Here is a 576,716-nt window from a genome sequence, read left to right as displayed (position 1 = left end):
AATGCTACTTTACACAGAGAGTGATTAAAATGTGGGGGTTGATGGATGCAAAACTTAGAGACCCAAGTGACCCTAGAACAATGGGAACACATATGGACTAGAATTCCAAAGCTTACTGACAGTCAAATTCTTAGAGAAAACTGGTATAGAATGTTCTATAGGTGGTATGTAACACCAAAAGTGATTGCTGCAATTGCAAAAAGTTGTGATAATAAGTGTTGGAAATGTGCAGGTAAAGTACGTTCTTTCTATCACATGTGGTGGAAATGTGAAACAATATATAAGTCCTGGGCTAAGTTCTGTGCTTGTTTTTTAATAATTTTATTGTATCTGATCTTGCAATGGCCTATGGCCTAGTGCAGGGGTAGTCAAACTGCGGCCCTCCAGATGTCCATGGACTACAATTCCCAGGAGCCCCTGCCAGCATTCGCTGGCAGGGGCTCCTGGGAATTGTAGTCCATGGACATCTGGAGGGCCGCAGTTTGACTACCCCTGGCCTAGTGCAATAAAGTTTGACTTGACTATATACTTGCAACCATGAACAGTCATCCGTGTGATGTCTGCGTTCTTCCCTAGAAGAAATTTACCTCCAAAGGCTTCCTTAGAGGTTCTGCAATGGGTTGCCCCATTGGTTGCAGCAGGGAGTTCCCTAACTGAGGAGCTGCAAGTGTCACCCATAGAAATCAGTGGGTTGAGGAGGAGGAGGAGGAAGGTGAAAAACTCAACCGGCTTCATGCACAGAAATCCATCACCTCTCCACCTCATCCCAACCACAGACTCCTTGTCATGCTGGACTTCCAGTCTGTCACGCACACCCTCGAGAACAGGAGTGGCCAAACTAGATCTCCAGATGTCCATGGACTACAGTTCCTATGAGCCCTTGGCAGCAAGTACTGACAGGAGTTCATGGGAATTGCAGTTCATGGACATCTGGAGAGCCACAGTTTGGCCACCCCTGTTTAGAAGAAAGGAGAGTGCCTGACACCCAAAGGAAAATGTGACTGAAGGATATATCAGCAGACCTGCATTTCAGTATGTTGGCAATCTCTGTGTTCCCAAAGGCTGTGTGTTATGATAAGGGATGGGGAAGACAAGCTATTTTAGTGGATTAGACAAGTGTTTGGAAATGAAGTGGGAAGACAGATGTTTTCATGGATGCTTTTTCTTGTGCAACCTGAGATCAGGACTGTAGCTGTCACTCACATTTGCCCATAATCTCCAAATATACTTAATCTGTAATCACGGTAGGGTTTGAACCTTTGGCATGCACAGGTGAGACTTGTTTTGCCAGTCCATTTCTCCCAGAGAGAAGGAGGTGTTTTAGTTAGTCATGCTATCAGGAGATAGCTTTCGGGGTTAACAGGGTTACACTTGGGGAAGCACATTTCAGAAGTGTCCTGCTGGGCCTGCACTTAACCAAATGATGTGAGTTCTGTCTCTTATTGCTGTTTTAACAAACTGTACATTGTGGATTTTTAAAAAAAACCCTTTTCTTAGTAGCAAGCAAATTTTAAAGAAGGAAGTAGGATACAAATCATTTCTATCAGCACGGTGATATAGAAAGCCCTCCTCCTCTGCTTGGCTACAGCTATTTTAATGTTTTGGAGGTCCTTTCCTTCTGCCAGTCATTTGGATGTGGAGGCAGATGTGTGCTTTAGGATTGTAAGGTTTAAGGGTATGGTGTGATTTTAAAAACGTTTTGGTAAATGTCCTGGTTGATTTTGATCCAAAAGGGGAGTCATGAGTAACATTGATAAAGAAACAAACAAATAATTGCACCCAGCAAGGGACTCTGAGGTTTTACCCCTTCAAATTGCTTCCTCTTCCAACCCAAGATTTGTTCAACCAGACTGTTGATATTGCTGTGAAGCATTTAAAACTTGCCTTGCTCCTGCTGTTTCTTCAGCTCCTGTTTCTGCATTTTATCTTCCTCTCCTAAAATCGTCTTGTTGAATGTTGATGTATTCCCCTCACATTAAAACAGTGTTATTGTGGGAGTAACCAAATCGAAACAAGAGAACATATACGGTTCCACAGCCCTGCTTCAGCAGACATTTGAGGCAGATTCATCAACCCACTACTCAAAAAGTATCCAGAACGTCTGGATGCAGATCGAGCAAGGAGGCTACTGATGGATGAGACACCCCGAGTGACAATTCAGCTGGCTCTTTGCACCCCCGCCATAAAAATCTTTGCAACAGAAAGAAGGCTATTGAAAGACCACTTCCACCTGGGGAAGCACTCTTCCTCAGACTATGAACTGAACATCTTTGTTGGTCCTAAAGGTTTTGTTGGTCTGAACAACTGTAATAAAGTTTGGCTGATTATATATATATAATTTGTTAAATATTGATTGTTTGATATGACCATATATGGCCATGTCAACCTGACCTCCCCTAAATGGCCAATGATGGGTCTGGAGGAGAGGGGAGCCAAGGGGTCTCCAGGTGGGCGTGTCCACAGCTCGGCTTTCTCAACCATTTTCCGAACGATCGCTCCACTTCTGGAGTTTGTCAAAGCCTGAAAAATCTTTCAGGAGTTTGTCAGTAGTAAAAAAAAATGTTGAGAAAAGCCACCACAGGGTTTTCAAGGCAATAGTTGTTCAAAGTTGCTTTGACATTTCCTGCCTGCGTGTCACGACCCTGATATTCCACGGAGGTCTCCCATGGGCATAGTGACCAGGACTGACCCTGCTTACCTTCCAATATCTGACAAGATGAAGCTAGCCCAACCTATCCAGGGCAGAGTCTGCACTTACTTTGTTTATTCCATTGTCAATCCTGTTGAATTCAGATCGCTTTGAACTCAGGTCTTCCTCTCCCCCCCTCCTCCCCATTGAAACAGGAAAGTCTTCTGCATGTGGTTAGGGAGGCTCAGAAGGGGGGGGGGAGCCAAGCCTCTTTCTTTTCTTGAAGGGGGGGGGGGAAAGAGGAGCCAGGCAGGGAGCCTCTTTCTTTTCTTGGAGGGGAGGGGGAGAGGATCGAAAAAGGTAGAGGAGGGAGGAAAAATCCAGGACCGACAGAAGTTGAGAGAAATTAGGGGCTTCTCCTTTAAGGCAAGCGTATCACATGACCAGGTGTAGCCTATCAGAGGTTCTCTACCACGGAGCTTTCTTTCCCAAATGGATATTGAGGATTAAAAGCAGTCTGAGATATCACAGAATAAAGGTAGGGTCACTCCAGATCAATCCTTCTTGCTGCAGAAGGAAAATTTAAATCACCCCAAATCCAAACGGAAATCGCATTCTGTGTAAAGGACAGGACTGAATCGATCTGGGGTTGGAATAAAAGCACTGTGCAGTTTACACCCAGGTTGTACCCAGCTCTGCTTCCCAACCATATTCTGCATGATCCTGCCACTTCTGTGGTTTCTCAAAGCCCAAAGAATGTTTCAGGGGTTTCTCAATGGTAAAAATGTTGAGAAAGGCTGCTCTATACTATAGGTTAAAATACAAGTCAAGTATAGAGGCACTGGGATACCAAGGTGGCAAGCACAATATCCAAAATAGACTTCTGTAGAGTCTTGAATCTTCTATTATTTCTATCTTTATTCTTTATTGTACAAAGCAGTCCCAACGCGTTGCAGACTTCTGGAACGCCATAAGCTAGCAGTAGCTGTTGTTATAACGACCTTATACTCTGTTTAAGAGACATACATTTACTAATCTGAAATTTGTCTGAAAACTATAAATTTAATGTCCCTTGACAAAGCCAGTGCGAAATGCACTGGGACTGCTTTGTACAATAAAGAATAAAGAAAGAAATAATAGAAGATACAAGACTTGCCACCTTGGTATCCCAGTTCCTCTATACTTGATTTGTATTTGATCCTTCACTGGGTCCCACTCCTCTTAATTTATCATTTTTGCTATACTATAGGTTAGCAATGTAATAACTCTTCACGTGGGTTGATATGAAAGAATCACGATGATACAAAAATACTTCCGTAGGTAAATGGAATAAGACTTGGAAAGATATGCATCTCCTCCCTTATCCTATCTATTTTAAGATTAAAGAATCCAGTTTCTGAGCTGGTTGCCGAAATGCAGAAAGATTAGAACTCACATCGGAGAGATTCAGGGACATTTCAGCTAGGACTCTGTTATATAGGCCCAATTACATGAAATTCAAAAAAGTCAACCAAAACCCATTAAATCACCTCCTATAAAATATGGTGTCAGAATTTCTAAGATTAGAATGAACTTTCCCTTTAGCAGTGTTGCAAAACGAGTGATCTGTTTATTCTTAACATCACAAGGTTTATTTCTGGATGAGTTTTCAGTTGAGTCACAATTATCTGTCTAAGGATGAGAAAACAAGGACTTTGCTGAAAAGATAAAAATAATTTTTTTTCAGGCCTGCTTTGTTAAACAATTGACAAGCAGCATCTGCCACACCTTTCTCCCAGGGGAGATAGTTTGCTATTTGCAGAGAATTCTTCTGTGAACAAACCATTCAAAGTGGGATCTAAAGCTCTGCAGATCGGATTGCCAATGAGTAGAGAGGTGGCCAATGAGTAGAGGGGTGAGTAGGGTTACCAGCTCCACTTTGGGAACCTCCTGAAGATTTGGGGGTGGAGCTTGGGGAAGGCAGGGACATCAGTGGAGGGTACAATGCCAGAGAGCTGACCCTCCATAGCAGTGGTTCTCAACCACCCTAGTGCTGTGACGCCTACAGCAGGGGCAGGGGCAGCACATGCGCACATGTAGGCATGCACGAGTGGGTGCACATGCACTGCTCCTGCTCCTGCTCCTGCTCCTGCTCCTGCTCCTGCTCCTGCTCCTGCTCCTGCTCCTGCTCCTGCTCCTGCTCCTGCTCCTGCTCCTGCTCATTATAGTGTTTGCCATGCCGCTGGCATGGTGCAGCTTCCATGAGCTCCGAGGCGGTGCAGAGGAGGACAGTGCCATGCAGCTGCGGCCGCCGGCGACTCCTGGGAAACAGCCGAAAGACCCCCACTTTGCGAACCACTGCTCCAAAGAATCCATTTTCTCCAGGGGAACCGATCTCTCTAGTCTGGAGATAAGCTGTAATTCTGGTAGATACTCAGGTCTCACCTGGAGGCTGGCATCCCTAGCTGCAGACCTGCTGACCATCCCAAGTCTCTGCCGTTTCATGTGTGAATGAGGGTGTGCTATCCCTGAAGAACCTCTATGCTAAGGCTGACTTTTGGTCCAAGCGGTCTGTGGAGACATCACTCTTTCTGGGCAGCTGAGACTACAGCTGAAGAGAAGCCCACCTCTTGGTGTGAGACCTTTCCCCAGATCTTCATGGAAAGCCTCGTTGTTCAAAAGGATGCTGGTGTCCCGGAGCACCCAAGACAGGAAGGCCTTAATGTCTAGTGTCTGCAGTGCCTTTTTGAGATTTTGCAACATTATTTGTGTGTCAGGCCATCTGCACTGTTACTTATGCTTGAGAGCTATAACATAGTCACTCAAGAACAACAGAGTGCCGCCTACTAAGAGAGCTTTCACCTTGGAACTCACTGGAGGAGTTAACTATACCGAAGATCAGAAGCCAATTATCTGTAGCTAGCAACTCTAATTTTGTTCTGTTTTTTTCCCCTGGCTGGAACTCTTCCTTGTCTTCCTTGTCTGCTGTATTAATTTGTTTTGATTCAGCACACCTTTAAGACCAATAAGCCCTGTGGATGAGGAAATTGCACCAAGCCTTTATTCCTCTCTTCTCCTATGAGCATAGTCACTAAAAAAAAACTTTTCTGAAGTAAGACATCAGGATTGGATCCTGTTTGTCTAAACTGGCCGGGAATGGATTTAAGTCCTGGACTGAGTTCAGGATGTTTGTGTTAACTGTGAGATTTGTTTTATGACTGCCTGTTTAGTGATACATATGTGATGCATGCATAAGTCAATTGATGCCATATGTGGGCAGGGTTTGGCCCCCAAATCAGCTCATGTATGTTTAACTTAAGTTGCCTTCATTGGTCCTTAAATCACCAGTAATCCTATTCTTCGTTCTACATATCAATAAACCTCTTCATAATGTATAGTAGAAGAGCCTCTTGTGACGCAGAGTGGTAAGTGGCAGAAATGCTGTCTGAAGCTGTCTGTCCATGAGGTTGGGAGTTGGATCCCAGTAGCCGGCTCAAGGTTGACTCAGCCTTCCATCCTTCCGAGGTCGGTAAAATGAGTACCCAGCTTGCTGGGGGGTAAACGGTAATTTATTTTATTTATTTATTTAGATTTATATACCGCCCTCCCCGAAGGCTCAGGGCGGTTTACATTAAAACTAGTCAACGATACATGAAACAGTCATCGTTAAAACATACAGTAATTAATAACAGTGGTTGTAACCATATAACAGAATAATGTAACAGTATAACAATATAATAAAATAATATAACGACTGGGGAAGGCACTGGCAAACCACCCCGTATTGAGTCTGCCAAGAAAACGCTGGAGGGTGTCACCCCAAGGGTCAGACATGACTCAGTGCTTGCACAGGGGATACCTTTACCTTTAATGTATAGTTGAGCCATTATTGAATCATGTTGATGGGGAGCAGAGCGAACCTGCTGGTGCTTCATCTGCAAAGTTCATGGCACTCAGTTGCACTGTTGCTAGCTGTTATAATCTGTTTTCTTCCATTGGCATGGATTCTTTGATGTTTGCCTTTGCTGTATTTGTAGGTTTTTTCCTCTCGTCAGTGCAGACCTACACCCCATCTAGGCCTCTCCAGGCTTATAGACCCTCATGGTCATATGTGTGGGCACCAGTAGGCCTCCATGGGGTCTCCCGATGCCCATTTCAGTCATCATCCATTACGTCCATAGAAAACCTTGCTCCTCTCTAAAATTATGACATGGTAAGGTAGGTGGGTAGATGACCAGCTCCTAGGGCCAAAGGGAGAAGGGTGGACACTGGCAGCATTGCCAACAGACCAAGAGGTGAGGTTAGCATAAGGTAGGTATTTATCCAAACACCCACTTGGGCTAAAAAGTTCCAAAGGGGGATGTAAAGACAGTGTTGGACCTACATGCTACATTTATTGAGTGACCATATATGGTCATCATCTTTCATCTTCCCTATTTTTTATTTCAGCTGCTTAAGGGCTTGGGTGTGTTTTCCACCTGGTTTCCAAAGTGCTGCCAGTATTAACAGGTCTGCATCATTTTCATTTGTAACCCTAAAAATAATATCTCCCATTCACACTAATATCAAAGGGAGCTGTTAGCAGTCAGGCCAATTCCAGAATACTTTCCATTGATTGCCTCAAAATTATACCTAACTCTTTGGGAGCTAATAATTTTCAGTAACATCTACTAATTAATCAATGAGTAAGCTTTCTGGAGACTTGCCATCAGCAATTATATTATAATTATTATGATTTCAAATTGTAGCTTTGTAATGTTGAAAATATATTTACTTATGTTTCTATTTTTAGCCCGGGTCAGACCCCTTTGATGAATCCCTACTGCATCAATGTACAAAATGTGATCCAAGATAAAGCTGCACTTTGGCAAAGATAAAATACCTGGAATGTCATGGGTACAATCCAGACAGTCTCACTGATTTAATTTGGGGGCCCAAGCATGTATGCTGAAGTCAGGGAGACTTTGGAGAGTTAAACTGTGGCTGGATGGTCCTTTAATTCCTTGAAATGTGATTGAAAAAATGACTCTGATCTTAAATCTACCCCAGGCAAAATGCTACTTCTTCAATTGCATGCACTGAACATCCTTCAGTCATAACAAACTCGATGAATATTTCAAAGTGTCGTCTGAAAACTGGCAGATGCTTGGGTAGGCTTTCTCAACCAGAGTTTTATAAAACCTTGGGATTTCATGATAGCCCTGGAAGTGTTTCCCAAACGGGTGGGAGTTGATTCAATTTTAATATTTTTTTACATTTGCCAAACATTTATTGGGTGACCATATATGGTTATGTCAACCCACCCACCCCTCTACCAAAATGGCCAAGAAAGGGCTTGGGGAGGGGGGGTTTGAAGGGGAGGGGCCCCGGGTGGGTGTGTACATAGCTATGCTTCCCAACCAATTCTGCAGGATCATGCCACCTCTGGGGTTTCTCAAAGCCTGAAGGATCTGTCAGGGGTTTCTCAATGGTAAAAAAGTTGAAAAAGGCTTTTCTAGGGCTTCTTGTAACCAACTGAAGACATAGCCAGAATGTTCACATTGACCGATTCTGCATGGGGCAGGTAATGCTGATTATGCACAAGGCAGCAGCACGGCAGCCCCAATTGTGCATGATGCTGCTGCCATCCCAGCCCTGGCCCAGCACATACAGGAATAGGTCTGAGGTGCTAACATTTTCACCAAATACAGAAGTGGTTGAACTGTTTCAGGAAGAGGGAAGTGACTGGCTTCTGGAGAAGAAGGCGTGGGGTGGGAAGGAAGGTCAAACTGGGTTGCAGGAGCCAGTGAGCAAAAGGAGTCAATGCACAACCTCTTCCCCTTCTCTTGGTGGTCTGAATTCGTAGAACATAGGTGGAAACTTTGACAATGTCAAAACCTAAATGTATTTTTCTTTGTTTAGTCCAGTAGCACCTTTAAGACCAACAAAGATTTATTCAAGGCATGAGCTTTCAAGTGTATGCCATTATATATTCTTACCCATTTAGAGTAGTTCTGGTTTTCTTCATGTTCATTGCTGTCTGTGTTTGCCATAGCTTGGGTTAGAGGTTAGAATCTTTTGGATTAAGGGGTTAGAGCAGACTTTCTCAACCTTTTTACCATTGAGAACCCCCTGAAACATTCTTGAGGTTTTGAGAAACCCCATAAGTGGCACTCTCTCACAGAATATGGTTGAGAAGCAGAGCTGTGGACACGCCCACCCTGGCCCCCTCCCCTTCCCACCCTCTCCAGCTCATCATTAGCCACTTGGGGGGGGGAGGTTGACATGACCATATATGGTCATAACACTAGATAAATGTTTAACACATGTTAAAAGTATATTTAAACATTAATTAACTCCCAGTCATTCAGGAAACCCTTCCAGGGCTGTCAACAAACCCCTGGGTTTCACAAAACCCTGGTTGAGATAGTCTAGGTTAGAGAGTTAAAACTGCTTTGGGGTGTGAATTATAGCTCTTGCCATTTGCCCTTGGTTCCATGAGTATGCAACACTGCCTTATCACCTTTGTTCCTGGGATGTTTTGTCTTTGATCCACAGCGCTGGACATTGTGTGCCTAAACTGTTATCAAGGGAGCCTAGTGGACATTGGAGTTAAAACTGCCTCATAGCCATTTTTCATTCGTTTTGGCAACAAAATAAAAAAGTTTGTAGGAGCAGCTCATTGATCTTCAATAAAGAATGTTAATTTTTTAAAAAATGAGTTTCCGTATTGTGGCAATTCGCTGATATAGACAGAAGGGGGGAGGTAGATTCAGCATCTTCCTCATGACTTCTACAAGGATGCTGACTCTATTTTAACGAGATTTTCAAATGCTACACAGATCTGAACCTGGTCAGAACCACAGAAAAGAAGGTGAGGGAATCATGCAAGCCCCCCTCACCACTTTCACTGCATCTCATACGTCCTTATAAGCGTGCAATAGGATGTTCTTGCTGCTGCATCGTGAGTTTTCCACCACAGTTGCTCTAGTCATCTCACTTCCCACTTTCTCTCCCAAAGCTCCCTGGTGGACCACAGAACCTGTTTGAGGCGAGGGCGGAAAGGAGTTAAGAGTAGCAGTTAAGAGATGAGACTAGGATCTGTGAGACCCAGGTTCAGATCCTCCCTTGTGCCATGAGAGCTTGTTGGATCAGTCACATCCTCTCAGTCTAACCTCCCTTGCAGGGGTGCTGTGGGAATAAAGTGGAGGCGAGGAGCAGTCCCCATTGAGGAAAAAGGTGGGGTACAGATGAAAAAAGCAAATCATGTAGACTAACTTATGAAAAAGTGTTTGCTTGAGGAATTCTGGTCCTTCTCATGGAATCCATCCCCTCTGAAAAGGATTCTCCTACAGATGTTTCTTTTTCATTTTATACTCTGGTACTTTATAATATTGGAAAAGTATAAAGAGATATACAAGATACTTCCAAAATACAAGTTCATGCTAGAACTTCTAATCTAACATTTACACTCTTCTGAAATAATACAAATGGTTGCAAGTTTTGAATAAGTCCATTTTGTGAAAACTCTCTCTCCCTTCCTACATTAAGTTGTCATTTTGCTAACGTAACAAACAAGCATTTCCTGAGCCCTTTATCTGGTGCTGGTAGAATTTTCTGCTTTCAGGCTTTTTGCAACATTAACCTCCTGATATTATCATGCTGTGTACCAAATGTTTACACCCAATTTTCTTACTTCATCCTACATTAAATCCAATATTATTTAAGAAGTTTTTATACCCTGCTTTCTCTACCAGAAGGAGTCTTAAAATGGCTTACATTTCCTCAGAGGAACGGATCTCAGTATCCTGGAGATCATTGGTAACAATGGGAGCTCTCCAGGGCTCACCTGGAGGAGGTTGGCATTCTTTGTCCCAATGAAGAAACTAGGCCTGTGAGTGCCAACCCAGCCACCCATGCATGGCTGCATATCAGCCTTTGATGGTCTTCTTAATCTCATGTTTCTGCTACAGCTAAAGGACCAGGACTGCTGCCAATGCAATTTGTGTTCATGGTGACACATCAAAGGTGCACATGGCACATGAGTGTATCGGGGGGGGGGTGTTGTGCATTAGCAGGGTGTTTGTGCGTTAGTTGAAGCTCAGAGGGGTTGCCTTTCTCCAGGTCAGACAGAAAGCTGCCTGCCTGAGTGGAGATTTGACTTGGGTTTGCAGCTTTCCAGCCTAGCCCAGCCTGAGCAAAGTACTTATTAGTTCACTGAAGAGTTTCATCTCCTGAATACAGGAGGGGCAAACAATGTTTAATGAATCAAGGTGACCGATCACCATGTAATTAGACGGAAACAAAGCAGGCCAGGCAGGTGATACACCCCCTTCTCATAATAAGCACTTTATCCAGAGATTTTGCAAGATATCTTCTCGTTTTGCATAAAGGGAAATGTGGCAGAAACCAAAAGCAGAATGCTTACATATTCTTGTCTTCCCTAGCCTGAAACATTAAATTGTTTCCAGTTTATTTTACATTTTGGAACAAAGTAGCATCTAACTCAGAAATCTCTCTGCAACTACCTTGCTTCTCTCTCTCCAAGGTATCTCTGTTGTCGATACAAATCCATGGTACTCTGACTTGGCACACATCACGTGGGGATGCTGTCATTGCCTAAGTGGGTATTTTGTCCACAGTTGGGAGAGAGGTTGGTGTCCAGCAGCCTTTCTACATTCACAGTTTAATTTCAAGACTTACTGAATTGAAGCAGAATCTCTTTAATTCACATCCTGATCACATCTATTCCTGCACTCTGCACCTCTCTTCTTTCTTTGATTTTCTCCCCCACATCAAAGAGTTTAACTCTGTACACTAATAAGAAAAACTATATTGCCAAGATTTTTTTCTCCCTCCTCTCTCTTTTTTTGAGCTGCCGATTGGAATCTGTTGATTGGTTCCCATCAGGAGCAAAGCTTTCACTTTGCATTTTAGTGCTTCCTTCATTTTGTCTCAGCTTCTATGCTAAGAAAGTTTTTCCCTGTGTTATAAGACCCCTTAAGTAATGTCTTAAGCATTAATGTCAGGAGAAGTAAACACAAGCCTCAAAATGCTTCCTCCTCCCTTCTCTCAGTCTGCACGTGCTTCACCTAATGTGGGGGAGGGAAGGGAAGAACAAACACTTTAGAGCCGCCCCCTTTCTGATTTGTTCTCCTGCCTTTTTCCTCCCAACTTGGCAATTTTTTTTTAAAGGGAAGGAGACGCTTTACACTGAAATTTCTTTCTTTAAAAAATGCTGGAAAGGAGCCATTTCATTTCATTGTTTTTAAAAAATAAAAAGTCATTGAACCTTGTGAATAAGAACCACAGGCAATAACTTCAATACAGTTAAGGTGGCTCAGTCCATTAAACGCTTGCTTTAAAACTACAACTTTATGAGTTCATGTATGGCTGTGGATCTTGATTTTTTCCCCATGCATGAGGTTCTTTTTTTATTATTATTTTATTTTTTACTTTTATGCAGCCTTGGACATTCCTTTTAGTGCAGCCCCTTTGGCTGCAAAAAGTTTTGGCTTCAGTAAAGCCTTCTCCCAACAGCTGTTCTTGCTCAAGGCTTTCTTCCCGCCTCAGCACCATGCTGCATTAGCAGCATGCCTGATCATGCCAGGCAGCACACCTGTAGCATGTTGCCTATATTTCTAGTAATAAGGCTAAGTCTTAGAGCCCCCAATGAGTTTGGGGTAGAGGCACAATTTGAACCAATGACTTTGCAGCAAAAGCAGGGGTACATGGTTTTGACATAGTGCTTCCATTAACTTTCCTGATGCCAGGAAAGGTGAAATTCAGAAGGAGCTGAAACATGAGAGAGATGCTAAAAAGACCAAGGTCTTCTTCACAAGTCTTCAGAACAAGAAGGGGAAGACTTGGGATAGATGGAGAGATCGTAATGGAGATAGAGACAAAGTGCGGCTGATTATACAGCAGGTTTGCCCGTGGTTTAACAGTCCATTCCATTTAGTTTTAAATAAAATCTAACACTGCTTTCTGCTTGGATGCATTATACCTCCCCCTGCCTCCAGTCTGCACCATTTTCACAATGTAACTCCACTACATATTCAGTTCACTTTTGCCCTGGGGTATCCAAGAGTGCAATTCCCCTGGGTTTTTTTAAAAGAAATCTATGCTCTTTGCACAGTCTTCCGCAAGCAGATGCAGTTCCTCCATTGGATTTTCTCCCTCCCCCCTGGGAGGCCATGCTTCCACCACCAACACTGTGCCACAGTTTCTGGTCTGGTCAGTTTTAGACACAAGAGTGTCCTTAGGAATTGCAAGAACAGATTCTTAAAAATTTGTTTCACTTCTGGGTTTCAATTTTAGTGGAAGGTTTTCCTGCCTTCATTTTGTCTAAGTGCAGTACTACTTAAGTATTTTGTTTTTCATAAGCCCCCCTTTAAGTCTTGCAAGAATCGGGGTTCTAGAATCGCCTCTAGTCATTTCCTCCTGATATGTGCACCAAATAGCAGGGGGGGGGGTGTTGAAAAATGGTCCCAAAAAACTGCTGACTGCCTTTCTCCACCTTCCCCACCCATCCTGTCAATTTCTTTTTAAAAAATTATGGGAACTCAGTACAGTCAGGTTCCTGTTTTTTTGTTTGTTTGCCTAAACCATTCTATGAGGCATTGCATTGCTGGTTTGTTTGTTTTCTTCCATTCCCAAGGAGGCAGCAAAAGACTCAGTTTGGATTCAGGCAGCCCTATTCCTCCCTTCCCCTGCCTTCCACTCCCAACAAGGCAGAGAAAACCTTGTTTCTCTGGATTAAAAAAATGGCTTTCTTCAGCAAGCTAGAATGAAAAACGGGATGAACATGTCTATAAGTCTTAGGGAGAGCCAACTCAACAGTCACAGAATGAATTAGTCTTTTCACAGGAAAAGGGCCCCACGAACTTAGGACCCAGCTTGCGGGAGGGTTGCTGAATGCATAGGTTCTTGGTAAACAAGACACCTAAGGTCCCCCACTGCCCAAGCAGGAGCCACCGCCTGCTTCTTATCAGCCTGCACTTTGGACACTTGCTTGGCCTCCTCCAGGCACTTCACAATATGTGGCCAAGCAGCAGAGATCCCACTTGCCCATTTTTGTATGTCCAGGGAGCCTGATGAGGTGAACTCCCAAGTGTCAAATCAGTCCCTTAGACCAGTGGTCCCCAACCTTTTTATCACTGGGGTCCACTCAACGCTTGACTATTTTACTGAAGCCCATTGGGGGGGGGGTAGTTTACTCCTCTACTCTCAACCACTGCCCTGACACTCTCTGATCGCTATGGTAATGTTTAAACATCCCTTCAAAATAAGATACAGACGCGCCACAACAAGGAACATAAGGAACATTTTATTTTCGTGGAAATTTTAACTCATGACAATGACAAATCAATGGGAACCCTGAGCTTGTTTCTCTGCAACGAGATGGTCCCATCTGGGAGTGATGGGAGACAATGACACCCGAAGTGCGTTGTAAAGGGCCAGGGGGGATGAAGTAAAGGGCCGGGAGGGGGGAGAGGGTGTCCTTTGCGGCCCACCTCCAATTAGTCGATGGACCATATGTGGTCCGTGTCCCACAGGTTGGGGATCGCTACCGTAGACCACCTTAAACGGAGACACCCCAGTAGATGCGTGTACTCTGTTGTTGTAAGCGAACTCCGCTAGTGGCAACAGAGCAACCCAATCTGACTGCTGGTGATTGATAAAACACCTCAAATACTGCTCGAGAATCTGATTCACACAACCCATATGACTGTCTTCCCATGGCTGGGTGAGAGATCCATAATAAAGTCCATTGTGATCTCTTTCCAAGGGGCAGAGGGCGTGGGCAGTGGTTGCAGCAGCCCCTTGCATTTCCCCCCCACTGGCTTAGAAGTCAGGCACACAGGGCACCCCTGCACATACAGCTCCACATCTTTGTGCAAAGTAGGCCACCAATAGTGCCACCGAACCAGGTGTACAGTTTTTACAAAGCCAAAGTGCCCTGCCTCTTTGGGGTCATGGCACAATTTTAAAATGTCTTTTCGTGCCTCCACGGGCACAAACAACCTATCCCCCTTGAAAAACAGCCCCTCCTTTTCCAGGAGGTCCGACCAGAGGCGGGCAAATTCCGGATCTTTCGAAGCGTCCTTTTGGGCCCAGCCCCCAGGAACCGACCGCGCTCCCACGGCTTGGCTGCGCGTCACTACAGCCAACCCCAGCTGGGAGGGGGTGAACACAGTGTCCACCAATCGGTTGCGTTTACAGTCATATTGGGGGAGGCGCGAGAGCGCATTAGACAAAAAATTAATTTTGCCCAGCAGATGCTTTAGGGTGAAGTTGAAGCATGAAAAGAACTCCGCCCACACCTTTGTTTCACTGACAGCGAGCGGGGCTGTTTCAGGGCTTCAAGTTTTTGTGATCGGTCCAAACAGTAAAGGGGCGTGCAGACCCCTCCAGCCAATGCTGCCAGGTGGCCAACGCAAGTTTGACAGCAGCTGCTTCCTTTTCCCATATTGCCCAGTTCTTCTCAGAGCCCGAAAACTTTTTGGAAATGTACGCAAGTGGGTGCATTTTGCCATCCTCCCCTTCCTGGAGGATCATAGCCCCCATTGCCACATCCGAAGAATCTACCTGGACAGCTTTGCATAGAGGTGATCTGCCCGCAACCTGCGCAATACCTCCCGTACCAACTGCACATGTTCAGAAGGTTCTTCTGAGTACAGAAGAATGTCATCCAAAAAAACCAGGACTCCTTTGTACAATAAATCATGCATAACTTCATTAATCACGTTCATGAACACACCCGGAACGCCGGCTAACCCAAACGGCATACAGTGTACTCAAATTGCCCGTAGGGGGTGTTGAAACCTGTCAAATACTCGTGCCCTTCCTTGATTCACACTCGGTAGTACGCCTCCCTCAAGTCCAGTTAGGTAAAAATCCATGCCTTCCCCAAATGACTAAGCAAGTCCTTAATTAGAAGCAAGGGGTAGGCATTGGACGTGGAAACAGCATTTAGACCGTGGTAATCCATGCACAACCTAAGGGTGCCGTTCTTCCTTTTTACAAACAGTACTGGCGCCGCCTGGGGGGAGGTGGTGGGGCGGATAAAACCTCTGGCTAAATTTTTGTCAAGGAAAGCACGTAACTCCTGCATTTAGCACAGGCTCATAGAATACAACTTGGTGCGCGGGAGAGGCTCCCCAGGATTGAGCTCAATTGCACAGTCTGTTTTATGGTGAGGGGGGGGGCTGGTCACACTCCTTTTCTGCAAACACATCCTGCAAGCCCCAATACTCCCGAGGCAGCCCCTCTGGACCAACCCCCGACAGGGCGGCAATTTCACCCTGCCCTTCCATGGCGGGACTCTCCGGTTTTGGGCGGCGGTGGTCCTGGCAGCCTGGGTCTAGGAACTGGACCTTCCCCGTCCAACACTAAACGCTGGGATCATGCTTGAGCAACCAGTCTAATCCCAGTATGCATGGGAAAGCCGAGCTGGGTGCCACCACCGGCTGAATCTTTTCCCAATGGTCGGCCACGTCTAAGTCTAGTGGGAGTGTGCGAGTTACCGCTTCCCCCCCCCAGGGGCACATTTCCTGTCCACTGGGGCGAACTGGAGCGGTTTTGCCAATGGCTCTTCTCCCACCCCCAAAGTTTTGGCCAAATGAGGGTTGATTAAAGTTTTTGTACAACCCGAGTCTAATATACTTAGAACCCCCACTTTCTTCCCTGTCTTGGCACAGTCAAAGTCACTGGCAGGAAGATTAGGGGGGGGGGCATTCACCAAATGCTTGCCCCTGCCCGGGACCTGCTGGCGGGGCTTTCTCACAGCAGGTCGTCTTCGTTTCCTGACGGCTCCCCTGAGGCACCTCTCTCATCCGCTCCACTGTCGGAATTAGGCTCGTAGACCATGGGATACACGAGGGGGGCCAGAAGGGACTTCGCGGTCTTATTTCCGGTGGTCGTCCTCTTGGTGGAGGCACCGGAGGACTTGCCGACCGCAGGTTTGCTGGCTGGCTTCTCTCCAGACAGAGATGACAGCTTCTTGGGGGGTCACTGGCCAAAAAGTGCCCTTGCCCCCCACATCCGAGGCAGAGACCCTGCTCCTGTTGCTGGTTGCGCTCTGCCGCATCTGGCACTGCGGACTTCGTGGTGGGATACTTCTTTGGCATGGAGGTCTTGGTCATCAGTTTTGGCTTCTCTCCGCCCAGTTCGGCCACCACCCGCATCCGCTTCTCCACATCTCCCGCCAGGCGCACCCAGCCCATCATGGTCTCGGGGTTGTCCAGGTTTAGGCATTTCTGCACCAAGTCACGGTGCAAGCCTTTTTTAATGCGCTGACGCGCTGAACTTTTACCCAGTGTGGGATGGTGGAAGCCAACTTCCAGAATTCCCTTGTGTACTGGCTCACAGTCATCGGCCCTTGTTTCAGGACACGTAGGGTCATCTCGGCCGTCTCCACCTCGAACAGGTCTTCGAACCTCTCCCTCATGCAATGAAAGAAGCGGTCGTAATTTCAAACTTTGGCCACGGCATACCGGTATAGGTTTACAAACCATTTGGCTGCTTCGCCATCCATGCAGTCGCCGGCAAAACGAATGCGATCCGCATTGTCTGGGAAAGTGTGGCCCCCTTCCATCATGTACGCCTGGAGTTGAATCAGGAATCCAAGGAAGGCGTCAGGATCCCCACTGAAACGGGTCCGGAAGCAGCGGTAGTGGCAGGCTTCGGCCCCCATGGCCAGCGGCGGCACTGGTGGTCCAGTCCGGGAATCTCCCTGCGGAGGCACAGGCGGCCTGAGCGTCTCCTCGTGGCACGTTGGGGGCCCCTCCATCTCCAGGTTGCTGACCCCCACGTGGCTGCCCCACATCCCGGCGTGGGGCCCCAGCAGCCCCTGCCGGCACCGCCTCCTCTCTCACTCCTGTTCCTGCTCCTGGGGCCAGGAGGGCGATGGCCGTCCCACCTTCGGGAACTAGCGCTAGATGGCGCAGCTCGGCCAGGAAAAAAGGGGGGGCCCCTCTGCGAGTCTTCGCCCAGTTTTTCCATCACTGGGGCCAGCCACTCTTGCAGCCACTCCATGCAATCACGGAGATCCAGATTCTCCAAAACGATCGCTACCTCTTGGTCCGGGACCCCTCGACGGAGCGCCGATCCCCATTCGACCCCAACCGCGGGGTCATCGTATCTGGAAAAACACCGCCGTTCTGTGACGTGCCACTCCAGAAAAAAGTGAGCCACAGGGTTCTCCAGGACGGTAGTCTGGGTTGCCGTCCTGGCCCGTGCCCCAGTAGGGGTGGCGACCACGTCTCCGTGGATGGCGGTCCCGGTCCCCATGTCCTGGGTGTCCGAGGCATCCGAGCCATCCACCTCCTGGAGGTCGGTAGGAATCAGGCCCCTTCCGAACTCAGCCATCGGTACGGAGAAGGACCATTGCGAGTCTTGACTTACTGTCAAAGGCAGACAGACTCACAACAAGGCTTCTGGTTTAATAGAAAGCTTTAATTGGAAGTAGTTCTGATCACTCTAACATCTGAAGTCAAGACTGATCGATATAGGAAAAGTAAGCAGTTATCAATACAATTCTCCCGCCCAAACTGTCCCCAGTTCCCAGGGAGGAATATTCCCCCCCCCCACCACCAGGGGCCATCCCGGGCTTCCTGCCAGGCCGTCCCTGGCTCCAGAGGCCTTGTCACAATTGGCGCCTCTCTTTGTAGATAACATAGCTTAGAGGAACATTTGCAACAAAGTGTCACAGCAGGGGAGACTGGTGTGAAAAATCTCAGGGTCATCAAAGGGGAGCAGAGGTTCAAAGAGTTGTTTACAGAGTCATAAAAGCAGAAAGCGTTCACACACACAAAGATGGAGTCTCTCATGTCAACCTGAACCAACCATGGCAGAGAGCAAGGGGCTGATCCTGACACTGACAAAGCCTCACACACACACACCTTCACCTTTCCAAGTTCTGCATGCTGATTTTAAAAACAGCATTATAATGCGATCATACCCTTTTAAAAAAGCAGATTTTTCTTAACAGAGGGACAGGGAGGGGGAGGAAGGACAGTGACAAGGAAACAGGCATTCCCAAATGTCTCAAAATGGTGGGTGTGGGGTAAAACCCAACTGCACACATTTCGTCATTGGTCAACCCCAAATTAGGCCCATTAGACTCTGCTTGAAAAGATAAAATCCAGTTGCTGCAGGGCTAGTGTGGGGGCAATTTGGGACTGGCTAAAGAAGCCAATTTTACTGTGGAAACAGATGAAAAAGTCTACCTTTTACAAATGCAAATCCAAATGGTCACATTAGTGTGGATATAGGCCAGGTCAGGGCTATGCAGCTCTGGTTTGCATTTATTTGTGTATTGCTCAGTATATTTTCATGCTGCCTTCCCTCTGAAGCATCCAGAGCATTGTCCTTTGTTCTTCCTTCCTGTGACTGCCTTACCTCCTTCTAGCTGACTGACAGAAGTCCAGTGGCCCCAGAAAGATTAATAATATTTATTTTGAGATGAGTTTCCATGAGTCACTGCTCATTTCTTCAGATACGTAAACCACATCCACAGTTGCAGCCACAGGTCTGAAGAAGTGACTCACAAAAGCTCATCAGTTCCACTTAATATTAATATCCCCTGGGGAGGGCCTGTGCCTCACTGGCACAGCATCTTCTGGGCTTGCAGAGGGTCCCATTTTTCAATCCCTGCCCTCTCCCGTTATAGGCAATACGTGATGAGAAAGACCTCCGCCTGAGAGCTGCCGCCAGTCTGAGTAGATAATATTGACTTTATTGTTGTTGTTGTTGTTATTATTATTATTATTATTATTATTATTATTATTATTATTATTATTTCAATTTATTTCCCGCCACTCCCAAATGGCTCGTGGCGGGTTACAGTGTCTTAAAAACCCCATTAAAACTCCCATTAAAAGACTTTAAAATGTCACAACATGGCGGCACAATAATAAGATCCCCTTCCTACCCCACTTCCTAAAAAAGGGGGGGTGGAGGAGAAGGAGGTCAACGATGTTCAAGAAGCCCGGGGGAGAGCAGTCGATGTACCCCAGCAGCCCCAGCCTCAACCATAAACCTGGCGGAAGAGCTCCGTCTTGCAGGCCCTGCGGAACGTTGAAGGGTCCCGCAGGGCCCGCAGCTCTCCCGGGAGCTCATTCCACCAGGTGGGGGCCAGGACCGAAAAGGCCCTGGCCCTGGTCGAGGCTAGGTGTGCTTCCCTAGGGCCGGGAACGACCAGAAGATTTGATGGACCAAGGGTCTTCTTCAGTAGAAGGTAGCTTTATGTGTCATGAGACTTAATTAATTCACCTGCCTTCGAGGACACTGCTTCCTTTCCCATCTTGCTCATGTCCTGTTCTCACTACTGTGAGTCCCTCAGGGCTGGATTTACATGAAAAGAGGCCCTAGGCCAGTGGTCCGCAACCTTTTTTAGGCTGCGGACCGGAGGGGGGAGGGTGATCTGGGCGCCGCGTATGCGTGGCAGGTCTGTGTATGCACGTTTGCACCAAGCGCCGATGCAAACGCGTGTGTGTGGCAATTTCGTGCATGTGCGGCAGGTCCACGCACGCGCGTTTGCGCCATGCACAGCTGCAAACGCGAATGCGCAGACCTGCCGTGCATGCACATTTGCACTGGCGGCCCGTCACCCCAGAACGGTACCTTGCCTACATTTTTAAAATCTAGAGTTCCCATACTCAACCACTGTTATTTTTTTTCCAGTTAATAATTGATAGAGCACCATTAACGATGATGGCATTTTGAAGTAATATAAGCACACAAACACACACAAAATTGGGCCCCTTGGCAGGGTGGGGGAAGAAAACACAACAAAGAGAAGCCAGAGAGACGATAACAAGCAGTAAAGCAAAGGCAGAAATTAGACCAGTTGGGAAACAAGCCGGTCTTTTCAATTCCCTACATGCACACTCGTACACCACTGCAGTGTCAGTAGTGGGCATGATGAGGCAGATGCCAAGGCCAACCCCCCGCTGTGAAATAATTGTGCGTCTTTCCTCTCCCACTGCAAACTTCACACCCCAGCAGAGTGGAGAATGGCACTTATTACTTCCTGGTGATGGTGATGAATGCTAAGCTCTCACCAAAGGCAGGTTTGCAGAAATAGGGGTCCACAGGGAAGAAACAAACAAAAAGGAACCAAAACTGGTCCCGCTGAGTCCAGAAACATACAGATTGTGATTGTTTATATTCGATATTTTTTCCCGATAGAAGTAAAGAACACTTTATGCATTTTTTAAATATCAAGACCATTGTAATTTGATATATGTTTGTAAACATCATAGTCACACAAGCCAACTGTAGGTGTTACTTCTTTCCACATCCAAGTGAACATACAGCAAATAATAAAGAAATTGACATTAATAGTCCCCTCTAATAAAAGAATGTGTTGTTGTTAGGTGCAAAGTAGTGTCCGACCCATCACGACCCCATGGACAATGATCCTCCAGGCTTTCCTGTCCTCTACCATTCCCCGGAGTCCATTTAAGTTTGCACCTACTGCTTCAGTGACTCCATCCAGCCACCTCATTCTCTGTCGTCCCCTTCTTCTTTTGCCCTCGATCGCTCCCAGCATTAGGCTCTTCTCCAGGGAGTCCTTCCTTCTCATGAGGTGGCCAAAGTATTTGAGTTTCATCTTCAGGATCTGGCCTTCTAAAGAGCAGTCAGGGCTGATCTCCTCTAGGACTGACCGGTTTGTTCGCCTTGCAGTCCAAGGGACTCGCAAGAGTCTTCTCCAGCACCAGAGTTCAAAAGCCTCAATTCTTTGACGCTCGGCCTTCCTTATGGTCCAACTTTCGCAGCCATACATTGCAACTGGGAAGACCATAGCCTTGACTAAACGCACTTTTGTTGGCAGGGTGATGTCTCTGCTTTTTAGGATGCTGTCTAGATTTGCCATAGCTTTCCTCCCCAGGAGCAAGCATCTTTTAATTTCTTTGCCGCAGTCCCCATCTGCAGTGATCTTGGAGCCCAGGAAAATAAAGTCTGTCACTATAAAAGAATGTAGAGCCACCAATGACGGTCAAAACAGTTGCTATGTTCAAGAAGGCATCGTCCGAATAGCAAGATGGGATGCAGTCCAAAAAACGGAGACCAATACAGGGAGCCAGCTAAAGTCCCTTTTCACCCCCCCCCCCCACACAAGATGGGAGAAGGCTTTAATGAGCTGCAGATGAAATTTGCACATGTAATAGAAGCTTATGCAAGTCTTGGCAAATCTAAGTGTGATGCTTTTTTTTATCACTTTCAAAAATTATCAAGAAATCTTTTTCCTGTAGAGATAGACACTCCTGCTGAACACAGAGACATGCGTAATGGAAGAGATTGAATATAAACAAACTCTCACGAAAGCCAAGAGACAATTTCCTCATGCCTTGGCCTTGCATTCCAAAGGAGAAGAGCCAAAATGTAGAGGGTATGGTTATAGGGAAAAGGAGCTGTACCAAGGGGGGGGGGACTAGGGTTGCCAGTTCCCTTTGGCTACCAGTGAGGGGCAATGAGGGAGGTAGAGTTACTAAGATCTAGTTCGGGAAACACCTGGAGATTGGGGGATGAAGCCTGGGAAGGACAGGAACTTCAATGGTGAACAATGTTATAGAGTCCACCCTCCAAAGCATCCATTTTCTCCAGGAGAACTGATCTCTGTAGTCTGTGGACACTGTATCTGAGGAAGTGTATCACATGAAAGTTCACCAGTCTGTTCCACATAATATATTTCTGGTGAGGCCTTGGAGGAGGAGCTGGTCTCATGGCTTAAGTGCCACTCAGCGCTTAACACCCACTCAGGGCAGCTGTCCCACCCCGAGTGCCTCTTCCTCTAACCAGCCCGTCCAGCAGCCAGCCAATCACCTTCCACCCCCCACCCCTGTGTACCCCCTGCTCCTTCCACTTCCCTCCGAGGCTCGGAGGCTGCAGATCCCTGCCGCATGAGAGCTGCCCCTGCCGGTGAGTTCCATAACAGCTGCCTGCAGCCTATCCAGGTCCTGGGGGGAGGGGGAGGGGGAGACCATCTGCAGAGTTCTTCCACCACCCCTCCCAATCTAGCACCCATTGTAATCCTGAATGCAATGGGTTTAGCCCATAGTACTTTGAATAAAACTGTGTTGGTTTTAAAGGTGCCACTGGCATCTTTGTTCCATAGTCTGGAGATGTGCTATTATTCTAGGGAATGCCCAGGTCCTGTCATCCTTAAAGGGAGCTATTTATACTCTCTGGCCCAGCATTCCACACAAACCTGGAAGGGGCCACTACAAACACACACACACACACTACAGAAATTGTTCAAACATTTAAACAGATGCATAAGGTTGCCAACTCAGGGCTGGAAAATTTCTGGAGATTTGAGGATGGACCTTGGGGAGGGTGGGGTTTTAGGAGAGACCTCAGCAGGGTATAATGTGTCTAAGTAACCATTTCTTCCGGGGGAACTGATCTCCAGGTCCCACCTGGAGGTTGGCAGCTTTGCAAAATGCAAGATCAGATTCTATACACACAGAGAAAAAAACTATGCCATAAAAGGATGCATATGAGTCATCCTATATTTGCATACAACTTACAATTGGATCATAAGAACACAAGAGCTCAGCCGGATCATACCAGTGGTCCATCTAGTCCCTGGATTGTGTCTCATACAGTGGTCACCCATGGCATAAAGGATGAGGTCTTCCCCTGATGCTGCCTCCTGGCTTTGGGATTCAGAGGTTTAGTGCCTCTGAATGTGGAGGTTCCCCTCAGTCATTATTTAAAAGATGTTAATTCATGTGGCTATCATGACACCCTCTGGCTGTGAATTCCACTTTTAACCTTCTCTGTGTAAAGTAATCCTTCCTTTTGTCCAAGAATAAAGAATGGTATGCATGAAAGAATAATTCCATGAGATTGCCTTTCATTCAGCATTATCTTCCTTTCAAGTAAACAGGTAGTTTCCCACACTCATTGAAAGTTAATATTCAGCAAAATATACGAGCAGTTAGGTTCCAGCTATTGGGACTGGAACTGTTCTTGCATGCAGGACTATGCACACAAAAGAAAGGAAAGGTAGCTGGAGAAGCAGTGGGTGCTCCGACAACCAGTGCAGTATAGTGGTTAAAGTGCTGGCCTGCTACTAGGGAGATCCAGATCCAAATCCTTATTCAGTCATACAAAACTCACTGGAAAACTATAGACCAGGCATCAGCTCTCAGCCTAACATATCTCATAGGGCTGTTGTAAGAATCATAGTGGAGAACAATGTACAACTCCTTGGACTTCTCAAAGGAAAAGCAGGATAAAAATATGATTAGACAAATTGTCTTTTCTGGATTCAGTTGGGACTTTTGGACAACTTGGCCCTGAGTCCCTCCAGAGAAATAGGGCTGCAGAGTAACAGAGCATTTTGAAAGAATGCAGTTATTAGTTACCTTTGTAGATGAGGCACAGATCTAGACACAACGCTTTGAGGTTTAAAAGAGAATAATCTTTATTGGGAAAGATTATTTACAAATATATATTATTTTCATCTGCTTTAGTTTCCTTACTGAAGCAGAGTACAAAAGCTTAAAGAGTAACTACAAAAGCGGCATATTGCAAGCCTCTATGGCTAGGCTGCAAGCAGACTACAAGCCCACATATCAACAGATGGGGAGAGCAGAGCCTTAATGACTAGTCCTTGCTTGCTTCTTGCAAAGCACGCACTCTTTCTGAAGATAGATTCAAATGAGTAGCCATGTTGGTCTGAAGTAGCACAATAGGTTATCTGGATTTCAGTAAAGCTTTTGATAAGGTTTCACATGATATTCTTGTTGACAAGTTGGTAAAATGCGGTATGGATCCTAATTCTGTCCGGTGGATCAATAACTGGTTGACAAATCGTACCCAGAGGGTACTTGTTAATGGTACAGCATCTTCTTGGAAAAGAATGACAAGTGGAATACCCCGACAAGAATATCAGGTGGAACCTTATCAAAAGCTTTACTGAAATCCAGATAAACTATGCCCACGGCATTCCCCTGATCCAACAAGATAGTCACTTTCTCAAAAAAAGAGAGAAGATCGGTCTGACATGACTTGTTCTTGCGAAACCCATGCTGAGTCAGGCAAGAGTTGGTGGATGAAGTGAAGGAGGTGGGGACCCTAGGGGGAAGTGACCATGTCCTCATAGAATTCCTTTTGAGATGGGGAGGCCCAGCCCTTCCCAGCTGCCCGGCCAGCGCTGCCAGGGCGGTTGGGAACAGCTAGCGCCCGCTGTATTTTTTTTTTACAGCGGGCTTAATTACTAGTTAGACTATAAGGTGGTAAAAAAAAAATAAAAGAAGATACTCCCACACTTATAAAATGTGTCCAAATGTACCTCTCTTGGAGCCCCCCCCCCATTAAAAGATTTATTCTCCAAAATTTCACCCTTATTGTGGTCCTTTCCTAGCTTGAGTGCATTCTCATGTGGAATCAGGTCTTTTATCCATGTGTCGATATACTCTAGATTTGTACAATAAATTTTAAATGTGCAAATTAATGATAATACATATTTGTATTTTAATACTTAGCAAATTCTTCTTCTGCTGAACCTTTAAGGTTCCTAGCAGGCTCTGGGAAGTCAGCTCAAGAGAATGTCTTCCTTTCATGACTCATCTCCATCAGTTTTCAAACGTGGGCACCCTTCCTTCAGTTTGCTCCTGGCTATGAGAGACTGGTGCTCTATTTTGGCTCCTAAATCAATAAGAGTGCAGCTAGCAAGTCTGGGCACAGGGAATGTGCAATAACTCATCCAGTCCATATGCTCTCCTGTGCTAGTGGCCTGCCAACTCAAGTCAAGGCTGAGACATGCAGAGGCCTTGGTGTAGCATCAAAACAACCCACTTCCCATCCAAGCAACCCCATAATAATAGAAGAGGCAGAGTTGAAACTTGCACACATTCCTTTGCAAGGGTAATGGGTGAAGCAGACACTTGCTAACAGAAAAGTTATGCATTTACCTGCCACGTGCTCCCTAGGCTTCATCAAGCAAATTGCCCTTGCTAGACTACCCACTTCCCCTGCTATCCAAAAATGCCCCCTTGTTCATGGGAGTTCGGTCCAGATCTGGCCGAATATCCAGGGCACATTTAATATCCACAGAACTAATAAAATAGGGCTTGGTGCTTCGTAAAACCAGTGACTTCAAAAGAAATAAAGGGCTATAATTCATTGCTTTGAATTCACAAGGGGTTCCATCCCTGGCCTGTCTGTTTAAAAGGTAACCGTGGGTGTTGGGAAAGAAATGTTTCACCGGGGAGAACTACTGCCAGTCCCATGGAGCAATACAGAGCTAGATAGAATAGGGTTGCCAGTTCCAAGTTGAAAAATTCCTGGGGATTCAGAGGGAGATTTGGGAGTAGAGCCCAAGAGGGGGAGGGACCTGAGCAGGGTATAAAGCTGTACAGTTTACCCCACAACGCAGCCATTTTCTCTGGGGAACTGATTTCTGTCATTGTTGTTGTAATTCTGGGAGATTTCTCTGCAAGCCCGGTGTAGTAGTTAAAGAGCAGCAAACACTAATCTGGAGAGCCAGGTTTGATTCCCCACACCTCCTAAACCTTGGGCTAGTCATATTTCTCTTGGAGCTCTCATGGAGCACTTCTCTTAGAGCTTTCTCCATCACTCCGACTTCACAGGGTGCTGTTGTGAGGGGAAGATGGGAAAGATGTTTGTACACTGCTCTGGGTCTTCATAGGATAGTGAAAAACAGAGTATTAAAAAACAGCTATTTTGTTGTTGCTATTGCTGCTGCTGCTGCTGCTTCTCCAGGAAATGGGCAGCCCTATGAAGAAAGGCAGCTTTCTGTGTTCATAAATCTAGAATTCCTGATGGTGCACCCGAGAAGGCCTGGCTCTCTTCCTGCTACGGTGTCCTACCAATGTGGGTCTTATGTCCTTTTGCCATCTTTGACTGCTGCGATCGAGAATGGAAATAGGAAGCAAACCCCACACATTTGATAAATAGAGCCAGGATCTTGGAAATGACATTAAGTGGAGAGAACAGAAAGTGCATCTATTGTGTCCTTCCCCTTTCTTATCGTTAGGTCAGCCGCAACTTACGTGAACTGTAGCACCGAGGGGCAGTTTGCACAGGGTAAAAGACTGCAAAGGACTGTGTGCGTCGGGGGATTTCTTCCCCTGTTAGTACACGGGAAGCAGTGGGGCATGCTGCCCCACCACAAGAAACCAGCAGATGCCCAGCACAGGAACCGCCGTGTGACACACAGCATTGGACTGGATGGGTCATCGGCCTGATCCAGCATGGCTTTTCTTATGATGTTCTGTCTGGAGCAGTGGTGATCTGCAGTCTCAGTGCTTCAGGGGCAAGACTGGGAGGGCTTCTAGAGTTCTAGCCCCACAGGTTGACCCCCTGATGGCACCAGGGCTCTGGCCGCTGTGTGACACAGAGCGGTGGACTGGATGGGCTACGAGGCTGATCCAGCACGGCTTCCCTTTTATGATACGAAATGACAAAAGGCAGACTCTGAGCAGGGTCACCGTGCAGAAGTGGTTTTTATATCCAGCTTCAGGAAGTGGAACTCTTTGGTTCCCATTGCCATCCCCTCCCGCCATCCTGACGAAGCAGTTCTATTTCAGCAGCAGGCTATTTCCACACCGGTGAGGGCAGCGTGCTTCTAAATAGCTCTTTCTGGCCACTGCAGCCACACAGGATGTGTGACGTCCACATATGCCTGCAGTTGTCTGCTTCCCCCCCAGCAGCTCAGAGTGGTTCAGGCCAGCCTCCTCCCGAAGCAGCACTCCCCCCTGGGAAGGAGCTCTCCTCGAGCCAGCACCTTCTAACCCCAGAGGAACGGAGCATCTCCCCAGCTGCACTGACAGCTTAATACCACCCCGGATGGGACATAACAATCCATCTTGACTAGTTGGGTTTGGCAAGAACCGGCAAAAGAGCCTGCCGTGCAAATGGAGGGTTTTGCATTCCTGGGTCTTGAAGATTAAAAAAAAAAGTGGTTGCTATGGTGACGGAGACAGCAAGTGGAAGGACATTTGCAGTAGCGCCTGTGCAATGCTTCAGATTCATAGGAAAACCCGGCCAGGCAGGAATGATCCCTCGCCAGGCATTTGCTGTGACTCATTCTTTGACCTCATTATAGGCCAGGCCCCTGAGAGAGTCACCTTCTCGAGCATGACTGGAAAGCTAGGACTGGAGCCAGGCTTTGGAGGGCTCTGAGGAAGATGTGCACCATTGCCACCCCCAGCCCCCAGCATGTGGCTCCATTACGTGCAGGTTTACAGGCACCCCCGGGTGCAAGAGCCAAGGTGCATCCTATCATTAAGCTCCATCAGTGCCAGCTAAGGGTGCCAGCAGCCAGGGTTTACAGCTCATCTTTCTCATAGCCAATGCGGATTTCTCCAGGCCTACTTCCCCTCTGCATTTCACACCTCATTTTTGTCATTCATCTGCTATTGTCATTTGGCATCTGAAATCACTCCACTCTGCAAGGTATAGAACCATAGAATCATAGAGCTAAAAGGGACCTCAAGGGTCATCTAGTCCAACCACCTGCAGAATGCAGGATATTCACAACTACCTGCCTACCCACAGTGACCCTGATTCCATGTCCAAATGATGCCAACCCCCTTCCCCTCCCTCAAAAAACAGAATCCCTGACCAGTCTGGCCTGGAGGAAATTCATCTTCTGACCCCAAAGTGGCAATTGGCATTTCCCTGGGCGTGTTAGAATTGCAATCAGCAAGTAGTTTGGTGATGTCAGCCTTGAAGGACTGTTGTAAAACTGTTTAAAAAGCTGAGCTGTACCTATGTGCTCACTAGTGATGGTCACCTTGAGGCTGCAGGGAATTCTGAGCCACGTGCTGTGGGAATTCCTTCGTTTAAGGTGAGCTCCCGCCCACTTCTTTCTTCAGAAAGAGTACAATAAAACCAGAGTCCAGTGGCACCTTTAAGACCAACAAAGATTTATTCAAGGTTTCGAGTGCAAGCACTCTTCGTCAGACTAAGAACTGACCATCATAACAGTAGGAATATATAAGCAAAAGTTAATCCTGTTACATTAGTAAACTGTGTCACAGCATCTACACACAGCCACATGATAATTCCCTGCCAAACCAGCCAATCAGACCCCTCGAATCCATTTGTAATTCACAGAGACATATCAGAAATAAAACTGTCAAAGCCAGTGATCCACGGCTCACACCCTACTACTTACTGCCGGCTCCATCTGTCTCCATACCAGTGTGAAACTTTCTTACAAGTAGGCTAAGCTGGCAGCTATCTTGTCCTGGGACCAGATAGTAGAATTCAAAATTACCTTATGTATTACTAACAGTCATATAATCCCTATTAAAATAAATTGTGAGGAATGTGGATATACAAGTTACATAAGGTTAGCATGCATAGTGAGATAAGAAACCTTTCTCCTTGTTGAGTCCAGGGTATGTCAAAGTATTGAGTGTTGTAATAACTTGCATTTCTGCAATTCCGTTTCTAGCCTGTTCTTGAAGTTTCTTTGTAATAAAACAGCTACTTTCAGGTCCCTTATAAAATGTCCTGGAAGGTTGAAGTGTTCCCCTACAGGTTTTTCAGTCTTGTGGTTTTTGATGTCAGACTTGTGTCCATTAATTCTTTGGCGGAGGGTTTGACCTGTTTGCCCTATGTAGAGAACAGAGGGACATTTGGAGGAACTGTCTTTGGAGGAGCTGGGAGAATAAGGTTTATCTCAGGAGGTGACTGCTAGCTCTGCCCTCTGCTGAATAGGCCTTTGTGCTATAAAAGGCTCCTGCTTGCCAGAGGAAACAGTCTTTGGAGGAGCTGGGAAAAGAAGGTTTATCTCAGGAGCTGACTGTTAGCTCCACCCTCTGCTGAGTAGGCTAAGGTGACCAGATTTCAAGATTGGAACAGAGGAACACCACTGACCGGAGGTGTTGCCAACCTCCAGGTATAGCCTGGAGGTCTGGAATCACCTCAGGCCTGCAGCTTGGAGAGACCGGGAAGTTGCCAACCGCCAGGCAAGGCCTGGAGTTCTGGAATCACCATTCAAGCCTGCACAGCTTGGAGACCAAGGGGGGGCGTTTCTTGATTTAAAATGTGGTCTATATTTCTTGTATTGTCCTCAACTGCCTCTTTAAGGCCATCTATCCGGTCTGAGAGCTTTCTCTTATACTCTTGGATTTCATTTAGTATTTATTTAGACTGTTGATTAAGCAATCCTTCCGTAGATGCTTTTAGTTCTCTCCTAACTGCTACACCAAACTGGCTCTACACCAATCTAGCCTATATTGTTGTACTTGTAGTTTAAACCCATTACTGCGTGTCCTCTCCTCTGCAGCCAATGGGAACAGCATCCTGCCATCCTCCAAATGACAACCTTTCAAATACTTAGAGGACTATCATGTCCCCTCTCAACCTCCTTTTCTCCAGGCTGAACATTCCCAAGTCCCTCAACCTATCTTCATAGGGCTTGGTCACTTGGCCCCAGATCATCTTCGTCGCTCTCCTCTGTACCCTTTCAATTTTATCCACATCCTTCTTGAAGTGAGGCCTCCAGAACTGCACACAGTACTCCAGGTGTGGTCTGACCAGTGCCGTATACAATGGAACTACGACATCTTCTGATTTTGATGTGATGCCCCTACAGATATAGCCCAAAATGGCATTTGCCTTTTTTCCCGCTGCATCACACTGCCTGCTCATGTTTAGTTTACAATCCACAAGTACCCCAAAGTCTCGTTCACGCAGAGGTCCATTCTGCATGACTTTAATGTAAACGCTACTAATTTGCAGTTCTGCAAGACATAGCACACAATCTGCCACACTCCTGAAACAGTCCTGCAAAAAGCGATTAGTTGTAGCACTTCTAGGGAAATCGGGAAAAGTGGATTCACCCTCCGAAAAGCGCTATACTCTTGCGAACAATCTGCAACACTAGCGAAAAAGACCTGTGCATTCCCATTGTTGCGATTCCAACCCTGGCTCTCTCCTCCGAACTTCCAGCGAAGCGATCGCCATTTTTTTTCTCAGAGCGAGAGGAAAGCAACGAACCAGCGAGGCTTCATTCACCCAGCGAGCCTTCTCTGGCTACAGTCCCTCCACAGAAGTGCTTTAAAGCTCCCCTAAGTCCCCAAGCACAACACAGCCCCGTTTGCAAGTTCCCTTTATTTTCGGCCGAAAATCGCGCCCATGCGGGAGGGGAGGTTTCACTTGGGGGAGCGTGGCAATGATGACTCGCCAGCTCACACACCAGCTAGATGGGTCTCTAATTAGGAAGAATCAAGGCATATTCATTGCAACGTGTGTGTGTTTTTTTTAACCCTGTTCTCAAAGGGAAAGAGGCTTTTCCGGAGCATGATAACAACTGCCCATTGGCTGTTCGTTTGATTGATGGCCAGTGGCGGGACCAAGCACAGAAAAAATCGCTTCCTTTCTAGCGATTTTTGCTTGACCGGAAACTTGTGGGAAACAAATGAAACGCTACTGGATTCCACTAGAAAGGCAGGTATGTGTAACGCCGAGATTGCACTTTTAAAAATAGCGTTTCCGCTTTGTGGAGCCAATTGGCAACATTGGTCCTTGTGCAGAAACACCCACAGACCCGAGCCCTAAGGTACCCCGCTACTCACCTCCCTCCAGTCTGATGAAACACCATTGACAACAACTCTTGACAACAGATGAGTGTGGTTCTCTAACCAATTCCCTATCCACTTAACTATCTGAAAATCCAGATTGCAATCCTTCAACTTATCCATCAGAACATCATGGGGAACCTTATCAAAAGCTTTACTAAAATCCAAGTAAACGACATCAACCGAATTTCAACGATCCAGCAAACCTGTCACTTGGTTAAAAAAGGAAACCAGGTTGGTCTGACAGGACCTGTTGGAGACAAATCCATGCTGACTTCCTTGGATCACCAAATTGTCCTCCAGATGTTTGCAGATCGCTCCCTTTAATATCTGCTCCATTATCTTCCCCACAACAGAGGTCAGACTCACTGGTCTGTAGTTTCCAGGGTCATCCTTCCTCCCTTTTTTGAAGATCAGAATAACGTTTGCTTTCTTCCAGTCCTCCGGGACATCTCCAGTCCTTAAAGAGGTCCCAAAGATGATGGCCAAGGGTTGTGCAAGTTCTCTGGAAAGTTCTTTGAGCACTCTCGGGTGCGTTTCATCCGGCCCAGGGGATTTGAACTCATCCAGTGCAGCTAAATGCATCTCGACAACCTCTCTGTCCATGTCAACCTGCCACCCAGACACTATCTCTTGGCTAGTGCCATCTCTAGATGTGCCTAAACCATTTGACCTGTGGGAAAAAACAGATGTAAAATAGGCGAGGAGCCTTTCTGCTTTCTCTGCATCCTCCGTTAGAGTTTGTCCATATGCACCCAACAGTAGGCCTATTGCCTCCTTTACTTTACGTTTGCTCCTCACATAACTGAAAAATCTTTTCTTGTTACAGTGGGCTTCCCTGGCCAATCTTAGTTCACTCTCAGCTTTGACCTTTCTGATGATTGATCTACAGTGCCTAGTAACCTGTAGGTACTGTTCTTTAGAGCTCTGTCCTTCCCTCCATTTCCTGAACATTTTCCTTTTCTTTCTTAGTTCCTCTTGAAGTTCTCTGTTCATCCAAATAGGCTTCTTAGAGCTCCTGCAGTGTTTTCGTCTTTCTGGGATAGTCATTGATTGAGCATGCAATAGCTCTTGTTTGAGTATCGCCCACCCTTCACATGCTCCCTTCCCTTCCAGCATTCTCGTCCATGGTATGACACTTGACATGTCTCTGAGTTTATTAAAGTTTGCCCTACGAAAATACAACATCCGCGTCTGGCTACAAGCTTCCTTGGCTCCCCATCTCAAAAGGAATTCTATGAGGACATGGTCACTTCCCCCTAGGGTCCCCACCTCCTTCACCTCATCCACCAACTCTTGAGAGTAAGGGATTAAGAGTCATAACCTATGAAGCAATAGTGGCCTAACGAGGAAGGGAAGGGGTTGAGATGTGGTTTTACCTTGTATAATTCTATTAGTCAGAACTGAGCATCGTCTCACTGTTACTGGTTCTGGGAAAAATAACAGGAGGAAAGCCATTCTGTCTTTTTCCTCTTCCATTTTAAGAGTTAAAATCAGCTCAGGAAGAGCCTTTGTTTCCTATTAACAAAGCTGCATGAGAAGGAAAGGTTAAACACATCTCCTCCTCCATATACATGGCCCCAATCCAAGATGTGGACCCTCCCAATTGATGCAAATTTCCTTTCAAACTTCCTGGGAATCTCATACTGAAACAAACTTTTAGAAGCCTAAATGAGGAAACTTAGAACTCTGTAGTAAAAGTGGAAATGAAAGAACCCGAAGAAGCAAATACAGTCAGAAAATGTTATGTTCAAGCCCAGAAGCACCTTAGAGTCCAATAAGATTTCTTTGTCCACAGTACATACAATTCAATTATAATTTTTCCCTTAGATTTCAGATGTTCTTTGGGCTTTCATGTTCTCAATTAGAGTGACTCAGGTGACCTTCAAAATGACCTTGTGTATGAAGTATTAGTGATACACCACATAGAATTACTCTGAGCTGAGCTGGCTTGCAATTAATTGAAACATGTACCTTCCCATAATTTCCTCCCTTCCTCCACTTTCAGTTTTAAGAGGTGACCATATTTGGTGTGGAATTCTAGAACTGACTTTTCTGGGATTAATAGTGTACAAGATTTTTTTTTTAAGATAAGGAGGCAAAACATGCCATCAGCAGCCCTTCCTTTCTCTGCTCCCTGTAAGCCCTTCCTTTCTCTGCTCCATGGACATCTGGAGGGCCACAGTTTGACTACCCCTGGTTTAAACTGTAAAACTTTAGAGTCGTAATGGATTTCTGTAAAATCCACCCTAAACTGCAGTCCACACCCGAATGAGGCTGAATTCTCGGATTGTGATGGTCCTAGAATGCATTTCAGTGCTGTCATAATGCGATTTTATGTTTGTTTTTTTAATTATGATTAAGCATGTACTTTGGGAGGCAAATTCCAAGGGGGCATCCATGTTCGTCTTTTGCAGCAGAAACAAAGAGGAGTTCTTACTATCTGTCACAGAAACCGATGTAAAGATATCTGTCACATATGAGATTGCCCTTGAGAAGTGTTTGGAAACATTAAGTGGTAAAGAATGTTGCAGCCAGGATGTTGATGTCATGTGCCAGCTTGGTGTAGTGGTTAGGAGCACCTACTTCTTATCTGGCAAGCCGGGTTTGATTCCCCACTCCTCCCCATGCAGTCAGCTGGATGAGCTTGGGCTTGCCACAGCTCTGATAAAACTGTTCTGACTGAGCAGTGATATCAGGGCTCTCTCAGCCTCACCCACCTCACAGGGGGTCTGTTGTGGGGAGAGGAATGGGAAGGCGACTGTAAGTCGCTTTGAGCCTCCTTCGGGTAGGGAAAAGCAGATATAAGAACCAACTCTTTTTCTTCAGTAATATCAGGGCTCTCTCAGCCTCACCCACCTCACAGGGGGTCTGTTGTGGGGAGAGGAATGGGAAGGCAACTGTAAGCCGCTTTGAGCCTCCTTCGGGTAGGGAAAAGCAGATATAAGAACCAACTCTTTTTCTTCAGTAATATCAGGGCTCTCTCAGCCTCATCCACCTCACAGGGTGTCTGTTGTGGGAAGGGGAAAGGGAAGGTGAATGTAAGCTGCTTTGAGACTCCTTCGGGTAGGGAAAAGCGGCATATAAGAACCAACTCTTCAGTAGCATCTCTCTCAGCCTCACCTCTCTCTCTCACCTCTCTCTCAGCCTCACCTCCCTGACAGGGTGTCTGTTGTGGGAAGAGGAAGGGGAAAGCGACTGTTCTGTGATTCTATGCCCTGCACCTCTCTGCCCACTGCCCAGCGCCTAGTGGAACTGTTTGTGCAGCACATTCTGTACTTCCACTCCTTCCTGGACAAAATTGTACCTGATCACAGGGCAAAATTTACCACCAAGTTCTGATGTGGCCAAAATCTGGCAGGGGTTGATCAGGTGCTTAGTTCCATCTACCAGCCAATGGTCAAATAAAACGTGTTGACCAAATCCTCGAAAAGTATCTCCATTGCTTCATTCACTATCAGCAGGATGACTGGGTCTCTGTGTTGCTTCTGGCAGTATATGCCTGGCCCCCTTTAGCCTATGCTGGCAGGGGCTAAAGGTCATTGTAGTCCATGGACATCTGGAGAGCCACAGTTTGGCCACTCCTGCCATAGAGTCTATATGCCAAAGCATCTATTTTCTCTAGAACTGATCTTTGTCACCTAGAGATGAGCTATAATTCTGGGGGCTCCCAGGCACCTCTGGAGGCTACCATCCCTATCTGACAATCTCTTGGTTAAAGCACATCTGTTCTCAGAAACCTGATTCATTAAAAAAACAAAAAAAGAACAGCTGTTTTCAATGCGGCTGCTCTAGATTTCTGACTCAGAGAATAGTCATGCAGGAAGCTTGGTTTAGAAATGTCTCACCACAGTCCCCCAGCTTTCAGCCGAAGACGTTAATGACCAGCAGTAACCTTCACCCCGCTGGGAATGAAGAGCTAGCAACAGATATGAGACACTAATGCCCAAGCATGTGCTAGGACTTTCTCCATTCTTGACTGTCCACAACATTTCATAGAAAAGAATGATTTACCGAGCTTGGCTAGAGCATGTCAGCAAATTCCCTTAATGCATTTTCTTACCTTTCATCTCCACTCAGGTTTCTTGCTATTTAGACAATTTATCACGTAGATGTGGTGCTCCCAACACAATCCTATTGAATTGACTAGCTTACTATGTTAAATCGCATGTAAGGTGTTGTTTTTAGAAGTATGTTTAAGGACTATGGATTTAGCTGCAAGGATCCTATGTTGTATAGACATCTTTCAATAAACAGGCTGTTGTGGAAGAGGATCAGGCTTCCGGATTTTTCCTACAAACAAATTTACTTGGAGACATTTTTAATCCGATGTAGAGGTACTTATAAATGTTTCCAGATTCTTCGCATACTAGCCCTTATTCACACCACGCAGTAAAGCTGCCCTTATGTGAGACCCCAGTCGATTTCTGCCAATAAGCAGACTTTGTTGAAGAAAGATATTTTTATTGAAAATGTAACGCACTAACCATCTACAAGTTCTTGCTAAGATTAAAACACCCTGGATCAGCACCCCTTTATCTATATCTTCCCCATCACCCCCCCTGGTTTGGACAGAAAAGCCTTTAGATCCCTTTGTCCTATTATTAGACCTGAGAAAACAAAAGTTAACTTTAAACATAGCCATCCCCCTGAGCTCAAAGCTAGGCTGATAACCAGTTCCCAAAACAGCTAGCAGTTTTACAGCCCATCCAAGCGCCACATAAAAGAACAAACAGGCCAACCAATATGAGGATATATTTGCCTCTACTCTAAACTACCAAAAGCTTACACTAGCCTAGGTTTGTTCAATCAGGGCTTCACTGGGCCTAAATAATAATAATAATTAGTTTATAACTAACTAATAATAATTATCTTTAATCTTTAACCGCTCCTGCGGAGCGGATAAAATAAGACAGTAAGGGCTCTGAGGGCGGGCCCTGTCCAGGATGAGGAATGGGCCCTCCGCTTGTCAGTCCAGCAGCTGCTGATTGGCTCCTTGCCCCAGCATGGACCAGCTGGAGCTGTGAAGTGCCTCCCAACCCGCCCAACCCCCCACGAGGCCAAGCCTTCGCCCCACGGCAGCCATTCCTCTGTTGGCCGCCGAGAGGGCAGGTAGGGCCGCAGCCCCCTGTAGTCTGGCCCAGGGGGGGAAAGCATTCCCAGGCGTCGTGGAGCGCCATCGCCGGCTCTCTGAGCCACTGATTGTGCTCACCGCTGCCTGGGAAGGCCTTTTGCCTGGGGGGGAGGAGGAAAAAGCCTTCCCAGGCACAGGGTAGCGCGATCACTGTCTCTCCTGTGTGGCTTCCCCGGCTGCAGTCCCTCTGTTTAAAGTCACTAAGCACAAGCAACACAGAAGCCCGTTTGCTGGTTTATTTTCCCTTTATTTTTCACACTGTTTTCGGCTGAAAATCGCGCCTGTGAGGGGGGGATTTTTTTTCACTCGGGGGGAGCGTGGCTCAAACGTCACCTGCTAGCTGGATGGGTCTCTCCGTTGCAACGAATCAATGCAGATTCGTTGCAACGGGTGTTTTTTTTTTTTTTAAACCTTTCTTAAAGGGAAAGGGGCTGTTTGGGAGCATGCTAACGGCCGCCCATTTGGCTGCTTGACGGCCAGGGACGGGACACAGCTCAGCAATAGCGCTTCCTTTCTAGCGATTTTTGCCAAGACCGGAAGCATGTGGGAAATGACAGAAACGCAACTGGATTCCACTACAAAGGCAGGTATGCATAACGATGAATTCCACTATTTAAAATGGCAATTTTTCGTTCAGCAAACAATTTGCTACATGGATCCCGGTGCGGAATGGCCTTAAGTATTTGAAAGGTTGCCACTTGGAGGAGGGCAGGATGCTGTTTCTGTTGGCTGCAGAGGAGAGGACACGCAGTAATGGGTTTAAACTACAAGTACATATATAGGATAGATATCAGGAAAAAAAATTCACAGTCAGAGCAGTTCAGCAGTGGAATAGCCTGCCTAAGGAGGTGGTGAGCTCCCCCTCACTGGCAGTCTTCAAGCAAAGGTTGGATACACACTTTTCTTGGATGCTTTAGGATGCTTTGGGCTGATCCTGCGTTGAGCAGGGGGTTGAGCAGGAATTAGATCTGATGGCCTCTATGGCCCCTTCCCACTCTATGATTTTATGATTCAATTAAACACTTGATTAGGGTCTGGGAGACCCAGAGTCAAATCTAAACTATGCCATGGAAGGTTGCTGATTTATCCTAGACTGTTCTCAGCTTCATCTATCTCATGTGGATTTTGTTATGAGGCTATAACAAAAGACAGAACATCATAAACAACTTTTGGACACAGCTAGGGAGAAAAGCAGAGTTTAAATATAAATACCTAAATGCTAACACAGAGAGAAATAGTTATGAGTAACACATGTCATTTTCTGTATTTTACACACGTGCACAAAGAGATTCAAATGAGTAGCCGTGTTGGCCTGAAGTAGCACAATAAACTCAGAGTCCAGTAGCACCTTTAAGACCAACAAAGATTTATTCAAGGCAAAGGTCAAGCCTTGAATAAATCTTTGTTGGTCTTAAAGGTGCTACTGGACTCTGATTTTATTGGTATACATAGATTGTATACAGAGATTCGCACCCGTATTCTGCACAATTGCACCACTTCTGGCATTTCTCAAAGCCTGAATGGGTTTCTCAATGGTAACAAATTTGAGAAAGGCTGATGCAGAGGGAGCCCAGTTGATGTTCAGTCAGTCATCTTGATGTTTATTGTCCCCAACCAAATGCATGTGTGTCCCCTTTCAATAGCGTCCTCTCATTTTGGATGATGATGTTCATTAGCTGTTCCCTCACTGTCCTCTCTCTTCTGCCCTGTGTGTGTGCATATAAGTACTCATGTTATATCTATTTAACCTTATATACAGTTTATGTCTTACACATAAATATGTATAGTGTAGATGCATGTCTGTATAAAATAAACACACACCAGATGTTCACAGTTTATGTGTGCACATGTGTACTTATGATGTTAACTATTCAGTCGTGTCTGGCTCTTGGCAATCCTACGGCTCAGCTGTCTTCATGTTTTTCTATGTTGCACCACTTCTTTTAGTTGTATACTGCTCTGGCCAGTGTCCATTTTGATAGCGTCTAACCACCATGTTCCCCCTTCAAGGATTGCTGCCTTGTTGTGGCAAAGGGGCTTGCGTATCTCAGTGAAGCTATGAGCTATGCCGTGGAGGGCCACCCAAGACGGACAGGTCATAGCAGAGAGCTCTGACAAAAGGTGGTCCACTGGAGAAGGAAATGGCAAACCACTCCAGTATCTTTGCCATGAAAACTCTATGGACAGTTCCAAAAGGCAAAACGATATGATGCCGGAAGATGAGCCCCTCGGGTCGGAAGGTGTCCAATATGCTACTGGGGATGAGCAGACAGCTAGTACAAGTAGCACCAGAATGAATGAAGCGACTGGGCCAAAGCCGAAAGGACGCTCAGTTGTGGAAGTAACTGGTGGCGAAAAGACAGTCCGATGCTGTAAAGACTTTTTTTCCATAGGAACCTGGAATGTCAGATCCATGAATCAAGGCAAGCTGGACATGATCAAACAGGAGATGACAAGACTGAACATCGACATTTTAGGAATCAGTGAATTAAAATGGACAGGAATGGGTGAATTTAATTCAGATGACCATCAGGTATACTACTGTGGGCAACAATCTCCCAGAAGAAATGGAGTAGCCTTCATAATCAATAAGAGAGTAGGAAAAGCAGTCTTGGGATACAATCCCCCAAATGACAGAATGATCTCAGTTTGAATCCAAGGCAAACCATTCAGCATCACTGTAATCCAGGTCTATGCCCCAACCACTGCTGCTGAAGAGGATAAGTCTATGAAACCCTACAACACTTTCTTGAAGCAATGCCCAGAAATGATGTGCTTATCATCATGGGGGATTGGAATGCTAAAGTAGGAAGCCAAAAGATAATCGGGATAATAGGCAAGTTTGGCCTTGGAGTACAAAATGAAGCAGGGCACAGGCTGGTAGAATTTTGTCAAGAGAATACAATGGTCATAGCAAACACTCTTTTCCAACAACCCAAGAGACGACTCTACACATGGACAACACCAGACAGTCAACAAAGAAATCAGATTGACTATGTGCTCTGCAGCCAAAGATGGAGAAGTTCTATACATTCAGTAAAAACAAGACCAGGAGCTGATTGTGGTTCAGATCATCAGTTTCTTGTTGCGAAATTTAGGCTTAAATTGAAGAAAGTAGGGAAAAGCACTAGGCCACTCAGGTATGAACTAAAATCATATCCCTGATACAGTAGAGGTAACAAATAGATTTAAGGAATTAGATCTGATAGACAGAGTGCCTGAAGAACTATGGGCAGAGGTTCTCAATATTGTACAAGAGGTAGCAACTAAAGCCATCCCAAAGAAAAAGAAATACAAGAAAGCAAAATGGCTGTCTGAGGAAGCTTTACAAATAGCTAAGGAGAGAAGGGAAGTGAAAGGCAAGGGAGAAAGAGAAAGACACACCCAACTGAACGCTGAATTCCAGAGAATAGCTAGAAGAGATAAGAATGACTTTTTAGATGATGAGTGCAAGTAAAATAGTAGAAAACTATAGAATAGGGAGGACCAGGTATCTCTTCAAAAAACTGGCGATATGAAGAGAACATTTCATGTAAAGATGGGGATGATAAAGGAACAAAATGGTAGGGACCTCACAGAAACAGAAGAGATTTAAAAAAGGTGGCAAAATTATACAGACAACTGAAACCACGTGGAGAAAGCTGCTGGGGAGTGCTGCTGCTGCTCCTGCTGCTGCGCAGGGCAGAGTCTGCACTTTGTTTATTCCATTGTCAATCCTGTTGAATTCAGATCGCTTTGAACTCGGGTCTTCCTTTCCCCCCTCCTCCCCATTGAAACAGGAAAGTCTTCTGCACGTGGTTAGGGAGGCTCAGAGGGGGGGGCTCTTTCTTTCTTTTCTTGAAGGGGGGGGAGGAGAGGATTGAAAAAGGCAGAGGAGGGAGGAAAAATCCAGGACCGACAGAAGTTGAGAGAAGTTAGGGGCTTCTCCTTTAAGGCAAGCGGATCACATGACCAGGTGTAGCCTATCAGAGGTTCTCTACCACGGAGCTTTCTTTATTCAGGATTTTCAGCACTCTAAGATATTGCACAATAAAGGTAGTGTCACTCTGGATCAATCCTTCTTGCTGCAGAAGGAAAATTTAAATCGCCCAAAATCCAAACAGAAATCGCATTCTGTGTAGAGGGCAGGGACTGAATTGATCTGGGGTTGGAATAAAGCTCCGTGCAGTTTACACCCAGGTGAGGCTATTGTGGTGCTGAGTGAGGTGATTGCTGGGAGGATTAAAAAGGGCTGCTCCTCGCCAGAGGCAGAGCTCAGACAACTGAGAGCACATGGAGAAAGCTGTTGTGGAGTCCTGCTGCTAAGAAAGAAAAGGGAAATGTTCAGGAAATGGAGGGAAGGACAGAGCTCTAAAGAAGAGTACCTACAGGTTACTAGGCACTGTAGATCAATCATCAGAAAGGCCAAAGCTGAGAGTGAACTAAGATTGGCCAGGGAAGCCCACTGTAACAAGAAAAGATTTTTCAGTTATGTGAGGAGCAAACATAAAATAAAGGAGGCAATAGGCCCACTGTTTGGTGGGGATGGACAAACTCTAATGGAGGATGCAGAGAAAGCAGAAAGGCTCAGCACCTATTTTACATCTGTTTTTTCCCACAGGTTAAAGCGTTTAGGCACATCTAGAGATGGTAGTAGCCAAGAGATAATGTCTGGGTGGCAGGTTGACATAGACAGAGAGGTTGTTGAGAGGCATTTAGCTGCACTGAATGAGTTCAAATCCCCTGGGCCGGATGAAATGCACCCAAGAGTGGTCACAGAACTTTCCAGAGAACTTGCACAACCCTTGTCCATCATCTTTGGGACCTCTTTAAGGACTGGAGATGTCCCGGAGGACTGGAAGAGAGCAAACGTTATTCCGATCTTCAAAAAAGGAAGGAAGGATGACCCAGGAAACTACAGACCAGTGAGTCTGACCTCTGTTGTGGGTAAGATAATGGAGCAGATATTAAAGGGGAACGATCTGCAAACATCTCGAGGACAATTTGGTGATCCAAGGAAGTCAGCATGGATTTGTCTCCAACAGGTCCTGTCAGACCAACCTGGTTTCCTTTTTTGACCAAGTGACAGGTTTGCTGGATCGTGGATATTCGGTTGAAGTTGTTTACTTGGATTTTAGTAAATCTTTTGATAAGGTTCCCCATGATGTTTTGATGGATAAATTGAAGGACTGCAATCTGGATTTTCAGATAGTTAGGTGGATAGGAAATTGGTTAGAGAACCGCACTCAAAGAGTTGTTGTCAATGGTGTTTCATCAGACTGGAGGGAGGTGAGTAGCGGGGTACCTCTGGGCTCGGTGCTTGGTCCGGTACTTTTTAACATATTTAATAATGATCTAGATGAGGGGGTGGAAGGATTACTTATCAAGTTTGCAGATGACACCAATACTCCAGAAGACAGAAACAGAGTTCAACGAGACCTGAACACAATGGAAAAATGGGCATATGAGAACAAGATGCAATTTAATAAAGATAAGTGTAAAGTTCTGCATCTGGGTCAGAAAAATGAAAAGCATACCTACTGGATGGGGGATACGCTTCTAGGTAACACTGTGTGTGAACGGGAGCTTGGGGTACTTGTGGATTGTAAACTAAACATGAGCAGGCAGTGTGATGCAGCGGTTAAAAAGGCAAATGCCATTTTGGGCTGTATCAACAGGGGCATCGCATCAAAATCACAAGATGTCAAAGTCCCATTGTATATGGCATTGGTCAGACCACAGCTGGAGTACTGTGTGCAGTTCTGGAGGCCTTACTTCAAGAAGGACGTGGATAAAATTGAAAGGATACAGAGGAGAGCGTCGAGGATGATCTGGGGCCAAGGGACCAAGCCCTATGAAGATAGGTTGAGGGACTTGGGAATGTTCAGCCTGGAGAAAAGGAGGTTGAGAGGGGACATGATAGCCCTCTTTAAGTATTTGAAAGTTTGTCATTTGGAGGAGGACAGGATGCTGTTCCCATTGGCTGCAGAGGAAAGGACAAGCAGTAATGGGTTTAAACTACAAGTACATATATAGGATAGATATCAGGAAAAAAAATTCACAGTCAGAGTAGTTCAGCAGTGGAATAGGCTGCCTAAGGAGGTGGTGAGCTCCCCCTCACTGGCAGTCTTCAAGCAAAGGTTGGATACACACTTTTCTTGGATGCTTTAGGATGCTTAGGGCTGATCCTGCGTTGAGCAGGGGATTGGACTAGATGGCTTGTATGGCCCCTTCCAACCCTATGATTCTATACAAGAGCGAGCTTAACGTCCCTGATAACCACAATGGGGTAGTTATTGACCTGGAGCCAGACATCCTGGAATGTGAAGTCAAATGGGCCTTAGGAAGTCTGAGCAACAATAAACTAGTTGTGGTAACAGCATTCCTGTAGAACTATTCAAAATTTTAAAAGATGATGCATTAAAAGTGCTACACTCAATATGCCAGCAAATTTGGAAAACTCAACAATGGCTACAGGATTTGCTTCACTGACTATACTAAAGCTTTTGATTGGGTGGAACAGAACAATTTGTGGCAAGTTCTTAAAGAGATGGGAATACTAGAGCATCTTATCTGTCTCCTTAGAAGCCTATATGCAGATCAACAAGCAACAGTGAGAACCGGGCATGGAATCACTGATTGGTTCAAAATTGAGAAAGGAGTTCGGCAAGGCTGTATACTGTCACCTTGCCTATTTAACTTGTATGCGGAATACATCATGAGAAAGGCGGGGTTAGATGAGTCACAAATTGGGATCAAAATTGCAAGGAGAAATATCAACAACCTCAGATATGCAGATGATACCACTCTAATGGCAGAAAGCAAAGTGGAACTAAAGAGTCTCTTGATGTGGGTAAAGGAGGAGAGTGCAAAAGTTGGCTTGAAACTCAACATCAAGAAAATGAAGATCATGGCAGCCAGCCCCATCAATTCCTGGCAAATAAATGGGGAAGAAATGGAGATAGTCAGAGATTTTATTTTCCTGGGCTCCAAGATCACTGCAGATGTTGACTGCAGCAAAGAAATTAAAAGACGCTTGCTTCTGGGGAGGAAAGCTATGGCAAATCTAAACAGCATCCTAAAAAGCAGAGACATCACCCTGCCAACAAAAGTGCCTCTAGTCAAGGCTATGGTATTCCCAGTTTCATTGTATGGCTCTGAAAGTTGGACCATAAGGAAGGCCGAGCGGCAAAGAATTGAGGCTTTTGAACTCTGGTGCTGGAGAAGACTCTTGCGAGTCCCTTGGACTGCAAGGCGAACAAACCTGTCAGTCCTAGAGATCAGCCCTGCCTGCTCCTTAAAAGGCCAGATCCTGAAGATGAAACTCAACTACTTTGGCCACCTCATGAGAAAGAAGGACTCCCAGGAGAAGAGCCTAATGCTGGGAGCGATTGAGGGCAAAAGAAGAAGGGGACGACAGAGAATGAGGTGGCTGGATGGAGTCACTGAAGTAGTAGGTGCAAACTTAAATGGACTCCGGGGAATGGTAGAGGACAGGAAGGCCTGGAGGATCATTGTTCATTGTCCATGGGGTCGCGATGGGTCAGACATGACTTTGCACCTAATTAACAACAACCACCATGTTCTTTGTTGACCTGGTTTCCTTTTACCACTGACCAGTCGTAGCAGGTCAACTGCTCTGTGCATTGAGTTGGATCAGACAATATGGATGAAGTAAGTGAGCCCGAGTTTTGTGATTTCGCCTTCCAATGATATGTCAGGCTTTAGGGATGGCATTTCCTTTTGTGTGATTTTGCTGTCTGTGGAATCTGCAGAAGCCTTCTTCGGTAGCAAGGTTCAAACGAATCAGCTCTCCTGTCCCATTTCTTCATCACCTGACTCTCACAGCCATAAATGGCAACTGGAATTACAACAGATAAGACTAATCTATATTTAGCCTCTTGTGGCGCAGAGTGGTAAGCGGCAGAAATGCTGTCTGAAGCTGTCTGCCCATGAGGCTGGGAGTTCGATCCCAGTAGCCGGCTCAAGGTTGACTCAGCCTTCCATCCTTCTGAGCTTGCTGGGGGGTAAACAGTAATGACTGGGGAAGGCACTGGCAAACCACCCCGTATTGAGTCTGCCATGAAAACGCTGGAGGGCGTCACTCCAAGGGCGTCAGACATGACTCGCTGCTTGCACAGGGGATACCTTTACCTTTATACTTAGTACTCCGGTTGATGCTCTGGCTTTTCCTTGCTCGTTCAAGCTTATCATTGCTGAGCAAACCAGAGAAATTCCACATTTCACATCCATACTGCATTCACTGCTACGATGCCACCCACACAAAGGCATTCATACCTTAAGGGTTTGGTGGATTCCCCAGATGCCCCCAGACTACACTTCCCATGAACCCCTGCCCGCAACCTGTAACGTCTCCCGGCCTGCTGCCGCTGCCGGGGTCTCCTGGGAACTGTAGTCCGCAGTCATCTGGGGCGTCACCTGTGGGCCTCCTAACGTCTCCATCCCTTCAGGCGGCCGCTCCTCCTCCCCCCCCTCCACTTCCCGGCCGCGGTGATTGGTCGGCGTGGCCTGCCCCGCTCCCTGCCGGGCCCCTCAGCCGCGCGCGTCATCCCGGATTCCCGCCAGCCGAGCGGCGCTTCTCCTCCGCCACCTGGCCCCCTCCTCGCCCGCTCCCCCCTCACCGCCGCGTGCGTCAATCAGCCAAGCCGCCCTCGGATTGGCCGGCCGGGGGCGCTCCTCCTCCGCCTCGGGCCGCCCCCCCCCCCGCTCCGCGCCCGTTCCCCGCTCGGCCTCTCAGCCATTTTAAACCGGCCGGCGCGGGAGGAGGAGAGGGCGGAGGAGGCGTTTCGAGCGGACGGGGCCCGGGAGCGGCGCGGCGCGGCGGTGAGCGGCCTGTGGGGCGGGAGGCGAGGGGGATACTGAGGCGGGGGAGCGAGGACCGACCCCCCCCCCCACACACACACACGCACACACCGGTCGGTCGTTTTCTCGCGCTATAGTACACGTGTGAATGCGGGCTGCCCCTTCCCCGACGTTTACGTGCACGTGTGAATGCGGGCTGTCCCTTCCGTGGTTGTGCGCACGTGGGAATGTGGGCTTCCTCTGCCACGGATGTTCGCGTGCACGGGGCCAGCGGCGGCCTCGGGGCACTTGTTTTGCCTCCCTCCGAGCCTACCTAGCAGGGTTCTTGTGTTTGGGTCAGGCAACCCTGTACGCCTCCTCCTTTGGAGGAAGGGCATGGCATAAAGGACTCAGGCAGAGGGAGGGAGGGTGGAATTGAGGCGGCAAGGAAAGGTGTGCGTTTGGGCAGAGGGGCATGGGTGGGAGACCTGGGCTTAGGGCCGTGCATGCTTAGGTGGCACCCAGCCACGTGTCCATGTTGACCATACAGTTTTCTCCTTGAGGATGAAGCTGAGAAACCGTTCTCCCTCTGGGAGGGATGGGCTGTTGTCAGGACGCACTGGTGACGCACAGTCCTCAAGGGTCTGGCTTCCTGGCCTTTCCACTCGGATGCCTAGGAAGGGTCATGTCCCCCTGGCTTGGCCTTTTTTGATCAGTCTGCAGTCAAAGTGTTTTTGTATGCTATGTGGACAAGAAAGGGTTCCTTTGGGGACCCTGATTCCATAACTGCTCTGTTCCTTTCCTCAGTGCACCCCCACCCACCCCCCATTTAGGAACTACTACCTTCATCACAGGTAGATGCAAATCATCTTAACATTTTTGTGAAACTTCGCTGTCTGATTGGATCCCCCACCCTCATGAAATCCCCCACCCCTTTTTTGGTGGCACCAGCTTTTCTTAGAATTACATAGTTCAACAAAATTGGGAGTCCCTGGTCTGCCGTTGTTATAACTAAACCTAAATCAACATATTCTTTATTATTATAGATTGGGAGCAATGAGATAAATAAACTAATTTAGCTTACTATGCAAAGGCCTCATTCCATTTCTGACCTCAGTCATATTGAGAAACAGTTTGATAATTAATATTCTTTTTCCCACTAAGGGTAACAATGCAGCAGTGTATTTCCATTTCCTGAAAACTACTGATCTTGGGAATCCAGCAAAGCCCTTTCTAAAGTTACATGTTGGCAGACTTGCCAGAAAGAAAAGATTAAAGAACTAAATAAGATATAAGGATTGGTGCAAGGTTCCCATTGACATTCCCAATAAGCAGGTGTGTAGATACACTGTTAGACACCTGGTTTTGACATCTGGAAGGGAAAAGGTAGAGAGAAACGAATGATTCTAAGAAAGGCCGTCAGCTGAGAATGGAACAGCCATCTGGAATGAAATGCACGTGAATGAAACTGAGATGAAATGATTAGAAAAAGAGGAATAGGCTGCCTGAGGAGGTGGTGAGCTCCCCCTTACCGGCAGTCTTCAAGCAAAGGTTGGATACACACTTTTCTTGGATGCTTTAGGATGCTTTGGGCTGATCCTGCGTACAGCAGGGGGTTGGACTAGATGGCCTGTATGGCCCCTTCCAACCCTGTGATTCTGTGAAAAGAAACCAGTGTTGCCTCACAATTAATTTGTGTTATGGCTAAAGGTAAAGGTATCCCCCTGTGCAAGCACCGGGTCATGTCTGACCCTTGGGGTGACGCCCTCTAGCGTTTTCATGGCAGACTCAATACGGGGTTGGTTTGCCAGAGCCTTCCCCAGTCATTACTGTTTACCCCCCAGCAAGCTGGGTACTCATTTTACCGATCTTGGGAGGATGGAAGGCTGAGTCAACCTTGAGCCGGCTGCTGGGATTGAACTCCCAGCCTCATGGGCAGAGCTTCAGACTGCATTTCTGCTGCCTTACCACTCTGCACCACAAGAGGCTCTGTCTTATGGCTAGAGTGGACTTATATCCTTTCTTGAGAGAGCTAATGTGGTATAGTGGCTAGAATCATTGGGCTAGCATCTGGGAGACCCATGCTTGAATTCCGACTCTGTCATGGAAGCTCACTAGATGACCTTTAGCCAGTCACAAACTCTCCTCCTAACCTCTTGCAGGGTTGTTGTCAAGATTAAATAGAGGCAGGGAGAATGATATAAGCTGATTTGGGTCCCCACTGGGGAGAAAGGCAGGGTACAAATTAAGTAAATATCGGCATCCGACCGAGCCACTGTGATCTGCGTAACAGACTAGACTTCTATAATTGGCTCTACACAGGGCTGCCCTTAAAGCTGATCCCGAAACTCCATCTGGTCCAGAACACAACACCACGAGTCCTTGCTCACATCTCACCCATGCTCTCCCAGATGCACTGGCTCCAGCTTGGAGACCGGATCAGGTTCAAGGTTTTTCTGCTAGCTTTCAAAGCTTTTTAACGGTCTAGAACCCCTGTATTTATGGGACCAACTCTTCTGCTATGCTTCCCAAAGTCTATAAAAATAAAGTTCAAAGAAAATGCGTAGGTTGACCCCAACAACAACAACAAGCCTTTAATAGCATATAAAAGTACAATATAAGAAGGGAAAGTGCAAAAGGATCTACTGCTAGGTAGGTTGACCCCATGCCTGCCTATGTGGACCGATGCCTCAAAGGAGAGGTAGTGTGGGTAGTTTCAAGGTGACCTCAAACCATCTTGGTGCCCTTGAGATAAATATGTAGAAGCATATAGGGCCTACTGTGACTGCAAGAGACATTTATAGTCCAGATTTATAGACCAGATATGACTTTCCACAATTGGGTATGTGTTGAAGTGTAATTGTAACTCTGTGGGAAATGGACTTTGCCTTGGAAGGCTTTTGGCATTTTGCCTTCTCTTGTGCCTCAGGTGCTGGATGAAGGATGCAAAGCAGGTGCTTTTATTACAGCAAATACGCAGTCCTTACCCCCCCCCCCATCTCCCTGCTCTCTTTTCCCCCACCTTGGTGACATTCAATGTCACCTGAATACATTCCCAGATCTTTAGACTTTGTCCTCTTAGAGGAAACTGTACCGTTATCTGTGATGTATTTTAAATAGTTACCTGGCGATTTACCAGCAGCCCTCTGAGCTAGGAAGACAAACCAGTCTTCTTGCACCTCTCTGAGCTGATGCTGGCCTTTGTCCAGCCAAAGCATCTTCTTCCCCACGGCTGAATGGGAAGCAAGCTGTTCTTTGTGGCCACTGGCTCGAATCGGCAGCATCTTTCTGGATTCTGGCCAGATGACTCCCTCTGGTCCTTGGTGCTCAAGCGGCGTAATCTTCTTCCTCTCACGCCCCCTTCCTTAGACGCAGCTCAGGAGGCTGGGCTCCGAATGTGGCCTGATGCTGATGTAACAAGGAGGGGAAAAAATCTCAGGGAGATGTGATTCACTGCTTAGCAGCATCCAAGGTTGCATATTCTACAGGGCATGTCATGATAAGAGTGGTTGCCAAGGCAAAGCTGCCCCTTCTGAGGTAAGAGATAAGTCAGCAGTTATCCTATAAAAATATTTGTGTATGCAGGTTATTATTATTATTTTTTTAATGATTAAAACGAAAGCATTTTCTACTTAGTATACAAATTGTGCTCATGATGACAGTCATTAACCATTTTGTAGATCTAGCAGCAGTTAGCTGAAGGATGTAGAGAATCAAATAGTTGAGTATTAAATGTTTGGAATCTTACATTGAAGAATCATAAGACATTTATTTTGGCTCCGTTTCTGATTTTTTAAAGATTGTCTTTGAAGAAATATCCCCACAAAATGTGTAATGTTAGTTTAGCAGGTGAACATGAAACCAGTTGTTACTGCTTGATATAGAGATTACTGCAGGTTATTAAACCAGTTGTCTTTTTATTAATTGGTGTTATGTAACTTCAGCCTGAATTTCACTTCTTTTAGGTAACAAACACACCCAGTTCTTTTTTTTTTACTTCCATTCATGAAAAATATGGTTTGTGACTAGAGTAAGTAAAGAATTGTATAAGATATTTAATTTTTTCCCCTTCCCTTGGAATTTAATTGGTGAATTATATATTGTGTGATTCCATGCTAAATCAATAACTTTTCTCTGGCTAAAGTTGTATATGAGAAAAACAAATAAACATTTCTGTAATCTTTGTAAATTTGTTGCTTCAGATAGACATATATGTGCATACTGGTAAACATACTTAGTTTTGCACATTTTGTACAACTTTTTGTGTTGAATTAGACTAGGTGAAGAAATGCAGTTTTCAGAATAATCCTAATTTGGTTAAATGATGGCATCAGTGCATTAAACACTGTCTCATTTAGATTTCCCCAAATCTGGGAAGACCACTGCTTAACTAAAAATCTCTATACTTCACAGTATTTCTTGTTGTAATAGAATTACTTAAATGAATGGAAATGTTTGGGATATGAGTACACTTTCTGTTGAATTATTCAAATAAAATATTAAAACGTGCTCAGCAGGGAACATGCCAGGATATAACATTTTTAGAGCTGTGTGCTAAAAGACTAACATGTTTCTCTAACTTTCCATTGCATATTTAGTTGTTTATATCTCAGGATTTTGTTTCCAGTTTGGCTGGCTTCATGGAAAGGAAATTTGAGCATCGTCAGTTCCTACAAGAGTACAGGGTTAACAATAGCTCTGTGGTGCTCTTGTTTTTAGTAGAGGTGGATGCTTCTTACTACTTTGTAACTTTGCAGACATTTTACTTCCTAGAAGGCCTGCCTTGACTAACTAATACTTCTGCTTTTCTCAGGGACAGGCTACTTGTCCTCGAATCAAACATGTGAACTCCAAAACATTATCTCTTCCCTAATTTTGTTTCGCGTCCTTGACATTAGGAGTTCTGGACAACAAAGGTCCATGTGTTTGGCAGAGAGATTCTGTTTACATTAAGCAAGTTAAACAGCATTCTGCTATACGCTTGCTTGGGGAATGACAGGGACCATTATTCTTTGAGCAAGCTTGTAGCAGAATGTGCATTGTCTATGCTCGGAAGTTGTGCGTAACAAGTGCATTTTACAAATTCTGGACTAACAGCCATCCTACGTCTTCTAGGCCTCATTTAGCACAAGGGCCTCCCAGTGATAAAGCTTTTTGATGTGGAAACATATGCTGGTGCGGCCCCTCAGGCGGAAGTCAACCGACATGATGTATGTAGTCCCACCTCCAAGGACCGTGGCAGTAGATGGAGAACACTGGTGGCCTCGAAGAACAAGTGGCAGCGGCGGCTGGCGAGGCTCCGAGCTGAGCCCCATTCATCGCGCTGCTGCTGTCTGTCCTCCGAGGCTGCGCCACCCTCAGGAGAGGATGAGTAGTACCAGTGAATGGCACTCGGCTCCCGGCCTTGCTATCCACTGCCGCCACTTGTCCTCTGAGGCCACCCCCATCCTAAGGAGAGTGCAGGCAGCCTTGAAGAGCAAGCAGCAGTGGCGAACGGGGCTCGGCTCTGAGCCTCACCAGCCACCACGGCCACGTCCTTCAAGCCCACCCGTGCCTTCAGGAGAGTGTGGGCAGCCTTGGAAACAAGCAGCAGCTCAGAGCTGAACCCTGTTGGCTGCACTGCTGCCCCCGCATGCCCTCTAAGACTGCCCGCACCCTCAGGAGAGCGGTGGCAGCATCGGAGGATGAGCAGTAGTAGAGAACCGGGCTCGGCTCTGGGCCTTGCCTTCTACCACTGCTGCTTGTCCTCCAAGGCCACTCCTACCCTCAGGAGAGTGTGGGCAGCCTTGAAGAGTGAGTGGCGGCAGCTAGCGAGCCTCAGAGCCCAGCCATCGCTGCCTGCCCTCCGGGCCTGCCCCTATCCTCGGGAGAGCGTGGACAGCTGGAGGAGGCAGCAGCAGAGGCCGTGTGGTGGCCGGGAGCTGGCATCCGGACTCGCCAGCCGTTGCTCCTGCCATTTCCACATAATGGTCGAGAATCTGGTTGCTGGCACTTCTTAAAAAATAAAAATAGACTTCTTGCAGTGTTTAATGCAGGGGTAGGCAAACTGCGGCCCTCCAGATGTCCGTGGACTACAGTTCCCATGAGCCCCTGCCAGCAGGGGCTCATGGAAATTGTAGTCCATGGACATCTGGAGGGCCGCAGTTTTGACTACCTCTGGTCCAGACAATTGATTGTTATGCCAACTTCTATGCTAGTTGCATTCGATAACTTCTACATTTCCTTTTTACATATTTTCAGGCAAGTCACAGCACTGATAAAACTGTTCTGACCGGGCAGTGATATCAGGGCTCTCTCAGCCTCACCCACCCCACAGGGTGTCTGTTGTGGGGAGAGGAATGGGAAGGCGACTGTAAGCCGCTTTGAGCCTCCTTCGGGTAGGGAAAAGCGGCATATAAGAACCAACTCTTCTTCTTCTTCTTCTTCATGTACCTTTACTCAGAAGGAAATCTCACTGGCCCGGACTTGGATGGCCCTAGCTAGCTTAGTCTTGTCAGATCTTGGAAACTAAGTAGGATTGGCCCTGGTAGGTGCCTGGATGCTAACCCCCAAGTAAGTGCAGAGGCAAAGGTAAACCACCACTGTTACTCACTTGCCTTGAAACCCCATGAAGTGTTGCCATAAATTGTCTGCAACCTGATGGCTCTTCCTACCTCCACCACCCCCAAATCCCACTGAATTCATTAGGAGTTGACATAGGAGCTCTAGGCCAATGCTAGCCCTTGATGACATCAAAATGGGCCCCTCCTTGTCCCCCCCCCCATCCGAATCCTGAGGAAATAAGTGAATTCTGAATCATTTGGGCCCCAGGTTCTTTGGAGGTAGTGGCAGATTTCTGGCTCTGGTTGAAGCCAGTTGCGGTTCTTTGGGGTCACAGACCACCAACAAGTTGGAATTTGCTGAGCAGAGTGATCTTTGGGGGGGGGGTATACTCAGAGATATGGTCCCTCAGATACATAGAACCTGGACCATGTAAGGCTTTAGACCAACACCTTAAACCTCATTTGGAACTTGACTAGCAGCTCTCCATGGAGTCCTGGTGAGGACCTTGAACCACTGCATTTTGGGCCAGCTGTAATTTCTGGATGAAGGTTAAGGGTAGACCCATGTAGAGCGAGTCGCAGTGATAGCATGCTCTGTTTTACAAGTGTTAAGGATAAGAAACTATCATGCTGAATTTGATTAGTCATTTATAAATACACTCCCAGGAGGTACAGGACACTCATACATTTATAGCAAGATACAACAAAGTATTCAAGTCTGAACGTGTAGAAATGAAGTATGTAGTTGTTTGCCCGTCATCAGAAGCTCCCATCATTGCGATCCTTGTGGATCAAATTGTTCCCTTGAGACTGCTTGATCACTAGAAGAAATTGCCTAATGGTGGCCCTCATGAGAGCAGCAAGGCAAGTTATGCATTTTGTAAAAACATATAATATGATAAAACATAACTGACAGTGTTACAAAATAGTAAACACTTTCTTTTGTCAATTGGGACTACAGTTTTTTGCACACATATGTACATATTTGAGTTTTCTTTCATGCCATTAAAGCTCATCTATCTTCCACGTCCTTTCAGTTAAGTTTCATTCGGACGACCGTGATGTGTGTGAAATTTAATCATTTAGCCACTTCTTATACCAGGTGATTCAGTCTGTTTGCCCTGGCTGCCTGAGGGGTCCTCTGATCAACACTCATATTGTCGTGACTAACCTGTTGCCTGCCTCTATGGGCTTGTGAGTCATGAAGAAGAGAAGATACGTGAAGTTTGTTTTGCTTTAACCCATGGAGCAACTAACAAAATATCAGACACACCATAACCGCTCATCTATTCTAAACAATACATCAGCGCAATTTAAGAAAGAATTTGAAACAAAGAATAAAGACCGTAATTTTGTAACACATCTGATTTCTAGTATTAGGGCATCACATTCAGAGAGAGGGCCTGCTAAAAAGGGTTGACATTACCAGATTCTGAAAGGTATGCCAGTTAGTGAGGCATGAGACTCTCGGTGTGGCAGCAGGGCTTTTTGATCCTGGTTGCCATTTGTTATTTTTTTATGATAGTGGTGGTTATCATAAGACATACATATGAAAGCATTCTCATGTTTAGGCTTTATAACGACCTGCACGATACCTGTCTAAAAACCAGAACCAGAGCTATTCTTTGACGGCTGGTGTGCTATTTTCCTTATGGTTTAATATTAGTGTAGTTTCTGTGTTCTTCCCATGTAAAGTAGTTATCTGATATCAAGATTACTAGGGTACATCCCCACTTTCCTGGAGCGGGTGCAGCCTATAGAAGGAGTACAGTAATGACCGGCTACCATTAATAAAGGTAAAGGTATCCCCTGTGCAAGCACCGAGTGATGTCTAACCCTTGGGGTGATGCCCTCTAGCGTTTCCATGGCAGACTCAATACGGGGTGGTTTGCCAGTGCCTTCCCCAATCATTGCCATTTACCCCCCAGCAAGCTGGGTACTCATTTTACCAACCTCGGAAGGATGGAAGGCTGAGTCAACCTTGAGCTGGCTGCTGGGATCGAACTCCCAGCCTCATGGGCAGAGCTTTCAGACTGCATGTCTGCTGCCTTACCACTCTGCGCCACAAGAGGCTCTACCATTAATTAAGCAACAATAAATAAGAACAATTGATTTTTATACCCTGCTTTTCACTACCCGAAGGAGGCTCAAAGCGGTTTACAATTCCCTTCCCTTCCTCTCCCCACCACAGGCACCCTGTGAAGTAAGCGGGACTGAGAGAGTTCTGAAAATTGTGAGTAGCCCAACTGGCAACATGTAGAGGAGCGGGGAATCATAACCAGTTCTCTAGATTCTAGGCTGTCACTGTTAACCACTACACCAAGCTGGCTCTCTCATCCCAAATTGCAAACTTGTTTGGGTAGATTCCATTAAGGGCAGGCTGTCTGCCTATTCCGAAGCACACCAGGCATCCTAAATAAAGTTATACCCTTCTAAAGCCATCACAATCATAGAACTTAGAATGGGATAACTGCCATTAAAATACCTATTTTATATGGATGGATTAGTTTATTGGCAGTCATTGAGCCTATTGTATTCAGAAACTCTTATTTAAGTTCTGCAAAAGAGGTAATAAGTACAAGCAATTTTATGAAGAGCAAAAGTCCCGGGGTTCTAATTCCCAGGCATTGTTGATTTGAAATATATGGTGATCATATCGTATTAGTCTGTGGGAATGCAGTTTAGAGCCCTACAGCTAAAGTTTCAGGGAGCCTTGTAAATAAGACTGCAAAAATTATTAGCCCATAAAATTGTTACTAGTCTTCCTGCATACAGAATCATCTCGTTTGCCTGCTGGTAGTGCCACAAAATTGGTTATCTGTCTCCAGCTCTGCTATTAGCAGAGTACATGTTTCATGGAATGTCTTGGGTTTTCCCTCTGAGGGGGCGAGGCCATCCTCTGGGTGATTTCCACTGTTCCGTCCTCATCCCTCCCTCCTCATTATTTCTGAGCAAAGCAGTACAAAAATGAAAGAAGATAAAGTATATAGCTGGGTCTGACATAGCTGTCATAGTTTTCCAGTTGTTTGACTAATTCTGACTGTGTTGAAAGGTTAACAGTTAGTTGTAGGTTAATAGTTAAGTTGTAGAAGCTGTTGGAGTTCCCGAGGAGCTTGGGTGACTCCCACTGGATGCTAACAGGAAGGGAAAATTTGAATAAGTCCTGCCTCCCTGATGGAATGGTGGAAATCATCCAGAGCAGGGGTAGTCAAACTGCGGCCCTCCAGATGTCCATGGACTACAATTCCCAGAAGCCCCTGCCAGCGAATGCTGGCAGGGGCTTCTGGGAATTGTAGTCCATGGACATCTGGAGGGCCGCAGTTTGACTACCCCTGATCCAGAGGATGTCCTCGTTTTTTTTTCCCCTCAGAGAAGGACTGTTCACAGTGAGTATCTAATCTTCTTTACCCCATTTCTCTTAGTTATTTAAAATCTTAGTTTAAATCTTAGTTATTGCATCTTTGCTAAACAAAATATACATGCAAGATGAAACAAAATTCAGAAAGACACTCTGACGGAGTATGATCATACCAGATTGACTCCATAACAGGTTCCGAAGGGGAAATCAAGCTTTCATGCCCACTTCCGTTCAGGCATTCAGAGGTTAAATTCTGTAGAGATCAGTGGCCAGCAGGTAGATGGAGTGAAGGAACTAATTGTATTCACGGATAAGTGGTTTGGTTTGTGATGAGAGCAGACCTGGGGATGCATATTCCCTCCTTTCTCCTCTTGTGTAGACTACTGTGCTCAAGAGCTTCCTGGCATGGGAAGTTTTCAAACTAACCACAGTGTATTGTGAAATCCAAATGTGCGCTCTTTTTAAACCCACAACTAATTATTCGGCATGTTGATTTAATCCTGCTGTAGAATCCAGGTTTGTGAACAGAAAACGATTCACCATTTGCTAAAGCATACAGATTCAGGCATCATTGCACACCAGTTGTATTGAAGGCTTCTTGCTCTTTAATCTCGGGGTGTTGTGCAAGAAGAAGGGAGATGGTGAGCCCAAGAAATTCAGGCTTGCTCATGTTATAAGATTGTGGTGTCTGAAGACAGCCTGTGCTTCTGGGTTGTATGTACTTATGATTCTTACCTTAGAACTAGCTGTTAACATTTAAGAATACTTCATCCTTCAATTGTATTTACCTTGTCCTTTTCTAGAATTCACATATTTGCTCTTCGCTAAATAAATAATTTGAGCAAGCTGGAAAGGCAGAATAAGTGAATACTGGGCCCACAGGTTGAACAATACCCTCTTACTATGTCATTGGTTTTGCTTATGCGGATGCCCAGCATTGGACTCTTGTTGACGTCTTCCAACACTGCAGCTTCCTCTGTCTTGACACGAAAATTAAATTCCATCACTTCCTGAAGAGTCAAGTCAAAGACGGAAACAATTCAGGAGTTCAGAGCACAAATGAAAATCAGTTCACTTGAAGTGATCGTGCAAGTTGAACCACAGTTGGTGGTACCAAAAAAAAAATCGAAAAGGAAAATAAACTTTTAAATGCCCAGGAGAGTCCTCTAGTTTCATATCAGTCTACAAAGGGAGACTTCCCCCTATCCCTACCTTCAATATTCCCAGGATTTTGAAATTGTAAGCTACATGCTTCGCATTCTATACTATTTAAATTAACTACTATTCATAGTAGTTAACTACGATCCATAGTTAAATGCCCTATCACTCCTGAGTAGGGATGGGCCACAAAACAAAAACAAAACCCCACGGAAATAGCCCCGGTTGTGATTCATGAACCGGGGTTTGTGCAAGCCACTCGCATGATCCACTAACGGCCCCACTACCTGATTTCTGAGTTGGTGGTTTATGGTAAGAGCCCTTGCGTCTGCCTTGTCCCCATTGGCACTCGGCTGAGCAGGCACGCTGGTGCACTGAGTCCTTTTCAGGAACTGGAGTGGAGTTTACTTCTGCAACCCTGAAAACACCAATAAGTGGCTTTCCAGACCTGAGAGGCCACCAATCAAACCTCCCATTCTGCTCTATGGGAGCAGAGCCCTGAAAGCAGCATTTCCCCCTTGGGTGCCTCATTGCAGCCAGAATCAAGAATGGGGAGGTGCACCAAGCACCTAGGAAAGGAAGGCTCGTGCCAGCTGAGATCAGAGTTGGGAGGGGGACATGACACCCCCACTCATATCCTGAAGGCAGCATCTTTTCCAGGGAGCTAGACACCTGTGCCATCCAGGATCAGGGATGGGAGGGAGACATGCCCCCTTTCCCACTCAGATACTGAAGAAATCTTTTCCCCCTGGGCACCTAGTGTGCAGGAGAGGAAGGCTTGCACCATCCGGGATCAGAGTGGGGAGGGGGACAGGCCCCTTTTCCCACTCAGATACTGAAGGCAGCTTCTTTTCCATGGCTTGTTGCAGTTTGGCTCCAAGGGGAGGGATTCTCCCCCATACAAGCTCAGAACAGGGGGACACCTACTGCTCCCAGGTGCCTTGCATTTTCTGAGAGCAGAAGCCTCTTGGGTCAGGTGTGAGTGGGGAAAGGGACTTGAGTTCCCTCCACTCAGACTGCGGAGACAGGTTCTGCTCCTGGAAACCGTTCTTGGGGGCCATTTTGCTTTCTCTCACTTTTAAGCGGGGAGAAGTGAAACAGATCAGCCCAAGCCAAACCAGTGCATTTCAGTGGGTTGGATCAGTGGTCCCCAACCTTTTTATCACCGGGGAACACTCAACACCTTTTACTGAGGCCCGGTGGGGGGGGTAGTTTACTCCTCTACTCTCAACCACTGCCCTAGCGCTCTCTGATCGCTATGGTAATGTTTAAACATCCCTTCAAAATAAGATACAGACATGCCACAACAATGAAGTGTGTTGTAAAGGGCTGGGGGGGGGGGAGAGAAGGCGTCCTTCGGGGCCCACCTCCAATTAGTCGAAGGACCACATGTGGTCCGTGGCCCACAGGTTGGGGATCGCTAGATTGGATTGTTTAATTCTGGAACACCTTGAACTGAACTGGAATTTTCTGGTCCCTGCCCATCCCTACTCCTAAAACCAGACTTCTCTCATTATTCAGTCACGATAATCTGTGTCTATTTGTGTAGAGTTTGTAAATGATTAATATTAAAATTTTATGTCTCCCCAGCAATGCTGATGTGTGATCTTCGTGTGACCTTTTGATCACAAGCATTGGGTTTCAAAAACCAGTGTAAAAATAATTGTTTTTTCTTAGAGGCTCAGCACCAGCAACAGACTGCTCCATGGTATATTACTTGGGAGGCTATTTCCCTTGTGCTTATGGAACTTGATACATAATCCTTTGGGTCTTGGCCATCTTTAAAAAGGAAGGCCTACAAATATTGTGGATCACTTGTTCAATCCTGAGAACACTTTTCTGGGAGTAAGTCCTATTAAATGAACTTGAGTAAGATTCAGAGTAGACCTGTTGATATGAAATAGATCAGGGGTGGCCAAACTGCAGTTCTCCCGATGTCCATGGACTACAATTCCATGGCAGGGGCTTATACAAACGGTAGTCTATGGACATCGGGAGAAGCACAGTTTGGCCTTGCCCGGAATAAACTGTGTTAAATGGTGATCTGGAGTGTTTCAGCTGTGCTGCTGGTCTGGGATCCCCATTTTCCCATTTCATCCTGTGTATTGCGGTTACTTGGCTGCCACGGTTGCGGGATTATAAACATGTTTTATGTTTTCTTAGCAGCTGGTTTATGACCTTTCTTAGTCAGAAAGGTTATTATGGGGCACCATTGAGTGTGTTTTTCCTACAGGAAGTACACTGCTGCTGAATAAGTGTCATGTTAACTTCATTGTATAATCTCTTGCAACTAAAATTGCTGTGAGCTGTAATACCATATGTCTTTTTTTGCAGAAAGCCTGCAACGGAACTCTTTGTACCAGTGCTACTAATTTTGCTATTTTATCGTTGCAAACAGAGCTGATAATCTGCGATCTCATTTTTCTATATGTACTAACTACAAGTACTCAACTTTATCTTGATCATTTCCCAGCAATAATGGTATCAAAATACATCAATGGTTACCCACAAAAAAGTGTCCTTATTTCCCACTCCCCGGACAAGCACTTCCTAAATGTTAAAGTGCTTAGATTTGGGGTTGTTCTTAAACAGGATGGGGGATAGTCAGTGCATGCATATGCATAATCAGGCATGATTGTGGGCCGTTGGCCGGGAGCAAATCTGAGTTCTCTTGCACTTATGGCTCAGGCTTTTCAGGCCAAGCTCTCAAGGTCCAGCAACTGAAGCAGCTTGGAAGACTGTCTCCCAACTTATCAGAGACATAACCCAAGAAAGGAGCTTAATGTCTCTATTGAAATGAGAACTGCCTGATCCAGAGGTGAGAGGGTGAGGTATCTGAAGAGTGTATAAAGTGTATAAAGGAAAAGTATATTACTTTCCCTTTTCTGAGTAATCAGTTTACAAGATCTCTACTCCTATGTGCTCAGAAAGTTCCAATCTATTTGTGTTGCTGGCAGAGGAGATCACTGCTGAATATAGCTCAAAGGTTCATATTACTTCTATAATAATATTCCGATATAAAAGCCAGGGCATTCTAGTCCTTGACCTGAATGAATAAAATAAGGATAATGACAGCATTCCTGTACACATCAATTTTAAGTTCTAACTTACCACGCAACTTAGCAAGCACTGCATAAAATCAAAATACAAATAGTCCAAGACTGGAAATAAACCATAGGGCTAGAGAGAGGTTATTATGGAGGGAAGGTGGTGTTGGAAGAAGAGGTAATGGTTCTGCTGTCACCCTGTCTCAGCATGACATTCACAGTCCCTTTTATGTATTTTGTAATTTGACTACTGGTCTAGTACTTTAATAATAAAGAATTGACTTGATTTGACAACTAATCAATATGTTAAAAAGTACCAGACCAATCCCTGAGGTACCCTGCTACTCACCTCCCTCCAGTCTGATGAAACACCTTTAAAAAGAAGAAACGTACAGTCCCACTGGGGCCCTTTCCGTTCCCATCCCCTCCAGGCCCATCACGGGTTATTTTGGGGTGGGTGGGTGAATTGATATTTCACCTGATTTATCACCTGATAAATATTTAACAATTAAAAAAAATATTTAAAAATAACTCCCACCCACTCAGGAAACCCTTCCAGGATTGTTAAGAAACCCCAAGGTTTCATGAAACCCTGGTTGAGAAAGGCTGGAGTAGAGGACATGCATATTTGTGCACAAATAGCCTACTGATGCCCAGTAAGTAGTCTGATCAGCAGTAATTCTTAGAGACCTTGATTTTCAAACTTTGCAAGTTACAAACTTGAGGACTACTTGTACACCATGAGCTATGTTGCTCAGAAGTGATTAAAATACATGTATGCCTTTTTATTGTTGACTCTGTGGATTCCTAAACCCAAGAAGGCTTTGGACAAAGTCCAGTGTCTGTGGATGAGGAGATAGGCATATCTACATAGGTTGCTTCCTCAAACAACCTTTCATCCTGTTATCCCACTCTTAAGTTGCATTGATTGTAAAAATAATGTTGACTGAAGGATCCTGAATGGAGATTTTTGGGAGCTCACTGCCACAATTTCAGTAAAAACAGATAGTTGTTATTAATTAAGAGGCTATAGCCCACATGATTTGCTTGATGCAGGAGGATGAGATGAGTTGGCCGGTCAGCAGCACTGCTATTTACAGCTCTTTTAAAACTTGCATCAATAACTTTAAAAATCCTGTTAGGTAGAAGAAACTTGAGATAGTTTGCTCATTTCTTTAAAATTCTTCCCTAATGTTTTTTGTTCTCTTTGGTCAATTATGCACAGCTCCAGGGCAGACAGGTTCCCCTGTGCTGCATGGTGACACTATCCCACCCTCGTGTCCTTTTTCTGTTTTTGTTTTGAGTTCCAGATTTTTCAGACGTATGGAGAAATCATCCCTGTCCCTAACTCTTTTTCACCGACTTAATCCACACTCTTTTTGGAATTAGATATATTAATATTGACTTGCTAGTGCACTGCTCCCCTTCAAGGATCGCTGCCTTGTTGTGGCAAGGGGGCTTGCGTAGCTCAGTGAAGCTATGAGCTATGCCATGCAGGGCCACCCAAGACGGACAGGTCATAGCTGAGAGCTCTGACAAAAGGTGATCCACTGGAGAAGGAAATGGCAAACCACTCCAGTATCTTTGCCATAAAAATCCAATGGACAAGTTCAAAAGGCAAAATGATAATTCAGATGAGCATCAGGTATACTACTGTGGGCAACAATCTCTCAGAAGAAATGGAGTAACTGTCATAATCAATAAAAGAGTAGGAAAAGCAGTCTTGGGATACAATCCCCAAAATGACAGAATGATCTCAGTTTGATTCCAAACCAAACCATTCAGCATCACAGTAATCCAGGTCTATGCCCCAACCACTGCTGCTGAAGAGGATGGAGTTGACCAGGTCTATGAAACCCTACAACACTTTCTTGAAGCAATGCCCAAAAATGATGTGCTTATCATCATGGGGGATTGGAATGCTAAAGTAGGAAGCCAAAAGATAACCGGGATAATAGGCAAGTTTGGCCTTGGAGTACAAAATGAAGCAGGGCACAGACTGGTAGAATTTTGTCAAGAGAATACAATGGTCATAGCAAACACTCTTTTCCAACAACCCAAGAGACTACTCTACACATGGACAACACCAGACAGTCAACACAGAAATCAGATTGACTATGTGCTCTGCAGCCAAAGATGGATAAGTTCTATACAGTCAGTAAAAGCATGACCAGGAGCCGATTGTGGTTCCGGGGAATGGACTCCCGGGAACAGTAGAGGACAGGAAGGCCTGGAGGATCATTGTCCATGGGGTCGTGATGGGTCGGACACGACTTCGCACATAATAACAACAATGCTTAGCTCCTTTCCTTTCTTAGCTCCTTTCCTTTACATACACTGGACAGCCTGTTTCTTAGGCACTTGTGGGGGGGGATTGGGTTTTGTTTAAAACTTCATGATAACTTGTCATTTAACTGAGTTGGTTTTCCTTGGATTTGGAATTAAAATCTGCCAACAAGTATCTTTTGTATGTGCAATTTACATCCATGTAAGTTAATTTGAGCTTGCATTATGGATAACCCACCTGATAATTTAGTCTAAAATCAAGTGCAATTGGGCTTTATTTGGAGCTACATATAAACACCTTTTAAAATACAATTTTTGAATGTCTTAATAGCAGTGGAATATCCGAAGTATTGGTGGATTTTGTTTAAAAATGTAGCTGCTATTCCGTGTGTTCACTGATACATTTTGATAGAAATATTTGTGCTTTTGCAGAAAAATACAGAGCCATTGCAGAATTTGGGGGAATTTTAAAGACTAATGTATTGTGGCGTAAGCTTTCATGAGTCAGTATGTGCTTCGTCAGATGTGCACCCAGAATATACAGTTCAGCCTTTCAGGAACATTGGCATTACGATAACTGCTCTGAATCATTTCCTCAAATGAGGTTGTAGCAAGCCCCAAAACGTTTTTCCAAAGTAACCTTTGTGTATGTAAGCCTTTGCTTTTGCTTTACAAGTTGTCTCATGCATGCACACACTTGCAACAAGAACTGGAAAGACTGTATTTAATGAGTTATTGGGCTTTGTGTGTGTATATAGTTTAACTAGGGTGGACAGACATGAGCTTTCACTAATGCCTTTAACACTTTCAGGCCTTCTAAGCCTATGGAATTGTCTGAGTAGTTATTCAAAGCTGTATGCAAATAATATCATATTAACAAATCTTTCCAGATAGTTAAATGGCCTTGCCGACACAATACAAATTATTTTGTTGTGAAAATAAGTTTTATAATATTGAACAAAAAGCAGTTTAATTAACTGTGAATATCAAAACCCAGAAAGCCAGCACTAGTTTCTTAACAGACACTATTCTATGAGTATTATAATGTTTGTTGGGGGTTCCCCCCTCCCCTTGCACATCCATTAAAAAAAAAAGCTATTTTGTAATATAATCTTGCCTTCTGTATATTCCGTGTGGACTGTTTAAAAATTAATGATACTGCAACATGAGGGCCTTTGTGTTGTCCTAGCAATCATGACCTAGTTTAGATTTTATTGCAAGTATCTAGTTGCTCGAAAAGATGAGAGGACTATTGGATTCTTTTTCAGAAAGCTCTAGAAAAACCAAAGCCAAACTGTGCTGTAAGAAAAAAAATACTTTTTATTAGCAATTGCTATTTGTATTGTTGTAACTGTTGAGTCATATGTTTACTGTACAGTATGGAAAAATGAATGAGCCTCTTGTGGCGCAGAGTGGTAAGGCAGCTGTCTGAAAGCTTTGCCCATGAGGTTGGGAGTTCGATCCCAGCAGCCGGCTCAAGGTTGACTCAGCCTTCCATCCTTCCGAGGTCGGTAAAATGAGTACCCAGCTTGCTGGGGGGTAAACGGTAATGACTGGGGAAGGCACTGGCAAACCACCCCGCATTGAGTCTGCCATGAAAACGCTAGAGGGCGTCACCCCAAGGGTCAGACATGACTCGGTGCTTGCACAGGGGATACCTTTACCTTATGGAAAAATGGAATAAGTTCATTGACCATGTTGTATCCAGTAGTACATAAACAAATTTATTATTAGCTTTTGAGAACTTTACCCTTAATGTGATTGTTTCCCCCACAAACTGAATGAATGACAGTCAGCTGGAATCCTGATGGTTTTGGATGGATAAAATAAATTGCCTGAGCTGGACAAAATCCCAGTGTGAATACTGAAAATGGATTTACCCATGATCAGCTAGTAGCCGTGGCTATTCAACAATTCACGGTGGAAACCTGTATAAATTCATCTGTGTCAAGTTTCTTCTCTCACATACTCGTTTTCTTTCTCACATGCATGCACTCATCTGTGGCCATGCACACATGCTCACGTACCACACCATAGCCATGACTGTCCCAGTGCTTTATATAGTGGCAGATTTAAAAAAACAAACAAACACCTGGAGTAATTGGAACATATAGTTGACCTAGTTTGAACCAGATGAGATCATGACCATCTAATAGTTACCTTAGACCTTTTATCTTGTTCTCCCCCTCCCCAAATATTAAATTGATCACAGAATGAACTGCATTGCAGAAAAGCATCTAAAAAATTTCCCAGAAAAAAACTGCTACATGTTTATTTGATTAACTACCACATGCTCTAAAACGGGTAGTCAACCTGTGGTCCTCCAGATGTCCATGGACTACAATTCCCATGAGCCCCTGCCAGCATTTGCTGGCAGGGGCTCATGGGAATTGTAGTCCATGGTCATCTGGAGGACCACAGGTTGACTACCCCTGCTCTAAAAGGTCAGAGCCAGGTACAACAGGGGACCCGCCTCAGTTTATGCAATAACATCTAGCATACCCCACCTTTGGGGGTGGACGGCTGCAGGGATTGGGGGGGGGGGGAGAATTATACCGCCAATCTTGTCTTATCTTCATTGATCTTTGTTTTGTTGTTTATTATGGGATGGGGCTTTATCATGTTTTTATGGGGGGGTTATATTGTACCTTGCCACGAGTCCCTGGAGAGTGGAGGGCTAAAAATTGAATGAATGAATTTCAATGCAGGCTTTGACTTCAGTACATAGGTCTTTAGGAGATACTTAGGCCCAGTTCTTTAATTTGAATGAATTCATTTTCAAAAAGTAAATGTCACTACTATCTCAGCCTTGCAATATTTAGAGCATCATGTTCAATCCATGAAAATTCCAGGCTCTATCCAAAAAAGTGACCCCTGCAGATACTGTAGTCACCCAACTAGCCTATGCAGCTAAGAAAGCTCATGGCCATCCGGAGGTGACAAGGATATATCTTTAAGGATACAAGAAACAGATGTTTTGAAGTGGGAGGGATCATTATCCCCGGTATGAGGATAAGGGTACAGCCTTGCGCTGGATACACTCCTTCCTCCAAAATTGGACACAGAGGGTTGCTCCGGGAGAGAAATTATCGGGCCCTTGTGGGGTCCCACAGGGCTCGGTGCTTTCTCCCACATTATTCAACATCTTTATGCGCCCTCTGGCTCAACTGGTGTGGAGTTATGGGCTGGGTTGCCATCAGTATGCTGATGACACTCAGCTCTTTCTCCTCATGGACGGCCGCCCAGACTCTCCCCCGGAACCATTCACCAGATGTTTGTATGACTCCGGCTGTTCTTACTGTGTATTTTTTTAATGGTGGATAGGTGTGCTTTTTCTTTTCTTGGAACGTATGCCTGGATTGTTTCAGATGTTGCAGGGGTAGTCAATGCAGGGGTAGTCAAACTGCGGCCTCCAGATGTCCATGGACTACAATTCCCATGAGCCCCTGCCAGTAAATGCATGGACATCTGGAGGGCCGCAGTTTGACTACCCCTGGAATGTATACACAGTTGTAGTTGATATAATCAGAACTCTTGTCAGTTGGGTGATGACTGTTTCTAAACTGGGTCATTTTCTCCAGTCCTCCCCCCAATTCTTCAGAACACACCTTGTTCTTGTCTCCTTTACTGCTCAGCAGTTATGGGATCGCAGTAAGAAACAGCAGAACTTGAGCGTTTTCTCCCTACCCTTCCCCTCCTCCCTATTTTACTGGCTTCTTGGAATCTGTCGTTTTAAATCATACGCTGCTGCCAGGTTGTCAAACCATGCTATATTGCTCAATCCACGGATTAGTAATGGCAGAGGTAACAAGAGGTAATTAGTATAGTAAGGAATAATTATTTTGCACTTTCCCAAAACTCCATCCAGCCACCTCATTCTTTGTCGTCCCCTTCTTCTTCTGCCCTCAATCACTCCCAGCATCAGGCTCTTCTCCAGGGAGTCCTTCCTTCTCACGAGGTGGCCAAAGTATTTGAGTTTCATCTTCAGGATCTGGCCTTCTAAGGAGCAGGCAGGGCTGATCTCCTCTAGGACTGACCAGTTTGTTCGCCTTGCAGTCCAAGGGACTCGCAAGAGTCTTCTCCAGCACCAGAGTTCAATAGTAGAACATTAGAAATTACAGCTAGCTTTTAAATGTCTTTCTATGCAGATTCCACAGATCCATTTCTTCTGCTCTGGGAGAATGTTGTATTTTATAGCCCTAGGAAGAAGAAGCATTGTGATTGTATTTTGGCTGCATGGCTGCTTTGCTGTTGTGCTTTATATTCAGAATAGTTGTTTAGCACATACAAGTTTAACTATAACTTATTTAGGGTTCTTAAATGTTTTAACATTTCGGTGCTTAGGTACAGATGATGCTGTTAAGGGAGCTGACTGGATATCTCAGCATTTTAAATCTCATTTAAAAGCAAGGAGGGCTGGAGCCTGGGGGGGGAGCCCAACTCTCCATATCTCCGCCTTCTCCTAAGATTTGGGAAGGGGGGATGAGAGGGGGGACAGATAACTTGTTGAGCAACATGACCTCCCCTTACATTTTAAAATTACAGTTCTGTTGCTCTAGGAAATTTCTTCATGTTGTTTGTCTCTCTTTAAAAAACAAAACCTGCAGAGGAATATGCCTTTTATGATCTTACATAGTTGGGCAATTGTCTGACAGAGGCTCAGTTTTAAATCAATTTTTTTTTAATCCTAGATCCATAGACCGTCCGTGTTCCCCATTTGGATTGAAGTAATTCAGAAGACAACCTCGTAATTTCTTTGGGAAACACTGTAAGTCATAGCTGACCGAGATTTCGTTGTTTTGATACTTGCAATCAGCATTTGACCAAGTTGTTTGTTCCAAGATGTGAAACATGTCTTGGTTTAAACACTGTGTACTAGTGAATCACATCAATGGGCCGGATCCTCTGATTCCACCCTATTAATGGTTGCACTTTCTCCCACAACAAGGAGCCTTTCCTATTTTGCAATCTTCTTCTTGCCACAGAGGAGAGCTCCTTGCACAAAGGGAAAATACTGTCATTAGCAAAACTGTTCTATAAACCCAGCTGTGTTTCTAAAACATGTACATACTGCTGTGAAATACTAACTGGAAGCACATAAAAGACATATGCTGTTTTAAAGTCATGGCTTTAACATTGATGACATAATGTAGCATTCCAAGCCTATTAATATGAAAGCTCTGAAGCATTAATAATATAACAATAAAATTTTATTTATAGCCCACCCTTCTTCAAGGGCCTAGGGAGGGTAACATTAATTAACTGAAACTTACATAGTAGGTAGCTCAGGTGTTGAAATAAAAAGCAGAGTTTAATGTATGTAGAAGTTTCTCACTCCCAATTTCACATAGAGTTGTTGTGAGGTTAAAAGGGAGGCAAGGCAAATTATATAAGCCACTTTGGGTCCCTGTTGGAGAGAAAGGCATGTTACAAATATAAATTAAATAAAAACATACCCACAGGCGCACTTTTATGATGCCAGGAACGTGGCTTAACTGATACAGAGGCAACAAAAGCCTTTTACTGTAGCACTGCCCACTCACAGTATGTGAGTTATTTAGTTTTGAGCTTCTGGAAATAGGGAAGGAAATTATATCAATATCCTTTCCATTTTAATTGTCAAGAAGGTTAAGTAATTTGTGGGTAGTCCAATGGTAGTAAATTCTCAGGGTCCAGTTCTGCTGCCAACCTTAATATGGAATAGCTGTCTACACTTTTAAGCAATCTGTCTATCAGAAATTAGAGATTTCACTTAATTCATTCTGAATAGATAGGGCAGAGTTAACCCTTTGGGGAGCTATCAGTTTGCTCCTGCCAATCTCAGAGACCTTACTACAGCTTGTCCATGAACATGTACGGATGAACCTAAAATGGGGAGGCTTCTCCTTCTCCTTCAGCCAAAGCTACTTTAGAAAGAAATGTTTTGAACAGGTAAAATTGTGTGGAAAAAGGAGCCCCTTATCTTTCCCCCTCTTGTTTGCTGCAGCACTCTGTGCCATCTGCACAGTTTCAAATGTGTATTTTGGGTGCATTATCAAGGTGCGGGGGAGTAGAAAATGCTGCTGAATCAACAGGCATGGCAGGAACCACTGCCTCTTTGGTATTAAATCCTCCCCTCCCCACTTTCTGAAGCAACTTTTCCTGATGAAAATGAGGTCTTGGGTGTTCAGTTGACCTTATTAGTGTGTGATGTGCATGGGGCTGTTTACTGTTACATTGCATGCCTTTGAGCTTTTGCAGACACTGAGAAGTGTCCTTCTAGATCTGCTGATCTGTGATGTAATATTTCATCAGTGTGCTTCACTGGTGATTTAACTGTAGTATTAACACTTCTGTGTTCTGTGTGCATGCTTCATCCACCGGAGTGCTGAATTAACTGGAACAAAAATATGAAAACAGCAAAGGAGAGATTAATACCATTTACTTTTTAAAAGTTGGGACTTGGATTCTTAGCCTTTTGCCTATAGCAGTTCCAGGGGATTTATCACAAGCAGGCTTCTGAGCTATTAACAGTTAACGTTTAACAAATGGGATACGTTGAAACTGTAGCTGAGAAAGAGATGCATCTTTAAATGAATATAACAGAATGTGTTGGGCCCTGATCTACCAAGCAGAGTTGCTGTGCAGCTTCCATCCATCTCCCCAGGTCTTGTGGGAGAATCGTGTGCAAGCACCACTGAAATGAGCATTAAATGATTTACTGCACTGTTTGATAGCCAGTGCCAGTTCTTTTTGTGTTGTGCACCCCTAGAAAATCCTATTAAAGCTTGGAGGCCGCATCTCCCATGGTTAGTCCTGCTCAAGGCCCATTCCAGAATGTTTCACCAGACTGAACAAGAGACGTTCTCTCCAATTAGAAAGCTTTGGAGTGTGTATTTGGACTGGTTTTCCGTAAGGTCAAACACCTCTGTTTTGTTCTTGAGTAATCTGGAGGTTGTGGGTCGGCTCCAACAACCTCTTTCTCTGGATGACCTATCCAAGGCGAGAGTTAATGGGAGGCATACTGTTGGGTCCATCTCCATGTTTCCATCAACAGTGATGTGATCTTAGGAGCATTTTGCAATAATTATTTCAGCAGTGCAGTATTTGGCCCCGCCACAGCATCAGGAGTAAGCGTCTCCTGTAAACAGTGGCTTCTGAAAGTCGTAAACAGCTGCACTGGTAAATCTTTCCTCCCTAGCACAAATATTTAAGGAAAAGGCTGTGGCCTTTTGACCACAATGATGCAATGCTGTTATTGCTAAACTAGATTAAAAGTTCTAAGGGGCAGAGAACTCCCCAGAGGCTTTAAAACATTTGGCTTTTGACAAGAGACTTGGATCTTGAAGTAAATATTTGTTCAATTTTGTTCTTTAAAAATGGCTGCACATAAACATAGTGCATTAGATTGGTGCCCTTCACTCTCCAGTGTAGCTGCATTTTGAAATGAATGCAATGAACAACTGAAACTAATGAACTGTTACTAATTCCCCCCCTTCTTTTTGATTACTGGTGATCTTCAGCTACCGATTAATCTATTGCTGCTGATGGCTTCCAAATGTTTCTAACCTTCCAGTGATTACGCTAAAGTTGAGCCACCTAAACCTTCATTCTGCTTTTTTTTTGTGCTGCTGCTGCTGCTGCTTCCATTCTTGCCTTCTGAAAATTAAGATACTTGGAATCCTCAAGAGACAGGAGTCAGATAACAGACTTGAAAAGAAAAGGGAAACTATTCATTATGAACCTTAATCTAGAGCTACACGCCATTATCTTGCTCCCCGTGTACTTATTAATATCTCTGTACAGTGCTCTTGTATTCATACCATGGTATTTTCTTACCAACGTCAAGAAGAAAAAAGCTATGGCCAAGCGCTTAAAAGCTAAGCCCGTCTCGGACAACCCTGGAAGCCCATACCGAGCCATTTCCCATCTTGAGACACTAGCCACTATAGACTTTCCTGGAGCAGACACTTTGGACAAATTGTTTGACCATGCTGTCGCAAAGTTTGGGAGAAAGGATTGTCTCGGAACAAGGGAGCTCCTGAGTGAAGAGAATGAAATGCAGCCCAATGGAAAAGTATTTAAAAAGGTAAGCATTTATCATTTTTAATACAGTCATCTTAAGACATTCGGGAGAGATGAGAATATCTCTTGGGCGTCTGACTTCCAGAGGAGCACTAATGAAAGGATCGCTGAAATATATGTACAAGTAATAGTTAATTTCTTGTTTTGGAAGTATTCTTTTTCCCAATGGCAGCATTTAAACGTGAATTTTAGACACATTGTCTGTGGCTGCTATTTTGTCGTATAGGCACAATAAAGTTTTAATCAGACATTGCATCAGGTATTTAAAATATACACTATGTATGTTAGTTGTCTATTGGTTGCATTGTTTATCGTCATGTACATTTGGAATTTGATAGCCATCTTCAAGTATTTAAAAGCTGCCATATAGAGGATGGAGCAGAGTTGTTCTCTCTTGCCCCAGAGGGACAGACCAGAACGAATGGGACGAAATGAATTCAAAAGAAATTCATCTAAACATCCGGAAGAAGTTCCTGACAGTTAGAGCTGTTTTTTGGTGGAACAGGCTTCCTCGGGAGGTGGTGGGTTCTCCATCTTTGGAGATTTTTAAACAGAGGCTGGTTAGCCATCTGACGGAGAGGCTGATTCTGTGAAGGCTCAAGGGGGTGGCAGGTGACAGTGGATGAGCGAGGGGGTTGTGAGAATTCTGCATAGTGCAGGGGGTTGGACTAGATGACACAGGAGGTCCCTTCCAACTCTATGATTCTATGAATGGGCCTTGGTAAAAGGATTATGACCTAAAATGTTTCTGAGGATGTCCTTTTGTTGAACAGCTATTGTAATTTGAATTGTAGAGATTCCTCATTGTGCAGGTTTTCTTTGTAGTGAAGAAATACTTTTGAACCACTGTAACTGTTTTTCTTAAGTTGGTTAAGATGTTTAGATTTCAGACATAGTTAATAATCTGTACTGATCAAATTCAATAGCTAAAAAATAAATGTTTAATCTCTGACCAGCTGATCCTAGGAAACTATAGATGGCTTAACTACGAAGAAGTGAACCAGAAAGTGAACTACTTTGGGAGTGGATTAGCTGCGATTGGGTTGAAACCAAAGAGCACAGTTGCCATATTCTGTGAGACACGAGCGGAATGGATCATTGCTGCCCAGACCTGTTTCCGATACAACTTTCCTCGTGAGTATGGCATTTGAAAATTAAGACTTTTGAGCAGAATAGCACTGTCGTCCATTAGTTTTACTGATGTGGGAAAAAGTCTTCCAGCATTGGAAAGACTAGTGGAGTGGTGGCTTCAAATGGGCAGCTGTGTTGGTCTGAAGTAGTGCAATAAAATCAGAGTCCAGCAGGGGCACCTTTAAGACCAACCAAGATTTATTCATGGTGGGAGCTTTGGAGGGCAAGCACTCTTCCTCAGTGGCTGTCAGTCCCAAGGTATTGTTGCAACACTACATCTGGGGTCGTGGTGCTCTGTATTCTTGGAGCTTGAGGAGGAGGGGCAACAGTGGAATCATAGAATAACAAAGTTGGAAGGGACCTCCTGGGTCATCTAGTCCAACCCCCTGCACTATGCAGGAAACTCACAACCCTATTGGAGTTCTGGCCCTTCTGGTGGAACTCTGGATGGAACCTGGGTTTTAGCCACTGTGTGAGCCTGATGGACTGAATGGACCATCGGTCCGATCCAACATGGCTGCTTATATGTTCTTATGTAATGTTATTTTCTGTGACATCTACTTTCATGAACTATAGATACATGATATACTATTCTAATTTGGCAGACATCATACTGCGTATTACAAAGTAAGAAGGAAATATGTAAATATCCTAAAAAGTACAGCAGAATTGTGGCATTCCTTTGCAAATATATACAATAACAGTGACTGTTCATATAACAGCTATAATTGGGGTGAATGGGGTCTTGAATGTGAACTTTGGATAACAGAGCCAAGTCTACAACCGCTCTCAAACAGGGGAATTGGTAACAGTCCTATACCCCAGCGGTCCGCAAGCTTTCGACCGCTGTGGTCTGCTGCAGCCAAGTCGTGGGAGAGGGCAGACTGGGGGCCCGTGCACGTGTGGCAGCCCCAGTGCAAACGCGCATGCGCGGACTGCCGCAAACGCGCGTTTGTGCCGGCCGCAGCTCTCCCTCCCGGCCCCTCCGGGCCGCCAGCAAATTGGCCGCTAAAGTGGCCGATTAGCTTGCGGCTCGGCAAGCTTCTCTTCCCTCCCCTCCCGAAACAAGAAGCTTGCCGGGCCGCGAGCTAATCGGCCGCTTTGGCGGCCGATTTGCTCGTGGCCTGGTGAGCTTTTCGCTTCGGGGGGGGGGAGGGAAGAATGAGCTGTGGCCCGGCGCCAAGGCCGCGGGCCGCAGGTTGGGGACCACTGCTATACCCACCCATCAGGCGCAACTCAAGAGATAAGAAGAGTTAGATTTTATATGCTGCTTTTCTCTACCAGAACCTATTCTGCACTGGTAGTGCTGGGCTGGGCTGGGCTGGGCTGGGCTGCTGCCAGGTGTTTGCAATGGAGCTTTTTGCCCGGCCGCTTCCTGTGTACTCACGGGGGACTAAGTACAAATAGTGAAAAACCTGAACTCTTGTTTCCCAATGTAAAATTGCTGATAGTGCTATATCCAGATACAGAAGATTTGACTTCAGCTTCTATTTAAACTTTTTCCCCCTATTAAATAGTTGTTACTTTATATGCAACCCTTGGAGAAGAAGCAGTAACCTATGGGCTGAATGAATCCGGAGCATCATATTTAATCACTAGCATAGACCTTTTAGAAGGCAAACTTAAGGTAAGTTGTGACCAGATGCCTTAACTCAGTTGCACATACAGTAGATTTGTTGCTCAGGGGCAGTGGGATACACTGTCACGTTCCAGTCAATTTCGCCAATAAGCAGATCCTTGATTGAAAAATCCTCTTTATTAAGGGGTTAACTAACTAGGTACATGAACACTCTTTGCAATGACCCATACTTAAGATGCTCCCAACTCCCCCAGGTAAGGAAGTTTTCTACCTCCCAATGCAGCCCATGATTTTTGCAAAATGCTGTCCTTGGGGAGCCAGGGGACCCTGAGGAATTAGGTAGGGGTCTACAGTGGGGTGGATTAAAGGGTGGATTTAGCCTAGACCTTACATGTTTAACATACTCTCCAAGGTCATCTGATGGGAAGGAACATGTCCAAATAAGTGGGTTGTATATTGAGTATTTGCAGTCTGTGGTCCACTCTCAATTATTTCTTGTTCATCAGAATGTACTGCAAGACATCACTTGCCTCAAACATATCGTTTATGTTGACAAGAAGAGTATCAATAAGTCAGACTATCCTGAAAGACTGGAGATCCATAGTATGCAACTAGTTGAAGAACTCGGAGCTAAACCTGAGAACAGTAAGTAGACCTGCAGAGAGATTAATATAACTGCTTCAGTGCATTGGTGTATACAATAAGCAAGGTTTTATTTTACATTGTTCTTCATCCCCCCCCCCAAAGTTAAACTTTTTTCTTGAGTCATGGGGCAGTCTATATGGACTGTTCAAATCCAGGAGACAGGATGCCTCATTTTGGAATTAAACCTTTTTGTGTCGAAAGAGCCTTTAGGAAATCTAAAATCTTTCTCTGTCAGCTCTAAACTGAATGGAAGAAGCAAGGAACTGGTTCCCACCAAAATAATGTTTGAGTCCCGTGGCACCTTTATAGTCAGTCGGAGTACCTTTACTGGCATTATTATTATTAGATTTATTCCCCGCCACTCCCTTGCGGCTCGTGGCGGATTACAACATCCTAAAATCCCCATTAAAACTCCATTAAAACAATAATAGCATAAAATAGCAAAGCATAAAACTTAACGGTTGCTGTTACAGAATCCATAGTGGAGAGATTTTCATTTAAGATGGCCAGCAAAGACTTAGCTACTTTTACGGTTATTGCTGAGTCCTTCACACTTAGCATAGTTTTAATCCACTGTTTCTCACCAACACAGATAGAGCTCATTTTCTTCAAATATTCAGCTGAAGGGAAGCGATGTAGTGAGAACGCAGGACATTCCAAAAGTATGTGGAATAACATATCAGGGATGTTACACCCTTGTAAACAATATCTCTCCTGAGAGGGAATCGGCAAAAATCTACCTTGGGTCAAATTTGAGGGAAAGATGTTTAGGCGAGCTAAATGTTCTTTTTAACACATATATCTCCAGAATTTGGAGATATAAAGGCATAGTTTTGTATTTTAAAGGGATATCTCAGGATCAGGGAGAGCAGATGCCATCAGGAGAAGAGCCTAATGACTGGGCTCCTGATCTTCTAATCATTCTGAGATTGAAAATCTTCTTGCCTACTGAGAATTAAGATATCCAAACCCATAGTTTGACGTTTCTGTGCCATTTTACTTAATCAGTTATGAGAATAAGGATCACTCAGAAGGTTAATTAATATACTTCTTGGGTGAGTGTCCGGGCCAGCCCATGTGACCAGGCGGGCTGCTGGACTCCCTCCACCCTGCACCCGCCGAAAAGACCAAGACAGAGCCGGTTCCCCCAGCAAACCAGCCCAGCCCACCCCCCCACCCCGAAACAACAGCGCGCAGCCTGCTCCAGTGCCAGGAAGACCGCCTGCATCCCTGCGGCAACAGCCGGCAAGGTCCCAGGGCAGAGGCAACGGCTGCGGAGCAGGGGCGAGAGCGACACAGCGGCGGGCAAGGTGACCCAAGCTCGGTGTCCGGGAGGGAGACGAGAAACATGGAGGAGGAGACGGCAGAAACAGAAGCAGGAACGGAGTCTTCAGAGGGAGGGGAGGGACGAGCCAGAATGCTGGGGAGGGCTCGACCACGGTCACAGGATGCAAGGAGCCTGGGGCGGGGTTGGGTCGATGCTGGTGAGATGCTGAAGGATGGGTTTTGGGCGATGAGGCCGGCTAAGAAGGGAAGCAGGGCAGAGAGAGGAGAAGGAAATTTAAGCTGGGGAAAGGGGGATGCACACACACACGCACATACACGCACACAAACGAAAGGAGCAGCGTTGGTGGAAGAAAGGTGTAAGGAGCACGAGTAAAAGAGAAGATTGCATTGCAGCTGGTGGTTTGTGCGGTGTGTCGTCCTTTTAGAAACCTCGTCCTTGGTAGGAGCAGCTGAGCCAGGATCCGAGGATTCAGACTCCTCGGGTGAGTGGGACACTCCCTCTCCACCCCCCATTTGGGGCCCAGTGGCGCATGGTGGCCCTCTTGCCCAAGACCAGAGACTCCCAGCAGCAGGGCCAGGACTTGTAGGGAGGGCGGGGCCTCACAGTGAGCATGGAAGTGAATTCTTAAAGGACTGAAGGACTGAAAGCCAAGCTCTGGCTTCGAAACTCTGTTAGCCAAGTTCTGTGACTTGCTCAATGCCACCTTTAAGACCCACACAATTTTATTGAAGGTAGCTTTTGGATACATGCATACTCCTTCCGATACATGTACACAAAAGCTTATACTTTGAATAAAACTTTGTTGGTCTTAAAGGTGCCACTGGACTCAGACTTCATTCTGCTGCTTTAATTAATCCATTTATTTATGCAATTTACACACCACCTCTCACTGTGACATCTTGGGGTCAACAGGGCTACACACCTGGTTATCAGCAAGTGAGTGAGAAATTTGAAATGTCTACTATTGTGCTGAAAGAAGACAGTTTATATAAACCAACATTTAATTAAAACATTTGAAATTACTCTTCATCTGGAACATAAATGAGTCAAAGTAGAGCAAACCAGAGGGTTCAAATCAGTTAAAATAACATAATGGCCTTTGTACACTAGTATAGAGATTACAAAAGAACCTTGAGTACATTCTGTTTTGTCAAGATGTTTGCTTGATATCTAAGCAAATAAAAACTTGGAAACTTCAGATCATCAAGAGGCACTCCAGAAAGATAAGTTTGGTATTTTGAAGGGAAACATAACTTTTTAATATGAAAACTGTTTAGTCTTCTAGCATATACTAGCATTCCATCTCTGATGAAAGTACAGGCCATATACCAATTTCAGACTGGATTCTTCTTCATGTAGGTTATGCCTCATGCAAGAAGGGGACCCATAAGGACTCGGGGAAGAGAATGCCCCTCTGTCTCCCCTCCTTGCTCTTGTTTCCTTTCTCAGTCATCAAAGGGTGATTTTGTATTTTCTGTCCTCCCCATTTTAAAAAAATGCCTATGGCTAATAAAGGAAAGGAAAGGCTTTCCCCACAACACTGTATCAGGATTCCAAAGGAGCTCACGGGATCATTTCAAATGAGTCTGACCTGTTGCCTTTTCCTGCCTGTCCTCCTTTTTCTAGTCAGCATCCCTCCCAGCCGTCCCCTCCCTACGGATCTAGCCTTAGTCATGTACACCAGCGGGTCCACAGGGAGGCCCAAAGGAGTGATGATGATGCATAAAAACTTGATAGCTGGAATGGCCGGGCAGTGCGAACGAATACCTGGACTTGGGTAAGACATTTCTGCTTGTCCTAAATTCTCTCTGTGTGTTTTGGCATGCTTTAACTTTGTATACTGCATTGGGGGGAGATTCTCATGCCTTCCTCCCATCCTCCCCTGGCACACAGCGATCTAACTAAAGATCTCTGCTTTTGTCATTGCACAAAGTAAGATTTGCTGCTGTGTCTAAAGCATGACTCGGGCTACACTCCTATTTACTGCCCTTGCAGTCATGCCTTTTTGCCTACATCGCCGGGCTCAGCATCCTGCCAAGCAACATGTAGCAAACAAAGTCTTTATTTGCTCTGTGCTACCTCTTGGGACTGTTTGATGCCTCTTGAGGAGAGAGAGGGAGCAGGAAGCAGGCCTGGGCCAGAGAGGAGAGGAGATGAACTGAGTGCCAAGTGGGCCCCCTAGACCAGCCTAGCCATCCCTGGGTCCTCTTCTCATTGGTTACTTGGTGGCAGCTGCTGTCTGCTGAAGCTGCAGACTGAGCCAGCCAGCACCTGTCTGTCCTCAGCTGCCAGTCGATTCCCTTCTCACCACCACTTGCTGCTTTATTTATATGCCCAAATATCCTGCCCTCTACAGATGGACAGGGTGGATTTTGCTCTGTGGCTGTACAGTGAATATATGCAGCTACTGGAGGGGCAGGCTTTATCAGTATGTTGTATTTTTAAAAAGCATTCATCGTGGAAATGTCTTTTCTGAACTTGGCACAGTTTAATACTTTATTTTCCTCTCAGTAAACAGGGCCCTGTTGCACCAGACAAATTTCAAGGTGCATTTTACTACCGTAGCAAGATCAATTCTGATGCTAGAGAGTTAATTCTTCTGCTTCAGTGTTTTCCTGTGCTTGGCGAAATGGAAGAAGAAGAAGAGTTGGTTCTCATATGCCGCTTTTCTCTACCTGAAGGAGGCTCAAAGTGGCTTCCAGTAGCCTTACAGGCGACTGTAAGCCGCTTTGAGCCTCCTTCGGGTAGGGAAAAGCGGCATATAAGAACCAACTCTTCTTCTTCTTCTTCCCTTTCCTCTCCCCACAACAGACACCCTGGGAGGTGGGTGAGGCTGAGAGAGCTCTGATATCATTGCTTGGTCAGAACAGCTTTATCACTCCCTGGCTGCATGTGGGGGAGTGCAGAATCGAACCCAGCTTGCCAGATTCGAAGTCCGCACTCCTAACCACTACACCAAACATAATAAATGCCACTTAACCATTAAAAAAACTACATTCTAACACTGTCCTTCAATATACACAAGTGAGTTTTGCAGGCCAGTAATACTGTGCTGATTTTTCAGGGTGTCTTGTACAAGTTCCATTAAATCTGTGTAAGATGTGATGTAGGAGCCCAAGCAAGGCCCATATTTGTGCTGAAGTTCTAATCACCTTTGGTGATTAGAATGTATGTCAGGATTGTCAGAATTCACCAAAGGAGAACATTATGGGAACATTATAGGAGAACTGCTGCAGAGTGAGGAGAGAAATAGAATCAAGAAACTTGCCAAATTTCGTTCAGCTAAAGGGACTGTTTTGGTTTGAAAGCAATAAAAGAGTCTCGTAATTTGGAACAGTGAGAACTACACTGCCTGCTACTGCAATTATTTTAAGGCTATGATTTGAGGAAATACTAGCCTGGCTGCATTTTGCATGGGAAGGGGCCATGGCTTGGTGGCAGACTATCTGCCTAGCAATCAGAGGCTTCAATCCCTGGCAGCATCTCCAGTTCAAAAGGACCAGGCAGCAGGTAATGTGAAAGACCTCTGCCTGAGACCCTGGAGAGCTACTGCCTGACTGAGTAGACCGTACTAAACTTGATGGACCAAGAGTCTGATTCAGGATAAGGCAGTATCCTGTGTTCATTTGTACACAACGTGGATCTAAGCAGCCCTCTGCTGTTTTTGAAGCCCTTGTTGACAAACAAGCAGCAACATATCCTCCTTGCTATGCTGAAGGACATTGTGCTTTCTTCTTAGACCCAAGGACACCTACATTGGCTACCTGCCTCTAGCTCACGTCTTGGAACTGACAGCGGAAATTTCCTGTATTACTTACGGTTGCAGAATTGGATACTCCTCTCCTCTCACACTGTCAGACCAGGTAAGAGAACAGGGTTGAGGCGCCTCCTTGCTTTCTGACCCGCTTTATATCCTTTGCAGTTATCACCAAAGGCAGCTTGTTAAGGTGTTAATGATCTCAGGCTAACAGCACAGAAAGGGGTTGCCTGTACAACAAAGTATAATCAATGTAAACTTTGAGAATGCCTTCTTGATGCTGTCTAGCTAAACACCAAAGTATTGTGGCATCTTTAAAAAATCTGCTTTAATTTGTTTGTTTGTTAGAATATCCATACCCCACTTTGTATTTTTATTCGCAGGTCAGGGCAGTTTCCTATTCAAAATTAAAACAATTTACAATACAGTGAAACCCCTTGCTCCCTCCCCAAAGAAAATACTCACAGCTTGTATCTCTAGGTTTGCTTTGACAAGTACAATATCTGTCATTCTAAATATGGTGTCTCCCTGACCTCTCAAGGAGCCCATTCCACAGGGTGAGAGCCACAACTGGAAAGAGCTGAGCTCTAGTAAATGCCAAGGATGCAGCCTTGGGCAGAGGAACAACTAGAATAATGGCAGCTAGAGGGCTGTCTAAGGGACAGGGGAGGAAACAGTCCTTGAAGCATCTGACAGATAAGACTGAAAACATTGAAAAGATTGCTCTTCTGACCACAGCTGCATACTCCATCCAATCAAGGAAGGTGCACAAACTCAGTTCCTTCTAATCCTTGAAGCTAGTTCTGTTATCCACTTACTTGGGCCTTTAGCAGTAGAGAAGAACAAGTATAGCACTTGAAGACTAACTCAGTTTGTGGCACAGGCTGGCGCTTTCGTGAGTCATGAAACCTCTTCCCCTGCCACAAATTTTGTTAGTCTTTAAGGTGCTCCTGGACTTTTGCTCTTTTCTGCTGCAGCAGACAGAACATGGCTCCCCGTGTTGGTCTTACCGGACCTCATTACCTATTGATCTCAGTAGCATTGCATGGAGATCTGAGTACTGCGGATTCATTTTCTAGGCGGCCTTGATAACCCCTCTGAAGCTACAAGGTGGGACATAACATCTGAAATAAATGGCCTATAATGAAAATAGATTTGAGGCAGGGAATTTAGATGCTTGGTTTCTTCTCTGCTGGTTTGCCCAACTTATGGACCTCTGTGGTGATTGTCTAGCTTTGGTGGGAAACCATTTTGAGGAGGCTGTGTGAGGTGGTCTAAATCTCCCCTGCTTTTCTCCATCAGTGGTCTGGTTATTCCTCCCTTGGAAATAGCTGAATTTGGGTTCTCTCACTTTTCTTCCCCTCACAGTCAAGCAAAATTAAGAAGGGGAGCAAAGGAGACTGCACTGTCCTGAAACCCACCCTCATGGCAGCAGTGCCGGTAAGCATGGAAGAAAGAGTGTGCCTCTAGTGAATTGTTTCTCTTTCATATCATCCGCTGTAGCAGCGTCATCACTGAGGAGAAAGGATTTCCTGTATGGTAAATGTTGTGTCTGTGTGTGGAGGGGAAAGGGGGGAGGAGGGAGAGAACCTGATGCTTATTAAAAGGTAAGACCAAAAAGGGAAACCAAAACCCAACAAAGCTTAGGAAAGATCTTTGTCTGACTCACGTGGGAATGCACTGAGAGCTGGGCAAAAGCAGAGGGTGGTGGCCCCTGGAAGTACATATTTTAGAAGGAGGGCTGCAAATCAGATACATTAACACTAGAAAGACTGGTTGGAACAGCACCTAACAGATTTTTCTTTGCCATCCAGCAAGTCCTTTGATTTTATACAAGTGCATTCCTCACAATAATTTGACCACTGAGGAAGACCCCCTCGGGGTCAAAATGTGTTTGGTCCATTCTTTGTTGGTCTATTCCATGTGCAGTTAGATATGTGATGTTTTAAAATATGTTGACAGTGCATTATATGTAACTAGAACGAAAGCCCATTTTATTCTAAAATATAATGGACGCAAGCCCCCCCCCCCCCCCCGGCTAAGCCTTTGCAGGGCGAAGGCTTCCCGAGGGCTCCTGTTCCCTCACACCCCCGGCCTTCCAGCCCATGGGCCTTCCTGCCCTGGGGGGCGCAAAGGGAGCTCCCACGGGCCCCTCCCCGTCCAAGGTGGTTGCTTCGTCAGCGGGAAAGGAGCAGGGCCGCAGCAGGCCTGCTCCTTTCCTGCCGGCCAAGCATGTTCCCCTGGGCGACTCAACAGCGGCAAAGGCTCTTCCCCCGGCGACTCCCCGGACGGCACAGCCAAGGACGGACCAAGTAGCCAATGGGGAGCTGTGCGTGGCTCCCTATTGGCCACTTGGCCCTGGAGTGACACTCCGAGTTCTTATCACGGACTCGGCCCGCCCCTCTCTCCTCCCCTTTACCCTTACTGTTTTATTTAGACCGCTCCGCAGGAGCGGTTTAAAGATTAAAGATAAATGCTTGAAATCTTTTTAAAAAATTCTTCTTCTTCTTGTGCAGCTCAACCTCCAGGATATTAAAAGGTGTCATGAATGTGAATTTCCCAAGTTAGTTTACTTGAGTCTTGGATCTCAGTAAGTTAGCTCAGAAATAATGGCAAAGGAAGCAGCCCTCAGCTCAGGCAGTCCTCTCCTTCCTTTTCCTCATGTAGCACATTATTTGTCAGAGGTTTCAGGTAGATGGCAGAACTATAGCTTGTCATTAATAGGAGCCATCAAACTGTAGTTTCTGCTTGCCTTTCAAACTACTGTTCCAGAAGAGAAACCCACACGGTCAGAGTCCCAGTTTGCGGAACAAATATAAACCAATCAACCATTGATTTGAAGGTAACGAAACTGGAAACGGCTAATCAGCACAGGAAACAAACGGCACCCCCCCCCCCTATGGACACAATGGGATGGAATGTGTTGCCTTTAGATACTACAGTGATTAGCTGGAAGAATTGTGAAACTACTCTCCTCTATCCCATTCAAAACCTTTGCCGTGTTAAAAATAGCCCTCAAGAGAGGAGAGAATTAAGCCCAATATTACCATTGCATATTTGTCTCCTCTTGCTTTGCGTGTTCTGCGAATAGCCCCCAGCTAAAATTGATCACAGACTAACTGGTTTGCACACTGTTACCCAACTAAGGAAAAAACCAGACTGTTTAATAATGTATGCATTGATGCTTCTTCTCCCTCCGCCCCCAAATCTTTGGCTAGTTAAGCCAAGCAAACGCAGAATGGTAATTTTCCTCCCATCTCTCTCCCCCACCCCTTTCGGGCCTTAATCTTCATAGGAAATCATGGATCGAATCTATAAGAATGTCATGAGTAAAGTGCAAGAGATGAACTATATTCAAAAGACGTTGTTCAAGATCGGTTATGATTATAAATTGGAGCAAATCAAGAGGGGCTACGATGCGCCACTCTGTAACTTGTAAGTACCCTTCAGATACCTGATGACGTATTGTTGAAGAAGCAACTGCGGAAGAAAGAACCTACCCTAGGCCTGTAATTAACAGTTAAACAATTTAGCAATCAATAAAAATAACAACTAATTCTATGATCTGTTATTCTTCACTTAAATTTTAACAGTATATAGATTAGGGTTGTGCGATTCGGCCGCTTTGGAGGCCGTTCCCTCCGGGCGCAGCCAGAATTCCGCACCTGTGTGGTTGCGGAATTCCGTGCCTGCGTGGTTGCGCCCGCTGTCACACCGCTGCCGGCACTGCCCTCCCTCCCCCCCGCGGCGCGGTGCTGGCTGCGCCCGGAGGGAACGGCCGCTTTGGCGGCCGAATCGCACAACCCTAATATAGATTGGCCTTTAGCTCAAAGGTTTGGGGAAGCTTATTTAAGTGAAGAATTATAGATCATAGAGTTAGGAGAGGATTAGATCCTCACTACATACTCATTGGATGCCTAAAGGAACAATCCCATTGGATGACTTTATGCGCATAAAATAATTACAGGAGGAAACAACCACTGATGAAAATGCCACATCTGGAGTCCGTTTTGGTTGTTTGATCGCTATTAAAAGAAGAGATAGGATAAATTTTATTTTTATTCGTTGTTAAATTGTTTTAAATTATAGCCTAAGGCAGGTTCTTTCTTCTGCTGTTATATTCGTTTCGAAGAAGTAACTGCAGCATAAGCAAAAACACAGGGTGCAAGCCAGAGTGTTCTTAGATGGGATTCAGCTGATCCAATGTACTAGGGCCTTAATTTTGCATTTGTTATTCTAGCAGCCCAATGTGACCATGCTACAGGTGATCAGTTTCAGTGGTGTTTATTTGGGGATTCATATAATTAATAGCCTTGCGGTGTCCCTGTGAGGTTGCAGTCCTCATTAGAGTTATGCCCTCCTAACTTCATTGACCTCAGCTGAGTTAGAAGGGTGTAGCGGATTGTGCTGATGAATTAGCGGTCTTCCCTCCTTTGTCTGCTGAAGGGTCTATAAAGTTAATCAGAAATGCCTCACTGAAAATGCTCACTGTTGAAGTGACTCCTTTTTAATGCTAGAACTTGGCTAAGCCACAGGGTGGAAACAGCGTGTTATGTCACAGAGGGGTTTTTCTCACTTAAATGGACTAGACTGAATGCACCGAAGTGCTCATGTGCCCATTCATACTTGAACCAGGCAGATCTATTATGATTTTGAATCAAGGCCTTAACGCCCATTCCTGGCCTCAAACACACACTTTGCGCTTGGATTTCTGGAAACGTGATCACCAGCCAGTCTTTTCACAGCGGGATATAATCCAGGGCAAAAAGAGGATCCCAGAATGCTTTTCTTGCTGGGGTATTACTGTCCATGGCCCGCGTTGTTTGTTATACTAACACCCGTGTCCTTTTCCTCTTAAGATTACTATTTAAGAAAGTGAAAGCGCTGCTAGGAGGAAACGTGCGCATGATGCTCTCCGGAGGGGCACCCCTTTCCCCTCAGACACAAAGGTTTATGAACATCTGTTTCTGCTGCCCTGTCGGCCAAGGTTACGGATTAACAGAGACCTGTGGAGCAGGAACCATTACAGAAGGTGAGGCGGTCGGGTGGCTACATCGGGCATCTCAGAGCTCAGGGTGCCTGGCTCTGCTGAATAACCAGCCCTGTCTGCTTTTTTGTCTGTAAGCAAAAAAATACTTTTTTGGGGGGGGGGTCCAAGGAATGCCTCTGGCTGCTCTCTTACCATTCTCCTCTGCTGTTCCCCTCTAGCTACTGACTACAGCACTGGCAGAGTAGGAGCTCCTCTTATCTGCTGCGAGATTAAACTGAGAGACTGGCAAGAAGGTGAGAAGATGCAAAATATTCCCAGTGCATTTGACCGCAGCTGTCCCTGTGCATGAATGACTTAACGTCAATGTTGTGGTTATAACTCTGAAAAACACTTATCATTGAGCCTGTAAAAAAGATATCCCCTGGACTTAAGAGAGATCGGGAATGGACTTCAGGTTTGCATGTTCCCTCCTACTGGCCCCTGCAGTAAGGGGGGGGGGGGGAGGGAACATTAATTTGGGAAATACCATCTTTATTTGACTGCAGGATTTCTCCAGATCCTAACTGAGGTAAACACTTCTTCAATTTCCAGTGGTTACCTCTCTAAATGGTGAGAAGATCAGGGGAGGGGGGAAAATCCAGAGGGCGTGCCCCAAACAGGCCTTTGCTAGCTAGTCTTTGAGGTTTGTATAGTTATCTGATTGCTGCTGTAGATATATATGTAAGTTTATTAGTCACATTTGTGTCCCAGTTCTGGACTTATTTTCTTTGCAGGGTGTTCTGTCAGGCTGCTTCGAAGTAGCTGTGCAGAGGTTTGCAGCCTAAGTCTCCATGAAACGGGCTGAATGCCATTAACGTTGATTAGTTCCGCTACAGATGATATTTTGCCGCCTCCATAATAATTAATCCTTGTTACCTTTTTTTTTAAGTAGAACATTTGCTTTTTACGTTGCATCGTTTTCTGATTAGAACAAGGTTGATCTGTTTTTTAGTGGCTGCCCGAAGGTCAGAGCTATAACCGTCTTCATCAAGTGTTTTATAACAACCTTTCCCCAGGAGGCTATACAAACAGGGACAAGCCCAACCCCAGAGGTGAGGTCATAATCGGCGGCCCCAACGTCTCGATGGGCTACTTCAGAAACGAAGAGAAGACGGCAGAAGACTTCATCACCGATGAAAACGGTCAACGATGGTTCTGCACCGGGGATATTGGAGAGTTCCACCCTGACGGCTGCCTGCAAATCATAGGTGATGATGACCTCATTTTGACAACTGGGTCCTAGTTTGGTTTGGTATACTATTAACAACAACATGAAGCCTTTTAAAATATTTATTTGTCCGACCCATCACGACCCCATGGACAATGATCCTCCAGGCCTTCCTGTCCTCTACTATTCCCTGGAGTCCATTTAAGTTTGCACTGACTGCTTCAGTAACTCCATCCAGCCACCTCATTCTCTGTCATCCCCTTCTTCTTTTGCCCTCAATCACTCCCAGCATTAGGCTCTTGTCCAGGGAGTCCTTCCTTCTCATGAGGTGGCCAAAGTATTTGAGTTTCATTTTCAGGATCTGGCCTTCTAAGGAGCAGTCAGGGCTGATCTCCTCTACGACTGACCGGTTTGTTCGCCTTGCAGTCCAAGGGACTCGCAAGAGTCTTCTCCAGCACCAGAGTTCAAAAGCCTCAATTCTTTGCCGTTCGGCCTTCCTTATGGTCATCTTTGTTTGTATATTCTCCAAAAAAAAAGTAGGGCTAAGGAGCACCTGAAGTAATTAGCTGTTAGGTTATGGCTCCGATAGTTCTTCTAACACAATTTGTTTATATCTGTATTTATTTGTATGCTTATTATTGCTTTAATGTCTTAGTTGAGTTGGCCAACAACTAGCTAGCAACTGACTGACCGGCTTTGTACCAAGGCTGGCCTGATCTCATCAGATTTCAAGTGTCAGCCTTGATTAGTACTTGGGTGGGAGAGCATTAGAGAAGTGGTCCCTAATGGTGGGAGGGTTGGTCTAATGGGAGGGCTGGCCCAGGAGTGACGGTAAACAAACAAATAAATAAATAAATGCAAGGTTGCCATGCAGAGGCAGGAAATGGCCATTCTCCCGTTTATTTCTTGCCTTAAAAACTGCACAAGAGGTCACCATAAATTAGCTGCTGTCTGACAACGAAAACATTCAGGTTGGTCACCAAGTTGGTCTGAAGCAAAGTTTGAGTCCAGTGGCACCTTGAAGACCAGCCCAGTTACTGGCACACAAAAGCTTATATCTTGAATAATAATACTTCATTGGTCTTCAAGGTGTCACTGGACTCAAAACTTTGTCCTGTATTTATTTAGAAAAGTTATATTCTATATATTTCTAAATGCAGCTGAAAAAATAACTTGGAAGGATGTGTGATCTTACGTACTGTTATCATTTGTCCTTCAATGCTCTAAAAAAGATAACAAGGACTTTCTGACTAGTAGGAGCAGAGGAAAACAGAGACTTCTTTGCCTTGTTGGCCTAGTTAGTCCTTTTAAAAGACTTCTGAACAAAATCCTTGCTTTGAATATGATTCATCCTGTGGGGATGCTTGGAAGGACAGTGTCATCGGGAGTGTTGGATGGGGCGGGTCATTGGATCCAGCATGGCTTCTCTTATATACTTAGGAGCAATTTCCACAAAGCAGAACCTGCACGCACTCTAAAGCACTGATCGTTTTTGACCAATTATTCCCTCCCCCCCCCCAGATCGAAAAAAAGATTTGGTGAAGCTACAAGCAGGAGAATACGTATCGCTGGGCAAAGTGGAGGCAGCCCTGAAAAACTGTCCACTTATTGACAATATCTGTGCTTATGCCAAAAGGTAAGATTTAAGGCTCATGATTTTGAGATATTGTTTTCTTGCAGAAGGCGTGTTCTTCAAAGAACAACCCTTTAAGGTAGCATTATCCTTTCCCATTATTCAAAGTTGTGTAGTTTTGTACTGCAGAAAAGGCACATCAAGGAGGAGATTAGGGAGGCAGCAAGGTTCCGGAAGACCCAGTGTGACCTTGGAGTTTCAGCCTAACTTAGGTTGCAGGGTGGAGGTAAAAGGTAAAGGTAAAGGTATCCCCTGTGCAAGCGCTGGGTAAAGTCTGACCCTTGGGGTGACGCCCTCTAGCGTTTTCATGGCAGACTCAATACGGGGTGGTTTGCCTTCCCCAGTCACTACCGTTTATCCCCCAGCAAGCTGGGTACTCATTTTTCTGACCTCGGAAGGATGGAAGACTGAGTCAACCTTGAGCCAGCTGCTGGGATTGAACTCCCAGCCTCATGAGCAGAGCTTTCAGACTGCATATCTGCTGCCTTACCACTCTGCGCCACAAGAGGCTCTTGCAGGGTGGAAATGGAAGCTAAAATGGAAGAGGGGAAAGCCGTCGGCATTATCATCATCATCATATTTCCATTTATTACCCGCCACTCCCAAATGACGCGTGGTGGGTTACAACAGTCTGGATAAATTCCCCAGTAAAATTCCCATTAAACCCCCCAGACATAAAAACCACACAATCACACCACAAAAAGAGAGATACAGCGGAAAAACAATTCAGAAACACGTATCCATTCCCCCAGTGCAAATCTCATTGAGGGTGGTGGAAGATGGGGCCAGATGGAACCCACAGCCGCTATGCGTAAGCCTTTTTGTGTCCCCACTGGGGAGAAAGCAGGAGGCCCCAAAGTAGCACATCTTTTCCTCAACCAGGGGTGGAGCCTTCTCGGTCCTGGCCCCCGTTTGGTGGAATGAGCTCCCTGAAGAGATCAGGGGCCTGCCAGAGCAACCACAGTTCCACAGGGCCTGCAAAGGGGAGCTCTTCCACCAGGCATTTGGTTGAGGTTGACCAAAACAACAACACCTGCTAGGCCCCCCAGAAACCCCTCCCAAAACTGACCAACCTATGGGACCATAGTTGATAATGTTGTCACTACTGTTGTTGCAATTATTGTGTAGTATTATTGTTACTAGTTGCTTCACTGTTGTGTTGGTTGAAGTTGTTGAACTGTACTTATCCCTCCATTCTATGTAAAGTTATATACCGCCCTGTGCCCCAAGGGAGGGCGGTATATAACTATAAGCAAACAAACAATTCTGTAAGATAAATAAAGCCCAACTATGGTGGCGGAAGGACTTGGGATCACCTATGTCAGGGGTAGTCAACCTGTGGTCCTCCAAATGTCCATGGACTACAATTCCCATGAGCCCCTGCCTGTGTTTACTGGCAGGGGCTCATGGGAATTGTAGTCCATGAACATCTGGAGGACCGCAGGTGGACTACCCCTGGCCTACGTGATTGGGCCCCTGGGGAGTCACTTGTCCCAGAGCACCAATCAGGCCGTGGATGTCTGTCCCCAACTGCCTCCCCTTCCACCTTCCCGCTGCACAAAGAGGCGGCAGTCAGGTAAGGCAACTCCAGCCTGAGCAGCCCTGCCGTGGCCTCTCCAGGCCTCAGTGGAGCTGGCCCAGGTTGGGTGGGGGGAGCCGTGAGCCCATTATATTTTTTGTACAACAGGCTTTTCTGCTAGTAAATACAAATAAATAACAACTCATGAAGTAAATAACATAGGTTCTCTCTGGGTCCCGGTTACTGAAGTCAGCTGAGAGAATTGTTCCTTCTAGAGGTCGGAGGGTTAACCATTAATTTATGCTGAATGAGTAGCTCCTGGATATCGCTAGTATATTTTATGAAAATAGGTTTATTGTAATTCTTGTTCCTTTCCTTGGTCTTCAGCCTCTGCGCAGGAACAGAGTAATGGGGCTTCAGGGACTGTCCTTCGTTGAGCATAGAAACAGCATAGAAACAGCACGGGACTGTATTTTCTGGGCATCGGTTGGTTGGATGTGTCGCAGTAGAAAGATACTGCCTGCATCCCTCCCCTTTGGGTGTGTGAAATGAGAAATGAGAGCTCAGTCCACAGAGTGGTGATCTAATGACATTACCTTGCATTATGTTCTAGTGATCAGTCCTACGTGATCAGCTTTGTGGTTCCCAATCAGAAGAAACTAACTGACCTTGCTGAGCAGAAAGGCGTGACTGGAGCCTGGGTGGATATCTGTAACAATCCTATCATGGAAGCGGAAATCCTGAGGGAGATCAAGGAGGTGGCTAACAAAAGTAAGCAAAGAATGGTGCTTCCCTGTCCCACAAGTCACTTGAAAATAATATGTAAAAAAAACCTTGGACAAATCCAAAAGGCATAATGCATGACAATAGTGCAGGGGGAGGCAAAATGTGGGCCTCCAGATGTCCATGGACTACAATTTGCTGGCAGGGGCTCATGGGAATTGTAGTCTATGGACATCGGGAGGCCCACAGTTTGCCTACCCCTGGGTTAGTGGCTTCCTGTGGAGTGAGTTGATGCGGGCAAGGGGCGATTCTGTTGCTTAAATTCTTCCTTCCACTTCTCCCTTGTAAGGGCAGTGATGCAGTGCAGGGAGATGGCAATCTAGTTGCCCAGGACTGCCTCCTGCATACTCAAGATTCCAACATCTGGATTAGATTTCACATTCACGCAGGCAAAAATGCAGCTGTCCTGCCATCACGACGTTACTGTGTTTCATATTGCTCGAATCATGCCGGCATTGTTAGTTTTGCACGGTCAGTCAGTTAGGCTGAGCTACACAAATCCATTTGGCTATCTCAGTTTTTTTTAACTGTTGAGATGCTCCTGAAACATTCTTCAGGCTCTGAGAAACTCCAGAAGTGGTGCGATCGTGCAGAATAGGGTTGGGAAGAATAGTTGTGGGCATGCCCATCTAGGGCCTCTATCCTTCCACCCCCTCCAGGCTCATAATTGACCACTTGGGGGGAGGAGGTCAACATGATCATACATGGTCATATTGCCTGATGCATGTTTAACAAATGTTTTAAATGTAGAAAAAATTCACACCCATCCATTCAAGAAATTCCTCCAGGACTGTCAAGAAACCCCAGGGTTTCAGAAAACCCGGGTTGAGAGCCTGGTATAGCCAAAGGTCAATACAAAATATAAAAATAAAAGTAGTAACACCCAGGCTCTCACAAGTATGTGGAACACATGCCTGTTCCAGAGCTCTTTAATCCATCCCCCCTCCCTCCTTCCCTCTCTTTCATTCTCACACAAACACACAGACCTCTTCCCTCCCCACTTCCCCCTCCCCTCTCTCTTTCCCTTCCCCAACCTACTCCCTGTCCCTCTTTCCCCCCCCCCCCCAGACACACACAAATACACACACACAGTCCTCCTCCCTCCCTCCTTACCTCTTCACACAGGAGGCCCTGGCCACCTTCGACCTTGAGGGCAATGCCTGGGCCTGTGCTAGTGTCACAGCCTGGGCCCCGAAGTCCTGGAGGGCAGCTGCCCCCCCCCCGGGAGCATCATGGCCTCCACCCCGGTCCCCAGAAGTCTCCAGGGCGGCACCTCAGCCCACGCCAGCTGTGTGACCTCCAGGGCGGCACCTTGGCCAATGCCAGCAGCACATCTTCCACCTTGGCCTCCAGAGGCCTCCAGGGTGGTGCCTTGACCTCTGCCCCAGTCCCAGAGGCATCCCTACCACACGATCCTGCATTGAACAGCAGGTTGGACTAGATGGCTTGTATGGCCCTTTCCAACTCTTGAGATTCATCAGGTTTGTTGTTTTTTAAAGGAGTAAATATATGCTGTAGCATTGAAGCACAGGCCTCATAGGTTTCTGTGCTGCCCCAAATATAGACTCGCAGCTTGGTTGATTTGCTTCCCTTGCCAAAGGAAGAAATTGGGGGAGGGGGGGGCAACCAGCTTGTAGTTAGGGCAGATCTCAAACTCTCCAGGCAAGGAAAGCTGCTGGTTGGATTTCAGACTGAAAGCAAATAGCCATTCATTATGTCCATGTGGGGGGGAAAAGCACGCCTGTTTTTTTTTTAATATCCCTTAATGCCTTTTAATTTTTTTTAATTTACTCCCAAGTTTCTACCAAATGGACAGTCATATTCCCTGTTTCAGGTATGCAGCAGTGTTGACCTGAAGTGGCAGAAACAAAGCTTGAGTCCAGGGGCAATTTTAAGACCCAACAAAGTTTTATTCTGCATATAAGCCTTCATGTAGATGCACACTCATCTGAAGGTGTTTGCATGCACATAGAAGCTCATGCTCAGAATGAAACTGTGTTGGCCTTAAAAACTATACTCCCTGTTTGTTACCCCTGTGACATTCAAAACATATTACTAACCTATTGCTTTCCAGAAGCTGTAATGCCTGTTGTTGTTGTTAGGTGTGAAGTCATGTCCGACTTCTAGCGAGCAGGCAGAATCTCCTAGATTGATCATAACATAAGCTTTCATGTGCCAAAGCCCTCTTCAGATGCCTAAGAGCCAGAATAGTCACGCTGGTTCATTTGTGCTTTTTAACTACAAGAAAAGAAATGGGGCCTTGCCATCAATACAGTAACACAGTCCTTGACCTGGAAGCTACACTGCAGTGAGCTGTGTGACCAGTTCAGTATGAAACCTGCTTTAATGCAGCACACAATGTCACACGAGTTGTGAACTGTTGCTGTGTTAGAATTCCAGATGTGCCTGGTTAGGAACCCCTGAATTCAGCATTCGGTAATGGCAGATAAGGTTCTCTGCAAGGTGACTTATCCACCAGTGCTGATTTCCCTCTTGCTGTGTGGTCTTAATGAAAAGCATTAGGTTACATTCTAGAATCACAAGCCCAGGTTGCACGTGAGCAACATCCACCAGGTGTGAACGGAGTCCGTGCCCTAAAATGTGCCTGGAATCCTCTGCCATAGAAACACCACAGACATTCAGGACTTCTGGGCAGGTGAGCCTGTTTCGAAAAGAGCTTGAAAACTGTTGCCCTTGTTGAACTGGTTTGATTTGGACAAAAAAACTTTAGCTTTCTACTGTACAGCATGTAGCTGAACGCCAGCCCTGCCTTTGTTCACCACTCAGATGGCTGTTAATATTTGTGTTCCCTCTCCCCCAATTGTTTCTTTAGTGAAGCTGGAGAGATTTGAAATCCCAGTCAAAGTGCGGCTTAGCCCAGAACCGTGGACCCCGGAGACCGGCCTGGTAACAGACGCTTTCAAACTGAAGCGGAAAGAGCTGAAGAACCATTACCTCAACGACATCGAACGAATGTACGGAGGTAAATAACCTCCACACCACCTGGAGTTGGAAGCTGCGCAGGGTTCCTTCGAAGACTTGAGGGACAAATGCCGGATTCCCGAACGTGGACTGCCATTATAAACGGGAAGCTGGGAACAGAGAGCCACCCCCTCCCCATCTCTGAGAAGGGACGGCGCTTGCTTTGTGAACGACTCTTTCCAAGATGCTGTCAAAGTGACTGACCCACAGCCCTCATTTCATTTGAGCACTCCAGTCCCGAGGCAGCTGTGTTCGTATGAAACTCCCCTCCACTCTTCTCTTCTGGCTCCTCTTAACAGCCGACACAGAATTAAATCATCTTCAAGAATTCCATTATGGTTTTTTTCCCAGACTGAGCCTGTATTTGATGTCTGCCCTGTCTGTACAAGGGAAAAAAGCAAAGAAAGAGTAGACAGAACTAAGCTGGTGGCTTGCACAGACTGTCACGTCACAATATGCATATTTCGGGTTCTTTGCTAAGGTAAGGTAGCTCCTTTGAACTGGGCTGTTCGAATGAGGAGGGAAGAGGCAGAGAAGCTCCTCTGTGGAACGAATGGTTACTTTCACACAGCCAAAACAACTGACTCATCCCCTGGTTGACTGCTTGGATTTCGCCCTGTGAATATGCAGCTAAGCAGGTTTTCCTTTTTCCCAGCTGCCCACAGAGGTCCGTTCAGTGCTGCTGGCCACGGTTAGGCTGCTAAAGAGGAAATTTCAGCTGTGTGAAAGTACCCAGAGAAGAGATGACCTGTGGTACTTTTCCCCTCAAGTATTAAGGCCCCGTTCCAGTTTTGCTCCTTTTTCCTCTACACGGAAGAAAGTAAATGCAGCTTTAAAATCTTCTCTTTTTCTCCAGTACCTGCGGCCTCTCACTGAACACAGACCACAACATTCCCTTGACCGAACGGTTCACCAGCTTCTCAACTGACTGGTGGATGTGGGTGGGTGGGTGGGGGCGAAGGAATGCAGTGCTGAGACCCTCCGCATGCCTGTATTCTGGGGATCTATAGTGCCTAAAGGGAAACCAGCACACTCTAAGAGGAGGTGAATGACTGGCCATCTACCAATGCATTTTACCAGTTCTTTGACCTGTGTTTCCAATACTGCCACAAAGGTTCTTTTCCTACTTAAACCTCAAAAGAAGAGTCTTCAATAGTCTATGCTGGCTTGCAAGGAAAGATAATGCTGACATCCACGCAGCTTCAATGACTTTTATTTAAGTTAGGTTAATTGCTCTGAAATCAGTGGGACAGAACCAAACGTTGACAGTAAAGAACTGTGCGGCCTATTTGGCTTTTTAAAAACACAATTGTCTGCTACCAGTATGACATTTTGAGATCTCTGTGCCTGCTCCTCCAGATGCGTACACGCCAGGATTCAGGGTTTTGAATTCAAGGATTCCCTCCCCTCCACCACCAAGATTTCTTTTTAACTTTGAAAGGGCATTCTCTTTATCTTTTACTACATCACACAAAGTAAGTTGCAGAAACTGAAATTTTCTTTCTTTTGTGTGCTGAACCTGGTCGTTGGATGTTTTGTTGTTTAAGGAACGTGTCAGAAGGGGAAGAACGCTGTATTTAAGACTTGTTTTGTCTCTTTTTTTCTGTTTGTGACAATGTTTTGTTTAAGAAACTGGAAATGCTTGGTGTGCTGTGAGGAGACAGGATAGGCAGTGAGTCCTGTGTGGTTTGCACATTTTTGCGTGCGGTGTTCAACAGGGCGTTGTCTTTGTTCGCTCACACTCTCGGCTTGTGTATCCCTGCTAGCAGTCCATACTTGAACCAGAAATACTGTAAGATGTGGCAATTCTTGATGCTATTCTACTTTGCACTTTCTTTCTTAATCCTTTTATATATCTATATCTATATATATGTTGCTTCCATTTTTGTAAAGACGTGGCCCTTGATTGCAATGTGTTCTACATAGACTTGAATCTAAAGTATTTATGAAATAGATTTTCTTTTATTCATAATATTTAAATGTGTATATTATGGTCAAAAAGGAAAATGATCCGGCATTGTGACAGAAGGATGAAGGGATTTTTGTATGAAACGACATTTCTGCACACAGGCGGTTTTAAACGCAGCCCGGGCAAGTTTTTCTTTCTGTGAGGTGTATGTGTGAGGTTTGGTCAAAAAGTAAATCTGCTAAAACCTAAGTGCTAGCCGTTCCGACCAGAACTGGCTGTCCCATCTCAAAAGGACCAATCTCAGTTTTTAATCTCCAAGCGGTATTTTTGATACCTTTCTCCAGCCAAACCAGCACACTGCCAACTGATCTCGAAGAGACCCAGGTCCTCGTGTCGAATCTGGCTGCTGCTAGAAGGGCCTGCGGATTCCAGCCCTTTGCAAAAGGGACCAGGAAAATGCCTCTTGGTGGGTCTTTAACCAAACACATACACTTGTTTACATGCGCAGGAAATGTTTCCCGTGCTGAGTGTGGATGGCTGTTCCTTTTAAAAAAGAAAAAAGCTCCTCTTTGTGGCCTGTTACATTCATTCTATGATAAAACTGCTCTTCTATTTAGACACAAAATTTGCTGTTTGATTTTCTGTCAAACATGGCAATGCGCCACCTGTATGGAGTGAATCACTGTTGTGGGTATCCCCCCCCCCCTTTGCAAACTTCCCAACTTGGACTATAACTTCACATAAAATGTTTAAGAGGGTTTGCTTGTTTCTTCATGACAGACACTGTCATGATGGATTCAAATGAGTAGCTGTGTTGGTCTGAAGTAGCACAAAATCAGAGTCCAGGAGCACCTTTAAGGCCAAGGTGTGAGTTTTTGAGTGCTTGCACTCGAAATCTCACACCTTGAATAAATCTTTGCTGGTCTTAAAGGTGCTACTGGACTCTGGTTTTATTGTCCTGATGGTTACACTGTCCCAGGATATTTTGCCTAAGTTTGCAACCTTCTCGAGCATTATATAGTTGTCACTGAGATTCAGTCAGTGGGTCAGAAGCCACACAGGCTCTTTGACATGTCCTCAGTGGCTCTTCAGTCACATTTTGTTCCTCCAGTGTGGTTCCTGCCCCATGTTTTAAGAAGGTGGACAATTTCTTGGATATTGGGATACTTTGTGTGAACCCAAGAAAAAACTAGTTGTTTTATTCTTAAGACACAATAAAACTTTTCCATGATGGTTCCATGATCAAGGCTGTGGAAATGTAGCTGTTCCATGTATGAGGCTAGATGAACATGTGCTACTTAATGAGCTGGTGGAATGAGGCACATACAGGCCCCAGCTGAATGCTTGCCCCATAGAACAACTTGCAAGTACAAAAGTTAGCATGCAGAGGGTGTTGTCTTGCAGAACTGAAGGGAAGTTTTAACATTAGCTTGAGCATCAACATAAGCTGAGCGGTAGCCCATTCGCTGCTAAGAGCTGCTCGCAAAACAAATTTAGAGACCAGTGGCACCTTTAAGACCAACAACGTTTTATTCAAGATACAAGCTTTCGTGTGCAGGTATGACATTATATCTGAGGAAGTGTCCGTGCACATGAAAGCTCGTACCTTGAATAAAACTTTGTTGGTCTTAAAGGTGCCACTGAACTCCCAAATTTGTCCTGCTGCTTCAGACCATTTGAAGAGCTGCTAGCCACACTCTCCCAACGCCGTTGCTCCTTGAGCTACAACCCACCCACTGGCCAGTCAGTGGCGTCTGTCTTCCCCATGCCTAGCCCTTCCAGATCTCCTCTTGGGCTACAGTCCTAGCCCATGTGGGAAGACTGGAATACACAGATACAAGTCACAAAATGGTTGCCACTGTGTGTTTTTGTGTATACCCAAGCCTATCCTAGCTACATTCGCCCCTACACTAATCAGTTATACAGGATCAAAGACAAATTAGAGCAAATGGCAAAAGTCTGTGAATACAAGATTTTGACAGGAACCTTGATTGACACTAGCAAGAGAGCCCCTGGCAATTGGAGTTGTTGAAACAAGAAGCCGCAACCACAAGCTTGGAGCTTTGGCTGGCTTTAGCAAGCCCGGGACACACAAAAACAAGGCTTTTCTCTCCAAGTGTCATGTAGTTCCTTCTAAAACTATTTACCCAGTGAAACACTTACTGGCAGAGGCCCCAGACTAGAAGCCAAAGAAAACCTACTTGTGCAAGCAAAGTGCTGCCAACCAAACTAAGGCTGATGTCTTCATTCAGAAGAATTCATGTTAAGCGTTTTCAAGAGTTACCAGCTGATCCTCCAGAGAAGCTAAAACCAAGCATTTGTGAGCGGCTTAACAATGCAGAAGTACACCCATAAATTTACTCCGGAACCCACTGGGGGGAAAGAGGTGTCAAGTTACTTCTAGCTGCAGGGCAGAGTCCAGAACTAGGTTTGCAGACCCTTAAAATTGGCCTTCGGCGTGGCATGTGCAGAAGGGGGGGGGGTGCAGCTTTCCTGGAGAGCAGGGGCAGTCCATTCTGTAGCCAGCCAAAGGTGGGTGGGTACTAAATAGCCCTATTGCAGCCCTAGCAAGTAGCAGTTGCAGGTGGCACATCACAGTGGAGATGCCAACCTCCAGGTGGGACCTGGGGATCCCAGGAATTACAGCGTGTCTCCATGCTACAAAGATCAGTTCCCCTGGAGAAAGGGATGCTTTGGAGGGTGGACTCCATACAATTGAGGTCCCTGCATCGCCTCCCAGTCTGACTCTGGTATCCCTACTCCTCCCGTCCCCCACTGGGGTCCAAGGGGGGACCTGGCAGCTGTACCTCCCATCTCCACTGGGTGGCTGCTGGGAGCCTGCGCCTCCCTTCCCCTCCACCATGTGCCACCTCCCCTTGCTGCCACACAGTGCAGGATGGGCAGTGGTTTCTCACTCTGGGGGAAGGGTGAGAACTTGTTTCCTCAGGGTACCCCAGGGAGGTTAAACACGGGGGACCAAGTTCTCTACAACCAGAGAAAAGTGCTTTAAACCTTTACGTGTGCATGGAAAGGTCCAACAAGTCACAACGCACAATGACCCTGTAAGATTTTCAAGATGAGGCAGAGGTGGTCTGCTGCTACATGCCTCTGCACAGCCACCCTCAACTGCCTCGGTGGTCTCCCATCCGGGTGGGAAACAGGCCCAATCTAGCCTCGCTTCTTTGATATGATTATGTGAAGTTCACTGAGGCATTCAATTCAGGGCAACAGTAGCATACAAATGCTAAAAGATATTATTTTCTGACATCCAACCAGCCTTTCCCAACATTTTTACTGTTGAGATACCCCCAAGGCATTCTCCAGGCTTCAAGAGACCCCAGAAGTGGTTCAATTGTGCAGAATATGGATGGGAAGCAGAGCTGTGGACACGCCCACCTGGGGCCCCTCCTCTTCTTAACCACTCCACGCCCATCACTTGACCATATGTAAAATTTATTTTAAAAATTAACTCCTACCAATTCAGGAAACCCTGGTTGAGAAAGCCTGCATTAAACCCTATTAAACAGATTTTTTTTCCTCCTGGTTTACAGGTGAGGGAACTAAAACCCATCTCAAAACACAACCAAAGTAAAGCTTGGGCTAGGAAGGCATTGAATTCCATATGCCCTGACTCCCAAGTCCTTTTTGGTCCCAAAGGTTTCCCCTATATCCCCCCAAAGAGCATTAAGATCATCAGATCTACCTCTGGATTCCTGGCCCCAAAAAAGCTGTTCCACCGGGTTTAGGATTGGGGCCATCAGGAAATGCTGGCCTTACCACTGGAAACTGAAGTGAGATCCGCTCCAAAACTTTGACCCCCCCCCTCCCCGGTGTGTTTTTATTAACTGGGGCTAACTTATAGAATGTTATGATCTTAATCAATTGTTTTAACAGTGTTGCTACATGTGCGGAGGGAGAGCAGGTTAGGAAAACATTTATTTTATTTATGGAAAACTACCCCCGCTTTCCATTCCACTGGCCCTCTCTCAGGCCAATGTCTTCACACTGACAGTAGGTAAGGAACTGGAGCCTTCCTAACAGGGTGAGGATGATCCTGCAGGGGGGACGGAGCAGACTTGAGAACCATCCTGTTCTCTGGTCCTTTTTTGGTCATTCCAAGTTGCTCTCTGTACACACAGCGCAACTCTCACAGGCTGATGGAGAGCAGATCTCCCCAGAGGCAGCGCTGCCAAAGTCCTCACATTTCGTTCTGGGTATCCAAGAGGAACACTGAGGGCCATTTCGCATGGCTTCAAAGTAGCACAATGGTTGCTATTTGGAAACGCTACTAATTTGCCATAACCCACGACGTCGTAGACAATCTGCAACAATCCTCTAACCAATCAGCAAAAAGCGCTTCGTTGTGGCGCTTTCAGGGGAATCCAGAAAAGTGGATTCACCCTCCGGATAGCGATACACTCCTGCAACCAATCTGCAACAGTAGCGCTAAAGACCTGTGCGTTACCATTGTTGCTGGTTCTTCAAAGTCCCTCCCCCTGGCTCTCTCCTCCAAACTTCCGGCGAAGCGATCGCCATTTTTTTTTCTCCGAGCGAGCGGGGATAAACGCACCGGCGAGCCTCTTTCTGTTTAGAGGCTTCCCTGGCTTCAGTCCTTCACCTTTAGTCACTAAGCACAAACCACTGAAAAGCCCGTTTGCTGAAATAAAGTCCCTTTATTTTTTACAAATAAATTCAGCCGAAAATCGGGCCCGTGAGAGGGGGGGGGGGTTTATCACTCGAGGCAGCGTGCAAACGATCATACAATCAAACGACAGCTCACATTAGGCAGCTGGATGGGTCTCTCCGTAGCAACGAATCTACCTAGATTCGTTGTTATGGGTCGTTTTTTTTTTTCAAAAAACCTTTCTTAAAGGGAAAGGGGCTGTTTGGGAGCATGCTAACGGCTGCCCATTGGCTGCTTGACGGCCAGGGGCGGGACGAGCTTGGCAATAGCGCTTCCTTTCTAGCGATTTCTGCCGAGACCGGAAGCCTGTGGGAAATGCTAAAAAACGCAACTGATTCCACTACAAAGGCAGGTATGCATAACGACGAATTCCACTATTTTAAATGGCGATTTTTCATTCCGCAAACAATTTGCAACAAAGATCCCTGTGCGAAAAGGCCCTGACTTTTAAAGAGGCAGCCAGATCGACACCAAGGGCATCTGAAGACTACTGCTCTCTCTCGGTCACAGCCTTTCTCAACCTTTGGACCTGGCGGCACACACCTGGACATCTTTTCAGGCTTCAAGGTATCCTGGAAATCATGGCAGTTGGCAAGGACTCCCTAACATGCCCCCAGAAGTGACATGTCACCCAGAATTCACACACACATTCACAAAAATCTTGGTGAACTTAAAACCTCTAGAAAAACCTAAGGAAGGACTCACCTTACTCGACTCCAGCCACTACAGGTCAGCAAAGAGCCTTGGCTGGCAAAGGTTTGTATGGCTGGAGTCCTGCCCCTTTCCCCCGCCCCTCCAAGCCCATCACTGGTCACTTTGGGAGGAGCTAATGGAGTACTAAGAGCCTCTTGTGGCGCAGAGTGGTAAGCAGCAGACACGCTGTCTGAAGCTGTCTGTCCATGAGGCTGGGAGTTCAATCCCAGCAGCCGGCTCAAGGTCGACTCAGCCTTCCATCCTTCCGAGGTCGGTAAAATGAGGACCCAGCTTGCTGCTGGGGGGTAAACAGTAATGACTGGGGAAGGCACTGGCAAACCACCCCGTATTGAGTCTGCCATGAAAACGCTGGAGGGCGTCACCCCAAGGGTCAAACATGACCCGGTGCTTGCACAGGGGATACCTTTACCTTTTTAACGGAATGCTGGAAGGAGCTAATGGAGTACTGGAAGAAACAGACAATCAAGGACAATATGATGAACAAACTTGCAGCAACTCTTCCCGCGATGTCCCCCCTTACATGTACGGCATGATTTGTGAGGCTAGTTGTTTTGGGGAGAGGTGCTGTGAATTTGAACCGTCCACTTAGCCTAAGGTTTGTTCTGCCCACTCCTGAGTCTGGGCCTGACATCTCCCCAAAAGAACCTTCCTGGGGGCCGGTCTGTCACTCAGCTCCTCAAGTCCAATTCTCACAAACTTGATGGGCATGTAGGGGGCAACCCGGGGAGATGCTTTGTGATTTGGGAATTTTCCTGCACCCCAATTTTTCAAACTGATTCAGTTGGGTATGCCCAAAATAGGTGTTTTGGGTTTAGGCCACCCTCTGAACCCGAACATGCTAGCCCCAATTGGGGCCCATCCCTATCTTTAAATACACTGTGAGTCAAGACGAGATAGAGGGGGAGTCACTTGTTTCAAAAATACTTAAGAGGTTTTCTGAAAATCAATTTCACAATGGACTTCAGCTAGCTCCCTGTCACCCCCTTTTCGTTTCTAAAATATTCTTCCTGCAACGCATCCTCCTTCCCCCCCCTTTTTTTTCTTTTGTGGCCCTCTTGTTGGTTTAGTCCCCTTCGGGTCCCCCCCCCCGTCCCCTCTTCTCCAGAGACGATGAAGCGCAAAACTTGTGCCCAGAATGAAACTCTGCGGGTCTTCACGGCGCCCCCGGACTCAGAGCGGGCACTGCGGCTTCCCACCCACCCTGGGTCTTTTTCCGAAGCCCCTTCCCTCCCTCCCTCCCTCCCTGCAGGCGGCTCTCTCTCGCCTCGGCGCCCCAACCAGGGGACGGGACGGAGACGAGCCGGCCCCCTTGCCTTGGCAAGCCCCCCAGCGGGGCTAGGCGGGGCGGGGCGGGGCGACCGGCCGGCCGGCTGCAGAGAGAGGGGGACGGGCGGCGGCCGCCCCACACCCTGCCCGGCGATGAACTGCAGCGACAGCCGGCGGCTCCAGCGCCTCCTCGGCCAGCTGTGGCTGGAGCTGCGCGGCGGCGGCGGTGGCGGTGGCGGCGCAGCGCTTCGCAATGTCTCCTCCTCGGCGCTGGCCCCGACGGCTGCGGCCGCCGCCAACTCCCGGCGCGGCGAGGACGACGCCTCCTTGTACATCCTGCTCATCATGATCTTCTACGGCTGCCTGGCCGGGAGCCTCATCCTGGCCTACACGCGCTCCAGGAAGCTGGAAACCAAGCACGACCCCTTCCACCTCTACATCGAGCGCGACTGGACGGCGCCCTAGCGCCACACGCCCTAGCGCCTCGCCTCGCACCGCCTCGCCTGCACGGACGGAGCCCCGGCGGCACCCCCAGGACGCCCACCTGCGACCCACGAGCCACGGAGCTCTCCCCGAGCCGCCGCCGCCGCAGGATGAGCGCCTCTGCCTGGAGCGCCGCTCGGTGAACTGCGCTGGAGCTCTCTTCTGGCAGGGGCGGGAGGCTTGTGCGGAACATGGCTGCGCCTTCCAGCCAAGGAGGGATTGCCGTGGGCGGCCGCCTGGGTCTGAAGTCGCACAATAAAAGACCCTCGGAAGCCCCCGCCCTGAATCAATCTGGGCTGGTCTTAAAGGTGCCCCTGCTGGACTCTGGTTTTATCCAGCCAAGGACGTTCGCCTTCGGGGTCTCTGGCCGCGGGCCTGGGGGGAGCGGGCCGCGCTAGGGCTTGCCTCTGGAGGGAGGGAGGGAGGGTCGTGGAGACAAAGGGGACGGGGAGCGGCAGCGCACGTGGTGGTGGCCCTATGGCTGCCAGGTCCCCCCCACCGCCCACCCCTACTCTACCCCCGGCCGCTGGAGAGGGATGGTGGGGGGGGGGGGTAAGGGTGCTCGATCCAGGTTGGGAGGCTCCAAGAGTTTGGGGGATGGAGCCTGGAGGGGGACCAGGCCCCCGGTGAGGTGCGGTGTCCTAGAGCCCGCCCTCCCAAGCAGCCGTGTCCTCCAGGGGAACTGATCTGTCTAGCCTGGAAGTGAGTTGTAAAAGCAGGGGATCCCCAGGCCCCACCTGGAGGATGGCATCCTTAGCGGAGGCCCCAGGAAAGCCAGAGTCTAAGCCCCAAAACTGGAGGAGGCTACAGGGAAGCTTTTTAAAAGACGTCATCCAGATCTTGGAGTCCCTCACTTTTAAGTCTGAGCGGATCTGCCTTCCCTCTTGCCTTTGCTTGCCTAGAATAAACCAATCAGGGGTACTTGCAGACCCCCTGTCCTGGTCTCTCCCCCCATCAAGTTACAGGGTGACCCTGTGGAGGTTCTAGAGTAGGATATAAAGCCAAAGGCATCCAGGGCAGCATTTGCTCGGCCACCAGCTAGCAGGGTCAAGCAATTCCAGGGCTGCTGCTGTTACCCAAACCAAGTTTTTTTGCCTGGCCGTTGTTATATCTGTTCTGTCAAAGTCAGGAGAGTTGAGTTAGAAGCTTACTGAGCTCTCTGGGACCTGGTGGTGAAGTAAAGGCTAGAACAGAATAGGAAAGCAAAAGTCTATTTTTTGCCACGAGAATACTGAGAATCTTCCCTTATCAACCCATTGGTCCTTGGTTTGTTTGGGGGATGCTGGAAATTTACTGCAGAGGACAACTGTCAGGGCAGGTCAGATGTCTCCACCTGCTGTTCCCACCTTTTTAGGTCAATAGTCTCTTCCTGCCTGAACTACCCCCCTATAAATACCCCTGGGTGGGGCAATCCATCCCTGACTTAGTCAATGCTCCCCTACACCCACTATGCTGTTTCCGCATCATCTAATGGGACCTTTCAATAAAACTAGCTTCTTAGCACCAACTGTGTCTGGGGCAGTTTTGTTCGAGTGGGTCTCTCCTGATCCAGCAAGATCTGCCATGGTTCATGACAGCAGTCCAGTGCCTGATGGAGGACAGGACAGAAGCAGGCTGAACTTTATTTGAATAAACTGGACTTATTGGGTCATTGCTACCTGGATTTTGATAGCCTGGGATAGGTTCTCCCTTTTTTCTGTTATAAAGAGTGAGTGGGACAACATTCAAAGAGCTCAGGGCATACGGTGGGCCAGGAGGGCGAGCAGAAGGGTCTGTGAATCCATCAATTGCCAGGAGTCCTGCATGGGAGTCACCAACTAGGATTCAGCCTGGGTTGGTTAAGCATGCCAGTGCCTACTTAGGAAAGAAATGGTCCTCAGATAACAAGAGCGGCTGCTGTTAGAAGATGGGATCTGGGGCCTTCGGTTGGCCTGCTCCTGGGCTGACTAGCAGCGGCTGACGTTTCTGCCTGATATGAAGCACTTCATGGCTTTGCTTTAGGAAATGGCACCATCAGAAGCCAGAGAGAACAAAAGGATGCCAGGCTGGGTTTGGAAGGGACACACTTCTCTTTGAGCCAGCCAAGCAATTCCCTTGAGCACTGGGCACACAAACAAGGTCTGGGATGAATGTGGGCACGAGAAGCAGCAAGCCAATCCAGGGCATCAACAGACTCCTGAGGGCAGATGTTCTAGTGGGGTTTTGTGAATTCAAGGACACACCTCCCACAAACCACTGTGCAAGGACTTTCCAGCCGCAATTACTAGGCACACGCTAACAGCAATGTCTGTTGAAACGCAGTCCTCTGCTTGGCGCATGGTCAAGGGAGCACAAAGAGACAGAAATGACCATCCACCAGTGAAGCAAAGTGCCAGGCAGTATGATGAATGACGTGAGGTCTGGGCAGCTCAGCTGAGAAGGCTGCTCAGTTAGTACAAGAGTGGTATCGTGCCTCTGCCACAAGAGGGGTGGGTGGACACCTCACTTGTCAGCCCTCCCCCATCTTCAGCAAATGTTTACAGGGTAGGATGATAAATTGCACCCTGTGAGCCTGGTAACAGCTCCCATGGGGCCCCAATGGCGTAGGAATTCTGCCTTTCTACCCTTCCCCATTTATTCCACGGCTGCCTTGAAGGCAGGCCGAGGGAAATCTAAGCAGTCTGCGGCACAAAGCTTTTCTCCAGACTGAACATTGCTTTTTCCAAAGCTGTTCTCTTCCTCCAATGTTTTCTGCCGCTGGAGGGAACGAAACATCCCACCCATTAAAAAATAAAGGGATGGAGACTTAGAACAGCTTTGCATGTGCCAACGGGGGCAGGGAACAGAGAGGGAGAAAGTGTCTCGTTATTCCCATGTTCAAAATTTCCTCCCAGAGAAAATGGAGATGTAAATTTGTTTCAGCTGAGTTTATAGCAGGAAGACCCATGGCCCTCCTATGGTTCCTCCTGCACTGACCACTGACTCCCTCTCTAGTTTTCAGCCCTTTCAGCGGAACAGGAATTGGTTATATGAAGCTGAGCCAACCTCACAAGGCTTCACAAAGCTTCAAAGACAGCTTCCTCAAGATCTAACGCAGAAGAAAACACAAACTGTCCATCTGGAATAAAGTCAGCCTAGCCCTGCCAAGTCATGTCAGAAAGAGCTGCTTCCTAAGCCTGGAAGTTAAACAGCCCACCAGTGTGACGCACAGGGAACTTGGGAGTGGGGGCAGGGGGACTAGCACCAGCCCCTTCTGAGTCCTTTCACCGTGGTTAGAAATACACCCTTGTTCTCCAACCATCCTTTGGAATTTACTTCACTGGTTTTAAGGAAGACAACGTTTAGCTTCTAAGGCAAACACATGACCTTGGTTAGGAAACACACACACACCTTTTTCACCACTACTCTGATGTTTTTTAATTTTTCACAAATAACATACAAGTTGAGAGCGATGGTACGTAGCAGGCGAGTGGGTTTGTGGGGGGGAAATTGTAGAAGAGATGCTGTCCAATGTCTGCTGAATTCACGGCTGCAAGAGACGCCTCTGCAGCACACACAGAGGATTTTCTGGAATGACTCCAATGCCGCAGGACTCAACCAGCAATACAAACCCTTGGAAAAAAACTTATTTCCTGTGGCACAGCTTAACAGTATCTTGAAGGCACACGAGTTCTTCCGTTTTAAACATGGTTTTACGAGAACGTTATTTTATTCGGTCACAAAATCAGTAATTCCCTGACAACTCTCAAGAGAGCAGAGGAGGGGCCACGGGGGAGAGGAAAAACTTCCCAAATCCAGTCTCTTGACTGTTCCAAAGCGGAGTGTGTTGTCCAAGGCACCGCTTTGTACTGACTCACTCCTTCTGACCCATTTCGGACACCCACTAACTAGGCCAGTCCTGAAAGCGGAAGCAGTCACTTGCGATCTTCCACACAGTATTGTTGTTTGTGGTTTGTGCTGTCAGCAGGAAGTTCTGGTTGAAGTATCGCTGCTTGCTGCCATCAAACTTCACGGTCCCGCAGGTCACGACGAGGATGGTTGTCTGGTTCAGCGTTGCTTGCTCTTCGAAGAGAGGAGGGAGACAATGTTAAGGGGTGCCAATCCTCTCCACCATAAATTATAACAAGAACAGAACAGTAACCATCTTGCTTAAATGCAAAAGTAGTAGAAGTAGTTCTTATATGCCGTTTTTCTCTATCAGAGGGAGTCTCAAAGCGGCTTACAGTCGCCTTCCCTATCCCCTCCCCACAAGAGACACCCTGTGAGGTGGGTGAGGCTGAGAGAGCCCTGATATTACCGCTCAGTCAGAACAGCTTTATCAGTGCTGTGGCGAGCCCAAGGTCACCCTTGGTTGCATGTGCAGAATTAAACCCGGCTTGCCAGATTAGAAGTCCACACTGCTAACCACTACACCAAGCTGGTTCCTAACCACTACACCAAGTGGGTGATGGTTAGAGGGACCAGACTAACGAAGGCTAGGCTCAAATCCGTACTCTGACAGGAGCTTACTGGATAAACCTTAGCCTGACAGCCTAACCTACCTCACAGGGTTACTATGAGGATAGAATGGAACAGAGAACTGTGAATGCTGCCGTTTAGGAAGGGCAGGTTGAAAAATATTCTTGGCATTTCAAGTTCAGCTACATGATAGTGGATGCAGTCATGCACTCTCAGCATGATCTACCTCACAGGGCTGTTGTGAGGCTAAAATGTTGGAGAGGAGGACGAGGTCAGCTGTCTCAGGGACCCATTGGAGAGAAAGGCAAGGAGGTCTGAATGAAGTAAAGTAAATATCCAAACTTAAGAACGGGATCTGCATAAACACCTCTGGAACAGCTCTCCCATGACCCAGTAAAACAGCCTTTTTCAGAAGAAACCCCTGAAATATTCTTCAGGCTTCAAGAAACCCCAGAAGTAGCACAATCTTGCAGAATATGGTTGGGAAACAGAGCTGTGGACACGCCCACCTGGAGGCCCCTCCCCTTCCAACCCCCTCCAGGCCATTGGGGAGGTGAGGCGGGTCGACCTGACCATATATGGTCATATCATCCAATAAATGTTTAATGGATTCTAAAAATAACTAAAAAATGAATTAACTCCCATTCATTCAAGGAAACCCTTCCAGGGTTTATTCATTTAGACTCCACCTTTCTCCCCAGGGGGACCCGAAATAGCTGACACCATTTCCCAGTGTGGCATCTTCCCTGCACTTCAGGAAACTAGTCAAAGCTACTGCCTATAGGAGGGTATGTGGCTGGAGTTGAAAGAGCCACCAACAGAGGAATGGGTAATTGTGAGCTTTCCTAAGGCACAGGCCTCATGCCAGAGATGGAAGTAGATGTTTCTCTTTTGGTTTTGCTTGTGGGTAATTGTGAAAGCCTTTCCATAAGCTATGGAGTTAGTATGTTTCCCACAGTCTGTTAAGGTTTATAGTTCCCCAGGCATCTCTTTTCCTCCTCACAACATTTTCACTGTTACTTGGCTGCTGTCCTCATCCCTGGCTGCTCAGCCATCATCCTAGCAGTCCTGCTATTGGGGATGGGGCAGGAGCCTTTTCTTTGGAAGTTGTATTTTGCACTGACTCCAGGATGCTTGCACTTCACACTCTGAGTGAGGTTTAAAACCCACCATTCCACTGCTTTATTTGGAATCAAGACAGTTTCTCTGATTTGTGAGCTGCAATACTGGACTGAAAAGGTCTCTTACCGTGAACTGGCTGGCAGTCAAACAAGGTCACCTGAAACTCACTCGAAGGCAGCATTTCGAAGAAGTCGGCCAGGGCTTCTTGTCCAGAGACTGCATTCCCATTCCAGATCAACGTTGCTTTGTCCAGATAGAGTCTGGTCAACACCTGTGAGACAAGCGGCAGAGCATGAAACACAAGATGAATCCATCAATCAAAGAAACTCATTTGATGGGTACAGGGCATTCTTAGTGGCAGACCCACAAATGTGGAACCTCCTCCCCAACTGTGCACCTCCCCTCCTTGCTTTCGATGGCTAGGAGGCAGTTATAGTAATGATATTATAACCATCTCTGATTTATAAGTTGCCTTTCCCATGAGGCTCAGGGCAGGCAACATCAGTCAATAAGACAGCCATAAATAACATTAAAATAAGCGTTCTGAAACAATTAAAACATTTTATAGCTTTCTAATGCTTTCAATTAATTTGAATACTGAAGAGGGTTTCCAGTATTCGGATGGTAGATTTTTATTTTGATGTTTTTTCTATGCTTGAGCACCTGTTCCATCAGGGACACCAGGCAGTTAGATATTATGGTATTATATTCCCAGCTTCAACCATAGGCCTGGTGGAACAGCCCTGTCTTAGAGGCCCTGTGGAGCTGATTAATGTCTCACAGGGCCCCGACCTCAGTTGGCAGAGAATCCTACCAGGCTGGATCCAGGGCCAAAAAAGCAGTTTCACTGCTTTTGGGCCAAAGTTTCTGAGCAGGTTTTGGTCTGCCAACCATAGTACTCTTTGAGAGGTGTAATGGGAGAGGCGGTTCCACAGATACACCAGTCCCAGACTGTTTAGGGCTTTGAAAGTCAATATCAAAACTCAAATCTGATCTGGTCTCCAAGCTGCAGCCAATGCAGTTGGGCAATCATTGGTGTCAAGTATGCCCTCTACTGAGTTCCTATAAGTCGACCACATTTTGGATATAAAATATAATCCTACTCAGGCTTATGCCAATCTATTTATTTTAATACTTTTACATTGGAGTAATTGTAAATAGGACTGCCCTGCTAAATATAGGTAAAAATGGCTACTTTTTTGTGTTCATCCCTATACAAAATGACCCTAAACTATATCAGCAGAGCTCAGAAAGAAACAGAAGCCAGCAAACAAGTTCAGACAGGTACCCTGGGAAAAGCGGCAGATGTTGCTGCTCATAAGTTCGCTACAAACATGTGCTAATTGTTTCATGTATTGTTCATACATTCCGTATACACCGCCCTGAGCCTACGGGGAGGGCGGTATATAAATATAATAAATAAAATAGAACAAACAAACAAACAACAAAATAATAATGGGAATTACACACCCGCCGCCTTTTATCCATGGTTTCATAGTAAATGTTTGCAAATTCTTCAGCAGCTCTGCAAGCTTGATCCACGTATGTTTTGAAGTCCTAAACAAACAAAATACACAGCTAAGTGACACTGGATTATGGCCATGCCAGTTAAAAACTGAATGAAGCTGTTGACAAATTAAAAAACACGAGGGAGCCCTTTGCTGGACCACACATCTATAACTATCAAAGTACACAAACCCAAGAACTTGATTTCTTATATTTATGTTTAATATTGCTTTTCCTTGATTTTAAAAAATCCATTGTACTTTTAAAATCAATTTTAACAAGTTAAATTGTATTAGTACTAGACTGCCAGTGGAACCTTTAAGATCAAGGAAGTTTTATTAAAGACATAAGCGTGAGTGTGCACATGAGAGTTTACACCTATGGCGGTCTTAAAAGGTGCCACTGGACTCACACTTTACACTGTTCAGACCAATATGGCTGCACACCTGAATGTATTAATAATACTACAAAATGATTACTGAAATACTTTTGCTCTTAAGCTGCCTTTAATATACTTACATAAAAGGTATGTAGCAAACCCAGGAAAGAAATATTAACTTTAAAAAATAAAATAAATTGAAACAAGTGATTAATCATCATACCCCAATACTCCTTATCAACTTTATTCCTGAATTTACTGAACTGAAGCACACCAAATTTCCCAGGAAAACAAACCTTTGTGCGTTTTTCATAATAGCCGTGAAATTGCAAATTTTACAGACAGTATGCTGCTCAAATTGCGATTTTACGATTTCTTCATTACAAATGCCTTCAACGTTTCACCCTGTATCTAGACACCCCAGCATTTACCGTACCAGGACTCTAAAGCAGGGGTAGTCAAACTGCGGCCCTCCAGATGTCCATTCGCTGGCAGGGGCTCCTGGGAATTGTAGTCCATGGACATCTGGAGGGCCGCAGTTTGACTACCCCTGCTGTAAAGGATTGCGCAGCGCACAACCAGCCTGCAAGGTAGGCTTGACAAAACCTGGGGCGGGGAGGAGGAGCAACCGAGAGCCCCCGAGTCCCGCGCCTCTTTCCCGGTCTTCTGGAGGAGCCGCTCCCCCCCCACCCTCCGCGCGCCCGTCTCCCGGGCAACGCCCCCCCCCCCACCCGCGGAATCCCTCCGCAACCTGACTGGCCCCGCGCGCGCCCCCGCGCCCAGTCCGCGTCTCCCCCCTCCGCCCGCCCATCCCTCCCTCGGGGAAATGCGGCGCCGGCCAGAGAGGCCCTCCTCCCGCTCCCCCGCTCACCACCGCGGCGGCCATGGCGGCGACCCCCGGGCCCGCGGGAAGCGATGCGACTTCGGCAGCCCAGACGGCGCCCACAAAAGAGAGAGGGGGGGGAAGAGACCGGAAGTCCCCTCCCCTTCCGCTCCCCGGGGCACTACCCCGAAGTCCGTCCGGGCGGCGGCGCGCAGCCTCCACATGCAGTTCCGTGGGCGGCAGCAGGTTCCGACCCCGCCGCGAGGGAAGAGCGCGGAGGCCCAGCGGGTCTCCCGGCCGCACAGGGCGCCGCGGGGTGTTGCTCCTGCCCCTGGGGGGGGGGGGGAGGGGACGGGGACTGACCACCGTCGAGGCGGGCGGACGAGCGGCCTAGAGGGGCGCACCGATACGTCACTTCCGGTTGTGGCGGCGTCCTGGTTGACTTAATGCTCAAGTGCGGGAGGAGGAGGAGGAGTTGCCCAATGGCCGGTTTGCTTCTGGTTGCCAACCTAAGACCAGGAGACCCCTGGCCATTTGTCGAGTGGGGCCTAGTAGGCTTTTTTGGCCACCTGGGGAGATGGGGGGGACAAGGGCGTCAATGGGGTGCAATGCCACAGAGTCCACGCTGCAAAGCTTCATCTTTCCCCTGGGGAACTGATATGTGTGGGCTGGAGATTATTTATTAATTTTATTATTTATTATATTTCTTACCCGCCACTCCCAACGGCTCGTGGTGGGTTAGAAAACGCCTGCATATTAAGATATTTGAAAAAGAGGCCTTAGGCAACAGTTTCCATGAAATACTTTGGCTGACAGGAACGCAAAAACAAAAGACAACCGGGAACTCTTGGATTGACGGACTGTTAAAAATCTGGACAAAGTATGGTAGTGGATTATCTCCGACGCCATCTATATTAAAATCACCAATCAAAGCTCATTTTAGCACAGCACAACAAAGAAGACTGACTTGTCTACGATACAAAGAACTTTTAACAAAATCCGGCAAGTTCAAAGAAAGAAAAGTTTTAGAGAAAGAAGGAGTGGAAATCCAATGGCTAGAATATAACCAACTTCTATCTAGGTTCAAAGCAGAATTCCAGCATCCATTAAACTTAGAGGCTCCAATACCAGGGGCCTTTTCGCACGGGGATCTTTGTTGCAAATTGTTTGCGGAATGAAAAATCGCCATTTAAAATAGTGGAATTCGTCGTTATGCATACCTGCCTTTGTAGTGGATTCAGTTGCGTTTTTTTAGCGTTTCCCACAGGCTTCCGGTCTCGGCAGAAATCGCTAGAAAGGAAGCGCTATTGCCAAGCTCGTCCCGCCCATGGCCGTCAAGCAGCCAATGGGCAGCCGTTAGCATGCTCCCAAACAGCCCCTTTCCCTTTAAGAAAGGTTTAAAAAAAAAAAAACAGACCCATAGCAACGAATCTAGGTAGATTCGTTGCAACGGAGAGACCCATCCAGCTGCCTAATGTGAGCTGTCGTTTGATTGTATGATCGTTGGCACGCTGCCTCGAGTGATAAAAAAAAAATCCCCCCCCCCTCTCACGGGCCCGATTTTCGGCTGAATTTATGTGTAAAAAATAAAGGGACTTTATTTCAGCAAACGGGCTTTCATGTGGTTTGTGCTTAGTGACTAAAGGTGAAGGACTGAAGCCAGGGAAGCCTCTAAACAGAAAGAGGCTCGCCGGTGCGTTTATCCCCGCTCGCTCGGAGAAAAAAAAATGGCGATCGCTTCGCCGGAAGTTTGGAGGACAGGCTCAGGAGGAGGGACTTTGAAGAACCAGCAACAATGGTAACGCACAGGTCCTTAGCGCTACTGTTGCAGATTGGTTGCAGGAGTGTATCGCTATCCGCAGGGTGAATCCACTTTTCTGGATTCCCCTGAAAGCGCTACAATGAAGCGCTTTTTGCGGGTCGGTTTCAGGATTGTTGCAGATTGTCTACGACGTCGTGGGTTATGGCAAATTAGTAGCGTTTCCAATTAGTAACCATTGTGCTATTTTGAAGCCGTGCGAAATGGCCCCAGAATTTGAAAACCTATTAATCCAAGAGAAACCACATTTACAAGGATTAATATATAAACTTTTATTGAAATATGAAACTGAGATGGAACAGATGCATGATCAAATGGATGTAAAACTTCAAGACCCAAGTGACCTATTGTTCTATGGGATTGTTCTATGGGAATATATATGCACTAGAACAGTGGTCCCCAACAGTGGCCCCCAACCTTTTTATCACCGGGGACCACTCAACGCCTTTTACTGAGGCCCGGTGGGGGGGGGTAGTTTACTCCTCTACTCTCAACCACTGCCCTAATACTCTCTGATCGCTATGGTAATGTTTAAACATCCCTTCAAAATAAGATACAGACACGCCACAACAATGAAGTGTGTTGTAAAGGGCTGGAGGGGATGAAGTAAAGGGCCGGGGGGGGGAGGCGTCCTTCGGGGCCCACCTCCAATTAGTCGAAGGACCACATGTGGTCTGCGGCCCACAGGTTGGGGATCACTACACTAGAATTCCAAAGCTTACTAATAGTCAGATTCTTAGAGAAAACTGGTATAAAATGTTCTATAGGTCATGCGTTATTTCGGCCGCCCATGCGCGATGCGCGGGCGCGGCCCTGATTCCCTCTCCCACCCCTCCCACAGTAAGAAGCTTCCCGGGCCGCAAGCTTGCGGCCTGGGAAGTTTTTAACTGTGGGGGGGGGGAGAGGGAGCCGCGGCCTGGCGCCAACGCCTTCGCGGCCCGGCAGTGGGCCGCGGCCCGCGTGTTGAGGACCACTGCTATAGGTGGTATGTAACACCAGAAGTGATTGCTGCAATTGCAAAAAGTTGTGATAATAATAGGATCATAGAATCATAGAGTTGGAAGGGGCCATACAGGCCATCTAGTCCAACCCCCTGCTCAACGCAGGATTATCCCTAAACATCCGAAAGCATCCAAGAAAAATGTGTATCCAACCTTTGCTTGAAGACTTCCAGTGAGGGGGAGCTCACCACCTCCTTAGGCAGCCTATTCCACTGCTGAACTACTCGGACTGTGAAAATTTTTTTCCTGATATCTAGCCTATATTGTTGTACTTGAAGTTTAAACCCATTACTACGTGACCTCTCCTCTGCAGCCAACGGAAACAGCATCCTGCCCTCCTCCAATTGACAACCTTTCAAATACTTAAAGAGGGCTATCATGTCCCCTCTCAACCTCCTTTTCTCCAGGCTGAACATTCCCAAGTCCCTCAACCTATCTTCATAGGGCTTAGTCCCTTGGCCCCAGATCATCTTCGTCGCTCTCCTCTGTACCCTTTCAATTTTATCTACGTCCTTCTTGAAGTGAGGCCTCCAGAACTGCACACAGTACTCCAGATGTGGTCTGACCAGTGCCGTATACAATGGGACTATGACATCTTGTGATTTTGATGTGATTCCCCTGTTGATACAGCCCAAAATGGCATTTGCCTTTTTTAACGCTGCATCACACTGCCTGCTCATGTTTAGTTTACAATCCACAAGTACCCCAAGGTCTCATTCACACATAAGTTCATAAGTGTTGGAAATGTGCAGATAAAGTAGGTTCTTTCTATCACGTGTGTTGGAAATGTGAAAAAATGTACAAGTACTTGGCTAGGGTTCCTACAATAATGCAGAAATTGTAGGAGCTGAATTTTCCTATGAAGCCTGATTACATACTACTAAGTTTACCACCGCAAGATTAGTGCTGGCTAGAAAATGGAAAATGCAGGAGCTACCGTCAATAGAAGACTAGCTGAGCAAATTGGTGGTCTCGCCAAGATGGCTAAATTGACATTAATGGTTAATGGAAAATCAGAAGAAGCCTTTCAGGAATAATAGGGTCCTTATCTGAACTATCTAAAAAAGTAAATCAGATAGGAAAGGAGCGGGTTCTAATATGCTTACATTCTAAACAATGGCTTCACTAATGTTTATTATATGTATCTATTCTATTTCTAACTTTTCTGGAAAAATAAAAAAATATATATTAAAAAAAAAACGCCTGCATAAAGAAAAACGTCTGCATAAAGAAAAATCTGTTCAGATATGTAACCGCTACACAGGAGTGGTATAAATAGAACAGTAAGGGCCCTTAGGGTGGGCCCCATCCAGGATGGGGAAGGGTGCCCATTGGCCCTTCGTGCCTCCTGATTGGGCCCTCTGTTAGTCATTCTGGAGCCAAGGCGCCAATCAGAAGCCGCACAGAGCAACTGCTGATTGGCCCCTTGCCTAAGGTGACCAGATTGTCCCATTTTTGGAGGGACATCTGGGGGTACCTGGCAAATTGTACTTTAAAAATATGTATTACAATACTATTTGTGCATTCTATGTGTTCTATGAAACGTTTTGTTGCTCCATATAGACCAAATTTTTAATCAAGAACCCCCTGGGTCAATGTTGTCCCGCTCTACCAATGTTAAAATCTGGTCACCTTACCCTTGCCCCAGGATGGACCAGTTGGGAGGCACAAAGTGCAGCCATACCTGTGTTGGCCGCCGAGAGGTGAGGTAGGCCTACAGGCCCCGGGAAGCTGGCCTGGCGGGGGGTGGGGAAGGCATTTGCTGCTGGCCCAGGAGCTGGCCCAGCGCGTCTGGCCCAGCTCCTTCCATGGCTGCAAAGTTGGGAACCAGGAGGGGGCAGAAAGAGCCAGGGAAGGGAGGGGGGAGACAGCTGTGAAGCAGGCAAGCTGGCCCGGGAGGGGGCAGGGAGAGCCTGGGTGGGGATGGAGGAAGACTGCTTCGCAGCCGGGGAAAGAGCTGGGCCGGCGTGTAGCAGACGCCCTGGCCCAGTTCTTTCCCCAGCCACGAAGCAGGCAAGCTGGCCTGGGAGGGGGCGGGGAGAGCCTGGGTTGGGAGGGGAGAACTAGCTTCGCGGCCAGGAAAAGAGCTGGCCTGCCGCATCGCAGACACGTCGGCCCAGCTATTTTCCCGGCCACAAAGCAGGAAAGCTGGCCCGGGTGGGGGTGGGGAGAGCCTGGGTAGGAAGGGGGGGAGCCAGCTTTGCGGCCGGGATGCAAGCTGGGTCCAGCTAGTTCCCCAGCTGAGAAGCTGGCCCAGGAGAGCCTCCTAGCACCCGCTGTATTTCAAGTACAGCGGGCTTAACTATTAGTAATATATATTTTCTGACATACAGGGAAATGCACTCTTCATGTAGAATTAGGCAAAAGCTGAGACCGGTGGCCTCAGATAATACATATTTTAGAAGGTGGGCTCCAAACCATATACTTCAGAAACACTCGTTGGAGCTACACTCTTGACTGTTTGGGAATTTGTACCACATCACTTATCTGAACTCTTAAGTCCGTGTTTGTTCTTGCAAAATGTCCGAAGCTGAAAGAGGGAAATTTTGCTGACAAGGGAGGGAAAATTCTGCACACTCCATGCTGGTGCTAACTGGATGTAAAACGTGGCAGACCTCTAGCCTTAGGAGAAGACTGCTTGTAAACATTTCTTCAATGAGCTCGGGCTTGAACAACACGGCCTCTTTTTAGCCTATCAGACTGATGAGATTGTGATGCTGCTTCGAAATTCAAACTGTTTCAGATTTGGGCTGAATCCAAAACATTCAAAGCACCCCTTCCCTGCCTTGAATTTGGTCAAAACGATTTGGCACCATTGCAGTCCATGGCACCATTAAAGTCAATGAAACATTTTCCATCTATTCCACCTTTTTGGGGGCGGAAGGGGTTGATGTAGAGACACCAAATTTGCAAGAGAGCCATGAGAGCTTTTCCTCAAAATAACCCCCAAGTTCAAAAATGTTGGGCCAGGGGTCCAATTCTGTGGGTGGCCAAACAATGGCAGTCAAATGGGGCAACCTCTTTGGGCGCCCATAGGACTGGGCCCCCTGTCCAATCTTTTTGAAATTTGGGAGTTCTTTTGAGGAGAGCCTCCCACAGCTACATTTCACATTTGGTGCCTCTACCTCAAACCCATCCTCCCCCCCAGGCCACAGAATTGATGGAAAGGGAAAATCTTGGTTCCTTTAAACTGCTGCATCTCTGCATGAACAAATTGCAGTGAATCATGGTTTGGCAAATCAGCCTTAAGAAAAAGTGCAAGTTGACCTGGATATGTCCAAAAGTGTCCATATCAATATTGATTTGGACAGTTTTTGGACTATCTGAAATGAACTGCACATTCATGACCATTGTCCTTGACAAACCAGTAGGGGGTGGAATAACACTGCACAGCTGGGTTCCAAACTGCACAAATCTGTAGTAATTTTGAGAAAATGTTCTTATCCCTTGGCAGTGGCAGTTACTTAGGACGACTGGAGATAAAGCTGGTGATTGAACTACTGCAGGGGTGGGAATCTGCCTCCATTGCCCTGCTGTATTTTGTGTGTCTGTGTGTGCTTTGTCTTGCGTGGCAATATATATTTGTTGCCATGCATAGGTTTCAATTTAAAAATATTGTGCCTAGGGTAATGTTGGAAGCACACTGTCAAGCGCAGACAAAACTCACAAACAAACTTCTATAGAAAGAAAGCTTTAATTGGAAGTAGCTCTGAACACTATAACATTTGAAGTCAAGACTGTTTGATATCAGGATGGCAAGCAGTTATCAATACAATTCTCCTGCCGAAACTCAAGCGTTCCCAAGGGAGGGGAGGACCCCTCACCCAGGTGCCATCTCAGGCTTCCTGCCAAGGTGTTGAAGTTAGCATGGCCTTGGTCAGGCTGGCGCCCCAGGCTAGCAGATAAGATGTTTACAGGAACTGGGCAACATTGTTTCACAGCAGGGAGACTATGCAGTGTGAAAATATAAGGATCAAAGAAGGGGGGGAATCAAAGGAAAACTACAGGCATAAGCATTCTGGTTACATGGGAACGTTTCTGTAAAGGCACAGCACTCCAATATGGAGTCCCTTAGGTTCACTGAAAACTCAAGCATGGCAGAGAGCAGGGACTGATCCTGACACACACAAACTATGATTGGTTGCCTCCATTGATTGACAGGCTGAGGAGAGGAGACTAAAAGAGTGCTTTGATTTCTCTGGTGCCTTTTTTTACTGCCAGTGAGAAGGCAGAAAAGTGAGATGCCACTGCAGAGTCTGGAGGGGATAAATGGCTGAATTTATTATCACGTAATTGCGGGTAGGAAACATCATGTGATTTTGCCCAATGTGTAGAGGAGTTGTTGTTGTTGTTGTTGTTCTTCTTCTTCATCTTCGTCTTCTTGTTCTTCTTGTTCTTCTTCTCATCAGCCTTAATTTATACCTTCCTGGACAGGTAAAAATGAATATCAGTTCTAAGAGCCGTCCCATGTACAGAACACATTCCAGGACTGACCGTGTGAGCTCACCAGAGTTTCTGATCCCTGCAGGCTTCCCAAGTCCCAGAACTTGGGCTTGGCTATCTATCATCAGATAGGAGGCTCCATCAAGAGTAATCTCTGGCGAATGGGTCACACCCTCTGTCAACACTTATTCTGGGATTGGTTAGCTGCCTGTCCTTGGCTTGCCATAGTGTATACAAAACTAGTACCATCATGAGCCTAGGCTGTAATTATATCTTCTGGAGTTCCAGCTTCCCACCACATTCCTGGATTTCAGGTTTGTCTTTCCTACTTGTATTTGATGAAGGGAACGTTGGTTCTTGAAAACTCATGGCCCAATAATCGCGTTGGTTGCTGAAGTGCTCCTGGACGTGAATCTGCCCCAGCATGACAACCCTCCGAAACCACCTTGCTTCCAGCATGATACACAGTGATTTCGGCACAGGACTATATTTTGGCCATTTTCGCACCCTTTATCATAGTTTGAAGGGCTTCCTGGGTCATCTAGTCCAACCCCATGCACTGTGCAGGACACTCACAACCTGATCGCTTATCCACTCTCTGTGAAAATTAGGATTTTCTTTATTTGTCCTGAATCTGCTGCCTATCCACTTCACTGGCTGCCCTCAAGTTCTAGTATTTTGGGAGAAGGAGAAAAAATTATCTGCCAACTCTCTCCATTCCATGCATAATAAAGTTCCTCTGGATAGCCAGCAACAGGGCACTGAGGCCACGCTCTTCCCCTGATGTTGCTTCCTGGCTCTGGGATTCAGACACTGAGTGCCTCCGAATGGGGAGATGCCTCCCAGTTACCAGGGCTAGTAGTCATTGACAGACTCATCCTGCATGAATCTCCCTAACCCCCTCTTAAAGTGGTTTATTCCTGTGGCCATCACAACATGCTCTGGCAGCAAATTCCACATGTTAATCATTCTCTGTGTAATGTAGCATTTCCTTTTGTCTTGTCCTGAACATCAGCTACATTGGATGCCCTTAAGGTCTAGTATTTGGGGAGAGGGAGAAGAAGTTCTCATTGTCAGCTCTCTCCACCTCTTCCATCATTTTATAACCCTCTATCAGGCCCCCACCAAAGTCTTCATCCGTTCCTCATAGGAAAGCTGCTGTAACCCCTACATCAGGGGTAGTCAAACTGCGGCCCTCCAGATGTCCATGGACTACAATTCCCAGGAGCCCCTGCCAGCGAATGCTGGCAGGGGGCTCCTGGGAATTGTAGTCCATGGACATCTGGAGGACCGCGGTTTGACTACCCCTGCCCCACATCAACTCGGTTGCCTTCCTCTGTTCTCCTCGTTCGTTCGTTCGTTTGTTCGTTTGTTCATTCTTATACCGCCCTCCCCTGAGGCTCAGGGCGGCTTACATGAAACATAGAAAACAGTACATGGAACTTAGTTTTCCATAACAACAATAAGAATATTAACATTAAAAACATAAATAAGATTAATAAGTTTAACAGGGGAACTGGTGCAAGCAGGTCCAGAGCAGAATGCATGGGTGGATTTCTAGGAGGGAGGGAGCAGGAGCTCTGTGGATGTTGCTGGTTTTGCTTGGCATCAACCGAATGCCTGGCGGAAGAGCTCCCTTTTGCAGGCCCTGTGGAACTTTTTCAGCTCCGTCAGGGCCCTGATTTCCTCCAGGAGCTCATTCCACCAGGTGGGGGCCAGGACAGAGAAGGCTCTGGCCCTGGTTGAGGTGAGGCAGGCTTCTTTGGGGCCAGGGATAACTGGCTGGTTGATGGTGGCAGAGCATAAAGCTCTTTGAGGGGCATAGGCAGGGAGGCAATCCCTCAGATACACTGGACCCTGACCACGTATGGTCTTAAAGATAATTACCAGAACCTTTAGCCTGATCTGGAATTCAACTGGCAACCACTGTAGTATGTTCCAGCTCTGTGTGGTCTCTTCGCGATCCTGTGAACAGGACTACATTGTTATATTATAAATCTCCATAAGGACTTCAGTGGGGGGGGGGGGGTTGCAAAGATGATCTAAATGTATAGCCTAAATAAAAAAGGAGAGGAGTAAGAATAAGCTCAGGTTCTGACAGAGGAACTCATGCATGCCAGCTGTGTGACCTTGGGCTCGTCACAGTCCTGATAGTGCAGTTCTCACAGATCACTCAGCCCCACCTACCTCACAGAGTGAATGTTGTGGGGAGAGGAAAGGAAGATGATTGTCAGCCACTTTGAGACTCCTTCAGGCAGTCAAAAGCAGGTTATAAAAACCAGCTCTCCTTCATCTGCTAACTGCTGTTTAAGGCACTGCAAAAGGGGCTGATTGGGAGAGCTTGCAATTCTGCGTGACTGCAAGACTTTCGTGCACGGCAGAAGTCACACTGGGATCTGTGACAGTAAAATGGGCAGGAAAACTCTTTTTCTCTTCACTGCTTGTTGAAGCTTCAGGCGTGGATCTCGAATGCCCTTTCATGTCGCTGCTGCATTAGATATCTCTGTTTCTTGTACAGCAAACAGGACTGAGAAAAACAGGGTCTTAAAAATATATTTATTTTTATTTCTCTACAGCCTTGGCAACAAAGGGAGCTCTCTCTCTCTTCACAAAGGAATCACAGAATCTCGTGCCGGAAGAGCCTCATTAGATCATAGCCTCCCCCCCACTCCCCACTCCCTCGGAAGGATGGGATTGTTCCTTATAGAGCAGGGGTAGTCAAACTGCGGCCCTCCAGATGTCCATGGACTACAATTCCCACGAGCCCCTGCCAGCGAACGCTGGCAGGGGCTCGTGGGAATTGTAGTCCATGGACATCTGGAGGGCCGCAGTGACTACCCCTGTTATAGAGGCTCAATAGTGCCAACCCCCCACAACTGTGGCAGGCAGACAGATGTTCCTTTCTTTTGCTCAGTCAGATTGTGCCAACAGACACGGGCTATTTTAACAAGGCTGTAGATCAGATCTGTGCGTCAAAAGGACGCAGCTCTTGAAGCCCACGTTTGGTCGCCAACCTTCTAATTTCAGCTTCAGAAGCGAAAGCAAACATGCACCCTCAGGCAATGCAGGTTTTACGTTTGCACTGAGGCCCAACTTAACGCAGGGTCTGTTTCAAAACCATGTGTGAAAGCATCCCGGCAGGCCCTTGGCATTTGCCCAGCAGGGCACTGCTTCTTCCCTGCCCCCTGTGCAGGAGTGATAAGTACACAAGATGCGGCATCCTGTAGTCTGGCTCCTGTTCTGATGGGATGCAATGGGATGGGAGCACCCCAGGGGCTGCAGGGTCTTCTGTTTGCATTGCAGTGCCTTAGAGTGAAGAGACACCCGGGGACACATCTCGTTACTCATAGAGGCTTGCTACAAAATGCTGCAACTTTCAAACGGCTTCCCCTTGCTTTTTCGTTCACTTGTGTTGCAAGGCTACCAAGGTGGGTGAAGATTCAGGTGGGTCTGAAGCAGCAGAAAAAAGTTCGAGTCCAGGGACACCTTTAAGGCCAACACAGTTCAATTCTGGGGATAAACTTCAAAAATCCTAATTGGGAAATTCAAGCATTAGTAGCATCCCCATACTGAAGAGCCAAAGGCCGATATATATATATACTTTATTATTCAATAGAGGTTGAATTTCCCAGTTTGGATTCTCATTATATTTACTTTCAAAGGACAACCACTGAAGAAAATTTCCATTTGAAAACGGGACATATCTAGAAACCCTTCTGGTTGAATCCTACATGATATTAAAGAAACAAGAATGAAGAACCCTGTATTTTATTTTATCCTTATCCATTGTTGTCCCTCTATATATTTCTGAAACAGCCTAGGGGGTGGGACGTGTCCAGCTGTCCAAGTTGGAATAGGGCCAATCAGGGTGCAGCCAGATTTGTCCTGAAGGGGTACAGGATCGATGTCTCATCTCTGTGGCTCCCACCCTCCGGCCCCAGACTCTAGCCTCTTTGCTCTCAGACGCCTCAGTGCCTGGAGCCAGCAGCAGGTAAGGGGAGAGGCCCTGGCCAAAGGGTCATGGGGGGGGCTTGCTAACGAGGGCCTCCCAGTGGCTAAGGAGCTCTGTCTCTGCCCTGTTAATGAGCTTCCCAGCCCCCGCCCCCGCACTTGATTTGGCTGCGAGCTGCGGCCCAAAGCCACCTTAAGCTGCCTGGCCAGGAGCCATGGGAGGGGACCCTTTCAGGGCCTATTCTTAGGAAAGGGCTTTGAAGCTAGTTTTTAAATAATTTTTGTAACATCAATAGTAGTCATCAGATCATCAGCTTCTTGTTGCAAAATTTAGGCTTAAATTGAAGAAAGTAGGGAAAAGCACTAGGCCACTCAGGTATGAACTAAATCATATCCCCGACGAATATACAGTAAGAGGTGACAAATAGATTTAAGGAATTAGATCTGATAGACAGAGTGCCTAAAGAACTATGGATGGAGGTTCGCAACACTGTACAAGAGGTAGCAACTAAAACCATCCCAAAGAAAAAGAAACACAAGAAATCAAAATGGCTGTCTGAGGAAGCTTTACAAATAGCTAAGGAGAGAAGGGAAGTGAAAGGCAAGGGAGAAAGAGAAAGATACACCCAACTGAATGCAGAATTCCAGAGAAAAGCTAGAAGAGATAAGAATGCCTTCTTAAATGAACAGTGCAAACAAATAGAAGAAAACAATAGAATGGGGAGGACCAGAGATCTTTTCAAGAAAATTGGAGATATGAAGAGAAGGTTTCATGCAAAGATGGGTATGATAAGGGACCAAAATGATAGGGACCTCACAGAAGCAGAAGAGATTTTAAAAAGGTGGCAAAATTATACAGAAGAACTATACAAGAGCGAGCTTAACATCCCTGATAACCACAATGGGGTAGTTACTGACCTGGAGCCAGACATCCTGGGATGTGAAGTCAAATGGGCCTTAGGAAATCTGAGCAACAATAAAGCTAGTGGTGGTGACAGCATTCCAGGTGAATTATTAAAAATCTTAAAAGACGATGCCGTAAAAGTGCTACACTCAATATGCCAGCAAATTTGGAAAACTCAACAATGGCCACAGGATTGGAAAAGGTCAGTTTTCATTCCAATCCCAAAGAAGGGCAATGCCAATATATTCAAACTACTGCACCATTGCACTCATTTCTCATGCTAGCAAAGTTATGCTCAAAATCTTACAAGCTAGGCTCCAGCAATATGTGGACCGAGAACTTCCAGAAGTACAGGCAGGATTTCGAAGAGGCAGAGGAACTAGAGATCAAATTGCCACCATACGCTGGATCATGGAGAAAGCTAGGGAGTTCCAGAAGAACATCTACTTCTGCTTCATTGACTATGCTAAAGCCTTTGATTGTGTGGAGCGCAACAAATTGTGGCAAGTTCTTAAAGACATGGGAATACCAGAGCATCTTATTTGTCTCTTGAGAAACTTATATACAGGTCAAGAAGCAACAGTAGGAACTGAACATGGAATCACTGATTGGTTCAAAATTGAGAAAGGAGTTCAGCAAGGCTGTATACTGTCACCTTGCCTATTTAACTTGTATGCAGAGTACATCATGAGAAAGGTGGGATTATAGGAGTCACAAATTGGGATCAAGATTGCAGGGAGAAATATCAACAACCTCAGATATGCAGATGATACCACTCTAATGGCAGAAAGTGAAGAGGAACTAAAGAGCCTGTTGATGCGGGTGAAGGAGGAGAGTGCAAAAGTTGGCTTGAAACTCAACATCAAGAAAACAAAGATCATGGCAACCAGCCCTCTCAATTCCTGCCAAATAGATGGGGAAGAAATGGAGATAGATTTTATTTTCCTGGGCTCCAAGATCACTGCAGATGGGGACTGCAGCAAAGAAATTAAAAGACGTTTGCTCCGGGGGAGGAAAGCTATGGCAAATCTAGACAGCATCCTAAAAAGCAGAGATATCACCCTGCCAACAAAAGTGTGTTTAGTCAAGGCTAAGGTATTCCCAGTTGCAATGTATGGCTGTGAGAGTTGGACCATAAGAAAGGCCAAGCGTCAAAGAATTGAGGCTTTTGAACTCTGGTGCTGGAGAAGACTCTTGCGAGTCCCTTGGACTGCAAGGCGAACAAACCAATCAGTCCTAGAGGAGATCAGCCCTGACTGCTCCTTAGAAGGCCAGATCCTAAAGATGAAACTCAACTATTTTGGCCACCTCATTAGAAGGAAGGACTCCCTGGAGAAGAGCCTAATGCTGGGAGCGATCGAGGGCAAAAGAAGAAGAGGAGGACAGTGAATGAGGTGGCTGGATCGATTCACTGAAGCAGTAGGTGCAAACTTAAATGGACTCTGGGGAATGGGAGAGGACAGGAAGGCCTGGAGGATCCTTGTCCATGGGGTCGCGATGGGTTGGACATAACTTTGCACCTAGCAACAACAAACAATAGTAGTCTTGGAATAGGTTTATTCTTTCTCTTATTAACTTCCAAGATCTGGCTCCCTTGACTTTGCGGGTGCCCAAAAGATGGCCAACCTTTGGTTCAGGGATCTCTGACCAAGATGCTCCCCCGTTGCTTGTTGCTCTTTGTACCATCGGGCCTCATCTTCCACTCTGAATTCAGAGCTGAGTCTTGCCTGCTTGAGGAATAAGTCCACACTTCGGCTTGCTAGTGGAATGGAAATAAAAGCTCTTTAACGTAGGAGAAATCTATTTTGGATAGTAAAGGCTGAGTAAAGGCTTATAACTGGCTAGCTGTGCTAGGATGGAGAGAGATTGTATGAAGCTTGCTAAGCCCTCACAGCGGACCCAGAGAGGGAGATAATAGACAAGGGACTGGAAGGAAAGAACTGACAGTAGCATTCTGGTTAGTTGGAGTAGACAAAGAAAAGGTCAGAGAACTTCTTATCAATCCCTATCCCTCTTTAGCGTGGTCTACTGAGGATTTAGTCTCTGCTAGCGCTAAACAAAGTTGCCTGGTCCATTCTTTCCACCCCACACCATCTCCTCTCCTCCCTCTCACAACCTCTCTCTCCCACACTAGGGATGCCAACCACCAGTTTGCAGCTGGAGATCTCCCACCATGACAACTGTTCTCCGGGTGAGAGAGATAAGTTCATCTGGAGAAAAATGGCCAATTTGAAGGTGGACCCTATTCTTTATTGTAGAGCTTCTATGCCGCTCCCTCGTGAGAAGTCACCTTAGGCCGGTTTACAACAATTAACAAGGACAATAATGTAAAAACCAAAATTATAGGTGTTATTAGGAACTATATTTAAACTGCACCGTAATTAAAATTAATTTAAACCACTAGCCCCATGGGAGCAAGGGGGGGGAGGATGAGGGAGGCCAGATCAGATGTTATCTCAGTGTTCTCACTGGCCTCAAACACAGCTGTGAGTTCGAGAAACATAAGCAGTGCTGACCAGCCTCAGTCCAGCTGTCTCCAGTGATCATCCATCAGGGCCACCAGAGCTGTCTACACTCCATAGCTGGGGCAGAAGCTGGACAAGAAGGGGTACAGGATCAATGTCTCATCTAGTATGCTAGGAGCTGATCTGCAGCAGCCAGCTTCACCACCTCCCCCATCCCTCCAAGTTGCAGCATAGGGCAGTAGTTGGCTGGGTTGCATGGATGCAGCGATGGCATCTTCAGTCAAGGATGGACCACTGCCTCTTTCAGTCTGTCTAGGAAAGTCTCTGTGGTCAGGGGTAGGTTTATTATTTCCCAGAGAAGTTCTTGCCACCTATTTTAAGGAGTCATCAGGGGCAGAGATTACACCCCATTACCTGGATGCAGTTCCAGTTAAAAGTCAACCTCCTTGAACCTTGCAAGAGACACCAAAAGGCAGGAGGCAGGAGGCTGAGAATCTAACTGAATCCGTCATCTGAATAAGTCTGCATGCACGCAAAAACTTAGATTTTGAACTGGTCTTAAAAGTGTCACTGGTCTCAAAATTTGTTCTAGCTGAATGACTCTGTATAGGTGTGAATGTAGCTGGTGAAGGGCAGTTCAGTTTGCACCAGGGATCCTGGCTGTAAAGTCAATTGGTGTTGTAGGAGCTGGTTATCTGCCTCCAACCTTGGGGCCAGAGGCACCACTTGGGCCTTTTACTTTCTGACCTGACTACAGGGTTGGCACCTGGAGTGTTTCACACCCAAATGGGAGTGTGTTGGGGCGAGCTGAAGGTTAAGAGAGGGTAACAGTCCCTGGGTTCCTTAGTTTTAGCTAAGGTTTAGAGATGCTTGTTCCATTGTATCTTCAATAAATCAATTTTCTTCAACAAAGTCTGCCTATCATGAACAATCGACTGGATTCTCACACCAGCCCCAAAATAGGTACTACACCTTCCCTTCAGAGAAAATGAAGAAGCAAATATGCACAGCCAATCAAATCTCCTCTAGCCAATCAGAAGCATTGCTGGGCAAAAGCCCAACTGGCCACAGCTGCTTTCTAAAGACATCTTGGGCTTTTCCACACATTGGGCATTATCTCGTGATGCCTGCTGTGTGGCAAAGTGCAAGAAATAATCTTGCTGTCTCGAATGTTTTTGGGCACTTTTTGTGTACTTTGCACTCCTCACTTGCTGCCAGAAACGCAAGAAGAGAGAGCAAGGCGCTTTAGTCTTGTTGCACTTTGACTTGCCTACCGCTGTCACCAACCAATCCCCTCCCAGCTTGGCTGATTGACACATGAACTTCCGGCGACTGCCAATTTTTAAAAATAGACTTATTTGTTTAAACACCTATCTGAATATTCATAGAGGCTCAAATAATCACAGCTGAGGAGTGTATCCGCCTATTTTGCTCCAGGCGGTTCTCCATTTTTAAGAAGAACTTCCCATCCCAGGAAGAGGGGAGAGGGAGGTGGGTGTGAGGGTGGGACATTGGAGGTGGAGGTAGCGCTTCTTCACCTCCATACATTTCTTGTGCTGGTGGCCTGCTGGTTGTCTGCCAGGGGATAGTGCTTTTTAGGTTGGTGAATCCACTTTTTGGGATTCACCAGCTTGCACTTCAAAATGGTGGATGTAGCAAGCAGTTTGATGACCCACCCACCAGCAGTGGGAGGCTGGCGATGTCATGTGGAGTGGCCAGAATATATTGTCTTCAGGTGGTAAGCATGACATTAAATTTATGGTGTGCAGAAAAGCCCTTAGAGGATCCCTGGAAATGTGCTAGTTGCCCCCAAAGTGCTCAGAGGCACCACCTTAGGGAAGCCCTATATTATTGTCTGTGTGCTACTTTGGAAGCCAAGTACAGGATAAAATGCAATGTAAAAAGATTTATTTATTTGTTTATTTATTATATACCGCCTTCCCGGCAAACCAGGGAACAACAGTAAGGTAGTGTACAACAACAAATAGTAACAATAAGCTGAGTTAAAATTAATAATGTTTTAAAACCATTTAAAACACATCAATATCTATCACCAGCATCAACTATAATTCTTATTTCTAGTGCAATCCCATTCAATAGGATGGATGTCCAGGTTAAGATGTTTTCGTGGGGGGAGTCTTTGTAGGGGGGCCCACGTATGCAGAAACACTCCCAATAAGGTTTGTCACGGTTTGAGGCAACGTTGACTTCCAGCAACTGTGTAAAAGAATATATACTTTGGCAGCAATCAGGGACATACGATCCTACCCTCGTAACCTCGACCAGGCAGCAGACTCTGCAGTACAAATTAATGTACTCCGGCAGCCCCCTTAATGGGTGCTGGTATAATGCTGAGCAGATTAATTAGGTCCTTGCCATAAGGACAAACATGCAAAGCCGTTTCAGGACCATAAAATGCAATCTGCTCCATTCCTGCTCATTACACAGATTACAACACATTGATTGAAAAGCAGTCAAATTTTATTGGCGAAAACAATGCGCCTATTTTTATCTATTAAGCTGCTTGTTAAATTCTACGGCAAGCAACACACATTGTCTCATACTTTGCCTTCCTTATCATGGTGGTTGAGGCATTTATAAGGCGTAAATTTCTGCTTTTTTTCCTTTAAGGACCTGCTGCAATAAATGGACAGAATTGTGAGGAACATCAACAAAAACTTTCAAAGCAAGATCCTGACAAGAAGTCAGACTCCGAAGGAAGATTAGCCGTGCACTGTGGTTGGCTGTGACTATCTCATTCTTTTTTATAAACCTTTTTTAAAAAGTATATGTTATGTCTGTGGGCATTTGGCCACCGATGCAAATGAAGGCTTCTGCCAGCCAAGGAATTAACCAAGCAAAGGAACCTGTTAAGGTTAGAGCCAATCGGATTGCTCTGCTTAGGGCCAATCGGATTGTTCTGCTTAGGGCCAATCAGAGGCAGCAACAGGCTGCCTGAAAAGTATAAAAGCACATGAGTTTGCCTGTTTTTCTCTGTTCAGTATTTGGAGTATGTTGCTGGAGTTGCTAAATAAAAAGAGCTGTTCTGAAGACTTGGAGTCTGTGTTCACTGAACCTGCACGCTTAATACTATATATCTAATCTAACAGCTTGGGACCCACCCATCCGAATCTTTTGTGGGATCAGGGAGATGCTGGGCTTGGAGGTTCAGAAAGCATAGAAAATATGGCTGGTGTTTCAGCTTCAGCCATGTCGAGAAAACCAGAGCTACTAAAATTGAACTCCTCACTCCTCAAATGTGAGGGTGATCTGGCTGGAACGTTTATTGTCCGTTGATTGCCAGGGCTGGTTATGGCTGTTTAGGCAGGTTATCCTCTACCTACGGTTGCCAGCTCCTGTTTGGGAAATACCTGGAGGTGATGCCTAAGGAGGGTGGAGCTGGGACATAATATCATTGAGTCCACTTTTTCTCCAGGTGACTGGACCTCTGTGGCCTGGAAGACAGCATACACTCTTAAAGGTAAATTTTCAGAATTAAATTTTCACAATTGAACAGCATCCAGTGTAAAACTGTTCTCAAATTAATTCTCCACCAGAATCTATTACCATCTCTGGAAATTAAACACTACAAAATTAATGAGAAAACTGCATACCTATTAGCTACAAATTAAGCAAAAATTATAAAATAGGAAACCATTTTAACCAGTATCCAAGAGCTTATTGAGAAACATCCTTCTTCCAAATTGTTCAGACATTATTAACAATTACTGAGCGTAAAGTAATGCCAATTGTGCATTGCAGTTACAATTCTACAGATACAAAGTTATCAAGCATTACAAAAGGCAAGAGTAGTCAATTTCAGCATGAAGTCCATGTGAACTTAACAGGTTAGGTCTGAATATATAAAATGGTTCTCTTTGCAAAAGTAAGCTTTCCAAATCTATCTTGTTATGTTTCTTAGTATGCAATTTCAAGGACCACCAAAGTCATCAAGAGGATGGATATTTTGTATATAATGTTCCACCTGAGGAGATCCATGGGAGCAATCCATTACCAACATGGATGGGTGTAAATTGGCACATGAACTAAAGTTTGTGATAAATTTTGGCCAGTTCATGGTTTGTGGACTTCAGTTCATGTCAGATCAACCAGTGTGAATTTTCCATCAACTTTCAAGGGGCTCATGGCTCTTCATGAATAGATACATTTCCAGATAGACTGTCTTTGCTCAGTCAAAATGTCTTCATTGGTGAAGTTCCCTGTGCATTTGGTGTGTGTAGCTTGCAGAGGGTCCATTCTATACTTTTGAACCTGAGTTCAGTTTTCCTCAAAAGCACTGTCTTTGGGGGGCCATAACTCACTCCCTAAGTCCAGTCTGTATATAGCATGGTGGACACATAGGTGAGCATCAGGAGGAAGTTCCCTGTGACTTTAATTTATCTGGTTTGCATCGGGTCCATTCTATATACTCCTGAACCCACACCTGTAATTTCCCCGGAAAGTACTTTCCTGGGGGCACCTTCTTGGGTGGGGGCTGTAACTTGGACCCTCAAAATCCAATCCTCACCAGACTTGGAGGCAGTAGAAGAGAGTCAGCGGGAGATCCCCTGTGAGTTTAGTGTCACCAACACTCCGGAGGGGGGCGGGATTCTACTACACCATGAATTCTTGGCTAAATGTTCATGATGGTTTATGGTTCATGAACAAGGCACACCCAAAACCAAAATTAACTACATTTTTCCAGTTCATGCCCATTCCTACTCATCAAGGATCAAGACTGGGTACAGCTCCCTTTCCAGTGAACACTTAGGGCCATTTTGGGGGCTGTTAACCTGTGATCATGTAGTTCCTTTATACAAAAAAGCTTCCCTTGCTTGACACCTTTTACCATGTTTTTAATGCATCATGCTCTTTGCTTATTAATGCAGTATACATTCTTTGTATGCTTTCACATTCTGCTTAGCCTGTCTCGATTTGTTTCATGCATGATTGGTATCATCTCCAGATGACAATGAGGTTCTTTTGACATTTAAGTAACAGGATTATATTGTGGCATTCTGGTGGCCAGTCAGATAGTGGCAGCTATGGGCTTGTCCCTGTAGGAATCTGAGAGACTGAGTCATGGGGACAACCCCAAAACAGGAAGTAGCCCTCTCTGGTCCACCTCCCCACAAACACATCAACATCCTGTCCATCCTCCATCTCTATGATCCTATGATTCTATCCCTGTATCAGTAGTTGGGGGGAAACTTTGGCTGAACAACTTCATTATTTCGTCTCCTGATTTGTCCTGAAACAATGTTCTGTGTACATTTCGTTAAGCCAGAAATCTTTTTGGACTAGAACAAAGACCAAACTGAAACAGTCTGGCAGGAATCTCTTAGCCAAAACAGGAGCAAAGCTACAGGAACAGACAAATCCTGTCTGAAATGAAGAACGCAGCCCCCAAGTGATACGCGAGGCAAGGGGAAGGGCGTTTCTTCCCTGTAACCCTGACCCGGGAAACCTTTTGTTTACAAAGTCTCAGGATTGTGTACATCATCATACAATGAATGACAAAATGATTGAAACAACAATAGCATAATAAAACATTTAAAACATTTAACAGCTTTTATGGCATGTAGCAACAATTATTATCATTCTTCCCAAAACTGGTCAGTATCGATGGATATTTCCCAGACTAGGATGTAACTGTGGGGGTGTTTTGTCAGGGTGTGTGTGTGTTATATGTTACAGGGTCAATGCCCCCAACCAAAATCTGGGTGGAAGATCTCTGTCTTGCACACCCTGCGTAACTGTGTCTTCTCCAACAGGGCCTGCATTCTACCAAGTAGAGGCCAGGACTGGAAATATCCTGGTCCTGGTTGAGGTCAGCATAATTTGACCTCAACATTACTGTGCTTCCACATGTTGAGGACACTATGAATGCAGCAGCATCTTCAGTGGCAATGAAATATCCACTGGAATCCTTTGGTTCAAAAAGTGATCATCAAGTTGATCCTATGCATATTTACTCAGAAGATCCTATGCATATTTATTCCATGTCCAGTGACTGTAATCCCGCTTATAAGAAAATACAGATATCAGCCAAGAGGTCTACAGTCCTTTATATTCTTACTAGGGAATAAGGCCTGCTGAAATTAGCAGGATTTACATTAGAGTAAACACGGATGAAGAGACAATGATGGAGTTTGCTTTTTAATTATGGATTATATTTTGATTACAGAAAATATTAACCAAGAAAGTTTACCAGTATCGAAAACATATTTCTCCAAAAAACCCACTGCCCGAGTAAATGGCAAACCTAAAACCATGTTCTCCCGAGAAGGCCAATTAAGATTTGGAATGGATAATGGGAAGGCTGCCACTGAAATCCATGAGCCGTTTCGTCCAGTTAAGCAGAGGTCAATTGTGTGGAATGACTTGATAAAGGATTAGAAGCATTCGCTGCTCTTTGGATCCCAGACTCCAGTGAATTGGTCTGCTGAATCTTTCCAAAAGCTTATCTGACTGCAATTATTGGCACACTTTCTCCTAAAAACCACATTATTTTCTTTGAAAAGGAGATCAGGGTTGAAAAGATGGGGGTCTGTCAGCAGCCTGTTGGCAAGCCAAAAACCTTTCTTCTAATTCAAGTATGCAACTTGGCTTGGTAGTCCAATGTTCCTCCCACATGTAGGGCCAGGCATACTGTAAGGCAGTCTTTCTCAACCTTTTTACCATTGAGAATCCTCTGAAACATTCTTCACGCTTTGAGAAACCCCGAAAGTGGCACGATAGTGCAGAGTAGGGTTGGGAAGCATAGTTGTGGACACGCCCACTTGGGGACTCACCTGCATCAGGAGTCTCTTTCTTTTCTTGAATGAGGGGAGGGAGGTGATTGGAGACAGCAGAGGAGGGGGAATAAATCCAAGAGGCAAATCTCTGCTGAGAGAAGTTAGGGCTTCTGGAGCACAGTCACTTTAAGACAAGCCTTGCAACTAGGAACCAGGAAGTCTTTGAACTGGGAACCAGAAAGTCTTTGAACCCTGGCCAATCAGGGAAGACTGCTTTGCTACAAGGCACGGAGAAGAAAGTTAATTGGCAAAAAGCAGAAATCTGCACGCTTCCTGATGCTGATTTTTCAAACATTGAGGGTTATATCTACTCCTGGATACTGTGGGGGAAAGGTAGGGTCACCCCAGTTCAATCAAGCATGTTGCAGAAGGAAAATTTTAAGCACCCCAAATCAAAATGGAAATCAAATTCAGTGTAGGCGGGAGGGATGTATTTGAGCTGGGAGTGGGTAAAAAGGCAAACTACACCTTGGACTTCAGTGGCCTTGGAAGAATGGAACTCTTGAACAGGGGCCTGTGTGGCATAGGCAAGTGCAAAGAAAACATTTGGAACATTTCAGATTCAGCCCAAATCGATATGGCCTGAATCCGAACCATCTGAAGCACCTTTCCCTGTCTCAGATTAGGCTGAATTGATTCAGCAGAATCCAAATTGATTCAGCTTCTCAATAACCTAGGAAATTAACTGCTTACCAAAATAATAAAAATATTCATAAAGTTAATCTTTTGTGGTCAAGTGTAACACAAAGAATGGGTTTAGTAATTGACTATTTCTTGGTGATGGGTTTGCCTTATACGTGATTGTTTACTGAGGAGGAGAACAAATTTGCAATGTATTTTGTATGATTTTTTACTATGTATATATCTGTTTTATGGGGAAATAACAAAATGGAAAATAAGACAGAGACAGAGGTCTCCATCCCCATAATTATCCTTATTCCCTCCCCCCATCTCCCCCTGCACCATGCAAATAAATGCAGAGAAGGAATGGATAATGCAACCCGAAGAAAGAATTTGCATCTGCAACACAATTGCTGCTCTTAGAAGAGTGGAGAATGGAGCAGATTTGGACCATGCATTTTTACTACCAAAACTATGGCCATGTTCATGATGAATATATGATCCTAACCTCCACTATGCTTATTTTGTGACACAATCTCTCCACGTACCTTTGACTTCATCAAAAAGATGTAGCCAGGCATCAAGATCGCATACGGAGATGCTGAAAGCTTCCATTTGGCAAGCAAGGATGCCAATATGATCTTTCTTGGTTTCCAGAATGTGCACCTGGGCTTTACAACCATCAGACTTGCTCCATCTGTGGCCACAGCCGTTCGTTCAATAGCACTTGTACACAAACAATTGCTTGCTAAAGTTGTAGGCAAGCAGTCAGGACTTTGGGGTGGAAATATTGGAAAATCTCAAATTTTGCTTAGATTTTGGAAATGCTTGACCAGCTTGTTGGTTTAATAAAGTCCTATAAGTATATTTTCTGTAGATATGGTTCTCTGCTCATATATTATATTTTGTCATTTTGTTTTGTAAAAGACTAATTGTGTTTATCTGCATTGTATGGGCATTTCTGCACACGATAAATATAGTGAAATATTTGCCGAATGTAGACGGCATATTCCGGCCACTCCGCATGACGTCACCTACATTCAGTGTCTGGGCAGCAGCCAGCTCGCTACATTCACCAATTTAAAGTGTGAGTTTGGGAATCCAAAAAAGTGGATTCACCAACCTAAAAAGTGCGATCCACTGGCGGACAACCAGCAGGCGACCAGCAAAAGGAACGTATGGAGAGTGTAAAGTGTGATAGTCAACTCTGCAATGTTCTGCCCTCACTTCCACCTCCCCCCCCCATTTCCTGCTTAGCAAAGGAGGCAGGGCAGGGGTGATGGGTTGATGGTATGTGTGTGTGTGTGTGTGAACCACTCCCGATTAAAAACTGCCATGAGTAAATGTGCAGCTCTCTGCTCTTTCCAAATTAACTCACTGCTCTGTGACTCAGAGCAAAGTAGTCTCTGATTGGCCAGGGCATCAGTTCAAAGACTTCTTGGTTCTCAGTTTCAAGACTTCCCTTAAAGTGCCTGGGCTCCAGAAGCCCTAACTTTTCTCAGAAGAGATTTGCCTCTTGTTTCCTCCCCCCTCCTCTGCTGTCTCCAATCCTTCCCCCTCCCCTCATTCAAGAAAAGAGACTCCTGCTTAAATTGGCTCCCCTCCCCATTCTGAGCTTCCCCAATTGAGTGCAGAACACTTTCTGTTTCAATTGGGGGGGGGGATACAGGAAGACCCGAGTTTAAATCAGTCTGAATTTAGCAGGATCCACAACGGAAAAGTGCAGAATCAGCCCAGGTGCCTTCCTTGTTCCGCATGGTCTATTCGGCAGGAGTCCTGCAGACTGCATGGCCGGAAGAGGTCTTTCACAATGCCTGTTACCGAGTAATTTGAAGCAGAGTTGTTTGGGATAGGGCTGAGAAGTAGCTTGTATTTTGCCAATCATGGCCCCACCTAAAGCACTTCCATCAACAGCGCTTTACTTACCTTCTCTCAATGGAACCTGTCAAAATAATGAAATGCGTATGTTTCCAGGGTGTATCCTAGCAGCAGGGGCGGAGGGACATTCTGTTTTCAAAATTCTGTGAAACAAGATATTGAGGGCTAATGGCCAGCTCGGTCTGCGTTAACGAGGGACACGGAGTAGCCATCACAGGGCTTCTCTTTCACAAGAGCGCGTGGGAGAAAGGACATGGGCTTTTGCGCTGCAGACAACCACTTCAAAACTCAGGCACTGTTTGGGGAAATAACCACATTTCCGTCTATTGATTCAAACCTATGCAGAGTTACTCCATTGATCCTAAAGGATTTAGGCTGGAGTAACTTTGTGTGGGGTTCCCCTACCAATTCCCTAATAGTTGCAATGCTGATATGCTGCAGCTGAGATCAAGAGCCCTGTGGCCAACAGATTTATGGCTACCATGGGTGTAAAAACCAACAGGATGATTGTAGCATACATTGTAGTTGGCTGGAGCCCTCGCTTTCTGACACGTGAAATGGATCATGCATGTGATGCTCTGATTTAGGAAAAAAGAAAGTCAGATCAGCTACCCCCAACTCAGGTGTTTCAAGGCAGGGAAGGAACCAAATCAGTTTGCCATTGTCATCTTCTGCGAAGGAACCCCAAATGTCTTCAGTGGGGAGCCAGGGCGGTGGAGTGGCTAAGAGTGGCAGCCTCCAATCCGGAAAATGAGCTTTGATTCCCCACTCCTTCTCCACATGTAGCCAGCTGAGTGACCTCGGGCCAGTCACAGTTCTCTCAGGGCTCTCTCTCAGCCTCACCTGCCTCACAGGGTCTCTGCTGTGGGGAGAGGAAGAAAGAGAGGGGAAGTATAAACCCCTTTGAGACTCCTTTGGGTAGTAAACCCCCCCCCAGCTCTTCTCTTTTTTTGCATCCAAGTACTGACCACAGCCAACGCTGCTCAGTTCTGAAGCCTTGGCAAGTCTGGATCAAACTGAATTATTTAGGCTGCTGGTTCTTGAAATTTTCTGCCAGAACAAATATTCGAGCCTATTGACTCCTGACTGTTTCAGGGGGCTAGCTGTGCTGTCCCGCCACATAAGAGCTAGATTTGAATCCTTGGAGACCAATAATATTTGGGCAGGGGACACTTTTGAGTAACATGACCAGATTTCTGGGGCCACAAGGTGGGTGGCAAGTGGGCCCTCCCCCTTCCCCCCTCCCCGACTGGCCTCAGAAGGTGGGAGGCAGGGCAACAGCAGCGGCGGTGGTAGTGGCGGCGGTGGCAGCAGGTGGCAGCAGGTGGCAGCAGGCGGGCTCTTCCTCCCTCCTCCCTCTCTGACTGGCCTCAGAAGGATGGTGATGGAGGCGGCGGCAGGCGGTAGCAGGCGGGCCAGGAAGAGCCGCCCGTGGCAGCAGAGCCGGCCGAGAATCCCCACCCCAGAGCCCAGGGGGCCTCCTGAGCCTGGGGGCCTGCTGGGTGCGCTGCCAAAAAAATTTTTTTTTTAATTTGAGAACGCCTCGGGACACAGGGCAAGTGCCCCAAAAGCGGAACTGCCCCGCCAAAGGCAGGACAGATGGTCAGCTTACTTTTGAGAGTTCCTTCAGCCCCTACCCCGAAAATGCTATACTCCTGTCAGGAAACAGTTCCGACGCTCAACAACAGGTGGCGCATGAGCAACATTTGTCAATCCGGATTATCACAAGAAGTTCTTGCAGGGATTTCTGTCTAAGGTCAGACAGAGGGCTGAACATTCTTAGACTGCCAAACAATATATGGTTTGAGACCGAGGTCAAATATCAATGCAGCACTTAGTCGTCATGTCTCTGTTGAAAGTCGAAAGGCCAACTCTCGGCGCAATATATTTACTTTCCGCACACAGTGGAATTTGGGTTTCCAATGGGAAAGAAGGCGGGGAACCAGGAGCAATGTAGGGCCCGGGGATCTCACGGAGTTGCAAATAATCTCAAGAAGGCAGAGATCAGTTCCCTCGCAGGCAATGCCTGTGTTGGAGGATGGACTTGTAACCCACTGAAGACCCTGCCCTGGCCAAAATCTGCTTTCTACAACCTCTAACCCCAGATATCTTGAGCTGGCCTCCCTAAGGTATATATGATTGTGCTGAGGGGAGCTGCTGTGCAGTTGGCCCACTTCTTCCCCACCTGCCTTTCTGCTTCTCGCTGTGTCTGCCACTGCCCAAAGCGGCTTATCCACTCACTACCTTCCTCAGAGCTTTACAAGTCTTTCAAAGTGGCCCACCAAGCTGCATAGATCCAATAGGGCTGGGTGAAATTTCACAGGAATCAGGAGAGATAGATTATTGGCTGTATGGCAAAATAACAACAGGGGCTAGTAGAGGGGAGGCAAAATTAATCACTTGAGGACACTGCCTTTCCTTGACTCTTTTTAGAGGCAGCCATTCCTGTATACCTGTCCCCATTGCCCCAGAAGACGAAGAAGAAGAGTTAGTTCTTATATGCCTCTTTTCTCTCCCTGAAGGAGTCTCAAACTGGCTTCCGATCACCTTCCCTTCCTCTCCCCACAACAGACACCCTGTGAGGGAGGTGAGGCTGGCAGAGCCCTGATATCACTGAAGAAGAAGAGTTGATTCTTATATGCCATTTTTCTCTACCTGAAGGAGTCTCTAAGTGGCTGTCAGGATCACATGATCACTGCCATGATTTATGCTTGACCTGAGTGGTGCCATCTTGTATCAATGTGTGTCTGTTTCTTTGACTCTGTAACAACCCTGAACTGTCTGTGAAATGATTTAGTTTTTGCACCAAGAATGCTAGACTGTGTTATCTCTGAGATGGGCAGATGTGTCAAGACGGCCCAGCTATCACCCTTGGCTGTGAGCCCAGGCTGGCACCTGCAGGAGGGGGCTTTTGCTCTCTGGGAAAATGTATGTCTTTGGGCGGGAAATGAACTGGTAAAAGTGATTGCATCCTGTGTACGGATCAGATTCGACTACGAAAGTCGAGGTGTCTCGATCTGCTTAACAATAAAGATTTCTATTACTCCAGAAGTTTCGTTGCTAGTCTGTCAGCCCTGACAGTGGCTTACAATCACCTTCCCTTCCTCTCCCCACAACAGACACCCTGTGAGGGAGGTGAGGCTGAGAGACCTCTGACAGGACTCCACTGTGAGAACAGTATTATCAGGGCTGTGAAGAGCCCAAGGTCACCCGCATGTGAGGGAGGGGCGGGAAAATCAAACCCAGCTCACCAGATTAGGAGCTGCTGCTCTCAACCACTACACCAAGCTGGTTCTATATTCTGGTAACTGTCCATCCTAGATGCCTCTCCCGGTTCCCCCATATTTTTTAGCTTTGGATGTTTTTTTTAGCTTTTTTCAAATATGTTTGAGTGTGTACTTCCAGCATTATCGGATTTTTTTCCCGTGCTCATAGCGCCTCAATGTGAAGTCTCTGAAAGGGGAATGGATAAAAATACATGCAGAGGAATAGCCTTGCAGTCGCTATTGAGTATTTTACTGGATTTTTGATAGCAGATTGAAGGACTATTTGAGGGAGCTGCTTTTCAGTTTTTGTTTGAGTAAACTCAAAAGAACCCATGAACCTGCCTTCTGTAGAATCCGACTTTTGCCCCATCAAAATCAGCTACCTGATTTCCTTAACGGGAGATGCCGGGGATTGAACTTGGGGCCTTCTCCATATCAAGCAGATGCCCTGCTTCTGAGCCATAGTCCTTTCCTAAAAATGCACTTACCTGCTCAGCAGCATACCAGGCATGGCTGAGTAAATTGCTTCTACTGTGCTTTTACTTAGGCGTTTTGCCATTCTGAAAGCAGAATTTTGGAAAATTATAACTCATGGTTTATAGGGTTTTTTTTAAATGATACCACCTTTGAGAAGTTAGTATTCACTTTTTTGAAATTTCCCCAGGTTCTATTAGACCTCTTGTGAGGAAAATATTTTGAAAGTGGTTGTTACTGGGCAGCGCTGTGGTGAACACTTCAAATGGTTACATTTATTGTACTTTAATCGGCCCCTGAAAACTGTTGTGTGGATGACATGGAAGAGGAACGATGTCGGCCACTTTGGACGGAAGGGCGGGGCATGAACTGAGTAACGAAAACCAATGATTTGAAAGGACAAAAATTGAGTCCAGGGGCAACTTTAAGACCAACAAAGATTTATTCAGCTTTTGTGTGCAAGCACCCTCCCTCAGAGAAAATTGATTTGGAGACATCAGTAAAGGGATGTGGGTCACTTTGGGTCCCCTTTGGAGAGGAGGGTGGGAGAGAAGCCAAGAAAACCCTTGATTTGGGGGAGGCAACAGTGGTGGTGCCCCCTCCCCCCCCCGGCCAAGCTGCTCACCCTGCCGCAACCTCTGTGAAAGGGTCATTTGACCCACAAAGGGGTCCCAACTGGGTTGAGAACCACTCTTCTATGGCTTTTGCCTGGACATGACATCGGCAGATGTCTTGCTTTTTTCAACCTCACACTTTCCCCCTGCTTCCAAAAGGTCCAGGGATGTCATCATAAGCTGAGCTATTTCCTCTGTCTCCCAAGCTCAGCACAGTGAATCACTGAAGGCCACACCGATAGCCTCACTGCCGTTCCCTTGGAGAATGATCCCTGTTTTCAACAGAATGCTTTGTTTTGGCGGAACGTACGAAGACAAGGTCACCAGCCAAACCTCCTTTGCCGGACCAGAGAAGGAGAGAGAGGTGGTGATCAGAATTCTTTAGGGTGCATTGAAAAGGGCACACAATGTGCAGAAGAAATGTTCACTATCACATGAAACTCTCTTGCTTTGAAATAACAACCATCCACAGCCCCAGATAAGTGGGACAGTATTTCCTTTCTCCCAGTTTTTCTCAACTTTTTTTAGCATTGAGAAACCCCTGAAGCATTTTTCAGGCTTCCAGAAGCCCCAAGAGTGGCACGATTGGGCAGAATATGGTTGGGAAGCATCGCTGTGGACACGCCCACCTGGGGACCGTCCTATTCCCACTTCCTCCAGGCCCATCATTGGCCATTTTGGGAGAGGGCGGGCAGGTCAACATGACCATACATGGTCCTTCCAGGGCTATCAAGAAAACCCTGTTTGAGAAAGTTCACAAAACCCTGGTTCACAAAAAAAAAAGTTCACAAAACCCTGGTTGAGAAAGCCTGTTCTATCCCTTCTAGAATCTACTTCATTTATTGGCATGTATTTATTTATAACCCACTTTTGTCCCCAATTGGGACTCAAAGCAGCTTTTAGAACACAGTTCTCCCCTCCTCTGTTCTCTCACAACAACCCTGTGAGATAGGCCAGGCGGAGAGATTTTTGCCAGACCCATGGTCCTCAAGGGTATTTCCATGGTGGAAGTCAGATGGAACCCGGGTTGCCCAGGGTTCTACCATCCTCTCCACTCTACCCCACTGGCTCTTACTTCGGGGCAGCCAATTCCCAGTGTGTCGTGCTGCAATCCTCTGGGGCATACTAGTCCACATGAAAAGTCAAGATAGATTTTACAAATTATGCCCTGGGAAAGTATAGTAAGTTTGAAACCACAATTAAGTAAGCCTGTTGCTGCAACTGTGATCTTTTGCTCTCCTGGGTCTAAAAGAAGTTTTCATTTCCAAGAAGCTATGCTGGATCAGGCAATGACCCATCCAGTCCAACACGCTGTATCACATGGTGGCCAGAAGCCAGGTGTAAGTAGGAGGCCTATGAGCAGGGCCAGAAGCCCTCCCACTGTTGCCCCTCAAGTGCACAGAGCACCTCTGCCCCAGAGAGAGTGTTCCACCTGTCCTGTATGGCTAATAGCTCCTGGTGGACCTCTGCTTCAACTGGCACTTTCTGAAACATCTTTTTGCCTAGGCTTTTTACTGAGAGCTTTCCATTTTCTCTTGGAAGGTGATCTTTTCTCCAGCATCATTGCTATTTCCAGCTTGACTGGGTTTTTTTGTTTGTTTTTCAGTCCCTGGTCTTTCTTGGAGCAAGTTCTGATGTCACCTTTTCCACCGCTGCAAGAGAACTTTGGAGTGACTGCTCTTGAGAACACATGGAAAATATTATATGAGGATGGAAAATGCATATACATTTTCTTTTCCTCTTCAGGAAAAAAAATACCCTGTCAATTGGCCAGCAGCGTATTGTTCATGGAGCTTTCCTGCGAAATCCTTGTGGCTTTTCTGGTCTGATGTAATGGTCTGGGCTCACAGGGAATCATTCCAAAAACACTCTACAGCAGGAGAAAAGGGTGATGTCAGAGGCAGATTCTCCTTCCCCCACCATAACTATTTTCCCATTATTGATGCTAAGGGAGTGTTGGTGAAACTTTGATTTGGTGAAACAGATGAACTCTTTATCCTTATATCTTGGTTTGACTATAAAATGCAAATTTCAGTTTTGTACCACCTCTGTTTACCTCTGGACTCTACAGGGAAGGGAGGTTGGGCTTAACCCTTCGGCCTCTACTTACTTGTTCTTTCAGAAGCCAGTTTCTGTTCTCTCTCCCCCCCACCCAACTGAAACAGAAAGTGTTCTGCACTTGATTGGGGAAGCTCAGAGTGGAGAGGGGAATCTCTTTTCTTGAACAGGGAGGGGGAGGGGGAGAGGATTGGAAACAGCAGAGGAGGAGGGAATAAATCCAAGAGACAAATCTGTGCTGAGAGAAGTTAGGGCTTCTGGAGTGCAGTCACTTTAAGACAAGCCTTACAACCAGGAAGTCTTTGAACTGACGCCCTGGCCAATCAAGGAAGACTCACTTGCTGTGAGGTACAGAGAAGGAAGTTAATTCGCTAAATGCAGAAATCTGCACACCTCTTGATGCCAGGTTTTCAAATATCGAGGGTTATATCCACTTCTGAATATCGCGGGGGGAGATAGTGTCACTCTGTATCAATCATGCATGTTGCAGAGGGAAAATTTGAGGCACCCAAAATCAAAGTGGAAATTGAATTCAGTGTAGACGGGAGAGATTTATTTGAGCTGGGAATGGGTAAAAGGCCCTGTGCAGACTACACCCTGGACTTCCTTTTGAGGTCTCCCTTCCAACTACTAGCTAGGGATTACCTTGTTCAGCTTCTGAGAACTGATGAAATCAGGCTAGCCCCGGCCATCCAGGGCAGGGCAAGACACAGCCTTAGTCACCATGGAACAAAATGACTCGCCCTCGGGGGAGGCAGTCTGTTGCATCTCTGCATGAATTGCTGCTTGCAGAAGCCTCCTTTCCTTGTCTGATGAAGGGGGGGTCTGGCTCTGCATATTCCACACCCACTCCACCTCTGGCTACCAGCACGGCACAAGTGATCCCAGAGAATCAGAACATGGACAGAAAAGGCCACTCTGCCCATGGAAGGGTTTCGCAGACTTCTGAGTCCATCAAAGCTGACCTTGCATAGCTAAGTAGGGATTCTTTCTTGAACACCAAGGTGGTGGGAGGTAGCCCGGTGTGCAAAGAAAAAAGCAGAAACCACAAAGGGCAATGGAATGCAAGGTATGCTCTCCCCCCTTTGCTTGCTACATGTTCTGCGTTGAAAGGGCATGTTGTCGCCTCACCAGTGCAGTTTTGCAGACTCTCCAAAGAGGTGATGAATACCATCCACGGCCATTGCTCAGCCAAAACAACAACAAAAACGAAGGCTTATCGTAGAGGCATGTTATCTCTGGAAAGAATGAATCGTGCCTGGACTTTGCAACAATCTCTGCTGACTCTAATCTGGAGCATGTGCCTTGTTCTCTCCAGTAAGCATATTTTTTTTTAATCATGCTTTCTGACAAAGCTCATCCCTTGGCAGGATTCAGTCAAGACAAGGTCCGACCAGATGCCTCCAGGAAATGCACAGGTAGCATGGGGGCTATATCACCCCTTCCTTGCCCCCGGTTCCTCCCTGGCTCATGGCATTTATGAGGCATGTGCATGAGGCATGCCAAGAGCTAACGTGCACAGCAGCATTCCCTCCTAGCAATCGGCCCTACCTGTGCATGTTTACTTTATGCGGCTGTGGCTCTAGGCACATGGGCTCCACCCCGGTGATTGGAAACTTTTGAGAAGCTGTGCTACTGACTGGGAGTGAGCTTCCACCTATACAGTTGGCCCAGACCCTGGTTTAGTTATCTTTAGTCGTCTTTAGTTACCTTTTACTTAATACATTTAATCCCCCTCTAGACAACTCTTTAGACCAGGGGTAGTCAAACTGCGGCCCTCCAGATGTCCATGGACCACAATTCCCAGAAGCCCCTGCCAGCAAATGCTGGCAGGGGCTTCTGGGAATTGTAGTCCATGGACATCTGGAGGGCCGCAGTTTGACTACCCCTGCTTTAGACTTTCCTCATAAGGAAGAGGCTCCAAATTTTTGTAGTTATCTGCATGCAGGAAAGTGGCACCCTTTCCAACTTCTCAGAGCCTAGCCAAATGTATATTATTAGTATTTATCATCATCATCATCATCATCATCATCATTTCGCTTCTAGGCAGCCTGTCTCCAGAATTGTCTCAGGGCAGCTTACAACAATTTCATAAAATCGTATTCAAACACAAACACGTAAAACCTAAAAATTATCCCTTAAAATTCTACACGGACTCAATAAATTCTACACGGCCTCGCCGAAACGGGGATACGGGGCACAGCTTTACGCTGGATATGCTCCTTTCTCCAGGACCGGACCCAGAGGGTAGCAGTGGGAGATGAGCTCTGGCGCCCCTACAGACTTCCTTGTGGAGTCCCACAGGGCGCGGGCCTCTCTCCCACATTGTTCAACGTCTTTATGCGCCCTCTGGCCCAGCTGGTGCGGAGCTTTGGGCTGGGTTGCCACCAGTACGCTGATGACACCCAGCTCTATCTCCTCATGGACGGCCGCCCGGACTCTCCCCCGGAACCATTTGCCAGATGTTTGGAAGCGGTGACAGAATGGTTCGAGCAGAGTCGCCTGAAACTCAACCCTTCCAAGACGGAGGTCCTGTGGTTGGGACGTAGGAGGCGGGAACAGGAAGCGCGTTTACCCACCCTGGGAGGGACGCACCTTACCATCGGGTCCCAGGCCAGGAATTCGGGTGTGATCATTGACGCCTCCCTGACCTTGGAGGCGCAGGTCAAAAGAGTAGCGGGCCAGGCATTTTTCCAGCTTTGCCAGGCCCGATTACTAGCGCCCTACCTGTCCCCCGAACACCTAGCCACAGTGATCCATGCAACGGTCACCTCCAGAATAGATTTCTGTAACTCGCTCTACGCGGGCCTGCCCTTGTCCTTGACCCGGAAACTCCAGCTAGTGCAAAATGCAGCTGCTAGGGTCCTCACCGGCATATCTTGGAGGCCTCACATCCAGCCGGTGCTGAGGCAGCTGCACTGGTTGCCAATTGCTGCCCGGATCCGGTTCAAGGTTTTCGTTTTAACCTTCAAGGCTTTACGCGAGTTGGGACCCACATACCTGAGGGACCGCCTATCGCCCTATGCCCCTCGCAGAGCCTTACGTTCTGTGGGAGAAAATCTGCTGGTCGTTCCCGGCCCCAGGGAAGCACACCTGGCCTCGACCAGGGCCAGGGCCTTTTCGGTCCTGGCCCCTACCTGGTGGAATGAGCTCCCGGGAGAGCTGCGGGCCCTGCGGGATCTTCCATCATTCCGCAGGGCCTGCAAGACGGAGCTCTTCCACCAGGTTTACGGTTGAGGACGAGGCTAACATCTATGCCCCCCCCCCCGGGGACTCGGGACCCGGGACCTGGGATTGAGATTGGGGATTAGTACCATCAGTATCCCCTCTCCACCTGCTTGTAGTAGGAGGGGGAGGTTGATTAGCCTATCTTGCCAGGTTAGCTTGCTAACCGATAATGTTATATTGTAATTGTTGTTGAGGGATTTTAATGGATTTTATTGGGGTTTTTAAAATGTTCTAACCCGCCACGAGCCATAAGGGAGTGGCGGGCAATAATATCTTTCAAATAATAATAATAATAATAATAATAATAATAATAATAATAATAATAATAATAATAATAATAATAATACATTCAGTGCCTATCGATGTCTCATTGGCTCCGGTCATGGTTCATTTCACCCAGGGGCAGCCTACAGCTGACGGCTCTGCTTTCAGGCCCGGCTCAGATGGGGGCAAGCAACCTGTCTGACTCAGGGGTGGGACCAAGCAGGGGGCCCATATCGATAGTAAGGTGCATCTTCTGGCTTCAACCGAATGCCTGGTGGAGCAACACCATTTTGCTGGCCCTTTGGAATTCTGGGAGTTCTGTAAGGGCCTGAATGTCTGCCAGCAGCTCATCCCGCCTGGTTGAAGCCAGGGTTTCAGAAAGACCTGGTTGAGAAAGGCTGACCTTGAATAAAACTTTGTTGGCCTTAAAAGTGCCACTGGACTCAAACTTTGTTCTGCTTCTTCACGCCAATGTAAATGAAGCAAAGGCAAGCGGGCTGCTGATGGCTGATGTTTGTTCGATTTTACAAACCTTGTTTTTGAAAAATCACAAGTCTGCTTAAATGGCTATCATATGTGTAATAAACAAAAGTCAGGATCAATTGGTATCTTTCTTGTCTCTTATAATATCACTTTGCCTAAAAGATCCAAGGGACCAAGCCCTATGAAGATAGGTTGAGGGACTTGGGAATGTTCAGCCTGGAGAAAGGGAGGCTGAGAGGGGACATGATAGCCCTCTTTAAGTATTTGAAAGGTTGTCACTTGGAGGAGGGCAGGATGCTGTTTCTGTTGGCTGCAGAGAAAAGGACACGCACTAATGGGTTTAAACTACAACGATATAGGCTAGATATCAGGAAACAAAATTCACAACAGCCGGAGCAACCACAGGAGCGGTTAAAGATAGAATAATATAGTTGGAAGGGTCCTCATGGGCCATCTACTCCAACCTCCTGCATTATGCAGGACACTCACATCACAATCACTCATAGAATCATAGAATTATAGAGTTGGAAGGGGCCATACAGGCCATCTAGTCCAACCCCCTGCTCAACGCAGGATCAGCCCTAAGAATCCTAAAGCATCCAAGAAAAGTGTGTATCCAACCTTTGCTTGAAGACTGCCAGTGAGGGGGAGCTCACCACCTCCTTAGGCAGCCTATTCCACTGCTGAACTACTCTGACTGTGAAAAATTTTTTTCCTGATATCTAGCCTATATCGTTGTACTTGAAGTTTAAACCCATTACTGCGTTTCCTCTCCTCTGCAGCCAACAGAAACAGCATCCTGCCCTCCTCCAAGTGACAACCTTTCAAATACTTAAAGAGGGCTATCATGTCCCCTCTCAACCTCCTTTTCTCCAGGCTGAACATTCCCAAGTCCCTCAACCTATCTTCATAGGGCTTGGTCCCTTGGCCCCAGATCATCTTAGTCGCTCTCCTCTGTACCCTTTCAATTTTATCTATGTCCTTCTTGAAGTGAGGCCTCCAAAACTGCACACAGTACTCCAAGTGTGGTCTGACCAGTGCCGTATACAATGGGACTATGACATCTTGTGATTTTGATGTGATGCCTCTGTTGATACAGCCCAAAATGGCATTTGCCTTTTTTACCGCTGCATCACACTGCCTGCTCATGTTTAGTTTACAATCCACAAGTACCCAAGGTCTCGTTCACACACAGTGTTACCTAGAAGCGTATCCCCCATCCAGTAGGCATGCTTTTCATTTTTCTGACCCAGATGCAGAACTTTACACTTATCTTTATTAAATTGCATCTTGTTCTCATTTGCCCATTTTTCCATTGTGTTCAGATCTCGTTGAACTCTGTCCCTATCTTCCGGAGTATTTGCCAGTCCTCCCAATTTGGTGTCATCTGCAAACTTGATGAGTAGTCCCTCCACCCCCTCATCTAGATCGTTAATAAATATGTTAAAAAGTACCGAACCAAGCACCGAGCCCTGAGGTACCCCACTACTCACCTCCCTCCAGTCTGATGAAACACCATTGACAACAACTCTTTGAGTGCGGTTCTCTAACCAATTTCCTATCCACCTAACTCATCTGCAAACGTGATGAGTAGTCCCTCCACCCCCTCATCTAGATCATTAATAAATATGTTAAAAAGTAATGGATAGAGAGGTTGTCGAGAGGTATTTAGCTGCACTGGATGAGTTCAAATCCCCTGGTCCGGATGAAATGCACCCAAGAGTGCTCAAAGAACTTTCCAGAGAACTTGCACAGCCCTTGTCCATCATCTTTGGAACCTCTTTAAGGACTGGAGATGTCCCGGAGGACTGGAAGAGAGCAAACGTTATTCCGATCTTCAAAAAAGGGAGGAAGGATGACCCGGGAAACTACAGACCAGTGAGTCTGACCTCTGTTGTGGGGAAGATAATGGAGCAGATATTAAAGGGAGCGATCTGCAAACATCTGGAGGACAATTTGGTGATCCAAGGAAGTCAGCATGGATTTGTCTCCAACAGGTCCTGCCAGACCAACCTGGTTTCCTTTTTTGACCAAGTAACAGGTTTGCTGGATCAGGGAAATTCAGTTGATGTCATTTACTTGGATTTTAGTAAAGCTTTTGACAAGGTTCCCCATGATGTTCTGATGGATAAATTGAAGGACTGCAATCTGGATTTTCAGATAGGTGGATAGGGAATTGGTTAGAGAACCGCACTCAAAGAGTTGTTGTCAATGGTGTTTCATCAGAATGGAGAGAGGTGAGTAGTGGGGTACCTCAGGGCTCAGTGCTTGGTTCGGTACTTTTTAACATATTTATTAATGATCTAGATGAGGGGGTGGAGGGACTACTCATCAAGTTTGAAGATGACACCAAATAGGGAGGACTGGCAAATACTCCGGAAGATAGAGACAGAGTTCAACGAGATCTGAACACCATGGAAAAATGGGCAAATGAGAACAAGATGCAATTTAATAAAGATAAGTGTAAAGTTCTGCATCTGGGTCAGAAAAATGAAAAGCATGCCTACTGGATGGGGGATACGCTTCTAGGTAACACTGTGTGTGAACGAGACCTTGGGTACTTGTGGATTGTAAACTAAACATGAGCAGGCAGTGTGATGCAGCGGTAAAAAAGGCAAATGCCATTTTGGGCTGTATTAACAGAGGCATCACATCAAAATCACAAGATGTCATAGTCCCATTGTATACGGCACTGGTCAGACCACACCTGGAGTACTGTGTGCAATTCTGGAGGCCTCACTTCAAGAAGGACGTAGATAAAATTGAAAGGGTACAGAGGAGAGCGACAAAGATGATCTGGGGCCAAGGGACCAAGCCCTATGAAGATAGGTTGAGGGACTTGGGAATGTTCAGCCTGGAGAAAAGGAGGTTGAGAGGGGACATGATAGCCCTCTTTAAGTATTTGAAAGGTTGTCACTTGGAGGAGGGAGCCTCTTAGGGAGCCTCTTGTGGCGCAGAGTGGTAAGGCAGCGATATGCTGTCTGAAGCTGTCTGCCCATGAGGTTGGGAGTTCAATCCCAGCAGCCGGCTCAAGGTTGACTCAGCCTTCCATCCTTCCGAGGTCGGTAAAATGAGTACCCAGCTTGCTGGGGGGTAAACGGTAATGACTGGGGAAGGCACTGGCAAACCACCCCGTATTGAGTCTGCCATGAAAACGCTAGAGGGCGTCACCCCAAGGGTCAGACATGACTCGGTGCTTGCACAGGGGATATCTTTACCTTTACCTTTACACTTGGAGGAGGGCAGGATGCTGTTCCCATTGGCTGCAGAGGAAAGGACACGCAGTAATGGGTTTAAACTTCAAGTACAACGATATAGGCTAGATATCAGGAAAAATTTTTTCACAGTCAGAGTAGTTCAGCAGTGGAATAGGCTGCCTAAGGAGGTGGTGAGCTCCCCCTCACTGGCAGTCTTCACGCAAAGGTTGGATACACACTTTTCTTGGATGCTTTAGGATGCTTAGGGCTGATCCTGCATTGAGCAGGGGGTTGGACTAGATGGCCTGTATGGCCCCTTCCATCTCTATGATTCTATGATTTTATGATTCTTATATGCCGCTTTCCCCTACCCGAAGGAGGCTCAAAGTGGCTTACAGTCGCCTTCCCTTTCCTCTCCCCACAACAGACACCCTGTGGGGTGGGTGAGGCTGAGAGAACCCTGATATTCCTGCTGGGTCAGAACAGTTTTATCAGTGCTGTGGCGAGCCCAAGGTCACCCAGCTGCCTGCATGTGGGGGAGTGGGGAATCGAACCCGGCATGCCAGATTAGAAGTCCGCACTCCTAACCACTACACCAAGCCAAGTCCAACAGTCCCCACATTCTGTGGTCAGCCATTCCTATCCCTGTGGTCCTGATGGCGGTGGTGGAATCATCTCTTTAAGCCTGATGACCTTTTGAGTTTCAGTCTCAATACATCAGGCCTTTGAGGCAGGCAGCATTTAGGATGAGCTGGATTTGTAAGGACTGACACCCAGTGGAATGTTTTTCAGTCCAGTATAAGCAGAATTGTAACACTCGTGAGGTGGCGTCCTGCCATGTAGCCCTTGTTTAAGAGCAGATACTTGTCAGCAGAAAAACACCTTTCTGAATAGTGGGAGTATCTAGACAGCCAGCTTTCATTGGGCCGTTTCAAACTTCCAACCACAAGTATTTTCCGTAACATAGCTGCCATTGTTTTGACAGAGCTGTTCCAGTAATCATTACAAGGAAGTAGTAAATTGGGAAATACTCTTCTTCAATGCCTGTGCATGCTGATCCACAAACACCTTCTGAGAATAAGGATTTGCATATCCACTTCAATTCTTCCCCCCACCAACAAGAGCAGCCGCCAGATTTCACAGGCTTCCCTCCCCTTTGTGTACATCGCAATACACGGAGCATCTGCTGTAGGACATGAGAACCGCCAACACAGAGGGGTCAAACTCATTTGGATCTGATATAAACGGGACTTGGCTGGGCTAATCCATGTGTGCCAGAATGTGCGCCAGCAGGGGCCCATGGGAACTGTAGTCCATGGACATCTGTGGAGCCACAGTCTGGCAAATGCCTTCTCCAGCCCACTCCCATCACCAGTGTGGTGAGCTCAAGCCCCAGAGTAAAAATGTGAAGCAGCTGGATGTTGTGAGCTCCCCACTGCCCCTGATCCACTATGGAAGGGGACTGGAAAGGCAAGTGGAAGTATCCCCACCGCCACCTGCAGAAGTGAGCGGGTGGCAATCTGGGTCCACGGCCACATGCACGGCGGGACTCAGCCCAAACAAAGCCCAGTAAGCCCGAGATACCCTCCTAGCAAGGGGGTCCATGGACAGAGATCAGCGACAAGATACACCACTCCCATGCAGCAGCAGCTGCCCCAGGATGAAGGCTGTTGGATCATATGATCTGGGAATGGGCACACCGCATGCACAAGGCCGCCGAGTGGTCTATGGTGGAGGGGGACCTGGCTTTTGAGCTGTGTGTTCAGTGGCAGGGCTGGGTCCCCAATATGTAGAACAGGGGTAGTCAAACTGTGGCCCTCCAGTTGTCCATGGACTACAATTCCCAGAAGCCCCTGCCAGCATTCGCTGGCAGGGGCTTCTGGGAATTATAGTCCATGGACATCTGGAGGGCCGCAGTTTGACTACCCCTGATGTAGAAGAAATCACTGAAGAATGCCCCCCCCCCAGGCCAAAGCACAGCTGCTACATGGAGGTAGCCTGGAGAGGAGATGACTGAGTGAGGATCTGATCACCGTCTTCAAGTATTTAAAAGGCTGCCATATAGAGGATGGAGCAGAGCTGTTCTCTCTTGCCTTAGAGGGATGGACCAGAACCAATGGGATGAAATCAATTCAAAAGAAATTCTGTCTAAACATCCGGAAGAAGTTCCTGACAGAGCGGTTCCTCAGTGGAACAGGCTTCCTCGGGAGGTGGTGGGTTCTCAATCTTTGGAAATTTTTTAAGAGAGGCTGGATAGCCATCTGACGGAGAGGCTGATTCTGTGAAGGCTCAAGGGGTGGCAGGTTACAATGGATGAGCGAGAGGGTTGTGAGTGTCCTGCATAGTGGAGAGGGTTGGACTAGATGACCCAGGAGGTCCCTTCCAACTCTATTATTCTATGATTCGAGGTGCAAATATGGTGGTAGCGCAGGCCCCAGCAAAGGACTATTTGCCACCACCCTCCCTTACATGCCCATGCTGATCCCTGGACCCACCCGGGACTGTCCCTGGAGCTGCAGGTCAATCAGAGAGGTTTGTCACCCACTTTGGAACCCCAAGTGGTCATGAAAGTGGCTGCAGGGGCTGTCCGTAAATTGAGGGCCTTCTGTTTGACTGCTGCAAACAACCCTATGATTCAGTCTTGTAAATACATCCCCTCGTGCTCCTAAAGGTTAAATTTCAGTCCCGCCTCTTGACAAGAGAAAGGCCTATCCTGTTCCAGCATGGTTCTGACCCCAATTTTCTTTGATACAGTTTTGTACAAGGTTAAAAGTCCTTGTTTCTGTATCATGATATTTGGAAGCGTTGGGGGGGGGGTATCCAGCCGCTTCCTCCGCACGATCCTTTCTTTTGACTGAAAACTATATATTACACACAGGCTCATTCTTGTTAAATTAAGCCTAAAGCAATTAGCCTATTTCTCCTGTCAGGATTAATTGTCATCTGACCTAATTAAAGATTAGGAATAGCACGACACCTGCCATGGCAACCTCCATACACTATGAAACCCGCACTGGCTGCTGTGAGTCACTTGAAGGAGATGCTGGAAGGCGCCACCAAATTCCCACAGCCTCCTGCTTTCTGAAAAGGAAAACAGTTTGAGAAAGTTTAGAATTGTGGAGTAGCTAAGAGGGGCCCCTCATTTCTACCCTTTCTGTGCTCCAGACCCACGGAATGCAGTCCAGAGGTTCACCCCCAGGGACAACAGATAGAAGTCCTGGGCATCAGGAACATACATGAAGTCCAATAGTACCTGATTTTTGTTAGATTCAAATGGGTGGCCGCGTTGGTCTGAAGTAGCACAACAAAAACCAGAGTCCAGGAGCACCTTTAAGACCAACAAAGATTTATTCAAGGCGGGGGGTTTCGAGGTTAAGCACTCTTCCTCAGGCGATGAACTACTTTCGTGACAGTGGGAATATTAATTTTTGCTATATATTCCCACTGTCATGTAAGGCAGGGGTAGTCAACCTGTGGTCCTCCAGATGTTCATGGACTACAATTCCCATGAGCCCCTGCCAGCGAACGCTGGCAGGGGCTCATGGGAATTATAGTCCATGAACATCTGGAGGACCACAGGTTGACTACCCCTGATGTAAGGAGTTCATGGTCTGAGGAAGAGTGCTTGCACTCAAAAGCTCACGCCTTGAATAAACGTTTGTTGGTCTTAAAGGTGCCTGACTGGACTCTGATTTTGTTCTGGTTTTTGTTGTGCTACTTCAGACCAACACGGCTACCCACTTGAATAAATGACTGTGCCACATCCTGAAGAAGATAAAGGAAGGGCATGAATCTTTTTCCGCTTTGGGAAAGAGAGGGGATCCCTGGCAACCACGAACGATAGCTGACAAGTTCAGGGTCAGATGAGGGAGGTTCTCAGGGCTTCTGCCCGGGAGGTCATTGGAGGAGCGACACAAGAAAGCCAAACCAAGGTCCGGTGATGCTGCCAGCCCCTCAGGGCCACTCCATTCAGGCCCTGCTAATGGTGCTAAAAACAGATGTGATGGCATACCTGTATGTTTGGTCAACCCCACTGGCTGCCACCACTGAAACATTGTAGTAGTAGTAATAACAACAACTACAACAACAACAACTTATATACTGCCCTTCCAACACTCAGGGCATTTAAAACAGGTACAAAGATGAAAAATTGTTAAGAATTACACTTTGTAATCCCTATAATTTAATATATACCCCAACTAGAATCCCAACAGAGAGGTTATGGCTGGAGCTGTCCTTCAGGGGCATCACATCAAAATCACAAGATGTCATAGTCCCATTGTATACGGCACAGGTCACACCACACCTGGAGTACTGTGTGCAGTTCTGGAGGCCTCACTTCAAGAAGGACGTGGATAAAATTGAAAGGGTACAGAGGAGAGCGACGAAGATGATCTGGGGCCAAGGGACCAAGCCCTATGAAGATAGGTTGAGGGACTTGGGAATGTTCAGCCTGGAGAAAAGGAGGTTGAGAGGGGACATGATAGCCCTCTTTAAGTATTTGAAAGGTTGTCACTTGGAGGAGGGCAGGATGCTGTTCCCATTGGCTGCAGAGGAAAGGACGCGCAGTAATGGGTTTAAACTACAAGTACAACGATATAGGCTAGATATCAGGAAAATTTTTTTCACAGTCAGAGTAGTTCAGCAGTGGAATAGGCTGCCTAAGGAGGTGGTGAGCTCCCCCTCACTGGCAGTCTTCAAGCAAAGGTTGGATACACACTTTTCTTGGATGCTTTAGGATGCTCTGGGCTGATCCTGCGTTGATCCTGTGTAGAAATGGGCAGTGGATGCTTATTAAGCCTGGATGTTTTCCTCCTCGTTGTCGGCAACCTCTGACAGGCTGCTCCCGCCAGTCTAGAACAACAACAAAGCAAAATCCCATGGCATGCCTTGCTGTAGGCTGTCCTGCCATTGCAGGGAGCTGCACTGGAGGCTGAAGCTTCCCTCCTTAATGTGCGAGGGGCTTTTTCCTCGTCAGGCCCCAACACGCCCTGCTTGCGCCTCTGGCTCACTCCTCCCCTGCCTACATTCCCTAGTTGCTGATGCTACAGGGGAAGTTCAGAGACAAGGTGGCGGCCTGCGTGTGTCCGTCCCTGCCTCCCAGGCATCCTTGGTTTGGCAGAGAAGACCGTGTAGCTAGCCTGGCATGTTTTGCCCTAGCAGAGTGTGCCAATGTTTTACTCCTCAGCCTCTTGGAATGCCATTGTGGGCAAAAAGAGTTAATCTGCTGCGCATGACTTCTTTCATGCTTTTTTATTCTAGGACCCTTGATGGGCCTCTTGGGCTGCAAACTGAAGCCCTTAAAAAGCCTCAGACTAGTTATGAACTTCCACTCCAGCAGGTAACCACAACCCGGAAGGGAGAGAATTTTTTCCAGGTGTGATTAACTGGTCTCATATATGACAGATCTGCGGATGAATAGAAGTGTACAAAGAGATCTTATCACCCCATAAATTTAGCTGGATGTAAAGGGCATGGCTGTGTCAACTAATTCATTTCTCTGTTACTGGGAAAAATGATTTTGCCGCTGTAACATGCTGTACTTTAAAAGGTCATCTCAAACAGGATTCTGATAAATCAGGTTTGACAACCAAACCGTGAGTCAGAGATAACAAAACAAGATGCCTTGAAATGAGTAAACAGCCAAGCAGAGCATGATGATGGACAGCCTGTAGGGTTGGAATCTCCTGGAATCAAAACTGATCTTCTGACTATAGAGATCTGTTCCCCTGGAGAAAGTGGCTTCTTTGGAGAGCAGACTGTCCAGCATTATATTTTGTTAAGGTCTCTTCACACTCCATACCCCACCCTCCCCCGGCTTCACCCCAAATCTCTAGTTATATTCTAACCTGGAGTTGGCAGCCTAGAAGACAGGATGGCTGATGGGGAGATATTTGGAGGGGAGGGTTATATTTGGCACCTTTAAAACTTTCACTGTAGTTACCAGTTTTTGCGACACATTGGAATGTTCAAAGGGATCTGCGTATACATCACTTTTGCTGGAATCTTTACAACAATCTTAAGTAAGTGATATACAAATCGCCTAGGTGGCTAGTAACATTACAGAACAACAATCCATTGGTAATAAAAACTCAGGAATGGAGATGGCTGACGATTTCAATGAAACAGCCTATCTCCTTAAATGACACCCCCAATATGAATGGGGGGGCATTAAAAAACTGTGAAGGTCAGTTCCCAGATCTGCCTGCCTTTGAATGTCGAAAGACTTTTTCCGTGGGGTGGCAATATCTTCTGGGGTTACATTAAGAACCTTTGAGCAGATGATTAAAAGCCCATTCCGCACATGTTAAATAATGCATTTTCAATGCACTTTACAAGTAGGGCTGATTCTGCACTTACTTTGTTTTTTCCATTGTCGATACTGCTGAATTCATATGGATTTGAATCTGGGTCTTCCTCCTTGTTTTCCCCCAAATTGAAACAGAAAGCATTCTGCGCTTGATTGGGGAAGCTCAGAGGGGGGAGGGGGTGCAAGTGAAGTCTAGCCAGCATTAGAGAAGCACGCTTTGTTTCTTTTGACTGCCTGTGGAGAAGCCAAATGCTGAATGAGGCTGCTTGTCTCTTTCTTTCCTGTTTGGTGTAGTGGTTAGGAGTGCGGACTTCTAATCTGGCATGCCAGGTTCGATTCTGCGCTCCCCCACATGCAACCAGCTGGGTGACCTTGGGCTCGCCACGGCACTGATAAAACTGTTCTGACCGAGCAGTGATATCAGGGCTCTCTCAGCGTCACCCACCTCACAGGGTGTCTGTTGTGGGGAGAGGAAAGGGAAGGCGACTGTAAGCCGCTTTGAGCCTCCTTCGGGTGGGGAAAAGCGGCATATAAGAACCAACTCTTCTTCTTCTTCTTCTTCTTCTTCTTCTTCTTCTTCTTCTTCTTCTTCTTCTTCTTCTTCTTCTTCTTCTTCTTCTTCTTCTTCTTCTTAAGGAGCAGCAGGGGAGGGGGAGGGGGGAGGCAAGGCAAGGCAAGGCAAGCTGAGCCAGCAGCAGCCCCATAGAAGGAGGCAAATATCTGCTGAGAGAAGTGCAGTCACTTTAAAACAGATTCCAAAAGGAGGGCAAAAATAATTCTTGGGTGGAAAGCCTTGAAACCAGGAAGTATTTGAACTAACGTCCTGGCCAATCAGGGAAGACTGCTTGGCTACAAGGCACAGAGCAGGAAGTAAATTTGCAAAAAGGAGAAATCTACACACTTACTGATGCTGATTTTTCAAATATCGAGGCTTATATCCACTCCTGGTATCGCTGGGAGAAAGTTAGGGTCACTCCAGATCAATCATGCATGTTGCAGAGGGAAAATCAAAATGGAAATAGAATTCAGTGTAGATGGCAGGGATTTATTCGAGCTGGGAGTGAATAAAAAGTCCTGTGCAGACTATACCTAGATTTTCCTGTTCCGCACAGAATGGGCCCAGGTGCGTGTAGTTTTGAGGGTTAAGGGAATTGTCTGACATTGTTTTGTAAACACCTGCTAAGTGGCCACCCAGCTGGGAGATTCAGGTTTTGTGACCAGAGGAGAAAAAACCTTTGTTTGCCATTGTAGGTCCATGTGGAATGCTGCAAATAAATTGTTCTGGGCAGCTCTCCCCAGTTCATGCCAGGCAAGAGCTGAAAGCTTTCAGCTTTCTGAATGTAATTTCTGTTGACTTGAAAGCTCCCCAGGCAATGGCTAATTTTCATTTAAGACTTTGTGTTTCCTCATTTGAAAGCTGAATGATTTCCTTCTGTGGTTTTATCAATGGACCAGAAGGAGTGATAAGATTGCTTCCTTCCTCACAGAGCTACTCTTGGACTTCTGCCATCTATATTGAAAAGTAATATATTTCCCATCCTGTCTTGAGCTGAGATGAAATGGAATGGGAAAAGTGGCTTCATTCACACACACACACACCCACACGCACACGCGCGCGTGCACACACACACACACACACACACCGCTTCCTGATGAGCTGCACAAAGAAAAACAAATTTGCACCAGCACCCTTGGGGTATTCTCTCTTGCATCTTTGGAAAGGATTGAGGGGCGGGAGGGGAAAGCCATTTGAGGAAACATCCTTCCATCAGGGCAAGGGATCCCCCCTGAGACTCTCAATCTTATCCTATATCGGTTGTGTCCTGTTGGAGCATCTGTAGTGTGCATGATTCAGCAGCATATGAAGAAAATCCTACAGGAGGCATCGGAAGAGATCTGCATTTAAAAAAAAAACAGCTAGATCAGGAACTTCTGTAATCTCCAGTGTCCTCTTGGCTCATTGGAAACTTCCTGCTCCTTTGAGCACCCTTTCTCCCTGCTCGCCTCCACAATGAACAACAGAACAGTTAACTAGCTAGGCATCTCTCCTTTCCTATGCAAAGGTGTTTTCTAAATAAAACCATATTATTCTTTTAAGAAGCTTGGTGCTGTCCTCCCCTTTGTGAATCTAAGCTCTGCCAACAAGTCCCTTGTTCAGCCTCCTAAGTAAAAGTACAGAGACACACCCACAGTATTCAGCAGGCTCCAAACTAGAGTTACCAAGTCTCCTAATTCTACTGCTGAACTACCCTGACCATGAATTCCCCACCCCATATCCAGACAGTATCGTCCCACACAGAGTTTAAACCCATTACTGTGGGCCCTCTCCTCTGCTGTGAACAGCTGCCACTCCTTGCCTCCTCCAATTGACAATCTTCCAAACACTTAGGGGGATCATTTCAACCTCCTCTTCTCCAGGCTGAACATTCCCCTCAGCCTTTCCTCATTGGGCTGGGTCCCTGGGCCCCGGATCATCCTCGTCACTCTCCTGTGAACTCTCTCAGTTTTGTCCGCATCCCCCTCCCCTGCCTTCTTTTGCTGCATCCCAGTTTCTCTGCCCAGGTGACTGATGTGGCAATAGTGACAGGTGTGCAAGAGAAGAGAAAATGCTCAGTGTCATCCTCCCTCTATTTGTCCATTTTTTATTTATATTCAAATCAGAACCACACAGAGCAGAAAGGGCCATCCAATCCAGCTTGCCCCCGTTAAAAATCATGCACTCCTGGCAGGTCCTCACCCAGTCTCTTCCTAAAGACTTCCAGCAAATGAGACTCCACCATCCCCTGAGGTGGCATCAACAAAAAGCCCTCACCGTCAGATATTCTGCTCTTTTGGCTAGGACGTAAGGTGGGGTACATAAGAGTGAATCAATACAATCAACAGGATAGCCACCCAATCAACTTTTCTTTATTTCCATTGGCTTATCTAGCCTCTTTGGTGTCCAGAGCAGGTGAGTAGGATGTGGTGATGCAGAGAGAGGAGGGGGAGGAGGGGGTGGTGCTGAGGGACTGGGGCCTTGGCAGTACTGTTCCCTCCGCAGCTATCAGCACAGTCTTCTTCCTTTTGATCAGCATCACCTCTGAGCACCAGTGCTGCCTTAGGAAAAGTCAATCAGATGAACAAAGCCCACCGAATAATCCATAAGCTTCCCCCCTCTTCAGAGGCTATACTACACAGCATGGTCCACCTCCTCAACCACTTGTTGCACATAATCACTGTCAGTGAGAAAGTCAAAATTCCTGGGGAAAGGAAGAGTATTGTCCTTTCTGGGGAGCCGTAAATGTGAGGGGGCAGGTAACGCTTGGTGAAATGGACAGGTGGAAGTATGCCCCCAGCTGCCCCTCCATGAGTTTCTGGCAGGCATAGTTTAGCACAGCAAGGCTCTCACTGCCTGCGGCATATTGAAGCAATTCCTCAGGGATTGGAGGGCTGAGAATCGTGCCCCCATCAAGTGGCAACCATGCCCTTTGTCCTGGGTGGTCATGGTTACCACACCTGAGATAGAAGAAGAAGAAGAAGAAGAAGAAGAAGAAGAAGAAGAAGAAGAAGAAGAAGAAGAAGAAGAAGAAAAAGAAGAAGAAAAAGAAGAGGAAGAAGGAGTAGGTTGGTTGGTTGGTTGGTTCTTAGATGCTGCTTTTCTCTATCTGAAGGAGTCTCAAAGTGGCTTCCAATCGCCTTCCCTTTCCTCTCCCCACAACAGACACCCTGTCAGGAAGGGGAGGCCGAGAGAGCCCTGATATTACTGAAGAAGAGTTGATTCTTAGATGCCACTTTTCCCTACCCAAAGGAGTCTTAGAACAGCTTACATTTGCCTTCCCTTTCCCCTCCCCACAACAGACCCCCCTGTGAGGTAGGTGAGGCTGAGAGAACCCTGATATTACTGATTGGTCAGAACAGCTCTATTAGGAGTCTCAAAGTGGCTTACAAGTGTGGTGGGCCCAGTCACCTGCAGCAGCCATTTTATGGATTTGCTCACCCCCCCTCCCTCGGGTCATAATTCCACAGGATTAAAAAGGATGAGGGCCCCGCATCAAACAAAAGACAGGCTAGCAAGTGGGAATGCGGTCCTGTCACATCTATCTTTTGGTCAAGGAAGAGGGACACAAATTTATATTAGCTGAACTTCCCCACTCCTCTAGGGACTCTAGTGAGGAGAGTTCTAGTTTAATCATGACTCCTCCACTCAGCCTCTCTGAACTCTCTTGGGTGGTTCGTTAGAGCTTCCTGCTGAACGAAGAATGAAACAAGATGTCACAGGAGATGACTCGCCCCCATCTGACACTTTATATACATGACTAATGAAGGGTGTGGCCTTTTTTAGATCACAAAGGTGTTTTTTTTTTTCAAATCAACACATCACAAAATGCAACGCAAATGAACAATTCGACATTCAGAAAAAAAAGATTGGGGTAAAGGGTTAAGGCAGCCATGTGGACATTGGAAAAGATTTGGGAGAGTTATCCTGAGGTAAAAAAAACCAGGAGACCCCGCGCCATAATGGCTGGGTGAGTTCCCTGTGGAAAAAGTCTGAGAGTGTGTGACTGGCTCAGAGCCACCCAGCAAGCTTCGCCCAAAGCTGGACACAACTGAATGCCTAATGTCATCATGATCATCATCTCCCACGTCCCTAGTCCAAGTTTCGGACTGCTATGCCACATTGGCTACTGAAATACAAATTATGCTCCTGCAGTGGTTTTTCCTTAACCAATGTCCCAGAAGACATGGCTTAAAACCATTCTGTTGATATAGCTGCTATCGCTGTACAAACTATTCAGCATCTCTGCCTGTCATTGGCTCAGCTGCTGTGATGTCATAGAGAGCTATGGCAGATCTGAAGCGCATTAACATTGAGGAAAAAGAATTCTCTGAAGATAATAGATACTATATAATCACTGTGAAAAGGAGAATGGGAGCGAACACAGACTTCAGAGAGTTCAGGAAGGATCCATCCTTCAGAGATTTTGGAGATTTGCCCTCCCAGTTATTCTGCCCACTTCCCTCCAGCTTTCATTTATGCGTGTCATGCATGTTGTATAATACTCTTACGCTCTTAGCTAGCTGACGGAACTGTTTGATGCCCCTTGCCTTTCCAAACTGAGAAAAGTACGATGTCACCGTGACACAGAGAAGAATGACTAAACGCTACGAATGCTAATGAGAAAGAGGGCAAAAGACCTGACAAATCTTTCAGCTACTGCTTAATTATTCATTTCTATAAATGTTTTGCTCAACCATTTTTTAAAAATCTAATGTTTTAATGTTTCCCATGACACAATTCGTTCTAGCACTTTCCTTGCGAGTTTACCTTTTCTAGGCCGATCTATTGTCATTTTCTTCGGATGGTTCCTCTCCTCTCCTTCTCTTTGTATCTTGAGCTGATTCCACACTTGCTTTGTTTTTTCTGTTGTGGATCCTGCTGCATTCAGATTGATTTGAACTCGGGCCTTCCTCTGTTCCCCCCCACCCACATTGAAACAGAAAGTGAACCTGGGGAATGGTTCATGATGCAAAGCCAGGGTTATTTGGCTGTCATGTCATAGTTTTGGCCCCCTCTGGCTGCCATTGGCCAAGCGGCTCTGATGTCACAGAGAGTTGGAGCAGCCTTAGGCTGGGCAGTTTGGGGGGTGGAATGAGACTTAAAAATCCTTAACATTCTGGGGAGGAAATCAAAGGTCTATAATACATTCAGTTAAATTGTGTAAATACTGCAGAGGCACAATAGGGTTTCGAAAAATTCTTTGGGCATTTTTGAAATCTTTGCATGTAGATGTTGAGATCATTCTGGCTGTGAAGATGCTGCTTTTCTACATGTGGACACGCAAAGTTGCTTTGTACTGAATCAGGTCCTTGGTCCATCAAGGTCAGTATTGTCAACTCAGGGGCTTTACGCACCGGGATCTTTGTTGCAAATTGGTCACTGAATGAAAAATCGCCATTTAAAATAGTGGAATTCGTCGTTATGCATACCTGCCTTTGTAGTGGAATCCAGTTGCGTTTTGTAGCGTTTCCCACAGCTTCCGGTCTCGGCAGAAATCGCTAGAAAGGAAGCGCTATTGCCGAGCTCGTCCCGCCCCTGGCCGTCAAGCAGCCAATGGGCAGCCGTTAGCATGCTCCCAAACAGCCCCTTTCCCTTTAAGAAAGGTTTTTTTTTTAAAAAAACAGACCCATTGTAACGAATCTGTGTAGATTCGTTGCAACGGAGAGACCCATCCAGCTGCCTAATGTGAGCTGTCGTTTGATCGTATGATCGTTGCCACGCTGCCTCGAGTGATAAAAAAAAAATCCCCCCTCCTCTCACGGGCCCGATTTTCGGCTGAATTAATGTGTAAAAAATAAAGGGACTTTATTTCAGCAAACGGGCTTTTATGTGGTTTGTGCTTAGTGACTAAAGGTGAAGGACTGAAGCCAGGGAAGCCTCTAAACAGAAAGAGGCTCGCTGGTGCGTTTATCCCCGCTCGCTCGGAGAAAAAAAAATGGCGATCGCTTCGCCGGAAGTTTGGAGGACAGGCTCAGGAGGAGGGACTTTGAAGAAACCGCAACAATGTTAACGCACAGGTCTTTTTCGCTAGTGTTGCAGATTGGTTGCAAGAGTGTAGCGCTTTCCGGAGGGTGAATCCACTTTTTGGGATTCCCCTGAAAGCGCTACAAGGAAGCGCTTTTTGCAGATTGGTTTCAGGTGTGTGGCAGATTGTCTACGACGTCGTGCGTTATGGCAAATCAATAGCGTTTCCAATTAGCAACCATTGTGCGATTTTGAAGCCGTGCAAAAAGCCCCTGTCTGGCAGCTGCTTTCCAAGATCTCAGGCAAAGGCCTAGGTCATCTGCTGCAAGATCCTTTAACTGGGGATTGAATTCTATAACTCACAAGGAGGGGGGGGGGCATATACATCTAATAAACAAAGAAACATACAAACAAACAAAAGCAAAAGCTGTTCCACTGAATCATGGCCTCCTTGCTCTAAGAAGCTGTTTCCCTAACCCTGTGTGCCTTCATTTTTGTTGTGAGGGTCTCAGCTTGCATGGCGATTTGGGCATGCTTGAAAATCATGATGACAGTGTAGACTTAGGCTTTGCGATCCGACGAAATGAAGTAACTATTCTTAACCACCCTCTAGTCAAAAACTTTGTTTCCATGGCATTCGCTCTTTTGAATACTCCCCACCCACTTTAAGCAATGGCTCCTTCTTCTTTTCCATCTTATGATCCTTTTTCATTGAACAAATTTGGGTGTGTGCATTTTAAAAGCACATTTTTTAAAAAGAATGTAAGCTTCATAACGTGTCACATTACCAGGAAGGAAGGAAATACAAGTCAGATACTGACAAAGAAAGTTTCAATGTCTTTCCCCCCAGCCTGGAGGCACTGGAGGAAGCAAGGCTCAAGAGAAGGGCAGGGTTGTATAGTGGTTAGACTTTGGGTCACCAGGTCCATTAGTACTGCTGGCAGGGGATGAGGGCACTTTCTGGGACCAACACAACATGTGATGTTGGCAGATCGGAGATGTTGGAAGTGGGCGGACATACATGCTCTGACTTTGGGGCGGAACTTACTGGTAGAATTTGCTTCAAACCATTGAATTTTGCCCTCAAACCACAGTGTCACCTCCTGACACTCCTCAATGTGCCAACGTCACTTCTGGGTGACATCAGCGTGTTGCATTAAAATGTGGCATTCTTCCAGTTTTGGATAAGTTTGAGGAGGAGTTTGGGGGAGTGAGATGCATCTGGAAAGTTGGGGTGCCCTAGCCAGGCCACTGGACTTGGCAACCATATTTAGTGCTGGGTTTGGGCTTGGCTGTTCTGGGTTCCAGTCTGTACTCAGGAAGGAAGTGTGCAGTGCACCCTTCAGCTTGTCACGGTTTTTCAGCTCCCATCCCTGTGTTATATCTTACTAGATATTAAGCCCGCTGTACCAAAAATACATGGTGGGTGGATGGATGGGTAGAAGAAAGAAAGAAAGAAAGAAAGAAAGAAAGAAAGAAAGAAAGAAAGAAAGAAAGAAAGAAAGAAAGAAAGAAAGAAAGAAAGAAAGAAAGAAAGAAAGAAAGAAAGAAAGACACACAGAGAGAAGCAGTTAGGAGAGATAGAAATTGAGGAAGGAAGGAAGGAAGGAAGGAAGGAAGGAAGGAAGGAAGGAAGGAAGGAAGGAAGGAAGGAAGAAAGGAAGAAAGGAAGGAAGGAAGGAAGGAAGGAAGGAAGGAAGGAAGGAAGGCAAGTAGGTAGGTGCCATGAAAGGGGACGGGGCAGGGGTGGGAGGAAGGGGGGAAGGTCCCGTTGGGGGAGGAAGAAGTAGCGATGGGTGAAGAGTGGGGGGTTGAGAATGGTGGGTGGCTGGGTGGGTGTAGGCTGGGAAGAGTGTGTGGGGGAGAAAGGGGGCGGGAAAGCGGCGGCATAGGTCAGTGGCAATGAGGGCGGGCTGGGAAGAGTGCGCGGGGAGAAGGGGGGCGGGAAAGCAGTGGCAGAGGTGAGTCGCAATGGAGGGGCAGCCAGGAAAGAGTGCGCGGGGGAGAAGGTGGCACGGGAAAGCGGTGGCGGAGCGTGGGAGGGAAGCAGCGGCAGCAGAGTGCGGTGCCGAGGTGCGGTCCAGGGGGGAAAGAGGGTGGGGGGAGGCAAAGGGTCCGGTGGCCAGTCCAATCCCCCCCGTCCTCCAAGGGCCGCATGGCAGGTTAGGGCTGGCGGATGCCTACCTGCCTTGTTGGCGGACAGCCACGGAATGGCAGCTGTCAGCCAAAGGCGGGCCAGGTGGGCAAGTCGGATGGGCAAGTCAGGAGGCACTTAATGCCTCCCAACTGGTCAGTCTGGGGGCAAGGGGCCAATCGTTGCCCCCCCATCCCGGATAGAGCCCTCCCCCACACCCCTTAGCATTTTATTTATACTGCCCCCATGGAGCGGTGTAAAGATGGGATAGGATATAATGGTTGTGGGCACCCTCTTTGGGAGCCCATAGTATGGACCCCTTAGAACAGACATTAGGGAATTTTGAGGGAAGTCAGGGAATAGCCTCCTAGAGCTACCCTGAAAGTTTGGATGCTCTATCTCAAACCCCAACCCTGCCCTCCGGCCCTGGGAAATGTAGGAATGCTGAAATTTCCATTACATAATATGGAGGAAGGAGATTGGCTGCCTGGATGGATTGACAGGTGGAAGAGAGTCGCGTATAAGGTGCATTGCTTTTTTCCACCATTTCCAGCAGCAAATGTGGAGTGTAAGAAGTGAGAAATGGCAGCAGACAATGTGAGATACCAGAAAATGTAAGGGATGGCTGGGAAGCAAGATAGCATTTAGCACTTTGCCATTCAGCTGGCAAAATGCTATTTTTATTGATGTGCAGAGATACCCTAAAAATATGAAAGTGACGATTCAGAAGACCAACAATAACAGCAGGTATCAACTTTGCAAGATAAAGGATGGAACAGTCAACGACATGGTCAGTGCCTACAGCAAAACTGTTCAAACTTTCGATAAAGAACACCACGATTGAGTTGCAGCTATGTCACGCTGGAATTTTTGCAAGTATGTATGGCTTACAATCAGCCAGAAATTCATGGGAGAACAAACTAGACAAGATCATGGAGAATAATGAAACAAAGATTCTTTGGGACTTCCAATTACAAACATAACACTGCTCATATCACAACTGTAGGAAAAGATAGAAATGTGGACCATTGCTATTGCAATCCCAGGAGATAGCAGAATAGAGAAGAAAAAACAGAAGATAACCAAGTACTAAGACCTATGAATAGAATGCCTCTGGGAGAAGGTGACCATCGTGCCAGTTGTCATTGGATCATTTGGAGAAGTGTCTAGAAGTTCCAAGAAACATCTGGACACTCTGGACACTGAACATATAATGCTGGATCAGCACCAGTAGACAGGGCTGCATGGAACAACAAGGATCCTACAAAAATATATCTGCAATTCCCAAGAACTTGGCTAGATCTCGAATCGCAAAACACCGTGTAGCAGTCAAATATTTGACTACGACACTTCACAATGACAATAACGATATATGCAAATGAAGTAGACAGGAAGTATACTTCTTGCCAACAGGAACTGCAGTGACTTTCACTTACCATTAGGTGACTAAGTCCAACAGTTGTAGAACAACAACATTTGAGTCCAATGGCACATTTAAGACCAACAAAGATTTATTCAAAGCTTTCGCATGCATGCACCCTTCCTTAGACAATGTAACAAGACAACTTGTATGGCTTCTGCCTAGACAGAAAAGTCCTGACTCTCACTTTAATCAAAGGTTGCTGAGGGTACCTCGGCATCCAGGATTGTGGTTTACAGGTGCAGGCCACTGCTCTGGAGAGCAAAGAAATGTTTGCTGGCTTCCACTTTCAGCTAGGCAGCTGTGTTAAAGACTCTCCATTAATCCAAATCCCAAGCAGGTTCTGTTTTTGCCGCAGTGATATGTAACTAAAAGGCTGTCAAAAATTCCAACACCCAGCCTGCTTACAACCTACCATGTAAAACAACCCTCAAAGGTTTTCTCTCTGTGGGCTGTAAAATAAGTCAGGAGTCAAAGGGTTATACCTTTTTGACTGTGTCTTCTATGTTTATTTTCCCACTGTCTCTAGCAAGGTCAACTAACAACAGGATCAACATGTTTTTGAAACATTTCTGAGCTGTTGTGGTTAAACTTTTGGATTCAAGCCTATGGAGGTATATTAGTTGAGAACACGAGTGTATATACAGGTAAGAATTGCCAGGTCCACCTTGGGAAATACCTGGAGATTTTGGGGGAGGAGCAAAGCTTCTTAAACTGTGGACTCCCCATAGGAGGGACAGAGGGATGGGGCCACCCTCTTTGGGAGCACCTAGCCATGACCCCTTGGACCAATCATTTTGAAATTTGGAGGAGAGTCAGGGAAGAGACTCCCAGAGCTACCCTGAAGGTTTGGAGGCTATACCTCAAACCTCCACACCCCAGGCCCCGGGAAAGTTGGGAATGCCAAAATTCCCATTATACTCTATGGCCTCATTGACTTTCATGGGTGCCAAAGCTGAGGCGGCCAAATCGGGCCCTTCGTTCACAAGCCTACTCGTTCAAAAACACTATGTACCTATGATTATATGCATAGGCATTGAAATATAGGGGAGGAGCAAAGCTTAGTTGGTTTTCATGCCCCACTTTTCATTACCAGAAGGAGTCTCAAAGCAGCTTCCAGCTACAACACCAAGCTGGCTCATCAGGAGGCAGCTGAAGACAGTTTTATTTGTTGGTTTTTGCTTATTTAATTCATTTATACCCCACCTTTCTCCTTGTTTATACCTCACCCCAAATGGCTTACATCCTTCTGCTATCCTCTCTTATATCCTCACAACGATCCTGTGAGGTAGGTTAGGCTGAGAATCATAGAATCATAGAGTTGGAAAGGGCCATACAGGCCATCTAGTCCAACCCCCTGTTCAACGCAGGATCAGCCCTAAGCATCCTAAAGCATCCAAGAAAAGTGGGTATCCAACCTTTGCTTGAAGACTCCCTGTGAGGGGGAGTTCACCACCTCCTTAGGCAGCCTATTCCATGTGTGTTCGGCCCAAGGTTACCCAACAAATTTTGGTCCCAGAAGATGGACCAGATCCATGGGATGAAATTAATTCAAAAGAAATTCCATCTAAACCTCCAGAAGAAGTTCCTGACAGTTAGAGCGGTTTCTCAGTGGAACAGGCTTCCTCGGGAGGTGGTGGGTTCTCTATCTTTGGAAATGTTTAAACAGAGGCTAGATAGCCATCTGACGGAGAGGTTGATTCTGTGAAGGTTCAAGGGGGTCACAGGTTACAGTGGATGAGCGATAGGATTGTGAGTGTCCTGCATAGTGCAGGGGGTTGGACTAGATGACCCAAGAGTTCCCTTCCAAATCTTTAATTCTATCATTCTTTGAAATTTCCTTGGGGATTAAATCCTGGGTCTCCCAGCTACTAGTCCGACACTCTTATCTGCTACACTACGCTAAGTTTGATTAACACAATCCTAAATTATGTTTTTTAATGGTTTTATGTTTATTGTAGGTCGCCTTGAGCTCCATAAGGAAAGAAGGCAGCTAAAAACTGCTTAAAATGAATGAATTAATGTGTAGAGCAGGGGTAGTCAAACTGCGGCCCTCCAGATGTCCATGGACTACAATTCCCAGGAGCCCCCTGCCAGCATTTGCTGGCAGGGGCTCCTGGGAATTGTAGTCCATGGACATCTGGAGGGCCGCAGTTTGACTACCCCTGGTGTAGAGGATAACTATTCACTGGGAGCCAGTGGTTAGAAGACAAACCCCTGATGCCTCTCTTGTTCAAGAACTGTCAGGGCTTAGAGAAGGGCCCATGCCTTCTTAGCCTAAGCTAAGAGGAAAACATCAGGTGTGTGAATTTGTGTGAAGCAACTGGAGATTTTGCAATTTGGAAATTACGGTAAGAGCGCTGTCAGTTGGCTAAGGGTGATGCAACCTTAAGATGCCGGGAGTCTCTTTGATGATCTTGCTGAGGGATCAAAATCTGCTTGCCTACAAGAATTCCTCTTTACCCCTGCTTGCATACTTCTTGTACTTCTGTAAATGAAACAAGAATTGCAAAGGCCCCATGGCCTTTCAGTCCAAAAAAGCAAACCTGCACCTGGAACTTGACCCTGGATAAGAGTTTCTTTCACAGTAGGTTTTCTTTGCTATTCTCCTTTCCCGTTCTAGCAAATATGCCCGTTAGCATTTCTGGAATTTCACACAAGGGTTCTGCAGACTTCTATACTGTCTGAATATGATCACAGAGGCCAAGTTACAGGCCTGTTCTTTGAAACCATTAATCTGATTCTCTCTTTAAGCTTCTCTCCGACAGCATGTGTCAAGTGCATCTTACTGCATGAAGGAGCCCTGGGAATAAAATAGCAGCCTTTGTCCAAGTTTATCAGGATAACAAGGCTAAAACAAAAGGTGCAATCCAGAGACATTTTTACTCTGAGGAGAGTGTTATATCATTTTAATATCCACATGCATGGTGAAACCTTTGAAGAATCTTCATCTGTCCATAGTTCTTTATCCTCCACTGAGATGAAAAGAGTACACAGTTCTCCCTCCCCCATTTTTGTTCCCAAAACATCCCTGTGAAGAAGACTAGGCTGAGAGAGAAGGAGCAACCCACAGTCAGCCAGTAGGCATAGCAGAGATTCAAACCGATCTCTCCTGGGTTCTAGCTCAACCCTTTTTTAATTCTATGCCAAGCCGGTTCTCTTGAGGTCCACCTGTTGGCAATTTAAATATGCAAGTGAGGAGCAAAACATCAGACCGCTTAAAAGATTTTCATTGTGAAGAGAAATAAACTTGGTATAGAAAGAGGAGGGATATTAACGGTCTAACTGTTCTGTTCTGTGTTCAGGCTAATCCTGCATTGAGACGGCCAGTATGACCCCTTCCAATTCTATGGCCCATTCCGCACAAGGACCAATGTTGCCAATGGGTTCCTGAAAGCGGAAACACTATTTTTAAAAGTGCAATTTGGTGTTCCGCATACCTGCCTTTGTAGTGGAATCCAGTAGTGTTATAATCATTTCCCACAGGTTTCCAGTCTCGCCAAAAATCGCTAGAAAGGAAGCAATTTTTTCTGTGCTTTGCCCCGCCCCTGGCAGTCAATCAAACGAACAGCCAATGGGCGGCCATTATCATGCTCCCGAAAAGCCCCTTTCCCTTTATGCACAGGTTTTTTAAAAAAAAGAAAAACACGTTACAACGAATATGCCTCGATTCCTTGATTCCTCTTAACGTAGAGACCCATCTAGTTGGCAGCTGGCCTGTGAGCTGCCAATTCATCATTGCCACGCTCCCCTGAGTGGAAAAAAAATCCCACCCCCGTGCACGGCCGTGATTTTCGGCCGAAGATAAAGGGAACTTGCAAATGGGGCTGTGTTGTGCTTGGTGACTTAGGGGAGCTTTAAAGCAGCTCTGTGGAGGGACTGTAGCTGGAGAAGCCTCGCTGGGTGAATGAAGGCTCGCCGATTCGTTGCTTTCGGCTTGCTCCGAGAAAAAAAATGGCGATCGCTTCGCTGGAAGTTCAGAGGAGAGAGCCAGGGGGAGGGACTTGGCTGGAGCCACAACAATGGGAATGCACAGGTCTTTTTCGCTAGTGTTGCAGATTGTTTGCAAGAGTGCAGCGCTTTTCGGTGAATCCACTTTTCTGGATTTCCCTTTAAGCGCTACAACGAATCGCTTTTTGCAGATCGGTTTCAGGAGTGTGGCAGATTGTGTGCGATGTCGTGCATAACTGCAAATTAGTAGCGTTTACAATTTGGAAGCCTTTTGCAACATTGAAGTCATGCGGAATGGACCTATGATTCTACAGTCCATTCTGCTGGTTCATTCTGAAGGCAAGCAGGGGGGAAATGTGCTCAAAGAAAATGTGCCCAATCAAGACACTGGAAAAGACTATTTAAAAAAACATCAGGAAGTTCCTAGTCTAATGCATTTCTGCTCTGCTGCCCCTTGCAGGACACTCTTCCCTGTTCCCTGTAAACCGCCCTGAATCTTCAGGGAGGGCAGTATATAAATATAATAATAGTAAAATAAATATTCCTTTCAGTCAAGCACACTGCAGATCTTGCATATTCCACCACCAAAGCCTAGCTGAACGATAGATCCCCCTGGATCCACTAGATTATGGTCTCTGATTCCCTGGATGTTGTTATGCTGTTTTGCGGTTTTGTAAGTCTCTGCCCCCCCCCCATCTCCTGGGAGGTTATCCTACTTAGCACAAGAGATCACCCTGCATTCAAACATCTGTCCACCAGCCAGGATCATACAGTTTTCTGAAATAGACAGGATAGGTCTGAACCAAAGGCCCCAAAAGACAGCATTCCCCACTCCTCCAAATGCAGGCAGCTGGATGACCTTGGGCTAGTCACAGCCCTTACGGTGCTGTTCTCACAGAGCAGTAACATCAGGGCTCTCTCAACCTAACCTACCTCAAAGGGTGTCTGTTGTGGGGAGAGGAATGGGAAGGTGATGGTAAGCCGCTTTGAGATTCCTTCAGGCAGTGAAAAGCAGGGCATAAAAACCAACTCGTCATCTTCTTCAGACAAGAAGAAAGGTGAAGTATAAATATTATAATCCATCAGTAAATATCCTAAATAAACCCTGCAGATCCAGTGAGTAGCCCCTTCTTCCAGAGAGTTAGAATCATAGAATCATAGAGTTGGAAGGGGCCATACAGGCCATCTAGTCCAACCCCCTGCTCAATGCAGGATCAGCCCTAAGCGTCCTAAAGCATCCAAGAAAATTGTGTATCCAACCTTTGCTTGAAGACTGACGGCGAGGGGGAGCTCACCACCTCCTTAGACAGCCTATTCCACTGCTGAACTACTCTGACTGTGAACATTTTTTCCTGATATCTAGCCTATATCGTTGTACTTGTAGTTTAAACCCATTACTGTGTGTCCTTTCCTCTGCAGCCAAGGGGAACAGCATCCTGCCCTCCTCCAAGTGACAACCTTTCAAATACTTAAAGAGGGCTATCATGTCCCCTCTCAACCTCCTTTTCTCCAGGCTGAACATTCCCAAGTCTCTCAACCTATCTTCATAGGGCTTGGTCCCTTGGCCCCAGATCATCCTCGTCGCTCTCCTCTGTACCCTTTCAATTTTATCTACGTCCTTCTTGAAGTGAGGCCTCCAGAACTGCACACAGTACTCCAGGTGTGGTCTGACCAGTGCTGTATACAATGGGACTATGACATCTTGTGATTTTGATGTGAAATGGCACCCCTTCCCACCAAAACAAACATTTTCTACGGGGGAACAGATTGCTTTTACCAGTTGTCCTTCTAGGAGATCTCCAGGTCCCACCTGGAGGTTGGCAAGCCTTAGGCATCTGATCCACAACCTCCTGCCCTTTCCCCCCAAAAGGACTTTACTGTTTCAATCAGCAAAGCCACAATCAAGGAATTGCTTGAGTTTAAGGTTTTCAGTGGGGCCTCTGAATTCCGGTTTCACTTTGACCACAGAGTCAAGAAGTGTTCTGAGATACAGTATCTGAATGTGGTCCATTTTTTTTAGAGAAGAGGTTTAGGACATAATGTACCAAGGTATTTTAAAGGGCCCAGTTGGCATGGTAACCGGATTTTCCCCCTCATCCTCTTCCTGAACGACCCAGTGTAACGTTAAGTTATGATTTGAAACAGCCCTCTGAGAGGAACGAGAGAGGATGGCTGTGTTCAAACCCGACACACACACACTATGCTCTGTTTGTTCTTTGAGTGTCTCTCCTGGTCCCAACCAGTCGCCAGGACTTTACTGGCGCATAAATATTTCAGTACCTTTGAGAGGACTATGAATGCGTCTAGCGAAGAGAGGCCAAAATATATGGGGTTCTGGTCTGTGGATCTCTTCTTGGTTAATGAACTTCTGACTACATAACATTAATTCCGTGTTCAGGTACAAATAAAAGGACAATGATAAAGCATTTTTTAAACCCTTTTGATTTGTGGACGTTGACGGCTTTCACAATAACATTTTGCTTGGCGGCGATAAATCTGACTTAACTAATATTGGCTGCTATCCTTGTTTTCATTCCTTCTTTGAAGTGTCATTGATAAGTGATGATTCTATTCATCACCTTGGGAGTTAACTTTTGCAGCCTGAGAAACAAAGTAAAAATAAAGTCTCTCTTACAATCTCTTCTTCATTAATGGTGTGCGCACGATCATTGATGTGCTTGTTCCAAAATCCATTTGGTGTGGTGTTCTACCAGTGCACCGGAGAACAAGTGGACATCTGTGAAACCATAACACAACATCAAGAAGGAGTAGGTTGGGAGGCTTTTTCGGCTGTGGTTTATTATTTGGGTGATGATACTGTGGGACAGAGTCATAGTGAAAACTGTAGCAACTCCAATACTGGAATGAATCTGAGATACTATCCTTGTTCTGTATGGTTGCCAACTCATAGTTGGGAAATTCCTGAAGATTTTTGGGATGGTGCTTGAGAAGGATGGTGTTTTAGAGTTGCCAGGCAGGGGATGGGGGACTTACGAGGAGAAAGGAGAAGGCCTAGGCCTTGGCACTGGTGTCACAAAGGAAGTGACATCATAACTGGGCAACACTCTGGTATTTCAGCAAAAAGTCTATGGTAAAACCAGCTTCTATCATAGAGTTTCCCCCCTAATACCAAAGGTCACTGGCATGTTGTGTAGATAGCGCCTCCCTGGCCAAGCTGCTTGCCCTGCCGCGACTCCTGTGAAAGGGTCGTTCGACCCCCAAAGGTTGAAAAACCCCAGGTTGAGAAACTAGGCAGAGAGGGAGGCGGGTGTGAGGGCAGGACATTGGAGGCGGAGATAGTGCTACTTCACCTTCATACTATTCCTTAGTGTGTGGCTTGCTGGTTGCTTTCCTGTAGCTCACAAGCGCTTTAAAATGGCGGATGTTGCTTCAGGTTTGCTGGATGGACACGGGAGGTTGGCGATGTCATTCAAAACACCAAAAATATAGGGGCTTTACGCACCGGGATCTTTGTTGCAAATTGGTCACTGAATGAAAAATCGCCATTTAAAATAGTGGAATTCGTCGTTATGCATACCTGCCTTTGTAGTGGAATCCAGTTGCGTTTTGTAGCGTTTCCCACAGCTTCCGGTCTCGGCAGAAATCGCTAGAAAGGAAGCGCTATTGCCAAGCTCGTCCCGCCCCTGGCCGTCAAGCAGCCAATGGGCAGCCGTTAGCATGCTCCCAAACAGCCCCCTTCCCTTTAAGAAAGGTTTTTTTTTTAAAAAAGCAGACCCATTGTAACGAATCTGTGTAGATTCGTTGCAACAGAGAGACCCATCCAGCTGCCTAATGTGTTTGAGCTGTCGTTTGATCGTATGATCGTTGCCACGCTGCCTCGAGTGAAAAAAAAAATCCCCCCCCCTCTCACGGGCCCGATTTTCGGCTGAATGAATGTGTAAAAATTAATGGGAAAATACATCAGCAAACGGGCTTTTCTGTGGTTTGTGCTTAGTGACTAAAGGTGAAGGACTGAAGCCAGGGAAGCCTCTAAACAGAAAGAGGCTCGCTGGTGCGTTTATCCCCGCTCGCTCGGAGAAAAAAAAATGGCAATCGCTTCGCCGGAAGTTTGGAGGACAGGCTCAGGAGGAGGGACTTTGAAGAAACCGCAACAATGTTAACGCACAGGTCTTTTTCGCTAGTGTTGCAGATTGGTTGCAAGAGTGTAGCGCTTTCCGGAGGGTGAATCCACTTTTTGGGATTCCCCTGAAAGCGCTACAAGGAAGCGCTTTTTGCAGATTGGTTTCAGGTGTGTGGCAGATTGTCTACGACGTCGTGCGTTATGGCAAATCAATAGCGTTTCCAATTGGCAACCATTGTGCGATTTTGAAGGCGTGCAAAAAGCCCCATAGTGTCTTCATAAGGTAAACATTTCACTATATGTATCGGGTGCGGAATTGACCCTGGAGATTCAAGGAGCAGTGCTTGGGACGGCATGGTTGTGATGTCATGAAGTCTGCCTTTCAAAGCTGCCATTTCCCCCCAAGGGAAATATCCCTGTAGTCTAGGTATCAGTTGTAAGTCTGGAAGAATTCTTGCCACCCTCTGGCCACCCTAGATCCACCTCTGCTTAGCCTTAGAGATCTGATGTGATCGAGTTATAACATCCAGAAGGTAATTCAGTAAATGTTCGTGCGTTCACACGCCCCCTCCTAATCTGATGCCCTAAACCAATTCTGTTTGGGCATCCATCCAACTCCTCTTCCAGATGTTTGGCTCTCCCATGGAGACCAGTTGCCCAGCATGCAGACGAGTGGCAAAGAAGGGCTGGGAGAGAATCTCTTCTGCTCCAGTCAAGCTGCTGCTAAGTAACAACTCAGCTAATCTACAGTCCAAACTACCTCCCGTTAAATGGACATTGTGTTTCGGCCAACAAGGCAGCTTTCTCTGAGCCCTCGCATTTCAGAACAAATTGTGCTTGGCAGGAGGCCGGGCAGCTGAGTGATCGTTCCCTGGCAGGATTCCAGAACTTCTACAAACACAGCCGGCCACTTTCCACTACTGTGACATCAAAAGAGATATGGAAATGTTGGGGCTGTCATTGGCTGGAACCTGCATGCAGAATCCAGCAGTGTTATGAGGATGCAGAGGGTTTAACGGAAGTTGGGTCATTAGCTCTGTCCTCCCTCCCGCTGTACACCCGGACACACACCCACACACGTCACACTGAATGACAGGTTTCAGGTGTCACTTTAGAAAAACGAGTACAAATCAATCAGATGGACAGCACAGAGAGGAAACACGAAGTTGGGCTGCTCAGTTTAGGATTTGGGAAACAATCCTAAGTAGGAGAAGCAAGTTCCCCTTTCATTCCATGGGTCTTACTCTCCAAGAAGCATTCAGAGAGCTTTAACCTTAGGATTCCATTAGGACTGACAATTTCCAGACAAGATCAGATGGTGGCTTTGGAGGCCCAGCAATATGACATTAAACCCCATTGAGATTCCTTCCTTCTCCAAACCCCTCAATCTCCAGGCATTTCCAACCCAGAGGGGCCACACTACTTCCTCTCCCTACAACAGACTGAGAGAGCCCTGAGATTACTGAAGAAGAAGAGTTGGTTCTTAGATGCTGCTTTTTTCTACCCGAAGGAGTCTCAAAGTGGCTTCCAATCACCTTCCCTTTCCTCTCCCCACAACAGACACCCTGTGAGGGAGGGAAGGCTGTGAGAGGCCTGGAGGTATTCTGCATGGAGCCAAATAAAACAGTTTTAAAAACAACCAGTTTAGACCGCTTTATTATATTACAATCGTTGTTCTGCATTGAATATAGTCTCTTGAAAAACTACATTGCAATGCTCTCTGCATGAAAGAATTCATAGCCCTGCCCCCTGTAGTTTTGCCAACTCCGCTTTGTTCTCTAATGCAGTCACTAATCTGCATAACTAAAGAGCTTCTCTGCATGGCTAATAGAGCATCTCAGGCAGGCAGGAGAGAAATGAATTGGTGAAAAGCATCTTTCAGAAACAACACTTAAAAGACGCTTAAAGCACCAAAGAGGCAGTTCACCAGGCAGAGCAAAATCAGTTTTGCAGAGTAAATTAACTCTTCTGTGCAGAGATCAGAAAAACAACGATGTATTTAGTGAGTTTTCATCAGCTTACCCATCATGCAGAAGAGGCCCTGATATTACTGAAGAAGAAGAAGAGCTGGTTCTTATATGCCGCTTTTCTCTACCTGAAGGAGTCTCAAAGCGACTTTCACTTGCCTTCCCTTTCCTCTCCCCACAACAGACACCCTGTGAGGGAGGGGAGGCTGAGAGGTGGCCAAGGAGGACCTGGCAACCTTAAGTACAATACACATCCATACCTCTACTACGACCATGACGACTACTTCTATTGCTGAATCACTGGTGAAGTACAGGCATGGAGAAGATCTGCCAAGTTATTTGAAACCCTGACTAGAGTCAAAGCACTACTCAGCTAGCACTTTGGAATGATTCTCTGATTTAAATGATTATTGACCTTTGGCCTCACTTGGCAAAAAACAACAGCAACAGGAACTCCTTGATTCAGCTTTCTCCTCTGCCATAACTTTAGCCGCTGCCCCCCCCCCCAGCATGGAGTTAATCAAAATCCCATTTGGATCCCGTGATCTCTGATTGCAGCCCCTTTCCTTGGCCTTGACATTCAGTCGGGGTCACTTGAGAACTGAGCTGTTTCTGTCCGCGTGTGCATCAAACGAGGACCATTTTAAATGCTTGGAGGTACTTCTAGCTCTGCATTTATTACTAACTGGAAATTCCTTTTACACTTCTTGCACAAAAAGGGAAAAATGAACTGTTAATTTGTGGTTTTGAGGATTAAGGGGGAAGATTTAAAGCATAGAAAAAGAGGGCTTTTTCTGTTATAATTGCAAAGTAAGTGATAAGTTCTGAACTTTACTTATATCTGTCTTAGAGGAAATTGGAAGTTTTTTAAAATATATTTTTCTTTTGTTGTTGTTGTTAGGTGCGAAGTTGTGTCCGACCCATCGCGACCCCATGGACAATGATCCTCCAGGCCTTCCTGTCCTCTACCATTCCCCGGAGTCCATTTAAGTTTGCACCGACTGCTTCAGTGACTCTATCCAGACACCTCATTCTCTGTCGTCCCCTTCTTCTTTTGCCCTCAATCGCTCCCAGCATTAGGCTCTTCTCCAGGGAGTCCTTCCTTCAAATGAGGTGGCCAAAGTATTTGAGTTTCATCTTCAGGATCCGGCCTTCTAAGGAGCAGTCAGGGATGATCTCCTCTAGGACTAACCAGTTTGTTCGCCTTGCAGTCCAAGGGACTCCGAAGAGTCTTCTCCAGCACCAGAGTTCAAAAGCCTCAATTCTTTGACACTCGGCCTTCCTTATGGTCCAACTTTCACAGCCATACATTGCAACTGGGAAGACCATAGCCTTGACTAGACACACTTTCGTTGGCAGGGCTATGTCTCTGCTTTTTAGGATGCTGTCTAGATTTGCCATAGCTTTCCTCCCCAGGGGCAAGTGTCTTTTAATTTCTTTTCTGCAGTCCCCATCTGCAGTCATCTTGGAGCCCAGGAAAATAAAATCTGTCACTATCTCCATTTCTTCCCCATCTATTTGTCAGGAATTGAGAGGGCTGGATGCCATGATCTTCGTTTTCTTGATGTTGAGTTTCAAGCCAACTTTTGCACTCTCCTCCTTCACCCGCATCAACAGGCTCTTTAGTTCCTCTTCACTTTCTGCCATTAGAGAGGTATCATCTGCATATCTGAGGTTGTTGATATTTCTCCCTAGCATGAGAAGAAGAAGAAGAAGAAGAAGAGTTGGTTCTTATATGCCGCTTTCCCCTTCACAAAGGAGGCTCAAAGCGGCTTACAGTCGCCTTCCCATTCCAGAAATGAGTGCAATGGTGCGGTAGTTTGAACATTCTTTGGCATTGCCCTTCTTTGGGATTGGAATGTAAACTGACCTTTTCCAATCCTGTGGCCATTGTTGAGTTTTCCAAATTTGCTGGCATATTGAGTGTAGCACTTTTACTAAATCATCTTTTATTTTTCTTTGGTACCCCCTATATGCACACATACTTTTACTTTTTCTTCTACTACAGTTTTTATCTTTAAAAAAACCCATTTCAATACAAACTATGGGGAAAATACTATTAGGGATGCCAGCCTCCAAAATTACAGTTCATCTCAAGACTACAGAAATAAGTTCCCTTGGAGAAAATGGAAGCTTTGGAGGAAGGATTTTAGGGCACTGTACCCCACTGAGGTCCCTCTTCCCCCAAATACCCTGGAGTTTCCCAGTCCTATAGTAAACAGATGCTTTCTACTCCTACATTACTATTATTACTGCCATCATAACTATATTTCTCCCCACATAGTTGATCACTTTGTGCCATCGGAATGAAAGCGTCTGCTAAAATAAACTTGTTCATCTTTAAGACATCACAAGAGTCTTTCTCTGTTCAAAACATATTGATGGCCAGAAGGAGGCATTAAATTCTGGCTGTATCTCTAGGAAAGACCACACTGGGAGGTTTTCTTTGTCCCCAGGCCTTTCTCCCCGTGCCTTTCCGCTGCAGTGGACCACGTTTAGGAAACGCAAGCTGAAATCCCCACGCTGCCAAGGAAGTTGGCCAGGTGACCTTGGACTAGCCAGACACTCTAAGCCAGGGGTAGTCAAACTGCGGCCCTCCAGATGTCCGTGGACTACAATTCCCAGGAGCCCCTGCCAGCATTCGCTGGCAGGGGCTCCTGGGAATTGTAGTCCACGGACATCTGGAGGGCCGCAGTTTGACTACCCCTGCTCTAAGCCTTACCTACCTACCAGGGCTCAGATTCAAACTTTATTACAGTCGTTCAGACCAAGTTATATGAAGTTAATACATAAAAGATCATATAAAATAATATGGTCATTTAATATAATACAATTTAAAACAGATCATAATTTTAACAATTTAAAACAGATTTTTATGGCGGCGGCACAAAACTTAGCCAGCTGAGTTGTCACCTGGGAGATAACAGCTCTGACCTATTTGTATAGGATGCATATTAATTTATATGTAACTTTCAGAACCCAGTTAGAGAAGGCACAACAAACACTCCATACTTAAACCATAGCTTGGTTTAATAGTGGGTGTTTTGTTTATCTCTGGATAATACCTTTAGAATCTCTGTACATGGAACATATTCAGATGAGTATAATTAATTATTTGCAACTTGGCTGATGCCAATCGAGTATTTATTTATTAAAAACCAGAACCTGCCCTCAGTATTGTTTTCGTATTTGAACACATTGAGAGCCGATTAATTAGTATATGTCAACCCCCAATTAAAAATAAAATGCTTTGTGTTGTCACAGTTTTAATACTAAAAACAGGGAGTAAAGGTTAGGCTACAGATACCTCATGAATGCTCCCTCCTGCACAGATTAAAAAATCCTCACTGATAGAGATTTAAGGAAAAGGTTTCATTTTTTAAAAGTTGGGGATAAAAAGTCCAAATACATTAACAGTGGCAGGTGCTCATGCATAGATATTATCCCCAAATCCTGAATTTAGTCATCATTGGTGCCCTTGACTAGGACTGTCAAATCCAGGGCCCATTCTGCACACACAGGATAATGCACTTTCAATGTGCTTCAGCAGCTGGATTTTCCTGTGCGGAACAGGAAAATCTACTTCTCAAGTGCATTGAAAGTGTATTATCTATTGTGTGCAGACTAGGCCTGGAAATGCAGATGTGCAGCTTGGGGAGGGCAGGGTCTGAAAAGGGCAGGGATTTCAGGTTATAATATCACTGCTCTCAAAGCAGTCATTTCTGCCAGGGAAACTGAGCTGTGTAGTCTGGAGATTTTCAGTCCTCAGTGAGAATTTGGCAATCTTACCTCCAACTGCAGCAGCAATTGCAAACACAAAAAGGAAGCAGAGGAGGTGGTAAGAGAGGAAGGAAATGGATCTAGACCCAAAGGAGTGAGGGGAGAAAGCATGGGCTTCAAGATACTGCAATTTCTGCTTCCCTGCAAATTCTGACCATCAGGTTTCCTTGTGAGATCCTAACTGTCCATCACAGAGAAAGCTCTGCGTCTAATGCATGCTCTCCCAGTTTCTCTCCCTAGCATTTGCAGCAAGGAAATCATCCAACTGTCAAGCATGCCAATTTTGGTGCCTTTATAACACCCATAGCTAGTGGGCCAATCCCCTCCTGCCTCTCTTGTGGAGAAACTTTTCTAACTGGCTAGTGCATTCCAGGCTGCCAATTCAAAATATTGTCTAACAAACAAAAGCACATCTGTTTGACAGAGGATGTTGCACAAATTTTAAAAGGCTGCCAAATGGTCAGGATAATCTTGATAGACATTCCCATTATTGGGTGAGCTTCTCACTAATTAATTAGAACAGAAGTCAACTGCAGAACGCTCAACTTTGATCTAGTATGCTTGCAAAAGAACGGTATTGTGTTGCAATGTGTCCTAGCAGCAGGGTGGAGGTGTTGTGCATTCGGTGTCACTGTGTAAGTATTCAAGAATAAGAGTATTGGCAGATATATTATACTTACTGCACAATGTGTTTCTCTCTTTATAGATACATCTACCTATTTCTCAAAGTTATGCTCAAAATCCTACAAGCTAGGTTCCAGCAATATGTGGACCGAGAACTTCCAGAAGTACAGGCAGGATTTCGAAGAGGCAGAGGAGCTAGAGATCAAATTGCCAACATACGCTGGATCCTGGAGAAAGCTAGGGAGTTCCAGAAGAACATCTACTTCTGCTTCATTGACTATGCTAAAGCCTTTGATTGTGTGGAGCACAACAAATTGTGGCAAGTTCTTAAAAAGATGGGAATACCAGAGCATCTTATCTGTTTCTTGAGAAACCTATATGCAGGTCAAGAAGCAACAGTGAGAACCGGGCATGGAATCACTGATTGGTTCAAAATTGAGAAAGGAGTTCAGCAAGGCTGTATACTGTCACCTTGCCTATTTAACTTGTATGCGGAGCACATCATGAGAAAGGCGGGGTTAGATGAGTCACAAATTGGGATCAAGATTGCAGGGAGAAATATCAGCAACCTCAGATATGCAGATGATACCACTCTAATGGCAGAAAGCAAAGAGGAACTAAAGAGCCTCTTGATGCGGGTGAAGGAGGAGAGTGCAAAAGTTGGCTTGAAACTCAATATCAAGAAAACAAAGATCACGGTATCCGGCCGTCTCAATTCCTGGCAAATAGATGGGGAAGAAATGGAGGTAGTGACAGATTTTATTTTCCTGGGCTCCAAGATCACTGCAGATGGGGACTGCAGCAAAGAAATTAAAAGATGCTTGCTCCTGGGGAGGAAAGCTATGGCAAATCTAGACAGCATCTTAAAAAGCAGAGACATAACCCTGAGATCAGCCCGGACTGCTCCGTAGAAGGCCAGATCCTGAAGATGAAACTCAACTACTTTGGCCACCTCATGAGAAGGAAGGACTCCCTGGAGGAGAGCCTAATGCTGGGAGCTATTGAGGGCAAAAGAAGAAGGGGACGACAGAGAATGAGGTGGCTGGATGACTTAAGCAGTCGGTGCAAACTTAAATGGACTCCGGGGAATGGTAGAGGACAGGAAGGCCTGGAGGATCATTGTCCATGGGGTCGCGATGGACCGGACACGACTTTGCACCTAACAACAACAACCTATTTCTCAAGCGTGTCCTCATCTATGGATCTTTAAATTCACAGATTGGGACCATGCGAAAGAAAACATATTTCTGCAAACTCGTGGAACAAAGAGCAAGACGCAGAGAACTAGAAGGAGAGGGGAGGAAACAAAGGTGGGGGGAACCGGATGGCCATTCTCACAAGTTTCTACTAACAAGACAATGTGATAGATACTCCCCCACGTAGGTCCAGCGCTAGAAGAGCCAGAATGGATTCTCTCTTGCCACTTTGGAGGAAGGGCCTACATAGCAGGACATTGTAATGGTGACGAAGTTTGAAAATTGAAGGCAAAGGCATGGAATCACCAGCCTTATCACTACTGGACTCCCAACACAGGAAACACTAAAATGAAATTGCTTGGTGCCTGTCATATCAGCACAAGTTCTGTCAGTTCTACAGAAAGCAGCCTCTTTCAGGATAGTGAGGACCAGATTGGGACTCAATTGGCAGTTAAATATCAACTGAGGAAGGAAGACGGATATTCCTTTCCTGGAACACTGGCCCCTGTTCCACAACAGAAATATCTTCTGCTAGTCACACTAGGCCACTGTTTGAGCCTGCTTGGTGTAGTGGTTAAGAGCGGTGGCTTCTAATCTGATGAGCTAGGTTTGGTCCCTCATTCCTCCCCATGCAGCCAGCTGGGTGACCTTGGGCTCGTCACAGTCCCAATAGTGCTGTTCTCACGGAGCAGTTCGGTCAGAGCTCTCTCAGCCTCACCCCCTTCACAGGGTGTCTGTTGTAGGGAGAGGAAGGGAAGGTGACTGGAAGCCCCTTTGAGATTCCTTCAGGTAATGAAAAGCAGACATCATATTATAGAGTTCATTTTCCAAACCATGTCCTTCTGGCCTGTTTTCTGGCCTGTTTTCTGGGAATCAGCTGTAATTCCAAGAATGAACTAACTCTGGCAATTGGAAACCCTAAGGCTGTTCATTAAGGTGGAGCCATGAGAAGGCACTCTCGTGTAAATCATTGGTGCTTACATCCAAGAGTTCCCCTTGGTTTGCAGCTTTCTCCTACTGCTTAAGTATAGTTGTCTTGGCACCCATTTGACAGATCTGGCTAGCAAACTGAATACTGTTTTTGGAAGGCTTGGCTGGCTGCTTAATATTTTTTAAGCATAATGTACATGAGCATTCGTTCACTTGAACATTCCCCCCTTCTTTTTATTTTTCTTAAAATGCAACCAACTTGTTAAAAACATTGATGGGGATTGATTCCAGGGCATCACAGGAGTCAGCCAATCAGTGTTTGACATGGCCAGCCTCTTCTACAAAACAGTAAGAGCCGGCAATTAACGGTGCTCCCCCCCCCCGTGGCACTAACTTGGAGAGGGGTAGCTCGTCTGGAGAGCGTGGAATTTACTTCCAAGTAGACCAGCCTAGCTCGCTACCCATCTGGTTTGCCAAGCGACACCTGTTACTCTTCGGCAGGAAGGCCGTCGGGCCTGCAGCGCCATTACACGGGAGTAAGCCCATCTGACTCCGCAGAGATGCTGCTTCCCGCAAAAGAACAATCACATCGGCTTAGATCGTAGGATGAAATTACATTTTGGGGGGGTGGGGGTAGGGATTGTTTAGGTTTTCTTTGCGTGATTACTCACAAAGTAAGTTCCGGCCCAGCCTCGTGCTCGCCCGTCGCTGGAATCGCCAACAGGCCTGGGAGGGAAATGTTTTCTTGCTTTCACAGAAGCGGGACATGGGGGCATGGGGTAGCTGGAGGTCTTCATCTCGGGCAAGGGAGAACGGGGTCACTTGGCCAATAATACCTCATTAAGCCCCCGTATCTGCATGAAAGGGAGAGGTGACTTTCTCTCCAGGCCAGTTGGAAAGTGTCTCTGCCCCTCCCCAAAATTCAGGGGGAAGCACCCAGGGGCTTTTTGCACGCCTTCAAAATCGCACAATGGTTGCCAATTGGAAACGCTATTGATTTGCCATACCGCACGACGTCGTAGACAATCTGCCACACACCTGAAACCAATCTGCAAAAAGCGCTTCCTTGTAGCGCTTTCAGGGGAATCCCAAAAAGTGGATTCACCCTCCGGAAAGCACTACACTCTTGCAACCAATCTGCAACACTAGCGAAAAAGACCTGTGCGTTAACATTGTTGCGGTTTCTTCAAAGTCCCTACTCCTGAGCCTGTCCTCCAAACTTCCGGCGAAGCGATCGCCATTTTTTTTTCTCCGAGCGAGCGGGGATAAACGCACCAGCGAGCCTCTTTCTGTTTAGAGGCTTCCCTGGCTTCAGTCCTTCACCTTTAGTCACTAAGCACAAACCACAGAAAAGCCCGTTTGCTGATGTATTTTCCCATTAATTTTTACACATTCATTCAGCCGAAAATCGGGCCCGTGAGAGGGGGGGGATTTTTTTTTTTTCACTTGAGGCAGCGTGGCAACGATCATACGATCAAACGACAGCTCAAACACATTAGGCAGCTGGATGGGTCTCTCCGTTGCAACGAATCTACACAGATTCGTTACAATGGGTCTGTTTTTTTTAAAAAAAAAACTTTTCTTAAAGGGAAAGGGGCTGTTTGGGAGCATGCTAATGGCTGCCCATTGGCTGCTTGACGGCCAGGGGCGGGACGAGCTTGGCAATAGCGCTTCCTTTCTAGCGATTTCTGCCGAGACCGGAAGCTGTGGGAAACGCTACAAAACGCAACTGGATTCCACTACAAAGGCAGGTATGCATAACGATGAATTCCACTATTTTAAATGGCGATTTTTCATTCAGTGACCAATTTGCAACAAAGATCCCGGTGCGTAAAGCCCCCCATACAAACGTTTCCCCTGCAGCTAGAGACCATGGTAGCCAGGAGCCACAATTAGCTAGCTTTCTGCAGGAGGAGAATTGCAAAGCATTCCGGCATGCGAGCTTCAGAAGTGTAGGCGCCTTTGGCTCCTGCTGTTGCATGGAAGCAAAGAACCACAGGATGAGATTTCCTTCCGAGTAAGCATGCATGGAAAGGGGCTTTTCGGGAGCATGAACATAACAGCCCATTGGCTGTTATGTTTGATTGACGGCCAGGGGCAGGAAGAAGCGCAGAAAAATCTCGCTTCCTTTGTTGCGATTCCAGCGAGACTGGAAACCTGTGGGGAATGAATACAACACTACTGGGACTTCAATATTCCACTAAAATTAAAGGTATGCGGAATGACGAAATTCCACTATTTAATATAGCGTTTCTGCATTCTGAAAACATTTGGCAACATTGGTCCTTGTGCGGAAAGCCCCTTTATATTTCTGTTCAGGATATAGCACAGCCTTTCTCAGCCTTTTTACCATTGAGAACCCCCTTGAAACATTCTTCAGGCTTTGAGAAACCCCAGAAGTGTCACGATCGAGCAGAATATGGTTGGGAAGTATAGCTGTGGACACGCCCTCCTGGGGCCCCTCCCTCTCCCACCCTCTCCAGACCCATCATTGGCCATTTGGGGTTGGGGGTAGGTCATATTACTCAAGAAATGCTTAACAAATATATGAAATATATACAAAAATAATCAACTCCCACCCATTTGGGAAACCCTTCCAGGACTGTCAAGAGACTCCTGATGTGGCAGTTGGGTCTGGACCAGGGATACGTGGAGTTTGCTGGTACTTCAAAATGCATACATTTCCAGCTCTAGTAGATCTGCTTTCCTGGCACATCTGTACACTTTCCAATATCTGGCTGTGAGCTTTAGTAGATCATAGGAACAACATAGCTCCAATGCCGTTAAAGTTAATTATGACTAAGTCCTGTTGAAAGCAACAACTCTTAACTTGGTTTGCAACCTCAAGCAACCCATATATTTGGGTCATTGTCTCTTACTTCTTCATGCACTCTTATGTGACCGGTGTCAACCCCAAGACTAAATCAACATTACTTTGATGTGACGTAGCACTGCCAAGGTCATTTTGACCTAGGGATCAAGCACTTGGCTGCTCTTTTCAAACCCTTTCATTTCTGCCTATCATGTACCCTGCTGATCAAACTTTGTCACAATGACTCAGAACAAACTTGCAAGTGGGGTAGAGAAAGGTTGCTCTGTTTTTCTGCCGTGATGCTCTGACTCAGAAAGCAGTCATCAGGCACAGAATAGCCAAGTGCTACCGCTGAAAGTCCTGTTAACATTCACCCATATTTCCCAAGGGAGTGGCTCACTGAAAATTAAAATGTTGATGGGAAACCACAGAATGACCAGGAGGGCTGTCTCCGTCCATTCATCCTTTTCTCCCTACTCCCTGCAGCTGGTTCCCACGTTAATCTTAGCAGTCAAGGACGTTGCTTCAGCACTTGTTTTGCAGAACTGCTTCTACAGAGAGTAAACCACTGTTGCTTCTCTAAGCCTTAACAACTGGGAGCCATTGTTGGGAGACAGGAAATGAACACACAGATATAATTTAAAGAGTAGAAAAAATATAAAGGTGTTGGAATCTGCAAGGTATACAGTATGTATGGTTCAAGAGCCTATGAGGAATATCCTACAAGGGGCATCGGAGGACATGTGTATCCAGCATAGTTAGAATAGGAATAGTCAGAAGCTTCCCCATACCTTTGAGCTAATGGTCAATATATCTATTGTTAAAATTTAAGTGAAGAACAACAGATCATATAATTAGTGAAGGACTAGATCCTCAGCACATAGTAAGTTGGAAACAACCACTGATGAAAATGCCACTTTGAAAATGGTACAAATCTGGAGTCCGTTTTGGTTGTTTGATTAACGTTAAAAGAAGAGATAAGATATTTCTATTTTTATTCATTGTTTTGTTAATTATAGCTTAGGGTAGCTTCTTTCTTCTGCTGTCATATTGATTTTCAACCATCCTCTTTTCCTGGTGTACTGTCAATCAATCCAGGCAGCCAATCCCCTTTCTCCATGTAAGGGAAGTGAGGCTGAGAGAGCCCCGATATTCCTGCTCAATCAGAACAGCTTTATCAGTGCCATAGTGAGCCCAAGGTCACCCAGCTGGATGCATGTGGGGGAGCGCGGAATCAAACCCGGCTCACCAGATTAGAAGTCCACACTCCTAACCACTACACCAAGAGTAGAATGAGACTTCTGTCTATGTGGACATACCTAGGGCCATTCTGCACCAGGATCTATCTAGCAAATTGGTTGCGGAACAAAAAAACGCCATTTTAAATAGTGGAATTTGTCGTTATACATACCTGCCTTTGTAGTGGAATCCAATTGCGTTTCTATCGTTTCCCACAGGTTTCCGGTCTCGGCAAAAATCGCTAGCCAGGAAGCAATATTGCTGAGCTTTGTCCTGCCCCTGGCCGTCATGCAGCCAATGGGCGGCCATTATCATGCTCCCAAAAAGCCCCTTTCCCTTTAAGGAAGGGTTTAAAAAAAAAACACACGTTGCAACGAATCTGCGTTGATTCGTTGCAACTGAGAGACCCATCTAGCTAGCAGGTGGTGTTTGAGCTGCCATTTCATCATTGCCACACTCCCCCCGAGTGAAAAAAAAAATACCCTCCCCCCCGCAGGGCGTGATTTTCGGCCGAAAATACAGTGAAAAATAAAGGGAAAATAAACCAGTAAACGGGGCTGTGTGTTGCTTCGTGCTTGGTGACTTAAAATAGCTCTGGGGAGAGAATGCAGCCAGGGAAGCCTCGCTGGGTAAACGAAAGCTCGCCGGTGTATTGATCTCCGCTCGCTCCGAGAAAAAAAAAATGGTGATCGCTTCACCAGAAGATCAGAGGAGAGAGCCAGGGGGAGGGACTTTGCAGAAACCGCAACAATGGTAATGCACAGAACTTTCCCGCTAGTGTTGCAGATTGGTTGCAAGAGTGTAGCGCTTTCCGGAGGGTGAATCCACTTTTTGGGATTTCCCTGAAAGCGCTACAACAAAGCGCTTTTTGCGGATCAGTTTCAGGAGTGTTGCAAATTGTCAACGACGTTGTGCATAACTGCAAAACAGTAGCGATTTCAATTTGCAACCATTGTGCAATTTTGAACGAGTGTGGAATGGCCCCTAGGATTGCTACCCAGATTTACTGGTTGTCAGCATCGGAAACATGGAAGTAGAGAGGCTATAGTCTTGCCATGGCTATGGGCTAGAGACAGGGATGCCAGCTGTGGGGTGGGAAATTCCTGGATATTTGCAGGATGGAGTCTGGGGAGAACTTGGTTTGGCAGCAAAATATAATTACGTAGAGTCCACCTTTCAAAGCAGTCATTTTCTCCATGGGAACAGATTTCTCTAGCCTGGAGATATGCTGGAATTCTGGGAGAAATCCAAGACTCCCCTGGAAGTTGGGGACCCTCAGCCATTACTTTTTTTTTTCAAAGCAAACGTATCTAAAGACAAGGTCTCTTTCGTTAAACGGATATGAATTTACCAGGATTTAGGAGGGGCAAATCCATTCTCTGGAACTTAGGCAAACCCTGTCTCCCACCCAGGTTAGAGAGGTTCTAAATTCCTTCTCAAACATTTCAGTTCTTTCATATCCCTCCAATTCAACTTTGTTAGTCTTAAAGGTGCCACTCAATTCAAACCTAGTTCTTAGATTTGTTTGCTAATGTGCAGCTATTCAAGAGTCTTACCAACTGCTTTAATCCACTCTTAGCTATACTCACCACTCAATTACTTGTGCATCTTGAGTCTAATTAGCCCTTCCAGGCAGCTTGACTCTAATTAGCCCTCCCCTCAATCTGTATGTGATGGTCGGTACCTTCTGTTTCAATACATCTGACAAAGTGTGCACGCACACCAAAGCTTCTGTCCAGAATTAGATTTTGTTGGCTTTAAAGGTGCCAACTGTACTCAAACTTCATTCTTAACAGATTTTTTTGTTTGTTAGTGTGGGTGGGTATTTGTCTGAACGGAGTACAGACAGGCTTGCTAGGAGTTATGTATCTGTATCCATTCAAAATTGCGCTTTGATACCCCCATCTGTTTCCGGAGCATACTGTCGCTATCAACTGGGCCTCACTCACAACCAAATCAGTGCCCAACTAAATGGGCTTGGGATACAATGGCATTGGTGCGTCCCAGGTCTTTCTGCCCTGTAGTACAGGGGTAGTCAAACTGCGGCCCTCCAGATGTCCATGGACTACAATTCTCAGGGAATTGTAGTCCATGGACATCTGGAGGGCCGCAGTAGTACATTCCTCTAGCCATTAGATAACACCAAAAGAACAGGTTCTTCTATTGCAGCGGTTTGTTTGTTTTTTTCAAAGAAAGAACATATATACTTGATCACTTTGATCGTTACAGTTCATTATTCTATGCCCTAGCCTTCCTTTCTCTGAAAACTGGGTGGAAAGTGAATCTTGACAAGAATAAATGATTAACAAGAGTAAACAGATGTTGTCCCTGACAACAGAACCTCAAGCTACGGTTACAGTAAATATTGAATGATGCACAGTCCCCCATTTGCAATTTGTTTGGCTCTCAACACTACGATCCTTATGTAACAGTCTGCATATTTTCTTGGTGAAAATTAATCATGAGCATGCATAAGTGGAGAACTGTTAGAGCAAGGGTTACCTCTTCCCTGGCGATGGTGTGTCATGATGCTTTAACGTGGGTAGCTACCAGCTCTGGGGTTTATGATGTTGAGTGATGGGGTAATTCTTTGGGCAATATCAGCAGAAGCCCAAAAGCCAAGCCCTTATTGTTTGGCAACAACGCCCAATCAGAATGCCAGTAATCCCGACATTGGAAGCTGTGTGCCTTCAGAAGGGAATTCTTCTCCATTTGCAGCATAGGCTAGTTCACCACAAGAAAAAAAAATATTCTGAAAGAAGGGAACGTTTTAAAATTTGAACACTGTGTTAGCCTTGTGTGAGAATTCCCCCCACCATTTCACTTCAACCCACAAAGCTGGTGTCATATGAATATTGTATTGCAGGCAACTTCCCGCAGCAGGCAGAATGTGCCCGGACATTATAGGATGACTAAGAGGTGATATGATAGACATCTTCGAATACTTGAAGGGCTGTCACTTAGCAGAGTTGTTTCCTGTTGCCCCAGAGGGCTGGACCAGAACCAATGGGATGGAATTAATTCAAAAGAATTTTCAGCTAAATATCCGGAAGAAGTTCCTGACAGCTAGAGTGGTTCCTCAGCAAGGCAGGCTTCATCGGGAGGTGGTGGGTTCTCCTTCTTTGGAAGTTTTTAAGCAGAAATACTGACATTTGAGACACTGCTGTTGGCCTCTTCTCCAATCTCCCTTTCAAGTTAAACTTTCCCCCTGTTGTTTTAATGTTTTAATTATATGATCTGAGCCTAGCAGTAGTGTCATATCACTGAACTGAATTAAAATGTAAAAATAAGGGGGAAATGGAGCTTATATACCTATGAAGGGGAGAAGGGAGGCAAATCAATGCTGAATGACAAAGAAAATCCGGCAGACATGGATGGTGAAAGTGAAGGAAAACATTCATGCATAATAGGCCAGTGAGTCAGACAGCCTTTGAGTAACAACTGTTTATCTGAGCTGCTCCTAAGGTTACCATATGTAGGTAAACTCTGCCCAGTACTCTACAATGAAGCCTGAAATGCGTAAACAAGTTCAGGGCATCTGGTGAGATTTCTGGCAGTTTGGCCCATGCCAAAGCTGAAAGTACAATCATTCTGTGTTCTTTGGAAACGGAACAGGAAGATGAGTTTGCATTTAGTTTACCATGAAAGGTTTACCATGAAAGATACCTGAGCAATGGGTTGGGTCAGTTAATGCAGGGTTGCTGCCCCAGATCCATGCTGTGAGGTGGAAAACTTGCTGCAATGCACCAAAACGCTCGGTTAAATCCCATTAAAGAGAGAAATTGTTCACGTAATGAAAATGTAATGGTGGGGGTGGGGAAAACCCATTCAACTTCTCAGCATTTGGGGGCCACACCATCACGGGCGGCAATATCTCAGGCTGTCACCATGATCTTTCTCTTCCTCCTTCAGAGCAGTCGGTTTGATTTCTTGGAGATTGTTTTCGGGAAGGTAATTCCTTTCTTTTCAGCTGCTAGACTAGGCATGTCAGCTTCCAGGTAGGGTATGGAGATTTCCAGGAATTACAACTGATCTCTAGCCTTCAGAGATCAGTTTCCCTGGAGAAAATGGCAGCTTCAGAATGACGGCCTCTACAGCATCACATTCCTGCTGTTCTCCCTCCACCCAAACTCCCAAATCCCACCCCAAGCACATCCCTCAAATATCCAGGAATATTGAAGTCTGGAGATGGCAAGCTTATGCTGGCCAAGAACGGAACTTACCCCAAGAAGATCTGGGTGAAAAGGCTGCCTAAATTGACTAAGACAGTTCCAGCAAGTGATAGCAGGATATGCTGTTGATTAATTTTTGTTTAGTGGCTCCTTTTCAAGCTCCTGAGAGGGCTTCAGGGACAGAATGATCAGCCTACTGCTTAACAAGTTTGAAGCAGGTCTTCTACTCTTGCCAGACCAATCTCTGTTTGCCACATTCTGGGATACATGCTTCCACCTGCTGTAGGGCTGGATGGGCCATTTCGCTGAATCCCAGGGACCATCACTCTGGAGGAAGCAGAGCCAATCTCTAGTAGCTCTGCCAGTGCTGCAGTGACTATAGCCCAGCAATTCCAACAGTGGATGTTGGGTCACCTGTGGCTTTCTCCTGCTACACCTGCCATTGGGGTCCCCAACCAATGGCCCGGTATAGGCTGAGTTGCCCATACAGACCAATGTTTTTGGACTGCAAAGGCCACTAGCAAACCTTTTACTTGGCCTACAAACCTTTTACTTCCCAGCCTGACTTGGAACTCTAAATCTGAGACTCAAACTGCATTTCCTAGTTTGGTGCCCATGGCCAGCACTTGCAATGATATGATGGTCCTCATGAATCTGCTGATTTCAACAGGACTTTACTTACTTCCAAATAAGTATATTTTAGATTCCAATCTGAATCAGACTGTTTTGCTTTGTTGTATGAATTGGTCCAGGTCCATCTTATGATCATGCTCAGTTACAATTTCCAAGATCTTTGAAATCTACCTAATGATTATGAGATCTACTATAGAGGATTTTAATTAATACCCACTAGTAGGAAATCCTATATCTGCATGCATGTTGAACTGTGCCTAGACTACCCATTCAAGTTCCTTAATAGCAGAAGAAACAGTTTGACCACTGCAAAACTGCAAAGAATGTGGACTTGCTAATTACTTTTCTGAAGATGGTTAAAATTTATTTTTACCAGAATATTTTTTTCATTCAGCTTCTCGCAGGCTAAAACTTTCCTTGAATGGTCTATACATGTACAAGTCTAGATAAACAAGAATTTAATTTTACACTTAGCGAATGAATAAACAATTAATTCTATAAATGAAGCTACAACTGGTCTTCCTTTTCTCAATGAGCACTCTATTAGATTGAAAGAGGTTCTATAATCCAATCACAGCATCTTAATTTATTGAACAGTTTACTGAAAAAACCTAGTCTCCAAACCTTGTTACACTGGGAAGCCAAGATAATTCTAAATGTGCCAGGCATTGGGGGGGGGGGGTCATAATTCTACCAGTAAGGAAAAATTAGAGATTATTAAAACTAAAAGAAGTGTAACAAATACTGCAGACTGGACAGTCAGACTTCCAAAGTTTTACAATGCTTATGGTAGCCCTCAGTGAATGAAAACAAACAAACAAACAAAACCACAGGGAGCAGAAAACAATTTACTTAACAATTTTATGTATTTGTCAAAACAGGATTTAGCATAATAAAACATGATCGCTAACATCCTAGGAATGGTTACATTTATTTACTGGAGGGCAGAGGAAGGGAAAAATCAGTGTTACAACCTCGTTTGGTTAAAATATCTATATACTATCTTTTTCAAGGTTCAAAACGACAGCAGGCATAAATACCATAAATCAGTTTATCACATTTTCACCCAGTCATTATTATGAGAAGCTCAGAGTGACTTACATCTACTATTGTTGACTCCAGGTTCGAAAAAACCTGGAGATTTGGAGATGGAACCTGGGAAGATTTGGGGGGGAACCCCAGTAGAGTCTAGTGCCATAAAGTCTCACCCTCCAAAACGGCCCTTTTTACCAGGGGAACTGATCTGTGTGGTCTGGAGATCAGCTGTAATTCTGGAAGATTTCCAGGTCTCACCCGGAAGTTGGGAACCCTGAGAGATGCTTAGGCTGACTATCCTAAGATCACCCACTGAGTTCTGTGACTACGTGAAGATTTGGACACGTCTCCCTGTCCCGAGGCCAACACTTTATTTGCTATGCTTTACCACAAAAATATGCAGCAGGTTAAAGGTCTTTCCAGTACGGAGACCTTGAGACAAAACCTTTTATTATTGAAACGGTGGTTGCTAGAGGCTTTCCAGGTAAAAGGCTTGATGATAAATGTTGAATTCATATGATAAAACCACATATATTTAAGAGCGCTGTCATGTCAGAAGGTAACATGAAATGAAAACAACCAAACATTATCAATGTTGTTGTTGTTAGGTGCGAAGTCGTGTCCGACCCATCGCAACCCCATGGCCAAAATATTTGAGTTTCATCTTCAGGATCTGGCCTTCTAAGGAGCAGTCAGGGCTGATCTCCTCTAGGACTGACCGGTTTGTTTGCTTTGCAGTCGAAGGGACTGGCAAGAGTCTTCTCCAGCACCAGAGTTCAAAAGCCTCATTAAATCAGTAATAATTGTTGTTATTGTTGTTAGGTGTGAAGTTGTGTCCGACCCATCGCGACCCCATGAACAATGATCCTCCAGGCCTTCCTGTCCTCTACCATTCCCTGGAGTCCATTTAAGTTTGCACCTACTGCTTCAGTGACTCCATCCAGCCACCTCATTCTCTGTCATCCCCTTCTTCTTTTGCCCTCAATCGCTCCCAGCATTAGGCTCTTCTCCAGGGAGTCCTTCCTTCTCATCTTCAGGATCTGGCCTTCTAAGGAGCAGTCAGGGTTGATCTCCTCTAGGACTGACCGGTTTGTTCGCCTTGCAGTCCAAGGGACTCAAAAGAGTCTTCTCCAGCACCAGAGTTCAAAAGCCTCAATTCTTTGACGCTCAGCCTTCCTTATGGTCCAACTTTCACAGCCATACATTGCAACTGGGAAGACCATAGCCTTGACTAGACACACTTTCGTTGGCAGGGTGATGTCTCTGCTTTTTAGGATGCTGTCTAGATTTGCCATAGCTTTCTTCCCCAGGAGCAAGCGTCTTTTAATTTCTTTGCTGCAGTCCCCATCTACAGTCATCTTGGAGCCCAGGAAAATAAAATCTATCACTGCCTCCATTTCTTCCCCATCTATTTGCCAGGAATTGAGCGGGCCAGATGCCATGATCTTCGTTTTAATTAATAATTAATAATTATCAATTATCATTATCAATAATAATGGGTAATATTGAAACCACGTGCACTTTCCCACAAAAACCCTTCCCGATATAACTTCTCACACCTTTCCAAAAAACTAACTTGAACCATCAAGTTCTGTCCCCTGACCCCAACGCCCTACAATGGGGGGTGGGGGAATGACCAGAAATGACAGCCTCTCTCCTGAATACACAATTGCATTTGGGTCATACAGGATGAGTTTGGATGCAGCCCGTTATGTTTTAAACAGTTCAAAGGTAACAGGTGGAGTATTCAGGGCCAGTGTGTCTATTAGGCAAGCCTAGGCAATCACCTTGGAGGCCTGGGTTGGGTGTGTACATGTGTCAAATAGTTAAAGGGACACATATAGTCCCAGGGACCCAGGGTGCAGAGGAAGCCAAACCAGAATGCCTCTTAGGTGTGTCTACTATGACTACTTAGAAGTAATTTCCACGATATTTAACAGGATTCATTTACAGGTAAACATGGTAAATGACTGCAACCTTTGGAATGTATAGGTGGATATTTCACTATGTTTGTGTATGTAGGTTGAATGGGGGTCACCAAAGACATAGTTTTTCCAGGGCTCCAATAACTCTCAGGCCAGCCCTGTGGGACTAGCAAATTTACGGAACAGTTTCACATAAAGTTCGTCATAAATTGGAAATGCCTTGGGAACACTTAACACATATACAACAGTCATCCACAAAGCTTCATTTCTGGTTCATCAAAAAAAATAGCTTCTCTATTGTGAACAATGCTGCTCATGAAATGAAGTAAGAACTCACTATCGGTCCTGGATACCTCAAAGCGCTCGATATCTGGCAGTGCAATTCTATGCAGAGTTCCTCCAGCCTAAGCTCATGAAGCCAATCATGTTTTCACTCTTGGGTTCCTACATCTTCACATTTGCCCTAGAGCGGGAGTGTTCCATCTGACCGGCCTCTTGGCCTGCGTATGATAACCACCGGACTGAAAAGCAGTACAGCAAACACATGTTTTTTGCAGATATATCATATAAAATATTAAGATCCCATGTACTGTGTTGTGGCTAATTACGGTTAGCCTGGTCTCAAAAATGCTAGCACATAATCCCACAGAATCTTAGAATGAATTACTTATGGAATCTCTCATGTATAAGCAGGTGAGAGAAAGACCACTGAACAGTTGTGGTACTTGTCTATTCTGACAGTGGCTTTCCAAGGTCTCAGACTGAGGCCTTTTATATGAGGCAGTGTCTGATTTTTTTAAGGAGATGCCAAGGGTTGAACTTTGGATCTTCTACATGACTCTGAGCCACTGCCTCTTCCCCAGTGCTTTAACAATACAAACACAAAGGTGGGTGAAAATGTGTGATTAGCTGATTTTGTCTTATTATTTCTTCCTAATCCTGGTTCCTCTACAATTTTTTTTACTTCAACAGTTATGTCAAAACTGCACTTAGATTGTGGAATCACCTGGTAAAGGTATCATTTGTGTAATTTTTGTGCTTACACCCAGGAAATGCTAATGAAGCCGTTCGTCTTGCTATACCTAAAAACAACTCTGTCATAGTGACTGTCAATGAAGCCTATGGACTAAGATGAAAGGGCATGTAAACAAATACTTTTCTGGGAACTGTCTTTCTGGCTTACATTGCCTTCAGCAAAAATAGTTAAAGGCATTGCATAGTTCAGAAATCCAAGTAATCCTGGCTCCACCTTGTAGCAAAACAGGGAGACAGAACACAAAGCAATTTTAGCATTTTAAAAAAACTTTCCCTAATTGCTATGAAGAAGAGTTGGTTCTTTTATGCCACTTTTCTCTACCTGGAGTCTCAAAGTGGCTGACAATCGCCTTCCCTTTCCTCTCCCCACAACAGACACCCTGTGAGGGAGGGGAGGCTGAGAGAGCCCTGATATTACTGAAAAAGAAGAGTTGGTTCTTTTATGCCGCTTTTCTCTACCTGGAGTCTCAAAGTGGCTGACAATCGCCTTCCCTTTCCTCTCTCCACAACAGACACCCTGTGAGGGAGGGGAGGCTGAGAGAGCTCTGATATTACTGAAGAAGAGTTGGCTCTTATATGCCACTTTTATCTACCCAAAGGAGTATCAAAGGGACTTATAGTCACCTTCCCTTTCCTCTCCCCCCAACAGACACCCTGTGATATGGATGAGGCTGAGAGAGCCCTGATATTACTGCTTGGTCAGAACAGCTTTATCAGTGCTGTGGTGAGCCCAAGGTCACCCAGCTGGCTACATGTGGGGGGAGCGGGCAATCAAACCTGGTTTGCCAGATTAGAAGCTGGCTTTTAGTTCTACAGTTATCACACAACAAATGGTCATATTTGGATGTTTAGTGTCCCAATCCACTGTTTACTTAGAAGTAAGCTCACTAAGTTCAGAAGGATTTCTAGGTAACTATGCAGAACACTACTGCTTTGTGATGTTATATGCCCAATTTTCTTACAAATTGTGTATCATTTGGGTATAGTGCATGTCGCTAAGATACACCATAAGTACATTGAACTGACTGTTGTCAGTTAAACTTTAATGCAGTTTGCTATCATGAATTAATCTGAATGTTTAAAGATGCAGCCACCCACACACAGAACAAGAAGGAAGGAACAAAGAGAACATCACATGCCCCTGAGGTAAGGAGGACCACAGCAAGAACAGGAGTCTGGTAACAAACTGAATTCTATTGATAAGCGTTCAGATCCCATGCTGCTACCATGTTTCCTTTGACTAGGTACACACCCCGGGAATCACACACAACTCTTTTGCCCCAATAGTAGAGGCAACCCTGGCAGAACCCACAGGTAAGAATCTGTGTCTGCACTTGTCTACAGGGCTACTCCATTGGGATTGGTGTCCTGCTAGGCAAGGCACCACAATTGTCAGACAAGCAGTAGCAATGTTTAATGTGGAGAGGCCTTTGGGTATGTATGCCCACTTCCCTACTTGCAAAGGCATGTTCCACCTGCATGACATGGGCCTGACAATGCAGGCTCTGCTGCCAACAAATCTGAAAACTGTCTGCACTGGACATACTTACTTGCTATTAAGGGAGATGTGCTGATGGGCACTTCCACACACACTAAATAAAGCACTTTCAATCCCCTTTGCAAGTGCATTTTACTGTGTGACATGGTAAAATCCACATGCACACAGTTGCTGAAATGGATTGAAACTGTATTAAGGCCATATGCAGTCAGGACCTGGTGTATCTGAGAGACTGGCCCCCCAAAGGACATTAAGATCATCCTGTGCAAATAAATTGGTGATCCCTGGCCCTAAAGAAGTATGCCCCTGGCCTCAACCAGGGCCAGGGTCCTTTTGGCCCTGGCCATGACGAGGTGGAATGAGCTCCCGGGAGAGCTCAGAGCCCTGAAGGAACCGAGTCAGTTTCACAGGGCCTGTAAGATGGAGCTCTTCAGCAGGCATTGGGTTGGGGCCAATGAACATCTGGACAGCTGAGATGCTCTGGGGTTGCCATACAGCAGGGAGGATTGCTTTATTGCCTTTTTAACTGCTGTATTATGTAGGACAGCATAGATGAGGTTGGACAGGAAAAAAGAATGACTATTCAAGACTTAATAATCACTATTTTAAATCACAAAACAAGGCTGGTTCCTTTGAAAGTAGGGGGGGGGAAACGACTGAAAATCCCACCTGGCCCCTTTTAGACTCAATAATTTTTTAATGTTATAGATTATAATGTTATAGATTGAGAAGGAAGGACTCCTGGAGAAAAGCCTAAATGCTGGGAGCGATTGAGGGCAAAAGAAGGGGACGACAGAGAATGAGGTGGCTGGATGGAGTCACTGAAGCAGTCGGTGCTGAGGGCAAAAGAAGAAGGGGACGACAGAGAATGAGGTGGCTGGATGGAGTCACTGAAGCAGTCGGTGCTGAGGGCAAAAGAAGAAGGGGACGACAGAGAATGAGGTGGCTGGATGGAGTCACTGAAGCAGTCGGTGCTGAGGGCAAAAGAAGAAGGGGGCGACAGAGAATGAGGTGGCTGGATGGAGTCACTGAAGCAGTCGGTGCAAACTTAAATGGACTCCGGGGAAGGCCTGGAGGATCATTGTCCAAGGCAGGGGCAGTCAAACTGCGGCCCTCCAGATGTCCATGGACTACCATTCCCAGAAGCCCCTGCCAGCATTTGCTGGCAGGGGCTTCTGGGAATGGTAGTCCATGGACATCTGGAGGGCCGCAGTTTGACTACCCCTGGTCCAAGGGGTTGTGATGGGTCGGACATGACTCCGCACCTAACAACAACAACAATTATTACCGATAATGAGGCTTTTGAACTCTGGTGCTAGAGAAGACTCTTGTGAACCGCCCAGAGCCATAAAGAAGGTGCGGTATAAATATCCGAATTAATAACAGGGAATCAGTGAGCCCAGGGAGAACCGTATTTAAGGCTAAACAGCTCTCAAAGCCAATATTTTTCATGGTCCCGGGCTCGTTTCCAGAAGGCGTCGTCCCAGCGAGTGAGGCCCCCATTTGGGGGGGGGGGGTCCAGGAAAGCGCGCGCCCGCTCGCTCGCCTCCGCCTGAGGGAAGCCCGGCCGCCGTCTCCCGAGGGGCGTGGCCGAGGCCTGCCACGTGGACGCGCTCCCAGCCAACCACGCCCCTCGCTCGCCGCGACCGCTGGGACGGTTGGCCGGGCCGCCGCGTCGCCTCCCAACGGTCGCCCGCGCGCTGACGAGTTGTTTACTTCCTCGGCCGCTCCACCCCCTCCACCTCCCTGCGGCTCTCGCGCTCGGCGATTGGCCCCCGCGGTAGCCAATCACGGCGCCTCGCAGTTCATCAAACCTGGAGAGGGAGGCGGGCGTGCCGAGGAAGGAGGGGTGGGGAGTAGACTCACCCCTTTAAAAAAAACAACAACGTAGCTCCACCTCCTCTCGGTAGCTCGACGTCTCTTCTTGACTGTGATTGGAGGAGCCTCTCGGACTCTTACACGGTCATTGGCAAACTGCCCTGCTACTACTATTAATCCCGCCCCCTTTTTTTTTTACTCTCCTAGACGCAAAGTTCCCGCCTCCCGTCTCTTTCCGTGCGTGAGGCCGCGATTGGGCCACGCTCAAGACCCTCCCCTTACTATCTTTTCTCGCGCACGCAGACGGACAGCCAGAGACAACCGCTCCTGTCCACTTCGCTTCCCATTGGCTGAGCCGCGCGCCGCTCAATCTCGCCGGACAGCAGCCCCCGCCCGCCCGCCCCAGGATTGGGCCACGGGGGAAGCGGCCTTCGCGTCCTATTGGCCCCGTCGCGCCGGCTCCTCCATTCTTAGACTTTACTCTCCACACACGGCTCCGCCCCCCGCGCGGGGCGAAGCGCCGCCCGGCCGCGCGCGCCCCTCCCCCGCCCGCGAAGGGTCACGTGATGTTTTCGCCGTGGTGCCGCGGCGGCTGCCTGCCTGTGTGAGGGAGCGGGAGACCGCGAGTGGGTGGGTGGGCGCTCGTTCGCTCGCCCCGAGGAGGCCCCGCGCGCCCTTCGCCGCCCTGCGGCCACCCATGTCCAGCCGGGCCTGGGGGACACTTGCATTGTGAGGGCGGCTGCCCGGGGCCCTGCACGATGGCGAGTGGGACGGCCGGTGCCGACGGGGAAGGTTCCTGCCCGGCGCTGGACGCCAGAGACGGGGCTGCGACTCCCCACACCGGCCCCGCCGCCGACGGCCAGGGAGGCGACGCGACCAGGCTTGCTGTGGCTGTTCCCGCTGAGGAGGACCAGGAGCTGGCCGAGAGCTCCCCCGTCGCGCCCCCCGCTCAGCCCCCCCATCCCCTGATGCTGCTGCTGAGGAGATCCCCCAGCACCTCCCTCTGCCTGGTCCAAGAAGAAGATGCTGCCCTGACCGCTGACGGCGCTGCGGGGCGAAGCGGACCCGTCCCTGGGGGCCGGGGTGTTCCTTCTGCAGCTTCTGGACGGGGAGCCCCCCCTGCGCCAACGGCCAGCACCCCCGGGACCTCATCGGGAGAGGATGTGCGGAAATGCGGCTACCTGAGGAAGCAGAAGCATGGCCACAAGCGCTACTTTGTGCTGCGGGCGGAAAGTCACCTGGCCCCGGCCAGGTTGGAGTACTACGACAGTGAGAAGAAATTCAAGAGCAGCTTGAGGGCGGCGGTGGGGAATGTGACCGTCTGCTGCCCCCCTCCCAAGCGGGTAATCCCTCTCTACCAGTGCTTCACCGTCAGCAGGAGGGCAGATGCCAAGCACAAGCACATCATTGCCCTGTATACCAAGGATGAGTATTTTGCTATGTTGGCTGAGAACGAGGCAGAGCAGGAGGGCTGGTATCAGGCAATCAGTGAGCTTATGAGTCAGAGCAAGAGGGGGTTCTTGGAGCAGGAAGACCAGGCTGATCAGCTGCTAGATGATGATGATGAGCATTATGGAACGGCTCTTAGGCCAGGCACTGTGTTCAAGGAAGTCTGGCAAGTCAATGTGAAGCCTAAGGGACTGGGGCAGACAAAGAACTTGACTGGGGTGTACAGGTTGTGCCTCTCTAGTAAGTCCATCCACCTTGTCAAACTGAATTCTGAGGTACCTTCTGTCCACTTACAGCTGATGAACATCCGTCGGTGTGGGCATTCGGAAAATTTCTTTTTCATTGAGGTGGGCAGGTCTGCATCCATTGGGCCGGGTGAGCTGTGGATGCAAGTGGATGATTCAGTGGTTGCTCAGAATATGCATGAAACTTTCCTAGAAACCATGAAAGCCTTGAAAGCTTTTTCTGAGTTCAGACCTCGTAGCAAGAGCCAGTCATCTGGTGGTGGTAGCAGTACTAACCCCATTTCATTCATCACTACCAGGAGGCACCTAGGCAACCTACCACCCAGCCAGACAGGCTTACAGAGAAGATCCAGAACTGAAAGTGTTACTGGAGGGACTCCTCCCACCACCAAGAACAGTAATTCTTATCGATTCAGAACTTCTAGTGAAGGAGAGGGTACGATGACCAGACCATTTAGGTCAGTGACTGGGAGTCTCATTCATTTGAATACAGCACGGATGAATTTAGGACGACAAGAAGGGAGTGGACGATATGTTAGAGCAGCATTTACCTCTTCCTATCATGCCAGGTCTGCCTCTCTGCCAGTATCTCATTTTCCTTCCACTACTAGCCCCATCAGCGTTTCTTCAAGTAGCGGCCATGGATCTGCTTCAGATACTCTTGTAAGGCCTTCCAGTTCATCTGTCTGTGGTTCCCCAAGTGATGGAGGCTTTATTTCTTCGGATGAATATGGTTCCAGCCCTGGAGACTTCCGTTACTTTCGTGTGAGGAGTAATACTCCAGATTCTTTGGGTAATACGCCACCTATTCGAGAGGAGAACTGTTTAAGTGAGTACATGTCTATGAGCAAACAGCAATTGGATAACGGCTCCAGAGATGATATCCGGCAAGCTGAAAAATGCATTAGAAAAAGAACTTACTCTTTAACAAAACCTGCTTCTACGCCAGCACAGCAGAAAACAGCCCAAAATGAAGCTTCCTTAGATGAGGACTCTGTTGGAAGCCATGGACATTTGCCCTGTTCTGAGTCGCCAAAACTTAAAGATAGTCCTGATCCAGAATATGGAGAGGCTCCCCTTGATTCTGGATATAATCAAAACAGGAATAAAGGCAGAGATGATGGATACATGCCTATGATGCCAGGAGTTGCATCGTCTCTTGCAAGCAACAATGATTATCTACCAATGACTCCTAAAAACACATCTGTACCAAAACAGATAAACAATTCTTGGTCATCATCTCAGGCTGATTCCAGAGGATACATGATGATGTTTCCCAGAACTGTCTCTTCACCAGTCAGAAGTCCTTTGACTGGATTTAATTCTAAAAGTGGTACTGACAAGCTGGCAAACAATGAGTATATGGATATGTCGCCTGGAAACTCAGCTGCTCCAAAGCTACCAAGTGATCCAAATTACATGCACACCAGTGCTAGTTCAAAAGGTTTTGGCTCTTACTTTTCTCTCCCACGAAGCTTTAAGAGTTTATCAGGACAAAATGGTGAGCATAATGAATATGTTCCAATGTCGTCACCTGGGAAATTATTGTATGGAGTCTCTGAAAATGGTAAAAGTGCCAATGAAGTTCTGACTAATGGCCTTTCCAAGTCATCATCCATCATAAAAGCTTCAGATGAAGGCCTTACGCAGACCAGGGTTACTAGGCCTACAAGACTTCCACTAGGTACTAGAGGTAGTAACACTATACCAAGAATGTATGACCGTACAATTCCACTGGAGCCATCAAGTCCTGGTGAATATATAAACATAGACTTTGGTGAAAAAGCAAGTAATACGCCATACTCTCTATCTGCAGAAGGATCTCCATCATCTCTTGGCTCCAATAGTGACCACAGGCAGTCTCCACTGTCTGACTACATGAGTGTCGATCTGGATGTTCAGTCACCAAAAGCAGCAAAAGAACGGTCTAGTTCCTTAGACATTTCAGTTTATGCAAGCTCTAGTATCCCTAGAAACCAGCCTGATGCTAATTATACTAGGCTCTCATTTGGTACTGCTTGCGTTAGTGCAGCAAGTGGTAGGATTGATGACTACACTGAGATGACCTTCAGCATGGCAGCAACACCACCTGGGCCATTTGCCTCAGAAAGCAAAAATGGCTTGAAGATGGATAGCCCTCCTTCCATCGTTAACCGATTGTGCATTGTTGACCAATATGCTGGTAACAGTGACTTCCCTGTTCCTAGCCCTGAACCTCCAGTGGTCCCTAAAGTCATTCGTGCTGACCCGCAAGGAAGGAGGCGACATAGCTCCGAAACTTTCTCTTCTGCTGCCACTGTGACCACTTCCTCCTCTCTCTTTACTGACAGTAGTAAAAGGCACAGCTCTGCCTCTTTTGACAATGTATGGTTGAAACCTGAAGAACACATTTCAGACAGCCATGAAAGCAAGATGTCCAGAGATACGTCAACTGGATTTCAGAATGGCTTAAACTATATAGCTCTGAATTTACGAGAGAATTCTCTAAACTGTGAGGAGAGCCCTAGTACGCCCAATTGCCATCTCCAAAATGGTACTTTGAATCTGGAAAGTGGAGTATATGTAAGCATAGACTTCAGCAGATCAGATGGCCTGAAGTGCAACGCTGCAAGAAAAGGTTGGTAACTTTTATAAGTGCCACTTTGGTGCGTGTAGAACTTTAATTTATGTGTCTTGTACTATGGGTTTTTAAAACTGGAAAAATCAAAAATGTAGTCCACAATTTTCATTGTATAGTAGTTTCTGACCAAATGCAATCCAGATCCAAGAGTCCGGCTGTAGTTAACTTATTTTTGTTTTAACTTGGATATTTTAGTATACTGACTCGGATTTATTGGTTTGGGTGATAGAGTAATGGGGCTATTTATAATATACTTATAGTTTGTTTGAATAGTTGATTGCCAACTTTGGGATCCTTGTATTACTTCCCAGCATTGTAATAAAGCAACCATTGTAATAAAGCAACAGGCAACCATTTATTTGTATCTGGTTACATTAATAGTCATTAAAGAGTCTCAGCAAAAAAGATTCCCTACAGAGTCTTGGGGAATAAAACTTCCTGTCCTTCTGTAGCAGTCACAATGTCTGCTTTTTTTCTGTATTGGAGATTAACACTTTTATATCTTATCAGAGCCAAGGACAGTATGGCATATGCTGGACAACTTAATACATCTTCTTTACATAGAATTATTTTTATTAAAAAAATATGAAGACTGACACATCTGTGTTAGATTGGACTAGGTCTGCATTATGAATCTAATCGGTTTGAATACTGGATTAATTGTCATGGTTTTCAGCACAGGGACCTATAGTCTGTGAGGAGCCTGTCTTCGTCAGACTAAGCTAGTAGTAGTAGTACTTCGGAAGACTTGAAGGCTTGTTCTCTTTGGTGTTTGAAATTCTTGGTTTAGTTCTCAGTTGCGTTTTCTTTCTTTAAAATAAGTTTTCTGCTTGGGGTACCATAAATCAGGGGTAGTCAACCTGTGGTCCTCCAGATGTCCATGGACTACAATTCCTATGAGCCCCTGCCAGCATTTGCATTTGCTGGCAGGGGCTCATGGGAATTGTAGTCCATGGACATCTGGAGGACCACAGGTTGACTACACCTGCCATAAATGAAGAATTGTTAAGCTTGGTGTAGCAGTCAAAACATTCTGCCATACTTAGTAGCGCTCTGGCCTCTTTGTGTCAAGTTTTTTTTATATCCAATTGTGTGTCTTAACCTAAAGTAATGTCTTCAGATACCTAATCCATATCTCTTCGCTAATATTAATTCTTACAGTGATCTATTTCTTTTTTGACTTTTGTGTTTATAGTAAGAGAAAGTAGTTCAGTCCATTCCTGTCAGTGTCATTATACCAAAATTGGACTCTGATTTTGTTTTTGTTGTGCTGCTTCAGACCAACACGGCCACCCACTTGAATCTAGTGTCATGAGAGAAACCAAACTGCTCAGCTGCTGTTTTGTCTTAGTAATGTGCCTTTTGGGCCAGGAGTGTGCTACAACATCCTAACTTCTGCTTATCCTTGCCACATATTCCTTATCCCTTCAAACATGGATGTGCAAAAATATTACTGGGCTCTGATAAGCTGGGTGAAATGCTGATTCAGAGCTTCTGGGTATGCTTTAACTGTCTGCATTTATTTGTAAGCTTGTCTGGGGTTTCCATGCTTTCTGATCCTTTTGGATCCTTTTGGAATATAATTAAATACAAATCAACCTGTATGCATTGATTAGGGCAGGGAGGGCCAAACTGTGGGTCTCTAGATTTCTATGGATTACAATTACCGTGAGCCACTTCTAGCACCATGCTGGCAGGGGCTCATGGTAATTGTAGTCCATGGACATCTGGGGAACTACAGTTTGACCACCCCTGGCTTAGGGCTTTTATTCATTTATATTTATATTCTGCCCTCCCTAGTGGCTCAGGGCAGCTTACATTGAAACTGTCATAATGTCATTATAACATTTTGATTTGAACACATGCCATTTTCTTAACAGTAAGAACAATTAATTTGAAAACCATATGGATTCCCTATGTTGTTGGTTCCCCAAGTGTAACAGTTCTCAGAAGAGATTTTCTAAATTACTGAACAACAATCAATTTCCTTTACAAAAATAAACTTAATTTATAAAAGTTAGAAGTGGTGAAGATCTGTACTAGTTTTAGTTTTCTTGTAAGGTGATTTGCCCTGTAGTATTTGAGCCTCTTGTGGCGCAGAGTAGTAAGCAGCAAAAATGCTGTCTGAAGCTGTCTGTCCATGAGGCTGGGAGTTTGATCCCAGCAGCCGGCTCAAAGTTGACTCAGCCTTCCATCCTTCCGAGGTCGGTAAAGTGAGTACCCAGCTTGCTGGGGGGTAAAACGGTAATGACTGGGGAAGGCACTGGCAAGGCCACCCTGTATTGAGTCTGCCATGAAAATGCCGGAGGGCGTCACCCCAAGGGTCAGACATGATTCGATGCTTGCACAGGGGATACCTTTACCTTTACTTGACCTTTTAAACTTTGGGCACTCTCCCCCACATTTCAAAACCCTCTGTCAGCATCGTTGTTCAAACAGAAAAGGATTAATGCTAGTGTTTGCAGATAAGCATTTGATAGCATATAACAAACTTGTGTTGCCTTAGTGGAGGTTTATACTATGGAAAAGTTGTTAAATATGAGTGTGAGCTCATAACTATTTGTTACCTTTTCCAATTTTTTTTAAAATTGAACATATAATATGCTGCATGTTCATTCACAGTCCTAAACAGAGAAATCCATGCTTAACTTCAATGACTCTGTGTTGGGATTGGTCCTGATGTGTTTGTTAATTTTCATCTGCCTTTTGTAGCTAATCATTATAGCCAAAGAAAATCAATTCTCAGAGGCCAAAGTGAGTTGAAAGTTTTGAAAAACTTTTGAACTCTACCAGCAAAACTTTGCAATCTGCATTTTATACTGTGGGATAGCTGGATGCATTGTATGACATATAGTGAAATGCATCATGTCAGAATAAGGCCTTGCCTGTCCCGATATTGCTGCATTCTCAGAATAAAATTTTATTAGTCTTAAAAGTGCCACCGGACTTAAACTTTTATTTTGAGTTCTGTAATTTTTACCTTCCTGCTGTCCTCATGCAAGAAGCATTCTTCACTTATTCCCAGTCAATCCTCTGTTTTAAGAATCTCATTTGAGAAAGTTCCAAACAAAAATGTACAGGTATGGAACTGTGACTTGAAGCATCTCCAAAGTGTTGCTGAGGCATAAAGTGTTTGAATCTGGGCTTAGAACTCTGATCTTCAAGTCATTCTTGAGGAACTCATTTTGATTTGCCAAGCCCCATCAGGGTCTCGTAATTGTTTGTTTGTTTAAAATTGGAACTGGTGACTGCCCAGTGCAAAGCTTCAATAAGATTTGTTCCCAATAAAACTCAAAAATCTTACATGCAGCAATTTAATGCTGTTGACACAAGTAGCAGTTTTTAAGGTAGAACACCTGAAGTTAAATGCCAGGACTTCCTCATCTGACTGCTACTACAAAAGCTTCTGCTTTACCTACGGCTAGATAAGTTGTAGGGACTTCTGCTTAGGTCAGATGGTCGTTCTTTCTCCATCCAGACATTTTATGAATGGGAAAAGCATTACTTCATATAACGGAACTATTGCGGCTGCGTAGTAAAATGATATAGAGTCTATAGCATATAGAATCTGACTTCCTTGGCGGTATAGATATCAAATAAATAAAACTAAGAATTGAGTTGGTTCCTGCAAAAGATTTCTGCAGTTAGAAATTATTTCTTTTTGTGGAAAGGGATTTTCTCATTTCCCACTGCAGCCCAAAAGTTGACCTAAAATGCTGATTCTAGGGGATAGTGGGGAGAGGGTTGGGGGGGGGGGGAGACAAGCAGATCTGCTTTTAGCCACTCGCCAGGGGTTGCTATGAACAGAGCAGAAATTCAGTTGATTTTGTTATTCATCTGGAGCTCTGCATGCGGGGAAGCAGTTTTGGGGTGGAGATGCTGTGGAAAGCCATTGGTCAGCAGAAGGGTTCGACATTGATTTGTTTGTTTATTTAGATTTTTATACCACCCTTCCCTACGGCTCTGGGCAGTTTATGTAAAACATTGTAGAACATTTACATAGAACAATATCAATATAACAGATAACAATAGCATACCAACTAGAACAGCATTTCAACAAATAATAATATTGACAATCCCTAGGTAGGTTTGACCTCTCAGTCTGGGGGGGACGGGACCTGTAGATGTTTTGAGTCAGTCTGCCTCAAGAAAATGCCAGGTGGAGGAGCTCCCTTTTGCAGGCCCTGCGGAATTGCAGGAGTTCAGGCAGGGACCTGATCTCTTCAGGGAGCTCAATCCACCCGGTGGGGGCCAGGACTGAAAAGGCCCTGGCCCTTGTTGAGGTCTGATGTGCCTCTTTAGGGCCAGGGACCCGCAGCCAGAGGTGGCGGAGTGTAAGAGTATTTTGGGGGTATAGGCAGGGAGGCGGTCTCTCAGATACACTGGGCCCAGACCGCGTATGACCTTAAAGGTGATTACCAAAACCTTAAGCTTAATCCGGAATTCATCTGGGAGCCAGCCTTGTTCTTGGAGTACCAGCCCTGGGTACATGCGGTCTGGGCCCTGGGTATTTGAGGGATTCCCTGTCTGACTACCCCCCCCCCCCAAGAGCACTATGTTCTACAAATTCAAACAAGCTGGTGATCCCTGGGCCAAGAGAAGCATGTCTGGTCATGACCAGAGCCAGGGGTTTCTCTGTTTCCCCAGCTGGTGGAATGAGCTCCCAGAAGATATCAGAGTCCTGCCGGATCTAAAACAATTCTACAGAGCCTGTCAAATAGAGCTCTTCTACCAAGCTTTCGGTCAAGGCCAAGGAAACAGCACCAGCAACAAGAACCGCCAGAAGGCCCTCCCATCACAAACTGCCCAGCAGAAGCTCAGAATGACTCCTGGTCTGGCAATACTTTCAGAAAGTACCTGAACCACACATGTGCAGTTAACAGTTATACAGTTACAAAGTTGTCAGTTATAATGTTAGAAATGTTATGAGTTCAGAATTATAAAGCTGTATTGAATCTTCACTGTAAACCACCCTGAGCTGGAATGGGAGGGCAGTCTAAAAATGTAGTAAATAATAAATACGCTCCCCTTTTCCTGTGTTTCTCAGTTCCAGTGCGACCCCTTCCTCCTGTAGTAGTTTTTCTGTAACACATATGTCTGCTGGAAGTGTGGACTTGAATGTAAGGTTGCTCAGTTTCACTTAATGAATCACTGATGCAAAGCTTTCAAAAGCATCAACTCCCCAAATGTTTGGCTTTTGTCCATATTGTTTTACCTAAACTAATGAAGCTTTCAAAAACAACTTGGGGGAGAATGGAGAGAAATATATAAAAGTATCTTCATACTTTCAAGATCTGATTCAGACTCTTTGCAAGTGTAACATAAGTGAACATAATCTGAAAAAAGAACTGAAAGTTAACCCTCTAATTATGTGCTACTTAGAAATCTAAAAATAGCTTAATATTAAGACTGGGGAAATGTACGGAGAAGAGGAGGAGGCAGCAAAGTTCATTGCTCTCAAATTGTTTAATGACACATTTCCCTCTGCAAAATTAAGTGTAAATTTTGATGTATCTTTTTGGCAATATGTTTTTATGCATAATAAATACTGTGTTTTCACTTTATGCTGCTGTGAACTTCCTTTTGGCCTTGCCCTGGGATGGTTCCCTACTGTTTCTCATATAAGCTGTCTTGACCTGGAATAGAATCATAGAATCATAGAGTTGGAAGGGGACCTCTTGAGTCATCTAGTCCAATCCCCTGCACCATGCAGGACACTCAAAATCATATCGTTCATCCACTGTAACCTTTCACCCCCTTGAACCTTCACAAAATCAGCCTTTCCGTCAGATGGCTACACAGTCTCTGTTTCCAAATTTCCAAAGATGAAGAACCCACCACCTCCTGAGGAAACCTGTTCCCTTGAGAAACCGCTCTGTCAGGAACTTCTTCCGGAAGTTTAGATGGAATTTATTTTGAATTAATTTCATCCCATTGGTTCTGGTCCATCCCCTCCGGGGCAAGAGAGAACAATTCTGCTCCATCCTCTATATGGCACCATTTTAAATACTTGAAGATGGTTATCAGATCCCCTCTCAGTTGTGTTCTCTCCAGGCTAAACAGACCAAGCTCCCCCAACCTTCCCTCATACACCTTGGTCTCCAAACCCCTCACCATCTTTGTCTTCCTTCTCTGGACCTGAATTGCAGCTGTGCCTAGGAATGCCAAATATCACTTCACCTGCAACTTTAGAGCCAGCTGAAGAACAGATTTACACAATATGAATTGATTCTGGGGTTTTTGTTTTTGTTTTTTAAGGTTGCATTGTTGGAGAGTTAGCTTAAACCAAAATAATTATCTAGTAGACTTCAGGGTGGTGATGCTGATCTAAGGTTCTTGACGCTAGTGTTAAATTGATCATCCCACTTGTCATTCCGCCCTGCAAAGGCTAAGAACTGAACCTGTTGACTGGTTTATTGATTGGTGTTAGAAGATGCAGCACACTGCTGGAAGGGATGCCATGTCATTCCTTGCCTATTGGATGTTCCTTTTCTGCTGCTTAAGAACAACAGACGCAGATGGCTTTCTCTGCCATTGGTTGAAACTATTTGGGCAAACTACACCCTAAAAGTGTTATTTTGTGGTCTGGTATGCTTGTCTCCTTGAAGTGATCAGTTCTACAGTACTGGTAGAGATTGATGCTGGATTGTGGCCTTTTATGATGTGAACATAACTGAAGACATTCAAAACACAGTTTATTGCTAGGATAACTTTTAGAGCAGATCTCAGCAACTGCAGGGATTTTAAACAAAAAATACTTGTGGCTAGGTGCAACTGGGATATTTCTGGGCTCCTCAGTGAGCTGGTGGCTGGAATTTATCTAGCCTTGTTTTAGCTCATCTCCGTAAATCCAGTAGTAATGCTGTATTGAAAAAGAGAAAGGGAAAGATTATTCCTTAGTGAAGGAGGCATTGGCTTCACAGCTGCCTAAAGAAGAAGAAAAAAGTCCTGTCCCTTTAATAAAGGGCTAATGGGATATTATTCACCTTCATGCCATGAAAATGTTCAGCTACCCATTTCCACCTATTAAGGCTGTATTAAAGGGATAGACCATTCTTCTCCAAGCCTGTTGACAACTCTGCTTAGGACCATGACAGTAATTTTAATTTATACAACTAATCTATGGCATTCCTTTGCTGCAGGAGGTGTAGAGGAAGAAGGGGGGGGGAGTGTGAGAGAGAAGGAGAAGTCTTCACTTCTGTTCATCCTAAAACTCTAGTGACTCTTCCTTAAATGGTTTGTGTGACCCAGCCTTCTCAGCTCACCCTGCTGTTGTTGCTTTTCCTCTCTCTTTGGTCACATGTAGCTTTATTAGCCATTTTGAAGGCAACCTAATTATCACCTTTGCATTGTTCATGTAAAACAGAAATGTTTGGTTTTGAGGAGCAAAGCGGCATTTGCAGGACTGAGGGAGAGCTGGCAAATGGTTCTGTCACCTGTGAGTTTCCATTCGCTTTCTCATGGCCAGGCTTCTTTGCCTTCAGCATATGGTCCAGTGGTTAAAAACGGTGGCTTCCGATCTGGTGAGCCAGATTTGATTCCCTGCTTCTCCTCCACATGCAGCTTGCTGGGTGACTTTGGGCTTGTCACAGCCCTGATAATGCTGCTCTCACAGAACAGTAACATGAGGGCTCTCTCAGCCCCACCTCCCTCACAGGGTGTTTGTTGTTGGCAGAGGAAGGGAAGGAGCTGCTTTGAGACTCCTTCGGGCAGTGAAAAGCTGGGTATAAAACCCAACTCTTCTTCTTCCTCTTCTTCAGCAGGTGTCTAACTTGAGGAAATCCAGCAGATTGAGCTAGCCATGTAGTGGGGAAACAGACAAAATCCCTTTCCAAATACACAGTTCTAACAATCCAGAGCTGCCGCATTGCCAAAAAAGGAGGCAAAAGATTGCTCACCTGTCTATCTGAACTGTCATCCAATTCCAGAGTTCACAGACAAATCTGGTTTTTCCTGCATGTTTCAAAAACATCCATTATCTTTGCCCCTCAGATACCTGGTTTTCAGCTGGCAGGACATGTGTCATATAGAGCAACTTTCAAACTCAATCCTTGCTTACCTTGTAGGACAGCTCTTTCCTGTATTTGCTGGTGTGCCTTTCAGTGAGGGTCAGAACAGAAGGTGAGTCTACAAAGGGCCTGTAGCCAGTGGCAATACAAGGCAAGGAGAGAGGAACTTGGTAGCAGACTGAAGTTATAGGGTTGAAACAAATGTAATGAGTGGCTATAGGGGAAGCTATAGGCAAGACTGTAGTAAGACTGTAATTCTGCAATTTCAAGGAATTGAAAAGAAGAACTTGTTTTTTATGCTCCACTTTTCACTCCCCAAAGAAGTTCCAAAGTGGCTTACAAACACTTTTCCCTTCCTGTCCCTCCAACAGGCACCCTGTGCAGTAGGTAGATCTGAGGGAGCTCTAAGAGAACTGTCCTGCCAGAACAGCTCTAAGAAATGTGACTAGCCTAAGGTCCCCCAGCTGGTTCTCCAGATAAGATTCTGCTTCTCTCAACCACGTCACCACGTGGCTCTAACCACCACACCACACTGGCAGACAAACAGCCACATTGCACATTCTGGGAAAAACAAAAACTTGGAGATCTGACCCATTTGGAACTCTAGCAAAAGTCTTTTAATTGGAGCCAAATTTTATTTTTGCCATATGAGGGCTGTCTGCCGGTAGTGTTTGAACTTCGCTGTCTTATTTGTTTTCCTGGTCAGCAGGAGAGACTAGAGCAGTGAGCGAAGAGGCTGACAGAAATACATGTTGATGGAGAGGTCAGCCAATCAGAAGTTTTCTTCCAGTGGCATCATTTCACTTGGCATTTTTGTTCACAGGTGTTTTTATGTCGTGCAGTGGAACTCTGGCTAACTTAATTAACTTTGCTGTTTCAAACTTTGGTTCAGGCCTAAAACTCCGGTAGGCCTCAAACTTGTGTCTTTGTAAAACTTTGTGATCCCAATTAACTGTAGATTGAACTGGCCTTGAGGCTCTGTGCACCTGCAGCCTTGAAGCCAGAGACCTCCTTGGAGCATATGAAGATAAGCAGTCTCTTCTTCCAGTTGTTGCCAATTAGTGTTTTTTAGAAACTGAGCCTGATGCCAGGATGGGTCACCATGAAGATCTTTTTTCCTGCTAAACCCCTGATTGGTCATTAACCCTGTTGCCATTCTCATATTCAGCATATCATTGGCCCTAATATTGATTGGCACAAGAAACTGATTGGTTCTAAATATTCAGCCCCAAGTGGGATTTTATAATAAGGAATTCCACTTTGTGTATTGCTTTGTCTTACCCGTCTTGTCTCCTGACCACTTGTTTTGCTGGAACATTTTTCCATTTGGATTCTGTGGGTCTGATCATCTGAAACTCTGCGTATGCTCTTTGAACTTTGCAAACCAGCTTGTAACCTTTGCTTGTGAGTATAACATGTTAGATATACTAAATAACTTTTTGTGTGTTCATTCATTACTAATATTAACTCTGTTTTTGTGCACATTTAATAAAATCAAAATATATTTTTAATTTTGTCTGGCTCTTGAGCATGTATAAAGGAACCCCCTAGTGTCTTCTTTGTCATTTTACTATCGTGTTTTATTGAGGCTTCTGTGTTCTGGACAGGAGTGAGATACCTTGTTAATTCTCTGATAGACCCCAAAACTGCTTCAGGGTTTTGGGTAGCTAGGGAACAGTTCAGAGGTGGTGGCAATCTACCTTGCAAGAAGGGCAGGATAGCCAACCTTTCTGGTTTGTATTTGGGGATGACCTCTCATAACGTGGTAACTGCACCATCTCAGTAATGATGGAGGGTATTTGTTTCTGGGTCTTGTTCACCTGAACGAATGCATTCGACCCTTGTATATGCTAGGCACACAGAGGATACATATTTATTTCCTTGCCTTTCTCCCCAATACGGATTCAAAAGCGACTTAAAGACTAAAACCCCATATTATGAAATGCCCTCCCCCAGCCTTTTAGGGGCTGCCAAGGACTTTTGAATTCATTCATTTCTCAAGACCACATTTCACGAAGAAAGGCTGATATGAGGTGGGAATGGCAGTTATGTAGGAGAGCCATTCCACAGTGAAGCTGAGCTAAAAACTAAGGATATTGACCAAGGATAATAAGACAGAACACATTAAGCTGTTTTACACGAAGTCCTGGATTGCCTTTTGGGAGTAGGAACTGCTAGATGTTCCCCGAGATCTTCATGCAGTGTATAATTAATACAAAGATTTAAGTCCCTTACAATCCTTAATTCATCCTCATACTTGTACTGTCACATTAGTTCGATTTTATAGATGACACTGCTTAGAGTAATCTGCCAATTACCGATTGTTCTTCATATGGACATATAAGCTCCAAAAGCTGGAGGCCAGGTTGGAAGAAAGCATGCTCCTCCAATGTAGGGTACTCAGACACCACCAATGGAGAAGATAAGGCTGCTGCACCGGCTTGAGACATACAGCAAATGTGGGCCATGTGTAATCACACATCCTTAGCAGAGTACAAAATGTAGAGTGGGAATCCACCACCTTTCCTCCACTGTGTCTTCAGAGGCTGGCTGCTGCTTCCACAAGGCTAGGCAGGAACCCAGAGGATGCTGTTTCCAGCAGAGTGAAGACAGTGGGTGTGTGGCGGGTTCTCTACCCTTCCCTCTCTCACTCCTTGGAGAAACAGTGACCAGGCTTTGAAGGTGTGTGGTAGAAGCAGAATAACTTTGTGCATGGCAACCCCTCTGTCAAGTCTGGTTGTGAAGGGGCATAAATAACAGGCTGTGTGCCGTTTACCGGACCACGGTGACAGCAGAAGAGTTACGGTTTCAGTGGGGCTGTTAATATGTCATCATTTCAACATAAGTGATGAAAAGCTATTGCTATAGAGACAAACAAACTAAGTTTTGGTGCATAGTGGAAGAAATGGGGCGTTGCGGATGGTATTACTCGAGTCTTTCCACCTTCATGTGTGCACTCGCTGCCGCTGGAGCTGGATAGATACCAGAGGGGAAGCGGAGAGATGGGCAGGGGCCTTGATGGTGGCTATATCTGTGACTGGGTTGAATTGTGGGGAGTCAGCAGTCTTACCTTGGTCAGTGATCAGTGACAAAGACCATTTTTGCATGAGTCATTTTCCTTGGTTGACCCTCTGCTTGTTCATGGGGTTTATTTGGGCTTCCTCATGACATCGCCTCCCCCCCCCCCCGTGCCTTCCCCAGGACTGGCCCGACTCTACCTGGCCGTTTCCCCGCAGTAAGGGAATTCCCTTTTTTTATTGTGGGTGACACTGCCTTAGAGTAATTAAACCTTGTGATGTTAATATTAGTAGACCCCTACACATTTGGATATTATGTGACCAATTTGGGATTGAACTACATAAACCAAGATATTATAAGAGACTAAGTTATTTTCAACAATCATAAAAATACTATTAGAGAAGATTGAGTTATTACAATATTGGGAATATCACGGATGAAGATATCAAAAATGGACTATACCCGGGAATCCGTTTTGAACATTAAATCACTTTGCCATCGCCAGCTTTTTAAATTTTATTTATTTTATTTTTTTATTTATATAATATATACCGCCCTCCCCCGAAGGCTCAGGGCGGTTTACAGGGAACAGGAAACAGATACAGATAAAAGCTTGAGACTTTTTTCTTCTGCTTGATTACGACTGAAGGGTCTTCACCTGTCCCAATCATATTCTGCAAGATGGAGCAACGTCCGGGGTTTCTTGAAGCCTGAAGAATGTTTCAGGGGATTTCTCAACAGTAAAAAAGTTGAGAAAGGCTGCTTTACATGATGTCCACATAAGAAGGCTGTGGTCTCTCCTAGAGTTGATTACAGTAATTTTTATTGTCATAAAGCTATTATCTCTTTGACATTTTACGGAAAACGTTGGCTTAGGGGGTGCCTGTGTGCAGTACATCAGGGGTAGTCAACCTGTGGTCCTCCAGATGTCCATGGACTACAATTCCTATGAGCCCCTGCCAGCGTTTGCATTTGCTGGCAGGGGCTCATGGGAATTGTAGTCCATGAACATCTGGAGGACCACAGGTTGACTACCCCTGCAGTACATGACAGCTGCCCAGTTCTTGAGGAAACTGATTATGGTATTGAAGTGTGCTTCTCTGATAAGGAGAGAAGCTGCCCATTCAGAGAATTTGCATTGTTAGCTTGTGGTAGTTATTGGAACTGATTACTGTCTTTGATAACAAAAGTGTGTGTTTTGCTGCTTTTTAATCTGGATTATTCATTGTGAGTGTACCAAAGTATAAGCTGCTAAAGAATTGATACGCATTTAATGTAAAGAATGTTCACCAAGTTTCTAAATTAAATTCCGTGAATAGGTCGGAGTTTGCATTTATATCAAGTTCAGGTAATATTCATTTTACCTACTAATCAGGTTAGTGGGAAGGGGAAAACAATTCACTTCTTCCCATGAAGTTTTAACTCCCTTCCTTTGATCTGCTAATTGCAGATACGTAGTTCCATTTACTGCATGTAAAGAAGCATCCTTATAATTAAGTTGTGAGAGGAAATTTTTTTAGCATTGTATCAGTGTACGTTTCGCCACTCAAAGGCGCAATCTGGTTTTTGAGTGTATGTGCAAAAACAAAACAAAGACTTGAGCGCACTTAACCAGGGCCAGACAGCAAACAGATAAATGGCACAGATAGCATTGGCTGCAGCTGGGAAAAATGTGATCAGAGCTTTTATCTCACCCGTCTGCCAAAGAGTTCCATGTGCTTTACATGGTTCCCTTCTCCTGTGGCTCTCCTTACAGTGGTCCACAGCAGAAGTAGACACAGCTGAGAAAGTGACAGGTCCCACTTCATCCAGCAAACTTTGTGGTAGAGGAGAGATCTCCAGTTCTTGATGAACATTCTAACCCAGGCCTTCTCAACCAGGGTTTCATAAAAAACTGGGGTTTCTTGACAGTCCTAGAAGGGTTTCCTCAATGAGTGGGAGTGTATGTGTGTGTGTGTGTGTGTCTGTGTATTTACTACATGTAAATATATATATATAATATATAAATATATATGTACCATTGTAAACTGTCCAGAGTAAAGAATGGGCGGTATAAAAATCCAAATAAATAAATAAATTTGGCAGACTGGAAAAGATCCCGCAGAAGAAAAGTAAGCTTACTTTTGGGGTCCAAACAAAGAGCTGGACATAAAGATTCTGGATTGGTCTCATGAGAATGTCACACATTCTCTTCACCAAGTGCAAAAAGCCAAGCTGGTCTTTTTCGGTTCTTGTGCTAAAAAAAATATTTTTTTTCCCTCCTCCAGACTGATGGCATCACCATGGAAACCACGGAAACCATGGTGAGAAGAGCAAGCTTTACAGATGGTTTGTATCCAAAGCTGTGCGGTGCTTTTGGAAGCAAAGCCCATCTTCAGCCACCTCCCTTCACCTCCACCTTCATGGACATCCTTTGGAATAGTTTTCTTCATGGCGTGGCTGTTGAGTCTACGATTGTGCTGACCTGGATGAACACTCTCATCGATGAGCTTTGACAGAGGGTTTCTTCACCCCCTCAGACATATCTGTCTAGATGACAATGCGAATGCAGGAGTGGAGATGGCTCAGTTTCTTGTACGACTACTTCGGCTCTTTCCCCGTCGATTTCTGTTTTTGACAACTCATGATTAGTGTCTGAAAAATCTAGCTAATATGGGGGGGTTGCATTTTTTTCTAGTACTTGAAATGAATTGCTCACATTAGAAAAGGTTTGGAATTATTGTTTTGTGGGGGTCGGGGACAGTTCTAAAATCTATTGGGAGGGGCAGGGAAGGATAGCTTGTGAACTGGGGATGTGCACTTGGGCTCAGCCTGGCCTCCTTGGTGATCCCCAAAGCCCAAGGCAGCACATAGGAGACCAGCGCCATGGCCAGGCCGAGCCCAAGTGCACATCCCTGTTGTGAACCTCTGTTCCTCGGCATACTTAACTTGCAGGTCTCATGAGAATCAATTTAGGCTTGCAAGCAAGTTCCAATGCAAATCTCATTTCCCGCCCCCCCCCCCCCATTCAGCAGATTGCCAGCAAATTTTTCTGTCCTCTGCATTTCTCTCTCCCGTCCCATCCCCAGTGCTCATTCTGTTTGGTGCATGCCTTTTGCCCGGTGCGTGGTGCCAGAGAAGGCAACCATTTACGCTCTCCCTGTCCAGGCAGGGGAAAGGAGAGAGAAGCCACTGCTGTTCTCCACAGTTACAGCCGTTTTTTTCAGGGAAGCTCTTGTGCTGAAGGATAAGCAGAATCTTTACAAATGTAGCAATAGCTGCTCCAAACAGAATTGGGGTGGGGGGCTTCTTGTGTACTCTCCCGGAGAAACCATCAAGTTAGTAAAAGTTACAGATCTTGCACGAGGGTAGAAATCCCACTAACTATAGTGGGTCATTTCCACCTAAACACACAGCAGAGTAGCCCCTCCGAGGCCCGTCACTGTGGCTCCCTTCTCAGAGACCGCAAGCCATGCTTTCCTTGTGGCGAGGCTTCATGCTGCAGGCATCAGTCAGTGTAAGATCTGGGCTCCAAGGGAGAGGACTGATACTCATGGGATTCCTTTAAAAAATCTTGTTTGTTTAAATCAAATATTTATAACCGAGAATATCTGGAATAAGTAGAACTGAAGAACTGGTTCTATCCGATCATAGCTATCTTTTCTGTTACATCTCCCTGCGTAGTTATTTGTTAATTATAAAAGGGAGGGGTTGGGTTTTTTTTTAAAGTTCAAATGGAAAATGCAGACTCTGTATATTTCCCTGCATTATAATGTTGATATGCTAGAGAGCTTTTGTAGAGAGAATCCTCTTAAAACAATGTTCCCTTTTATTTGTTTTTCTATTCAAAATGGGGGGGGGGGAGAATCCATAACTAAACATGTCCTATATTTATGCCTAATGAAGGGGGGGGCGTTTTCTTTTTCTAGTGGGTGTTTAAAATCAGAAACTGAAAATTGTAGGCAGGCTCCAGGTGCCGCTCTTTGTGGTCTGATGTCACTAACGAGCAAGACACTAGTCGGTACATATAGTCTATACTTATATTTAGAAGCACTGATAACGGAAGTTGAAAGCGGTACACAAATCCTCAGGCACCACACAGCTGGTATTCCTCTGCATGGTATATTGTACAGGTATGGAGCCAGGGTTGTCTCACCTTCGAACAGCTGGCCTTTTTGGAGATACTAGACAGGTTTGCATAACAAATTCTACCCTGCTGTCAGTTTTGATGGTCATTCGTGTGTACTGGAATCTATCTTTCTTTGTTAGTCATAACGTTCACGTCGCACATCTTTATTGGTAACTTTTGGCAAACGTAGTTGGCATCCATGTGATGATGCAGGGCCTGATAATCGGAAGGTAGAGGCTCCTGTAGGGTTTAAAAGCACAGGTGTAGTTCCTGAATTTAGAAAAGTAAGGTCTTCAAGAATACAGTTAACTAGTTGCTGCTAAACAGATTTTAACTTAAAAAAGGGAGAGAGAGAGAGGCCACTTTTCTAGCCACAAAATAACCTTGCCATAAATGTTTTGTTCGGGATCTATAAATTAATAATGCAATAGGTACTGCCTTTTTTTTTTTTTAAAGAAAAAAGCTTTACATATTTTTTATTTGAAAAGTAAAATTTGGGTGGTAGTTCAAAAAGATAAATTGAGAGGGGGGGTTATTAAATGTTACATTCTTTACATATTAGGTCCTGAGGCTGAGGAGGTACAATATACAGCACTGATTTTTGATACGCCGAAAAAATAAGCAAATGGGTAACCTCAACTCTACAGGTACAAATACTAACAGGCACAGCATAAGAAATATGCAATTTCTTTGTCTTAGTTTACAGCAACTAACTTATTCAGTATTGTGCTGGAAGGCGATTTTTCCCCAACTATGTAAAACATTTCACTCTGTGGGCAAACTTCCAGCACCCGTGGATGCTGCTGTATAGTATGGGTGGGGGACGGGGACAACCAAGGAGGGAACAATGTTTGTCCTGTAAATTTAATTTGATATTTGGACAGTTATTGTCTGTACAAACGAAAACATACGTGGTTGAAATTGTTCATTATATTTGCAATTTCTGCTTCACTGATCTGTTTTAAAGTTTCGAGCTGATTGATACGGCTGTGTCTTCCATTGTAAATATTGTTACATTGGGGTTTTTTTCCATGGTAAAACGCAGCACATTTGTGATTTGGGGAGACTGGCTTGAAGCTCTGTATAGTGTTTATATTTATCTCAATTGGCTTTCCATAGAGCTACTTGCAGTAAATGTGTTCATGATAGTTGCGTATTGGAGTCGTTTTTTAAAACAGCTGACCTATATTGTGGGGTTTAACTTAACTTAATGCTAATGTGTCCCACATAATATATTTCTGGTAAGGCCTAGGAGGAGGAGCGTGTCTCATCTCTTAAGTGCCACTCAACTCTTAAGACCCACTCAGGAAGGCTGTCCTGCCCCTGAGTGCCGCCTCCTCCAAGTGTCTGTTCAGTGGCCAGCTAATCGTCTTCTGTCATAGAATCACAGAATCATAGAGTTGGAAGGGGCCATACAGGCCATCTAGTCCAACCCCCTGCTCAACGCAGGATCAGCCCAAAGCATCCTAAAGCATCCAAGAAAAGTGTGTATCCAACCTTTGCTTGAAGACTGCCAGTGAAGGGGAGCTCACTACCTCCTTAGGCAGCCTATTCCACTGCTGAACTACTGTGAATTTTTTTTTCCTGATATCTAGCCTATATCGTTGTACTTGTACTTTAAACCCATTACTGCGTGCCCTTTCCTCTGCAGCCAATGGGAACAGCATCCTGCCCTCCTCCAAGTGACAACCTTTCAAATACTTAAAGAAGGCTATCATGTCCCCTCTCAACCTCCTTTTCTCCAAGCTGAACATTCCCAAGTGCCTCAACCTATCTTCTTAGGGCTTGGTCCCTTGGCCCCAGATCATCTTCGTCGCTCTCCTCTGTACCCTTTCAATTTTATGTATGTCCTTGACGCGAGGCTTCTAGAACTGCACACAGTACTCCAGGTGTGGTCTGACCAGTGCCGTGTACAATGGGACTATGACATCTTGTGATTTTTATGTGATTCCCCTGTTGATACAGCCCAAAATGGCATTCGCCTTTTTTACCGCTGCATCACACTGCCTGCTCATGTTTAGCTTACAATCCACAAGTACCCCAAGGTCTTGTCTGACAGGACCTGTTGGTTGGTCTGACAGGACCTGTTGGAGACAAATCCATTCTGACTTCCTTGTCCTCCAGATGTTTGCAGATCGCTCCCTTTAATATCTGCTCCATTATCTTCCCCACAACAGAGGTCAGACTCACTGGTCTTTAGTTTCCTTGGTTTCCTCCCTTTTTTGAAGATTGGAATAACATTTGCTCTCTTCCAGTCCAGGACATCTCGAGTCCTTAAAGAGGTCCCGAAGATGATAGACAAGGGTTCTGCAAGTTCTCCGGAAAGTTCTTTGAGCACTCTTGGATGCATTTTACCCGGCCCAGGGGATTTGAACACATCCAGTGAAGCTAAATGCCTCTCAACAACCTCTCTCTCCATGTCAACCTGCCACCCAGACACTATCCCTTGGCTACTGTCATCTCTAGATGTACCTAAACCCTTTGACCTGTGGGAAAAAACAAATGACATATAGGCGCTGAGCCTTTCTGCTTTCTCTGCATCCTCCGTTACAGTTTGTCCATCTGCACCCAACAGTGAGCCTATTGCCTCCTTTCCTTTACGTTTGCTCCTCACATAATTGAAAAATCTTGTTACAGTGGGCTTCCCTGGCCAATCTTAGCTCACTCTCAGCCTTGGCCTTTCTGATGATGGTCCTGCCCCTGCTGGTGAGTTCCCTAACAGCTGCCTGCAGCCTTTTCAGGTCCTGGAGAAGGGGAGAGGCTGTCCACAGAGTTCTTCCTCTCCACCTCCCAATCTAGCACGCGTTGTATTCCTGGATGCAACAGGCTTGGCCCCTAGTAATTAATAATATCCATGACGTGGATGTCCCAGGTCATTTCATCAGGTCTCAGAAGTTAAGCAGGGTCAGCCCCGGTTAGCACTCGGGAGACTGCCAAGAAAGTCCAAGGTTGCTCCACAGAGGCAGGGAAGGGCAATCCAACTCTGTAGCTCTCTTGGCTTGAAACATTTATGGGTTTGCTATAAGTTAGCTGTGACTTGATGGCACATTTTACCCCACTTCCACTAATGGCAGTGGTGGGCAGCTTTGTTTCTTGATTCATTAACTGTAGACCGTATTCATTACATTGTCACTGGCTTCTAATGAAGCCTACGAAGGGATGCTGGTTGGTTGATGCTTGGTTCAGAGGTGCATCAGTATTCACAGGAGAATGCTGGGGACCTGCAACTCTGAGTTGTGGCTGCTTCTGCAGCCTAGAAGGTATATTTCTGAATTTCCAACAAACCCAGCCATTATACAGCTATGCTTAGTGACTTAGTAGACAGTCACTAAATCAGACACCTCAGAAGCTGCTATGCAGCAGCTCTGGCATCTCTGGCAGAGAAAGGACTTGTACCACCAATTGCTTTTACTTTGGCATGCAAACTGTGTGCCGCGGAGCCATGGTTTACTCATGGCAAAGAGTTCTATTGTTCAAAGTAGAGCTAGGGATGTGCGGTTTGGCTCGGTTCGGCTGCCTCGGTGATTGCCTTCCCCATGAGTGACAGCAGCAGCATAAAGACACAACGTAAAACATTAAATTGAGAGGAAACGGCAGCAATAGACATGACTCTTGTTCATTCTAATAAGACTTTTGGGTTCCCTGCTTGAAGATGGCATGGATTTCAATTCAGGAGTATAAATTTTTTGCAGAGTGAACAAGCAGTGCCTCCCACCTCCTCAGTCTAAGATGTGAACCCAAGAATGATCTGATAAGCTTTAGTCAATGTGCCTAACTCTGCAGGAAACTTCTGATTTTAAGTGGACCGAACCCGAATGAGATGTTTTAAAAAGAGGATGGGAAAGTACAGAAGCCGGGGCAGAGAGGGGTGGGGGTGGGACCTCTATGTTTGGGGATGGCGTCAAAGATCAGCCTCGTGGGCAGCTTTCCTACATCTCAGCACTCCAGACAACCCAGTCGGTCAGTGTTCCATACGGATTTTGCAACTGCCCTCTCAAAGGCAAGCGGGTGGTAAATTATCACGGCAAGCTCCGGCACAAACTGCTCAATCCAGTAGTAAGAAAGTTCTCGTATTGATCCACAACGAGGCTTACTGCTGGAGACAGATGCAGGTGGGTGTCCGTGTTGGTCAGAAGCAGCAGAACCAAGTCTTGAGTGCAAGTGCAAAATGAAGACCAACAAAGTTGAAAGCTGGGGATACGCTTGGATGTGCAATGACGCTTTGCCCCTTCTTTCCCCTACGATTCAAGCACGCCCACCGAGGAAGGGGAACGGCCGGGCGGGTGTTCTGCATGCTTTCTGGATGAAATAGATCGGCCCTGGCTGCCTCCCCTCTCGCTGGGCCTCATGTTATAGCAAGCAGCAAATGTTAGGAAGAGGAGGAAAGGGAACAGCCGCGCTCCTCGGCCGCAGCAGAAACTCATGCCGGCAGTCAATAAACAAGGGCCATTCTCTCTGCCTGGTCAGGATCTTTGCAGCATTCAGAACTGAATAACTGCTCCTCAGGTCTCTGCTGTGGAAGGGCGGGTTGGACCCGACTCCCGTTTAATGCTGATGCCTCTTCTTCCCACCCTGCAATAGGCAGAAATACCTTACGCTGCAGTGACGACAAGGCCTCCCTGTTCACAGGGCTGTGCAACAGTCACTTGAGCAGCTCAGGCGGCTGAGATCCTGGAACAGCAGGGTCTCTGTTTACTCTCAGCGTCCCGCAATTAGGAAGGGTAGATCTGCCCATCAGTCTCCAATTTTGATACCTAGATTTCCTTCACTATGGGCCTTTCTGCACCCGTTAAATGTAGCGAAAGCCTTACCTTAGGTAGTCATTAAATTGCAGTGCTCCGCATGATGTTGCCCACATCCAGCGTCCAGGCAGCAAATGGCCGGCTACATTCTCTATGTTAAAGCGCTAGTTACGGAATCGCATCAAGTGGATTCCCCAACCTAAAAAGCGCCAGCTAGAAGAGCGCAAACAGCAGGCCACCAACAAAAAAAATGTGTGGAGGCGAAGAAGCGCTATCTCCGCTTCCAGCATCCCACCCTCACACCCGCCTCCCTCTCCCTTCTCCCGGGGACGAAATTTTCTTTTTAAGCAAACTGCCTGGAGCAATGGATAGGTGTACAAGCGTGCAGGCAAAGCCAAAAATTATTTCCCCCCAAAGTTGTCACACAAAGCACACTAAAGCTCCCCCCCCAAAAAAAATCAGGAACGAGATTTCTTTTTAAAGTATGAAGATTCGTTATTCCATAATGGGTGGCAATAAAAAAGCTTATACATCTATGTGTTGGTGTGCTTCAAGAACTTCATGGCCTTTGAGGTGATCTTATAGTTTGTTCCTCGTCTTCAGCTGTAAATCAAGAGTTTATTGCACTAAAATGAAAGGGGGGAATTTCAGGCCTAAGGGAACAAGCTTCTCCCAATGGCAACACTTGAAAGAATGTTTCTTACAGATCGGGCAGTTCTATGACTCATGCTGTTAGAATGCAGGCTAGGAAACACCAACCACTCTAAACAAAACAGTGTTGAAATTACCTGTAACTATTCATCTAGTTTCAAGTGGGTCGCCGTGTTGGTCTGAAGCAGCACAACAAAATCAGAGTCCAGGAGCACCTTTAAGACCAACCAAGATTTATTCAAGGCGCCTGCACTCGAAAGCTCACACCTTGAATAAATCTAGGTTGATCTTAAAAGTGCTATTGGACTCTGATTTTGTTGTGTTCATCTAGCTGTCTCTGTGCAGTCTCAAATGGCAGACGAGCAAGCTGACTGACTTCGTGGTGGGTGAGCAATTTACTGGAAGGTCGGGTGCAGAACTGCTGCATGCACTGAAGTCTCCCTTTTCATATTAACCACCACAGAACAGTGCTTAACAGAAGTGTCTGCAGACAACCATGTTGCTGCCCTGCAAACACAATGCCTATCAAAAGGCGGATTATGGAGTGTGCATGTTTCTGCAAAGGACACTGCACTAATCCCCCCTGGTAGGTTCCCTTGGCAGGGATGCCAGCCTCCAGGTGGGACGTGAGGAACCCATGGAATTAAGCCTCTTCTCCAGACCACAGAGATCAGTTCTCCTGGAGAAAATTGAGCCTTTGGAGGGTGGCTTCTATGCCATTCTATCCCACTGAGGTTCCTGTCCTCCCCGAAATCTCCAGGTGTTCCCCAGCTTGGATCTGGCAACCCTATCCCTCCATCCCCCACTGGGGGACACACCTAGGAAGACTATCTCTTGATAATAAAGACACTCCACCGAGACGCTATCTGAGCAGAGACAGGTTTTCCTTAAGGGAGGCCAGCAAAGCAGACCATAATTGTGGAACCTTCCTGAACATGCTTGTTCTCTTCAAAAGAGAAATAGGTCACACTTGACATCTAATATGTACTGCTGCTGCAGGGAGCAGGGATGGTGGGAAGGTAAATGTTCCCGCTCAAGTGGAATCTAGAAATCACTTTCGGTAAAATGTGAAAGCTGAGCCATGGGCCCATTCCGCACACACAGGATAATGCACTTTCAATGTGCTTTGGCAGCTGGATTTTTCTGTGCCGAACAGGATAATCTACTTCTACAGTGCATTATCTATTGTGTGCAGAGTAGGCCCAGCTGGTGCCTCAAGTGAGACACTAAGTGTGGTCAGTCCGAGGGGTAAACTTTGAATCCAGTGACAGTTTTAAGACAGTTTTAGATTTCAATCATGTTTCTTGGGAGGTGCTTTCCAATAAGGACATGGCTGGAGCCCAATCTGGTGTCCCAAAAGCACACGAAAGCTCTAGGTTGATCTTAAAGGTGCCACTGGACTCTGATTTTATTGTGCTACTACAGACCAACACAGCTACCCATTTGAATCTGTTTTGACTTATGGAGTCATACTAGGCAGCTGCAGCAACTGTGGCTTCAGGTGAGTAGAGGCATCAATCTTCAGGTGAGGCCTGAAGACCTACCAGAATAGCAACTCCAGAATACGAGATCAGCTCCTTGAGAGGAAATGGCTTCTTGCAGGGTGATCTCTGTAGCCCTGTGCCCCTCCAAGCTCCCATCCCTTTCCTGACTCCATACTTTCATGATAATCCCCCAAATCTCTTGGAACATCCCGATCTGGAATTGGCAACCCTCGATGAGGGGATTCCCCTCCCCCTGTGGATTTTTGTGTCCGCGTGCGGAATGGGAGCTTCTCTTTGGAAATAGCCTCGGAAACCCTTTCCAAGGGTGCTGAATCTGTTCCAACAACTTCTTGCCTCTCCTGCTAAAACTAGCAGGAGAAAATGGCTTAGCGGTGCTCTAATAAATTAGACTAGTTTGTTTTTCTTGCAGATTTACAAACAGTTCCAAGACCTCCATCCATCCTGCAGTTAAAATTCTGTCTGAACATCCACAGTTGCTTGCATGATCCTCTTTGCAGCTGCTGCCATCGTGTGGCGACCCTTACTAATTGCATCTTCTCCAGATTTTCCCAGTCTTTTCAAAACCAAGAACAAAAATCCACCTGATGCCTTTCATTGGATCAACCAGATCTAGCCGGGCTGGGAGGCTTTGTCCGACAACATGTTCTTCCCCTCTATTTTTAAAATCTTGTAAGGTCAAGTCAGATTGAAGAATCTGGAGGGGAGGGGGGGACAAAAGCAAGAGAAAGCGATCTGTAAGAGCTGTAAGATCAGGGCTCTCTCAGCCTCACCCCCCTCACAGGGTGTCTGTTGTGGGGAGAGGAAAGGGAAAGTGAATGGAAGCCCCTTTGAAGCCGCTTCTGGTAGACAAAAGTGACATATAAGAACCAACTCTTCTTCTTCTCCAGTAATGTCAGGGCTGTCTCAGCCTCCCCTCCCTCACAGCGGATCTGTTGTGGGGAGAGGAAAGGGAAGGTGAATGTAAGCCACTTGGAGACTCCTTTGGGTAGAGAAAAGCGGCATGTAAGAACCAACTCTTCTTCTTCAGTAATATCAGGACTCTCTCAGCCTCACCCACCTCACAGGATGTCTGTTGTGAGGAGAGGAAAGGGAAGGCGCCTGTAAGCCGCTTTGAGATTCCTGGTATATAAGAACCAACTCTTTCTTCTTCTGTTTTAAAGAATATCTGGTGTGGACTTCAGCTCCCTTGGCATAACCTTGCTATAGTTCTGTTGTAGTATTATCCTTTCCCATTATATGCAAAGTTCTATGGCAAACTAGGGGCAAAGCCCGTTGCTCCCAGGGAAAAATGGGCACTAGGATGCACACCTGCACTGTGGCCTTCCTGGGGGCTTGGCTACATGGCAAAAGGAAGGAAGGAAGGAAGGAGGGAGGGAGGGAGGGAGGGAGGCCAGGTTGGGTCCCATGGAGCTGGTGGGCAGCCTTTACTCCTTCTCCTGCTGGCCTCCTGACCCTTGAAGTACTGCCTTCAAACCTCAAGGACCATTCCTAACCCAGGAGTCACCATCCTCAAGGTGTGGGCTGGAAATATCCTGGAATTAGAGGTCTCCTGTAGACTATAGAGATCAGCTTCCCAGGGGAAAGACCTGCTTTGGAGGGGGGACTCTGCAATAACTCATCTCCAGGCTCCTGGAGATGAAAAGGCTGCTCGGGGGGGGGGGGGAATTCTGTGGCATTCTGCCCCAGAGAGACTGTTCGATGTGAATCTCCTCTTGGGACCTGGAGATTTGCTGGAATTGCAGGTCATTTCCACACTGCAGAGATCAGCCCCCCTGGACCAAGGGGTGTCTGGGGCTACCTGCATTCCTTTTGAAGGGATGCATGTGAGGAGAAAGAGCTTTCCCTTCAGCCTAACTTCCTGGAGATGAGCTATACTTCCAGGGGATTCTCAGACCCTTCCTGGAGGCTGGCATCCCTAAACCTCAGTGGGATACAATGCTACAGAGTCACCCCTCCAAAGCAGCCCTTTTTGCCTGGGGACCCGATCTTTATAGTCTGGAGATGAGCAGCAATTCCAGGAGATCCCCAGCCCCCCCCCCCCCCCGGACGTTGGCTGTCCCTGGTCTGGAAATATTCCTTGAGGTTTAGAAGTGGGGCCTCAAAAGTGTATAATGCCCCTACTGCCACATAGCAGGTGAAGCAAACATTGCAGAGAGGAGGGAAAGTTGCCAGATGGGTGTAGGCTCATGTTCTGGAATCCTACACTACCTAGGTGTGCATAAACCCGACTAGGGTCAAGGCTGCTGTGCACAGAGAGGCCTCCTCTTAAGGTTGCCAGCTTTCAAGTGAGACACTAAATCCACACCAAACCATGAACTAGTGCCCACTCCATTACAGAATGCAGAGAGAGAGAGGGGGGGGGGACCTCCAAGCAGAGAAGGCAGGCAGTAGACAAGGGATTAGAAAGGAGGGGCAAACTGAATGCAGAGTAACAGAGCCAAGACTGAAAGAGGCTTTTGGGATGCGCAGAATGCTGGCAACAAAAACTGAAATATGAACCTATGCAGCAGTCTTCCATTGATTCGGGTCACTGTTGCTCCAAGCTGCTTATTCTGACCAGCGCATCTCCAGAGCCTGCTACCCATAATGCACTGCCACTAAACCAGGGCTCCTCTCCCACCATCAGACCAGCCACTGGTTAAGGTAGCTGGTTTAGCTAAGGAGTCCAAGAGTGGCTCAAGGACAAGTCATTGACCTAGTTCCCTGCTGAAACCCTTCCAGGGCTGCCAGGAAACCCCAGGGTTTCACAAAACCCTGGTTGAGAAAGTCTGGTCTATGACTTTGACTGCTAGTCTGCCCATCAAGAGTACTTTAGGATGTGGGCCTTTGGGTGTTCCCAGGAGATCCGGGCTACCATCTTGAAAGCACACAGGAAGCTGCCATACCATCAGACCATCACTTCATCATGATTGGGCTGGCAGATATGCTTCAGGGTTCCAGGAAGAGGCCTTTTACATCCTCTACTGTCTGGTCCTTTATAACTGAAGTTGACAGGGACTGGACCTGTGTCATTCTACATCCAAAGTAGTGGTTCTTACATGGAGCCACAAGCCAAAAGACTTCTTGGAAGTCTGAGGCTGTTTGTTAAGGTATGAGTTTTGTGTCTTTACGAATACCCTTGGACAGCAACAAGAGAGGGCAGGAAATAGAGCCAAGGATTACATAGGGGGGAAATCTGCCCTGTCTGAGAACACAGAATGTCCACCCTCCATTTACTTACATGTGACTCTCTTCCTTGAGGACTTATCTTGGAGTAAAGTGGATCCAGCTCAATTCTGACCTGCGCAAAAAGTTCTCTTCAGTTAACATAAAAGACACGATCAAGTACATCTTTATTCATGAGACAAAAACGGTTGATTTATGGGAATCTGCTACATAGAGAAATCTTGCCATTAAGAAAATGCTCAGTTTTTCACCAGTTTTCACTTTATTTCAGTCAAAAGTATTTTCAAAGTGTACAGCTATTTCTGAATAAAATACTTGATATCATTTCTGGACAAAAAAGTGGGTTTTGTGTGGGTGTGTGAGTTCCTATGATGGTTTGTGTCATCTGTGTTGTATTTTTCCACAGGGTATCTTCTGAACCAACAGAATTATGAGGATATGAATTAATAGTATTTCGTCTTTCTTATAAAACAATATAAGATACGGTTGAGCATTTCAAATATTTCACAGAATATGAAAAATAAAACCTTTCAAAAACATTTTTTGGTTTTTCTGAAGAACACAATAAAACCATCAGTCACATGGTAAACAATATAGACAGTAACACCCCGCCTCAAAATAGCTATGGCAACATGGTACATTTTCCAAATATGTTGGGTTGGGGACTTGTTGGGACTTGTTGGGAAAACAAAATTTAAAAATGCAGCAGTAGTTGGTCAAAAGTGAGGGAAAGAGATTTCACTCCTGCCCGTTGGCCACACAATATTGTTGCCTATTTTAAGTGGAACTTTATGCTTTTATATATATAATATATATTTATATATATATATTTATTTATATATAGTTTTTTTTTTTCCTTTGTGAAGACAGTGATTTTAGGCTGGTTTGTGTCTAAAATGACTGGGAAGTCGAAAACTAAAAAAAATGTGTTTACACAATATACACATTTCATTACTTACAAAAAAAAAAAACAAGCTTAAACATTTTCATATTAAAAACTGGGGATACAGTAGGAGTTTGTAGCACCATGAAAAAAGGCAGCGCTGAACGGTCGTCGCGTTGTCTAGATCCTCACAGTGCAACACGGCTTCTTTCCTCGCGAATCTTCTTTTAAAAGTGCCGTCTTGGCACAGAGAGAGAGAGAAAGAGAGAGAGAGAGAAGTGGCAGCTTCACCTTCTGACCCTCAGTGGCCCTCAAGTGTCTCCAGCACTGCCAAGGGGTCAAGTTCCCTGGACAGGGATGTGCCAGATGGCAATCGGGAGAGGTACACCGGAATCTGCATTGTCTGGGTTTTTCTCAGTTTTAGTTTGTTTTCACTTCTGCACCAATAGCACCATTGTTATAGCGGAAGGACAGTGCACCAAAAAGAAAGAGAGAGTCCTCAGTGGTTTCAAGAGACTCGGAGACATTACGTCCTCTTCATACAGACTTGACATCGGCTAATACGCGTCCTCAGGTCGCCGGCCTTCAGTGTTTCCGACTGAGGTTTACTGGATAACAGAAACACAGGGGAGAAGGGAAGTGAGAACGGTGGGAACACGCGGAATCCTAGAGGAAGCCTCCAGGGTCACCTCCTGAGCCGACCAAGGGAGCCCCCGGCATGCCTAGCGCCCACTGTATATATTTTACAGCGGACTTGATTACTAGTCAACTATAAATGAAGCAGACAAATAAGGAAAGTAGAATATAAAAAAGCAGACAAAGATGTAGCAACATTAAAAAATACAATTAATCCAATTTAGGGTTGCATCCAAAGTTCAATGAATGGAAAACAGTTGTTGGGGCAGATGTTGCACAAACAGAAGAAGAAGAAAGTGAATAAATCTGTCTCACCTAAACATTTCTGCCACCTCCACAGTTGCCAGCCAGAAACTGTATGAATTGGCGTAATAATTGCAGGTCCCTCGACCGTGGCACTCAATGAAAGGAGCTGAGCGGAACTCTTCCAGGCAGGAACCAGGGGAGGCCAATGCTTGCCCAGACCCCTCCGCACCAGCACTGGTATGCTAAGGAACAACACAGCAAGGTCATCCAAAAAGCGTGTAAAAAACACAATATTATCAAAATAAGGATTGTTTACGTGATGACTTAGACATTTCAATTCAACGGAGAGAGCAATTATGCTAGACTGATCAGTGGTAAAAGGAAATCAGGCCAGTAAAGAATGTGGTGGTTAAATAAATCAAAAAGGACACCAGCCACAGCATCATACAACAAAAAGAAGCGGTGCAAGATCGAAAGACATGGACACATCTGAGCCATGGGATTGCCAAGAGTCAGACATGCCTGAATGGCTAGCATCATCAACTGCCTGGTCCTTTTTAAACTGGAGTTGCCAGGGAGTGAACCTGGGACCTTCTGCATGCAAAGCACAGCTCGTCTTCCATTCCCAAAAATGCACAGACAGGTTTTTCTTAATGCAGGATGTGTTGATTGCTCAGAATGCAAATTGTCTAAGGAAGAGTTTGAGAACTGCTTGTTATCTCAAATGCACTGCTGACTTGAGAAAGCAGAGAATCTGTGCATAAGCCTCGGCAGAAGGGGCACTTGGAAGGTTATCTCCAGGCAAAGTTGCAGGTTCTCCAAAGAGTATTAACTTTGCATCCTTCTTGTCTTTCTGATGGAACCTCTCTTCACGCCTACCACTCAGGGACCAAGGGCTCATAAACACATGCAGCACAGTTACAGAACATTTTCGGGTGAGCACCTACCATCATGAAAGAATAACCGATCCACAGAGAGGCCCAGCCCTGTGGACAAGGTGGAATTTGAATGGTCTGACTGTGGACTGCTATCACCACAGCAGGAGCTTCACAAACAGAGCACCTGAAGAAAAACAACAACAACAACAACGGAAGTTAAAAGAATGCTGGAGAGACAAACCACCTGTTCCCCTCTGCTATTGGAACTAGTGCTAGGGACATGAACTGCCCTGCCCTGGATAACCCACAAGAGCCCAATCGTATGGAAGTATAGCAGGGAGAGCCCAGGGAGACCGCCAAAGAAGGCCTTTTGATCACTCACCGACTAATAAAGGGCTGGATGGTCTTCCCAGTTAACGGCTCCATATTCATTGGCATTGGCTCAGGAGTGGACAGCCAATAGGAATAGTCGTTTCTTGACGCAAAATTGCAAACGTTGTTTATGTTACAAAACATGAAGGGCATTGTACTGAAGCGGCGGAGACAGCTACCAGCAGTGCCTAAGATAATAAAAGCACACATATATACGTAAGTATTGAACTAGGCTCCACGATGCAAATAGAAAAATCCAAACAATGGGTCCATGCATGGATAGGGGACAGGTTACTGCAGGCTTGGGGGAAATCAGGATACCTGTACATACAGACCGCACAAGGAACAGTATTCCTCATTACATTAGATGGAGACAATTGATTAATGTGTGGTTTCCTCTCTCCTTTCGTCTCCCATCAATAGTGGACTGCTTTTCTCAATCAAAGCAGCTCATAATCACCATCCCTTCCTCCCCCCATAATAGACATCTGGTGAGGAAGGTGGGGCTGAGAGAGCTCTGAGAGAACTGGATCTGAAACGACATGAAGTCAAGGCCAAACATGGGGAGAGCAGGCTGGCCTGAAGGGAACTTGGGGAGTCCTCAAGCTCAAAAAGAGAGTTGCCTGTGATGGTGGGTCCATATGGGCAGTCTCAACCCAATTGCTTTGACAGACTAAAAATGAGCTTCATGATGGGCTATGCTGTTGGTATGGCAGCAGGGGCACTATCTAATCAGACAAAATGTGAAAAAAGGCCAACGATCCCACTAGGCAGCTAATGGAGGTGGCCAGTGGCCAGCAGAGCACAGGGTCAGCAGTGGGTAGCAGTGAGGTTTCCCATGCCCTGAGAGTCTTCAGCAGTCCCCTACTTATTTTCTACGAATGAGGTAACAACTTTAGCTTCTCATGACATCATAGGATCTCCATACACCTGCTACAGCCAGATTAGAATCATAGACTCACAGAATCATAGAATCATAGAGCTGGAAGGAACCTCATGGGTCATCTAGTCCAACCCCCTGCACTATGCAGGACACTCACATCCCAATTGGTCATCTACTGTAACCTGCCACCCCCTTGAACCTGCACAGAATGAGCCTCTCCATCAGATGGCAATCCAGCCTCTGTTTAAAAATTTCCAAAGATGGAGAACCCACCACCTCACGAGGAAGCCTCTTCCACTGAGAAACCACTCTAACTGTCAGGAACTTCTTCCGGATCCTTATATGGAATTTCTTTTGAATTAATTTCATCCCATTCGTTCTGGTCTGCCCCTCTGGGGCAAGAGAGAACAATTCTGCTCAATCCTCCATCCTCCCTGCACATAGATTCTTTCATTAGTTAGTAATAATGTTAGTAATTAAATAATTAAGGAATGCAGAAGATTACAGGCTTCATCGTTGCCGTTTTGGGTTCCAACAGCAGGAAAGCTGGGAAAGACATGGTCCCAGACCTTGGGAAGCCATGGCCAACTGAGCGTAGGTACTATCGGATTAGATGGACCAATGGGATAAGGTGCATCCATAGCTTGCTCTCACAGCACACACCCTATCTGCCACATTTTGGAATGTAGAATTGGTACGGGGGGGAAAAATGATGTTTTTGCAAATACTTAAGTGGATAATGAAGATGAAGATAAAAGATAAAAACAGTTGGTTTTTACACCCCACTTTTCACTGCGACTTAAAAATTGCCTTCCCTACTTCTCTCCACCACAGATAACCTGTGAAGTAGGTTTTTAAGTAAAAGTGTTTATTTATGATCCATTTACACAGATCATTTATGACTCAACAGTTAAGAGATCGTGGGGGGGGGGGGAGGGAAGAGCATGTAAAGACTAATGGTTAGCGGCTGAGAGGAAAATCTGACAAAGGGATTCATGCACAAGCTGCAAAAAGCAGTTCTCTGCATTTGCCAACAGCAACCCCTTGATCGACAGTCAGCACTACCTCTTACCTAAGTCCTGCCCATGAGCTCTCTCATTTCCCTGCACGTAGAGGAGAGAAAATCCGTCGTAGATCCTGACTGTTCCTTGCGGACAAAAAGGTGCATCTGTTGTTTGGCTGTGGCGAGTTATAAGGAATCCATGAGCGACTGAGCCCGTTCCAGGTGGGCCAGGTGGACCCTGCAATCCATCTGGTCCAGGAAGACCCTGCGAACCACGCAAGCCTGTTTGTAAGCAATAAACAAAGTAGATAAATCCTTCAATAAAGTCATCTTTACCTTGAGCAAGAAAGGATGCAAAGATACACGAAGTAAAAGTTCTGAAAACTGGATGCTGCACTTGGCAGGCAAACCAGGAAGCTGATGATGGTTAAATTTCTCTATCAACCCTCCCAACATGGCTCAGGGCGGTGTACAAAGTGGGTTAAAATTAACAGTAAATTAAACACAGTATGAAACACTCACAAGTATAAAACAAAATGAAAACGTAAGTAACAAGTTAGCAACATTAAGCAATAGCAGCCTCCAGATCAAGCTTTCCCAACCAGGATTCCATGAAACACTGGGGTTTATTGACAGCTCTGGAAGGGTTTCCCGAATGGGTGGGAGTTGATTTATCTGTAACTGCTCCACAGGAGCAGTAGGAATAAAGCCCTAAGGGGTATGCGGGTGGAGAAAGGGGCAGGACAAGTCCGGGATAAAAAAACCCAATTGGTCCCTCTGAGTGTCATTCTGGGGCCAAGGGGCCAATTGGGAGCCGCACAGCGCGCGGCTCCCAATGGGCCACTTGGCCTGTCCCAGACTCGAAGGTGACTGGCCGGGCTGGGTGAAGCTTCGCAGGAGCCAGGTCCTGGGGTGGGAGGGGGCCGGCTGAGAAGACCTGGAGCCCGGGTGGCGGGAAAGGCCTGCAGCTGGGGAGGGGGGCGCGGAGGAGAAGGCCTGAGGCCGGGGGGGGGGGGCGGAAGAACCCTCTCCGCCAGGCGGGAAGTACAGCCGCTGCCTTGGAGAGGTGGCGGCTGCATTTCCCGCCTGGCGGAGAAGGCCTGGGGCCAGGGGGGCGGGGAGAACGCTCTCCACCGGACGGGACGCGCACCCGCTGCCTTGGAAAGGCGATAGCTGCGTTTCCTGGCTGGTGGAGAAGTCCTGGTGCCGTGGGGGTGGGGAGAACCCTCTCCGCCAGGCGGGAAGTACAGCCGCCGTCTTGAGGCGGCAGCTACGTTTTCCGGCTGGCGGAGAAGGCCTGGAGCCGGGGGGGGGGGAGGGAGAACCTTCTCTCCCGGCAGGTAAAGTGTGGGGCCGGAGGGGACAGGGAGAACCTTCACCACCCACCAGGAGAGGCTGGGGACAGAAAGGATGCTCCTCCCCCATTTCCAGTCATTTTGCACTGGCGCTTTTGGCAGGAGCCGGGTCCCGGCCATGCCACCATTGCATACTGACAGGAGAGGCTGGGGGCAGAAAGGATGCTTCCCATCCACCCTTTCCAGTCATTTTGCCCTGGCGTTGTGGGCAAGAGCCGTGTCCCAGCCACCGCACCATTGCAAGCTGACAGCAGAGGCTGGAGGCAGCCTTGATGTCCAGAAGAATGAGGTGGATTCAGCAGCATGCAGGAAAAAGGCATCGCCCTTCCTTTGTAGGCAAAATATTTTAATGTTTACTTGGTCAAAGCACTCATATCATCCTGTTTCCCTTAATCAATAGCACTGCAGGCTGGGGGGAGGGGGAGTCCGCGCTCGCAGGATGCTTGCTGGGACGTTGCAGGGAAAACATTTGTTTTGATCAGGGGTAGTCAACCTGTGGTCCTCCAGATGGCCATCAACTACAATTCCCATGAGCTCCTGCCAGCATTTGCTGGCAGGGGCTCATGGGAATTGTAGTCCATGGACATCTGGAGGACCACAGGTTGACTACCCCTGGTTTAGATGATGCTGCCAGTGATGGCAGGAGTCCTTTTCTTTGCACCTAGCCGCCCCTACGAGCATGCCGCCTGCATAGACAACACGGGGCAGTTTCCCGTGAGTGGATATCACTATTATACAATACTACCGCTTCCGGCCAACTCTCAAATTTCACATGATGGATGGATGGATGGATGGATGGATGGATGGATGGAAGGAAGGAAGGAAGGAAGGAAGGAAGGAAGGAAGGAAGGAAGGAAGGAAGGAAGAAAGAAAGAAAGAAAGAAAGAAAGAAAGAAAGAAAGAAAGAAAGAAAGAAAGAAAGAAAGAAAGAAAGAAAGAAAGAAAGAAACAGTGGTGATATCACTTCTGGGGACATGTCACTTCCTGGGGGTGTGGCAGGAAGGGATGGTCATCTGACATTGCTACCAGGGGTCTTTGAAGCCTGAAAAATTATTTCAGGGGCTCCTCCATGGTCAAAATTGAATTTATTTATTTGAATTTATTATAATAAGTCTTCCCGGTGCTAGACCCAAACTCAACCTTACTCAACCTTCCTACCATTGAGAAACCCCTGAAACATTAAGAAAACTCAGAAGTGGTTCAGTCATTTATTTATTTATTATTTATTTATTTAGATTTTTATATCGCCCTTCCCTACGGCTCTGGGCGGTTTACATGTAGAATATAGTTGGGAAACATAGCTATGAACATGCCCCTCCCCTTCCCACCCCCTCCTGGCCCCTCACTGGCCAATTTGGGCGAGGGGCAGTCGACATAACCATATATGGTCATATCACCTGATAAATGTCTAGCAAATTTTAAAAATATAATAAACATTAATTAATTAACTCCCACACAGTTGAGAAATCCTTCCAGAGCTGTCAAGAAACCCCAGGGTTTCACAAAACCCTGGTTGGGAAAGCCTGCCCTAACCATTACCCTACACTGCTCCCAGCCCTGCTATCCAAGATCTAGCTGGAAATACCAAGGATTACACCTGGGACCTCCCACCTGCAGTGTATGCACTCTACTGCGGAACTCTAGATGCTGATGATGACACTCGCTGTGACAATCTAGGATGAAATACAGTTAAAATATCTTTCTTAGCTAGTGCTCATGCTAACTAACTTCAGTCCTGAAAAGATCACATGCATCTTAAATTTCAGCACACCAGCTTTCCTGAACATCGGGTGCTTACCATACCTGGCTGACCCGGAAGGCCTCTCTCCCCTTTACGCCCGGTGGGACCATCAAATCCAGGGGGCCCATCTCTGCCAGCATCACCAGGAATACCAATTGGACCTAGAAAACAAAATCATAAATTACAACAGGGTTTTTTTTTTTTTGCAAACTCTGTAGAGGCAATAATACCGGAAGTGTGCTGGGAGGGGGCTTATGTGAACCTCTGAGCTGTACAGTTTGTGGTGAATTTTATTCTTTTAATATCTTGTCGGAAGAACATACCCAACAATCCTGGTTGGCCGGGCAGCCCGGCGAGACCTTTCATTCCGGGCTGCCCTGGGAGACCGGGTGGACCTTGGTCACCTTTGATCACAATGGTTTCACCAGCTGGGCCAGGGATCCCTGGAGGACCTAGAACAAAAGAAAGGCAGCTTTAAGTTAAATGGCAGTGAATGGGGTTGTCTGCCCAGCTGGTCACCCATCTGTACAGGAGCTGTGGTAAGGAAGGTCATATTGGCCTAACAATATCTTGGGGACAGGAAACGGATTCAGTAATCTTTCTGCTGGATCCACCTCTATTTCCAACAGGGAATAGCTTGTCTTTGGAGGATCATAAGGAAGGGTGGATTGACCAGTAAGGCCACTGGGAGAAAGCCTGGTGAGGGATGTCTCCTCCCAAGAGAGGAGTGGCCCGCATATAATTTGGGTGGGAACCGATAGCTGCTGCAGATGGTAAGTCAGAGGCCCCTGCAGCTGTTGCTGTGATCAAGCTAGCTGCCCCAGCCCCATAGCAGACGGTGGCTTTTGATTCTGGACATGCCAGCAAATAATTTTCACTAGTAAGACAAAAACTGGAACACAATGTCGCACCCTGAGAATTTCTTCATGTCCTTTAACGCTAGTGAAGAGGTAGAAGACTTGTGTAGAAGACCAGCGTTCCCTGGTTCTAAGAAGGCTTTCAGAAAACATTTATTCAGTGACAAGCATTCCTTGTATAAAAGCTCTCAAAAGGAACTACAATCCTACTGCAAATTATTCTGTCTTTGGAACAAATGACTAAAGTTCCAACAAAGGTTGAACAAAAACGTGGAAGGCTGTGGATCGAGGCTAGAACCTACTTTTCCTAAAGCTCTTCTGTTTTTTCTCCCATTCGTGTAACTTTCGCACTGGACAGTCCTTGCTTGTGTATCGGCAAATGATTTTTGCCTACTTTAGAAATATCTGAATTCAGCTAAGAGGAATGAATGTACTTTATGTCAGTGGTCCCCAACCTGCGGTCTGCGGCCTGGTGCCGGGCCGCGAAGGCCAGGGTGCCGTGCCTCGGTTCCCTCTCCCCGCCCCCCCGCAGTAAAAAACTTCCCAGGCTGCAAGCTTGTGGCCCGGGAAGCTTCTTACTGCAGGAGGCGGGGGAGAGGGAACCAGGGCTGCGCCCGCGCATCGCGCATGCATGGCCCGCCGCACATGTGCGCTGCGCGGCCGAAATAGTGCATGTACGATTCGGCCACACAGTGCGCATGTGTGCATGTGCGGCCCAGCCGCACATGCGCGCTGCGCGGGCCTGGCCACACTTGCGTGCTGCGCAGGTGGGGCAGTTGCCCTGCTGGTCCCCAGCCGAAAAAAGGTTGGGGACCACTGCTTTATGTACATTCCGCCTTTCATCCCAATGGCAGTCCACAGTGGCTTACAACTTCCTCCTCTCTTCTGTTTTGTCCTCCCAGGACCCTGTGAGGAAGATGAGACTTACTGTGTGACTGGCTCAGGTCGTAGTTTGACACTTGAACCACTAAACCGCAATGACCCACAACACAATGTGAAGCTACTGAATTTGGCTTTCTTTGTTGTAATACCTCCCACATCTCCATAAATTCATCTCCTGAATTGTTAATATACAGGCTTATCAAGTAATTACTCCCTGCCCTGCAATGGATATTTGAATCTTCCTGGGTGTCGGAGAGAGATAAGAAGGATGGCTGGCCTCTGTAACTCTAATGGAGGGACACCATTTGTTTTGTTCTTCTTCCTTGCTCAGAGGACCTACGGTATAACCTGGCACCCATCACACCAATATAGATCTACTTACTTACCAGAATAAATTCAGAGTCCAGTAGCACCATTAAGACCAACAAAGATTATTTAGGGCGTGAGCTTTTGAGTGCAAGCACTCTTTGTCAGACGAAGAGTGCTTGCACTCGAAAGCTCACGCCCTGAATAAATCTTTGTTGGTCTTAAAGGTGCTCCTGGACTCTGATTTTATTGTGCTGTTTCAGACCAACACGGCTACACATTTAAATCTTACTTACCAGAGAGGCTGATGAGAAATGGCCTTTAAAAACACGGTCAATTCTACCCTCTCTTTTATTTTGTCACATTAGGCCAAAGGAAGAGTTCGGGTGAATCTGAAAACTCACACGTCGTTTTATGTCACCATAAAAATGCACTGGGTGGATTGTGGTTTGTTTGTGATGAGGAACTCAAAAATAATTCCTACCTGGAGATCCTGGGGCACCAAAATCTCCTGCGAGGCCAACCGGTCCTGGAGGTCCAATGGGGCCCTTCATACCTGAAAGACCAAACCCTTGCAGTTAATGCACAGTGAAAAAACAGAATCTGGGGTGTGCATTCAGCTAATGCAAGGTCCCCCCCAAAAAACCCTCCCCCCTTCATCTGTATTTTTCAGGGACTATTTCAGCCAAATAGCAGGTATTTATTTGGCTATGCAAAATGGCTAAGCTCAAAAATATTTGGGATTTTTGTGAATCGCTGAGAGCCACAGTTAAAGTGTAATTAGAGCAGTCTTTTTACTGTTGAGAAACTGCTAAAACATTCTTTAGGTTTCAAGAAACCCTAGAAGTGGCTCAATCGTGCAGATAATGGTTGGGAAGCAGAGCTGTGTACATATCCCTCCCCTTCCCACCCCCTCCCGGCCCATCATTGGCCATTGGGGAGGGGTCATCAATACTATATATCAGGGGTAGTCAAACTGCGGCCCTCCAGATGTCCATGGACTACAATTCCCACGAGCCCCTGCCAGCAAATGCTGGCAGGGGCTCGTGGGAATTGTAATCCATGGACATCTGGAGGGCCGCAGTTTGACTACCCCTGCTATATATGGTCATATAACCCAATAATTGCTTAGCAAATTTATAGAATTTATTAAAAATTAATTAACACTCACCCAACCAGAAAACCCTTCCCCCCAAAAAAAAAAACACCTGGGTTTCACAAAACCCTGATTTAAGGTGCTCCCAGTTCCTTTAAATACCTTTGCAGTGAACTCTCGGCTTAGAGAATATATGTAAGGGGACTACAAGCCCTTTAAATGCCTTCAGACTTTACTTGCATCACTGCCAAGGCTTGTCAAGAGCAATTAAAATTTAAATGGACCCCTTTAAAGCTTTCCCCCCATCATTGAAATCAATGGAGGATGGGAGCAGAATTGGAACCCCTGGCCCAGTCTTTTCCAAAGTTGGCTTCACCATGCAGCTTTTTTGCCTGCTGGAAAGGTATTTCTGCAAAGTTGCCATTTAAATACCTGGTAATCCTGGGACTCCTGGAACACCAGAATCACCTTTCATTCCGTTCAGACCTGGATGGCCGGGTTCACCCTAAAACAACACAAGGGGAGTGATTGCTTTTATCACCCAAAGATGCTGGGGATGGGCGGGGGGTAAACCGGGCTGTAGACAAATGAATGCTTAGGGCTAGGGGTGAACACTTCAGTGCGGTTCAGCCGCCTCGATGATCGGCCAGTGGCGCAGCAAGGAGGGGTGGTGCTGGCGGTGGCGCACTAGGTGTTAGACGCACTAGCTCCACCCCTCTTCTCTGCACCGTGGCGCTGGCTGCTTCAGGCTTCGGTGATCGCCAAGGCGGCCAAACTGCACCGAAGTGCTCACCCCTACTTAGGGCTAACAGAAAACAAACTGACGTATTAAGAATGATATAGCAGAGTCCAGAAACAGGGATCAAAACATTGGATTCACCTGAAGGTTTCTTCTCTCCAGAGGGGCAAAATCATCCAGAGTCACTCTCGATGACTTCAGCCCCACTGTAGGAGAAAGCTGAGTTCATAGGCTCTGAGCCGGACCGACTTTGTGGGCAAGACCAAAATTAGATGGTCCTTATGCTGAGCCAGCTCTTTGCTCAATATTCTCTCTCCTATAGGTTCTCCAGAGGCTCAGAGAGAGCAGGGCCTTCCTCAGTGCCCACTACCTGAAATCTTCTGCCAGATATGCCGAGGACACATTATGCCCGAGTTCCATGGATGAAGGGTAGAAAATAAGTAGGAAAACCAGACCAACAAGTTTCCCAGTGATCACTCCTTTTTTTTTTGAGCATGCGTTCACAAACTTGTTACCTGTGATGGTTAGAACAAGAGATACTGGCCAAAGTCATAGTCAGTGTGTTCAGGAAACAGCCATGTGTAATATTCTCTTTACATTCTATTCAATTCTATTCTTGCTCACCCCACATTCTTCTCTCACTTGGTTTGCAAATTCTGTGACTTTCAGGAGCTGATTAACCAGTGAATGGGCTGACAGGTGAAAGCAGCATTTATTCTAGGGATATGCCCCTTGGCTGGGCCGGCTCAGTGATCACTGAAGCCTGAGCCAGCGTGTAGGAGGCCACTGCCATGGGGTGGAAAGCAAGGGAGGTGCCACCCTGCTCTCCACCCCGTGGCGGTGGCCTCCTATGCTTTGGGGTTGGTGGCTTAGCCAAGGCCACATCCCTAATTCATTCACACCCGACACACACCCTTCTGGCCTCTTCCTCTGGACTGTGTCAAACTGTAGGATCTACGACATTGTTTCTCCCTCCCCAAACCCTGCCCCCTTGCCCCCAAAACATCCAAACTCTACTCTCAAAACCTCCAGGAATTTTTTAACCTGGCGTTGGCAACTCTGCTTTTCTTGTGAATGGCTTCCTGGCTGGTCAGCAATTGCTACTAACAGCAGCAATAAGAGAAATGTAGCATATGGAAAAACTAAGGTACTCATAATTATTTATTTATCATATGATCTCGGTATAGACTAGCCAGGAGACCCCAGGGTTGTCTGGCTCCCAGGCAAGAGATGTTTGGAGGTGGTTTGCCATTTCCATCATGGCCCTGAGTTTCCTGGAGGTTGCCCTTCCATGGGTTAGTCAGGGCCGATCTGGCAGGATCCGCTAGCCTGAGTTAACCAGGTCGACTATTCACTGATTTGTACTACATGTAGCTCTGCTTTCCCTGACCCATATTTGGAACCGAGCTCATCACATTTTAAAAAGAAGCCAATTTCTGTAAGTCATATTCAGTTGTCATTATATTAGAAGCAACAGTTGTTGTTTTGTTTTTTTTACTACATACTCACTGGGCGCCCAGGTAATCCTTGATCTCCTTTTAAACCAACCGGTCCAGGCTGACCAGGAAGGCCCGGGTTGCCCTTTTCTCCTTTCACCTGTCCGGTTCCAGGGGGTCCTCGGGCGCCTTCTGGACCAGGCAGTCCTTGAGGGGGTGGAACAGAAGTTCTGCAGTCAGTGGGCATCTTGACAGCCACAAAGGCCACAAGGACTACAAGGACCTTTGTGAAAGGGCCAATACACTTTTACTTCCTCACGAGTGGGCACAGTTTCATTTTCAGGGTCGAACTGGCCTGAAGACAACTGAGTTAGTGAACTGCTACAGACCACCTCAGTGTACCTCCCAAAGGAAACAAAGCCTATTTTGGATTACTAGCTTCATCTCCCATAATTATGTAGGTTCAGCCTGTTGGGGTGGTGCATATTCTACCCCCAATGGGCAGTCATTGTAGATCAAGGAAGTTGGTGGTCTTAAGGGTAATCAAACTGCGGCCCTCCAGATATCCATGGACTACAATTCCCATGAGCCCCTGCCAGCATTCGATGGCAGGGGCTCATGGGAATTGTAGTCCATGGACATCTGGAGGGCCGCTGTTTGACTACCAATGTCTTAAGGTCTAGCCAGTCAGCTTCAAGCTGGACTCCTTTTAGGTTTCTTAGCTCACAGCCCAAGCAGTGTGGAGGCAGTACCCCATAATGCTCTCAGCTTGCCCAGCAGCCCAAGAGTGGAAGAAGAATCCGTGAGCAGGGCTTTGATTGGGCCACTCCTGGTCTCTTGATGAGCGAGAAGGAAGTGCAAGGGAGCATGTTTGCCTACTGAGGCCGCATTTTGGTTCTCATAAAGACTCCCAGTCTACAGAGCGGAGGGAAGGAATCTAGACTGAACCAAGATAAACAGAGACCCACTGAGCTGAACAGCAGATCATCTTTGGCCTTCCTGAAGCAATGGTTGAGGACCCATTTGGCTCCTATTGGACACTATCCACCAGGTCCACCTGAAATTAAGGGGAGATGGATGGTACTATGGGAAAAGTTAAATAACAAAGTGAACAGTAAAAAGAGGCCAAGGAAGGGCACATATTCCCCTGGATATGATTTCTGCATGAGCCTCTTGTGGCGCAGAGTGGTAAGGCAGCCGTCTGAAAGCTTTGCCCATGAGGCTGGGAGTTCAATCCCAGCAGCCGGCTCAAGGTTGACTCAGCCTTCCATCCTTCCAAGGTCGGTAAAATGAGTACCCAGCTTGCTGGGGGGTAAACGGTTATGACTGGGGAAGGCACTGGCAAACCACCCCATATTGAGTCTGCCATGAACCCAGTGACCCAGTGGTCACACTGGGAGGCACATCCTCACCATTAGACGGTCCCAAACACAGGCTAATGAACATCGTTCTGTATCAACAAAAAACTAGCTAAAAATACATTATACCTTGGAATTGCTGGATAACATAGTTGAGAATGCAAGACAGCACATGGTAAATTTCAGATATGAAACTAGCACACTGGGAGACTGTTGGGATACCTTCTGTTTGGGAATTCTACCAAATCAACAATATCCTTACCCATCAACCTTCAGCCCGAAATTTAATAGTGTACGATTAAGAATGCAATATTGATCAGCAAGCGGGTGGAAACTCAAAGTAGGGTGTTTGGGAAATAAGTACAGGCATACTGTGTTGAGACAAAAAAGCCATAAATCCAGCTAGCCCTTTTGATTTAAAAGGCGTTACCAAGAAGGCTGTTTGGGGAAGGAAAATCTAAGTGTGAGATAGAGTAGGCATCAAGGGAGTTCACAAACTGGACCAAACGTGCTTGGACCAGCATCCGCGGGAAGCAACCTGCCTCCAGTTCCCAGCAGCCATTGATGAGGCCGTCAGGAGGAGGGGCAGGGAGCAGCCACCCTTGCAGGGCTGGTGTAGCATACCCTCAGGTAGGGCAGGTGGAAGGAACCTGGGCTCACAGCTACATTCATCACCCAGCACCACTAGGAAAAAAGGTGCAGGCAAAAAAGGTGAGCACAGGGAGCATTGGTGCTCATAAGCAGTCAGGGACAGAACACAGACCAATGGGAGGCATGTGGGTGGGGGGAAGAAAAGGAAGGGTGTGTGTGTGGGGGGGGGGAGTAGCTAGGGGAAGGGAGCCAGGGAGCTCTCTGCCCAGAGCCCCTCAAAACCTGCAACCAGTCCTACCCCCTTCCCTGAGGAACGTTTTGAATTAAATTGCCAGATGACTGCCTTTTGCTTCCAGAAATCCACGTCTGAGGGCCAGTTTCTAACTAAAAAGTGGAATAAAATTGTAATAAATTAAAGAATATCAGCCATTCCTCTTCTGTGCCATTTTGTAGGGCTGGCCACCTTCCCTCTAAGCAACAGTACATGAGAGTTGAAATGACAACAATAACTTTGTTTTATAAACCAGTGCAATGCAGCAAAGCAAACTATCCAAGTGAAGAATCTAACCTGCAGGACCTGGATGGGGTCAAAGTTCACCAAAGCCCACAGATCGATGTTAGGGGGATATCAGAGAACATACAGTGCAAAACAAGATTATTGGTTAGAAGGTGGCCAGACGAGGCATTGACACACTAAACAATTAAACCCATTTCACCAGCATATTTTGCATTTATGGCATAGCTAATAAGCATGCAAAATAATTTTAAAACCCACACTCACTCCTCTGACACATTAATATGCATTTATGTAGCAACACACACACACGCACACACAACTGGCTTGGATGATTAGCCAGTATAAGGCACTCAATTAAACCAGTATAAGGCAAGCAACTGAACTCAACATTTGGTACAAGCTTTGAATTTCATGTTTCACCATAAGGTTTATTATCCATATTGTCACTATAAAGATACAAGCTAAAATAAAACAGTGTTGCGGTTAACTATCCCTGTTGCTCATTATAGAGTGTTCTGGGCAGGCACACATTGGGTACTACAAGTCCACCTCCCAGCTGCTAGAGGGCTCTCTACAGCTTTTTCTCAAATACTCCGAGGAGACTCTCCCTGCAGAGTTGTCAAGGTCGTTTCCTACCCAACCATCACATGCTTTGCTGGAAAGAAGTCCCCTACCTTTTCATCCTTCCATGCCACTGTGAGTCTGACTGATCATTGTATCTAGACTCACAGCAAGGAAGGAGGGAATGTGTGCCTGCATAGAAGGCTGCACAGATGAACAATAGTTAAAGGTCAATGCAACATTGTTTTCATCTTCAGTCTTCTGTGCATTCCCACATAGGGAGACTACATGGCTCCTTACCTTGGAGGTAGGATGAGTCTCAATGGAGCAGGGAATGAAGAACTGCCTTGCTAAGTGCTGATTCCCTTCTTGCATTAGCATCCAACTGAATAGTGCCACATGAAGGTGTCCATTGACAGCCGTGCCACTGCACACCAGATGTCTTCCAATAGAGCGCTCCTCCGGAAAGTGGCAGAACCTTTATGGGCTCTCTTGGAATGTATCCATAACTTTAAAGGGCAATGTGTAAGGTAACCCTGCTTGCTTGTCTCTCACCCTAATAGCCGATACTATTCAGCATGTAATGAGCTGGGCTAAAACTGCCTGTCCCCTGGCACTATCCAAAATAAAGAGCTTTGTTGACTTTCAAAATTATTTTCCTGTCCAAATGTCACAATAAAGATATTTTACATCCAATTAATGTAGTTTTCCTTCTACCCCAGATAAAACAATAAAATCAGAGTCCAGAAGCACCTTTAAGACCAACAAAGATTTATTCAAGGCGTGAGCTTTCGAGTGCTTGCACTCGAAAGCTCACGCCTTGAATAAATCTTTGTTGGTCTTAAAGGTGCTACTGGACTCCGATTTTATTGTGCTACTTCAGACCCAACACGGCTATTCATTTGATTCTACCCCAGATGTGGGTGATGGGAAGAACACAGGGAGTACGATATCCTGTGCCAGACAGAATGTTGATACCACTTTGGGCAAAAATTAGAGGCTAGGCCACAAGACCACATGGCTTGACTGTAATTTCACAAAGGGGTAGTCTGTCCTTAAGCCTGTTAATTTTCCTACCTGTCTAGCTGGTGTTATAGTGACTAGGAACACAACCTTGAAAGTGTGCTACAATTTCCTAAGGGCTCAAAGGGAGCCAATAAAAGTTGAAACAAAACATCTGATAACAACCATTGCGGTACTAAGAGCCTTGTGGCACAGAGTGGTAAGGCAGCAGACATGCAGTCTGAAGCTCTGCCCATGAGGATGGGAGTTCGATCCCAGCAGCCGGCTCAAGGTTGACTCAGCCTTCCATCCTTCCAAGGTCGGTAAAATGAGTACCCAGCTTGCTTGCTGGGGGGTAAACGGTAATGACTTGGGAAGGCACAGGCAAACCACCCTGTATTGAGTCTGCCATAAAAAAGCTAGAGGGCGTCACCCCAAGGGTCAGACATGACCTGGTGCTTGCACACCTTTACCTATTGTGGTACTATGGGCAGTTATGGAGATAAATTCTAAAATCCCTTCAGGAATTGTTTAGAGGGTAGGTGAGAAAAAATATCATCCTCTACTTTTAGATGATAGGCTGATTTAGCAGTCACATGCACCTTAAGAGAAAATACCCACAACCCATTATATTCTTGGTAAGACCTTAAGGCCAGTGTGCCTGAGAGACCACCTGTCTGCCTATGCCCCCAAAGAGCACCATACCTAGCCAGTTCCAACTGGCTGGTGATCCCTGGCCCTAAGGAAGCACATTTGGCCTCAACTAAGGCCAGGTTAATAAAGCTGTAGAGAGCCCCTTGATGTCTGGTTGATGCAAGCACAGTACCCAATATAGGAATACACAGAAGACTAAAGATGAACATAAAGATGCAGCCATTTCACTGACAATTCTGTAGGAAGGCCAGCCCATTTTATAACAAGCAACCTGAGTTTGGGCCGCTTCTGTGGTTCTGGAGAAGGGCCACCATGAAGCGTCTACCCTAACTTTTGGTAGAGGAATAGACTTGGGAATTGGAGAAACGATGCAGCTCAGAATTTGAGGAACGAATGAGAAAAGGGGAGCTTGACATCAATCCTTCTGCCAAGTACTTTATTCTCCCGTTTGGTTGACTCCCCTTCTTCCTTACAGCTGGGAAAGAAAGTGGCTGAGAGTTTGAGATGGAAACAGCCCAACCTTCTGCCATCTCAGGCAACCAGCTGTGGGTGCTTTTATTTCATGCAGGAGGACAGAGATTGCTGCTGCTGAGAGACCAGCCAACAGAGGAAGATCACATCAGGATGTAGTCATACAGACATTAAGAAAGACTTTTATTGGATTCATCTTTTGAGCGTTATTATTATAGTGGAACCTGGTTGGCCCAGATCTTGGAAGCCATGCAGGGTTGGCTTTGATTAGAACTTCAAAGGGAGACCACCAAGGAAGTCAATATGCAGAGGCAGGCAATGGCCAACCACCTCTGTTCCTCTCTTGCTTTGAAAACTCTACGAGGGTGTTGTAAACCAGCGGCAACTTGAATGCATTTTCCACCAACACCACCAGCACAATGGTAGGGGGTCACTGTAATTTCCTCTCCTATATATTATTTCTTTTGTTGCACCCATTTCTATCATTTGTTTCTGTGCTGCTTTTGTAAAACTATGATAAAGTGGGTGGGGTGGGGAAGAGAACTCAGGCATATATTTAAAGAGACTTCTTAAAAAGTATACCTCTGTCCTTTTCCATAGATTGTAAGCTAGGAGGAAAGTGCTCTCCAAGCTATTGTCAGTATTCTGCACTTGCAGGTATTTAACAATAAGAAAGGCTGGGCTGGATCCCATGGATCTGTTCTGCTACTTTCCCTAGTGCAGTGGTCCGCAAGCGTTCGCGCGCTGCGGACTGCCGCCCCGGAGTGGGGGGAGAGGGCGACCCGGGGGCCCGCGCACGCACGGCAGCCCCAGCGCAAACCCGCGTGCGCAGCAGTCCGTGCATGCGCATTTGCGCTGCCGCCATGCCGGCGGCTGTGGCTCCCCCTCCCAGCCCCTCCGGGCTGCCAGCAAATCGGCCGCCAAAGCGGCCGATTAGCTCGCGGCTCGGCAAGCTTCTCTTCCCTCCCCTCCCGAAATAAGAAGCTTGCCGGGCCACAAGCTAATCGGCCGCTTTGGCGGCCAATTTGCTCGCGGCCTGGCGAGCTTCTCGCTTCGGGGGGTGAGGGAAGAAGGAGCCACAGCCCGGCACCAAGGCCTTAGCGGCCCGGCACCGGGCCGCGGCCCGCGGGTTGGGGACCACTGCCCTAGTGCATCTTGTATCAGGGAAAGGTTTCCTGAGCTAGACGAAAGTGCCACCATTAACGGAACAAATCCGTAGGATCAAATCCATTATAAATATTCCATATGTGATAAAAGCATTCCGGGAAGGGCTGGTATATGCTTAGGACATCGAATGGGCTGTAGTAGAGTCCATGACCACATAATGTATTTTCATGTCAGTGAAATGATGCAGAAAAACACACATCCAATGCAGCATTCAAATAAATCAGGGATTGTCTGGGTGTGTAAAATAGACACATATTAAAAGCTGGAAATTTTTATCCTTCTTGAGCGCTCACTTTCTCTCTCTCTCTCTCTTTCTTTATCCTTTGCAAATACTACGATATTAATATCAACAGTCTACTACAATGTAGGCTCTGCTATGATTTACATGGTTGGATAATCCCATGGTTGTCTAGGAACATCTGTACAGAGACAGAAGAAATTTAGCATTGGCTGGCCAAACATGAAACTAGTTCACAATGCCCTATTGAAGTATTTTAGCCTCAAATAAGCCCACTTTTTAAAAAAAGGATCAAAGGTTAAACTGGTACCCACAGCTATTAATTACAAATAGAAATTATTTATCCAGTTGCAGTTTGGATATGTTAAAAGTCATCATAGCAAAACATACTTCATTTTAATACATGGGTATGCCAAGTCCTGCCGATTCAAAGGAAAGACAGTAGGATAGACATAATTCAGTTTGGCTAATGTTGCATGAAAAAAGAGACAGTAGGAACAGTTGCTAAAATCAGAAAGGACAAAAATACAACAAGAAAAGCTTTCTTTGTTTTATCAGAAGCGAGCCTACCCTAGCAAAGAAAAAATTAAACAGTTCCACTATATCATATTTGTGCAACAGAAATCAGCACCCACTTTTACAAGTGCCAGAGATCAAATCCAAACCAGTCATTCATTCAATAACAACAGTTTAGATGCCACCCTGCAATCCATCCAGGAAAGTCTGTCTGTATGGAGGAGATAGTTAACCATTTGCAAATTACTTTGCATGAATTTTATCTGAGCAGCAAGATAATTTTTTGTTTTGTTTTAATATCCTACTTCATAAGATCCTCTTATGGACCAGCGGTTCTCAACCCTCCTGCTGCTGCGACCCCCACCACTGCCACTTTGGGCACGGTCTGCTCTACTCATGCCACAGATCCAGCCAGTTTGTGAGGGAGAAAGGTTGTGCAACAATCTGCCCTGCCCCAGCCATGCAGGGTGGAATGAGGAGGGTGGAAGTGGTTAGAGTTCATTAACTGCTTGCTATGTTGTTATCACTCTGTCTCTGATCTGTAGACTTGGGTTCCAAGTGAGTGCTGGAACCTTATGTTTGTATTGAAATGAAATATAGTATCTTTCCCTTTTGGCTTCTTTTGATGATAGCAAGCGGGGTAGGCGTTGTGGAAAGGGAGCACCTGGATGCCTAAGAATGGGCAGCCAAGCTGGAAGGAAGGCTGGACATGTCTTAAAGAGGAGAACTTGAATTGGTCGGGCAGTTCTGTCACTGACCTGGAGTAGGCTTGTAACACAGCGGTCCGCAAGCTTCCACTTGCTGCGGACCGCTGCGGCGTAGTGGGCAGAGAGGGCGGCCCGGGGGCCCACGCACGCGCGGCAGCCCCAGCGCAAACGCGCCTGCGCGGACTGCCGCGCACGCGCGTTTGCGCCCGGCAGGGGTGCAAACGCGCGTGCGCAGCAGTCCGCACATGCGCATTTGCGCCACTGCCATGCCGGCGGCCGCAGCTTCCCCTCCCGGCCGCGAGCAAATCGGCCGCTAAAGCTAAAGCGGACAATTAGCTTGCGGTTCGGCAAGCTTCTCTTCCCTCCCCTCCCGAAGCGAGAAGCTTGCCGGGTTTGGCAGCCGATTTGCTTGTGGCCTGGCGAGCTTCTCGCTTCGGGGGGGGAGGGAAGACGGAGCCGTGGCCCGGCGCCAGGCTGCGGCCCGCGGGTTGGGGACCACTGCTGTAACAGATTCCAACCCCCCCCCCAAAAAAACCCCCAATAAAAACTTATTTGCTGCTACAAGAGTATGGGGGAATTCAATAGGAACCTCATGCTATGTTTGATATCATTAGACCGATAAGGTTGGAAAGAGTCATCATGAAACATGGTTTACTTTTTATTATGGATGCTGATAAGTTCTTGGTCTTTTGTGGCTTTTTGTCTGTGAGGAACAAAGAGTGCAGAGTGGTATCTATCTGGATCCAAATGTTCTGAGAGGGTTTCAGCAAGTTTTTCTAAAGATTTATTAGGAATCCATAAGTCTGAAGGAACTGAATGTTTTGTTCTATTCTTGATTGCCACTTGGTACTGGATTGAATTATTACATCATCCACTTAGGTATGTAGGTAAAGGCCCCATCATCTTAAAACCACAATAGGATAGATTCATAACTTCAAGAACACCGAGTGCTGTGGAAAGCCTGAATGGAAGAGTTCTGAACTAGAAATGGTTGCTGCCCATATAGAAACAGAGAAACTTCACTCAGTGGGTATTTGCTGGTGGTCCCAGGCCCCAAGAACATCCACCTGGCCTTGGCCCCAACCTGGTTGAATGAACTCCCAGAAGAACTAAGGGCCCTGACGGAACTATCCAGGTTCCACCAGGTCTGTAAGATGGATTTGATGGCCCTTTCCACGGCCAAAAGATATTTCTTTGAAATTTCTTTTAACAAAGAGTTTAAGTGTTTTTCATTTTTGCTGACTTCTCAGTTGCAGTGCCATCATTGCAATGAGAAAAGGGAGCACAAATTTTCCTTTTTGGGTAAATGACATCACTTTCCCTTGTAAGCTAAAATCAGGGTCACATTTTGTGTTTCTAAGAATTCTTGTTTTGTTGTTTGCAGCTACGACACCTGCCACATCTTATCAAAACCCTCCATGCTGCAGACTTTCAAGGATGGGTCAGAGCTGCAATTCTGCCTATTATACAACAACCATGCACATTGGCTACGTTGGCATACCCATTCTAAAAATTGAGATATTTGCTTTCATCAAACAAATATACATTCAAAAGGCATGCAACATTATTACTGTGGAGTTAAGAAGCTAACCTTCGGGACCTGGATCGAAAGTTCACCAAGGCCATCATTAAGAAGGGGGAGGGCGGGGAGGGGGGGAAACATCAATATGATTAGATATGTCAATAGACTACATATTTTCAAGGCTGCTCATCTAAATTTTTTTCCTGTGTATTGTGTATAAACCAAACTACTATATCTCAAAATTCACTTAGATCTCAAATTTAGTATTTTTGGATGAATGAGGTACCAAAATCAAAGCAAGCCCTTTTTTATTATCCAGAAAAAAAAGTTGCATGAATCCATCAAGTTCAGGTAGCCAATTCACCTGCTATTCGCTTCAAAGCAGTTTTCTCTTGTCCACTTTGTTGATGGAACTGCATGTTATGTGTAGACCCTCCTTTACATTGTACAGTGGTTAAGGTTAGAGAATTCCCTCCACTAAACAAAGCAACAATGACATCAGCATGTGAAGAGTTCCTTAACCCTTTCTTTTCACATGATTTTTTTTCCCCAAATGCCCCTCTTCTACTCAAGGAGCTTTATTTTATTTAATATATATGTATTAGTCGCATTTTTCCCTGATGGTGCTCCAGCTGGCTTATATAATAATATTAATATAATATAAATAGAACACGTGAAACAGAGTACACATAACTACATAAAACCAAAATTTAAAAGCACAACTCAGGCCTGCTAGCAAACATAACTAAACACAATCCTAAATTAAACCCTCTTCAATTGCCTATTAACAAAAAAAAGTGGAAGGGGCAGCCATACCTCCTTGTTCTACAATTGTGGGACCAGCACTGAGAAGGCCCACCTCTTGTTTACACACCAAATGAACTTCTTTGACTGATGGACAGGGCATCTCCCTGTGATCTTAATCCCTGGGCAGGAACATATGGGAGAATATGGCCCTTCAGAAACCCCAGTCCCAAGGCATGTGGGCCTTTAAAGGCCAAAATCAAAACCTTGGATTGGCCTTGGAATTGGATGAGCAACCAGTGTAATTGCTGTAATATCAGAGTCACACTTTAGCCTTCCACTGGAGAAAAACAACCCTGTATATTTGTTTCACCTGGATTATTAAAGCACTCCAGGGTTTGTGGGCCAGCGGCATGAAGGGAACCCTGACCTGGATAGCCCAGGCTACTCAGATCTTGTCAGATCTTAGAAGTGAAGTGGAATTGGCCCTGGTCAGTGTTTGGAAGGGAAACCACCAAGGAATACCAGGGTCATGATGTGGAGGTAGGCAATGGCAGACTACCTCTACATATGAAAACCCCAAGGAATCTCCACAAAGCAGCCCTCCCCCCCCCAAAAAAAAAGAAGGGAAAAGGTGAAAAACTCCCTGTTAAGATAGTGTTGGCTTTAAAATAGAGCACCAGCAGCCGTATAATGTAAAAGAGGTTACGTGTTCTTCAAGAGAATCACAGAACTGCACAGAACTACACTCATTAATACCATGGCAGTATGTTGCAGGGATACCATTTAAGAAGTCTTCGCTTGTTTAAGAAGATCAAAATTGTAACTGGATGGATATCAACAATAGTTTGGTTTACCCACACTGAGACATGCACCATTGAATTAAATACGTTCCTCACACTTCACAATACACATGCCACACAGACAAAGATGATGGGCTCAAAAACCTCTGAGCAGCTCCTGGTGATATAGCTGTGACTTGACCTCCAGGGACAGTCCCTCCTAGCAGCAATCCCAGTTTTGCACAATGCATGCTGCTAATTTTGCATAATTAAAATTGATTTGAACTAAAATTGAACTAACAATTTCGACTGAAGACCAGTCCACTAATCCCTGCAAGTTTTGGCTTCCATTCTGTAATGAGGGTCTCTGCAGACCCAAGACCTTAAAGGACAAGAAATTCACCAAAGTCTTTACAGAAGCACATACAAATTCTTTAAGAAATACACCCAGATCACACTTGGAGGCAGCCAATTTAAGCACCATAAAACAATATGCTTCAGTGGTAGGCAAACTGCGGCCCTCCAGATGTCCGTGGACTACAATTCCCATGAGGCTCATGGGAATTGTAGTCCATGGACGTCTGGAGGGCCGCAGTTTGACTACCCCTGCGCTAGGTTGTGATACAACTGCCCTGCTCTATCAATTTCCATCTGCAGCTTAAAGGCTAAAAAAAGTTGCATTAACAGGTTTGCTGGTTAGGTCAAGGAAGGTCAACCCACGGATCTCATCTTCTCTCAACCACCTGCTCAGTGGTGTTTGCCCATCGTGGAAGTTATCACTTCCAGAGTTAGTACACGCAAGACAGAAAAGACGACGCAGGATGGAATGGAATGGAGGTGCACCAAATCTGCTTGCAGCTGTGAAATGGAACGGAGCAAGGATGCACACACAAGGAGATGCATGACATGATTCTCCAGTTTGATCATGCTGTGTGACCAACATGAAACTGATCTCTGTGGGGTCCTGAGGATGGTGCTTATTTGGGTGTAGGATGGATCTGTTTTATCACATGGCGCAGGCAATTCTCGGCAGATGGGATTAAAGCTCGATTCGGTGCTCAGCTGGATGGCTGCTGTGATAACATGCTGAGAACATCTCAAGTTGGCATGAGGCAATGAATTTTGTTGCCAGGTTATCAGCGAGTATAGTTTTGCTTTCTCTCTCTCTTTCTCTTAACAATGGTACTTGCCAGTAATTGCACTAAGTTGGTGATGCTTGGAAGACAGCAGGATCGTACTTTGCAGAGTCAACCAAGCAGTATTGAAAGGGTTAAACACCATTTCAATATAACTCAACAGACTAATAACCTGCCAGCAAAATAAAGTTATTAGCAAAGGTTCAATGTCGTTATCCTTCGCTCTTACCTGGCCTCCCTGGTATGCCTGGCTGTCCACGGCTTCCTTTGGAACCTTCTGTGGTTGGCCCAGGAAGTCCTGGAGGACCTTGAGGACCTTGGATGCCTGGAAATCCCTGGGGACCTGTCTCGCCCTTCAGACCAGAGGTTCCCGGGGGCCCGGGGGGGCCAGGGAAACCCATATCACCCTTTTGACCTGTTAAAAGGAAGATATAGATTTACTGATGTCATAGTGTCCCAAAGTTCAATCTCTAATACATCACAGAAAGGAACAGCTTGAAGCCTTTAGAACAGTGGTCCCCAACCTTTTTATCACCGGGGACCACTCAATGCTTGACAATTTTACTGGGGCCCAGTGGGGGGGGGGGTAGTTTACTCCTCTACTCTCAACCACTGCCCTAACGCTCTCTGATTGCTATGGTAATGTTTAAACATCCCTTCAAAATAAGATACAGACACGCCACAACAATGAACATAAGGAACATTTTATGTTCATGGAAATTTTAACTCATGACAATGACAAATCAATGGGAACCCTGAGCTTGTTTCTCTGCAACGAGATGGGAGACAATGACACCCGAAGTGTGCTGTAAAGGGCCGGGGGGGATGAAGGGCCGGGGGGGGGGAGAGAAGGCGTCCTTCGGGGCCCACCTCCAATTAGTCGAAGGACCACATGTGGTCCGCTGCCCACAAGTTGGGGATCGCTACTTTAGAATATACTAAAAATTATTGTGCAAGTAGCTTAACTCTCTGTTAAGAACATACGAGAACATAAGACGAGCCCTGCTGGATCAGACTCACAATCCGTCTTGCCAGCATCTTGTCTCACACAGTGGTCCACCAGTTCTCCTGGAGGGCTGATAACAGAGCACAGACCGTTTCCGACTTGGGATATTGTTCAGATTTCCTCTTTTAAAGGGTCATTTTTTTCGCCCATTTCTGCACTGAAATTTGCCTTCTCGGGTGCAGACCCAAATTGCCCCCTCACTTGCCCCACAGCAAAGAGATCTCCAGAAATGCAGTTTTCACTTTTTGAAGGAAAGTCCAACAGGGTCTATTTCGGGGTTGTTCAGTACTGAAATGCACGCAGTCAGCTTTTCGCGGCTCCCCCATTTTGAGTGTTTGGGTACGTCCCTTTCCTCCTCGCTGTCTTGAATCTACTGTCTATCATCTTCATTGAATGCCCTCGAATTCTAGTGCTTTGAAAGAGAGAGGAAAAGTTCTTTTTGTCAACTCTCTCCACCTTGTGCATAATTCTATAATCCTCTATGATGTTGCCATCCCCTTAGATGACTTTTATCTAAAGAAAAGTCCCAGACTCTTCAGCCTTCTGCTTGCCTGGGCAGGAACATATGGGAGAAGATGGCTGCAGGGAGGAATGTTCTTGGAAAGTCAGCAGGGGCTCTTCAATAAGATCAAGAACTGTGGATTAACTGGAAAAACCCTGCACAACATCCACTGTAGCTTAAGACACAAGCTGTTAAAGATGGAGATAGATAAAAGGCTCCTATATCTTATAAGGAAACTCTATTCTTCTACCTGTTGCCAAGTCAAACTCATCCCCCTTTGGGCGTCTTACTCCTAAAATACCAATCAACAAAGGGGTAAAACAAGGATGCATTTGGGCTCCCCTCCTATTTAACAATTTTATGAATGACCTTGCTCCGTCCTTATCCCCCAATTCTGGCATAGCCGCAAAATTGGTTCCCTTCACATCCCACTGCTTTTATACGCAGATGATGCTGTAGTGCTGTCCCATTCACAAATTGGCTTAAAACGCTTACTGGTTCAATTCCTGGACTTCTGTGAAGTTACTTGGATTTTAGTAAAGCTTTTGATAAGGTTTCCCATGATGTTCTGATGGCTAAATTGAAGGACTGCAATCTGGATTTTCAGATAGTTAGGTGGATAGGGAATTGGTTAGAGAACCACACTCAAAGAGTTGTTGTCAGTGGTGTTTCATCAGACTGGAGGGAGGTGAGTAGCGGGGTACCTCAGGGCTCAGTGCTCTGTCCGGTACTTTTTAACATATTTATTAATGATCTAGATGAGGGGGTGGAGGGACTACTCATCAAGTTTGCAGACGACACCAAATTGGGAGGACTGGCAAATACTCCAGAAGATATTCAATGAGATCTGAACACAATGGAAAAATGGGCAAATGAGAACAAGATGCAATTTAATAAAGATAAGTGTAAAGTTCTGCATCTGGGTCAGAAAAATGAAAAACATGCCTACTAGATGGGGGATATGCTTCTAGGTAACACTGTGTGTGAACGAGACCTTGGGGTACTTGTGGAGCAGACCAGTAGTGGTCATGTTACTATACAAAGGCAACTGACTCCAAAATCCCTCACGCTAAGGGAAATGACAGCTTCATCCCTATCAGCTCCTTAATAATCTGTTACTGCTTCCAACAAAAAAGAAAAATAAACTTTGCCTGATAATCCTGGCAGTCCCGGCGGTCCAGGTCGCCCAAAACCTGGTTGGCCTGAAAAACACAATTTGACACAGGCAAATAAGAACAGAGAATCATGCAGCACTCTGAAGAACAACCAATGTATCATGGCAGAGGTTCTCGAGAGCCAAGAGCCCACCCCGTAACCATACCGTAAGTCGTTCTTTGAAAGCTGTGCATACATACACATGCTCATACGAACATAAGTGACAGAGAGAAGGCGTAGAAACTGCCCGAAGGTCCAGTATTCTCAATACATAAGTAATATTATAGATCTGCAAATGCAACATACGGCATGTACATTCAGCTGGTGAATGAGGTGCAACTGCCCTAACAAGCAATCATATAAACAGAGTCTTGGAGAAAACATACAGAAGAGGTGCCTCACCTGGTTCACCCTTCTGTCCGGCGGGTCCAGGAATGCCATCTCTACCCGGATGTCCTTTCTCACCTGGATGGCCAGGTGGGCCAGGACGGCCAGATTCACCTAAACGACAGTAGAACATGAAAGGTTATTCGTTCGTCATTCATTCATTTGTGTTCCACCCCTCCCAACCATGTTGCCTTGAGGTAGCCTACAGACCAATAGCCACATCACCATAAAAGAGTAAAATCAACCATCCCCTTCATCCTTTCCCTTAACAAATTTAAACAATTAAACAATAAACAACAACAAGATGGCGGTCTAAAACCCAAAAGCAGCTTATGAGCAGTTCCTATGCCTAATTTTTTTATATTTTATGCGTTTATACACACACAAACACACGTATCTATAACAGTTTAAACCAGAATGATGCAAAAACAATAAAATACAGTACATGCTTGCTGATGCACACTGCTCCAGTATAAATATATTAATATGCATATATATGAAAACGAATAAATTATAATAAGAATTTATGACAAAGTCACAGGATGTCTGTTGTGGGGAGATGAGGGGAAGGCAAATGTAAGCCACTTTCAGACTTTTAATAAAGCTGTTCTGACTCAGGGCTCTCTCAGTCTCACCCACCTCACAGGGTGTCTGTTGTGGGGAGAGGAAAGGAAAGGCGAATGGAAGCCGCTTTGAGACTCCTTTGGGTAGAGAAAAGTGGCATCTAAGAACCAACTCTTCTTCTTCATCTATAAACTGATGATGTCAGGCCCTATCAAAGTGGCATCTCAAGCATCCTAACATTCAAATCACAAATCTTACCTGGAAGCCCAGGTTGTCCTGGGGCACCTGGATTCCCTGGTGGTCCATCAATACCTTTTGGCCCTGTAATGCCTGGGGTCCCTGTGAAATTAGAGTTGTAGATTTTTAGAAAGCGTGAAGGATGTAGATCTTATAACGGCACATTTGAATGACAAAATGCTATGAACGATGTAACATCTGAGACAGAGACTGCAGACCAGAAACCGTAAAAGTGGAAAACAGCAACATTTAGGCAACCCCATAATCCTAACCCATCCCACGCACACACACCCTGCATGCTAAAAGGCCAGGACAGAATTCAGAGCAAAGGACATCTCAACTCTACCAACATGTATTATATGTTATCTACAGTAGCGTGCATGGCAAGCAGAACAAGAAGTAGGTAAGTAGCAGAGTTACCTATTTCAGAAGCTGAAGCACGACAGCATGTGGGAAAAGAGAAGAAATTACTCTCCAATTAAAGGTGGATTTACCTGAGAGCCCGGGGAGGCCACGGTCACCTTTTATACCTGGATTACCAGGCAAACCAGGTAGCCCAGGATTGCCAGGTGATCCTTTACTGCCTGGGCTACCTGGGTATCCAGGCAAACCATTATCACCCTGTGGGAGGAGAGGGATACACAGAAAAGCATTAACACTTAGTCATAAGCAAAAAATCTTTTAAGTGGCCAAAAGGCCTATGGCATTTCTATGCAAACTTCAATCAAATTCAAGCCATTCCAGAGAAGTTTCATTCTCCCTCCCCCAAATTTTAAATATCTTCCCTAAACAAGCCTTGCTCAACTTTTTTACCATCAAGAAGCACCTGAAACCTTCTCCAGGCTTCGAGAAACCCCAGAAGTGGCACCATCATGCAGAATAGGGTTGGGAAGCAGAGCTGTGAATGTGCCCATTTGGGGCCCCTCCCCTTCCCGCTCCCTCCAGGCCCTTCCAGGATCACCGGAAAAAACCCAAGCTTTCAAAAAGCCCTGGTTGAGAATCAAACATGGTCTCCCCAGATTAGAAGCTGTTGCTCTTCACCACAACTCTACACTGGGTCCACAATGGAGATGGTATGTAGTTTTATTTATTTTATTTAGATTTTTATTTCCTGCCGCTCCTGAAACCGGCTCATGGCGGTTTACAATCATCTACAATTAAACCTCCAATAAACCCCTATTAAAATTGAAAAGACATACAAATTACAACATATAAGTAAAAGACCATGGTGGTATAAATCCACTACATCCCGCTCCCATGGCATACACCAATATGGAAATAGCAAGAGGGGAGCCATAACCTCCGCCGTAGATGACCCTGGCGCAAGGTGGGGGGTCCCAATTAGGGCTGTGCGATTCAGCCGCTTTGGTGGCCGTTCCCTCCGGGCGCAGCCAGCGCCGCGCCGTGGGGGTGGAGGGCGGTGCCGGCAGTGGCGTGACAGCGGGCGCAACCACGCAGGCGTGGAATTCCGCGCCTGCGTGGTTGCGCCCACTGTCACGCCGCTGCCGGCACCGCCCTCCCCCCCGCGCGGCGTGGCGCTGGCTGCGCCCGGAGGGAACGGCTGCCAATGCGGCTGAATTGCACAACCCTAGTCCCAATCAGATCTTCTACTCAGGCTTGGCTGAAGAGCTCCATTTTACAGGCCCATTCCACCAGTTGGGGCCAGGACTGAAAAGGCCCTGGCCCTGGTCGAGGCCAGGTGAGCTTCCCTGGGAAGGGAACAACCAGCAAATTAGTACTCGCAGAGTGCAGAGCTCCGCGGGAGGCATAGGGCAACAGACCACAGAGGGCCTTGAAGGTCGAAACCTTGAGCTGGATCTGGGCTGCAACGGGTAATCAATGCAGCAGCCCCAGCACAGGCCTTTGTTATAAACCTTTATAGATCTATGAACCCAGGAAAAAGCCCTCATGTATCTGAGCAAGTGGACAATCGCGGCCTCTGAGTGCCTCTCCTGTTGTATCTCCCTGTGGCAGTTGTGTTCAGTTGTTCTACTGCCTTCATCCTTTCTATGGCCTTTCAGAAGGCTCTGCAAAGAACAGCTCTTTAGATAAGCATTCTGGAGGTGCCTGTGAATTCCATATCGCAGGTCAAGGAAGCGTCCATCTTTATACTGCTCTTTTGCTAGTACTATTTTGGTGATTATTATAATAACCTTAGAATGTGTTTGAATGGATTTCCAATCCCTTATGGAGAGAATGAAGAGGGTACAAGCAATAAATGCGAGCCACAATAAATCTGTTAGTTTTTCAAAATGCAGTAAGAGTATTCCTTGTCACTGATTAAAATGGCTCCCCCTGAGGAATGTCTTTCTTGCATGTCCATAAATACTGTCATCCAAAAGCTCCAGTGGATGAGGTCAGAGTTCAGAAGCATACATGGAAACTCCTGCAGAAAAGACTATCTATTGCAGGGGTAGTCAAACTGCGGCCCTCCAGATGTCCGTGGACTACAATTCCCAGGAGCCCCTGCCAGCGAATGCTGGCAGGGGCTCCTGGGAATTGTAGTCCACGGACATCTGGAGGGCCGCAGTTTGACTACCCCTGATCTATTGCATTAATATCCTGCATTAATATCCTGCAGTTAGTGGAGGTCTCTCACTGAGGTAATGATTGGATCCTGCTCTCTCATGTGCCCGGGAAGTAATATCCTTGGGACTAACATTTCTGCACCTTCTGCTGAACGGGATGAGCAAAACAGGCTTGCACGAGAGCCTAAACGGTGCAAAGTTTTTTTTTAAATATTATGCTTCAGTCCCTTGGATTTGTGTACACCAAAATCCCCACAACAAGCAACACAACAAAAATCCCCACTACAAATGAAGCACATCTGCATATATTTATTTGTTGTGACACATTTACTCCAATTCTACTAGCAATGAGGAGATAGACTAAGTATGCGGGCCCAGCCTTTGACCAAAGGAAATGTTGTTCTGCTCCCCCATCATGAGAAAATGCTCACATTCTTTAAACCCCACTTTAAGGACTAGAAACTTGTTGGTTTTTCTTTAAAGAATGAATTGGTGCTTTTAGGCTGTGCAGTTCTGATAACATACCTTAGGGCCAGGCGGGCCTGGAATTCCAATTTCGGAACGGCCTGATTCGCCTTTCTCTCCCTTCGGCCCAGAATATCCAGGAGAACCTGGTTGGCCAGGACGCCCTTGTATGCCTTGCAAACCTTTCAGTCCTGGAGGACCTGTCAAAGATATTTAATGAAGAAGACAATTCTGCAGTGGCATTAAAATTAAATATTCTTCCATGTGAAGAACTGTGCTATGATGGTTGAGTGGAACCTTTAAGTATTTGAAAGGTTGTCACTTGGAGGAGGGCAGGATGCTGTTTCTGTTGGCTGCAGAGGAGAGGACACGCAGTAATGGGTTTAAACTACAAGTACAACGATATAGGCTAGATATCAGGAAAAAAATGTTCACAGTCAGAGTAGTTCAGCAGTGGAATAGGCTGCCTAAGGAGGTGGTGAGCTCCCCCTCACTGGCAGTCTTCAAGCAAAGGTTGGATACACACTTTTCTTGGATGCTTTAGGATGTTCTGCACTGATCCTGCATTGAGCAGGGGGTTGGACTAGATGGCCTGTATGGCCCCTTCCAACTCTATGGTTCTATGATTCTAACCTCCATGTCCGGAGGCAGTCTATCTGTCAACATCACTTCTTGAACAGCAGCAGACGGGAGGGGGGGAGGCGGCTTAGCTCCCTTTCTGGCAACATTCTGGGGGAATCATGCTGGCTGTTGTGAGAAATAGGGTGTTGCTGCAAGGTTTAATTCCCCCAAGTTTGATGCTGTGTTATTATCTCCTGTTTCCTCACAGCATTGTGGGGTGTTTGTGACCAACCAGGGTATCCTCAGGAATGGTCCCCCATTTTAATTTTCCCACCCCACTTCTCAGCAAGGAATTCCATTTAAAAACAGACTGTGGAAAAACATTTTCGCTAACTACCTGGAAAGCCCATTTCACCACTGGTGCCTTTTTGACCAGGGGGTCCAGTTGGTCCAGGAAGTCCAGGAAATCCTGTGTCACCCTTGGCCCCTAAAGAAAGACAAATAATGTGAGCAGTTTCAGTGCAGCCACTGCCTATGCTGACCAGTTCAGAGGTTGTCTTCCAGACTCCAACACATTCATCTCCCCAGTTTTACAAAGTATCATAGTTATGCCCTATATAGGTTCAGGCCTACAATGGAAAATTTAACTAAGGGGTCCTTAACTTTTTTTGGACCTGCAGACACCTTTGAATTCTGACACAGGATGGTGGTGTCAAAACCATGCCTGATTTTGCCATTTTTTTTCTTCTATTGCTTTGTTCTGTTCTCTCGCCACATAATTGATGACCTTTAGATGCCTAGGCGTGAATTACAGCAGTGCAGTATTTGTTCTTGTTAACTAGAGAAGTTGGGGTCTTATCAGCAAGTGCTGAGGTGGCACCCAGGGATGTGGAAGGGAGCAAACAGCCAAGAACTGGCAAAAATTTTGGTAATTTTTAAAAAGAACACCCATGCAAAGGGACAGAATGCTCATGTCCACTGTTACTCCAGATGTCCTCTTCAAAAAGGGTAGTTTCAAATCTTATGAGATGAGATTTCACAATCAAATGCAAGCCTTTTCCCATAAAAGTATTGATCAATCTGATCTATGGACCTTTCAATGAGAATCCTTATGGCAATTCACACCTTGCATTCCCCTCCCCCTTCTCCTCAGCATCTGCGGACAACACAGACAACGGGAAAACAATCATTTTAGTTGCTGTGGATGAGCACTTCCACCAGACTGCAATTCAGTGATATCTGGGAAGTTCACACACTGGGCTTTAGAGAAACATAATCACTGGGCACCCATTTGTAATCCTAATGTCTTTTGGCCATGAAGCCCAGAGGGGTGGCTAGGGTTCTGCCTCATGTTCAGGTCTAGTGACAACTAAGTGGCAAGGAGGGTAGGTCCTAGCTCTACAAGTTGACTTTCTTTGCACTTCAAGAAAAAAGAGCTCACTGTCAGCAACTTTTATGTGTACCTCTACTCTGCTGCAATCTGCAAGGATAAGGAAGCATAGTTCTTTGTCTCCAAAATATCACCTCCAGGCATGCAATTCTCTGCTTGCAGGGAGAAGATCCCTAATGCAGTCTTCCCCAGACATGCTAGATTTCTATCTACAGAGAATGGTCTTGCATGTGAACTTGTGAACCCCAGCTGCATTCTGAAGTCAAACAACCCAGAGGTTAGTTTAACACTTCAGTTAAGTCTATAGCATGTTCTGAACTGTTCTTTTTTACTAGACAGAAGGGACAGAACTAAATCCTGACAACTTTAAGCAAGACTGATAGATCTAGAAAGCTGACCACCTTCTCCAAATGTCCTGAGACCAATTTGACATTTGGATTTCATTTGCTACCTGGTCATGGAAAGATGCCAAACTTAGATCAGGAAACTGATCCCTCACCTGGCAATCCAGGTGGGCCAGGTTGTCCATTTAGTCCAGGAGGCCCCGAGTCACCTGGGGGGCCTGGGTAACCCTTCGGGCCTGTCAGTCCAGCCTCACCTTTAAGGAAAGAATGGGGGGAAAAGGTATTTATATTTACAAAGATAATTGACGAGAAGTGCAGATAACTCATATTAGCAGCCCTGAAGCCCACGCTAGTCTGCTCTCATCAGATCTCACAAGGGTTGACCCCGATTACGAATTAGGAGACCATCAAGGAAGCCCACGGTCACTACAAGAGAGACAGGTAATGGCAAGCCAGCCCTGAAGAGCTCCTGCCTTGTAAACTCTACGGGGTTGCCCTGAGTCAACTATAATTTTGTGGCACTTTTCACCACAGCTACCACCAAATTCAAACCAGATCCTCTTATTATCTCAGCTATGGGATGAGGGGTGTGCACGGCACAGAGAGCAAGGTCAAAGACTGGGAGCAGCTAGAAACATGCTCCCTGCACGATCTGAAGCCGCCTGACCTCCCTGAGGGTTTGTCCAAGTTATCGTTCTATTTGAAGCCACTGTTAGATTATTGTTGACTAGATAGTAAGCCCGCTGTGGGCAAAATACAGCGGGCTCTAGCATGGTGGGTGGGTGGAGGGATGGGGCGAAGGAAGGAGGAAAGGGAGAAGGAGAGACAGAGAGAAAGACAGAAAGAAAGGGAGGAAGATAGAGACAGAAGTAGAGGGAGAGAAACAGGTAGTGAGAAAGAGGCAGATAGGAGAGAGGGAGGGAGGGAGGGAGGGAGGGAGGGAGGGAGGGAGGGAGGGAGGGAGGAAGGAAGGAAGGAAGGAAGGAAGGAAGGAAGGAAGGAAGGGAAGGACAGAGTCAGATAGGTGGCCTGAATGGGGACTTTGTGGCCTTCTGCTGGGCCCAGGGGCAGGCAAGCCTGCCTCAGGACCCAGCAGAAGGCTCCCTAGGCGAGGGGAAGCCGCCCGGAGGACTTACAGCTGGGGAAGGCTTCTTCCTCTGAGCGGGCCAAGCAGCCAATGGGGAGCTGCACCCTGAGTGACACTCAGAGGGCCCAATCAGGAGCTGCTTCGTGGCTCCTGATTGGACCCTCTGAATTTTTATCCCGGACAGAGCCCGCTCCTCCCCTTTAGCCCTTACTCCTTGATTTTATCCGCGGTTAAAGCTATGTTATTTATGACTGTGTTATATGTTTAGACATTTCTATGTAATGTTCCTTGCAATGTTTCCTGTGAACCACCCTGAGCCATATGGGAGGGTGGTATAAAAATCCAATGAATGAATGAATGAATGAATGAATGAATGAATGAATGAATGAATGAATGAATGAATGAATGGGAGGGTGGTATAAAAATCCAATGAATGAATGAATGAATGAAAGCTCTGCTGCAAGAGATGATGCTACTGACGGCACAACCATTTGTCTTTCTTCTGACCCTACCCTCCAGCTATTCTGCTCTATGCCACCTGCATAAACCAAGACTCAGCCTTGAGCTGGTGCTTACTCACCTGGCATTCCTGGTTCTCCTTTCTGTCCTTTTGTGATCACTTGGCTTGGATCAGGTATTCCTGGAGCACCAGGCAGACCCATCTCACCTTTGTTGCCTTTTGGCCCCAAAGGCCCTGGAAGGCCCGGCTGGCCGTGGATGCCAGCATCACCTAAGGGGCATCGAAACAAGACTCATGATCAGTTCTCCTGCCACAATTCTCAGGGTCCAACTTCTTTAACCCTAAAAGACATCTTTCAGTCATCCTGGGCTGAGGCTGTCAAGTGTGGAATCCAAAGTCTGGGCTTTTCTACGCACTTTGTATCCAAATTAGCTTATGATCAAGCTGCATCATTAGTTGATACAGGACAATCAGCGCTAAATGGACTTGAGCGAAGCTCCATTTTTGGCCTCAGATGAAACGAGGTATGTTTGGGCCCCTGCCACTTATCTGTCTCTGTTAGTAATAAACAAACAAAGAAGGGCATTTACCTTTGCTGGATGCTTGGTCATGCCCTCAACTCTAGTAGAGACAGTATTTTTGTGGGGCCATCCAAATGGAAAACAAGAGAGCATATACTGTCCCACTGTCCTGCCTATGCAGATATTCAAGGTAAGCTGATCTACCCACTACTCAAAAAGTAGCCACAATGTCTGGGTGCAGATCGAGCAAGGAGGCTACTAAGCAAACAGACGCCCCCCACCCCCCAGGTAACAATTCAACTTGCCAAGTTTTGCGCTGCTGCCATAAAAATACAAAGCTTGGAAGAAAGATAATTTAAAATTTTATTTTTAAGATTTGCTTTGTTGTTTTGGTTGAGAAAGCCTACTTTCAAGTGAAAGAATCTCTGATTGAGGTTCAACATTAAATCAACTGCCTAAAACCTCTTACATCTTACCTTTTGGGCCCGGAAGACCACCTCTGCCAGGGGCTCCGGGAGAACCTTGTGGGCCCGGGGTTCCCATTACACCCATGTCGCCTTTAGCACCTAGATGTACAGAACCACCGGTTTTATTTTCATCCATAACATTTAACATTTGTAGTAATACAAGGGAACGGGCAAACTAAAACAAGTGTCCCCTGCTGCCCACACGAGCGCAGGCAGGACTGCAGATATACTCCAAACCCCTTGCACTGTTTCCACCATCAAAAGAACGTGAAACTGGCATCCCAATTTTTTAGCCTCTGTTTGGAGTAAAAGCTCCCAAACGCTTCCAATTGACATCTGTCATATTCTTTCAAATGAATGAGATCAATAGCTTGGTGAATACTCTCAGACTGTGATCATTTGAATATTTTTCAGCTATTAGACAGTAGACTTCGTATTTGAACATGGGTATGACCTGCCTAGGATTGAGCACTTCGGACGCCTTGGCGATCACCGCTGCCGCCCCTCCTCTCCGTGCCGCGGCGCTGGTCACCTCTGGCTTCGGAGATTGCCGAGGCGGCTGGACCGTGCCGAACCGCACAACCCTAATTTACCTGCCTGCTTTCCATGCACAGAATGGCAAACTAGAAGCTGGTGTTTGTACACAGCCATCAGTTTCTACACAAAAAGCTATCTTTCTCTACACTGGCCACTCTATTGCTGAAAATATAACAGGAATTTACCCGGAAATCCAGGGGATCCATCTTGTCCGGCTGGCCCTGGTAAACCTGGATGTCCTTGGAAACCAGGTGGCCCTGGGAATCCTGGGCTGCCTTTGTCACCTGGAGGGCCAGGAACATCGAACCCTGGTGGTCCAGGATCTCCCTTCTCACCTGGTATGCCATGCAGCCCTAGATGATAACATGAGAATACAATTTGTCAGCAAAAATGAATATGTAATACAGAGAGGTGTAGATCGACCTGCATGGGCAGAGATGGGGATGGGGGAGGAGTCCCAGCTTCTCCAAGCAGCCTTCCTCCAATGGAAGAGCACTTAAATTGGGTAGAGCCTCCTTATACCAGAGGAAGGCTTCAAACTTGAGCCCAAAGGAAAGGTTGGGCCTAAAATATTTTGATAAACTTTTCTCAGTGGAGTGGTAGAAGTATGTTCCAACTTTCTCTTTGTAACAAGTTTCCATGCTTTTACAGAACTGGTTCCATATGGACGAGGTGACAACCTGCTAATAGGAAAATCAGGTTCTGTTTTTCAAAGCGCTGCCATAGTAGAGGGCCGTCTGGCATGGTGTAGCCAGAACTGAGGTGTGTGCCTTGTTTGTTATGTCATTCTGTATAACATCTCTGTACAGATGGACAGCTCATGATAACTAATGGCATCCACCTGGCCTCAACCAGAGCCAGGGCCTTTTTGGTTCTGGCCCCAACCTGGTGGAATGAGCTCCCGGAAGAGCTGAGGGCCCTGACAGAACTATCTGTGTATGTTTGAGGCCTGGGGGGTGAGGATGACCGGGATTAAGATCAGTGGGTCCCACCCTATAGTGCCCTATGTCAAACCACTGGGTTTATGTTGGTGTTACATCTGTGAGGCCATGCCATCGACCAGGCTGGAATAGCTGAGTTGGGTTTTGGGGCCATTAAAGTTACACCGCTATTGGGATATTGTGCACATCATCAATTTTTTGGTACTGATATTGTATTTTTAGGGATTTAAATGTTTTAATGGGTTTTATGGGGATTTGTGGTGGTGTTTTATATTGTAAGCTGCCACGAGGTGACATTGTCAGGAGTGGTGGGGTATAAATTAAAGGCATAAATAAATAAATAAAAATTAGATGACATGGTGCTGATCCCTGCAGAAGAATTCAGCTCATCTCCTAACAACATCTCTTCTTGTGATAGGCCTCAAATAGACCTGAATGGCAGAAATGAGATACAAAAGGCCCAGTACAATATCTGGTAGCTCCAGCCCTCCAACCTCAGAGGATGGGAAAATCTTGCCCTGTGGCCTAACACTGTATCAGCCTGTTTTGTATGATGTCCCATGAGAGCTAGCAGACAAGGAAACCAATCAAAGGCTGCCCCTCATGAATTTTAAATGTGAACCTTATAAGGTTGCTTGCTGAAGACTAATTTTGTTAGTATCCTTGTAGAAACCAACTTTAAAGAAATACCACATTATATTGAATAAGTTCACTGATGAAGTTAAAATGAAAACAAGGCTGTTGTACCTAGGAATTCGTTCTGCTTATATTTGCTCATATTGTTTGAATAAAGTTTTTGCCATCGCCAGCTTGAAAACTACTTACTTCCGTCTACACAGAAGATAGTTTAAAGCAGCCTTTTTAAAACTTTCTTACTGTTGAGAGACCCCTGAAACATTCAGGCTTTGAGAAACACCAGAAGTGGCACGATTGTGCAGAATGTGGTTGGGAAGCATAGCTGTGTATATGCCATCCGGGGCCCCTCCTCTTCCCACCCCCTCCAGGCCCATCATTGGCCATTTTGGGAGGGGGCTGGCAGGTGAACATGACGATATATAGTCATATCACCCAATAAATGTTTAACAAATTTTAAAAATATATAGAAATTATTTAACTCCTAGCCATTCAAGAAACCCTTCCATGGCTGTCAAGAAAACCCATGGTTCCATGAAGCCTTTGAGAAAGTCTGGGTTAGAGGCTATGTGTTTTCCCTCGGCAGACTGAGCCACTACACTGGGATTGGTGGAAGGAGGGATGAAGGAAAGTAATACGTTTAAAATCTTAAAGGTTTTTACAAAGAAACTACAGTACCTGGTGGGCCTGAGAGGTTGAAAAAGTCAGCACGTTAACAACCCATCAGGAAGTTGAGACACAGGAAGCAGAAAGTTGTGAGAGAATGCCATTAGGTTCGGATACAAAAGGAAGCACATCAGTGTTAGAACTAACAAGTTAACAAGAAAACCCAACCCTGCACAAAAACTGCAATCCACAAGTCTTGGACTAATTATTGTTGTTGTTGTTATTAAATTTATATCCCGCCATCCCCCCTAAATAGGATTCCGGTTAAATAAGTGACTTGTGGATTGTCATCGAGGCCAAGTGACCAAAACATAGTGCCAAGATGGGCAATATATTTTTATATAAAAGATAAAAGAAGTTGGCCATCAAGTGTGCTTGATTTCAACATTTTCCAGTGCGCAATACCAACCACATTTAGAGCACGACCCATATTTGCAAGCTGCAGTTCCAATGGAAACAGAACCTCATAATATGACTTGGCTCCACCACTGACCAAGGTTAAAAATCATGGCTCTCTTTGCTTTCTGAATACTGAATTCTTTGGAATGACTTTGTTCTGCAAAGCTGACTGTGCCCAAAGGTGGAAATCAAGTAGCCAAATGGCGAAGAGCACAGAGGAACATGGTGAACCAAAGGGACTCCTTCAAGTCGAATAGTAACAAAGACGGCATCAATAGTATTCCAAGCGAACACTAAGGTCAAAACTAATTTGGTGGACAGACGAAAGACGAGCAAAAGAGATCAAAGCAGACAAAGATAGTTAACACTGATTGGTTAGCACAAACTAAAAGCATGCACAGCAGGCTATCGTGCTTCAGTGGTACAGTGGTTCAGTGGTTCAGTGGTACAGTAGCAGTGCATGGGGAAAAAAGAAAATGAGCCTTGTTTTTAGTTTCCTGAAAAAGCCAATGAGGAAGGAAGGAAAGTATGGCAGTAGTTTCACAGCATGATGGATAATGGTAGCACTGGGTGAAGACAGGGAATGGGGTGACAAGTAGCTGGTGGTTTTATGCCAGTAAAGGATTATTATTATTATTAAGTAGCTGGTGGAGGGGTGATCATTAAAAGTAGTGCTCTGTGCAAGAAGTCACCGGAGAGAGGCTAGAACATGTCATGTGGAGAGGTCATTGTAAAATGACGGGGAACCTGAGGAACTCCCAGGAATCTTCTGGCCCATTTTTCTGCCAGCCAGGCTCAGATACCCAACTGGAGCCGGGGCGGGGGGGGGGGAATTGTATGGAATGTGGACAGGTAAAGTGAGGGAGGATTATACAGTCCTTGCCCTTGTGCTCATTTGCACATCAAAACACCCCCAAATTCCACTGAGCCCCCATTTGGATTTGGTCTTGACTCAGCTGCTGGGCTGAGTCCAACCAAGGCTAGCAATGGCCCCAACAACTGATAAACCCTGAAGAATTGAGAGAGAAATATTTCGGGAGCCCCGCAGAATCCTAATCCATCTGTAACCTTTTTAATCCTCACACTCCACAGCCATGAACAGTAGATATTTGATATACTTTTTAAAATGGAAGCAGTAGTACTTAGGAATGCAACAGGAACAATGGCTTTGTGATGAGTGCCAGATTTTATGATGCCTATTTTCTATGTGATTGTGGTCATGCAGCAAACTTGTAGCCCAAGTCATGGATTTCCTCGAATGCATTAGGAATGCAATACCAGTGTACATTTAAGATGAACAACAGTGCATACTGTGTAAGAAGGTGGAGTAAACTGAGGTCATGCAGTGCAGCCAGGAAGGTGTGCATGGACAAATCCAAAGTACATTCTCAAAGCAGTTTGAAATTATAGCAAATTTGTGCTCTGATTCACAGGAAAATACTATCATCACAGATATTGCTGGGTGGGCTTTGGGACCTGGTGATTCATGAAGCGGCCCCCACAACACAGTCTCAGTAGCGGACAGGGCCACCATCTTTTCAAATGGGCTTGCAAGAAGATGCCACTTTTGAAATTTAGCATCTCCAAACAGATGGTGAATAGAAAGATACCGACAAGGGGTGCAGCTTGAAAAACGTTTTCACCATAATGGAAATTGGTGACCCATGAGGAGATAAGCATTGCCTCTGAGCGTGGGAAGCTCGCAATGGTCCCATTTCTTCCTGAGGTAATCCCTTAATTCTCAATTCAGGAAAGTCAAGAGGGAAAACTCCTTTCCCCTATCAGTGTTACAATATATCTAATACAAAGGCATATAGAAAATAATATCATAAGGGAAAGATCTATTTTTAGACATCAAAAATCAGAAATGAAACCATACTGGTTTTCTGTAGAAAAGGCTCAAATTTCATGTGGTTTTTTTTGCATTAATAAGGTATTCAGGAAATGCGTATCTTTGAGATGGTGATCCATAAATCAAGGACAACAAATCCCTTGGATATACCAATCAACTGGTCCCTTGGAATGCAGGACAATATTAAGATATTCAAAACCCTAATCCTAATTCATTCATGTTTATTTATGCTACGACTTGGTTCCACCACTAACCACGCCACCAAACTGGCATATTATGGTATAACAAAGAGAGCAATCCTTTATTATGAATCCTCAGTCGGGGCTGTTAATGCTTCAACTGAGCATGTATAGAGAGGGTGTCAAAGCACTTAACAACTGTAATCCTTGCAATCATCACTGTTGAAACAGATTGGTATTATTATTTACACTGTGCCAGTAGAGGGCACAGCCAGAGAGAGCAGGTCTTGCCAAAACTTGCCTACTGAGCTGGCAGAGCAAGCAGGTGATCTGGCACCCTGCCAGACCATATCTCCTTTCAACTTATGCTCTGCATTAGCTTACAAGTGTAATAGTTTTCACTTGGCCAACTATGGATCAGCTATTCTGGAACAGAGAAATGCGTAAACCAACCTGCTCATTACATCCCAATTAACCTCAGATTATTTCAAATCAGTGGAAAAATTAGGAAAGAATTCTCAGTAGTGGTCTAAGAAAACTATTGCGCTCATCAGTTTAACATCCCCCCCCAGGGGCACACAAGGAAGTGTCTATGCATGAAGAAATTTCCAACATTAAAAGAGATTTTGAAAACCTGATAACGTTTTGATTTTCAGAAAAGCTATAATGCCGAGTCTGGTTTGCAGTTGTGCCAAATAGAAATCAATGATGCTGAAAATTACCCGGCTGGCCCACAGGTCCTGGAGGTCCGGGTGGTCCGGGTGGGCCTTGGATGCCGGACCCTGGAATCCCTGGGGGTCCTACTAACCCAGGCTGGCCTGGTGCTCCCGGATCACCTAAAACAGAAATCCTTATAAATCAGATAATCGGAAAGTCAAAAGGCAGTGCATCATCCCAGAAATTATGGCCTGTACACAGCCATGTAGTTTTGAAAACTTGAGAGCAATTTGTTTTTTGGAGGGGGGGGGGAGTAGTGCATGGACCCTTCCCTTAGGAACTGGGCGAGGGAACTGGAGTTCAGTAGAACTGTCACAGCCTCTTAAGAAAATGTCCATGGGTAGGAAGTGTTTGGAACTTTATGGGGCTGCGTACAGTCCAATATCCATCCTACCAGTTGTTCTTCTTTTGATCAAGAAAAAAAATCCACTGTGGGAGTCTCTGAAGACCAAACTTCTACTTATTTAACAGAATACTTGCTTTGCAAGGTTGCCAGTTATTTTCAGCGAGAGGACTTCATGTACAGTCAAATGTAGCTTAGTAACATTGCTTTAATTGTCTAGCAAACTTTAAAATGGTGACTAAGAGTTCAGTGGGTATTTCCCCCTCAAAACTACAGGTACTGCTTCTGTTATTTGAAGGAATTTTAATCCCCCACTGTACTTTTTCCATTTCAGACTTTCCTGAAAATTTCGGACCTCATTGCGGTTTGTACAAAGATCCATCCTATGTCACCCTTTTGAGGATTTACTGATCAACACTTGTTTCAGAACCAGATGTTTGATGATTTCATTCTTACCTTTTATGATTTCATTCTTACCTTGCTTGGATCTTCTGAAATGCTAAGTACGTTTTCCAGGCATGTCACAGACACATGAGAAAGATAAAATACTCTGAGCACTATGTCAGACAACAATTTCACTACCTTTAGGCCCCGGGATTCCATCAAAGCCTGCACGTCCTGCAATGCCAGGGCTTCCTGGAAAGCCGGTATCACCTTTCGGGCCCTGGGCACCTTTGAAACCTGGGGGCCCTGGGGGCCCGGCAGGCCCTGGCACGCCATATCCACGATCCCCCTGAGAGAGGAGAGAAAGAAGTCCTTAGCCAAGATTAATTCTTCTTCCAAGTGAGGGGGGGAGGGGGGAAAGAACAAAAGACTAGAACATGGTTGTCTTGAATCCATTTAACCAGACAGTTGAGCAAACTTAACTATAGGTTAAGTTTGCTTTAGGATGCTTAGGGCTGATCCTGCGTTGAGCAGGGAGTTGGACTAGATGGCCTGTGTGGCCCCTTCCAACTCTATGATTCTATGATTCTTCTATGATTCTATGATTCTATAGCTTGATGTGATGTTTCCATTAATGCAACAGGCCTGGCAGTCAGTCAGCAAACCAGAAACAGAAATCACAGCCCGAAGCAGGTGAATACCACGGGTGAAGAGGAAAGATTACAAAGCAGATGGAAATGGATACAGATGGCGGCATCAAACTAGAACTTGTTGAAAGTTTTGTGTTGAGATTTGGGTTGGTTGGGTTGTGCAAATCATGCTTTGCTGTGAATGTGACCAATTTCTGGAGGAAGCAGAAGAAATCACAGCTAAAAAAGGACTTTGGCATTTGCCTTGACCCCAGAAATGGACTGGTGAGGATCTACTGTATAGCCACTGAATTTGGATACAGGCAGAGCACGGATGGCTGTGGTCAGGCCCTGCCTCTCACAGAATGGGTGCCATTGGGAGTGCTAAGTAAAGGTGGTTAAACACACTATTGTGACCTCAGAAAACATGAGCCTAGATTTTTCACAGTCAGAGTAGTTCAGCAGTGGAATAGGCTGCCTAAGGAGGTGGTGAGCTCCCCCTCACTGGCAGTCTTCAAGCAAAGGTTGGATACACACTTTTCTTGGATGCTTTAGGATGCTCTGGGCTGATCCTGCGTTGAGCAGGGGGTTGGACTAGATGACCTGAATGGCCCCTTCCAACTGTATGATTCTAAGATCTTTAACTTGGATTCCACAATACCCAGAGCTCTTGCTGGGGCATACCAATGATAAACTAATATAACTTCAGTAACTTGGGGCTTCTTCAGGAACCTGGTCCCCTCCCCCCTTTTGGTTTAAGGAAACTAAAGAATTATCCACACAGGCATCAACAAATGAGGGAGATGACTCTCGTTTCAGTGGGCAAATCCTGAACCTAGGGAAGAGCATCGCTTGAATGACAGCCCAACCCACTCTCTACCCCACGCTAAGCAAATTAAAGAAACTCTCTTTCCAGACCTTCTGTCCTGGAATCCCAGGTGGTCCAGGTGGCCCATCTTGACCAGGTCTTCCGGAGGATCCTGGTGACCCAGGGAGACCTGGCAGCCCAGGGAAACCTAAAACACAATGGACGGGATTGGCATACACGACCACAAATAACAAAAGCTTGCTTTAAAAACCCAAAAATCTGAGCACATTTTATAACCAAATTAACTATAGAACTGCCATATCCCAGACTACTCTGGCTATCATGCTGGCTATCGGCATCAAAGGCCAATTGGGTACTTGTATCAAAATCATGAATACAAACACATTGCTGTGGATAGATGCTATAAAACCTCCATCTTGTCTTGAACGATTTCTTTTTCAGGCCTCTGTTTGGCCTCCCCAGTGCTTCACCAAAAAGTTATCATTTTCCCCAAATGACAAAAAAAACCCATGGGGTGTTAAACAAGTACACACCACAGCAACAGAGAGGGTAATAACATTCATGGGATGAAGTGCATTTCCTGGGTCTAAGACCCAACAATCTACAAACCTTGGGGGCACACAGAGGTTGGGGAGGGGGGTGTTGAGCAAGAGGCATTAAGGATCTTAGGCCAACCCTTCAACACCTTCTAATGGTTTCAGAAACAGGGACAGGGACCACCAGCTGGTTGGTACTGGCAGAACGAAGTGCTCTTTGGGGGGGGGGGTATAGACAGAGAGGTCGTCTCTCAGATATGCAGGACCCGGACTGTGAATGGCCTTGTAGGTAAGTACCGATACCTTAACTTGACCCGGAATTCAACCGGGAGCCAGTACAGTTGCCAGAGCTCAGGCCAGATCTGGACCCTCCAAAATGTTCCCATGAGGACTCCGGCTGCTGCACTCTGGATCAGTTGCAGTTTCCAGAGCAAGGCTAAGGGCTGGCCCCTGTAGGCTGAGTTACAGAAGTCCAATCTAGAGGTGACCGTCTCATGCATAACGGTGGTTAGGTGCTCCAGGGCCAAGTAGGGTGCTAGTAGTTTGGCATGGTGAAGGTGGAAAGACACCGATTTTGCTATTTTCATGATCTGCACCTCCAGATAGGGGGATGTCAAAGATCATGCCCAAATTTCTAGCTAAATGTGCAAACAACAATTGCACTCCATCTAGACAGAGCAAGGACGCTTTCTTGCTTGTTCCTTTCTTGCAGTTCATAATTATACTTTGTGTTTTGAGGGCAGTAACTGATTTAAGGTCAAAAACCATGGTCCTAACTATACAACACTGGCGTTCTAGAATACAACTGGAACAAACCTTTAGGCCCTGGTGGGCCTGGAAGACCAATGCCAGGTAAACCTGGATCACCCTTTGCACCTGGGGTCCCTGGCAATCCGGGTTGGCCTGGATTTCCAGGATCACCTGCAGATTAAATGGATTACAGGTTAGAGAAAGCCATTTGAAATGAGAAGTGAATGCAATCATGTTTGAAAGTTTAGGGAATTACCCACCTGGAATTCCAGGTTCGCCAACTCTGCCTGGGGGACCAGGGATTCCTGGCAAACCTGCTTCAGTAATGGTTTGACCGGGTTCACCTTTTGGTCCTGAAGGTAGAAAAGGTACAAATGGATCATTTCAGAGGAGAGGTTTCATGGTTGGAAAGCAAACCAAAAGAAAGCTTTGGCCACTCAAAATGGTTCTACCGTATTTGCCGGCGTATAAGACGACCCCCCAACATTTCCACTCAAAATATAGAGTTTGTGACATTACATTACAGTACTATGGGCCACTATGGGCAGCTATGTCTATCCCAACTGAAGTGCACCCGGCGTATAGGACGCCCCCCCCCCCACTTGGAGGCATGTTTTTCAGGGGGGAAAAGTAATCTTATACACCAGCAAATACTGTAGTTTGTCATCTTTGAACATTAAAGCAGCGTTCCCCAACCTTTCTGAGGTTGGGGACCGGCAGGGCATTGGGGCGTGGCCCGTGGCCCGTGGCCCGCGCCCCCGCATCGGTCCGCGCCCACGAGCCGCACCCGCGCATCGGGCCGCGCCTGCGGGCCGCGCCCCCGCATCGGGCCGCGCCCGCACATCGGGCCGCGCCCCCGCATCGGGCCGTGCCCCACGAGCCGTGCCCGCACATCGGGCTGTGCCCGCACGGGCGCGGACCGGCCCCGATTCCCTCTCCCCGCCCTCCCGCAGTAAGAAGCTTCCCGGGCCGCAAGCTTGCGGCCTGGGAAGTTTTTTACTGCGGGGGGGGGCAGGGAGAGGGAGCCGCGGCCCGGCGCCATGGCCTTCGCGGCCCGGCACCGGGCCGCGGCCCGCAGGTTGGGGACCACTGCATTAAAGAACTGTCACATAAGATCCTGGGCAGATTGTTCCTAGCACTTCTTAAATTATACTACATTTGGCCCAAATACCCCACTTTGTGTTGAAAAGGCTGTGGGAATATTGTTCCCTTTTTACACTGTTTGTGGTACTGTACAATTCTGGAAGAAACTATTAATTCAGATACAAAATATTACAGAATATAAGATTTCATTAAAATGTCTACAGTTTTTCGGAAATATTTGATGTTATTATAATACCTAAAGTACAATTGGAGCTCATTTCATGGTTCTTGTTAGATGTTCAATTCCTAATTGTAGCATTTTGGAAAAACAAAAATACCAATTTAAAAGGTGGTAAAAGATCTGGGATCCAACTGATTTTGAACAAAATCTCAGCCCAGCTCAAAACCATCAACAATCCATGACCTGCAAGTAATTTTACAAATAGATGGCTAACCCTCTTTTTGAATTCACTGGAAAATCTATGAAGAAAATTCACACAAGGCCCCTGAAATACAGCTCCACCCTGGACTTGTTAAGTAGTTAGATCTAGAGCTTTTAAAATATTTCACCAACCACCCAGGTTTTGTATCATGGATCAGTAGTGGAAAGAGCCATCAAGTTGTAGCTGAGTTCGAGTGCCCCTGTAGATTTTTGAAGACAAGTCCCAAGCAGAGGGGGTTTGGCCATTGCCTACCCCTGCCCAGGAACCTGGACTTTCTTGCTGGTCTCCCAGCCAAGCACTAGCCAGGGCTGACCCTGCTGAGCTTCCAAGGTTCGATGAGATAGGGCTAGCTTAACCATCCAGATCAGATGATACGTAAGCAACTCTTTATGTCACGTATGCCTGTTTTGGAACACTGCTAGTTACTACTAGGGCTGAGTGCTTCGGTGTGGTTTGGCAACCTCGGTAATCATTGAAGTCCAAGGCGGCCAGCGCCACAGTACAGAGGGGAGACATCGGCATTGCTGTGCCAGTTGGTGGCTGCACACAGGTGCTGAGCTCTGCGCCTGCATGCAGCTGCCACACCGATGCTAACATTGGGAAGGGCAGGCTATGAAAATAAAGTTACTATTATAATTATTATATTATTATTCTATAAGTCAGCCTCAGATGAGTTCAGGAGATTCTCCATCAAGGTAAATTATTTTTATTCATGGGATTTATATGTTGCTTTCTCAGTGCCACACTCAAGATGGCTAAGAGAATTCCTACCAGTCTAGTCTCGTCTATGCAATCCATTTCCTTTAGACTCCACTGGTGCTGCCAGGCTCAATCGCGTGATCGGGGGCCTCCTTCTGCCCCATTACAGCAGTTATCCCTGTTACATTAGAGATCTTCTTCCCTGTTTACAGAATTCTTTCACAGTATAAATTGGATGTTCACTTGTGTCTTTTGTCTTTGGTGTAGGAGAGCCAGCTTGGCGTAGTGGTTAGGAGTGCGGACTTCTAATCTGGCATGCCGGGTTCGATTCTGCACTCCCCCACATGCAACCAGCTGGGTGACCTTGGGCTCGCCATGGCACTGATAAAACTGTTCTGACCAAGCAGTGATATCAGGGCTCTCTCAGCCTCACCCACCCCACAGGGTATCTGTTGTGGGAGAGGAAAGGGAAGGCGAATATAAGCCGCTCTGAGCCTCCTTCGGGTAGGGAAAAGCGGCATATAAGAACCGACTCTTCTTCTTCTTCTTCTAAAGCACTGTACAACACTCCAGATATACAATAATTGGGGAAGGGGTGTGTGTTAATGCAGAAACTTTACCCATCAAGTTCATCTTGCAAAACTAACAAGCACATTAGTAGCCATAACAGCATTCTTTGTGCTCTGAATTTAAAAAACTGGACTCCTCTAGATGAAGTAATAATGAATGCGTTTAAAATACTCCCATAGACGCTGCTATTGTCCTGTATCTATACGAATACTTCAGTACCAGCTCATTATAAGTTTTCCCTTCTTTTTCTCAGTTCTAGGTTCGCACACAGCTAAAGCATTACACTTTTAAAACAACACCACAAAACTAAATGATGGTTTAAAAATTGTTTTTTTTTGCAAAACAAAGAAAATGGTAGAAAACCCAGAAGTGCGGTGCTAGGCAGGCTGGCTGGTCTTGAACTCAAGGAAGCAAACAATTTGAGGTTTTGCTGCTTAGTAAAATGACTTACCTGGCACTCCAGGGGGTCCTGGCCGCCCAGAAACACCTTGAATTCCCTTTTCGCCAGGAGGGCCTTGTGGCCCAAATCCAGGAGGCCCCGTTGGCCCTCGATCTCCAGGAAGCCCAGGCAAACCAGGGTCCCCTAGGGGGCCCCTCTCTCCCTTGAAAGCAACACTGCCCTAAAAGAACAAGGAAAGACAAAGACGTTACCTAGTACATTCACACTGGAATATGTGAGTTAAATCATGCTTTTATCAACAACCTAATTTAGCCCGCTTGGTGTCGTGGTTAGGAGTGCAGATTTATAATCTCGCAAGCCAGGTTTGATTCTCCACTCCTCCGGGCGATTGTAAGCCGCTTTGAGACTCCTTCGGGCAGAGAAAAGCAGCATATAAGAACCAATTCTTCTTCAGTAATCTCAGGGCTCTCTCAGCTTCCCCTCCCTCACAGGGTGTCTGTTGTGGGGAGAGGAAAGGGAAGGCGATTGTAAGACTCCTTTGGGTAGAGAAAAGCAGCATATAAATACCAACCCCCTTCCTCCTCCCCTCCTTCTCCCCCTCCCGAGCTTCTTGCAGTATAGAGAATACATCATAAGGAGATCCCTGCTGGTTTAGACCATTGCCTACCCCTGCATCCTGTCTCATAGTGGCCAACCAGTTCCTTTGCATGGCCAACGACAGAGTTTAGAGGCTGAAGCAGGTGGCCTCCTGGCTCTGGGATTTGGGGGCTTTAGTAACACTGGGAGTGGAGGCAAATTAATCAAATGAAAGGACTTTAGTAACTATGTCCATTTGGTACCCAAGGGCTTAACAAACAACGTGAAGCCAGCACGCTAATTAATGTGTTTAACCAGACACAACGCCAGACCCACAAGGCAGGCTACAAAGCAGTGTTCGGTGACTGAAAAGCAGTTTCAAAATTTGAACACCCCACCTCTTAGTCAAAAGGCCTGGAAGTTTGGTCAATAAGCTCTGAAAAGTTTGATTCAGAGGCCCGTAATCTATCACTCTGCCTCTGACCTGGATGGCCCAGGTAGCTCCATCTCACCGGAACTCAGCTGCTAAGCTGGGCTGCCCTGGTCAGTACCTAACCGGAGGATGCCCAAGGAAGTCCGAGCTTTCTATGAAGAGGGAGGCAATGGCCTCACAAAGGAAAACACAAACAGAGTAGAAAGAGGTAGAACGTTAAGAGCAGCAACAGAAGACTAGCTAGGGAGACATTGCCCTTCCGCCAGGCACTTGGTTGAGGCCAGGCATAACCAACAACACCTGCAGGGCCCCTCCTCCCTCCCTCCCTCCCTCCCAGAACTCCATCAATGCGCTCTGCTCCTGGACCTGCTTGCACTGTTACATTTATCAGTGAGTAGTATTAATGTTATGGTTATTTATATGTCATGGATTATTTCCTGTACAGTTACTACGTTCTATGTTAACCGCCCTGAGCCTCTAGGGAGGGTGGTATATTAGATAGATAGATAGATAGATAGATAGATAGATAGATAGATAGATAGATAGATAGATAGATAGATAGATAGATAGATAGATAGATAGATAGATAGATAGATAGATAGATAGATAGATAGATAGATAGATAGATAGATAGATAGATAGATAGATAGATAATCATGGTGTATATGTATTTGGTATCACAATGGATTGAGAATACTGCCCATTCCCATTCACTTACTGCAGTGGTTCTCAACATGGGGGTCATGACCTCTCGAGGGGTTGTTTGGCCCTCTCCCGGGGGTTGCTGGTAGCGGTGGCCGCATTACACTGGCCTCCCCCACGCAGCCTCAGAGCTCATGGAAACCGTGGAGGAGGCCAGTGCCACGGTGAGCACCGTGGTGAGCAGGAGTGGTTGTGCCATAAGTGCATGCGCGCCTACCCACGCATGCATGTTCGTGTGCACCGCCGCCGCACCTGCTGTAGGGGTCATGGCATTAGGGTGGTTGAGAACCGCTGACTTACTGGTTCACCCTTTGGTCCAGGAATGCCCGGCTGGCCATCTCTTCCAGGTGGACCGGCGAGTCCAGGGAGACCTGAAGGCCCCGGGAAACCAGGGTCTCCCTTTTCACCTTTCATTCCCGGGAAACCCAGGACTTCTCCAGGGTCACCTTTTGCTCCAGGACGTCCAGGAGAGCCTGTAGGGCCAGGAAAACCCTAGGTAAAAAAAAAAGTTACTATTTCAGTAGGTCACATAGATTCTTCCTAACGCTCTATCTCCAACCCAGTCTTCCCATCAACCAACATTTAAAGGTGCTTACTGGTGAGCCAGGAGGACCGTAAGGACCAGGTAGACCTTTGTCACCCTTGGGGCCGGTCAAACCAAGAGACCCTGATCACAAAGGAAAGAAAACATCTGTGGTAGCAAGAAAACACATCTGTTGACTTGGCCAAAGCAAACCACAAGAATCACAGTGCACGGTTTGATCAAAATCCCGGAAAAGCCATGGGACTCTGTTTGGAAGTGAGGTAGCTGGTTGTGGGAGATATGGCCTTTTCAGCAGTCGTCCCCATGGAAGGCCCTTCCACGCCTTCCCTTCCACGCCTTCCCTTCCACGCCTTCTCCCTTCCACGCCGTTCCTTCCACGCCTTCTCCCTTCCACGCCTTCTCCCTTCCATGCCTTCCCTTCCACGCCTTCTCCCTTCCACGCCTCCCTTCCACGCCTTCCCTTCCACGCCTTCCCTTCCACGCCTTCTCCCTTCCACGCCTTCTCCCTTCCACGCCTTCCCTTCCACGCCTTCTCCCTTCCACGCCCTCTCCCTTCCCAACCTGCCACACCAGGCCAAATCTTGCTTTTAGACATCTCAGCAGTCTCTGAATAGATTTATTGTTTGGGGTGCTGGAAGGTGGGTGGGTTGCCTAAGATTGCTTTGCTTTTCAGCAGACTGTGATTTTCAGTGATAGCTTTTGTTTTCATTGGTACTGCTGTTTTCTAGCATCTTTTTAAACCTACACAACTTGATTTTGTTAGATTTGTGTTTTGTTTGAGATGGTGATGAGAAAAAACTTGGTTTTTTATATGTTTTTTTTGTCTACCGGAAGGAGTCTCAAAGCGGCTTACAAGTGCCTTCCCTTTCCTCTCCCCACAACAGACACCCTGTGAGGGAGGGGAGGCTTTAAGAGCTTCTGTCAGGACTGCTCTGTGAGAACACCACTATCAGTTCTGTGACTAGCCCAAGGTCACCCAGCTGGCTGCGGGTGGAGGATCGGGGATTCAAACCTGGCTCACCAGATTAGAAGCTGCTGATCTTAACCACTGCACTACACGAAGACATTATTGTAACTGGCTATGGGCTGATTTGATAAGCGAAGTATATATTATTCACTGCTTTGGGGCAGTAACAAAAAACAAAGATCCCTGGGAGGAGGTCTGATTTATTTCTGTCTCTGCTGTAGCCACACACACACACACGGCTCTTGTGCAGCACTGACTCTGCTCCCCTCCAGTGTTCAAATTTACAGGCAGCAAAGCAGCAAACCAGTGGGAAACTCATATACCAAAGAGAAAGCAGGTCCCTCGAAGAGTCCAGTTATTTTGGTACTACCGATCTACTAGGCTTGCTCACAAATGTCCAGTATTAACAGTAAACAGTAGCCATGGCTTCTACTGTGTGTACATGGTTACAGCATCTGAATAAGCATCTTCTTGCAACAGTGCTGGTGGTGGTGAGGTGGTAGCCCTAATGTCTATTATAGGTGGATGAAACCAGACATTGCCTACCTGGACTGCCGGGGGGGCCTGGAAATCCCTTCGGCCCTGGGGGCCCAGGAATGCCGGTTCCTATGCAGTTGAAGCAAGTGTCTCCTTTATCACCTGGACACAAAGACACAGAGCAAGGAGGCCAGGACAGTGAAAAGGACTGTCAAGAGTTCAGCTTCCTCTACACATCCGGCATATAGCCCTGCTTGTTAAAGAGGAAGCAGGGCAGTAATCCCCATCAAGCCCATCGAATTCTATATAAACATACATGACGGGAATTAACAGAGTTACGGAACTATACCTTTCTGGCCTCTCTCCCCCATCAATCCTTGCTCTCCTGCACGTCCTGGGAGGCCAGGGGGGCCTCGCTCACAAATCTGGCCAGCTGAAGGGGAAAAGAACAAACTGCATTTTAGAAAAAGAATGCAACTGCAAACTGGAAGGGGAACACTCCCCCATCTACCTATAATTTTTCCGACTGATGGGAGGCATGCCTCACAAAAAAAAGACCACTCATAAATGGAAAAAGGGATAGTTATTCAGCTTCCTTGACAGTCATCCTTAGATGGATCCGTGGCTGATTGACTGACATCATAATTTTGCTTCGAGCACGTTCTGTCTTTCCATTTTTCCAGGAGGAAATTATTACTTGTATCAATTGTGCAGAGCCTCTTGTGGCGCAGAGTGGTAAGGCAGCCGTCTGAAAGCTTTGCCCATGAGGCTGGGAGTTCAATCCCAGCAGCCGGCTCAAGGTTGACTCAGCCTTCCATCCTTCCAAGGTCGGTAAAATGAGTACCCAGCTTGCTGGGGGGTAAACGGTAATGACTGGGGAAGGCACTGGCAAACCACCCCGTATTGAATCTGCCATGAAAACGCTACAGGGCGTCACCCCAAGGGTCAAACATGACTCGGTGCTTGCACAGGGGATACCTTTACCTTTACCTTTATCAATTGTGCATTAGAATGCTAACTGACTTTTGTGGATGTTTGTGCATTTTTAAACTATCTGCCTGTTTCTTGGAGTCTACCTGGTGGTCCATAAAAATGGGCCATCACTAAAAGAATCCTATTGCAACACTGGAGATATAAGTGCCCAGACCCTGTCAATCAATGCACTGAGAAGCTTAAACCTTATAAATATTTGAGCATAAAGCATATAGGTACCAATTACATAAGAACCACAGAACCATATAGTTGGAAGGGTCATCTAGTCCAACCCCCTACATAATGCAGGAAATTCACAACTACCTGCCCACCCACAGTGGCCCCATTTCCATGCCCAGATGATCGTCCCTCCTCCCCCCTCTCCCCCCAAAAAACAACTTCCTGTCAGGCCTGGAAGTAATTTGTCTCTTGATCCCAGAGTAGAAATTGGCATTTCCCTGGACTTTTAGATATTTGGAAAGCTTTTATAGAAACTTTCTAGGGGGTTGGACTAGATGGCCTGTATGGCCCCTTCCAACTCTATGATTCTAAGCTTATGCATAGATTTCCAGCACTGTTATATTTTTATTTCTATGCATATGTCACTTCCCTTTTCTTAGTTGCTGGATTTTGAGATTTTTGAAAGAAATATTTTAAAGTTAATAAAAACATGGTGCTTCAGGTGTTGGTTGTCTCTTGCAGAAAGTTATTTTAATTTGTTTCATATTTATTGATGATACTGTTGTGCACATCATTTTCCAGTGTATCTGCCTTGTGAAATCCTTTCCCACATCCTGGGAACTTTCTACAAAGATTATTCCATAACTGGCCTACTTGCAGCTCAATGCATTTTTTTCCAACTTGTGCATCAGCACATATGTGCCTTGAATTATAACACAAAGAGACAACCTGATGCAATCACACCAAGGAGTTCCTGATTTGTTCAAAACACATGTGCATCAATAACCTGTAAGAGCAGAAATACTCAAAATGAAAAGGTAGTATATATAGCACATATCTCAACAATATCCGGAATTCAAAAATGGAAGAATGGCAGATTGCTCATGTACTGATGTCATTTCAGAAACAAGATCATATAATTCTGAACAAAGCATTCAGGAGCAATTTTGATGGGAAAAGTCTGATCTGTTTCTGTCACAACTCAAACCATCACCATGGCGCTCCCCTCTAATTTTATTTATTCTATTTACTTCATGTACTCCTCACCCTTCTCCCCAATGGGGACTCAAAACGGCTTACATCCTTCTCCTCTCATCCACTTTATCTATACAACAACTCTGTGAGAAAGTTGAATTCTGCTGTTTCCACAGACTTCTACCTCATTAAACAGCAAATATATCTGATAAAGGAGCTTTGCTTTTAAAAAAACAACCCCTCTATATTAAACTAGTTTGCCACACGAAGGTTACATTTTAAATCCCTTTTGAATTTTGGCTCAGCTTGTAAACAAGTTTGGCCTTTCCAAAATGTCCAAACCCCTTCCTGTTTCCCATGAATTTCCTCCCACCAGCAGGATCCTCCACAGAGGCTTGAGAGTGGGAAGACAAAGGTGGGGGAGGGAGAAAGAGAGAGCTTTGTTCCCCTCCGTTCTTGGGAGGCTGAGGAGCCGTCCCAGTTCTCTAAACCGGTTTGGAAAGAACAACTCAATCTAGATCAAAACAGGCAAAGTTCACCCATCTTTAGTTCATGTCTATACTGCATATAATATAAATCAAAACACCCCACACTGAACTTTGCCCAGAGGGTCTTTTTAGTGGCATTCCCACAGCTATGGGGGAAGTATGCCTGGCTCAGAGTCAGTCTTTGGCAAGTTGTGGAAAACTGTTTTATTGAGGATTGCTCTTGACTGATCTAGTCTGGAGTTTTTAAAATCATGGTTTTTATTGTGTTTTTAACATGCTTTATCTTTACTGTAAGCCTCATTCAGTTCTGCAAATGAGCTTTGCTCAACATTTTTGCCATTGCAAAACCCCTGAAACATTCTTCAGGCTTCAAGGAACCCCAGAGGTGGCACCATCAGGCAGAATACAATTGGGAAGCATAGCTGTGAACACGCCCACCTATGGCCCCCTCCCCTTCCTGCCCCAACCAGGCCCACCATTGGCCATGGGGGAGGGGGGGATGGTCAACATGACCATATATGATCATATCATCCAATAAATACCACATTATATATATATATATATATATATATAAATTAATTAACTCCCACCCATTTGGGAAACTTTCCAGGGCTGTCAAAAAAGGGTTTCACAAAACCCTCAAATGAATAATCATTCAACATTTTCCTCCCTAGCCCTCTTTCCAGCTCAAACACATATCTGTTCAAGAGAGGTAAGATTTCAGCACTGGATATTGCAAACATAAAATTACTTACTGGATGGAACACTTGGTCCAGGTGGTCCAGGTGGGCCTGGGGGGCCAGGAGCTCCGGGTCGCCCATCAAGACCAGGTTGTCCAGGAATGGAAACCCCAGGTAGACCTTGATCCCCCTTCTGTCCTCTCTCCCCAGGTAGGCCAGGAGCTCCAGGAGAGCCTACACTGGGGATTCCTACATTGGAAACACACGCAGTTTATCTCAGTATCCCTACTGCTGAAAATAATGATCCCCCCCCGATAAAACACCCCTTATGAAAAATAGACAAAACAGACAAAATAGATGGCGACCTCTTACTCAACCTTCGCTGGTACCCCCCCCCCCATTCAGCCGGAGGGCCAAGCCTTCTTCCACTGGGAGTGAGGAGCCAGATCTAATAGGCATCGAGGGGAATCCTCCGATGGAAACACCGGGACACCACCCTGGCCTCAACTATACGCCTGGCAGAAGAGCTCCGTTTTGCAGGCCCCATGGAAAGTTGACAACTCATGCATCAGGGAATGCTCAGATGTTGAAGACTCTCATTCTCTTACCAGGGGGACCTTGAATGCCAGGAGGTCCCGGTAAACCAGAAAAGCCACGGTCCCCTTTCTCGCCATGATAACCCGGCAACCCTTTGCTTCCTTTGGGTCCCACTGTAGTACTGCCTCCTGGACTCGGAAGTACCTGATATATTCCATGGATGAAGAAAAAGGTTATTCAGAACCTCTGCGAGGCCGGAGATGGCTTTTCAGCCCAGGAGGGAATGCGGGTAGGAACTTTGTGCCTCCCACCCCGCAGCCCCACCAACCTCCATCCCCAGCGGCAAGCAGGGGCATACTGGTGCCAATAGCACCAGAGTGCCTCTGGCTGGGTCGGCGGGGCCGGGAGTCACTGGTCTGCAGGCCAATTGGGACGCACACAGACTGGAAGTAGAGTCCGGACAGGGCCCACCTATGAAGGCCCTGTTCAATTATATATAACACTGAAAGCTGTTACAGATAAGACAAGATCTTTACTGTGAACATCTACCTGGGAAAATTAAACAAGGCACAAAAAGGGAAGAGAAGAATGAATGGACTTCACCACTTACAACCCCAGGTGGGCCAACTGGACCGGTTTCACCCTTCTGACCCTGCCAATGAAGAATTCAGTACATTAATATGAAAACATATTCTCAACTCAAACATTTGCAAATACAGAGGCCTAAGTTATGAATTCACTCACCTTTTCTCCATCTCTGCCAGAAATGCCGGGGATACCAGGATCACCAGGCAAACCCTTCCACAGAGAAACAAAGCCATTAGCAACGTAAAGCATAAAGTTAAAAGGCTGAGAGGGAGGAGAGTGCAATATACTCACAGTCAGACCAGCAGGCCCGGGCTCTCCGTCTTTGCCAGGTTTCCCCTTGGAAATACAAATGGGTATTGAGAAACAGTCAAGCAATACTGAATATGTAGACCAGGGGTAGTCAAACTGCGGCCCTCCAGATGTCCATGGACTACAATTCCCAGAAGCCCCTGCCAGCATTTGCTGGCAGGGGCTCCTGGGAATTGTAGTCCATGGACATCTGGAGGGCCGCAGTTTGACTACCCCTGATGTAGACAATGGTGGGCACAGCACATTCTGCACCTAAGACTTGAATGCACAGTCTTTCTCTCCAATCTGAGCCCTCTACATAAACCCCTGCAAGCAGGATGCCCTTGTTGTTATTAATTAAAGCAACATCCCACTCTGACAAGGAGAGAATATAAACAATATAGGCAAGTGAGAAAAGAATGCAGCAATGGAAAAGCAACAGCGGGCCGACTCAACAGATGATCCCAGGAGCACAGCATGTATGCACACATATGCATTTCTGATAGTGCTGAACAGAATACTACCTGTACCAAGATTATCTTACACTTCTTATCCTGTTTCACAATTAGTGTGACTGCAGTGAGGAATCACAGCCCTATTAAAATCTATCCATAGGTGAAAATCCTGCCCCATCTCTACTTGCTGAAATACTCTTCACCAAGGTCCCATTTCTTGGGGGGTTTTCTTCTGTTCTGTTGTTTTCAGACTATTTGCTCTAATCTAGGGATAGTCTGCACATGGCTTTTTACCCACTCCCAGTCTGAATAAATCCCTCCCATCTACACTGAATTCAATTTGCATTTTGATTTTGGGTGCTTTACATTTCCCTCTGCAACATGCATGATTGATCCTGAAATTTCCCCCGCAATATCCAGAAGTGGATATAAGCCTCGATATTTGAAAACGCAGCATCAGGAAGTGTGCAGATTTCTGTTTTGTTTTGTTTCCAATGAACTCCCTTCTCCATGCCTTGCAGCAAAGCAGTCTTCCCTGATTGGCCAGGGCGTCAGTTCAAAGACTTCCTGGTTCCCAGTTGCAAGGTTTCTTTTAAAGTGACTGCGCTCCAGAAGCCCTAACTTTTCTAATCAGAGATTTGCCTCTTGGATTTATTCCCCCCTCCTCTGCTGTCTCCAATCCTCCCCCCCCCCCATTCAAGAAAAGAAAAAGGCTCCTGCTGTGCTTGGCTCATCCCCTTCCCGTTCTGAGTGTCCCCAATCAAGTGCAGAACACTTTCTGTTTCAACTGGGGGGAGGGTCATAGAGCTGAGTTCAAATCGATTTGGATTCAGCAAGAAAAAACAAAGTTAGTGTAGAATCAGCCCTAGTCTGTTTCTCTTCCCAGTGTTCCTGAATGATTAGCTAATTATCTGGCTTTGTTTCAGCGGTAAAGTGCTTAAGGATTTTATTTCTACTTTGTAGCCAGGAAAAGTTATGATTTAAAAAAAATGCTTCTGATTGTAGCAGCCCAATTCTCATCAATAATTATTATAAAGATTGTATAATAAGTCAGGTTGTGTTGGTCTGAAGATGCAGGACAAAATCTGAGTCTAGTGGCACCTTTAAGACCAACATATTTGATTCTGGGTTGACTCTCTATACATTGAAACAGCCAGTAGCTCTGGCAAATTATAAAGTATACAAGTCTCGCTTCCTTTCCTCCAAGGAACAAGAACTAATAATTTATAATTAATTCCCGAATGCGGAAGAACCAATTAATACCAAGTAAGAGATGATGAAATAATTAATTATACTGGAAGGAGAAGGGACAATAGCTTTGAAAAACATCAGTAGTGCTTTAACTGTCCACAAAAGATTGATATAGCAATCATGGTTTAAGTTTTAAAACACCTTCTGAAATTCTGAAAAAAAGCAGAAAGGCAATACAGCTATCTCTTCCTGAACTTGTGGACATGAGGCACCAATTGACTCATTTTGGGGCCTAACTATCGGGTATGGCTTCTAGAGTGTTTTACGTTCAAATGGATGTGTGAGGGGAGCTGTGGGAACTGAACATTGATAACGGGCAACAGTTCTAGGGGGTTTCAGTCTTAGCAAACATTTAAGGATGCTTGTTTGGCTGTAACTTCAATGAAGAGATTTTCTTCAACACAGTCTGCTCAATGGGAGCAACTGATTGGACTCTCACACAAGCTCCTAAGACAGTTTTAGATTGGAAAAACATTGTGGCAGAGATTTAGCCTTCTCTTGACCCTTATGATGCAGGTATTTGAACAAAACTGATCCCACATACACCTGTTTTTAAAAATGCTGGAAGCTCCAAAGAACTCCCAGAATCTCAACAGGTTTGAATCCAGGTTCAGGAGTAGTCAACCAGGGGTAGCCAGCAAACGCTGGCAGGAGCTCATGGGAATTGTAGTCCATGGACATCTGGAGGACCACAGGTTGACTACTCCTGCTCTATACCACACGGGTACCTGCAGAAATCACACTGGCATCTTAATCAGATCAAAGACAACTGGAGGATCTGTTGCAGTCTTTCAGTTTTGTTAATTTCCCTTATATTTTCAAGCAATGTATTGGTGGCTACCACATTTCTACTGGACACTGCAGGCTGGCAGAATCACACCATCCTATTGTGTCCTCCCCCACATGTCCATTCAAAAATTTCAGAACAATCGCAGATCATGGTCTGTTATCCAACTGGAGTCTAGAAAAGACTGATTCTACACAGTTACTGACTATATGGTATACAGTTTGCAGTATCTAGTTTGAATGTGGCTCCAGGAAGCTATAGTTGCTCCAGATTAATGAATCCAGAGCCAATCTGTTGTTGTGTCCATGCTATTGTAAGTAGACCATAGGAGAAAGGAAATGCTCTTACCAAGTATTTGATGGCAAATTCCAAAAGCTATACAAGGTTTGGAAAGATAAATGTTGGGTTCAAATAAGTTACTTACTCTTTTGCCTGGTTCTCCTTGCTCACCTTTTTCACCTTTTCCGCCACCTGGATAGCCCTGGAAACAAACAAACAAAAACGGCCAGACGATTAAATCACAAATGTACAGACCTTGTAGTTCTGCACCACAACTTCACAGATAACATTTTTGAAGTTACTTACAGGAGGACCTTGTGGCCCAGGGGGGCCTGGGGGACCCTGGTCACCTGGAACACCCTGTCAGTCATGAGAAATAAGATGTAGTTTAAAATCCACACGTGCTGAAGGCAAGAAGAGGTTTGCCATTGCCTGACTCTGCCCAGTAACCCTGGAGTTAATTGGTGGTCTTCCCATCCAAGTATTTATAAGGCTGAAACCTGGTTATTTTCCAGGATAGGGCTACGAAGGAGAAGAGTTGGTTCTTATATGCCACTTTTCTCAACCCAAAGGAGTCTCCAAGCGGCTTACATTCACCTTCCCTTTCTTCTGCCCACAACAGACACCCTGTGAGGTGGGTGAGGCTGAGAGAGCCCTGATATTCCTGATTGGTCAGAACAACTTTATCAGCGCCTTGGCGAGCCCAAGGTCACCCAGCTGGTTGCATGTGGGGAAGTGCAGAATCGAAACCGGCTCGCCAGATTAGAAGTCCACACTCCTAACCACTGCACCAACCTGGCTCTCTCTATCTGGCCAACACCAAAAATACCCCTAATGTACCAATCAGATCACAATTCAGCTTTGTGCAAACAGAAATACCCTCAAGTCAAGGATTTGATCAGCCTTTCTCATGATGGATTAACTTTTAATAATAGAATGAGCACATGAATACAGGCCGGGGATAACCACACAGGGCCTTGCTATCTGTCTGCTGCTTTTGGATTTACAGGATGGCTTAATTAACTGGACTTCTGGGAGCCCTTCTCAGGATGCTCTAATGTCATTGGGAGTTCCTGCAAAGATAGTAGACAAACAGCTGGCCAGCAGAGCATCTCCTCTCACTCACCGGATCTCCTTTCTGAAACTCCACGTCGTTTGGCCTTTTCTGTTCCCCAATCTGTCCTGGTGGCCCTGGGGGTCCTTGCAGCCCCTGTTCACCCTGATTCCCCAAGAGAGAGCATACCATATTAGTTTCATCAACCCTTCCAGCATTAAAGAGACAGCGCTAGGCAAATTGTTGGGTCAACTGCCTCAGTCAACTCAGAGTCCCACGCTTACCTTTTCTCCCTTGGGTCCCTGGAAGTTCAAGCCCATATTGCCCTATGAAGAGATAAAAGGCAGTCAAGGACACAAAGCAGGGCAGCAGCAAATAAACATGCAAAAAAGGCAAGAGGTACCTTTGGGCCCGGAAATCCTGGGGAACCAGGAAGACCCTGTTAAATATAAAGAATGAATGAATGAATGAATGAATGAATGAATGAATGAATGAATGAATGAATGAATGAATGACAAGCACAGTAAGAGAGTGGAATGATGGCCCTTGCCCTCCCCACACTTCTGAAAGCGCTTGAGAATCTCCTGCTCAGCAGCTTGGATTCTCATCTGGTGCCACCAAACTGTTCTACAGGCTCGTCAGAGGAAGTCAAGGAAACGTACCATCAAACCTGGTGGCCCAGGAGGACCACTGGGACCTTGCACTCCGATGGGACCTGGGGGGCCCTGGAAGGAGGAGAGAACAGCAAGTTAAGGGTTTCTTGGCATGAGGGGAAAATACAGGGGATCCCACGGCTGCCGATCCTTCAAACCACCATTTGATAGATTAGAAACAAGCTGCAAGCTCTCACACTGTCCTCCGCAACACAACTGCATGGTTTCCCATTCAATTTACATTTTAACACTAATCACAGCGTACCGTGTAGTCCAGATCCACTGACTGTGGCCCTCTGTTCCCACAGCAAAACATGATTTCTAGTTCTGGTTTGAAAAGGAAGTCCTAACCTCAGGGTGCTGTTTCAGAACTGTGAGAGAGTCAGAGACCCAAAAGAAAACTGTTGCTACTCACTCAAACGGCAAGTATTTGGTTTCAGAAGCAATTCCCCTGCAATCACAGCTTCCAAACCGGAGGTTGTGAACACATGGCACTGAATGCTTCTGCCCAATGAGCCCAATAACATTTATCAGTGGCCAAAGGATATGGTGTGGCCAAAACCCCTGTCAGGCATGTATTACTCTACTAAGAACACAATCCTCTGGTCAAAAAAACCAGTTAAGGCTCTCTGCTGCCTTCTTGTGGCCCTTCACTCAACAGCAGCTTGCAAACTTGTAGTAAACTCCTTGTAGTCAAAATTGTAGTCATGTTTGAGCTTCTTGGAAGGGGGAGAGTCTCCAGTTTGGAACACTGCATTAGCCTGTAAAATAACGCTCTGCAACAGCCATTCTGAACAGGGGCCATATTAATTGCTAGAAAGTGTGACTTTCATCAAGGGAAAGAAACAGAGATCACGAAGTCCCTTCCTTTGTGTGCGCTTGAATTAATGCATTCTTTAAAAAATGAACGCACATGCTTTTCTTGGTAGAATGTTCTAGAAATCTGTCATATATATATGACAAAGAACATTGAGTGTAGTTATCTTTTTTCCCGCCTAACCCAGGGGTAGTCAAACTGCGGCCCTCCAGATGTCCATGGACTACAATTCCCAGAAGCCCCTGCCAGCATTCGCTGGCAGGGGCTTCTGGGAATTGTAGTCCATGGACATCTGGAGGGCCGCAGTTTGACTACCCCTGGCCTAACCCATTGTGCAAGCGGCCAGCCTACTGCAGGGAGCCATCGTACCCGAGAAGAGCTCCTAAAAGACTTGTGACCAAATAAAGTTTGAGGATGGCTGTGCTAGGACATTGAGGTATTAATTTTAAGGATCTTTATTTTGCTTCACAAGCACAGGCCTGCCAGGTAGGAGGCAATAAAATACATTCTCTTTAGAAGCACAAAACCTTCCATCGCTCTGTCTGACGCTTGTCAACTTACTGATATTCCTGGAAGACCTGGAAATCCTGGATCGCCTTTTTGTCCTGGCAGTGGAGATGTGATTATTTCCCCAGGTTCACCCTAAAAGGCACAAGAAAATTAGACTAAGAAAATCGACAAGCTGCCTGCCACAAAGGAAGATCTGAGCTAGATTAAACATGCTCTAGTATATTGGAGCCAGTCTTAGGTGCAGATGGGGGCTGTTGAGCTGAGGGGAAGGAGGCTGGTTACAAATTTGAGGTGTTTCATAGCCAGGTGAACTGTAAGTGTGGATTTTAACTGGGATTTTATTGTGGAGCTTTTGCCCATCACAAGCCAGCTAGCTTGGGAGTGGCGGGAAACAAATCCAATCAATCAACCAATCAATCAGATAGATAGAAATTTTATTACGGTTTGCACCAGACATAAACCAATCAATCAACGAACAGACAAACAGCAAAGGTTTATTTCACAGAAATGAACATATTTAATGAGGTAAATATGATGTGTGGAAAATAACTTATGATGTACAAAGCAAACCCGGTTCTCAAGCCAAGGAAATAAACCCTAAGGGATGTTCCCACTTTCTCTGGTCAGGTTACCTCAGCAGGTTCAAGACACCTCTCCACAAAGCCAATACACACCAGTTGGGAATGATGGACCCTTACAAGGATGCTCATTTGGACCACTAAAACCAGCTTCCTTCCCACAGCTGACCCCCAAATTATGGCTAAGCTTTCCAGAGACATTGAATTCCCATCCTCAAGTAAAAATGGTTTCCATCCCCTTTTAACCGGAGCCTAGTCCAGCCCTGCCCAACCAGCAGAGGACCCTGGGGTCTGATTGGCTGGCAATCACTTGGATTTTCATGAGGCCTAGAACTGAGTCAGACTTTTAAGGATCACAGCCATTCATTGTCCACCAATGCAAAATAACACATACAATAATTGGAGGAAATACAACTCAAATTACCATTCTCAGATAAAACATAAAAACGCTTTCCCACCAAATTACCAGATTAGGCAACACTGCTAGAAAGTGATCACTAGAAATCAATGCTGTGGAAGTCAGATAGGCTGGCTACAGAGCAGGTGCATGTTGCTACTTTCCTTTCATCAGATTAAAGTTGAGGGTTTAATTTTAATTATTTTTCTTGTCCTCCATAAACACAGATTTGTGAGGAAGCGAGCAATGAAATGCATAATTCAACCCCCTAGCAATTAGTTTCAGAAGCACAAAGCACTTACCTTCATACCTGGTATGCCAGGAGGACCCTGCATTAAGAAAAACAGAAGAAAAAGTATTCATATCTCATAGTAGAGAATTAGTAGCAAAACGTAACTTTGGTCTTGTTTTGAAAGATGCAACATTTCGGGAGCAGGACAACGAGAAGTTTCAAACATTTTCATGTTTCCAAGCTGCTCTTGAAAAGAAATCCCCTACTACCTTGAAGCTATGAGCTATGCCGTGCAGGGCCACCCAAGACGGACAGGTCATAGCAGAGAGCTCTGACAAAAGGTGATCCACTGGAGAAGGAAATGGCAAACCACTCCAGTATCTTTGCCATGAAAACTCTATGGACAGTTCCAAAAGGCAAAACGATATGATGCTGGAAGATGAACCCCTCAGGTTGGAAGGTGTCCAATATGCTACTGGGGATGAGCAGACGGCTAGTACGAGTAGCACCAGAATGAATGAAGCGACGGGGCCAAAGCCGAAAGGACCCTCAGTTGTGGAGGTAACTGGTGGCGAAAAGACAGTCCGATGCTGTAAAGACTTTTTTTCCATAGGAACCTGGAACATCAGATCCATGAATCAAGGCAAGCTGGACGTGGTCAAACAAGAGATGACAAGACTGAACATCGACATTGTAGGAATCAGTGAACTAAAATGGACAGGAATGGGTGAATTTAATTCAGATGACCATCAGGTATACTACTGTGGACAAGAATCTTGCAGAAGAAATGGAGTAGCCTTCATAATCAATAAGCGAGTAGGAAAAGCAGTCTTGGGATACAATCCCCAAAATGACAGAATGATCTCAGTTTGAATCCAAAGCAAACCATTCAACATCACAGTAATCCAGGTCTATGCCCCAACCACTGCTGCTGAAGAGGATGAAGTTGACCAGTTCTATGAAGCCCTACAACACCTTCTAGAAGCAACGCCAAAAATGATGTGCTTATCATCATGGGGGATTGGATTGCTAAAGTAGGAAGCCGAAAGATAACCAGAATAACAGGCAAGTTTGGCCTTGGAGTACAAAATGAAGCAGGGCACAGGCTGGTAGAATTTTGTCAAGAGAATACAATAGTCATAGCAAACACTCTTTTCCAACAACTCAAGAGATGACTCTACACATGAACATCACCAGACGGTCAACACAGAAATCAGATTGACTATGTGCTCTGCAGCCAAAGATGGAGAAGTTCTATACAGTCAGTAAAAACAAGACCAGGAGCTGATTGTGGTTCAGCTTCTTGTTGCAAAATTTGTGGTTCAGTAAAAACAAGACCAGGAGCTGATTGTGGTTCAGCTTCTTGTTGCAAAATTTAGGCTTAAATTGAAGAAAGTAGGGAAAAGCACTAGGCCACTCAGATATGAACTAAATCATAACCCCGACGAATATACGTAGAGGTGACAAACAGATATAAGGAATTAGATCTGATAGACAGAGTGCCTGAAGAACTATGGATGGAGGTTCGCAACATTGTACAAGAGGTAGCAACTAAAACTATCCCAAAGAAAAAGAAATGAAAGAAATCAAAATGGCTGTCTGAGGAAGCTTTACAAATAGCTAAGAAGAGAAGGGAAGTGAAAGGCAAGGGAGAAAGAGAAAGATATTAGGTCATAGCCCCCTTCCTCTATTACGACTACTAGCTCCCCCAGTTGTTTCTCATACTCTGTGCATTGGTGTAGAGACATCATAGTCCATCCTTTGTGTGCCTCATGATTTTGGTTTTTGAACTTCATTGTAAGCTAGTAGTTCCCTGCTTATGTAACATTCCCTGTAGATTTGAGATCTTCTCATCTTGAGATCTTGCGTTCACACCAAATTCTGATTTTACGTCTCGCTCCCCCTTTGTGCCTAGTTTAAAGACCGCTTCACCAGGTGTGCAAGGATTCTCCCAAAAATACTTTTTCCATCTCTTGTGAGGTTCTGTCCCTTAATCTACTGCCCATTGGCTCAGTAGAATGCGTTCTAGTATTTTGGGAGAAAAAGCAGAGGCCCAGTCTGCTGCTTGTGCAGCTTCCTCTTTGACTGATCCAGATATGTTAACTCTCAAATACTAGTAACCCCAATTTCTCCCAGCAACCCCAACTGAGGAAAAAACTATGGGAATTGGCTTGGTTAATGGAAGTGAAGGTGAGGAGGAAAAAAAGCTGCACCTCCAGCCCACTAGTTTGCACTACTTCTAACCTGAGGGAATTGCTAGGGGGGCAAAATAAAGGAAAAAACTGACTCTTCAGACTCCTTTAATCTCCTTCTAAACTTTACAAATAAGAACTCAAAATAACAAGGAAGGATGGGAAGTCAAAGCAAGACACACATGCATAAACCCCCTAAAACAGAGCGGACAGATAGCGGGCTAGGTGGATCCATGGCCTTTTCAAACATTCAAGAGTCCCAAGAAAAGGCTTTCTTTTCCCTGCAATGGAAGTTCCTCTCACTTACTGGGGGGCCCTGTAAGCCTGGAAAACCTGGACCACCAGTGTAGCCGCGTTCTCCCTGTGGAAGATGAGAAGAAAACTTTAATATGCTGTTGAAGACAGCAGGAAGTTTCACAAATATTCAGAAAACACTTTGAAACAGGAAGCAGTATTGGAACAAACCAGGGGCTAGAACTGATTATTTAAAACCTGAGTAATTAAGTTGTAATAAAATATCCCCGGTCCTTCCTTATGCGGCTGGGATAATACAATAGCTAAGCTACAAATCAGGAATGCCCTGCTTTAAATTTCATTTCTGCCATAAACATGGCCTCAGACAGCCCAACTGCATATTCCCCCCTCTGCAATATGGAGATAAAAAAATACTCATCTGCTTTGAAAGGATACTGCAAGATCAAGTATATGACCACTCAAAGAGCTAAACAAATGCTAAATACTACCCTGTGGTGTAGTAGCCTCTAGTCACAGAGCTGTACTAAGAACTGGGAGTCCTGGGTTCAAATTTTCACTGCCATGAAACCTTGCTTGATGACCCTGGGCCAGCTGCATTCTTGCAAAGTTTTTGAGAGGATAAAATGGAGGAGGAGAGAATGACATAAGCTGTTTTGGTCCCACAGGGCAGATAGGCACAGTATAAATAATGTAAACAAAGCAATAATATTATAGGCCATCTGTCTAAAACTTCTGGAAAACACCAGCAAGATAAGGGAAATTATACACATGGCGATAAAAAAATAATCAGATTTGCCCAGCTTGTTAATGGCTGCACTCAGGCAAATGAAAGGGTTTTCCATAGCTGCTCCAGCCACTGGAGGATCAGGAGCCCTGGTAAGCAGCTGGCTTTTGGTTCCATTTCCCCTTCAAACATTCACTTTTGAATTCTCACTTCTCTCCCCTACCCTGGCTCTCCTTCTATTCCCATTCCGTTATTCTGTGGCAAAGGGAAGAAGGGAGGTATTGCGTTTCATTCCACTTCCTGAGGCAGCCATTTTTGTTTGGCTCTTCCTCCTATGGAAGCCATTTTAGGTTTGGCTTCACCTTCTGTGGCAGCCATTTTGGGTGCTGCTCACCACCACCTCATGTTCCAAAGGTCCCCTTACTTATAAAAGATTGAGGACCCTATCCTACTGAAAATGTAACAAGATCTCTAACAAGATTAGCACTGTTACATTGATTTCTATACATGCTCAAAACACTCCCTGTTCAATTTCTCAGGAACCTTCACAACAATCATGTAAGGCAGCCCAATATTATCATCCTGAGATGCAGGGCTGAAGCCAAGAGAGAGACAGATACAGAGAAAGATAGAGAGAGATGCTTGGGTTAAGCTGGCAAGAGACATTGTGGTTGAAGGGAGATCTGAACCTGGGACATTCTGACTCACATTTGACTCTTTTCCAACACTAGCTCATCCTACCAGTCTTCAGATATATTAAAAAAGACAGAAACAAACAATTTTTTTACAGCTGCGTGTTTTAGAAAACTCTAGAAGAAAAGAGGTCCAACAGGGAAAGTTCAACCTGCTATCTATAACCTGACAGGCCCACAGGATTACACTGGCCATGCTAAGACAGCTAACAGAATACAAACAGACTTGGCCAGTTGTGCAACCCTGTGGTTTAAATGGGGCAAAATACCAGGTCCTGAATGCGATTGTGGTGCAAGCTACCTAACTACTGTCCATCTGTCGAAGGAACGTGAACATCAAACCTTCCAGGGATATTTGTCAGATCTCTTTGTCCTCTCCCCAGCCACAACTGAATGGACTAAACACTTAGATATTAGTATTTAGGGGGGTTGCCCAATCTGTCTGCGCAATCATTGGACCTAATCATTGGCTCTGTATTTTATATTATTATAGATGCTTCCTGAGTGTAACTCTGTCGTATGACATGCTAAATAAATTGAGAAAATAATGGTGCTCAGAATGTGGCAACTCTCCAAGGAAGCACAGCACAGAACTGGAGTGGAATCTCCAAGAAATATCGGCGATATGGTTACAGATTCCTGCGATTCCTTCAAGAGAAACACGCTGGGCTGCTGATGGTCTTCTGCTGTGATGAACAGAACAGCTCTGTTCCCTACCAGCATAGCAGAGCTATACATTTCAAAACAAGCCAGTCCTACCTTTGTTCCATTGCATCCTGGGATACCTGGAAGTCCCGGAGGCCCATCCTGACCTGGTAGCCCCTGTAAGGTGGAGGGAAAGTTACCACGATCGCATTACAATAAATTCTGTGCCTTAGCTTGACACGAAAGTATATGAATTCTGATGTAATGATCATTTTTTAAAGTCTACTTACAGGAACACCTGGAGTTCCTGGAAATCCTGGCAAACCTGGAAGCCCCTGTAGATGGGAAATAAGCAGGCTTTTATATAAATAAAACATATTATTTAATAATATAAATAATATAAATACAGCAGAGAAGTATTGCTTCTAAAATGTAAGGGCGGGTATGACTGGATGAATCTTTATCAAGAAATCCCTCTCCAACTGACTACAGAAGACAGGTCCTTTTTGGTGGCTGTACCTGCAGCTCTTTTTCCAAGTATGTTTACTTGGCATGTTCTCTGCTATCCTTTAGGTACATACAGTGGCCTGTCCTGTTTGCCTGAGCTTCTAGTGATTAATGCAGTTATCTGTTTACTGTGATGATTTTAATTTACAGCTGTGTTGACCAAAAGGATCTGGGATAAGAATGTCATGTCCCTGACCATTTATGCACTGGAGGTTTCATGTTGGGCTGCAGGCTGGAGTTTTAGTTGTGCCAGGTTGCCCCACCTCTTCCTGCACCAACATGGGGGAGCATTTGGCCTGGTGCACCTCATCCACCCCCAATTTGTGCTCCTGACAGGGGGGTGGGGTAGTGAAGTTCCCAGTGCATAAATGGTCCCTGGGGTGCACACCTGTGATGGCCCAAAAGCAAACACAGCCTCTCCGTAGTGTGGACTTCTAAAGTAGCTTTACTGGGATTCCAGGGGAGCGACTACAGGAATTTGCCATTATTGAGGAACACCGCTGAAGATGCTTTACAGAGTACTCCCGGAAAACATATACCCTCAGCTCCCAGCCCCCCTTCCATGGGATTTGCATGCTAAAAGGCATTCCCACGGAAAGCAGTTTTATCTAAACTACAAAGTGAAACTATTCTTCAAACATTTTAGCAACGAGATGTGAAGAGCCAGGTGAGGTCATGTGTATTCCTTACACCACTAAACATCCCCAACCATAAAAGGAGCAACTTCAGATGATGGAAGGAACAAGTGAGTGGGGAAGGGAGTGTGGCAAAGCCCTGCTGGGAAAAGCAAGCCCCCTCATGGGCCCCCTTGGCTGAAGGCATGTACTCAGTACATGACAAGGAAACACAAGATGAGTACCAGGAGATGCACAGAAGAAATCAGGGATCAGGAGTCATGGAGAAATCTTTTCCAAATACTGATCAACCTCACCTTGCTGTCCTGCTGCTCTTCTTGGCATCCATTCAAAGAAATGTGGGAGACACAGCACCCTTGTTTACTATGCAACAAATCTTTTCCAAAGGCAGAATGAACTGGCACCCCTCCAGAGGCTCATCACCCACCTGGAAGGGTTCCAAAACCCATCTGAAAGCCCTGTCCCATAATCTGAAGACCCCCAGAGTAGACAATACTTAGCCAAATGATCTGATGTAGTATAAGGTAGCCTATGTCCACCTTATGTCCACTGATCTGTAGTTAGATCCTTTAAGAGCTTTAGGAGAAACCTCAAAAGAATTCCTTCCTTTGCTCTCATTCGAAGTAGTTCCATATCTTGAAATTAAATGTTACGTACTCTAACACCTTTGGGTCCAAAGGGCCCTGGAAGTCCGTCATCTCCCTGAAAAGGCATGGGAAGAAAGACAAAAAGAATAAACTGTAATCACTGTGTTAACATTAATTAAAAGCTCACTATGACCGTTTATGCATGGAGGTTTCATGCCGGGCTGCAGGCTGGAGTTTTAGTCGTAGCAGGTTGCCTCATCTCTTCCTGCACCCACACGGGGGAGCATTTGGCCCAATGTGCCTCATCCACCCCCGATTTGTGCTCCTGCACGAGAGCTGGGGCAGTGAAGTTCTCAGTGCATAAATGGTCATTGAAGTGCACACAAAGACCACTTTGCCAAATAGCTCCTCACCCCATTCTGCCCCTGCTCCACCTTAGATTCCACCACCAGCCTTTTCTCTCCTTACTTTTGGTACCAGAACAGAACCATTTGGGAGGGGAGTGAGTGTATGCTAGGGATGTGGACATCGCTTCCATGTGCATTGAATAAGTACAAGGGGAGGAAGGATGATAAGAACATGAGGAAGGCTTCACTTACTCTGCTCCATCCTCTCCACCAACTAGATACCCAAGACATTTTAACTGTTACAGATGTGTGTGTATATTTTGTGGTGGGGGGAGGGGGAAGAAATAAGCAGTGGAAGGCAGTGGTGCAGGGCTCGTTGCTGGTGTCAGCTGGTCGCCTCATGGCCCTGGGGGCGGTGCAGGGCTGCAACAGGCTCCGAGGCCCGGCCTAGCAAAGGGGGCCGGCGGAGGGCACCAGTTTCTGGGAAGGCGAGGAGGCCGGGGCAAGGTGCAGGCAGTGCGGCCCCACCATAGCTTTGAATTTCGCTTGGGGGGGGGTGGAAAGACGAGGCAGGCGAGCGTTGACAGAGGAGAGCGAGCATGGGGGGAGCGGCTGGGAATAGGGAGCGGGGGAGAAGTTGGAGCGGGAAAGTGGCAGCGGAGGGCAGGAGCGAAGGGGTGGCCGCAGAGTGTGGTGGGGAGTTAGGGATGTAAGTAAGTTGGGGGTGGCAAAGGGTTCGGCATGCGGGCCGCAGTGGCCCCCCTGTTCCCAGGGCTGCATGGCAGGGTCGGGCGGCCAGGCACAAAATGGCGGCTGGCAGCTGAAGGCGGGCTAAGCTGGGGGGTGGGCGGGTCGGTAGGCGGGCTGACAGGCGGAGGGCCCAATCGGCTGGCGCTTCACGCCAGTTTGGAGGCAATGGGCCCATCCCCCATCCCTGACCGAGCCCTCCTACATAGCCCTTAGCCTTTTATTTATACCGCTCCCGCGGAGCGGTGTAAAGACTAGAGGTAAAGCCCATTGTATTTTGTAATACAATGGGTGCTAGCATGCCGGCTGGTTCCCCCGGCCACCTTGCAGCCCTCCAAGTGACCCTGCCGCCCCTGATGCCTTCCCCCCCGAGGGCTGGGCCTCAGCATGGGAAAAAGAACATGTTTTCCCCCTCCCCCCGGCTTTGGTGCAGAGCAAGCTGCGGTCCCGGCTTTGGTGCAGAGCAAGGTACGGTCCCAGCTTTGGTGCAGGTCAAGGAGCAGGCCCGCCGCATATCCGACACGGTGGGCCTGCTCCTTTCCCCGCTCCAAAGACTCCCCCCCCACACACACCCTGAGGCCCCGGCTTTGGCGCGGGGAAAGGAGCAGGGCCACCGCGTCTTCGACATGGAGGCCCTACTCCCTTCCTGGCATCAAAGCCTCTCACCCCGGCCCTCTTACCTCCAAGTCCGAGACGGGCCAAGGGGCCAATCGGGAGCCACGCACTGCATGGCTCCCGATTGAGCCCTTGGCCTCGGACTGACAGTCAGAGGGGCCAATCGGGAGCTGTGATTGGCCCCTTCAAGTTTTTTTCACGGACTCACCTGCCCCTTTCTCCGCCCACTTAGCCCTTACTGCTTTATTACTGCTTTATTACTATTACTGCTTTATTTACAGAGATATATACGTAGTTATTTTCTCTTCCTTTCTATGTGTAGAAAAATAACTGATTCAAAAATAACTGATTCAAAAAGAAAATAACTGATATTTCACAGATTGTGACAACATATTGGCTCTATTCAGACATTGCGCTAACAACAATTAACACAATTTCACAAACTAACCAATGTCACAATAAATTATGGGTTTTTCTTACTTACTTTTTCACCTCTTGGCCCAGGTGGTCCTTCTGGTCCTGGAAATCCAGGTAAACCTGGTTGACCCGCCAAACCTGGAAACCCCCTTTCACCCTGCAAAAAAAGTAGAACTGTGATAAAATTCCCAGCATACAGTGCACAAAATCAGGTTTTTAATTGCTGTTTTTCCAAAAACACAGTACTAACATGAACCTGCCTTTGGTCCATGTGCATGTTTTGAATCTGTGTGAATGTAAAGCAGCCTTGTTTTTGCCACCCTCCCAAATGAAAATGCAGCTTCCCACATTACTTGGGGGAAGACTAATAAAAGCTGCCCTTGAGTATGTGCAAGAGTTCCCGGATTACTTCACCTTTCCCCTGTGCTTATTTGAACCAGGAGGACATGAAAATGGACATTTGTTTCTTTTATTTATTATTTATTAAATAGACTTATAGACCACCACTCTCGGACCAGAAGGCTCGCAGTGGTTTACATTAAAACATAAAACACTAAAATACCATCCCCATAGAACCTAGATAATAGATGGCAGCTACAGTATCTATCCCCTAATCCCTCAGCACATCAAGCCTTCTGTTCACAGTTGTGATGTTGCTACTGATGTCACCAGGTGATCTTATTATCCCGATCCCTGCCCAGCCTCAACCAAGTGCCTAGAGCAGGGGTAGTCAAACTGCGGCCCTCCAGATGTCCATGGACTACAATTCCCAGGAGCCCCTGCCAGCATTCGCTGGCAGGGGCTCCTGGGAATTGTAGTCCATGGACATCTGGAGGGCCGCAGTTTGACTACCCCTGGCCTAGAGGAAGAGCTCCATCTTGCAGGCCCTGCAGAATTCAGAGAGCTCCATCAGGCCCCTCAGCTCTTCTGGGAGCTCATTCCACCAGGTAGGGGCCAGGAACAAAATGGTCCTGGCCCTGGTCAAGGCCAGGCACACTTCCAAGGGGCCCGGGACCACCAGCAAATTCATACCCGGCAGAGCAAAGAGCTCTGCGGGGGGCATAAGGAGATAAGTGGTCCCATAGAGAGGTAGCTTCCAGGCCGCATATAGCCTTAAAAGTCAAAACTAAAACCTTGGAACTTGATCCAGAAACTAACTGGCAACCAATGCAGCTGCCTCAGCAACGGCTGGACATGGGCCTTCCAAGATGACCTAGTGAAGACCTGTGCAGCTGCATTTTGTACCAGTTGTAACTTCCGGGTCAGAGACAAGGGTAGGCCACGTAGAGTGAGTTACAAAAGTCTAATCTGGAAATGACCATTGCATGGATCACTGTGGCCAAGTGTTCCGTGGACAGGTAGGGCACTAGTAGCCGTGCTTGGTGCAGATGGGAAAATGCTGTCTGGGCTACCGTCGTGACCTGAGCCTCTTGTCCTAGAAAAATCTTCAGTACCCTAGTCTAGGGCAACCTTAGCTTGAAGGCCTTTGCTGCAGTAGTTCAATGTACCACACATGCAATTGAAGAAACAGCTGTGTAAGCAATGTACTCCATTTGAGAGCAGGAACTTGGAAGCAACTTTGGGTTGGATCCTGCAGAATAATTCTGCTGAACTCTTGTCAAAAATACCCTTGTGTCAGGCCAATCCTCCTTGCCCCAGAGGAATGAGCCACGGGCCCATCAGGTGAAGAGATAGGCAGGACCCAACACTGGCTTCAGGATGACTGTGAAAGGGGGCGATTACAGGAACTCATCTCATTTGAAAAAAAAAATTACACAAGACAAAACCAAGTTGAAGACAAGAACAGGCCTGAAATTTCTACCCCTAGACTTGAAAGCAAAGATGGATAGATTAATTTGTATCAGTATAACATAAATGTTCTGCTTTAGTTTGCATAAATGCAAGCAGTAGAGAAAGCAACTCACTTCCTGGCTATATTTTTCAACTTGACAATAAGGAGAACAGCAAAATGCTTCTGATTCTGCTGAGTCTTGCTTCCTCCGTCCCACCTATTTTTCCTCTTAAAATAGCAAGTCCATCAGGAACCTGTAAGCTACAGCACTTCTGTCTTTCATGTCTGTAGGGGAGGGAACCTTACATTGTACATTATGTCAGGCACTCCTAACATGCATTAAGCCAGCCTTGAAAGATTTATCTGTAGAGGAAAAAGAACTGGGTGAATCATGGGAAAGTTCTCCAGAGTTCACCCGGGACAGGTGGAACCACTCAACGTCACGTACAACTGCAGGTCTTCAGGCAGATGTTCTACACAACATCTAACACCAGTAATTTGCACAGGGATTAGGGAACCCTAAAGTACGTGTTGTGTGTGGGAGTGTTTTTAAAAAATATTGGAACAAAGCAATGTATACGTGTGCACTTATGTTCTCTTTAATTTTGTATGTAAAGTACCTGGAACAAGCGAGGGATGAAAGTCCATGCCCCAAGGTGCCTTACAAGAATGGGAACAGGAGTTCTGCCATGACTCATCAAGGACTTGAGAGGACTGTCTCACCACTGATCTGATATCACTATCATTCAGGAATGGTTCTACCTAAGGATGGAGAGAATGCCCTCAAGACAGCACACAAGGCAGCCTCCATGGTGATTCACGTGGCTGTGGTTACATCCAACTTTGCCACAACCATGGTGGTCTGGGGAGAAGATCTTATCAAGAATCCTGAGTCTACTGTTTCTGGATAGAAGACAGCAGGCCAGGATAATGTCCAATTCGGGGCCAGGTTGCAGGCAGAGTCAACAACAGGTATAACTAGGGTCTTTACTTGTCATGGTGGGACCTCCTGTAATCCTTGCTGCCTCTTCCTGTGGTTCCTGTCCTGTAGGAACAAAAGGAATTTAGATGACTCTTGGTGTCACTGGTTCTGTTCACTGATGAAGAAGGCATGGCCTTTTCCTTGGCTTTGGTCTCCATCAGAACTTTGTCCTGGTTGGACTCACCAAAGAGCAACCTGCCTGAGAACTTTTCTATCACTGAAGAACTAAGTAAGAGCATTTCCCAGTACACTATCAGAAAGACATTGCTCTGGAATTCTTCTTCAGGACACCCAGCTAGCATACTTTCCCCTAGACTCATTAACACGGATTTGTGAGTCACTCGTGCTTCCACAGTACCCAGCTGGTCTGAATATGATTCATTTCTGGCTACCTAATTCACATTATGTGGATTGTTCTAGCCTGTGCTGACTGATTTATTATGTTGTATTTGTTTGTTATGACTCTGCAATAGAACAAGATAGTATGACGAAATGGGCTCAAAATTTTGGAAAGAATATACAGTGATTATATGGTAACCACTGCCAGGATTTCATATGCATAAAGATAGAAAAAAGAATCCTTACCAGATCTTACAGAGTGGTTAAATACATGGCTAGAATATGGGTCAGTGGCAAAACTTACATATTTGTTGTATAGCAAATAAATTTCAGATTATAATAGAAAGTAGAGTCCGATATTAGACTGATAAAATGAGATGGAAGAAATGATTGATTTATATGAGGTGTATGTAAACAACAGAAATACAAACTCAGGAGATGATGGCAGGTACAACAGAAAAATATAGAAGACGTATTGTGAAATATCAGTCTAATATCCATAGTTCTGTAAATGGGATATATGGTGTTCTCTTCTTTTAGAATCACAGAATTGGAAGGGGCCATAAATGCCATCTAGTCCAACCCGCTACTCAATGCAGGATCAGCCTAAATTCTCCTCCCCCCTCTCCACTAAATAATTAAAAAATAACCCCCCAAATATGGAAGGAAGGAAGGAAGGAAGGAAGGAAGGAAGGAAGGAAGGAAAGAAAGAAAGATAATATGCCCACTGTATCATTACTCATAACTGCTGTCTTCATACACAAAAGATGTAATCTATTTCAAGCTTAGTGCGGTGTGCTCAGCCAGAATAACGTGATCATAGCATATTGTTACACATACCCTCACACAATGAATTCTTTTGCTTGAATCTGTTAAAGTCCAACCTCATTTAACCTTTCATCACTGCCAAAAAACGTAATCCTTAGGCTTAACACATAAACAATGAATGATTGGCAAGCGTATTTGCCAAGGTATGATCTCACATGCTTAAACCACCTGGAAAGAAAGGTGGAGCACCCAGGATAACGTCTAAGGTCAGACAGCCTTAAATATCCCATTGAAAATATGATACTTGCATGACAAAGGGATGGTACTGAGCAGAAAGAGTCATACCTTTCAAAGGAGTTGCGAAATTCAGTCTTGGTAGGATCCTTACAGGATTTGAGTCTGAATTCTGCACTACACAGTAGTCACAAATATAATCACATAACCCTGTTTACCTATGTTAAAAGTGGATTCAGAGGTCAGGTTGCTATTTCAGCTTTCCGTACTTAAATCTTTTGAGCATTGGGGAGATTATGAAGTGAAGCGCTTCCACGCAAAACTCGTCCAAATGCACGTATGCTGCAACCATGTGGAGGACTGTACTTAGAGCTGCCAACCTCCAGCTGGGGCCTGGAGATCTCCTGCCATTACAGTTTTTCTCCAGCCAACAGAGAAAGGTTCCTGTCCACTGGAGGGAAAATGGCTGCTTGGCAAGGTCGACTGTATGGCATTATACCCTTCTGAGTCCCCTCCCCTCCCCAAAACTCACCTTCTTCAGGCTCCTTCCCCAAATCTCTATGCATTTCCAAGCAGCCCTATCATCATTCCTTCTTAAATGGAGAATGATAATCTCTCTTTTTTCAGATTGTTTGTGGCCTTCAGAAGATCAGCCAAAGAAGTTTCAAAGATGTTGAAAAGTTTGTTTCAGTCACAGGTCTTGAAGATGAAGAAGAGTTGGTTTTTAGATGCTGCTTTTTTCTACCCGAAGGAGTCTCAAAGCAGCTTCCAATCTCCTTCCCTTTCCTCTCTCCACCCTGTGAGGAACCCTGTGAGGGAGGGGAGGCTGAGAGAGCCCTGAGATTACTAAAGAAAAAGAAGAAGAGTGGGTTCTTATATGCCACTTTTCTCTACCCAAAGGAGTCTCCAAGTGAGGGACCACAGAATCAAACCTGGCTCATAGAATCACAGGATAATAGAGTTGGAAGGGACCTCCTGGGTCATCCAGACCAACCCCCTGCACTGTGCAGGACCATTACAACCCTCTCGCTCATCCACTGTAACCTGCCACCTCCTTAAGCCTTCACAGAATCAGCCTCTCCCTGAGATGGCTATCCAGCCTCTGTTTAAAAATTTCCAAAGATGGAGAACCCACCACCTCCTGAGGAAGCCTGTTCCACTGAGAAACCGCTCTAGCTGTCAGGAACTTCTTCCGTATGTTTAGATGGAATTTCTTTTGAATTAATTTCATCCCATTCATTCTGGTCTGTCCCTCCGTGGCAAGAGAGAACAGCTCTGCTCCATCCTCTATATCAGTGGTCCCCAACCCCCAGTCCGGGGACCAGTACCGGTTTGTAGATCAGTTGGTACTGGGCCGCGGCTCCTCCTCGTCCTCCTCCCCAGCTGCTGCCTCGGGGACTGCCCTGCCACTCTGCCACCGGCTCACCTTTGGTGCTCTCCAGCAGCTAGCATGGCTGGGGCTCCCCCTCGGCATGGCACTGCCCAGTGGGCGACGAGAAGTCAGGGGCACCGGCGGGAAAGCAAGTGGAGCAGGGGCTCAGGACATCCCTCGGCAAAAGACTACCCCCCCCCCCGGGCCTCAGTAAAATTGTCAAGCATTGACCGGTCCCCGGTGATAAAAAGGTTGGGGACCACTGCTCTATATGGCAGCCTTTTAAATCTGCTCCATCCTCTATATGGCTGCAAGTTTTAAGTCACACCAGGGCTTTTTACTGGAATAGCAAGAGAAGCATCACCGGAACTGCAGTCACTTACTTCACATGCATCTGTCTCAACCACGCTTAGGTCTCTCCCTTTCCCACCCATGTTTGGATGAAAAAGGACTACTTGGCATTACTTTTCTCTGTATACACAAAATGCTTTTGGCTGCTTTCCCACATGTACAAATATTATTTTGGACATGAGCACGGCCCAGCTACGTTCACCCAGGACTTGAGACTGCCTCTTTCTATCAGGGGGGGCCTGCTTTGATGCTGCCTAAAATCAGTTTGGCTGCACTTTTCTAGATGAAGCCACAGCATAAAAAAAGCTTGCAAATTATTTCATTTACCTGAGAAATATTAAGTCCAAACAAAGACAAGCTGAAACAAGAGAAAAAGGAAACTATTCACAAAGTTGTCAGCTTTTAACGGAAGTTCTCCATGACGAGCAGCTTATCTTTAAACAGCCTGTGGCGCCACGGGCGCCACGGACTAAATAATTCATTAAGCCCCCTAGAGGTGGGCTTTGTCCGTGATGAGGAAGGATCCGGGTTGGACCCTTCCTCACGACAGACAATCGGAGGGACCAATCGGCAGGCGCTTTGCGCCTGCCGATTGGTCCCTCCAATTCCCAGCCTGAGCAACTGCGAGCCGCGCACAGCGCGGCTCGCAGTTGCTCCTGGACTGACGCGGCGAGAGGCGCGAAGCGCCTCTCGCAGCATCAGACCACCGCCCGAGGGAACCCCCAGCAGTCGCGCGAAGCGCGGCTGCTGGGGCTTCCCTCCCTGCTGGACTCACGCGCCTTCTCCCCTTTCAAAACCCCTTTTTATAAAGGGGCTTTGAAACTAGTTACTACATATTTCCTTCTGATCTTCGCTTGGCAACAGCAAGCAATGCTGTTTTTGCTAGATGGATGGCTAGATGGATAGATGGAATAACAACAACAACAAATGTATTTTTATAGCCAGCCCTTCCCAGTTGGCTCTGGGCAGGTACACGTAGAATTAATTTTGATATTGCCAACCAGGATAGAACGTATTAAATTATAATATATTAATTAAATTATTATGTTGTTAAACTGCCTTCTTAAAAACCTTATATAGGTGAGTGGGTGTTTTGCTGGAAGGCCAACATTTTCTTGGTATTAAGTTTCCTGGCCTCAATCACAGGGCTGGTGGGGAAAGCTCCATTTAGCAGGCCTGTCGGAACTGCTTGTAGCCCAGAATCCCCTAGGGAGAGCATTCTTACAGGAATCTATAATTCCACGGGTCCTGTCCTCCTGTCCCACGCGATCCCGTCAGTTATCCAACCATCATTTGGTGACTTTATCTTCAAGGAGATAAGTCAGGTGATAATCGGCAGAGCGCTGTAACCATTCCAAGAAGTGCCAAGGTGCAGGATTCACTTTTCTGGTGCTTCCTTTTGGATAAGCTTCCTGGTGCTTATCAGTCTAGCTCAGGGGTAGTCAAACTGCGGCCCTCCAGATGTCCGTGGACTACAATTCCCTGGAGGGCCGCAGTTTGACTACCCCTGGTCTAGCTTGTTGGTTCAAGTTTTTGGTACTTAATTGTTTAACCGACTTCTGTCTGTAGATAATGCCACCCATTTCTCAGTGAATTAAAATTACAGTATTTGCTGGCGTATAAGACTACTTTTCCCCTCTGAAAAACATGGCTCCAAGTGGGGGGGGGGGTTGTCCTATACGCTGGGTGCACTTCAGTTGGGATAGACATAGCTGCCCATAGTGGCCCATAGTACTGTATTTTGAGTGGAAATGTTGGGGGGTCGTCTTATACGCCGGCAAATACGGTAAACTAGTTTTAATATGTCCAGAATATACTGAATAGCTAGACAAACACAGATATTTTTTTAATTTGTTATTTATACAAATACATCAATTTACCACTGAAAAAAAAAGAGTCAACAGTATTAACTGCTTTGTAATGAACAGTCTTCGGCCACTTTAGGCTGAGAAATTTATTGTGGCCCACAATTTTTTGGGAAGTCTCCACCAAGTGCATAGATTACAAAATGGCAGGCACCAGATGAACTTCCAAGGCATGCAGCACCCTGGGCATAACCACCAAGAAATTCCTGTGCCGAGTGTCAGAATCTGCATGGTTCTGCCATGATTTAAGGTGTTGATTGTATCCAGATGCTGAGTATGGCCTTGTGGCTCAGAGAAGCCTGCCTCCGATGTTTGGTTTATGATGCCTGTCCCCCCCTCCACATTCCTTTCCTCCTTTCCTGCCCTTCTCAGACCATCCTCCGCTCCACCTCTGTCATGGAGTCAAAAGTCTTATCAGGCTGCCGCCTTGTTCAAAGACTTCCCACGGGAGGGCAGAACTAGCAAGTTGGGATATATTCCTTGGCCTGTACGCCAAACCCCAGTTCTGTTAGTATTTCTGAATGCGTGTGCTTGCTTGGATCAACAGATGAAACCTTTGCTTAAGTACAGAGTTTGCTTTTTACCTAACAAAGATCCTCACACCAAGTAGTCACCCTCCTCAGATCTGTGGGCAAAGACCTACCTCAAAGGGTTGCTCAAAGATTAAAATGTAAGGATGTAAGAAGGTAACATGTAAGAACAATGTAAGGAAGGTAGGTTACATATGAAAGAAATAAATAAAAATGTGCAACTGTGGAAGAGTTTAGTCTTTCTGCTTATTCCTATTTTTGCAAACATTAGCCTATGATGGGGGGCCAAACTGTGCAAGGGTTCATGGGAATTGTAGTCATTGGACATCTGGACACTCACAGGTCTATGATACCACATACTGACATATTAATCACAGAGCCTTTTCTCTGCAATTAATTGGTAGGATTTTTTTTGGGTGGGGGGAATCTCAGGAAACATTTCTGCTTCTATGCATAGTGAATGATTAAAGAACTTGCCAAAATAACAGACCTGAAAACCTCCATTGATTGATTAGATTCATCAGGATAATTCATTGGGAAACATGGCTCTCCAATATACCTAGGATCCAGACAGGTTCTATCAAACAACTCAGCATCCCAAAAAAATGCTCCCTGATATTAAATCTGTATTGTTGTTAGGTGCGAAGTCATGTCCGACCCATCGCGACCCCATGGACAATGATCCTCCAGTCCTTCCTGCCCTCTACCATTCCCCGGAGTCCATTTAAGTTTGCACCGATTGCTTCAGTGACTCCATCCAGCCACCTCATTCTCTGTCATCCCCTTCTTCTTTTGCCCTCGATCGCTCCCAGCATTAGGCTCTTCTCCAGGGAGTCCTTCCTTCTCATGAGTTGGCCAAAGTATTTGAGTTTCATCTTCAGGATCTGGCTTTCTAAGGAGCAGTCAGGGCTGATCTCCTCTAGGACTGACCGGTTTGTTCACCTTGAAGTCCAAGGGACTCACAAGAGTCTTCTCCAGCACCAGAGTTCAAAAGCCTCAATTCTTTGACGCTCGGCCTTCCTCATGGTCCAACTTTCACAGCCATACATTACAACTGGGAATACCATAGCCTTGACTAGACAAACTTTTCCTGGCAGGGTGATGTCTCTGCTTTTTAGGATGCTGTCTAGATTTGCCATAGCTTTCCTCCCCAGGAGCAAACGTCTTTTAATTTCTTTGCTGCAGTCCCCATCTGCAGTGATCTTGGAGCCCAGGAAAATAAAATCTGTCACTACCTCCATTTCTTCCCCATCTATTTGCCAGGAATTGAGAGGGCTGGATGCCATGATCTTCGTTTTCTTGATGTTGAGTTTCAAGCCAACTTTTGCACTCTCCTCCTTCACCCGCATCAACAGGCTCTTTAGTTCCTCTTCACTTTCTGCCATTAGAGTGGTATCATCTGCACGTCTGAGGTTGTTGATATTTCTCCCTGCAATCTTGATCCCAATTTGTGACTCATCTAACCCCGCCTTTCTCATAATGTGCTCCGCATACAAGTTAAATAGGCAAGGTGATGGAAAAAAGCCTTGCTGAACTCCTTTCTCAATTTTGAACCAATCAGTGATTCTATGCCTGGTTCTCACTGTTGCTTCTTGACCTGCATATAGGTTTCTCAAGAGACAGATAAGATGCTCTGGTATTTGTAACAAGTTCAAATAGAATCATAGAGTTGGACGGTAACTCCGGGATCATCTAGTCTAACCCCCTGCACAATGCAGGAAATTCACAACTACCTGCCCACCCACAGTGACCTGAATTCCATGCCTAGATGATGTCTCCCCCCCCCCAAAAAAAAAAACAGAATCCCTGGCCAGTTTGGCTCTTAGTTAAACATAAATAAGGGGTGGAGGGCGCTCGTGAATCCAAAAGTTCAGACCCTTGTCCTCAGACTAAATATGGTTTCCCGAATAGAGCTAAGCTGGCCTAACTGAATTTCTGGGGGAGCCTTGTAGGCAGGACACATGATTGTGATCTGGCTTGGACGTTTTAACAAGGTGTGCGTGCAGAAGACATCTTGGGCGGGAGACATGAAATTATCACTGCCCCAATGAAATGCTGCCATTTGCTCAGACTGCACCTGGAGTATAACACACATATTTTGGAGAGCTGTGACAGACAAGCTGAGTTTTGAACAATTTTGAAAAAATTTCTTGTAGAAATTGATGTTGTCCCATTTGTTCTGTCCAGGCATGCTGAGCAAGAGGGTCACTCAGAAAACAGTAAAAATGGCGAAAAAGCAAGTTTGGGAGATAATGTCATCCAGAATGCCTGGAAACAGAGGGCTACCGAACTGAGCCTCAGAAGCACGGCATAATTTCTACTATAAAAGCCAGGATTTGTTGGGATAAGCGCCTGGACGGATGGTCCCCAAAGGAACTGCATATGGATAACATACAAAAGCAACCTGAGGCAAGCAAGTCTTTTGTGGGTTTTCTAGTTTTTAAAACCCCCTACCCAATCTATCATTGCTCTCACCCTCCGTTTAGGGATCCACCGGACCAAGAAAGGAAACTGAAGTCCAGCAGCCCTTTGCACACAGATAGGCCAGGTCATGGCTCTCAAGGAGACCAGTGGACCAGGAAGCCCATAGCCAGAATAGAGGGAGCTCACTCCCTCAGATACAATAGCAGCGCCTTTGGTCTCACAAAAACTCTTACTGGAAAAAGTCACATCTTTAGGGGGCTGCTAGACTTAGGTTTTGCTCCAGCAGACTAACAAAGCTACCCCACTGCAACCAAAAAGGGAGAACGTTCAATAGGAAAGGAATGAGAAGGAAAAATGGAACAACTCGGTGTCCATGAATAGCTTTATCAGTGTTGTACAGCATGAGAGACTCAATCAAACTCTCCACGACCAAGCTATAAATTCACCAAGAAGGTCTCTCATCACCATTGCTATCTTCACAACAAAAGAGAAATAACCAGTCTCATGCTGACTGGAAGAAAGGACTCCAGAGAGAAGCAAGGAATTTTGAAGCGCTCCAACGTACTGTGTATGCTTAAATAATACATAAAAACAGCACTCCAATGCTCACCTTTTCTCCTTTCACTCCACTGCAATCACATTTGGATCCTGAAATGCATCCGTGGCAAGCCTAGACAAGGGAATTAAAGGAAACACATTAGTGCGTCCTCTATGAACAAGATTCCTTAAGGCACATCGACGAGGAGGTAATCACAAAGGGTAATCCCTAAAAGAAGGAAAATTTTAAACTCATGTGCAGTCAGCACTGCCTAGAGTTGCAGTGGTCAATTGTATTCTAAAGCTGCTACCTTTATTGACATTAAAATCAGAGTCCAGTAGCACCTTTAAGACCTCAGGAAGAGTGCTTGCCCTCGAAAGCTCACGCCTTGAATAAATCTCTGTTGGTCTTAAAGGGGCTCCTGGACTCCGATTTTGTTGTGCTACTTCAGACCAACATTTGAATCTGTCTTTATTGACATTGTATTTCATTTGGCTTGAATTTTTATTCCTTGCTCTGACCATTTTTGCATTGGAGCAATAATAAAATACTTAAACTACATTATTTGAGGGACTATCACATGGTGAAACATTTATTCACGAGCGGTTACTCTTGGCAGCAACCTGGCTCTGATAACTTCTGAATCCAGAAACAGCTGCAGTAAGAGTGTCTAACACTAGATGGACATCTCTGCTTACAATTGGGAGATGCAGCTGACAGATCTATCCAGCTTCTTCTGAGGGAAAAATCATTTAATTTCTCCTCTGGTTACCTATGCCTTACAACCGTATTTTCCAGCCAAATTCTCCTTCCTTCCTTCAGTAACCACCTCCTAAAAATCATTTGGGTGTAACCTCAGCTTCATATCCACATTCACAGTTCTGTAAATGAAATATGGAGAAGCTTTCTCTTTCCTTATGGTGTTTTTTTCTTTTAGGAATAGATTAAATCTTACATATAAAAAAATTGCATCACTGTATGCTCTACATCAGGGGTAGTCACTGTGGCCCTCCAGATGTCCATGGACTACAATTCCCAGGAGCCCCCTGCCAGCGAATGCTGGCAGGGGCTTCTGGGAATTGTAGTCCATGGACATCTGGAGGGCCGCAGTTTGACTACCCCTGCTCTACATATTTCCCTGCAGATTTAAATTCAGGCTCTTACGCTGCATTGTAAAATGCCACAATATTGAATTCACCACTAGAGGAAGAAAAACGTGTGCAGAAAAGGGGGGAGGGAATAACTGAAAAACAGGAACATGGAAAAAAATGTAAATGAGAATGCAGACGAACCTTCAATTTCCACAGACTAGGCAAGCGAACAAGCATTAAACTGCTACAGAAGACTGACACACACACCATCACCACACACGCACACACAAACACCATTTACAGCCCATAAATTGACTTTGACTGAACTTTCTACCACCAGGAGGAAGACTAAATAAAAGGGTTGAACTGACACATTATTCAAGGGCTCAGCTGTTTGCATTTTGTTTTGTAAACCTGGCCTACGAGGACACCATAAGTGAGCTGTGACCACCAGGTACAAAAACCCCTAATTGCTCCAATGGCTACAGTCTCCAAGAAGCAAAAACATCTATCTATCTATCTATCTATCTATCTATCTATCTATCTATCTATCTATCTATCTATCTATCTATCTATCTATCTATCTATCTATCTATCTATCTATCTATCTATCTATCCATCTATCCATCTATCCATCTATCCATCTATCCATCTATCCATCCATCCATCCATCCATCCATTTATCCCTTCTATCATTTCTAAAGTCGTAAAATACTCTGTGCTGCCAAGGAAATATCTAGCTGTCCTTCGCTTCTGCAGCTAGCATCAATTATTTTGGTTCATTTACAACCATCAGACCCCAGATTTAAGTTTCCAGTGGGGATTTTAGAGAGGAAAAGCCAAGTAAACGGCTAAGCCTGAAGAGAGAACATTCTGTGCCGAGGGAGGTTTCGCTCAGGCAAGCTCCCGATACCCCGTCTGTCTATGCTTGAATGTATTACTTCTTTTACTGAAACAATGCTAAGAGGTGTGACCTTTTGCCTACCTGGCACGGGGAATGGCCTGGCTCTGTGCCAAAGCAAAGCAACATGCCACAGACGCAGAGCTCCAGACACCTGCACAAACTTGGGAGAGAGATACTTGTAGAGGCATCTCACTGGTCACGATAGATATTTGCAGCCCTGGTCATCCCGGCAATGCTCAGTGCCCTCACGGTCATCCGGTAGGTCAACTGCCCCCCTTGTCGCCGATTCCACTTGGGGTTTCCACTTCAAAACACGAACACATGCCAGCCTCAAATTAGCCATGCCAAAACTGGGGAAAGAGTCCAGGAAACAATGAACCTAACTCAGGCTTTCTCAACCAGGGTTTCGTGAAACCCTGGGGTTTCTTGATGGCCTGGAAGGGTTTCCCAAATTAATTAATTGGGCATTAATTGGGAGTTAATTAATTGGGCGATATGACCATTGATGGTCATGTCAACCCACTCACTCCACCTAAAATGGCTATCTATCTATCTATCTATCTATCTATCTATCTATCTATCTATCTATCTATCTATCTATCTATCTATCTATCTATCTATCTATCTATCTATCTATCTATCTACCTACCTACCTACCTACCTACCTACCTATCTACCTATCTACCTATCTTTTTATACCGCCCTTCCATACGGCTCTGGGTGGTTTACATAAAACATCATGAGGCAATTACATGGAACATCACACCAACTATAGCAATCATCACACGTATCAGCTAGGACAGTGGTTCTCCACCTTCCTAACGCCACGACCCTTTACTACAGTTCCTCGTGTTGTGACCATAAACTTATGTAAGTGTTCTTTCACAGAAATTAAACCAAAACTGAACAATGGCGTGAAAATCCATTGTTCATATTTATATATAAATTCTTTCCCAGGGATTCTCAGTTCAGTTCTGCTCCTTGTTCCACAATGCCTATCTTGCTCTTTTCCTTCTCAACCCCCTACTCTTCCCCCCCTTGCCACTCAACCCCACGCTCCGCCGCCGCTTCCCCGCCCCCAAACACCCAGCCTTCTCAACCCCCCCCCTCGCCATTCAACCCCATGCTCAGCCGCCGGCGGACCCCACCCTCAACCACCCAGCCACACACCCTTCTCGACCCCCAACTCTTTCCCCTACCCCCCCTCGTGATTGCCCCCCCCCCACCCAACGGACCCTTCCCCCCCTTCCTTCCACCCCTGCCCCGTCCCCTTTCAAGGCACCTATTTGCCTGCCTGCCTGCCTCCCAGAATTCACTTTCTCCTTCCTTCCTTCCTTCCTTCCTTCCTTCCTTCCTTCCTTCCTTCCTTCCTTCCTTCCTTCCTTCCTTCCTTCCTTCTTCCTCAATTTCACTCTCTTTTCTGCATCTCCCTCTCTCCTCCTCTCCCTCCCCCCTCTGTCTCTCTGTCTCTCTCTGTCTCTCTCTGTCTCTCTCTGTCTCTCTGTCTCTCTCTCTCTCTCTCTCTCTCTCTCTTCCTTCCTTCCTTCCTTCCTTCCTTCCTTCTAGCTATCCACCCACCCCATTAGCGCCCGCTGTATTTTTTGTACAGCGGACTTAATTTCTAGTTAATGTTAGATTCCTAATATGACTATATGCCAGTTTAAATTAGTTTTGTTCCAGAAACCACCTCTTTCTCTCTAGTGATTGGAGGTGATAGTTTAGCCCTCTATAAGTATTTGAAAGGTTGTCACTTGGAGGAGGGCAGGAAGCTGTTCCCGTTGGCTGCAGAGAAAAGGATGTGCAGTAATGGGTTTAAACTACAACAATATAGGCTAGATATCAGGAAAAAATTTTCACAGTCAGAGTAGTTCAGCAGTGGAATAGGCTGCCTATGGAGGGGGTGAGCTCCCCCTCACTGGCAGTCTTCAAGCCAAGGTTGGGTCCACACTTTTCTTGGATGCTTTAGGATGCTTAGGGCTGATCCTGCATTGAGCAGGGGGTTGGACTAGATGGCCTGTGTGGCCCCTTCCAACTCTATGATCCTATGATTCTATGATTTAACAATTTATTTATTTATTTATTTAGATTTTTATACCGCCCTTCCCTGCTCTTCAAGGCAAGAATATTCTGCTAGGCCAGTTTAACCTCTTTGAGGCCAGGGATCTTGATCAACGTGACCATAAATGAACACATCACCTGATAAATATTTAACATTTTTTTAAAATATAAAAAATTAATGAACTCCAACCTTTCCAGAGCCATTAAGAAACTCCAGGGTTTCCAAAACCCTGGTTGAGAAAGCCTGATTTAGGGCTTTAAACCTGAGAACCAAAACCTTGAATCTGATTCAGTACAGGTTGAATAAAAGCCTTTTTTTTGGCATCAAGTTGCATATGACTTATAGCAATCCCATAATGTTTTCAAGGCAAGAGATGAGCAGAGATAGTTTGCCGTTCCCTTTCTTCTCTTCATGATCTCTTACTGGTTCTCCATCCAGGTACTGATCAGAACGAATTCCACTTAGCTTTTGACACTGGGCTACCCTGGGCCATCCAGGGCAGGATAATCCTTCCTGCATCGCACCATTCAAAACCAAACTTCAAGAATAAATCACACGCAACCAGAGAATCTCATGGCCTGGATTGGTATTACTGAAGACGTACTGCTCACAGCAAAATCTGTATACTCTCTTTCCTGATGCAAGCTTCTTTGTATTTAATCACAGAGACCTGAAGAATGTTGGCACTATCACCAACAATAAATCAAAACAACAGCACCAATTATCCAACACAATGAAGCGACAAATGGTACCAAGGATTTAAACCATTATCCCTCCCGCATGGAAACTATGCAGAAGAGTTTTGGGTGGCATATGGGTGAAGAACTATTAAACACCAAGCCTCAGGCTGAATTTCATTCAAGGCTATTCCATTCCATGATCCGTCTTTATTTTTAATAATAATAGAAAGTTTATCTTAGTTAATTTAGATTGTTCTAGATAACAACCAATAAATATTATCAGGGATAATATAATTTTAAAAGCTTTTGTTGTACCCTCTTTGAAAAACACAAGCAAATAAGCTCCCACAGGCCGCTTCCAAAAGTTAAAAATACAATAGTAAAATAAACTAAATCCACCGCTGGTGCCAAAAACGTTTCTAAGAATACCAAGAACATTCTAAATAATTAGAAAAACAAAACATCGAGGAACGGCGACTAGAACAGGAAGCCTCAAGAACAGCTTCCTTCCTCAAACTAGCACCATGCAAATGACTGGCGGCTGGAGGGGGATCAGTACAGCATCTATATTTGGGGATGGGCGCTTGGCATGGCACAATCAAGTGCAGGGAAAGAGTATTGAGGGAAATGGGCCACACCCTTTCCACCATGAGGCACCCAACCCACCTCTTCATGGTGAAGTCACATGGCACGGAATAGCCACAATATTTTGGCTCCCTTCACTGTGCACTAGGAGGAATGCAGATGCAAGCATCCATATATATTTTTGATACACTTTAAGCGAGGATCATTAGGCCAAGGAGCTTACCCAGAAATCTTTGCGTAGCAGAAATAGGTTAACTCTGTTCCTATGTGAGGTTGGTCTCATTCAAGAGAAATTCCGGCTCTCCCAGGAGTGGTGGAATTAATCTGCTCAAAGGAAGGGCTGGGCCACTAACTCTTTCCCCCATTCTGGGACGAGGGCGAAGGAATCCAGTGTCTGGCAGGTGGCTGATTCCTCAACGACCCTCCATGCCTGAAATGTCCCCAATGGAGTTATCTCTCAGGCCATTTTTCCCATCCTTAATTTCTGGGACAGCAAGCTTCCATTGAGGTGGGTCCTCATGCCCAAGACACCCATTCAAGCAAATGTGGCCAATACTAGGTATACTAGGCCAATACTAGGCCAATACTTTGTTACACTGGAGGTTTCCCAGTAAGCCAATTAAGACTTGTTTGTCAAAAGAACGGCTCACCCACTAGCACAGACTCCACTTCTTTGACTCCAATCCAAACACATTCTCTTAGAAAAGGTTTTCTCAACCATTTTTTTGGGAAATCATGGGGTTTGTTCATGGTCCAGGAAGGGTTTCCTGAATTCGAGGAATTATTTTAAATATATTTTAAAAATTTGTTAAACATTACAGGTTGATATGTCGATTCATGTTGACCTATTTACCCCTTCCCAAAATGGTCAGTGATGGGCTTGGAGGGGATGGGAAGGGGAGGGGTCCTGGGTGGGCATGTACACAGCTATGCTTCCCAACCATATTCAGCATGATTGTGCCACTTCTGAGGTTTCCTGAAGCCTGACAAATCATATTTTATTTGTTTGTTTATTTATTTATTTGTGTATTTATTTATTTTGATTTCTATACTGCCCATTTCTTTGCAGTTCTGGGTGGTTTACACTGAACATTATATAACTTACATGGAACATTATATAGACATCAAAACAACTTTCAGTAAAGCATCAAAAGATTACAAACCCACATTTATGCTATAAATAACAATTAACAGTAACATTGGGAGAGTCATGGGTGGGCGTCTGGGGGGACCATAAAGATGTTAAATAAGATAGGAGAGAGGACTGCTCCTTGTGGGACTCCACTTGTGATATTCTCTCTCCTATTGCTACCCTCTGTCCACGGCCCTGGAGGAAGGAATTCAGCCATTTGAGGGCCGTTCCCCATATTCCAGTGTTGGCGAGGCGGTGAGCTAGGAGCTCATAGCATTGGAAGGTACTTCCAGCGTCATCTAGCCCAACCCTCTGCACAAAGCAGGAGCTCACAACTACCTGCCCACCCACAGTGATCCCAATTTCATGCCCAAGTGATCCCCACCAACAAAAATCTCCAGACTCCAGCCTGGCCTGGAGGAAATTCACCTACCATCCCACAGTGGCTATTAGCAATTCCCTGGGTATGCAAGGAAGGACCACAAGAGACAAACACTGGCACACCTCTTCTTGCCCATCCACTTACTATCTGTCTAAGTTCATAAAACCAGCATTTCTGTCAGATAGCTATCCAGCCTCTGCTTAAAAACTTCCAAAGAAGGAGAACCCACCACCTCCCAAAGAAGCCTGTTCCACTGAGAAACTGCTCTGTCAGGAACTTCTTCTTCCGGATGTTTAGCTGAAAATTCTTTGGAATTAATTTAAGCCCACTGGTTCTGATCCGGCCCTCTGGGGCAACAAAAACAACTCTGCTCCATGGCAGCCCTTCAAGTATTTGGAGATGGTTATCATATCATCTCTTAGTCATCTTCTCTCCAGGCTAAACGACCAAGCTCCCTCAACTTTTCCTCATACCACTTGGTCTCCAAACCCCTCAACATCTTTATAGCCCTCCTCTGGATACACTCCAGTTTCTGTAAATCTTTCATCAGTTGTGGTGCCCCAAACTGAACACAGTACTCAAATAAGGTCTAACCAGAACTGAGTAAAGTGGTAACATCACCTTGCGTGATTTGGACAGATCTGGCAGATTTTAGAGATACTGTAGACCAGGAGTAGTCAAATGGCGGCCCTCCAGATGTCCATGGACTACCATGCCCATGAGCCCCTGCCAGCATTTGCTGGCAGGAGCTTATGGGAATTGTAATCCATGGACATCTGGAGAGCCGCAGTTTGACTACTCCTGCTGTAGACCTTTAACAAATAGAAGAACTAATACCCAGAATTGGGCAACCAGTGACATTCTTTCAATCCTGGTGATTCTTAGGACCCACATTTCCCCTAAGTTCTTTTAAAGCATCTCCATCCAGAGCATATCACAGCACTCTAATGTTCAAACCACCAGAACACAAGCAACTGAGGCCAGATGTTGATATTCAAGTGAGGGTCTCAGCTGATTAACCATCCACAGTTGGTTGAAGATGCTTGCTATATGCTACAAATTATACATTCAGAGAACTACCAGCATCCCCAAGCTGAAGGCTACCTTCTCCAGAGTGTGTGCTGTTGTGGCTCTCCAGATGTTCAAAGACTACAATTACCCTGCCAGCTGGGGTGGGAGGAGCCCTTGAGATGCTGAGAGCAGTGATGGGGCTTGGCTGGCTCCTAATTCCTGTGTTCCTTTCTCCTCACATCCCTGTTGTCGGCTGGCACATGAACATCTTCGTTCCCCACTCCTCAGCACTCGGGTCCCAAAGCTGTAATTGCTGACCACCAAGAGTGCAGTTGCTCCTGGACTGCCTTTCAGTTTATTGGCTATACACCCAGCCCAAAACAGCCTCTAGATGCCAGTTCACAACATCTACTGTCTTGCCTGATTTATTTATAACTTCATTTAATTGAAGTAAGAACTAAAACCCTGAAGCTTGTGGGGGAAGGAAAAATCTGAGGAACCACCCAGAGACTATAGAGAACAAAAGGGCTCCTAGTAATTAAATTATGTCTCTCCTTGTTCAGCCTTCTGCCTTAGACAGGTTTATTCAAATCCCACCCAATTCTCCTCCAAATAAGTAGAAAGCAAAATCCAAAAGGGGGTTGGGGGAGCAGGGAACTGGGCAAAGAATTAGATAGCATAATCAGATAGCTACAGGGGCTATTATTTGGAAAATATATTGGCGACTGAGAAAATACCACAAAGGTATCCTATATATATGCTGTTACATTTATCCCAGGCCACTATTTTGTTTTGTGCGATTAAAATGAACTTTGACATTGTCTCAGCGGCATCATTTTCAGTCACAGGGTTCTTTTGTGAGGCTAAAATAGAGGACAGAAGCATGCAAACTGCATTGAATCTACACTGGATTAATGAGGTACAAATTAATAAATATTGAAGAAAGATAATCTCCCCCCCAGCAGACAAACAAAATTTAGGGATTTTTTAAAGTATACCTTCCACACATACAAAAGAGAACCTTGTAGCACAGGGTGGGGTGCTTTTGTTTTTTAATATGGATTGTGGCCCTTTTCAGATATTACCTCCCTTAGGATTGTTATGAGGGTTAACGCAGAACACAAATACCCTCAAAAGCACATATTCCCACAAAGGAAGAAGCAAAGCAAAGAGTTGCATTTACCTGTAACTGTTGTTCATCGATCTCTTGTGTGCAGACACATTTTGGGGCTGCACATGCGCAAGCCTGCCACAGGGAACTTCCAAAGCTAAAGCTCCAGAAAGGATTACTTTTGACCATATGAACTGTGCATGCGTTCGCTTTCCAGCCAGACACACCATGTTTCGAGGATGGAGCGCCTCTACTCTCAGTTTCAATTGCAAAATCCCAACTAGGGTTGGGCGATTCGGCCGCTTTAGCGGCCGTTCCCGCCGGCCGCAGCCAGTGCCGCGCCGCGGGGGGGGGGGCGGTGCTGGCAGCGGCGTGACAGTGGGTGCAACCACGCAGGCGCGGAATTCCGTGCCTGCGTGGTTGCGCCCACTGACACGCCGCTGCCGGCACCGCCCTCCCCCCCCGCGGCGCTGGCTGCGGCTGGCGGGAACGGCCGCTAAAGCGGCCAAATCGCCCAACCCTAATCCCAACTGCTGCCTGAACAACCAATCAAAGTCTATACCCTTCAGCTAACAGCAGGACCAGAGGGAGGGGATGTGTGTCTGCACACAGAAGTACAGCAGCCTATATTGTTAATGTCATTTTAAATTTCTAGAAAAGCAAAAACAAAACAGAGACTTACAAGGTCATATTAACCGCAGCTACTCCTAGCTAATGGCGTTCCAGATGCATCTGAATCAGGGTGAAGGAGATACTAAATACTATCTATAATTGCCCACAGCTGGGACACAGTAAAACACCAGATAAGTAAAAAGTTAAGATAGTTATAGAAAGCAATGAAAATCCAACAAACCGTTTAACCCATTTGGTTCTGGAGTGCCAATTTTGAAGATAGCTCGAGTTTCTTCCTGTCCTAGTAATTTATTGACATCTAGTCTCTTGAAGCTTTCTGTTTCAGACTTTTTAAAGACATAACAACGCAACTGTTAGAATCATAGAATCATAGAGTTGGAAGGGGCCAAACAGGCCATCTAGTCCAACCCCCTGCTCAACGCAGGATTAGCCCTAAGCATCCTAAAGCATCCAAGAAAAGTGTGTATCCAACCTTTGTTCTCATTTATGATTTTTAATTATGCAATGTTCAACAATGGGGGAAGAAAGAGTGCCATTTTTTAATCGAGACTTATGTTCGCTCAGGCGAGTTCTTATTGCTCGAGTGCTTTTCCCAATATAAATTCTATTCTCACTGGCAGGGGCTCCTGGGAATTGTAGTCCATGGACATCTGGAGGGCCGCAGTTTGACTACCCCTGATTTAAAAGGTCTTGTAGAATTGTTCTTGCTTCATTTAAAGGAATGGAGGTATATAAAGATTTAACATCCAATGTTGCCAATATGCATGCTGAATTTACCCGTAGGTTCTCAACTATAGAGATAAAGTGTTTAGTATCTTTAATATAAACGTGGCTATCTTGGGGACCAAAAGAGATAAGTAATGATCCAAAAATTTTGAAAGATGCTCTAAAAGAGAGCCAGAGGAGCTCACTATAGTCTCCCAGGAGGAGGGAGAATTCCTTTATGAAGCTTAGGAAGTGTATAAAACACAGGAGTCCTTGGAAATTTAACTTTAAAAACTCAGCTGTGGGTTCTGAAATAAGAGATAATGCACGAGGCTCATTTACTATAGTTTTAATGATGTTACTGACCTTCAAAGTGGTATCAGGGGAAAGTTTCTTATAAGCTTGCCTATTGCCAAGTTGCTACAGAGCTTCTGCTCTAGTCTTCTATATTGAGAATAACAATGGTGCCTCCTTTATCTGCAGGTTTCACAATAATATCAGTATCATCTGAACCTCTGAACTGTGCATGCGTTCGCTTTCCAGCCAGACGCACCATGTTAAGAGGGCAGGGCCAGAGGGAGGGAATGTGTGTCTGCACACAGGACATCAATGAACAACAGTTGTGATCCTTTAACTGGAGAGATCAAGGATTGAGCACAAGACTTTTTGCATACAATGTATTTGCTCTAACACTGAAACATGCACACATACACACACACACACACACACACACACACAAACACACGCCAAAATTTACAGCAGCCTACTAAACTCAGTACATTTCTGTTCAGCTCTGCCTTTGATAGAAAGAACAATTCATGCAAGTCCAAAAGGGATTAAACAAGAGTACACAGAGAAAAAGCAAAGCTTGTTTTGTTTGATATCTCTAAAGGCAAGAGGCACCCAATTCAAGAACTATCCCAAGATGTTTGAAATAACGCTTCAAGCCCAGTAAAGATACCAAACAAGGGAAACAAAACCAGCAAGACTCTACAAGTACTCAAATATTAAATCTCTGAGCTAAAAAGTGTGGGATTCCGCAAATAATTGCAGAAAGTCTTTAGGCCGGCTAGTCTATCCCATTGCCTCACTAAACACTCATTCAGCGATGGGATCGAGGGATTTTACCCCACGGTGATTATCCTCCCCATTCAATAGCCAAAAGGGCTCTGCAGCATTAATTCTTTCTCTCATGAAAAAAGTCAAGTCCGTCGGCAGTTTGCCTGCCCCACCTCCTCAAAAAAAAAGACCTTGAAGGGCCCTTGTCTATATACACACATTAATGCGCTCTCTGTGTTTGCTTTAAAGGAAAGCCCTTTTGTTCAGACCAACCTGACATTAAGCCCAAGTTCACTCCTGCTGTATCCAGCTGTAAAGGTTTTACTCCTTGAATTTAAGAGGATATGAAGAGACTTCCTTAAAAGCTGGGCCTTCCCTTCACCACTTAAAACCATCTAGCTTATTATTAACCATCCATGGAATTTCTAGTCCAGAAGAGGCTTCACAATCACTAGAGAATTCCTAGGTGTACGGCGGAGGACAGGGTGCTGAAGATTCCCTCCCATGATGGATGTTGGGTAGTTCCTGTGGATCCCGTCAGAAGAGCAACCTTATGGAATGCAGGAGCAAGAAAGTCACTCTCTTGGTGAATCAAAAACATTGCTCTCAATCTTTTTTCAGATGGGGGAGCCAAATTCAAAGGGATCTTGCTGAAGGCCTACAAGAAGATTCCAAGCTCAATACAATATGTGAACTGGAAGCAACCTCCGCTTCTTCTCCTGGTGACTGCAACAGCGGGTTAGTCAATTAGAAGTCATCTATTCATCAACCTGATGTAGGGGAGACATAGAATCATAGAGTTGGAAGGGGCCACACAGGCCCTCTAGTCTAACCCTCTGTGCAGTGCAGGATCAGCCTAAATGACAAGCCAGAGAGAACCTTCTCTGTCCTGGACCCCACCTGGTGGAATGCGCTCCAGAGGGGATCTTCATATTTCAGAGAAACCAAGCTCTCCGGTGGCAGTTCTCTAGGAGCATTCCCAGTGAAGACAACATCACCAGAGAGTGGTCCATGTAATTCCCACTCCACAGAAAAAATGGAGGGAGGAAGATTATAACAGGGTCTTTATTTTTGCTGTGATGTCAAGCCACAGTTGACTTATAGCAACCAATCATGGTTTTTTTTAAGGCAAGAGAGGTTCAAAGGTGGTTCGCCATTGCCATCCTCTGCAAAGCAACAATGGCCTTCCTTGGTTGTCCTCCATCCAAATACTGGCCAGGCCCGGCACTGGTAAGAGTCCGAGATCTGATCAAATCCCCACAACCCAAATTCATTGCATGAGCAACTTCAAGGCTCAGCCAGCTGGGTGATCTTGGGCTCTTCACAGCGTAGTTCTCACAAAGCAGTAACATTGGAGCTCTCTCAACACCACCTACCTCACAGGGTGTCTCTTGTGGGGAGAGGAAGGGAAAGTGATTGTAAGTTGCTTTGAGACTCCTTCGGGTAGTGAAAAGCGGGTTATAAAAACCAATTTTTCTTCTTCTCAAATGGAAGACCCACAATTATGGAACAACCTCCTCAGGAATCTAAATTTGGCACCCTCTTCAGGAGGAAGTTGGAGATTGTTTTATTTAGGGTCTCATTTGGTTACATTTATGAGCAGTTCTGAATTTAGAGTTTAAATTTTGTTTTTATGGTTTTTGTGTCTTTTATTCCATGTCTTTCTGGGGAAGGCACTGGCAAACCACCCCGTATTGAGTCTGCCATGAAAACGCTAGAGGGCGTCACCCCAAGGGTCAGACATGACTCGGTGCTTGCACAGGGGATACCTTTACCTTTACCTTTATTCCATGTCTTTATGTTGCAAGTTTTTTTTTCCTGAATGGAAACTGGCACAACTGTCTTTAACTGCAAAAGGACATATGACTTGACAAGAGGTACTGGTCTTTTTAGCATGGAATACCTTCATAAAAAGTGAAATACCCCCCTTCCCCCCAAAAAACTAATGAAATGGGAGATAGCCCTTTTCAAAGGAGCAAAAGTGTGGCAAAATAGGGAGAGGGCCCATTCCAGCTCAGTCTTAACTTTGTTTGGCCTCCTTGGTAATTCCCCCTCCTCCACACAAAAAGCCCTCCATGGGTATATTGTTAAAACATCCTTTTGACCAGCATTATTTCTGAAAGGTTAAATTATGTGGCAGAGGTTCCTTTACATCTCAAAGCTCCATCTCTTTGAAGTGTGGACAATGCTCAGGCTGTTTAGACTTGCTGAGGAGATTTTTGCAACTCCAGTAGCCTCTGCTTCGGGATCTTTCATCTCTGAGCCTAAGGCACCCAATTATGGGATGCAGGGTCTCATCTGGAAAAACATGCACTTGAATGGGGTCACTGTGAGGTTTGTCTGAAAGGAAGCAGGCAGAATCTAGGATGAGCACCCCGTATGATGCACCCCCCCAAACCAATGTCTTTGCAGTAGATTTCCAAATAAATCAAGACATTTAGCGACTGTTTGAAACACTGCCTCCAGAACTCAACAGCAAATTCATTAAAGAATGCATCACCTGTACAGACTGTACCTCCTTCCTTCAATGATATTTAAAAATATCTATTTCAGAAGCTTTCCCCGTGTTATCCTAGCCTTGTCAATTCAGACATGAGCCTGCACCCCTGCAGAAAACAGTGTAGTACCATAAGACATTCCTACACTGGACAGAGAAAATCGCTAGATTGTGAAGCATGAGAGGCACAAATCTTTAACCGCTCCTGCGGAGCGGATTAAATAAAGCCCTAAGGGCTATTAGGGAGGAGTTAGGGCAGGCTCTGTCCGTGATAAAAACTCGGAGGGGCGAATCAGGAGCCGCAAAGCTCCCTCCGCCCCTCCGAGTGCCACTCAACTGGGGAGGCGCGCAAAGCGCACCTTCCCAGTAGCCGCTTGCCCCAGCCTCGCCCGTCAGGGGACTCACCATGCCGAAGGACATACTGCCTTCACTCATGGGAAGTCCTCCTGCCTTCCCAGTGCCCTTGGGATAGGAGCCGGGAGGCCGCGTCGAAGACGCGGCCTCCCGGCTCCTTTCCCACCCACCCCTACCCATACTACAGGCCCGCGATGCGAAAACTGCCCTCCTCCATCCACACACCCCTTCCCGCATCCCCGCCGATTCCACCCTTAAAACAACTGTGTACACACTCACCCACCTGCACGCCGCCCGTTAACCCCCACCCTCCCCGCACCCCGCTTCGCGCACACACACACACTCACCCGCGCCCACACCGTCCGATCACCCTCCCACCCTCCCCAGACCCCTTCCTGTCCCACCAACGCTTCCCACACTTCCAACACCCCCCCAACCACACAATCACCCACCCTGCCGCCGACCGATCACCCCACCACACTACCCAGACCCCTTCCCACCCCGACACGGGGCCCAAACAACCAGCCGCCACATAACTCCCAGCTCCTGTCCCCGCCCTTCCCCACCACCCCTTTCCTATGCCGATCCACCCTCCCCGCCACCACGCTCACCTTCCCCGGTCCTCTGCAGCCCGGCCCCTTCCTTCCCATTTCACCGACGCTGGCCCCAGCCGCCCTGCTCTGCCCGCCTGCTCCACCGGCCCTGGAATGAACTGGGCATGTGCAGACTCACGCACATGCCTGGTTGCAGAGCCCAACTCACTTCTGCCCCCCAAGCACCCCGCCCCCACGCTCCTGCACGCATGCCCGGATCCCCGAGCACGCGTCCTTTGCCTCCCGATGACTCGCCCCATCCCCCCAGCCCACCCTGCGCCGCTACCTCCATTTGCACGACTGCCTGCTGCCCAATGCTACGCCGCCGCCTCCTTCCAACGTTCTCCGAGCCCCATTCTCACTACGCCCAACCTCTGCCCATTTTTATAAATGGGCTTTATTCCCTAGTTTATTGATAAATTGGGAGAGATTTTTTACAACATATTTCATAGAATCATAGAGTTGGAAGGTACCTCATGGGTCATCTAGTCCAACCCCACTATGCATTTCAACATTCATTTTTAATCGTGTGTCTGACTTAGTTCAATGGTCTCCGCTCCCCCAATATATCTGGAATTTACACCGTGGCAAAACCTTTATTAACAGTTGCCTCACCAAGCTAATCAATATATATATATATATATATTAAATAATGGATCTTCTGCATTAGAGGAAGAGCAGTTTTTTTTGTACCCCACTTTTCACTACCCGAAGGAGTCTCACAGTGACTTACAATTGCCTACCCTTCCTCTTCCCACCAGACACCCTGTGAGGTAGGTGACGCTGAGAGAGCTCTGAGAGAACTGTGACTGGCCCAAGGTCACTCAGGAGGCGGCATATAGAGGATCTGAGAATCAAGGAAAGTTCTCTGGATTAGAGGCCACTGCTCTTAACCACTACACCATCTTCACTACACTACACTTTCTCTAATTGAGGACCTATATTTGCACCCGTGGTTCAAAAGAATGTAAAGAGGTTATGGGTTTGCCCCATGCTTAATGGTGGCTGTGAAGTTTACTTTTTATTATGATTTTGTATGTGAGATGCTTAGAATTCCTTTCCTTTTGCAGTAACCAGCCACAAAGGCTCAGTTCAGGTGCCATACAGACTTACATTAACCATAAGCATAGTCCAGATGAACGGATATGGGGTCTGTGTGTGTGTTTAATAAGCCCAGGAAATTCTCAGGGTCACAAAGTCTCCCCTTCTACTCCATCTGCCCTTTGCACACAACAACGTAATGCCAAAAGGATTATGGGTTTATGGTAAACCACACTTTGGGATTACATCCCTCCTCCTAATCAGGATTCCAAAGCAGCATTAAACTTTGATTTATGTAAGGGGGAGGGGGTTGCACTGATCATGACTATTGCTATAACTCTTGTAGGAAAACCCAAGAAGTAACATAGGATAACTCAAGGAATTGCCGGAAACTGTATGATAAACTGACAGTCTTCAGCAATTGCTAGACCAGTGGTTCTCAACCTTCCTAATGCCACGACCCTTTAATACAGTTCCTCGTGTTGTGGTGACTCCCCAACCATAAAATTAGGCAAGTGTTCTTTCACAGAAATTAAACCGAAACTGACCAATGGCGTGAAGATCCATTGTTCATGATTGAATATAAATTGGTTTCCCCCCCCCCCCCTGGGGTTTCTCAGTTCAGCTCTGCCTCTTGCTCCACCATGCTGATCTCACTCTTTTCTGCTGCTCCAGACAGACGAACACTCTATCTCAATCTAACCCGCAAGGCTGTTGTGTGGATGGTGCCCTACCCCCAGCCAAGCTGCTTTCGCCACCGCAATCCCTGTGAAAGGGTCGTTTGACCCCCCAAAGGGGTCCGGCTCCCCAGGTTGAGAACCACTCTGCTAGAGGTACCCTATGTCATTTTCAGGTTTTTCCCCAGAAGTGATGAAGCGACATACACCCCATTTCCGCATACTCCCACTATTCTAATGAATACAGGACAGTGAATTCTCACCCATCAGCTAGGCCTCAGAAGCCATTTTTGCAGAAACAATCTAAATCTGGGTTGTATCACTTCAGACATCATATGGTGGCCCTAGAGTTTCCAGGTCCAACAGTCCAGGTGGGAGGCCCTCAATTTCGGGACACACCTCAGAGGCCATCTTAACCTCACAGAATGCCATATTTTAAAGTAACACGCGGATATCGCTGAGAAATGACCCCAGCACACTGGGTTCGTGTGTGTGTGTGTGTGGTGCATTCTGGATTCTGGCAACATTCTATGGTTTGAACCAAATTCCACCATAGAGTTTTGCCCAAAAGGTGGAGTAGTGTGCTCCCGGAAGTGACCTCAACACTTTATGATGACATCACAGAGCTCCCAGAAAGCCCCCCATCCCCCACCACAACCTCGGTGGAGCTGGCGATACTAGGTGGCTCATACGGTTATCCTAGGCCCGTGGAGAACCACTACAAGCCCTCACACCACACAAACCCAACCAAATGAAAACAAGCGACATCTCATGATTTGCTTAGCTTTGGGAGCCCCCCCAACCTCATCCTAGGGCAGTGATCCTCAACCTTGGGGTCCTGACCCCAATTGGGGTCGCCTGTACACTTCTCTGAGGTTGCCAGATCGGTGGCCACCGCAGTGGCGGTGGTGGCCGGCAGCGGTAGCAGGTGGCAGGCGGCAGCAGCAGGAGGCGGGAGGGAACGGTGCTGCTGGCCAAGCACGGTGTGGATGTAGCTGCCTTCTAAGGTGCCCAGCATCGCTGCCATGGCTGTCCCCCAAGCCCTGCCCTGCTGTGCAGCTGCCTGCTGCTGCTGCGTCCCGTCTGCCCGCGCTGCGCTGCGCTGCCGCCAAGCCTCGCCCTCTCCAGAGGCTCCTCCGGCCACTGTGGCCCCTCCCTCACCAGCCCCACCCTTGCTGCCCACCTGCCAGATGCCCCGCGGCTGCTCCAACAGACACCCTGTTGCTCTGAAGCCACCAAAAAGTGGCAGTGGGTGGGGGCGGAGGAGCCATGGCAATGGCCGCCTCCACACCGTCCCCACTGTTGTGCGCCTGCGTACATGTGCGAACGTGCACACGCATGCTGCCCACATGCAGGCTCGCCGCCCTTGCCACCGCCGCAGTTGGTGTCGCTGAGACAGAGCAGCTGGGAACCGCTGTCCTAAGGAACAGCCTCGTAGGCCTAGCAAACAGAATCCATATGTCTTAATGTGTGCGGGGAGGATTACGTGCCTTGTTCAGAAGAGAACATTAAGGAGCACAGTAACATATGCTGCATTCAACAGAAGCCAAAGCAATAAAATCCAGAATTAAACAATTGTGGAGCAAACACGGCCCAAGAGAGCAGTAACTGAATTAATCAGTGTGCTTATGGAGAAGTTAGCATTTAAGATTTTATCTCCAGTTATTATTTCAAAGAAGGATACTCTAACAAGACAGAGCCTGCAAACTCCCTTCCCCACACTGAATACCCAAGCCACTTATCATGGCTCTAGGCCTGAGTGTAGAAAACAGATATTTCTAAGACATCTATCATGGCATCAGGGAGCAAGCAGTGCTCTGTTGGTCTTAAAGGTGCTCCTGGACTCTGATTTTATAGGGTCAGCTCTGGTTAGGGCTTTAAAAAAAAAGTGTCTATACAGCCTGCCTTTCCTTCCAATGCAGATCCAAAGGCTGGGCAAGAAGCCACCAAGGGAATCAAGGGTTGCTACACACAAGCAGGCAATAGCAAGCCACCTAAGGACGTCTTTTGCCTCGAAAGTCCTACAGCAGGGGTAGTCAAACTGCAGCCCTCCAGATGTCCATGGACTACAATTCCCAGGAGCCCCCTGCATTCTCTGGCAGGGGCTCCTGGAAATTGTAGTCCATGGACATCGGGAGGGCCGCAGTTTGACTACCCCTGGCATAGAGCAACCCCATTGCAGAAATATGGAACCACACAACTGCATTTCATTCTTTACATACACCTGCTTAACACAGAGTTCTAATCTTGGAGATCCTTTTTCCTCAATAACTTTACAGAAAGGCTCAAAATGTGGATTACACCAAACAGAAGATTTGCGTGAGTTGCCATTGCTTCAATTACTTCTTGGTGGTCCGGGGTGGGGCAGTCTCAACTTCTAGGAAAAGCTCCTTCCTACAGGCAGGCAGGTTTGCCAATCTTTCTGCAATTCCTAGAAGGGGGGGGGGGCTTCTCTCAGATCCTAGACTGGTCCCAAAGCAGTATAACTCCCTCTCCCAAATATTTATACAAAAACCAAGATAGAACCTCTGCCGAACAGTTGAGGGAAAATAACTTAACCGTGAGTAGGAACAAACATAACCTTGAAACAGCTCCCAGGGAAGCTCCAGAAAGAGGAAGGGTGGAAGGAGGGTGAGGAAACCCTGGATCCAGACAGCCCCCCCCCCCCCCCGTTCCAAGAGCTGGATCAATAATTCCACCCTCAGGTGGGAAGAGACTCCCCTCTCCTTGGGGAGGTTTGCACCACTCACAAATATATATCCTTTCAGCAATCAATAAAAATTAAAACATTAAAAACAGTGATTTATAACTGAAAACACTTAACTCTTTAATTATGCATTACCATTAAAAACACACTATAGCATCTTAATTGTTTCCAAAATTAAGCCTTGTTTTTCCAGTTATAGATGAGGAAAATGGCTTAATATAGAACTACAGTAATGTGAATCAGTATGATATATACCATGCAAGCGTCATAGTACCACGTCTTGTTTTGTTTTTAAAGGAAGCGACAGCTGCTAGCTTCTTTTAATAAAGTTAGGATTAAGGATTCTTTCAAAGAAGGACAGGGTAAAAATGTACAAGGTAAATAAATGCTATTTCAATATAACAGCCGTATCCAAAGTGGAGGATTATTTAAGGACCGGCATTTGGCTCGCGATCAGTATAGACAAGTTGTTGAGTGACACGGGACTTTCAGTTAGGCAGAATAGAGAGGGAAGCTCATATCCTCCCAAGGGACCAAAAGATCCATTAAGCAAAGGGAGACCACCTGCCTGCCTGCAGCAAGAGCGGAAGGAGGCCAAGGACCATACAAACTTTCGCCTAAAGCGGAAAGAGAAGCTCCAGCTCCAGCTGGGGCAACAATCAACCAACCGATCAACTCGAAAGCCAATTATGACTATTTTACTACGGTAAAATTTTACAACTCATTACAATTTAATGTTACAGTTATTGTGAAATGACTGATTAGTTTTTATAATTAGCAGAGCCTGACGAGGGTGAAGTTTGGGGAGTGTTCAGCAAGAATCTACCTTCTAAGGCTGCCATTTTCTCTGAATGGTGGAAGGAGAAAAGTTAAATTAAGTGACATCACTTCCAGAAAAATTGAAAGTGATGCTACACCTCTCTAGGAGCTGGCCGAGACTCTATTGTAAAACCAGTGCCTATTAGAGAGGACTGACTTCATTTCCAGAGAAAACACAGAACTTACATCAGCCTCCAGATAATTTCAGCCAATTGCTAGAAAGGGAAGTGATGTCACGTGGTCATCTGACACCTCTCCATTCCCCCTTGCTGGTTGCCAAACTTAACAACCCTACTTTCAGCGCACACTTTTCTGCGACTCACAACCAGCTTCTCAAAGCATTAGAACAATCGTGGGGTGACTCTGCCAGTGAGGGGGAGCTCACCACCTCCTTAGGCAGCCCATTCCACTGTTGAACTACCCTGACTGTGAACATTTCTTTCCTGATATCTAGCCAGTACCGTTCTACACATTACAGAGGTCATATTCTTTGCTGCCATTAGGATCTACTCCCTGCCCTCTTCCAATTGACAACCTTTCAAATTCAAAAAGAGAATAACCCAGATCATCCTCATCACTCTCCTCATCACCCTTTCAACCAGGGCCAGGGCCTTCTCGGTCCTGGCCCCAACCTGGTGGAATGAGCTCCCGGAAGAGCTGAGGGCCCTGCATTCCACAGGGCCTGTAAGACGGAGCTCTTCCGCCAGGCTTACGGTTGAAGCTGGGCGGTAAGGAAGATCAGGCCGCCCCCCCCCCACATAAACTGGCAGTAGAGAGTGTCAACCCCCTGTAGTTGAGGATGCGGAGATTAGATGAGTAAGATTATGCCATCATTGTTGCTACTGTGACTGATTGGTTATAACCACTGTAATTTTATTGTTATCGTATGGATTTTAGGGGATGGGGTTATGTAAGCCGCCTCGAGCCTTCGGGGGGAGGCGGGACATAAATACAACAACAACAACAATAATAATAATTTTGTCCACATCTGTTTTGAAGTGAGGCCTTGAGAACTGCACATAGTACTCTAGGTGCAGTCTAACCAATGCAGTATACAGCAGGACTATGCCGTCTTATGATTTTGATGTGATATCTCTGTTGATAAAGCCCAAGACTGCATTCACATCACACCGTCTGTTCATATTTAGCTTACAGTCCACAAGCTCCCCCAAACGTTCACACAACTAGTACCCAGAAATGTATCTCCCATCCACTATGCATGCTTCACGTTCAGTGTTTGGATTCAGTTAAAGAGCTGTGTTGTTGAAGAACTTGTAGTCTGTATCTACTGATCCTGCAGACTTAATAGTAGTAGTTGTTGCAAGCCATTCAGTCATGTTTGACTCTTGGCAATCCCATGGCACAGCTGTCGACATGATCCACGATCTTGCACTGCTTCCCTCAGCTGTGCAATGTTCTGGCCAGTGTCCATTTTGATTGTGTCTAAGCACTGTGTTCTTTGTCAGTCTGGTTTCCTTTTTCCACTGACCAATCCCAGCATAATTGTTTTCTCCATTCAGCTGGATCACATGATGTGGCCAAAGTAATTGAGCCAGTGTTTCATTATTTTGCCTACCAGCTTTATGAGCTGTAGTATTTTCTTGTTTGTGATTTTTGCTGTCCATGTAACCCACGGAAGCCTTCTCCAACACCACAGTTCAAATGAATAGATTCTTCTCTGGTCTGATTTTTTCATCATCCAACTTTCACAGCCATAAATGTCTGCTACTGAATTCCACATTCTCATGGCTCAGAGAATATGTTCCAGCCAACGAGCAGGTATCCAAAACACACTCACAACTTGTGAATTTTTCTCCATAGTCTGCAAGAACTGAATTACAGCCTGCACACTGTGCAATCTTTTGTTACCCATTTTGCATCCATGACAAGTCCTCCCGGCTACGCATTCCAGCTTTGTCACTATATAGCTACCGCAAGTTGACTCAGGAAGTGTGGCATGGATTCCTAAGGTCACTTCCTTGCAGCTCTTAATACTGTCAAGTACAAATGTAAGTTCTCAACTGCAGTATGCATTTTAACAACTCAGAGCATAGATTTTAACAGCTGATTTGTACATATTAAATGGTTGAGCACGTTGGATTGGCCCTGAACTGGCTCATTTTGTCACTGTTAAATGGCAACCTGAATCAGGTGGGTGAAAGGCCATTTCATTTCCACAAGGGACGCTATTAGACAGTGCTGTTATCGGCTATGGGGCAGTTGTTACCAGAAGTCTCTGGTTTTAATAACTGCTTTTTCCATAGACTGTGGTCATCCTAGAAAAAAAACAACAACCCAAGTTTCTAAAAATACCCAGAGTTTCTTATTACGGAGTTCACATATACTGTAAAACATTCCAAGTCACTACATTTTGCAGGCATGACTGAACACGTCGATACTGTGCTTTGTCTCGTTGCAAGCCCCAAAGTCGGATTAATTCATTAATATATAAAATGGCTTTTTAAACAATGGGCATCTGAGATTTATATCAACTTTGTTTTGGCTTCCATGATCTGAAGGTCTGGAAAACAAGCCGCATAAATCAACACCGCCAGAAGAGATTACAGTAACCTTCTGCTTAATGACATCCAGAAAACATTGCACGGCTGACCTCAGTTGGTCTTTCACAACTACGCCCTTGGGCCACAGTGGCCACTCTCTAGCTCTCCAGATATCCATGGATTACAATTCCCATGAGCCCTTGCATGCACTGGCAGGGGCCCATGGGATTTATAGTTTATGGACATCTGGAGAGCCACATATAGGCCATCCCTAGCCCCACAGGTAAAGGGAAGGGGAGTCCACACATATATACACCAATGATTCACATGTGTAAAACTACTGCCACAGTTTAGCCACGATGCTGAATGTTTTTGTAGCTCTTTGTAGTATCACAAGCCATTCACACCTCTGAACTATGAGCCTATTAAACCACACTTACAAAGAAACTGCCCTGACAGACCAAGGCAAAAATTAAGAAGTCTACAGTCAAACAACAAAATACAATTAATTTATTCCTGCTTGTTCAGGCCTGTGCCCTTTAAAAAAACAGCAAATGGTTACTTTCTGAAAGTCATTTGCACATTGCTGCAAAACGGTCATAAAGCATGCTAAACTTTGCATGAAGACACAACAATTCTGCTGGTCATTGCAGTGATCCTGCACGGACAGTTTGGTGTAGTGGTTAGGAGCGTGGACTTCTAATCTGGCATTCTGGGTTCGATTCTGCACTCCCCCACATGCAGCCAGCTGGGTGACCCTGGACTTGCCACGGCACTGATAAAACTGTTCTGACCGAGCAGGAATATCAGGGCTCTCTCAGCCCCACCAACCTCACAGGGTGTCTGTTGTGGGGAAAGGGAAGGAAGGCGACTATAAGCCGCTTTGAGCCTCCTTCGGGTAGAGAAAAGTGGCATGTAAGAACCAACTCTTCTTCTTCTTCTTCAGCTGTTACAGTGTTATCAATACTATACATTAGAATAAGCTTCAAAAAGAACTAGAGAACTGCAGAGAGCTACTTAAAGCATTCCTCTCCCTCAGAGAAGAACCAACCTTTAGATTTTTTTTGTCTGTCAAATAATTATTATTATTCACTTTACAGGCTCAGGGCAACTTACAGTAAATTTAAGAGTCACATCAACAAAACCTCTAAAAATACTACAGTTCAAAAGTCTCTAATGCTATTCCCTTCCCAGCGCTCCATTGGCATTCTATATCAGTTTTTTCAAGACTATGGTGGGAGGTCTTTCTGCGTCAGGAATAACCGGGATACTGGGAGAAACTGAAATGGGAGAGGCAAGAGTCAGAGGGAAGCCCGTAGTTGTTCTGTTTTCATTCTGGCCTCAGCCATAGGCCTGGTGGAAAAGCACTGTTCTACAGACCTGGTGGAACTTCACTAGCTCCGTCAACGTGGTGTAATAGTTAGGAGCAGTGGCTTCTAATTTGGTGAGCTGGGTTTGATTCCCCAAAGTGGGTAACTCTTCTTCTTCATGGTCTGGAACTCCATTGATAGCTCATTGCACCAGGCAGGGGCCAGGACTGAAAAGGCCCTGGCTCTGGTTGAGATCAGTCAAATGTCTTTGGTGCCAGGGATTGCCGGCAGATTTGTATTTGCAGATCACAGCATTCTCCGGGAAACTTATGGAACTGTCAGGAGCTTCTTCCGCATGTTTAGACGGAATTTCTAAAAATTAATTTCATCCCATTGGTTCTGGTCCGTCCCTACGGGGCTATAGCCTACCTCTGAACAGTAACCCCAGACTTCCTGGGTGGTCTTCCAACCAAGTAACGGCCAGAGCAGATCCTGTTTAGCTTCCAAGATCTGATGAGATCCAGCTAACCAGAGCTATCAAAGTGAGAGCACCCTTTTGAAATCTTGGTGAGTTTTCCTCACAGCTTGGTTAGTGTTCTCCTCCAGCTGCGGTCCTCCTTCACTTGACAGATGAAATTTAGACTGGGTGAACCTGGATTTAACTATCATTTAAAGTTCACAAGGTAACACCAAGTTTTTGCAAACCTTTTTATTGAATACACAGCTGACTTTTCCACCTGCTCTAGGAACAGTCAAAAGTCGCTTCTCTCTTGCTTCCAACAGAGCTGTTATGGTTCTTTGATAGCAGTGACATTCTCTCCTGAGAGCAATTCAGACCTTTTTTTAAAAAAAAACCCTTGGTAGTGAGCGTTAAGAAGCACTGACTTGGCCTTAAATGGCATTTCGTCCAGCGTTTAAACTTAATTGTCTCCTTTGCGAAACAGCTCAATCCTCAGGCGGAGGAGGAAGGAGCCTGCTTTGGCAGTAGGGTTTGTTTTGCATTCCCCAAGGCTAAGCAGATTTTCATGGTTTTGCTGCAGACGAGAAAGGGTAGCACAGACAGGCTTCTCCTAGGTGTGGCTTGAAGGTGATGTCAGCCTAGGTTTCCTTTCTCCACAGGTGTAATATTCACCCTACGGAGAAATTGTCACAAGGCCGGCATGTATTCCTGTCAGTGATCATTGGAGCAGGCAAACATGACAGTAGTCATCAATGCTTTGGTACAGGGAAGGACACAGAAGTCCTTCACTTCTCCTACAGCTTGGTCCTTTTAACTTCAGTGATGCTGGGAATTGAACCTGGGGTCTTCTGAATGCAAAGCACAGGCTCTTCCACTGAGCTACGGCCCATATTTCTCCTCATCACCCTCATTTTCTCTTTTCCATCCTCTATCTTTATCTCCCTTCATGCCCTTTATGCTTGTCATCCTTTCCAATCACCCCGTTTCCTGCTCCATATCCCAGTTTACTCCCTCTTTAACTCCTCTCCAAGAGCCTCTTGTGGCGCAGAGTGGTAAGGCAGCCGTCTGAAAGCTTTGCCCATAAGGCTGGGAGTTCGATCCCAGCAGCCGGCTCAAGGTTGACTCGGCCTTCCATCCTTCCGAGGTCGGTAAAATGAGTACCCAGCTTGCTGGGGGGGGTAAAACGGTAATGACTGGGGAAGGCACTGGCAAACCACCCCGTATTGAGTCTGCCATGAAAACGCTAGAGGGCGTCACCCCAAGGGTCAGACATGACTCGGTGCTTGCACAGGGGATACCTTTACCTTTACCTTAACTCCTCTCCTGTCCTTTCCCACTCCTTTTTCTGCTAACCTGCCACCACAGCTCCCCCTTACCTCACCCCGTTCCACAGCCTTTCGCTCACCTCTCTATCCTCCAAAGTTACATTGAAACAGAAGGTCTGTATGTAGCTTCAGGATCACACCCAAAGTTACATTGAAACAGGTCTGTATGTAGCTTCAGGATCATGCCCACCTCCCCCATGCTTCCATGCTGCAACTCAAGGGTTGCCCATTAAACCAAAATGGCAACCAAACTTGAGTTCGATCATTCGTTCAGTTGCCTTAAAAAGTTGATTAGTTAGCAATGCATTCTTGAGATGAGCAGAAAGCAGTAACTCTCTTTTTTTGGGGGGGAGTGTTATCCCAAAAGCGTTTGGAAGAGGCAGGAGAGATTTAGCCTCCGAGTTATGAGAGCCCAGAAATGTGTGTGCTTGAATGCTTATTCCAAGACATAACCAAAATAAATGTTTTGAAACAGAAAGACAGTTCATGAAGATTGTGTGGGTTATGAACTCTGAGTCGCTATCATAATACTACTTCCCATTAAATTACAAAGGAAGTTATTAAAGAAGCAATATTAACCTGCCATTTTCTAAAACAATGGAAACAGTGTTCTGGGTTTCAGAAGTTTTCTATAACAATGCTTGGTACTGTTTGCAAGAGTACTTATGTCCCTCCTTCTCTCGAACCATCGGGAGGCAAGGTGCAGTACTGCAGCCGCAAGGTTTAACCATAAGTTAGTCCCAGGTTTAAAAAATTCCTCAATCACATAAACTTACTTCTTTGATAAAAAAAAAAGAAAATTACATTTATTACTAAGCAGAAAAACCCTTATGGACTTTTTGCATGAAATGATTTGTAGTTTTCAGGATTAAGGGGAAAAAACAGAAAAAATATGGTTTGTTTATAATAATAAAGTAAGTTATAAGTTTGTAACTTTACTTATATTTGTGGTGGATAAAATTGGAAGTCCTTCCCCTATATGTCTCCCTTTTTGCTTTCTTTCAATAAAAAGTAGTTAAAAAAAAAATTCCTCACTCATTAATTCTTGATGTGTTTAGGGAAATCATATACCTCTGACTTGATAGCTCAATTCCAATGTACAATTATGAGCTGGGAGGGTCACCTGCATCCTACGGCATGGTAAATGTAATGGGTACTTTCTAACTCAGTGAGGCGGGACTGGCTTTCTACAGGTCCAACTTCCAGGTTCAAAGTGGACACCCCAGCACTACATGGGAGGATGTTTGAAGGACCTCTCCCGTTCAAGCAGTAGTGCCGTTCAAGTTCAAAGCATTCTGGGGCCTCTGTTATGAGTTTTTATGAGAAACCACCAATGGGACACAAGTTGCTGAGTGGAGAAAGACCAAGAAAGGAGACCAAAAAGGATAAGGAGTGAAAAAACAGCTGGGGGATAAAGGAAGAGTTGGTTACTTATAAAAACTTTGATGGGGAAATTCAGCCCACAATAAAAGGGAGTGAGTAATTATTGGCTGCATCAGAGCTGGATTTCTGCAAAAATTAAACCAACTACAGCTTTGACTGATTGTGAGGAGCTTCTAAATACCCCAAAAAGAAAATGATTATTTGGTCATGCTGTGTCAAGTGTAAGAAATCTCAGCACGCCTTAATCTGACACTTAATTCAGCTCTATTCAGATACTACAAACCAATATATCCCTTCTTCCTCAAGCCAATATTTTCTGGTTTAGAATCAACATCACAAACCAATTGCATGAATGAATTATAGATTAGTTTCTTGCTTACAACCTATATAATTTAATAATCTTGCTTTACAGTTGCTGGAAAAAAAACATGACCATTTGTCAAACAGGCTGGTCATTACAGCATTTCTGAAATTTAAGATTTATCTGGGGATGGCTGATATATTCTGGTTGCACACTTTCATTCAGCAATTTTATAGGATTGCCAGCTTTAGGGTGGGAAATACCAAGAGACTTTGGAGGTGGAGTGAGGAACTTTTGGGATCTGGGGTGGAGAGGGAAGTCAGTGGAGAACTGAACTTAGTCTTGGAGATGAGCTGTAATTCCCAGGGCCTGGCATCCTTATCCTTACAACTTAATAACAGCATTTGGGTTCAGTTTTACAACAGACTGCTGTGAGCACTGAAAAAAGGAAATGGTTGGCTGCTGTCCCCTTAAATGCACTCCAATTAAATAAAACTGGCACAGTTCCACAGGGCTTCCAAGATGGAGCTCTTTCATCAAGCTTTTGGTTGGGGCCAATTTGTTCCATATGTTTCTGGTAAGGCCTAGGGGGAGGAGCGTGTCTCATGGCTTCTGTCCCGCCCCCGAGTGCCTCCTCCTCCTCCAGCTGGCTTGTTTGTCTGTCCAGCAGCCAGCCAATCACCTTCCATCCCCCATCCCTCACCACCCCCTCCTCCTTCTATTTCTCTCCTAGGCTCAGAGGCTGCAGACCCCTGCTGTGTGAGAACTGCCCCTGCCGGTGAGTTCCTTTCCAGGTCCTGGGGGGAGGGAGAGGTCATCCAAAGAGTTCTTCCACCACCACCCCCAATCTAGCGCCCGTATTCCTGAATGCAACGGGCTTGACCCTTGGAACTTAATAACATCTGTGTCCCTCCCCTACAAAATCCCCAACCTGTGGATCAGGACCCAAAAGTGGGCGAAGAAGAAGAAGCAATGGAGGTTTTATACCCTGCTTTTCACTGCCTACAGGAATCTCTAAAAGCAGTGTTTCTCAGCCTTGGGGTCGGGACCCCTTTGGGGATCAAAGGACCCTTTCACAAAGATAGTGGCAGGGAAAGCAGCTTGGCCAGGGGGTCGCCATCCAAAGAACAGCCTTGCAAGGTAGATAGAGATAGAGCAGTGGACAAGAGCAGTCTGTCTGGACCAGTGGAAAACAGCGAGATCAGCATGGTGGGACAAGAGGCAGAACTGAACTGAGAAACCCAGAGGGAAATGTATTTATATACAATCATGAACAATGGATCTACACAATCTTGGGCCAGTGTTGGATGGGTCACTGTACACAATAAATTTAGATGAGAGGGTCACCATCCCAAAAAGTTTGAGATCCACTGCCCTAGAGCAAACTTCCCCAACCCCCGGGCCGCTGACCAGTACCAGGCCATGGAGCCCTCGGTACCGGGCTACAGCGGAGGGGGAGGAGCTGGCACACCAGCGGGCACCCCTCCCTTCCCCCCCATGGTGTGGCGCTCGAAGCAAGTGCTGCACTGCAGGGGGGAAGACGTGGGCGCCAGCGGGCGCAGGTGTGGAGCTGCTGCACCTGCATGTTTAAAGCAGAAATGTCGGGGATTGAACCTGGGACCTTCTGCATGCCAAGCAGATACTTGATCATGAACATAGGAATTTCACCTTGGTTTCAATTTTACTTGCAAAGCCAGAGAGCTGAATGCGCAGAGAGCCAGCTTGGCGTAGTGGTTAAGAATGGTGGCCATGTTTGATTCCCCGTTCCTCCACATGCAGCCAGATGGGTGACCGTTGGCTAGTCACAGTCCTGATAGAATTGTTCTGACCGAGCAGGAATATCAGGGCTCTCTCGGCCTCACCTATCTCACATGGTGTCTGTTGTGTGGAGGGGATGGGAAGGCGATTGGAAGCCACTTTGAGACTTATTCAGGCAGTGAAAAGGAGGGTATAAAAAACAACTCTTCTTATTCTGCAGAGTCCCAAACTGCGCTTTGTAAGGAAGAAAGGTGGCTAATAAATATTTTAATTTTAAAAAATAGGCAAACCTTCCTGGGATACATGATTGAAGAGCAGACTTATCTCTCCCTGTGAGACAGAACTTGGCTAGTTTGGTGCCAAGAGAACTCTGTGTCCCCAAGAGAAACTGCATTTCTATTCGCAAGCTTGAAATAACAGACCCACTCTTTCCCCATGCCTATCCTACACTAACATGATTTTAATTTAGTTGCTATCTTAAGGGAAAGGCCTAAAATTGTGTGGTATGCCAAGAGAATATAACCAGAAATTCGTCCCTAGAGAGACCAACCCTGCAGATCATTCCATACAACCGTCAATCACTTCCAGATTAAAAAATAAAAAGGGTATATTCTATACATGAAAAATCAGGCTATGAAGTTCTCGTCTCTCATGACCCAAACGGCCTAGGTCAAGCAGGACTTTTGGCAGATCCAGTAGAACCAGAAAGTTTTGGCTCTAAACACAACATTTTATGATGAGGACAGAGAGTACTCTGTATACATCTTGGTCTAGAAATAGGACCAACTTTTAAATCTTGCCAGTTTTCTCCTCCCTTTCGAGGAGTTTTCTTGAACATAAAGCCTCCAGCTTTGACTTTCAGTCCCAATGCCGCTTGCTGTTAAGCCATAAATGTCCCTTCAAAGGACAACTAAACCATCGGCACAAACTTCACTGTTCCTCGTAAATGCAAAAACAGAATAAAAAACTGTTCCCCACTGCAAATGATCTGGGGACACACAACACAACACACTCCAGGTTGTAACTTCCAGCCAGCTGTGGTTTGATAGAATCATAGAGTTGGAAGGGACCTCCTTGCTCATCTAGTCCAACCCCCTGCACAATGCAGGACACCCCAACCCTATCACTGACAATGTAACCTGCCATCCCCTTGAACCTTCACAGAATCAGCCTCTCCGTCAGATGGATATCCAGCCTCTGCTTTAAAATTTCCAAAGATGGAGAATCCACCACCTCCTGAGGAAGCCTGTTCCACTGAGAAACCAGGAACTTCCAGAGGTTGAGATGGAATGTATTTTGCATTAATTTCATCCCATTGGTTCTGCTCTGTCCCTCCCGGGAAGGAGAAAACAGCTCTGCTCCATCCGGCAGCCTTTTAAATACTTGAAGATGGTTATAAGATCCCCTGTCAGTCGTCTCCTCTCCCGGCTAAACAGACCAAGCTCCCCCAACCTTTCCTCATACGTCTTGTTCTCTAAACCCCTCACCATCTTTGTTGCCCTCCTTTGGCCATTCTCTAGTTTGTCTACACTCCTCTTCAACTGGGGTGCCCAAAATTGAACACAGTACTCCAAGTGAGGCCGAACCAGAGCAGAGTAGCAGATAGCGAGGACAAGACCACATCAGCACTCTGATCAGCAAAATCAGCACTATACTCCCCCACCACCCGCTGTCTGGTAATCCCTGGCCCCAAAGGAGCACATTGGTCCTCAACAAGTCCCAGACCTTTCCCTGTCCTGACCCCACCTGGTGGAACGAGCTCCCTGAAGAGATCAGGGCCCTGGTGGAACTTGAACAGTTCCGCAGGGCCTGCAAAAGGGAGCTCCTCCACCAGGCATTTGGTTGTGGTTGACCGAAACCACCACTTCCCATTGGCCCTCAAGCCTCCCTCCTACAACCGCTACAAATCCACCCAACCTACTGGGCCTCAGTATGAGTTGAGCTGATGCTCTTTGCAGTTTCCACCGTTCTTTAATGTTATTGTTGTTATTACCTTGTTATTACTATAAATTGAGTTACATGTATCATTTCTTGTTTCATGTAAACTTCCCTGCGCCTTCGGGGAGGGCGGTATATAAATATAATAAATACGATAAATAAATACATGACTTACAGGGTTCCTTCCATGTTATATACGTGTTGAGAAGCAGGGAAATGGGTTCATGAGTGAGACAAACTCCTCTAACTTCGGCATGATCAAACTGCAACATCTTTTTTGCATGGCAAACCTCCGACTGTTTTCAAACAGGGCTGGCTCAGTCGACGAGCAGTTACATAAAGACACACATCTGTAATATGTGTTCCCATTCCAAATCAAACAGAACTGAGTGCCTTGTTAGGAGTCCAAGTGGTGTTGTGCCATAAATATCCCATAATACTTTGATGGCTTTCATGGTTCATTTGCTAATTTAAAACACATATATTTCACTTTTCCATAAAGCTCAAAGTATCTTATTGTTCTGCATACCCAAAATTGATATAGACTTTCCTAGTATTATCCATGCATTCCTCCTGGACACGCTTTCCTGCTGGACAACACTCGCAGATACATCATCCATTAGAGACAGTTCAAGATGTTAGTTCGGGGATTCCCAACCAAGGGCATAGCTAGTGATGTCACTTCTGGGGGCGTGTTGGAGAGACATGGCCAGCTGACATCACTTCCAGGGCTCTCTGAAGTCTGAAGGCTTATTTCAGCAGCTCCTTGATGGTTACAAGGTTGGAAAAGGCTGTGTTGGCCTTTCTGTAGCAGTAGAAAAGTGCAGGAGTCCAGTAGCACCTTAAAGACTAACCCATTTTGTGCAGGATAGGAGCTTTCATGAGTCACTGCTCACTTCTTCAGATACTGAGTATTTTAGCAGCCGTCTTCTACTCATCATCCCTTGAAATCATACCACTATGATGACATTTGGAATCACATGAGAATGAAACCACATGTGAGGAGTTACAGGGCCCCCTGTTCTTCATTATGCTCCCCCTCCTGGGCCGGGTGACAGTTCCAGATGTCACTAGGTGACACGATTATTCTGCAGAGCTAACATCTGAAGATGTCCAAGGTGGGATTCCCCAGGCCACTGGACATTATGTTAGCATTTTCATTCAGCTCCAAGGATTTTCTTGCCTTTTATCCAGGAGGTAAACTATGATGATAATGTAATATGTATTGTGGACCAGGGAGAGGGGCACAGCTGGTCATACAAAGAACAGTAGGGCTGTCCTCTCGGATGACTGGAGCTTAGAAGGTTTTGTTTTTTTAGGAAAACAGAACAGCCTGTCAGTGAACCAAGACAGTCCTCCAAGGCCTTTGGCTGGGACATGGTTGGAATGTCTTGTTTACTTAGCAGGAGGCAGCACAATGGGGAATGGAAAATGGAAATAGCAGTCCACAGCACATAGAAAACTAGCCAGTGATGGTCAAAAAATTGCTTTAGGGTTGTTTCACCTCTCCAGGAACCTACCCTCATATCCCCAGATACCTGTCCCTGAAACTTCTATCCACCTTAAAAATAGAGTCCATCAGCACCTTTAAGACCAACAATGATTTATTCAAGGTGTGAGCTTGCAAAGCTCCCGCCTTGAATAAATCTTTGTGGGTCTTAAAGATGTTATTGGGCTCTGTTTTTGTTGTGCTACTTCAGACCGACACAGCGACCCACTTGATTCTATCCACCTTGTTTAGGACCTTGTAACGCCCACTTCAGATGACTCGGCCATCGGAAGCAAAAAAAAAAAAAAAAACCCAAATTACCTCCAACACAGCCCACATCCTGTGATCACAACTTAACAGGATATTTTTCCACCCAAAAAGTTGTTCCACCAACTACAGTTCTTCCTATACATTTCCATTTTTTATTTTTCAGAATTATTTATTTATAATTTTATTTTTATACTGCCCCCCGCATCCAAGTAGGCTTGGGCCAGCTTGCGACAATAAATAAAAACATCACGTAGTATTCAAAGCACATTAAAAGTTCTGTTATGTGCCCAAGCTCCCCCATCCACTGCTGTCCAGCCATGAAGATTGATTATTGCAATGGTAAAATATATAACACTCCCCCCCCCCAAAAAAAAGTTAGTGGGATTTAAGACAGGTGCCATGTTCACTGTGGCAGCTAGTATCTTGAGCAGTCATTTAAGTGCCTCTTAGACCGTTTATGCACTGGAGGTTTCATGCTGGGTTGCAGGCTGGAGTTTTAGTTGTGGCAGGTGGCCCCACCTCTTCCTGCACCCAAATGGGGGAGCATTTGGCCCAGTGCACCTCATCTGCCCCCTATTTGTGTTCTTGCACGAGAGCTGGGGCAGTAAAGTGCCCAGTGCATAAACGGTCTTAGTGATTCTCAGTAGAGAACAGCTGGTGTTTTATACCCTGCTTTTTACTATCTAAAGCAGGGGTAGCCAAACGGCAGCCCTCCAGATATCCATGGACTACAATTCCCAGGAGCCCCTGCCAGCGAATGCTGGCAGGGGCTTCTGGGAATTGTAGTCCATGGACATCTGGAGGGCCGCAGTTTGACTACCCCTGATCTAAAGTATCAAATCAGTTTATAATCTCCTACTCTTCCTCTCCCCACAACAGACAACCTGTGAGTAGGTGAAACTGAGAGCGCTCTGAGAGAACGGTGAATGGCCCAAGGTCACCCAGCTGGCTGCATGTGAAAGAGTGGAAAATGGAACTCAAATCTTAGAGGGCCCCACTCTTAACCGACCCCCAAGCAGGCTCAGTAACAGTGCAAATCTTATTTAAGTGAGGAATGAGAGGCTATCTTTTTGTTCCGCTAGCAAGCAGCATTACCCCCATCTTTATTTATATGCTACAATACTTTTGATAAAGATTTAAATTAAAATGACAAGTAACTTTCAAGAGTTTAGAATTAGGTTTTGTGGCAGCATTAATTAGAAAGCATGATCCTGCAAAAATGAAACCCTGAAGGCTGAAAAATAACTCTAGCTCCTAAATTTGGGCGGTAGCTCATAAAGCCAAGAACATTTATCAAGGAAATAGACAACAACACTTTCCTACATATGAATAAGAGCAGCTTTGCTAGATCCCACTGGACATGTCAAAGTATCCCCTCTCAAAAATGATGTTTAAAATTGAGAGCTTTTCCCCAGCCATCCAATGTTTATCCTGCCCTGTTTCAAAGGAGTCTGACTTGGAAGGCCAGATTAGACCTACCTCATCACCTCTTGAAAGCTAAACTTGAAAGCCAGTGTTGGCAAGGAAGACGGGATGCTACACAGTGGCAGGCGATAACTCACAACCTAGAGCCAAGTTTATCGATGGGCTTCTCTGTAGTTCAATATTTGACTCTGTTACAGACAAGCTGACATTTCTGCTGTCAGATACTAATTCTAACATCTCATACAGAATACCTGTTTGTTATGGCAGCAAAGAAAAAGAGAGCTAATATTATTTTGTCAATGGTGACTATACAAGCTGGCTTTTAGACATTTCATAGAAGTTAGATAAAAGATTTTAGCTCACATATCATTTTGTATACTGTATGTATACTATAGTAATCTATAGTGACATGATGTCTATCGAAATGTATTTTATACTTGTGGGTTTTGGGTCTGCAAAGACCTATGGACATATGCAATAGTTTTACTACTAAATCATTAGCCAGATATCATTCAATGAAATGCAGATAAACAAGGGTATGGCTTGGATCTCAAGCCCAGTCGTACCCCAACTTCAACCTTCTAGACCTAAGCTTATCATTTGCCTGCCAATGTTGATTATATCCTGGTCCTCAGCCCCAATCCCTTCTCCTCACCCTCAAGAAACCGAACAGCAGAAAAAATGGGCAGAAAATGGCAGCACTCTTAGACCAGGCTTTCTCAACTGAGATGACATGAAACCCTCGGGTTTACTGATGGCCCTGGAAGCACTTCCCTAATTGTTGGGAGTTAATTTTTTAATATATTTTAAAACTTCGTTGGACTGCAAGGCGAACAAACCGGTCAGTCCTAGAGGAGATCAGCCCTGACTGCTCCTTAGAAGGCCAGATCCTGAAGATGAAACTCAACTACTTTGGCCACCTCATGAGAAGGAAGGACCCCCTGGAGAAGAGCCTAATGCTGGGAGTGATTGAGGGCAAAAGAAGAAGGGGACGACAGAGAATGAGGTGGCTGCATGGAGTCACTGAAGCAGTCGGTGCAAACTTAAATGGACTCCAGGGAATGGTAGAGGACAGGAAGGCCTGGAGGATCATTGTCCATGGGGTCGCGACTTCACACCTAACAACAACAAAAATTCGTTAAATATTTATTGGGTAATATGACCATATATGGCCAAGTCGATCTCCCCGCCCCTCTCAAAATGGCAAGTGAGGGGCATGAAGGGGAGGTGGCCCAGGTGGGCGTGTCCACAGTTATGCTTCTCAACCCTATTCTGCACGATTGTGCCACTTCTGGGGTTTCCTGAAGCCTGAAGAATGTTTCAGGGTCTTCTCAAGGGTAAAATTGTTAAGAAAGGTTGCTTAAGACATTTACCATTGTCTCTATCAGAGATGCAGTGGCTGTGCTGGTCTGCTGCAGTCCAAAGCCAAGAGATTTATTTACTATAGCATCAGCTTCTTGAGACCCTCAGAACATACCACTGGTTACAGAATGCTAATATCACACCCCTTTCAGAAGAGATTATTTAAATCTGGATCAGACTAAAGGTTCTGGTAATTACCTTCAAGGCCATACACGGTCAGGGCCCAGTGTACCTGAGGGATTGCCTCCCCGCCTATGCCCCCAAAAGAGCTCTGCGCTCCACTGCCACCAACTAGCTAAGGATCCCTGGCCCTAAAGAAGTCCATCTGGTCTCGACCAGGGCCAGAGCATTCTCTGTTCTGGCCCCCACCTGGTGGAACGAGCTCCTGGAGGAGATCAGGGCCCTGACGGAGCTTAAACAGTTCCGCGGGGCCTGCAAAAAGGAGCTCTTCCGCCAGGCATTTGGTTGAGACCAGACGCAATCAACAGCGACTGAAAGGCCCCTGCTCCCCCCCTCAGAATTCCACCAACATGCTCTGGACCTGTTTGTATTGTTGCATTGTTGTATTGTCTATATTATTTATACTGTTACATTGTTATATGGTTACAACCATTAGTTATTATTGTAAAGTTATTCACATGTTTATAGATTGTTTTATGTATTATTGTTTGTTCTTATGTAAACCGCCCTGAGCCCCCGTAAAGATATCCCCTGTGCAAGCAGCGAGTCATGTCTGACCCTTGGGGTGACACCCTCTAGTGTTTACTTGGCAGACTCAATACGGGGTGGTTTGCCAGTGCCTTCCCCAGACATTACCGTTTACCCCCCAGCACGCTGGGTCCTCATTTTACCGACCTCGGAAGGATGGAAGGCTGAGTCAACCTTGAGCCGGCTGCTGGGATTGAACTCCCAGCCTCATGAGCAGAGCTTTCAGACTGCATATCTGCTGCCTTACCACTCTGTGCCACAAGAGGCTCCTATGCCAACATGTAGGGAAGCTTTAAAAAGTACTAGGGAAAGTACTATGGGAAAGGGCAGAAAAATGGCAATCATCTGGAATTGAAATACTCTTTTTTTCCCTTCCCGCCGTGACCACACAACAAACATCTGCAAATTTTGAGCCAAAAACAGATACAGCAAAGATCACAGATCTCTTTCAGAGAGGCAAATAGGTAAAGTCACAATTTAGAAAGGTTCCCCTGATAAGGAGGGGGGTCTTAACCCTTCATTCCCTGCTTGGTGTTGCTAAATGAAACCAGAATGCCCTATCTGTTCTCAGCATATTAAAGGACAATAATATCCCAAAACACTAATAAAAGCATGGGGAGCCTGATTTTACTTTGCGAAATGGTTGGATGGGGGATAAAGAGCTAAGTCGCCCCTCCCCTTCCTCCCTGGACAAATCAGAGCTCTGCAGGCATATAAAAGTTTATTTCTATTTTAAAATATCTGCTAAAATGTATTATAGGAATCTGTTTCTGTCAACATATCACACTTCTCCCACACTCTGTTTTCTACTTTCAACTTTCATTTTCTTCCTAACTCTCAAAAGGCAGCATAAATTCCGATGGGTTGGTCTGAAGCAACAGCAGCTTGAGTCCAGTGGTACAGGGTGCAGAAGCCTGAAGCTCCTTCCCTGGAAACCTGGATCTGTTAACAATCTTACTTGTAAAAACCAGAAGCATTTTACATGTGTATATTTCATAAACATGCCAGACCATAATATTTTATGTGCTAAGCTATAAATGGTGCAGCGAAAACACGATGAGCAATCAGAACCACAGTGCGAAAGTATGTTAGAAGTAGGAGCGTTGGTTCTTAGATGCTGCTTTTCTCTACCCGAAGGAGTCTCAAAGCAGCTTACAGACACCTTCCCTTCCTCTCCCCACAACAGACACCCTGTGGGGTGGGTGAGGCTGAGAGAGCCCTGATATTACTGCTCAGTCAGAACAGCTTTATCAGCACCGTGGCGAGCCCAAGGTCACCCAGCTGGCTGCCTGTGGGGGAGCGCAGAATCGAACCCAGCATGCCACATTAGAAGTCCGTGCTCCTAACCACTACACCAAGCTGGCTGTTAGAACCTTAACACATCACGGCAAGTTCTCAGAATGTATTTATGCCACGTTTCCTGTATGCCTTCTCTGCTTTTCTTCACAGCTAGGTCATTATGGCACCCCAAGAGATATACCCAACTATTCTTTATTTAAGAGTTAATTGTTTGTACAGCCAACGTTCCCAAAAGTAAGGGAGTGGGGAAAATAAATGAACAAAATCCCAGTTGCTTACTTTCACCACACGGCATGATAAACCCAGGCAAGCGTATCTCACTACTCACTAGTTCCCAGAGGTCCACTGGTCCCAGCATACTGTAGTGGTTAACAGCAGCAGTCACTAATCTGAAGGACTGGATCTGATTCCCCACTTTTTCATGCAAAGCCTGCTGAGTGACCTTGGGCCAGCTACAGTTCTCTCCAAACTCTCTCGGCCCTACCAAGCTCTCAAGGCACTTGTGAAGAGGGGAAGGAAAGGTAATTGAACGCCACTTTGAGACTCCTTATGGTAGAGGAAAGCAGGGTATAAAAAAATCTAACTCTCCTTCCACTAACAATCAATTACATGAAATCACCAAGCAGGTGACACTTTTTTTCCCCAATTTTTGTTATGATGTCATTAGGTAGTGCAGGCAAGAGGGAAGATCCCCCCCCCCCAAAAAAAAGGATTGAGGGTCAAACTCAACGATATTACGAAGCTCCTACTACTGATCACCTGCCATAACACCATCACCATGCAAGCAGCTGAGGTTCACCTACATCAACTGGGTTTGGAATTGGGGTCATTGTGGGTGGGCAGATAGTTGTGAGTTTCCTGCATTGTGCAGGGGGTTGGACTAGATGACCCTCATGATCCCTTCCAAATGCTATGATTCTCTAGGATTCTACATTATACGTTTTTTAAAAATTACAATTGTCCCCCCAAAATGTCAATGTTTTACAGTTGCCCAGTTGGTTATTGTAACTTGCATGAAGATCAAGCCTTTTGCCAAAATATCTCCTCTGTCATTCTAACTAAGCTAGTGCTTTACGAAGTGACCAGTTCTCTTTAGGTCACTCAATATGTCCAAATATACAACTGAATAATCAAAATTTCTAATAACATGACAAGTGTTAGAAAGAGGAATCAAAACTAGGCATATTGCTATCTTCAGGCATACTTTCATGTACTCAAATAAATATTTGGTCTCTCATTTTCTGCACCAAAAACTAGAAAGCATGTTTTCATTTTTATTACTCTCTTATTTTCTAAAGGTTTCAGCCACCAACTTCCAAAACCAAAACCCTGGCAATGGAACAATATTACACCATGCAATTATTACAAAGTTAACGGTTACTAGTTGTCACATCACCGTATTTTATAATTAGAAGCCAATCTGGGAATGATGCGGACGTTAATGATACCCAAAAACAGACCCCAGGATTCATTCATTAGCAACCACAGCTGGTTTTATGAGCCTACAAGGAAGAAATCTTAAAGGATTATCAATCCTTATGAAATTGTCCTATTAAAACAGATTTTGCTAAGACTGCACTAAGCATTAGGCAATATGAGGCAGAGATAATCATCAAAAATGTTGGCTTCTTCTTTGCAGTTATAATAAGCTGAGGGGGCGGTTAGAAGACAAACATCTGGGCCACCTTAGTATATGCATACTGTAATTGCACTCACTCTGTTCAGGCAGTTCTTACTGCTGCACAGCAGACATTCTGTGTTTTGCTGCTGAATCAAAAATGTTCATAACACACAGATCTACAGTAAATGTGTTCTTCTTTATTACAGAGAAGGCCATAATATTGCATATTCTTTTATTATTAACCTGACTTAATCCGAGGCTCTTTTGCCATCCTGGAACTAAGGCCTCTGCAAAACCATTATGCTGAAGTGCCCCTTCCATCTCTTGCTGCAGAATAAACATGCAATGGAAAACATGCAATATGAACTGAGAATCTCATGCTCTGCCAACCATCAAAAAGAAAAGTTTGCTCATCTCAGCAACAGACTTTCAGACTAGCAGTACAAGAAAAGGCGCCATACAGGAATCTCCACTGTTTAGAGAAGCAACCGTTATTTTATAAAATGCACGTTCCCATCTCAGCTTGCTTAAGCATACAGAATCCTTCTTCCTCTCCCTACAGATAAGGAAGCGAGATAAGGAGCACAGAGGAAAAGCCGGAGAGCACAGGCAGCCACGGTAAGGAGGGGGCCGAAATACAGATATTGCAACAAAAGGTGTGAACAGAACAAACACAGGCTCTCTAGCGATAATGTGTCCAAGTGGTGGTCCCTCGAGTGATGAGGGGGCCTGCAGTTTTAGCGAGTGGACCATTTTGGCACCAGACCATGATCTGGGAAGGTCTTTGGTGACCCACATGCTCATCTGTAGAATGGGTCCAAGGAGCAAGGGCATGAAGAAGGCAAGCCCAGAGCGGCCCCAGCAAGTAACAAAAGCTTCTCTCCCCAATGCTTAACAGTGTGGGTATCCGTGGGGCCAGTCCCACTTTTTGCCCTGGGCCCACGACCCGCTTTGGGCAGCCTCCTCCCCGATGTGACCCCCACCTCAGCATCCTCGGCTGAAGCCAGGGCCGCTCTGAGCTCAGCCTGGGTTGCTCCCCGCTCCTCGCAGGCACAGCTTATGGGCAGAAAGGCGCAGGCATCTTTCGGGCAAGTGCTGCAGGGACAGGCAGCTTCCTTTTGTCTCCAGGCCTCCGGCTCCTGCCACCTCTTTCCATCTTCCAGCCACCTCGCAAAACCCCTGCCCGAGGGCGGCCATCGCTCTGCTCTGACCCGGGACTCCAGGGGCAGTCCGGCTGCGGCCCTCCAGATGTCCGCGGACTACAATCCCAGCAAAAGCTGGCAGGGGCTCATGGGCATTGTAGTCCACGGGCATCTGGAGGGCCGCAGTGTGACTACCCCCGGGCTAGACCAAACCACCCACCGCCTTTGTTTGATCAAGGCATTCCCCACTGAGGGGGCAGGGAAGGCAACCACGCCGCGGCCACCTGAGCCCGACCCCCGGGCCCCGAAGCAGCCTGGCGCGCCCCCCCCTCCGGCGCCCGCTCGCTCCCTCTGGCCCGCCCCACGGATCCCCCCGACGGGGCGCGTTCCTCACGCGGCCGGGGAAGCGCAAAGCCCGGCTCCAGCCTCGCCGGGCTCCCTCGCAAAGGTGCGCCGCGCAGCTCCATTCACGCGGCCCCCTCCTTCCTTCCCTCCTTCCCTCCCTCCCGCCGCGGCTCCCCGGGCAAGGCGGCACAGACCCTATTTTTAAACAAGGGAGATGGGGGGGGGGGGGAGAGAGCGGCCACCCGGGCCGGCGTTCAGTTGCCGCAGGTCTCGACCCGACGCTCCCTCTCGCCTCCCTCCCCCTCCCCAGCCCCCCGGCAAGGGCAGAGCGCGGCACCCACCGCGGCTTGGGCGCGCGGAGCCCACAGTCCCAGCAGCAGGAGCAGGAGCAGCAGGCGGCCGCCCGTCGGAGCGCGCTTCATTCTGGCGGCCGAGAAGCTGCTGCCGCCGCCACCGCCGCCGCCGCCGCCGGCCCCTCTCGTTCAGCAGCCCCGCAGGCTCCTCGGCGCTGACATGGTCTGCGCAGCCAGGGGAAGAGGCTGGGCGGCGCGGGGCTGGGCTGGGCTAAACGCCGCCGCCGCCGCCGCGCCTGCCTGTCCCCTCCCCCTCGCGCCCCTCCGGGCGCCGCTCCTGCCTCTGCCTCTGCCCAGACTCGCCCTCGCGGGACTACTTTGTCCCCGACAAGGGAGCCCGGCCTGGGATCCCTCCGCCGCCGGCCCAGCTGGCCAGAAGAGGCGCGAGCCGCTCGGAGCCTTCCCTGATCTTTATGAAGAGAATAATAATAATGATGATAATAATGATAATAATGATAAGGCGTTGTTGGTTTTTGCAGAAGAAGAGCTCGGGGGATTGCGCTCCCCAACTTTCCCGTGCGCTTTCCAGTGGCGCGCTTCCTCACTCTGGCCCAAGGCCGCGGGACACTGATTGGTGTGTAGGATCGGGGGCAGAAGAGGTGGGGGAGCCAAAGCTACTTGGGCGCAAAGAGCCTTTGGGGGTTGGGGAAGAGGCGGCGGCGGCGTCCTGCTGCCCCAGTGAGGAAAGAGAACAGCCGCCCTGGTTGGAGCGGTTTATCCGGCGAAAAAGGGCGTTGCGATCCTGTGCACTGTTTTTCGGTGTCCGGCATGACATATGTATAGGATCCGACGTATCTGAGAAAAAAGCCCCAGGGAACCAGGCGAGGTTTATTTGCGACTATAACATTGAAATCCAGGGGTGCTGTTAAATGGGATTGGCCAATCTCAGGACATGGCAGATTTAGCTTCCAAGTAGCCGAGCATAGGATCGGGCAGCGTCTATAGGCGCCCTTTGGGTAAGGACGGTCAAATGGGCCTCAGTTATTATGGGACAAGCAAAAGTGAGCGCATCCGGCTGCATTAAACGAAGAGATGCATTGAATCCGGATCCTGACAATTCAGTCTCAGGCGAGGACTCGGGAGCGCAGTCCTATTTCTATCTCCTCAGGTGTAAGTCCGGCCACGTCCCATGGGTGCTTACTCCCAGAGAAGGGCGCGCAGGACTCCACTGGGGCTTTGGCCTCCTGTCCTCCGAATGCGACTCCCGGCGGGCAGCACCAAGTGGGGGCCAATCCATGGGTTAGGGTTAGGGTTGCAGGTTAAGGCTACACCTGTGCGCGCTTCCCCGGGAGTAAACCCTATCGGGGCGGCCTGTCTGTAAAACGGCAGGCAGAGGGTCCGCTGGGCAAGGGGGAGGGGCGTCCTCTACTGCGGGGGAAAAACTGAAACCACCTGCAATCCACAAACCACTTCGGGCGGCAGCTCACTGGTTGGAATGCAAACGGAGCATCCCTGAGTTTACACTCAAGGCAACCAAAACGCCTCCCCAAATATCGGTCTCTCCATGTTGGAAGTCCTCAGACGGATCCGAAACACGCTCACTTCCAGTGAATCCCCACTGTGCCCCCCATTCCCTGACACCCGCGTAAGCGTGCCCATGATGTGGGTTGACGCCCCACTCCTGGCCAGGTTTACTTGGAAGCAAATCCGAAGAATTAAAACTTTGTCGGTCGTCAAGGTGCGGCGGGACTCGAACTCTAAGAAACTTTCTCAAACTTTCTCAGCTCGGCGCGATTTCCACCGCGAGCAAAAACTTCGCCTAAAACTCGCGGATCCCGACTCCGTTGGCGGAGCCGGCATTCGGGATCGACAAAGCATGCTCCCAGCAGGGCTTACTCTCGAGCAAGCACATCCAGGATTAAAGTCTACCCCCCCCCCCCCCCGGTCTGGGCATCTCCGAGCTGCCGAAGGGGCCGCGGCCGCCCTTTCGCTTTCCCTGCCCGGCGGCGCTGGGGGAAGCGGAAGGGCAAAGCCGGTCCCTTGCCGAGCACGTGTGCATGCGAGCGGGCGTGTGCGAGCGAGCGAGCGGCGCTGCCTGCTTTGTGCCGCCCTTGATTGACGGCCGCCGGACCGCCCCTCGCCTCCATTCCTCCTCCGACGCCGCTCCGCAGCCGCTCCTGCCGCGTCTCTCCCGGGCGCTCCGCTCCGCTCCTCCCGGATCCGGATTCTGTGGCACCTCCCGCGGTAAAGTCTCCGGGGAGGGGGGAAGAGGCAAGGCCGGGGCTTGCTCAGTCCTCCTGGCCGTCTAACTTTAGACCTTTTGCCCCCACCCCGCCCCTCTTTCTTCCTTTCTTTCTTTCTTGCGGCTTCGTCGGGCAGGTTTGTGGATCCAGCCCCGGAGTGGCTCGATGAGCAGAGCGCATCGGCTGGAGCGCGGCGCTTTCCCCTGGGGGCGCGGAGCAGCATGCGTGCACGGTGAGCCTCGCCGGGTCGTGGGGAAGAGCCCGAGAAAGACAGCCGGGAGGGGAGGGGAGGATCGCGAACTTAACCTTGTTCTCGAGAATATTGAACGTGAGGATGAAGTCTGAGTCTCTGCCGTTTCTCTGTTTCCCGCTGCAGGGCGCTGGTACTGCTGGCCGGTCTGGGTCTTCTAGCCCTGCAGTCGGTGGAAGGGGTAAGTGACTTCGCTTTGTGCTTTTTACTCAGAAGGAGACCCAATCCTAGCTTCTGGGTCTTTCTCCGGGCGGGCGGCGTACAGCCTCCATCCACCCCGGCTTGCCTGGTGCCAGTGGAGTAAAGCAGAGCTTGTTTTGGTTCTACCTTTGGGGAGTTCATGGCGAGTGGTTCTTTTTTATGTGTGCCGTTAATTGTGGTGCAGAGGTGGGATGGTGGAGCTGTGCCGCCAGAGCGGGAGCACGTGTGGTCCTCGACAACCAAAACAGAAACTTCATAAGGAAAAGTCTGCGTTGCAGCAAGATCCCACTGGGTGGAATGAGATTCATTTCTCAAGCCAGAGTGTATTTGTGTTGCTTTTATTTTAGGCTACCAGCACCCCCTGGGCTTTTAGACGCACTTGATTTTCAAACCCGTCCACAGTTTTCTCTTCTTTTCTCCTGGGAGTATTTACAAAACCACAGGGTTATGCAGACAGAATTCCAGAAGAGCCACTGATTCTGGATCTTGCTATAACACTGTGCGTAGGGTCACACGGTCAAGAGCTCTGTGGCACCTTGAAAACCCACACATTTATTGGGGTAGATGCTTTTGTGGGCCAGTTAAAGTACATTAACTGTGTGGCTCACGCCACAATACAGTTGTGATATTCTTGATTCTGCCATGTCTCCTTGGTTTTTGTACACATTAGGGTTTTGGGGACACCCTGGTTGCTGTCCGCACATCATGCTCAAGATCCGCATGGGCTTCGCACTATTCACCTCTGACAAGTTAACTCTGGCTGCCTGTGCAGGGAGCAGCAGCAGAATGCCTCCTCTTTTAGGACCAAGCGAAACCTTGCAACATGCTCACATTTTTAAAACTTAGCCAAAGTAGACGTTGAGTTCCCCTCTTCCTGCCTAACTTAGTAGGGGTGTTATTGGATAGGGTGCAGCTCGTAATAATAGTCTTAAAACGGAATGAACCTGATGTTTGATGGACCAAAATAGGTTAGGCTGCTTTAGTGCAAAAGGAGCTCAAATTGCATCAAGGGAATCAGTCACTGGGGAAAAACCTGAAAGCTAGCAGTTCTTTGGATCTGCCTTTGGCACGAACACAGCTCCCTTGAAGCTGTAGAACAAAAAGTAAAGGGAAAATGTGCTTTCTGTTAGTAGCCCAAGGGGGGGGGGAACACACACGCACAGGCAGATACAAGAAAACAGCAGAAGTCTCTTGATAGTGATTAGGAGATCCATGGAGGCCCAAAGACAGAAGACAAACATTAAATAACCCACTTTCAATGCACTTTGCATCAGGATTTTACTGTGTGAAATGGCAAAATCGACTTTCAGTTGGTCACTGAAGTGCATTAAAACTGCATTATGTGTGAAAGCATTAGGCCAGGGGTGGGCAAACTGTGGCCCTCCAGATGTCCATGGACTACAATTCCCACGAGCCCTCGCCAGCGAATGGAGGGCCAAAGTTTGCCCACCCCTGCATTAGGCAGTCCAATTTATTTGTTGGTTTGTTCATTTATTTATTTTTTTGGACTTGGATACCGCTGTTCCCAGCAAGCTTACATGGGACTACACCTCTGTTATTTATCCTTTTGTAAGGTTCTGGAGCTGGTCACAGCATCCTGGGTTAAGTGCATATGAGCCCTGGCTTAAAATCTCTGGATGCTTTGTAGAGATACCAAATATGCAGATGGCTCAGTTCTTGAAATCATGTGATAAACTAGTTGTACTTTAAGGCTACCTCACCACGAGAAGAGTTCCAGTGTGCTGCAAAAGATGACATAGGAACAGCAACTGCACCAACTCTGGCTCTACCACTTATTTGTCCACTGATTTTTATTAGGTTTTTTGTAGTTGCTGTTCATCTGGGGAGTGACATCATCCTTCAGTAGACTATATGCCGTTATATGTTGACAGTGTCTCTATACAGGACAACTGGCTAGCCTCTACAGGAAAGAACAAACGGGCTCAAATGTGACATTACAAATGTATTTATAGAACATTTGTTCGCTGCCCTTTATGGTAAATACAACAATTATAAAAACATGCAATGAAATCTACAAGTAGGACTACCTAAAGAGTAAGAGGTAAAGGGGAGCAGAAAGGGGTGGGCTGCGTTCGTGATAAAAACTCGGAGGGGCCAATCAGGAGCTGCGAAGCAGCTCCTGATTGGCCCCTCCAAGTGTCACTCCAGGGCCAAGTAGACAATGGCCAATGGCTACTTGGCCTGTCCTTGGAGCGGCTGGCTGGGGAGTTGCCATGGGAAGGGAAGAGCCTTCCCACAAGGTGGGTCGCCCAGCCATACTGGGTTCGCTGCGGGGAAAGGACCAGGGACGCCGCATCGAAGACATGGCAGCCCTGCTCCTTTCCCACCGGCCACGCAGCTGGCTGCCAGGGGAGCCTGGGGCCGCGAGGCTGGAGATGCGAGGCCTTCGACACGGCGGCGCAGGGGGGGGCCAGGAGCGCATGACGGCGGCCACGCAGCCAGCTTGCCCGGGGTACCAACCCTTTAATACAGTTCCTTGTGTTGTGGTGACCCCCAACCATAAAATCATGCACGTGTTCTTTCACAGAGATTAAACCGAAACCAATGGCGTGAAGATCCATTGTTCATGATTGTCTATAAATTGTTTTTTTCCCAGGGTTTCTCAGTTCAGTTCTGCCTCTTGTCCCACCATGCTGATTTAGCTCTTTTCCGCTGCTCCAGACAGATAAATGCTCTATCTCGAACTACCCCGCAAGGCTGTTGTGTAGATGGCGCCCCCCCCCCCCCGTGGCCAAGCTGCTTGCGCTGACACAACCCCTGTCAAAGGGTCAAAGATTGACTCTCAGATTGAGAAAAGGAGGTTGAGAGGGGACATGATAGCCCTCTTTAAGTATTTGAAAGGTTGTCACTTGGAGGAGGGCAGGTTGCTGTTCCCATTGGCTGCAGAGGAAAGGACACGCAGTAATGGGTTTAAACTATAAGTACAACGATATAGGCTGGATATCAGAAAAACATTTTTCACAGTCAGAGTAGTTCAGCAGTGGAATAGGCTGCCTAAGGAGGTGGTGAGCTCCACCTCACTGGCAGTCTTCAAGCAAAGGTTGGATACACACTTTTCTTGGATGCTTTAGGATGCTTTGGGCTGATCCTGCGTTGAGCAGGGGGTTGGACTAGATGGCCTGTATGGCCCCTTCCAACTCTATGATTCTATGATTTTACTGTGTCAGTCCCTAAAATGGAATTTCGGTATCTTTCGGTGACAGTTATCAGCTGCAAAGGAGAGATCTTACTGGCCATGTTTGCTTTGAGAAGTTTTCCGTTCAACCTGCCAAGAAAAGTATGTCTTGAATGCGTTACCTTAGTCCAGATCATGTCTCAAACTTTCCTAGTTACAGGAAGACCCCCCCCCCCACCCTCGGACCAAACCACCACTTCCAGTTGGCCCTCAAGCTCCCCCCCCTCTACGACCAACATTAATCGGCTGCCCACAGGGTCCAGTAGGAGTTCTATGTATCATTGATATTATCATGTTAAATGATTATTGTTATAATATTACTGCTGTTATTGTTACCTGTTACCATGTGTTAATTGTATCCTCCCTGTTTTCTGTAAACCGCCCTGAGACCTCGGGGAGGGTGGTATAAAAATATAATAAATAAATAAATAAATAAATAAATAAATAAATAAATAAAGGCTTGGAGTTTGGGAAATTAACTAAATTTAGAATCTCCCATCTCTATTGCTTTTCTCAGCAGATAACATCCAGTTTAGAATGGTAATGTGAAATATATAAATTGGCATGGTGCTTTTTGCTTGAGGTGTTCCTCTGTAATTTGAGGTGAGGAGTGATTTGCTTATATAAAATTCAGCGCCTAAGAGATTGATGCACTTCTTCCAGGCTTAAGTCACAGTTCCGTGTTTGCTTGTTTTGTGGGTGGGAAGGAAATGCCTCCCCTTTGCTGTTTAACACCAGGGATCTCAGGCCAGTTCCCAGAACCAGACACTTAAACCAAGAATGTACCTTGTGGCCTTTGCACAACTGTCTTTCTGCAGGAGGGCATAAACCTCCTTAGTGTACCCATGTGGCTCTCTTTCACTTTGATGCAGTTAGAAAAGCACATTACTCTGTGGCATGTGTCAGCAAAGGCTCCTTCAGAATAACATTATCCTGGACACACTGTGGTCAGTAGAACATCCATAATTTGTCACCCGAGAATGTGCGATGACTTGTGTCTTACCTTTCTGCTCTTGCAAGGGCCACCGAGATAGTTAATAATCTTAAAAAAAAAAGCATGATAAAATCACTTTTAAAACCATTAAAGCCACCACATCTGAAAACATTAAAAACAGAGTTAAAATACTTAGTAATCAGAAATCCACAATTCATTTTCCATCTAGGTCTTAAAGCCAGCAGGCTGTTTGACTGGAAAAGGCCAGCAATATGACAACAATTTATTGCTGTTCAATTTATTAAAAACAAATGGTGTTTAAGTGCAACCTCTTTGAGCAATTAAGAATCCAGTTCCCTTTAAAGTTGTTAGCTAATTATGTTGGATTTCCACTTCATTGTGTCAAGCTTAATTAATGATAGTTATTGCAATCACTTCCCTTCCATGTATTCTTGCGTTTTCTTACTGGATGCTTCCTGCCTACGCTCCCCAGGTGCGGATTGTAGAGCAGATGCAGCTCAATTCATCCATTGGCATCCCTGATTAAGTGTAACCGTGATTACCATTAAGACACCTGCCACACTTTTTTACAATGATTAAATTGGGAATACCTGTTTTTACAGTCTATGTACAGAAGTGTTTTGGCTTTACTTAAAATCAGAGTCCAGGAGCACCTTTAAGACCAACAACGATTTATTCAGGGCATGAGCTTTCAAATGCAAGCACTCTTCGTCAGACACAGGCTTGCACTCGAAAGCTCACGCCCTGAATAAATCTTTGTTGATCTTAAAGGTACTCCTGGACTCTGATTTTATTGTGCTACTTCAGACCAACAAGGCTACCCATTTGAATCTTGGCTTTACTGCTTTTGTTCCCAAGGTGACCTGACCCTCAGCAAGCAAATATATAAAAACAGCTTTGGTGCAGAAACAATGAGCCCGAAACCACAGGGAGGCCAGGATAAAGCCATCCATTTGGATGCCTCATGCGCATTACGGGGCAGTTCTGCAAGTACTCAGGAAATGGGAGGGCTGGGTTGCAATCAACAAAAAGCTTGGGGAAACGGGAAATATTCTGCCTGCTGCCCAGAGCTTGATGAATTTGATCCCAGGCAGATTGTTGGGTGGGAGGGAATTCTGCATTTTTGGTGCCACTGCTTTAAAAGGCTTCCCAACAGTGCCCACCCACCTCCCTTCCACAGGCACAGGTATGCAAGGGTGGAAATCATAGGATATGTGGGATCTTTCTTTGCCTGCATGGTTTTGGTGTAGGGATGCTGCCTATTAAAGGTATTTTTCCTATACGCATACACCCCACCTGTGTGAAGGGAATGTACACACATGTTCACCAGACCCGATATATGGATAAGGCTTTCTTGCCAGACTTGTGCTTCTGTGTTCTTGCACCATGGAGCCTCATGTGTGCCCCGTCAGTGGGGACTTGGCCACACCTACCTACTGTATTGTGTCTCCTTTTTTGCACTTCTGGAAAGAGAAGATCTGACATGCAGATCTGGCAGTGGCTGAAGGATTTACCAGATAAAACAGGAGACAACATGGCATGCGTGACTGTAATCTATCTTGAGTCACAGTGAGAAAGGGTATAAATCAGTGGTTTATATATTATGCAAGTGTTCTTTCACAGAAATTAAACCGATACTGACTAATATCGTGAAGATCCATTGTTCAGGATTGTATCCCAGAAGGACGTCTATCCCAGAAAGACGAAAACACTGCATGAGCTCTAAGAAGCTTATTTCGATGAACAGAGAACTTCAAGAGGAACTAAGAAAGAAAAAGGAAATGGAGGGAAATGGAGGGAAGGACAGAGCTCTAAAGAAGAGTACCTACAGGTTACTAGGCACTGTAGATCAATTATCACAAAGGCCAAAGCTGAGAGTGAGCTAAGATTGGCCAGGGAAGCCCACTGTAACAAGAAAAGATTTTTCAGTTATGTGAGGAGCAAATGTAAAGTAAAGGAGGCAATAGGACCACTGTTGGGTGCGGATGGACAAACTCTAACGGAGGATGCAGAGAAAGCAGAAAGGCTCAGCACCTATTTTACATCTTTCCCACAGATTAAAGGGTTTAGGCACATCTAGAGATGGCAGTAGCCAAGAGATAGTGTCTGGGTGGCAGGTTGACATTGACAGAGAAGTTGTCGAGAGGCATTTAGCTGCACTGGATGAGTTCAAATACCCTGGGCTGGATGAAATGCACCCGAGAGTGCTCAAAGAACTTTCCGGAGAACTTGCACAACCCTTTTCCATCATCTTCGGGACCTCTTTAAGGACTGGAGATGTCCCGGAGGACTGGAAGAGAGCACATGTTATTCTGAACAAAAAGGGGAGGAAGGATGACCCGGGAAACTACAGACCAGTGAGTCTGACCAGTGTTGTGGGGAAGATAATGGAGCAGATATTAAAGGGACCTATCTGCAAACATCTGGAGGACAATTTGGTGATCCAAGGAAGTCAGCATGGATTTGTCTCCAACAGGTCCTGTCAGACCAACCTGGTTTCCTTTTTTGACCAAGTAACAGGTTTGCTGGGTCGTGGAAATTCGGTTGATGTCGTTTACTTGGATTTTAGTAAAGCTTTTGATAAGGTTCCCCATGATGTTCTGATGGATAAATTGAAGGACTGCAATCTGTATTTTCAGATAGTGGATAGGGAATTGGTTAGAGAACCGCACTCAAAGAGTTGTTGTCAATGATGTTTCATCAGACTGGATGGAGGTGAGTAGCGGGGTACCTCAGGGCTCAGTGCTCGGCCAGGTACTTTTTAACGTATTTATTAGTGATCTAGATGAGGGGGTGGAGGGACTACTCATCAAGTTTGCAGATGACACCAAATTGGGTGGACTGGCAAATAATCCGGAAGATAGAGACAGAGTTCAACGAGATCTGAACACAATGGAAAAATGGGCAAATGAGAACAAGGTGCAATTTAATAAAGATAAGCGTAAAGTTCTGCATCTGGGTCAGAAAAATGAAAAGCATGCCTTCTAGATGGGGGATACGCTTCTAGGTAACACTGTGTGTAAACGAGACCTTGGGGTACTTGTGGATTGTTAATTAAACATGAGCAGGCAGTGTGATGCAGCGGTAAAAAAGGCGAATGCCATTTTGGGCTGTATCAACAGGGGCATCACATCAAAATCACAAGATGTCATAGTCCCATTGTATACGGCACTGGTCAGACCCCACCTGGAGTACTGTGTGCAGTTCTGGAGGCCTCACTTCAAGAAGGACGTAGATAAAATTGAAAGGGTACAGAGGAGAGCGACGAGGATGATCTGGGACCAAGGGACCAAGCCCTATGAAGATAGGTTGAGGGACTTGGGAATGTTCAGCCTGGAGAAAAGGAGGTTGAGAGGGGACATGATAGCCCTCTTGAAGTATTTGAAAGGTTGTCATTTGGAGGAGGGCAGGATGCTGTTTCTGTTGGCTGAAGAGGAAAGGATGCGCAGTAATGGATTTAAACTACCAAGTACAACGATATAGGCTAGATATCAGGAAAAACATTTTCACAGAGTAGTTCAGCAGTGGAATAGGCTGCCTAAGGAGATGGTGAGCTCCCCCTCACTGGCAGTCTTCAAGCAAAGGTTGGATACACACTTTTCTTGGATGCTTTAGGATGCTTTGGGCTGATCCTGCGTTGAGCAGGGGGTTGGACTAGATGGCCTGTATGGCCCCTTCCAATTCTATGATTCTATTATTTTACTGTGTCAGTCCCTAAAATGGAATTTCGGTATCTTTCGGTGACCGTTATCAGCTGCAAAGGAGAGATCTTACTGGCCATGTTTGCTTTGGGAAGCTTTCCGTTCAACCTGCCAAGAAAAGTATGTCCTGAAAGCGTGACCTTAGTTCAGATCATGTCTCAAACTTTCCTAGTTACAGGAAGATCCCCCCCCACCCCTGTAAAGGCTTGGAGTTTGGGAAATTAACTAAATTTAGAACTCCCACCCACCCAGGAGACTTGTTTAAACTTGAATTCAAGATAGCTGCAGGCATTTGCTTGTTTGCTTGCTCATAGATAGGGCGTGCAGAAATGTGAAGATGCTGAAAATGATTGTGAGATCAGAACCCTTGCTGCACATGTGATCAATGTGGAATCTCCCCTTGCAAAAACCAGTTTTAATTGGAACAGATAGGCAAATTTGCTTTTTTTCCTTTTCTTTTTTTTTGTTTTTTACAGTTTTAGCTACCAGTGTCAAACATTGGTGGGAATAATTACATTTTATACAGACAGTTGGTGCTTTCTCTTTGACTGCTTTAAAGTCATAGAAGATGCATAATAATAACAAATTTATCTTTCAGTTGTTTTCAATATGAGCTGGGAGGATGTATGTGTCTAGAACAAATAATGTACAGTAGAACCCAGAACACTGCCTGATGAGAGGCTCCCTAATATTTGGGGCTTCCGCCTTCACAAAAATGTTTAGCATGGCTCAGGAAAAGTATCAAAAGTTGCTTCCAGTTCAGGGCCTTTTCTTATATCCTTAGCTCCACTGACCTGGATGGCCCAGGCTGGCCTGATGTCATCCCATCGCAGAACCTAAACATGGTGTCATGTTGTCTCCTCTGACTCCATTCCATCAATCAGGGGGTATGTCTAGGATGGCCCTGGTTAGAATTTGCATGTTTCGAAAGGAGACCACCAAGGAAGTCCAGTGTTGATCATTGTAAATCAGCGGAAGGAAGGAAGGAAGGAAGGAAGGAAGGAAGGAAGATGGGTGAAGGAAGGAAGGAAGGAAGGAAGGAAGGAAGGAAGGAAGGAAATATCCTGTTCTGAAACCAGTGTATACATACAGGAAGTAAGTTTTCAATTTGTATTTCTTCCAAGGTGTTCTCAGTAGCTGAGATGATTATGAAATCTGCAAGGCCTAAGTCTAGTCTTAAAGCATTCCTGAGGTCAAATGGAGCAGAAACAATGAAATTCATCCATTTATAGCCATTATAAAGAATACTCCAGGTTGTTGACAGATGTTTGCTGTAGACTGATGGCAGTATAGCAGGAGGGGGCTTGCAAATACTACTTGATGTTTTGCTTGAGATTGTATCTCGGACATCTTCCTCCAGGAAAATCAGTTCTGTCCTTCTCATTGTTTTGCTTGTTTTATTACGCTAGCAAACAAAACCAAGGAATCTTTAGAAATACAATCCTAGCCTCTGAAAGGCTCACTTCAAACAAATGGGCATCCACTTGCTGGCTGCTTGAAATTCCCTCCATACAGCAGCTGTTTTGTGAGTTGCTGCTATTTGGTGCAGGCCTGCTAGTTGCATTGTGCAGATGGCAACCTTGTTAGGGAGGGGGAGTATGGCTTGTAGGATAAGCGGGAACCCTTCCTGTTAGAAGGCATCATGCAAACAGGTCACCCCATCATCCAGTTGGATTTCAAGAGCATTGTAATATGGATTGGGTACACATCTTCACACAAAAACTAAGAATAATGCAGCTGTTCCATACTTCCTTTCCATAAAGCTGAAGAGCTAACTTGACCAGCAGAGAAGGCATCCAGGAAACGTGGCATAAATACATTCTGAGAACTTGCCGTGATGTGTTAAGGTTCTAACAGCCAGCTTGGTGTAGTGGTTAGGAGCGCGGACTTGTAATCTGGCATGCTGGGTTCGATTCTGCACTCCCCCACAGGCAGCCATCTGGGTGACCTTGGGCTCACCACAGCACTGATAAAGCTGCTCTGACCAAGCAGTGAAATCAGGGCTCTCTCAGCCTCACCTCCCTCACAGGGTGTCTGTTGTGGGGAGAGGAAAGGGAAGGCGAATGTAAGCCGCTTTGAGCCGAGAGAGTTTGGAGAGAACTGTAGCTGGCCCAAGGTCACTCAGCAGGCTTTGCATGAAAAAGTGGGGAATCAGATCCAGTCCTTCAGATTAGTGACTGCTGCTCTTAACCACTACAGTATGCTGGGACCAGTGGACCTCTGGGAACTAGTGAGTAGTGAGATACGCTTGCCTGGGTTTATCATGCCGTGTGGTGAAAGTAAGCAACTGGGATTTTGTTCATTTATTTTCCCCACTCCCTTACTTTTGGGAACGTTGGCTGTACAAACAATTAACTCTTAAATAAAGAATAGTTGTGTATATCTCTTGGGGTGCCATAATGACCTAGCTGTGAAGAAAAGCAGAGAAGGCATACAGGAAACGTGGCATAAATACATTCTGAGAACTTGCCATGATGTGTTAAGGTTCTAACAGCCAGCTTGGTGTAGTGGTTAGGAGCGCGGACTTCTAATGTGGCATGCTGGGTTCGATTCTGCGCTCCCCCCCAGGCAGCCAGCTGGGTGACCTTGGGCTCGCCACGGTGCTGATAAAGCTGTTCTGACCGAGCAGTAATATCAGGGCTCTCTCAGCCTCACCCACCCCACAGGGTGTCTGTTGTGGGGAGAGGAAAGGGAAGGTGACTGTAAGCCGCTTTGAGGCTCCTTCGGGTAGAGAAAAGCAGCATCTAAGAACCAACGCTCCTACTTCTAACATACTTTCGCACTGTGGTTCTGATTGCTCATCGTGTTTTCGCTGCACCATTTATAGCTTAGCACATAAAATATTATGGTCTGGCATGTTTATGAAATATACACATGTAAAATGCTTCTGGTTTTTACAAGTAAGATTGTTAACAGATCCAGGTTTCCAGGGAAGGAGCTTCAGGCTTCTGCACCCTGTACCACTGGACTCAAGCTGCTGTTGCTTCAGACCAACCCATCGGAATTTATGCTGCCTTGGCATTTGCCATTGGAGAGTGAGGAAGAAAATGAAAGTTGAAAGTAGAAAACAGAGTGTGGGAGAAGTGTGATATGTTGACCGAAACAGATTCCTATAATATATTTTAGCAGATATTTTAAAATAGAAATAAACTTTTATATGCCTGCAGAGCTCTGATTTGTCCAGGGAGGAAGGGGAGGGGCGACATAGCTCTTTATCCCCCATCCAACCATTTCGCTAAGTAAAATCAGGCTCCCCATGCTTTTATTAGTGTTTTGGGATATTATTGTCCTTTAATATGCTGAGAACAGATAGGGCATTCTGGTTTCATTTAGCAACACCAAGCAGGGAATGAAGGGTTAAGTCCCCCCTCCTTATCAGGGGAACCTTTCTAAATTGTGACTTTACCTATTTGCCTCTCTGAAAGAGATCTGTGATCTTTGCTGTATCTGTTTTTGGCTCAAAATTTGCAGATGTTTGTTGTGTGGTCATGGTGGGAAGGGAAAAAAGAGTATTTCAATTCAAGATGATTGCCATTTTTCTGCCAGCAGCCGGCTCAAGGTTGACTCAGCCTGCCATCCTTCCGAGGTCGGTAAAATGAGTACCCAGCTTGCTGCTGGGGGGTAAACGGTAATGACTGGGGAAGGCACTGGCAAACCACCCCGTATTGAGTCTGCCATGAAAACGGTAGAGGGCGTCACCCCAAGGGTCAGACATGACTCGGTGCTTGCACAGGGGATACCTTTACCTTACATGTTGCATAAAGGAATTAACTTTAAGCTGACACTCTATTAATGCAAACTGTATTACTTATCTTGGGTGTATTCAAACTGTGGGATGTTTAGAAGACTGGAGTTTCTTTTGGCAACTGTGAGGAGTAGCAAACTAATGATGGGTGATAATCCCCTTCCAAGCTGGCCTAACCTTGGAACAAACTTCCCCTCCTCAAAGTATTTTTTTTAAGATAAAGAAATATGTGACTGCAAGACCATCACTGTATAATAATGATTATATTTTTATTTCTAGGAGCTAACAACAATTAAAACATCATCATACATAAAATAAAACCATGTACATTTAAAACAAAACCAACAATAGGTCCCCCCTCAGTCATCCTCTCCATGGCCTGGACCAGTCTGTCCTCTCTGAGGGCCTTAGCTAAGCTCCGTTCCTGTTATATTGTTTAAGATCACTGAAATTGTGCATCAGATTTCCTCTTTTTATCCCAGGCTTTCTCAACCAGGGTTTTGTGAAACCTTGGGGTTTCTTGACAACCCTGGAAGAGTTTCCCAAATGGGTGGGAATTAATTCATTGTTAATATATCTTTTAAAATTGTTTAAATGTTTATTGGGTGATATAATCATATATGGTCATGTCGACTCCCCTCCCAAAATGGCCAATGATGAACCTGGAGGGGGTGGGAAGGGGAGGGGCCACCTGTGGGCGTGTCTACAGCTGTGCTTCTCAACCATATTCTGCCTGATCGCACCACTTCTGGGGTTTCTTGAAGCCTAAAGAATGTTTTGGGGGTTTCACCATGGTTAAAAAGTTGAGGAAGTCTGTTTTATCATATCCATTGGGTAGAATAAAGTATGGTGAGCCTCGGTGTGCTTGGGATCTGCTGGTGTGAACGTGATCGAGTCAGTCCGTTGTAGCACATTTATCCTGCATGTGCTTCGGACTGGCATTTTAGCCTCACTGCAACTCGGTGGGAACAATCATGCTGTGATTTGCCCAGGGGCTTCATAGCTGGGAGGCAGCAGCAGGGGGAATCCGCACCTGGATCCTTCCACATCAAAGCCCAACTGTGAGCAATCAAAAAGGAGATCGCCAGGGGGGTTGGCAGCTCCTTCAGGAAAAAGCGTGCAAGCGTGCACTGTCATTTCACAAAGCAATAAACGGGTGAGTCATTAGGATGCAAAGCTGTTACGAGTCTTGTCCTTCAGTCAGGGTGGAGAGTTTACTGGATAAAGATTGCTGGAAGGAATACAAAAAGAACCCAACCAGCAAATCGGGCCCCTGCCGTTGTTTTAGGACAGTCTGTCTCAACTTTTTTACCATTGAGAAACTCCTGAAACATTCTTAAGGCTTCAAGAAACCCCAGAAGGGGTGCAATCATGCAGAATATGGTTGGGAAGCAGAGCTGTGGACACGCCCACCTGGGGCTCCTCCTCTTGCCAGCCCCTCCAGGCCCATCATTGGCCATTTGGGGAGGGGAGGGGCGGGTCTACATGATATGGTCATATCGACTGATAAATGTTTAACAAATTTAAAAATATATGAGAAATAATTACATCCCACCCATTTGGTTCTTCCCTTCCTGGGCCATCAAGAAACCCCAGGGTTTCACAAAACTCTGGTTGAGAAAGTCTGTTTTAGGAGTTTGCAGGACATGAAGATGATGCTCTTAAAACTGATGGTGCTGTGGTCCTTAACTTATATATGTATGTAGAATGTATGCATGCATCCCTCTCTCCACTGGAGTTGCTTCTTAAGGCAAATGTATGGCACTGATGCAGTTGTTTACAATGCTGGTGTGATGCTATATTTGGAAACTAGGCATCCAGGACCAGCTGTGAACTAGTGTGGAGAAAAGCGACTGCATGTTAGCCTAGGACTGGAAAGTCCTGAGTTCAAATTGAGGAAACATACCAAATGTTGAAGGAACACAACGAAAATCACCCTGAGCCCCTTAGAGCAGGGATTCTCAACATGGTGCCTCTGAGTACCTTGCAGTTCCTTTCTTGGCATTAGCCAAGTGTTTTTAGGAAGTGGGGGAGGCTTCTGATTCCATGGGTAGATTAAAAAGCAGCCTGTTAAACAGGGCTTCGGTCTGAAATGTTGGAGCATTACTATTTCAGCTGTATATAACTGAAATCCCTGATATTTTATGGTTGGCTCCACCTTCTGCAGATGCCATTTTGTGATTGGCTCCACCTTCTGTGGCAGCCATTTTGGGCTTGGGCCCTTGATCCGCTGTCAGAATTCCAAAGGTGCTCAAAGGTTGGAGACCCCTCTGTTACAGGAAAGATGGGATGAACAAGTTAAACCACAGTGGCTAGCTGGCGCTGGAGTGACTTTTCAAATGTTTTCAACACAAATGGTAGCATAATTGATATGGATGTGAGGTCGGGCAGTTGCCTGCGATCTTCAAATGGTCTTCTGCATTTTGAAATCCTTGACAGTTTACATTATTGTTTTATTTCTATAAAATAAATGGGATTTTTAAGATCCTGGAACATAAACCACTATAGTATAGGCGATGCAGGCGGCTTTATCTGTGTTCATCTTGCATGTGGCTTGCAATATGGTTTGTGGTTTTTTAATTGACTGTGGATTTATATTCTTAAAAGCCAGAGAGAACAGCTGCATTTTTCAGCCTAATAAAGTCGTTCAGGATAAGACCAGAGAAGGTACGTGACATTCATGTAGAAATTGTACTTGGCTAAAAAAAAGTTCGGATCATAAATGTGACGCTGCCGTAAAGTCCTAATTTGTCATTTGAAGGAACGGGTTATTTCACGAGGAATGTGAGGCGCTTGCACGACAGATTTTGATGAAGGTAAAAAAAATCTGCCCTGCAGAAAATAGAAGTACTTTCAGTGGTTTAAGTACTTCCAGCGATAGCCTTTCCCCTGTCTTCCTTCGGTGCTTACATTTTACATTCAGTCTCCAAACTGAAGTTAATGCCTCATGCTTTGAACAAATTGAGTTCAACCCCTTTTGGCTCATCAGATACCATGTGAAGCCATGGCTTAATTAGTAACCTCACATCCCTCAGCCGCTCCTTCAAATAACAAACTATCACTTTATGACCGTATTACATTCATGATTAATTGGTTATACCAGGGGTAGTCAAACTGCGGCCCTCCAGATGTCCATGTACTACAATTCCCAGAAGCCCCTGCCAGCGAATGCTGGCAGGGGCTTCTGGGAATTGTAGTCCATGGACATCTGGAGGGCCGCAGTTTGACTACCCCTGGGTTATACTGTGGTTGGTGTGATTGTCTGAATGCAAGCCTGCCCACTAACCATAACTAGCTGGAGTCCATCAAGCCCTGGATTGTAGCTGGTTTATTAACCATTGTCTTAACTATAAAGACAGGAGTCATAGAATCCTAGAGTTGGAAAGGGACCTCCAGGGTCATCTAATCCAACCCCCTACCCAACTCACAACTACCTGCCTACCCACATTGACTCCAATTTCATGCCCAAATGATCCGCCCCTGGCTTGTTTTGCACAACTGCCAGCCTCTGACTGCAGAGCAAAGAAGATGAAACTAGAACTTCCCAAGCCAAAGTACAGTTTGGGGGAATCACCTGCAAAGTCAATCCTAGTCCTAGTATCTACAAAGGAAACTCTGACTCTCAAAAGCTTATACCTTCCAGAGCTGATTGGCCAGCTGGATTTGAATCTAGGTGAATCCAGGTTTCTAAAGCTAACCGTTGTTACAAATAAGCCATGGTTTTGTGTTAGAGGTGTTTCCCCACCACTGAATTCTTACTGTGCCTTAGAGTTTTGTATTTTCTGACAAACAGCACTGTGAAACAAGTAGTCATTGTTCCACTTCCTTTAGTGGGGAGCATAATTGTGCCAGTAAAAGTTTTGGAGTTCTGAACTGATAGAAGGGCTTGGTTCACAGACCTTGTAAGCTAAGCAGAAGCAGTATTTGGTCAGTATTTGGATGGGAGGCAAATTATTTCTGCTTTCATACAAGTGATGTACTCAAGGCTACCCCAAGGAGCTCTTAGCTAGGCATGACTTCAAATCTAGTTAACAGCCTAACACATTAACCCCTTGAGTCACATTCTGCACATAATAAAAGGGGTGAGAAAAACTACAGAGGCCCCAAAGGGTCAGCAGTATAACGGATATATTCTGCAATTATTTAGCAGTGGCTTCAATTTCTATTTCTGCTGTCTCTTCTTTCACAAGCAGTGGTAGCAAAAGACTGCACATGTTATAAAGGAAGGTGGGCTGGTTTTTCTCTTCCAAAGAGTCACGCCTCTGGCCAAGCATGTGTTTGATGGGGAAATGGGGGGTGGGGAGAGAAGACACTCTTGTTGCCATAGAATGAAATGTTAGAGCAGAATGAAATCAGTGTTTACACTGAGTTTTCTGTCTTTCTAAGACTGAGTTGGTGTTTGGATTTTTTGAAGATATGTCCCGCGATTCTTTCCAAGATTCTCACTGGGGCAGAGTTCCCACATCTGAACACAAGACATGATAAAAACAGCAGCTGCATTTATTCATTTAGCAACTGTTAAGGGACCATGTGCTTGCTTGCTTTCTTTCTCTCTCTCTCTACTTCTTTCTTTCTATACCTCCTATTTCTCCCTCCCTCCCTCCCTCCCTCCCTCCTTTCTTTCTTTCTTTCTTTCTTTCTTTCTTTCTTTCTTTCTTTCTTTCTTGCTTGCTTGCTTGCTTGCTTGCTTGCTTGCTTGCTTGCTTGCTTGCTTGCTTGCTTGCTTGCTTGCTTGCTTGCTTGCTTGCTTGCTTGCTCCCCCTTTCCCTTTTTCTCTCGAAGTTTAGCGCACACACACAAAAGACCTCAGGTTGTGATCTTAAACAATCTAGTTATTGGAGGAAGAATCTTTAGTAATCTTCAGGCTTTTGATGGTTGCTTTTCATACGGAATTGCTTCACACCTCCTCAATTCTTTATTGTTGCTGCGTAAGAAGAGTCCTGCTAAATAGGCCCCACAGCATCAGCCAACACTTTTCCTGGCCCTGCAAAGAGGGGCGGGGGCAGGGGTGGCTTTTGCCCAACAAGGCTTCCAATTGGCCACTGGGGATTGGACTGTCAGTGCAGATTTTGGAAAATGTTGCTTTGTCTGCAGCTGCCCCACAGCATAGAGGTGTGACTGAATGCAAGTTTCAGCACCCATTTTCTGGCTAGCTCCACCTCCTGCAGTAGCCATCTTGTGACCATGCCCACCGGGTCAGAATTCCGAAGGAACCTGCAGGCTCAAAAAGGTTGGGGACCCCTAATCTAGTCCAACGTCTGTTTTCACCCATGGCCCACCAGAAGCCATAGTGGCTGCATCCTTCTCCTCATCCCATCTTGTGTGGTAATCAGGTATACTGCTGAAGAAGAAAGCTTTAAGAGAAATAGAAAACCTATCCCAAGTCTACTGTAGATGTTACCAAAATAATTACAGAATAAATGAAATAAAGGGTTCTTCGTTCTTGTTTGTTTATTCTCGTATAGGATCCAACTAGAACTGTTTCTAGATACGTCCCGTTTTCAAATGGAAATTTTCCTCAATGGTTGTCCTTTGAATGTAAATGTCATGAATATCCAAATTGTGAAATTCAACCTCTAGTGAATAATATAGCATATATATCGGCCTTTGGCACTTCAATAGGGGGATGCTAGTAATACCAACTGCTCCCCAAGAAGAAAGCCTGGCATAATTTCTGCGGCTGCGGTATGTCTCCTTACCATGGATTTCTCTGTTTTGTTTTTAACATCAACCTTTCTGGTGCAGCAGGTTGTGGCTGTGGATTTTGCACCCACAAACCCATTAAAAACATATTCGTTTTCAGTGCCTCATGTGGTAAGCTGGGGTTAAATTTAGTGTGGCCGCACTACATCCAGAGTAACAGATAAAAATGGCTATTGGGTCCCTATCAATTTCGTTAATGAGGATTTTCAAACAGAGCAACTTTCCCTCCTCCCCATTCCAGAGTAATGAGATCACGGGGGGGGGGGAGAGGTCTCAGGTTGACATTCCATTGACGAAGGAATGCGAATTGAGGCACAGGTACAGGCTAGCTTAGTGAAATATGTGTGTAAATGAGCCCTGTTCACAGCCCTGTGGCCTGCTGGGAGGGCACTGGAAGCTTACAAGTCTCCTCTCACTTCCCTGTTTTGCGAGAGGGGAGGGAAAGGTTGGTATGTCCAGAATGCACACCTCTGTAACTGTTTTGTTGTCTGTTCTTGTGTACACTTTCAAGAAGGCTCATCACAGCACCTTTTTTTTTATAGCAAGTGTTTAAAGGAATTATTCCTGGCCTAGATTGGCCCGGGTTCAAAAGCAATGCTCCAGTTCATGTTCGTTCTAATTCGGTTGGAAGCATGCGAGGAGGGAGAGATCAGAAATCTGGCTAAATATAGAGAGGTGTCTTTGGAGGACGGTGAAACGTTGCAAGGAGAACTTGGGGAAAACTTAAGATGCATAATAAAATACTTTCTGAAAAACAGAAGAGGTTGGTGGTACTTTGACAGTAATGGAGAGGGTTCCATTGGGCTGCAGCTACTTGTGGTGACCCTGTAGGGCAAGGGTAGTCAAACCGCAGCCCTCCAGATGTCCATGGACTACAATTCCCATGAGCCCCTGCTGTAGGTTTTTGATAAAAAGGGGGAGTTGCCATTGTTTGCCTCTGCATAGCAACCCTGGAATTCTTTGGGAGGGGGGCCCATCCAAGCCCTAACCAAGGCTGACCCTGATTAGCATCTGAGGTCTTATGATATTGGGCTAACCTGGGCTAGTGTGGTCAGGGCACAGGCGTGATTCCAGGAGTGATTCCAAAGAGATCAATTGGTCTGAAGTAGCACAACAAAATCAGAGTCCAGGAGCACCTTTAAGACCAACAAAGATTTATTCAAGCGTGAGCATTTAGAGGGCAAATCTGAGGAAGAGTGCTTGCACACGAAAGCTCACGCCTTGAATAAATCTTTGTTGATCTTAAAGGCACCGCTGGACTCTGATTTTGTTGTCCAAAGGGATCAGTTTGCTGTCCCTTCTTTTCCCTGCTTAACATATGAGACTGCACTTTTGAGTGAGAACCGGGCAACACTGAGAATGGTGCTTTTTTGAATAATATTTAAGAGTGTGGGCTCCATATTAGACAACATATCTCCATAACATATAGGATTTTTACTATTCAGCAAGCCTTAATGTTATTTTTAATTATTTGACAACCGATGAAGACCCTTAGAGTCTAAATGCATCAGTGTTTACTTCCATGTGTGATGGTTGATTGTATTATACAGTATTTAACGGAGATTTTATCATGTTATTTTCATTGGCCTCGCCCAAAAGTCTGGTGGAATTGTTCCATCTTGTGGGCCCTGCAGACCTGTGCTAACTCTCTCTTATGCAAATATTAGGAAAAGCAGTGAGACATTTAATACATTTCAGACTCATCTGTTTGGGTGACACCACTTCACGCATAGCTGTCTTGCCCTTTTTTCATTCTGCAGTTCTTTCTCTCTCTATCTGTATTTTCAGGCACAAAATGAGATGGGGGGGGGGGTTTGCAACATATTTGAAAAACTAGCTTCAAAGCCCGTTCCTAAGAACGGGCCTTGAAAAGGTCCCCTCCCCTGGTCCTTGACCAGGCAGCTTAAGGTGGCTTTGGGCCGCAGCTCGCAGCTGGATCATGTGGGCGGGGGCTGGCCAGCTCGTTAGCAGGCCCAGGACAGAGCTCCTTAGCAAGTAGGCCAGGAGGCCCTCGTTAGCAGGCCCTGCTTAGCAGGCCAAGAGGCCCTGCTTAGCAGGCCAAGAGGCCCTGCTTAGCAGGCCAAGAGGCTCTCGTTAGCAGGCCCTCCGCCACGACCTTTTGCCCAGGGCCCTCTCCCCTTACCTGCTGCTGGCTCCAGGCACTGAGGCATGTCTGAGAGCAAAGAGGCTAGAGTCCAGGGATGGAGAGTGGGACTGCAGGTGCTGGCTGCACCCTGATTGGCCCTATTCCAACTTGGACAGCCAGACACGTTCCACCCCCCAGGCTGTTTCACTAATATATAGAGGAACCATGGATAAGGATATGCAGGAAATGATGCTAAACTTCTCAATGCGAGGGGTGTAAAGAACTGGGGCTCTTTGGGTCACTGCGGCTGGCCGTTGCATCCCCCATTCTCCTTCCCACTTTTCCATTAATGGCCAACTGTTTGGTATTCTACGGACATTGAAACCCTACCTGACACTTCCACAATGAATTGCTTCTGATATTTGCTCTAGACGGTTCTTAGCTGTTTCTCTGTAAAATGTGTTCAAAGTAGCTTGAGGTCTATATATAGACTCCAAATGAAAGTCGATGGCGTACTTGGGTGGAAGGTCCCACCCAGCCTCACTCTTAATTTTATGTCTGAGCTGGAAGCCTTATTTTCCAGTCCTACCATGGCAATAAAAGGAAACCCTTCACATATTTTACGTGACTGCAAAAGTACAGTTTCAGTTATTTTAATGTGACAAAAAAAGCTGCACTCAGACAACAGTGTTAGAGAATTAAAGAAGCACTGCACATTGACATGCTAAGGGACAGATGTTTTCAGCTGTAGCTTGTAGAATATATAAGGATGTACTAACACAGTCAGTCAAAAAGTTGAGAAGTTTCCAGCCAGTCCCTTTCGCCTATCGTGGGGCATGCCTATTAAACACATCTCTCTTCTTCACATTCCCCTCAAAATCACCAAAGACATGCAGGTTAGATCGTGCCTGGGACAACCCAATGTACCACACATCATGCGGCCAGAAGAATTGATGCATCGGACTAAAAAGGTTATTCGTCAACAGCCTTGACCTGTATTTCAAATTTCAAACTATCGACCCATCATGGGAAGATACCAGCTGTGCCTGCGGGAGAGCTTTTCTATATACCTTGAGGTCTCAAAAATCCCTCACCAAGATGATTCAGGCAGAAGCTGTCCACCTCTCAAAGCAGGAGACAAATGTGGGGAAGCACTCAGCGAAGATCACCGCTCATTCCATGGTTTCAGGATTCGTTATTTGACATTCCTGGTTTAGAAGCATAGCTCTTCCCTTGGAAACAAGGTGGATGGTGAAAGGCTTGCCAGGGGTGTCAGTAGATGGCTATCTATTAACAGATACAGCCCAAAACTCCAGATTAACTGGGCAAGGGGATGCTAACTAGGCATTGGGCAAGTAGCCCGTGTCTACTGCGTTGAACACTGTTGTGATATCTAAAAGAATCAGCGCCAATTTGTCTAGATCCAGTTTCCTCCAGATGTTTTCCTGATATCTAGACAGTACCATTCTACGTGTAGCTTAAAGCCTATCTTCTGCTGCCAACAGGAACTATTTTCTGCCCTCTTCCAAGGTGACAACCTTTCAGATACTTAAAGAGAACAGTCATGTCCCCTATCAACCTCCGCTTCTCCAGGCTGAGCATTCCTAGGTCCCTCAGCCTTTCCTCACAGGGCTAGGCCCCCAGACCTCAGTAGAAAGGTTGTGTTCCTAGTAGGTTGTGTTCCTACATCAAGTAGATGAGTGAACAAATGAGCTGCTTGGAGAATGGTCTCTGATAACAGGATTGTGTTCTACCCTCATCCTGGGTTCTTACCAAAGGTGGTGTTTTCACCTGTCACGAGAGATAGTTCTACCAGTCTTCTTTTCACCGGAGCTAAGGAATGACACTCTCTAGATTTCAGAAGAGCTATTATCTACTATGTGGAAAAAACAAAGCCATTTCGAAAGAATAAAAGGTTCTTTATTTGTTATTGAGGTCTAATAAGAGGAAAACGACCTCGACCCAGCCTGTTGTACGACGGGTGGTGACAGCTAGGAGATGGCTGGCAGGCAGTGTGCAGTTGAATTGAATCCACACATTTGCCAACTCTATTTGCCGTGTTCCAGACACCTTAGTTAAACATCATGCAATGGATCAACAAGCAAGAAGAGATGCTGATGTCAGAGGGGTGGATCTGCAAGCTGTTGTTCAGGGACAGCCTTACCCCTCCGCCAAGATGTAGGTCAGGGGTAGTCAAACTGTGGCCCTCCAGATGTCCGTGGACTACAATTCCCAGGAGGGCCACAGTTTGACTACCCCTGATGTAGGTAGTTGGATTATTGTCCCACTAGACAATGAAAACATAGTTGTTTGTCTGTAACTGTTGTATCTTGACATTGTCTGTACAGGCACACATCCCCCCCCCCCCACTGATCCCACAGTGAGCCTCTCAGAAGATTTTGAAATTTTTAAAAAACAAGATTATAGTTGGATTAAGAATCTACAGAACTTGGCTTGCAGCCGCGTAGAGAACTGAGTGAGTGGAGAGTGGTTCCCCCTCTAAACAATGAATCACAAGATGCTAAAATCGCACATGTGTCTGTATGGAGGGGCATAGTACCCTCTATTATAGGAGATTCTATAGCTAGAAAAATGGCCACAGCTGGTTTGCACAGGTGGAGTGTCAGAGTGTGTCTGCACAAAAGACATCAATGAACAACAGTTACAGGTAAGCAACTATGTTAATCCATGGGATTTGAGGGCTGTGCTTTTAGCTGTGCATGGCCCCTGTAAGACGCAACCAAGATCAGTTCAGCAGTGGAATAGGCTGCCTAAGTAGGTGGTGAGCTCCCCCTCACTGGCAGTCTTCAAGCAAAGGCTGGATACACACTTTTCTTGGATGCTTTAGGATGCGTTGAGCAGGGGGTTGGACTAGATGGCCGGTATGGCCCCTTCCAACTCTATGATTCTATGATGTGATTCTATGATCACTTGCTTTTCAGCTCAGTTGGTGTGAACCATTTTTGTCTTCTGCTCGGCAAATGTGAGTAACGGGATGAGCACTCCTGCCTTGGACTGATTTTCTGGATAGCAGGTCAAATGATCCCTTGCCAGCGGTGTGCATTGCATTCAGAGAGGCTACAAACCATGTGTTCCATCTGTTTGTCGTGGCTGTTTTTTATCCACGTCCTACATTTGTGGAAGAACATTTTGATCGCCCTCCAAAGTAAATACGTTTGGCTGGGACTCCTATATTGTTAATTAATCCTTGTGTTCTCTGCCTTTTGGAATGGGAACATATGTGAAGTCCACCGATGGCAGGAAAAAAATCCGAAACGGAACATTTTGTTACTCTTGCAATTATCATTTTGATGAGTGGAAAGCATGGGGGCAGGTGTTTTCAGACATCTGGGATGGTCAGTTCAAAAATTCATTCTGCAGCAAAACTGGCCGTTTTCTCCTGTTTAATTGTTGAGTGGGAAAGAATTGGCTTGCGGGAAAGAGTCAGATGTAACCTCAAACCAAGTTTGTCACATGATGGAATAAAATATCATACTTGATTCAGATATAATGGTAAACTGGCTTGCCGCAAAACCATTTAATTATCGGGTGAAGGACGGGAGAGAGAAAGAAGAGGAAGCACAGAATCCCCACAATTTCTTTGACTGATTCATGTGGCAGCCAAGCCCGTGAGGTTTCCAGAAAGGGACATGCTTTCACGTTTTCCCGGTTGCTTCTGTGGCGACTGATACAGTTCAGTAGCAATGGGGCTGCCCCATTGCAGTTTTCCGCACAGTCTCACAGCAGAGGGTATTCCTCTTCTCCCAGGCCATTGGGGCTTTTTCGTGGTTGCTTTACGTGAGCAAATGATTATAATTGTAATATTATAACCAGCCTTTTCCAACCTTCTTCAGCCACTGGGTATGAAACATGCTTTCTGAACTGGAGAGCCACAGTGATGGGCAGACAGCTTGGCCCAGGGGTAGTCAAACTGCGGCCCTCCAGATGTCCATGGACTACAATTCCCAGGAGCCCCTGCCAGCGAATGCTGGCAGGGGCTTCTGGGAATTGTAGTCCATGTACATCTGGAGGGCCGCAGTTTGACTACCCCTGGCTTGGCCCAACAAGAAGGGTCTAATCACCTTAAGTTTCTCCTATAGAATCACCGAGGCATAACAACATCATCATCATCATCTCCCCAAATGGGCACCCAGGATAGTTTACGTAATTCTCCTCTCCTCCCATTTTACCCACCCAACGACATCCCTGTAAGGTAGGGGGGACTGAAGTGCATTTACAGGCCCACCGTTAACTTGTCAGCTTCCATGCCACAAGTGGGGATTCTTCGAACTTCATTCTCCCAGACCCTGGACTGGCACTCTGCCACTCTTCAGCTGCCGCACCAGTGCAGTTATAATTCCGAAAACCGTTAGGGACATGCGGGCGAGTGACGTGTGGTTTTAAACATTACGGGGCATTCGTTTTATGTTTGGAACCTTGCAACCTTGGAGAGGATTGGTGGCGTGCTTGCGTGACCCCAAACCAGGTTTTGTAATTGCTGCTTTAAAGCAAGGAAGTAGGAGTTTATGATGTTTCAGAAAGGAACTACAGAACTTGCCAAAGCTAACTCTTTGTCCTGGGTTGAGATAAACTTAGCTGGAGTATAAATGAGCTCACCGTGCAGCTGTGTGAAGTTGTGCTGCCTTGTGAACAGAGAGGAGGGGGGGATCACTGAAAGAGCTGTTTCCCACAATAATGTTATCTCGCTGGTAAGTGGTCGAGCATTTGATCCCTTTCAAAACCCCATTTTGCTTGGGCTTCCTCTAGCATGGCGAAGTGATAAGACCCCCCCTTCCCCCCATCGGGGAAATACAAATGATTCCCCCCTATCAGACAGACCTCCCTTTCTGGAGCCAAAAAATCCAGGATATCCAAAAAGTATCTCTCAACAGTTGTTGTACGCACCATGCTTCATGGAAAAGCACGCACCTCAATCGTGCAATTATCTTTCCCAGTGATAGCAGGGAAGGTACTGGGGAGATCACACTCGAAATGGTGCCTTCCTATGTTGACTCTGCTTATTCCAAAATGTTTTCATAGGTTTGACTGTTGCGTGTTCTGTGATGGGGATGAAAACTTTGATTGAAGAGGACTCCCTTCTTGTATACAATAAGCTGTTTAGTCTGCTCCAGAGGTCCCCTTTCCTGATTGCCCAACGAACGATTTTAGAAAGGATGCAGGGCTGGCTGGGGCTTTTGTCCAGTAAGGCTTCTGACTGGTCACTGGACATTTGATTAAGTGTGCAGATATTTTAAAATATCGATTTAGCAGCAGCAGCCACCACAGCACAAGGCCCTTCACTATGTAATTGAAAGTAAGCCGAGGCAGCCATTTTGTGGCCCACTTTGCCTCCTGTGGCAGCCATTTTGTGGCTGAACCCATCACGCTATGTGAGAATTCCAAAAGCGCATAGAGGCCCAACTTTTGGCGTGGTCAGTTTGCTAATGGTGCATGAAATCTGACAATTCTTTCCATGTTACTAGCAGTTTAGTAATATAGGTTTACAGAAGCTAGAAACCTCTAATGAAATAGTCTATTGGAGTAGGAGCTGAGTAGTTATTTGTTAATTCCCCCATGCAGATGTTGCTAAATCTTCTTTCTAGGTTTTATTAGCTCTCAAAGTCTTCAGTAGGCTGAAATTCCCATCCTCCAATTCCTCCTCCCCCCTGACCCTCTTGACTGTTCTCTGTATCCTTGGCCTATTCTGCACACACTAGATCAGTGGTTCTCAACCTTCCTACTGCCACGACCCTTAAATACAGTTCCTCATGTTGTGGTGACCCCCAACCATAAAATTTTGCAAGGGTTCCTTCACAGAAATTAAATCGAAACTGACCAATGGTGTAAAGATACATTGTTCATGATTGTATATAAATTGCTTTTAAATTGTATATAAATTGGCATGTGCTTTAAGGAGTGGTGATGCCCCCCACCCCCGACCAAGCTGCTCACCCTGCTGCGACCCCTGTGAAAGGGTTCTTTGACCCCCAAAGGGGTCCTGACCCCCAGGTTGAGAACCACTGTGCTAGATAATGTGCTTTCAGTGCACTTTCAAAGTAGATTTTCCAGTTCTGCACAGGAAAACCCAGCTGCAAAAGCACTCTGAAAGTGCATTATCCAGTGTGTGCGGAATGGGTCCTAGTCTCCTAAAGCAGCAGTCCGCAACCGTTCTGTGGCCGTGGACTGCTGTCACTGGGTGGGGGAAAAGGGCGACCCGGGGCCCTGCACACGCGTGGCAACCCCGGCGCAAACGCGCATGTGCAAAACTGCCGTGCATGCACGTTTGCGGTCCCGCCGGATGCAAATGCGCATGCGTGGCAAGTTAGCGCATGCGTGTTTGCGCTGCCCACATGCCAGCGGCCGCGGCTCCCTTCCCCGCCCCACCAGGCCGCGAGCAAATCGGCCGCTGAAGTGGCCGATTAGCTTGCGGCCTGGCAAGCTTCTCTTCCCCCCCTCCCGAAGCTAGAAGCTTGCTGGGCTGCAAGCTAATTGGCCGCTTTGGCGGCCGATTTGCTCGCGGCCTGGTGAGCTTCTCGCTGCAGATGGGGGTGGGAAGAGGGAGCCGTGGCCTGGCGCCAAGGCCTTCGCTGCCCAGCACCAGGCCGCAGCCTGGGGGTTGGGGACCACTGTCCTAAAGCATTCTCCGTCCTCATCCATTAGTTTTGTGTTGGCTTTTTCATTTTTTAGCAAACATGCAGTGTCTTATATTTCCACGTTCTGGGGGAGCACTCTCCAAATACGTATGAATCTGTGGGTCTGTGTCCATAAGTCGTTGGGATTTGCTATTTCTGGGTTTGGTCTGAGCCACAGAGTTTACCACTATAGGATATGTAGGAATCATTTGACTGTTGTCTTTTGAATGATCATATTTTAGGCTGGATAACCTATTAAAACTGCACCCATCTTTTTAGCATGGCATACATTTTGTTTGCACTTTGAGTAGAATGGCCTTTCATGTAAGGGGAAGGCACTAGGCAGTTCCCATTTTACTTCCTACATGGCTGTTCACACTGTTTTCTAGTACATTTCCTTCTCTCTCTGGGGATTCTGTTCTTTGCCCTTGGGTTCATCTTCCTCCCCCTCCCCCACCCTCTTTGTCCTTTTTCCAATTCAGGAAATTTGCCGTCTTGCCATATTTTAATGGCTTCAATTTTTGGTTATAATCCAACAAGTGCTGTTTCCATGAAAAAGACAAAAAAAAAACGAACACGGGAGGGAAGAATCTAGTAGATTATTCCTTTTATCCGTTTATCAGCGCAACAATCATAAACAACATTGGGCTGCAAAATGATACAGATCTTTAGATGTTCAGGGTATGTGCTCGTTAACTGCAAGGCTTCGTATCTTATCCTTCGGAACTTAAAATAGTCCTGTAGCCTTGAGCTAATTTAGAAAACTGTTAGATGCTTCAGTACTAGAAACTGTTTAGATTGAGGGGGGATCTCAGTGTTCGTCTAGCCCAGGGGTAGTCAAACTGTGGACCTCCAGATGTCCATGGACTACAATTCCCAGGAGCCCCTGCCAGCAAACGCTGGCAGGGGCTCCTGGGAATTGTAGTCCATGGACATCTGGAGGGCCGCAGTTTGACTACCCCTGGCTAGCCATTTAGAAGTCTCTTCGTGTTGGGTTTCTCTGTGCAAAAGAGGAGATTTTTAAAAACCATGATCTCACTTTGTGTGGATAGAATGGAATAGCTGGATCTCTTTGTTTTAATAAAGGGTTTGGTATTGGGGGGGGGGTTGTACACGCACACACAAACACAGAATATGGACGTGGAGAAGTTTTTAGAGGAACTGGACCAGCAGTGGAGAGAAGGGGTTCAGATCTCCTCTTGGTCATGAAACTTACTGGATGACTTTGGCCATTTGTTCTCTCTCTCTGCTTAACCTGTTTCACAAAGGGAGGAGGGAAGAAACACATGAACTGATTCGGGATTCTTGGAGAAAGACAGGAATTAAAATGTGACCTTGTAGGATGTTCCTGCTTCAGTCCTCCATCACAAATGTGTTCAAATACATGCCCTAGTTAGCCCTTCAACTTCTCAGTCTAGTAACAGGATAACTTATCTCTCGGTGTGTTTAATTCTTCCTTGCTGTTTGGCAACTATTTTTGAAGAGCTGTATTTAAATATGGTGTGGTGCTCTGCATTAATCAGATCTGGTTACCAGCCACGCAAAGGCATGAAGCATGCGCTCTGCAGAGGGAGAATGTGTTGGTAGTTGAAAATAGGGCAGGGGTATGGCATTGCTTAGTTTGTTCAACTTTCAATCCCACTTTCTTTTAATACCAGTAGAGGCACCATAAATGGGGTGGGGGACAAAATAAAACATCCATGTTTTGAACAGCTGGTCACTGTCTGTATCTTTCCCTCCACCCCACAATATGTTGGCTGTATAGCTTGTAACTGTATATATAGGTCTCCACAGTGGGCTTAATCGAGCTTCTTGGGACTGTTTTCAGATTGGGAAAGTGATGAATACTCACTGCAGCTATAATCTGAATCCGGCACCATGCTTCTGACAGTTAAGGAGGATTAACTTTAGGCAGATCCTGCATTGAGCAGGGGGTGGGACTAGATGGCCTGTGTGACCCCTTCCCACTCTAGGATTCTGTGAGTCTAGTTCTGCAATGGACTAGGCTGCCTAAGGAGGTGGGGAGCTCCCCCTCACTGGCAGTCTTCAAGCAGCAGCTGGACAGATGCTTCAGGCTGATCCTGCACTGAGCAGGGGGTTGGACTGGATGTTCTATATCACCCCTTACAACTTCATGATCCTAAGCCAATATACGCTGTTACATCTGAACAGTCGGAAGATGGTTTGCACTTTCCCATGACGCAAAGGCTGGATATCCCAATTTGAAGCCAGTTGGCTGTTTTGCATGTGATGACAAATTGCTTTGTGTTGTACCAGAAATAACTAATTGACTGGGAGCGTGCAAGAGGAGGAAATGTGCAAGTAGGAGGCTTGTTCATGATTCACATCAGGAACCTTAAGTGCGTGTAATAGGACTCAAAGAATGCCTCTGAGTGAAGAAGGTGAAAACTGTAGAAGAAGAAGAAGAAGAAGAAGAAGAAGAAGAAGAAGAAGAAGAAGAAGAAGAAGAAGAAGAAGAAGAAGAAGAAGAAGAAGAAGAAGAAGAAGAAGAAGAAGTCATCAAGGGGGAAGTGATAAGATGGTGGTCAAGGATGGGAAGAAAACTGGGATGTCTGAGACAGGATAGGAAGATGTCCTCTTGACAGGATGAATAAACAGCCTCCAGCAAAATTAGCAGGCAAGAGAAGAGAGAGATGCAGGCCAGAGCAAGCAGCTGAAGAACTGAATTTATCCGTTATTTAATTTAAAGTGACCCAAAAGGAAAGGAGACGAGAGAGAATTAAAGCCACAGGTCAAAATTGGAAAGATCAGAGGGCAGGGCCTCTAGGCTATCATGCTGCAACAGTTTGCTTTTTCCCTTTCTCTTTGACCGTTTACGCACTGGAGGTTTCATGTCAGGCTGCAGGCTGGAGTTTTAGTCATGGCATTTTGCCCCACCTCTTCCTGCACCCACATGGGGGAGCATTTGGCCTGGTGCACCTCATCAGCCCCCAATTTGTGCTCCTGCACAGGGGCTGGGGCAGTGAAGTTCCCAGTGCATAACTGGTATTTCAGGTGCTATAAAAGCTCGAATGAGGCCCAAGGATATTTGGCTCTTAGCCTGAAGCTAAAAATTTTAAAGTACACGGGCATTCATTTGCTGCTTTTCCCTCCCAAAGTGGCTTGCGGGGGGATCTGAATCCAGATTCTACATACAACAACACAATCTTAACATACATTTTAACAGATAATGCAGACCTATCGTGGGTTGGTCCTGGTCCCTCCAGGCTGCCTAACACAGGAGGGTTACAGGTTTGATGGCCACAAGCCAGGCTAAGTACTTGCAAAAAAAGGAGGATACAGCTCAGAGCAACAAACAGAATATTCCTGACTTGTTTCTCTGTGGGGGGCAGGAAGCCAAAGTGACAATGAACAACAGATATAGAAAAATTAAGTTGTGGGTGAGGAGAATGGAGTGAACTTGAAAAGAAGAACGTGTTCATTGGGGGTGGGGAGAATTATAAGAGAAGAGACCACTTGGAAGCTGCTGCATAAATTATGATGTTCGTTATTCAGTTGTGTCCTACTCTTGGCGATCCTATAGCTCAGCTATCTCTACATCTTTCGATCTTGCACTGTTTCTTTTAGCTGTATGATGCTCTGGCCAGTGTCCATTTTGGTTGTATTTAACCACCGCATTCTTTGTCAACTTAGTTGCCTTTTACCACTGACCAGTCTAGCATAATAGCTCGCTCCATTGAATTGGATCGCCTGAATCTGGTCCCATCTCCCAGAATTACATACACCCTTTCTTGGTACCCTTTTATCCTTGCCACCAAATGTGGACATGAGCCGTTCCTATTCTCCAAGAAACATTTTCCCCCAGGCTTTAATTTATTTCAGTACTGTGAGTTTAGTTTATTTTTGCCTTTGTGAAAACTGGCAATGAATGGCTGGGTTTGTCCTGCCAGGTTTTAGAACTTGAGGCTATTTAGAGCATAGAGATGTAGAACAGGGAAGTGGGAGAGGGTCACTGGTGCATTTATTCTTCCAACAGACCCCATAGTTCAGCCTGTCTGCATTACAGTTGCTGTCAAAACATAACTTTTTACAGTGTGTTTCAGCTCTAAATCTGATGTGAAAATGCTTTGGACAGTGCTTTCAGAGGATTTTTTTTCCTCCTCATTTGAAAAAACACTGCCAAGGTTAAGGCCTATAGTTTCCATGCTCAATCATGAGCAAACCTTATTTTCTCCTTTCAAACCATAAGGCTTTCCTCCACCACAGTTCTTACTGCTTCCAAATATAGTTATAGTTATGAATTTATGAGTAGCACCTCATGTCGGGAGACTGTGGCTGAGTTTTGGTTCATAGCATACGTAAATGTTTAAAAAACAAACAGGGATATTAGTAAGGAAATTGTTTATTTATTAGAAATATTTATTAGCCGCCTCTCTTTCTTACAGAAGAGGCTACTTACAAACATAGATAAAAAATATGACATGAAAATGTAAAACAGGGCGGAAGAACAGAGAAAGCAGTCAAGTCAACAAGAATATCAGGGAGCAACAGGAAAAGGTGCCATACCTATAAAAAGTATAAATGGACTCATTGAAGATAGTCTCAGTCAATGTCAATGGACTAAACTCATCGAATAAAAGATCAAAAGTTTTTAATCAATTAAGAAAGCTAAAATGTGATATAATATGTTTACAAGAAACCCACATTGCACAAAGGCATCAAAACGTATCGAAAAACAAAAGTCTAGGAAAAGAATATATTGCATCAGCCAAGGAAAAGAAAAGAGGTGTGGTGACTTATATTACAAACAAACATAAATGTGAAGATTATATCTGAGGATCCAGATGGACGTTTCTCTATCTTAAAGATCAAACTTTCAGATTGCCAAAAGTTTGCTTTGGTGAACCTATGTGCCCCAAATAACGCAAAAGAGGCTTTTTATAGGGATTTTTTAAAATCCAATTTGGATTTATTCGAAAATGAGGTAATGATAATTGGAGACTTCAATGCAGTTCAAGATCCACACTGGGATAAATCCTCAAGAAAAATGGGTTCAATATTTCTATCCTCCGCAAGATCTAATTTCCAACATTTGGCACTAGTAGATGTTTGGAGGGAACATCATCCCAAATTGCGCCAATACACAGTTTAATAGACATAATGCTTACTCAAGACTGGATCAATGCTGGGCATCAATACAAATGTTACCTAAACTGAGAAGTTCGGAGATATTACCAAACACCTTTGCAGATCATAATCCGTTATAAATAGAAATATGTGTGAGAAGAATTGGAGTGAGAAGGTAGGAAATGAATTATTACCTTTTGGAGGATCCAAAGGTACAGCAAACCTGTGAAGCAAGTCTACAAGAGTTTTTTCAGCTAAATATTATTCCAGATGTTCCATTGGCCACAGTGTGGGATGTCAGCAAAGCATACATCAGGGGCATACTCATGAGTTTGAATACCACGATAAGAAAAAGAAAGGCAAAAGTTTTGACTGAAATAAAAGAAAAATTAAAACAGACAGAATGACAACACCAGCAACATCAGACAAGAGGATTAGCAAAGAAAAAAAATTACTAAGAGTACAGAGAGATAATATAGAGATCAAAGAACTGAGGAAGAAGCTTGACTATCTTAAACAAAAAAACTTCAAATGGGCAGATAAACCTGGAAGATGGCTAGCTCAAAGACTGAGGAAGAACTCTCAAAAGCACAGTATCACAAAACTGAAATGCGAAGGTTTGGACCATAATAGTGAAGCAGAAATTAATCTATGTCTTGTTAAATTTTTCCAGAATATTTATTAAAAAATGGATCAAAATATAGACCTTTGGATATTTTGCCAAAAAATACCAATGAGCAAATTTATGGATCATCACAGGAAAATTTTAAACCAAAGAATTACAATGGAAGAAATAAATGACGCCATAACGGCAACAAAAGCTCAAAAAGCCCCAGGGTCAGATGGACTAAGTGCAATATACCATAAGAAGATGGGTCATATTGTTTCCTCTCACTTACTTCAACTATTAAATGAGGTTATAGATAATCCTGGAAAATCTATCCCAAAATCATGGCGACAGGCTTCGATAACACTCATCCACAAAGAAGGAGGAGATATGACTTCACCTAATTCTTACAGACCAATCTCTGTTAATGTGGACTACAAAATCTTTGCAAAAATCCTTGCAGAAAGATTGAAAAAATGTACTGGTGATATCGTACATCAGGACCAAACTGGATTCATGCCAAGAAGGTTAATGAGGAATAATATACAATTTGTTTTGAATATTGCAGAATACGTGTGTAAAGAAAAGTTGCAGGCTGTTTTTATATTTCTGGATGCAGAGAAAGCTTTTGATAATGTTAGTTGGGACTTTCTATTCGAGACATTAAAAACAACTGACTGTGGCGGCACTTTTTTGGAGCTTATCGGACAAATATATTCCGAACAAGAAGCAAGAATATTAATAAATGAAATGCTTACAAAACAATCCATATGAACAAAGGTACCAGACAAGGATGTCCTCTGTCCCCATTGCTATTTAATTTGGTACTAGAAATGCTGGCAACCAAGATTAGAGCTACAAAGGAGATCATGGGAATTAAAATTGAAGATCAGGAATTTAAATTGAAATGCTATGCAGATGATGTAGTTTGTACTGTTGTGAATCCATTAGCATAGATCCCATCTCTCCTAGAGTTATTGAAAGACTTTGGACTTTACTCAGGATATGAAATAAATAAGGACAAAACAAAAATTGTCTTACAATGAATCACAGATCTTGATGCACAAAATATCAAAGAAAAAACAGGCTGTGAGATAAATCCCAAATGGGTAAAATATCTTGCTATTTACCTAGATAAAGATTTCCGAGAACTCTTCACCAGTAACTATGAAAGACTTTGGAATATTATGCAACTTGATATTAAGAGATGGAATGATCTGAAATTGTCTTGGTCAGCTCGAATGGCCCAAATTTAACTTTTTATTTCAAATGTTACCAATTGAGATCCAGGAGAAAACGCTGAAAAAATGGCAATCAGTGATTAACAAAATTATCTGGAGTGGAAAAAGGCCAAGAGTCACTTTTAAAATACTCCAAGACGATAAGGAGAGAGTAGGACAAGGTGTTCCTAATTTAAAATTATACAAACATGGGGCAGCACTTACATATATAGTGGACTGGATACAGGAACCCCAATTAAGAGAATTGGTTTTTGAAGAAAAAAAAACTTAGGTAACAGCTTCCATGAAAGACTATGGCCAGCAGGAAAACAAAAACAAGAGGCAATATCAAGTACCTGGATCAGTGGACTTTTGAATGTATGGTCAAGGTATAACAAAAGACTATCTCCAGCACCATCAATATTGAAATGACCAATTGAAGCATACTTTGGCAAAGCTCAACAGAAAAGACTGACTTGTCTTCAGCACAAAGACTTATTATCCAAAACCTGCAAGTTTAAGGATATGCAAACGATAAAGAAAGAAGGAGTAGAAATTCAGTGGTTAGAGTACAACTTACTATCTAGATTCAAAGCAGAGCTTCAGCAACCGGTAAATCCAGAGGCTTCAATACCGGAATTGGAAAATTTGGTAATTCAAGATAAGCCTTACTTGCAGGGAGGTATGAGACAGAAATGGAATGGGTTAAGCCATGTATGATTAAATGGATGCAAAATATCAAGACAAATGTAACAATAGAACAATGGGAACTAGCATGGTCTAAAATCCCTAAGTATACTAACAGTCAAATACTCAAAGAAAACTGGTATAAAATGTTTTACAGGTGATATGTGACACCAAAAGTGATTGCTAAAATTGCTAAAAACTGTGATAACAAATGTTGGAAATGTGGTGACAAAGTAGGTTCTGTTTTCATATGTGGTGGAAATGTGAAAAAGTTTATAAGTTCACACCATTGTGCAGAAAATGTGGGGTCTTAGATTTCCTATGAAAGCTGAATCTATGTTATTAAGTATACCTCCGCAGTGCCTCCCAGCCCAAACTCAAAGTCTGTTCTTCTATGTGACGACGGCAGCAAGACTAGATCTGGCCAAGAAATGGAAAACATAATAATTACCATCGATAGAAGACTGGTTAGCAGGCAAGGGGCCACCACTGGGAAAGAAGAAGCGACTCCAGTTCTATTGGCATTAAAATGGCCACAGCTTTTATTTGACACCCATGCAGAGGGTTGGAGGCAACAAGGGAATGAGGCTGACCTACGCAGTCCACTGACGGCGGCGCCCGAATGTTAAAACCCACAGGGAGCCCATTAATTTCCCCACTGGGAATACGCTCCTAACCCCACCTCTCACCATGCGTGCTGCCGCCGCAGCACACCACCAGGCGCCCGAGACTCGGCCGCTGGAGCCGCCTCTTCCTCCCCGGCCCCCTACCCGCCAACAGGCCACGTGGATAAGTCCACGCCGCCCATTGAACAAACTAGCGGACTTTGCAATGATGGCCAAACTGACACTGATAGTTAATGGAAAAACAGAAGAGGCGTTTCAAGAACAATGGGGCCCTTATCTGAATTATTTAAGAAGAAGAAGATAAACTAAAAGGGGACACTTAATAGAGGGGATTTAAGTGCAACAAATGAAGAGCATAATCTATTTTTCCTTGTATTAACAATTTATATTATCTGTTATTTTTCTATATTTCTATCTTTATGAATATATATATATATTTCCTTTTATTTCCTATATATATAAAAGAAAAGAAAATGTAAAACAGAAATTTCAAATCAACACTCAGGAGCACTGCTACTAAAATTAGCTAAATGCAGTGTTAAATAAAACTGTCTCCAGCTACCTTCTAAAGAGAGAAAGTGAGGGGGCCAGGCACACCTTCCTGGGGAGGTTGTTCCATCTCGTGTACCCACCTAATGACCTTCTCTGATTGACAGGACAATCAGCAAGGCCACATCCTATGATTCCTGTGCAGGGTCATATGGTTAAAAGTCAAGCAGATACCCTAGTCCTAGGCCACATAGGAGTCAAAGGTTGTAACCTACTCTGTGAATTGGGCTCAGGAGTGGATTGGTAGGCAGCATAATGGCTACAATATTGAGATCCTAATAGGTGACCCCAAGCAGATTTCAGCGCTAGTTGCATCCGCTGAGTAATCTTCAAGGGTAGCTCCAAATAGAGCAGTGGTCCAGTCTGGATGTGATAAGGCATGGACCACTCACTGACCCAGGAATGGATGCAGTTAACGCACCAGCTGAGGCTGGGCCAAAGTTCTCTGTAGCATAAGGTGACCAGATTTCAAGATTGAGAAAGAGGGACAGCACTGACTGGGGGGTTGCCAACCTCCATGCTATACCTGGAGGTCTGGAATAACCTAAGGCCTGCACAGCTTGGAGACACCAGGGGTTGCCAACCTCCAGCCGCATCCTGGAGATCTGGAATCACCACGTTCCCCTTTATCACTAAAAGATTGGTAAAGAGGGAGGTTCAATATGGAACAAAATTTTGCATAGAACACAAAAATAGTATTGTAATTTTTATTTAATTTCAACAAAACAATAATTAACAAATATTTAACATTAAACAAAACTTATTTATAGTATTATTGTGGCATTGTTTTGTTATTCTTTTGCATATTTTTCATTGGAGTGGATTTTTTTGAGTAGACTTGTCATTAATTAAGATGTCATGGAATTTCTCACAGGAATTTGTCAAATTATACCTCACAACTAAAATGGCTTTCAAAGTCTCTACACTTAATTGTGTTTTTTCTGATGTCCAGACTTTATTAACGATTGAAAAAACCTGTTCAGTTGCAGCATTCGTTCCTGGTAAGGACAGTGCATATTCCACAATTTTCAGGGCAATTTTATATGGAACATGGTTAGTTTCAAAATGATTAAATATTCCTAACCATCTGTTCTCTAGTGTCATTTTTGCTGATGCCCAAGATGTAACCTTTTCCTTATCAGCATATATTTTTTTAATAATGACATCTCATTAAAAAGACCATTTTCAGAAATTTTGCATTCTGGGAAACGTTGACTAACATGATCAAATGATTTTTGCACATCGTTCCAATTAAGTTCTTGTTTTAAGGTAACCCAATGAAAATGCTCAATATCGTTATAATGCACAGTCCACTCTTCTAGATAATCTTTGCAGTTACCATAGAACTTTTTAACATGACTCATGAAGTCCGCACGATTGAGCGCACCTTGTTTTTGCCCTAGCACAGGCAAATGTCTTTTCAAATAACTTCTTGACTACTAGTGATGTGCAATCCATGGATATAAAGCAGGGGTAGTCAAACTGCGGCCCTCCAGATGTCCATGGACTACAATTTCCAGCAGCCCCTGCCAGCATTCGCTGGCAGGGGCTTCTGAGAATTGTAGTCCATGGACATCTGGAGGGCCGCAGTTTGACTACCCCTGATCTAAAGGAATGATTATGATTTATGGCATGAAAAGACACAAGTCCCTCTGCCAATGATAATCTTTTTTCTTCATCTCCATAACTAGTTTTCCTAAAGAAGTCCATCATTTTGGAGGAAGATGCAACACTTTCTACATGTCTTTTATGCCTCTGTGTCCGCAGGTGTTTGGTAATATCATTCCTCCAACCGTGAAAAATTGAAAATTCCCCATTACATTGCTCACATCGCAAAACCAAATCAGATTTGGTTTTCTTGAGGAACGGATATTCACGTTGCAGATCATCATTGAAACTGCATCCTCTTTTCTTGCTCATGATGCTGTTGATCTAAAAAAAACAGTGCAGAATTATATTATTATATAGAATATACATGTTGCTGAACATATTATATGAACATATATCATAGTTTACAACGTGAATTAAATTGATTGTTATACAGTGACTATATTGTGGAAGTTATTTTAATTTTAATCCTATATTTCTTTCTGAGTAATGACAATACTAACCTGTATTACTTGTTCTCTGATTTCGCTGTGCCGTGAGTTGTGTCACCTTCAAGGCCGGCGCTACACTTTTTGCCACCACTATAAAATATTTAAAGATTGTGTGGGAATCAGATTCCCACATCTCTATGTGAAACATTGTATGCAGCAACCTTGGTTCACACAGCTTTTCCTGGCCAAGACTTACGAGAAAAAAAGCAGCACTTTAAATTGGGCTGTAAGACAGTTTAGCAGCCAGTAAGTTTTTTCGAAACTGAAAAGACATTTCCGAAAACCTTGCCAGTCAGTAGTCTTGCAGTTGTCCTGAAAAGTCGAGCTGGCTCAGAAGATGACTGCAGAAGCAGCCACGCGTGGCTGGAAAGACCTGCAGGAAGAGAGTGACCACATAACTTCTTCCAGTGGTATGGTTTGCATTCCAGGCTACCTAATGTTTAAGCAAATACTGTGTCCTTAAAATTTACTATGGAGATAATCCTAGATAAATTGCCCATATAACCACAGCCAAGAGAACTATAGTCTAAGATAAGAAGATTTCAACTGTAAGCTAAGATGAGAACCAACTCTTCTTCTTAAAGAATGATAGGCAGGCTTGTGCTCAGTTTCTGGGTGCTAATGGAATATTAACGAATCAGAAGGGATATGGTCAGACTGGTGTTGAGGCAAAACAGCACCATGTAACTAACATTCCTGCATAGTGTCCTACATGGCACAGGGGGAATCAAACCCAGTCCAAACTGGCTGCGTATGGAGGAGCAGGGAATCAAACCCTGGTTTCCAGATTGGAAGCCTCTGCTCTTAACCACTACGCCATACTGGCCCTGATTAGAAGATTCATCAGCAAACAGAAACATTATAAAGTAGATTGTCATAACATGATACCAAGGGAAGAGGTAAATTTTATTCGTCTCAGTATCTGCATTTGTTCCATACACCTGCTATAGGGTGACTAGACCACTGGAAAACAAGAGACTGATGTGAAACAGATAAATGTCCTGTAAAAATATTATTTCAATTTTATATAAATCAATTAGTTTCCTTTGGCTCCCTCAAGGGCTATGGAAGGGCAGAGAAGTCAAAACCATTATCTCTGAGAATGATTGGTAATCTGTTTGGAAGATGTACTCTCTCTAATCAGCCTTCTCCAGTCTTAAATTCTTTGCCTACAAAATTATGGCTTGATGCTATCTCTCACCCCCTTGGCTTCCTCATATCATACCAGGGTACTCAGGTCTGTGCTGAAGAGGCTGTGGCAATAACTTTTTAAGTCTGCCAAGTCAGGATCTAAATCTCCAAAGAATTTCTCAATCTGGAGCGGGTTATTTTCACTTCCAGAAAAGACTTTGAGATATTTAGAATCAATCCCAGAATACAAAGTTGTGCTCCTGACCCCTTAATGATCTTTTTAGAAAGATACACAAAACTTCTATCCTAAAAAGGGAACTGATTTTGCTACTGATTTTCTCATGCTGGAGAAAACCTAATGTACCTCCCATTTGGGTAGGGAATCTCTTAGATAAGCTATCATTTTCAACTTTAAAGTAATACAGAAGTTGTACTACACTTATTTTCTAAATAGACGACTGACATTTTTACAAAACATTAAGTGCTACAAAGTAAGAGATGTGCACAAAAGTATTATATGACTTGTCTTTACCAAGCAATTCTAATTGAAGCAGCAGGACAAAGTCCAGTGGAAATATTTTAGACAAACCAAGTTTAAAATCTGATGCATGCATGCAAAAGCTTATATCCAGAATTAAACTTTTGCTGGTCTAAACCACCCTTTCTCGACTTTTTTACCATTGAGAACCCCCTGAAACATTCTTCAGGCTTCAAGAACCCCCAGAAGTGGCGCAATCGTGCAGAATAGGGTTGGGAAGCAGAGCTGTGGACATGCCCACTCAGGCGTGTGGACACGCCCCCCTTCCCATCCCCTCCAGGCCCTTCATTGGCCATGTGGGGAGGGGAGGTCGACATGACCATATATGGTCATATTACCCAGTAAAGGTTCAACAATTTTAAAAATATATTAAAATATATTAAGTCCCACCCATTCAGGAAAACTTTCCAGGGCCATAAAGAAACCCCAGGGTTGAGAAAACCTGATTTAAACAGTATGGAGACTTCAAAAAGTGACCCTCTCTGAATCGGAATAATGTGCCAATGACTATTCATTCCTTTGGCTCCGTCTTTCCTGAAGCTGTGATAGCAGAGGCGTGCCTTTTTCCCCAAATGAAAATTGGAAGCTTGTTTTTCTCCTCCACCTGAAAGATGTTTCCCTTTTGGAGTCTGCTAGCATAAGAAGAGCCCACATATTTATTGTGTTTGGTTACATCTCTTGGCACCCAGGAGAGCGCATGAGGATTTAGGTTTGGCCAGTTGCGCTCAAGCTTAAAACTGGCGCTAGAGTTGCTGGGCTATGAACTGAACCCTCTTAACAGCAGCTGGATCTGTAGCCCTTGCCAGAGGATCATGTCATCTCTAAGCCACGAAAATCCACAGATGCTGATGTTGGCATCCCAGGCCTTTGTAGAAGTCACAGAGACAGGCCAGACTGGCTTTTTTTTTTGGGGGGGGGGTCTTGTTTTCTGGCTAGTTGACAACTTCATGCAGAGCAGGAAGGATTATACTTTATCTCTCTGAGTTTCAGAGACAGATGTTCTTGTTCTCATTGTAGTCTCTCAGCAAGCACACTCGCGGGTTCTGTCCCTATGGAGAGCAACACCCACAGGATTCTTAGTCTTAACAGTTTGCATCTCTTGAGAGTAAGGGCATTTCCGCACATTAGTCAAAATAGCACTACGCCAGCTGAATGGTGTAGCGCTAAATATTATTGCACCTCCTGGCTACTCCTCACCTTTTTGCTGTCTTGCTCTAGTCTGCTGCCTTTTCACGCTTCTCACCCTTCACAAGTGCTGCTGTGGAAATGGCGGAAGAGAGCAATGTGCTTTACATGTGACTCTCTTCTGCCTGTCAACCAAGCCAGGCAGCCAATCCCCTTTCTCCATGCTTTAAAGGTCCTGTGATGCCCACTGATTTTTAAAAAAAATAATACTTCTCCAGTTAAACACCCATGCATAGGTACATAGTGCCTTTTGAACGCCACCCCTTATGGAATCTCGAGTCTTTAGATACTTTTAAACATTCATCTCATTCCCAATTTGGGGGGTGGGGGACTTTAGAGAGGCATGCTTTTGTGTCACAACTTTGCAAAAAATACTTTTATTTCTGGCATCGCCTGCACGCTTGTTTGCCTGTTCGTTGCTCCAGGCTGTTTTTAAAAAGCACATTCCATCCCCCATAAGAAGGGGGAGGGAGGCAGGTGTGAAGGTGGGACATTGGAGACAGAGGTAGCGCTTCTTCGCCTCCGTACATATCTTTGCCTGCTGGTTGTCCACTGGGGGATAGCACTTTTTAGGTTGGCGAATCCACTTTTGAGGATTCACCAACTTGCGTGGATATAGCAAGCAGTTCGCTGGCCGGATGTGGGAACCTAATGACATCATGCAGAGTGTAAGCATATTCAGGTGGAGTTGGGTGACCTTGGGCACTGATAAAACTGTTCTGATTGAGCAGTGATATCAGCGCTCTCTCAGCCTCACCCACCTCACAGGGTGTCTGTTGTGGGGAGAGGAAAGAGAAGGCAACTGTAAGCCGCTTTGAGCCTCCTTCGGGTAGGGAAAAGCGGCATATAAGAACCAACTCTTCTTCTTCTTCTTCTTCTTCCTCTTCTTCGTCTTCTTCCTCCTCCTCTTCTTCTTCTTCCTCTTCTTCTTCTTCTTCTTCTTCTTCTTCTTCTTCTTCTTCTCCTCCTCTATATTTAGCGCATCAGAAAAGCCCTAAGTGTCCCCTTTGGTGTTCCTCGAGGGAAGGCAATATTGCTGATCTCATCAGTTGTCATTTAACTGAACTACAGTCACACTAAGGAGATCTTGTATTCCCTTTGCCATCTTTCTTTCGTGGACGTGCACCGGTTGTGTGTCTACTCAAATGTGGGCATGGAACCAAGTTCTCGATGGGCATGGCTGCTGTCCTTTCTGCCTCAGTGATGTTTTCTTGTTCTGCTTCTATGTTTGCATGTGTTTTGGAACATTAAAGAGAATTAATTTATTCCATATGATGATGATTCTCTGTGTACTCCTTCCTCTTGAGTGCCTTTGGGCTACACTACCCATTTGTAAGGAGATGAGTTTGCATGAGTTTGCATTCCCCACAACTACCCAGTGGCTGCGGGGAGAACCACAGGCAGGGATGCTACCACAGGGAGAGGAGGGGCACCTCCTCCCTGACCATTCTCCCACACTGGGGGGCAGCTATTTCCACATTTTGCGGAGTATTCTATGTAGCAAAATCAGGAACATAACTTCCCCATATTGCTGGGGGGCGGGGGCAGGAGCGCTTCCTCACCTTCTGGCGGCATTGTGATCTTCTTTGGGCTTTATTTTTTTAAATGCCACTCCCCACAACTGCTGTGTGGCTGCCAGGAACCCAGACCCACCTGCTTAAAAAATAGGAACGTGTGATTCATGGACTATCAAGACTACGTTGTAGAAAGAAATTCTGCCAGATTCATTGGAGGCATTATTCCGTCGCAGCCCTGTAGATTTATAACGCCCGAGGAGTTTTAAAAGGTGGTTAGGAAATCTGACTCAAGTGAACACATTGGCAGAAAACACCTGGCTGTTTCCAGCTGCAGGTGAGACAGCTGTCTGGCACGATCTCCTCTGGAAGTTAATGGCCTGAGTCTATCTGCAGTCGTATGACTCCTCCAGCCCTAACTTTGAAGAACACTCCTGTTATCAACTCACCGTGTGTTTTAAAACCTTCTGTCCTCGTGGTTGCCAAAATATGTGGAGCAAATTCTTTGGTGTCGAGTTCCCTCATTTACATAATTTAGGAAAACAAATGCTTGCCATTGGAGTTCTTGATCCAAGTGAAGCATATTCAGGTGGATACTCACCATTATTTCCCCCCACGATGGACACTTTGCGATTTTGACTTGAGCAACACTTGTCTTCTGGACAACACCAGAATTCCCTGAGATGGGGCAGTTGCCAGGGCTTCTGGTGGGGTTCACTGCTGTTGGGGCACTTGCAAGGGGGCCTCCCCTGCTGACCACCTGGCACCTGCATCCATGCTCCTACCCATGACCACTACCCAGCATCTTGCAGTAAAGGCCATGCAAGTTGTAAAGGTGGGGAAAGGCTCACAAGGAAAAAGGGAAAGGATGCACAGACATGGGGGTCAGTAGTTGGGAAGGGATGCATGGGGGGCGGGGCAGAGGGGGCATTCCAGATTTCGGAGGGCCCTGCAGAGAGAGTGCCCAGGCCCCCAAAATCTAGAACCAGTCTTGTATGAGACTTCTGATTTTCATGAAGTTTTGAGTGGCACGCTCTCCCAATGTGCTGTTTATTTCCTTTTTGTGAGTGGGCGGGAAGAATAATTATTTATTTATTTATTTATATTTATATACCGCCATCCCCTGAAGGCTCAGGGCGGTTTACAGGGAACAGGGAACAGACACAGATAACATGAGGTAACACATGTGACAACAGCAATAACAGTACACAACAATAACCCCAACATGATAACAGCAATAATAATATGATAGAACTGCAAAGGAGCCTCAGCTCACCTCTTACTGGGACCCAGTGCGTTAGGCAGACTAGTGGCGGTCATAATAGGGGGGGGGGCTGAGGGCCAATTGGAAGCGATGGTCCGGGTCAACCTCAACCAAATGCCTGGTGGAGGAGCTCCCCTTTGCAGGCCCTGCGGAACTGATTGGGTTCCGACAGGGCCCTGATCTCATTCCACCAGGTGGGGGCCAGGATGGGGAAAGCTTCTTTGGGGCCAGGGACCACCAGGAGGTTGGAGGTAGTAGAGCGCAAGGCTCTTTGAAGGATGTAGGTGGCGATCCCTCAGGTATACTGGGCCCAGACCACGTATGGCCTTAAAGGTGATAACCAAAACCTTAAGCCTGCTCTGGAATTCAACTGAGAGCCAGCGCAGCTGCTGGAGGATGGGCTGGATGTGGGATCTCCGAGGTGTTGCTGTGAGGACCCTGGCAGCCATGTTGTGGATCAATTGCAGTTTCCGGATCAAGGATAAAGGTAGGCCAGCGTAGAGTGAGTTACAGAAGTCCAGCCTAGAGGTGACCGTCGCGTGGATCACTATGGCTAGGTATTGCGGGGCCAAGTAGGGTGCTAATAGTTTGGCTTGGCAAAGGTGGTAAAACGCCAGCCGCACTACCATCGTGATCTGAGCCTCCATAGAGAGGGAAGCGTCAAGTATCACTCCCAGGGTTCTGGCAGAGTGGGCCACTGCTAGCTGCACTCCATCCAGATTGGGTAGGCACGCTTCCTCGCTTGGACCTTTCCTGCCCAGCCACCTCCATCTTTGTGGGGTTGAGCTTCAGACGACTCTGCTTGAGTCACCACATCACCACTTCCAGGCAGCTGGCTAATGTTTCTGGGGGGGGGGTCAGGGTGGCCATCCATCAGGAGGAAGAGCTGGGTGTCATCGGCATATTGGTGACAACCCAGCCCAAACCTCCGTACCAGCTGGGCAAGAGGGCGCATGAAGATGTTAAATAGGGTTGGAGAGAGAATTGCCCCTTGGGGGACTCCGCAAGCCAGTTGGTGGCGGCTTGATGAGCTCTCTCCTAATGCCACCCTCTGTCCGCCATGACCTCATGCTGCTGGTGCCCACTGTGGGGCAGATGCCAACAAACGCCATAGGAAACAATAGTTGGATCTTGCAGACCCAGTCAGAGCCTTCTGCTGACGAAAGAGGTTCCTTTCCATAGCACAGCCTCCCACCACTGGAAGGCTGCTTGCACCAGCGGAAAATGCCTTTGTTCGTGGAATAAATTAAGCTGGGATGGAAAAAATTAAACTGCCCGTTGTGGGCAAAGTGACTGTCGGAGCTGGCCCTGCGCCCAGAACAGAGGAAATATTCAGCTGTCAACAATACTGCTGCATAAGGAGAAAAGGCATACTAAAGATCTGGGCTCTTCCCATTGAACTTGCATTCCTTGGACTCAGGACACCAGAAGAGAAGAAGAGTTTGTTTTTATACCCCACTTTTCACTGCTCGAAGGAGTCTCAAAGCGGCTTACAATCAAAATGGTTTACAATCAAAGCAGCTTTCCCTTCCTCTCCCTACCACAAACACCCTGTGAGAGAGCTGAGGCTGAAAGAGTTCTGACAGGACCGCTCGGTCAGAAGAGTACTATCGAGGCTGTGACAAGCCCAAGGTCACCCAGTTGGCTACATAGGGAGAAGTGGGGAATCAAACCCGGCTTCCCAGATTAGAAGTCACCACTGCACCATGACTGGGGAAGGCACTGGCAAACCACCCCGTATTGAGTCTGCCATGAAAACGCTGGAGGGCGTCACCCCAAGGGTCAGACATGACTCAGTGCTTGCACAGGGGATACCTTTACCTTTACTGCACCATGCTGGCTGTAGCTTTGGCGCTTGGGTTCCTCACACATAGATAAATAGTACAGCCCTAAGTTCCTCTGTGGCTCAGATTATATGCCTGAGATAGCCCTTTCTTCCCCAGCCCACTTAACTTACTGCAGGTGTGTCTGATCAGATCAGAGCCTTGCAGGATCCCGCCACCCTGTTGCAGTCTCTCTCCCTGCCTCACCAGCCCTCCTTTCCCAGTGCCTCTAATACTGGGTATTTCCCCAGTACTCCCTCATTTCTCAGATGCTCTTCAGGTAGTTCCTGAAGCACAAGGGAAAGGAGACAATAGACTGAGAGAAAGAGATCATCTGCCTTCTTTCTGGCTGTCTGGCCAGCAGTCCCACATCAGCAGGCACAAAATAAGAAGGACTGGAAGGTGAATGGGCTTCTGAAAAGTAATTGGGGTCTCTATGGCACGGCCTGGGAATGAATTGCAAATGGAGAGCTCTTAGAGAAAAGTTATCTTGTTCCATCAGAGCTCTCCAGGGTTGCTTATACTCCGTCGGGCATTCTCTAAAAAGTCTTGGGTCCCCCACCTATCTCTAGCTCGATTGGTATGAAAAATTATGGTTTTGCAGAGAGGGGTTTCATAGGAACAGGCTGCTGTGCCACACAATTGCAGGGGAAAGGATAGTCCCCAATGCTAAAACATCCTCTGATCCAACTCTGTCAATATGTTGGACACCATCTCTTTTGCTTCCAGAATTAATGAATAGCTTCTCACTTGGTTCCAAATGTGAGTTGGCTGACACCAGGGGGGAGGGGGGATTGCTTTGTAAATGCCCCTGGGTGAAAGAACACAAGGGCCATCACGGTTTTATTAGGACACCCCTTCCCTGCTTCCCAGAAGTTTTGTGAATAGCGCTATTGTTTCCTTGATTCAAGGTGGACTCCAACGCTTTCCCGTTGCCATGGCATTTTTATTTTCTCCATCCATGATACTTGTTTGTAATCTCCAAAGTTTGCAGCTCTGTGCAGGTGATTTTCAAGTAGGTGGAATCACACCTGCCCAGCGGCCTGCCTGCCTGCTTGGTTAAGGAGGTGAGGAAATGAAAAGGTCAAAGGTTGATGGAAATGCTGGGGTTATTATACAGAAGAAGGCAGTGGCAAGCTACCTCTGCTCAAATCTGGCTTTGAAAACTTTATGGGGTCACCATAGGTCTGTTTTGATGACAGCACTTAATTATTATGGATAAGTATTAACGTGAGTTGAAAGCAAAAACTCCCCTTGGGTTATGTTTTTTTTAATATTGTCTGTTTAATAGTCTTTCTAGAGCAGAGTCTGCACTTACTTTGTTTAATCCATTGTCAATCCTGTTGAATTCAGATCGCTTTGAACTCGGGTCTTCCTTCCCCCCCCCCGCCCCGCCCCGCCCCGCCCCGCCCCGCCCCGCCCCGCCCCATTGAAACAGGAAAGTCTTCTGCACGTGGTTAAGGAGGCTCAGAAGGTGGGGGGGGGAGCCAAGCCTCTTTCTTTCTTTTCTTGAAGTGGGGGGAGGAGCCAGGCAGGGAGCCTCTTTCTTTTCTTGGAGGGGAGGGGGAGAGGATCGAAAAAGGCAGAGGAGGGAGGAAAAATCCAGGACCGACAGAAGTTGAGAGAAATTAGGGGCTTCTGCTTTAAGGCAAGCGTGTCACATGACCAGGTGTAGCCTATCAGAGATCCTCTACCACGGAGCTTTCTTTCCCAAATGGATATTGAGGATTAAAAGCAGTCTGAGATATCGCACAATAAAGGTAGGGTCACACCAGATCAATCCTTCTTGCTGAAGAAGGAAATTTTAAATCGGCCAAAATCCAAACTGAAATGGCATTCTGTGTAGAGGGCAGGGACTGAATCGACCTGGGGTTGGAATAAAAGCTCCGTGCAGTTTACACCTAGGTTTCTTCTCAGTAGCCTGTGTTTGTCGTTTGAGTTCAGCATGTTATATATTTTATGTTCAAGTTTTTGCAGTTCCACTGTTGTTAAATCACACACTGAGGAGGGTTGTGGATGTTTTCATGATAAGTTTCTTTTTTGGCTTACTAATTGCTTGACAATGTACAAAGTCTGAATTGAGCTGGTATCTTTACAGTTCATCTTTTTGAGTTTTCGGCATTCTAGAGATGCAATTGGAAACTCACATGCTGTGTAAGCATGACATAGAAAGATGTGGTCTCCTATTTCTTTATTGTTGTTGTTAGTTGCCAAGTCGTGTCTGGCCCATCGCGACCCCATGGACAATGATCCTCCAGGCCTTCCTGTCCTCTACTATTCCCTGGAGTCCATTTAAGTTTGCTCCTACTTCTTCAGTGACTCCATCCAGCCACCTCATTCTCTGTCGTCCCCTTCTTCTTTTGCCCTCGATCTCTCCCAGCATTAGGCTCTTCTCCAGGGAGTCCTTCCTTCTCATGAGGTGGCCAAAATATTTGAGTTTCATCTTCAGGATCTGGCCTTCTAAAGAGCAGTCAGGGCTGATCTCCTCTAGGACTGACCGGTTTGTTCGCCTTGCAGTCCAAGGGACTCGCAAGAGTCTTCTCCAGCACCAGAGTTCAAAAGCCTCAATTCTTTGACGCTCGGCCTTCCTTATGGCCCAACTTTCACAGCCATACATTGCGACTGGGAAGACCATAGCCTTGACTAGACTCTATTTATATGTTTGTTTGTTCGTATACCGCCGCACTCAAATTGACTCTTGGCGGTTCACATTAGAACATTAAAAACCAGTAAGGTTCCCCAATGAGGAAGAGGGAAAGAACTGGAGCCTGGTTAAGGCCAGCAGACAATTCTGACCAAGGTGCAGAATCCATCAGGGGGTTCTTTCATGAAACCGCCATCCAGATGACATCCATGTGCTGGTTCATTTTAGTGAGGTTTCCCTGGCATAGGAGAACTTCCAGTATGGACTGTGTCCCCTGGGAATTAACAAGAAGGAATTTGCACCTCAATTTTCTCTCTCAAGCCCCAGAATGTCTTGTTAAAAAATGATTGGCTTATTGGTGCTGATCAGATCGTGCAGTCAGAAAATTTTATTCTGAGCTGAACTTTTTTTGAACTACAGCCACCTTTACCAATTTGACACAGGTAGCAACTACAGAATGGCTTCCACAGGAGGCGGAGCCAACCACAAAATGTCAGGAAGCAAGGTTATGCATAACTCTACTAGCAACTTTTTACCATTTCAGGAAGGGATATAAATATAAAGGCATGATATGTGTTTTAATAAATAAATAACTAGGTGACTTTTTAAATTAGATCTTGCTCCATTTATGAAACTGTTTTATATTATTACAAGATTTGAAGTGGAAGGACATCTACCCTCTGAACGGAGTGTTTCTACAACAAAATATCCTGCTGTCCTTCTTTAAATGTTAGTGTTCCATGATTTAGTGAATTATATATTTGTTCTGTGTGCCATAGCACTTGTTTTCTAAGTGAGCTGCTAAATCCATAAAGAATATAGGCACTATCTTAAATCCTAGTTTTCTTGCTATTTTTGAAGGCTGCACACAAAAAAATAATTGGTTACATTATGATTTGCAGCTGACTCTTAAATCATAACTCTTGGGGTCGTAGTTTATCTTTTAAAATACCTTTCTCGTGACAGATTCCTGACTCTTCCTTCTTACCTCCCTCCCTCCCTTAGGCTTTAAGGGGGGGGGAAACTAAAGCAAATGTCTCCCCTCCCAGTCAACCTGACGTTCCCAGAAGGATCAACGTTTTTGTCTCGAGAGAGGGGGGAGATGAGGGTTTTTTTATGAGCACCCACAGAAAAAGCTTTGTTAATTATATGGAATGCTGCCGCAGTTATAAGCATGTTCAGGCAGAAAAAAATGGGCAGATCTTTACGTTTGGGAGATGTGTGTGTCACTGTAAACGTCCACGAAGTGAGTCCATGTGAGTCGCCTTTAATATAACTTTGTGCGTCATTTTTTTTTTTAAAGATCTCTCTTCCAAATTGCCAAACCACCTTTGTTATTCCCTTAAAGCAGGAGATGTCAGACTCTATCATACCATCAGAATTGAACCCATGATGGTACTACATTCATCCTCGCAGGGATTGCTTCTTGTACCATCTGTAAACCACTCCTGTGGAGAGGTAAAAATAAAGCAGTAAGGGGTAGGTGGGAGGACAGAGGGGCGGGGCGGGTCTGTGATAAAAACGCGAAAGGGCCAATCAGGAGCCATGAAGCAGCTCCTGATTGGCCCCTCCGAGTGTCACTCTGGGGCTAAGTGGCCAGTTGCGCGTGGCTCCCCATTGGTCACTTGGCCTGCCCTGGACTGCCGTGGGAGGCTTCGCTGCTGGGAAAGAGCAGGGCCGCCGCGTCAAAGACATGGCCACCATGCTCCTTTCCCGCCAGCGAGGCAGGGACATTCGGCGGGGAGGCGGGTGGCAGCAAAGGAGCAGGGCCCCGGCAAAAGAGCCTTCGACCCCGGCAAAAGGACAGCCCCGACGCGTCACTGATGTGCTGGGCCTGTCCCTTTGCCGCCAACGAAGCCCGCCTGCCACCTGGACACCACCCACCCGAGACAGCCGCGCGACTAGGCAGCCGAGTCCCACCCAGGAACCACCAAAAACGCCACCCCCTACCCCCCCACACCCACCCACCTACCTGCCACGCTCTTCCGCTGCCTGCCCCCCTCGCTCCCGCAAACCACCGTCGCTCCGCCGCAGCTTCACCGCCCTCCAATACCTGCACCCGGCCACGCTGCCTCCCGCCCACCACGCTTTTACCCGGACACCCTCCCCCACACATCGCCCCCTTCCCCCCTCCGCCGCGGATCCCCCGACCCAGTCAACCATCCGCCGCAGTCTTCCCCCGCCCACCCCCCCAAAGGCTGCCCTCGTGATCCACCACCCTTTCCCCCACCCCGAACACCCACGCAACCACCCCTCTCTACCCCCCTGCTCTTCCCCCGCCACCCCCTCCCCATTCGCTACCCCTTTGCGGCTCCCCCCGGAACCTTCACAACCCCTCCTCCCCTCCCATTCGACCTACCTCCATGCCTGCCTTCTTCTCTTCCAGACCCCTTCCTTCCTTCCTCTTTTTCTCTCCCTCTCACTTCCCGGCTTTCACCCTTCCTCTCTTTCTGCCTTTTTTCCTTTCACCCTTCCTGCACCCAGACTCACAGCCACCTACACTTCTGTACCCCAACTCTTCCTCCCCCTTGCGACTCGACCCCCCAGGACCCTTCCACCCCTGCCCCATCCCCTTTCATGGCACCTACCTGCCTGCCTTCCTCCCAGCATTCACTTCCTCCTTCCTTCCCATCTACATTTCTCTCTCTCCATTCTCTCTGTCTCTGCTTCTTTCTCCCACCTCTCACTTGCTCTCATTCTGTCTTCATTCCTTTCTTCCTTTCTTCCTTCCTCCCTTCTTTAGATCCATCTACCCCCCACGCCCCACTCCCCTAGCGCCCGCTGTATTTTCTTTACAGCGGGCTTAATTTCTAGTCAACAATGAAACTCAAAACCATTTTAGCTTCAGCATGGACTTACTGGTGGTATCTCCAGTCCCGTGAGATGATGTGCTAAAGGAGATGATGTGCTAAAGGTGCTACATGGACCAGGCTTTTGAAGAAAGTGCAAGCCATGTTTTAAGTGATTAAAAGGTGTTTTTACACGAGTTATAAAAATGCTTGTGTGATATACAAACGGAAATGACTGGGGAAGGCACTGGCAAACCACCCCGTATTGAGTCTGCCAAGAAAATACTAGAGGGCGTCACCCCAAGGGTCAGACATGACTCGGTGCTTGCACAGGGGAGACCTTTACCTTTAATATACAGTGTATTTGGCCCTGATAAAGAATGCTGATGGGGTGGGGGGAATGGACATTTTGTAGAGCATTTACAGAAACATTTTTGAACAAATCAGAAAAAAACAGTTTATAAATCGTTTATGCGAATAAAAACAAGAGCTTAAGTGTCCCCACTATGGAGGTAGAAAGTGATGTGAAATTGCAGGAGGCTTACGGGAACTCTCGGGGTTTTCAAGGCATGGAAGGAGCAGAGGGGGCTCACCATTGCCTGCCTCTGCACTGGCCTTTCTTGGTGGTCTCCCATCTAAGTACTAACTGGGACTGTCCCTGCTTGTCTTTTGGGACCTGGCAAGATCAGGCGAGCCTGGGCCATCGGCATCAGAGCAAAGCACAGTATATCCTTAGAGCAAGGGTGGCCAAAGTGTCTCTCATTGTAGTCCATGGACATCTGGAGAGCCATAGTTTTGCCACCCCTCCCTTAAAGATGTCAAGGTGTGCATGAATGTCCTCAGCACTCATGTTCCATGATTCTTCGTTGTGTAAGGTGCTGGTTTCTTCATTTTCTAGCTAGCTGAGGTTGGCTGTTACATCTCCGAAAACCAGGGCTTGAGCTTTGCACACAAGGTTGCCAGGATTCCAAAGCACAATTAAACCAGAGTGGGATGCTGATGAGCAGGGAAAACACATCTGGGATTTGCTTTTCTAGGATGGCGTCTGCAAAAGCAGAAATAACTCATTCACTTGTTGAACATGTCATGGAGGGGGGCGGGGGGCAGACACAAGAGCCGGAGACTCCTCCGGGTTCATTCATGTAGTTTCAAACTTTGATTTGCTCTAACATCTGAGTCATGCTTTAGCAATCGTTCTTCCTGCCACTTTTTCCACTTTAAACAGCAGGTATACTGAAATGGTATGAGTGATACTTGCCGGCTACAAAGTGACATAATTATCCACCTGGCTGCCTGCAAGACCGCAATGTGATTAAATGCTTCCAAGAAGCAACCGACACAATGAACTCTCATAGGATTTTCAACACTAGAGACGAGGAGAGGCCTTTGTCTGCCTCGGTTTAGCAAGCCTGGTCTTCCTAGGGGGTCTCCCATCCAAATTCTGGCCATTGCTGACCTGCTTAACTTCTAGAACACAATGGAAAACTGGGCAAATGAGAACAAGGTGCAGTTTAATAAAGATAAGTGTAAAGTTCTGCATCTGGGTCAGAAAAATGAAAAGCATGCCTACTGGATGGGGGATAAGCTTCTACGTAACACTGTGTGTGAACGAGACCTTGGGGTACTTGTGGATTGTAAACTAAACATGAGCAGGCAGTGTGATGCAGCGGTAAAAAAGGCAAATGCCATTTTGGGCTGTATCAACAGAGGCATCACATCAAAATCACAAGATGTCATAGTCCCATTGTATACGGCACTGGTCAGACCACACCTGGAGTACTGTGTGCAGTTCTGGAGGCCTCACTTCAAGAAGGACATCGATAAAATTGAAAGGGTACAGAGGAGAGCGACGAAGATGATCTGGGGCCAAGGGACCAAGCCCTATGAAGATAGGTTGAGGGACTTGGGAATGTTCAGCCTGGAGAAAAGGAGGTTGAGAGGGGACATGATAGCCTTCTTTATGTGAAAGGTTGTCACTTGGAGGAGGGCAGGATGCTGTTTCTGCTGGCTGCAGAGAAGAGGACACGCAGTAATGGGTTTAAACTACAAGTACAACGATATAGGCTAGATATCAGGGGAAAAGTTTTCACAGTCAGAGTAGTTCAGCAGTGGAATAGGCTGCCTAAGGAGGTGGTGAGCGCCCCCTCACTGGCAGTCTTCAAGCAAAGGTTGGATACACACTTTTCTTGGATGCTTTAGGATGCTTAGGGCTGATCCTGCGTTGAGCAGGGGGTTGGACTAGATGGCCTGTATGGCCCCCTCCAACTCTATGATTCTGTGATCCTATTTCAAGGAGTGCAACACAGCATAGATTGATCCATTTTAGCCTCACAACCACCCTATGAAATAGGTTATGTTGAGAATGAATGAAATCACTCAACGGGTTTCAGGGGGGAACTATGAACCCAAGTCTAATGATAAGAAGGTCCTCCTGCCTGAAGGAGTCTCAAAGCAGCTTGCAATCACCTTCCCTTCCTCTCCCTACAACAGATACCTTGTGAGGTAGGTGGGGCTGAGAGAGCTCTGAGAGAACTGCTCTGTGAGGACAGCTCTAATAGGACTGTGGTGACCCAAAGGTCACCGAGCTGGTCGCATGAGGGAGAGCTGGGAATCAAACCTCAGGCAAATGCCTTGTGGAGGAGCTCCCTTTTGCAGGCCCTGCGGAATTGTGGGAGTTCAGTCAGGGCCCTGATCTCTTTCGGGAGCTTGTTCCAACGTGTGCGGGCCAGTACTGAAAAGGCCCTGGCCCTCGTTGAGGACTGACGTGCTTCTTTGGGGCTAGGGATCTGCAGCCACTTGGAGGAGGCGAAGCTCTTTGAGGGGTATAGGCTCTTAGGTACACTAGTGTATGTGAAGAAACACCTTCTTGAAACACCTGAATCAAATATCCATCTTTTCATGTGTGTGTTGTGTGCAAAATGTTTGCACATTTGGTAACTTTGCTACAAGACCGTATAACCCCTGAAGGGGGCAGCTTTTTGGCTGGAAAGCTCTCCAAACTTCCTTCTTCATTCTCACCAAACCTCAAAAGCAGGGGTAGTCAAACTGCGGCCCTCCAGATGTCCATGGACTACAATTCCCAGAAGCCCCTGCCAGCGAATGCTGGCAGGGGCTTGTGGGAATTGTAGTCCATGGACATCTGGAGGGCCGCAGTTTGACTACCCCTGCTCAAAAGCAACAGTTTTTTAGTGAGAATTCTTCCAGTGCAAGGGGCCAAACCTAACAAGAGCAACAAATACGTGCTGGGGCAGAATTTAAAGCAATAAAATAAAATAAACAAAACCGAAAGTGTCATATCTCAGATGTCACAAAGGGGTTTCATTAACCCCTTTTACATAATCCTGTGTTTATTGAAATACTTGTACCTAACTTAATTTGTAAGGACACCAAGAGACCAAGCGATCACATTTCCCTGGATGCTGCTTGCATCTGCCAGGAGAAAATGGACAGCCTCTGCTGGAGATAATCTTACCTGTCTGGAAAGGAATTCTTTGCTAAGATTTATTTCAGATTAAACAGAACAGAATAGGGGCAGCCTAATGCACTCAGCCCTGAAAAGAATGCATTTGCCAGGGGAAAACGCAGAGATTAGATCTCATGCAATCAACATCTCAGCTATGACACCAAGAGAACCTAGCAAATCATAAACAGCAGACTGTCCTTGCATATAATTCACTCTTATATTCACAAATAGTCTTAACACTCAACGGTTCCACCATCTGGGGTATGATGTGAGGCTGAATGTTTCGGAAAAGCTAACTGCACCATTTTAGGAAACCATAACTAAGGATCAGTAGGTGGGAAGCATAAAACTGGAGTGGTACAACTTGCCCATTGCATCCCTCTGAATCAAGAGCTCTCCACGTGTGACACAAGTGCTCTTTGGAAAGCAATCCAAACCCAGGCAGAAATATGTACTGCCAAACCACAATCCCCACCACTGAACAAATCAGGACAGAACAGAAGATTTTGTTTCCCAGCTCTCAGGTTGATTCTCTTAGGAGGGAAAGGACCATACAATTCAAAAGAAATTCTGTCTAAACATCTGGAAGAAGTTCCTGACAGTTAGAGCGGTTTCTCAGTGGAACAGGCTTCCTCGGGAGGTGGTGGGTTCTCCATCTCTGAACATTTTTAATCAGAGGGTAGATAGCCATCTGACGGAGAGGCTGATTCTGTGAAGGCTCAAGGGGCTGGCAGGTGACAGTGGATGAGCGACAGGGTTGTGAGTGTCCTGCATAGTGCAGGGGGTTGGACTAGATGTTCCCATCCAACTCTATGATCCTATGATTCTATATTGTCAGCAGAACAATTTTGCAGTGTCCTTTGGATCTTTAGAATAGCCAGCTCTGGATTGAGAAGTTACTGGAAATATGAAGATGGACCTCAGCAGGGAGGTGATGGCCAAATGCCTACCTTCCTTAGCTGTCCTTTGCTCAAGATCCTTGTTGTCGTGGAGATCAGTTGAAATTGTGGGGGAAATTCTGGCCCTGCCTGGAGGGCTGGAAACCCTCTATTAGTCCCTTGGAGCAAGCGGTTGATCCGTATTTCTTCTGTAGACGTTCAGCATACACAGTGGGAGTCAGGGATGTCCTAACAGTAAATCACTTCTGTTGGAATCCCCAAGAGAGAACAGGAAACATGCTGTGGTTTGATTCCCTGTTCCTCCTCCACATGCAGTCAACTGGTTGACCTTGGGCTCATCACAGCCCTGATAGAAGCTGTTTTCACAGAGCAGCTCTTTCAAGGCTCTCTCAGCCCCAACTCCCTCACAGGGTGTCTGTTGTGGGGAGAGGAAAGGGAAGGTGAATGTAAGTCGCTTTGAGACTCCTTCCGGTAGAGAAAAGTGGCATATAAGAACCAACTCTTCTTCTTCAGTAATGTCAGGGCTCTCTCAGCCTCACCTCCCTCACAGGGGGTCTGTTGTGGGGAGAGGAAGGGAAGGCGATCAGAAGCCACTTTGAGACTTCTTTGGGCAGTGAAAACCATCCTCCTCCTTCTTCTTGAATCCTAGAATCATAGAGTTGGAAGGGGCCATTCAGGACAGCTAGTCCAGCCCCCTGCTTAACGCAGGATCATCTCAAAGCATCCTAAAGCATCCAAGAAAAGTGTGTATCAACCTTTGCTTGAAGACTGCCAGTGAGGGGGAGCTCACCACCTCCTTAGGCAGCCTATTCCACTGCTGAACTACTCTGACTGTGAAATTTTTTTTCATTCGCCTTTTTTACCGCTGCATCACACTGCCTGCTCATGTTTAGCTTACAATCAACAAGTACCCCAAGGTCTCATTAACACACAGGGCCTTTTCGCACGGGGATCTTTGTTGCAAATTGTTTGCGGAATGAAAAATCGCCATTTAAAATAGTGGAATTCGTCGTTATGCATACCTGCCTTTGTAGTGGAATCAGTTGCGTTTTTTAGCGTTTCCCACAGGCTTCCGGTCTCGGCAGAAATCGCTAGAAAGGAAGCGCTATTGCCAAGCTCGTCCCGCCCCTGGCCGTCAAGCAGCCAATGGGCAGCCGTTAGCATGCTCCCAAACAGCCCCTTTCCCTTTAAAAAAGGTTTAAAAAAAAAAAACAGACCCATAGCAACGAATCTAGGTAGATTCGTTGCAACGGAGAGACCCATCCAGCTGCCCGGTGTGTTTGAGCTGTCGTTTGATTGTATGATCGTTGGCACGCTGCCTCGAGTGATAAAAAAAAAATCCCCCCCCCCTCACGGGCCTGATTTTCGGCTGAATTAATGTGTAAAAAATAAAGGGACTGTATTTCAGCAAACGGGCTTTTATGTGGTTTGTGCTTAGTGACTAAAGGTGAAGGACTGAAGCCAGGGAAGCCTCTAAACAGAAAGAGGCTCGCTGGTGCGTTTATCCCCGCTCGCTCGGAGAAAGAAAAATGGCGATCGCTTCGCCGGAAGTTTGGAGGACAGGCTCGGGAGGAGGGACTTTGAAGAACCCGCAACAATGGTAACGCACAGGTCTTTAGTGTTGCAGATTGGTTGCAGGAGTGTATCGCTATCCGGAGGGTGAATCCACTTTTCTGGATTCCCCTGAAAGCGCTACAACGAAGCGCTTTTTGCTGATTGGTTTCAGGAGTGTTGCAGATTGTCTGCGACGTCGTGCGTTAAGGCAAATTAGTAGCGTTTTCAATTAGCAACCATTGTGCTATTTTGAAGCCGTGCGAAATGGCCCACAGTGTTACCTAGAAGTATATTCCCCATCCAGTAGGCATGCTTTTCATTTTTCTGACTCAGATGCAGAACTTTACACTTATCTTTATTAAATTGCATCTTGTTCTCATTTGCCCATTTTTCCATTGTGTTCCGATCTCGTTGAACTCTGTCTCTATCTTCTGGAGTATTTGCCAGTCCTCCCAATTTGGTGTCATCTGCAATCTTGATGAGTCGTCCCTCCACCCCCTCATCTAGATCATTAATAAATATGTTAAAAAGTACCGAGCCCCGAGCCCTGAGGTACCCCACTACTCACCTCCCTCCAGTCTGATGAAACACCATTAACAACAACTCTTTGAGTGAGGTTCTCTAACCAATTCCCTATCCACCTAACTATCTGAAAATCCAGATTGCAGTCCTTCAATTTATCTATCAGAACATCACGGGGAACCTTATCAAAAGCTTTACTAAAATTCAAGTAAACGACATCAACCGAATTTCCACGATCTAGCAAACCTGTTACTTGGTCAAAAAAGATTGGTCTGACAGGACCTGTTGGAGACAATTCCATGCTGACTTCCTTGGATCACCAAATTGTCCTCCAGATGTTTGCAGATCGCTCCCTTTAATATCTGCTCCATTATCTTCCCCAGAACAGAGGTCAGACTCACCGGTCTGTAGTTTCCTGGGTCATCTTTCCTCCCTTTTTTGAAGATTGGAATAATGTTTGCTCTCTTCCAGTCCTCCGGGACATCTCCAGTCCATAAAGAGGTCCCGAAGATGATGGACAAGGGTTCTGCAAGTTCTCCAGAAAGTTCTTTGAGCACTCTCGGGTGCATTTCATCCGGCCCAGGGGATTTGGACTCATCCAGTGCAGCTAAATGTCTCTCGACAACCTCTCTGCCCATGTCAACCTGCCACTCAGACACTATCCCTTAGCTACTGCCATCTCTAGAGGTGCCTAAACCCTTTGACCTGTGGGAAAAAACAGATGTAAAATAGGCACTAAGCCTTTCTGCTTTCTCTGCATCTTCCGTTAGAGTTTGTCCATCCGCACCCAACAGTGGGCCTATTGCCTCCTTTACTTTACGTTTGCTCCTCACATAACTGAAAAATCTTTTCTTGTTACAGTGGGCTTCCCTGGCCAATCTTAGCTCACTCTCAGCTTTGGCCTTTCTGATGATTGATCTACAGTGCCTAGTAACCTGTAGGAACTCTTCTTTAGAGCTCTGTCCTTCCCTGAATTTCCTGAACATTTCCCTTTTCTTTCTTAGTTCCTCTTGAAGTTCTCTGTTTATCCAAATAGGCTTCTTAGAGCTCCTGCAGTGTTTTTGTCTTTCTGGGATAGTCATGGATTGAGCATGCAATAGCTCTTGTTTGAGTAGAGCCCACATGCTCCCTTCCCTTCCAGCATTCTTGTCCATGGTATGACACTCATCATGTCTCTGAATGTATTAAAGTTTGCCCTACAAAAATCCAACATCAGCGTCTGGCTACAAGCTTCCTTGCCCCCCCATCTCAAAAGGAATTCAATGAGGACATGGTCACTTCCCCCTAGGGTCCCCACCTCCTTCACCTCATCCACCAACTCTTGCCTGTGGGTCAGTATCAAGTCCAGTATGGCTGAACCTCTTGATTTATCCTTCCTCGGGTGGGATAGAAAATTCAGTTAATAAACTGTGAAAACAGTTCAGTTGTTCTCTGTGTAGTCACTGTTGTTATTAGCAGGCATTATTTGTAATAATAATTAGCAGGCATTATTTAATTAATTAGCAGGCATTATTTAATTAGCAGGCATTATTTGTAAGTTCTGTTTCTACTTTTACCCATGGATCAAGTTCTGATTGGGGTGGGAGGGAAGATCTGTTTGCTCATGATTCTGATGTCAGCCAACCAGAATTAGTGCAACATCTCATTGTCTTGTGATGGTTCCTACAGACGACTGCATCACTTTTGTATTTAGATAAGCTATAATTAATGTAGACTTCCAGGCGTGTTGGCTATTTTGCTTGGTGGGCAGGTTGCCGGGGAGAACCTACCGGCTCTTAAAAATAAAGCGAAGCTAATGGGAAGGCACGACTTGGTCAGGTTTGCTCATTTTAACCTTACTTGCTCTCAAGGAGAACAATGGGGTGACCTTGGGCCGAATACCATGGGCAGCGTTTAAAACCGGGGGTTGATCTTCTACCTTTAGGGCTTATTTTGGGGTAAGCCAACCCTACCTTCCAATGGGGCTGATTCTATCCTTTCTGCATCTGACATGGGAATGGCCCCATTTAGAAACTTAATCTAGGATTGGGTTATGGAGTGCTGCAGGGAGCCCCTTCCAGGGCTCAGTGCTGCAGGGAGCCCCCTCCAGGTAGGGAGTACAGTGACTGCTGTATAAATGAAAGTACATTACTGGCCTGTGTTAACATTTCTGCTATTTTTTTGCTTGGGTCTAGCAGTCCTTACTTTATCCTTGCAGCGACAGCGTAAACCCAGTTATCCAGCAATAAACTTTTGGGAAAGCTTTCTGTGTGGCTGTGAAATTTGTGGGGGAAATGGCAGAAGCTTCATGCCAATAAACCATGAAACGGTGCTCTGGAAGTCAAGCATTCGATATGGGCATCAGAAAACTACATAAAGCCATTGAAAAGGATTGCTTTCTTTTATTCCATTATGCCCTGCCGAGGTCCCTCCAGAAATTACACCCTCCCCAGGTTCTACAAACTCACATTTGGCAACCTGTCAAGTGTCTTCTCTTGAGACATATAGGGAAGATACAAGAGCACCACTTTATTTTGAAGCCCCCATTAAGTTCCTCGTTCTTAGTATAGAAAACAGCCTTTCTCAACTTTTTTAGTGTTGAGAAGCCCCTGAAACATTCTTCAGGCTTCAAGGATCCCAGAAGTGGAATGATGGTGCAGAATATGTTCGGGAAGCATGGCCCCTCCCCTTCCTACCCGCTCTAGGCCCACTAGGACGTCTTGGGTACATATGTCCATTTTCAGCTTTGCGGATCATTGGAAGAACCCAAATAATTTTGATAACCCCCTCAAACTGAGCTTCTGTGTTCATAACATTGCAACCATTTTGGCTCCTCCAGATACAATTCAAGTAGGAAGCAGTGACAGCAAAAGGAAAGGAAGGGATTGGCAGGCGGCGGTGGTGATTGTTTTATTATCTTGACGGTGTTTTGAGATTTCATGGGAAGGAGCCGCGGATTTTATGTTACCAATTTGATAGGACGTTCCCTGGTAAGAACAGACCATTGTTGAACTTTGGAGGCTTCGAACATATTTTCAGGAAGGGACAGTTCTGCGTGACTAAACTTTTGGAATTCCTTTGGCAATATTGCTGGCCTTGACAGAGTAAATCGCTAACTGGCCTTTGAGGAGTTAAAACATAATCTGAACCCCTCCCCAGTGACTGTACTCCACTTAAGAGGCCTTCAAGCTATGGAGGAGCATTGGAGTGAATCCTTGGAATGGTCACTCTGTCAGAGGAAAGGAAAAGGCAGAGATAGGCCAAACTTATTCAGGTACATTAATTAATAAGGTGATGGTGGATTCCCAAGAACAGAGATGGCCATTGTTTACATGGCCTGTTTCTGTCAGTTTTGCAAGAAACGGCACATTGTACGGCTCTTTGCTATTCACGGAGGCTGGTGGGCTGAAGCCAGCTTACCCCTCGGAGAAACAAAGTCCCATGTTACGCAAACAGCCCTGGGCATTTGACTTCCATCCCGAATGGCATGAATGCAGTCGCCCCAGAGATTCTTTTGCTTGCAGCATGGCTTGGGAGGAGAAGAGGCCAGAATTAACCCATCAAACCTGTCGCTCGGTATTCTGTACACCACGGAGGCCCTTTGTTTTGTTCAGGAACGCTGCTCTTCTAAACAGTGCAGATATTTTAGGTTCCCTCCATTATGCATTGTCGTTGGGGTTTATAGAGGCTGGAGGCCTCAAATTTAGTATGATTTTTTTTCTCTGTTTTGTTACGAGGGCTGCTTTTGTGGCCTGACTTGGAGCCTCAGAGTAAACTTCTTTATATTTGCTTAGCAGAGGGTTCTTCCTCTTTTAGGGCGAAGGACTAGTCCTCTTTCTGTCTCAAACTCTAAGAAAATGCTGGATTTAGGATTGGATCTTGCCCATTTTGGAAGGAAATGGGTAATTAGGCCTGTGTAAGAGTCACAGAATCACAGAGTTGGAAGGGGCCATACAGGCCATCTAGTCCAACCCCCTGCTCAACACGGGATCAACACAAGAGGGCACGGAACTGTGAGGATTGTATAAAACAGGGGTAGTCAAACTGCAGCCCTCCAGATGTCCATGAACTACAATTCCCAGGAGCCCCCTGCCAGCGTTCGCTGGCAGGGGGCTCCTGGGAATTGTAGTCCATGGACATCTGGAGGGCCGCAGTTTGACTACCCCTGGTATAAAACCTTCCCTCCCCAAAGCTTAGTGTGAATTTGGTTAGCAAAGGAGAGGGATATGAGCCCTCGTCAAAGGGAATCCCAGGCCACGCCAGACTGGTCTAGGGAATGTGTGAGGCAGCCTTCCTCAACTTTTTTACTGTTGATAAACGCCTGAAACGTTCTTCAAGCTTTGAGACACCTCAAAAATGGCACAACTGTGCAGAATATGGTTAGGAAGCATAGCTGTATACAAACCCATTCGGTGTCCCTTCCATTCCCACCCCTTCCAGGCCCATCACTGGCCACTTTAGGAGAGAGAGGGAGGGTCAACATGATCATATCACTCGATATATGTTCAACAAATTTAAAATGCAAATATATCGTATTTGCTGGCGTATAAGACCACTTCCCCCCCCCCTGAAAAAACATGCCTCCAAGTGGGGGGGGGGGTCGTCCTATATGCCGGGTGCCCTTGAGTTGGGATAGACAGAGCTGCCCATAGTGGCCTCCCGATGCCCACCCGGTGCCCATAGTGATCCTCATTCTACATTCCATCCAGGATCGCGCGGTATCCAGCGTAGCCGCGGCGGGTCATCAGCGTGGCTGCGGCGAGCATCAGCAGCGAGACAGGGGTGCCAGCCTTTTCGGCATGACCAGCCCGTTCTGCTCAGTGGGAAGCAGCGGTGCTACGGCCCGCCCCTCGTCTACGCAGAGCTCGCACATGTGCACTTGCGCACTAGTGCCTGTCACAGGGAGATGCAGGGGCGGGCCGGAGGTGCTGCAGTTGCGCTGCGGCCGTACAATGGCGACAATGACAGGTCCTGTAATGTAATGTAACAAACTCTATATTTTGAATGTTGGGGGGTCGTCTTATACGGCCAGTCGTCTTATACGCCAGTAAATACGGTATAATTAATTAATTCACTCCCACCCATTCAGGGGACCCTTCCAGGGCCATCCAGAAGCCCCAGGGCTTCATGAAACCCTGGTTGAGAAAGCCTGGTCTAAGGAGTGTGTTTAGGTTTAGCAGCTCTGAGTTGGGACATACCTGGAGTTGTTTGGGGTAGAGCCTGGGAAGGCAGCATTTGGGGAGGGAAGGAACTTCCTAGAGTCCACCCTCCAAAGGAGCTGTTTCCTCCAAGGGAACTGATCTTTGTAGTCTGGGTAACAACTAACATATTAGGTCTCCAGGCCTCACCTAGAGATGGCAACCCCAGATGTGCAGGTTGCATTTGGGCAGCCTTAAACCTGAAAAAGGGTTCATTAGCATAGATTCAAATGGGTAGCCATGTTGGTCTGAATAAACTCAGAGTCTACTGGACTCTGATTTTATTGTTCATTTGGTATGTTTGCTTTTGAGCCAAATCCAAAACGAGCCATTTATGCCTCTAACATCGGTGCCCAAAGAGACTGATGGCTGTTTGATCTACTCAATTCCAATGGGCATGGGTTTTGCAGAAAACCTAAACAGAAATGAGACCATGTTGTGAAAGCAAACAGCAGGTGCACCGTGGGTTGTGGAATCTTGGTTATTTTGCCATAACATGCCCAGATGAACATAAAGAAAACTGAATGGAAGGAAATATAGACCAGCCCATCCTGCAGATGTTGGAGAATGCACTTCCAATTTGCTTTTGCGGCTGGATTTTCCTGTCCAGAACTGGAAAATTTACTTCTAAAGTGCATTGAAATTGCATTGTCCAGGGGGTGTGGAATGGTGGTTGGGAATTGGGTCGGCATTCCTGCAGGGCTGAAGAGGGAGGCTGCCTGGGGGCAGTGACTCAGCAAACAGTCCGAAATCTTGGAAGAAGCTAATTCCAAGTGAATCATGACAGCATTTCAGAAATCCCATAGAGTTTTCCATTTTGAATGAGCTAGTTCCTGAAGAGATAGTGACAGGATTGTTCCCTGGGCCAGCTTCAGCATTTCTTGCAAAGCAAGGAGGCTTTGAAAACAGAATGCATCCAGTTTAAAGCACATGGCTGTTTTCTATTTAAGTCGTTTGGGAGTATCTAATGTCAGCTCCTTCCCTTAAATAAAATGCTTGTGACATGTTACACCTGGTCTTCCGCTAGCTGGCTTCTTCCCCTTCTCAGGTTTCTTTCATTCACAAGTAAGCAGAATGACCTGTACCTACGAGAAAGGAAACTTAAAAATATAGTACAACAAAATCAGAGTCCAGTAGCACCTTTTAAGATCAACAAAGGTTACTGGACTTTGATTTTGTTGTGCTACTTCAGGCCAACATGGCTACTCATTTGAATCTATCTTTAAAAATATAGTGGGAACATGAAATTTCTTTCAGGAAAAATCGATCCATTTCCAAGGAATATCCAAGTGAATACACTCGGTTGCAATAGGATGAGGCACTTCGGAGATACATGCTCCAGAAGATTGTCTGGGAGAGCAGTAAAATTGGGGTGGGAAGCAAATACACGAAACGTTCCATTGTGTTCAGATCTCGTTGAACTCTGTCTCTATCTTCTGGAGTATTTGCCAGTCCTCCCAATTTGGTGTCATCTGCAAACTTGATGAGAAGTCCCTCCACCCCCTCATCTAGATCATTAATAAATATGTTAAAAAGTACCGGGCCGAGCACCGAGCCCTGAGGTACCCCGCTACTCACCTCCCTCCAGTCTGATGAAACACCATTGACAACTAATAATCCCTCCTTGTTCAGGGTGGGGCACTGGATCTAATCTAATGTAATGAGAGCCGGGGCCGAGATGAATTTGGAAACCAGTTGGAAAACCCCTCCCCCGGGACTCTGCCCCGGCCTCAACCATATGCCTGGGAGAAGAGCTCCATCTTACAGGCCCTGCGGAAAGCTGGTAACTCCAGCAGGGCCCTTAGCTCTTCCGGGATCTCATTCCACCAGGTTGGGGCCACGACTAAAGAGGTCCTGGCCGTGGTCAAGGCCAGGCGAACATCCTGGGGGCCCGGGACAACCAGTAAAGTCATACCCGCAGAGCGAAGGGCCCTGCGGGGGGCATAAGCAAGCAAGCGGTCCCACAGGTAGGCAGGACCCAGACTGCATATGGCCTTAAAGGTTAATACCTTGAACCTGACCTGGAAACAGACAGGTAACCAGTGCAGTTGACGAAGCACCAGCTTGATATGGGTCCTCCAAGATGTCCCAGTGAGGACCCTCGCAGCCACATTTTGTACCAGCTATAACGTCCGGATCATGGACAAGGGCAGGCTGGCGTGGAGCGAGTTACAATAGTCTAATATGGAAGTGACCGTTGCATGGATCACAGTGGCCAGGTTTTCTGAGGACAGGTAGGGCGCTAGTAGCCGGGCTTGGCGAAGATGGAAAAAAGCCGTCCTGGCTACTTTCGTGACCTGAGCCTCCATTGAAAGGGAGGCATCAAAAGTCACCCCCAAATTCCTGGCAACCAGTGCAGGTGTTAATTGCACCCCATCCAGGCATGGGAGGCGCGCTTCCTGGTCCTGCCCTCTTCTTCCTAGCCACAGGACCTCCATCTTTCCAGGCATCCCAAGCCTTGAGATTTGGCCTCAAATTTCAGTATTTTTAACATCTCTGGACAGAGTAGTAAAATCTCAGGCTAAAGGGTTGTTGTACATGCAGTTCCCCAGAAGACCAGAGCTTGAGATCCCAGCTGGGGATCATAAGAATAGCCAATTAGGAGTTTAAGATCCCAGCTGGTCATCATAAGAACATCCAAAGAGGAACAAGGATTACTGCTGTCCTGTAACTCAGCGGTCCGCAAGCTTTCGTTTGCTGTGGACTGCTGCGGCGTAGTGGGTGGAGAGGGCGGCCCAGGGGCCGGCGCACGCGCGGCAGCCCCAGCGCAAACGCGCGTGCACGGCAGTCCGCACATGCGCATTTGCGCCGCCGCCATACTGACGGCCGCGGCTCCCCCTCCCGGCCCCTCCGGGCTGCCAGCAAATCGGCCACCAAAGCGGCCGATTAGCTTGCGGCTCGGCAAGCTTCTCTTCCCTCCCCTCCCGAAGCGAGAAGCTTGCCGGGCCGCGAGCTAATCGGGCGCTTTGGCGGCCGATTTGCTCGCGGCCTGGTGAGCTTCTCGCTTCAGGGGGGAGGGAAGAAGGAGCCGCGGCCCGGCGCCGAGGCCTTCGCGGCCCAGCACCGGGCCACGGCCCGCGGGTTGGGGACCACTACTGTAACCAATGAAATACCTGAGTTAATGGCCAATGAGAGATCTCTGCTTAGGACCAATGGGGTTGCTGGGTGGGAAGATCCTTTTGTTCTGTATGTGTATATAAGTTGGGACTGTTGGTGGGTTTTTCTCAGTTGAGTTTTGTCTCTTATAACTTCATGCTGAGATCACAATAACAAGCTGGTTGAACTCTCAGCTGTCCTGGCTTATTTCGAACTCAGGGATTGAACACGGGTCAGAAAGAGGAGGCTGCTTTTGGCTTAGTTTGACAGTTTTTCCTTTTCACTCTGCCCCTCCCCCTCAATCCTCTGCTCTGCTCTTGAGTGCCAGAAATACAACCCATGGAATAGCTTTATTAGGACCAACCCAACGTGGAAGAGTTTCAGGTTTTCATGTTCCCAAGAGCTCTTCCTTGAGGCCATTTGGTACACAGTTTTTAAAGGGTGGGTGGATTTGTTTCCCTCAGTTATGCTGTTAAGAACAGTTCCTCCTGCCAGGCCCAGCATATGCTGGATGTTCGGAAAATCAAAGAAGATTTGGGTTTCAGGCTTTCCCCCCAAACCCACTGAGCCCCGTCTCCTGGTCATCCTGGTCCCACCCATTAATTTCTAGCCCTGGCTTGTTGCATCTAAAAATTTGAACCTGAAGAGACAGGTTCAACCCATTCAGAATGGGTTAATCTGTGCAAGCAGAAATCAAGGGAGCAGATAGTGTTTTGACTATATGTGAAGCATACACATGACATTAGGACTCCACAGAGTTGAAATCGGAAACTCATTTCCTTTTAATGTGGGATTTGCAGCAGTAGTCAAATGGCATGGCCACCACTACATGCCGTATGATCTGCAGAAGTTGGAGTTACCAGGGGACGGAGGGGCCTATCCTAAACATTTGTAAAGTGGTCTTACAATCTGTAAAATGCTCATGGTCCCACAGTGTTCCAGCAATGGATTAGAATTTTTTTTTTTTGACAGCCATTTTAAATCTTTTGTGATTAATTCCACACAGCTAAAATAAATATCAAATTCGTCTTGGAATGGCTCTTCAAGAATGGTGCATGACTAAATATTGTCCCTGACCAGGGTGGCTGGCATGACAATATTTGAAATCTGCATTTTTTGCTTTTGCTTGTCAGTATATTTCAAACACGACATCCTGTATGTGCCAAGCCTGTCCAAGGACTCATAAAACAAACGATTTCTGAGTTTTGTTATAACTATGGAAACTTCAAGTATTTATTAACTCATGTTCCCCCACCCCCTTTCTCTCTCTCTCTCCTTCTTTTTTAACAGGGTGGGAAGAAATTTTATCATGGACCATGCGGGGGTCGGGACTGCAGTGCAGGCTGCACATGCTTTCCAGAGAAAGGTGCTCGGGTAAGTTGGCACATTTATTTGGTGATGAGAACTGGTCCTTGGTCATCTTATCTCAGCTGTCCTTCTTTCAAGGCAAACAGAGTTAGCTTCAGTCTGCTGGCTTTGTAAGGCAAGGCCTGTGGGCTTCTTGGAGTGAACAACTGCATCGGGTCTCTGGCATTATAACCTCTTGAGAAGATTGTAGGGTTGTAGCCCTTACAATCAGTCTTTCCCCAAGTGAACCTTCTAACGAGGGAAGCATCGTGGGTATCCGTGTTCCTACAGCAAAACCACCATATGAAAAGCAGTAAGGATGAGGCTGACTGGAAAACTTTAAGGATCCTTCGGACAGCAAACATTTTAAAGCCATTTTTTAGAGCCACGCACTTACAAAATTTGCAGGCGGCTGGTATGCCCCAAGGAAAGGTGTTGATCCTTGTTCCACCTGCTGCGAGGACAAGTCCAATTTTAAGACAGTGTGGAAGACAGAAGGCTGCTCCCAACCTGTAATCATTGGATTGGATTCTGCACATTGGGAGGAGTGGGGAATCAAACCTGGCTTACCAGATTAGAAGGCGCTACTTTTAACCATCGCACCATGTTGGCTCTATGCCAGGGGTAGTCAAACTGCGGCCCTCCAGATGTCCATGGACTACAATTCCCAGGAGCCCCTGCCAGCGAACGCTGGCAGGGGGCTCCTGGGAATTGTAGTCCATGGATATCTGGAGGACCGCAGTTTGACTACCCCTGCTCTATACCATGCTGGGTCGAAAGCGACTGCAGTGGCTGAAATTGAAAGGCGTGTGGGAAGAACCAGAATTCCATAGGCAGTTGGGTCAATGCCACTGCTTTTTGTTTTTTAATGGGTAAGATGTGTAGCTATTAGGCCGATGGCTTCATACCACTTAAGAATTTTCCAGCCATGGCATGTTCAATCTTTCAATAAAGAAGCATCCTTAGTATCTGCCACTCACCAAAACTGAACCCACCATCAGCTGCTCGGACTATGATATAATCCTTGGGTTGGTTTCGGGCCTCGTCTTTGTGTCTTTTCCCATTTCTAGAGTTCAGCCAGATTGTTTGAACTGACCGCAGCACTGTTGACCTTGCAATTTAAACTCCTGGTTTCCCCTTTGTTAACATGTCACAAAAGTTTTAGACTGTTTTCGTTTCTGACCTGGGAACTTGGACAAACTTTAGCTTTATTTCTTACTCAAGCTAAAACTATTAGGCCTAGATATAGCTTTGGGTGGGGGGGATGTCCTGTACAGCTGAGGCCTCATACAGAGACTATTCTACATGTATAGAAATTCTGTAAACACGGAAGGCAGGCAGTCTTCATACCAGTATGTCAGCTAGGGTTGCCATCTCCAGCCTGGGAAATGCCAGGAAATTTGGGACATGGAGCCTGAGGAAGATGGGATTTGGGGAGTGGGGAGAACTCAGTAGGAGATATTGCTGAATAATCCACCCTCCAAAGCAGTTGTTTTCTCCAGGGGAAGCATAACAATCTGCTCCAAGATGTCTAAACTTTCAGGAATCAAGCAGGAAAGTGTTAGCATATAGCTTTTGTTGCAGCCACACAGCCCTCAGTGTCCCTTGAGAGTTGTTAGTTACGTTCCAGCTTCTCTGACTTGATCCTGCAACAACTCATCACTTTCAGCAGGTAGCTGAGGTCTAGCCATAAGGCAAGTGCTTGTCCTTCTAGCCTGCAGCTCTGCTCTAAATCTATGCTTTTGTTATTGTTGCTATTGTTTTTGTTTTTGTTATTCTTGTTGCTGTTGTTGTTGTTGTTGTTGTTAGAATCATAGAATCATAGAGTTGGAAGGGGCCATACAGGCCATCTAGTCCTGCTCAACTTAGGATCAGCCCAAAGCATACTAAAGCATACAAGAAAAGTGTTTCTCCAACCTTTGCTTGAACACTGCCAGTGAGGGGCAGCTCACCACCTCCTTAGGCAGCCTATTCCAGTGCTGAACTGCTCTGACTGTGAAAATTTTTTTCCTGATATCTAGCCTGTATCATTGTACTTGTAGTTTAAACCCATTACTGCGTGTCCTTTCCTCTGCAGTCAACGGGAACAGCATCCTGCCCTCCTCCAAATGACAACCTTTCAAATACTTCAAGAGGGCTATCATGTCCCCTCTCAACCTCCTTTTCTCCAGGCTGAACATTCCCAAGTCCCTCAACCTATCTTCATATGGCTTGGTCCCTTGGCCCCAGATCATCCTCGTCGCTCTCCTCTGTACCCTTTCAATTTTATCTATGTCCTTCTTGAAGTGAGGCCTCCAGAACTGCACACAGTACTCCAGGTGTGGTCTGACCAGTGCCGTATACAATGGGACTATGACATCTTGTGATTTTGATATGATGCCCTCTGATAGCCCTCTTTAAGAATTTGAAAGGTTGTCATTTGGAGGAGGGCAGGATGCTGTCCCCGTTGGCTGCAGAGGAAAGGATGCGCAGTAATGGGTTTAAACTACAAGTACAACGATATAGGCTAGATATCAGGGGAAAAATTTTCAGTCAGAGTAGTTCAGCAGTGGAATAGGCTGCCTAAGGAGGTGGTGAGCTCCCCCTCACTGGCCGTCTTCAAGCAAAGGTTGGATACACACTTTTCTTGGATGCTTTAGGATGCTTTGGGCTGATCCTGCGTTGAGCAAGGGGTTGGACTAGATGGCCTGGATGGCCCCTTCCAACTCTATGATTCTATGATTCTATTTATTATTATTATTATTATTATTATTATTATTATTATTATTATTATTCGATTTATTTCCCACCACTCCCTACAGGCTCGTGGCGGGTAACACTAGTCTTAAAACCCCCGTTAAAACCCCTGCTAAAAGACTATAAAAAGGCTATTTTAAAAAAGACTATAAAAGACTATTAAAAAAAAAACATCCAATGGACAATGCAAAAGATTTGACGTAAAAACCTGGAAACCAGTCAGAGGTGAAACACAGCATAAATATTATGACATGGCCTATTAAACACTAGATTCCACTAGATTTCACTTTAGTCCTGCTTATAGCCCAGAGTGCCCCGCAATACTAATGTCATATGTAAAAACTAATGCAAAACCTTCAACGACATAAATCAAACCTATGGGAGGCTCTCCCTTCAAAATTCACCATACAAGACCAACGTGAGCATCTGAAAAGCAACAGATGGCTTATCTATGTCCCAGAAGCAGCTTTGCAGACGATCTGGAAGGGAACCAGAAATCACAGTTTGACAACCAAGCCTGGAGGCCATTTCAAGATGTTCTCATTTAGTGTGGGATGGATGAGGTTATGAATCTGGTCTAAGCTCAGATAAACCATGTGTATGCAGCTGTATGGATCTCCTCTGGTCAAGATTCTAATCAGTTTCCCAAAGCAACACCCTTTGGAGCATATGGGTGGGTGGGGGAAACAACCACCAGAAAGAGTAATGCAACTTACTATGTTGGCTGCAAAGCACTCAAGGAGCCAGACCAGGGGTAGTCAAACTGCGGCCCTCCAGATGTCCATGGACCACAATTCCCAGGAGCCCCTGCCAGCATTCGCTGGCAGGGGCTCCTGGGAATTGTAGACCATGGACATCTGGAGGGCCGCAGTTTGACTACCCCTGAGCCAGACGTTCATTTGTACTGGACACTCTGCTTCAGAGTGGGCGCCTAGTAAGGAAGGTTGACTTGCTCTACTGGGTAGGGTAGGCCAACATTTGACTTCTAGCACAGCTGCTTGGAGAGAAGGTTCCAAGCCACAAAAGAGTCTTATTTCAAGCCTTAGCATGACTGAAGGGTCAACAGATGGCCTCCTTAAGTATCTTTCCCAAAGAGTCATTGTGACACAAATTCCCAGATGTTTGGAAGCAAGATAAGACCAGCAGCATCTAAACGTCTTGAGACAGCTTTGCAAACACTCGCCAGGTCTGTATTGTATTGTAGCCCCAGCCTACAGGTCCGGTCTTGATCACAAGTCTTTGCATCTGGTGGGGTTAAACAGCTGCAATGCAAGTTCACAGACGCACCCAGGTCCAACTAATGGCCGGGACTCACTGTTCCGAGTGGGAGAGAGCAACTGTAGACTAATTGCTTAATGCCCCATTTGGCAGCCGTCCCCCATTTTGGAAATAACAAAGAGTGGGTCTCAGTGGTGGTTAATAAGAACAACATTGGCATAGCGAGTTTGTTTGACTTAACTATTACCTCATTTTCACCTGAAATGGTGCCAAATCCATTTCAAATAACAGCTAACAGATGGTCGGGATTCCATCCCCAAATTAAACAGTATTACTCGTTCCCCCATCCCCTTTAATGTTTGCCCTTTGGGAGGAAAAGATACCCTGATCCCTTTACTGGCGAGAGTTAAGACCACTGACAAATATTGAAAGGCTTTGCATTTGTTATGGATTAGAGGGTCTTGAATGATCATATCACGTCAAAACAGTTTTTTTAAGAATTAAAAAAAACACAGTAGGAACTAAGTCTGCATCTGAAAGTTCAAAGAATGGATGAAAGAAGAAGAGTTGGTTTTTATATCCCACTTTTCACTGCTTTTCAGTGGCTCAAAGGGGCTTCCAATTGCCTTCCCTTCTTCCCCCCACAACAGACACCCTGTGAGGTAGGCGAGGCTGAGAGAGCTCTGAGAGAGCCTGTTCTATGAGAACAGTACTATCAGGGCTGTGACTAGCCCAAGGTCACCCAGCTGGCTGTATGTGGAGGAGCAGGGAAGCAAATCCAGCTCACCAGATTAGAAGCCATTGCTCTTAAACACCACACTAAGCTGGCTGACATGATATGTGAAGTACTTAGTAGGTTTTAAGGGTCAGGGTGCTTTGGCAGCGTAGACAACTTGTTGCTTTCTCACTGGCGTGACATGGCATACCCCCTTTCTAACAGTTTTCCCAAACTAGAGGGGTTTTTTTCTTATAAGGGAGAAAATCTGTTTTTAAATTCTTCATTCTGGGTTGTTTCCCTTGCGATTGGAACCAGGGTTGTACCCAGCGGCGTCCAAATCAGGTGTTCCCGGCTGATTCGGACTCCGCCACACACAACCCACTTAGAATACTTCAGGAGAGGTTGGAGGCTCCATCTGTTACGAATAGTTATGATCATAAGGAAATGACTGTGTAGGCTTTTAAAAGTCTTTGTGCCTGATCTGCTTTCCCCCACTAAATCCCTTGTCTCTGTGGAAAGTAGATCAGAGAATGGGCTGTGGCATTCTGGCTTGTGCAGAGATGCCTCTCCATCAGATTTGTTCCTTCCAGAAATTAGGAAGCCTGCTTCACAGACAAACAGTACTGACCAGAATTGCTTTTCCACTCCAGAGATATATCTACTACTAAGTTGTTGTTGTTTTTTTAAAGCTGGCAAGAAAGGAAAGAATTCACGGGTGCAAGAGGATAGGGTAGGTAGGGGGAACGAGAGCATTATCTCTGTGGACGCTTTGTTGCTAGTGTAACTGCCTTTCCTTTGACAACACAAATTAGTCTAACAGGAATTTGTCCCTGTATGGAAGCTGCCTCAGACTCCGTTTAGTACAGCCAGCGATAATGCCAGAGGCGGAGAATGTTATGTGCATGTAGGAGACGGACTGAGGAGTAAAACCAGGAGCGTTCGTACAGAGATACAAGACACCTTCCACAGTAGGCCTCCTCTCACTACAGGTCCGCCACACTGGCTGGGACCAGGCAGCAGCAAGAAAGTCAAAGGACATTCTCTCATGCTGAAATTTCAAGACAGAGCTCTGGCGGTGCTCTCCAAAGTGGCCAAAGCGCACCAGAGCGTGCAACCCTATTCCCAACCCTATTCTGCATGGTCTTGCCACTTCTGGGGTTTCTCAAAGCCTGAAGAATGTTTCAGGGGTTTCTTAACAGTAAAAAAGTTGAGAAAAGCTTGTATAAACTTTTGAGAACGAAGGTTCCTTTTTGGCAGATATCAGGCCTGGTCCCTGTCACATTTAGGCTCAGCTGGCAGCAGCTCTTAAGGTCTCAGGCAGAGAAAGCTCTTCTAATGATTTCATAGAAGGCAGCTTCATACGTCTCCATGAAATCCCATTAAAGGAATACAGTTCTTAGGATTCGCTTGCATGTCAGTCCTGCTTTTCAGGCAGAAATTGCTTCCCGGAGCAGCTGAAAGCAGCACCTTAGATCTCAATTAAATTGTAATGCACAATGCTGCCTTGGAGAAGGGTTTCCAGCCAGTTCTAATTCCAAGGCAAACAGGAATCATTAGTAAGGTTGGGTAGTGCTCTGCGAATGTTGTGAAGATGTTCTCTCCTGATACATCCCTGGAGATAAAAGGAATTGAATCTGGGACCTCCAGCATCAAAGCAGGTGCTGGGTCAAGCAAAAACGCTTCGGTGGATGGACAGGTAATGAGGAGAAGCTGCTCTGAAAGAGTCAAGCAGAAAGTTTCAGGGACAAAAACAGGAAAATGGTGACATGGAAGCTCTCCAGAAATGTAAAGCTGGTGTCTATCAAATGAATCATTGACTCAGTGGCATGGTATCTGAGGAAATGTACTTGCACCTGAAAGTTTATCCCTTGAATAAAACTTTGTTAGTCTTAAAGTTGCTCCTGGAGTCTAAATTTGTTCTGCTGCTTCAAACCAACACAGCTTCCCACTTGAATCTGACTCAATGGGAACGTTTTCAAGGTTCCCATGCCTTTTTCCAAGGGGAAAGGCAAGGTCATGTGATCTGCATGGAGTGAGGTGGGGGGAGACAACCAACATTTATCACACTTCAGAAGATATTCAGAGGGGCAATCTTATCTTCAGAGATAAGTCAACAGGCCTCAGGAAATTGCATGTGAAAGAGCTCCTCATAATAAGTTCTACAAGGAGAAGACGGAAGACAAAGCCACCTGCCCACTGGAAAACCAGCAATTGCATGAATGCAATATGTAATTTTAATTGGGGTTTTAATGGAATTTTATTCTATTTTATTGTGTAACCCACCATGAGCTGGTTGCTGAGAGTGGCAGGGAACAAATTCTAATAATAATAATCATTATCATCATAATAATAACAAGAAGAGTTGGTGGATGAGGTGAAGGAGGTGGGGACCTTAGGGAGAAGTGAAGGAGGTGGGGACCTTAGGGGGAAGTGAACATGTCCTCATAGAATTCCTTTTGAGATGGGGAGGCAAGGAAGCTTGTAGACAGACGCAGATGTTGGATTTTCATAGGACAAACTTTAATAAACTCAGAGACATGATGAGTGTCATACCATGGATGAGAATGCTGGAAGGCAAGGGAGCATGTGAAGGGTGGGCGCTACTCAAACAAGAGCTATTGCATGCTCAATCAGTGACTATCCCAGAAAGACGAAAATGCGGCAGGAGCTCTAAGAAGCCTATTTGGATGAACAGAGAACTTCAAGAGGAACTAAGAAAGAAAAGGGAAATGTTCAGGAAATGGAGTGAAGGCAAATACTCCAGAAGATAGAGACGATAGAGTTCAACGAGATCTGAACACAATAGAAAAATGGACAAATGAGAACAAGATGCAATTTAATAAAGATAAGTGTAAAGTTCTGCATCTGGGTCAGAAAAGTGAAAAGCATGCCTACTGGATGGGGGATATGCTTCTAGGTAACACTGTGTGAAGGAGACCTTGGGGTACTTGTGGATTGTAAGCTAAACATGAGCAGGCAGTATGATGTTCTCGTTGAACCCTGTCTCTATCTTCCGGAGTATTTGCCAGTCCTCCCAATTTGGTGTCATCTGCAAACTTGATGAGTAGTCCCTCCACCCCCTCATCTAGATCATTAATAAATATGTTAAAAAGTACCAGACCGGGCACCGAGCCCTGAGGTACCCCGCTACTCACCTCTCTCCAGTCTGATGAAACACCATTGACAACAACTCTTTGAGTGCAGTTCTCTAACCAATTCTCTATCCACCTAACTATCTGAAAATCCAGATTGCAGTCCTTCAATTTAGCCATCAGAACATCATAGGGAACCTTATCAAAAGCTTTACTAAAATCCAAGTAAATGACATCAACCAAAATTCCACGATCCAGCAAACCTGTTACTTGGTCAAAAAAGGAAACCAGGTTGGTCTGACAGGACCTGTTGGAGACAAATCCATGCTGACTTCCTTGGATCACCAAATTGTCCTCCAGATGTTTGCAGATCACTCCCTTTAATATCTGCTCTATTATCTTCCCCACAACAGAGGTCAGACTCACTGGCCTATAGTTTCCCGGGTCATCTTTCCTCCCTTTTTTGAAGATCAGAATAACGTTTGCTCTCTTCCAGTCCTCCAGGACATCTCCAGTCCTTATAGAGGTCCTGAAGATGATGGACAAGTGTTCTGCAAGTTCTCTGGAAAGTTCTTTGAGCACTCTTGGGTGCATTTCATCCAGCCCAGAGGATTTGAACTCATCCAGTGCAGCTAAATGCCTCTCCTGTCCAACATCTCTGTCCATGTCAACCTGCCACCCAGACACTGTCTCTTGGATACTGCCATCTCTAGATGTGCTTAAACCCTTTGATCTGTGGGGAAAAACAGATGTAAAATAGGCGCTGAGCCTTTCTGCTTTCTCTGCATCCTCCGTTAGAGTTTGTCCATCCGCACCCAACAGTGGACCTATTGCCTCCTTTACTTTACGTTTGCTCCTCACATAACTGAAAAATCTTTTCTTGTTCCAGTGGGCTTCCCTGGCCAATCTTAGCTCACTCTCAGCTTTGGCCTTTCCGATAATTGATCTACAGTGCCTAGAAATCTGTAGATACTCTTCTTTAGAGCTCTGTCACTGATTTGGGTACTTTTAAACATATCCATGTCTAGCGGCAACCGAGTGTCCACATGGCAGATTTTCCTGTAGTTTATCAGCCCTAATCTTTGGACAGCAGCCATACTCTTCTGCCAGCCCCACTCACTTCCCAGGGTCACCAAGGCTTCTTCCATTTTTTAAATTGGCAGTGGAATATCCTTATAGTGACACAACAGTCTGTGAATCAGGTTCTCTCAGTCCGCAGCAAACATTAAAAATGTAAATCTCCAGTCCCTTTTGTTACAGGGATATGCCTTTCCTGTTGTACCATCTCATTGAATGGAGATAGAGACTTACTTAAAAAAAAATTAAAGCTGGGAATTCAGTGAATGTTAAAAATTAAAGCTGGGAATTCAGTGAATGTTATAGTATTATAACTATATAGAAATATTCAATTGCTGATTATTTTTTTAAAGCCCTACTGATGGGAATGCTTTTGGTTCAGGAGCAGGGGAATGGGTGCCATTTACGCAGCAATCACTCTGGTTTTGCTGTAATTTCTCACAAAACTTAGCAGCATAGCAGGTTTGGGAAAGATCAGAGAAAAGCTGGGGGGATAAACCCAACACACTGCTTCCCAGTCAGGACAAACCTGTGTAGATAACCTGTGTAGAAATGGTCTCTGAAAAGCAGCAGTCATAGAACCATCCAGTTCAACAGGGACTAGGAATCTGGCCAGAAATCAAGTTGAATGCCAAAAAACAACCTTGGCCAACAACAATGGTTGAGCCAGAAGAAACAAACCTAATTAGGTGCGGAAGTTCACCAGCCATACCGCCTGAAGCCAAATAAAGTTTAGAATAAAATATTTCGTCCAGCTTGTTTGCTTTGGTGCCAGTTGGCTTAGAACAAAGAGAAATCCTGGATCTTCCTAGAAAATAGGTTTTTAGTATCTTTGATGCAATACAAGAGTATTCCTAAAGGAGGAAAGCTGAAAATCTCAAGAATATATGCATCTTGGTCTGACAGTAGCTTTTGTTATCATAAATAGGGTCTGGGAAAAAGTTCCAGAGTTGCTTTGGGAAATAAGTTTTCTTCTAAAAGGAAAGATAATAGATTTAACAGTGAAGGGAGATCTTACACAACATTGTGTTGCTTAATTCATGGGGATATATGTAATCTTTGTGCATGGTTTTGTTTTCCAGTCTCTATGCAGATAAGTGTACAAGAGAGGCTCCACGGCTTAAAAATCATTGTCTGGGCTGTTTTTGAACCTTAGTCTGTCTTGGTGTGAGGACAATGATCTAAATCAGTGTCCTCAGCCCCTGGGCCAGGGACCAGTACTGGTCCGTGGATCAGTTGGTACCGAGCCGTGGCTCCTCCTCGTCCTCCTCTCCGGCTGCTGCCTCGGGGGCTGCCCTGCCACTCTGCCGCTGGCTCACCTTTGGTGCTCTCCAGCGGCCGCCATGGCTGGGGCTCCCCCTTGGCATGGCACTGCGCAGCTCCTGCTGGCAGCACCCCCCAGTGGGCGGCAGGAAGTCAGGGGTGCCGGCGGGAAAGCAAGTGGAGCAGGGGCTCAGGCGGTGGTGACATCCCTCGGCAAAAGACTCCCCCCCCCCCGGGCCTCAGTAAAATTGTCAAGTGTTGACCGGTCCCCGGTGATAAAAAGGTTGGGGACCACTGATCTAACAGACACTAAGGGAACCCCCGTTGATAACACCGAGACATTACTCTGGCCTCAGCCATACGCCTGGCGGAAGATCTCTGTCTTACAGGTCCTGCAGAAAGCTGACAACTCCGACAGGGTCCTCAGCTCTTCCGGGAGCTCATTCCACCAGGGTGGGGCCAGGGCCAAAAAAGCCGTAGTCTGGGCTGAGGCCAGGCAAATGTCTCTGGGGCCAGGACATCCAGCAGATTCATATCTGCAAAGCAAAGTATGAAATATATGACAAGGGGAAAGGGTTTTCCCCTACCACTTGCTTATCCCACCTTGACCTGGATAGCCTAGGCTAGCCAAAATTTAACAAATTTCAGAAGTTAAGCAGGATTGGCCCTGGTTCATATTTGGAAATGAGACTGCCACAAAAGTCTAAGACAGAGTTTCGTGAAACCCTGGGGTCTCTTGGCAGCCTTGGAAGGGGTTTCCAGAATTAGTAAATCTCCAGTGTTGTGTTGGGTGTGTATTGGGTGTTCTTTTAATATAGTAAAAAATGGTTAACATTCCTAAAAAGCATCATGATATAAGTATTTTAAATACTAATCTAGAATAGATGGTAAGCTATTGGCAGTCCTTGGGCCAAATGTTGACTTTGTCTGAGCTCCAGCTGGTGGGCTACTTGCCAGCTTTCTTCGTTCCTAACCTTTCATTTGATAAGGTAAAGAAAGGTGAGGAAACAAAAGTGGCTAATACAATACTAGTAAAGGACAAGAGTATAGAGCCTCTTGTGGCGCAGAGTGGTAAGGCAGCCGTCTGAAAGCTTTGCCCATGAGGCTGGGAGTTCAATTCCAGCAGCCGGCTCAAGGTTGACTCAGCCTTCCATCCTTCCGAGGTCGCTAAAATGAGTACCCAGCTTGCTGGGGGGTAAACGGTCATGACTAGGGAAGGCACTGGCAAACCACCCCGCATTGAGTCTGCCATGAAAACGCTAGAGGGCGTCACCCCAAGGGTCAAACATGACTCGGTGCTTGCACAGGGGATACCTTTACCTTTACCTTAAAGGACAAGAGAAGACAAATTATTACTAAACTGCCTTGAGAAGTTGGGGGTGGGGGTTGGCCCTGTTCCTTCCTTCCCATCCTCAAATGGATTCTTCCAGGAGATCCTGACTCCTATTCAGTTGAGGAAATTCGGGGGCAGATCCTAAGTTGCATTTTTTTCGCTGATACCATTTGCTCCTCTAGGCCAGGGATCCTCAACCTGTGGTCCTCCAGATGTTCATGGACTACAATTCCCATGAGCCCCTGCCAGCATTTGCTGGCAGGGGCTCATGGGAATTGTAGTCCATGAACATCTGGAGGATCCCTGGTCTAGGCTACTTGATGAACAGCAGTACTCAAAAATGAAAACAAATTTATACCTGTTGCCTGATGTTTTGTGTACCCATCTGTACTGATAAAATACCACTGTTAATTTACGGACATTTTTATCTACACAAAATACGTCTGCAGTTAGGAATCTGGAAGCTGCATGGAGTAGATAACGAGGCAAATAGCACAGATAAGTTTAGGAGAGTAGTGACTCTCCCCATGAGTCAGTGATTTGTGGTGCAGAGTGGGTGGGTCATTGCAGTTGTCACTTGGTGGATGTTAGAACAAGTTATCTATATTTCTGGCTCTCATTTAGGATGTTAGGACAACCTCAGATTCTAACCACGTTTACCGATTGGACACCAAAGAGAAGGATAACTTGAATGCTGCATTGATACGGCTTGCCAATCATTATATATTCCATGCACTCCTGTGAAACAGAAACACATCTATGGAAAGTGCATAGTCCAGCTTTTTCTGTAATCTATCCTCTGTGATCTGTAAGGTTGCCAACTCCTGGTTTGAAAATAGGAGATTTCAGGGTTAATTCTGGCAGATGGAAGTTTAGGGAATGGAGGGACCCAAGTAGGGTCTAAGGCAGGGTTTTGTGAAACCATGAGATCTCTTGACAGCTCCGGAAGGGTTTCCTGTGTGGATGAGAGGTAATTAATTTTAATATAGTTTAAAATATTTGTTAAACATTTATTGAGTGACATCTGGTCATGACGACTGCCCCCCCTATCAAAGTGGCTAGTGATGTGCCTGGAGGGGGTGGAAAGGGGAGGGGCCATGAGTGGGAGTGTCCACAGCTCTGCTTCCCAACCATATTCTGGATGGTAGCCCCACTTATGGTGTTTCTCGAAGCCTGAGGAATGTTTCAGGGGTTTCTCAATGGCAAAAAAAGTCGAGAAAGGCCATGTAGCCCACGTCCCAAAGCAGCCATTTTCTCCAATAAAAGTGTAATACATATTTAAATAAATAAATATTTGGGCCAGGGGTAGTCAAACTGCGGCCCTCCAGATGTCCATGGACTACAATTCCCAGGAGCCTCCTGCCAGCGAACGCTGGCAGGGGGCTCCTGGGAATTGTAGTCCATGGACATCTGGAGGGCCGCAGTTTGACTACCCCTGATTTGGGCCATGTATATTTGCAGGACCTCCTCTCCTAGTACATCCCCAAGAGCTCTGCACTTGCCAAATACCAACTTGCTGGTGATCCTTGGCCCCAGAGAAAACTGACTGGCCCTGACCAGAATCTGGCCCTGACCTTTTTGTCCTCGGCTCCCACCTGGTAGAATGAGTTGCCCGTACAGACAGAATCAGCAAAGTTCTGTAGGGCCTCTGAAATGGCACTTTTCCACCAGGACTATGGATGAGGCCAGGATGATGAGAAACCATAGGAGGTCTAAGAGAGAACTGCTAATGAGAGAACAGTGAAAGTGAGAAGCACAACAGCAGAATTTTAAGATGTTTTATAATGTTATAATGATTTAAAGTATGTATATGTTGTACACTGCTCTGAGACTGCTTGGTGAAACACTACTAGATGTAGGGTTCCCAGGTTCCAGCTGCCGACCAGTAGAGGATGAGGGGCACAGTGTTGCCAGATCCAGGTTGGGAAAACTTCAGATTTGTGGGTGGAGCCTCCCTCCAAATCATCTGCTTTCTCTAGGGCAGTGGTTCTCAACCTGGGGGTCGTGACCCCTATGGGGGTTAATCGACCCTTTTCCCAGGGGTCGCCAAGGCTGCCACTGGCCTCGGTGACCCAAAGGGAGTTGTGGCACCAGGAAGGTTGAGAGCCACTGCTCTCGAGGAACTGATCTTATGTTCTTATCTCTGTAGTCTGGCAATGAGCTAAACTTCCAAGGGATCCCCAGGTCCCACCTGGAGGCTGGCATCCCTACTTAATTGCACCATGATCATTCAGCATGACTGAATGTCAGGTTGTCTTGTTTTTAGGGATGTGTTTATGGTGCGTTGACCCGTTCCCTTTCCAATCTGCCATTTTTCTTACTCTGGTTTCTCTTCAGATCGCATAAATCTTTCGCCTTTTACAATCTGCCATTTTCCTGATTTTTAAGAAATTGGTGCAAGATCTGGAGACGTGCTGTAGACCTTGTCTGGAAGCTGTGGCCGTGATGAAAGTTACTCTGCCTTGTAAATAATTTACACTGTGCCCTGTTCCCTTTGCCATCACTTTCAGGGAATAATTCATGCTCTGATGTTTCATTTTCTTTTTTAGTGTGCCCTGTCAAGAAGTTTATAAATATTGCTTTTTGTATTTATTTTATTGGTGAAAAAGTTGGCTGGGAAACTGACATTAAGTAAATCGCGCGTGTAAAAGAGAAGGTTTTGGAATCCCACTGAGGCCCCATAACCAGTTTCTGCTGGCCTCCTGCCAGCGAGGTTGCGGGAAAGGAAGAAAATCTCTGCGAGAAGCTGCTTTTCATCAGGACTTGATTAGTTAACAAGGGCCGCGGTTAGTGCGGTTTTCCTGAATTTAAGTTGAGCGACCCGTGTGAGCCTTTCGCTCGTTTGCAGGCAACAGGGAGCTGACAGGATTATTACTTTTTTCCATCCTGAGCTGACTCGCCTGGCCAAACAGATAGGTGTTCCTTCTCCTCAAATGGGCACCTAAGTGCGTGCAAAATTAGGACTCATATAATGGGGTTGCTGACTCCTGGAGATTTTGGGAGTGAAGCTTGGGTCTGTGGGATGTAAGGAGGGAAAGGAGCTCTGTGTTTCTGGTGCCATGAGGTAAGAGCCAGTGTGGCATAAGGCAGTGGTCTTTTTATCACCGCGGACCGGTCAATGCTTGACAATTTTACTGAGGCCCAGGAGGGGGGTAGTCTTTTGCCGAGGGACGTCACCACCGCCTGAGCCCATGATCCGCTTGCTTTCCCACCAGCGCCCCTGACTTCTCGCTGCCCACTGGGGGTGCTGCCAGCAGCAGCTGTGCAGTGCCATGCCAAGGGGGAGCCCCAGCCATGGCGGCCGCTGGAGAGCACCAAAGGTGAGACGGCAGCAGAGTGGCAGGGCAGCCCCCAAGGCAGCAGCTGGGGAGGAGGACGAGGAGGAGATGCGGCCCAGTACTGACTGATCCATGGACCGGTCCTGGTCTCTGGACCAGGGGTTGGGGACCACTGGCATAAGGGATGTTGTTGCAGGTGGTAAATCAGGAGTTAGGAGACCCAGGATCACACTGACAGGGTATCCTATCTTCTGCCAGCCTCACCAGCAACCATCGGGGGCCAGGGGAGTAGCTGAGGTTTTCAGATAACCATCTGAATCTCCTTTATCAGAAAAAACGAACTCTGGAGATTTCTGGACACATTAAGGCTAGGTGACATTGTCTCCGCTTGCCACAGCAAACATTCCCAAATTGTTTCCGTGTTCCGACTCCAAGTCTTTCCACTCATAGTGCAGGGTTAGGCCCTGAGGATCACTTCCTTCCAGTGCCTTGGGGATGAAATAGCTGAAGCAGGCTTTCTCAACCAAGGTTTTATGAAACCTTGGGATTTCTTTACAGCCCTGGAAGGGTTTCCCAAATTGGTAGGAGTTAAATAATTTTAAATATATTTTTAAAATGTGTTAAACATTTATTGGGTGATATAGTCATGCTGACCTACCTCCCCCCCTCCCAAAATGGCCAATGATGGGCCTGGAGGGGGTGAGGGTCTGAGTAGGCATGTATACAACTGTGCTTCTCCACTGTATTCTGCACGATGGCACCACTTCTGAGGTTTCTTGAAGCCTGAGGAATGGGCCAGGGGTTTCTCAACAGTAAAACAGTTGAGAAAGGCCGAGCTAAAGTGATTTGAAGATGTGACTGGACCAAATCCAGATGTTATACTGTTTGCTAATTTCAGAAAATGTACACCTTGACCCCTCTCCAAAGAGTTCAAGTGAGTTTAGTCTTCTAACAATCAATGAAGTGAAAAGATCCTACAGCTTATCATATAAATACCAATCTTGATTCACAGCTGTAACATAATATTCAGTGGAGATGAGCAAGAAACAGAATGACTGAAGTACGTAACATTCAATGAAATGAGAACACCATAAATAACTATATAAATGTCATGAATCAGCATGAAAGGCAAAATATAAATTTAGATTTTAACCTAGCTTCTATTCACGTTCAGCATATATACATTCTAGTACGTCTAAAGAAATGTTAGGTATCTCTGTGAATTAAGAGTGGTCTTTTTTATTCCTCTGTCTTTGTACCTTTTCTATTTATCAAGAGAGAAAACTTAGAACTTCTGTCTCATTGATTTTATTTTGCCACTCAGGGTAAGGGGCCTGAATTACAAGCCAAGAGGATGGACCTTAAATTACGACTCTCCAGCATTTAGTTCTGTGTATTTATAGAATCATAGAGTTGAAAGGGGCCATACAGGCCATCTAGTCCAACCCCCTGCTCAACTCTGGATGAGCCCAAAGCATCCTAAAGCATCCAAGAAACATGTGTATCCAACCTTTGCTTGAAGACTGCCAGTGAGGGGGAGCTCACCACCTCCTTAGGCAGCCTATTCCACTGCTGAACTGTGAAATATTTTTTCCTGATATCTAGCCTATATTGTTGTATTTGTAGTTTAAACCCATTACTGCGTGTCCTCTCCTCTGCAGCCAACGGAAACAGCATCCTGCCCTCCTCCAAATGACAACCTTTCAAATACTTAAAGAGGGCTCTCATGTTCCCTCTCAACCTCCTTTTCTCCAGGCTGAACATTCCCAAGCCCCTCAACCTATCTTCATAGGGCTTGGCCCCTTGGCCCCAGATTATCCTCGTCGCTCTCCTCTGTACCCTTTCAATTTTATCTACGTGCTTCTTGAAGTGAGGCCTCCAGAACTGCATACAGTACTCCAGGTCAGGGGTGTGGTCTGACCAGTGCCGTATGCAATGGGACTATGACATCTCGTGATTTTGATGTGATGTCCCTGTTGATACAGCCCAAAATGGCATTCACCTTTTTTACCACTGCATCACACTGCCTGCTCATGTTTAGCTTACAATCCACAAGTACCCCAAGGTCTCGTTCACACACAGTGTTACCTAGAAGCGTATCCCCCATCCAGTAGGCATGCTTTTCATTTTTCTGACCCAGATGCAGAACTTTACACTTATCTTTATTAAATTGTGTCTTGTTCTCATTTGCCCATTTTCCCCATTTTTTGCCTATTTTTCTCTAAACTTCAGTTTCCTATGCTAAACTTCAACATGTGCTCTCATTCCACAGGGCCTTCATTTTTTTGTAATGCAATCCTCGTTTGGCTTACCCACAGATGAAATATGGCTTTATGGTCAGTCTGTGCACAAGACCACCTCTGCTGGTTTCAGAAAAGTACATCGGCAAATATTTATGGACAGTGGAGAGTTATACTAACAATGTCACGCAAGAAATTGGTCTTAATTAGGTTGAATATGGGCCTTGCTGCCAATCCCAGCGTTCTCTTAAATATTTATAAAGGAGCAAGCTTGTTTACTTTGGGCCTCCACATACTTCTACATCTGTAGGATAAGGAACACCTGGGTTTCTTCCAGGGGGACATCATGGGAAGGTTTGTATCTCGATTCCGAAGAAATAAGCAATAGTCATAAGACTTTGCAGCAAAATTTTAATGCATTGTTTCCTTTGTGATGGATGAGAGCTGTGCCAGAAACACTTCTCTCTTTTCATGCAGCTCCTGTTCTTTTTCCATTCTTGGGGGCGTCTGCTTGCGTGGGAGAATTTCCAAAGGGTTTTATACGCTTCTAAACCTCGGCAAATTAGCTGCCTTTATTTTAAGTGGCTCCTCTTGTGAGAGATAGAAAAAGAATGCAACAAAGAAGATATCCTAAGCAAGTTTCGTCAGAAGAAATTCCCAGTATATCCAATGGCATTTGCTCCCGGGAAAGAGTTATTTGGTTTGCTTGAAATTTGAAGCCACCTTTCAGCAAATCAGATCATCGAGCTAGTTCTGTGATTGGCAGCAGCTTGGCGGGGTCTTGGCCAGAGAAGGGTCTTTTCCAGCACTGCGATTATTTTTCACCTGGAAAGGTCAAGAACCGCACTTGGAAACTGCAGACAGTCACAGGAGACTGGGTTTGATGGGCCAGAGTTCTGACCTGATATAAGGTGACTTGGGGAAGGCACTGGCAAGCCACCCCGTATTGAGTCTGCCATGAAAACGCTAGAGGGCGTCACCCCAAGGGTCAGACATGACTCGGTGCTTGCACAGGGGATACCTTTACCTTTTATAAGGTGACTAATCAGTGGATAAAATCTGACAGTGTGTATCCACCTGCTGTCTAGATCAGGTCTTCCTCTTGAGCTATGCCTGTGTCATCCGAGCAAGTCTTTGAAACCGTATTTGAAATTCCATCCTGGCACGCAAGTTGGCTCAACTGGAATGCTGGAAAGGAAGAGAGCATGTGAAGGGTGGGCGCTACTCAAACAAGAGCAATTGCAAGCTCAATCCATGACTTCCTCCCAAATTTAGGTACCAGATTAATTTTTCAGCCTTCAGGGTTTCATTGTTAAATGACAATATTTCTCCCTATTGCAGGGGTAGTCAAACTGCGGCCCTCCAGATGTCCATGGACTACAATTCCCAGAAGCCCCTGCCAGCATTCGCTGGCAGGGGCTCCTGGGAATTGTAGTCCATGGACATCTGGAGGGCCGCAGTTTGACTACCCCTGCCCTATTGTTTCCAGAAAACCTGCTGCCAAGCTTTTCATGGTTTTTCATTATTTTATTCAGGATATAGCATGACATGACAATATGAGGGTAACCCTAGCTGTTATCATGATAAAAAATCTCCTACTAAAAGCATTGCTTTAAATAATAAATGCCACAATGAAATTTCTAGGCGCCATGGTGACCTGGCACCTGGGATTTGTTGAGCGCTGCATTACTATATTATTCAGTTGGCAGGTTACAAGAACGTGGGACTAAGAAAGTGTAGTGGCTAGATAGAGGCAAACTGCATGATATATTTTACCAGCTATGACCTCGTTGGGACACTGATACACACATATATTGGTGCTATTATTTGGACTGGAGAGAATATTTGAAACCTGATTTTAAACAAGCAATATCTAATTCACTCTAATTATTTCATTTGATTGTCTTGTCAATACTTATGATTTGTTATATCTTTTACTGTGTGAGTTTGATACGATAATGCTAATTATGGATATAAGCCACTGGTGTGCCAGAATGCAATTTGAATTTGTTCGTTGATATATTACATCATACTCCTTTTCTCTGTTTTTTGGGGGAGAACTTGCAACCTTTTTTGGTCTCCCATATCATTTTTGGTTGGGTACTGGCCCTGTAGAATCCCTCCCACCCAGCATGGCTGGGAAGTACAGGATGACAGTGTAACTAAATAAAGTGAAAACAATAATTGCTTATTGACAAAAAAAGTTCAGAATCTTTCCTAAGAAGTCTATGAATACAATAGATCAGGAGTCACAGAAATAGAAACACTGCATTTTAATCTGACATTGAAACTGTGGGTTGAGTCATAATTACCCAACTGATTGCATCTGGGTGGGGCAATTCTTGGAGGCGGGGTAGGGGTGGGTGGCAGGGGGAAGGAAGCCAGCTTCCATAGAGACCAACTTCCGAATCAGCCTTTTTCTCCAAGGGAGCTAATCTCTGTTTTCTATGGACTAATAGAGGTTGAAAAATAGAAAGAAAATGTTTGAGGTTCATAGAAAATCAAAATATTGTTTGATATGTTTACTAATGGAACTCTTATTCAAAAGGCTATGTTCTTTTCTCTGTTCTTTCTTCTTTCTTTCAGGGCGATAGATGTCTGTCGCCCTGAAAGGAAGAAGAAAGAACAGAGAAAAGAAAGAAAAAAGATTACTTTGAAGGGGCTCCAACACGAATTGTCCTGAAGAAAACTCTAACAAGTCGAAACTCTAACAAGATCGCTTGACTGTTATAGTTTTGCTCTTCTATGTTACATGTTTAATTGCTTCATTGGACTGTTACCAATTTTTGTACTTCCCTAAATTTAGGGAGTTTCTTTTGGCAAAGAACATAGTCTTTGGATTAAGATTCACATTTGTGACCAACAACAACAAGCCTTTAATATAAGGTGCCCATCTGTCCCGCTTCTAGCGGGACTACCCCGCCTTCAGGCCACTAGCCCCGTGTCCCGCCATGTTCTGCAGATGTCCCGCAAGCCAGTTTGGTGCAGTGGTTAGGAGTGCGGACTTCTAATCTGGCAAGCCAGGTTCGATTCTGCGCTCCCCCACATGCAGCCAGCTGGGTGACCTTGGGCTCCCCACGGCACTGATAAAACTGTTCTGACCGAGCAGTAATATCAGGGCTCTCTCAGCCTCACCCACCTAACAGGGTATCTGTTGTGGGGAGAAGAAAGGGAAGGCGACTGTAAGCCGCTTTGAGCCTCCTTCGGGTAGGGAAAAGCGGCATATAAGAACCAGCTCTTCTTCTTCTTCTTCAATGGTGCTCTGCCCATCGCAAGGCGAGGCGGCGCGGGGCAGCACAGATGGAGCAAGGCGAGGCGAGGCGGTGCAGAGCGAGGTAAAGTGGTCAGCCCTAGGGAGCCAGAGGCAGCGGCGGAGCTGCACAGCAGGCTAGTGGGGATGGGGCGGGCGGACAGTCTTCCAGGGTCAGCAGGGATGATGCGGGTGGTCAGGTGGCTGCTTCCGCCCCGCTCCCCGTTTTGCTCTTGCTGGCCAGCCAGCCGGCCAGAGTGGAGGCAAAGGCAAAGGCAAGCCGGGCAGCAGGCAAACGAGGCAGGTGCAGCTGGAGCCGAAACGGGCTGCTCCCTGTTCCTGCCGAGCCTGAGTTCCTCTCTCATGGCCGACTAGAAAGATGAAGCAGGTGGGCAAGCCGGGGTGGAGGGGCCACGAAAAGAGATGCTGCTGAACAAGAGCCGCCCCCCCCTGCCGCCGCCAAGCTGTTTTCCATGGCTTTCCAAAAACCACAGTTTTTGACTTCTCAAAGTTCAGAGCAAGTTTGTTTACTTCACAAAAGTCCAGGAATTGAACCAGTAAGCGTTTTAAGCCAATTTGTGAATGGGACAGCACTACAGCATCATCTGCGTATAAAAGCAGTGGGATGTGAAGGGAACCAAATTTTGGGCTATGGCCAGCTTTGGGGGAAATGGATGGAGCAAGGTCATTCATAAAAAGGTTAAATAGGAGGGGAGTCAATATGCACCCTTGTTTTACCCCTTTGTTGATTGGTATTTTAGGAGTAAGACTCCAAAAGGGGGTGAGTTTGACTTGGCAACAGGTAGAAGAATAGAGTTTCCTTATAAGATATAGGAGCCTTTTATCTATATCCATCTTTAACGATATACAACGATATAGGCTAGCTATCAGGAAAAGATTTTTCACAGTCAGAGGAGTTCAGCAGTGGAATAGGCTGCCTAAGGAGGTGGTGAGCTCCCCCTCACTGGCAGTCTTCAAGCAAAGGTTGGATGCACACTTTTCTTGGATGCTTTAGGATAGCGATCCCCAATCTGTGGGCCTCGGACCACATGTGGTCCTTCGACTAATTGGAGGTGGACCCCAAAGGACGCCTTCTCCCCTCCCCCCGGCCCTTTACTTCATCCCCCCCGGCCCTTTACAATACACTTCGGGTGTCATTGTCTCCCATCACTCCCTGATCTCGTTGCAGAGAAACAAGCTCAGGGTTCCCATTGATTTGTCATTGTCATGAGTTAAAATTTCCATGAAAATAAAATGTTCCTTATGTTCACTGTTGTGGCGTGTCTGTATCTTATTTTGAAGGGATGTTTAAACATTACCATAGCTATCAGAGAGCATTAGGGCAGTGGTTGAGTGTAGAGGAGTAAACTCCCCCCCCCCCAGGGCCTCAGTAAAAGGTGTTGAGTGGTCCCCGGTGAGTGGTCCTCGGCATTGAGTGGTCCCCGGTCATAAAAAGGTTGGGTACCACTGCTTTACGATGCTTAGGGCTGATCCTGTGTTGAGCAGGGGGTTGGACTAGATGGCCTGTATGGCCCCTTCCAACTCTATGATTCCATGATACAGGACAGATAAGAAGGAGCAGGAAAGCTTTGTGTAGCTGGTGGCATGGCCATAGGCAGAGATGTGAGTGGAGGAATCAAGGGGTCAAATCTGTTGAGTAATTGGGAAGGAATATGAGGAATGTGTGCCTTTCATGTCCTGAATCACTCATATCTCATTTTGGGCCTAGATTGTTCCTCATAACAAAATACAAAATGGCATCACAGTGAATTCAGGCAGATGATGTCAATCCAGCTGCATAGCATTTGGGTACAGTTAAAGAATACCAGAAGTAGAAATGCAAGGAGTTTCCTGGTACTTGAATGCAAGTGGCATTTCAGTTCAAGAGCTTCAGGTTATGTATGTGATGGTCCTCGTCTCCATCCAAGTACTGTTGTGCAGACAAAACTTCATAACTGAATGACCTCCAAGCATTTCTTTTAACCTGTTCATTCAGGCAGCAAATCTTTGAAGTCATTCAAGCTGCAAATCTTTGGATGCTTTCCATGAAAAATTCAACCTGCACATATTCAGTCTGGCAGAACCCATGAGGATTTATTCCTAAACTCTGAATTTGTATGGAATTTGAACTCATTTGCCAGCTATTTCCCACTGCTGTGTTTCTGGAAGGAAAAGAGGCTCAATCTTCAGAAGAGATATGTCAATGGCTGATACGGATTTGCCAGAAGTATAGGAAATTCAGTATGAAAATACTTCTCGTTTTTGAACAGATACCCAAGTATTCCGTGCAAAGATAAGCACAGGCAGCAGGATTGGGTAATGCCTTCCAAAACACATAGTCAGTTTTAAATCTGAAAGATTTATGGGCACCATATCCTGGCTGTCTGGAATTCTGTGCCAAAACCCCCAAATCCCAAATCCAGCAGACTGTGCAGTTTATGTTTTGCAAACTTTGTATAATTTGTGTATTGCATGTTTGGTAGCATGTATATTTGGGCAAAATTTATTTTCTTTCATCCTTTCGCCTTGGATGAATAGATTAAGCATTAAACACAACACAAAAGAGGACACAAATCTCTTAAAAGAGTATGGACCCATTAAAGGAACTAAAATGTAAAATAATGTAGAGAGGCTGTATTTCCTAGCATTGAATTTTGGCTGGTCTGGCTCCACTGTACCTCCTCTGCAGGTCTTATGAGACAGTTTAGGTCAAACCTGTCAACTGGAAGGGAACAGTAATTCGAAAGGCTGCTTATTTGCTGCTTTATGGCTACACTAGATTTAAAGCCCATTGTATTGGAAAATACAATGGGTGCTAGCATGCCCTCTGCTGCCCCTGGCCCCCTTGCAGCCCTCCTGGCAGCCCCCCCCCACCTCGCTGCCCTGCCCCCCTCCCCCTCAAGGCTCCGGCTTTGGAGTGGGGAAAGGAGCAGGCCCGCTGCATGGGAGACGCGGTGGGCCTGCTCCTTTCCCCACATCGAAGCCTTTCCCCACACCCCATGTCCCCCCAAGGCCCCAGCTTCAGCGTGGGAAAAGGAGCAGGCCTGCCGCGTCTCCATCTTCCCCCCGCCCCCCTGAGGCCCCAGCTTCGGTGCGGGGAAAGGAGCAGGCTGACCGCGTCTCTGACACGGTGGCCCTGCTTTTTTCTCGGCGGAGAAGCCTCTACCCCCGGGCCACTCACCGCCAAATCCGGGACGTGTGAGACGGGCCAAGGGTCCAACCGGGAGCCGTGCACTGCGGCCCCCATTACACCACTGCAGTCCCTGATTGGCCCCTTGGCCCCGGACTGACATTCGGAGGGGCCAATCGGGAGCCGCTTTGCGGCTCCCGATTGGTCCCTTCAAGTTTTTATCCTGGACTCACCGCGGCCCTTTTTCCTCCCACACAACCCTTACTCTTTTATTTTTACTGCTCCTGCGGAGCAGTTTACAGATTATAAAGACAGTAGAATAATGAATTCCTCCTTGATTTAGTCATTCGTGTAGCCCTGCCTGTTTGGTGAAGGCTCTGTACCTTCTTTCCTTTGAAGAGAGATATACAGCTTGAAACACCCTGGGGTTCTAATTGTTCGTTCTTGTCATAAATCACTCTCCTGGTTGATCTATTGACATCTTTTTACTTAATTTCCTTATTAGACCTTCCAGTTGTTGTTCATTAGAAACAGAAGCCATCTGAAAGTCCTCTAAAACTGAAATGAGGCAGGTGAAATCTAGGATCAGCAATGAGCCACGATGGGCTAGATAAATTCTGATAATACGGTTATAAGGAGAGTTTGATGGAGAGAAAACAACTAAGAGGTGATATGAGAGCCAACTTCAAGTAGTTGAAGGGCTGTCACAAAGGATGTAGCAGAGTTGTTTTCTGCTGCCTCAGAGGGTCCAACCAGAACCAATGAAATTAAATTAATGCAAAAGAATTTTCAGCTAAACATCTGGAAGAAATCCCTCAGTGGAACAGGCTTATTTGGGAGGCGGTGGGTTCGCCTTCTTTGGAAGTTTCGAAGCAGAGGCTAAATAGCCACCTCACAGAAATGCTGATTTGGTAAATTTAGGCTGATTGTAAGTGGGTGGGTGGAAGGGACTGTGTCCATGCTTGGCTCTTGTGGCCCTTTCTGGCATGCCCAGAGAAAGACTTCTGCCTTTCACCTTGGAAAGCCGCTGGCAGTCTTAGTAGACAATTCCAATCTTCATGGACAGCTCTGTTCCAGAGAGGCCTTGTTAGCCGTGAACTGCTGCATTTTATATGTCTTTCACTACAGAGGCACAAAACGACTTTCATATCTCTTTTGTTGGAATCGAAGACACCTGTTTTCAGATGCAATCTGAGAAGCCTGTATAATTGTATTACTGCAAGTCATTTTGGTCAGAGAAGTACAAACACAGCTGCTGCAGCGAACGGTGTCGCTGTGCAAAAAAAATGGTCCGAACTGCCTTCGTACTTCATCATTTTGGCCTTGCGTACATTCGCATTTTATGAGACTACTTGACCCAGAGGTAATAGCACCAGCAACTTCCGTTCTTAGCAGGAATATTTACACAATGAAAAAGAATCATAGAATCATAGAATAATAGAGTTGGAAGGGACCTCCTGGGTCATCTAGTCCAACCCCCCATACTATGCAGGGCTCTCACATCCCAATCACTCATCCACTATAACCTGCCACCCCTTTGCCTTCAAAGAATCAGCCTCTCCGTCAGATGGCTCTCCAGCCTCTATTTTAAAATTTCTAAAGATGGAGAACCCACCACCTCCCGAGGAAGCCAGTTCCACTGAGAAACCACTCTAACTGTCAGGAACTTCTTTCGGATGTTTAGATAGAATTTCTTTTGAATTAATTCGATCCCATTCGTTCTGGTCTGTCCCTCTGAGCAAGAAAGAATAATTCTGCTCCATCCTCTATATCAGTGGTCCCCAACCTGCGGGCCGCAGCCTGGTGCCGGGCCGCGAAGGCCATGGCGCCGGGCTGCGGCTCCCTCTCCCCGCGCCCCCCCCCCCGCAGTAAAAAACTTCCCACCCGGGAAGCTTCTTACTGCGGGAGGACGGGGAGAGGGAATCAGGTCCGGCTGCGCCCATGCGGGCACGGCCCGATGCGTGGGCGCGGCATGCGGGCGCGGCACGCTGTGTGGGCGCGGCACGCGGGCGCGGCACGCGGGCACGGCCCGATGCCCTGCCGGTCCCCAACCTCAGAAAGGTTGGGGACCACTGCTCTATATGACACCCTTTTAAATACTTGAAGATGGTTATCAGATCCTCTCTCAGTTGTCTCCTCTCCCGGCTAAACAGACCAAGTTCCCCCAACCTTTCGTCATACGTCTTGGTCTCCAAACCCCTCACCATCTTTGTTGACCTCTTCTGGGCACGTTCCAGTTTGTCAACATCCCTCTTCAATTTGGGTGCCCAAAACTGAACACAGTACTCCAAGTGAGGCCGAACCAGAGCAGAGTAAAGCGGTAACATCACCTCCCGTGATCTGGACACAATACTCTGTTTGATACAGCCCAAAATCCCATTTGCCTTTTTAGCCACTGAGTCACACTGCTGACTCATGTTCAATGTATGGTCTACTAAGACTCCTAGATCCTTTTCGCACATGCGACTGCCAAGACAAGTCTCCCCCATCTTATATTGGTGTATTTGGTTTTTCCTACCTAAATGCAGAACTTTACATTTGTCCCTATTGAACTTCATTTTATTCAGTTTAGCCCACTTCTCGAGCCTATCAAGATCATCCTGTATTCTGTTGCTGTCTTTAGTTGCATTTGCTGTCTTTAGTTGCATTAGGATAGGTGGACATATGTAGTCTGGAAATGTTTTTATGATGTTAAGTGATTGTTGTCTGAGTTTGCACATTCTTTTTATTACTGATTTGAAATGTTTTAAATATTATATTTATATTTTCCTTTTGTATTGTAATGGCCTATGGCTACATGCAATAAAATCTGATTTGATTACTTGATTACTAGTTGCATTTGCTACCCCTCCCAGTTTAGTATCATCTGCAAATTTAATAAGTATCCCCTCTAATCCCTCATCCAAATTATTTATAAATATGTTGAACAACACAGGCCCCAGGGCAGATCCTTGGGGTACTCCACTTGTCACTCTTTTCCAAGAAGTTGCTGAACCATTAACAAGTACCCTCTGGGTACGATTTGTCAACCAGTTATGGATCCACCTGACAGATTTAGGATCCATACCACATTTTAACAACTTGTCAACAAGAATATCATGTGGAACCTTATCAAAAGCTTTACTGAAATCCAGATAAACTATGTCCACGGCATTCCCCTGAACCAGCAAGGTAGTCACTTTCTCAAAAAAAGAGATAAGGTTGGTCTGACATGACTTGTTCTTACGAAACCCATGCTGAGTCTTAGATATCACAGCTCTCAGTTCCAGCTGCTCAAGGACCAAGTGTTTGATTATTTGTTCCAAAATTTGGCTAGCTACAGATGTTAAGCTGATGGGTCAATAATTACCCATAGGACGCATTCTCCCCCCCCCCAGCCCTTTACTTCAACCCCTCCCCCGGCCCAGCATCTAAGAAAAGTGTGCATCCAACCTTTGCTTGAACACTGCCAGTGAGGTGGAGCTCACCACCACCTTAGGCAGCCTATTCCACTGCTGAACTACTCTGACTGTGAAAAATTTTCTCCAGATATCTAGCCTATATCGTTGTACTTGTAGTTTAAACCCATTACTGTGTGTCCTTTCCTCTGCAGCCAACGGGAACAGCATCCTGCCCTCCTCCAAATGATAACCTTTCAAATACTTAAAGGGGGCTATCATGTCCCGTCTCAACCTCGTTTTCTCCAGGCTGAACATTCCCAAGTCCCTGAACCTATCTTCATAGGGCTTGGTCCCTTGGCCCCAGATCATCCTCGTCACTCTCCTCTGTACCCTTTCAATTTTATCCACGTCCATCTTCAAGTGAGGCCTCCAGAGTACTCCAGGTGTGGTCTGACCAGTGCCGTATACAATGGGACTATGACATCTTGTGATTTTGATGTGATGCCCCTGTTGATACAGCCCAAAATGGCATTCACCTTTTTTACCGCTGCATCACACTGCCTGCTCATGTTTAGTTTACAATCCACAAGTACCCCAAGGTCTCGTTCACATACAGTGTTACCTAGAACCGTATCCCCCATCCAGTAGGCATGCTTTTCATTTTTCTGACCCAGATGCAGAACTTTACACTTAACGTTATTAAATTGCATCTTGTTGTCATTTGCCCATTTTTCCATTGTGTTCAGATCTCGTTAAACTCTGTCTCTATCTTCCAGAGTATTTGCCAGTCCTCTTAATGTGGTGTCATCTGCAAACTTAATGAGCAGTCCCTCCACCCCTTCATCTAGATCATTAATAAATATGTTAAAAAGTACCAGACTGAGCACCGAGCCCTGGGGTACCCCGCTACTCACCTCCCTCTTGTCTGATGAAACACCATTGACAACTCTTTGAGTGCGGTTCTCTAACCAATTCCCTATCCACCTAACTATCTGAAAATCCAGATTGCAGTCCTTCAATTTATCCATCAGAACATCATGGGGAACCTTATCAAAAGCTTTACTAAAATCCAAGTAAGCGACATCAACCAAATTTCCATGATCCAGCAAACCTGTTACTTGATCAAAAAAGGAAACCAGGTTGGTCTGTCAATACCTGTGGGAGACAAATCCACGCTGACTTCCTTGGATCACCCAATTGTCCTTCAGATGTTTGCAGATCGCTCCCTTTAATATCTGCTCCATTATCTTCCCCACAATAGTGGTCTGTAGTTTCCTGGGTCATCCTTCCTCCCTTTTTTGAATATCGGAATAACTTTTGCCCTCTTCCAGTCCTCCGGGACATCTTCAGTCCTTAAAGAGGTCCCGAAGATGATGGACAAGGATTGTGCAAGTTCTCTGGAAAGTTCTTTGAGCACTCTCGGGTACATTTCATCCAGCCCAGGGGATTTGAACTCATCCAGTGCAGCTAAATGCCTCTCAACAACCTCTCTGTCCATGCCACCCAGACACTATCTCTTGGCTACTGCCATCTCTAGATGTGCCTAAATCCTTTGATCTGTGGGGAAAAACAGATGTAAAATAGGCGCTGAGCCTTTCTGCTTTCTCTGCATCCTCCGTTACAGTTTGTCCATCTGCACCCAACAGTGGGCCTATTGCCTCCTTTACTTTACGTTTGCTCCTCACATAACTGAATAATCTTTTCTTGTTACAGTGGGCTTCCCTGGCCAATCTTAGCTCACTCTCAGCTTTGGCCTTTCTGATGATTGATCTACAGTGCCTAGTAACCTGTAGGTACTCTTCTTTAGAGCTCTGTCCTTCCCTCCATTTCCTGAACATTTCCCTTTTCTTTCTTAGTTCCTCTTGAAGTTCTCTGTTCATCCAAATAGGCTTCTTAGAGCTCCTGCAGTGTTTTCGTCTTTCTGGGATAGTCATTGATTGAGCATGCAATAGCTCTTGTTTGAGTAGCGCCCACCCTTCACATGCTCCCTTCCCTTCCAGCATTCTCATCCATGGTATGACACTCATCATGTCTTTGAGTTTATTAAATTTTGCCCTACAAAAATCCAACATCCGTGTCTGACTACAAGTTTCCTTGCCCCCCCCCCATCTCAAAAGGAATTCTATGAGGACATGGTCACTTCCCCCTAGGGTCCCCACCTCCTTCACCTCATCCACCAACTCTTGCCTGTTGGTCAGTATTAAGTCCAGTATGGCTGAACCTCTTGTGGGTTCATCTACCATTTGATAAATGAAATTGTCAGCCAGGCAGGTCAGAAAGTTGCATGACTGAGGACACTTCGCAGAGTTTATTTCACAGCACACATGTGGGAAATTGTAGTCACCCATGATGGCAAGGTCCTGTCGCTGGGATATTTTCCTAAGCTGCTCACAAAGTGCAGCATCCACATCCTCTCGTTTCTCAGGCGGTCGATAGCAGACACCAACCACCACACTGTTTGTTTTCCCCTCGTTTATTTTCACCCAGATGCTTTCCACTGTATATATGCTCTCCTTCACTAGCATTTCCTGACAGGTAAGCCCTTTCCTCACATACAGTGCCACTCCTCCACCTCTTCGACCTATTCTGTTTTTTTCTGAACAGTTCATATCCATCCACCATTACATTCCAGTCATGAGAATCATTCCACCAAGTTTCTGTGATGCCTACTAGATCATACCTTTCCATGAGAAGTTCCAGCTCTTCCTTCTTATTGCCCATGCTTCGGGCGTTAGTATAAAGACATCTGAATCCTTTTACTTTTGGTTCCCTATGAGCTGGCCTTCCTGGTTGGGCTACCCCCGATCGGTCTCCTTCCTTACACTCCCTATGTTGAATGTCTCCTTCCCCTTGTGGCTTCAGTTTAAAGCTCTCCTGATGAATCTCCCCAGGTTCCTGCCAAACACATTCTTCCCCAGTTTCGATAAATGCAGTCCATCAGGTGCTAGTAGGCCTTCCTCAAGAAAGCCTATCCCATGGTCCCAGAAACCAAATCTCTCCTGCCGGCACCAACTACACAGCCAGTGATTCACCTCCATTATCTTCCTCTCCTGACGCATTCCTCTTCCCTTGACAGGCAAGATTGAAGAGAATACCACTTGTGCCCCCATTTGCTTGAGCTTCCTCTGTAGATCTTGATAGTCTGTTTTAATAGGAGGGATGGTATTCACGGACATGTCATTCGTTCCCACATAGACCATCACAAATGGGTAGTGATCTGTAAATTTGAGGAGTTTGGGCAGCCGTTCTGAAAGGTCTTTAATTTTTACCCTTGGCAAGCAACAAATCTCTCGGGTTAGGGGGTCAGGCCCAGCCACATGGCGATCCATTCCCCTTAGCAGGGAGTCTCCAATTACCAGTACTCTCCTTTTTTTCCCCTTCTCAACACCATTTCCTTCTGTCCCCGTGGCCTCTTCCCTTTGTCTTAGAGTTTGTTTTGGGACCTCTTCCCTCGTTGACACTTGCGCCTCCTCTGCAAGGGCCTGAAATCTATTCTGGAGCTCCAAAGGCCCCGAGAACCGTCTCGCTCTACGCCGTTGAGTCTTTTTCCTAACTGCAGAGGCTCCGTAATGAGGTCAATCCCCTTGTCCTCTTCAGGACTGGTTGTATCCTCTGTATTCCGAGTTGCACAACTCCGGCCCTGAACTCCTCCCCTTTCTTAATTTGGGTCAGAGTAATAATCTTCTAAAACCCTAATCCTTTCCTCCAAAAGTCTTACCAGCTTACAATTGGGGCAGGTGTAGTCCATCTTGTCTTCAGGGAGGAAGGCAATCATGTCACACTCACTGCAGATGATGGGATGAGTGTCCTGCAGTTCCATTGTAACTTCTAGGCAGTGTAACTACTAGGGAAATATAATCTACTGATGATTCTAATTGCTGGCGAGGAGCAGCCCTTTTTAATCCTCCCAGCAATCACCCAGCAATCACCTCACTCAGCACCACAATAGCCTCACCTGGTCAGCAGCAGCTCTCCCCAGCAGCTCTCTCCACATGCTCTCAGTTGTCTGAACGGTATCAAACTAAAACTCTGGGACACACAAACGGAGGATTGCGATGTCTCTACATTAATGCACAGAGTATGGGAAACAAGCAGGAAGAACTAGAAGTCCTAATTGAGGACTCTATGACCTAATAGGCATTACGGAAACTTGGTGGGATAGCACTCATGATTGGAATATTACGATTGAGAGTTAGGGTCATTAAAAATAATAAGGCAATAATAATAATATTATATAATATTATATAATAAAAATAATGACAAATAAATAAAGGGGGAGGAGTAGCAGTATATGTTAGGAATGTGTATACTTGTGAGGAAGTACATGTATCTGAGCATAAAAGTTCAATTTAGAGTCTTTGTGTAAAAGTAAAAGAAGTAGGAAATAATAGTGGTTTTATTGTGGAGATCTGCTGTAGACTACCAGGCCAGGAGTGACAAGTGGAGTGCTGCAGGCAGTTGTCCTGGGCCCTGTGCTGTTTAACATTTGGATGAAGGAGTAGAGGGGATGCTTATTAAATTTGCAGATGATACTAAATTCGGAGGGGTGGCAAACACAGCAGAAGACAGAATCGCGATACAGGATAATCTTGACAGCCTAGAAAACTGGGCTAAAATGAATTTCAGTTGTGATAAATGTAAAGTCCTGTATTTAGATAGGAAAAATCAAATGCATCATTATAGGATGGGGGAGTTTTGTATAGGCAGTCGTATGTGCAAAAAGGATCTATGGATTCTGCCGTGTCACACAGCAGAATCCAGCCGTGAAGTGCATTGATTGAATTGAAAGTGCATTATTTAGTGTGTGTGGAAGGGTCCTTAGTGCCCACCCTCCAAAGCAGCTGTCCTCTCCAGTCCAGAGTTCAACTGTAATACTGAGAAGATCATAATACTGGTCACGCCTGGAGGTTGCAAACCCTACTTTGAATTGACCATGTCTAACCTACCTGTTTTGAGTTATGTTTTCACCTTAGAAGCTGCCCTTTTCTAGCTCTTGTTCTTTGTGCTTCAGAAATGAGGAACTCCCTCCCCTCTGGCCTTTATGGCGATCCTTCACATATTTTAATTTTGGAGTATTGACACAGCCAGGGAGGGCACATTTCGGCGGTTAAAAGGTTTCAGTGGTGTTTTGCATGACCCTGGTAGTTGGGGAAAGAATTTACTCCATTCCTCCAAGCCGCATAGGAGTGGCCCGTAGTTGCTATCCAGGCCTTCTCTTGCTCAGGAAGATCAGCTTCTCCTTATCCTGTCATCAGTATCCAGGTCCCTTGACCTCCCGACAGGACCCAGCTGGCAGACGATCCCGTCATCCCAGCCAGATTGCTGATAGTTGCCCCCTAGCCACTGGCGTTTCCTTCTGCCTCTCGTCAAAGGGAGAATGAGTCTGCTGTCCTGACAGGTAAAATCTTCCTGCAGATCTCTAATACAGCTATACAAAGAGCCCCGCTTAAGCCCTGGCCTAGAGCGTGATTGAATAATCTGCACGGTCATGAATTCTAGCCATACCGGGACAGGAAGCCGGGTGCATTGTGGGTAGCGGCCCAGGTCAGCAGAGTCCTTTAAGCCTTTGTTGTATTGTATAGCAAGGGATTTGGAGGACAATCGAGCCTGTCCGTCAAAGATTAACCAGACTGGAAGTGCACTTTATACCAACAAATGAACGAAGCCCTTTTGGAGTGTTAATGCAGCCCCCGTAGTAATGGGTTCAGGGTCTTAAATATACAATTTAAGTGATGACAAGCACCATTGGAATTAATCATTTATTTTATAACCCTAGCCCAGTGGGAATTCCAGTTAGGGGGGCCAGTTCGTTTCTAGACTTAACCTGCTAGCATCCCGAACTCGAGAAGAGATGAAGTGAAATCTTTGTTCTTGGGCTTTTTGAAAAGTTTGGTTTTGCCAACAACGGTGTGTTTTTCCTGAGGGAATGCAGCCGCTCTAAGACTATAGCAGAAGTCAGCAAATCTTATGGCCTCCTGAGTACTTCGGTAGAAAAATGTGAAGGCACGAGGACAGGTTTCTGTTCCGCTTCCTGTCATTTATTAGTTGCCTAAGAACAAATTACTTCTCAGCTTAAGAACAAATCAGATCACTTACTTACAAGCCAAATAGTTTATTTCCAGTTACCTTGTTAAGTTATTGAAACATTATTTGGAGATAAATCAAAATGGGATTCAGTATTCCTGCCCAACCCCTGTTCCTAAATAAATTAGATATTTAACACAAAGATTTAATTCTCTCCCTCCCCCCCCCCATCAAATCACATCTGGCTTATGATGTCTCCTGGTGGGGATTTCAAGGCAAGAAATATACAGAGTTTGTCATTGGTTTACTCCCCATCACACCCCTAGTATTCCTTGGGGGTCTTCAGTCCAAGTACTGGCCAAGAAGGCTGACTGTAGTTCGTTTCTGAGATGAGGGTAGCACGGGTTGTCCAGCTCAAGGCAAAGATGTCATATTGACAACGAGTTGGGTCTCTCCTGCTTTTCACTGCCCAAAGGAGTCTCAAAGCAGCTTCCCTTCCTCTCCCCACAATACACACCCTGTGAGGGAGGGGAGGCTGAGAGAGCCCTGATATTACTGAAGAAGAAGAAGAGTTGGTTCTTATAGTGAAGGTTGGTGAGGGAGGTGAGGCTGAGAGAGCCCTGATCTTACTGCTTGGTTGGAACAGAAGATGGAGAAGAAGAGTTGGTTCTTATACCACTTTTCTCTACCCAAAGGAGTCTCAAGGTAGCTTCCAATCACCTTCCCTTCCTCTCCCTACGACAGAATTCCTGTGAGGTAGGCGGGGCTGAAAGAGCTCTGACCGTATTGCTTTGTGAGAACAGCACTATCAAGACTGTGACTACCCAAGGTCACCCAGCTGGCTGCCTGGGGAGAAGCAGGGAATCAAACCCATTTCTCCAGATTACAATCTGCCACTCTTATCCACAGCACCACAGTGGTGCAAACCATGTAGGCTGTACAGCCACAGTGAGAATGATGATTACAAATGAAAAGCAAAAAGTTATTAAAGTCAGGAGACATTGGCAGGGCCCCCTGGGGAGCTTTCCTCCCCGACCCCCTGTTTGCTTAGTCACTCCTTAAGCATTTTTAATTATCCTTTAAAATCTGGTCTCCAGGGACAGTTCACAAAGTGGGTGTACAGGACCTCTCACCAGGCAGATCTTGATCTACTTTGCAGGGCATACCATAAAAGGCCACGTCAGCCTCTGCATGAATAGTTGGCCCTGCAGTATAAACAGGAGATGGAGAGCAGCCTGGCAGAAAGACCTCATGAAGCAGCCTCTCTGGAAAGGTGAAGGGGGTCTCTTGGAGAGCTGTGCCCTTCTAGGTCCTTGGGCCTTGGAGAGCTGTGCCCTATCGGTCTCCATAAAGTGGTAGCTCAGAGCTGGGCCCTCGTTTTGAGGGGAGACAAGAAAGATGGTGAAGCGGCCTGAGATCAAGTCATACCCCTGGTCCATCCAGTTTGGTGTGGCATCCTTCAACTTGCAGGCGTCCTCCGGAGTCTTGGACAGAGCAAGATTTTACCCTGCTAGAAGTGTAGTTGTGGCTCAGTGGTGGAGCATCTGCCTGATGCAGAAGGCCCCAGGAACATCTACTGGGTTCTTACTCTGAGCACCTCCCTGAAGCACTGGGCCAAAAATCAGAGAATCCGAGTTGGAAGGGACGTTTTGGGTCATCTAGTCCAACCCCCTGCACTCTGCAGGACACACTTACAACCCTATCACTCATCCACTGTAACCTGCCACCCCCTTGAATCTTCACAGAATCAGCCTCTCCCGAAGATGGCTCTCCAGCCTCTGTTTAAAAATCTCCAAAGATGGAGAACCCACCACCTCCCAAAGAAGCCTGTTCCACTGTCAGGTGGATTGATAACTGATTGATAACTGTTTTTTTAATAGTTTTGGGGGGTGAATGGTGAGAGTTTGGCATTTTTATGGACACTGAGGGGTTATTGTATTTTCAGTAGTTTTATACCGCCACAAGCTAGCTAGACCAAGAACAGCCATCAACATATATTATTATTATTACTAAGGACAAAGCCCCTTGCATTCAGGAATACAACGCGTGCTAGATTGGGGGGTGGAGACGAAGAACTCTGCAGACGGCCTCTCCCTCCCTCCAGGACCTGGGAAGGCTGCAGGCAGCTGTTAGGGAACTCACCGGCAGGGGCAGCTCTCATGCGGCAGGGATCTGCAGCCTCCGAGCCTCGGAGGGAAGTGGAAGGAGGAGGGGATGGTCAGGGATGAGGGACGGAAGGTGATTGGCTGGCTGCTGGAGAGACAGTCAAGCCAGTTGGAGGAGGAGGCATTCAGGGGCAGAACAGCTTCCCTGAGTGGGTGTTAAGCGCTGAGTGGCTCTTAAGCCATGAGACATGCTCCTCCTCCAAGGCCTTTCCAGAAATATATAGTGGAACAGATTACTACTATTACTACTACTACTCGCAGCATAAGTGAGAACATGACAGGGAACCATCCCTACTAGGAAGCAATCCCAGTCCTGTTGCTGAAAGACAATTAGTTAAAAAGCTGTGAGTTTAGGGATGACAAAAGAAAGAACTTCATGCAGAATTGGCTGCGGCTAAGTCTCTTGAGGGCCACAGGTTCAGGTAGCTCTCTATTGGCTTTCTGTCATGTGTGCAAAGGATGTTGTCTGTCAATAGCTATTTAGCCAGTGTAGTCAAAGGCAGCTGCTGTGTGTACAGGCAGGATAGTTTTGGCTGCTGGGTGTCCGGGAACAAAGAACGGATTCATGACACAACCCCATCGTACTCTTCCATCTGGACAGGCTAAGCAGTACTCCAGACGAGTGCCCAACAAGCAAGGCCTGGCTCTCGTACAGCGAGACCATCCTTTCATTAGGTTAATTCCTTGTTTGAAGGATTTCGCCTGCCAAAAATGTTTTAGGTAGGGTAGTTGGAAAATTCCTGGAAGGGCAAGGTTCAGGGAGCAGCGAGGGCTTAGCACAGTGTAATGGCGTAAGCCTACAGAGAGGCTGGGTGAATGATAAAAGGGGGGACTCTGATTCCCAGCATACTTACTTTGTTTTTCAGTCTCTAGAGCAGGCGTAGTCAAACTGCGGCCCTCCAGATGTCCATGGACTACAGTTCCCATTCGCTGGCAGGGGCTCATGGGAATTGTAGTCCATGGACATCTGGAGGGCCGCAGTTTGACTACCCCTGCTCTAGAGGCTGCAGAGAGGTACTGGTGTTTTTAGACACGGGTTTTATTTAAGTTTGGTGTTATTGTTCAAGACTTGAGTCTAAGAACAGGGGGATGTTAGAGACGGCAATTAGAAGGAAAAGAGGGGGTAGGCTCCAAAAGGGAGGAGCCAGGAGAAAAGAAGCTGAGGCGTCATTGTCTTCCTTCCCAGCGCGTCCAGAATTTCTAAAGAAGAAACTGCAGAAAAGAAGAGGGCTGTTGGGAAAGGAGAAAGGCGGTTGGTGGAGGGGTGGTAGCTCGAACTTCCAGTCCTGCATGTGGTTTCTGTGAGGAAAAGTAGAAAAGTAGATGCGGAATTTCTTCTCGTTTAGCTCTGAGTTTGGGTGTGCTAAATATAATTATTCATAGTGTTTGTTAAAGTTCCCAGTCTGAACCTTCGGTTTCTGTCACCTTTCAATGACCACTATTTAAGCATGTTAAGGTTTTGCACGGGGCATCCAGAATTCAGTGATCACTCACCTGACCCTTTTAGGACTTAAAAGGGTTGCAGGGGCATAGAATCCGGCCATTTTCTCTAGGGCAACCTGGGGGTCAGGGCCCCTTTGGGGGTTGAATGACCCTTTCACAGCAGTTGTGGCAGGGCTAGCAGCTTGGTTGGGGGGGGGCAGTGGGCCGCCAGCCGCTGCAGCAGGTTCCCTGAGAAAAAACAATTTATATACAATTCTGAACAATAGATCTTCACGCCATTGGTCCGTTTCGGTTTAATTTCTGTGAAAGGACACTTGCATAATTTTATGGTCAACACAACATGAGGAATGGTATTAAACGGTCACGGTATTAGGAAGGTTGAGAACCACTGCTCTAGGGGAACTGATCTCTGTTATCCGAGATCAATATTAATTCCAGGAGATGACGGACAACCCTTGTTTTAGGTTTCCTACTTTTGCTTGGTTTGCCATGTTATTGGGCAGAGAACAGTGGAAAATTTCTTGAGTTAAATCTTCTTTTAAACAGCTGCAACTTTTGATTACTTAAACTGTTAAGCCTGTAAAATGGAGTCCCCACTAGGTAAGAATACAACAAACTACATGACCTGGTGGTTGAGTATTGTCCCGGGTCTGGACATTCTTGCCCGTACCAGTTTTGGGCTATCAGCTGGCTTTCAAGCATTCTTTCTCTTTTAAGTTAAGCTTTTAAAAAAGTTAAGCAAGCTTCATCGGCCACAATCATTGTGCGAGAAGCCTGTACATTTTTCATTGCTCTAGCTAGCCAGTGAGGAAAGTCATAACTGTGACTGGCACGCTTGTTACGTTTCTCACCCAAAATCACAAACAATTCCCAGCATGAGCGAGCTGGAGTACTAGAAACAAGCTTCTCCACGTTCTCCATGGGGCTTGCCAGAAATAGACATACAACGATGCTTAGGCAAAGCTACAGCAGACATACGTGATTTTCCTAATTAGCTGGAAATCTGCATAACGTACACATTGGGCTGCTCAGATTTGAGGACACCTGGAGACTCTACCTCAGGTATCAAAATCGCCACAAAGGAGATAGGCCATATCAATGTGTCGGCTGTGGGGAAAGCTTTAAGACGAGAAGTGATTTGAATCAACACCGAAGAATTCACACAGGAGAGAGGCCTTATGAGGGCTGCCTGCTCTGGCATGCGTTGGTGAGCACTTTTAATACGCTAACTACACATCTCTGATGCTTCCTGCAGGACATTTTGAGTTTCAGTGCTTAAAATTTATGTAATTTTTAATGGTTTTATGCGGTTTTATATGATGTTTTTATGTTTTTTATTGGCTGTAAACCGCCACGAGCCAGCACGCTGGGAGTGGCGGCATATAAATGTAATAAATAATAAATAAATAATAAAATGCCCTGGTCCGTCTCTGGTGTTGGGACATGGGAGTATTTGCACGCTGGGTTTCTGGGCCTCTCCGTGTTCTATCACAAAGACACAGCCAGTGTAAAGTGTTGTGAGCGCAGCTGGTGACTCTGACTCTTCGCTTGGTGAAGAGAGGTAGCCTACCTTTGCATACTAACCTCGGTTAGCTTTTCATGTTGCCTACCTTTGCATACTAACCTCAGTTAGCTTTGCATGTTGCCTACCTTTGCATACTAACCTCGGTTAGGATTGGCAGCCTCCAGGTGGGATGTGGAGATCTCCTGGAATTGCAACTTATCTTGAGTCAACAGAGATCCATATTCCTGGAGAAAATGGTTTTAGAGGGTGACCTGTATGGCATTATACCTGACTAAGGCCCCTCCCGTCCCAAATCACAACTTCCCCAAGCTCCATCCCTCAAATCTTCAAGAATTGATCAACCTGGAGTTGGGAACTCTACGAATCCTATGCACAGGATGGAATGGCTTTAAGCAGCCCGGGCATCACAGGTCTTTTCCCCATAGCCTTTCTGCAGGCACTGAGTGTTTAGAACAGGGGTAGTCAAACTGCGGCACTCCAGATGTCCATGGACTACAATTCCCATGAGCCCCTGCCAGCATTCGCTAGCTGGCAGAGCATTGCTGTCCTGGACAGTGTTCCTTCTAAGCCTTATAGCAGGGGTAGTCAAACTGCGGCCCTCCAGATGTCCATGGACTACAATTCCCATGAGCCCCCTGCCAGCGAATGCTGGCAGGGGGCTCATGGGATTTGTAGTCTATGGACATCTGGAGGGCCGCAGTTTGACTACCCGATTTAGAAGCATTCACATAACCATCCATGCTTTAAAAAAAAAAAGGAAAGGAAAGGAAAGGAAAGGAAAGGACCCGAATGCTTCACATTTCTCTAGTTCCTTTCATTCCAAATGAAGTGCTAAGCACAGATAGCTTTGCTCTCAATTAAGAGCAGGCAAAAGAATCCACGCCGGCCCTCTCCTAATCTGACAATCCATGAATGAGATTTTGTGTAATTGCAAGTTATCTGCATTCCGGCTGGCCAAGAGCCATCCCCGCCTGTCTCAGATGTTGCTGAGACCATTTGATCTCACTTCAGTTTGATCCTTGCGGGTGGCACAGAGGCAGCAGGCTCAGGCAGTGGGGCTCAGCCGCAGAGAACGATTTGATGGCGCCTGCTGCCTTCATTTGGGGAGAGAGCATGTGTGTGTGTGCGTGCCTGCGTGCCTGCTGCTGTTTCCCACTCCCACTGCACCGTGCTGCTCAGCTTGGCATTTCCCCTTGGAAAGACGGACTCGGCATGAGGAACTGGCCTTCCCCTGCCTGAGAGAAACTGAGGACCAGTTGGCGAATGTGACATTCTTAGCCTTGCATGGGTCCAGATTGTGTGTCCCTTCCCATTCGTAAGCAGACGAGGCACAAATCATTTTGCAAAAAAAACCACACAAGCTTTCCTTTGCATGGTAAGAATAAACGGAAGTCCCCTCTCTCCCTAAAAACTAATGAGATTTCGTGGCAACATGTGCCTGGCAGAGATGGTTAAGAGAGGGGACCCCTAATTGGTCCCCTCTCTTAGCCAGTTTGGTGTAGTGGTTAGGAGTGCGGACTTCTAATCTGGCATGCCGGGTTCGATTCTGCACTCCCCCACATGCAGCCAGCTGGGTGACTTTGGGCTCGCCACAGCACTGATAAAACTGTTCTGACTGAGCAGGAATATCAGGGCTCTCTCGGCCTGACCTCCCTCACAGGAGGTCTGTTGTGGGGAGAGGAATGGGAAGGCGACTGTAAGCCGCTTTGAGCCTCCTTCGGGTAGGGAAAAGCGGCATATAAGAACCAACTCTTCTTCTTCTTCTTCTAATCTGGAGAGCCAGGTTTGATTCTCTGCTCCTCCTCTACATGTAGCCCCTGGGTGACCTTGGGCTAGTCACAGACTGTGGTGACTGTGGTTGTTGGAGAGGAGGGGGAGTGAAGGACGGAAGGGGATGCGAACGAGGGGCTGGGGGTCCCAGTAGTGGGGGAACAGGGGAAGTATGGCTGAGGGAAAGGTGGTTTAAATTAAGGGGTTAGAAATATGGTAATGCTCACACCTCTTAAAAGTCCATTGTCCCATCCCATCCCCTCAGCCTCCACCTGTCTGTTGTGGGAAGAGGTAGGGAACGGTATTGATAAGCCACTTTGGGACTCCTTCAGGTAGTGAAATGTGAGGCATCAAACCCAGTTCTCCAGATTAGAGCCTGCTGCTCGTAACCAATATAGAAGTGCAGATATTCGTAAAAAACAAATAAACAAAAATATGACCCGGGTTTGTCTTAATATATATTTTAATGCAAGGAAACAACAAAAGATATCTTTTTGGAATTTGTCATGCAATGTTCAAAATAACGTCTTTAAACACATTAGATTCGCAAGCAAATCAAAAGTTGTGTGCTCAGTTGATTTTTTTCCTTGGGGTACATAAAATATAACAATAGATTAATGGTATTAAAAATAAAGGTAGAAGAGAAAGCCGCCTGGCCATATGTATATTTTGTTGTCCGGGGTTTACAGTTTGGAGAGCGTTGTTTCAGGCCATCCTAACAAACTTCAAAAGGACTTTAAATGAAATTCATAAGAATTAGATTATCATGGTTTAATCACATTACGAGGGAGATTAGAGGCATGTTTACTGTGTCTTCGTGTTTCTGGAGCAACCCCAGCGCATTGGTTTAAGTCTCAAGTGCCATTAAGATCTCCTTTGTAGTGTGTAAAGAGATCAGAAAATCGAACCTTTGTGAGAAGCCGTCCTCCAAAGCCTGCGCTGGAAACCAACAATTAACAGGGTTAGATGAAGGGTTCCAAAGCCACCCTCAATATTGAGAATAGTTCAGCAGGAAGAAATTTGAGGCTGTCATATTCAATTTCTGCTTCTTGGCAGGAGCTCTCCTGTGACGGTTTAACCTATTTCAGATTAAAACAGTTTACATGAATACATGTATTATTTGAGAATTACCCCAATGCTAAAGGCACCATTATACCAAGGAAAACAGAAGGCTTGGGAATTCCTTGGCTGGCTGCCTAAGAGCTGTCACCCTAGAAAGGCTATATCACCTCGTTTTTTGGTTTTTATTTTTCAACTAGGGGCCAAGCCCGTTGCATTCAGGAATTCAGAGCGCTAGATTGGGGGTGGGGTGGAAGAACTCTGCGGACAGGCTCCCCCTCCTTGCAGGGCCTGGAAAGGCTGCAGGCAGCTGTTAGGGAACTCACCGGCAGGGGCAGCTCTCACGCAGCAGGGATCTGCAGCCTCCGAGCCTCGGAGGGAAGTGGAAGGAGGAGGGGGTGGTCAGGTGCGGGGGATGGAAGGTGATTGGCTGGTTGCTGGACAGACAAGCAAGCCGGTTGGAGGAGGATGCGATCAGGGGCAGGACAGTTGCTCTGAGTGGGTGTTAAATACTGGCACTTAAGCCATGAGACCAGCTCCTCCTCCAAGGCCTTACCAGAAATATTAAGTGGAACAGATATGGGTACAAACTCCACTTCTTCATTCATGCCCTCCCCCATACTGAATGAGGTTAGTATTGCATACTTAGGCTGGCAGTTGCTCTCCAGGGTAGTATCATAGAGTTGCAACGAACCACCAGGGTCATCTAGTCCAACCCCCTGTTCAATCTAGGAATTCACAGCTACCTGGCCACCCACAGTGACCCCAGTTTCATGCCCAAGTAATCCCCCCACACACACATCAAAAATCTCCAGAATCCAGCCTGGCCTGGAGGAAATTCACCGACCATCCTACAGCGGCAGTTAGAAATTCCCTGGGTATGCAAGGAAAGACTACAATAGCGATCCCCAACCTGTGGGCCGCGGACCACATATGATCCGTCGACTAATCGGAGGTGAGCCGCGAAGGACGCCTTCTCCCCCCCCCCGGCCCTTTACATCATCCCCCCCAGCCCTTTACAACACACTTCATTGTTGTGGCGTGTCTGTATCTTATTTTGAAGGGATGTTTAAACATGACCATAGCAATCAGAGAGTGTTAGGGCAGTGGTTGAGAGCAGAGGAGTAAACTACTCCCCCCCCCACACCGGGCCTCAGTAAAAGGTGTTGAGTGGTCCCCGGTGATAAAAAGGTTGGGGACCACTGGACTACAAGAGACAAACACCAGCACATCCCTTCCTGCCCATCCACTCACTCACAATCTGCCTATTCATACAAGAGTCCTTCCCAGCACCATCTTCTTGGTCCATTAGCTATGCCAGGAATTGAACTACGTGCCAAACAGGTGCTTCATCCTGGAACCTCTCAATATATCTCTGCCGGTGAGCTCTACTTCTCCAGTCTTCAACTCCCTAAAGGTCAGCCTCTCCCTTAAAGGACTCCACCTGGTGTTCCTGGGCCAGTTCCAAAAATAAGGAGGGCAGAGGCAAAATAAATCAGTGGAGTTCTTTTTAGCGTTATTTGGTTAAAATTAGCACAATGCTGCTGCTGCTGTTTGTTCATGTAAAATGAATTATCATCATGTTTATAGGCCAGCTAAATAGCTTTACACAGCGTGTCTGGGTGTAAAGTGCCCATCTGCACAAGAAAGGGAGGTGAGAAGCCCATTATTCTGCAGAGGACGCTGCTGTATCAAGCATTTTCCTTATGGCAAATCGCCGTTCTGCTTAAGTCCGGGTTTGCTGGAGCAGTAGAAGTGCGGTGCAGATGGCTTCCTTGGATTGCACCTGTACCAGATCGCCTCCTCCGTACCTTACTGATTCTCTGCCCAGGCTAAAGATCAGCTCTTCTGTTGCCAAGGGCTTCCAGCAATAGTTGCTGTGGTTGCCGAATTTGGTTCCATATCAAACCGTGTCCCTTTTGCTGTTGTGCAGGAATGAATGCTGACAACTGATGGTTTGGTTCCTGAGCAAGGAGCACCCTTCTGCTTCTTTGCTTTTAAATGTGTCTTTTGTGTCTTCTGTCTGTTTTTAATTTGGAAAGTTAAGTAGTGTACAGTCCCACTTCAGTTGTTCATTTTCTCAAATGAGAATAAGAAGTCAACTGATTTTTGAAAACTAGTTGTAATAGTATTTTGCATGGGTCAACAAGCAGAGGTTTTTTGAAAAAAATTGCAATAATCTGGAAATGTTTTCATGTTGCAGAAAGGGGGCGGGAGCTCTAATGTTATGTTTAAGTTGATAAAAACTTGGATCCCACTTAGAATTTCTGTGGGCATGGGGGCTGATTTTCACAAATTTCTCCTTGCTGTCTCAGAAACACCCCCCCTTCCGTTTCATTGCAGTGTCTAGGACAGGGGTAGTCAAACTGCAGCCCTCCAGATGTCCATGGACTACAATTCCCAGGAGCCCCTGCCAGCATTCGCTGGCAGGGGCTCCTGGGAATTGTAGTCCACGGACATCTGGAGGGCCGCAGTTTGACTACCCCTGGTCTAGGAGATGGGAGGGGCGATTCCCCAGAAGCAGCTTGGGAGAAGTCTCCCATGGGTCAAAATTGCCTCTACTAGGGTTGGGCACTTGGACGTCCAAAGTGGCCATTCCCGCCCAAAGCAGCCAGCGCTGTGGTGGGGGAGGGGAGGGGAGGGGACAGGCAGACGCTGGTCGGCGCCCACATCCCTCCTCCCCCCCGCCACACTGTGGCGCTGGCTGCTTCAGGCGGGAACGGACGCTTCGGACACTGAAGCGCCCAATCCTAGCCTCTGTTTGCACCTGTGAAATTCTAGGTGGGATCCAAGCTTGGCCAATCTGGTTTGGCCATCACAAGTGAGAGTATGTTGCAAACCAGTCTTTGGCATCTGAGATGCTTATGAGGGGAAAGGGGTCCAGCACAGAAGCACAAGGTCCTCTGAGGATTGTTCCTGTAACAACAAACTGTGATTCTGTCTGAATTCTTCCAGTAACACCATTCTTCTAAAATCCAAGAGTCATTTTTTAATTATTCCAGTTGCATAATCACTCTATCAGTCTTCAGGAGCTAATAAAACAGAATGTGGTATTTAAAAAAAACCTGATTTATTCCTTGCTTTTAGGGTCAACCAGGACCAGTTGGAAACCAAGGACCCATGGGTGCCCTGGGATTTGCCGGATCGGAAGGCTTGAGAGGGCCGAAAGGGGAGAGAGGGAGACCAGGCACCGCAGGTGCTGCTGGACTGAAAGGAGATAAGGTGAGTTGACCCATACCTCCTAGAGTGGCAGATTGTCTTGCTTCTGAAGTGCCATTTTCTGGCATATAATATGGTAAGCACATGAGAGGGATGGTATATAAATTGGATGCATGGATGGATGGATGGATGGATGGATGGATGGATGGATGGATGGATGGATGGATGATGGATGGATGGATGGATGGATGGATGGATGGATGGATGGATGGATGGATGGATGGATGGATGGATGAATGAATGAATGAATGAATGAATGAATGAATGAATGAAGTACTACCTGTGATATTTTTGGCCTCCCCAAGAACTATAATTTGAAGCTGATATGGAAGTTTCTATTGGTAAATTATCCTCTGGGTAGGACTCTTCTTCTTCTTCTTCTTGCCTTAGGACAAGAGCCCTTTGGCTGGTGCCTTTAAACACTTGAAGGCATTAGATAGCTGTGGCCAACAGGAGACATTGCTCATCTGCTACTTAGACAGCATGATCTTCTATAATTCATTATTTGCATACAGAAGAACAAGAATTTCTCATGATAGTTGTTTGACTTTCAGTCCCTTCTTCAAGTCCTATAATCGCTAACCATATTGATCTGAAGCAGCAGAACAAAATTTGAGTTCTGTGGCACTCATTATTATTGTTTTTGTTATTGTTATTGAGTTGGGGTCACATCGTGACTTGCTTTGATCTCCCCTGCCCCAAGTCAAGCACCTGTGATGAATTGGATGATGGAGATCAGCTGATGAGAGAACAGGCCTCTTTACACCAACCTGCTGCCTTGGAGGGATATAGGGGAAGGTCGTGTCAAAAGTCAAGTGAAGTAGTGGGAACCATCTCCTCCTCTCCCCACTTTTGCTCTTCCCCCCGTCCCAGGCCAATGTCTCCTGTTCTCCCTGGGCATGTACCTGCTGTCTACTGATCATATAAATGTAGCAGGCACAATTGCACCCAGTGAGTTGGATCCCCTAGAAGAGTTCACAGAAACTATTAGTGAAATAGTTTAAGAAGGCATGCAAGGTTAGGTTGGTAACCTCAAGGTAGTAATAAAAATGTGGCCGCATGGTAAATAAGTTGAACGAAAAAGACAAGTCTGTGCGAGATAAAAAATGTGAAAAAGAAATTTTACCTGGGTAATCCAACAGCTTCTGTTTTAATGCAAACAAAGTGTCATCTAGGTCAGGGGTAGTCAACCTGTGGTCCTCCAGATTATTATTATTATTATTATTATTATTATTATTATTATTATTATTATTATTATTATTATTATTATTATTATTATTATTCTGTTTATTTCCCGCCACTTCCTACAGGCTCGTGGCGGGTAACAGTGGTCTTAAAATCCCCCATTAAAACCCCCACTAAAAGAGTATAAAAATACCCAACACGGCGGTAAATACCATTCTCCCCTACCCGAACAAGGGCATTGGGGGATGGAGGGTAATGATGAATACTTCAAACCCCCATCGGGGGCAGTGTTCTTCCTTGCCAATCCCGGCCTCAACATGGTGGAAGAGCTCCGTTTTACAGGCCCTGCAGAATGCTGACAGCTCCTGCAGGGCCCGCAGCAAATGTTGGCAGGAGCTCATGGGAATTGTAGTCCATGAACATCTGGAGGACCATAGGTTGACTACCCCTGATCTAAGGCAGTGGTCCCCAACCCCTGGTTCGGGGACCGGGACTGGTCCGTGGATCAGTCAGTACCGGGCCGTGGCTCCTCCTCGTCCTCCTCCCCAGCTGCTGCCTCAGGGGCTGCCCTGCCACTCTGCTGTCAGCTCACCTTTGGTGCTCTCCAGCGGCCGCAATGGCTGGGGCTCCCCCTCAGCATGGCACTGCACAGCTGCTGATGGCAGCGCCCCTCAGTGGGCAGTGGGAAGTCAGGGGCGCCGGCGGGAAAGCAAGTGGAGCAGGGGCTCAGGCGGCAGCAATGTCCCTTGGCAAAAGACTATCCCCCCCCCGGTGATAAAAAGGTTGGGAACCACTGATCTAGGGAATCAGCCCTCCTTAAGTCTTAGTTCTCAAACTATCTCTAGTAAGTATTGTTTTCATTGAACTCTTCTTCTTCTTCTCCTTCTTCAGAATCTCAAGGATTTTGCTGACCCAGGGCTAGCAACCCTAGTACAAAGCGGAGCTTTTTTGAAGTATTTTTTGGGCACATTAGGTTTAGGTGGTATTTGTTCTACCTCGAAGAGCTGTTTAATCATCTGCCCTCATTAATAAAATGCATGAAGAAGCTACAACAAGCTCGGTCTGTGCAAATCTTTAATTCTCCACAGTTCAGTGAGATCTCTGAAGGCCTCCTGCCTGTTCTGTTCTTCTTGTTATGGTTCAGGTCTGCAGCTACTGTCGGTACATTTTAACTGTGTTCTTTTTCTTATTTCAGGGCCCAATGGGAGTTCCTGGATTTCAAGGAATATATGGGGTTCCTGTAAGTATTCTTTTTTGTTTAAAATAGGAATTCAAAAATATTGCTTTCATTTGATTTTTTAAAAGACAGGATGGCAAGTCAACATCAGTCTCAACCTGTCTCCCAGAGGATAAGTGTCAGTAGAACAACTGCATTAAAATTATTTGCATTATTTCTGTGGTGCCGCTGAAATGGGCAAAGCAAAAACAAAACAATGGTCTTCCTGCAATTTTATAACTAGGATAGTTATAACGTTGGGCGTAGAAGCGCAAGGTATGAATTCTGGATGATACAGGTTTCACAGGGAGAGTATAGTTTTCACACTGGGGTTGGCGTTAAACCAGTCCCTCTGAAAGAAATCACATATCACGCTTTACCAATGTTAAAATCTGGTCACCTTATTCTTACGGGAAGATTACATGGCAACCAATTCCTCCCAGTTCTGTGTCATTTCCCTTCTTGTGTGAATTAGGCCACAGACACCGAAATGCCCCTCTGCCCTAATACACATGGGGTAGTCACAGTACACAGGTGTCCACCCTGTTCCTTCTTTTCCATTTTTTCACTGTTGACAAAATGTTTTGTGCCCACATGCTTCTTTCATGGTTGCTCCTTAGAAGAATGGATTTTTGTACCCTATTGCTTACTACCCAAAGAAGTCTCAAAGCGGTATACAAACACTTTTCCATTCATCTCCCCACAATAGACAACCTGTGAGGGACGTGGGGCTGTGAGAGGTCTGAGAGAACTGGGAATGGGCCGCAGTGACCCAGCAGGCCTCAGGTGTCTCAAAGCATCTTCCAATCGTCTTCCCTTCCTCTCCCATAGCAGACTCCCAATGAGGGAGGTGGGGTAGAGAGCCTCACATGGAAGCTGGCAACCCTAAGAGGAAGACTCTCTGTGCACAGCAGTCTTGACCTTAGTTAGGTTTTTTATTCTGTTCTTATATTTGCCAGGCCAACGTTGAAAAATATTATTGTGGTTCCCATGTCTCATCAGACATTTACTTGTTCACTATTTACAGTTTCAGGCTGTAAATATTTATTTAGATCTTCCTGCACTTTCCAGACTCACAGGACTGATGCTGGTCTTCCTGTCTGCACCCCAGAATACAAACAGTTGCTGATAAGGGCTGGCCATAGCCCATAACCCAGGAGGGACACTCCTGCACCACTCCCTACCAACTGCAGGCAAAAATGGCTCCTTTGAAGGCTGGACTCTGAGGCATTGTATGATTTTGAAGTCCCACCTCCAAACCTCCAGGAATATTTCCAACCCAGGGGTAGCCAACCTCCAGGTGGGGCCTGGAGAGATCCTGGAATTACAGCTCACCTGCAGAGTATAAAAATCAGCTCCCCAGGCAGAAAGGGCTACTTTGCACAGGGTTGTGGTAGAGAAGAAACATTTAAGGCCTCCCACACAGGTTGTTGTTGAGCTGAAACATTTGAGGCCTACTGCACAGGAGACAAAAGAACCAGTTTCATCTGCAGAATAACGCTGTGCAGTAGGCCTCAAATCTGCAGAGAGTTGCAAAGAAGAAAGACACATGGCTTGGCTGTGTCTAACCCCTGGCCAGAGCAATATTTTAAGCGAGAAGGGGCTTTTCTGTGGCCTCCCTGTCAGCCAACTATTTGGCAGAAGGGGAAAGTCCCCCCACCCTCAAAAGGAATGTGATATTTCATTGTGATATTTGGGGGGGGGGGGATTTTAATGCTTTAAAAGGCTGGACTACGCCAAAGAACTTCACAATTATTAATGCAATACATAAAAGTGTAAAAAGTCTTTTGAAAATAAGATGCCAGCAAGAAAATGCCACTGTGATACTAAACCTATCCTGCAAAATGCAAACTGTTCTGCCATTTTCATCCAAAAAGCTGGAAACTGTTAGAACTCTTTCCTGCCTTCTCAGGAATTCATCTGTCAGTATTTAGGTCCCAATACTAACCTATTTCTTTAAACACTTTATGACCATCACCACATATCACTTAACTACAGGAGTTGCCACATGCCACACCAATTCAGCAAAATTAAGCACAACACCAGATGTAATATGTTGCATTTTAAAAATTAAATATTAATTAGTTAGACATCATGTTACAATTAAAACCCTAAACCTGGTAAGCAATAGCGACATCTGAAAAGCTGATGACTTAAGTTAGATTTCTTGTCTCAAAAGATGATATAAAATTACTAGGGATTATTCTGCCTCATTAAAAAAAGCAGGTAACAAACAGGCTCATTTGAACATTAAGTCCTTGAGAAAAGCACACCCACAAACCCTTATCAACCTACAACATTCCCTAATCCATTCACCACTAACTCATTGCTCCCTTATCCATTCTGATCTGACCCCTAATCAATTCTACCCAATTACACCCTAATTAAATTAAATACTTACCTAACAAATTCCAAATTGATTATGCCCCTATCCAACCTTTCCTACCCATAATTAATTAAGGATGATTCCAGAACTCCAGGCTGCGGCTGGAGGTTGGCAAACCCCAGGTGTGTCTAAGCTGTGCAGGCCTTAGGTGATTCCGGACCTCCAGTCCAAGCCTGGAAGTTGGCAACCTCCCCCCCCCCATCAGTGGCGTCCCTCTTTGACAATCTTGAAATCTGATCACCTTAGCCAAGGGGCCAATTGTTGGCCCCACCCATCCCAGACTGAGCCCACCCCAACCCTTCCTATTATTTTATTAAGAGGAACAGATATGTATGTGAACACAATAGTGCTAATGCCAACCACTATGCAAATGAAATGTTGCAATTCAGCCAATCATAGACTCTTATAGAATGGGTTTATGGACCAGTGAGCACTCCCCATTAAGGGCCAATCAGTTTCTTTGGTGGGCTTCTACAAAAATATATAAGTCACTGCAAAGACTGCTAAATTTTGTGTGGCTGCTATTAAATTACATATTAACCTCAGATAATAATATTTCTGTGCAGAGATATGTGGATTAATGGTCTTTGTTTTATTGTTCACATAACTTTCAAATTATTTATGTATATTACAGTTTGTATTGGTCTAAGTGACTGTTAATAAAGTTTTTGATTAGTTTTTGATTTTGACATCCTGACATCTGTTTTTCTCCCCCACTTCAACGACGGTCCCCAGATTTCCGGAGCCATCTCTCCCACCCCATGGCTAGGTCATGGAAGCTTTCTATTATATTTAACGTCATGCTTTTTTAAAATTTTAACTTCCTAAACAAACAATTAGAAATGAGTAAACAAAGAAGAGGGAGAGTATTAAACTTTACAACTACTGATAGTTTACAGGCAAATAAAGTAATTTATGATCAGTTAATTTTATTTTAATGATTAATTATTGATGTGGGACAAAAGTCATTTGTGATCTGTTTTCCTTCATTGGTGGGTGGTATAAGATCTTCCATTCCTCTCACAGAGAGCAAATTAGATAACAAACCGTTCTGTGACAATTGGATTATAAATTATAATATTATAATTTGAGCATTGGAAGAGAATGTGGAATCGGAACAATTCTGTTTTGCATTTCTTGTACTTTTAAAAAAAATCCTATAGGGAACATTATCAAAGGCCAAAGCTGAGAGTGAGCTAAGATTGGCCAGGGAAGCCCACTGTAACAAGAAAAGATTTTTCAGTTATGTGAAGAGCAAACGTAAAGTAAAGGAGGCAATAGGCTCACTGATGGGTGCGGATGGACAAACTCTAACGGAGGATGCAGAGAAAGCAGAAAGGCTCAGCACCTATTTTACATCTGTTTTTTTCCCACAGGTCAAAGGGTTTAGACACATCTAGAGATGGCAGTAGCCAAGAGATAGTGTCTGGGTGGCAGGTTGACATGGACAGAGAGGTTGTTGAGAGGCATTTAGCTGCACTGGATGAGTTCAAATCCCCTGGGCTGGATGAAATGCACCTGAGAGTGCTCAAAGAACTTTCCAGAGAACTTGCACAACTGTTCTCCATCATCTTCGGGACCTCTTTAAGGACTGGAGATGTCCCAAAGGACTGGAAGAGAGCAAACGTTATTCCAATCTTCAAAAAAGGGAGGAAGGATGACCTGGGAAACTACAGACCAGTGAGTCTGACCTCTGTTGTGGGGAAGATAATGGAGCAGATATTAAAGGGAGCGATCTGCAAACATCTGGAGAACAATTTGGTGATCCAAGGAAGTCAGCATGGATTTGTCTCCAAAAGGTCCAGTCAGACCAACCTGGTTTCCTTTTTTGACCAAGTAATAGGTTTGCTGGATCATGGAAATTCGGTTGATGTTGTTTACTTGGATTTTAGTAAAGCTTTTGATAAGGTTCCCCATAATGTTCTGATGGATAAATTGAAGGACTGCAATCTGGATTTTCAGATAGTTAGGTGGATAGGGAATTGGTTAGAGAACCGCACTCAAAGAGCTGTCAATGGTGTTTCATCAGACAAGAGGGAGGTGAGTAGCGGGGTACCCCAGGGCTCGGTGCTCAGTCTGGTACTTTTTAAAATATTTATTAATGATATAGATGAGGGGGTGGAGGGACTGCTCATTAAGTTTGCAGATGACACCAAATTGGGAGGACTGGCAAATACTCCAGAAGATAGAGACAGAGTTTAACGAGATCTGAACACAATGGAAAAATGGGCAAATGAGAACAAGATGCAATTTAATAATGATAAGTGTAAAGTTCTGCATCTGGGTCAGAAAAATGAAAAGCATGCCTACTGGATGGGGGATACGCTTCTAGGTAATACTGTATGTGAACGAGACCTTGGGGTACTTGTGGATTGTAAACTAAACATGAGCAGGCAGTGTGATGCAGCGGTAAAAAAGGTGAATGCCATTTTGGGCTGTATCAACAGGGGCATCACATCAAAATCACAAGATGTCATAGTCCCATTGTATACGGCACTGGTCAGACCACACCTGGAGTACTGTGTGCAGTTCTGGAGGCCTCACTTGAAGATGGACGTGGATAAAATTGAAAGGGTACAGAGGAGAGCAACGAGGATGATCTGGGGCCAAGGGACCAAGCCCTATGAAGATAGGTTGAGGGGAATGTTCAGCCTGGAGAAAAGGAGGTTGAGAGGGGACATGATAGCCCTCTTTAAGTATCTGAAAGGTTGTCACTTGGAGGAGGGCAGGATGCTGTTTCTGCTGGCTGCAGAGGAGAGGACACGCAGTAATGGGTTTAAACTTCAAGTCCAACGATATAGGCTAGATATCAGGAAAAAGTTTTTCACAGTCAGAGTAGTTCAGCAGTGGAATAGGCTGCCTAAGGAGGTGGTGAGCTCCCCCTCACTTGCAGTCTTCAAGCAAAGGTTGGATACACACTTTTCTTGGATGCTTTAGGATGCTTAGGGCTGATCCTGCGTTGAGCAGGGGGTTGGACTAGATGGCCTGTGTGGCCCCTTCCAACTCTATGATTCTATGATTCTGTGATTACAGTTCTCGTTGATCATATGTCCAGTGCAATCCCTTTCCCAGGAGTAAGGGGGATTTTGCAGAGGGCCCTGCATCATTTTGCGATCAGTACTCAAGGGACCGCAGATTCTTGGCACTAGTCGCGGGGAGAGGCCACCAGGGGTCATGTTGGAAAAGTTTATTATCAGGTGAGTCACCTGCTTTCCATGTTGTTGCAGCTGAGTCGAGGAAACCTCTTGGCAGCCCCAACAGCAACAGCTTGTGTTTATTAACTGTTAACCACAGAGGTAATGGAGAAACTGGACCTTTAAAAAAATGCACTGTCCTCATGCATATGTTTAGTTTTTCCCATGGAACAAGGCTGGAAAAAAAGATATACGATTTATACCATTTCAGCTGAATATACAAGCTGACTGGTTGGGAAACACATCGGTGAGATAGTCCATGGAGTGGCTTCTATCAACCTGGCAGTTTTGCTTTTCTTCCTCTGTTTTTTTATGTATTGCTTAAAGGCACCCAATGGATACACTCTTTGACTTTTGGAACACACAAACGCTGTGTATTCGGTTAAACTTGAGTTCATCCTTGCTTCAAACTCTTATTCTCATGATCTCCCAGAGCATCTTCAGTTTTAATAAGCAACCTTTGTTTCAGAAGCCCAGGTGTTGGGGATGCAATGTATGGCTGTGAAAGTTGGACCACAAGGAAGGCCGAGCGTCAAAGAACTGGGGATTTTGAACTCTGGTGCTGGAGAAAACTCTTGCGAGTCCCTTGGACTGCAAGGCGAACAATCCGGCCAGTCCTGGAGGAGATCAGCCCTGCCTGCTCCTTAGAAGGCCAGATCCTGAAGATGAAACTCAAATACTTTGGCCACCTCATGAGAAGGAAGGACTCCCTGGAGAAGAGCCTAATGCTGGGAGCGATTGAGGGCAAAAGAAGAAGGGGACGACAGAGAATGAAGTGGCTGGATGGAGTCACTGAAGCAGTAGGTGCAAACTTAAATGGACTCTGGGAAATGCTAGAGGACAGGAAGGCCTGGAGGATCATTGTCCATGGGGTCGCGATGGGTCGGACACGACTTCGCACCTAACAACAACAACAACAAATGCAAGATCTACCTGTTGATGTCTCGTTTTTGGCTCAGCAATAAAAGTATTCTTAGCCCAAAATCATTTTGTCATCATGAAGATTTAGCAAAACAGCTTCCATGGCCAACAGTTGCTATTACATAATTACATGAATTATATCTTCCCCATCGCAGTGCTCATGCAGCTAGTCTATTGAGACAAATGACTAGCGCACAGGAACATCATGGTTCTTGAACTGTTATGCTGGGTTTACATAGCATGAGCCATTGCTATGTGTGTAGACAGGCCACACTTACAGTAAAAAGTGCAACTGTACAGAGACTTGTGTAGGTTTGTTTGATGCTATTATTTGAGCTTAATGCTGTATTTATGGGCATAAAGTTTTCTGAGTATGAACATCAGTGGCCAGAGTTGGAGATCTGGTCCTCCAACATTATTGCTTTCTTCCTGCACAAGAACCTTTGGTGGAAGACTTTAAAGTTATGCATCAACCGAAGCCCCCCCCCACCCTGGGTCGGTGGGGCCCAGCCTTTTGTTCCTGAAAATTAAACAAATAGCTGCAGGATGTTTACACGATGTAAAAAGGAGACTTTAGCTTGTCCTTTAAACTCTCAATACTGATTATCGCTTTTGTTATATACAGGATAAAAGCTTGCAATTCTCATTTCCACATAATAGGTTTGCCCCCAGGAGTTATCTGCTGCCTTCAGGCTATAAATTGAGATGAGATAAATACGTGAATGAAGAATCCCATGCGTTTGCTTTGAACCATCACAGGCCAATACTGTGTTTTGTTACAGGCTGGCATGTTGATATAAGATACTTTACTGCTGAACCAAAGACAGGCAAGTTAGCAAACAGATTACAGTAGATGGCTCCCCCCCACCCCCCTTGTAAAGGATTAACTTTAAAAGAAGAGGACAGTGGAAGATCTAGCATGTGTTGAATATTGGCAGGTCTGTCCTAATTTATACCATTGAGATCCAATCCAGACACTGGAGGGACAGACGTTTTTGCCAGATCAGAGATAATTTTAAGAATCAGTGTTGCTTGAATTAACATACCTTATAAGTTCATAGCATACCTTATAAGCATACCTTATAAGCTTTTGAACTCTGGTGCTGGGGAAGACTCTTGTGAGTCTCTTGGACTGCAAGGCGAACAAACCGGTCAGTCCTAGAGGAGATCAGCCCGGACTGCTCTTTAGAAGGCCAGATCTTGAAGATGAAACTCAAATACTTTGGCCACCTCATGAGAAGGAAGGACTCCCTGGAGAAGAGCCTAATGCTGGGAGCGATGGAGGGCAAAAGAAGAAGGGGACGACAGAGAATGAGGTGGCTGGATGGAGTCACTGAAGCAGTAGGTGCAAACTTAAATGGACTCCGGGGAATGGTAGAGGACAGGAAGGCCTGGAGGATCATTGTCCATGGGGTCACGATGGGTCAGACACGACTTTGCAACTAACAACAATAAGTTCAATGCATTACTAACACATTGAGATGTGATCCAGCCGGACATGGGCACTTTGGAGCTCGATCACCACGCAGGAGACATTATGTGACCTAACAAAAATTGAGTCCAATAGCACCTTTAAGCCCAACAGAGGTTTATAATAGCTGTATTTTGTATCCTTCTGGCAAGCTTGAATCACGTGGGTGCAAAATTTCATTATCTAGAATGAAATGTGTGGCTTTTGCTCTTTGGAAACCATATGAAAATCTTGGGGGGGATTGAATTCAGAATTTTTGGAAGGAAATTCAAGCATAGGTAGCCCCTTTCCCCCTATTTGCAACTGCCTCTGACATCCAGCAGAAAAGAGGACTTCCATGCTGCTCACTCTGCCCCAGTGATAACATCTCAGATTCTTCTTCAGGCCCCTTAAAAAAATTCCACAGGAAATAGGAATCAAGTCGCTCAAGAGACCAAGGATGGGCAAGAGCTTTTGCCATGTAGCCAGCCCCCCAGGTGTGCACCCTAGCACCCCTTGTGTCCCTGGATGCAGCCGGCTTTGCCTCTAGTATTCTTCTAATTCCCCTCCAAGGAATTCCCTCCCAAGTGGAAATCCGAGGCTGTTGTTCTTACCCACTATTTCGCAGCCTCATGGGCAGAGCTTTCAGACTGCATATCTGCTGCCTTACCACTCTGCGCCACAAGAGGCTCTGTAGAGGGTAGTAGTGGACCACAAACTGGGTTAGAACATCAGTAGTTCTGCTAGGTTTAGTTTCTGAAAAGCAGCACTGGTGGAGAAACTATATTGGTTTGAACTTTTTAAAAAAGTATGACCCATTTATAATATTCAGTACACAAGGCTACATAATGCATATCATGTAATACAATGCTGGTGAAGTAAATTTTTACAATCTAAATGGGGTTCAGCCTCTTTTTTTTACTAATATTTTAGATTTATTTGTTTTCAGGAAAATGACTTGTGCATATCTGTCTCCATTGCAGAACTTGCTATTTTCATAATTATTATAGTATACCATGATTTCCTTATGCATTTCTCGATATCTGATGCTTTCCCCATTCTGTCGCTATTAACTGCAGATCACCTTGAAGAAAGGCTTGTCTCATTTTCACACTGAGAACTCAAAGGCGCAGGGGTTAGCTTGCCTTCTGAACGCACAGGGAAATTGGAATCTAGTGTCATCTTGAAGAGCAAGAAAGTTTTATTCAGAGTTTGCGTTTGCATGCAAACGAGAGCTTATTCTTGTGGGTCTTCAGGGGTAGTCAAACTGCGGCCCTCCAGATGTCCATGGACTACAATTCCCACAAGCCCCTGCCAGCTGGCAGGGGCTTGTGGGAATTGTAGTCCATGGACATCTGGAGGGCCGCAGTTTGATTACCCCTGCTTCAGACCAACAGGGCCACCCACCTGAATCGGAATGGACTGGCCTTAGCTAGCCTCCTGAAAGCTGCGACTGCTGCCCTCTGCTGGCAGTGATCCCTTTTGCAGAGCAGCGATATGAGTTTCTCCATTATTAGATGAAAATTCTCAGAGCTTACAAAAGAATATGGCTGGTGCCCAGTGGGGGCCCTCCTGGTGGCTATGGCAACAGCTCTCCCCGCTGCATGCCCTGGCCTGTGGCCTTGCAAGCAGGAGAGGGATGCTTGGCCACGTGGGGAGGCAAACAGGCAGGGTGAATGGAAAAGGAGGCATGAGTTGGGCAGATGGGGGGTTCTAGGCTCTGTCTGCTGTGGAGCCCCAAAACCTAGATCCTGCCTGTGTAGCTGCAAACACTGTCACATGAGTGGTGACCTTGGCTGTTCGTCCTACTTACTGCTTGCTGGGGAAAAGCTCAGTGTAATCATAAGGACCCTCCTCATGCCACAAGCCAGCAATGCAAGAGACTGAGTGGTGGTGCCACTGTGCCACGGCTGGTTAACGTGGTGCCCTCCCAAGCCTCTGGAGCTTTGGCATCTGCTCTACAATGCTTGACCTACTCACAGGGGAATTTTGGCAGAGAAGACAGAATGGTGTGCACATGCCTTTTGGCACGTCCCATTCTGCTTGTATGATCGAGGGTTGTTGAGGCCATGGGGTGCCTCGTATGGGTTTCTGGATCGAGGCTCATGTGGTTGTTTTTATCATTGCTTGTGTGCATGTAAAGGACTGTCAACAAGACTTGCCTGGAGCAGATAGGTGGTTGGACAAAGTTAGAGAACACAATGACAAAACGTACAAATTTGTTGACTAGAAGACCTGCGGGCGAATTTTATGATAGCGAAGTTGCCTGTTAGAATTCCTAAATAACTAATCTGCATCTTATTTGTGAAATCCCAGATTAATGTTCCTATTTTAATGTCTTTCTTTTTTAAACAATAGACGTATACACTTTCAAGGAGTTGAAAAAATCTCTCAGGGTGGGGAAGTTGCTACATATGTTCAAGAACTGCCATTCTTTATATATCTTTTAGAGCAGGGGTAGTCAAACTGCGGCCCTCTAGATGTCCATGGACTACAATTCCCAGAAGCCCCTGCCAGCATTTGCTGGCAGGGGCTTCTGGGAATTGTAGTCCATGGACATCTGGAGGGCCACAGTTTGACTACCCCTGTTTTAGAGCAATATAAAATTCCAAAAAAGGGAGGCCATCAGGTCACAGCTGATTCATGGTGAACCCTTGCTTTCAAGACAAGAGAGGAAGAAAGGTGGATTGTCACTTCCTGACCTTGTGAAACCTTCCTTGGTGGTCTCCCGTCCAACTACTGACTTGAGCTAACCCAGCTTAGTTTTTGAAATCTGATGAAATTGAGCCAGCCTGATCTGTTCAGATCTGGGCATCATTACTTAATCATGCTGGTTTTTGGAGAACTGTTATTTGTCCGTTTTATTGAATCATGCTCACAGATTTTATGTAAAAATTCAGTTTTTTAAAAAGGATACTCACTTTGATGCGCATCTTTCTCTCTCCCCCGCACCAATCCAGGGACACCCCGGCCAGGCAGGACGCCGAGGTCTACCTGGCCTCGATGGCTGTAATGGCACAACTGGAAGCCCCGGAGGCCCCGGACCAGATGGATTTCCCGGCATGCAGGGGCCACCGGTATGTTGCGATGAATGCTTGGACTTGTTGTTATTGGTCCATGACTGTAGAAGAAGAAGAGTTGGTTCTTATATGCCGCTTTTCCCTACCCAAAGGAGTCTCAAAGCGGCTTACAGTCCCCTTCCCTTCCTCTCCCCACAACAAACACCCTGTGGGGTGGGTGAGGCTGAGAGAGTCCTGACATCTCTGCTCAGTCAGAACAGTTTTATCAGTGCCGTGGCGAGCCCTAGGTCACCCAGCTGGTTGCATGTGGGGGAGTGCAGAATCGAACCTGGCATGCCAGATTAGAAGTCCGCACTCCTACCCACTACACCAAACAGGCTCTCTGTATTAATAAATTGATTGATTGCTTAGATTTGTTTCAGGGAGCAGGGATGGGAAAGATTTTTTTCCGCCTGACCCTGTATGTCTCTACTTGGCCCAATAGCGTTCTATCTAAGCTTAAAAGTTTTGGTTTACAAATTGTGTGGCTTTTGGGTCAGGATGAAAAATATATTTTTTTCTTTAATAAATACTTTAAGACAATTTCATGGAGATTAGAGGACATTGAAATTCAAATGCTGAACTAAACCTCATGAAACACTTGGTCTCCTACCAATATACCAACTTTTTACTGGCAAGAGTAAACTCTTTCATCTCAAATGTGTCATAAAGAAGGTTCCACCAAGTCCCCATTTCAGAAAGTTACCGTCTATACCAGGGGTAGTCAAACTGCGGCCCTCCAGATGTCCATGGACTACAATTCCCAGGAGCCCCTGCCAGCGAATGCTGGCAGGGGCTCCTGGGAATTGTAGTCCACGGACATCTGGAGGGCCGCAGTTTGACTACCCCTGGTCTACACAGATGTGAAGTCCCAGGCACAATAATTCATATTGTATTAAACTATCCAACCTTTTTGGACCAACAAGCCGCAATTCAGGATTATTTGACATATTTAAATTCCAAATACAGCTCTCAGTTTCTTACTATAAAATCACTGTTATGTGGAAGGGATCTTACCAAGCTTGCTAACTGTTTTTTTTTTATTTTTATTATTTTATTTATTACATTTTTATACCTCCCTCCCTTGCGGCTCAGAGCGGTTTACAGTAGGATTCACAGTTCATAGTTTACTGTGACACTAGTACAGCATAGTGAATACATTAATAATTTGAACTCATAACCTTTCGAACATTATAACCTTACAGCTGTATAACTTTCAGCCATTTAACTGCACCACTGAATGTAACCTTTGCCGTATCTGTTGGGTGCAGTTTGGTGGAGGGGCTTCTGGGGGGGGGCTCTAGTTGATGGAGCTGTTTTATAGGTCTCTACCGAAAGCTTGGTGAAAGAGCTCTGTTTTGCAGGCCCTGCAGAATTGTTTTAGCTCAACAAAGTTGCCAATGTACTTGGGTAAACTGAGATTAAACAGTCTCTGTTTGTCAGTGCGGAAGAGACAAACTAAGATTTGTCCTGTATAATTTATATTTGGGTATTTAGTTACGCTTTCTCTGATTTGGAAGCTTGTTAAGCTAATAAAGATGTCTTGAGTCTTGGTATAAGCAGCTTTATAACAAAGTCTTCTTAAACTCGCTACTAGATTCCTCATTATTTACTCTACCATTAAGGTCTCCTTGTGTGGGAACTGAACACCATTTTGCTGCCCCACCCTGCAGTGGAATGTGTGTGACTGTTCCAAACACAAGGGTTAGACACTTGGGTCGGAAGGACCTCCACCCTAGGCCCCACCAACGTGGTTGGAATATATGCAAGAGAGTGGGCTGGCTCCAAGGGGGAGCAGTTCCCAAGAGATTGGGTGTGTTTGCATGGAAGGGATCCCAGATAAGAAATCCTGTGGGGGTTCCATTTATTGTAGCCAACAATGTATTGTTGCTTTGTGAACAAACACTCATCTCAGAAGAGCCGGTCTTTGTGGAATGCAACATTTTCTCTGAAAATTCTTAGGGACGCCGCAGCTCCCTGTGTAACAATACAGAACACTAAACCATTAATGGTGCTTTTACAGCATAAGTCCTTACTTTTGCAGTCTGAATTTTAACATAGGGAGGGAATTAGAGATGCAAAGAGATGTATGGGTATCATTCATCTCTGCCTAGACCAGTGTTTGTCAAACATTTGACCATGGAGGACCTCCTGAAGTATTCTTCCTGCTTTGAGGACCCCCAGAAGTGATGTCAGCTGGCCACGCCACTGGAAGTCATGTACAACTGGAAGTGGCATCACCCAGACACTCCCACTGGATGTGACATCAACAGACCACTCCCATATTGCAGGAAGTGGTGTTACCAGGCCTCTTCCTGTGTCACTCGTATGAAACCCACACCCACCTACATTTGACTTTCGCACATTGCTAGAGATGCAGGGGGCCGGGCTATGGGCGGATAAGAACCAGCATTGCGTCTGTATATCTGTCTCTCCTCCACCCCTAGACACCATCCCCACACAAACCCTAGATCCCTTTCCTTCCCAAAGCTCACAGTGTTAGACAGAAAAACAGAACCTCCCAATAGCGCTGCAGGAAAGGAGCATTCTCCAGTGAGCATAAATGCTAACAAGCAAGCTTGACGAGGATGGTGGGTGAGGGTGAGACAGTAGGCAGTTTAAGTTGGGAATAAATATGCAAGCTCCACCTTCTCCCAGCCGGGAAAACTATTGGTGGACTAAACCACTCATGCTTGAGGGGAAGGGGGAATGAGGGATATGGCCAGTTCCCCAGCCTAGCTAAGGCAGCAGGGGAAATGCCAGGGACCCCTCCAACACCCCCCTCCCCCGCGGACCCCGGGGGTCCTTGGACCCCTGGTTGGGAAACACTGGCCTAGACACATGTAAGTGGCCATTTTATAGATTTTCCAACTCCAGGTTGGGAAATTCCTGGAGCCTAAGAAGGATGAGATAGGGGAAGAGAGAGCCACTTTGAGACTCCTTCAGGCAGTAAAAACAAACTCTTGTGAATATCCTTGGAAGATTTAGGTAGTATGAAAATGGCTGAAATGTATCAGGATGGCAGAAGGGGTTCTGTTAAAATTAACTTGAGCTTTGATGTTGGTTTCAGAACTTGTTCTGCTCCGATTTGCTGGTTTTCTTTTAGCAAGAGAGAAAGCATGCTGCTCTTTTGTTTTGTTTTAATTCAGGGTCTTCCTGGTCTAAAGGGTCCAAAAGGAGAACCTTCATTTGCTCAGGGAGTTTTAAAAGGAATTAAGGTAAGAAACTTTCTGGTTTAAAAATGAAGATCCCTATCAGGAGTAACATCCGAAGTGTGCATTTTGGTTGGGCCTATGACCAGAATATCTTAAAGGATATCTGCTCCAATATGAACTTACTCAGTCTTAAGTCAGGCCTTACTCTGTGTTGTCCTTATGGGCCCAAACAGGTCTTGTCTTCTAAGCATTTTGGTTCCTTAATATTGTTACCATGTACAATCTGTGCTGATTGGACACATCTCTTGTATGTGCTTCCAACGGGGTGCAGAATTTCATGAAACAGCCATGAAAAACTGTCTCTCATTCCTGCCCTAGTTCTACTCACTTGTATTTTAACACCTGACCAAACTTGAACGCTCACAATATGTTTTAGAAACCAGTGGCAAGGTGACTTGGAGGTAGCTAGAGTCAGTGCCAAAACGGTCTCTTTTAGTTTAGGTGAATTCTGAAGCAAGTCCCTGGAAGGGAAGACGGGAAAATGCCAGAGGTGGGAAGGAGATGTATCCTGGAGGGACTTGAATGCAAAAGTCTTTCCGGATAAGGAAGAGAAGGTTGGAGACATCTCTTAAGTACCTCTTAACATTGCAGACTGAAGTCACAGGTGGAGGAAAGATCCTGTCATCAGGCAAGAAAGCAATGGCACCCTATGTCCATAAAGGGCTATTGAGCTACGGCTGACTTTCTACTAGTCCACAGGGGTTTGCAGATATGTTCTGAAGACTTCTCAGAAGAGAATTTGCCAGACTTTGGGGAGTTTTGCTGAACAGGTGGGCTGATCCCAAACCAAAGGGGTAGAGACTTAACGCCCGCCAAACAGTGGCTGAATGTCAGCATCGGTGCTTATGTAAGCCTTTAAGCCCAGCAGCAAACCTCCCCTGCTGATAGTGTCATAATCTCACTGTTTGACTAGTTTGGATTCCAAAATTTAGCAGTCTGCAAGGGTAATTGCTATTTAATTAAAGGCTTTATTATTATTTTTTTAGGGAGAAAACGGCCTTCCTGGATTGGATGGTGATGCTGTAAGTCTGTTTTTTGTAAAGTACAGTTTTTGTACTTTGTACAGCTTGGTATTTTGGGTCCATTCTGTCAAGCCGCCAATTAAGAGATCCGAAGACTATACACATGCGTCCTTATTTATGCTAGATGTCTCATAGTTATAGCATTATTTAGAAAATCTCAAGTTATTTGCCCTAGTTGCTTGAAAAGAATGTGACCCTGACATTAAGACAACTCCCTTACGTCAAGGCAGCAAAACATTTTTATTGGACATAACTGTAATTTGTATATTCAAATATAAAACAACTCCCTTTTTTATGGCATACTTTGGGAGTGGGGGGAAACTAGTCCTGTATTGGAGAAAATGCTCTACTGTAAATCTGTTAACACTTGGTGGACCTATGGACCAGTTCTCCCTTAATGAGAGAAGTCATCCGAATTGGTTAGGTCACACCAGACTGAGCTATGCAAATCTACGTAGACTGTATTGGCTCAGAGCAAGGCTGACCCTCCAGTTTCAACTGCCCTGCCATTCCAGAGGGAAGCTCCTCTGCCTGCTTGTACAGACCTATTATTCTGAAATGGAATGTGAAACCTTCAGAGAAGATCCCAGGCTCTGCATCTAGCAAGGAAGAAGGAGAGACCTAAAGATAAGCCCTCCCCTGTCTGGGGCACCAGATGGGGTGAGGGCTTGAGTGGGCTGCAGGAATCTGCCCATGTTCTCAGGAGACCAGCAAGGGCCAAGGACCTATCCAGCAGGCCGTGAGCAAGATCTCAGATCCCTCTGCTAGGTGCTCCAGTAGTAGCCTTACATTTAGGAGCAGTTCTGCCTAAGGCTGTGGGTAACACATGTAAGGATTCAGTGGAGGAGGAGGATGATGATGATGATGATGATGTGGCACTAGGGAATCCTCTCAGGCAGCCTCTCTGACCATCTGAGTCTTGCCGGGCTCTCTGTTTTGCCAGGGCTATCATGGTTTGGGCTGGTAACCTCCTTCAAAGGCTAGATGTCCCTTGGATGCTTAACAGAGCAATCCTAAAGGCCATGCAGTCTGGTGCCAGAGCACTGGACACCAATGTGGTGTTTAGAACAAACCTACGGCTAAAGCATTGGAAGGTCGGCCTTCTATTCAGATTTATCGCCCCTACCCCCAAAAGGAACAAAAGGATTTTGGGAGCTCCTGCACTTTTGGCTGTAGATCCAGATTCCACCAGTGACACTAACCTCCTAACAAACAGGACAGGTACCAACAAAGACCAGCCACCTGACTATATTGTTGGGGGTTGACTCCAGCAGCTTCCCCAAAGCTCGGTGGAGTCTATGGCTGACTAGTGGGTATTCTCCTTCGTCCAGAAGGGACACAGGATAGAATCCTTTCCTTCACTTTTTATGCATCTCCACATCCCAAGACAGAACAGAGACACTTTTCTTCTGTTGTGACCTATTCACCCTTTAGCGCACAAAGGAGCAATGGAATTTATGCCCTTAAAACACCATTTCCATGAGATTTATTCCATTCTGTTTGTAGTCCCAAAAGGATCTGAGCACTGGGGAGCCATTCTAAATCGGAGAGTTTAAACTATTGTGAAAGAAGCGCAAGTCCTGGTTTGAATCACTTCATTGCATTCTGCAAAGTGTTCAGCAGGGCAATGACGTAATTCTCCCCTTCTCCAGCGTATCCCCATAACAGGTAGGGTAGACAGAGAATGTGGTGGGTTCAGCATCACCGAGGAAGCTTCCATGGTAGAGTGGGGATTCAAGCCCACCAGTCCTGGGTTTTAGCTTACCAACCAGCCTCCATATTAGTAGTCACCTCAAGTAGGGCCAGGGTTGGTGCTGATGGGTGTGTATTTTCCAATTCTTGAAATGTTTCTCATTACAGGGTCTTATGGGTCGCCCAGGTCCACCTGGTCCTGCGGGCCCAACTGGGCCTTCTGGCTTTCCGGTAAACCACTCCATCTGTTTGCTCTTCTTGTGATAAGCTGTACTGAAGAAAAGGAGATTTCTTACTGTAACCTTTCCTGATATGTGTGATATAGTTGTCGTTTTCCATGCAGACAAGTTTTAGTTGTGCTACTAAAATTGCCTACATATTTTTAATTAAAGTCAGTGACAAACAAGGTGCAATATTAAACTGGTTCTATCCTGGGAAACTATCACTTACAGGTAACTGAGGAAGGAAGAAGGGAATGGCCAGCAGAAGATAATTCTCCCCCAGCCTTTTTGTAGGCTCTTTCATTACCAGGACTTCACACCTCCTGTTACATGTGTAGGTTCAGGGCGAGGTGATTGTAGTGCTTTATTAGGATCCCAGCATGATACAAACAGAAGCAAAACTGACCCGAAGAAACCCCCAACCAACCCCAGCTTACACACAATAGACCTTCCTGCCGATAATGCTCTTGATCAGTTTCTCCTTTGACTGAATCCAGAAGACGAGATCCCACTGCACATTGGTCACTGCAGGCTTATGATCCTGTTTCTTTCCTCAAGCTCATTCCTTAGCAGGTCTACAGACACAATACTTCCAATCACTAAAGTCTTAGCTAAGCTACAGTTGACAAAGGATTCTCCAGTGGGCTCTGAATCATCTTTCCTCTCCGAAAACATGAAGGGCAGATCTGTATTTAATCTCTAAATTTACAAAACCGGGTGCTCCCTTCCTCCTGCCCTTATCCAGCACGACTCAAGTGAAAGGGAGTGGCCAAGGTCAATATCAGTCAGGCTCTGTTTGCGCACATCTGGTGCACGTTGTTCTAAAGAATGGACACTTTGTTCACTTGACCGGTCTCGATGTGCAATGGCTAAAAGCATGGAAACACAATGACTGCCAATTCCAAGTTAGGTCACGGCATACACTGCTCAGGGAAATTACCACGAGAGCTTTCACCACTGGAAGAAATAACGCAAGGGCACAATGGGAACCTCTCCAAATCTGTTCACCATTACAAAATGAACATTTACGCAGCTGCTGAGGAAGCTTTTGATTGCAAGGAACTTCAGCAAGTCCTGTTGCCCCAGTTTTGCTTGCCTGGGCAAAAACTCAACCCTGCCCTGAAAGCTGACCCTGTTTTTCAACAGTTTGGCTTAGGTCACATCCTCTGTCAAAGGAATGGTGGTATTTAACTACTGTTTCCACACTGGAGGCTCCGCACCAGGCTGCAGGCTAGAGTTTGACCTGGGTCAGTTGGCCAACCTCTTTCTGCTCCTGCATGGGGGAACATTTGATAGCCCAGCGAACCTCATCCGCTCTACATCTGGGCTCCCACACGGGAGCCAGGGCAGCAAAGTTCCCAGTGCGGAAACAGTCAACCTGAAGTTCTCATTTGGGCAGATTCAGGAATTAGGGCTCTGCCAGGGATACTTTAGATTAGTGTTGCTTCTGTAATATTGAAGAGTTGTCTTGTTTATCACTTTCTTTACGGTTCTGCTTTAGCTGTTTGTGAGCTTTTTGCTTTTTCATTGAATAAGGAAACTGCAAAGGGGGCAAAAACTTGAAAGGACAAAAAAAAAAAAAAAACCTAACTGAAAAACAGAAAGGACCCTAAAGGTTAGAGGTCTTCATGGTATGAATCAAAGACTATTCTTAGAAAAATATTATATGTATTATCCAAATTGCGCGGGAGTGCCGCACATGTGCGTTTGCGGCCGCACATGGTGCAAACGTTCATGTGCGGCCTGGCGCAGCCCTGCGGAGGCAGGGAGTCACGGCCCAGTGCCAGGGCCTTCGCGGCCTGGCACCGGGCCGTGGCCCGGTGATTGGGGACCACCGCCGTGGACCATATTGGGGTGTTGTGAAAGAGGCAAATCAGTTGGCGTCACCCTTCCTTACTCTTTGGTTGCTGGAGTTTCTGTTGATGGCAGCAGCTTCCTCTGCATAACTGCAAGTGAGGCCAATGTGCCATCTTCACTTCTCCCCATCATGAATTATAGCACTTTATCTTTAGGATGACATTAAATTCTGAGCATCTGTTTTTCTCAGGGGACCGCTGGAAGAAAGGATAGTGGGAAAGTTCTGCAATCATGAGCACCTCTCGTTTCCTTGCAGTTCACATCTCATTTCCTTGCAATTGATTCGATTCAATTAAAGTTAAAAGAAATAATTTAAAAAGCATCTGTTCATCTTTTAGGGGCCACCAGGCATCCCCGGTCCCCCAGGACTTAAAGTAAGTATGCTTGATTCTACATTTTTAGACACTTGGCATCTAAACCTTTCCACCCATTAAATAAATAGCATTTATTTTTTAAAAAACAAGCCGTTGAATCAGTGTATAATAATTGCAGTGCTGAAGCTTGCAAGAGTCTAACGATAATTGCTTCATTGAAAGGTGGCCAGTATTCATCATTGTTCTTGAATGATACATTTAATAATGTTTCAAGACCAGGTCCTTTTTTCCCATATTGATTTGTTCTTAGCATTCTATTTGTAGTCTTCCATGGTTTGTTGATGCATGAAACACTTTTAAAGATCCGTTTTTTTTTAAATATATGTTTCTTTGCTGTTTTCTGTTATATTTCTTTATTTACAGGGGAACATGGGGTTGGGTTTCCAGGGAGAGAAAGGAGAAAAAGTAAGTTCCATTTATTTATTGTTCCTTTGTGCTAATGCATGTACACAGCTATGCTTCCCAACCAATTTCTGCCCAATTACTTCTGGGGTTTCTTGAAGAAGGAAGAGGAGAAGAAGAGTCAGTTTTTATATGTCACTTTCTCTACCTGAAGGAGTCTCAAAGTGGATTCCAATTGCCTTCCTTTTCCTCTCCCCACAACAGACACCCTGTGAGGGAGGTGAGGCTGAGAGAGCCCTGATATTACTGCCAAGCTACTAGCGCCCTACCTGGCCCCGGAACACCTAGCCACAGTGATCCATGCAATGGTCACCTCTAGACTGAAGTTCTGTAACTTGCTCTACGCAGGCCTGCCCTTAGACTTGGCCTGGAAAGTATAGCTGGTCCAAAACACAGTGGCCAGGGTCCTCACAGCAACACCATGGTGGGCCCACATTCAGCCTGTTCTCCATCAACTACAGTGGTTGCCAGTTGAATTCCGGATCAGGCTGAAGGTTCTGGTAATTACCTTTAAGGCCATACGCAGTCTGGGTCCAGAGTACTTGAGGAACTGCCTCCCTTTCTATGTCCATCAAAGAGCTCAATGCTCTGCCACCACCAACCAGCTAATGATCCCTGTCCCTAAAGAAGCTCACCTGGCCACAACCAAGGCCAGAGCCTTCTCTGTCCTGGCCTCTGACCTGGTGGAACGAGCTCCCGGAGGAAATCAGGGCCCTGATGGAGCTGAAAAAGTTCCGCAGGGCCTGCAAAAGGGAGCTCTTCCGCCAGGCATTGGTTGAGACCAAGTGAGACCAGAAACATCCACAGGCCCCTGCTCCTTCCCTCCCAGGAATCCACGCATGCATTCTGCCCCTGGACCTGTTTGTGCTGTTACAGTTACATTTGTTACAGTTATTAATGTTAATAATATTAATGTTGTGGTTATCTATATGTTTTTATAAAAACGAAGTTTCTTGTATTGTTTTCTACGTTTTATGCAAACTCCCTGAGCCTCCAGGGAGGGTGGTATATAAATACAATAAATAAATACATGTATAATGCCCTAGAGTTCATCATCCAGAGCAGCTATGTCATCTAGGGAAACTCCTAACCCAATGGTTCTCAACTGTACAACTTGGAGAACTGACAGGCTAGAATTGTAATATTGCTGCTTTTTTTTTTTTTTTTAAGAAAGCTGATCTTTAGTCAGGCCAAATGTGAAACAGCTTGTGTGTTCCTGCTCCTCAAGCTGGAGGTTTTTATGAGGATCAGATGCTTGTTGGAGCTCCTCGAAGGAAGGGCCACGTGCAGGAGAATTAATAATAAATGCAAAGCGGAGTTCTGCTCACTCAACCCGGCTTCCCTGCAATTGTCGTGTCCACCAAGAAAGCCGCTCCTGGAGAACCCCCTCACCCCATCACTTCATGCGGTGCGATCTCAGAGGTTGCAGCCAAGGAGGTGTGGAAAGGAATCGGAAAGAACCTTCTTCGTGTACTAGGAGTGCTTTGGACCCAAGCCACTAATAACAGGGGTAGTTCTCATGATAAACTCTGCCCTTAGTTTGGGCTTTTGTTGGGCAACAGCAACATTTGGCAGGCCAGTCCCATCGCTCTTATCCTGCAGCAGGGCCAAAATATCTGCACTCTCTGTTAACCAGAAAATAAAGCCCTCCTTGGGTGTAAGCCATCTGCTCTCCTAGGCAATTGCTTCCCCAGATGTCAGCAGCTGTCAACAGAGTGTTAACCAGAAAGCATTTATGGTTACCGCCACAGTAGCTGACCCCGGTCTGTTTCTTATTAGAGCCAGCGTGGTGCCGGTGCGCAGAGGTTGCTCTGCAGGCGTCGCCTGTCTTGTGGGTTCACCATCTGGCCTCGATCACTCTGTTGATTGGCAGTCTCATTGTTCCATCTGTCAAGGAGGTGGGCGGGGCTCTGGGGCTGCATAGGCTTCATCGCTGGTCCCCATTGCCAGCAGGAGCAGAATGAAATTGTTAAAGAATTCGTCAGGTGACCAGTCGAATGTGCATTCAGTGCAGAAGCAAGCTTTGGCAGATCACCTGTGTGTCTCCTGTCTCCAGGATGAGTGAAGTCAAGTCCTTCCCACTGCTCTGCATTTTAGTTTGCTTAACGGTTACTTGATTGACTCAGTCATCCTAAGAAAACGAATAGCCTTCTAAGCCCATTAAATATAGCAATGTTATTGTTGTTATCGTTATTATTATAGTTACGTGTGATTTATAAGCCATCCTTCCTCGTAAGGCTTGGGGTGGGGAACAACATGTTTAAAAAAACATAAAACTATTCAGTGGAATCAAATGCTATTGAACATTTGAAAATTTAAACCTGCCCTTGTAGTGCTCCAATTTCTCCTCATTAAACCTTTTATCCAATCAATATCATTTGTCAGTTGAGCTGGTGTGTACGTGGGGGGGGGATGGTTTTTTTCGTGCTACTTTGGAATGTGATGAAATCTGCAGGGTGTGAAATGAAGAGCATCCTGTGAATGAAGGCCTCTTTGAAATGGATTCATAATCGTTTACTTGTGTTCATGTTTTCCTCCCCTCCCACCCCCAACTAGGGAGACGTGGGGCTTCCGGGCCCTGCTGGACCTCCACCTTCCACCGGGATCCTTGAATTCATGGGTTTCCCGAAAGGACAGCAAGGAGCAAAGGTCAGCCCTTAGCCTCTTAAGCGCTCTCAGTCTGAAGATGCCGGTTGGGGTGCAAAGGGGGGAAAGCGAAGTGAAACTGGAGAATAAAGTCAACCTTCACATAGTGTGGTCTAGAACAGGGGTAGTCAACCTGTGGTCCTCCAGATGTTCATGGACTACAATTCCCATGAGCCCCTGCCAGCATTTGCTGGCAGGGGCTCATGGGAATTGTAGTCCATGAACATCTGGAGGACCACAGGTTGACTACCCCTGGTCTAGAATGCTGTATTTGCCTTGCTGCAGAAAACCTGAGGGAGATTTATACTACTTTGGAATTGTTCCCAATCTTTATAGGAGGGAATTTGCCTCAAGAATACACAATAACGGAATACAGGCAACTTGCAGCTACTGTGCAAACCTTTTCTTGTTACAAACCACAGTGAGGTCTGTGTAACAAAAATACACTGTATTTGAACTAGGGTTGTGCACGACGCTGTCCGAATGGGCCGTTCCAGGTCAACGCAGCCAGCACCGCGGGAGCGGAGGAGAGGTGCAGGTGCAGGTGCAGGTGCTTGTGCTGGTGCGCGACTCCACGCCTGCATGTGTGCACCGACTTACACAGAGGGTCCTTGGTGACTCTCAGCCTTGGATGGCAGAGTGAGGGCCTTCCGCAGCCTGGCACAGAAGTGCCTGCCCTGGCAAGCTTCAGGCCTGGAGTAGGAGGGAGAAGGGCCTTCCGCAATTCCAGAAAAGCCCGTCTTTACAGTGAAAGCTAAGAGCCTCTCGTGGCGCAGAGTGGTAAGGCAGCAGACATGCAGTCTGAAAGCTCTGCCTATGAGGCTGGGAGTTCAATCCCAGCAGCCGGCTCAAGGTTGACTCAGCCTTCCATCCTCCCGAGGTCGGTAAAATGAGTACCCAGCTTGCTGGGGGGTAAACGGTAATGACTGGGGAAGGCACTGGCAAACCACCCCGTATTGAGTCTGCCATGAAAACGCTGGAGGGCGTCACCCCAAGGGCCAGACATGACTCGGTGCTTGCACAGGGGATACCTTTACCTTTACAGTGAAAGCTACTTATCAGTGGGTTTCACGTGGACTAGTGACCTCAGGTGTTGTGACTCATCCATGGCAGAAAATTTGTTAAAGAAGGAAGGGTTCCATCTGTGTGATATGTCCCTTCTAGGGTTGTAGCAAGCAGGCATGGCCGGCCTAAAAAGAAATTCAAGGTTGAGAAAGGCTGGCCTAGCTGGACACTTGGACACCTGGCACTTAAGGCCCTCTGGATTTATCTGCATTTTAATGTAGCCGTGTAGCTTTCGTCACTTCTCTGTAACTTCAAACCTGCTCTGAGAAAGTTTGAAGGACAAGGGCCAGTTGACAGTAGACTGGGTCGCCTGGAGGAGTTACGCAGTGACCCTTTCTTTAGGTTAAAAAAGGGCGCAGGATAGAGTCTTCGATTAGAACAATCCATTGACATCTCTGATTCTGTATTGACAATTCTGGTTCCAAATGATAACTAAAATACCTGATCAGAGGGGAAATCCTTTGCTCGGAATATAGCCAAGTTGCTTGTAATGACTGCCGTCTTCAGCACACTTTCCGTGGCTAACTGGCAGGCATTTGGGTACATTCTATTAATCTTTGGTTCTCCTGGGAAAAACAAAGGGAACAACATATTGCATACACTTGGAAGCAATTAAAAACTTTGTCAGGTGGCTTTAAAAGTGAAGGTTTTCCATTTCAAGGCACAGAACACAGAAGAAACAATTCAAGCTATTTGTGCGTTGGGTTTGGATATTTATTCAGCTCTGCAAATGATTAACTCTACTTGAGTTCTCGTTTCCAGAAGACTGGATCAATAATTTCTTGCACAGTAATTTCTTGCTTTAAAGTCACTGAAGGCATTTTCAGACTCTCCTTTTTCGTTTCTCTCTGAGAATTTGAGCTTTCCCAGAACAGAGATGCAATCCAAGGGCTGCCCAAGATTTTAATCATTAGTTTAGAAATGTTGACATATCAGACTGTTTCTACTGAATCTCTGAACCGTAAAACTATGTTAACCCAGGTGGAAGATGTAATCTCTTAGGAAAACAAATCTGGCCAGAGAGGGCTGTTAGCTCTTAACTTTTATGGTGTATGTTTTGTCAAATTATCATGTTTGCGAATTGGATTCATGGCTATTGGCCAAGATGCCAATATTACTGCAGTGTTATAAATTATTAATCTAGGATTAAATTGCATTCTGTGCCAATTTGCTTAGTCAAGACTGTTTTATATGACCTGCTCTATGACACTAACCTCATAGTGCCTGGTGGAATTTCTTTGGCTGGAATCCGAGGGTCAAATAATGTTATGGCTTGTTGGTGGCATGAAATTTCGCTATGCAAGTGGGAAGGTAGAGTTAGACAGCCAGTAACCCAACTGTTAGCTTTTGCCCTCCTAGAGGAGGGAGAACCGAGTGTGACTCAGCTGCCTGAAAGGAGTCAGCAAGTGATTTAGAAGAAGAAGAGTTGGTTCTTATATGCTGCTTTTCTCTACACTAGCCTCATGTTTCTCTGCCCCCCCCCCCCATCTTCCTCCAGCCTGCCTGTTGGTGACCTGGCAGTTCTGGGGGCATGACAGTGAAGTATGACACCACTTCCAGAGCTCTTCAAAGACTGAAAAATTATTTCAGGGGCTCCTCTATAGTCAAAAGGTTGTAAGAGGCTGAGTTAAAGACATGAGCCTAAATCAGTGGTTCTCAACCCTCCCCGATGCTTTATTACCGTTCCTCATGTTGTGGTGACCCCCCACCATAAAATCATGCAAGGGTTCTTTCACAGAAATTAAACCGAAACTGACCAATGGCATGGAAATCCATTGTTGATTGTATATAAATGTTTTTTTCCCCCAGGGTTTCTCAGTTCAGTTCTGCCTCTCGTCCCACCATGCCGATCTCCCTCTTTTCCGCTGCTCCAGACAGACAAATGTTCGTATCTCAATCTACCCCCAGCCAAGCTGCTTGCTCTGCCACAACCCCTGTGAAAGGGTCGTTCGACCCCCAAAGGGGTCCTGACCCCCAAGTTGAGAACCACTGCCCTAAATGTTCAATAACAGAAGATCCAAATGGACTAAAAACTGGTCTAGGGTGCCTGTGCTACAATGAGCACTTTATTCATGATCCTCTAGGATTCACTGATCTCTAATATTGATTTCAGGGCATTCCGGGCCCAAAAGGGTTTCCTGGCCCCCCAGGACTTCCAGGTTTTCCGGTAAGTTTTTTTACTTTGTGGCATTAAAACAGTGAGCTGAAACAAGTACGTTCAAATAGAGGCTCTTAAAATTGAGTGCATTTCTTATGATTCCTGACTCTTAATGTTGGTATGGCAGCTCCATGTTTTTCCCCTTCTGGGAGAGCGGTAATGAATTCTCCAGAGTTATTAAACTTCTGTCAATGTAATTCCATTCCTGGAAAATGCCACAATTGGTAATCCAGACTCTACCTTTATTGCCAGCCAGCACAGGTCAGCCACCCTCACTTGGCTAAACAGAAATTCTGTTGGTCCAAAACTGATGCAGAAGGGAAAAACAGAACCAATGATGGCTGTACAATAAAAATCAGTCTCCCGAAAATCCTCTTATGTCATTTTATTTATGTTGTTTTATGTTTTATTTATATTGTTTTCCACCAAGTTTCATGCATAGACCCTCTGCTTTCTGCGTCTTGGACTCTTATTGCATGTTGAAGAGTGGATTAATCAGTATTGTTTGGGCCTTTCCCCCTTCTAGGGCTTTGGGGCTTTTGGAGAAAAAGGAGAAAAGGGTGTGCCGGGCTTGCCAGGACCCCGGGTAAGTGACATCCTTAGGACAATGCATTGTCCTTAGGCATGATACGTCGGTATTGTCATGTGACTGAGCTGAAGTTTCATTCACTTAGCCTTCGTTGTAAGCTGAGGCTTTGCTCTACCAGAACATATTCCTGAATGCAAGGGTAGTAGAGGGCAAGGGGGGAATTTGACACTGCAGTGGGAAGTGAGAATTATCTGCAGTGTCACTAGGGCAGAGTCTGCACTTACTTTCTTTATTCCATTGTCAATCCTGTTGAATTCAAATCGCTTTGAACTCGGATCTTCCTCTTCCCCCCCCCCTCCCCATTGAAACAGGAAAGTCTTCTGCATGTGGCTAGGGTAGTTCAGAAGGGGGGGGGAGCCAAGCCTCTTTCTTTCTTTTCTTGAAGGGTGGGGGGAGAGGAGCCAAGCAGGGAGCCTCTTTCTTTTCTTTGAGGGGAGGGGGAGAAGATCGAAAAAGGCAGAGAAGGGAATAAAAATCCAAGGCCGACAGAAGTTAAGAGAAATTAGGGGCTTCTCCTTTAAGGCAAATTCATCACATGACCACCTGTGGCCAATCACGGGTCCTGTACCATGGAGGAGAGCCCCGATTCAAAACAATGCGATTTTATAATATATTCAGGATTAAAAGCACTCTAAGATATCGTACAATAAAGGTAGGGTCACTCCGGATCAATCCTTCTTGCTGCAGAAGGAAAATCTAAATCGCCCCAAATCCAAACGGAAATCGCATTCTATGTAGAGGGCAGGGACTGAATCGATCTGGGGTTGGAATAAAAGCTCCGTACAGTTTACATCTAGGGCTACAGTCCCCAGAAGCAAATCCTGCCATCTGCAGAAAGGCATAAGGCCATTGAGCTCCTGTTCATTCATTCACGGAAGATCGTTGTGCTCCCCTTAAGTCATCAGTGGAGGTCATTCAGTCATTCAGGGAAGATGGTTGTATAATTAGGCAGCTCCTGAGTATTGTAGAAATGTTCATTACCTCTTTTCCTCTTTTATTTTAGGGAGACATGGGATTCAAGGGATTGATTGGTGCTGAAGGCAGAAAGGTGAATATTACCCTTAAAATTGAAAGCAACTTTTCTTTATGTCATGTTTTAGCAGTTGGGAATTGCTTATTTATATTATAACTTTTACAGCACCTTACATCACCAAGCAGTCTCAGAGCAGTGTACAACATATACATACTTTAAATCATTATAACATTATAAAACATTTTAAAATTTTGCTGTTGTGCTTCTCACTTTCACTGTTCTCTCATTAGCAGTTCTCTCTTAGACCTCCTATGGTTTCTCATCATCCTGGCCTCATCCATAGTCCTGGGGGAAGAGTGCCATTTCAGAGGCCCTACAGAACTTTGCTGATTCTGTCTGTACTGGCAACTCATTCTACCAGGTGGGAGCCGAGGACAAAAAGGTCAGGGCCAGACTCTGGTCAGGGCCAGTCAGTTTTCTCTGGTGCCAAAGATCACCAGCAAGTTGGTATTTGCCAAGTGCAGAGCTCTTGGGGATGTACTAGCAAAGGAGGTCCTGCAAATATACATGGCCCAGACCAAATAAGGCCTTAAAGGTTAGTAGAAAGCCAGCTTGGTGTAGTGGTTAAGAGTGCGGAGTTCTAATCTGGTTTGATTCCCTGCTCCTCCCCCACATGCAGCCAGCTGGGTGACCTTGGGCTCGCCACGGCACTGATAAAGCTGTTCTGACTGAGCAGGAATCTCAGTGCTCTCTCAGCCTCACCCACCTCACAGGGTGTCTGTTGTGGGGAAAGGGAAGGAAGGCGAATGTAAGCCACTTGGAGACACCTTCCGGTAGAGAAAAGCGGCACATAAGAACCAACTCTTCTTCTTCTTCTTCTTCTTCTTCTTCTTCTTCAGTAATCGCAGGGTTCTCTCAGCCTCAGCCTCAGCCTCACAGGGTGTCTGTTGTGGGGAGAGGAAAGGGAAGGCAATTGTAAGCCGCTTTGAGACTCCTTCAGGTAGAGAAAAGTGGCATCTAAGAACCAACTCTTCTTCTGCTTCTTCTGTCAGCACCTTGAACTTGATCCAGAGCTCCACCAGCAGCCAATGCAGCTGATGGAGGATAGGTCAAATATGGGCCCTCCAAGGGGTCCTCATGAGGACCTGTGCAGCTTCATTTTGCACTAGTAGCAATTTCTGAATCAAAGCCCACGTAGAGTTTCAGTAATACCGTCTAGAGGCGACTGTTGCATGGATCACCATGACTAGTTCCTCCAGGGCCAGATAGGGCACAAGTGCCTTCACCTGGAGCAGATGGCAAAATGCCTGGCAGGCTACATTTGTGATCTGAGTTTACATTTAGAGGGAAAGTTATTGTTGACAGAATATACATAGAGACCGTCTGCTTGCAGCAGGAACAAGCCAGTTGTTCAATGACCTCAAAAAGCATCACTTCTCTCATAGGAGAGCAAACATTACTTGGAAATATAGAATAACTAAATCCCTGAACTGAAGTCAGATGCCCAGCAGGGTCAGCCCTGGTTATGACTTGGATGGGAGACCGCCAAGAAAGCCCAGAGTTGCTTTGCAGGGGCAGTAAACGGCAAACCACCTCCGAATGCATCTTACTTTGACAACCCTATGGGGTCACCAGAAGTCATCTGTGACTTGATGGCCCTTTCCACCACCACAATGCCCTGAAGAAGCAGTTGCATGGCGAATTTACAACTTGAGTGGGTAAAGATAATTTCATGGATCATTCTGAACTAGTTGCATGTTATTTTTGAAGACAGATGTTCCAAGGGTCCACCACTAGTGGGACTGCTTTCCTCTGGCTAGGGAGACTTCTCCTGGTGCAAAATGTTCTTCAGAGTGTCCTGCAGAGAAGGAGACTCCTGCTGGAAGCAAGTAGCCAATAGAGAAGATCCACAGTATTCAGCCTTCTACACTTAAATTCAAGGAGAGACATGAATTCTTGGTGTGGCCTTTGGTAAGCCATTTTTAAAACTTGAAGAGTAGTGCGAAGAAGAAGAAGAAGACGAAGAAGAAGAAGAAGAAGAAGAAGAAGAAGAAGAAGAAGAAGACAAGGAGGAGGAGGAGGAGGAGTTGGTTTTTATACCCTGCTTTTCACTGCCCAAAGGAGTCTCAAAGAGGCTCACAATCACCTTCCCTTCCTCTCCACACATCAGGCACCCTGTGAGTGAGGTGAGGCTGATGTTACTGCTCTGTGAGAGCTGGCTGCGTGTGGAGCAGCAGGGAATCAAACTGGGCTTGCCAGATTAGAAGCCGCTGCACGTAACCACACCACACTGGCTCTTAAAGGGCACATTGAAGCCAAAGGACTCTGCATATCAAGAAAGAGCTGGGAAGAAATAAGTTCAATAATAATTGTCATTCCTTTTTGAATTAGGGCCTAAAGGGTGACTTTGGCTTTCCTGGACGGAATGGATTTCCAGGAGGAAAGGTAACCTTTTCATGGAAACGCAACCACCTTCACTGAACTGTGTTACTTGAGCTAAGATAGTCTTCTAATTAGATCATTTATTTATTTTTATTTATGTATTTCTTAGATTTTTATACAGCCTTGCCATATGGCTCAGGGTGGTTCACATAAAGCATTGTAGGGTATTACATAGAACATCATAAAGCTGTACCTTGTGCTTTGTTTTCCAGGGTGAATGGGGAGACATTGGGCCACCCGGCCCCGTAACTTACACTGACAGAGAAGGTTCTGTAATCTCAGGTGCAGTTCTGGTTTTTTGCTTCTTAACACATATGGTCAAAATGGGGTTGGGCACAGCATTTATCATACCAGATATTTTCAGTTGGCCGAATATTGTCATATAGTCTAGAATGCCAGAGTATGGGGGACAGATTTTCCTTTTCCATTCCATTCTGGTGCCGTGCGTTAGCAAGAGTGAAAGGGGGGGGGGTGCTTGTCTCCCTGTGCAGCAGATGAGGACAAGCTTAGCAATATAGCAAAGCTGCTTCCCCCTTATAATAATTCATTATACTTTAAAAAAATCTAATCACATTATTTCACAGGACCTGTTAACTAATTTGTGAACCCCACAAAATACGTATCTTGCTATTTCATTGTCTACAAAGACGGGGCTGGGGGTGGCAGGAGCGGGATGCCAGTCGTCCGGAGGCGGGGCTCTCTTCAGCAAGCTGGAATGAAAGACGGCATGAACATGTCTATAAGTCGTGGGGAGAGCCAACTCCACAGTCACAGAATTGATTATTCTTTTCACAGAAAAAGGGCCTGCAAACTTAGGACCCAGCTTGTGGGAGGGTTGCTAACGATGCAGGTTTTTTGTTGACAAATAGGCAAGGTCCCCCACTGCCCAGGCGGGAGCCGCCGCCCGTCTCTTGTCAGCTTGTGCCTTGTACGGCTGCTAGGCTTCCTCTAGGCATGTCACAATTTGTGGCCAAATGGCAGAGATCCCACTCGCCCATTTTTGCACGTCCGGAGCACCCGAGGAGGCAAGTTCCCAAGTTGGCACTGACAGCAAATCAGTACCATAGACCGGTGGTCCCGCGGCTCCCTCTCCCCCCCCCCCCTTAGTAAGAAACTTCCCAGGCCGCAAGCTTGCGACCCGGCAAGCTTCTTACTGTGGGAGGGGGGGAGAGGGAATCAGGGCCACACACGCAAAATGCGCATGCGCGGATGGGCCACGCATGTGCACATGTGCCATGCACAGCCAAAAACTCGCATGCACAGCACTTTCACGCATGCACGCTTTGGAGTCATGGCAGTTTCAAAACGTCTTTTCGCGTCGGCGCAAGCACAAACAGCCGATCCCCCTTGAAGTACAGCCCCTCCTTTTCCAGGAGGTCTGACCGGAGGCGGGCAAACTCTGGATCAGTGGTGACGTCCTTTTGGACCCAACCCCCTAGGGGTTGGCTTTCCCGCCGCAGCCCGACTGCGTGTCACTATGGCCAATCCCAGTTGGGAGGGGGTGAACACCATGTCCACCAATCGGTTGCGTTTACAGTCATATTGGGGGAGGCGTGAAAGCGCATTAGCCAAAAAGTTCATTTTGCCCGGCAGATGCTTTAGGGTGAAGTTGAAGCGCGAGAAAAACTCCGCCCACCACATCTGCTTCGCTGACAACGAGCGTGGCTGTTTCAGGGCTTGCAAGTTCTTGTGGTCAGTCGAAATGACGAAGGGGTGGGTGGAACCCTCCAGCTAATGCCGCCAAGTAGCCAAGGCGAGTTTGACGGTAGCTGCCTGTTTTTCCAAAATTGCCCAGTTCTTTTGAGGGCCCAAATTTTTTTTGGAAATGTACACAAGCGGGTGCAGCTTGCCCTCCTACCCCTCCTGGAGAATCACGGACAAGGCTGCAACCTCACACCGCCCTTCCACGATTGGCCTGTCTGGCTTTGACCGGCAATGGTCCCGGCAGCCTGGGTCCAGGAACTGGACCTTCCCAGTCCGCCACTGGACATTGGGTTCATGCTTGTGCAACCAGTCTAGGCCCAGTACACATGGGAATGCCGAGCTCGGTGCCACCACCGGTTGAATCTTCTCCCAGTGCTCTGCCACGTCTAAGTCTAGGGGAGGGTGCTAGTTACTGCTTCCCCCCTGGGCATGCATTTCCCATCCATTTGGACGAACTGGAGCAGTTTTGTCAGTAGCTCCTTTCCCACCCCCAAAGTCTGAGCCGGGGGGGGGGGGGGGGTTGATCAAAGTTCTCATACAGCCCGAGTCTAAAATGCTTCGCACCCCACTCTCTTCCCTGTCTTGGGCACATTCAAGGTTACTGGAAGGAGTAGTAGGGGGGGAGCACTCACCGAATGCTTGCCCCTGCCTGGGACCTGCTGGTGGGGCTTTCTCACAGCATGTCATCTTTGTTTCCCTATGGCTCTCCCAAGGTGCCTCCCTTGTCCGCTCCACTGTCGCTGTTGGAGTTGGGTTCATAGACCACGGGCTCCAGGAAAGGGGCCAGGAGTGCTTTTGCTGTCTTCTTCCCGGCGGCCGCTCCCTTGGTGGAGGTCCCGGAGGAATTGCTTGCTGCGGGCTTGCTTGTTAGCTTCTCCCCAGAGGGCGACGCCGTCTTCTTGGAGGGGCACTGGACTAGGAAGTGCTCTTGCCTCCCACAGCCTAGGCAGAGTCCCTTCTCCCGATGAGGATTGCGCTCAGCCGCATCTGACACTGCTGTCTTCGTGGTAGGGCCCTTCTTCAGAGTGGAGGTCTTGGCTGCCGACCGGCTTCTCCCCGCTTAGCTGGGCCGCCACCCGCATCCGCTTCTCCATGTCGCCAGCTAGATGCACCCAGCCCATCATGGTCTCGGGGTCATCCAGATTCAGGCATTTCTGCAGCAAGTCACGGCGCAAGCCTTTTCAGAACACACAGACCCGCTGCGCTTCTACCCAGTGTGGTGTGGAGGCGGCCAACTTCCGGGATTCCCTGGTGTACTGGCTCACCGTCATCTCCCCTTGCTTCAGGCCACGTAGGGGCTCTTCGTCCGTCTCTACCTCAAACGGATCCTCGGACCTCTCCCTCATGCAGTGGATGAAGCGGTCATAGTTTCCGACTTCGTCCGGGGCGTACCGGTAAAGGTTCACAAACCATTTGGCCGCTTTGCCATCCATGCAATCGCTGGCGAAGCTAATGCGGTCCGCATCGTCGGGGAAGGTGTAGCCATGCTCCATCATGTAGGCCTGGAGCTGGATCAGGAATCCATGAAACACATCGGGGTCTCCATTGAAACGGGTCCGGAACCGGCGGTAGCGGCAGGCTTCAACTCCCACTGCTGGCGGTCGCGCCGGCAGTCCAGCCCAGCCGTCTCCTGGCGGTGCGGGTGGCCCTGCCTGAGTGTCCCCCCATGGAGAAGTGGGCGCTCCTTCATCTCCAGGCTGTTGACCCCCACGCGGCTGCCCTGCGTCCGGGCGAGGGGCCCCAGCGGCCCTGGCTTGCACAGCCGCCTCCCTTGCTTCTGCCCTTGGGGCCGGGAGAGCGATGGCCGCACCACCTTCTGGAACCAGCACTGGACGGCGCAGCTTGGCCAAGAAGAAACGGCCAAGAAGAAACGGGCACCCCTCCACGAGTGTTCGCCCAGTTCATCCGTCACCGTGGCCTGCCACTCCCACAGCTGCTCCTTTCGATCGCGGAGGTCCAGGTTTTCCAGGACAACCGCCGCCTTTTGGTCGGGGACTCGCCTCCGGAGCGCTGGTCCCCATTCGACCCCAGCCGCAGGGTCGTCGTATCTGGATAAGTGCTGCTGTTCCGTGACGTGCCGCTCCAGGAAAAAGTGAGCCACCAGGCCCACCCATTTGGGAATCCCTTCCAGGGCCATCACGCTGCCCTGGGAGTGTTGCTATATAAATTCAAATAAATAAAACAAGAAACCCCAGGGTTTCACAAAGCCCTGGTTGAGAAGGCCTGCCTTAGACATGGCCTTTGTGTATATTTTTAACATTACTTTTTAAAACTTCTGTCCACAATACACATTTATATAATTTTATCACCTATTATCTAAATTGCACAGACATTCAACCTTTCAGGTCCTGGCTAGTTCCAGTTAGATTTTTTGTTTTCTGTTTTATTGTAAAAGGGCTGGGGGGAGGGGGGAGCAGGCATGCGAAAATCTAAATGCCTGTAACTGTTTTTATTGTTTTGCTTCACTTGCAAGACGTGCAATCTAATTGTTAAATTCCTTTGGGGAGAAAATTGGACACAGAGGAGGAGGGAGCTTGGGTGTTATCGGGTGAGCGTGGCCTTGGTCAGCTTGGCTTGGACGATGGAAAATGCAGCTGAGTGCCAGGCTACTCCCCACGCTTTCCCTGGGAATGGAGGAGCCCACCTTTTCCTTGGGGGAAAAGGGAAGTCCCGCCTTCTTCAGTCAAGGCATGTTTAGGCGGTCGGGGATTCTTGGGATTATATTGATTAATGCATTACTTATCAAACCAGATTCAGCAAGAATGTGTGAGGTTCGTATTGCTGCTTCAATAAACTGCTTTTGCTAAGTGTGTTCATTGGAAAAGTGGATAGGAGTCTGACGAGAGACGTTTCCAAAACCCAGTTTCACAGATTACTCAAGGGTAATCCTCCGCCCTTGAGCTGTTTGTCTCATTGGATCCCGATCTATCGGAGATCCTGTGAGCAGTCCAATCTGATATCCACCCAGCCGAGAATGTTGAGGAAGCGCCGTGACCCTGAACTTCTGTGATCCTGCGAGTTACAAATATTGTGGCAAAAGTACATCCAAACTCTCCTAGGCTTTGCTAGCGTCTGCCAACTGTGGCCATTCAGGAATGGGGCATGTGTGTTTTTGTATTCTTCTGCAGCTGCTGGGTGCACATTTTCATTGTTCTGGGAAAGTGCAGCTAAGGGTTGGGAAGTTAGATCCAGTTTTAAGGTTCTCTGTGTGATGTAGCTTTACTGTCACATTAGTGACTCTCAGTGCTGTTCAGCTACTTTGTGTGACGAAAACTGGGGTTCTGCAGGTTCATACAAGGAATGGCGTTCTGTGCTGCTAAGTTACGGTCCATCTTGCTAACCGTGCCAAGTGGGTCTCTGAGTGAATGGGCCATCAGTGGAGGCCATGGGCAAGATGAATGCAGGACTATTCTAAAATCTTTACCTTTGAATACTAGGTCCTCCTGGAGATCCTGGGATACCAGGTGACCCAGGCCCCAGGGGTGATGAAGGGACCATTGGCTTACCAGGTTCCCCTGGCCTACCTGGATTTCCTGCTCCGATTCCTGGTAAGAGAGTTTCCATTACCTCTAAATCCCCCAACAAGCTGCCTATTAGATGCTGTGATGGATGTTGAAAATTCTGAATAGAAAGGCGCACATTTCACACCTGTTTTGGTGGGTTTGTTCAGAAGCAGTTTCTTGTGAAATAGAGGGGAAAGCCCTAGTTCCAAGGATTCTGTAATGCCCAATTCTGCATATGCGATGCACTAACTTGTAGAAGGAGAGTTGTTTTTTATATCCTGCTTTTCACTGCCCAAAGTAGTCTCAAAGCAGCTTACCATTGCCTTCCCTTCCTTTCCCCACAGCAGACACCCTGTGAGGGAGGTGGGGCTGAGAGAGCTCTGACAGGACTGCTTGGTCAGGACAGCACTATCAGGACTGTGGCTAGCCCAAGGTCACCCACTGGCTGCATGTGGGAGAGGAGCCGGGAAATCAAACCCTGCTAACCAGATTAGAAGCTCTTAACCATTACACCACGCTGGCTCTCACCAGTTGTCTTACCCCAGCAGCTCAACTTCAAGGAGAGCTTTACACTCTTGTCAATCCATTTGTGTTACCGGGTTTAGAAGAATGCATGTTTTCTTTAGGTTGGAAGGGATCTCCAGGGTCATATAGTCCAACATCTTTATGTAGGAAACTCACAACTTCCTGTCCAGGCACAGTGACTCCAATTCCATGCCCAGATGCTGCCCCCCCCCCACCAAAAAAATCAGAATCTCTGGCCAGTCTGGCCTGGAATAAATTAGCCTCTCAACCCCAAAGTGGTGATTGGCATTTCCCTGGGCATGCAAGAAAGGACCACAAAAGCCAAGCACTTACACAAGCTTTTCTGCCCACCCACTCACAATCTGCCCGAGTTCACGGAATCAGCATTCCTGTCAGATGGCTATCTAACCTCTGCTAAAAAAACTTCCAAAGAAGAAGAACCCAGTACCTCCTGAGGAAGCCTGTTCCACTGAGGAACTGCTCTAATTGTCAGGAACCTCTTCCGGATATGTATTAGTTTTGATCAGAAATCAACTCTGCTCCATCTTCTATGGGACAGCCCTTCAAGTATTTGAAGATAGTTTTCATATCACTTCTTAGTCATCTTCTCTGCAGGCTAAACAGACCAAGCTCCCAGAAGCAGACTGCATTTGCTCTTAGATGTTCTACTGGAACAATCAGTGGACTCTGTGATTCTCACAGGAAACAATTTGGCAAAGCAATAATGATGATTATTGCGGTTGATGATGATGTCATCATCTTAACATTATTATCATGATTAGCAGCTGATAACATCTATTGGGCCTTCCAGAACCCCTCCATCAGAAATTCAATGTAAAGGGTACATCATGAGACAGTTTACAGTCCCGCCAATCTGTCACATTATGGTTAAGCATTTTAAATGGTTGTGATGGTTAAATGTTTAACAATATTTATGCAATGATGCATCCCAAGTTCAGTCTTGGAATTATGTCTTTCTTGTGGACTTCCTTGTGAACCAGCCTGAGCCGCAAGAGAGGGTAGTACAGAAATGCATTCAATCAATCAATATTTATTTCTTTATTTATTTTCATTTGTAGGCCACCTTTCAGCCCCTACATGGGCCACCAAACCAGCTTAAAACATACACAATAAAATCACAGTTTAAAACCTTTGAACCCCCCCCCCAAAAAACCCGTCATTAGAACAATTTAAAATCCAGTGTTTGTGTGTATAATATTTTATTTATAAGCATATACATACATATAAAGTGCATATATAAACATTAAAAGTGCAGTTAAAACATTGGTAAGAAAGAGGGATCATAGAGAGAATACCCAAAGATACCAAAAAGTCTTCCCTCGCTGGCTGAGGACAGCAACTGAAGGGGTCAGATCGATCTCCCTGTTTGCTAGATCCAACTGCTCCTTGTGGGGTCTGGCAAGAGAGGTGGTCCCATAAGTATGCTGTCTGTGTTTGCTTTTACTCAGGTTCTCCCGGCCACTTGGGGTTTCCAGGTGTTCCAGGTCTCAAAGGTGAACCCGGCAGCCCAGGAAGAGAAGCAATTGGGCTCCCTGGGCCCCCCGGCCGAGACGGGCCTCCAGGTTTACCAGGAGCTCCAGGGCTTCCCGGTCCATCACGTATGTTTGTTGCATACTTCTGCTTTCATGATGTTCATTTCAGTTCAAGTGATATTTTCTTCCACCTCTTCTTATGTGTAAAATGTCCACGGTCCTGGCCACCCGCTTAGAGCTAATTTGCTGCCATGCAGTCTACCACTGATGGTTTTTCTTCTGTTCCTATCCTGCAGGTACCATCCATATATCTGGAGCAATACTTGATGGAGAACCAGGGGAGCCAGGACAGCCTGGACTGAGAGGGCCACCAGGGTCACTTGGTTCAAAAGGATACAAAGGTGATCACAATCTCCATTTTCCTTTATTTGGGGCCAACTCGGGAATCTCAAGGTAGTGAGCAAACTTTCGAATTATTCCAAAAATATTCTTCCTGTCTCCCATTTTGTTTTTTAAAAATGTGTCTCTTATTCTTACTCTAAGGCAGGTTGGATTGATTAACCTCATAAAATGCATACGGTTAATCAGCTTTATTTAATTAAGAAAAAATATAGTTAATATTATCATCATTATTTTTAATGAAGTTTAAGTGTTGTATCCAGGCACCCAGACTCATTCTTACAAATCTTGTTTGCCTGGGTACAGGCTCAGCCGAAAGCGTACATTTGTGCTAATTATTCCTGGCTTTCCACCCAGGCTTGGTTCTGGTCCCCAACCTCCGGTTCAGTGACCGGTACCGGTCCATGGATCAGTTGGTACCAGGCCGCGGCTCCTCGTTGTCCTCCTCCCTGGCTGCTGCCTGTGGGGCTGCCCTGCCACTCTGCTGCCGGCTCACCTTTGGTGCTCTCCAGCGGCCGCCATGGCTGGGGCGCCCCCTAGGTGTGGCACTGCGTAGCTGCCGCTGGCAGCACCCCCCAGCGGGCGGCGGGAAGACAGGGGCGCCAGCGGGGAAGCAAGTGGAGCAGGAGCTCAGGCGGCAGCGGCAACGTCCCTTGACAAGAGATCAGGGCCCTGACGGAGCTTAAACAGTTCCGCAGGGCCTGCAAGGAGGAGCTCTTCCACCAGGCATTTGGTTGAGACCAGACATAACCAACAGCGACCAAAGGGCCCCTGCTCCCCCCACCCCTCCCCCTCAGAACACCACCTATATACTCTGGACCTGTTTGTATTGTTGCATTGTTGTATTGTTTATTGGTTAAACTATACTGTTATATGTTTATCTGTTATATGTTTACAATTATCAGTTATATGTATATATATATACTGTTATATGTTTACAATTATCAGTTATTATTGCATGGTTATTCAAATGTTTTATAGACTGTTCCATGTATTGTTCTTATGTTATTATGTAAACTGCTACTTTTATAATAGTTGCTGAGTCCCTCACATTTAGTATCATTTTAATCCAGTGTTTCTCATTAACACAGCTGAATTTCAATTTCTTCAGATAATTAGCTACCAGGAGATGATATACTTCAAACTTAGGACACACCAGAAGTATATGGTGTAACGTGTCAGGGACACTACATCCATGTAAACAGTATCTCTCCTGAGGAGGGATCTTCAAAAATCTGCCTCGGGTGACATTTGAGGGAAAGATGTTTAAGCGTGCTACTAGAAATGCTCTTCTTAACTGATGTGTCTCCAAAATTTGGAGATACATGGGCATGGATTTGTAAGTTAAGGGAATATCCCAGAAGTGGGGAGAATATATACTGTTGTTAGAGGAGCCCAGAATCTGGGTATCCTGATCTTCTAGTCTCTGTGATATTAGTTTTAATATAACATTGGTTTATAAACATTTAATATAAGCGATTCAATGAGACTCTGTGAGAGCTCCCCGGGGGCTCCCCAGCCTTTGCTGTGTATCCTGCCATAATGGACTTGGCCACAAGCTATTCCCAGCATGAAATCAGGGAACCGGCCCCTTCTGCTGACCTGGGGGTGGCGTTCTCATGTGGTTACCATGCCTAGGGAAGGGGGTGAAGCCTGTTCAATTGCTCCTGCCTCAGACTGCCTCCTTTCTCTCCTTCCCTAGTCCTCCTCAGATGTGGCAGGGAGGTGTGGCCACCTGATGTCATTTCTGGCCCCATTCTGGGGCTCCCCAAAGCCTGAAAAATATTTCAGGGGCTCCCCGATGGTCAAAAAGTTGGAAAAGGCTGTCCTAGATGATCTCTGTATTGACTTGCACACCCATTATTCCCCAATAGTAATTCCTGCAACTGCAGCAGTGAATTTTTCCCAACCATAGTTAACACAAGAATCTCTTCCTTAGAACTGCAGCCATGCATTTGAAACAGACTTTCCAAGCTATGCTATCTGCAGAACGGGAGACAAGCAAAGGAAAGGCTATTCAGTTGTGGCCTTTGCGATAACAAAGCACTAAGAAAGACGAAAATAAGACAATTTTGGATAAAAGGTGTTTTATATATCAGATGTTTAATGTCAAATTTTCTATGAGATCAGAATATGGGTTGCTAAGCTTGTGTCCAGAAAGTGTACTACCGCAATCAAGGAACTTCTTTTTTTATACAACAACAGTGGCAAGATTGGGTTAGTCAAAAACTGGAAATCATCGGAAATACCGCCTGTTCCGATTTGGCTTGATAAAATTGTTGAACTCTCGGAAATGGCAAAACTTACCAGCATAGTAAACAGGAAACCGCCAGAAAAATGCCAAGAAGAACAATGTCATTTTTTTACGGATTACCTGACTAAATAGAAATAAGACTTGGAGAGAAGAAGGATCTCTGGGGGGTGGAGATGGGGATACGGGGGCAAACTTGTACTCAATTATGCATGCCTGTCTTTTTTTCCCCTGATCTTTTTTGTTTATACATAAAAGTAATAAAAAAGAAGTCCAAAAGAAAAGAAAGAAGCTTTGCTTTCTGGATGTGTAGGAATATGTATCACGGACAAATGACCTTGCGTTAGAAAGCTATGCTAGCTCTGGATTGGAAAATTCCTGCAGATTTGGGTGTTGAGCCTGGGAAGGAGGGAATTTAGGGAAGGGAGGGACCTCAGTTAAGCAGGATATAATGCTATCGAGTCCAATTTTTAAAATAAATAGGGTGTATTTTGTGTGTGTGTGTTTGTGTGTAAATTAATTCCCACCCCGTTGGCGAAAACCAAGGCCATTGTGAAACCCTAGGGCAGGGGTAGTCAAACTGCGGCCCTCCAGATGTCCATGGACTACAATTCCCATGAGGCCCTGCCAGAAAAAGCCTTAGTAGAACAGAAACACTGGATGTGCTTTTCAAAATGTAAACAAAACTCTCTGGGACATACTGTTTTTCCATTCCTTGGACTAACTATTTTTGGTATCTAAAGAAGTGTGCAATTATATGAAACCCAGAATAAAACTTCATTGGTCTTAAGGTTACCCTGGACTCACTTTTCTTTTTTCCAGGTGATGCGGGTGATTGTGCTTGCGATGGAGGTTTCTCAGGAGTTGGCCTGCGAGGAGACCCTGGTGCCCCTGGTCAGCCGGGAAGACTGGGCGAAGTAGGCCCAAAAGGACCTTCCGGAGATCCAGGAGATGCTGGTTTACAAGGACCCCCTGGAAAACAGGTGAGTCAAGACTGAATTTCTCCCATCATTGTTGATTCAAATGGGATTAGGGGGAAGACTTGCTGAGTTGCTGGCATTGGCTGAATAAATAAAGACCATCAGCCACTCATCAGCATGAATCCTGATTCAAGTACTTGGGTCATATAGTGCAACCCCCTGCAGAATGCAGGAGATTCACAACTACCAGCTTGGCGTAGTGGTTAAGAGTGCCAACTTTTAATCTTGCAAGCCGGGTCTGATTCCCCCTCCTTCTCCACATGCAGCCAGCTGGCTGATCTTCGGCTTGCCACAGCACTGATAAAGCTGTTCTGACCGAGCAGTCATATCAGGGCTCTCTCAGCCTCACCCACCTCACAGGGTGTCTCTTGTGGGGAGGGGAAAGGGAAGGCGACTGTAAGCCACTTGGAGACTCCTTTGGGTAGAGAAAATCGGCATATTAGAGCCAACTCTTAATCTTCAGTAATCTCAGGGCTCTCTCAGCCTCCCCTCCCTCACAGGTTGTCTCTTGTGGGGAGAGGAAAGGGAAGGGGATTATAAACCACTTTGAGACTCCGTCAGGTAGAGAAAAGCAGCATATAAGAGCCAACTCTTCTTTTTCTTCTTCTACCTGCCGTCCCACGATGACCCCAATTCCATGCCTAGATCATGCCTCCCCAAAACCAGCATCTCTGACCAGTCTGGCCTGAAATAAATTTGCTTCCTGATTCTAAATTGGCATTTCCTGGGCCATGCAAGAAGGGGCCACATGAGCCAAGCTCTGTCCCAGTTCCTCCTGCCCACCTGCTCACAATCATTAATTAATTTATATACCGGCCTCCCTAGTGGCTCAGGACAATGTATAACAGTAGTTCAATACACATCAATAAAACATGAATGTTAATAAAAACCTTAAATATTAAAACACATCAAAATGTTAAAAGCTTCATATAATTCAGTGCAACCATGTTATTTCCCTCAGATGTAAACTGTCAGTAATTCTCCGTGGGGGGTTATCCAGGGGAGGCCCACGTGAAATTATTGGATAAGTTGAAAGCCAGCAATAGCCTCAAGACTTAAGAATGTCACAGAGTTGGGAGTTCCAACAAAGCCTCATAGGGCCATTGGATAGCATTACTTGCAGTCTACTGGGTAGAATTTTGGAGCTTAGTCCCTAGGTTCAAATCCTTACCCATCCGTGATGTTTACTGAGTGACTTTGGGCATGTGATTACTAATTATATACCTATGGATACTCATCTTGAGCTACTAGTCCCTCTTTGGGAACAGATAAGTAGCTAGTAGCCCAAAGGGTAGAAGATAATGATTGATGACTGTCAATAACTTTCCTCCTACAAATGTCAAAATAATTTTGCAGCATTTTAAAATGCAAGAGCCTCTTGTGGCGCAGAGTGGTAAGGCAGCCGTCTGAAAACTTTGCACAAGAGGCTGGGAGTTCAGTCCCAGCAGCCGGCTCAAGGTTGACTCAGCCTTCCATCCTTCCGAGGTCGGTAAAATGAGTACCCAGCTTGCTGCTGGGGGGTAAACGGTCATGACTGGGGAAGGCACTGGCAAACCACCCCGTATTGAGTCTGCCATGAAAACGCTAGAGGGCGTCACCCCAAGGGTCAGACATGACTCGGTGCTTGCACAGGGGATACCTTTACCTTTACCTTTTAAAATGCAGCTCAGCTAGATGAACAAAATTCTTGTATTGTGGTTTCTCAGGATCTCCAATAGAGATTTTTCACATCACCAGGTCCTTTCAACTGGAAATGCCAGGGATTGAACCTGTGACCTTGTAGATGCCAAGCAGATTCTCAGCCACTGAGCCACAGCTACTTCCTTGCTGGGTCTGACCAGTAATTCAGCTAATCCAGCAGCCTGTTTTACATACAGTGGCCAACCAGTTGCCATGGAAGGTTGGCTCAGTATAGTGCAATTTATTGGACCAAACAGGACATAGAGGCCAAGTCCTTCTCCTCCTAGCCCAGTATTCAGAGTTGTACTGCCTCGGGATGTGGAGGTTCCCTTTAAGCCATTATGGCTCATAACCACTGACGAACCTATCTTTCATGAATCTGTCTAATCCCCTGCCAGTGAATTCCACAATTCCAGGATTATGTCTTCTTGAGTGAAGTCAAGAAGACGTAATCCTGAATTTAATGCCTGTGAACTTCATTGGGTGGTCTTTTCTAGTATTATGACAGAGGGAAAATGGTCTCACCATTTCCTTTTGCCAACCACGGCATAATTCATAAACCTATCATACCACAATTCACGCTAACTGTAGCTTTGAGCTTGGTTTTGACCATGGTCAATAGCTTTGACCATGGTTTTAAGGCTCTTACCTGCTTTGATCTTCTGTTTCCTCCATGTTTTGTTGTCGAGGAAGGATAGGGAAAATGGTGGCCAAAACTGTGCTTTTACCAGTTCGAATATTACTGAATCATAGTTCGTACAAACCGTGGTTCGCAAACCTTCTTCAAATAATGGATACTGATTTTGCTTCGCCAGTCTGTCACAATTCTCTCCTCATGTTCCTGTAGATGAAAACGTAGTTTTCTTTCTTTTTGTATTGTAGAATTTATTTGGTCAGCCTGGCCTTCCTGGCCGTAAGGGAGAAAAAGGCGAACCATCTTTTGCTGCTGGCAGAGGCTTCCGGGGAGATCCAGGGGATGTAGGCCCCAGAGGTCCGGCGGTTCCAGGACCCCCTGGTAGGGATGGCGTCCCAGGTTTGTCAGGTCGACCTGGCCCTCCAGTAAGTTTGTACAGATGCCAAGATTTGGCACCAGTCATTTGTTTATTTATTATTTATTTCATTTCTTAAATTTCTATTCCGCCTTGCGTGCAGAAGTCTATCAGTGGCTCTTAGCCACAGGGTATCGATGGAACGCTCTGTCTAAGCAGGGATGCTCTGTATCCTTAGTGCTGGGGGGGGGCAAAGTGGGAGGGTTTCTAGAGATCTGGTGACACTTGGTTTTTGGCCACTGTGTGACACAGAGCATTAGACTGGATGGGCCATTGGCCTGATCCAACATGGCTTCCCTAATGTTCTTATGTCTGGGGCAGTGATGCTCTGTATTCTTGGTGCTTGGGGGGCCACAGTGGGAGGGATTCTGGAATTCTGGACCTCTCGTTGACACACAGTGATGAATTAGGTGGATCATTGTTTTTTCTTGTTTTCTTAATGTTCTTATGATCTTTACTGCCTGTTGTTCCTTAGGCTTGCTTGTGAAGAGGACAGGATGGAAGAACTATGAAGTTATTGTCAACAGGGATTTTAGCATGGAGAGAAAGCACAAACATGAGCTGCTGGAGGAGATGTGGGCTCTCATGGAGCTATCTAAGTTCTGGAGGGCCTGCAAACCCCAGACTTTTGATTGAGCCCAGGATTGCACCTCTAACATTGATATTGGCCCCCCTGGGTTTCACCCAGATTACAAGCCCACTTCTTGATCCAGGCTCTACATTATGTCTTCCAAATTGGTATTCCTGGCTCAGTAGGCAGAATCGGGTTGTGTTCTGGATGGAGCAACCACAGCAATGTTAAAATGTTGGTTTTAGCATATAGTTGTTTTAGATGTTTTGCATTAGCTTGTTTTTATATTCTGATGTGCGTGGTTGGTTGGTGGGTGGGTGGTTGGGCTGGGTTGGGTTGGGTTGGGTTGGGTTGGTTGGGTTGGATGGATGGATAGATGGATAGATGGATAGATGGATAGATGGATAGATGGATAGATGGATAGATGGATAGATAGATAGATAGATAGATAGATAGATAGATAGATAGATAGATAGATAGATAGATAGATAGATAGATAGATAGAAGCAGTACAGATCAAATAACATTTAGGAGGCCAATCAGATATTGTGGGACCATCTTTAACCTTTCCTGCGGAGTGGCAGTAATAATTGAGTAAGGGCAATGTGGGAGGAGAAAGGGCAGGCCCTGTCTGGGATAAAAACTCGGAGGGCCCAATCAGGGAATCGCCGTGCAGACAAATAAGGCAGCCTGCATGGTAAGTCCTCCGGCCGGGTTCTCATCCTACTAGGGAAAGGAGCAGGGACGCCGCGTCAAAGACCAGGTCCCTTAACGCTGGGGGGGGGGGGCCACGATGGGTGGGGGCCTTCTCCCAGCCCCAGGAACATCCTCACCGCTTCGCAGACATGGTGAAGCTGTTCCCGGGGCTGGGAGAACGCCCCAGGTCGTGGCCGGGTGGGCGGGTGGCCGGCGACCTTCTCCCGGCCTCAGGAACATTGACGCGGAGAGGCTGTCCCCAGGGCTGCCAGAATGCCCCGGGTTGCGGGCGGGTAGCCGCAGCGAGCCGGGCCCCGGGAAGCCTTTGCCCTGTGAAGGGCCTAGCGCCCATTTTATTTCCAAATAAAATGGGCTTTAATTCTAGTCTTATATAAAGTGGGTGTGGGTGTGTATTTTTCACCCTAGCCAATACACAGAATAAATGCAAATAACAAATTCACATGGATATCCATCTGTTTTGCCAAAACAATTGGGGGAAATCTTGGTTTAATGGTGCCAGGAATATGTAGAGTGAGGGTGCTGCCTTGCCAAGCCCCAGGTGGTTCCTGGAAAGCTCCCAAAATTATATTATGTCTGTAACCAGCTGAGGTCTCCTCTTCCCCAATCTTCCAGAAATTTCCTAGCCCAGAACTGACAACTCTTAACATTTGTAGAACTAATCGGATCCCAGCCTAAAGGGAAAGAGCAGAAGACAATAACAAATAAATAACAAGTATACATCTGTCCTCACTAATGCTCCAGAGTTCTTCTCCTGTCTTGCTCGCCGCAGCTACATCGAATTTGGTCCTCGTGAACCTCCTGATTGATTCTTGAGATATTCCCTTGGATCGTTTTACATGGCTTTGATTTGTTCTGCTAACAGCTTCCCCTTTTTGTGTTTAGGGTGATGGTGGCCTGGGATTTCCAGGGGATAAAGGTGTGCCAGGACAGCCTGGTTTCAAGGGCAGGCGTGGTGAGCCAGGTCTCCCTGGCATTGGTTTTCCAGGCCCAAATGGAAACCGTGGGCCTCAAGGTGATCCAGGAATTGATGGTCTTCCAGGGCAACCTGGGCTCCCCGGTCTTCCAGGTACGTTAATCAGAGACAGTTCATCTTCTGACTTAAAGCCCACATGATCAACATTGCTCTTGCTTTCCAAAGGAGCCAACTAGATTTCCAGTTTTAACCCACTGAGATCTGTTTCATTCTTTATTGAGTATGTGTCTTTCTCCCTGTTTTACTCAAATAACATTCAAGTCAGCTTGCGGGTAAACATTTTAAAAGCCAAGCACTGAATAACTATCACCAAAAAGCCCAAGTAGCAACAGTATTGCAGTGTCAGAAATACAGTGATCTTCCGTGATGTTCAACAAGAGAGCTAAAACAAATGGTCATAACAGGAGATGAATAAAGCCAAGTCTCCTGTAACAAAACTGTTTAAATGTTCTGCAAGGCCAAAGGTAAAGGGGCAAGGCGAATTTCCAAAGTCACAAAATTTTATAGTTTGGATGCCACAGCCATAATTCTTATTATGCCCACGAGTCTTGTCCATTGGTCAAATTCAAGAAGGCAGTGAAGAAACATAAGAGGTTATAAAGTTGAAGACAACAGTGTTCAGATGATTAGGAAACCTGGTTGGGGAGGCTGAAGCCTATCTTCAAAAGACAATCTACCTTGGTATATAACTAGCCTAAAGACAGGAAGCTGCTTACAAATCCTCGGATATTTGCCTTTAGCTACCCTGGAATGAAATAATATGCAAAGTATAAATTATGTATTTAGCATGAACTATAGGCTTGTTTTGCTTAAATATGCACAGTGGCACCTGTATAGAAGGAAGCAACTGTACCAGTGTGTTGTCCATAATACACAAGAGAGGAGTGTGGTTTGTATAAAAGCACAGAAGGCCATTTTAAGCATTCTTCAGTCCAGCAGAGCAGAAAATGGTGTTCTCTAGCAATGATGGCAGAAAGCATTTCCTTGCTCCATCTGTTAAGATGCAGACCTTGAAATTTTGACAATGGAGAAATGGACTGCTTCTCCCCCCCCCCCCCCCCAAGTAACCCAAATGATTCTCTGGCTTGAGCAATAGCCACTAACTGCTCTACCTGTTTTTACTCCCCTCCCCATCTCTTTGAAAATGAAAATTGATCATGGCTTTGGGGAATCTTCCGTATAATGAGAAACTCCATTGTGCAGAGAAAGGGACAAACAGCACAGATGCCACTATGCATGAAAATAGCCATTAAAGCAGCGGTCCGCAAGCTTTCACCCGCTGTGGACCGCTGCTCCAGAGTCCGGGGAGAGGGCGGCCCGGGGGCCCGTGCACGCGCGGTAGCCCCAGCACAAGCGCGTTTGTGCCGCCGCCATGCCGGCGGCCGCGGCTCCCCCTCCCAGCCGCCAGCAAATCGGCCGCTTAAGCGGGCAATTAACTTCCAGCTCGGCAAGCTTCTCTTCCCTCCCCCCCCCCCCCCGAAGTGAGAAGCTTGCCGGGCCGCGAGCTAATCGGCCGCTTTGGCGGCCGATTTGCTCGCGGCCAGGCGAGCTTCTCACTTTGGGGGGGGGGAGGGAAGAAGGAGCCGCGGCCTGGCGCCAAGGCCTTCCGGGCCGCGGGCCGCGGGTTGGGGACCACTGTATTAAAGGAAATTGAAGGAAAAAGAGGAATCTGATGTTTTATCTAGCCTGATGAGCTGACTCTATCTAGCCTGACTCCCTCTGCTTTCACACGGCAGCAGATACACATACATTTTTGTATTGCCATTCATTCATTCATTCATTCATTTATTTATTTATTTATTTATACCCCACTTTTCTCCCCAGTTGGGACTCAAAGCAGCTTAGAACATCATTCCCGCCCCACAGTTTTATCATGACAGCCCTGTGAGGTGGTCCAGGCTGAGAGTTTGTGACAGGCCCAAGGTCACTCAGCAAACATTCATAGTAGAAGTGGGGATCTATTCTGAACATTGATCTCCCAGGTTCTTCTTCCCCCTTCCCCATAAGTTCTAACGCCAGCTTTCCGAAACAATTTTAACAGCAATGTCTTCTGCTTTTCTGCTGCTGCTTTTTTATACAATTTCAGCCTTATGCGTATTAAACATTTTGTACAGCGAAAGAAATGTAAACAATGCCTACATATATTCACAGGCAATTTTTTCCCCCTTTCTCTCCCTCCCCCTTCCAAAATGTGACTTCTGAAAATGAAAAGGGACTCATGTAAAGGAGACCGCGAGGAATCAGCCTTCACCTGAGAACCTAGAAAGCTGCCTCCTGCCAGACTTGCCTAGTGGTCTCCCACCTTTTTGAGCTTGTGGGCACCTTTGAGATTGGTGGGTGCAGTCCCCAAATGGCTGCTGCGGGATGAGGAATCAACCACAAAATGGTCGCCTCGGGAGGTGAAACCGGCCACAAAATGGCTGCCCCAGCTTACTTTCAGTCATACTGTAAATATCCTTGTGCTGTGGTGGCCGCTGCTGCCAAAATAGCCTTCAAAAAAACCTGCATGGCCAGTCAAATCTCCAGTGGCCAATTAAAAAGCCTAGGTGGTACCACGCACCATTTTGGGGACCACTGAGAGGTAAACCTTATTGACCTTGCTGCACCAGCAGTCTGACATGGTGGATGGCAAATCGGTACCACTCCCCAGTCCCACCGGCCTGTGAATATATTTGGCTTGTGGTTGAAGGACAACGCTTTCAGTCTTGTGGGTTGTGTCTGCCTTTGTTTAACCTGTCCTCCTTTGCTTAACTGGTATAGGTGACTGCTGCTGCGGTGAGGAGTTTGCTAATGAAGTCTTAGACACTCAGGGAGGTGAGAGCGAGGCCCCAGCTGTTGTCACAACGATGACGGGCAAATCCTCTTCCTTCCCATTATTACGCAAGACACATACAAAACCCTGCAGCCTAACACAAGGGGAGGGGAGGGCGGGGAGGGGAGGGGAGGGGAGGGGAGGGGAAGGGGTGATATTTCTTGGTCCCTTGAGCCTGGATGAAGCTGGCCAACAGAATGAGAGCTTGCTTGTATGTGCTTTTCCCCTGGACCCACACTGAGCGCTTAAGTGCTAAACTCTGCTTCCTCATGGCTATGTATTTCCATTGTCTTTGCTTATTGCACGTGCCTTTCAGTGGTTGCAGAACAAACCAGATTTGTGCTTTCCATCCCAACCCTCAAAACAGAGATGTCAAGGTTTTTTGCCTCCAGGAAATGCAGATTCCCAGCATGAATTAGGGAGTGCGTCCACATTTACAGATATCCACTTGACAAACTGTATTCCCGCTTGCCTTGGTCGCACTTTCGCTGGTGCCGGGAGGGGGAGGGGAGGAGCTGCTTCCTGCCAGTCAGAAAGGGAAGGGGAACTAGCTGTAGCTCCGGATTGCAATTACTATTTGGCCGGGACCCAAAGAGCCCATTGCACGTGTCATGAGGTATTTTTATGTTTAGGGTGGAGATATAGATTCGCCAGTTTCCAGTGACTTTCCTCCCATCGCCACAGATAGTTCCCCAGTTTGAAATCATAGATTATTCCTGGCCTCCTTATTCCGAGGAGGTACTTTTCAGCTGGAAAAATGGGGTGGTGGTGGTGGTGGAAAAGCCCAGTTTTCAGAGAAAGCTGTTGCCTGGAGTTCTTCCAGACCAAGCTGGTATATCATTCTTATATGCCTCTTAATTTTACACAAATCGCAATGCTCGAACAACTCAGAGCTCATGCATCCTGAAGGCTACTGGAAGCCCTGGGTTGAATCCAGCACGGTAAATCCACAAATGGAAGGAAGGCAACTTTGGCCATTTCCCCTCCCTACAGCCAACCACTGATTCATTGTCAGTCTTCTGTGCAGTTCACACATGGGTACGATTCTACGATTCTATACTGTGCATAGATTCAAATAGGTAGCCATGTTGGTCTGAAGGTAAAAGGTAAAAGTATCCCCTGTGCAAGCACCAGGTCATGTCTGACCCTTGGGGTGACGCCCTCTAGCGTTTTCAGGACAGACTCAATACGGGGTGGTTTGCCAGTGCCTTCCCCAGTCATTACCGTTTACCCCCCAGCAAGCTGGGTACTCATTTTACCGACCTCGGAAGGATGGAAGGCTGAGTCAACCTTGAGCCGGCTGCTGGGATCGAACTCCCAGCCTCATGGGCAGAGCTTTCAGACTGCATGTCTGCTGCCTTACCACTCTGCGCCACAAGAGGCTCTTGTGTTGGTCTAAAGTAGCACAATAAAATCAGAGTCCAGTAGCACCTTTAAGACCAACAAAGGTTTATTTAAGGCCTGAGCTTTCGAGTGCAAGCACTCTTCCTCAGTTCATAGTCTACTGTGCATGTTCAGGCCTGCTCTGGAGAGGTTTTGTAGCTGAAATCCTCTAGAAGGTGCTGCATGCCAAAGTCTTGACTCCCAAGAACATGTGCTTCCGCTCAGCAGCTCTCCCAACCCTCACTGCTGAGCTATTTTGACTGTTATTTGTTTTCTGATTCTAGTACCATTCTACACATAGTTTAAAGCCATGACTGTAAGTCCTGCCCTCTACTGCCAACAAGAACTGTCCCCTGCCCTCCTCTAAGTGACAGCCTTTCACATACTTAAAGAGAGCAGTTATGTCCTTTTGGTCACAGCAAGTAGAAGAAGAGTTGGGTTTTATACCCCGCTTTTCACTGCCCAGTGGAATCTTAAAGCGGCTTCCAGTTGCCTACCCTTCCTTTCCCCACAACAGACACCCTGTGAGGTAAGCGGGACTGAGAGAGCTCTGACAGGACCTCTCGGACAGAGCATCACTGTCAGAGCTGTGACAAGCCCAACGTGACCCAGCTGGCTGCAGGTGGAGGAGCGGGGAATCAAACCCGGCTTGCCAGATTAGAAGCCCCCACTGTTCACCACTCCACCACTCCACCACACAAGTGCCTTGTAAAGAGTGCTCTGCATGTCCAAGCATGCTGGTGCTGCGTCCCTGTCAGATTCTCACAGCTTTTACAAAAGTGAATGCCTGTGGTCCGTCTTTGTACCACCTCATGTGGCATTAATGCACAAATGTGTCAACAAAACCATTGACGAGTCTTTGCCCAACGGGCTGGTTTAAGCATTAAAGAAATACATTCAGTAAACATGAACCACATTGCATGTGCTCCTTCTACACCAGGGGTAGTCAAACTGCGGCCCTCCAGATGTCCGTGGACTACAATTCCCAGGAGGCCCTGCCAGCGAATGCTGGCAGGGGCTCCTGGGAATTGTAGTCCACGGACATCTGGAGGGCTGCAGTTTGATCTACACCATGAAGCTGAAATTATATGATGTCTCCCGAAGCCAGTGCTGTGTTGTGTAAAACCTGTGAACGTAAAGTGAAGCAGAGCTGATTAGTCAGCAACTGTATTGCACCTTGGGACTCATTCCTCATCCAATCAGTCAAGGAAACAAAGTTGTCATATGGTCCAGTAAATACCCAGAATGGGTAACACCGTCAAAATGGGAATACAGTCAAAATGCCAACTTCGGCAAAATTAGAAGTTGGAACTGCAGGATGAAAACATTTGAAGCCATCTGCTCCCCAACATTGCCTCCCCCCTCATGGGAGGTGGGAAGCCCTTGATTTTAATACAAACACCCACATGGTGTCGTGTTCATTGTGAAGATGACTTGAGGTCCTCCTAGACCTTTTCAAATGTGATTTTTGAAAGCCCGCCTTTGGTCTGTTTCAGAGGCAAAACCAGGGGTGCCTTTGGGCAGAACATCTCTAATACTTCACCTGCAACCAAGATGGATACAGGGACAAAGCTATGCTCCATGCTCTGCCCTCTCTCTCTGCCCTCCGATGGGCCTTTTCCCCAGTATAGCCTTGTTGACCCCCATATTCAGTTTTTCCTAGCAGTAGCAGGTTTGACGTCCACTGTGAGGAAGTGGTCCAGATTCTCATCTCTCCAGACACTTTCTCAACGCTGACTGGGTTCTTTGGAATACAGCAAACATTAATTGATATCTTAGAGAAGGAAGAGAGAGTGATCTGTAGTCACCTAACTTTTCCATCGCAAGAACAGTTGCCAGGAGCCATCTTAGTCACTTAAGCTGCAATCTGGCCTCCACTCCTTTAAAGGTCTGTTTTGGTGAGGGTGAAGGCAATCTTCCTAAATATCAGTGCCACTGAGTTTTTCCCTGGAATTCCTGTAGAGCAAGGTAGAGTTTCCTGTGACAGAATGAAAATCCTAAAACATTTTTCTGGAAAAAATTGCATTTCAAAGCAGACAGTATTTACAGTTGCTGTTAATCCAACAAACTTCCTTATAAACCCAATTGCTGTTTGCCAGTAAGACGTTTATTTTTTAGGTATTAAGTGAGCTTCCGACCCCTCTTTGTCCTGTTATGGAACCCAAAACATCCATTAAGTTCTCCAGATGTCTTCTGTCCAGGCAGTGGACAAATCCAGTCCTCCTTACCACTAACAAGGTTCTTGTTCTTGCCAACTGTACCTTGAGACACAACATGGCTTCTCCATGAATCATAGAAAAATGGGGACAAACCGCATAATTTTATGACCCTTCTCAAACTTCCTCAAACCTTGCCCTATTGCTAATTGAGATATTGACTTGAACCAGGATTTTAAATCAATAATGGGAAAGAATCATCCTTCAAGAGCATAGTTGGGAGCATTAATGTACCACTATGTAGTTATTTTTGAGTGCTCTTTAGCGAGGTGGTTCCATGGATAGAAATAAATGTACTCACTGGATTTTCTTGACTACAAAGGGCTAGGTAAATATTCTGATACATTTTTCTTTCCATAGGTATGACTCTGCCTTGTATAGTTCCTGGAGCCACTGGTCCACCTGGTCTTCCAGGTCCCCCAGGATTTTCAGGTATGAATGTTGTGCCATGTCAAAATACGTACAAGCCCAAGAGCTTATCTTTTACATGAATGTCTGCACTGAATTTTTGTTTTTACTTTTCCTCCATAAATGTCATTTGGTACTGCCTTATGACCCTGTGCTTTTGGTCCTCATTTATAAATTATTATTATTTATAAGAAATCTGAGACTGAGTGTGTTCTTCCTTGAGTATTTTAGATCAGGGGTAGTCAACCTGTGGTCCTCCAGATGTTCATTGCCTACAATTCCCATGAGCCCCTGCCAGCAAATGCTGGCAGGGGCTCATGGGAATTGTAGGCAGTAAACATCTGGAGGACCACAGTTTGACTACCCCTGTTTTAGATTAATAATGTCTGGATCCTGAAAGCCAGTTATGAGACTGGGGGATTCTAAGCTAGGAAAGGCCATTCCAGGGGAAATGTGGGATTGGGATCGGAATGGCAACCCAAATGTACCATATACCTTCTTAAGGACGGGAATCGAACCACAGGGGTTTTGATAGACTGGGTTTTATTGCTGCTGCTTATCATTAACTATTTAAAAATTCCGAAGGGCCTGCAAAATGGGACTCTTCCGCCAGGCATGTGCTTGAGGCCCAAATGCATTGGAATTTGGAATTTAAGAGCTGAGCTTAGTAGAAGTTCTTGCTGCTAGCTCTGCTAGAACAGTTTAGAAAAAATAAAATGCGTGGAAAGGCTTTCACAGTTTACTTTCTGCCACCTCTCATAATGTGCTGCTAGGAAACTAGTGCCTAATCCCCATGCAGAAGAGGGATACCTGGGAGATCATTTCAGAGGGCCACCATGTCGGCCTGCAATAGAAGAGCTTAGTCTGAGTCCAGTGACCTCTTAGAGACCAACTCGCAAGGGCCTGCAAGAAGACAGGCATTGTGTGAGGTCATGTGCTGTACATTGTGACAATGAATCACAACTGTGTATGTGCTTCCGTGTACCCGTAGTCCTTTTCTATACAAAACTGGCATACCTGTGTTTTGCATTAGTTCGGCTGTTGTTACCTAATTCTGCGGGCGTCTGATGGCAGACCTGATGCCAGATCAATCTTCTCATCTTCAGGTTCCAAAGGTCCCAGAGGGTTTCCTGGAGTTCCAGGACAGCCTGGATTACGTGGTTTCAAAGGACAGCCGGGAATACCATCGTTAAGTGGACTCCCAGGAGTACTAGGTAAGGATTTGGAATTATACTGGGCATTGAAATGGAGTTGGAAGAAGGTTGGTTTTTATACCTGGCTTTTCACTGCCTGAAGGAGTCTCAAAGCAGCTTACAATCGCCTTCCCTTCTTCTCCCCACAATAGACACTCTGTAAGGTAGATGAGGCTGAGACAGCTCTGAGAGGACTGCTTGGGCACAACAGCAATATCAGGGCTGTGAAGAGCCCAAGGTCACCCAGCTGGCTGCATGTGGGGGAGGAGTGGGGAATCAAACCCAGCTGGCCAGATTAGAAGCTGCCACTCTTAACCACTACACCATGCTGGTTCTTGGTTATCTAGTCCAACCCCCTGGAGAATGCAGGAAACTCACAAATACTGCTTATCCACAGTGATCCCAATTTCATGCCCAGATGATGCTTCCCCGCCCTCCCCCCAGAAAACCAGAATCCCTGACGAGTCTTGCTTGGAGGAAATTCACCTCCCGACCCCAATGTGGTGATGGGCATTTCCATGGGCATGCAAGAAAGGGCCACAAGAGCCAAGCACTGACACAACCCTTCCTGCCCACCCATTCACAATGGAACGTGTTGCTTTTTAGACTGCTATCTTGCGGAATGGGTTATTATTTTTTTTTTTTACCGTTCATGAGATCTTAGAATCCTAGCTAGAAGACGTAGAAGATCATGGATATCTACAGCATGAGTGATGCTTCGGCCTCATTAGTAAAATGTATGGTGTAGAATGTACTAGCCAATCTTTGGCCACTACGATAAACCTCCTGTCATAAATTTCTGTTGTGTGTGCTTTCACCATTAACATTGATTTTTCTTTCTTAAGGCTTTCCTGGTGTCCCTGGAGAGGCAGGGTTTCCAGGACTTGCGGGGTCTGATGGAAAAAATGGGTTACCTGGAAAGGTGGGTCCTCCTGGCTTGCCTGGTGCCAAAGGACCACCTGGTGAAGTAATTGGAGCTCAGAGAGGACCTCAAGGGGGACCTGGACAAACAGGATTGCCAGGAGAGAAAGGAACGCCTGGGAATCATGGATTTCCTGGGCAGAAAGGTCTGTCTTCCTTCTCATAAGAAAATTAGGGGGGGAATTGTGACTTATCTGTTGCTATGAGTAGACACGGTGATGTGGAATGGTTCTGTACAGCCCAGTCTCATCCGAGCTCAGAAGCTTAGTGGGATCGGTACTTAGATGGAAGGCTGGCAACCACAAACCACCTCTGCTTAATCCCTTACCTTGAAAACCCTGTGGCAAGTATGGCCAAACTGTGGTTCTCCAGATGTCCATGGCCTACAGTTCCCATGGACATCTGGAGAGCCACAGTTTGGCCACCGTGCCCTATGGGGTCACCATTGTTGTTACAGTTGCTCAGACCAAGTTATACAAGCAAAATAAGAACAGACCGTAGCAATATGGTCATGAGGTATAGGACAGTTAAGGCACATCATAAAAGTAAAACTTAAAACTATCTTGCTTCAAGACATTGTGTTTTCATGGGAATGGCACAGAACTTAGCAAGCTGAATTGTCCCCTGAGTGGCCTCATCGCTTAACAGTCTCTTTGCTTGATGTGTATCCAACTGTCCTGGGAACCTTTTAAGTAATGGATCGATCCATTTGCTTTAAATATCCACATTGGTGGAGCAGTGGAACAGTGTGTGCCCTCTGGTTTCCATTTGGCCACTACCACAAAAACACTGTCTCAGTAAGGGGAGGGGGGTATTCTTATAGTGGCCCTCTAATCAAGCTTATATGAGCCTCTGGTGGCGCAGGGTGGTAAGACAGCCGACATGCTGTCTGAAGCTCTGACCATGAGGCTGGGAGTTCGAACGCAGCAGCCGGCTCAAGGTTGACTTAGCCTTCCATCCTTCTGAGATTGGTAAAATGAGTACCCAGCTTGCTGGGGAGTAAACGGTAATGACTGGGGAAGGCACTGGCAAACCACCCTGTATTGAGTCTGCCAAGAAAACGCTGGAGGGCGTCACCCCAAGGGTCAGGCATGACCTGGTGCTTGCACAGGGGATACCTTTACCTTTACCTTTACCTTTAATCAAGCTGAGGGCATAACTGAGCAACTAGTCAAGGGTGAAGCAGTCACCATAAATATGCTGGAGTTTGAAAGCCTTTTGCTCACACACATTAGTAACCACGATAACTAAATGGAGCTCCCATGTTCAGTGCTGTTGAGCATTGGTTGGTGTGCCATTCTTACTGCTATATGGCTCAATATTTTTATATAGTAAATTATCCTATTTTGATGGTTTGTTTTATTTTACCATATACTTCTTGCAAATTTGGTATTGTTTATATTGTTGCTATGTTGTAAAGGCTTATGCCCATATACACAAATAATAATGCAGCAGGGGTTGATGGGTGTATCACTGGGGATGAATGTTCCTATCTTCATGCCCAGTGCTTGGCCTTCCTGAGTTGACCACTGTGAAGAACAGGATGTGGGAGGAGACGGCCCTTTTGTCCTGGTCTAGCAAGACTTTTCCAATACATGTACAAGTTTTTGGCTGTTTCTTATTCTCTCCAGATGTGTGCTCCTCTACAGAGAACGCCATACCTGGGTCGAAGGGGGTTGTGTTCAATGGAAGTTTATCCCACAAAATAACTGATTTCTTTTTCCACAGAGAAAAAATGGTTCTTCTTTGTAGTCTCTGTGCAACTACAGATACAAGCTCTAGGCTGAAACAGCGTCCTTTCAAGTTCCCTGGAGTATAAACCTGAACATACGTACCAAGAGCCCCTTCCTCAAGCTGAGCAAAGCTAACATGCATGCCTTTCCATGCAGCCCTTTATTCCGACTACCAACAACATTCTGTATAGCTGAGAATTTTTCTTTCCCCCAACCGCCAAGTAGGCCTTACTCTGTTTCCCATTTGAGGATTGCATTTCCTATGCTCTGCACTTCTGTGTTTCCAGGACTGGATGGAAGGCCAGGTCTGCCAGGTATCAAAGGTGGACGAGGAGAATCGGGTCTTCCAGGTACCAATGGACCAAGAGGACCTCCAGGGCCTGGGGGCCCATATGGTGTAAAAGGAATACCAGGTCCGGTGGGCACGGTTGGCTTGCCAGGAACACCAGGTATGCCGGGTCTCGAATAGGAAGAGCATGCTGTTCTCCAGGCACCTCCTTCAGGGCCCGAAACTCCTATAACTTGGCAGGTTCATAGCATTAAACCTGGAAATGAAGTTAAGACATCCAGTTGTGTGATAGAGGAGGGCTCCCCCAGTCATTTATGTTATCAAGAGTCTGGGAAACCACCTGAGTTGGGCTTGAGGTCCCATCTAGGGTTGTCAGAAGCGGCTGTTGGCACCCGAAGCAGCCAGCGCTGCGGCACGAGGGGGGAGAGAAGGTGTGGGCAGCGGCGTGCAGGCAGGCGCACACACGGAGGTGCAGACCGTACCACCGCCTGCACCTCCCCTCTCTCCCCGTGCCGTGGCGCCACCATCGTTCCATCGGCTTGGGCACCCTTGGAGCGGAAGCGGATTGCCCAGGTTAAAGCGTGCACTGGGTCACCATCCAGAAGCCACTGGTTGTTGGATTTGGCATCACGGAGCAGATAAACCGTTTGACTCTTGGTGCCTCCCTCTGAGTGTTACTCTGCAGATGGGCATACCTGGAAACAATCCTGCTTGATTCATGGTCCTCGTTAGTGACTATCTTTCATTTCTCATAATCATGCTCTAAACTTCCCCGACTGTTGTCATTCACGTTTTTGTAAGTGGTGCTGTGTCTCTCCATCCCTCTGAGGCCAGGGTTCCCCGACACAGTACCTGTGGGCAGCAAGGAACCCACCAGTACTTCCCCTTTTTGGAAAGTGGGTGTGGCCATTCTAAGACAGTCTTTGTTGGCAGTGCTCTTAATTCAAATGCGTTTTCCCCCGAGAGGAGGGTTGGGCATCCCTTATTCAGTATATGGTTGCATTCTGCCTTCCATTCAAAGGTGGACATCAGAGCAGGGCTTGTGGATTTCATTAGGCGCCTCGCTGTCCTCTTCCCCCACCCCTGTTGTTTGAGCATGACATTCAAGGAAGCACTGGAGGTCACAGAGACAGGTGTGACTCATCCCAGTGCTGCCTGCCTGCCCACCTGCATGTCTGACTGCATGCAGGCTGTCCTCAACGGTTAAAAGGTCCAGGGCCTTTTATTTTCCGCACCATTCGGTTTGCAGTCGTTTGCCTTTCTTCCTTGTTTCATATGTTTTTGTCTGTTTTTCCTCACCATGTTTTTCTCTTCCATTTACCACCAACCTCTCCATTTCTGATGTCACACTGTTTTGGTTTTGGGTTCTCCACAATAGGCTGTCAAGGTGAGAAAATGCATTGTAGCATAAAAGCTCCTGGACTAACCTCAACCACCTGGCTTTTAATGCTACAAGGATTGCATTGACTGTAGGTGATACCCCTTATATGAACCCTGCGGGGCTCCCTGGTGCTGAGCGTGCTCAGATGGTCGGCCAAATCCAACCCGGGAGAGGAGTTTACCGTCTAGGAATCCCGCTGCTCCAGGCCACCTTCCATCTAAATTGTTTCTTTAAAACTCTTATTTTGTGATTTCAGATGTTGAAATCAGGATCTTGTAGGCATATCAGCCTGGTTTTTCTGCTTCATCAGCAGTTTTACCAAAGCTGCCTTTTTTCAGTTTCCATGCAAAATTAATCTGAGCATTCCATTTCCCAGTGGTTTGAGATTTCCACAAACCAAACTAACCAGATGTCCCAAATGTTCACCTGGGAACAGCCTGAATAAAGAATACAGAGTTAAATTCTGCACGGCTGACTGTCAGTGTTAACCACTGGCAAGGTTCTCCGCTTCCTGAATCTTGGCTCTTGTGTGTATTTCCACCCAGCAATGTCCAGAGAGCAGAGTGACAGGCGAGGGAATCTCTGCCTCCTTCCACCAGGCCTTTTCTCGTCCTTGTCCCCTCCCCCCCCCCAAAAAAAAATTATCCCCTTTTATAGGAACTCCAAGTAGAAATGGTCACTCCAGAGGCTCTCGTCCCCAGTTTCTGTTGTGACCCCTGCAAATCTCCCGTACATTGGCTAATCAAAGGCAATCCTAAATTATCCCATGCATAAGGGGTCTCACTTCTGGCAGTTGTGTAGTGGTGTAGGCAGTAACCGTCTTAGGCCTTTTAATGATTAGACAACTAATGCTTTTTAAAAATTATTTTGGCATATCTAAACTCGCGCTGCTAGAAGCCTGCATGATTTTTTTTTTGAGGTTTGTCTGCCACTCAGAATAGACAGCTTGGAAAGAAGACTCGGAAAGAACAGGGAGAGGCAGCAGGGAAGGTGATGCTGAACGTTTTTGTTTGCCTTGCTTCAGGGTTTCCCGGGAACAAAGGCCCACCTGGTGAACTGGGTCCACCTGGCCCGGCCGGTATGAAGGGCCTCCCTGGCCTTGAGGGTCCTCCAGGACGTCCTGGTGAAAGAGGCCTTCCTGGACCGCTGGGTCGCTTGGGCCCAGACGGAAACCCAGGCTTCCCCGGATCCAAAGGTAAAAAATCTGTTCTTGGGGGTTAGGGTTAGGGTTAGGGGGCATCTGTGTCCATGAGAACTGCCTGTTTTGGGAGGCTTGAAGTTGGAGTTCATAAAATGCTCTGTCACAGTACAGAATAGGGTCGTACGCTCTGGTGCGCTTCGGCCGCCTCAGCGATTGATGAAGCCTGAAGCGGCCAGCACCGCAGCGTGGAAGGGAGGGGCAGTGCTGCCGGCAGTGTGCCAGCTGGCGCCATCTGGCACACTGCCAGTACCCCTCCTCTCCGTGCCGCGGTGCTGGCCACTTCTTATATGGTTCTTATATGCCGCTTTTCTCTACCCAAAGGAGTCTCAAAGCGGCTTACTATTACCTTCCCTTCCTCTCCCCACAACAGTCACCCTGTGAGGGTGAGAGAGCTTTGATATTACTGCTCGGTCAGAACTGTGGCGAGCCCAAGGTCACCCAGCTGGTTGCACGTGGAGGAGCATGGAATCAAGCCCACAGAATCTAGCACCCGTTGTATTCCTGAATGCAATGGGCTTGACCCCTAAGATGATGCTGGATCTGCTGCCATGGCTACAAGCCGGAGGCAAGGAAACTAAAGTTTACACCTCTGGCCCAAGCTCTAAATTACACGCAGAGGCTGCCTGCAAGAATTTGCCCTTATTTAGTTTGCCTTTTTAAACTTCTACATGGCGAAGAAAAAAATAGAGATTTCGGCTGTGCTTGATTAGATATTACTGGAAATAGCATGAAGGAGGTAAACTGTAGTTTCCTAATCAGTTTCTTGTCCCAAAATGGCAAACCCATCCGAACAAAAAAGAGAGAGAGGTCTTTCAACAAGAAAGACCAGAACCTGCTTGAAGTTTACTCTGGGCCTGTCCTTTTAAACTTCTTAATGAACCTCATGCCCTCTCCAGACCCAAGAGGAACAGGACAAGCCAGAGTGCCCCACGGTGGCCTTCAGATTATTTTCAGTGTATGTTTTGCTCAAGCACACTTCTTCAGATCTAGAGGTCTTTTTAGTCTTGACTGCAGAGCAAACTTCTTCCTTTGTTCTTTGCCACCAGGAGAAAAAGGCTCACCTGGGCTGCTTGGTTTCCCTGGCATGCCAGGCCTACCTGGGATCCCTGGTGCGAGTGGGGTGAAAGGAATGCCCGGTAATGCAGGAGCAGACGGAATAACTGGGTTTTCTGGGGCCCAGGGCCAAAAAGGTAAGTCCAAGCAAAATCTGATAGCCAGCAGGTGAGGAGACAAGCACTGCCGGCTTCAGATGGGGTGGCCGGCTGTTTTGCCCCCAGAATAATAAGACAGGAATAAGAGAAGTTTCCAAGCAGTGTGGAAGCCACTGTATAATGTGTTTCCCCTAACTTCCTCAGGAGACAGAGGCGTTCCTGGTCCCCCTGGTCCACCCAGCAGACCTCCAGAAACAGTCATCATGGTTAAAGGAGGCAGAGGAGAACCTGGAGCCACAGGACTTGATGGATTTATAGGGCCTCGAGGTACCCGTTAGCTCTAAAATAATGCAATCCTATGACTTCTGCTGCTTGAACATTCGTTAACTGGCTAGATGTTCTTCTTTATATTCCACTGCCTTCCTAAGAACTTCAGTAAGGTGGGCTGTGTCGTAAGCTTTTCCTGCCACACGCCGGCCACTTAATGAACCACACACCCTTCTAGTTCTGCTACACATGGTCATCTAGAATGAGAATTGATTGGTTCTGAATAGATAACACGCAAGCTCATCTGCAGGTGCAACACATCTGGCAAAGCAAGATGAGAAAGTCAATCTCAACTTTTAGCCTACTTTCTTCTGTAACTTAAGATGAAAATTGGTTAAAGTAAACAGAGATGCCCTGCACGGAACTCGAACAGTTCCAAGGGAGCTCCTCCACCAGGTATTTGGTTGAGGTTGATCTGAACCATTGCTTCCCACCAGCCCCCCAAGCCTCCCTCCAATAATCATTACAGATCGTCCCAAACCACTTGGCCTCAGGATGAGCTAATCAATGTTCTAGTATTCTACTGTTCTACAATGTTTCTTACTATCATTATCTTGTTGTTAAAGTTGTTATCACATCACTATAAACTGAGCTAATTGTATTGTTCCTGTTTCATGTTTACTGCCCTGAGCCTTTGGGGAGGGTGGTACATTGGATGTATGTATGTATGTATGTCTGTATGTATGTATGGATGGATGGATGGATGGATGGACGGACGGACGGACGGACGGACGGACGAATGTCAGAGTGGTCAAACTCAGCAACCTTTTTCCTAGCCAACTTTACCACAAGTTCAGCATCAACCTGTGCTTTCCCCTTCTTTGAAAACTTAGGGGACAAAGGCTACCCCGGGCCTCGTGGACAGCAAGGCCTGCTGGGAATCGCTGGGTTGCCAAGCAGAGAGAAAGGGCAGAGGGGAGAGCCAGGACAACCAGGATCACTCGGTTACCCTGGCTTTGCAGGACAGAAAGGATCTGCTGGCATCATGGGGTTCCCAGGGATGCCAGGAGTAAATGTAAGTATGCTTTCACTGTAGATGATGAGCTTAAGTTGGATCCCTTTGGCTATTTGCACCCCCACCAAGAAAGGAAACCCACGTATTCAAAAACAAGCTAGGAAACATATGACTAAGCCCAAAAAAGTTGCATTGGAACATTAGGATTAGGGAAATATTAAATTAACATGTAATGTTTTCTTTTTTCGTTGCCCTTCCACAGCCTGTAGCAAGCTTTTCTATCTCCCTTTGGATAGGAAGCCACATCAAACAGAAGTAGATTGAGCCAAAGAATTACTCACGGATGAAAAGCTTCTCGTTTCATTCCAAATACTGGAATTTTGCACCCATACAATTTAAGCCCACCGGCAGGATATAAAATACTTGCAACCATTATAATCAGATGTCCTTTTAGTTACTTATATTGAATGTTTTTTATATTACCTAAAACTTTTATCTTGCTTAATTTTTGCATTCTGGCCTGTGACCTTATAAGTAAACCTGACTTGGTTTGACTTGACAAGACACCAGATTCAGGCGGAGAGCTGAAGAGGCAGAACAAAGTTGGCATCTGGTGGCACCTTGAAGAACTGTAAAGTTTAGTCCTCACCATTTCTAAAAGTGTGCAATGAATTGTTGGGAGTCACCCTTATAATGCTGAGCTGTTAGCCCTATGGATATCTGCACCACCTGACTCATTTAGGGACTGTTGAAGTATACTCACCTGAGAAATAATTTAGGAACTTTGTCACTGATGGAAAAGAAATGGTCTTTGAAACCAACGAAGCCCTGCTGTTATTGGTTTTATAAAGAAAGACTTTTTGGATTCTCGTGACTTCGAATAGTACTTTATTAGATAGCCGTCATTGTTCCTTGTTTCTTCTTTTTCCATTCCAAAATGGTGGACTCAGGGATGCTGTCAGCCTTTACTTTGGCCTGTAGGTTCTCTCTGTTGTTTTGCTTTTGGATACCTGATTTTTCACTCCTTCTCCAGGGTGCTGACGGTTTACCAGGGCCTCCTGGGCTTCCAGGGACAGCAGGATTGCGTGGCCCCAAAGGTAAGTTGCTAATGTAATTTTTAATGTGTCCATTATTAAGCATATAGAGTAGACCAGGAGAAGTTTCTTTCTCTCCCTCCTTCTACTATTATTAGAGCTTTGGCTCCTCCAGTGAAACTGGCGCTTAGCAAATAATTTCAGGGCAGACGTAATTAAGGGGTCCTTCACACCTAAAGTCATATGGGACCACCAGTTGGGGCACTGGGAAACAAAAGCCAGTGGATTAGCTGTTTTTTTTTAAAAGGATTAGGCAGATCTGAGGAGGATAGAGGCTTTGACGGCCATTGGCCAAAAGACCTGAAGGGAATTTGTGAATGCCAAATAATGACAGAGACTGACCTTGCTTGGCCATTGCTTCTGTTGGGAGCATCTGGATGCAGCTGTTGGCTACACAATGGAGTTAATGGCATCATTGGTGAGCTGGCATCATTCATTTGTTCATTCTTTGGACTTTTGGCTCTTGGTTAAAAATACAAATCAGTTTCAGCAAGGGGAACCTTGCTCTGTTCACTATCCACGTTCCATGAAGAGTTTTCTGGTTCACCACAAGACTGTTTATTGGGAATTCCCACATTCATGTGCTCCTTCCCCAATTGGAAAGACCCCTTCCCTAAGCTGCTATTAAGCCGAGTGGAGGAAAGACAGATTGTGGACCATGTCAGTTTTAACAGCTGGGGAGGAAGGATTTCTCTATTGGGCAAACAATGAAGAGGGTCCCATAACGGCTACAGCTGACAAGTGAAAAATTGTGAATGTTACTTTTGCACTGATTTGCCCAATGAGCTATTTCTAAAGTCGGAAAAACCCTTTATCTTCCAGGAGACCGAGGGGAGACATTTGGCTTTCCCAGAGTTGTGGGACCTAAAGGTCAACGAGGGGACCCTGGACTTCATGGTGAGAGATCACTGGCAGCCATAGGATGCTTCTAGGAAGGAAGGGCTCCCGGACTTTGCCAGAGCTGGCTTGTCTTCGCCCTTGTGATTTTTGTCAAAATCCAAATACTGTTTGAGACCCCCACCCCCACTCCTGGAGGGTTAGAGAACTATACTTTGAGCTAAAGTTGACGTTCTCCAGGTGGGGATTAGAAAGTGATCCCTTGCAAAGCAAAAAAAAATCCACTTGAAATGCTTTAAAGGTAAAGGTCTCCCCTGTGCAAGCACCGAGTCATGTCTGACCCTTGGGGTGACGCCCTCCAGCGTTTTCATGGCAGACTCAATACGGGGTGGTTTGCCAGTGCCTTCCCCAGTCATTACCGTTTACCCCCCAGCAAGCTGGGTACTCATTTTACCGACCTCGGAAGGATGGAAGGCTGAGTCAACCTTGAGCCGGCTGCTGGGATCGAACTCCCAGCCTCATGGGCAAAGCTTTCAGACAGCTGTCTTACCACTCTGCGCCACAAGAGGCTCATTGAAATGCTTTACCGAGACCAAAAAGACTTGAAACGATAACTAAAGGTTCTTCAAGAAAAAATAATTGAATATTTTTCTTGAGATGATAATGCAGTACTTGGAAGTCAAAATGTTTTCCTTGAAGAAGTGAAGAAACACTTTAATAGCTCACCAGATAAATGCTATTTTCAGCATATTTTACAGTCCTTTCCTCAGGAGTACTATATCTGAATATAAATAACAGAGAACAATAGAGAATCAAGATTATCTGTGAATAATCTCATACATTATGATGAAACAAGAATAATGAAGGTGCAGTTCAAGAATCTCTTACCATGCCTCTGAGTTGAATATAAAAGAGAGAGCTTCCCCCCCCCGCCTCTCTCTCTAGGTGTTGGTATCTTTCTGACCGTTTATGCACTGGAGGTTTCATGCTGGGCTGTAGAGTGGAGTTTTAGTCATGGCTGGTTGCCCCACCTCTTCCTGCACCCATACGGGGGAGCATTTGTTCCAGTGCACCTCATCTGCCCCCAATTTGTGCTCCTGCATGGGAGCTGGGGCAGTGAAGTTCCTAGTGCATAATTGGTCTCTGTGGTGCTGTGTAAAATACTGCTGCCCGGCTGCAATGAATTAGTGGGGGGAGGGGGGCATATGTCTCATGGTTTCCAGGTGGGATCTGGTAATCTCCTGGAATCGCAACTGATCTTCAGACTACAGAAATCTGTTCCCTTGGACAAAATGGCTGCTTTGGAGGAGGGGCTCTATGACTCTGTACTCTGTTGAGGACCCTCCTTTCCCCAAATGCAGCTGTCTCCAGGCTCCCCACCCTTGCCCCCAAATCTCCAGGAATCTTCAGACTTGGATTTGGCACCCCTACTTTGAGCCCTGTAGCAAAGTTTCCTGCTTGACACAGCCTCTGCAGAACTTCATAAGCACATGGGGGACAAATTTTGTATGTTGAAGTTCTCAGGTTTAATCATAGAATTATACAATCATAGAGTTGGAACATAAGACGTCAGATTTAGTCCTTGGCATCACAACTAGCAGGGCTAAAATGTTAGTATTATTAATTTTTTAATCTCCTGAACAAACCCAGGCTCGAAATGTTAATCAGCGCCATCTCCAAGGGTTTGTACACTGCCATCTGACCACACTGTGAATAAATTGTCTACAGTTGATATGCTGTAAAGCTTTGAATGAAGGTTCAGTGTGCAGGTCACCTGTTGTTAAGCAGATCATATTAATTGTCCTGATATGTGTTTTTCCTACTGTCTTTTGAGGTGGCAAAGGCACTGAGGGACCAAAGGGTGAACCTGGCTACCCAGGAGGCATTGGGCTAACGGGACCGAAAGGCATGCCGGGTGACCTTGGCCAAGAAGGACCACCAGGTAGTTAAGATACTTTTCAGGTTGCTTAACAAGGAAGAATATCTGCTTCAGGTAAAGCTGTTCCAAGTAAGCTGGCTGCTTATATTATATACCTGCCCTTTATAACACAAGCTGTTATGCAACCAGCACTGTTTGGGACTCAGTCGTAGCTGCACATCTTACAATATTAGTTTTGTGAGGAGCGCCTTCCCCGGGGCTTGCCCAGCGTCTTAAAGCCCCGCCGCCGCCTTAAAAACGCTGGGCAAGCCCCGGGGAAGGCGCTCCGCGGCTCCTGGAGCCGAGGAGCGCCTTCCCCGGGGCTTGGCCAGCGTCTTAAAGCCCTCCCCTCGCCTTTAAAATGCTCCCCAAGCACTGGGGCCTGGGGAACATTTTGCTACATGAGCGTGAGGGGAAGCAAACCCTCCCCTAGGGCCCGCTGTATTTTTTTGACAGCGGGCTCTACTGCTAGTTATTATTAATTTGGTTTCTCTCCTACTGCTCCCAGCCCAGCTGACTCACAAACATTAGAAGCAATACAATTCCAATCAAAACAAAGCAAAAAAAAAAAATCATTCTACATTGCTCTGCATAAAACAGCATCGGATGCTTATACTAATAAATACATCTCAAACTCTCCAGCATGACCATCTGATTTTTATAACAGGGGGGTGCTGTTGTATAGAGGGGGGGTTATTAGATGGTAATCATCTCCTGGCAGCTCTTCTCTTTTTGGAGGGAGGGAGGGTAAATAAATGAACAGGTCATCCAATGAACTGGCCAGCCCGTTAGTTCTAATTTGGCCAGAATTTCTTGACTATCACATAATTTAAACTGGTGTTCTTTGTTTCTCCACACAGCCTGATGCTGGCTATGTTTGCTGAGATAGAAGTCCCACAGAGTTGAATGGGATTTGCTGCTTAGCATGTGCCTCTGAGACCTTCAAATGCCCAGGGGTCAGCTTTGGAAGCTCAAAATTAGTGGCGGGTTGTGCTTGCTTGTTTGTTTGTTTTATCTCCAGGTTTCCCTGGACTTGGGGGCTCCCAAGGAAATGCAGGTTATCCAGGCGGTCCAGGAAAAAGGGGCTCTTCAGGACTTCCTGGGTTTCCAGGCATACCAGGGCTAAAAGGTATGACTTTTATATAATTTGTTTAATAGGGAGAAATCATATATTGTTGCTTGGCCACGTTACCTATTGTATTTTTTACTTTAAGGATAGAATAACAGAACAGAAAAAGAAAAAGAGTAACTTTTAGACGAATATTCAGACAATTATGAAAATATATGCAAATAAAACTCATCTTTCTGTAATTTATACCATATCTCTCTCGAGCTGCACTCCATTATTTCTATTATGCATTATTTCTTGTTTGACAACAACCTGTACTGCCATAAAAATAACAATATATGTTTAAAGGTAAAGATATCACCTGTGCAAGCACTGGGTCATGTCTGACCCTTGGGGTGATGCCCTCTAGCGTTTTCATGGCAGACGGGGTGGTTTGACATTCCCTTCCCCAGTCATTACTGTTTACCCCCCAGCAACTCATTTTACCGACCTCAGAAGGATGGAAGGCTGAGTCAACCTTGAGCCAGCTGCTGGGATTGAACTCCCAGCCTCATGGGCAGAACTTTCAGACTGCATGTATGCTGCCTTACCACTCTGCGCCACGTTTATTTGTCCACAAATTATTTTATTAAAGCCCCAATTTTTTCAAAGCCCCAATGATCATTGAATGTCTTCTGTTAACTACATTGGTCAATATTGGCTTTGTAGCCCGTTCTCTAGTTCTTGTCTAGCCATACATCCACGTTCCGTGTTGATGCAATCACAAATTTAGCTGCCGCAGTTGCATGGGAAGAAAATTTACTGCCGTTGCATTGGCAAATTAGGAGGAAAAACACTTAACAACATGTACTTGGGATACAGAGGAAACTCACATAAATCAGTGATGGTTTCATTTTATTACTTGTGCATTTGTATCCTGTTTTTTGCAATGTTGTTTGCCTTAATTAGCCGACAAATAATGCCTAAAAAAGAAAGTTGGCATGTGGAGTTAAATATAAAGCATGCTGTGTATAGCCCATGGAAAATGGGCAGCCCCCCATATTTTGCCACAGTAAACTGAACCACCAAAGGGAATGCAGCAGCGAGGAGGGGGCAGCCAAAACTACATGCGGCTTGGTCCCTGCATGCCAAGGTTGAACATGCTGGTTAACACTCAAGGGGAGGGTGTTCAATGATACTGTGCTGCAGACACAAAATATGAGGGTGGGGGGATTACTGCAATCACCTGCTTGTTACAGTCTTCTGCCATTTCTTTCCTTAGGACACCCTGGATTTCCTGGCTTGGACGGCCTTAATGGCTTACAAGGCACCAAAGGGTCTCCTGGAACTCCAGGTAAATTAGGACATGATGGGAAAATCAAAGGGGTCGTTCTAGTTGTTGGGGGAGGGAAGTTATAAAGGGCTGCATTGGCTGATGGAAGACCCAGCACAAGAAAGGAAATTCACTTTTTATTGAGGCCAACCAAAAGACGCACAACATTGTGCCATTTTGCAACTTCATTGAAATATTTCATCTGTCTTCATCTCCAAACCACTCACCATCTTTGTTGCCCTCCTCTGAACACGCTCCAGTTTGTCTACATCCCTCTTCAACTGGAGTGCCCCAATCTGAACACAGGACTCCAAGTGAGGCCGAACCAGAGCAGAGCAAAGTGGTACCATCACCTCCTGTGAACTGGGCACGATACTCCGTTTGATACAGCCCAAAATCCCATTTGCCTTTTTAGCCACTGAGGCACACTGCTGACTCATGTTCAATGTATGGTCTACTAAGACTCCTAGATCCTTTTCACACATGCTACAGCCAAGACAAGTCTCCCCCATCTTATATTGGTGTATTTGGTTTTTCCTACCTAAATACAGAACTTTACATTTACCCTATTCAACATTTTATTCAGTTTAGCACACTTCTCGAGCCTACTTCTCTTATGAAGGAAGTGATTGTAGGGTGGGCATGAACCAATGGCTGCTTTCTGTGATCTCACATTGTCCCTAACTGATGATAACTGAGCTGACCATGCAGGGAAAGTTTTCCCCTTCAACTGGTATTTCAGCGCAGGCCAAGATAGCAACCGGTTTTTACAACCTATTGCGGCCGACCAGCAACCTGGATTGAATTATCATCTGTAATCAGACTCCTGGTTTCACAAACTAAGTAAGGAGATCATAGTCTGATGAAGAGTGCTTGCATTCGAAAGCTCACACCCTGAATAAATCTTAGAATCATAGAGTAGGAAGGGGCCATACAGGCCATCTAGTCCAACCCCCTGCTCAATGCAGGATCAGCCCTAAGCATCCTAAAGCATGAAAGAAAAGTGTGTATCCAACCTTTGCTTAAAGATTGCCAGTGAGGGGAAGCTCACCACCTCCTTAGGCAGCCTATTCCACTGCTGAACTACTCTGACTGTGAAAATGTTTTCCTGATATCTAGCCTATATTGTTGTATTTGTAGTTTAAACCCATTACTGCGTGTCCTCTCCTCTGCAGCCAACGGAAAGAGCATCCTGCCCTCCTCCAAATGACAACCTTTCAAATACTTAAAGAGGGCTATCATGTCCCCTCTCAACCTCCTTTTCTCCAGGCTGAACATTCACAAGTCCCTCAACCTATCTTCATAGGGCTTGGTCCCTTGGCCCCAGATCATCCTCGCTGCTCTCCTCTGTACCCTTTCAATTTTATCTACATCCTTCTTGAAGTGGGGCCTCCAGAACTGCACAGAGTACTCCAGGTGTGGTCTGATCAGTGCCGTATACAATGGGACTATGACATCTTGTGATTTTGATGTGATGCCCCTTTTGATACAGCCAAAAATGGCATTTGCCTTTTTTACTGCTGCATCACACTGCCTGCTCATGTTTAGTTTACAATCCACAAGTACCCCAAGGTCTCGTTCACACACAGTGTTACCTAGAAGCGTATCCCCCATCCAGTAGGCATGCTTTTCATTTTTCTGACCCAGATGCAGAACTTTACATTGTAGTTTCCTGGGTCATCCTTCCTCCCTTTTTTGAAGATTGGAATAACGTTTGTTCTTTTCCAGTCCTCCGGGACATCTCCAGTCCTTAAAGAGGTCCTGAAGATGATGGACAAGGGTCCGGCAAGTTCTCCGGAAAGTTCTTTGAGAACTCTTGGGTGCATTTCATCCGGCCCAGGGGATTTGAACTCATCCAGTGCAGCTAAATACCTCTCGACAACCTCTCTATCCATGTCAACCTGCCACCCAGACATTATCTCTTGGCTACGGCCATCTCTAGATGTGCCTAAATCCTTTGACCTGTGGGAAAAACAGATGTAAAATAGGCACTAAGCCTTTCTGCTTTCTCTGCATCTTCCGTTAGAGTTTGTCCATCCACACCCAACAGTGGGCCTATTGCCTCCTTTACTTTATGTTTGCTCCTCATATAACTGAAAAATCTTTTCTTGTTACAGTGGGCTTCCCTGGCCAATCTTAGCTCACTCTCAGCTTTGGCCTTTCTGATGATTGATCTACAGTGCCTAGTAACCTGTAGGTACTCTTCTTTAGAGCTCTGTCCTTCCCTCCATTTCCTGAACATTTTCCTTTTCTTTCTTAGTTCCTCTTGAAGCTCTCTGTTCATCCAAATAGGCTTCTTAGAGCTCCTGCAGTGTTTTTGTCTTTCTGGGATAGTCATTGATTAAGCATGCAATAGCTCTTGTTTGAGTAGCGCTCACATGCTCCCTTCCCTTCCAGCATTGTCGTCCATGGTATGACACTCATCATGTCTCTGAGTTTATTAAAGTTTGCCCTATGAAAATACAACATCCACGTTGGGCTACCAGCTTCCTTGCCCCCCCCCCTCCATCCCAGTTGCACATCTCTGTGTAAATCAAACCCATGAGTGATGTATGGCATCCTAGGTGCCTTTTGGAGAAAGAGGGTGTGTCTTAGGGGCAGACCATGCAGAAGGTCCCAGGTTCAATCCCTGGCATCTCCTGTTAAAACAGATCTCAGGTCGCTGGCATTTGGAACAACTTACCCCGGTCTGGGGAGCCACACCCAGTCAGAGGTGGGAGGACTGAACTAAGTGGACCCAGGTTGTGACTCAGTTTAAGGCAGTTTCATGTTTTTATATACATGTTCATGAATATTTGACTGAATCTTGAAAGGCCTCCCCTTTTTCAAAATCCTTTTATTAGGGCCAAGTGAAATTGGACTTCCGGGCTCCGCAGGGCTTCCTGGTATCAAAGGTGAACAAGGTGCCCCAGGTATTCTGGCTGGAGGCCCAGGATTTCCCGGACTGAAAGGAACTGTGGGAGACACAGGTAAGTAACAACAACTATAAGAGGGGAGTAAACCTTTGCTGGAGGCTTGTATTAAAGCTTTCCAATGGATTGATTAAAAATATATAAGGCAAATGCCTGGTGGAAGAGCTCCCTTTTGCAGGCCCTGCAGAACTGTGGGAGTTGGGACAGGGCCCTGATCTCCTCAGGGAACTCCTTCCACCAGGTGGGGGCCAGGACCGAGAAGGCCCTTGTTGAGGACCAACGTGCTTGTTTGGGGCCAGGGATCACCAGCCAGTTGATGGTGGTGGATTGTAATGCTCTTTTGGAGGTATAGGCAGAAAGACTGTCTCTCGGGTATTCTGGGCCCAAACCATGTATGGCCTTGAAAGTAAGAACCAAAACCTTAAGCCTGATCCGGAATTCAATTGGGAGCCAGGTGAGTTGTTGAACTATCGGCCGGTGTGGTGTTGCAACCATGGCAGCCCATGGAGATGTGCAAGGCACCATGCAGTGTTGGAGTCAACAACTGCTGAATGATGCATGTGTGAGCTATCCCCTTTCTCCAGCATGGTGCATGTCTCTGTGTGCAGGGTGCCGGACAGCCATAAGCACCATTCGCCTGTTATCATCAGTTGGCAGGACCTGGCTTCAGTGACATATCAGTTGAAGGGACAAGATCCCCTCCCCCAGAAGCTGAATCTCTTTCTCTTCAAGGCAGCCTGGTCAGCCTTCTGCTGCACTCTGAGCAACTGAGATGGTGCTTTTCCACCTGCAGAGATCAGACACGCTGTGTAAGATGTTTGCTGAGCAAGAACTCCAAATCACTTGTACAAGAGAACCAAGCAGCATGATGCATGGGAGAGTATCTCCTCTATGGCTTATGTACCAGGCTGAGAACCACAAATTTAGGGATAAACACAAATATAGACAAATCGAAACAATTCATTATCAGAGCTCATAACTGCTTAAAAACCATAGAAGAATAGTTTGGTGTAGTGGTTAGGAGTGCCGACTTCTAATCTGGCATGCCGGGTTCGATTCTGCGCTCCCCCACATGCAGCCAGCTGGGTGACCTTGGGCTCACCACGGCACTGAGAAAACTGTTCTGACCGGGCAGTGATATCAGGGCTCTCTCAGCCTCACCCACCCCACAGGGTGTCTGTTGTGGGGAGAGGAATGGGAAGGCGACTGTAAACCGCTTTGAGCCTCCTTCGGGTAGGGAAAAGCGGCATATAAGAACCAACTCTTCTTCTTCTTCTCTGTTGGGCACACATAAACATCTCAGTTGGGTACACCACAAATGCCAACAAGTTCAGAACTCTTGTGTTTTGATTATACTTATCTTCATCAGAACTCCACACACACTTGTATATAACGCTTTTCCCCCATTTTCAATGGTGGGTAAAAACCTTCTCCAGTCCCTTACGGCTGATCCCACGAGATGTTCATATTGGCAGAATCCTCAGCCAGCAAATATTTGTTATTCCTCCCCTGAGACCTGGAAAATCCTGCTGCGTGCTTCTCTGTGCAAAGGTCCAAAACAAAAGGTGATTTTTTATGCACCGAGCTGACCTGTAGGAATAATCCCTCCCCTGCCACGCATGAACCCATTGAACCAGGGTGCAACATGATGTGCCTGCACAGAGGCATGGATGGGAACATGGTGTTCATCCTATATACTGTATTTGCTGGCGTATAAGACTACTTTTCCCCCCTGAAAAACATGCCTCCATGTGGGGGGGGGGGTCGTCTTATACGCCGGGTGCACTTCACTTGGGATAGGCATAGCTGCCCATAGTGGCCTCCCGATGCCCGCCCACCTCATTCTACATGCCATCCAGTATCGTGCGGTATCCAGCACGGCCGTGGCGGGTCGTCAGCGTGGCTGCGGCGAGCATCAGCAGTGAGACGGGTGCCAGCCTTTTCGGCATGACCGGCCCATTCTGCTCAGTGGGAAGCAGTGGCGCTCTGGCCCGCCCCTCATCTATGCAGAGCTCGCACATGCGCACTAGTGCCGGTCACAGGGAGATGCAGGGACGGTTGCGCTGCGGTTGCGCTGCAGCTGTACAATGGCGACAATGACAGGTCCTGTAATGTAAGGTAACAAACTCTATATTTTGAGTGGAAATGTTGGGGGGTCGTCTTATACGCCGGCAAATACGGTATATCCAATCGCTGCAAACCACGTGTGCCAGGGACTGGAGTTTGTTCCAGTCTAGTATCCACCTGCGGAGCAGATGGGTCCAGTATGGTGAACACTTCTCATGCTGCCTGGGAGGAAAGGATCCATTGTTAACTGTGACTCACAGCACTGAATAGAAATTCCAGCAAGTTCTCTGTAAAGTGCATCCATATCCCTCCAGCTCGGGCTACCGGTAAAGGTTACCTCCTTCCTTCCTTCCTTCCTTCCTTCCTTCCAGGACTTCCTGGGACTTTAGGTTTGCCTGGTTTACCGGGGCCTCCCGGCATCTCTTTCCCATCTCTCACTCCTGGGAGACCTGGGGACCCTGGACATCCTGGAGAAGACGGCATGCCAGGTAGGGAGTCACAATATTGGGCTGTCAGGGAAGCTGCAAAGGGAGAATTGATGATGATGTTGTCCATTCAGTCATGTCCAACTGTTGGCGATCCTCTGGCTCATCCGTCACCACAGCTTTTGATCTTGCAACGCTTATTTTAGTTGAATACTTCGCTCTGGTTCAGCCTCACTTGGAGTCCTGTGTTCAGTTTTGTGCACCACAGTTGAAGCGGGGTGTAGGCAAACCGGAGCGTGTCCAGAGGAAAGCAACAGAGCTGTTCTCTCTTACCCCGGAGGGACGGACCAGATCCAATGGGATGAAATTAATTCAAAAGAAATTCCCTCTGAACATCCGGAAGAAGTTCCTGACAGTTAGAGAGCTTTCTCAGTGGAACTGGCTTTTTTGAGACTCCTTCAGGCAGCGAAAAGCAGGGTATAAAAACCAACTCTTCATTCTTCTTCTTGTCCTAGGCCCCCAAGGTGCCCCAGGGCCACGAGGACCCCCCGGCCCTGCCTTCAATCAAGGCGACACGGGCAATGTGGGCTTTCCTGGCCTGTCTGGCTCACCAGGCCTCAAAGGCGACATGGGGATCCCTGGGCTGGCTGGAATCCCTGGAGCCTCAGGATTTAAAGGTATGAGACTGTGATTGTTTTTGCTTAACCATCTCTGGTCACTTGAAGTGCGCTAGCTCTGTGCTCCAGTCAACTGCAAAGGATATAATTGGGGAAAGGGAGAGAGGAAAATGGAATGTGTTAAGCAAAACTCAGAGAGTTGGCTGAGCCACCCAATTCAACAGAAAGTTATTGAAACGCAAAGCATGCAGTGGAAGTGAAAGGGACACATTTATTATTTTCGTTTTTGATAAGCTGTTCACAGCTAAGTGTTTGGGTTGTTGTGCGATCTAAGTGCAACAAAATGTGAATCTACGTGAAAGGGGCCCACCATGTTCTCTCCAGAACAGGCCTTCTCAGCCAGGATTTCGTGAAACCCCAGGGCTCCTTGACTGCCCTGGAAGGGTTTCCTGAATGGGTGAGAGTTAATTTGTTAGAGAAATTTGGACTGTGTCTTTGAAGGCGGGGATCCATGGCTCAGTGGTCGATCATGTATTTGAATGCTCAAGGTTCCTGGTTCAGTGTCCGGCGACTCCTTTTAAAGGATCGTCTGCTGTGAGAGATCTGTGCCTCAGCTCTTGGAGAGCCTCGGCTAGTCAAGAGTAAACAGTACTGACTTTGATAGACCAATGATCTGAGTCAGGAAAGCTCACGTGTTCGGATGCTCCTTTTGTATCAGTGTTAAACATTTTAGGGAAAGGCAGAAGTAATCAATAACTGCTCCAGAACCCCAACTTCTTTGCAGCTTGCAAGAGCCAATTGTGTAGGAGAGGCAAGATTTTGTGTAGCTGAACAGCCATGACTCTGTTATCTAGGCCCGGTACTACCAGACATGCTCAGATTAACCCAGGATTCCTGCATTTGGACACACCTAGAGTTGCTACAAACAGGGATTCACAAGCATGTTGAAAAAGGGGCAAATAATGCAGTTCAATAATGCAGAGTTCTACATCTAGGTCACAAAAATTAGAAGCATGCATACTTAACCCCCACTTTGTATCTTCCCAGGCATGATAGGTGATTCAGGCTTCATGGGAATGCCAGGTAAAGATGGGCCTCCCGGCGATCCAGGTTTCCCTGGTCCAAAAGGTGAAAAAGGACGCAAGGGTGAGTATAAGATAGACTGAAGAAAGTGAGGTAGTTTGGGGGAATGAACCAAGATGAACCTGGGGAAGGGGAGGGAAGGCTGCATGTGTCCACCTTATATTATTTACTCTATTTCTGTAGCTTTTTTAATTTGGGAGTTTTTTTAATGGAGGATTTGAAAGGAGCATATTTATTATTCCTGTTTTTGATGAGCTGTTCACAGCTAAGTGCCTGGGTTGTTGTGCGATCTAAGTGCAACAAAATGTGAATCTACGTGAAGGGGGCCCACCATGTTCTCTCCCGAACAGGCCTTCTCAACCAAGATTTCGTGAAACCCCAGGGTTCCTTGACTGCCCTGGAAGGGTTTCCCAAATGGGTGGGAGTTAATTCGTTAAACATTTAGCAAATGATATAACCATATATGGTCATCCTTTTCCACAATGGCCAGCGATGAGCCTGGGAGGTGCCTAGGTGGGCGTGTCCACAGCTCTGCTTCCCAGCCATATTTTGCATGATCGTGCCTCTCCTGGGGTTTTTCGAAGCCTGAAGAATGTTTCAGGGGTTTCTCAGTGGTAAAAATGTTGAGAAAGGCTGCTCTGGAGACTAACCCAGACCCCCAAACATCACAAGCTGTATAGCAAATTTGGACACTACAGTTCAGATAACACTTCATTAAAGGAGACCTGCTCCATGCATTTCTTCTTCTGATTCAGCTTTGGGTTGTTGAAAATGTCCTTTGCAAATGCCAAAATCCCCAAATTAAGCCAGAAGATGAATGAGTTAATTTTAGGACTGAAATTCAAGGCTCCCCCTCTCTATTTCTTACAGTCTTTACTGGTCACTGCCTTTCTTCTTCCGAGCAGGTTTCCCTGGCCTACAAGGGCCTCCAGGCCAGATCCAGAAGCCGGAACATGTCACAGCCCCTCCTGGGGAAATGGGACTTCCAGGAATTGATGGCATTCCTGCTCCTAACGGGGATCCCGGGTTTCAGGGATTACCTGGAACACAAGGTAAAAAGAAAGCCTTACTGGTCAGGCTCTCAGGTGGGAAGCAATGAAAGGATGAGGACCAGCATTTAGAGGCAGTTCTTTGAAGAGCTTTCTAGTTAAATCTTCTTCATGAGGGCCAAAAGTTAGGTATGTTGGTGGTCCTAGGAGGCAAAAGCTTTTGGCTTCTTAGCTTGGGGTGTGTGCATGTGTGTGTGTCAGATCCGGATGGTTAGTTGCCTGTAGAGAAGGAGAAGGTCCAAGGTCCAAGCCCTGATTGTTTCCAGTTAAATCATCTTAGGTAGCCAATGTTGGAAGAGACTTTTATTAGCTCTGAGAGAAGTCCTTGCTGAAATTCAGGGTGGGTGGTACAGCAGTCATAGGGCATTCGGAAACTGGGGTACAAACCAACCAAAACTGGTTCAATGTTTCAATAGTCTGTATTCTGATCTAACTTAGAATTAACTGCTCTTGCAAACTTCAGGGGTTTCTAACAAGCTGGAATTCATTGTTTGCCAACAGGGGCATATCCTGAGATCACTTTATCTCCCTCCAAAAGATACATAGGCTGAACTGGATCATTAAAATGGCCTTCTGAGTTGGGTGCTATTCAGTCAGTCAGTCAGTAACCTTTTATTGGCATAAAATGTATAAGACATATAAAAATAGGGTTTAAAATTTCAACAAAATAATAAAAGGGGGTTACATAACCAAACAGATCTTAAAATGATTAAATAAACTATAAAAGATAAAATACAAGGTAGGCAGCATATTATGAAAGCATCTTAGTTAAAACTCTGGCAACTAAAATGGTTATCTCTGGGTCTTTGTCAGAGAGCAGAAATTGCAAGGTCATAGATTTGCTTACAGACGGCTTGTTTCCCAGCAAAGCAACAAAGCTGTCATCCCGACACTGCTCATATAAGGGGCAATCTAACAAAATGTGTGAGACAGAGTCAGGGCAGCCAGAACCACACGGACAGAGTCTCGCATGGTATGGGATATGGTGGAATCTTCCCTCTAAGACCTTTGAGGAGAAAGCATTCATTCGTGCCAGGAGAAAAGCTCTTCTCAGGGGTGGGACATCAAGGAGATGCAAATATGTAGGCATAATATTTCTCTGCATAGTGATGCCAAAGATTGCTGGTAAGCAGACTCGAGGCTGGGTAGGTATGAGTTCCTGCTGCTCATGATCTAATATTCTCTGTTTAATAATCCGGAAGATACATTTTTCTTCCAGAGGTAGTAGGGAGTTCAGATCGATGCCAATGGAGACTAATTTTTGTTCAATAGCCTGGAACCATTGAAATTTAAGAGGGTCACTTTTTAGACAAGTTAAAAGACTGGATCATTAAAATGGCCTTCTGAGTTGGGTGCTATTCTTCACGGACCAGTGACTCATTTAGCTTTCATAGCTTTTTAATGTTTGTGTGGAGGGGGGGGGGGTGGAGATTGTTGCATCAAACTGTGTTGCCGCTAGAATGGCAGAGTGTAAATTGCAGGTAGGAGGATAGAAATATCAGAATGAAAATTAACAAGAGTCTTTATTTAACCCCAATAGGCCCCAAAGGGAAAGCAGGCAGACCTGGCCAGATGGGAAATAGCGGGTTCCCTGGGGCAACTGGGACGGTAGGAGAACCTGGAACCCCAGGAAGTCCAGGGCCACCCGGACCGGAAGGTAAGTGCTGCTTTCATGATCTAATATTGCCTTGCCCTGGTCTGGATGCCGCAGGTTAGACTAATCTCGCCAGAGTTCGGAAGCCAAGCAGGTTGGAGACTTATAGAAAGCCATTCAGCGTCCATCATTGGAGGTCGGCAACAAAGCCCTTGTTTCCCCCTCCCAAGCCTGGGAAAGCGTCAGGAAAAGAACGGATAAGCAGCACCTGTGCAGTGCCAGGAAGGGGGGGGGGGGCGGCAGTCTCATCTGTGCTACCCCAGATCCTGTGGCATCGCAGGAAGAAGTTGGGCAGGATCTGACCCTTCTTTTCTCTCTCAGGCATCGCTGGGAAGGTGGGCCCTTCTGGCTTGCCGGGAATGCCGGGACGTAGCGTGGGTGTCGGCTACACCTTGGTGAAGCACAGTCAATCGGAACAGATCCCACCATGCCCGGTGGGCATGAACAAGCTCTGGGAAGGCTACAGTCTGTTGTACGTGGAGGGCCAAGAGAAAGCCCACAACCAGGACCTTGGTAAGTGGGTCGGAACCTGTGAGACCAAAGCAGATGTGAAGCCTCGTTCAAGAAGAAGAAGAAGAGTTGGTTCTTATATGCCGCTTTTCCCTACCCGAAGGAGGCTCAAAGCGGCTTACAGTCACCTTCCCATTCCTCTCCCCACAACAGACTCCCTGTGAGGTGGGTGAGGCTGAGAGAGCCCTAATATCACTGCTCGGTCAGAACAGTTTTATCAGTGCCGTGGCGAGCCCAAGGTCACCCAGCTGGTTGCATGTGGAGAAGGAGCAGGGAGCGCAGAATCGAACCTGGCATGCCAGATTAGAAGTCCACACTCCTAACCACTACACCAAACTGGCTCTCAATCAAGAGGATTGTTCCTGGCAAGGAGAGAGGGTGAACAAAATTGCTGAGTGGTTAAGACAGGGAGGGATGCAGTGCCCAAGACTTTGTCATTCCTAAAATGAAAAGCATTTAGAGGGTAAAGGCCTGTTTAAGCCTCTCCCCCACGTTTGTCACTGGGAGGAACAGAAAGCAGATAAGCAAGGCAGTTAAATATAATTTAGTGGAAGAAAGCAACTGGGCCAAGTCTGGACCCACTGATCCACTTCCCTTAGGGCTAAACACTGTGATTCAAGAGCCAGAAGCATTTCACCTGAGGCCAAAGACCTACCTCTGGCTTGAATATCTGGAATGAGGAGGGAAGCGGAGGTTCAGGCCAAAACGCCTTCAGCATGCTGCCTTCTCAAGACTCAGCTTAGGCAGTTTGTTGTTATTGTTGTAGCCATAGGCCAGGGGTAGTCAAACTGCGGCCCTCCAGATGCCCATGGACTACAATCCCCATGGGAATTGTAGTCCATGGGCATCTGGAGGGCCACAGTTTGCCCACCCCTGCCATAGGTCATAACATCCCAGCATTTATGCCAACATACAACACCCGTGCCACAACACAAGGGCTAAAACATTTCGGCGTAACAGGATTAAACTTTAAAAGTTTAAAACTAACTGGGTGAGAAATAAATGCAACCCAAGAAATTCCATAAGATGACACGGAGTTACAATTTAACTGGAATTCTTGCAAAATTAACAGATGCTAATTTCTTCTTTATATTTATTGACAAATATAGACCCACTTTGAGAGTGACAAAGGGGATCGCATCGGCCAATAAAAAAATTAATGCATTCCTCATCTGAGCCGGAAAAATTGTTTTCAGCCATCTGTTTTGAGCAGACACACAGAAGGAGCCATGTGGAACATAGTGTACATCAGTGGTCCCCAACCTTTTTACCACCGGGGACCACTCAACGCCTCTTACTGAGGCCCGGTGTGGGGGGGGTAGTTTACTCCTCTACTCTCAACCACTGCCCTAACGCTCTCTGATCTCTATTTATTTATTTATTTATTTATTTATCATACTTTTATACCGCCCTCCCCGGAGGCTCAGGGCAGTTTACATTACAACAGAGAACCATACATAGAACACTCTGTAGAACATGTACATCAATAACCAACAATTGCAACCAAACACAACACAGTATAACAGTAAACAATCGTAATACAAACAGGTCCAGGGCTTGTTGATGGGATTCTGAGGGGGGTGGCTTATTGATTGAGTTCTGAGGGGGGTGGGGGGGGGAGCAGGGGCCCTTGGTCGCTGTAGATTACATCTGGTCTCGGCCAAATGCCTGGTGGAGGAGCTCCTTTTTGCAGGCCCTGCGGAACTGTTTAAGCTCCGTCAGGGCCCTGATCTCCTCCGGGAGCTCGTTCCACCAGGGGGGGGCCAGAACAGAGAATGCTCTGGCCCTGGTCGAGACCAGACGGACTTCTTTAGGGTCAGGGATCCTTAGCTGATTGGAGGCTGTAGAGCGAAGAGCTCTTTTGGGGGCATAGGCGGGGAGCCGGTCCCTCAGGTAATGGTAATGTTTAAACATCCCTTCAAAATAAGATAGACACGCCACAAGAATGAAGTGTGTTGTAAAGGGCTGGGGGGGATGAAATAAAGGGCTGGGGGGGGAGGCGTCCTTCGGGGCCCACCTCCAATTAGTCGAAGGACCACATGTGGTCCGCAGCCCACAGGTTGGGGATCGCTAGTGTACATTATATTCCACCTGATTAAGTCTACAAGGGCAGAGGGATTGTTCCACTAGTGTTTTTTGAAATCCGCCCAGTAAGTACTCATAATCTGAAAGCGTTCCCTTTAAACGCCTATCGTAATATAACATTACAAAGGTCAGCTAAGTAACAAGATCACAACTTATTTTTCTTAATAATCCAAGGATACCGCAGAGAAAATTTAGATTGCCAGGCAGTATCAATATCACAAATGCATCTTCTCCAAAAAGCCATTTACGGATTTTGCTCAAGTCCCAAAGCATCACAGCCTCCAGAGAGAAGACGGGGGTATAACCGAGGACTCCCCTCCCCTGCCAGCCTCTCACATGATAACGCTGACTCAGGCGGAGATGCTGTGCTGACCTTTCTAGTGTTACATCAAGAAAGGAACTTACACTGCACATTTCCAAACTATGCCAGGAGGCTTCTACACAATGAGTAATTCATATGTGGAATTTGCTGCCAGAGGATGCTGTGACGGCCACAGGAATAAACTGGGGATTAGACGAATTTGTGGAGGATAAGTGTGATCCAACAGGGCTCTTCTTATGTTCTTACAATTTTTCACTTTAAGGAAGAGTTCCAAATGAAATCGGTTCTCTCTCTCTCTCTTTGACTGGAACAGCCTGTCAATTCATTAAAGGTGCAGGCTTGCGCAATTGTAACTGCTTTAAAACAGAGCTCTACTCTCATTTGCAATACGACCAGGAGTGGTTTAAGGATTTGCAGGGCACTGGAGAAGAACAATTGTGGGGGGACAAACCAGACTGGGGGCGCAGTGGAAAATGGTGTCGCTCCAAGTGTCCTTAAAGAGGGAGAAGTGAGGAGGAGAGAGGCTACAGCCTGATCCATGAGAAGAAGGCACTGCATGGGCACAGAGCCTGTAGCATGTGCAACATGGATAAGCAGGCCCTGAATACCACCAATAGCTGCATCCAGCAAACCACTCAGGACCAAGCCCTTCCAGGAAAGAGACAATGAACGTATGTTTTGTGTTGTGAAAAGGTGGTCTTGGTGTAAATCACTAAAGGAGAATGGGGCAGGGTGAGCAATAGAAATTATTTCAGATTCCTATTCGGCCTCCCCAGCTTCCTTCCATAATAGCAACACTGAATCCAGCACAGCTGTTCTTTAGAATTGTCTCCCTGACCCTTCACAGACCAATCCATGACTAAAACCAGGTTGGTCACTTCTACGGGAAAGCGCATCGGGCTGGGGGTGGGAGGAGCCAAGAAAGCACCTGGCCACCACCAAGCTCAGTACCCCATTCGGTGCTCCTGCCATATTTTTGCATGTGCCCACACAGCCTCTTCCTTTATTTATTTAGGGAGTCTCCAAACAATCTTGCCTTGTGTCTCCTCCTCTCCCCGGCCCCTTCCCCGCAGGTTTTGCCGGCTCCTGCCTGCCTCGCTTCAGCACCATGCCTTTTATTTACTGCAACATCAACGAGGTGTGCTACTACGCCAGCCGCAACGACAAGTCTTACTGGCTCTCCACCACGGCCCCCATCCCCATGATGCCGGTCAGCAGCTTCCAGATCCCCCAGTACATCAGCCGCTGCTCAGTGTGCGAAGCTCCTTCCCAAGCGGTGGCTGTTCACAGCCAGGACATCACTATCCCTCAGTGTCCCGAGGGCTGGCGGAGCCTCTGGATTGGATACTCTTTCCTGATGGTAAGGACCCAAAGATGCATGGCTTGGGATTAAAGATGTTCTTGTCTCAAGGTGACCGAGCTGTCAGGGGGAAGGGAGTTGGAGACACATAATTCAGGGCATTCTCCGCTCATTCAGACTGAAAGTACATTTTTAACAGAACAAAGCATTTGGGCAGCACCAATATGTGGCTATGTGGAACTGCTTTTGGTGGCATCAAACCCTTGGTCCACGGTCTACCTCGATCCCGTTCTGACTGGCAGCAAATCTCCCAAGCCCCTCACACTTTCCCCCGAGACCTATTTAGGAGAGGACAGAGATTAGAAATGGTTAATTTACTTTATTTATATTTCATCTTTCTCCCCAGTGGGGACAGAACGTAGTTTACACATTCTCCTTTCATCTGTCTTATACTCTTAACTAGAGGCAAAGCCCATTGCATGTTGAAATACAATGGGCGCTAGCCTTTCCCCGCAGGGAGCCCCTGGCAGGCGCGCGGAGCGCGGCTGGTGGGGGCTCCCTTGGCCGGCGGCCTGACGCGGCAATTGGCGTTTCGCGAATGCTGGCAGGGGCTTCTGGGAATTGTAGTCCATGGACATCTGGAGGGCCGCAGCTTGACTACCCCTGCTGTAGATAAACGTCTCTTAGGTCATGTTGGCTCCCTGGTTTAAACTGAACTCTGACGTATATAATGATTAACGTCGCCCCGTTTTGCTTGTGGTGTTTTCCCTTCACTAATCTTTAAAATGCTCTTTAAAACAACCCCCTTTCTTTCTTTCAGCACACAGCGGCCGGAGCGGAAGGTGGCGGCCAGTCACTCGTTTCCCCCGGATCGTGCCTGGAGGATTTCCGCGCCACCCCTTTCATCGAATGCAATGGTGCCCAAGGAACCTGTCACTATTTCGCAAACAAGTACAGCTTTTGGCTGACCACTGTGGAACAGACCCAGCAGTTTGTGGAACTCCCCCACTCGGAAACTCTGAAAGCGGGACAGCTCCGGACGCGGGTGGGCCGGTGCCAGGTGTGCATGAAGAACTTGTAGCCAGAGCTCCAGCTGGCCGATGCAGACGAAGAGGCTTGCGTTCTCATTCGCCTGGAGGTGAAGGATCAGCCGGACTTCTTCTAGCTGCGATACTGACCCTAAGGGATCCCTCAAAGTCAGGTTTTCCCATGGGTGGGGCAGAGGGACATCGCCCTTTTGAACTTACATCTATATGTAAAGTGGTGCTACGTTTCTTTCTTCCTGGCTACCTCAACACATCTTTCTTTTCCTTCCCAGTAGCCGCATCTGACTGGTCGGTCCTCTCAGAGAAATGCCAAATAGGTTGAACAGGAACTTGACCCCTGAAAGTTCTCTCCAGGCCTCAGCTGTCAGAGAATTCAACAAAAGCGATTGGGCCTCCAAAATAAGTTCTTGTAGCTTTCCTATGTACACACCACCTTCACCTACTTTCTTCTTCTTTTTATGTTTTAGCTGGTGATTGGTGGAGCAGGTTGTCCTCTCAGCCAATACGCTGTTGTAGGTGCTGCTTGGTGACTGGTGGCCGTAGTTTTGGCCATGTGGCTTCCAAGGTCTTCCTGGATCTGGTTCAGCCATGTTTTCTTTAGCACCACTCATTGGATCTCCCATTCAGTTGGTCGTTCTTGCCAGAGGAGTTGATGGGGCAGTCTGCTGGTGGTCATTGTGCAGACATGGCCAAGCCATTGCAGTCTGCGCTTTTGGATTGGTTCTTTAATTTGTGGCTGGTTGTCACACACTTTCACTTACTTTAGGCCTAAAAGAATCAGCACTGAAAATTTCCACACTTGTGTCAGTCCAGCCATCTTGTCCAGGGTCTGTTTTCCTACAGTGACCAACCAGATACTCTTGGGAATCCCACAGTCAGGACATAAAGAGGAATCAGCCCTTCTCTGCTGTTGCCCCACCAGTAACTGAGATGGCATATCGAAGGAAGAGAGTTTTGACTCTTGAAAATTCATACTCCGAAAATCTTCTTGGCCTCCAAGGTGCCCTGGACTCAAATCTAGCTCTGGTATTCAGTTGCATACTCCCTCTGAATCTGGAGCTTTCGTTTAGTTGCAGCTAAGAGGTGTTGCAAGATCCTACCCCATGTGCATGCATTTGGGGTCCTTCGGAAGTCATCTGAGAAGAGAACTGTATGAGACATGGAGGGTTGCAGAGTTTTTTCTGTGCAAATCAGCAATGTGAGGGTCCAGTTTGGACCTTTGAGGAATGTTTAAGCCTCCCACTCTTGTGCCATTTTCCTGACTTCGGGTAGCCTCACAAAACTGCTTTTTGCATCCCTGGTGCAAATATACAGGTTCTGGATGTTAACCCGATAGGGGGAAATTCAGGTTGAAAGAACAGAGCAGGGAAAAGGCTTAAAATGCCTTCCCCTTGACCCTGATCAAGAATGTTTCCTACTTGCTTCATCAGATGGCTTGAGCAGTCCTCTCACATGGGGCTCACTCAGTATGCGCAAAGTCCTCTCCCACTTGTTCCGTAGCCTAACATGGGTCACTTTCTTGGAGAGTCTTGTCTGCTTTGGTTTCTGTGATGGATTCACTGACTATCTTCGGGATTAGTCTCCACCTGGGTGGTGCCATGCTTTATGGAATATATTCTACACTCCACATTCCTTAGCAATATGCCATAACTATTTGCTGTACTCTGCTTTGCATAGTTCACTCTGCTGTTGCTTTGAGCTTGTCATGCAGTTGTTGTTTGGATGGTGATGGGTTGGTACATGTTGGCTTGCTAGAGTTAGAAAGGGCCTCAAGGCCATCGTCCAACCCCCTGCGCCACACAAAATGAATTGAAGCATCCCTGACATATAATCATCCAACCTCTGCTTATACAGCTCCAAAGAGGGAGGACCCAGACAACTGATACCACAAACTACCTTTATTGTTAAGTTTTCCCTAGTTCCCTGCTGATTATCACCCCACCTGTAATTTAAGCCCATTATTACGAGACCTGTCCTCCCCAACCAACATCTCCCTTCCCTCCTCCACAGGACAGCCTTTTGAGTACTTAAGAGTTGTATCCCCCCTCCTCTTCTGCAGGTTCAACATTCCTCATTCCCACTGCGCTTCTTCATATGGCTTAGCCTCCAAACTTCTACTTAATCTCAACGTTCTCCTCTGCACACACACCCTGTGAAGTTCTGTCCTTCCTATTTAAAAAGGTGGGTGACATTGCTTGGCATCAGGGGTCACTGTAGGCTTTAGATCAGGGGTAGTCAAACTGCGGCCCTCCAGATGTCCATGGACTACAATTCCCAGGAGCCCCCCCTGCCAGCAAACGCTGGCAGGGGGCTCCTGGGAATTGTAGTCCATGGATATCTGGAGGGCCACAGTTTGACTACCCCTGCTTTAGATGAACTGAGTATTTTCAGAGGCTCCACCCTCCACACTTGTTGTTTGGTATAAAAGCAGTAAACAGAAATCTTCAAATTAATTTGTGAAATTACTAGCCAGGCTGCGGAAGGCTGAGGGCATTGTACGGCACCTCTAAGGATACAGTTTCACCTTGAGTGTGAAGCCATGCTCTACCACTGATAGTAACAGATGTCAGGATCCATTCCATTTCCGTGCTCCTTGCAATAGGTTGACAGTCTCGGCAACAGCCGTTGGGTAACGCTGACTCTTTCTCACCGCTTGTGTTATCCAAGCTCAAGTGAAATTATCTATTATGTTGGATTTTGTAGATATACATCGGCCTTATCTTCCAGAGGTAGTTTCGGAATTGTTAATACCTAAGTATTAATAGACTATTAAACACTTTAGGCTTATGCCAATGTGACATGATGGTTGACTCTTTTACATGACTTAAACCATTGTGTTTTTCTTCTGCCAGTCTTTTTTAAAATCGCTTTTTAATGCACTGCTGAAAATGCATCTTTGGAGCACTGATTGTATTTTCCGTCATTGTTGGGGGGGTTTTCTTCCTCAAAGCCATAAAACAGAAAAGAACACCAGTTTTGTGAATTATGTCCCATTCTTATTCATTTGGCAAAATTGCTGAGGTCCAGACCTTGTGTCACATGCATCAGAATCAAAGTAAAGCTTTTGACAAGGTTCCCCATAATGTTCTGATGGATAAATTGAAGGACTGCAATCTGGATTTTCAGATAGTTAAGTGGATAGGGAATTGGTTAGAGAACCGCACTCAAAGAGTTGTTGTCAATGGTGTTTCATCAGACTGGAGGTGAGTAGCGGGGTACCTCAAGGCTCAGGGCTCGCTCCGGTACTTTTTAACATATTTATTAATGATCTAGACTAGATGAGGGGGTGGAGGGACTACTCATCAAGTTTGCAGATGACACCAAATTGGGAGGACTGGCAAATACTCCGGGAAAATAGAGACAGAGTTCAACGAGATCTGAACACAATGGAAAAATGGGCAAATGAGAACAAGATGCAATTTAATAAAATGTAAAGTTCTGCATCTGGGTCAGAAAAATGAAAAGCATGCCTACTGGATGGGGGATACACTTCTAGATAACACTGTGTGTGAATGAGACCTTGGGGTACTTGTGGATTGTACCACAAGTATTGGATTGTACCACATGAGCAGACAGTGTGATGCAGCGGTAAAAAAGGCGAATGCCATTTTGGGCTGTATCAACAGGGGCATCATATCAAAATCACAAGATGTCATAGTCCCATTGTATACGGCACTGGTCAGACCACACCTGGAGTACTCTGTGCAGTTCTGGAGGCCTCACTTCAAGAAGGACGTAGATAAAATTGAAAGGGTACAGAGGAGACCAAGCCCTATGAAGATAGGTTGAGGGACTTGGGAATGTTCAGCCTGGAGAAAGGAGGTTGAGAGGGGACATGATAGCCAATGAGGGTTTGAAATGTTGTCACTTGGAGGAGGGCAGGATGCTGTTTCCATTGGCTGCAGAGGAAAGGACACGCAGTAATGGGTTTAAACTACAAGTACAACGATATAGGCTAGATATCAGGAAAAAAAATTTCAGAGTAGTTCAGCAGTGGAATAGGCTGCCTAAGGTGGTGAGCTCCCCCTCACTGGCAGTCTTCAAGTAAAGGCTGGATACACACTTTTCTTGGATGCTTTAGGATGCTTTAGGATGCTGATCCTGCGTTGAGCAGGGGGTTGGACTAGATGGCCTGTATGGCCCCTTCCAACTCTATGATTCTATGAAAGCAAACTTGCAGTCTTGTTTGAATGGAAAATTTGTTTGAGAGCAAGAAGTGCTCACAGACAAGAAGTGCTCACAGACAAATCTAGAATTCAGGTGGAACTTACAAGTTGCCTTGCGCCAAATAAACCATACTGAGTGTAATGGGATGGGGGTACTAAGGACTGCTGGCTGCACCAGCAAAAGCGACTGGCATTCTGAAGACCACCAGTCCATCTGCTTCTGCTAGTTTTCTAGTGACTGCAGCTGAGACCCAAGCTCTTTTGGGTGTCTTTCCAGAGAAAAGTCTTTTCCAGCACCTGCTTCTTAAGACCTTTCACTTGAAGAGGCCAGAACCTGGGCTTCAGGGTGCAAAGCAGGTGCTGGCTCAATTATTGATGGCATAAGCCAAGAACAAGTGCTGAAGCAGCCTCCGGTTTGCTCATAAATGCACAATGAGGTGGTTTATATGGTGCCGTTAAAAGGGCATCCCACTTTATACAGTACAAGACCCCAACCCCTGTGCCAGCCTGAAATGTGGCCTGGAGAAGAGGGGAGATCAGAAGATACATTCATTCCCATTACACAATTAGGTTTTTTTTCCCAGCAAGAACCTGGACATTTCCCAAATGGTCACTCCTGAATGACTGGATGAAAGAGGGAACTAGCCATAAATGAAAAAGGTAACTTCCACTGGGTATGTTAAGTCCAGATGACTCAGAAAAACCTATCTTATTAAACATTTTAAGAAATTTATTAGATGCACATGTAAAAAGTGCCCTCATAGGGAAACAAAAAGTGTAAATGTTTCTATTTTAAAATAAATAAGATACAATTCAAATGAAAGACTCTTTGCTCGGAAACAAAAAAGTTTTACTAATGATTTGAACTTAAGGTCAAGGTGAAATGTGCATAATGAGAATTACGGAGGAAGAGAGCCACCTCAATAAGACCTGGGGCCTGGGTTTTCCCGCATAGCCAGCCTTCCGGGAAAGGGGGTAAGCTTGCACAAAGGGTGCCATTCAAGAGGCTGGAGGGTTGCCCTCCACATCCCGTTTCTTTATGTATCTCCTAAAAAGGAGGACAATTGCTAAATCACACTGATTAGACACAGTTCCTGCTATAGAAACAAAGTGTGGTTGCCAGAACAATAAATATTCCAAAGACATGAGTTTCCCTCCTGATCCAGTTGATCTCTCAAAACAAGACAACGAAACTATTTCCATGTGAAGGATCGAGGTAAATACAATCCTTTTCCCTCAACCTGCTTTCGGCGTGAGCAGAGCTTTGTGTTGTAGGACGCAGACTAGCACTAACCACCCAGGGTACCGAAGCCTTCATGACATTCCATTCCTAGGTGTAGCGCAGAGGTCCTTACTCTGATAACATTCTTTTCTTTATCCCGAGAAGTTTGTTTTCTTCAGAGATTATACTTCGGGGGTGTGGGGGCTGGGAGAATGCATCTCTTAGTCCACGATCCCTTCTCTTCCCTGCTTGGGAAGTTTTCTGAACTCTTGCCTCCGTTCCCACGGCTACCTTAGTTCTTGTGCTCAGTTTGTGGGTCATGTTCAGGCACTTCGGGTCTACAAAAGGCTGTGTGTTCTTAGACACGAGCATATGCTACACACGGGCACACAAAAGGTCAGCAGAGGCTTCCTTCAAACGCTCAGGATCTCAAACTCTTCTTCCAGTTCGAAGAGCTTATCCGTGGACTCAATGAGCTCTGTGGAAAAATTACAAACAGGAGTTTGGCTATTGCTTTTTTGGATTGCATAAATTTGTTTATCTACATTAAAAACTATATGTAAGTATTTCCAAGTGTAGCGAACCAATGGAAGCAGTGGCTTTGGTCCCTCGGTAAAGAAAAAAGCGCTCCCCTCTCTTCCTGCTGACAAAGGGAACGTTAACTCTCAAAAGCGTATGCCTGCCGAATCTTGTAGGTCTCTTAAGGTGCCACTGGGTGCAAAGCAAGCTGCTCCCCCGCAGACCAATGCCACTGCTGTTAAAACTAACAGGGACTAGTAATGTTCCAAGAAGATGGAACACCAAGGAGAAGTTGCCCCGACAACAACAAAAACCCATAATAGTGATGACAGAGAAAGGGTCGTCTAGCTGAGGAAAAAAAGGATGCAAAGAGAGAAGCCACAGTCAAATCCATCAATAAACCAACCCTAAATGGACCCTGCCCCAAGGGGGTAAGAAAAAGGTCCCTATAGTAAAGAAGGGCCCAAACCCAAAGAAGCAGGCACCTCTCTAGAACTCTAGATGCTGATGAAACACACCCTAGCAGGAAATGGATTCTCTGTAGCCAAGGACAGTAAAACACGAAAAAGCCACTTTAAAGAGCCAAACCTTTAATTCAGTCTCGTACCTGCTCCGGTGGTTGTTACTTCTGGTTTTGTGGGAGGTACAAAAGGAGGCCAGTGTGGGGGGTGCTTCTGAACCAGCTCGAACATACGCAGACTCTGTTGCTTATGAATCTCCTGGGGGAGGACAACAGAATATGCATTGTGAGACTCCCATCTCCTTTAACAGCTTGCATCGTTCTCCAGATGTTCTTGTGTTTCAAGCACTTCATCCTCCTCTCTTAGTAGCACCTGTTATTTCAGTATGCTACAGCACAGAGGGAAGATGAGGTGCTCTGGTAAGCATGTCTGGAAGCCTGGCTCGGCACACAGGGGAGCCATGAGGGCATCCTCACACAGTGCTCTATGGAATCAAACCAAAGCAGTTCCCAAGCACTAATCACTTGTGGCACTATCTGAATACATAATAAGCACACAAATGCAGGCACCCAATCATTAGTTATATGGTAACATTGTGCCTGCTCTTTCATTTCCCAGCCCCTTGCTTCCCTCAGCCCTTTCCACTTTTTTGCTTAACTCCTTTGTGATTTAAATGTTTTTGAGTCACTGCATCTGAGTGCTGTGACATCACAGCAATGTAGCCAATAGCTTTAGTGAGATGCCTTCACAAGGCAACTGGAGGACCTGCTAGCTGGAGTAGCAAACGTCACAGTTCGCATTTTCCTCAGCTTTTGTATTTGCCGTTTCTAATTTTTGCAGCACTGTCGCTGGAAGGACGCTGAAAGATTATTCAAAATAATTTAAGAAAAGTTGTAAATGATAGAGATATGTCTTCCGGGGGGGGGGGGCATCTTTTATTTACTGCATGGCAATTCAATTCAAAAGGGTTTCCTAATGCTTCCTTACCTTTTGTACAAGGCTACACCAGTTATCAAAATCCTTTTCTTCTTTACAAAAGAAGCCCTGTGTAATTACACAAATTAAGTTAGAAAATATCTTTACCTGTAAGTTATACCTAACTCAGAAGCACTAGCACGACACATACAGAAGTCCATGTCATCCAAACCAACCACATTTTTATACACATTTTATACATTTAATAATGTTGTGCTGACATTGTTTTATATGCTATTCATACATCACTCCATGATGAACTTATTTATAGGACACCATTGCTTGGTACAAGATTGCTAAAACACACACACAAAATGCAGTGCATTGGTATGTATTGTGTATTGCGGCTGTGCAATAAAAAAAAATCAAGATTTCTTTCCCCTAGTTCAGAGGTCCCAAGCATTTTTAGAACACGGATGAAGCCGCTTGGGGCTCTCTGGCCCAGGGAGCTTTTTGACTGGCTGTGCAGATTGGGACCACTTACGCACTGGAGGTTTCATGCCGGGCTGCAGGCTGGAGTTTTAGTCGTGGCAGGTTGTCCCTCCTCTTCTTGCAACCACATGGGGGAACATTTGGCCTGGTGTGCCTCATCCAGCCCCAATTTGTGCTCCTGCACGGGAGCTGGGGCAGTAAAGTTCCCAGTGCGTAAAAGGTCCAAGACAATACTGTTCAAAGGAACCTGCCACCACAGATTTCGTTTTATTGTCTCTCTCCTCTTTCCTAGTGCATTTAAAAAATTTGCCTCTCTTCTCCCCCTGCACTTGGGCTTTCTCTGTATATGGCTCCGCCTCCTGCAGCAGCCAGGTTGAGATTGCACTCCCCCCCTCTCTCTAGGTTGTAAAGGTTTGGGGGCCTTTGTCCCCCCGAATTCTTTCTGAGACTTGAACTGTGAATTGAATTTCACATCTCTCTTCCACTAGCAGTGCAAGATGCTTTTTCCCCGACTCAAGAGGCGCCAGCACAGCCATTAGCTGAGCAGATCCACAGAACGCAACCCTCTATCCCAAGTGGACTGGTTTTGGACTGAGGGCAAGGCCTGCCATCGCTGAATGGTTCTCTGCACAACAAAAGGCAAAGGGCTCCCCTTAAAAACTTCCCATAGCCAGTGCCTTTTTTGCACAACAAGGGAGCTGTAACGGCACTGCAGATTACTGCAGGACACGAAGAAATCAAGGCTGATCTGTTTACTAGACGGCCCATGGTATAGGTGGGGCCATAAGATCTTGGCCCTATTTCTGCAAGGACAGAAAGAAGAAAAAGAGCAGGAAATATACCATGACGCCCTGGAATGCAGCTCCGCCTTCCACATGATCCAACCCAGCACCTACCAATGCCACAGAGGGATCTAGATTCAAAATCTTCATCCGATGTGGTGACTGTTGGCAGTGGAAGCTGTAGTCATCTACCATTCCGTTTTCTTCAGAGTCTACAAAAAGCTGGGTGGTGTGAGGATCCAAATAGATCAACTCGTTTCCTGTGTACAGAATTGAGTTGTTGGTTAGGAACAGAGAAAAAACAATTGTTATTGACAGTAAGTCCCAAAAGGTTCCCAAAAGGTTCTACTGATCTCTGGAGGAAAGCTGCTGCTTTGGAGGGTGGTTCATGAGCATCTGTCAGGAGCTTGTGATTTTTAACACCCTGAGAAGGGGGGGGGGCTGGGCTGGACTGGATGGCCTTTTGTGGTCTCTTCCAGCTCTGCGTTATTCTGATTTGAAGACCATAACTTGTACCTTGACTTGAATGGGTGACCAATATAGCTGTTCCCATCATCAATTAGCCCTGACAATAATCTCCGTTGCCAAATTCTGGACCAGCAGCAGTTTCCAGATTGTCTTCAAGGGTAGCCCAACCTAGAACGTGTTACTGTAATCCAACTGTGAGATCACAATTATTTTTTCCTCCTTACCTAAAAATCCTATAAAGTAGTAGGCATTGTTTGGTTTTCCTCCTAAAGCTCCCAAGGACTGCGGCATCTTAAAACACTCCTGCGGATCCAAAAGGAGAACACAGAGAGATTAGTTGCTCCAAGCATTTTCTAATAAATCCAACTAAATAACAGGCCGACTGAAAGGGAGACAGACCTTAAAAGCATCGACATAAACTGGATTGATGTGGTTTATCCCCAAGCGAAGAGGTACAATCAGCAATAGAGGCTTCCAGCTACAGCAAAACCCTGCCGAGCTCTTGTTGCGGCCCAGCAACAGTGAACTGCAGTGGCCACTGGAGGAGTTCTGGGAAGGGAACCAGCACATCTTCTCTGGGAATAGAGAGACAAGAAAGCCTGCTTGCTGAAAACACATGGTTTTCCTTTTTAAAAAGACCCACACCTATACCAACACACAGTTACATGCACACACACACCTTGCACAAAACAGTTTCCTTACTCCTCTTCCTGTATGTCTCCCTCCATACACAGCCAACAGATGGAGTACGTGGAATGTAGCAAATACCAAATGAATTTGTGCATGCTCAATAAACCATTTAATAAGGGAACCTCCGAACAGGAGTCTGCCAATTTCCAACAGAATAACAAACAAGTCCTGGCCCCCCTTGTCAGGCAACTCTGACACTCCACACACACCAACCTGAAGCTGTCGCCCAGCTGCTGTCTCCCTCCTCTGACCTGATCTTTTACCCTGTGCTCAGCCCCAATTCAGTGTAAAGCTTGGGCACCAAGGAGACATTTTCAACTTACTAATGTCTTCAATCACCACCGTATTGTCCATAGACACGTAAACAGCCAAGGAATTCCACTCATCAAACAGTGCAAGCTTCCTGAACAAACAACACGAAGAGACGTTCATTAAGAGACATTCCCATTTAATGCCCGAAGTCCAACCTTCACTATATCTAGATGCTTTGAAGAAACAGAAGATTCCAAAGGCATCCTAAGCTATGATGCAGAGAAATGGGAACGTTTATGGATGTTCATGTGAATTGGATAATTTCTCTTTTATATGTGTTTGCTACCTGGGTATTTTTCACATACTGTCATGTAGCTGACTCAACCAAATAATACATTGTTCTTACTGCTTTATGATCCTCGTAAACAAATGCATATTTATTTATTTATGTTTATATTTATATACCACCACTCTTGAATGTCTTGCAGAGGTTTACAAAATCAGTAAAATACCATAAAACCCCCTAAAATACTCCATTAATACAATATAACATAGTAGAATAATAATATAACAAGATGGCGGACAATAAAATACCAACCCATTCCCCTATTCAGCATGGGTCAATAACTCTCTCTCTCTAGGGAGCAACCTAGCTGACCTCAACTTAAGAGATCCTCAGATGACGACCCCGGGTATTGCTCTGGCCTCAACCATACGCCTGGCAGAAGAGCTCCGTCTTGCAGGCCCTGGGGAAAGCTGACTACCTTGACAGGGCCCGTAGCTCTTCCAGGAGCTCATTCCACCAGGCTGAGACCAGGGCTGAAAAAGCCCTGTCCCTGGTCGAGACCAGGCGAGCTTCCTGTGGGCCCGGGACTATCAGTAAGTTCATAGCCACACTCAAATGTGGAAGAAAGACCCTTTAATATGAGGTGGAAATCTGGGCCAGAAGTTAGTCCGATCAGGGGAAAAAACAAAACTGTTGCAAGCAGCTAACATGCATACACACAAAAGCTTATGCCCAGAATTAAAGTTTGTTGGTCTTAAAGGTGCTACTGGACACAAACTCAACCTGGACATCAAGCCAAACCACCTGTTTGTACAGACCTTTGTTCAGGACTCAGATAATGGTCTGAATTTCTATGTACAGGCAAAGCAGGTTTACAGCTGCTTGTCCAATTCATTTCCCGTCTTCCTGGCTCCGTGCATGGTAGCTCCTGAGTGGAGAGCAGCCTGAACTGGTTCATCAAATCAAGCATGATGCTAAACCACAGTTGGCACAGACCACCATCTGCAAGCTCACTTCAAACTCTCACTCTGTTTTTTTATGTGCCATGCTTTATCAACACAGACAACATATCATGTCCCATGTAGAAGAAGAAGAAGAAGAGTTGGTTCTTATATGCCGCTTTTTCCTACCCGAAGGAGGCTCAAAGTGGCTTACAGTCGCCTTCCCATTCCTCTCCCCACAACAGATACCCTGTGGGGTGGGTGAGGCTGAGAGAGCCCTGATATCACTGCTCGGTCAGAACAATTTTATCAGTGCCGTGGTGAGCCCAAGGTCACCCAGCTGGATGCATGTAGGGGAGCGCAGAATCGAACCCGGCTCGCCAGATTAGAAGTCCGCACTCCTAACCACTACACCAAACTGGCTCTCTGTAGGTCTTAAAGCTAATAGGCCAAGCCAGAATTAAGCTTCCTTAGGCTGATGGGTGAGGCACTTTTCTGCCTAACCCAACCCAACCCAGAGGATTGCGGGAAAAGGACCCTACACACATAGGACAAGAATCCTAAGAAGAAGGACATGATGGAAATGTGATTAATAATTCAAGCAGATAGAACCTTGGTGGTGCAAAACAGGCAGAGATGCATGCAATTAAACCGGAGGGTGAGTTCTACTCACAGGATTTTGCGAGGTCTTATTTGCCTACATTTGGGCAAGTATAAATCCTACACACAGCACAAGGCATATACACGCTTGCTTACTTTAACACTTGGGCCACGGTGTTTGGTCCAAACCATTCGCCAATTGACTTCCCTTCGCCAACACCCATCTGTGCTGTGTGGATCACAAACAGACACACGGAAGAATAGAAGCATCAGGAAACGGCACGCAGGAAAGGGCACAGCCTTTGAATTAGTGCACTGTACACATTCCCGAGTCATTGGAGTGATCTGCTTCCAGGATTTGCCACCTTGTTCAATGTCGAGGGTCATGCTGGAAGATCATTACGAGTCAGAGAGCTTCAGCTAGATTACAGAGTCTGTTAGATGACATTTACAACTCACAGAGATGAGGTCATAGTTCTGAAGTCCCAAAATTGGGACAGTAACTCCTCAGTGAACTGCCTTTTACCAGGAAATATGAATTTAGTTCATATTCAACTCAAAAGCTCAATAGCCTTTCAACACAACTGGTCTGCGCTTTCCTATGTCTCTGAGTTAATATCAAAGTAACTGAGGCTTCTTTTATTCCTCTGCTTTTTGTGAAACTTTAATAACTACCGCTGTAAGGCAGTGGATAATGCAGTTGTGGAGCAATACCAGCTGACCAAAAAATGAAAGAGATGGCCAGGAGTTCAGGAAACCACCAAGTGATCCCTTGTGACACACAGGTCAGGGTTCAACTGGAGGAAGCCCAGGTTATCTGCTTTAATTATATTGGGACACTCTATTTTCCATCACCTTGTAGACACTCAAGTCTATTTTATTATTTGCTGCTGTTGAGTCTGCTTTTTTCATTGGCTCTCCTTGCAGCTTTTAGTTTGTTGCAAATCGCTTTAGGAAGGAGTCTTGAGTGAGCAGATGGAGAGAAGTTAAGTGATGAATAAAATAACCGTCCTTCTGCTATGAAATGTTTTATTTCAACCCCACCTTTCTTTTCATAACAAAAAAACCCTCAGAAATGTTTCTATCTCCACAGATCTAACTTATAATTTTGACCAAGAGGCACAGTGTTGTATATAATGTGATGATGATGATGATAGATTGCATTTTCCAAGAGCTCCAAATGTATAACTTAATAAACAGCTTAGAAAACAGAGTGGATGAAAGCACAAAAAACTACTTTTACCCATTTGGTGGATGGAATAACAACAGTCTTTTCTGTCCAGGAAACAGCGCAAGATCCTGTGATATTCTTCGGGTTGCTTTCTGTGTTTCTCCCACAGCCAATCTGTGAAAATTATACAAGAATCTAAACATTGCAGTCTCTTTCCTCTCAAAGCACCAGAGTCACAGCAGGTATCACATGGATTCACAGCCTGTTGATGGTGGCATTTTATCTCTATGATGCTCTCTCTAGAGAAGTTCTCTTTCCGACATCATTTCTCTGTCCTTACTGGGGTTTTCAACAGGTCAGTCTCTAAATTTATGTGCTTTAAACAGGTTGTGCTTCAAACACTGCCCGTGAAAAAGCAGCACAAGAGATATTTGAATTAAATAAATAAGGCCAAGCCAACTCAGAAAGCCACTGGGCGCAGAGAATTCACAACCCTCAAGTCAATAGGACTTACTTCTGGAGCACTCCCCAGCCCCAAGATGCTGCAGGGACATACTGGACATCATCTACTGTTCTTGCCTGAGCTTCAATGCAGCTTTCGGAATGGGGAGGGGGAATAAAACAAAGAAAGCATTCTTGGAATTCACTTCCAGAAAAAAATGGGAAAAAACCACTCACCCCGCCCCAAGTGCTGGCAGATCAGAGCCTGGGCAAGCATCATCTGTCCACATCGCAGCATGCATCCCCAGCCAGCATCAGAAGATGGGCCTGTGCCACCTGCATCACAAATCATTGCGGTTACGAGTATAATTGATTCACCCCCTCTCTGAAACGCAGGGTGCCAGCTTTCCCTGGATCACATGTTCCCCCCACCCCACAGTTAAAACAAACACACAAATCCCAAAAGGCCCACTCACCGCACTTGACTTCAGTCAAAACTAACTCAGGTTGACCATGTGAGGGCAGCCTCGACCAGGAACGGTTGGAATGGCCAGGGTCCCTCCCCTTCCCACCCCCTCCAGATCCATCATTGGCCACTTTGGGATTAGGCAGTTTAACCTGCCTAAATAAAAGTGGAATTTAAATTAACATTAAATTAACATTTTTCCCCATTGCTCTGCTCCAAGCCAAGACACCATATTGAAAACCAACACACTGCAGTACCACTGAAGGGCCTTCGTGGGGCCACATGGTGGTGCAGTTGGGAATGTCTGTCATAGAAGAATTAAGGCCACTTGGCAATAACAGAACAATTCCACATCCTTGGATAAACGGATAGAGATTTGACACTTTTACATTCCCAGGAAACAGTAAAGTCATATTTTTTTTTCAGAACTGCGGTTCACATCTCCGAGAACATAACACAGAAATGGACCATATTCCAGGAAGCATACCTACCAATCGGTGAAAACTTTCTTCTGTACGTAAACCAAAGACGACCGCTTATATCCGACAGCAGTTTCGATTTATCTAGAAGTTGAAAACAAACAGAAAGCATTATGATGGGGGCCCAACTGTCAAGTTACCTGTAACACGTTAACCTGACATCTGCAACAACATTTGCTGATACCTCTCACCTAGCAGTTAAAGTTAAAGATGGAGTAAGGGTGGAATCACCATAATACAGACTCTGTCCTCTCCCCTTTGTTCTTCAGTACTGTATAGCAGCTGTCCCCAAACCCCGGTCTGGAGACCGGGACCAGTCCTTGGATCAGTTGGTACCAGGCCACGGCTCCTCCTCATTCTCCTCCCCGGCTGCTGCCTCGGGGGCTGCCCTGCCACTCTGTAGCCGGCTCACCTTTGGTGCTCCCTGGCGGCTGCCGTGGATGGGGCTCCCCCTCCGCGTAGCACTGCGCAGCTGCTGCTGGCAGCGCCCTCCAGTGGACAGTGGGAAGTCAGGGGCGCCGGCGGGAAAGCAAGCAGAGCAGGGGCTCAGGTGGTGGCGATGTACCTCGGCAACAGACTAGCCCCCCCGGCCCTCAGTTAAATGTTCAAGCGTTGACCAGTCCCTGGTAATAAAAAGGTTGGGGACCACTGCTGTATAGTACAGTAGCTGCTGTAATAGCTCACTGGATAATTCTACTCTTGAGGCTGAAATTATTCTCTTTCTGCTGCTAAATATTTCCCCAAGTTAAACAGGGCAGGGGACTGATTCCATCCTCACTGTAGTTTAGCTTCCATGATTTTCTAGGCTAAAAAGGGGAAAGAAAAAATATCCCAAGCCTTTATGTCCAAATGCAAGGCCGTGGGGAGAGATGTTGTTTAATCCTTCCCCCCTCCAATACTTCTTCCCGTCAAAAATCACATTCCTTTTTCAGTTTTTAAAGGGGGTTTTAGGGTAGGGTTATGAGCCTCTTGTGGCGCAGAGTGGTAAGGCAGCAGACATGCAGTCTGAAAGCTCTGCCCATGAGGCTGGGAGTTCAATCCCAGCAGCTGGCTCAAGATTGACTCAGCCTTCCATCCTTCCGAGGTCGGTAAAATGAGTACCCAGCTTGCTTGCTGGGGGGTAAACGGTAATGACTGGGGAAGGGAATGGCAAACCACCCCGTATTGAGTCTGCCATGAAAACGCTAGAGGGCGTCACCCCAAGGGTCAGACATGACCCAGTGCTTGCACAGGGGATACCTTTACCTTTAGGGTAGGGTTTATTCTCAGCTGAACACCGCCAAAAATAGTCACCCATGTTTATTCCCAAACTACCTGATTACTAAAAATAACATTTTAAAAGCATGCCTCATCATGATAGCATTCTACTCTATCTGAATAAATTTAGCTGCCTATATTTGTAGGACTTGCATTTCACGCAGTAGACTGATTCCCCACAAACAGTGCAGTGATCCAGAATACAAAACTTTTATTATAAAATATATAAAACTTTGAGGAAGCCTACCATTTTTAAGGTGGTGCTGCCTTCCCAAGATCCACACCGGCTCATCGGTTTCTGGAAGCTCTTCTAGATATTCTGCAAAAATGACATCTATTCTAAATCGGATGTACACTTAGCCGAATCTCTGTTTGATTTTCTCGATGACTTTTGTCCCTGCTTGGTTCTTGTGCCAATTGTTATTTTTAGCTGCAGTCCTGACATTTTCGTACTAGTTTCACATTAATAATAGGGATAGGTATGAACTGGTTCACAATCTTAAAATGGCTATGAGTTTGGCCAGTTTGTGGCCTTCTCTCCTGAATCCAGGTTCAGAGGAGGCACCTCCCCAAAGCATTTCCCAGCCCTTGTGGCTGGTTGGGGTTGGGTCATTTATTATGCTGGTTTTGTTCACGCCCTTCCCCAAATCATGATCTCATATGTGCAACAGTACAAGTCCCTCATTCTATAGAAGGAGGGTAAGAGGAAATGGCTTGCCTACCAGATTGAAGTAATGGGAGTTTGCAAATGCCACATTCAGCTCCAGATAATCTGTATATTATAGTTATTATAGTCCACTGTTATGATGACAGCAATAGATTTCAGGGGGCAAAAGGCCTACAGTTATCAGTCTGTTTGCATTTGTAGCACATTCCTTGGCTTAATCTAGCATCATGAGACACAACGTGCGTTCCCAATTGAAGATGGGTGTAACTGCCAGGGAAAAGAGTTCTTCAGAGCCAAGTTAGCTGTCAACAGTGCCAGAGGAGAAATATTTTCTGGTTCTCAAGATCATTATGAAACTACATTTCTAATATGGAGTTAAAAGTGTGAATTAAAGAAAATCAAATCTTAGAAAATAATGAAAATTAACCCAGCAGAAAGATTCAAGTGGATCTTTTTATACTGTAAGGAGTGTAACAAAGAGTTTGCAATTGGCGGGCTCCGGTTTCTTGAAAGAACGGGAACATCCACGTTTGGCAAGTTAAACAAAGAAAACAAAAGAACCTGATTTGTAGATGGTCGAGGGTCTTTTCTAAAAAGATTTTTTGTCACTGTATGTTTTTGGTTATTGGGGGAGGTGTCTTTATTATTAGTTCTCATTGGGGGGTTATTGTGGTGGTGTGGGTGGTAGCGTTTCATAGGTTTTGTGTCTTTCTTTGTTGTGTAAAATTTTCAATAATATTAAAAACAAATTAAAACAAAGACAACAAAATTTAAAGACTTTTACTTCTAGTAGCCTTGTTCTCAAAAAATATGTATTTGTGCCAATGAGCAATGATAAATCAAAGATCTTAAAAGCCATAGGTCACCTCGGTATACCTCCTGCCCAGAATGCTTACCCAAGGATTTTTGCTCGTTGCTATCCCTCAAAATATCCAATTTCCACCCCTATAATCAAAGGACAGGCTACAGTGATCGAGAGCCGAAGCACTCCGTTATGAAAATGCCTGTAATCCACAGGGGTAGGATAGCAACTCTCTCTATTCTGCAGCATAATTCCCACCCACTCACTTGATATGACCAATACATAACTTTGCATGCCTTCCAGACAAACTGAACCGGTTGGGAACACGTACAGCAGTGGTCCCTAACCTTTTTATCACCGGGGACCACTCAACGCTGAGGACCACTCAACGCCTTTTACTGAGGCCCTGTGGGGGGGGAGTTTACTCCTCTACACTCAACCATTGCCCTAACGCTCTCTGATCACTATGGTAATGTTTAAACATCCCTTCAAAATAAGATACAAACATGCCACAACAATGAAGTGTGTTGTAAAGGGCTGGGAGGGATGAAGTAAAGGGCCAGGGTGGGGGGGAGAAGGCGTCCTTCAGGGCCCACTTCCAATTAGTCGAAGGACCACATGTGGTCCACGGCCCACAGGTTGGGGATCGCCAACGTACAGGATAACACTAATAGGATAAGCTGTAACCTGAGAAGACCTAGGTTCAAATCTCACCTTTCTCGTGGATTCACTAGATGGCCTTAGGCAGGCTGTTCATTTTCCAAATCAGCGACACAAAAATTATTATTATACTAGTATTCAAGCCCGCTGTGTTTTGAATACAGCGGGCCCTAGGCAAGGGAGCCCCTGGCTCTTGCAAGCCTTCTGTCGGCCGGCGGAGCGGCCTGGCGGCGTCATAGACGCCATGAAGCCGCTCCGCCGGCCGAGAGAAGGCGGCCAGGGCCACCCGCGGCCCGAGGCTCTTCCAAGCTTTCTCTCGGCCGGCAGAGCAGTCTGGCGGCGTCATAGACGCCGTGAAGCCGCTCCGCCGGCCAAGAGAAGGCGGCCAGGCCCACCCGCGCCCCGCGGCTCTTCGAAGCCTTCTCTTGGCCGCCGGAGCGGCCTCGCGGCGTCTATGACGCAGCAAAGCTGCTCCGACGGCCGAGAGAAGGCGGCCAGGCCCACCCGCCCCCCGAGGCTCCCCCAAGCCTTCTCCCGGCTGCTGGAGCGGCCTCGCGGCGTCGTAGACGCCGCGAGGCCGCTCCGCCGGCCGGGAGAAGGCGGCGCGGCCGACTGCTGACCTGTGGCTGTGCGGGTGAAGCAGGGAATGGCGAGCCGCGCTTTGCGCGGCTCCCCATTGCCTGCTTCGGGCGGGATGGACACTTGGAGTTTTTATCCCGGACCGGGCCCGCCCTAACTCCTCCCACAGACCCCTTACTGCTTTATTCATTCTGTGGTGCTCCGCGCCACGGGGCTGTTTAAAGATTTGCAGCTGATGTAACACATCAGGAGGCTCCCTGTTCAAATTGTACCTGTCCCCTAAGCCTGTCTGCTACACTGGGATATTAATACAGGAGTGTTTGTTAAAATTACAAAAATATAATGTACATGAAGCATTGTGAGTACCTGTAAGTGATGTATAAATGCTGTTATCAGTGACTGTAAGTACACAGCAACAACTTCAGATTGTGTCAATACTCTTAGATTTGTCAGGCACCTCCCCTTTCCCATGCCCCAAGTAGAAGGAGAGTTGGTTTTTATACCTTGCTTTTCACTGCCCAAAAAAAGTCTTCAAGTGGCCTCCCCTTCCCCACAACTTCCTATGAAGTGGGTGGGGCTGAGAGTTCTGAGAACTGTGAGGTCACCCAGCTGACTGCATATGGAAGAGCAGGGAATCAAACCCAGCTTGTCAGATTACAGGCTGCTGCTCTTAACCACTACATCAACCTGAACCATCTCTGGAGTGCTACCAACTCAACAATGCAGTGAGGAAAACCACACCGTTAACTGTAACAGCCTTTGGTCTGTTCTTGCTCCATCAGAACCACTGACAGAAGAGGAATCTGCTGAAAAACTGTCAAGTTTCTGTTTTAACATTAGAATGGACTTCTGCGATGACTTCACGGCTTGAACAGTATAACTATAGCAAACACACCCACAAAAGGAAACTTGTGGGTTAACAAATTTATTGCAGCACATACTTTCTTGGACTAGAATATTTTTAACCAAATGTGTAATAAACTGGATTTCAGCCCATGAATGCTTCTGCCACTATAGCTCTAACAAAGCTTTTACGGGACCACTAGAATCCCGTATGTTTTCACTGCAACAGTCAAATGTGGATAAACTCTCTAGACCAGGGGTGGGCAAACTGTGGCCCTCCAATGTCCATGGACTACAATTCCCATGAGCCACATTTCATTACCATGAGCCCACTCCTGCTCTAGACATTGATTTACAGCAAGACCCTTGGCAATAATAGATTTTTGTGCCATTTTTAATTATCCAAGTTTTACATTCTTGCATGCTGTAAGTTTCTTCTTAGCTGCCTCAAGCCTGTCACTTCAATCCAGTTCCACGGCCACAGACCAAAATGCAAGAATAACCTCGAGCCCGTCTCTGGAGACTCCGCAAGCATGCCCACGAAAGCCAATACCAAGAATTAAACTCCTTTGGTCTTAAAGGTGCCAACGGACTCAACATTTGTTGCCATTTTAGGCTGCTGGCAACCCCATTTTCTCATTCTAAAATTCCAGCCCAGGCTTTTTCAACCTCGAACTCACTTCACCCAAGGTGTTACGAAGATCCAGTCTACAAAGCATAGAATGGAATTTTTTGTTTTAAAGTACTCCGCTATGCATCAGCCACAAGAAGAAAACCCCAAGAGTCATCGAATTACAGAATCATAGAGTTGGAAGTGACCAAGGGTCATCTAGTACAGGGATAGTCAACATGTGGTCCTCCAGATATTCATGGACTACAATCCCCATGAGCCCCTGCCAGCAAATGCTGGCAGGGGCTCATGGGAATTGTAGTCCATGAACATCTGTTGACTACCCCTGATCTAGTACAACCCCCTGCACTATGCAGACACAACCCTATGCAAGAGGAATCCGGGGTTATGCTCCCCAATATGGCTGCACAGGAACAAAGAATTGTTGCTGAGAGGAAGGAGCGAGCTTGGGGAGTGGGACTCTTTGCACGGTATATTTGGGCCTCCTTCCTCGGTTGCTCGGGGGGGGGGGTAATTCCTGGGATCATCAACAATCTTCAGAGAGAACACCCTAGAGTTGGAAGACACCCACTGAGGCCATCTAGTCCAACCCTGTACTCCATCAACAACTGGCGAGCCAGATTTTGGCCACCCCTGGACTAAAGCGTCCAGGATAAGTAACTGTCCAGCAGCTGCTTCTGTCTCCTTTTGCATACGTGCACTAGATGCCTGAAAAAAGAAGGGGGGTTGGACTAGATGGCCTCGTGAGGTCCCATCCCACTCTAGGGTTCCGTCTCTGAAGTTCCCTTAAAAAAACAAAAGAAAAGAAGACGTGTGGGTTTGAGGGGGCTATCTATCCCATTACAACCCTCTGCGCTCCTTCTGCAACCCACGTCCCACCCCTACCCCGAATGTCCAGGAATCTCCCGGTCTGGAGTTGGCAACCCCTTTGATCACCGCCTCTTTCCCGCGCGCGAGGTCGGTCGTCTCCTGCTCTCCCCTCACCAGGCTCCATCCTCTTCCTCCTCCGCCTCCTCTCCCCGCTGCCGCGACCATCCTCGGCTCCCACGCCTTCCCCTCCGGCTCGGCCGAGGCGTCTTCGCCTCCCCTCAGAGAAAACAACTCCACGACCACCACCACGTCAACAGCGTCCGCCGAGCAGCCCTCTGGGAGTTGTAGTCCACCCGCCGCCTCCGCCGAGCCGCCCTGCGGTTCCTCGTCTACAACTCCCATCGGCCCCCGCTCCCCACGAAGGCGCGGCCGGATTGGACGAGCGGAGAAAGCCGGCGGAGGGAGGGAGGGCGAAACTCGGGAGGCGATGACGCGGCGAAGTGGGGCGGGGCCCGCCTGCTATTGGACGCTGGCTCCTGAGCTTCGCTTCCGATTGGCTGCCTGAGGAGCGGCCTCAGGACTCGGGCGACGGCTGCCGTTGAACGGCCGTCGAGGCGATGGAGGGCGGCGGCTCCGTGTCCAACGTGGAGCTCTGCAATTTGGCCTACGCGGGGCAGCTGGAGGAAGTGAAGGACCGCCTTTCTGCCAACCGCGGCTTGGCGACGCGCGCCGATCAGGTGGGCCCCGCAGGGAGGGGCGGAGACGGCCCATCACGTGACTAGAAGGGGCGGGGCGTTCCTGCCTAACCCCCCCACCAGCCACCCACCAGGCCCATCCTTGGACTCACGGCCTTTGTCCGGGGTGGTTGTGCTGGCAGGGGCTCATGGGCATTGTAGTCCACTGGACATTTCGAGAGCTACGCCCATTGCGAGGAGGACCAGGTTGTACTCCAGGGGTAGTCAAACTGCGGCCCTCCAGATGTCCATGGACTACAATTCCCAGGAGCCCCTGCCAGTGAATGCTGGCAGGGGCTTCTGGGAATTGTAGTCCATGGACATCTGGAGGACAGCAGTTTGACTACCCCTGTTCTTCTCTATGGCCCATGCCTGGGACCTCGGTTGGACCCGTTGCAGCCTCTCAGCCAACCCACTTGCCCAAGAACAAGGAGCCATGGTCAGTTTATTTGCAAGCCCCCATAGCCTGGGGTGGCCAGACTGTGCCTCTCCAGGGCCTATTCTGCATACAATAGATAATGCACTTTCAGTGCACTTTAGAAGTAGATTTTCCTGTTCCACACACGTACATCCAGCTGCCAAGGCACATTAAAATGCATTATCCTGTGTTTGCAGAATGGGCCCAGGTGTCTATGGACTACAGTTTCCATGACCAGTATGGGTCAGTATGTGGTGGGGGGGGCTCATCGAACTTGCAGTTTGCGGACCTTTGGAGAGTCATAGTTTGCCCACCCCTGCATAGGCCGTTACAAAATACATTAAGATTTTGAAACTTTGTGAAACACAGTTATAAAATAAGCCGTCAGGTTACATTTGCAGATCACATTGGAAACATTTCCAAATTGTGAAAGCCCACCCGCGGTGATTGTGCTCTTCAGAACCTCCTTAGCCCTTATTTTCTTCCCTGCAAGGGTAAAGGTCAAGGTATCCTCTGTGCAAGCACCTGGTCATGTCTGACCTTTGGGGTGACGCCCTCTAGCGTTTTCATGGCAGACTCAATACGGGGTGGTTTGCCAGTGCCTTCCCCAGTCATGACCACTTACCCCCCAGCAAGCTGGGTACTCATTTTACCGACCTCGGAAGGATGAAAGGCTGAGTCAACCCTGAGCTGGCTGCTGGGATCAAACTCCCAGCCTCATGGGCAGAGCTTTCAGACTGCCTGACTGCTGCCTTACCACTCTGCGCCACAAGAGGCTCTTGGCTGCAAGGGTAGTGGCGCTTTTAAGACCAACAAACTTTTATTCCGGATATCAGCTTCCTTTTGCACACACACACTTGTATTTGACAATGTGTGATGGTGATGATGTTATCCGCTCAGTCGTGTCTGACCCTCGGCGATTCTATAGGGAAGTTTTCTCCATTCGTCTCTGCCAATGACCACTTGTACATGTACATGTAGATTAAAGTTTATCTCCAAAATAAAACTTCATGGGGCTTACAGTTAACACTGGACTCATGCTTTGTTGTGTTGCTTCAAACCAACACAGCCACCCACCGGAATCCACTCTCGCTAGGTGGAGGAAGAGAAAACAGTATGAAAAGCCTCTCAGTCCTCTCAGAGAGAAAAACAAGATGGAAATAAAAATAAGCATGAGGGTACAATTTGAACTGCTGCAGTGGTATAGTACTACAGTGAAGCGTGACCAAGTTGAAGGCAGCTGGTTTGAGCAATATGCAGTGCTTTCTGCAGTAATTTACAAAACCTCCTTATTTTAACTACTGGATTATCCTGGTTTGCGTTTACAGAAGCAAGCCCCCTGCACTGTATCTCTCTGTTATAACAAAGTCTAGTGTGCTGATGTTCCTTTTTTTGTTTTCTGTTTTTAGGATAACAGGACAGCCCTGCATTGGGCATGTTCAGCTGGACATGCAGACATTGTCAACCTTTTGCTAGACCTTGGAGTTCCCGTTAATGACAAAGATGATGTAAGTAGGATTTTTAAAAAGCAGTTTTCTAAACAGAATCTGGTTCCTGTGACTATTTACCCTGCCAGCTTCTTGCATCTTCTAAGAGACATTGGTGATGTAAAAAGTATTTTTAACATATGGTCCTCAGCATGAGGCTGGAGTCTAGATATATCCTTGTGTAGCCCTGCTGCTGTGTGAAGGAAGTTCTTCAGGCCCTTTTCCCACTTTTAAGGCACACAAACAGCAGCCTTACTGCAGCTGTATGAGTACAGTTGGTATATTCACAGATCTCCTGGGAATCCTGCTTGGATGGTAGAAAGCAGCCAGTATATATAGTCACCCTAGGGGTCCTCATTGTTCAAATACAGTAGGTAATGTATTCTCCCAACTTTCATTGTGTTTCAACTGAACACAATGGAAAAATGGGCAAATGAGAACAAGATGCAATTTAATAAAGAGAAGTGTAAAGTTCTGCATCTGGGTCAGAAAAATGAAAAGCATGCCTACTGGATGGGGGATACGCTTCTAGGTAACACTGTGTGTGAACGAGACCTTGGGGTACTTGTGGATTGTAAACTAAACATGAGCAGGCAGTGTGATGCAGCAGTAAAAAAGGCGAATGCCATTCTAAGAGGAGCCCTGCTGGATCAGGTTTGTGGTCCAGTATCTTGTCTCATTGTCTCATATAATGGCCAACGAGTTCCTTTAGAGGCCTTCCCCAATACTGGCTCTGGGAACAGAAGGTTAGTGCTTCTGAAGGTGGACATTCCCTTCAGTCACCATGGTTAGTACCCTCTGGTGGACCTCTCCTCCATTAACCTATTTAATCCCCTTTTCAAGCTGTTTTATTCTGTGGCCATCACTACATCCTGTGAGAACAAATTCCACATTTTATTTGCTCTCTTTGTAAAGTAGTATTTCCTTTTGTCCATCTTGAGCCTGCTGCCTCTCAGTTTCATTGGATGTCCTCCAATGAAAGGTAGTGGCAGTAGCTGACAAAGGCCTAATACACAAACAACAGAAATTGGAGCAAAGTTAGACTTTGCAGTGATATTCAAAAGGGCTCCAGTTTGATCTTGCGAATATCAGTTATGAGCATTGGGCTATGACTTCAGGCAGAAATAAGTTATTGCAGTATTGTATGACGATGGTAGAGGTTAGAGGGTTGGGCTAAAACTGGGAAAACCTTCTCAGCCTGACTCACCTCACAGGATTGTTGTGAGGATGTGGTAAGTGGAGGACAGCCCATACGTGCCACTCTGGGGAAAAGGATTATTTATGTGCCTCTCTCAACCCTGGGACAATGGAGCTGATGTAGAGGCTGAAATTGTATTACAATAATTCCATTTAATACCTCGCATATGCTGACAACTTACTAAGGTAAGCAACTGTCAGGCCCCTGTTTTCGTTCTACACCCTCCAGAGCTCTTGTAAAGTTAGCCGAGTTTCTGTATTTGAAATTTGTTCAAAATACATTTGAACAATGTATTCCAATGCATACATTGGAAATAGTCTTATTGATGTCATCAGTTCCTTCATTCCCTTAAAAGTCTTGTAAAAGAAGTCACTGATTTTTCTTCTACTTAGGAAGTGGGAAAGAAAGACAAAGGCTGTTGCTAGTGCAGAGAACTGGGGTCATTTCTTTGTAACAAATCCTTGTTCCTTTCCTCTCACTAACTTGTAAGAGTTTGCACCTTGTTTTCTTGGCACCTTCAGGCTGGCTGGACTCCTCTGCATATTGCGGCATCAGCTGGTCGAGATGAAATTGTGGAAGCTCTGATCAAGAAAGGGGCCCAGGTGAACCCTGTCAATCAGAACGGCTGCACGCCTCTACATTACGCAGCCTCCAAAAACAAGCAGGGGGTAAGAGAGTCCATGTGTTGCCCCTCCTCGCCTTCCTCTTGTACAGAACACCTAGTTGCATAAACGTTTCTCACCTTGGTGTCTAGATCGCACAAATGCTGTTAGAGAATAAAGCGAATCCAGATGCAAAGGATCACTTGGAATCAACTCCACTCCACAGAGCGGCAGCCAAAGGAAATCTAAAAATGATTCAGATCCTTTTGAAGTACAAAGCCTCGGTCAACCTACAGGATTCAGAGGGAAACACTGCTCTGTATGTATGAGTGTCCCTGTGGTATCTTCCAGTTCTACTGTGTTTGAACATCTAAGCAGTCCCTTTCAATGCAAAAATGTAATCGTTGCCTGACTTTAATGACATGTACTCCCTCCCTCCTCTTGAGGGAGAGCCAGTATGGTACGTTGGTTAAGAGTAGTGGCCTCTAAGCCAGGGAGCCAGCTTTGATTCCCATTCCTCCTCCGCAGGCAGCCAGCTTGGTGACCTTGGGCCAATCACACATCTGTTCTCAGAACAGTTCTTCCAGAGCTCTCTCAGCCCCACCTACTCACAGGGTGGCTGGACAGCCATCTGACGGAGAGGCTGATTCTGTGAAGGCTCAAGGGATTGGCAGGTTACAGTGGATGAGCAACAGGGCTGTGAGTGTCCTGCATAGTGCAGGGGGTTGGACTAGATGACCCAGGAGGTCCCTTCCAACTCTATGATTCTAGGAAGGGAAGTCAATTGGATGCCGCTTTGAGATTACTTTGGGGTAGTGACAAACAGAGTATAAAAACCTCCTCGTGCATGGCACACTTTAAGATTGTCTGGTTTACAGATTTTCCAGTCATCTGTTGTTATGTCTGAATACGAATAACCTTAGTAGTTTAAATTCAAATGACTGTCCAATGTATCTTGATATCTTTGTATATCCTCCTAATCTGCTTTATGCCAATAAAGGTATTGTATTGTAAATTCAAATGAGTAGCCATGTTGGTCTGAAGTAGCACAATAAAATCAGAGTCCAGTAGCACCAATAAAGATTTATTCAAGGTGTGAGCTTTTGAGTGCAAGCACTCTGTGGGAACCTGTGACTTCATCTTGGCTTAGCAGCTCTGCTCCATGGGATAGGAGCAAAGGCGAAAGGTTCCTGAACCAGGAAGTGCTCACTTGCTCAGTCTACATGCGTTTTAATGATGCTTTGTGAGTTCTTTGAGTGCTTGCCTGGCTTTTAAATGACTTAGAATTTTATTAACGTGACTATCAAATTTGAACTTCCCTACTTGTGCGTCTTTAGCCAAACTCATAATTCTCGTTTTCATTTACAGCCATTTAGCTTGCGATGAAGAGAGAGCCGATGAGGCCAAGCTCTTGGTATCCCATGGAGCCAGCATCTATATTGAGAACAAAGAAGAGAAGACTCCCCTGCAAGTAGCAAAAGGCGGCCTGGGTTCCATCCTCCGGAGACTGGTTGAAGGCTAGTGATCCTCCGTCTGCTGAAACTCTGTTTTTGATTCACACTTGGGAAATAGTGGCTGACCTTTGACCCTACCTGGCTCAATCTGGATGCTCCTTGTACTTCAGCTGCTAGCCATCCCTACACCTGCACCTTCTGTGGCCAACCAAAGCCCTTTTACCTTCTTGTTCCTGCCACCTTGGAAAGCAACTATGTTGGAACCAGTACAAGATGATGTCTTCTGGGGGTTTTATTCCACTGGGCCTTGAAGCACCAAACTCTCAAGATGTCAGTCTTCCTAAATTAACTTCCTGGCCACAGTAGGCAGTGTTCAGTGTTTCTCAAGCAACTTTTTGCTTGCTGCTGTTAATTCTGAAATTTGTCAGTTGCCTTTTAAAAAAAAAATTGGGTCACTAGCAGGCCTGTATGAAATAAAACAGGATGGAGGAGAATCCTGCCACTTACGTAAGAATAGTGGAAGAAGGGATTGCAACCAGTGTGGAGCATTCAGGGAATACTCCAAGCATAGGTGATTAGTTGTGAACGCAAGTTGCAGCTGCAACCTCTGACATAAAGTGCATGTGGCATCTCAGAGCCCAGGAATCTTACTGTACAGCTGCTGCCCATTGCAAGGAATTGTTGAAATAATGGTGTTTGTCCCAGTGTTAGGTATTCTGTTCTTCAGTTATAATTTACAAATACATGTTTGTGGTGAGGGCCAGAACTTTCATATGTTCTGTGTTAGGACTGTCCACAACAAACTTTTCTTTTCTTTGCACCTTTCCCCGCTAACACATTCCCATCTCCCGTTATCAAAGACCAGTCTTGTTATAAATAGAATAACGTTGATGGCTTTTTATACTGGCTTTAGTGCCAGTGCTGAAAACGAGAAAAGAAGTTTCTCCTTATTCTTTCATGATTGTTACACATTTGAGTCATTGCTGCTCTTTTTTTTTTAATTATGTGGAGCATAATATTTGCTGTTCTTACAGTCCTTATCATTTTTTTGTAAGTGCCCTGGTCCTGCTACTTATGACTCCGAATCAAGACATTTTGGAATCCTCAGAATAATTTTGCTAATTTACTGTAGAAGGTTTAACTGAACAAATGGTTCGGCTAGATTTTCATGGGTGGGATTTAGGATCTTGGTAACCAGGAATGTATCCCTTTCTTAAATCATTATAGTTCGGTAAACTTTTATTACCCTCGGTGGTGACAAACGGATTTGTGCTCATACAGCCCTGTGAATAAAATGACTGTGACTCACAGCTGAGCCTGAGAGTGTATGTTATACACCGTAAAAGCAAATTAGAGGGGAACACTACAGACTGGGAAGTAGAAAAGTTGCTGTTAGACACACTAATTATCTACGTGTTTCTATATATCCTGTTCAGAGACAGGATCCCTGAAGCCATCTTAGTTGACATCCTGTATTCTCCAGTGTGGTACAATAGCTGGGATTGATCAGATGCAGGGAAGTTCAACAGGGATCTTCAGATTGATAAAGAGTGGCCTGAATAGAAATTGGGACTTCAAACTCTGTGGTAGAGCTTCTATTCCATTTGTATAAGAATCCAGGTTCTATGTGGGTCTACTCTCTCCTAGGACAGCCATTGCCAGCCTCTGGTGTACTGTACTAAATCCATGATGAATATCACTTATTTCGATGCTTCCTCGTCCAAGAGAGTTAGTGCAGCATTCTTCTGCCTTCAGAAATGAGCCCATGTCTGTTTCCAATGCTGTGAGTTCTACCAACAGAGCTCGTAGATCAGAATAAGTAGTAAGTTGCACTTTTTTTAAAGGAATATGAGTGGCAAACCGTCGGGGAGAATACAGAATGTGGAATTGTGCAGTCAGGAAGGGCAAGATGACAGAGAGTGGCTGTTGTCTGGTTTCAGAGCCTTCTCCAGCCATGCTCTTCTACCTGTACTTTGTGAAACCCCAAGATTTATACTACTCTGGGAGCTTAAGATGGCTGTCAACCAGCTCAGCTGTAAGTTTGCAGCTAGAGCTTCGAGGACTGCAAAAAGAACCATATTTGACAAAGCAGTGGGGAATTTTTGAAGTTTCCTCAAACTCTAGGTCTAGAGTAGAGGTTCCCAAAATGGGCAGTATGCCCCAACTGGGAGCAGTGGAAGGATCCCAGGGGGCGATGAGGAATTTGGGGGCAGTAGGGGGGCAGCAGTCTGACCCTGCTGCAGATGTGGTTCCCTAGTGAGGGAACCACATTGCCTGCCCCTGGGTAGTGGTGACCTCCTGGACTTTCTCAGTGCCCCATCTCAGTGCAGACCAGGCCAACCCTGCCTAGCTTCATGAAGGAAACTACGGCCTTGGAAGGTGGACTGGTGGGGTCACCATCTTGCAGAGCTCCTTCCCCCCCCCCTCAACCCCCTCAGGCTCCGTCCTTCCCAGGCTCCACTCCAAATCTCCAGAAATTTCTTAGCCCACAGTTGGCAACCCTTCCCCAAAAGTCTGCATCTTTGGCAGGCTGGAAAAGCCGCCTTGTGGCCATGGGATTGTCCATTGCTCGCTTCTCCCTCTCTCTCTTTGCCTGTCTTGTCTTCCTCCCCAAGGAGGGCCCAGGGGACTTTACATATGACTTTTACAAAGAACTTATGTATTATTTTTTTTGCAGACTAAAATAGG

At 46.2% G+C, this 576,716-nt stretch overlaps 8 protein-coding genes and 1 long non-coding RNA gene across 23 annotated transcripts; 6 read left to right on the top strand and 3 right to left on the bottom strand.

The window, feature by feature from the left end:
* Positions 1-44,996: 44,996 nt before the first annotated feature.
* ACSL4 (acyl-CoA synthetase long chain family member 4) lies at positions 44,997-93,582 on the top strand. Of its 14 annotated transcripts, none has more exons than XM_077309404.1 (16): positions 44,997-45,121; positions 66,162-66,238; positions 69,302-69,538; positions 70,491-70,668; positions 72,183-72,292; positions 72,751-72,889; positions 75,804-75,954; positions 77,917-78,040; positions 79,303-79,374; positions 81,230-81,369; positions 82,794-82,966; positions 83,143-83,217; positions 83,980-84,171; positions 85,653-85,767; positions 87,897-88,054; positions 90,900-93,582. In XM_077309404.1, exons 3-16 carry the CDS (start codon positions 69,311-69,313, stop codon positions 91,055-91,057), a joined length of 2,013 nt encoding a protein of 670 aa, XP_077165519.1. In that variant the 5' UTR covers positions 44,997-45,121; positions 66,162-66,238; positions 69,302-69,310; the 3' UTR covers positions 91,058-93,582. The 14 variants fall into 14 exon arrangements, with proteins under 14 accessions (XP_077165519.1, XP_077165516.1, XP_077165517.1 ...); XM_077309401.1 differs by having other exon boundaries at positions 69,299-69,538; XM_077309402.1 differs by having other exon boundaries at positions 69,256-69,538.
* A 6,079-nt stretch (positions 93,583-99,661) lies between these two features.
* KCNE5 (potassium voltage-gated channel subfamily E regulatory subunit 5) lies at positions 99,662-101,611 on the top strand. The gene has a single exon (XM_077308440.1). It carries the CDS (start codon positions 99,775-99,777, stop codon positions 100,084-100,086), a length of 312 nt encoding a protein of 103 aa, XP_077164555.1. The 5' UTR covers positions 99,662-99,774; the 3' UTR covers positions 100,087-101,611.
* Positions 101,612-103,474: 1,863 nt separating this feature from the next.
* NXT2 (nuclear transport factor 2 like export factor 2) lies at positions 103,475-108,585 on the bottom strand. The gene is made up of 4 exons (XM_077308313.1): positions 108,420-108,585; positions 107,134-107,220; positions 105,790-105,934; positions 103,475-104,145 (listed from the first exon to the last, which is right to left on the bottom strand). Exons 1-4 carry the CDS (start codon positions 108,432-108,434, stop codon positions 103,967-103,969), a joined length of 426 nt encoding a protein of 141 aa, XP_077164428.1. The 5' UTR covers positions 108,435-108,585; the 3' UTR covers positions 103,475-103,966.
* Positions 108,586-195,377: 86,792 nt separating this feature from the next.
* On the top strand, positions 195,378-215,493 carry IRS4 (insulin receptor substrate 4). Its single transcript, XM_077309288.1, has 2 exons — positions 195,378-199,207; positions 212,505-215,493. Exons 1-2 carry the CDS (start codon positions 195,655-195,657, stop codon positions 212,507-212,509), a joined length of 3,558 nt encoding a protein of 1,185 aa, XP_077165403.1. The 5' UTR covers positions 195,378-195,654; the 3' UTR covers positions 212,510-215,493.
* A 9,158-nt stretch (positions 215,494-224,651) lies between these two features.
* On the bottom strand, positions 224,652-350,262 carry COL4A5 (collagen type IV alpha 5 chain). Its single transcript, XM_077308648.1, has 51 exons — positions 349,948-350,262; positions 309,002-309,061; positions 297,802-297,891; positions 295,679-295,723; positions 294,170-294,214; positions 293,994-294,056; positions 291,871-291,924; positions 289,442-289,468; positions 288,216-288,296; positions 286,847-286,909; positions 286,588-286,623; positions 286,469-286,510; positions 286,257-286,349; positions 285,437-285,490; positions 285,276-285,332; positions 282,362-282,406; positions 282,227-282,280; positions 282,093-282,134; positions 281,554-281,686; positions 281,021-281,194; positions 278,000-278,083; positions 277,720-277,812; positions 276,259-276,329; positions 275,963-276,154; positions 274,003-274,171; positions 271,017-271,109; positions 270,823-270,927; positions 269,560-269,657; positions 268,211-268,361; positions 267,291-267,404; positions 262,084-262,251; positions 261,371-261,460; positions 260,494-260,643; positions 258,982-259,080; positions 257,490-257,579; positions 256,592-256,731; positions 254,033-254,159; positions 253,560-253,640; positions 252,753-252,851; positions 252,347-252,397; positions 249,917-250,102; positions 237,795-237,928; positions 235,979-236,051; positions 234,935-235,006; positions 232,729-232,857; positions 232,468-232,566; positions 229,379-229,591; positions 227,434-227,611; positions 227,121-227,235; positions 226,243-226,415; positions 224,652-225,899 (listed from the first exon to the last, which is right to left on the bottom strand). Exons 1-51 carry the CDS (start codon positions 350,026-350,028, stop codon positions 225,818-225,820), a joined length of 5,058 nt encoding a protein of 1,685 aa, XP_077164763.1. The 5' UTR covers positions 350,029-350,262; the 3' UTR covers positions 224,652-225,817.
* Positions 336,786-348,721, top strand: LOC143822625 (uncharacterized). The gene is made up of 3 exons (XR_013226218.1): positions 336,786-336,826; positions 336,983-337,027; positions 348,682-348,721. It is a non-coding gene; the product is annotated as an uncharacterized LOC143822625 (long non-coding RNA).
* A 1,691-nt stretch (positions 350,263-351,953) lies between the features above and the next one.
* On the top strand, positions 351,954-550,508 carry COL4A6 (collagen type IV alpha 6 chain). 2 transcript variants are annotated; one of them, XM_077309298.1, is made up of 47 exons: positions 351,954-352,143; positions 352,279-352,374; positions 352,519-352,573; positions 418,377-418,460; positions 462,222-462,356; positions 464,734-464,778; positions 475,666-475,782; positions 478,914-478,982; positions 479,966-480,001; positions 481,862-481,924; positions 484,110-484,145; positions 484,509-484,550; positions 487,104-487,196; positions 490,372-490,425; positions 490,943-491,002; positions 492,009-492,053; positions 494,370-494,423; positions 494,633-494,702; positions 499,562-499,672; positions 501,622-501,771; positions 501,942-502,046; positions 505,118-505,278; positions 507,838-508,014; positions 510,175-510,358; positions 513,026-513,079; positions 517,037-517,108; positions 518,191-518,298; positions 519,123-519,344; positions 521,219-521,380; positions 523,626-523,796; positions 524,849-524,992; positions 525,158-525,280; positions 526,114-526,295; positions 527,269-527,332; positions 528,152-528,226; positions 530,001-530,108; positions 531,106-531,213; positions 532,415-532,486; positions 535,309-535,434; positions 537,816-537,932; positions 538,385-538,546; positions 539,534-539,632; positions 540,475-540,621; positions 542,159-542,275; positions 542,594-542,785; positions 546,263-546,549; positions 547,310-550,508. In XM_077309298.1, the coding sequence occupies exons 2-47, from the start codon at positions 352,364-352,366 to the stop codon at positions 547,568-547,570; spliced, it is 5,130 nt and encodes a 1,709-aa protein (XP_077165413.1). In that variant the 5' UTR covers positions 351,954-352,143; positions 352,279-352,363; the 3' UTR covers positions 547,571-550,508. The 2 variants fall into 2 exon arrangements, with proteins under 2 accessions (XP_077165413.1, XP_077165414.1); XM_077309299.1 differs by lacking the exon at positions 513,026-513,079.
* A 2,021-nt stretch (positions 550,509-552,529) lies between these two features.
* Positions 552,530-568,533, bottom strand: ATG4A (autophagy related 4A cysteine peptidase). Its single transcript, XM_077309300.1, has 13 exons — positions 568,310-568,533; positions 563,391-563,462; positions 561,899-561,970; positions 561,179-561,277; positions 560,573-560,674; positions 559,486-559,558; positions 557,574-557,653; positions 556,960-557,135; positions 556,785-556,863; positions 556,207-556,352; positions 554,891-554,947; positions 554,050-554,161; positions 552,530-553,401 (listed from the first exon to the last, which is right to left on the bottom strand). The coding sequence occupies exons 1-13, from the start codon at positions 568,317-568,319 to the stop codon at positions 553,337-553,339; spliced, it is 1,143 nt and encodes a 380-aa protein (XP_077165415.1). The 5' UTR covers positions 568,320-568,533; the 3' UTR covers positions 552,530-553,336.
* Positions 568,534-568,682: 149 nt separating this feature from the next.
* PSMD10 (proteasome 26S subunit, non-ATPase 10) lies at positions 568,683-575,338 on the top strand. Its single transcript, XM_077309302.1, has 5 exons — positions 568,683-568,872; positions 570,697-570,795; positions 572,494-572,640; positions 572,727-572,893; positions 573,943-575,338. The coding sequence occupies exons 1-5, from the start codon at positions 568,753-568,755 to the stop codon at positions 574,094-574,096; spliced, it is 687 nt and encodes a 228-aa protein (XP_077165417.1). The 5' UTR covers positions 568,683-568,752; the 3' UTR covers positions 574,097-575,338.
* The last annotated feature ends 1,378 nt before the right edge of the window (positions 575,339-576,716 follow it).

Source organism: Paroedura picta, chromosome 13 (assembly GCF_049243985.1).
Source record: "Paroedura picta isolate Pp20150507F chromosome 13, Ppicta_v3.0, whole genome shotgun sequence".
NCBI classification, from domain to species: Eukaryota; Metazoa; Chordata; class Lepidosauria; order Squamata; family Gekkonidae; genus Paroedura; species Paroedura picta.
This window is presented reverse-complemented; position numbering and strand designations above follow the sequence as displayed.

Bases quoted from the DNA above. Each gene is read 5' to 3' on its own strand.
- ACSL4 (XM_077309396.1), top strand. From the start codon at position 69,188: ATGAACCTTAATCTAGAGCTACACGCCATTATCTTGCTCCCCGTGTAC. The intron at 72,890-75,803 runs GTAAGTAGACCT...TCCTTTTTCTAG, and splicing joins CGGAGCTAAACCTGAGAACA to TCAGCATCCCTCCCAGCCGT. The intron at 78,041-79,302 runs GTAAGAGAACAG...TTCCCCTCACAG, and splicing joins CTCTCACACTGTCAGACCAG to TCAAGCAAAATTAAGAAGGG.
- KCNE5 (XM_077308440.1), top strand. From the start codon at position 99,775: ATGAACTGCAGCGACAGCCGGCGGCTCCAGCGCCTCCTCGGCCAGCTG.
- NXT2 (XM_077308313.1), bottom strand. The intron at 105,935-107,133 runs GTGTGTAATTCC...CTTGTCTCACAG, and splicing joins CCATGGATAAAAGGCGGCGG to GTGTTGACCAGACTCTATCT. The intron at 104,146-105,789 runs GTAAGAGACCTT...CTCTCTTCGAAG, and splicing joins TGACTGCCAGCCAGTTCACG to AGCAAGCAACGCTGAACCAG.
- IRS4 (XM_077309288.1), top strand. From the start codon at position 195,655: ATGGCGAGTGGGACGGCCGGTGCCGACGGGGAAGGTTCCTGCCCGGCG.
- COL4A5 (XM_077308648.1), bottom strand. From the start codon at position 350,028: ATGAAGCGCGCTCCGACGGGCGGCCGCCTGCTGCTCCTGCTCCTGCTG. The intron at 286,624-286,846 runs GTACGTTTCCTT...TATATTTAACAG, and splicing joins CTGGGCCACCAGGTTTGATG to GGTCTTCCTGGTTCCCCAGG. The intron at 285,333-285,436 runs GTAAGTAACTTC...GTTTGTTTCCAG, and splicing joins CTGGGCCACAAGGTCCTCCT to GGCTATCCAGGTGGCGGAAA.
- COL4A6 (XM_077309298.1), top strand. The intron at 502,047-505,117 runs GTGATCACAATC...TCTTTTTTCCAG, and splicing joins TGGTTCAAAAGGATACAAAG to GTGATGCGGGTGATTGTGCT. The intron at 505,279-507,837 runs GTGAGTCAAGAC...TTTGTATTGTAG, and splicing joins AAGGACCCCCTGGAAAACAG to AATTTATTTGGTCAGCCTGG.
- ATG4A (XM_077309300.1), bottom strand. The intron at 561,278-561,898 runs GTAGGTATGCTT...TTTGTGATGCAG, and splicing joins AAGAAAGTTTTCACCGATTG to GTGGCACAGGCCCATCTTCT. The intron at 560,675-561,178 runs GTGAGTGGTTTT...TAATTTTCACAG, and splicing joins CTGCCAGCACTTGGGGCGGG to ATTGGCTGTGGGAGAAACAC.
- PSMD10 (XM_077309302.1), top strand. From the start codon at position 568,753: ATGGAGGGCGGCGGCTCCGTGTCCAACGTGGAGCTCTGCAATTTGGCC. The intron at 568,873-570,696 runs GTGGGCCCCGCA...TTCTGTTTTTAG, and splicing joins TGGCGACGCGCGCCGATCAG to GATAACAGGACAGCCCTGCA. The intron at 570,796-572,493 runs GTAAGTAGGATT...TGGCACCTTCAG, and splicing joins CCGTTAATGACAAAGATGAT to GCTGGCTGGACTCCTCTGCA.